At 38.4% G+C, this 576716-nt stretch overlaps 7 protein-coding genes and 4 long non-coding RNA genes across 38 annotated transcripts; 6 read left to right on the top strand and 5 right to left on the bottom strand.

Moving 5' to 3' along the window:
* The first annotated feature begins 22397 nt into the window (after window positions 1-22397).
* LOC146766936 (uncharacterized) lies at window positions 22398-23752 on the top strand. Its single transcript, XR_014956606.1, has 3 exons — window positions 22398-22612; window positions 22892-23009; window positions 23651-23752. It is a non-coding gene; the product is annotated as an uncharacterized LOC146766936 (long non-coding RNA).
* Window positions 23753-25560: 1808 nt separating this feature from the next.
* ZC3H15 (zinc finger CCCH-type containing 15) lies at window positions 25561-36960 on the top strand. Its single transcript, XM_021547514.3, has 10 exons — window positions 25561-25714; window positions 27825-27926; window positions 30524-30635; window positions 32095-32247; window positions 33126-33217; window positions 34280-34462; window positions 35145-35291; window positions 35489-35593; window positions 35823-35949; window positions 36171-36960. Exons 1-10 carry the CDS (start codon window positions 25637-25639, stop codon window positions 36362-36364), a joined length of 1293 nt encoding a protein of 430 aa, XP_021403189.1. The 5' UTR covers window positions 25561-25636; the 3' UTR covers window positions 36365-36960.
* Window positions 36961-49547: 12587 nt separating this feature from the next.
* Window positions 49548-96386, top strand: ITGAV (integrin subunit alpha V). The gene is made up of 30 exons (XM_031505363.3): window positions 49548-49736; window positions 53502-53629; window positions 66429-66520; window positions 67020-67134; window positions 68257-68318; window positions 69866-69911; window positions 71329-71454; window positions 72155-72199; window positions 72370-72413; window positions 72502-72558; window positions 72949-73001; window positions 73393-73595; window positions 76070-76261; window positions 76374-76419; window positions 76973-77074; window positions 77788-77846; window positions 78818-78972; window positions 80444-80581; window positions 81088-81155; window positions 82435-82582; window positions 82931-83023; window positions 84058-84137; window positions 85847-85927; window positions 86820-86925; window positions 87586-87744; window positions 88713-88826; window positions 89138-89251; window positions 89345-89452; window positions 90483-90605; window positions 90989-96386. Exons 1-30 carry the CDS (start codon window positions 49582-49584, stop codon window positions 91082-91084), a joined length of 3108 nt encoding a protein of 1035 aa, XP_031361223.3. The 5' UTR covers window positions 49548-49581; the 3' UTR covers window positions 91085-96386.
* On the bottom strand, window positions 84749-101321 carry LOC144246707 (uncharacterized). Its single transcript, XR_013340384.2, has 3 exons — window positions 101203-101321; window positions 98882-98966; window positions 84749-88608 (listed from the first exon to the last, which is right to left on the bottom strand). It is a non-coding gene; the product is annotated as an uncharacterized LOC144246707 (long non-coding RNA).
* On the top strand, window positions 100474-138852 carry FAM171B (family with sequence similarity 171 member B). 4 transcript variants are annotated; one of them, XM_085584633.1, is made up of 9 exons: window positions 100474-100738; window positions 100835-100858; window positions 122365-122598; window positions 123327-123419; window positions 123708-123863; window positions 125630-125797; window positions 129265-129381; window positions 129900-130023; window positions 130298-138852. In XM_085584633.1, the coding sequence occupies exons 1-9, from the start codon at window positions 100567-100569 to the stop codon at window positions 131631-131633; spliced, it is 2424 nt and encodes an 807-aa protein (XP_085440759.1). In that variant the 5' UTR covers window positions 100474-100566; the 3' UTR covers window positions 131634-138852. The 4 variants fall into 4 exon arrangements, with proteins under 4 accessions (XP_085440759.1, XP_085440758.1, XP_021396620.3 ...); XM_085584632.1 differs by lacking the exon at window positions 100835-100858 and having other exon boundaries at window positions 100474-100762; XM_021540945.4 differs by lacking the exon at window positions 100835-100858 and having other exon boundaries at window positions 100474-100786.
* Window positions 138853-155776: 16924 nt separating this feature from the next.
* Window positions 155777-276871, top strand: LOC146766935 (uncharacterized). 4 transcript variants are annotated; one of them, XR_014956788.1, is made up of 7 exons: window positions 155777-174207; window positions 252311-252425; window positions 263959-264038; window positions 269467-269584; window positions 273510-273794; window positions 274171-274350; window positions 275331-276871. XR_014956788.1 is itself a non-coding variant. In XM_085585340.1 (6 exons), exons 1-4 carry the CDS (start codon window positions 174060-174062, stop codon window positions 269529-269531), a joined length of 387 nt encoding a protein of 128 aa, XP_085441466.1. In that variant the 5' UTR covers window positions 155777-174059; the 3' UTR covers window positions 269532-269584; window positions 273510-273794; window positions 274171-276871. The 4 variants fall into 4 exon arrangements, 2 of the variants coding, with proteins under 2 accessions (XP_085441466.1, XP_085441465.1); XM_085585340.1 differs by having other exon boundaries at window positions 269488-269584; window positions 274171-276871; XM_085585339.1 differs by having other exon boundaries at window positions 274171-276871.
* On the bottom strand, window positions 276369-341088 carry CALCRL (calcitonin receptor like receptor). Of its 8 annotated transcripts, none has more exons than XM_085585323.1 (13): window positions 340953-341088; window positions 306542-306641; window positions 305362-305506; window positions 303817-303927; window positions 302790-302902; window positions 300370-300461; window positions 295198-295324; window positions 293679-293832; window positions 292435-292495; window positions 292253-292319; window positions 286615-286833; window positions 286208-286249; window positions 276369-280119 (listed from the first exon to the last, which is right to left on the bottom strand). In XM_085585323.1, the coding sequence occupies exons 2-13, from the start codon at window positions 306596-306598 to the stop codon at window positions 279898-279900; spliced, it is 1410 nt and encodes a 469-aa protein (XP_085441449.1). In that variant the 5' UTR covers window positions 306599-306641; window positions 340953-341088; the 3' UTR covers window positions 276369-279897. The 8 variants fall into 8 exon arrangements, with proteins under 8 accessions (XP_085441449.1, XP_077641280.1, XP_021396613.1 ...); XM_077785154.2 differs by lacking the exon at window positions 340953-341088 and adding an exon at window positions 339208-339342; XM_021540938.4 differs by lacking the exon at window positions 340953-341088 and adding an exon at window positions 339017-339151.
* LOC146766934 (uncharacterized) lies at window positions 339221-345282 on the top strand. Its single transcript, XR_014956789.1, has 2 exons — window positions 339221-339563; window positions 340966-345282. It is a non-coding gene; the product is annotated as an uncharacterized LOC146766934 (long non-coding RNA).
* Window positions 344449-403148, bottom strand: TFPI (tissue factor pathway inhibitor). Of its 15 annotated transcripts, XM_085585331.1 has the most exons (12): window positions 377256-377323; window positions 377012-377165; window positions 374397-374445; window positions 372589-372635; window positions 368785-368904; window positions 361297-361497; window positions 356053-356091; window positions 352631-352807; window positions 351392-351556; window positions 350835-350927; window positions 345099-345281; window positions 344449-344733 (listed from the first exon to the last, which is right to left on the bottom strand). In XM_085585331.1, exons 5-12 carry the CDS (start codon window positions 368897-368899, stop codon window positions 344621-344623), a joined length of 1086 nt encoding a protein of 361 aa, XP_085441457.1. In that variant the 5' UTR covers window positions 368900-368904; window positions 372589-372635; window positions 374397-374445; window positions 377012-377165; window positions 377256-377323; the 3' UTR covers window positions 344449-344620. The 15 variants fall into 15 exon arrangements, with proteins under 15 accessions (XP_085441457.1, XP_085441459.1, XP_085441456.1 ...); XM_085585333.1 differs by lacking the exon at window positions 372589-372635; XM_085585330.1 differs by lacking the exon at window positions 377012-377165 and having other exon boundaries at window positions 372548-372635.
* Window positions 403149-413104: 9956 nt separating this feature from the next.
* LOC146766933 (uncharacterized) lies at window positions 413105-424598 on the bottom strand. The gene is made up of 4 exons (XM_085585338.1): window positions 423920-424598; window positions 422191-423416; window positions 421808-421998; window positions 413105-421725 (listed from the first exon to the last, which is right to left on the bottom strand). The coding sequence occupies exons 2-4, from the start codon at window positions 422326-422328 to the stop codon at window positions 421584-421586; spliced, it is 471 nt and encodes a 156-aa protein (XP_085441464.1). The 5' UTR covers window positions 422329-423416; window positions 423920-424598; the 3' UTR covers window positions 413105-421583.
* A 37622-nt stretch (window positions 424599-462220) lies between these two features.
* Window positions 462221-476792, bottom strand: LOC146766932 (uncharacterized). The gene is made up of 2 exons (XR_014956786.1): window positions 475096-476792; window positions 462221-462487 (listed from the first exon to the last, which is right to left on the bottom strand). It is a non-coding gene; the product is annotated as an uncharacterized LOC146766932 (long non-coding RNA).
* Window positions 476793-576716: the final 99924 nt, after the last annotated feature.

The following is a 576716-nucleotide window of genomic DNA, read 5'->3' as shown; positions in this document are numbered from 1 at the left end:
CATTCTGAGCCTTGCATCTACTCCATAAGCTGGATAGTGACTTAAACAAGTCATCCATCAAGACTACAAACTGAGTATTAGTATTAATAAGAATTTTGCCTACTCTAATCCCTCCCAGTGCACACACACCTCTTAGGCAACCTAAGAGGTTCAGGTGAATGACACTTCACTTTACATAATTATGTGAGCCTCTTCAGCTTCACAAGAAAAAATACAAGATAGGAACTGAAAAAGAGAATAGTGGACATGGTGCTTCATCAGCTGCAGCAGGTACCTTGCTCTGGGTAGAGCAATAAAACTGGCAGCAAGTGAGATATTACATATTCACAACTCCCAGGGACACCCAAGGTAATTAATTTGTAGTTTCAACAGGACAAACACCCCTCCTGCAGTAGGTCAGGCCAGGGAGCTCTTAGTGATTGCAAACAGACAAGAGCAAAGCTCTTCCCCCACCTGAAATCCAGCTCCATCAGAAACACTCTGCCCCCCAGCTGAAGGCACGGGATCACTGATGACTCAAAGCAAGTGCCATGTCCTGAGTCACTGTCCCCAGTGACCTTGCACACAAGTCAGAGCAGGCCTGGCTTCTTAATTTACAAGCTTAATTGAACACCAAATAAACTAGTCCATATCAACTACAAGGAATGATAGCAAATTACACACCTATTCCCTTAGTGCTACAACACTGGAAATCAGTCCCAAATTATGCAGACCCTTCTCCCTCCATTTCAAGAAATACTAGAAATTAGTCACCATTGCTTTGAAATAAAACAGCAAACAATTTTGTATCTACACACAAAATCTATAATAGAGACTATAATACAGAATTATTTACATCCAAAAAGCAAATTACAGTGTAGTTCAACAAGGCTCTTATCTCCTTACAATGTCAATTTTCTGGAAAAACACTTTACACTCTATGCCATCAGTTAAACAGGAAAATGAAAAAGAAAATTACCTAAAAGCCAGATCTTTTTAGATAGATACATATATCTATCTAAAACTTTCCATTGTGTTTAACTATAACCCATTTATTTATTCTATGAATGCTTATCACTGCCCAGACAAAACTAATTTGCAGGCCTTATTTTGATATTTTCAACAGTCTACAAGGACTGTTATTCTGGGTAACATCAAACGTGAATTACAGGAATTTTACAATGAAATAAAAAAATCATTACAATACACGTAATCTCAGTTTTCATGAGTTTGACCCTGTTTTGCATTCAAAAATGAAGCACTTAAGATATATTTATAGCCACAGCAGCTACATGACATGGTTGACAAAACCTTGAAACAAATATTACAGAATTTGCTCATACTTTTCCAGGAAGCTTTCAAGATATCTTCCTTTATATTAAAAATACTTTCAGTGGAGCATGCCAAGAAAACAGTCAACAAATCTCACTTCACACACTGAATTTCTGGATCACTTTTTTTTGCATATACAGAAAAGCTCCTAAAACATATCCTAAGAAAACAGACCAGATTTCTTACTAGTTCAAATTTAGAAGAAACACGTCAGCCACAGGTAAATGCGTTCCTCATTTTCCTCACATTCATGTGCTCCTCTGCCAGTTTTGGGTTAATTACTGCTTTGATGTACCAACTGACTGATTGGTAGTAAAGGTGTTTTCTTTCCTGTGGTGCCTCACAAGCTCCTTGTCAGTTAAATAACTCGCTCAACTCTATGAAATTGCCTCAAGGATTTTTGTTGCCTAGAAGGATTATTGCCCACAAACAAAAGCCTGCCACTCTGATAGCCCTATGATACCTCCAATAAAATCACATTGCAGAAACCTCCACTGCTTGTGTAGGTTCCATTATTTTTTAATTCATCACTGTAAACATCTACTGCATATTGCTGAGTGAACAGCAAAGTCAAAAATATTTCTTTATATAATGATATAAGTATCAAGATGCCTGGTATATTTTCATAACAATTTTTTTGAAAGCAAAAGGCTACATATTAGTAAGTGATGTGTTTCAAAAGTTACTTGCTACACCCTGGAGTCAATTAGAGAAAAAGCCCTCATCTGCCTATTTCCACCACTTTATCACCAAAGCTACAAGCCACCTTGTCACAATGTACACAATATACAAATTATGAAGGTGCCACCAATGAAGATGCCACCAAATTTGGAAACAGCTGATAAATGCTTCTCCTCTCCCCCAGATGCTTTATAACTACAATGGAGTTTCACCAAAACAGTGTTATTCCACTCAAGTATCAAATCTTAAACATCAAATGCATAATTATTCTATTCACATAATAGTCAAGTCAAAAGTCATCAAAAGCATGATTCCAAGAATAATTTTCTAAGTTATACAACATTAAAGAATTAGCCAAAATCATTATCCACAAGTATATATATCCAGAAGTTTATATACATTTTGAATAATAGGGTACAGGCCAGACTCAATATTTACTGAAGTCAATGACAAAATTGCCAAGATAACTCCTGAGCCATGGTTATAAATCAGAACTGTGTAATGAATTCTAAAATACCAGCAAAACACTCATGATATTTGGGTGCTAAAAAAGTCCTGGAAAACATCAAGGAAAGGTGGATGATACAGAATTCTGTTAACCAGTCAACACAGTTCACACTCAGCCTTTGTATAATACAAGGCAGGAGGGTTAATTTAGGCAATGAATGCAGAGAAAATTTTTTGCTAGCTCACCTTCAAGAGTTTATTCTTATTCAAGAGTATTCTTGCTATTCTTATTCTATTTGGAGTCTTGTACTTTAGACAGGTGCACATGCCACAGCTGTGTTGAAAATCCCCTCATAGGTGACTTTTGAAAAAAAGTTCTCTAGACACATAAAACTTACTCCAAATATAATTAGAAAGACAAAATGTACAGATCTGAAGTACATGCTTTCTGCTACTTTCAGACATGGCTTCTAGTAGATTCGAGGAGCAACTCAATAATTAAATAAGAAACACTACTTTGAAATTTATAATGCTAAAGCTGATTTACACATATGCACACACCTCTTTCAACAGAAAGAATTATTCAATCTACCATTTGCATCTTGAATCTGTAACTGCTTTTCACAGTCACTTATATGAGAGGGCTTTTTCCCTCAACAGGATATTAAAGTCTCACAATCATTCATCTACAACGGACAGTCATTTTTCAAAAATAAATAAAAACAACTGCTATGTAAAAATAGAAACTCAGAATAACTTACTGTCATATATATCAACTGCACAAAAAATAGATGTTTTAAACAATTAATTTAGAAGCTAAGTGCTTTTAAAACATGAACTCACAGTGCAAATGGATTAATAGACTCACTGATTATTAATTCTGTAAAGCCATGCTATGATCACGATGCTTATGATATGACAATCTATACAATATTAACCATCATTTGCAATCAATATTTCTCTTTCAAATTCTTAATTTCATGTTATGTTGGAGTACAGCCTTATTCTTTTAACTAAACAGTTTTTACCTAGCACAAGTCCAGAGAAATGCTAATGGGGGTCTAAGGCAATCTCAGGCTTGAGCAATTGCAACAAAGCACACAATCTACTGATTTTTAAATAGGTACATTTGGAGGACTTAAGAAGTTCTCCTGCTCATGTGATTGAGTGCTGGAGAATTGTTTTCCTCCAAAGCTAGTATGAGAAATGGAACTGAGCCTAGTAGTAAACAAAAAGTAAGAAACACAAAATGGGTTTACTTTATACAACTCAAGGAAAGTGTTCTTTATTACAAATACACATATCAGAACCTCCTTGGCAGTGGGCGGCTGCCTCCTGAAATTCCAAATGGCTCAGGATGGAAGCCAGACCCAACCTGCCACCACCTGGAACCTGGGCTGCCCTGAGAGTGCCAAGCACATCCTGCAAACTGACATCAGGGGCCTGGGCTGCTGAGTTGGCATCTAACAAAGAGATGACCAAAGAACCACCCCTACAAACAACACTTAAGGCTGTGCAGGTTTCCTAGAACACTGTGGGAGAAGCTGACTAATTCCAGAATGCCAACTTTCTAATCTCTAAATAGATTTTATGACTTAGGTCTGTTTTGCAGCTGATAATCTCTCACCTCAAAGTCTCAATATTCAATCCATAACGTGATGTCCCTCTACTGTCCTGCATTTTGTGCAGTTTCCACACTTTCTTACTTTATTTACACCAGGGATTATTCAAAGACAATTTTGACTGCCCTTTTTAAAGATATATGTGCAGTTTTAGTTACAGTCTCATCTGCTGGTATGTATTTCAATTCCTACCCATTCAAAAAAAAATTAGGTTTGTTCTCAAAGCATTTGGGAGACCAGAGTGTTTATTTTTGGTCTTCATTTACTTGCAAAATTTCCCAATTTTTATTGTCATTTACTTTGACACAGAATAATGATATCATCTTACATATTTTTCTGACCAAGGTACAATTTCAATGATGCAGGGAAAAAAAATACATGAGTTTGCCTGATAATTAATCCAAGTCTCCCTCCACCACAGAGAGAAGAGCACTATAAAATATAAAGTATTGTCTTGATGATGATTATGAAGGAGGACTTCTCAGTCTGTCAAAATTAGGTGGAGTTTCTATTACAGCAATACATTTCCCAGCTAACAACTCATTCCAACAGGACCAGACCTGAGGTATTTGCACATTAGGAGTTCATCATCTGCAGGACAAGCTTTGGTATGGAACACACTCATGAGAAAATACCTTTGAACAAGTCCAAGTGAGGTTTTTTTTAAGGGATATTTGAGTTAAAGATCAAGCTTATCAAGAGTCTGCTCAGGTAACCCTTTGGGGGAAATCAATGGAACCTTCTTTGCTGCATCAGCTTTCTACAGCTCGTTCTGTTCCTAGATTTTGCCCTTGACTCATATGAGTATGATGAAGTACCACATCAGCAGCAGAACTGCTGTTCTGTCTCAGTCATGAAAACAGCAACATTTCACCATACGGGCAGTCCAAATAGGCAGAGAGGGAGCACATAATAGGATCAGATGTGCTATGAAATCCACATCTGGACAAGGCCAAGCCCACTATAGTTTTTTTCAACACAATTGCTATCAGTGATGAAGAGAGACGGGGACTCCGTGAGATGGTCAAAGAATCCAGTTTTACTGTGGCCTACATATTCTTATATACCTTTTTAAGAAGACTAGTAATGTTTTGCTACAATGACTGGATTAATCATCACATAAAAAAAAACTTATGCATTTTACATCAAACTCTGCAAGCAAGAGATGGTGTAATTTTCCTTTTCTGGTAAGTCAATCTGATTTAATCTTCTTGCAATCTTCCAAGCTTCCAAGGCATCCTAATTGTCAAATCTCTTATGCCAACCAGATCCAAAGTCCATCATCTGTCTCATGTGTCCCAATAATTTTTTTTCTTTGCCCTGTCACAGAAGGCAGAAACTATTGCTAATGGAGTGCAAAGCCCTAGAGCACGTGGGATCAGTGCTGTGATAAAGGGATTTCCGAGCAAATAGAGATGGGGTGAGCAGTCTCTCTATATCCCTACCAAAGGACAGCCTACCAAAAACTTTTTAACTTTAAAGCATTAGGTATTCAGCCCATGGTTCATAAGCTACAGCCATGGTTATTGTCATTGGAATGTTTTAACATACTTATATTAACGTATTTGAAGCATACAGTCAAAGGTTATACATTTGAAATAATGTGCAAACTCCTGTATTGATTTCAAGATTTAGTCCAAGAATATGATTGACTTATTTAAATATTTTCCTTTCTCAAGTCATGGACCATAATTAAATAATTATCAAAAAAGATACAGCCATATCACCTTATAATTATGCCTATTCTATTACTCCTGTAGATTACTTGAGCAAGCCATTTATTGTTGTTTAGAACCTTTATTATTATAAAAGAGAAGAGGCAGGATAGGACCTTCCAGTTTCATACCATGAGAACTGTAAAGTTTACTCTGAAGGCCTCCAACTGGAGTTCAGAATAATTCATTTTGTGTATGAGATCTCTTATTTAAAGTAAAAAGTAGGGAATATGCTTCAGCTTCTAAAAATTTACAATCTCTAATCCATCTTTTTCAACATGAGTAATTTATAAAGCGTCCACAGTACAAGTTCACACTGAACAAAAACTATATTTTGATTAACTAAAATCTCAATATTTTTCTAATTGCAATAGGCATGACATCATTCAGTAGCAAAGCCCTCCAACTTCCACTAACTTCACTGAATACCACACCACAGTTTTATACAAGATAAAGATATTTAATGAATTCTATAGTGTTTGACAGTTCTAGGGTCAGAGTTTTGCTTTTGAAAGCTATATTCTAACTGCTGTTTTTAACATCATCTCATGCTACACTAAATCACAACACAACAATTTCATTCCCACTGGATACATGAAATTATCATTAGTTACTAAAATTAATTGTTGGGCACTATCATGCTCTTTAGAAAGGTTAAAAAAAATCCTTTGTTGCCCTTTAACTGAAATCGTTTGAAGTGCAAAAAAGCCAGAATCAAAGTGCAGCATTAAAGGAGAACAAACAGAACTAACCTTATTAATGAATGAAAAATAGATACTTTACCATAATGAGAATGGGTCCTATGAATGATGTTTATACTTAACAAAATAAATATTAATAGAACTTAGAAAAATAGAAAAATAGTGCCTCAGATCAAAGCTTGCATCATCATACCCTTTCAATAGTTATGCTTCTTAGTTTTGTCCTTTTATTTATTCCTGTCCTTGATTATCCTTTTCCCTAGTCCTCCTTCTACCTCTAACCATCATTCAGCACACATGGTCTCATACTGCATATCATCTACCCATAAGAGAAACCAGTGTATTCCTCAGCCAGTGGTCAAATTCCAAGTACTCCGTGAAATAATTAGACTTATTTCAATACAAAAGCTTTTATAGTTAATGTTATAACTTGCCTGCTGTCATTACCCCTATACCACAGAATTAATTTTTTTCATTTCCACTTCTAGATTATTTGTTTTCTAATGTCTTCCACTGTACTCTTAAGACATGTTTTAAAGCCGGTTATCCCAGAGTTATCCCAAGTATTTTAGCAAGGCACATCAAGACAGAGGTTTACCTAAGTCATGTACTGAAAACCAGGAGGAAAAAAACAGGAGAAAAAAAAATAAAACAGCCTTTTTCTGTAACCAACAGCACAGAAAGAAAAGCATGCTTGCCTTCCTCACGCCCATCTTTACAGTATCTCTGGTCTTAGCATCAAGTTACTCCTTTTGCTCTTCCCTTGCTATTTTTTTTCCTCCACCAAAAATAAAAACCTGATGCCATCTAGATCAGCTTTGCAATGAGAACTGCAGTGACAGAGAATGAGCACCTGTGCATGGAAACACATGCCTTAAACTTCTGCTAATCCTTCATGAGAACTGGGTCCATTCCTTTCAGATGCAAAACGGCAGCCTGAACTGCATAAAAAAGATTTGAGATCTCCTTGACTGAACAGCACACAATATTTTGCTCTGCACATTCCTGTTAAAGTAGTCCATCATCAAGGCTTTCTAGCCTTTACTAGAAAATGTCATTAACATAGGGGGGCGGGGTATTAAAGATATGCTTTTGCCATTCACTCATTTCAAAGGCACATTGTCTTTCCTTTTATATCTATAGTGCACCTTCAGTTTGATTTTAGCAAACAAGATGGAGTCGTAAGACAAAAACGATCAACCCAAAACTTCCAAAAGTGAATGTGACCTCTACATACCTCCTGTTTTACCAGCTGCTTCATCAACATCTGTGCACATAAGAGTAGCCCAAGACATTGCAAAGGACACACCTACTGCTAATTTTGATTCTGTTATAGCAAAAATTCATTAAGAGATTTCAGGGAAAAAAGAGCAGGGAATAAACAGTCTATAAAGGTTTCAGTGGTATCATGATACAGCACATTAAAGCTATTAATGTGAAAAAAAATTGCATATGAGCTAATAAAAAGCCTTCTTTTAATTCCCTCTGTAACACCTCCCTATGACTTGAGCATCTGTACAGTGATATATGAGTAAAAATACTTGAATGTGTGGTGCCAAGGGACTTGTAGATTCATAGTAGCTGACTACAATGGCACCACATTGAGAACACCCCTGGACAACCTTCAGCTTCGCACAAGCAGCCAAAGTTAGAATTTCCCCCTTCAGCTGCTTCAGTCATGCTGACTTCACCAAGCAAAGAGTAATTTCATAAAACATCTGTCTGACCTAAAACAATACTTGAGAAGAGACAAGGATAGTTTGAAGGTAAGACAACTTGGAATGATCTTTCCTGTGTAAAGATGCTACTGCACATTCACTCAGCTCAAACACACCAACTCTTTAAGCATTTTTGTTCCACTCCTCTGTAATACTTGAATAAGCTATATATACTCTTACAAAAATGATATTAAGATTATGGTTGAGTACAGGATATGTATAAAATATTGCTTCTAATACAAATTCTATAGCTTCAGATTTTTTCTAAAATCAAATTCATAGCTTAGAAATCTGCTTTGTAGGAAAACCATATGATATTCTCCTCTTAGAACTCAAAATTCCATGGGAAATAAAATGAGAAAGAACTTGAAAAGGTATTTAGGAATATCATAAATTGTTCTAAACCAGGAACTGAAGTAATTTTTTGTTTTCAATTCACAGCAAAATTATTTTACTAGGAAATCTGTTTCTCTGCAAACTTGAACTGAGGGTTTCACCACTGCAAGTAATGAGACATGGTTACTGTAAGTGAAAATTTCACCTCAGGATGTATTTTGTCATCCAGCAAACCATAAGCTATCAGGAACATCTCACCTCAGTAACTCCCCTGAAGAGTTCTCTCCTAGGATTTCTGACTCAGTCAGAAGTGGTAAGGAATACAGCCAAGCAGGGAAACCTCTTGATAATGTTTGTTTTTGAAGGAGGAGCTGAGCGGCATTTTTAAATCTTTGCACAGTAGTTTAATTTTTACTGGGCCTGAATTACCGTAAATTGCACAGAATTTCTGACTTCAGGGTTGAAATTAGAACTGCAAAATCCTAAATACCAAGGATGTCCTTACAAGAGAAACTTCAAAAGATAATACACTTTGTGCCAAATTAAAGGTTTGGAGTACAAAGATCTAACAGAAGAGATCATACATGCTTATATGAAAAAAAAAATATGAGTATCTGCAACCTAGGGGCTGGAAATTATTCATTAAAATAAGAAGGCCTAGACCTTAGATGCTGTTTTGACTTTCTTCTCTTTTGATCTTAATGTAAAACAATTTATAACATCAAAACAGTGTTATATTTCAGAAACTTTTTTAATTGTAATGCCAACATTCATAGTATTTATAATTTGCTTTTCAAATCATCTTTGAGAAGAAAGGAATAATAAAATTATCCTACTAAATCCACTAGGGGATTATGGTTGCACTGGAATATCAAAGAACTTAGGATGCATTGAAGATTTATTGTCATACAAAACATTGAAGTGCTAATTATCTTAATCTGAAACTGGGTGTTCTTCCCTTGATTAGATGTGGTGCATCAGTATGACAGTCTCAATGCTTTCTGGTCAGACTGATTAATGAAACCGATTTTGCTACACTACTCAGTATGTCTGCAAGTTAATATAGAAATAAAATTATTTCCTTATAATATTTAAATTATAAACTATAGAGAAGCAAGCACAGTACAGCTGTTGCTTTACTTTGCAGTGCACGCTATATTTTGAAAACAATTAAGCAACTTCCCACCCCCAAACATGAGAAAAATATGGGAGTTTTTCCTCCGAGCTGATTGTTCATCCTAAGAAATATTTCAGTTCAAAGTGATCAAGGCATTTAACACTTGAATGATTTACTAATTTAAGCAACAGTATTGTTCATATGCTTCAAACCAGGAGTATACACACCTCATCTCACTGACTGAGCATGGGGGACCTGCAAGTCCACAATTATTCTTAAATATTCACTCTGTGGTTTACAAGAAGCTCCATCTCATATTTTTTAGCAAGACTCAAACACAGCAAAAAGAGTCACATATTTCCTAAGATAATGAGTCCTTGTTAATTCTTCATTTATCCTCACTAAGAAAACCTAGGAAAACAAGCTTTATATTATAAATGGCTAAGCAAAAGGAAAGTACCAAATTTTTCTAAGAGCTATATGGGAATAAAATAACTTTATCCATTTCAAATTATTTCATGCATACCAAACCTTGCAAAGCAGGCATGAAAGCATTCATGCCTAGGCACAATATATTTATGCTGACAAATGCAATCTTTCACTTGCACATCAGTGTAAGTTAATAAAAAATCTTTCAAAAGCTTCCTCAGTATTTCAGTTTTCAAATCCAAATTTAAATAACATCCATCAAGAATTTACATACGCAGAAAAAGCACAGCAATAACAAATTTAAAACTGACTCTCTGACGTAGACAATTTAATTCTTAGTACTCAAGACAATGCAAAGAAAACTAAAAGTAGTAACTAAAAATAGGCATAATTTTCTCTTTTCATAAAAAGCTGATTACAACCCCTTGAAGAAACCAGCATGATCTCCATAGGCTCCATAGTCTTATATAAGAAAGATACAGTGGCATTTATTTCTCGTTTATGACCTGCCTGGGCAGGGTGAGGAGGGCAAAGCTGAGCAAGCACAGCAGGTGTCTGCAGCACCTGCTCATTCGTACACACTGCAGGACCACGTCCCAAATACATTTTTCTACAGATGATCTCATGCCATGCAACTTGTAACAAAACAAAGGAAATCTAGGATCAGGTGGCTGCAGAGAATGCTCACTGATTTACAAGGTTAATTTCCCTTAGCAGCATCTAGGCAGGTTAGTTAACTATGAAGCATTTTCCTTTCAGTAATGGAATAGAATAACATACTGACAGAGCTGACTGACAGAAAATACTTAATTTCTGCCTCTTACATAAGAATATCTAATGTGACTTCTAAATGACTCAACTGAGAGAGGCATTCTTTCCCTAGGTAAAATACATGACGGGGAGAAGAAAAAAAAATATTTTTTAGAAAAAACACTCCCTAAACTATATTTGGGGTTTTTTTGCCACCAGCCTTTAAAATCCTTCTTCAACAGAGGACTAACATCATGGAAAAAGACAGGAAATTCCATGGCCAGAATTAAATCTAAATAAACAAAGCAGGATGCCAAATTTCAGGCTCCTAAAGTTCATGAAGTTGAATTCTCCAACTCATGATGACCACAGTGGCATCAGAGAGAACATGACAATGTTTGATTGGCCAAGAGTCCACAGGAGATGACTTTGACTGCTACTGAGTGATCCACAACACACACCTCTGAACAGAATGACCCTGACAGCATTCCTGACTGTGCAATCATGCAGCAGAATAACAAGCAGGAACCAAAGAAAATTCCCCAGACATCCTCACAGAGAAGCTCCCTGCCAGCTCTGTATTGCTTTCATTAAGAGATGTCAGACCACAGCTTTTTTTAATAATGGGCTCTTCACAACAGTACTCCATACATGAAATTTCATGTAAATGGCTTCATGAACAATTTGAACATGCTGGAATTACAGAAAAAATTTCCAGCTACAGCAGAAAATTAGATATCTGATGGAAATGAGTCACTGAAAGTGTTCAATATAATATTTACAAGTATTTTCATAATAGACTAGTATCATTTTATCCTGCATCTGAACAAACATTTAGCATAACCATCTCAACTCTGCAGCATAACACTAATGACAAGGTTTCTTTTAAAATGAATTTGTATTATTATTACTCTGATAACAATACATGACTATTACTCTAATAATAACACATTATTATTACTCTGATAATAACACATTAGCTGCAACTCATGGAAATAAAAAAGTGCTGCTTAACATGAATATTGTTTTATGTTGGCTTAAAGAATGCAAGTCTGAAGAACCTCACAGCCTCTAAATTCATGTTTAGACAACATCAGTAGATCCTTTTTGCCAGTATGCAGGCATACAACCTCTCTGGACGTGGTTTAGCAGCAACATATACCCCTAAATGACTCAGCTCTGAGTATAGACAGGAACTTGTCTATCTGGCAAGAATTCATGGGATTTGCAGTGACTACATGCCTACTGTGGCTGGGCAAATCCCGACAGCTGGAGACCACCAAAGAGCCTCAAACAGAGAGGCAGCCTCACCCTAACTTGATGTGCTAAGCCACTGTTAACACTACATCAACAGCAGCTCCTCAGCTTCTGGCTCAGACCTGACCCCAAGCCAACCACCTGGAAGCACCGTGGGACAGGGGGAACTGGCACGTAGGAAACATCTACCAGTATTTCCTGAGTTGCTCTAAGAAGATCCAAATACTACAAGCACTACTCATTTCTGCATAGTTTGGATGCTGGCTGTTGTATTCTGCTCCAAGACAAGCACACAGGGAACAGACTTGGCACAAAAAAACCCTTTGGTTATATTTTCTAGAAATCGCCATTTCCCCAGCCTTGATCAGAACTTCTATATTCCCTAAATCAGGAGACATTTGCTCTACAGTTGGCCTGTTCAGGAAGGTATGATGGATTTTCCAGATAACACATTCAAGTAGTCTCTGCTGAGTACACTAGGATTTATGACAGCAATTAATATAAACTGAAACAAAAAAAGAAGGTGAAATGTTTCAGGTGTAGATATTACTGCAAATTCTGGATTTTAGAATCAGAGCTTTTCCAAGAATGTTCAGCCATTCTTCTGCAGCAACAGACTCTTGAACTGTCAGTCTGAATTGTCCGTGGTTCATCTTGAAATTTAAAATATCCCTAGTAACAAAAGTGAAGACTCAGCCAAAACCTATCCATTTCATTCTGCTGCCAACTTGCTCTCAATCTCTTCATTACTCTCTGGAATCTCCTCTACCAACTTTTCTTTCTTTTTGAGTATTAAAAGGGATGGATCCTTATACATTTGGAGCATCTTCAGACAAATTTTAATAGAACTACTCATGCTTTATTGTTACCACAGTCTCATATTATATAACACTATCTAAAACATCCTCTCCTTTGGAATAAATTTGGTGCCATCACTGATTGCTCATTGCACTTTACAACTATCTGAATAGGATGCAATGTTATGTTTTGTTTTATTGTTCTAATATTGAGAATAAAGAAAAGTCAGTTAAAAAGTGTAGTGCTGGAAAATTAATCTCTTATGATGCTAAGTGAATAGAGAGACAGATTGCAGCTTGGCTATGAAGGAGGTTACTGGGGAACTGGCTTCTCTAATTCACTCTCAAATAAAGCCATTTTGACAAATGCTCTAAAATGTATTTTAAATGGGAGCCTTGTGCCTTATCCTACTGTTCGTATGCACGTGAAAACCTTCTTTTAGCATTAAAAGAAATAAGAAATACATTAGGAGAAAAGAAATGAAAGTGTGCATATTTCCCTATGCAAAGACTCCACACAGCACTTCAAGAAACACTTCAAGTGCAGCCACATGTCTATGAAAACTGGATTTATCACTGGAATTCCTTTACTGACAGCACAAAGGGCCCAGTAACTGCAGGGTCATCTTGCATTAACATGCAACTTCCCTCCCACTTAAAGAAAAGGTGTGTGTTTGCTGCCATTTCAGGAGGCCTGCTCACCCTTACCTACAGCACCTTTTTTTTATGGTAGGTACGAAGCATACTGGAAGATGGAGGAAATAAGTGCCCTCCACCAACAAGTAGAATAAAAGCAAACTTAACTCTGCCAGTGTTTTTGTTGATAATTACACCAGGCTGTAGAATTGCTGTAACAAAAAACAAAATCAAATGTCAAGGAATTGCACCAAAGATCTGAGGAAATCTAAAATAAAAAATTAAACCAATGTTTCCAGTTCACTAGAGAGACACTCCTTTCTAATACAGTAAAAATACAGAACTGACAAGAATATGTAAGAACCATGGACTGCAGTATAGTATTTAAGCCAGCCTGAACTTTAAGGCAGGTAGAATCACCTTTTTTCCAGGACAACAAAACTTGGAACTTGCATACACAATAAATTCCTTCTCTGGACAATTTGCTGGCAGAAATCACCCACAAAGTTGGCCAAAAGAAATTTTTTAACACTTTCATTTTATATATGCAGTACAAAATATTCTTGTTTTGCTACAGAGAAGCAAACCTTTTAAGACAGTCACTCATACCTTGCAAGGATGCAGTGAAAGATGACTCACATTTTTTCCAACTCGGTATTTATCCAGAGGGCAGAATGTACAGGGAAGGGAAGGAAAGAATAATTACTTAATTGTAAGGCATTACTAGCACAGGAGTGGGTTAAGGCAGCCCAAAAACCCAAATGCCAGTAACTTCAGCTGAACAATAGTAACTAGAGACAACTGCCTGAATAATTCCATATGGCTGGAATTCAAATTTGTGACAGCTCAGAGCTAAAGAAGGCACAACTTTTGACTAGTTTCTTGCTGTGATCAGACCTACTGCAAAAACTGAACCAGAGATTCTTGCAGTGAAGGCACTGAGCAGCTACAGTGATAATGGATCAGAGCTCCTGGCTGCACTTATCAAATGGGACACCATTTCAGAAGCCTGATAACCTGTACAGCACAGTCTGGCTGCCAGGCTCAAGAGATGATGTGAGCTTTAGGCTAGAAAATAGAAATCCATTACCATGACCTTTACACCACAGGTTATTAGAGTTTGTTCCTATCTGGAATCCAAATATCTTACACATGAGTAAGTTGCACTTTCATTATAGGATGCACAATTACCTGGAAAATCATTTACTGTATCTCTACCATAAATGTTATGTTTCTCAGAGCTTAAAGATAGTTATAAATACAGGCTCCAATTTAGCATAAAATTTCCAGCCTTTTCAAAGTACAGCTCCATTTATATTCTGGATTTCCATCTTGTATCAATACATAGGATGTAAAAACAACTACATAATGCATTCCCTTGAATTTTATCCACAAAAGTTAGGAAAAACAACTACACCAAAATAAACCAAACCCAGATTGCACCCTCTTCACTGTTGCAGATGTGCTCCCCAGTAGAGCACATTCCCACCATTTCTGGTCTGTTTCTTCTATCCACTTATACTGCTCCTTTTTCTTTCAAAATCTTTTCACACTGAATTGACAATTTAAGTGGGATGGAAACAGTTTTAGCACCAAATGCCCCGCTGCTGCAGCTAAGTTCTACCTTTCCTATGAGTTTATCATCACTCAGGTTTTTTCAGCCAAAGAGTCACACCAAATAGTCACAATGGGTTTTGAAGCAGTGGTCAGAACCTTGTAACCCAAGAAAACCCCTGCTCACAACCAGCATTCTTGCTCCCAGGCTTAAAAAAAAATGCATTGAGCAAGTTTACATTAGTTTGTATTAGCACAACTCACTAAATGGCCCAGTTATTCTGCCTGTGTCATCTCTCCCATTTACCAAGTCATTCATTTTTCTATTCCCCAAAACAAGTCATTAAAATGTAATCACTATTTCCAGTTCAACAATTGAACATAACTGTGAGGTGCTCTGCTGGCCTGGGCAGAGCAGCCTGCTTCCCCACACACACCACTGCCCCTAGCTGTCTATTAAAATCCTATGAACACTTAGAGAAGAGTTTTATCACCTTAAACTCTTTGAATTTACCCCAATTCCAATGGCATTATTAAAATGCTTTCTTAGCAAGATCAAATACTGCTACTGCCTCTATCATTCACCAGTTGATAGAGATCAGTGCTACAGAGAGCTTCTAAACCAAACCCCACTGACACTGCATCATCATTATTTGAAATCCATTTGATTTTGTTCTTGCACTGACACTTTAACCTGCTTACTCAAACCAACTCCGGACAAATACTCTATAAGATGTAAACCTTAGATAAAAACATCCATTTCATTCTTAATTGTTTAGAGTCCTATAAAAAATACCTCCACATTTAATTATACTTTTATGTTTAGATAATATTATCATCAAACACAATTTTGAATTTCTAAGATTCAATTCTTTAACCAGAAGCTCTCCACTTTCTCTTCTGCCCGTCATTCCTACTAAGAAAATATTTTTTTCTAAAGTGAAAATTCATTGTAGAAATTCATCTACATGTATATGGCAACCACAGGATTTGCAGCAAGCTGTGAATCCTTGCTGTCACTGTGTCCATGACAGCACAATGTGACCCAGCAGTGACACCGTGATCCAGGACACCGACCTGCAGCGTGGGGCAATCCTGACACCTGATGGCTGCTCCTGCAAACGTTGCTATTGGACATGAGCACACAGAAGCTTGGTGAGTTTAAGAGAGAAAAAGAGTCAATTTTATTTTTGACCTTGCAATATATACAATTCTAAAAGTGACAGTGGATTGGAGGATGAAATTGCCACCTCTCCAACCACACTGGTCAAACCAACAGTCCATCAATTCTCTCTTCCCACATAGAAGAATGCAAAACAGTCATTATTTACATGAACAGTGAGTGAGAACTCTAGTAGAAATATGTAAGCATTATCAGAAGGCTAAAGAAGTTTTATAAGACCTTTAAAACTTTCAAAAGAACTATAAAAGAAAACTTTACACTTGGAAAAATCAGGTCAACATGCAACCACTGAGGGCCTGGCATCAGGCAGCACAGCCCTGGCACAGGCAGCAACTCCTGGGCTCCCTGCAGATGCTTCTGACTCTCACACACCTCTCACCGAGTCCCCCAGTGCTCAACAAAACCAGCTCAGTGTCCTTCTGCTCCAGCTCCAACTTCCCTGATCCTTTGTATGCATCCAAACCATGGCACAGCAAACGCTTCCCTTTGTGTCCAGCACAGCATTAAAACACTGCTTCAGCCTATAATGACAATCACAGAACCTTTCTCATATCAGGTTTTGCCTGATCTCACAGGGCTCATTGTGCATTTACACACTTGGCATTTCTCCTGGGGGTTAATAAACAGGACCAAATCATTTAAAAACAATCACAGACATAATACAAAATAATCCTGTACTGGTCTTACCCATTGGTTTGTTGACACTCTTGTAATAAGGCTATTCTACGGCTCAGAGATTAAATGGAAAATGATAAATTCTACCAGCTGCAAGGCACTCTAACCCAGAATGTCCTCATGACACAAGTCAAGCCTCCCGAGATCCAACACCATCTTTTAAGATTATTTCATTAGAGCTGAAAGAATACATATTTCCACATAAAAATACCCTACAAATACCATTCCAGGAAAGAAATATCATTAGTACCAGTACATGTCTCAAGTATCTGCAATGTCATCTAGAAATCAGTTGCTTTTATGGTGCAATGTACTTTATAAAACAGTGTTTTTGATGGATACACTACTATTGCACAAGAAATAACATTGGTCAAACAGTGAGGAAAGTAGGATTAGGGATACAGGTTACACAAATTCACACTCTCAAAATACCTCTAAGCACTCCAAAAGAAAGCAGATTTAAATGAGAACCTGGTGGCTTATTAGTGTTTAAATACATTTTAAGCATTTTGTTTGCATTAAGAAAGAGAAGTATGAATACACCAAGGGAAAATTATTTCCCCATTTGGTTCAGAGTAAGTTTAGAAACACACACCTAATATACAAGTGTGAGAGTTAACACACACCTGCACAAAGTGCACAAAAAGCAAAAGTACAGTCTTTGAACTTACATCTTCCATATCTTATTCTTAAACCAACCATTCAGCCACAGTATTGGACAGGATATAAAAGAACATCAAAGAAAATGGTATTCCTTCCTTTCCTAAATCAGCTGCAAGCCCTCAAGATTCACTCCAACTCCATGCAATGCTGAAAAGATTATGGGCACTCAATGTCCATGGATGTCTCTGCTCATTTTCCTCAATGAGTCTGCACCATTACTGGAATCATCCTGAGGTCTAGCAAACCATTTCCCCAATCTTTCCATGTATAAGATTTTGACCTTTCTTAAGGGGTAGTCTTCAGTTGAATTCTGCTTTCTTTCCTTTACAGCCAGGAGAATCTGAAAAGATCTATTTCAGATACCATTTATTCCTAACAGGCATCCAAACAGTTCACATATAAGTAACTTACAATTACCCTAAATAATAGCCACATTTACCTGGAAAACAATTTACTGAAACTCTACTTCACAGGTTAAAATTAGTTACAAATACAAGACTTCAATCTAGCTCAAAATTTCCTCTACAAAGAATGTAAAAGCAAGTACATAATGCAAGCAGCTCTAACTTTAGAAACCAAACCAACAACAACAAAAAAAAAACCAAACCTTGTCTCTGTAGCAGATGTACCCCCTAGCAGTGCACATTTCCTCCATTTTTTGACTAGTCACTCTTTCTTCTTGATATTTTTGCTATTTTTTTCAAAATAAATCCTTTCATGCTGATTTGATAATTTAATTGGGATATCACCAGTACTGGTACCAAATGACCCCTTCTGCTTCAAAAAAATTCAACCTATCCTATGAAGTTAGCATCACTTGGGTTTGTTTGCCAAAGAGCCACACCAAATATTTATACTGAATTTTGAAGTATTGATCAGCAAATCCCTTAATAAAATTGTTAACTATTTTAGTTAATTCAATCCAAGTTTAAGTGTTGTTCAATATAACTTATCCTAAGTTTTGTTAAAAGTTGTTTGTCTAAACCGCATATGGAGTTAATTTCCTTCAAAAGATAAAACAGCTTGAATTAAAACAGCTAAAGTTCATTTGTAAAAAAGATGAAGTTGTTACATCATCAATCTCATTGATGGTTCTATTCTTCATTACAGTCTCTACTGTTTTTGTCTCCTACAAGTAACACAAAAGAATAGTAATTGCTATTAATATAAGACTGTTTTAAAGTTTCTTCTGTTTCCCTGATATATATATTTAAAATATTATATTAGCTTGCTCAAACTCTTACTACTGCTATATTAATTATATAATGTGAATCTACAACTTTTTGTAAAATACATTATAAATTAGCTTAATTTATAAGCTAATTTTATCATCTACGTAAGTTAGGAAATCATGCGGTATTTAGACTACAAATATTTACAAAACAGGTTTTTTAACCTTGAATTAGCAGTTTCCCCCAATGCACACAGCATTACTGAAATGCTTTCTGTGCAACACAGAATACTGCTACTTCTAATATCCATCAGCTTATAAAAGGCAGTGCAATGAGGATCCTCTAAATCAAACACCAATGACAACAAAAGACCATCACCTTAAAAGCATTTGATTTTGCTGTTGCAATGACACATAAACCAGGTTACTCAAAAAAAAAAAAAGCTCTGAAACCAGGAGATGACAAACAGTCTAAGATGTGAAACTTAAATAAAAGCATCCATTTCATTCTTAATATTGATTGTTTAAATTCCTATATCAAATATCTCCTTTAGTTGTTCTTTTATGTATAGGAAATGTTGGCAACTGTCCAAAATGTTTACATCATCTAGAAAGAAACAAGTTGCTCTTTTAAGGTCTGACTGCAAGTTAGGGGTTTACATCCTGGTTTGCTCACGGGTACGAGTAGCTCACCCAGCACAGCCCTGTTTGCAGAAGGGCTTCTCTGGCACAGCTGATCCTGCCAAGATCTTTTGGTGCCTCCAGAGCCTCCTCAGGCCTCCCCCTGCCCTCAGCCACAAGGCTGCTCTGCTCAGAGCCAGCGCTGGACACTCACCCCAAACACTCCCAGGCACCCACTGCTGCCAGAGCCACCACCTGGCACCCCAAACACTCCAAGGGCAACAACCCATTCTGAGCACAGAGATGACCTGGCACCCCAAACATTCCCACCACAGCTGTCTCCTGGGAACCAATGAAGAACCCTGCATTATTACTGCTATTATTTGTAGTACCACAGATATAGGCCATTATTGCTGCCAAAGATAAAGATTCAATCGCAACGTCATGGACTTCATTCTGCTGCCAATTTACCCTCAACTCACTCTCTGGACATTCCTCTTCCAACTTTTTTTCTTGTTCAGTATTAAGGGAAAAGAAGATGGCTTCTCATTCATTAGGAGCATTTGCTGAGCTAATTTCCATAGAACAATTCATGCTTATTGTTGCTTTAATCTTACAACACTGTAAAATGGAATTGCCAAACAAAAAAAATTGCTTTCACCACTGATCTTGCCACTGCACTTCACAGCAACCAGATTATGACCAGCATTAGACTTACTTGCTTTATCATTCCAATAGTAAGAAGAAAGAAGTCAGTTAAGAAGCTAACTGCCCAAATATTCGTGTTCTATATCAAGAGAAGAGGCACATTACAGCTTTCTTGAAATGGTTGTTACTGGTTACCCTAATTCATACTCGCAGATAAACTCTGAATGCTCTGAAAACAAAATGCATTTTAAATGAGTGCCTGATGCCTTATTCCATTGTCTAAATGCATGTGAAAAATATTTGTTTACATTAAGAAAGAGAAGTATAAATACACTAAGAGAAAGGGAATAGGCACAATTTCTTTCCCCATCTGGTTCATAATAGATACACAAACATAGATCTGATATACAAGTATCAGGTTTAATATACACAAGACAGTTGCCTGGATCAACCTGCACAAAAATGTAAATAATTTTCACTTTCATGTCACTCTCATCTTCTGTTTAAACCAAACAGAGACCCACACTATTGGACAGGATTTAAAAGTACATCAAAGTTTTTATTTCCTTTCTTAACTCAGCTACAAGCCCACATGGCTCATTCCAACTCTGTGCAATGCTGAAAGGACTACAGAGCACTCAATATCTGTGCATGTTTATGCTGTGTAACTGCAGACACTGCTCATTTTCCTCAGCGAGTCTGCACCATTATTGGAATCATCCTGAGGTCTAGCAAACCATTTCCCCAATCTTTCCATGTATAAGAATCTGACCTTTCTAAACTGACACTCTTTTACAGCTATAATAATCATCTTAATGTCTATGAAGATAACATCTATCTCAGATACCATTTCTTCCTAACTCAAATTAACTTGCCTATAAATAACTATAAGACTGATTAGTAATGTAAACACCTATTCAAAGTATTTTACTTATTTATTATTTTATTTTAGGGAATTTTAACCTCAAATACACTTTTGAATTAGTAACATCCAATTCTATAGAGTGATAATAATATTTTTGAATTCTTCTGTAAGCACAGAGCAAGCTCCAAAAACCCAAACCGAGATTAATACATAGAGAGAACACTTAGAACACCCCATCCTTGATTGGGCAGAGGTACAAAATTCCCAGAGCACAAACCCTTTAAAAGCAGCACTACACATTATTGCGCTGCTGAGAAAATCCAGGCTACCACAAGGAAAACTCCCAGAAGGATGTTGGTGCTACCCTCATGCAAATTCAGGAAAACCACGCTGTTGTCTCTGGATACAGCTCGTCTCCACATCTCCTTATGGGCACCAGTCCTGTCCCAATACAAGTAAATGCTGGTGCAACAATATGACACTTGAAAAAGCCCCTCAGGGAGTAAAGTGCAGGTTTACATCCTTTTGGCTCTTCCTCATTAAGCCTCTTCTCAAATCGTGTAGCTGTCAAAATTACTTTGCTACACTCTACTTTACTTGTATAACCAGAAGCTTTCCACTTTCTTTTTTTGCGCTTGTTCCTTATGTGGAAAGACCTTTTATAAAGCTTAATTTAATTTCAAGTACATGGCAACTATATGTCTTTTCAGCACCTTGACATACAACTTGTGAAGCCTTTTGAGCACTCTGTAAATAACAGCAGAGTTTGAGTGTACAAATTACACTGTTTTCTGGGACAGGCACTTGTAACATGGGGCAATTGTGACACCTTATGGCTGTTCCTGTAATGACCTCGAACAGTTTAAGGGTAAACAGGTGGGAAAAAGAGAGAGTTAGGGAGTTTAAGTTCTGGTTTGGTCACACGGTATGAGTAACTCACCCACCACTACAGCCCTGTTTGCAGAATTCCTCAGAACAGGCAATCCCACCAAGCAGTTTATGCCTCAAGAACCTCCTCAGGTAGCCCTCTGCCACAGAGATGCTCTGCAGAGTACCCTAAAAGAGCAGTCACTCCAAACATGCCCAGTGAGCCAGGGTTCCCCCAGCAATAGACCATGACCCCAAACATCCCTAGGCTAGCCAGAGACAGCATCAGAGTACTCCCACAGCAATATAAACGTGTTGGCACCTCCTGGACTCATCACGATGGACTTGAGTAAATCCTGTCCAGCCTCTCCTCAGGATGTCTTGCCTATAAACAATAAAAAAATATACAGAAATCGACATGCAGAATACCACGACAATACTCACTTTCTACAACATTTCCAGGGAGGGATTTAAGGCCTCTACCAGTACCCCAAGAATACCCTGCTTCCTCTCAAGATATGGACTTATCCATAATGTTCTTCAGGTGGCTCTCATCATTAGCCAGAATGTCTGCAGCTGATGTAACCAATTAAGTTAGGTTTTGTCCTATAAAGCCCTCCACTGGAGAATGGGGTAGCTTGAGGAAAAGTGTAATGGCTTGAACAGGTTACCCTGCTTTTTAAAGCTAAGTTAGAGACAGCCTCTTGAAAGGAGTAAATTCACATTGTCTTTGTTAGACCTTTTTCTAAGAGATTTGTGGGTTTTTTGTTTCTTTGTTTTTTTTTTTTTTAAGTTCACAGAATCAGTTTTGTTGGAAAATATATACTTTTAATATGTTTTCAGGGAAGGTGACTCTTCTAGGGGGAAGCTCTTTCTAATATTCAACCTAAACCTTCTTTGGCACGTTTTGAGTCTGCCTTCTCTTGTGCTATTGCTTTTTTTTTTTTTTTTTTTTTTTGTTTGTTTGTTTGTTTGTTTTATTGTTTGTGGGGGGAGAAGAGATGAGCTCCACCTCCTGTCCCCAACTGTAATCTCTTCTCATGTAGCAGTAGAGAATGATAAGGTTCCCTGAGCTCTTTTTGGTTTTTCTCAGGCTAAGCATTCCTAATTTCAAGAATCTTTTTCAGAGGGCTAAAGCTTGAAAATGTTGTTTTATCACAAGTATGAAAACATGTATCTGGGGAGATGAATAAGATGAAATTAATGTCCTTGCCTGTATTAGTCAAATACAAAAGAAGTACACAGGTGAGTAGGAGTTGCAACTCTACAGCTGGTTTGTGACAGAGAAGGAAGGATCTGGAGACTGCTGCTGGTTCCAATTTGGATGGAAGCAGCAGCTCTTTGGCTGTGTTTTTATAGGTTCATACTTGACTTTCTCACTTGGCAGAAATGTATGGCTTGGTTTTTGCTTGGGAAGAAGAACAGGAAAGTATTAAACTGGGCTTATTTTAACTGTGGAAGATGCATGCACACCATAGTGAAATACGATGTTAGTAAAGCTCAGTGAGCTTTTGGACTACTCACTTGTCATTTATTCAACTACTCATAAAGCAATCAATGTTCATACAAACTAGAGTAACAATCTTAATTTTTAAGGTGTAGCACAGGAGGTGGAAAAAAGTCAAGAAGTTCAAATTATGTTAAGCCTGATATTTCTGTGATTACTTAGGATTTTTTAAATTAAATATTGTAGACAGTACTGACTTGTGTTAGCTCATAATTCTAGCCTCAGCTAGTTCTAAATCTACTGCTGGATGCAAATTAGAACCAAGTTGCATAAATTTCTAGAAACCAGAAATAAAATACCGTTCTTCAGGCTTAGATGGATTAATCTTTTAATTATGTATTGTATTTATGGTAATCTTCATATTCTTTATTTTTTTCAGATCACAATGAAAGGAGGTAACAACATGGGAATAATTTTTCCTTTAAATTGGAAGACACAGTGGCTTATGCCACAAATGAAATAAATTTCACAGGGGAAGAAGACAATATGGCTGGTTCATCTTACAGTGGAATCACAGTGACATTAGCAGGAGCGTGACTGACGTAAGGCAGCAAGTTTTCCCAATAGCTCAAACAAAATGGACTCAGTTTTAGACCAAATTACTCCTGTGCCAGGCTCCCACCACTGTGTGCTGCTGTGTCTTTACTGATGGGTCAGGAAATTATTAGTTGTTACAAATCTGACCCAATGTAAACCAGTGCCTGTCAATCATGGTCTGCTTTGTGACTCTGAGCCCAAAACCAAAATCTGGAATTGTTTTCTAGTATTATGCAGACTATGTAGATTCCAAACTGAAGAACCAAACCACTCCATCCTTTTTGAGCATACAAGGAGTGATGTGTGCCAAATGGCTGGTACAGCTACTCAGCACCGTGAGCTGCAGAATGTTCTGAGTTGGAAAGGCCCTACAAGGATGACAGAATCACAGAACTGTCAGGGCTGGTAGGGACCTCAGGAGATTACCCAGTCCAACAGCCCTGCCAGCAGCAGGTGACACGGGTACACACCCAGGTGGCTTTGGAATGTGTCCGGAGAGGAAAGCTCCATGCCCTCCCTGGGCAGCTGTTCCAGTGCTCTGCCACACTCAGTGGAGAGAAACTCCTTGTCTTGTTGAGGTAAAACTCCGAGTGCTTCACTTTATGCCGTAAATATGATGCATGGTGTCCCAGCTCTGAGCCTGACACAGAACACCCTGAACTCTGTCAGGCTGGGGGCTGTGAGCCCTTCCCTGGGGAGAGATGCCCACATGAGCAGCGGAGTTGGGATTGACTTATCACCTGGGGGTTGATGCATCCTGGGAGATGCTGTTTGTCACCCTGACATTTAGTTGTCTCTCTTGTGTGTCCTTCAGGATGTGGTAGATTCTGTTACAAATAACCAGATAATATTTGCTTTTGCATTCATGTATTGGGTTTTGCATGTTGTTATTGATTACAAGTATTTAGATATAGTACAAATCATAACTTTTTGACTGCTTGTTAATATGATAAAATGAGCTTAAGCTATTTCTCTGACCAGCAGAGAACTGTCCCTCGCATGGAAACCATCTCCTCGGACCAGCGCTGTCCCTCACACAGAAACCATCCCCTCTGAGCAGTGCTGTCCCTCACAGAAACCATCCCCTCTGACCATCACTGTCCCTCACAGAAACCATCCCCTCTGAACGCCGCTGTCCCTCACACAGAAACCATCCCCTCTGAGCAGTGCTGTCCCTCACACAGAAACCATCCCCTCTGAGCAGTGCTGTCCCTCACACAGAAACCATCCCCTCTGAACACCGCTGTCCCTCACACAGAAACCATCCCCTCTGAGCAGTGCTGTCCCTCACACAGAAACCATCCCCTCTGAGCAGTGCTGTCCCTCACACAGAAACCATCCCCTCTGAACACCGCTGTCCCTCACACAGAAACCATCCCCTCTGAACGCCGCTGTCCCTCACACAGAAACCATCCCCTCTGAGCAGTGCTGTCCCTCACACAGAAACCATCCCCTCTGAGCAGTGCTGTCCCTCACAGAAACCATCCCCTCTGAACAGTGCTGTCCCTCACACAGAAACCATCCCCTCACAGAAACCATCCCCTCTGACCACCGCTGTCCCTCACTCCCCCTCACGCTCTCCCCCCGCAGAACCCCGCGCGCGCTCCCGTGACGTCACGCGGCCCCGCCCCCGCCCGTGTCGTCTCCGGCAGCGCCCCCTGGCGAGGTCCCGCGGCGCGCGCCGCCGGCCGGCAGGCGATTGGTGGATCGGGCGGGCGCGTTCCCGTCGTGCCCCGCGGGAGCCACTGCGCCTCCCCCGCGGCGGCGGCGCGGCCCGAGCGCTCCCGGCCCGACCCGGCCCGGCCCCGAGCCGCCCCCGCGCCCCGCCATGCCCCCCAAGAAGCAGCAGCAGCCGGCGGGGGGCAGCAAGAAGGCCGACCAGAAGAAGAAGGAGAAGATCATCGAGGTGAGGAGGCCCAGGCCGCCGCTCTCCCGGCGCGGCCTCTGGCCGGGCCCTGCCGCTGCCCGCGCGTTCCCGGCGGAGCGGCCGAGGGAAGGACCGCGGAGCCGGAGCCGCTCTGCTCCCGGGGGGCTCCTGGGCGCTGCCGGGACCCGGCTGCGGCCGAGCTGTGCCGGGCCTGAAGGCGCTGTGACAGCACTGCTGAGCTGTCTTTTCCCCTCGCCCTTTCTCGTGTCCGCGTACGCCCAGAGTACACCCGGCTGGCTGCGCTGTAGCTTTGTGCTTTTGGGGGTAGGACCAGATGGTCTCCAGAGATCGCTTCCCACCTTAGTGATTCCTTGCTTCCTCCCTCAGCTTTGCGGTGGGTTCTGCTACAGTTTGACTCGTGTGACCAGATTGAAAAACAAAACCTGTTAGAGGGGCGTGTGTGTTTGTCTATGCTCTGTGTGTGACTTTATGTTGAGAGTACAAGCAGAGTAGTTACAGTAATTTAAATAGTTGCTTGAATTATTGGCATGAAGGGTGCTGCTCAGGTGAAATACCCGTGTAATGAGTATTCCTTTAAATCTGAGGTTGTGGGTTGTTGTTTCTGTGTTTTTGGAAAGGTAAGGTTAGAGCATTTGGGCTTGTGTTCTCATGACAGTGGAGTTCCTGAGGTTCTTGCTTAGTGTAGCTGCCTCGGAAAAAATTCTGCTTTTTGCTACAAAGAAATGTAGCTGAAATGTGAAAAACTGGCATTAATTGTTAGCAATAGATTTTCATATATAAATGTTATGTTTTTCACAGGTTAAAATTAGTTATAAATACAGACTCTCATTTAGCTCAGAATTTCCTGTGGTTTTTGGAAAAGTCAGGTTAGAGCAGTTGGTCTTGTGTTCTCCTGATGTTGGAGTTCCTGAGGTTTTTGCTGAATGTAGCTGCCTCAGGAAAAAAAAAAAAATATTCTTTTTATTACGAAGAAATGTAGCTGAAATGTGAAAAACTGGCATTAATTGTTAGCAATAGATTTTTATATAAATCAAATACACGTGCTGTACTTACAGTGGAAATCAAGTGTGTAAATGATAAATTTTCTTTTCCAACTCATTGTTTTGACTTCTCCGGTTAATACCAAATGACAGAGAAGCTGTTGTTCCTAGGGAGCTTGTTGTAAGTGAAAACAGCATGAGTCTGCATACTTGGACCTGTTTATTATGTAATTAATTTATAATATACTTTTGGATTCCAAAACCAGATTTGCACTGATATTTTCACTGGATGAACATCTGTTACTTTTTCTTCCAAAGAAGAAAATGTTGGTATCAAATCAAAGGCATGGATAAGTTTTTAAGGAAGATATTTCAGTTACATAAAATAATGTCTGCCTCAGCTACTGATGTGAAAGTTAGCTGTTTTTTTGGGGTGTTTTTTTTTGTGAAATTTTTCTTGGATTTGGTATAGAAACTTCTCCTTAACAGTAAAGCTGAAGATACAGAGGAAGAATTGGTTTAGGTAGTAAACAGGAACTTCAAGCAGTGGATTTTAGGAAGTAGAGATGCCTGTCCAGACCTGATGTAGCTAAAGACTTCACTTCAAATTTAGTAGAGTTGGAAAAGAAGAAGCTTCCAATACTTGAAAATAAAAAGCAGTATGTCACATGTGGTAATAGAAAAGTGGTGTTGTATAGATGCCTATCTGAATAGTTGAGGATAGAAGCAATGAGTGATTTCAGGTAGATGGAAGAGAAACCAGTAGTAGTTATGGCTAATCATTTGTCCTGTTTTACTCAGCTGTTCCTTGGGTAGTCTCCAAAAACATCTTGTCCTGTTGCCTTGAGAGGCCTGAGCATGCTGTGCTTGCACTCTCACACTGATAGCAGGCACAAGGAGCTCTGCTGATAAAAACAATAGCTCACACAAGGCCACATTCAGGAGGTTCTGGTGAAAAGCCACTTCTGAAGATGATTTAAGGAGTCTAAATTTTGTCCATACTGTTTCCTGTATAGCCTGTGTTGCTTGAGGAATTAATCTGTGTTTTACTGAAAGCCTGAGAGGAGTGGCAAGGGTGGGGTTTCTGTTGTTTTGATGGTTTGGGGTTTTTTTTTAATTAATATGGCTGTGTTTATGTCTTGATTTAGGACAAAACATTTGGCCTAAAGAATAAAAAAGGTGCAAAGCAGCAGAAGTTTATCAAGGCTGTGACTCACCAGGTTAAGTTTGGTCAGCAGAATCCACGTCAGGTAAGCATTTATTTTGGAATGTTTCCCACTGCATTGTCAAATATCCTTCACTCCCTGTACAGATGGTCAGGTACTGAAGGAGAAGGCAGTTGAGCTGTTCCTTGCCTCAGGACTGGCTCAGACCTAGCTGACAGTTATCTAGCTGTAGTTATGTACCTGTGTAAAGGTGGTACAGAGTGTGGGGGTTTGTTGGATTTGTTTGTTGTTTGGTTGGCTTTTGTTGTGAGAAAAGAACTGCATCCCATCCAGATTCAACTAGTCAGGGTGAGTGTTTGTCTCCACAGTATTCTGATAGTAGCATAATTCAGTTTAAGGTATGCTTGAAATGAAATAGTAGATACTGACTGTCAGCAAAGTACAGTTGCACCTTCTTTCTCTATTTTATCTTTCCCACCTTATTTGAAAAATAGCGAGCAATTAAAATTAACAATAGTTGTTACTAAAACTGGAGTTGAAAGTAGATAAAAGTATAAACCTATATGTTCTCATTCTTCTACTTACAGAAGTATTTATTACAATTTTAAGCGGACACAAGTCTGTCAAGTCTCCATCTATTTGGTGAACTTTTTGGTCAAAAAACCTGAAGTTTTGAGCTGCTGTGTGAAACTTGGCTCTTCTGTATGATGAAATAAAACGAGATGCAATGTTTACATTATACTCAGTCAGAAAGCATGGATTTCATGGAAATAGTCCAGCTTTCTTATTCCTACAGTGCTAGGAAAGCTGCTGTTACATACTTACCCAGCTTTCTGTCCTATGAATAAGCCTGTAAAATAATAACATGTACATTAGCTCAATTCATGATGTCATGATACATTTCTTGCATAACAAGGATTAGCTAACATGGAAAGCCCAACTTGAAAATAAAGTTGGTATTTGGGTCATTACATCTAATAGGGTTGTTTTGGTTTTTTTTTTGTTGTAGGAAATATTCCTTGATGTCACTTCAAAAACATTGGTGCTTTTCAAACAGTTGTTAAACTTGTGTATGAAATGCCTTGATCTGTGACATGTATAGAGATACCAATATGTAAAATAGCCAGCCTAAAATAGTGTCATTTCTCAAATGCTGGTAGCTACCAAGTGTTGGATGTCAAGACCAAATTTTTAAACCTGATTATACCTCTCTTACCTTATAAAATAGCTTTCAGTTAGGATTGTCCCTGAGAAAGAGCTTTTAAAAGCAATTTTTCTCATGTCATGAGATTAAAATAGAAATGCTGTCAGAGTTTTAGTGTTGGTATTGGGTATTTTTGGTTTTCTGTTGTTTTTGGTTTTTTGTTTTTTTTTTTGCTCCTTTTTTGCTTTGTTGTTTTACTTCTTTGATTTTGGGAGATTTTGTTTGTTTTTTGTTGGTTTGTTCATTTTCAAGCTTTTAGAGCTCTGAAGAGAAACAAAAGCCATCTTAAAGTACAATTTTCTGTAGCTGACATATGTGGATCTGTGTGTTATTTAAAATAGCATTTGTGAACTTTTAGTAGGAAAACTAGCCAAGCTGCTAATTCCTTTTTAAAACAATTTGGTGTATTTTTGCCAAATTCACCATAAGAACAAAGGTACTTTTTTAATATCACATTGTATTTTAGAACATAGTACCCACATACTTGTGGTGTTAGTCTCAATGGATTCCATAAGGACCAGAGTCAAATAAACACAGAAACCTTCATGGTAGAGGAGACCTCTAAGATGATTCAGTCCAGCCATTAACCCAGCACTACCTGTTCACCACTAAACCATGTTCCCAAGTGCCCTATCTGCACATTTGGAACACTTACAGGGATGGTGAGTACACTAATGCTTGACCCACCCTTTCAGTGATAAAATGTTTCCTAAAATCTCATCTAAACATTGTCTGGGGTAACTTGAGACTATTTCCTCTTATCCTGCCATTTGTTATTTGAAAAAGAGATGGATCCCCACCTTGCTAAAACCTACTTGCATATTTGATCTAAGAATATTTCTCCCATGTCCTCTTTTATGTGCTTTCATCCCACTTTGGTATAGACACACACCTGCTCTGGCATACCCAAAAAAGGGTCGGGATTTTTTTTTTCTTTATACATGCAGTTTTTCTTCCCTGGATGGGCTTGTTTTCCTGTCTTTGGTCCTTAGTTAAGCAATGAAACATTCATATCCAAGCTGAAATAATGTTCTAAAAGCACTTCCAACTTCTATGGACAGATTTCCTGGAATTTCTACCTGTTGTATAGATCAGAAGAAAGAGCAAAGCAGCATGTAGGGGACTAAAGAGAGGCTTTTTTCCTGCAGATTTAGAAGGAGTTGCACTGCAAAAGAAGTTTGAATGCCTCTCGTTGGCTTTCCTTCCTGTAAAGGTGCAGTAGGGGTCACTGTGACACTACAGGTACCTGCCAGCACCTCTCCTCGCTGGCAGAATTATTTTCTAAATATTTTGCTGTCCCTCCTGTGGGACAGGTCAGTGCCAGTAAAGGGCACCAGCTGCACACACAAGAGCAGCAATTGTGAGCCTTGCAGGCATCACATCATTCCTGCCCTTGCAAACTGATTTGGAATGATTGGCTGCTTTAACGTACAGTTTGTGTGAAGTGAGTCCTGGCATTCTACTTTTATGTTTACAGGTTGCTCAATCAGAAAGTGAGAAGAAATTAAAGAAAGAAGATAAGAAAAAGGAATTACAAGAATTAAATGAGCTCTTCAAGCCTGTAGTTGCTGCACAGAAAATTAGCAAAGGTATGACTAATTGATTTCTCTTAATTTATGTTTTCTTATTCATAGAGCTACTTTAAGGTATAATAACCCTTCAAAAACACCAGTTATTTTAATGAAATAGATGTAACTATTTCCTCCTCCATCTAGTATGCCAAATATTTTGTCAGTCATGACTTGACATTGTTTTGGGAAGTCCTCTGGGGTCAGTAGATCATTAGAATAGCAAAAGCTACATTGATGTTGTCAGCACAGCTGAAGATACGTGGCTGTGTTCTGATTCATCAGATGCTTCTGGATGTGTGGAATGATTTTTTTATGTGTGATGGTATTTCTTTAAAACAGCTTGTTCTCCCCAGGGAAGTGTGAAAATCCAAAGAAAGAATATAAGATCATAACTGTTGTCTTAACAGAAGACTTGTACTCAAATCAGAACAGTAAATACTTTCCTCTTACTGGTCTCTCTTGAGATTGGTTATTGAACAAACAAATTTTGTGATGTTACCAAGTTTTTACTCACCTATCTTCTGGAGCTTATGTGCAATAATTTTTAACAAAAGAGCTATGATTTTTTGTATACTTAAAGCAAACCTGATATTTACTCACTGTGGCACTGATCAGCAACAAAAGACACTTTTCTGTTTGTGAACTGCAGCTTTCTGTATAAGTTTTCTCTAAATCAAGCAGTTTTTGAGTTATTTCAGAAAACTTGCATTACGCAGATTTTTAGGTTACATTCTAAACAGGTGTTGCTATACATACTGAAATCACTTTCAGTCAAACCAGAAGTGAAGCATCATGTGAAAACCTCAAGTCTAAAATCTTCCATGAGAACTTAATACTGAAGTATTTCTGATTTAGTCATGTCTCATAAATACACTTAGACCTGCTTCTTTCATTGCTAATGACCTTCTAATGGTCAAATGATTCTTTAGTAGGATAACTTTTACTTAAACTGTAGTTAGGGTGATTGTGTAGTTCATGTTAGAACAACAGTTACTTATTTTGGGGTCTCTAATCAGCCATTTTCTTTCTATTTTTAACGGAGAAAAGTGGTTTGAGTGAGTGTGGGTTGAATTACTGTAATTTATTATAGTGTGGTTTTGATCTGTTAGGAAAAGGCTGGCATCCAGAAGATGCTTTACTCCGTACTGGGGGCAAGAATAGCTTCTTGTTTAGAGAAGAAGTTGCACAGAATCATTTCTGATGTATTGTTATACACAAATGAATAATTTGCTCAGGCACACCATATTTATTTCTTTAAAGAGTTTAGTGGCAGCTCTGATACTTAATGTAAATACCATGCAGTAAAAGTAAATTTGGCAAGTTCAGAACATGAATTATGTACTTACCATGAACACTTTAAATATTTTATCTTCAAAACATATTTTCATTCTCTACTTATCCTTGATAGTCTCAGAATTGCTAATATATAGCTCTTGCTTAAAAACAGTATTGAAATATAAAAACTTCCTTCACTCAGGTGCTGACCCAAAATCTGTAGTTTGTGCTTTCTTCAAGCAAGGCCAATGCACTAAAGGAGACAAGTGCAAGTTTTCTCATGATTTGTCATTGGAAAGGAAGTGTGAAAAACGAAGTGTCTACATTGATGCAAGAGATGAAGACCTTGAAAAAGGTATAATAGTTGTGGAAAGTTATTGCTAAGCTATTCTGATTCTGAAACTGGAATTTTGAGTGTCTTCTGTATTGTGGTTATGATCTTGAAGCGCAGTGACTATGGCAGTGTCATGTATTCTGTGGTGCAGGTTGCAAGTTGAGAAATATTTGACCTTTCTTGCAGTTGCTGTTTCCCTCTTAAGCTCTGTAGAAAGGAAAAGAGGAAGTGCAATGAGCAGCCAGAGTTGCTTTCCAGAGCTGCTAGTAGTGTTTGGCCAAATGTGCACCGTTCTACATTTAGGGGTACTTGGGAATTTTTTCTGTGACTTTCTCTCCCCAGATGACTTGTTGGCAAAATACTCTGGATTTTACTTTTATTCGGCAGGGATTCAAAATTTTATAGAACTTGGTTTTTTCACATTTCCTTAGTCTCAGTCTTTATTTGAATTTTAGCCTCTGTCATCCTAAATGTATGTGATGGGATCCCACAGATTGACTGCTAATGTTGTTATTGGTGATTTGCTTCTTTAGGTGGAAGTTTCTTTCAACTTTAACACAGATAATTTGGTGTTACATCTTTCAAGCCTCAAGTTAAATTAATTGTATTTCTGGATGTTACCCTCCAACCTTCTCTTTTGTTCAGTTGTCTTGTTTTAACTGAAATACACTTTATACATTTCAAAATTAAAATTTCTAGGGCTTTTGAGGTAATTGTCCTTTGAGTGATATGGAAGAGTTTGCAAACAATATTTTAAGAACCTAAATTTATTTTCCCTAGTATAAGCTACTTAAAATGTAACAATTGGATATTAAAACTGTTGCTGGACAGAAAACCAGCTGGCTGGCAATGTTCAGTATTTGGAATTCTCTGGGACACCATCTGTTGTTATTTTCTAGATACAATGGACAACTGGGATGAGAAGAAGCTGGAAGAAGTGGTGAACAAGAAGCATGGTGAGGCGGAAAAGAAAAAACCCAAAACCCAAATAGTACGTCTGCTATTATTTTTTTTTTTTTTTTTAATTGAGCTGTACTAGAAGGGATTAAGTACAGTGCAGTCTGGCATTAGATGTGTTTATCATTATGTAAAAATTTAGAATGGAATATCATAATAATAATAGTATTCTGAGTAGATGGCTGGCCCGATAGTATTTATTGTAATATCTTTAAAAATTAAAAAACCAAAACCACAAAGAAAAACACGACCCAACAGCACTTTTCAGTCCATAAAAAGTTTTGTCATGTTTGTTACAAATGGATAGTAGGTGGAGTGCTTTATAGAAATGCCCAAGGTTTCAGCAGTATATCAAACACATTCTAATTGCATAGAAAATCCAAATATTGTGATTAGTGAAATTGCAGTGACTGTGATTCTTACTGACTTATCTATGTACTGGGTGACATACAAGCATTATAAACTTTTGAATTTTCACCTAATTTATGAATTGAGAGTAATTTGTAATTCCTGGACTCTTAAGTTCAACAATATTTTTTAGTTCTTCACTAAATGGTATGATGGGTTAATGCCTTTTTCATTCTTTGGGACTGTTTCACCTAATTTTCAATACCAAGTAATTAAATAGTCCGCTGGTACAGCCTAAATTTGCAAAAGTTAAAACATTGCTGTGGCTAAATATAAACTATGAATTGCTTGTTAAAGATCCTAGGATGGCATATTTACCTCAGGATCCAGAGCTGGAAGGTTTGACAACATGGGAGACAGATGCAATTTGTGTTGTTTAAAACTGCACCAATGTTGGTGAGCAGAAAGAGATGTGCTGCTGGTTTTACAGAAGTGCAGAGTTGCCAGGTCTTCTGTCATCTTGTCTTTTTTTAATTGGAATCATATTGAGGAAGCAAAAGCTGTTGACTACATGAGTTTTAGATACTCGGTTGCACTACTCTGCCTACTATTTTTAGTAGCAATGTAATTCACGTGTTCCTTCTGTTCTGAGCACAGCTGTGTTGGACTTACTGAATTTCTGACAAAGGATGTAAAATGCTGGGGATGGAAAGAGGACACAGTGCTAACAACCACTGGTTTTATACAGGTCTGCAAATACTTCCTTGATGCTATTGAGAACAACAAATATGGATGGTTCTGGGTCTGTCCAGGTGGAGGAGACAACTGTATGTATCGCCATGCCCTCCCTCCAGGCTTTGTACTAAAGAAAGACAAAAAGAAGGAAGAAAAGCAAGATGAAATTTCCTTAGAAGATCTCATAGAAAAAGAGGTAAAGTTGTTAGACAGCTATCTTTTGGTGGTAGCTGCTTGTATTACTCCGAAGAGATGCATAAAAAGTTTACTAATTTATAATAAGAAACTATTAGATGTTTTTAGAGCTGTATAAGCTGGGGCAAAGGATGCATAGCATTGTTTCATGTTTTTGTTCAGAAACTATTATTTACTGAATAGGATTAATTATAGCTCCATACTTAGTGCAGCTGTTGCTTACCCCTTTTTTAGGAGGCTTCCATTTCTTAACTGCTGTTTCTCATTTATCCATTACAACTGCTTCTGTGGCTTTTCTCATCCCCAGCTCAGTGTCTGCTTAACTCTCTAATGAGGCAGCAACACCAAGAGCACAAGGCCTCCTGAAGGTGTTGCTGCTCTGCTACTTTCTGTCCCCATTGCTTGGCAGTGTCACTTGAGCAGAGCTGAGCTCTTGTCTTTATTTCCTCCTCCACTTTTCCTATAAATTTTCATGCTAACTCATCTCACTAACTAGAAAATCCCATGTTGAGTCAAATGTTAAGAAGGTGATGCATGTTTAACATACATCTTAAGTGTAAGAGTCAAGAGGGACTTGGAAAGAAATGTTTTCAATTAGTTTCTAAAAAAGAGTAATTAAATATGCAATTTGTTACAGCCTTTGGAAAGAGTTTCTAGCATTAATCAGCCTCTTTTCTGGACAGCGTGCTGCCTTAGGACCAAATGTTACCAAAATTACTCTAGAGTGTTTTATTGCATGGAAGAGAAGAAAAAGACAAGAAAAAATTGATAAGGCTGAGCAAGATATGGAGAGGAGGAAAGCAGATTTTAAAGCTGGCAAAGCATTGGTGGTAAGTTTTACCGTCCAATTCTTAATTGTAAGAAGAGCAACTAAAAGTTTTGTGAAGAGGTAGCTGGCCTGAAATAGTTTTGCTTATTATTGTATGTCATTTTAGTTTCCTTTTTTGTGGTTTGTTTGCTTCTGGGTTTTTGTAGGCAGTGTAAATTCCATGAAATGATAACTGAAGGTTTCTTTTGCTGTGAATAGATCAGCGGACGTGAGGTATTTGAGTTCCGGCCAGAGTTGGTTGATGCAGATGATGAAGAAGCAGATGACACCCATTATGTTCAAGGAGCAGGAGATGATGATGAGGTAAAGGAAACAGGATTAAATCAGGGAATATTTTAATTGCATTCAAGTTTGAAAAATGTCAGCTTGAAAGCCCTTACAATGAAAGTAATAAGCTTGGTTGTTAATACTGCCACAGAGTATATTTTATCAGAAGGTCCTGTTTAAGGTGACAAATGTTGTAGAAATCCTGCATAAGTGAGGATTTTTGTGGAAATGTAATTCATGCAGAGCGTCTTGGTTAATTTTCCAGATGGAAGACCCTGTGTGCATAAATGATGTAGATCTGAACCTGTATGTCCCCAAGGCAGTAGAGGAGACTGGTATTACAGTGGCTAGTCCAGAGCGATTCAGCACATACACTTCAGTAGAAAAAGATGGTAAGTTGTTATTTTTTCCAACTTGTTTTCATAGTTGATTATCCAGCCTTGCATATTAACCAGGTACATGCATTTTGGCCAATATAAGTCTGTGTGAATTTCAAATAAGTAGCTTCTTGATAGTTTCAAAATTTGAAAGCATGTTTAGTAGGATTGTGGATTCAATTGGTGATTAAGAAGCTTGTGACACTGAAATGCCTGAGAATTATGTTTATTTTCAGATAATAAATTAAGTGAAGCTTCTGGTGGTGATATAAACAACAGCGAGGAAAATGATTTAGAGGAAGATAATGATGGAGATGGGGACTTGGAAAATGGAGTCATTGATGCAGTTCCAGTTGATGAAAATCTCTTTACTGGAGAGGACTTGGATGAACTAGAAGAAGAACTAAACACTCTTGATTTAGAAGAATGAACTAAAAAGCTCCAGTGAGGCATTAAACCTATGTGAAAACTGACTACATTTTTTTCTCCTTTTTGAATAGAATTCTTAAACAAGATGTTTATGGTTATGCAGCTGAATATGGTGGGCACGTGATAAAGCAGGAATGTTTTCCTTCAATCTCATCTACTCCAGTCTTGGCTAAGCTCACAGTAAAACGTTCAGAGTAGTTCAGAATTACCTGACAACTGAATTTGCAGACAGTGAGATTAAAACTTCCATCTGAGAGTAGGAAGTGTAACTGCTTTGCCAGTATGCAAGTGGGCAATTTGACATCAGGTACAGTACAAAAATACAAGTATACATTCTTCACCAAAACCTCATTTTTATTAGTGATTGTGTTGATTTAGAAACTGCCTGAAGTGGTTTTTAGGCATGGTACTCTAATGGAGCTGATGCAGATTATGCTTCTTTAAGTGTTGATTAGCTTTATTTGATCAGCTGGATACTGAAGATTGTGAACTGATATTTCATACAATACCAGTACGGTGCCCTCTGTTTAAAATGTTTTAAACTTTCCCACCATCTTTTGCCAATAAATCTGTAAATAAAAATTACCAACTTGAAAATATCTGTGTTGATTTTTCTCTGCTAAGTTAGGATATCATACCAAACTGTTAAGAACTGAATTTTCTGATGGAGTGGTAGATGTTTTTCTCTGCAGTCTTGATACAGAAGTGATGATGTTGGCTTCAGTTAAATTTGGGCTAGCTGCCATTATAGGTTTTTTTGTCTGCTCTTGACGCAGTGTAAAATTCAGCAGCCAGCTTTTCTCCCTTGCTGTTCTTATCCCCTGCCCACCCATTAACTGATGTAATACCTGCTATACATCACTGACTGCTATTCCAGTCTCATTCTCTCCCCACTGTCTTTTGTAGATTAGTGAAGACCTCAGGCTCTGCAGAACAGGGATGTTACAGCCCAAAACATGTCTGTCATCCCTTTGGTGTCCTCTAGATAACAGGAAGTTGTACAGGGGTAAGTTCCCTCAGGTGCTGGACCCTGCAGACTGCACTTGATCCAAGTCATTGTGTTCTTTTCCAGTGCATTGAGTGTCTGCCACAAAGATTTCTCAGCAGTGGTGCTTTTCCAGGGGGCTGCTCCTCCTTGCCATACTCCCTGTGGTGTCTGCCACAGTCCTGCTGTACTGATGATACCCTTTGTATATCGATTTTTCTAAAGCTCTTAAATCTCTACTTCCAGACCAGTAAGAGTTATGGCATTGTTAGAGAGCTTTCCCAAATTGCTTTTGGATGGTAATATTAGCTTTACTGGTTATTTCTGGCACTGCTGAATTGACTCTTGTATCTTGAATGCTATTTCTAAAATAGCAGACTTAGAATTTTTGGCCTTTTTTGGGATCTTTGTGGAATTAATTTTTTCCTGTAGGAACAAGAAGCAGTGCTTGGGAGAAAGAGGCCTACTGAAAGTGACTTCTAAATGTAAGTGTTTAAGGAAAAGCTGCACTATCAGATATAAAGATTTATTTATGCAGATTTTTCTCCTGTGGCCATAAATAAACAGAGTTGATGGATTATGTATTATACTGGCCAGCAATAGAATGCCTGGCTATCAGGACACTTAAGAATGCAATTCATTTGAATGTATGTTGCATAAATTTTCAAAGTTGTATATTTTAAATGGGAATAAAAGTAATTTAATCATTATCAAGGAAGAAAATGGCTTTCTATGTTTTGTGTCTTAGGGATTGGTTTATTGTATATAATACTCATTTTGATAATACTTACCTGTTTTACTGATGTAAATAGCTAAAACCTTTGCCAACATTCTGTTCATGTTACTTGTGTTTTACAGTGGAGAAATGTCAGGGTGACTCATTAATTTCAGCTAATAAAACCCTGATGGATAGGCAGAGAGTGCCTATGTGCCCTTTTGGGTCTAAAAGGATGGTTATGATGCACAGCTCCTTTGTACAGATGTCATTTAAACATTTGGACACTCACCCTGCCTAGCACTGAAATCCCCTGAACATCTGTAAGCTAGCTGAAGAAAATCTGATTTTCCTGAGCATTTGCTGTTGACAGATGACTTCACATGGGCAGGAAATAATAGCTGGCTGTCCCTGTTTGGTTTTCACTCTTTTTTCCTCTCCACTTACTCTGGCACAGCTCCTGGCTGAGCTTCCTCTGCCCAGATTTCCCACCATGAAAGCAGGGTGACTGCTCTTCAGGAGCCCTTTGTCACGGGAGCATTCAGACTTCTGAGGGTGGGGAACCCTATGCTGCTACATGTTCCTTCTGCTTTCATAGGGGCTGCTAAAAGTTCATCTTCTCATTTAAAGAACCTTGGATTTGTAGCTAATGGGGTTTCAGTCAATAAATGTTCAGTTGCAAATGAATGCCAAGGCATTGCTTGGGCTAGATGAATTATTAATGTTCAGGAAATGAGCAGTGGTATAGAAGGGAGTTCACTTGGATGTGATGTCACTAAGTTCTTACTGATGCACATTTCCTGAAATTACTGTGATAAAAGTCAATGAGTCACTTCTTCAAGAATGAGATATAATCTCAATGGAAAAATAATGGTATCTTCATTTCAGTGACTACCAGTCTGTAGGGGTCAAAAGTACAGTATTTCACTGGTAAAACAGCAGGCCGGCTCAGTTCAGGCTGTAAAGCATCATCAGCCAGGTAAGAAACACCTCTGCGATAAACTTGGTTTCTATCCCTTGCAGCCTGGACCAGTGTTTCTATCACCCTGTGTTCTCCTAACTCCCATGAGCACTTGGTAAGAAATGCAGCTGTGGCCTGAGCAAGTCTTGAGATAGCACTGCCTTGAAAGAACCTTTGGTACTGGACATGTGGGGGGACAAAAACCAGTTAAAGGTACTGCAGTAAACCCATGCCTTTGCTTCCTGCCATTTGCTGTTGTGGGAGTAGAGTATTGGCTGGTTTTCAATTTTGGTGTGTATTAAAATCCCATTTCAGTCACACAAACTGCATGAACTGCTGAAACTGGCTAGCTTTAAATTCTTTGAAGTTCTGGCAGTTCTTTAAAGCCTGTGTGATTAAATTTTATGTTTGCCATTGCTTTGTTGCTCACAGCTCCCTCCTGGTTTTTGTAATGAGCACTCTTCACTAAGGCCTGCAAAAAACTGTCAAGACTGACCTTAAATATTGCATTATCTATGAGTTGTTTGTAATAGAAGTGTTGCCATTTCTTAATGGAAGGTGCTCCCCCACTGTTTTTTATCAAGAGGAGGTTTTATTATTGATAAAACTTTGGACCAAGCAGTGGTATTAACTTGGCAATTCAGTATTTTCATAATAGATTGTTTAGTGTGTTGGTTACGGAAAGAATGTACAAATTCAAATCAGTATGTTTTTATTCATGTTTTCTTTCACAGTTTAGTTGGATGTGGAATAACAGCTGTCAAAAAGCTGTGTTCTGAATGCTGAATTCTAATTCTTTTGCAATGCTAATGCCCCTTTTAAAAATTACCTGAATATAGTAAGTAATGCAGACTTAATTTTGGTAAGCTTATATATTTTGCAAATAGCATACTTGGAGGTTTCATAGACATCATTTGTTATTCCTGTTCCATGTGCTGTTTTGTAATAACTTACTGAAATTGCAGAGTGTTTAAGCAAGTAAACTAAAAATCCTTCAAGGTTGGGTCTTTGTTTTCCTCACAGTGAAATTATTACAACCCTAAGCTGAGAGGAAGGAATTGTTTCTCATATGCCAGCATCACATACATATTCACCTGAAGTGTCTCAGGAAAAAATATCCCCTGAATAAGAACTGGAATGAATATGAATTGGAACAGAATTGGAAAAATGAGATGTGGGAAGGCCAGAGAAGCTGCAAAAACCCATGTAACAGCAGCTGCACTTCATCAGACCAAAGGACTGTTTATAACACTCCCAAAATGAGACACCTGAGGAACAAAAAGGTGGGAGAAGGACAGGCCTGTGCACTGCTCAAGTGCACTTCTCTCATGGAGCTTACAACAATTCCTGATCTGGAACATTTCCTCTGCTAGATGGAGCCTGTGGGGCCTTTCTTTTCAGAGTACATTCCCTCTTTCCCCCTTGAATCCCTCGACTTTCTAACCAGCTTCTGGAAACTCAGGAGTTCCACACCTCTACTACATCTTGTTTGGAGCATGACTCCTGCTAGCTTGGGTTCTTTCAGGAAGTCACATCCTGTGCTTTGCTTTGACTTAAAGCCAAATAGAGAAAGGGGGTGTAAAAAGGGAAGCTGATGTATTTCACTTGTGAAGAACTCAATATCTTGATGTACTTCAGTGCTAGAAGCAGGTTTTGTTTCTAAATTAAAAGCTTTCTCATTACATACTTGCTTTTTTGCTATAAATGGGCCCCTAATAAGCAGAATCTTTTGTGAAGCAAACGCTTCATGAATGAAGCATTTGAATGAAGTCTTTGCTTCTGGTGAGGTACCAGGTGTATTTTTTGGAGCTGTGATCAAGTTAAGTGCTTTTACTGTGATATGTGCACGTGACCCTTTTCTTTTTCCCCCACGATGGTATTGCAGGCTTAGAAGTGACCTTGGCTTTGCCTGTCACACTTACTTCTTCCTTTCAATGGATGCTCTGTCTTTTTACAGAGAGCAGCTGTTGCTGGTGTTAGCAATAAGGCCAAGATGTTTTATTCATTTATGATGTTAGAGCCCTAATATGTGACCACAATAGGCTCCTTCATTGCACATTATTGGAATGAATGCCAAAAATAATCAGTTCTTTCAATCATAAAATAGCAGCAGCAACATTTTGTCTGTGTTTAGGGAAAGAGACCTTGGAGGTAATCTCTTTATCTTACATTTGTGGTTGAAAATGTAGTGTTGTAATACGTTTGGACCTAAATTTGAGCAAGGCTGGGTTAAAACTTAGAAGCAGTCCCTGAGTTTACTTCAGAAATGAGACAGACTCCTAAATGGAAGAAAGAAACCATGGCAAAGAAAGCATCACAGCTTTCCTTTAGAAAAGGAAAAAAGCAGAAGCAATCCTGAAGGAAAGAGATGAGCAAATTACTATAGAAGGTCCCCGAGGCAAAACAATGTTCTTTCAATGTATCATCAGGGAAATGTATTCTATGGAGGCTGCATCCTTGGGCCTATGCTTGAATGAAACTGTGTATCAGCACATAATATGAATGTAGCACATCTCTTGCAGGAAATCAGCTTGTAACTTGTATTTCTCAGGCCCCTACAGTATATTTTGACAGGATTGCTCTTCTAGGAGAATTTTTGTCCGATTTGTGTTCGATCTCCACTTCTGTTTCGTTCCCTTGGTTTTCCTTCCTGTGCTCTGAGCACAAGGCAGGCAGAGATGGGATCAAAGAGGGTGTGGTAGTTTGGTCTCAGCACAGTAATACAAATCCATTGCCAGCTCTCAAGCACTGTCGTCTATCTATCTTAGTGATCTCTGACATGACAGGTAGTTTAGTTCTTTCATTTAGAAGCAGTAGACTGCTTCAGAAAAAAATTGACTTCCACTTCAAAAATTCCATAGTTGCAACTTAATGCCTCCTGAAAATCAGGTAATAGCCAAGTTTCTAGGTGAGAAACCTTTAATCTTCATTCTTTATCACTTTCTCTTGCTGTCTTCTCCCTCTGCTGAGTATAAACACAGGGGAAAGGAGGCTCTTCTGACTGACCTCTCTAATCCATATCAGCTAGCTCAGCAGTCCTGGTGCAGGCAGCTGCTGCCTTCTCCCTGTGAGCCCCCTGCACAGGCCTGGTATCTTCAGCAGGGTGCCTACCTAAGGTGTGCTTCCAAACACTTCAGGGGTTTGTTTATCAAATGGAGGTAAGGAGGATTAGGAAAGCTAGTCAGAAGGAATAGAGCAAAAACTATTTCTTCAAATGTCTGACAGACTAAAGTCAAAATTAGAGGAAACCATAAACTGTAAAGGTTTCACTGTTGTGAACTATTTCCTTGAATAAGCTCCTGGGACGTGGCAAAGCTGCACTTTGTCAGCACTATCAGCCCTACACCACAAGCTCTTCAGTCATTTTCTTGTCAATAGAAGTCTGTTTTCTGTACGTGGCAGTACCCACACAGTGCCTTCCACACAGAAATACCAAGTTCCAGTTCTGCACAGCAGTTGCTATACATGAATAAGTGCCCATTATTTGTTTGTATGGGCAGCCAGGACAAGTGGAATGAGGAATCTTCCCCCAAGAGGGAAAAGCTTAAATGTGCTCTTTATTCAGGGCATGGAAGTGTCTGTCGTTTCCACCACTGATAACTTGTCAGCATTAACTTCTGTTTGCTAGATGCAAAAATAGTTCTTTCACCAGCAGTGCCCAGCTGGGACTCTACTGGAGTGACCCCTGGCAATGGCAGGCTGATGGCTTAGAAGAAAATAGTACAAAATTGAAAACAAACCAAACACCCCCACCCCTCACTGCCCTGGCCAAAACCCTCTTTTAGAGTGGATAAAGGTCTGATTATGTCTTGGTCTATGTTTAGTTTTATTCCTCGAGGGAAGTTTTTGTTATGTTACTCAACAATGGCATGGTCACCAATATACCATGTTTTATAGATAAGGACGTGCTTTGGTTTAATATTAATGCCAGAGAGGACAGTATTACTTGGCCACAGTGGATCAAAATATCATGGCTTCAAGGTGAGTGGGAGTTGGGGTTCTCTGGGGAGAAAGGGGCACTTCTGCTTAGGGATGGGGGAGGAAGTTTGGGACATTCTGTAGGATGGTAAGGTGTCTCCTGAAGGCAGGAGGCTGGAGCTGGTGGCTGAGCTGGCATATCAACATGGAGAATGCCTGGGCTCAAACACTTGAAATGCTTATTGAGAGGCAAGGGGAAGGAAATATCCCTCTCAGTGTCAGTTCATGTTATTACCATCTTATAGTGCTTTTGTATTTGAGTAAAAGAATATTCAGAGTATTGGATAGAAAGGAACTCTATTCCTCCCTGTCTTTCAATCCTACTTGCTCTGCATCCTGTTCTTATTTTGTTATCTAAGTCTTCAACATGTTTAAAGTCAGAGCTTGTTACTAAACACAGAGCAGCCTGAAGAATTATTCCTTTCCCAGGGAATTTGAAAGTTTTAAACTTGTTTTTGTTCCAAATCCTTCAACAGGAATGTGGAAGCATTACTGTAATACAGGAGCTCTGGAGGACAGATGCTTCAAGGCAGATGTGGCATTATGTGCCTGGAATGAACAATTAAAAAACCAACATGACTGCTCTGTGAGTCTGAGCCTTGTTAGATTCCTTTGAAAATGCATGATGAAAAACATTGTAGAAAAAATTAGAAAGTTCACGGAAAAAAATTAGAAAAAACTAGAAAGTTTGGGGAAAAGATTCAAAAGAAGCTGTCATTTGTACTAAACAGGAGATGATTTGCACTAAAGACAGGGATAACAATATCTCAGGGATACAACAGGAAGCAGTGGTCTCTGGTATTTCTGTATAACCAGAAGCAGTCAAGAATGTAAGAAACCTAGGAAATGCCTCTTGTCATCTGGAAATTTTCCATAAATGGAAATAAACTAGAAAGTGACCTAGTGCTTATAGAGCCTGTGTGAGGGGAAGTGCTTTGTTACTCTATCTCAGCAGAATACTGTTCCACAAGATTTTCTGCCAGACATAGGCATTTCCACTTTCTAAATAAAACCTGGGTGCACACTTGCCATGGATAATGGACTCAGCAGAAAGGACAGTACTTAAAATAGTATGAAAACAGTGGCAGGCAAAAGAAGAGAAAGGTTCTTAGGAAGGAGATTAGGATATAACTAAGAATAAGATGATGGCAAAAATAAATAAACCTCTTTCTCACCTTCGGGGAACTGCATAAAAGCAGCATGTTCTGGAGGGTCTTTGTGAATGTAAAAAGGTAGAGTTAAAATTCATGGTATCCAGCAAGCAGTGGATCTTCCTTCCAGGAAAGGCAGGAGGAAGTGGAGGAGAGAGTGATGGAGAGATGGGAGGTGTTATGGACAGAAAGAAAACTTTAAAGTAAGAAAAAAAGGAGGCCAGTTATTGTTAACAACATTCCCCAAAAGTTTAATTTTTTTTTTTGTTGTTGTTCATAACAGGAGGGATGACTCTTTGTTTAATCAAGTGTACTGTTAGCACTCCAGTATTAATTGTGACTATTGTGTGTTTACAAGCTTTGCTGGATACAGGCAGAAGGGTGGATTAGGAAGAAGTGCAGCTCCAGGTGCAGTTCTGTGCAATGGAATTCACCTGTAAAGGAACAATCACTGCAGGAGTAACTCACATGGGAGCTGGAGCTTTCCATCTCGTGGGCTGCTGTCCAGGTCAGACATTTCAGAGGGATGGGAGAAGCAGGAACTTTCATGCATAATACACTTATTTCATGTGAGACAAGCACACAGCCTGTTGATTTCAATGTGCCATCTCCTTTCCCACTCTAGGAGCAGAAGGCCAATTCCATCACACTCTCTAGATCAGCAAATTCTCTCCATCTCCTTCTAAAAAGCTTTCCTGAGACCTTTCCCACCAGGACACCCAAGAGCCCCCTGTCTCCATGGCTCTCTCCTGGGAGCTCCATCACTGTGACTACCCAAGAGCACTGCCCTCCACTCCTGGGGGTAGGTGTGGTGACTTCCTAGGCCTTTCCCTCTGGGCTGGTGTGTTCCCACACCCTCTTCCTTAACAGAGCAGGGTGGTATTTAGCTTTTTGTCTCCCTTACACCTTCTATATGCATCATATTATGGAAACGTTTTCAGAGAGATTGTGCAGAGAATAATGGATGATGGAGCTTGTTGTTTAGGGTTTTTTTCCTGATTTCTCCCTTATTGCATTGTTTCCTGTCACAATTTCTTTCTAGGGGTAAAGTACTCTCTAAAAGTATCTTTTAAAAATATCTAAGTCTTTGGGGGTGTTACTGAGCAGCATCTGGATCTATTTGTTTGGTAATCTGCTGAAGTGCTTTGTGAAGCAAAAACTGAGTCACATGTGATTTATAATGACCAGCTTTGTCAGACTGAATAAATATGAATCCTTGGGTAAATCAAGTAGTGCTGTTCCTGAATTTGGTGCTGTGAAATCCTAATGTTAAAAAAAGGCCTGGTGAGTAATGAGCACCCTATAAAACACAAAAAGGCTATTGCAGAAAGACTTTGACTAACAGTGGAGTAATACAGCTGTCAATATTGAGCAAATCAGACAAGAACTGGGTACAGCTCACTTCCTTTTGATCTGAGAGATCTTAGACTCTGTGCTAGGAGCTGGTTTAACAAATGTAGCAGCCATACTCTTGTTGTGAAAGCATTGCCCCATAGCCCCGGGCTAAGGACAGCTTTTGCTAACAGCCAAATGAGATTTGGCTCATGTGAATTGCTCATAGGAGCAATAGAGCAAATCAAGCCCAAACATCTCTAGTGGTTTCCTCCTGTTTCTCCACTGAATGCTTCCAGTTTTCAGATGTAATGTTTGATTTTTCCCAATGGATATCAAAGATAATATTAAACAAAATAGAAGTAATAAGGCACAACCTGACCAAAGCAAACTAATAGGTAAAGTCCATCTTTTACTTTGGTTTCTACTGCCTTGTTAGAAACTGAGTTACTTCTTAAAAGGTCTGTTCAGAGCAGCTAAGCCTCTTGAAAAGCTCAAACGTCTGGATGGCATGAGAGCAAAATACTTACTAGAACTCTCACATCAATGAAGGCTTTTCTGGGACACTAATAGTCTTGATGAATAAATGAGTGCTGATCCTTTGCTCCAGATATTCATTCTGCTGGTACTGTAAAGCACCAAATCCACTTAGAGGCTGAATTTTATTGCTTACAGACAGGACCTCTTGCTGACCGTTTGAAGTAGGACCACAGTGGTTTGCACATTTGCAGTTTCTACTGAATTGTGGCACTTAGTCCATTTCCTTGCTGCTACCTTTCCTGTCATGAGGTAGAGACTCAAAGGAGAAACATTCTGAAATACTCTGTTACAGGCTGTACACTCAGGAATAGCAAAGAAAAAAACAAAAAAGACTGCCTACCAAAAGTTCTTTGCATCTTGCAAAGTTTTATTCAGCTGTATTAATAGCTTGTTATCTGAATAAAAGCTAATAAGACCATAACTTATAACAGAAATATGAGTTTGGTCTGTTGGATAGAGTTGCAGTCTTTAGACTCCAATCAATTCCTAAATAATTGCATTCTGTTTTGAATATAATCGAAAAATTTCGTGTCTATGAAGCAATCCAAGTGCTGCCCACTTCTTAGTTGTTGTCTTTTCACCACCAGATATCTTAGCCTGAGAACTGAAAGCTACAGGTAACAAGTAAATGTAGAAACACATAATTAACTTGTTTACATTCTGTAATATGATCTCATTGGCTATTCCTTATCTATTTGTTAGTCATGCTGAGAACGGAACCAACTAGGAAAGAAAATCACATCCTCGCTGGAAGGGTGTTTGCTGCTCTACATAAACAGGATTGTGTCAGGCAGGGTAACTCGATGCAAGCCCCGGAATCAATCACTCACTTTCTGTCATTTACAGTAAGATTGGCTTTGATTGGAAGCGCATCCCAAGCCTGTGCGCTTCATTTGCTTTTCCCACGAGGAGGCTGGGGGCTGTGATGCCATCCGGGGAGCTGTGGCTCGGCTCTGGGGCTGTCTAGACTGCTCGACTCCGCCTGTGCTGTGACCTGGGGCCAGGCGGCAGCGCCGCCGCTTCCTGCAGCCCCGGTGACTCAGTCCCTGCGAGCGGAGCCCTGCCCGGGGCTGAGGCAGGGCACCTCGCACTGCCCAAAGGGGCACGGAACACACGCAGCAGCTGCGAAAGGACAACCCTCTTGAAGGGAGAGAAGCGTTTGGGATGAGGGATGAGTGCCCCTGACTCTTGAGTTGCTCCTATGGACTGGCTTTGCGATTTCTGACAACAAGGAGCGCTGCGCAGCCACTCCCTAGGAAGCCAAAATTGGTTTAATAAATTGTAGTGTCTTAAAGATATCTTATCCTTCACTGCTTGTGTGATGTTGTGAGGTTATACAGTCCTTAGGAAGCCAAAACTGATCATTTGGTTAAAAAAATTCTCATAACTTAAAGATAATTTATCCTTCATTTATCCTTCGCTGCTTATGTGATGTTGGGGAGTTATACACTCCCTAGGATGCCAAAATTGATCATTTGGTTAAAAAATTTTTAGTATCTTAAAGCTTAATTTATCTTTCACTGCTTGTGTGATGTTGTGAGGTTATCCAGTTCCCAGGAAGCCAAAATTATCATTTGGTTAAAAAAATTCTAGTGTCTTAAAGATAATTTACCCTTCGCTTGCTTGTGTGATGTTGTGAGATTATCCAGTCCCTAAGAAGCCAAAATTGATCATTTGGTTAAAAAAATTTCTCATATCTTAAAGGTAATTTATCCTTTGCTGCTTGTGTGATGTTGTGAGGTTATCCAGTTCCTAGAAAGCCAAAATTATCATTTGGTTAAAAAAATTCTAGTGTCTTAAAGATAATTTATCCTTCACTGCTTGTGTGACGTTGTGAGGTTATTCAATCAAGTAGAGAAAATAAATCCTCCTTTTCCTAAGTTACTGATTTACTGATCAAAGTACTCATAAACTACTCTTTAGTTTATTGCCCTATTTACTAATGTTTGGAAACTTATTAACTCATCTGTAGTTTTGCTTTGATCAGGTCTGTAGTATAAAAGCTCTGAGACAAGTCAGTAAATAACAATAAAAGTAATGTGGAGTTTGGTTGGTTGGGTGGGTTTTTTTTAATATGTTGAGGGGGCAGCAAACTTAGAAAAATTAGCAACAAGCATCAAGTTTATGTATAGGAACTCCCTTTCTTGATAGAATTTTTAAGGTGACTTCCCAAAGAAATTATAATTAATAGCGAGAACAAGTGAATGGAACAGAGGAGTAGCTGGTGATTCTTTGGGTTTTCCTCTGCTTATTGTAGAAATGTTTTTCTTTTGGGATTCCCATTAGACTAAATCAGTCCCTTGGTAAATATGTATGGGGTATTTTTAGCTTTTATTTAAGGCTTGAAACATCATTGTTTGTTCTGTCCCTTTTTATCATGCTCACAATGAGGAAAACAAAAAGTTTAGACTTTTGGTGGCAATATACTCCAGTCCTGTTATGTTGTACAAATTAATATGAATTTTTTGCTCTTTGTAGGTGTTCATTGTGTTTTGTTTTACCTGAGACACTGCTATCTATACTCAGCAGATGTTGAACTCTCTTACCGGCTGAGGAGGGCGAGGCTAGGATGGGTTTGACAGCAGCCTGCAGCTGGCTGAGTCGGGATGATAGTGCTAAAATGTTATTAGTGAGCGATGATACAAGAGCTCCAAACCACAACTGAAGAGATTGGAGCTGTGCTGCGTGGTTCTTCCCTAGGTGGGTAGTGCAGGGGTGCAACAGTAACAGGGACCTCCATCAGGGAGGATTTACAGGCTCCCTCTTCCCTGCCTTGCACCTGCTGCTGGGCATTCCTGTGGCTGGGGAGGTGCTGTGACCCTGGGATTTAAAATTACTTCATTTAATAGCCTATGTGTTTGAAAATCGAGATTTTTTTTTTTCCTCCATGGCTGGCTCCACACTGGCACTCCCTTCACTCCTTGCTTAACAGCTTTGCTGAAAGACTTGTTCAGAAAGGCTTCACCAAACAGACTTGGTAAAGCCAGGCAGGGATGTGTGCCCCTCTTCAAATTTCTAGCACTCTTTCATAGGATGATACAATGGTTTGGGTTGGAAGGGACCTTAAAGACCATCTCATGTCAGCCCCTGCCGTGGGCAGGGACACCTTCTACTATCCCAGGTTGCTCCAAGCCGTGTCCAACCCGGGCAGGGATGGGGCAGCCACAGCTGCTCTGGGCAACCTGTGCCAGGGCTTCACAAGGAAGAATTTCCTTGACCTTCCTCCAGCCTTCGTCTCGGGCGGAGAGAACAGTGGGATGCTTGGAGCGAGGGCAGCTCCGGGCCCGGAGTCCCGCCGGAGCCGGGCCGTGCCGGGCGCTCCCCGCCCGCTCCCGGCGGAAGAGCGCGGCGGCCCGGGCCCGGAGCGGCCAGGGCCCGCCCCCGGCACCACATGATGCCGCCTCTCCTTCCTGCCGCCCCCGTCCCGGCGAGAAGGGGGAAGTGACCGCGCCGCGCTCCCGCCCCGCCGCGGGAAACGCGCGGCCCCTCCGCCCCCTCGGCGCGGGGCCGGCGCGTCCCGGCAGAGCCGCGCCCGCGGAGCAGCGCGGGCCGGGCCATGGCGCGCCTGGGCACGCTGCTGCTCCTGCTGGGCGCCGCGCTGGCCCCGGGCAGCGCCTTCAACCTGGACGTGGAGCGCCCGGCCGTCTACTCGGGCCCGGCGGGCAGCTACTTCGGCTTCGCCGTGGACTTCTTCGCCCCAGACCCGTTCTCGTAAGTGCGCGTCCCGCCCGCCCGCCGAGCCGCCCCCCGCGGAGCCCGAGCAGGGCGGCGTTGTCCCGGCGCGGGGCGAGAGCCGGCGAGGATGGCGAGCTGCCCCCGCCCTCAGCAGCCCGGGCGGGCCGGGCGGCTCTCGGAGGGGACGCGGCTTTGCTCAGGCCCCGGAGCGGGGCTGGAGCCGGCGCCTGCCCCCGGCGCTGCCCGGCAGGGACCGCTCCGCATCCCTCCCCTGGCCGGGGAGCCAAAGGCGATCCCGAGCGGCCGCGGCTGCGGTGGGGCAATGAACCTTGCGCTGCGGGATTCTCTGCACAGCCTGGTCTCATGATGGTGGCGATAAAAACAGTGTAGAAAGATGTAGTTATGGTACTTTGTTTGCTGAAGCTGTGTCCCGTGGCATTTGAGAAAACCTGCTGTTTTCTCTTTGGGTGTGCTTTGCGGGAATGTTGTTTGAATTGTGGTGAGTCTGTGCGAGTCAGCAAGCTGCTGAGGAGTCTAGAGAAAGAAAAGGTCCATACAAGCACCCTCCACGTCTGCTTCCTGAATATGTTCCCGTTTCATGTTAAACATTAGGCAGAGTGTAGTCGCTGTTGCGTTTCAGACCTTTGAATCCTTGTGTCACTGACTCGCACAGCCTCGGTGTTGCCAGAATGAATCAGGCTCTGGCTCTGAAATGCGGGCTACAGTAAAACCAGCTTTTGTCACTTCTCTCCCACCCCTCTCCCATCTTAAGGACTGTAAAATTGGAAAAGTTGCTGGCTTTGATCCTGCTAAGGAGGTATTCTCTCCCCCCCCCCCCCCCGCCCCTTAATCTTTAGCTTGTAAAACTTTATAAGCAAATTGTACAGCTATTGAGCAAGTCTTTCTGCAGTACATCATCTAGCTTTGTTTGAATTTTTTTATGACGTACATATATTAGAAGCCAGCCTGTCTTAACTTGCACATGTTGCACCATCTTTCTCCGCTATCTTAATCCTGTAAGTCTTGGTACTAAAAGAAAAAAACTTCTATTTTTGTCCCGCCCTTTATTTTTAAGTCAGCATGTGTGGCCTGCAGTTATCAAGAGACTGGTAAATGCATGTAATAAACTTTCTTCCCTGCTTTCTGATAAGGAATTATGTGACACAACTCTCCATGAAATCACTATTTGGAACCTTTCCATTATTTTTATAAGAACTATTGACCTCAAATTGCACTGCTATTAAAGAAAACAGTGTGGTTGTCAGGCAGCATGAAAAGCTTCTGTATATTTCAAAGGGAATTCTCACCTCTTTTTTTTTTTTTTTTTTTTTGGTCATCACTAGGAGTTTGTTTGTATCTCCATTTAAGTTCTTAATTGAATCAAGTAGTTCTGCAGCTTTCAGAGGAACAGGCTCTAGTGGTGTTAAATTTTCAGTTTATGCCTATGGCCACTGATATCTTGTCTCCTGAAATAGCCAGAAATACTTCTATGCAGTGTCCAGGCTTGTGGGGTGTCACAAGGTTTCATGCCTTTCTTTTTGCTTTGGTGAGCTTTTCTTCATCACCTGTTTTATCCATGAGTACCAGAGATTAGATCAGTTTCGTTGGGCTAAAGCTTTTTGGATTGTCTAGCCTGACAACAAAGGCATGCTGTTAGTTCCTGAATGCTCCAGCTGCACAGTCTATTTTGACCTGCTGGATGCCAGACTGAAGCATATTTAGAAGTCCAGGTTGAAAGTCCTAACGCAGGCGTGGAAGTGATGGTGCTGTGCCAGGCAGGGGCTGTGTGCTGCCTGGCAGTGGGTGCAGCTTTCACAGGAGCACAGCTCCCTGACAGCTGGAGCAGGTTTGTCACACCCCCTCTGTTAGTCCAGCGTGCACCTCCATGGAAGCCCCAGCTCCTCTGTTGGCCCTGGAAAGCCCTGGAAAGGGGCTGTTCCTGTAGGCACACCAAAGTGCCAGAACACTCCTGGTGTTGCCCCAGCGTTGGGATGGGGTGGGTGCTTCAGGAGCATGATACAGGAAATTGGCAGTATCAAAGCATAGCTGGTGTATTCCCATGGAAATGCAATTGTCCCTCTATTCTGTATGTGCATTAGCGACTTCTAAGTATTTGGGTAATTTGCATATTATTAGAAGAGCTGTGACAAAATCGGCTTGCTTGGTCTCTGATGATGAAAATGCATTTTGGGGAAAAAACCTTTGTGGAACCACATAATGGTTCCTTTATTTGTAATTTTTTTTAATAAACTTCATCACAAATGTTAGCTTAATAAAAATTTAAAATATATAATTAGAATTGGAATGAATAAATCTTTTAAATAAGCGTTTCATTGGAGGACTTCTCAAAAGTCAGTGGTACAAGAGTAAAATGGGAGGTAAGCTACCACTTTTTTAATAGGTGGTAATTATAACAATTTATATGTTTCTTTACTTGGCATTATAATGTTCATTTTTAAGCATTTCTGTTCTGCTCAGAGAGCTGATTTTAAACTGATTAAAATGTTTCAAAAATCTAAACAGTCTAAGAATGGCAACTCAGGAAAACAAATGGATTGCCAGCTAGCCTGGATTTTCTATCAGGGTCCATGCCAGGACATTTTTATGGTTCTGAAAATTCACACAGGTTGAAAACTGGTAGGTCTTCATGCAAACTGAGCTTTGATAAGGTGCTATATGTTTATACCTGTACTTATCTCTCTACTGGAAAGGAGCCTGGAGATGATTCTGAAAACCAAAGCAAGTTTGATAAGCCTGGGTTTGCCTGCCTGCAGCCATTCTCTCCAACCAGTCCTGCAGCTTGTTCAGCTAACCAGTTTCCAAACTAGAGAACTGTAGTGCCTGACAAGACCTGCTCTTGCAAGCTGCATTCTCTCTTAAGCAGCATACAGGGAAGCCACAGAGCAGAGTGATTATAGTGTAAGGAAGCACTAGATTTTGTCTTCTAAGCATGACTTCATGCTTCACATTGACTTTCTCAGGCAAATGCTGATGAGTGAAGTGGGGTCTCAGAGGTGCTGGGGCTCCTGGAAGGTCCTGGAAGATGCCAAGAGCCTTGTTCAGTGTTTCTTACTTTGACACTTCTGAATTTTGCCACCTGTGCAGGCACAGTCTCGAGGCAGTTCCTGCTCGGGGTGCACGGAACAAGTGCCTGTAAAGCAGAGGTGCAGAAAAGCACAGCAGATGCTAACAAGAAAATGATGCCTGTGCAGTGGGTGTGGGTAAGGATTCATTAACATGCAGATCTGTGGCTCGGAGTGGCTGGCACTTGGAGATTGTTTTTACAGGAGCACTTGCTCAGGCAGGGCTGACTCATCACGTTCAGTACATGCTGAGCTCCCAGTGCACTGCTGCTTTGTTTACATATTGTTTCCATTTTGACTGACTTCCCTGAATTACCCTTACTCACAAAATTAACAGAAATTATGCCACCTGATGGCTTTCGTAAGGTGCAGAAGTACACAATTTCCTGTTCTGCTGTACACATACATATTTTTGAAATGAAAAAAGAGCATGAAAGGTGTTTCTCTCATTTAAAATATAATCCTAAGGAAGCCTGGATACTTTAAATTTGTAATATCTTTTTTTTTCCTCTTCTTTTGGTAAATGAGGTTTTTTTGCATGCTTTTGATGCAGAAAAGGGAACCTCACATGAATTTCTCTGTAACTGAGAGTAGTTCAAGTTTGATTTAGATTAGAGTAGCAAGACTTCTGCTTTATTGATTCTTCAGATGTCATAAAGTTATAACAGCTGTGCCTTAAGTGTTGAAACCTTTGTTTTGCTTCTTCTTTTTCCTGCAGGACGTATCTCTTGGTGGGAGCTCCGAAAGCAAACACTACCCAGCACAACATCGTAGAGGGAGGGCAGGTGCTCAAATGCAACTGGAACTCCAACAGGAACTGCCAGCCCATTGTGTTTGATGCCACAGGTAATGTGTGGGTGGGAGGAGATGGAATGTCTCTGCTCTGATGCTGCTGTGGGGAAGCAGAAAGGTTTCATGTCCCTCTGGGATATTTCATGGTCAGTGTGAATGTGGTTGGTTTTTGACTGGCAGCTAGTCAAGGCGTGTTTGTGCTTTCCTTTTCCTCTCCTCTCTGTTAGAATTCTGTTGTCCCTGGTATGTGCTGAAAGCCTGAGTGAGCAAACATTATTCTTCTTGTGTTTTAACCTATTTATATTTCTCCTCTGTACTTTTCAACAATCCTAAAACATTTGGCAACCTAATTTCCAATGAACCCTGAGGGGTTTTCTTCCTATTAAGAATGTGTCATATGAGGAAAGGTACTTTCAATATCAGCAAAGGTGGTTTAGGCAGAAATACCCAGAAGTTTCATCTAAAACTAGGAGTATGTCCTAAAAACTGTGGAGAAAAAAATGTATTTTTAAAATTTTTCCCCTCAGATATAGCTCCACAGTGTTTGTGGCTTATATGATAGCAGCACTCAGGTAATAGGCATTCCTTACCCTGTGCTGAAGCACAGAAGAGCTGAGCAGCAGCAGTGTGGACATGAAAAATTTCAGCCATTCTTCATGCTCTGGTGCACACAGTGATTTCCACAGGCTGTGGCAGGTCATGAGAATGCACTGCATGTGCTTTTCTGCTCCAGCCACTCGCTGCTGAATCCTGTTTTCCACAGCATGTTTCAGGGCAGCGGAAAAACCTCCCCATGTCATGGGAGGGGATTAGCAAGACCCATATGGTAAGGCAGAGGAAACACCTGTGCCTTGAAGATCTGGTTGGTTGTAATTCATTCTTGCCTCTGCCAGTGTTTTGACTTGGCAGTCTAGAAGTTGCTAGATTGATGCAGCCTTTTTAAATTGTGTGCAGTAGAGTGGAGAAGCTCTTCTTCCAATTCCACTGTCAAGGTATGCCACAAAACACTGTTGGTATTCAGATTCCTGAAGTCTTCATATCTTTTTGTGAAAACCACTATGTCACCAGTTCCATTGCAAAAAAACACAAAGAAAAGATGTTTGCAATGGCACCCACAAACCCCAAGTCATTATCATTCTCTCATATCATTCAGTAGGAGTATATCTGTCAGATTACTAAAAATCTCTAATAAGCTGCAAAGTCTGACATTTTTTTCTGCATCAGTGTCAAAGCAGCAAAACCAGATTATAACTATCTTCTTGTTGTTGTTCTCTGGGCTTTTTGTTTACTAGAATACAAGTGTACATTTTGTTAGTGTGGGTGCTTTTAAGAAAAAAATCTCGATGTCCCTAGTTAATAATCATCATTAATATATAGCCAAAAACTTCTGGTGGGGAAAGATGAGCCACACATGTAGGTTCTAGACACAACTTTCAATGGGAATTACAGTGCAATTATGAACATTTGCAGTAGGCTTTTCCATGTGCCAGGTGGAGTTGATAGAGATCACTGGCTGCTTTCCTGCATGTCTGTGTTTAAGGAACATGCTTCTGGGCAAACAGACAGTGTTTTGCTTGTCATTTGCCTTTAAGGATCAGGCATGTTAATTGCTTGAAATTTAACAGTAAAAATAGCAGGTCATAAGGGCTTAAGAGGATTTTTTTCAGGCAGGCTTTACTCACTCCAGCTTTGAGGCAATGAATGGGGGAATAACGCATTTGTCAATTATTATCCTGGTGAAAAGGGGCATTGTATTTCAGCTTGATAAAATAATAAATGCCCTGAGACAAAAAAGAAGATGTCTTTTTCTTTGTGCATAACACAATGTTCAATTCCCTGTGTTCTGGTGACAAAGTCACAGCCAGCACTGTAAGCCCTGCTCCTGCCTGTCCCTGCCTCTTTAGGGAACAGGGCTTGGGGAAGATTCCTGACCCACTCTGGGGAGCAGGAAGTGGAAGATCTGACCACTAACTTGTGGTGCTGATGCAAAGGGGCTTTTTGTAGATGACTAAATGTAGCCTCTAACAGGAATCCAGGCTGATCCATCACTGCTTATCATTGGTGCATTACCATCTGTAACTCCAGAGGTGTTGCTTAGCCCTGCGATACAAGGCAGATTTTTTATTCCCTCCCAGATTTACTGGAAAAACCATGTTCTGCATCATTACTTAGATGTGTTTCTTCAGGGTTATTTTCTAATTGCTTACAGCCAGTGAGAAATCTGACCTGTGAAAATAATGAGAATGCTTGTACTTGTGGCTTTCCTCTGTTTGTCTGATGATGCCAAACTCTGTAAGTGGAGTTGGATGCCCATAATTAACAGGAGTCATGACCCTTTGTCTTTTATCACAAATAAATATGAGGCCAGAGTTTTGCAGAAGTCCAGCAAGCAGGGTTTCTTTCTCTAGATGTTGTTCTATTACTCTTAATTAGGACTATTTCTTCTTCAACAGACCTTGTTTTTTATTTAAGTTTTTCTGAGGCTTTATGGGTCCATTTCTCTTCCCCATCTATACAAAAGCCACGCTGAGCTCACTGGTTGGACAGGGCTGGGTTTTACTTTCTAGCTCTTGCTTTTGGCTTTAATATCATATTTGCAGAGCAGCATGGTCATTTAGGTGATCAAATGCCACAGCTCTTCTGTAGCCTAGGAGAGAAGGTACCAGCTGCTGGAAGATAACCTTTGGAAGAGCTGTTCCAGCCCTGCAGTTCAGCAGCATTGCTTGCTTACTTGCACTTACCCTCACCCCAGCTGCCCTGGAGGAAGCAGATAAGTCATTGAGCTGATAGTTCCTGTACTACAGAATTTCCTACTCTGTGTATTCCTTCCTGTGGGTGACCATTCAGTTCTGTCAGGATGGGAGTTGGGCAGTAGGAGTCCATTTATGTAGTTCTCATGCTGAAATTACATGTTTTTCCCTCTTTTTCATACCCTTCCCATCAGCCTGTAACATAAAAAAACAAAATCAAATAAAAGCAGTCATTATAATTTTTAAACCTCTGGCTAAAAAAAGCAATATTCTTTCACAGCATATTTTCTAATTTAAAACAGCAATATATTTTATGGAATCACAGAATGGTTTGGGTTGAAAGAGACCCTGAAGATGATCTAGTTCCCACCCCCAGCTATGGGCAGGGAGAATTTGTGGAAGGGAATCTCCCCTTGTCCTGGATCTCTCAGCACAGTGGTTATACTCACTGAAAATACACTGGAGAATATTCTGTCTGTGTGTTTCTGTGCACATTACACTAATTGCTTTTGACATTCTGGTATATATGGTGGCTTTGGAAGGCAAAATGTTTATATGGCACATTAACACTTCCCAAATGTAAAGATGCTTTGCTGTGAGGCTTCTCAGCCTTTTAGCAGTGACATCAGTTGGCTTTGATTTAACACAGTTATGACTATGTGAAAGTGGCATAGCAGACGTGTGTGCTAGAGTCTGCCCTGAAGTTCAGGGTGCACATGGCTGTGCTGGGTGTGCTTGGGCTAGAAATTGAATATTTCTTTTAAAAAAAGACTTTCTAATGTCATCAGGCAAGTGTTTCAGGCTGGCTTCTGCTCTTAGAAGCACATCAAGGTAGTGGGTTAAGAAGGACCCAAGCACCAGAGCAAGTGCACACCTCTGTTAGTCCTATGCAAAACAGAAATATGAAGCAGTTCTGCTGTTACTTTAACAGGTTACTCTGCAAGTCCAGCTAGAAACAGGTCTGATTTAAACACTTTTTAAACCCTATTCCTGTTTACCTTCTTAATTCAGCAGCGAACATGCCTCTGTCACAAAACTAAAATTCCTGGTATTGGTTTTCTTCTATATCTTGACTTCTTTCTACAAGTGACAAAGCATGACCACAATTTTAATTCAATTGCTATGTAAAATACTTGGGATTTTTCCCCTCTGTCCCTGTTAACTTTCAGACCTTCAGAATGTGTAGGAGGCCCTGTTTTTTCAGGACAAGCACTGGAGGGAAATTTATATTCTCAAGATAGCATATTCTTCAAAATTTTCATAAACACAAGCATTGGTAATAAATCGTTTCCCCTCTGCAAGATGTTTTATGTTGCACATTCAAATTAACCAAAATCACAGGTTGTAGCTCCAGGTAAATATTTATCTTCATTCCTTCTTCTCTGTTTTTCACACTGGATAATGTTGTGACTGAAAATTTAGTTTAATTTTTTGTTTAAATCCATTGAAATAGGGGAAAACTCTGAATTTTGTGAAAAATAAAGTATCTGGGGAAGCAAATAGTGGAAAAACTGCTTTTGTACCTGGCTGAGCCCTTTCTACCAGACTGAGCAGAGACGTGGTTCCTCTCTTAAAAAGTTTAAAACTTGGCTTTTTCTGCCAGCTGCTTAGCAGCTTTTTCCAGGAAAAACATATTTCTTGTGGGTAAACTGTGAAGGGAATGCACTTAATACTCAGCCCATTTTCTGTTTCTGATCAGTTCTGAGGCCAAAATCCAAATCCATTTGTTTTAAAGATGTATCAGTCTCCCTCTCCTTTTTTCATCTTCACAGACTGGCACAGCAAATTTTCATAGATAGTACCAGATATAGCCAATAGTGTTTCCATAATCATCCTCAGGAAAAAAAAAGTCCTGGAAAGTTAAAGGGTATTCCACAAGTTAAATTTATTTTGTGTAGTTGTCCATTTTCTGTGTATAAAATTAAACATATTTTTTTCTGGCAACAGGAGGATCAAAAGTTCACTGAGTCAGACAACAAAACCAGTGAGCAGAGAGGTGGTCAGATGTGCTTTTTAGGAAAATCAACACATCATCTTTGTTTTTACTTCTGTGTTTTACATTTAGGCAGACATGGAAGGGTTGATACACTTAGCTAATTGTCTGATGTCTAATACCTCCATTATTTGCCCTTGGAATTTTAGAGGATCATTCTGAGTTTTCATTTCAACAAACCAAAAATTATTCAGAGACCCATGTAACCAGTTGGAGTCAATCAGGCTATACATGTGGCAAATTAATATAAATCAAACATTTCCTATGTGCTTGCTTTCCAAAGAGAAACAATCTTCATCATTATTTATATTATTTTATTTTTCTTATTGGGCTCCTAGCTCATCATCAGTCAAGAATAGTGGGAAATTGTTTGGTTTCCTCATGAGTCTATGGCTTTTCATAAAAGTGTAACAAAATTATTTTATTACCTGCTGCTTTTTAAAAGAAAACTTTAATTAAGAAATGTAACTTCTGCTGTACAAGATGCTTGAAACTGTAGTTCTTTATGTCAGTACCAAAAAGTGCAGTCCTGAGACTGCCTCAAGAACTGCTGCATTTAAAATCATCTGATGAAATGCAGACAGCTCAATGAACTGTTACAAAGGAAAATATGCTCATAAAAACCAAATTGAACTTCTATGCTAATGAGTTTCAGATTTCTTGAGCAGATTTCGTGTTTAGCCCAGGAAGATTTGCTTGTTCAGACAATGGATTGTTTTGCTTTTCTGAGACCTGTGGTAAACCAGGGATGCATGGCTGAGTGGTCATTCCTTCTCCTGGGGAAAGCTTTCCCTACTGCTCTCATTCTCTGTAGCAGATCTCAAAATTCAAGACTGAGGAAACTTGCAGAAGCTGTTGAATGCTAGAAACTAGGAGCATCTCGAAGTTTTCAGCTCAGTGTGGTGTGTTTTTTGCTGCTTTGGGAAAAGAATTCAGTGTGGCCTCTGCCTGGAGAAAGTTTTATCACTCGCAGTTGTACTGCCCCTCCTCTTCCCAAGTTTTGATGCAACAAAGTAATTTTAGAGAAATTGTTCGTTCTTAAATACTTTTGGATACAATTCTTTGGAGACTGGATACTTTGTTTTGTGCCAAAAGAGAAGAAGGAGACTTTTCAAAGGAAATACCCTTGTAAAGAACTCTCCTGATTACTCCTTAACGTTTTCAGATTTGTTTTTCTTTTCTATCCCCCGAGTGGGTGATCCTAGACAATAGGAGGCTTTGTTTGGAAGCCTAAACCACCGGTCTGGCATGGCTGGATCTATCTGTGACCTATTTAGCTTGAAGTGGGTATTTTAACAGCCTCAGGCAGCTTTGAGCTGTAGTGCTACCCGGTAAGATCCGCTGATGAAGTGGGTGCCATGAGCTTACATTTCCCTCCTGGAGATTTTGATCATTTATGCAAAACAGTCAGTTGTTCAAAACTCCATCATTTCCACTTACAAAATAAGGAAGTGTGGGATAGGCCGGTATTCTTTGAAAATAGCTCGTTCTAACAAAGTGCTGCTTTACTTTTGGCTGATTGCTTTACTGGCATCACCACGGAATCCACAGGGGAATGCCAATCTCAGAGGCCATTGATTTCATCAGCAATAAAGCAATAAATCTTTTGAAGACCATTCATTGATTGGGAGTGAAATGGATTGACTTTTATCTGCCTAAGTCTCTCATTACCTCAGTCCCCCTGAAGTTTGGTTGTTATCTTTTTTATCCTTGTGCTGGGTAACTGGAGCTGTCTTGGGATCCGGGTGCTGCTCTGGATGCAGGAGAGAGCAGCAGAGCCTATGGCAGCTCCTCCCCACGCTGTTAGAGCTGACAGCAGAGCTGCTCATGCTTTAGTGATGAGGAACTCCTGCGTGAACACTGTTGGCTCTGTGTGCATGTGGCTGGCTCGCAGGGGGATGACGGGTTGGAAAAAAAAACCCAAAAAAACGAAGGCGTACTTCAATGAGGCAAAGATGCTTTTGTTCCAGCATGGCCCGGGGGAAAACGTGGGATTCATCCCTCAGAACAGGGAAGGGGAGCAGTGGGAAGGTCTGTATTCCCCTCTCCCTGAGTCATTGCAAAACACTGTGGATAAACCAAGGTTGCTAAAGCAACAGCTGCCTCCCAGCACAGGGAGTTTCAAGTGAAGAGGAGCTTATGTGGTATTGGTGATTCCCAGTTTGTAGAAAGTCTCTGTCTTTCTGCCCCCTGCCAAAGCAGAAGCCATAATTGGTCTGTGCTGGTTCCAAGGTTGTTTATTCTGTTTATCTCTAACATGTTCTGCTGCCCTGCCCAGCTCTGTCCTGCAGGGCAGCGTGTGGGGCTCTGCCCTCAGTGGGATGTGACAAACATTAAATACCAGAAACTGGGCTGGATTTACAATAACGTGCCAATATCTGTCACCTAGGTTGGACAGTGTGTCCCCAGCCTGAACCAACAGAACAATGCCAACACCACAGTGAAACATGGAGGGCATGAAGAAGGAGAAAAAGGACAAGGCACACCCAATTTCCTCCATCTTGTCCCCTTTGGACCCCTAATCTAGAATCCTAAAATTCTACTTCTGCACCCGTGCCACACTAATTATTACTCATATCAAACACTCAGAGCTTGTAATTCATCCTGTAAAATTGCAAACTCTTTTCCATGGACAGAGATCACAGCCAGTGTCTCTGGGGGCTCTGTCCAGGGGGGTTCCTGACCCCTGCCAGGGTCCCAGACCTGCCAGGGCAGCCAGAGGGATGCCCTGGATTCCCACAATTTACACCGCATAAAGTTCTCCTATTATGAAAAGAGGGCTCTTGCTTATTTTATAGCTTTGTCTTTCTTTTGGCTAGCTGCATATTTTCCTTTCACCTAGCAGGGCAACTTCATTTCTGTGGAATCAGCATAGTTACAAAGAGGTTTATTTTAATAAGAGGTCTGTGAATTGGGTGACTATTTACATTTTACAACTTCTTAAGTGTGTTTAGTATGATGACATTAAACCAGGTTTCATCAGTTAAGTGACTCTTGACTCATGATCATCTCTGCTAAGTCTGGCTGAAGATGGGGTAGATGTCTTAGTTCAGTTTGTTCATTACCATAAAAACAGGCGGGCTGCAAGTTACAACTGGATCCAAAAGTTACTTCTCTTGCAGAAGCAAAGAATGAGGAATATTACATGCCTCCTGGTTTTCTCTGTAAAATGAGAATTGAAGCAGGCTGGAAAGCCACAAGCTATTATTGTAAGTCAAGATAAGGTCACTGTGATAATTTCCTAAAATTCTTTTGATCTTTCCCAGGTTACAGTTAGGTCTTTAAAAATAATAATTTTATTTTTTTAAAAAGCTATCTTGCTTTTCAGCAGCCACTCCTAGACACAGAATAACAGGAGAGACATTTGTGGCCTTCTCTTTGACAATATTTCAACTTTTTGTGGATTGTGTTAGTTGTTGGCTTTTTCTGAAATTCTAAGTATTTAGAATTTCTCTTGTCAGTGCCTGAATGACAGTCTTGAAAGTAAACTTCCAGAAAAAAGGTGACTGTCAAAAATAGCACTGTAGACACATATAAAACTGTCTTTACAGCAGCAGGACTTTCCTAGTAACTCCTTTGTTCCTGTAACTGATAGCATTTACCTTGGGAGAAGAAGGTGCCAGCAATCCAAAGTGGTAGTTAAAAGAAATCCATCACTGAAAAAAAAAAAAAAATAGTGATCTTTTTATTATATTTGGAAGATGGATTTATTTTCTTTTTCTGCAATTTCTACCCAGCATCTCTCCACATTAATTTTCTTTTTTCTATTCAAATCCTATGGAATGTGGTAAAGAGTCAGTGCTCCATTGGTCCACCAGCAACTCACCTTTTTTTTTTGTTTTTGTTTTAATTTCAATTCTGTTCTTGCCCTAACTACCCTACCCCTCCACCTAGAAAATACCTTGTGAGACACAACACTGTCGACTTGACATGTCAGCCCTTTTTCCCTACTGAAAGAGTCATCTAAAATCATCATGTGATGTCTGCTACAATCAGAAGGAGCAAAGGAAAGACCTGGGCAGAAGCTGCCTTTACAAATAGGAAATAATACCCCATGGTCATATGACGTAATCCTGGAATTAATGACCCATCAAGTACTAGTCCCTGTAGCAGTTGCATTTTAGTCTGACATATGGCATTGTATAAAAACTCTGAATGTTTTCTTGAATAAATCTAGTCAGAATATAGTTTGTCTTGCCTAGATATATTTGTTTGAATGCCTTTTTTAAGGCTTTTTCAAGGCAAGGTTGGATGGAGCTCTGAGCAACCTGGTCTAGTGGAAGGTGTCCCTGACCCTGGCAGAGAGATTGGAATGAGATGACCTTTAAGGTCCCTTCAAGACCAAACCACTCTGTGATTCTGTGACTAAAATGCACATAATTGGCTTAAAGACAGGTGTAGGGTATTTTTTGAATACTCTGAAATTTCAGAAATACAAGAAAAGGCTGTAAGAAATACACTAAGGCTACAAGAACCCTTAATAGGACGAAGGCTGATTATAATACATGGAAGCATTGGGCTGGATTTATAAATCCCTGGATGTTTAGATCTTACCTGCGCTACAGTTTGGTTCATTTAAGGTAGGTACTGTTTTTAAAGGGCATGGGGGAAAGCTTGTTCTTCTTTTTTTTTTTTTTTTTTTTTAATATATATATATGTGTATATGTATATGACTACCACTAAAAGTTATAAAGATAAAGATAAAATGATAATCAAGTCAGACTCTTTGCAATAAAACACAGAAATGCTGAAGTCAGTTCAGTACCTTCCCATGACACGTCTACTTTATGGTATAACTCAACATGTAGCTGTGGTTAAAACTGCTTCAGTGAGGGCACACATTTAAGTGTTTTAATATTTGTTTTCCCCAGTCATGAAGAAAAAAAATCAAATGGTTTCTTGTTTAAAGTGAGGGGATTTTTGTTGAATGGGTGTTTTCCAGATTTCCTCATAAAATTAGTTTCTCTTTGGATCTGAGAGAAAGGCTTATAATCTTTTTGCACAGTTTTTTCCTGGGGAGAATTCTGAGTGAGTATAGGGGAAAAAAAGGTTACTTTTCTCCTCTAATGGAGAGTTAACATCAGATTTGGCCTGTATCAATTTTTTTACCTGAGACTTCTGAGAGTGTTTCCAATGTACATACTTTCCACTTGATCTAGATCTTCTGTCCTCATGCACTTTCCAGTGTTGCAGCCATTTCAAGCTGAACTCAAGGCCCTCTCCCTAAAACCTCTTCACTTAGCTTTAAAGAACTTAAACTTTTAATACAAGAAAAACTCAATCTAAAGCATCTTAGCCTTGTAGCACATCTTGCTTTGTTATGTGTGTCTGCACTGACATGGGACAACTTGACTGAGATGTTTGCCGAATGTTTCTACAATAGAGGTACTATAAATAAATAAAACCCATTTTGCCAAATTGCCTAATGGAACACATTTTTCTGTGGGGTGGTGGGGTTTTGTAAGAATTCTTCATCTGTTGTTCAGGCCTTCAGAAATTATGATGCTGGCTTCTGAAGTCATGACATCTGGCACATAAAATACATTTGGCACATAATTGTCTTTGTGGTCATGTTCGTTTGCTTTCCGGTTTGGAGATTTGGGGTTTTTATGTGCCAGCTTCTGGTTGTATCTGAAAGCATTGAGATTTCTAATATTATCCTCAATTTAGAGCTGAAACGGGGCCTTTTAATACTGTAGAAAAATATTTTTGTCCCCTAAACACCAAGGGAGATGCTGTCCTGGACACTGGTCCTTCTTGGCAGCTGAAGAGTGCACAGGTAAAAGGCAGAGAGGAGCTGTTTTGGCAACCTGTGCTGGTTGTTCTGCTGGCTCCCCTCTTCTCCAGTGCAGTCAGCATAGACCATGGGCAGGTGCTAACCAGTCCTTGGCTTTCTTTTTATTGTATTTTTTATTCTTATTATTCAGCCCAGACTTCAAGGAGCTAATTTCCTTAACAGCTGAGATAAAATTGGGTTGATAATGCAGAATGGCTGCTTACTCCCTATTACAAGACAGCCTTTCCTTTTACTCCCTGCCTGTTGTTTTGAACTTGTGGGAGGTTTGCATCCTAGACACCTTTATGGTACCTAGGACAATAGGATTCTGCTTTACACTATGGAATTGCTATACCAGCTTTGCCATGCATATATAGTGTTGTATTATTGTAAGTATAAAAGTACAAAATGCCACTCTGCAACTAACCCCAAGTTTAGCATTGTTTAAAGCTGTGTTTGGCAAGTAGAACTGAGACATTTCTTTGTATTCAAGAGTAGCTGGACAAGTAGAGGGCAGAAGCCAAATCTGTCTCTCCAGGCTACGTAACCCTGGGTGTGGTTAAAAGATGAATTAACCACTTTTAAGTCCCTGTTGGTGCCAAAAAGGATATAGTTTCCAACCTTGTGTGGGTGTCTTCTCCCCAGCAGGTTAGCACTGCTCCCCTCCCCATGCAGCCAGCTGGCTTGGAACCTCATCCTGCTGGATAACTTTTTTAGGAGGGTCCATTCTTTGGTGGTTCATGATGTGAGCAGGGGAGTAGTGCCAAGAGAGACAGGGGCAGCAGGAATGAACTGGGGATAGGAACAAATGGGACCTGCTGCCCCTTTGGGTGGCAGCTTCATCTGAAACTCACCCAGTCATGCCTTTGAGCAAAACTGAGGGTGGATTTTCATAGTTAAAGACAAGGAACAGAAGAAAATGGTGATAAAACAGGGATTTTTGTGTGTGCCAAAGATAGTTCCCTATTTGGAAAAGATCTTGATCTGGGTTTCTTTCTGTGCCATTAAAAGGTGACATGCATGTCTCCAAGCTACATTTTATCCTGTGCAAGGGTGAGAGTATCAAGGTTGAATGTACATAAATCTGTGCAGATGTGCTGATTCTCCAAGCCTTCAGCACCAGCCCAGTAAGAGATAGAGGGGAAGTGACAGAGGGAGGTGGAGGTTTTACTTGCCTTTGATGACATTCGAAGAAAACCACAATAGTTCTCTGTGTTGCAATGTGCTTGGCATTGGTTTCTGTGTAGTTCTAATCTGAAAGCAAAAATAGTCCAGATACTTGCTTGTTTTGCCTGACTCGGCAGATTAAAATCTCTTTTGTCTTTTTCATGGGACTTTCCTAAAGGAAATAATGCAATCTGTGCAGACAAAGCATTCTTTACAAGGTGTAAGACAAGCAGGGAAGTTCTGGTCCAAGTGGCTGCAGGCTCTGACTCATAGCAGGGCTGGGTTTGGGCATCCCCTGGCACTAAACAAGTGATGTGTCCTTGCTGCCTCAACAATTCTGTGGTTTTAGGCTCTCTAAACCAGCCATTTAGGGAACTTTTAGCAAAGGTATGTTTTTCAAAGTGTTACATCGATTCTCTCATTATGCTGGCAGAGTTTCCCTCATTTTGCCAATGAATGTACAGAGGAAACACCAAATAATTCTATGATTTTTAGCATTCACACCTGGAGAAATACTGCTTGTTTCTACCAGCCAGCATCACAGACACCAATGTAAACAGACACCAGTGTAAATTACTCAGTCTTTAACTTGCTCTCTTTCCCCACATCTCTTCAGCTTGCGAATTGCCTGCTTTGTTCTTTGCAGTGACACTCAGAATAGAGATGTTACCACTTGGTGGAATTAGGAGAAGGATCTCATTCCTGATTCTAGCCAAAATTCACATTATTTAATCCAGGCAATATTTCTTTTAGAAGCATCAGTCCTAATGGGGCTTTGGCTTGCTCCTTGAGCAGTGCTGTAATCTGCTTGGAAGTCAAATATCTCAGCTATGAGGTATTTACTGTGTGGCTGTCAAACATGCTATAAACTTTGAGCTCTTACAACTAATCAGCATTGTACCAATGCTCTGTGTGCAAAAATAGCTGCTTTGGGTCCTTGATATAAAAAAAAAACCTAATAAATCATTTTTAAAGCCTGTTTCCATCAAAGTGTGATATTCTCCGATGTTGCTGTTCCTGGTTTTCTCTGTATGCATCAAAACAGATGGCTTAGTGGTTTGTTTTTTTTTTTTTTGTTTTTTTTTTTTTTTTTTTGTTTGTTTTTTTTTTTAATTTTTATTGTACGGGTTCCTATGAAATTATGCTTCTTTTTTCTTTTCTTTGTAGGTAACAGAGACTTTGCTCCTAATGATCCGCTGGAATTTAAGTCTCATCAGTGGTTTGGAGCCTCTGTGAGATCCCAAAATGATAAAATTCTGGTAGGTCTTTGCCCTTCAGATGCATCAGTACTGAGATATTGCAGTGGAAGAAAATGTGAAGAGATCCAGATAACTTAGAATTTAAACAAAATCTCACTAATCAGCATGAATTGTCTTTTCTTCAGAGTTTCTTAGCTAGGCTTTGCTTAACTCCTTATAAACAAAGCTAGGAGCATTTTTTCTAGTTTTAAGGAAAGTACTAAAATCAGTTAGATGAAGTTAGAATGTGTCATAAATTCTTGATAAACACTTCACAAGTGTTGCTTTAAGAAAATATTATTTCTAAAAGTCTTGATGTAAATTAGCTATTTATAAAATACAAACTGCTGGTAATTTTGTCCCAGTGCTGATAGTATAAATCTCTAATAACACAAGATACATCTGCTAGTTTTTTTTTTGTTGCTTTTCTGTAGAAAATTGGAAATTCATTGTATTATTTGATACCCAGCAGTATTTTGAAGAGGAATTTGTTTCCTCACTGTTGTGTGTTCTTCCCTAGGCCTGTGCTCCACTGTACCACTGGAGAACTGAAACAAAACAAGAGAGAGAGCCTGTAGGAACTTGTTACCTGCTTGCTGGGTCAAAATTTGTGGAATATGCTCCCTGCAGGTCGAGTAAGTATAGGGCTTTATAGCTGCTTTTCTCTTTGGAATTCCTCTTGTGTCACATTTTGTGTCTATTTTGGAGTGGAATGTTTTACAGCGTTTTCTCCCTTCCATGTATAGCAATTAGAGCAAAACTTAAAAACTAGATCCAGATATCTCCAATAGAGGTTCATGATGCAGACCTTGTTTTCTTTACTGTAGGCCAGAGGAAAATCTTAGGTCCAAGTAGCATTGAGCTTGAGGACTTCTGTTGTTGAAGGGACCAATTTTGTAGTCATCACTCAAGCAAAATTATGTAGCAAGTGCTTTTTCAATGACCAACTCTTATGAATTCTTATGAATCTCAAGTATTTTATCATTATTCAAGTACATTAAGGTGCAAGCTCATTTTTGAAGACAAGGTTTTGCAAAAATAGGTTCTGATGTCCCTGTGTGCATACACATGTAGTGATGCATTGTTTAAATTATATTAAATGTTGAACATTTGGAGTCTTATTTTCTGAATGCTTTGCATTTATTTCCTCTAGTTGGGTTGATAGATTATTTAGAAGTTCATAATCTAAAACTTAAATTAAATCATGCTAGTTAAGCAGTCACTCTTTCAGATGAGGAGCTCCCAGCACTTCTAAAGCTGTATAATCCTAAAATTGATTCAGCCATAACAATTCTTGGTGGGATGAGTCTCTGTGTGGAGGTATTTTTCAGCCAGGTATGCTCTTTTTGTTTTAAGCCAATTCAGCTTTCTTTTCCATACCAAAAGAAAAGGTTATCTCCTCTTTTCCAAATATTTACTGAATAGAAATTGCAAATATATTTTCCCCAAGACTTTTGAAGATTAAATACAAAGGAACACAGGGTTGCTGTTTGCTTTGACTGTGCTAGGCTAGAACATGTGCTAATGTTACATATCTATTAGGCTAGCCCTAAAGTTATTACAGCATTTGGTTAGAAGCTATTGATAAAGGGAAAATACTGATTAAGAAGAAAATTATTCCAAGGTTCAAGTTTAAGAGTGCAAATTTACATAGGAAGATGCATTGAAAAGCATCTGCAGTACTGCAACTGATGGAGTACTGATAATACTTTATTTATTTTTCTCCTCTTTCTTTTCATTCTTCTTTTCTTTGGCAGCAACCATCGATGCTGATGGACAGGGATTTTGTCAAGGTGGATTTAGCATTGACTTCACAAAGGTATGTGATTTTTTTGGTCATTTCTGTGGGTCAGCAGACAGCTGAAAGCTATCAAACCTTTCTGATACAGAGCACTTAGATTTACAGCTATTATGAAACCAAATCTTCCTGTTCCTGGTGGGGAGAGAACCCAAAACCAAACAAAATTTATACATAAACCAAAAAATAACTTGAAACCACTTAAAGAGCATTTATAAATCTGTTTCTCCCTACATCTTCACAGCAGCACACTTTCACCTCTTGTAGGAACCATGTCCTGAACAAATAATCTGCTTTCCCAGCTTCCTGCCATACCCCTCTGCTGCAGCTGCTCCTCAAGTGAATTCAGTGTAATAGTCAGGATTTTTGAGACATGGGATTGGTGCATAGCTATTGTTATTTCTTGAGGAATAAAACTCAGGGAACTGGTAAACAATGTGCTTGTGAATCATGTTTGATTTTCTCATCAGCCAGCAGAAGTACAGGGTTTTTACCTGACATGTTTCTCCAACTTCTGTGTTCTCCCTGCCTGTTCTGGTTCTTTTTTCTTGTTCAAATTCACAATTACTTTTGAAATCCAAGCACAGTAGAACTGTGCACTGATCTGAGAAGGTACTGGAGTGTTTTATATTGTTCAGTGAAATGGTTGAGCAGAGTCAGGAGGTGTTTAGACCACGCAAGCCCTTTTTGTGATGTGGCTCTTATTTTTGGCTTCTCACATCTCAGGATGAGGTCATATCCCATCACTCTTTGCCCAGAGCCACTCTTGGTTTTCCTCCAGAGGAAACTGCCAAGTGCAGGAGAGGACTGTGAGTGTTTGGGTTATTTGCACACACCCTCAGGGTCACTGTGCAGGTTCCAGGCCTGGTTAAACCAACTCTGGGCTCTAATCCAAAACCTTAGAGTGGGCAAGGGTGTATCTCCAAAAGTCTGACCTAGATTTTTCTGAGTGGTGAATATAGGAGTTTTTAGGATTAAAATAAAAAAAAAAGCCACTGAATAATAATTATGCAGCAAAGCCTGTGGCCTAATTCAGTACTTACAGAGTAAATTCCCAACCCTGGGATAAATAATGTAGTTAGAGTTTCATAAAATGGTATTGTGAATTGCAGTTGTGCCAAGAAATATGGAGTGGGGGAATTACATCACAGTTGTTATGAATTAAGCTTTTCTAATGATAAGTTACACAAAATGGCAGAGGCAGAAGATGACACTATTTTGTGCACTGACTTAAAAACATGATGTAACACTCTATGAGTTTTCTCCTAATTGTATTCCTATTGCCATACATTTATGGGGAAAGAAGGGTCTATTAAAATAAAAACTGAATTCTGCCTAGAATTCTAAATGGGTGAAATAGTCACTGAAAGTTTTTGTTACCATTTTACAAGATGCATTTCTAATTAATCACTCCTTCAGAAAGGAAAATGTGTGGTGGTCAGCAGAGCTATGTGATGTACATGCGTGGGATTTCTTCCCACAAACACAGGATGTGCTGTCTGGCTTTAGATGTGCCTCATGTGGTTTTAATTTTTCTTTCTGTCTTCCTTTTTTTCTTCCCTTCCAAGGGAGACAGGGTGCTGCTTGGAGGACCTGGAAGTTTTTACTGGCAAGGTGAGACATATCATTTAAGTCACAGAGAAGATGACCTTTATGATTTTTCTCTTTTTGATCCACAGTCTTACAGCTGCTGTCAGAGTCTTTGTCAGTAAGAAAACTGATAGAAATATTCTTTTGTTCTTAAGAATATCTCCTGAATAATCAAGGCAACCACAGATAATAGTTGTAATAATATTAGTAGAGTTGTTCTTTGTGTTTTAAATAATTCCGTGATCATCATAAAGGCATTTTCCTGGAACGTGGGATTTGTTTTCATCAGCAGGATAAGTTTCCTTTAGTATATTTTATTTTGCTATGTACATGTTTTATAATTTGACACACATACAAAATGTACATTTTCAATGAGAAATATCCCCTTTAAAGACAATGTCATTGTTTTCCTCTGATGGCAAAGATGTTTTGTGTTTGTATTAATTAGTTTGTGCTGAAGAGCACATTTTACCTCTACCTGGCATTACCCATATATTTTGCTCACGTGGGTTCCAGGATTATTCAGCCTTTAACTGCAGCTCTCTGTTCAAAGGAGGGTGCTGCTGTAATCAGGACACAGCTGCCAAACTCTGCTGCCTGCTTTATAATGGAACTTCTAACATTTATTAATATATTTTCTGTATCGTGCCAGCCTACATGTGGGTGCAGCAGCACAGGAAGCTTGTTCCAGCCTTGTGTTTTAAATCACAAACAAAACTGAAAGATTGAAGATAAACTGCAGATATAATATTGTATAAATTAGGTTCCTATATTCATTTTATTGCTTTTTGGCAAAAGTGACTCTTCATCTGCCAAAACAACCTCATCTTCTTCTACTACTACCAAAAAAGCCCATTTAGCTCTGAATAGATGACAATAGTATGTTCCTGAAAACAAGACTTTTATTCCACATGCTGAGATGCTGGAGTTTTCCCTTCCCGTCATACACATATGAATATGTATATGAAGTAAGTGCCTTCTGAATGGGGTTTTTTGGTGATTCAAGCTTTAATTTAGACTCGAAGAAAAGAATGTAAAGGAGTCACCACCTAGTGGCTGATGAAGTGAAAAGGGAGAACATGGCAATACACCGTGCTCATCTCCTTTTTGTTCATTTTATTGGCTTCTTGTCTGCCACAACAGGCTCTCCTGTTGTGGTATTTGAGCCAGGAGCACCCAAAGGGCTCAGTTCTGCACAACCACGAGCATGTGATATCTCAGCCCTGCCTTTTTTAGTTTGGCCTCTGCACTGAGAGCTCTGTGTGTGCCTTTGATTCAATTTATGCACACGTTTTTGCTGGAGTGGGATCCATATTTTCACTTGTGTCCTTCCTGGCACTGCTGCAGTTGGCCCCTTTCTGGTCATTCTGTGAATGAGTCCCTTCAGTGAATGAGCCCACCCATTCTGGTTGTGGTTTGCAGCTGCTTTCTCTCTCTTTAGGCCAGCTGATTTCTGATCGAGTGACAGAGATTGTGGAAAAGTATGACTCCAAAGTCTACAGCACCAAGTATGATGACCAGCTAGCAACCAGACCTGCCAGTGCTGCTTTTGATGACAGCTACTTGGGTATGTGTTGGGAAAGGAGAAACCTCTACCTGCAACACTCCCTGCCACTACTGATGCTTACATCTAAATCACACAACTAGTAATTCCACATCTAACACATAACAAGGGAGTGACATTCCTGAAAATGCACTCATTTATGTATGATGGAATTGTAGTTATTTATTGTAGTTATTTTGCCATAGGCTTGACTCAAAAAGCACCTGATGACAAAATAAATGGAGACATTTTCATGATTTTCTGTGCTCTGTGATTCAGGCTGAATATGGGAATGGCAAATGTATGACTTTTATATGAGAGGTTACTCACATAGGTGGTTGTTTGTTTGTTATTTAAAAGTAGCTGTTTCTAAATAACCTACCAAAGCAAAATAAAAATGTTAAAGAATTGTGTTTTGAAAGAAAAACAATGTGAGGAGTGGGAAATCATCCTTTTACTTCACATATGTCCAACCAGGCTCAGGAAAAAAAGCAAGGACAATTCTCAGGATGATAAATTTAAAATATTCATCTTCTGATCTCGAATTCCTGGATACTGATGAGTTACAGCCACTCCTGGAGCTCTTCATAGTCTAAGCTGCTTCAAGGCAATATTTTTACCAGTGCATTTTAAGATGAAGAGAGGAGGACTGTGCACAGAGACACAATGTAAAGAGAGATGAAAGGTTCAATAGGGTTATTAAAGCCTCATCTTGTCTCTGCAGGTTATTCAGTGGCTGTTGGAGACTTCAATGGCGATGGCATCGAAGGTAAGCCCCTTGCTTCAGTAAGAACATCATGTTAATAGGCTGGGCAGACCTTTCAAATCAGTGGTACAGTACACAGGGAAATGCCTCAAGTGCTAGGAATGAGCTGTTCTGTTCAGCAGTCACTGTGCCTTGGGACCTGACTGTTATCTGTGTCTTGCTTTATGTTTCAGACTTTGTATCAGGAGTCCCACGGGCAGCAAGAACTCTGGGCATGGTAAAAAATTTGAAACATTAAACTTTACAATAAATTTAAAAATGAGGCGATTGCTAGTGTGCTGTAATGTGTATTTCTTCACGTGCAGGTGTCCATTTACAATGGGAAAAACATGTCCTCCATGTACAACTTCACTGGAGAGCAGGTGGGTGACTCTGCTGAGTGTGGTAGGTGACCAGGAAGCCTTTCCTATGTTGCAGCAGTATTAAGGGTACTAGATAACAGTCTCTATATTACTGGCTTCATTGCCAAAGTAAAATTTTATGAAGTCTGAGTGAATTCTAATCTTACTTAAATAAAGGAAATGCTGCCTGTTTTGAGAGTTGGGAAAGAGACTAGATCATGAAAGGGGAAATGGGAAAAGCAACTGATGGGTTTACTTTCTAACAGAGTATGGAAGATAAACAAAAAAGAACAAAAAAAACATTGTGGCATATATTATCATCTTGCTGAAGTATTTTGTGTACAGATTTGTGTAAAGTTGTTTGCTTGTATCACTACAACTCATAGGTTTGGTTTGAATTTTGTTTTCCAGATGGCTGCCTATTTCGGGTATTCGGTGGCTGCCACAGATATCAATGGGGACAAGTAAGTGTCCTCCCTCTTCTCACCAATGCCACCCAGCTTTTTTCTAGAAAGAAAATAATAGCTTTTATTAAAAGGTCTTTCCCAAAATCTAGATTTCTTCTTCATTGTTTAACACATCTGCACGACTCTTTTGCTGGCGCTCCACATTTGTTTTAACATTTGTATCTTCAGTTCTGCATTTATCTACATAAATACATGTGTATATTCACATGCTTAAGGTCCATTACATTTTTGTATATTTATGCTTACTTGGTCAATAAATATTTGCCTTCAGTTGAATTTAAAGATGGTGAACTTTCATCTGAGTGTTGATTTCAGTGCTGAGTCAACAGTGCTGAAGAGAATGAGTTTTCATGCTGCTGCTGAAGAGCTCTGTCCTTTTTTGATCCAGTTACACAGATCTGTTTATTGGAGCCCCTCTTTTTATGGATCGAAGTTCAGATGGGAAGCTTCAGGAGGTTGGCCAAGTAACCATCTGCCTTCAGCAAGCCTCGGGAGGGTTTCAGACAGAAAAGCTGAACGGCTTTGAGATCTTTGCGCGGTTCGGCAGCTCCATCGCACCCCTGGGGGACCTGGATCAGGATGGCTTCAACGGTAGGATGCTGATTCTTGGTCAGGATCTGCTGGCTGTGGAGGGTGATGCCTCAGGTTTTAGCTTTTATATTTTTCACATTCTGTGCTGCTTTAGTGTGCACTTCTGAGCTTCATATTAAGGGATGGTGAGCTCTCCTCATAGAGTAGGGAGACAAAACAATTCCTTCTCCAGCTGGGGACCAAGGACAACTGATCCAAATCTTAGGCCCAAGAGCATAAACAATGTGGACTGAAGAGAGACTGCATGGGCTGGAGCTGTAATTGGACAATTAGCTCCAATATGCTAATAAACCAAAACTTATAAAAATGTGAGACCCTGTGGCCGGTTGTCCATCTTGTGACCATTTTGAGTTCACCTGTGGTGCAGCCCTGGCTGGACTCTTGTGCTACCCAACATAGATCCATTGAGGCCTCCTAATAAGCACCTACTTTATTCTTTAGCTCCATCTAGCCTCTGTTCTAGGTCAGCCTTCTCAAGGCACCAGGGGAGCCCAGGCAGCACAGAGAAGGTGGATTCTGCACACAAACACTCGGTGCTGTAGCCGTGGCCAGGGTGGCACGCTGAGGTCTAGACTCCTTTTGATGCTTGTATGCTACTCCCAGGAATGCCAACAGGAGTTCCATGGATGCATCGAGCAGAGACTATACCACTGACACCACAGCATGGACTGCTCTAGCTCTTACACTCACCACTTGATTGCTTTCTAAGCCATGGCCACCATAGAAACTTTAATAAAATACCTGACCCTCCTCTCTAGAAACACAATGATGACAGAAAAGAAGGTTTGATTTCAGATTGCTGGTTAAAAATGTTCACATAAAAAAGATTTTCCTGCAAAAAGAGTAGTTGGGTTTAGTTTTTTTAAATTTATTATTCAGAAGGGAAGAGTTTGGTGGAAATACTGCATAGCAGCTACAGCCAGATGTACCAAGAGCTGAGTGTCTTGAATGAGTAATTGGAAGAGAAGTTTGAGTCTGACACAACTGGAGCTGAAACTCTCAAACCCCTTGCCTAAGCTTCTTATTACTTTCTGATAGGAATGAAAAGCAATAAAGCAGACAAGAATCATGTAGTGTTGGGATGGAGATTTCCAAGAATCCCAGGGGGAACACTTTTTAGTGCCCATTATACTCCACTGTTGCCTAAAGAGTAGTAGAGTTCCACCAAAAATCTTAATTTTTTCCATTCTGCATTCAAGCTAAGTATTTTCTGTCAGATCAAAAATTACAATAGATGGTTACTTCAAAATTCCCAGGTAGCTCTAAGTTATTCTGATGAAGTCATAAATTCACAGCGTAGTTGAAATTGGAAGGGACCTTTTTAGTTGCTAACTGTATGTAGAATCAGTGTGAAGATCTAATATCACTGCAGCTATTTACAGAAGACATTGGACAGCTGATAGCCAAAATTCCAGTCACTTGATGAGATTATCCCAAACATTTTTTGATTCCACCAAGTTTACATTTGAAATACACTGTGGGAAAGAGAATCATTGCAAAAGTTGCCTCTTTTTTAATTGCTTTGCTGTTATTTAGTCTGTTTGTTTTGGGTTTTATTTCTCTGCCTCATTTTGGGAGTGTTAATTAAAATGCCTTCCATCACAATATGGTGCAAGATAGGAATTGTTACTGTCTTCATTAAGTTTGTAAATAGGAGTTTAAGATACAAAACTGTAAACTTTTGAGTCCTTATTATTTTTGTCAGACTTTCCCAAATTTCAGAAAAGAGGAAGGAAAAATGTAATTATTCCAATTATGTCTGGTCCTTGAACTGTCTGTGGAAATGTTGAAATTAGATCATATGTACACTTCTAAAGCTGTCCTTACAGATAGTCTAATTAGCATTTTGTTTCCTACCATTTATTAATCATTAACAGTGAGTACTTTAAAATTTAAGAGATAGAATAACTGCACTAACTGGAAATTCTCCATAAAGCATACTGCCAAACTACGGGACAGACTGGATTTTAATATTTACCATTGGTTTAGGATGATTTAAATTTTCCAGAATTATCACTATGTCTCACCCTTTGGAAGAACATGAGCATGTAAAGGAAAAGGGAAGAGTCACACTTAGTTTTGTGGTTTGGCACCCACAGTGACTAACTCTGCTTGTTTTAATAATCTCAAGAGCATCTCAAATCCACATGATTTTACTGCAAAAAAGTCACCACAGTGGAGAAGTTTTTGTAGAACTATTTCTCCCCTTCCTTTCCCCATAAAAGGCTTTGACATGTTCTTGTTAAACATTTATACTTTGTAGAAAAAAACAGCCTCTAATAATAAAAGAAAAAAAACAGAACTAATAAAAGGAATAATAAACAAACAAATGATGAACATTTTAAAAGCTGGTTGCACTTCCTCCCTACTGACACACACTGAAACTGTAATATCAGAAATTATTGACTGATGTAAGCACAAAAACGTTCTAATTTGAGTCTGGAGATGCTGATGATTCTTCTTTTGATTTTCAGACATTGCAGTTGCTGCACCATATGGGGGAGAGGACAAGAGAGGTCTTGTGTATATCTACAACGGAGGAGCAAGTGGTTTGAACGCCATCCCATCCCAGGTCCTGGAAGGGCAGTGGGCCGCTCGCACCATGCCCCCCAGTTTTGGGTACTCGCTGAAAGGAGCCACAGATGTGGACAAAAATGGATATCCAGGTCCTCTGCTCCAAGTGGCACTTTATAATAACTCAGTAGCAGCCCCACCCTTGAGAAACAGCGTATTTCATAAAGCAAGTTGTAATGGGTAATGTGTCTCCTCTCTTTCTAGACTTGATTGTTGGAGCCTTCGGTGTTGACACAGCTGTTCTGTACAGGTAAGGGTCCCTCTGTGCTTGTACCTGAGTGAGAGCTCAGTGCAGTTCTGGAGCTACCAAAGAAAGCAGGATCAGGGAAGTCTGAAAATCTGGCACTCCACCATCCAAACCTCTGGAGTGAAAAACACTATAGAGCTTTTTTTACCGAGTAAACCTGTCTGCTGTCTAAAATTCATCTTTCTCAATAATATGTAGTCAGGAGAAAACATTAATAAGCTGTCTTCAAGGCTTTCTGAGTGACAGTTTTCTAGATTTTGACACAGCAGCCGCAAGCTATTACACTGTAATTCCAATATTCTCATCCCAACTTGCTCATTTTGGGAGAATGTATTGGTCTGTGCTGTAAGTAGTAGGACTTCCTCTTTCCACAGTTGTCCCTGTTGTGGCTGATGGAAATGAAAGGGCACTGAAAAGTTTCATCTAGTTAATGGTTATTTGTTTTCCTTGTGGTTTCACTAAATACTGTGTGTGTGTGTATATTGCACAATTTGATGGGGGGGGGCATTGTCAAACACGGTGTTGAGTGCTCTTCAAGAGGATGTTTTCTTTGCAGGGCTAGACCAGTTATTAGAGTAAATGCTGCCCTGGAAGTTAATCCAACCATTCTAAACCCAGAAAACAAAGCCTGTTCACTGGGAGATGTAAAAGTTTCTTGGTAAGCAGTGTATCTATGTTTTCCTTTGAGGGGAGGGACTTCTTTGGTTTAATTTTGTAAGCTTCCAATTTTGAAAGGTCTCAGGAAGTCTAATTAAAAGGTCTCAGGAAGCTAATTTAAAAAACAAAAAGGACAAGCACAGTTTTTTCTGAAAGAGCAGACAGTACAAAATAAGAACTCTCTGACAGCAGTTGGAGGACCAGCACTGCCTTTAGATGCCAGACTGAGTCCCAAAACCTGCAGAGGATGCCAATTGTCCCTGTTGAGCAGAGTAAGGTCTTCTCAAGACATCAGCATGTCACATGGTATTTGCAGTGTTTTTGCCCACTAACATACACACTGGGGCAGTGATCTGCTCTGTAAACTGATTTTGCTTCTGGTTCCCAGGTTATTATCCCAACCGACTTTCCCTTCCTACTGCTATCTTTCTTTTCAGGGTCAATATGACAGGTTTAAAAATCAGACCCATTTGATTACAGAAATAAACATCCCAGTCCACAGGTGATTGTCCCTAGATGAGTCAAGACTCCAGAACTTTGCAGTGCCTGCAATTCTGCCTACTTAATTTGTCTTCCATCAGTAGAAAATAGCTTTTGAGAATGAGCTAGAGTCTCAAAAAGAGGATACATCTGAACAGAAATAAATAGTGAGGAATTTTATAAGAAAATGAGAGAAAAAGTGTGTGAAATTATTTTTTTTTTCTTCCTAAACAGCTTCAAAGTAAAGTTCTGCTTAAAGGCAGATGGCAAAGGGAAGCTCCCGAACTCACTCAGTAAGTTCTGCTCATTTAAGAATTGGAAGTCTTGTGGTGTTGTTTGCAGACATGAGCAGTGGTCACTGTTATTTTCATGGCAAACAGCTGGGTGCCCTTTGCAGCCACTGCTGACACTTGGGTGCCATGTACATCCATGAGACTCTTCAGCAGGCTGTTCTGGCTGCAGCATTGTAGAAGTCATTTGCCCATACTTGAGACTTTAAACATATGTTCAACTGTGTGGTTAATTAGTCTTGGAAAGCCCTTTGTATTTTACAGAATTTACAGTAACTCTCATGGAGGGGAGTTTCAGACAAGAATATTCAAGTATGTGCATTGCTAGGCCTGAGAGATACAGACAAGCCACAGGGAACTTGTCACATCCTGTTGAGATCGTGACTTCTTTCATCAGATTCTCAGATCAGAATCAGGAAAAGATTGCTTCAAACAAGTGTTTAAGTTGTCTCCAAGAGATTTTTTTGTGTGGCAAGCAGCCTGCTGCCAATCAGGTTTTGTCTACTCATTGCAAAATCTTTTCCTTATCTTCTGTGGCACATACAGAGGTGGTGTGATTTTGGAAGGCTCATATGAATATCTGTTATGTATTTTAAAATTTTATTATCTACATCAAATATTTCAATAATTAGATTAGCAATAGTATTTAAAATGTTATGTGCAAGATTGCTTTAAATTTTCTAGGGGAAAAAATAATCCAACTTTAGTTCTTGCAGTTCTACAGCAATTACAAATTATAAACGTATCCGTGTTCTTAGATATTTCCAGTGTTTAAGGAAAAAGCAGAAAATTTAGGACAGCAGCAGTGCTTAAAAACCAATGTAGTGACATATTTTAAATGCTGGAAGTTTTAAGAGGGCAGGCACTAGGTTTTCATTGTAGTTGAAATCAGTGTTCATCTCCACTTGTGAGGGAATTCTGCACTGTGTTTAATGGAACAAGGGTCCCTTACCCAAACCCTTTGGCTTGGCCAGATTTCCAGGTGGAGCTGCTGCTGGACAAGCTGAAGCAGAAAGGAGCCATCAGGAGAGCTCTGTTCCTGCACAGCAAACAGCCCAGCCACTCAAAGAACATGACAATTACAAAGGGGGGCAAAATGAACTGTGAGGAACTCGATGCCTTCTTGAGGGTAAGTGGCCATTCATGTTCTAGGCAAATAATTTTTGGTGCTTTGTCTATTATAAGTTCATTGTGTTAGGTTTAAAATAAAAAATTAAAAAAAAAAAAAAGGAAAAAATGCTAGAAAAAAATCTGTTTTCAGTGGATGGACCTGGAATTACTAAAACCATGCATCTGTCCTTAATTACTGCTGCTATCACAGCATGAATGATGAATTGTCTTGTGGCAAAGGTCCTGGTCCCTAAATGCACTGGAAATTCAGAACTTTGTTCTGGACTTCTTGGATAACTCATCCAGGCACCAAATTAGTTATAATTTTCAAGGAACATGAAAGTTAATAAGCAGAGATTGTCCTTCCTACTTTAGAGGTTAAAAATTGAAGAAAAATATGGACCTGCAACTGACAAGCCAAAATAAGCAAATAGCAGAGGAGATGGAGAAAGTTGAACTACTAAGTTTGCTTTTCTCAGTCTTTCTGTTTTCATCCCCACAAATGTGAACAGATGCTAAGACAAAGGTTTTAATCAGTAGAAGAAACACTGTGTGTAGCTATGTAAGTTCTATGCAGCTCAGATTTATCTCTGAGCACTTATAAATCAAACTTAAACAATACTTGCGCCACGCTAAAAAAAAACAAACAAAAACAACAACAACAAAAAACAAAACAAAACAAAACAAAAATTAAAAAAACCCCAACAAACAAACCCCAGAAAAAATGCTAGCAATCATTAAGGATTTATGGAAGGTAGGTAATAATTTCTTTGACCTGACTTTTTTGAGTTGGTTATATACAGAATTAGACATCTCAGATCTCAGGGTTAGTAAAGATTTATCACATTTCCACCTGACATTTTCATAAAATAATGACACATGACCAATATGAAATGATAATAAATGGGGTGAAAAACCAGTTTAAAACTATAGGTAATCAATAAGTTTCTCCCAAAGAAGGCATCTTTTGAAATAAGATCCTGAAGTGAGCTGTGCCAGAGTCAGTAGTTTTCATTACTCTCAGAAAGGAAGCAGAGTTTACACTTGGCAAATCTGTGGCTAATGTAAAGCTAAGAGATGGTTTGTAAGTCCTCTGAAAGGCAGGATCAACATTTGATAAACAGAATGATTTCAAATGAACAACATGAAAGTCAGCAACTTCCAAGTGCCAAGTAATAATTTTAGGAAGGAAAAATTGTAAGTCCAAAGATGAATGTTTCTGGGTGATCTTAGAAGCAGACTGAGGTTGGTCTGACAGGAAAGAGCAGAGTTGTGTAGCCTTTAGGCTCTTTGTTACTGGGTTTACATGAGTTAATATTTCTGTATGCTCCAGTTTCCCATTTGCTAAACAGGCATGTTATTGCTAAAATTGTGCAGGTTTTCTGACAAGAGATTTTCTGCTCTGAAAAGAGCTCAGAAGCTTTAATGTTTTGGCCTCTCCTCCATTCGTTCTACATTTTAATTGTGATTCAAACCTTTGGTTTCCTCAGGATGAATCTGAGTTCAGAGACAAGCTGACTCCCATTACTATTTTCATGGAATATCGTCTGGATTACAGGACAGCTGCAGATGCAACAGGATTGCACCCTATCCTCAACCAATTCACTCCTGCTAACATGAGCAGACAGGTACACTGCTGACACAGCCTGTGATGAGAGAACTCAGAGCATTGCTTCATCTCAGGGAGAAAATCACTTAGACTGGTACTGCAAGTGTTAATATTGAAGGTTTTCTCCAGACTTTCATCCATTCTCATACTATGCTGCTCTATGTACATTATGTTTTCCCCTATAGTTCTATTAAGATAATATAAATATTTTTTTTAATTTCTTTCTTTTTTTGCAAATTTTTAAACTTCTTTGTAAAGAGCATTGATCCCTTAATATGAAGGGATTATTCAAAATATGGAAAGATGGTTAAGGTTAAGTCCTAGAATTGCAGTAGGGCAGGATGAGGCAGTGTCCCAACATATAAAAACTCATTTGTTCTTTTCTGAGACTAATGACATGAAAACATTTCATAACCAGCTATGTACAATTTTTTTTTCATGTGGTGGTGAAACAGTATTATTGAAAATATATGTTAGAACAGATGAAGGAATTATTACAACAGTATGTGCTTGATTTTTGCATAGGCCCATATCCTGCTGGATTGTGGGGATGATAATATCTGCAAACCAAAGCTGGAGGTGTCAGTAGAAAGGTAAATACATGACAAAAATGCAAAGAAAAGCAATTTTCCTGCCTGAAGTCTAAAATTCAGTAGCTGGTAATACTTTTATTTAAGGGATGTGTTGAAATAAGTAGGACTTCTCATTGTATGCAATCTAAACTCAGGCTTATATGCTTTAAAGAAAACCTGTTTTCTGCTTTGGAACCTAATGTCTTTAGCATGTAATGCACCACTCCCACCCCAGTCTCTTCTATAAGTAGGCCAAATTTATTTATTTATTTGCTAAGCTGGATACATATAGTGAGAATAAACCACTGCTAGCTGCCATTGTATCTCTTTTCTGTTGTTCAGCATTAAATAGACACATGCAGATGTGATTTTATCCAGCAAGGGGAAGAGTAAGACTCTTTTGTCACATGTAGGAAAAAAATATTCTTGGTAGTGGCAGTACCTTTTATCAAACCTGGAAAAAAGAAACAATTTTTCAGTGGTAATTCATTCATGAGTCTGAGCTTTTTTTTACTTTGTGCGGCCTAAAACCTTTCTTAGTGGATTATCTCATAATCTGTTTTTTAATGCATTACGGCATATGCACATTGTATGTGCATATAGCACACTTCACAAGCACTAATGCAAACACCTCAGTAACAATTTACATCAGTGTAGATACCTTGATGTGTGCTTGTAGTTGGTGAAATGCAAATACATTGTTTGCTAAGATTGTCTCTTTGTGTCTGAACCAAAGGTATTGCAGAGGTCTTGGCTCTATTCTGTGTATCTGAGCCTTCCCTTGAGTTTTGTTATAAATATGTACTTGTACCTCTGCAAAGTGGGCCTGTTATTCAAAATGTGCACAGGGATTTAGCTGCTCATAATTGTTCCTTGTGAGAAAAAGGTGTTTGTGGGGCTTTTTTTTTGTTTTAATTAATCGAAAAATTATGTCACTGTGTGATAGTCACTCTTACTTGACTAAAAAGCCCAATAGCTCTTTAATGTCTTTTAAAATATATAGGAAAAGGACATAGAAGGAGTCATCCTACTACAATGACAATTCCAAATAATGCTCAGTGATACATTTTACAGGCAAGATTCTTACAAAAGAGCATATAATACTTGCTCCGTTTGTGATTATAGACACAGGGTTTTTTAAAAACACCTTGGGGAACACTCCTGAAGCAAAGGCACTGCCTCCAGATTGCTCCACTCACTCTGTCTGAAATCTCAGATTGTCTCTTATTTCTGAGTTCAGCCACTTCAATGCAATCTAAAACACGAATGCAGAACTCATTTTCACACTGTTTCCTCGCAGTGACCAGAAGCAGATCTACATTGGTGATGACAATCCCCTGACCCTGATTGTCAGTGCTCAGAACCAGGGGGAGGGAGCCTATGAAGCAGAACTCTTCGTCGTCGTTCCACCCCAAGCAGATTTCATCGGAGTTGTTCGCAACAACGAGGTAAAATTCCAGCTGCTTTTGAGGAGTCATATTGCAGCTGCTGCTGTGGAAATCTCTAGTGGTTTCTATTATTTCAGTCTTAGAGCAAAGCACTGAAAAAGTGATCAATTTTTTCAAAGCCTCTCTCTTTTATAACCTTGAAAATATGTCTGTCTTGTAGCAGAAACATTTGCCTCCTTGGAGACTTCCATACTCAGATTTTATTTCATTTTATTATTTGACTCTATTATAGCTGAGAAATTATATTAAAATTAATACAGCATATCTAGGACTTCTCTCCAGACTTTCATCCAGGCACTCAGATGTGAAGAATGACATTCCTTAGTGTTTTTTCCTGGTTTATTGCAGGCTTTGGCCAGACTGTCGTGTGCTTTCAAAACAGAGAATCAGACTCGCATGGTGGTTTGTGACCTGGGCAATCCCATGAAAGCAGGAACTAAGGTAAGGCTTGGTCCAACAGGTGTCTGGTAGCTCACCCAGGGGCAGGTGGCATTTGCCTTAATCACAGTACTGTCTGGGCAGGAAGTTTTCTCCCAGGAATTTAAGATTAGACCTGACATTTAGCTGCCCACGTTTGGTTAGTACAGAGGTAGTTGATTTTAACTTTTCAGTTAAATTAAAGGCTTTGAGGACTGTTCATGAGTTTTGTGATGCAACTCAAAATGACTTGTTCATTAAAAGGTGGAATTGATGAGGGGCCTTTGGTCCCTCATGAATTTTTTATATTTATCTGATATCTATTTTTTAGGATATAATTAAGATCTAGCTTACAACACTTATTTCTCTTAGTTAATCTCTTTTCTGCCTACTTTGATGAGGAAGGACAGAGTTTTGTCTAGTTGAAAACTCTAAAATTCTACCAAATGTAACTGAAATTGGAAGAATTAAAAAAATTATTAGTGAGACCTGGCAGATTTTAATATGATATGACATAGTAAGTCTTATTTTCTGAGGAAATGAAGTGAAATTGAATCACAATTATAACAATTTCATGATGCTCTTCTTCCAAGAGCCATCTTGTACAGATGAGTAAATACTATTTCCAAGGTCTTTTGAAGTGTATCAAGCTGTAGTGTACAAATGTTAAGGCAAATATAAATTGACTTAGACCAAACCTTGGGAATTAACTTTGAATCATGAATGTGTTCCCCGCTCTTTAAATTGGAATATTTTTTGCAACACCTGGGGAGGGTCAGTTATGTGTAGAAATGGCTGAAGAAAGGGTGGGGAGCGAGATACAATCCTTATTTTGTATTTTATGGCAGTGATGCCTTGACTGTAAGCTAAAGAGAGGGCAGTACATTTCCAGCCTGGATGAACTGGACAACTTGAGAATTTGCCAGTTCTGTGTGTGTGTGTATCCTCTCATCACCAGGAGTCTCAAGCAATTTCTTTGTAGTCTAATAGCACTGAGAAGCTTTTATAGTGTGTTTTATTGTGCTTCCAACTGAACCACAGTGGTTTTATTCCCCCAGCTCTTAGCTGGCCTGCGTTTCAGCGTGCACCAGCAGTCTGAGATGGACACCTCTGTCAAGTTTGACTTGCAAATCCGGAGGTATGGAAATCTCTGATGTACCTCCCCTGGGAGAGGACACACACAGTAAATAGACTACAAACCATTCTGGCCTAATTCTCTTGTCTTTGCCTCGTAATGGCTTGAAAAATAAACACACTGGGTTAGGTTTCCTAAAATACAGGACAAAGAATATTTGTACGTGCGTATCACTCTGCTCTGCTGACACTTGTGGTGCCACAGAATGACTTTAGGTTTATAGCCCTCTTTTAAAACTGAAGCTTGATCTCTGAATTCCTTCTGGTGTAAAGCCAGAATTGTATGTATTTAGAGGAGGAGAGTCTTTCAGGGCAGGTAGTGTGTGGGGTAGTCCAAGCAGAAGCAGCATGCAGTGAACCATCACAGCAGCCAGCCAAAAAGAGCCTGAAAACTAAATGGAACAAAACAGGAGTGTTCCAGCTATTTATCAGATGAGCACAACCCTGTCATATAAATCTGACATATAAATCTGAATTTGTAACTTCTGGAGGTGATAATTGAAGTTGGAGATGTGATCATTAGGAGTGTCTTTACCCAATGCAGTTTTATGTTGCTTTTAATGGACAGTGTGAATACACCTGTTTTGTTTCTTCCCCATGGTGGTCCAAAAGCACTTTTTTTTTTTTTTTCCCATTTAAGGGCTTTATTTTTTTTAATCTAGTGAATAAATTAATCTCATCCACATAAATGTTTGTCATCTATGGGAGTTAGGAAAGATTAGAGCTGCCATTGTATTTTAATGATGGAGTGTTTTGCCATACCAATCAAAGGCCTTGGCACATGAAATCTCTCTTTGATCTCCCATTGCTGTCTGTTGAGCTTTTCCCCTTCTCCATCAGCTGGTAAGGTGTGCCAGTGGCAAAGGACTGTTCTTTGCAGGAAATGATCTACTCTGGGGTGTCTGTCACCTTCCTCAGGCTAACACCAGTCACCTGCCACTGTCACTGTCTCAGAAACAGTCAGGGAAGCTGCTCAAATCATGCTTTACTCCTGATGGAAGAAAAGGGAGTTTCCTGTACTGTTTTAGGCCCTTTATGGAACAAAATTCCTTCCGTGACCGTGGGTGCAAGAGGGGTGAGCAGTGGTGCCATGGAACACAGTAATCACAGTTCACAGTGACAGGCTTTACCAGGGGATTATCTGGGACAGGTTTTAAGGATCACACTGCTTGTCTTAAACTCACAAAGCTCCATCTCCAATGCTGGCTCAGTTCCTAGCAGAGCAGGTCTAGTCTCTAAAAGAGTCAGGAGGAAAACACTGCTGCATGGGTTTGTTGCTTACAGCAGCAGTGGAGAATAATTAGAAGATTCAAGGAGGTCTTTGTACAGGAAAGTGTTTGGTTAGGGGCACAGAATAATCAGACGTGTTGAAGGAGATCAAGATTCTGCTCCCAGCACCACTTTGAGGGGGGAGTGTCCCCTGTATTTTTATTTTCTTACATGACAGCTGTGTAACAGAGTCAGCATGAGCTCTGGGTCCTTCATCCTCCTCTCCCTTCATCCACCTCTCCCACACTGTGCAGAGAGTGGGGCTTCCACGCATTTCCATGAGAACTTGCTGGAATCTGGTCCTTAGTTTTTAGCAACTGTGCTTCCCTGCAGGGGCTCAGGAGTCATCCTGTGTTACACACAATTACTTTGAAGTGTGGAGGGTTTTGTAATGAAATACTTTGCTTATTTCATTTAAGAATTTACCTTTTATTTTCCCTGCAGTTCCAACCTGTATGACAACCTGAGCCCAGTAGCATATTATCAGGTTGACCTTGCTGTTTCAGCAGCTGTTGAAATTAGAGGGTAAGAAATATTATTTTAATAAACACTTTTAAGGAGCTTTGCACATTTGCTTCTTCATATTCACCGAACTTCCTTTCAGGTCTGCATAAGTTTTCAGGAGGGGTTAGGGAATTTTGAGTCATAAAGACAATATGGTTTTCTCTAGCCAGCCTTTGGACTTTTCAATATTAAATAATTCTAAATAATTACAAAATTTATTCCAAAAAGGAATGTTGTGCCTCCATTACTAGAGATATTTTTTAGAAGAAGGAAAAATCACCCCTATTGTTTGCAGTTTCACATTTCTGCAGGTCACTTTTCTCCTCCACAAACTGACTGGAGTTTAATCTGAAAACCCCTGAAACCAAAGTTGAAGATTCTATGAAATTTAAGTTTGTAATGTCCTCACCTTCTTCAGTATTAATATTATAATGACTTGGTTACTTCATCACCTTTACTTCCCACCTAAAAGTCCTCTTGCTTAACCAGTTAACTTGGATTCCTGAGTCATAATTTTTTAAATTTTCTACAACATTCATTATTGTGACAAATTTGTTCAGTATTTGAGAGGTGGGGGATGGCACACTGGAAAAGCATGATTGGTATCTTCACTGTTTTCAGGGCTGAATTAGTCTTAGGACTGTACTGCTAAGGCTCTACCAATATTTCTCATTATCACAATATTTCACACTGGTTTTGTTTGGATGATGTGTGTCTGTTATCTTTTTTTAACTTAGAGAACAGAACTGAACATTTAATACTCAAACCACTTCTGTTCTTTCAGGTTTTACAGAGAGGATGAAGAAGTGGAGATTGCATTTTAAGTGTGTTGATTTTTTTCCTTAGATATTCTAGAGAGCATTCATTTATTTTTTCATCTTGCTAATAACAACTCTTTTGCTCTGCTGTTTAGTGTGTCGTCCCCTGATCACATATTCCTTCCTATTGCAAACTGGCAGCCAAAGGAGCATCCTGAAACAGAAGATGATATTGGGCCTCTAGTTCAGCACATCTATGAGGTGTGGAATTACTGCTGATTCCTGTGACCTGGTTCTGTGATAAATGAAAAAAATACCTTTTGGTGTAGCTTTTCTCTGGATTTTTTTTCTTTTGTCATGCATGTATGGAGGGATTTTATTTTTTTTAATGCTGGGCCAATAACTGGCATATCCAAGAAGAGCTGGAATGCCTGAAAATAATGTAACAGGGCTTGATTACCTACATAACTACACATATTTTATTTTATTGCCTTTTGAAATCAGAACATTTGAAGTAATATGAGCTCAGGAAATGGCTCATGGCTGTAAATTATGGTACCCTAACTGTTCTGAATCACTACTCTGAAGTCTTTTGCTGTGGAAAAAATAAGTATTTAACAATAAGTATTTATAAATAAATATTTAAAAATAAATAATTTAAATTTCCTTTAAAGAATTATCACAGATTTAATCTAGATTGTTTAATTAAGCAAAACTTACCGAGAGAGCTGTGTGAATATTAATAGGTATAAGTTTTACCACTTTTAGGTAATGTTTTGATGCTGTTGCCATAAGTGGTTGGGGTGGTGGTAGTGGCAGTATCACATTTGTAGCTCAAATAGAAAGTAACAATTATATGCACATTAACAGAGAAAGTAGCATTGTTTTTTTACATCTATAAATTTTATTTTCCATAATCAGCTGAGGAACAACGGTCCAAGTGCATTCAGCAAGGTGATGATGACTCTGCAGTGGCCTTACAAATATAAGAACAACACGCTCTTGTACATTGTGCAGTATGAAATTGATGGTCCCATGAACTGCACTTCTGACATGGAAATCAACCCACTGAAAATTAAGGTAAGCAGGACCTTCCCTTTGAGTGGAATGAAGTATGTTTGGTTGTTTTGTAAGTACTCAAAACAGCCCAATCCCTGAGAATATGACAAACTGAGATAGTTTTTCATTTGTGGCTGACAAATAAGTCTACACTTTTTCACAGTGCATGTCAATGTATATAGCAGGTGAAATAAAAGGTAAATAGCAGCTCAAAATTGTCAACTCAAAGATCAATTTGTCTTGTTTCTTTTTATTATGGGGGTTTCTTTCTTTTATTTTTTAATTTCAATGCTGCTCGATATAAGTTCTCAGTCCAAAGCAATAGAATTACAATGAATGTGGTCATGAACTAAAACATAAAACAAACCAGATGCTTCTGGACTGTTTATGTAAATTTTCTGGGTTTTGTTTCTTGGAAGAAAATGGTATTATTTTTTATATTACATTTATCTGTTTATCCAATTGGATAAATTCAGGATGAATTTATCTATTCATCCAAAGGCCACAAAGGACAATAGGGGTTAGCTGTCACTGCCAGCAAAACATGGGATTTACAGAGCAGAAGAAATTCCTTTTTCCTGGGCTGGACTAGGCAAAGAAATGTCAGATAAAACCCAGCAAGTTCAATTGAGTGTAAAGAGTTGATTTCTAGGATAGTTTAGAACAAGCAATAAAAGTCCGTATGTTATTTCAAGAAAATGTCAGTATGTTAGTTCAAGAGCAAAAAAAGGACTGAGGGAAGATATTCAGTGTATAGAACAACAAAGAATACTTGTGTATCTTTGATAACCAAAAAGAAACTTCAGTGAATATATAAATACAGAGTTCCTGTTCTTCTGCTTTGCGATTTGCAGTGATTTTTTTCAGCCGGGGTCTGAAGAATAGCTAGGATAAAAAGAGAGAAACTTCCAGTTAGGTATTTTCTTGGCCTTAAGCTTGAAGTCTGCAATTAACTAAGTCATGGATTGGCTTCTCTTGGTGTATCCTAGATTTCTGCTTCCAAGGATGATGACAGGAATGAGACACTTGGCAGGGAAGACCACCGTGACCACCGCATCAGCCGGAGGGACTTGGCTGCCGTGGAGGGAGACGTGCACACTCTGGTGAGCTCTCAGCACTGAGGTGCTGACAGCACACCTACAATCCTGTGCTGCTTTCAGTCCTTAGAAACAGCTGTAAGGAAGGGTTTTCCTCCCTAAACATGATTGGCAAAAAATCTCTAATAGGAAATTAACATATTACCATATCTCTTCCTTTGAAACTGCAATCTATAATTATCCAATACTGGAGGTTATTTAATGTATTTTAATGGTTTACGGTGTTTTGCTGGTGTAGGTATATGGGTAAAGTAATGTCATTTAGGACTTTTCAAATATTTTCATACTTGGAACATCCTTCCTATTTTTATACATAGGGCTGTGGAACTGCTGACTGTTTAAAGATTGTCTGTCAAGTTGGCCACCTGGAAAGGGGAAAGAGTGCAATATTGTATTTAAAATCACGCCTTTGGACCCAAACTTTCATGAATGTGAGTGACTGGGAATATTTTGTCATTTTTTCTGAAGCATTTAAAGTGATTTTTGTACCCACATGCAATACTAATTTTGTTTTTCTTACGCAGAAAGAAAATCAGAATCATTCCTACTCTCTCAAATCATCTGCTTCTTTCAGTGTGATAGAGTTCCCTTATAAGAACCTTTCCTTTGAAGATATTCACAATTCTACAGTTGTAAGTCATTTACATCCAGCTTGAGTTACCATATGCAATCACTTCAAAATTAGTGCAAAGACAGTTATTGTTGAGTAACATTTTTATGGCTTGATATAATTTTAATTTTATCAGCTGTTTCATGTATTTGTTTCAGTTGTGCACATACATCTGAGGGTAAAAAAGACCGAATTTTACAATATTTGTGGCTTGAAAGACTTCATTGTAAATGAAAAAATGATGGTGAACAGTCCTCATGTTCCTGTTAATGCTATTGTTTTTAGAGAAATATTTTAATTGAAATTTGTTTCCAACTGTAGTAGCACTAACAGCTTAAATAATGAATTTTCATTATATTATATGAAGCACTATATATGAACATTATATGTGATGGTGGAACAAAAAGACCTTCTGTGCCTCAGGGGGTTTCAAAGGGAAAGGAGACAGGGTGCAAACAGAAAGGAAGATATAGGCCACTTGTTTGGGCTGGCAAATTGAAAGTTTTTGGTATGCATTATAGCATTAAGAGATCTTAAGGAAAAGGTAGAAAAGGATTATGATTAACTTATTTTTGAACATAGTTTCTAACGCCGTTATTAACTGTTTGTTTTTTTTTCTCCCAAGCCTTGTGGACTTGATTTTTTGTTTCAAAGTATGGTGCCTTTTAAGAAAAAAAAAAAATGGAAAGCCCTTAATTATTTTTCTCTAATTCCAAAATATTTCCATATTCCTACAGTTTTACTGAAAATCATCAAGAATTACAGAAAACATGTTGCCAAGTTACCACTGATTGCAAAAAAGCAAACCCAGGCAAAACAATCCCCAACCCCCTACTATAATTTAACCTTAAAATCCTATTAAATTTGGATTAGTGAAGTCTTTATGTCACCAAGAATTTATGGCTTTTGATTCATTCTGGAGGAAAAAAGTAATTTATACTGGATTAAGATTATAATCATGATAGGATAAATGTATGCAAGATTTAAACTGCATGGATGAACTCAGCATGTCACTGTGGTGGAAAGTGTGATTTATTGTGGTTTTCTATCAGGTTGCTACAAATATTACATGGGGGATTCAACCACAGCCCATGCCTGTGCCAGTGTGGGTTATAATTTTGGCCGTCCTAGCAGGGTTACTGCTCCTGGCTGTTCTAGTTTTTGTCATGTACAGGGTAAGTACTGTGTCTGGGGGTTTTTGCATCATTTGCTTTTCCTTACTAGTGATGTATTATTTCATATTGTACTAGCACTTTGCAGAAATGCCTTGCTCCCCTAATCATCTGAATCTGTTAAGTTTTTAGAATAACTAAAAGCTTTTCAGCTTTGTCAGGAAAAAGCTGAATAAAAGAGTATGTCTGTGATGATGCTGAACTCAGTTTAATTTTTTAATATATTAAAAATATTTACTGTCTTTGGAAGTCAAAAATGAGGGAAGAGAGTAGGAGTGAAAAGACAGCTTAATCAGTTAAGATCTGATCATGAAGGAAAGAGAAAGGATGTGTGTGTATGTTTTGCAAATCACAGTGCAATTCCTTAATTGTTTCCTGAATCACAGATGGGCTTTTTCAAACGTGTGAGGCCACCTCAGGAAGAACAAGAAAGAGAACAACTGCAACCACACGAGAATGGGGAGGGAACATCAGAAGCCTGAGCAGAGTTTTATCTGTAAGACATTCTGAAGTGTACACTTGCCTACATCTTGGTTGCAAATACTGGCTTCCCCCTTCAAACAATCAGAGCTGCTGGTCTCAGAAGGCATCAGCACGTGCCAAACCAGGGCAAAAGACTGAAACTGCCTCCCTGCATTCACGCCGCTCCTGCCTGCCACTAACACATCTGCACTGATCCCGTGGGACAAACTCCAGGGAGAGAAGTGCTGGGATTCTGCTTGCTGGGATACAGGGCACAGCATCCTTTCTGCTTCATGTACTGACTCTCCATGAATTGCTACACAGATTCTGCATTTGCTCTTGGAGCCAACAGCCTCCAGAGGTACTTGCTAGATTCCGTGTTTGGTTTTAGCTGGTTTTTGTTGGAGTACACTACATTTCATTGCCTAGCTCTTGAAAGTCGGTTGCACAAAAAAAAAAAAAAGAATGTATCTTGTTTTACAGTACTGAAGAATGTTCTTTACCCATTAGCTCTGATGATTTTTTTTCCTCCTGCTCAAGAAATAGGAAATATTCAGTGGAATCATTCACAGCTGATACCTGTTCTGCACACCTCAGTCATCTGTCTTGTGGTTTCCCTCTAGACCTTACAAATACTGTTCTCCAGGTCCTGGGTCTCTTACTGTAGGCATTGAGCCTACAGGCACTAAGTGAGGGATAGAAATCTGGGGCCAATGTACTTTCTGTGGGACTTGGGGAAAAGATTCAGGGCAAGATCCCAGGACTCTGCTGTGTATTTCCACAGCGCAGGATCCAGGTGTTCCACAGAGTTCTTAGCACCATGGATGCATTCATGCACTGCCAGGGACAAGATGCTGGGCTGTGGCTGCTAACAGACATGTCTGAGAAAAACCTTGATGTCCACAGTTGTGCAGGGTTTGAAGTGAAGGTTGTCAATTACTTGGATTGTATTTTGGTTTCCAGCAGAACACTGGAGGGATACTGTGTGACAGGCTACCTGGTGCACTCTGGGGAAGCTGTGAATCCTCACTTTCCCTGCTTGACCATGCCCAGGTGCAGGGTGGAGTGACACTGGGGCTGTTTAGACCAGGCTCTCTGCCAGCCACATCCATGGATCTGGATTACACCTGCACTTTAGCCACACTCACACCTGCATCACCTCCTGCCCTCAGAGAACAGTGAGTCAAATGGAGCAGGGAAGAGCTGGCAGTGCACAAGGGTTTGAAGAGCAAAGGTTGATTTGGCTTGTTGCATTTCACTCATTCATTGTTTCACTGGCTTGTTTCATTTGATTCATTCATTGTTTCAGTCCCTGCATGTTTCACTGCACAAGACATTTCATTGCACAAGACATTTCATTATGTTCAATGCATTTCATTACCAGAAAAGACACTAAATATTTTGATTCATTGCTGTTTTCTGAACATACCAAAAGGTCAGTGGTTTGAAGCCATGGATTTACATCACTCTTAGCTTATTTCCCTCACCATTGGTGTAGTAAAAGGAAGCATCTTACACTGATTGAGACAAGAGCATTGTCCATGCATTCCAGTAGACAAGGAATTGCAGAGCAGAAGGTTGTTCATCTTGCAACCACAGGGTACACAGATTCTAGAATGGACATACCTAAACCATTGCTAATGTGTCTTCTATGAGATGTGTTTATTCTCTTTTCCAAAAAGATAATAAATTACACTATAAATTCCCAGGTACACCAAGACTTCTACTGTACTTACACCAGTGCGATTTCTATGTAGACAAACTCTTAAAAGGGCAAAACCTCTGGTTTGGGTTTGTACCTTGGGGTTTTTGTTCATAGCTGCATCTCCCCCATAAATGCAGCAGTGCCCACTAAACCTAGAATTTTCTGAAATTAGCAGTTTGTTTCAACTCTTATTTCTGCATCCTTTCAGAGATTTAAAATCCACCAATGGCTTTGGTTGTTAAGTCCATTCTTACTTGCTGATCCATGATGGCATCTGAGTCCTTAAGGGAGTGAGCACCGAGTCTGGGGGAACCAGTATGTTCACCAGATATAGGCTTGCATATTTATCCTTTTACATGGGGTTGGGTTTCGACAGTTTAGATAAAATTAGTTTACATGAAAGGGTATAGGGCATAATTCCGCTTTCACTGAACTTCCAAGGTCTTCAATGTGGCCAATGTTTTATTTTTGTCTTTATTTTTAGTATTTTGACTAGTAATGTAGTAGAGAATCAGGAGTCAGGCTTTGATCCTGGCCTCAAAATGTGACTTTGGTAGAGCAGCATTTTCCGTTACTTACATGGGCTTGTGGTTCTCACGCTTTGTCAGCTGATTATCCGTGTGCAAGGAGATTGGTTTTACTCAGTCTTAATCTTAGGAGGGTAAGAGGTTTAAGAGACTCTCAGACAGATTATAGCTCTAATTCCTACATGTGTGCTTTCATTACATGTACACTCCATGGTGACTTGAAATTTATCAGACTACTTGCATGTGTAGGCTTTATTAGGAGATGGAAAAGAGTATTTAAAAAAAGCATGGTCAAGATCCCTCCTGATCACATGGATGGGATACCACAGCATTGCTAATGTCAGGGCTAACTGCATCCTAATTTTACTGGAAACTCTCATTTTGCTGATTTTCAGGATAAGAAGGTACATTTTATTGGTACAACTACTGTAGCTATAGAAAGTATCTTCCATTTTTGAAGTTACATAAAGTAAGACTTATTTAAGTGATTTTTATTTCTTGCCTTTTCTGCTGGAGAATAAAAACAAATAGTTGATTCTTCCATGTCCATTAATTTCCAGTAAGGTTAAAAAGACCACAGTAGCATATGTAAATGGAGTATGCAGGTTACTTAGTGAGCATAGATGTAACACCTCAAATTCAATTTAAAGTAGCATTTGTGTTTCAGGGAGATTCCAAACTGGAAATTTTTCCTGAATGGAGGTGCAGGAAACTTTTGATAGTGTGTTCTAGATTTAGCAATAAGAGTCCATATTTTGTTTGTACTTGTGTCAATATATATTTCATACTGACTTACAGGCATTGATGTATTCTTACAGCCAGTACTGTAGAATGATGTTAAAGCTTTTAAAGAAACTTTAGAAAAGGTATTTTGGAAGTAAATTAATGCCTTTGAGTCAAAATTTATATGCATAAGGTTCGTACTGGAAGCATTTAAAAAATACAAGTACAGTACCAGAAATTCTTTTGAGAGCTATGTTTCGGGAGCAGATTTTTTATGACTATAAAATCAACAGGTATGTAATTATTTAGACAATAAAAACATTTTAAAAGAGCTATATCTTTTATAATAAAATATGAAATTATGTAAGTACTCCAGTTTGCAATTAATGCAGCATCTCATGATCAATATTGAAAAGTGATTTATATTACAGAATGCATATTATCTATTACTATATTTGACAATATCTAGAAAATGTAAAGCAAGGAACCTAATTTATAGGTTTACATTTCTTTCAAGAAACTATGAAATTGTGGAAATAGCTTTTGTTTAAGTATGACTGTAAAGTCAAATATGGTCTATATTTATCAACGTAATTTGAAATCTTTGAGTAAGTTTGCTGACATTGTTTGCCAAGTTTTCAGGGTTTATTCTATTTTAAATCTTGATTTTCACGTTGATCTCCAATTCACATAATGCTTTTGGAAACTTTCTAAAGTTTACTACGTGTGCTCTTTCTTTATAAAACATTTATTCGAAGCAAAGGTATTAAATATTTAGTTGTTTTTAAACTTGAGTCCACGCTTAAATAGTCTTAAAGTGTATTTTTAAAATATTTCAGCTATAATCAGCATGCTTTTGGTGATTTGAAGAGACCATGCTGCACTTAGATTTTTGCAGCATTTGGGTTTGTTGTTGGTTACCCCGGCAGAGCCCTGCATTATTTTTTCCTAGACCCTCCCAAACAGTCTCAGAGCAGCATTACACTGGTGAAAATCACATTTTTTCCTTTGGTCCAGACTAACATGACCCTTTGAATCTGCTTCTTTGTGTCCAATGCTGCTGGCTGTTAATGAGTCGGGGAAAAAATGGATTTTATTAAAGCAAAAAAATAAAAAAGCTAATGGCAGGGCCCAGATGAGATGATTTTGGTTTGCTCCTGAGGCGTGCAGAGCTGTTAGTGCTCTGTTGTCACAGCCAGGTGCCACAGCTGGGGTCATGCTGAGCTCCTGTGGGATCTGAACTCCTTGGGACCGAGTCTTTAGCCTCAAACCCCCACCTGCAGTGTGTGAGACACGGTCTGACTGGTTCACTGCCAGGTCCTCTGCCCACTTGGGCTGGCCTGAGAAGGGCCGTGGTGTTTCCTTTTTTGTGAGGACATTGCAGAGCCAGCGTGCTCACTGGAGGTGATGAATTAGTAATATTGGAAGTGTTTGATCACCCACATTGGGTGAAGCTTGATGTATATTCTGAAGTGTATCCACTACTAACTCGTGAGTCCTTCACAACTGGTACCACCTTCTTTAAGCCCACTGTGGAAAATTTGACTAGAGACTATAGAATAATGGGGTTGAGTCTGTAGTACTACTGCTGTTTCATGTGATTGTGGTATTTAGATCTATTTTTTCCCAATGTGTAGAATTTTAACATAACACAGGAAATCTAACCTTTCATGCAATGACTTTCTCCAGATATGCTGCATTAAAGGTGAATAACTTGACCCTTGGCTTTTGCAAAGTAATGGAAGATTTCATGTAGCATTTGCATCTTAAAAAATCCTTGTACAGGTTTTGCTTTTATAGTCCATGAAGGAAACCTGTATTTGCTATGATAGAAATATGCTGAAAATGTAACATTTTATTTCTTCGTAATGGATTTTTTTTGCCTTTTTTTTTGTGTTTGCTCGTGCATTAAATCGTTAGAGCATTATTTGCACAAGCAGAAAATTAACATACTAACAAGAGTGCTGCATTTTATGTTTCTTTGTCATGCAGTAAATACTTGCAGCACAAATGGGACTATTTTCAGTTACTATGAACTTGTTTCAAAGGTCTTCGGTACATTTAAGGAGCGCAATATACAATTGAAGTCACCTTATTTTGTATTAAATTATAAATTGTGCAAAGAAGTGGGTATTGTGGCACAGTAATTTTGTACTGATATGGAATATATAGCTATTAAAGCTATGGTTTGCTTTTTAACTCACTCTTTTCATCCTAATGCAAATTTGATTGTTTTTATTAGGTTGTATTTTTCTATGTATATATACAATTTCAAAATACTATGATTGGGTAAACTGAAAAATGTAATTATTGATTTGATTCTGATATTTAGAATTTTGGAATAAAATACCTCTTAATTAACAGAGATTCTGTTGTATGTTTGTTTTTGGTTTTTTTTTTTTTTTTTCCTTAGGTGTACTTTTTTAATGCATTTAATTCACAAATAAAATTTCATAGTATATGTTTGTACTCCACAATTATGTGCTAGCATTTACACAACTTTTATGTTCGCACCTCAAGTGGCACCTTGAGTCAAAAAATTTTGTAATCACAAGCAAGAAAAATTATCTACTCACAGACTATATTCTATCACCATAAAACTGATTCCCAACATAAATTTCTACATACCAAAAATAAATATTTTAGGCTTTATAGGTGCCACGTTGCTGTAGAAAATGGTGACATCTTGTCCTCAGGTTAGGAAAATTTTCAGAGAGCTGGAGTTTATTTTCTTGTTGTATTATTAGTCTAATTCTACCTCAGTGTCACGGTTTTTCTGATTACCAGTTATACTCACCTGTGTGAGTGGGTGACAGCAATATTTTGTGTCACAATAAAGGCAAGAACAGTGAGAAGCAAATGTTAGTGCTTGTGAACACTTCAGAAAAAATCCAAACTAGTGAGTTCCCTGGCTTGCTAGTAGAGAATTTGTTAACCTAAAGAGAATAGTAATAAAGGAGACAGAAAAGGTGAAGATCTGATATTTGTGGTTTAATTAATAACTCCCACCGATGTCCCAGCAGCTGCATCTGATGTAAGAAACAGGACAGCAGCAGCCCAAACATGGTTTTAAACATTTGTTCAATACACCCTGCAGCCAGCACAGGCCTAGCTCCTGTTAAATAGATACCTGCAGCTGGATCACTGCATCTGCCTAGCAGTTCCAAATTAATAAATTATTATTGAGAAATTAGTGACAACAGCTGTCTCATTACAGGAACATGGCAAGAGAGTGGTTTTTCAAATTCCCATTTTACAGTGTAGCCACCTCAGGTAAAGTGATGGCCCATGCCTCGAGGTAATTTGCATTTACACCACTCCACTGGAGCTGTGCTGCTGTACTTCAACTTTTTGCACACCTGAATGACACTTGACAGTGTGCTCTGATCATTAGTTAGTTTGTAAATGAATTGCTAATACATTAATTCTTTATTGCATATCTGTACATTGATATTTTTAAATTGTCAGTTCAGGCATTCTAAAGAACATTGTGAACAATTGGAAATACTTTGAAAAAATATTTACAGGAACTTCTCCTCAATATAATGTCTGATCTACATAAAGAATTAAGGTTAGTGCTGTCAGCTGCCCATCTTCTCACAAGATATTTCACAATCAATCTGTTCTACTGCATCTTCCTGATAAACCTTCTGAAGTCTGGTGCTGCATTATTACCCCCCCTTGACAAACACACAGGACAAAGTTTACAAGACACAAAAGCACAACACACACCTTGCAAATGTGAGAAGCAGAAGAATACTGACAGTAATACACCCCATTAGTAATGTTTGTGATTTTACATGCAGACCAGGCCTGTGTGCTACTGATTTTGAGAGTTTTGCAGAGTCCACACAGACTGACATTTCTGTGTCATTTGTGCACACAGTTCCAGCCCTGGCAAGTTCAGTGGCTAATGGCAATGGTTGCAATTTGTTCACAGTTTGAAGAGAGTGTAGCAACCTTTAAAGACTGCAGGAGTTACTGCTGGACACAATTCCTCAAGAAAATACTCAGGTAGTTGAAATAAATTACTACAAACCTTCATTTCTTCAGAGAAAATTTGTTTAAGAAGAACATCCTGATTGTGATTATATTTTTTCTGAAATGAATGGTATTGTGTACCCTAATTTTTCTTAGCAATTTTTCTAAATGTAGTACAGGCAATTAATTTCCACGTTATTCCCCATTTGGAGGTACTTTTGAGAGCTTTTATCACACATTCAACAGATATTTTTCCCCCAGAACTTTATAAATGAATAATTGTTCTTATTAATATCATCAGCATCATTTTAAAATGTTCCAGCTGCCAAGTTGGTTCAACTATTCTTCTGCAAATAGTTAAAAGCTCATGTCTGTAAACGTTTCGAAATGAATTTGTGATCTGCCCTTTTTCAATGCCACACCCTCAGTCACCAGACAAATTCCTGAACAAAGGAAGCTCACAGCAGCAGCAAGTTTTCTGTAGGTCCCTTTCTTCCACCTGGGACCACACGCAGTTGCAGAGAATCCAAAATTAATTGAGCTCTAAGAGTGGCTGTGGAGGAACAGCCACTTTACCTTCGCAGTGCCCACATAAAAGGTTGAAATAGGAAGCTGGGTGAGAGGATGTTAATTAAGCAAATAGGCACTGAGCATGTCTGCTAAACTAAAAAGAGATTTTTCTTTTTCTTTATGAGCTACTGGAGGAGTTTCACATCAAATACAATCAAATTATTATTTGCCTGGTTTTTTTGGTCCTTTGCTTCCTTTCAAGAAAGGTCCTATAAAACAAAATCAGGTTTTCATGGCAAAGTTTGTTTTTGGTGTTGATGAAGGAAAAAGTGATTGACAGATTGACAATAAAGAATAGTATTGAGGAGTACCTGCTGAGGAGGATGTGCATTTCCCACTGCAGCATTACCCTGTGAGCAGTGACTGGTCCAAAATGGTGCCAGTGGATATCAGCAACTGCAACAAAAGCAAATTGTATTTTCTATGTCAATCCCAAATCTATTTCAAGTCATTGTTAATGGCAGTGAAGTAATTACATTGTACTGTATAGAATGACATGGAGGCATAAGGAAAAATATATTTTCTTCACATTTTATAAGACATATGTTGAAAATATGCACAGTAACCTGTCAGTTCTTCCTTTCAGTGTGGGCAAATTTATACCCTGCCTGTTTCTCTTTCAATGAAGAAATTTTCTGCAATCTGAAAATTACAGGATTTGGCCTAGTGTGTTACAGTAAATATGTATAGGTTTATAAAATAAACCTTTTATTTGACTGATCTTTGTCAATTCAGGTTATTTCAAACTTTCCAAATAAGTTTCTATTTACTATTTGAACATTCACTGAAGATTTAGCATTAGCCCATTCTGAGGGTGCTTAATGGGATGTTGGTCTCTCTGAAATCATGGCAAGGGCACGCTCATCCCCACTGGTGTGAGATTCCCGTGGGGTGATCCCAGGGTGGGCTCAGCCCTCAGGCACGCCTGCTCTGGGGCAGTTTGGTGTGTCTGGATGTGCCGCCTTTCCTCGGATTTTGGGTTTTTTCCCAGCCTTATCTGACGTGAACAACTGCAGTGGTTTTTCCACTACCCTGCCCTGGGCTGTGTGGATGCACCCAGCTCCCTCAGCCCCTCCTCATCAGGCTCCAGGCACTGTGACAGCCTTTAAAATGACATTACATCCCCTAAAGCCTTGATCCCACACACAGGCATCTCTCTGCCTCATGTGCATGTCTATTCCTGTCAGCAGTTCCTGATATTCAACATTGCACTGATCAGCAGTACATAGAAGAAAAATTTTTAGCTCTCCTGAACGCATTTTTTAGAATTAAGGATGCACATAAGTAAAATTGGAATGCGTGTACACGTGTTTGTGAGGCAAGAGAAGGGCAGCAGAGCTGGGAGAAGGGTCTGGAGCACAAATGAGTGAGGAGCAGCTGAGGGAGCCGCTGGAGAAAAGGGCCCAGGGGAGACCTTGCCGCTCTCTCCAGCGCCCTGAAAGGAAGGAGCAGCCAGATGGGCTCCGCTCCCAAGCAGTCCGTGACAGGACGAGAGGACACAGCCTTCAGCTGTGCCAGGGGAGCTCTGGGCTGGGTATTAGGCAGAGTTTCCCCAAGAAAGGCTGATCAGACATCGGAACGGGCTGCCCGGCGGGGCGGCGGAGTCACCACCCCTGCAGGTGCGTGAGGCAAGCCTGGAGGCGGCCCTCGGTCCGCGCCCGGCTTGGCACGGCGCTGCTGGCGGCCTCCGAGGCCTCTCCCAGCCCGGGGGCTCCTGTGGTTCTCTGCGGTTCACCGATGCTGGGGCTGCCCGGGGCGGGGCGGCCTGTGACGGCGACGCTCCTCCAGCCCCGGCAACAAGCGCGGGGGGCGATGCGGCCCGCCGCCCCGGCACCCCCGGCACCCGGGAGGGGCGGCCCCGCTCCGCCCCGGCCCGGCCCCGCCCCGGCACGTCCGTGGGCGGGCGGGCGAGCGGAGCCGCCGCAGAGCCGCCGCGGCTGCCGAGCGCTGCGCCGGCCTCCCGCAATATGCCTCCGCTGCCCCCGGGCTGCTCGCCATGCCGGGCACCTGCGGGCGCCTCTCCGCGCTGCTCCCGGGGCTGGCGGCCGCGCTGCTGCCCGCGCTGCTGGTGCTGATGATGGGGCGGCCGCCCCCCGCCGCCGCCGCCGCCACCCGCCCGCAGCAGCAGCGAGCGGCGCTGCCCGGGGGCGCCCCCGCCGCGGCATCAGGTACCGAAACATTCTCTGCATCAGGTACCGAACCCTTCCCTTCATCAGGTACCGAACCCTTCCCTTCATCAGGTACCGAACTCTTCCCTTCATCAGGTACCGAACCCTTCCCCGCATCAGGTACCGGAACATCTCCTGCATCAGGTACCGAAATATCCCCCGCATCAGGTACCAGAACATCTCCTGCATCAGGTACCGAAATATCCCCCACATCAGGTACCGAACCCTCCCCTTCATCAGGTACCGAAACATCCTCTGCATCAGGTACCGAACCCTTCCCCTTCATCAGGTACCGAACCCTTCCCCTTCATCAGGTACCGAAACATCCCCTGCATCAGGTACCGAACCCTCCCCTTCATCAGGTACCGAACCCTCCCCTTCATCAGGTACCGAACCCTCCCCTTCGTCAGGTACCGAAACATCCCCCGCATCCGTACCGACCCCTTCGTCCCATCATTACCGACCCCTCCCCGGCATCCCCTTCCTCTCCTGCGGGATGGATTCTCTCGGGAGCCCGGTGCGGTGCCGGGCCCCAAAAGGAGCGCGGTCCGTGTTGGCGGCTGTGAGCGCACTGACCCGCACCTCGGGCCGCCGGAGCCTGGCCTTGGCTAGCGGCGCTCCAGGGATTCCTGTTGGCTGGCAGGAATGGCCACGGGGAGATAGCGGAGCGTCCGTGGAATAGAAATATATATGAATGTATCATAGACGGGTATTTATTTCTGTGTATATTTCTGTGTCGCTTTAAAAATAAACCAGCTGATACGTGTGCGAGCATCTTGAGCCTGTCAAATGCGTGATGGGGCTGCTGAGCTCGTTAGTTTTTGCAGCCCCTCTGCAGATGCTTATCCAAGACCACGAAATAATGTCCATATTTCAGCTTCGGGCCTTAGTTTTGCAGTCAAATATTTGGGGGTACCCCTTTGCAGAACCAGAGCGAATGATGAGGTGTCTGTACTGTCATCTGGTTTAAAAAAATATGTGTATAGTCTGAAGTTCAGTCGCTCAAATGAGGATAAACCCAGTATTTTCCTTGCCATACTGCCTTTCACCTAAGAATTTCAAGATGATTTCAAGCATGAATTAAGACCTTCTAACACCGAGGCTCCATTTCGGGATATCACTGGAGCATATGTTTCGTTTTTAGCATATAGGCATGCTTCTGTTTCCAGTTGACTTCAGGAAGGTATAAAATGTGCTTAGTTTTAGGCAGATGGTTAATATTTTCCTGAATTGAAGCCAATTTCCAAAGCTGCCGAAGTATATTTGTTAATTAGGAAATACAAGCAAAGACATTAAATTGTAGTATTTGCTTGCAACAGCTTTAAGATGTAGGACAAGTAACTAGATTTGATAGAAAATGAACAGAGTCTTAAATTTTTCTCTATGCACTCTTAAAATGCCTTGATTTACTCTTCAGGTCTTTTTTGTGTAGATTTGTGGGTTTGTGTTTTTTATTATTATCCAAATATTAAAACTGTGGCATTTTGAAGAAGGGCGTTTGATGAACATCTCGATCCTTGTTGTTTTCATTTCCAATCACTGATGATTTTTCATTAGTTTGCTTCTTAATCATACTTTTAGTAGAATATACCATTAATCACCAGCAAACACCACTTAAAAGGCATTGGCAGCATTTCTGACTTGGGCAGTGAACATTTTGCTCATTAAAAATTGAGTGGCAAAAAAAAAAAAAGGACGGTTTTTGTAATCGAATGATCTTCTTTGGTTTCAGGTATTGATTTCTTTTCAAGAAGCTCTGTTACCTTATCTCCTTCAGCCCTGGCCAAGGTCTTTGTTGGTATCTAACATTTTGATGTCTGTTCTGTTGGTTTGCTGTTGTTGCAGGCCCACGTGCCCAGCTCTTGCTTCTTTCTTTTATTTTCTTATTTGGCATCATAGGTTCTGAGGTATGAGAGTCCAGAAAGTGTCTTCTAGTCCACAGCTTGCATGTCCACTCTCAATTTATGAATGTTAAAAATTATCGTTTGAGTTGCCTGTCAGCATTTGTTTATATTAGGCTTAAAAATATAGTTAAAGGTTTATTTCACTTGTTGGCTGGATTTCTAAATGATCTTGATTAATTTTTTCTTTTATAAAAACTGAAAAAAGCCAATGGCAGACTTTGAAAAAGATAAGCTAACTGCTGCTCTGAAACCTTTATTGCTCTGAAGAAGCCGCTAAGCTAATTTGTTTTTTTCTGTGGTATTTCAGCAAAGCATATAGGCAAGTTTTGCTTTATTAACATTTTGGACATTTTTTAGAAGGAGAACGGGACTCTAGATGTATACATAATGGATAGTAATGTCTTTTGCTGTTAAATTATCATCGGATGGCTCACAGCAGACGGGTAGGCAGGGTAAATGGCTGCAGGAGACTGGCAGCAGAGCCACCCCTCAGGGCAAGAGGCCACTGGTGCAACTACTGCTGCAGCTGCAGCTCCTGCACTGGGGCTGCCAGGCAGCTCTGCTTTCTGCCAGCGAGCAGGACCTGCCCCAGGCTGCCTCTGTGCAGGGATGGTGGCCCCAGAGCTGCCCCAGCACAGGGGGCTTATCCTGCCCGCCTGGGAGGGCACAGAGCGGGGCTGCAGTTCACATCTGACGTGCGTTCCCCTATCGATGGCCCTGTTCTGTCGAAGCTCATTACAGCGTTTTACAGATCAATTCCCTCCCGGATTAAGTGACTCCTGCCGGTGGGATTGCTGTGCTGCCCGAGGAGAGATGCTGAAGTCAGCACAGCTGTGTGTGTGGAGTGTCTGGGGTGCTCACTCTGTGCTGAGAAGGCAGTGGCACATCGTGACTGAGAAGGGCTTTTTGTCCATCTCTTTCTTTTCCCCTAAAAACAACAGCAAACTTGCCATTGCTAAGAGAAATAAGTAAATTCTGTAACAAGGCAGAGAATACATACAAGAGGGATGCAGTTCATGGAGTTATTCTGACTCATCTCACAGATACAGGCATTCTTCCAAATCAAAAGAGAAAATCAAAAATTTGGAGAGCAAGAGAGACAGGCCTCTCTGGTTAGGGTGGTGTTTGCTGGAGTGGAGAACCTGCCTTGGTTCTTCCCTATGCATAGTGATTTTTTTTTGCATTTTCCATGAGGCAGTTTAGAAATCTGGGCTCTGGTGTGCAGGAGCAATTGAAGAGAAGCTGCTGGGAGCTTCAGATACTCATCATTAAGGTCAGCAGGCTTGAGCACAGAATTCAGTGAATTATAGTCCTGGCTCTGATCCAGACCAATCTGGTTTTGTTTTCCATGTTCCCTTTTCTTTATCTGTACTGAGGTGCATTCTTTACAGGAGCTGAGAGTTAGGTTCTTTAATGTTCATGAGACTTGGGCTATCCTGATGTGGGGCATTGTTATTCTTTCTAATGCAGATAGTGCTCTATAAATAGAGCAGAGACCACTAATTGAATAAGTGATAGTTATCTGTATCAGCTCTGTGGCAGGTCTGAGATGCACTGAATGTACATGCTCCTGCAGTAAAAGCAGCTGTGTCAGTGGCAACTGTCACATTACACAGGGTGACATACAGTATCTTCATGCTTGAGGTTTTTTACCATGTTGAGACTTTAGACTTGAACAATGTTTTAAAATAGGTGTTTTTTTCAAGTGTGGGTGGTCCCTGTACCTTTTGTAATCCCAGCATGAACAAGAAAAACATTGCCCTGTTGTTATAGACACTGCCAAATCTGCCTCTCCTTCCAGAATTCAGGGAAAAAAGGAGTTTATTTGGGTTTGGTGTAGGGTTTTTTGTTTGTTTGTTTTTTAAAGCAGATGGCTTTGCATGCAATGGGGAGATTAACTTAGTTCTATAGGGTGAAATTCAAAAGCTGTAGCAGCCAACAGTGGTGGTGAACAAAAGAAAGGGGGGATTTGGAATTGCTGGATGTATTTATTTGTTAATACACAAAGCCCTGTTTGTTGAGACAGATGAGATAAATATGTGATTGCTGACAAACCCAGAAGAAAATCAGAGATTACTTTTTTACCTGCTGGAGACAAATTCACTGCCTGTGGAATTCGATTCTGAGCCCATGTCTCAGCACTGTCTGCCTGCCTGTGATGATGAGAGGCTGCCTAATGTGAAACACTGTTGTAGACAAGTCATTTCTGGCTCAGAGTTTTCTAAACTCGTTTTTATGTTGTCTTGTTCTTCCCAATCATTCCAGTTGGAGGAAACTTTCTCATGCTTCCTTTTTATTTGAGACAAAAGAGAAACATTTCTCCAAAACATCAACATGTGCAACTTGCTGTTTCTTTTTTTTTTTTTTTAATTGTGGTGTTCCATATTTCTTGGAGTAGAATATTCTTCCTAATGACTTGTATATTGGTGTGTAGCTGATGCTAATACTTAGGTATTTAGAGGAGCATTTGGTTCTGATATCTTGTTACATTTGTCTGGGTTTGAATTTGAGCAATAACACATAATAATGCACTTAAGCCCATGGTGTAGTGTGACTGTATTCTTTGTCATTTGTTGGAACAATCTTTATGGTTTGCTGTCCCCCAAGTCACTGGATTGGGGATTAGTAGGGCAGCAATAAATCCAGTTTTGTTTTAGAGCTTTTGTTGCAGTCAGATACTGCAAGAAAATGAGTGAGGAATTAAGAGCTGTGTGGGAGATTCTTTAGCATTCCAGTAAGGAAGGGAATTCAGTCGTTTTCATGGCTCAGCAGTTATGTAGGATACAGTTCCTGCTCAAGAAGCCAGGGCTGTCTGAGTAGAGGCTTCTGATCAGAGCTGGCATTATTTGTTTTGTATGAGCAGCAACAAAACCCTCTTATCTTGTAGATACTGAAATATTACTGGTGTCAGGGAAAAGGTTTATTTTCAAGTTAGAAGTGTTACATGCACACCCCAGCCAAGTGGTTTAGTGAAAACAAGCTAACTCCACCTATAGAAATCAACTCAGAAAATGGCCTTTGATTTGCTGTTCATTTTTCTCAGGATTCTCAGCTAGGTGAGAAAGAATGGAAGACTTGGACATGTCCTGATTTGTTGGAGATGATGTCCTTAAGTATCTGAGCTTTCTGTGCTGTTCTAAGACTTGATAATGCAACAAAATATCAGTGAGGGCATTAGGACACTGAGAGGGGATAAAGCATCTGCAGTTTGAAATGAGAATGAATAAGGAAAAAGAAATATTCATAGATCACGTGCTCCAGATATAGGTCACTCAGTTGCTAATACAAGAAAAATAGGAGTTTGGGGTTTTTCATGGTAAAGCACACATAGAAAAAAAATGTACTACTTTTTTGGTTTTTTTTTTTAGGAAGAGAATCTGCATAACTCCTCAGTAGTTCTGAAGAGTGAGACATCTCTCCTGAGCTGAAAGCTTGCTTTCACTGAAGCCTGTAATACATTATACGCCATCATCCTTTATATTTCAGGAAGCTTGATTTCAAGAAACTTGCTATCATACTACAAATGATAGTAGCTTTCATTGTAGAGAACTGAGAGAGACAATGTCTTTTAGCACTCATGGAATCAAGACCCACGGATACATGGTCAGAAGTGGCAGGAAACAAGGGATTAATGATGGCAGGAAGCTGCCTATTGCAAGGTGGTAGTTTTTGCAGTTCTTATTTGTTTTGCTAAAGTTTGCTTCTTGTCAGTCTGTTGGCAGAAAGTACACCATCAAAGGGCAATTGCTATGTAAAAACATTCATGGAATTACTGTCAGGCTGAGAAAAAGGCAGGTTGTGAATTTGGAATGCAGCTGCTATCTGGGTCACTGGGGATCTGTAGCAGGCTTTCTCTGTGAACTAGCTCAGTAGATGAAGTCTTTGAAGACACAGGCAAAGATCTGAGAGGAAAGTTTATTCAAAATAAACTCAATACTTGGTGCGTCAAACTTAGCAAAGCAGCACAGGTTACTTTGTTGTCTTGGAAGTTGCATATTTTTACATCACTGTATCCATCTGTAATGAATGGGGACTTGAGGCACAATGTGACAGAGCAAGTGTGTCCTTTTCATTACTCCTGATACTGTGTTTCATTCTTAATTTGTAGGTTTTTCATCTGGGGTGCTGTAAGGGCACCCAGGTTCTGTGATCAGCTGTTTCCCTGAACCATCAGAGTCGGTTTACTCCCAAATAACTCTTCTGTGTTCAGTAGGTCTAGTTCCTCCTGCTTAATCCTGGCTTGCCAGGGGTGTTGAAACCACCAGGTCTAGTTCCCCCTGCCTAATCCTGGCTTGCCAGCTCCTGCATGCTCCTAAACTGTCACCTTCCACACATGGCTGCAAGAAGTTGTATTCAGCAGGCTGCAAAGCAGCTGTTGAATTTCCTGCCTTGCTTCTCTGGCACTGCCTGTAGCAGAAAATATGAGGTTTCAGAACACTTTTCCTGCTAGCACAGGTTTGAGGGGAGGATGCGAGTGTGTACAGCTTTACAGCCAGCAGCAGGGAAGTGTATTTGCTGGGGGTTGGAAAAGTTGAAGAGAATGAATTCATCTTGCAGAACTCCCTAAGCCCTGTGTTTAGTAGGGCAGGTTTCACTCAAGCTGTGCTCAGCTGGAAAAGGCATTCCAGATCCCTGCAGCAGAGCTGGGTTCCTGGGAAAGGCCAGTCTTCCAAACTCTGAGCCTGCAGCATGGAGCACATGCTGGTACAAGCCCCACCACCTCTCCCTTTCACATCTACACCAGGTTACAGAGGGTGACCTTTGGGCAGTTTGCTGCCCTAGCATTTGGGGGGATTTAGGTCAGGAAGGGATGACTCTTAGATCTTCCATACAGGAGAGCACACATGGACTGCAGTGTGAGCAGCTTCTTGCTCTAGACCAGTCCTGTGTAAGGAGAACCCTCCAAAGCACCACCTACCTGAACACAGCTTCTCAGCCAGAGTGCAGGGCTCATGTGTGGCACCAGCAGCTCTGTCCAGTAAGGAAAATCATGTGCTGTGAGCTTCACAGGCTGCTCTCAGTGGTTTGTAGAGGATGTGGATAGAGTCTCCTCCAGTCTCAGCTGGACCAGCTGCCCTAACTTTCCAAATACCCCTGCGTGCCCTCTGGCTGTAAGCACCTTATGCATTCTTGTAAGTGCCACAGTGACAGGTCTGCAGCTCATGGCACTTGAGTGGCATCACCCTGGAGATGTGTGCCCGAGTCTGATGTAGCTGCTGGAAGCCATCTGTGTGCCCTGCTGGGGTGGACAGGCCTGGCAGTGATGTTCTTGTGTGTCTGTGTGCATAAGCCTCCTAAGTCTCACCAAGGGCAGGCATGAACTCCTATTCTTTCCCTGCAACTTCTTGTCCTTCTTTCTCTTCCCTTTTTATGCTTCCTCCTGTGGACTCCAAGAGAGCCTCTGCTGCCTGAAAGAAGTCAGGCTTCAGGGCACAGTTGTCACAGTGTGGAAAGGAGGCAGTTGCAGGAGGTGGGTTGCAAGGTCAGTTCCTCCTGCTGGACTTCCACATGACCCTTTCTCCAGCATTGTGCATTTACTGTTGACACTGCCAGGTACATAAGAAACTGCATTTCTACCAAGGAAAGAGGCAACAGATGGCTTCTTGTTGAGATTACATGAAATAAATTGTGGCTTGTGGAGGTTTAGAGAGCAAAAACCAGTTTTGTCCCTCTACCTTGTGATTTTCCTTGTCCCATTTTGAAACATGTGGTGATTTTGGTGTGGATCTTACCTGAACCAATGGCAGCTGTACAAGTAAAGCTGCATGACAGCTGTAGTGGGGAATGTTGAGGTTTTTTTGGGTGTGTTGAACACAATGCAGTGCTTATAGGTATGAGTGTGAGGCATGCATTGAGCCAATGTGCATTAGGAGGTCATAAAACAGAGCTGCTTCAACCTGTCCCCAGTAGGCTGTGGTTGAAAGCCATGATTGATGTGACCACTGCACCCCAAAAGTGCCCTGAGGTCTGTGGAGTGTTGTGGGACTGATGAGGACCCCAGCCTGTGCCTCTGAGTGTTGGCTTGGGTGGTTCTACTAAACACAGTGTGGCTGTAGGCAGATCAGGTGGAGAACTGACTCATTATGGTGTAGCTTATTTTGGAGGAAAGAGCTGAATTCAGGTGGGTTTTGTTTGTTTGGGTGGTTTTGTTTGTTTGTTTTGGTGTGGTCCTTAATAGTTAATCTGCATCTTCTGAAACTTTTTCTCGTATTTCACGTACTTTTGTTTTTCTTTATTTCTCATTAATCTTTTGCCTGAACTAATGCTTGAACCTTCCCACTGCTGTGTGCATGTAACTTTCATGGTTTGTGTTGTAGGTTATTACAACCTACAAAGTCTGAGCAACCCTTTCATTACTCAAACTGATTTTACTTTCAGAATCATTGGTATTCTTGTTTTCACTTACTGCAAGAGTTATCACAAGTTATGCCATGCAAGATAAAGTATATATTTTCACCCTATTTCCAAAATGAAGCATGGCATTTGCATCAGATGGTGAGACCCAAATTATCATAGGATGATGTACTCCAGGTAAAATTTTCAGACAGATTTGTTAAATGTATTAAAATTAGTGGCTGAAATAGGTGAAGATGGTACCTGTTGGTTTTATTTTCTGTGATTTGAGAATAACTGAGGATCTGGGTGGGTGTTTAGGCTGGAGGGGCCATCAGGGGCATTCTTAAAGCAGGGTTGGCACTGAACTCACACCTGGGAGCTTTCCTGTCTGGCCATGGAAGGATTTAGGACTGGGGAACCTCTCTGGACAGCCTATTCCCATGGTTGTTTATCCTTAGAGAGAAAAGCAAATCCCTTTCCAGTCAGATCCTTGTCTGCAGTTGGTGACTGTTGCCCTGCCATGCATCTCGACAGAGCTCTTGGCCCTTTATCCCTGGGTGAGGGAAGGCTGTTGTTTAGGGCCCCCAAAACCTTTCCTGTGCAAGGTTAAACAAGGCTCATGTCCCCCATGTGCCTTCCCCTAATGCATGCAAACTGGGACAAAATGGAGTTATTCCTCTGCTGCAGATTTGGGGATGTTCCATAAATATGGTGAATGCAGTTGGCTCAGTCTGCTGCAATAGATGCTGGTGTGAAGCATGGTTATGAATCTTGGCAAAACACCAAATCTATTTATTATTAATGACTCTGCATGAGCAAGGCTCCCAAATGAAACTGATGGGAACATTCTCATGGAAGTTGTTTTCTGTGAGGTAGCAAATCTGGTTGATAATTTCTATGTGCTAATCTGAGCTATACTGGAAAGAAAGTCAGTGGTGTCAAGATATTTGAAAATATTGTCCATTTTCTTGGGATGGAGAAGGACATGCTTGCCCTCTCCACCTATTATAGACTCTAACGGGATTTAAAAAGTTTTTTCATGTAATTGTGGAAAATATTCTTCCTCTGTTTTGAAGCATTTTATTAAGTGACTGAACAGGAGAAATTAGTAGTTTTATATTGGGTAAATGCAGGATTTTGGTAGACTGTGTGTTTAGAACAATAAAAACTGTTAATAACATGAATTAGGTCTTTTGATAAATATCACAGGAAATTATTTCATTGTTTCTGGGAGCAAAGGAGAAAACTTACTCTCACTGGGCTGGAGTAGAGAGTTTCTTTGGATTACAGACCACTGAGGTTGAGAAAATCCTCTAATTAAATTCAGCCTAAATGAGACCCAGTGAAGCATTTGTGAGACCCTGCATAGTTTGGGTGCAGCACTGGGCAAAAGAACCTGTCATGGCTGTTTGCCTCTTAACTAGTTGTCAGCTTCCTTCTCCCCCTCTTGTGTTTTTGTTGGGTGTTTCTTCTTAAGCACTGCCAGTAGAGAAAACCTGTCCCTCGACCAGTCTGTCTGCTGGATTCTTCAGTGTTCCATGGGACAGATTGTCCCAGAAATACTTCCGTGGATTTGTTTCCCCCCAGTTCAGCTGACACAATCTTAGAGGTGCAGAATGAATCCTGAGTGTGTGTGGGGGGGAAAATAAATTGTTTACTGCCCCATTCTTAGCCTCAGCGTCAACAAAACCATTCCCATCATCCTAGAAAGGTTTCCATGGTGCTAAGTCGTTTTCCCATTATTCCCTACAGGATTTGGGGCACCTGCTGGGAAGGGAGGACTTGTGTTTGTGCTGGAGACAACACAGCTGGGGCCTTCAGCTGGCTCCTGGAGCACTTGATCTGGTGATGAGCTGTAGGCAGGCAGTAATGATTCCGAGCAGCAGTGGCTGAGTCATTATTGCATTCAGCACTGACACCTACCTGCATGGCATCTGTCTGGGTTTGGAAACACAGGTGTCTGCTGAGGAAGGCAGGAGCCTCCCCTGAAATGGAGAAATGTAGACCCCCTTCCCTCTGAATTGTTATAAATTTGAAATTAAGTGGGGCTTTCAGGCAAAAATATGGGAGCAGGAATAACAGTTCTTTATTAGGGAAGAAAATAAAAAGATAAACAATGCAGTGAACCAAAACAACACTGACAGAGTCAGAATACAGCCTGACACCCTGTTGGTCAGTGTGTTGGCAGCATTCCAATTGGGAATTGTGCCTGCAGTCCTCCTGGAGTTGGAGCAGTTATCCTGTAAAAAAGGGGTTTAGTCTTCCTGCAGTGGAAGAGGCCCCCGTTCCTCTGGGAAATCCAGTGCAGAAAAAGCGGTCCTACTGTTCCAGAAACTCAAGATTATATCCAGGTAGGAATGTTTGGCTCCTCCCCCTGGGTGGAGCATCTCCTAATGGGATGCTGCAACTTTTATCAGTCATGCAGTGGCATCCAATAGCCCATTAACAGCAGATGTCTCCCCGAGGGAGCATTGGTTTGTGGAACAGATAAGGAAAACTGCCCAGTTAAAAGAGATAACTGCCACACCTCTGACAGATGGCAGCTGAATACATCTTGCCTTGCAATCTGGGACAGCGTCCTTGGCCCAGAGAAGTTGTGTTCTTGTCCCGATTCCATTGTTTTGCTTTAGCCTGTGATCTGATGGGACAGGACTTTCTCTTTTTTTAAACCTTTTTAATCTCTGAGGAATAATACTTATTTAAAATGAGTAGCAATCTGCAATTGTTTTTCTAGTACCTGGTGCTGTGTTCTTTGTTGTTTTGTGACTTTTGATATTTCACTTTATGAAGCTCAACTTTAATTAAAATTTCTATATGAAAGAGGCTGTAGCTTGTTGGGTGGTCTTGCTTGCTGCAATATGGATTTCCTAACTCTTGCAATAAAAAATTCCCATTCCACATGTACAGGGCTACCCTTAGGGAATGTTGTCCTGCAAATTTTAAATTCTATTTTCTCCACATATGCCTTTATACCTTGGCCTTCTTCCAAGGGATTAGAGAATCTTTTCCTGCAGGTGAAAGACAGACATTGCAGCAGCATTACAAATATCTTTCTTGAAGGAGTAGTATGAGATTTTACAGCTTTAGGGGAACAAAAGTCTTCTCAGACAAGGGTAGTGACCAGGTTATTATTAAAAAATATCTCTGAATGCAACAGAAGTTTTCCTTTGCAATTAGTGAGTAACATGCACTGATGTTTGAATTTCTGTTTTGTGGGCTGTATTATTCCACAGAATAATGGATGCATATCTCTCTTAGGGTTTCACAGCATTAAATGTCATGTTTGAACAGGTGCTGCTTTGTTTTCCTGTGATTTTTTTCCTCCTTCTGTCAAATTGAGGGTATGTTTAAAATTGCACTGTTTTTTTTCCTGCTAATTCCACTTACAAGCCACCATGAGGAATTCCACAAGACAAATACAATACCTGAGCTATTAGCATTAAAAAAAAAAAAAAAGATGATTAATGTTGCAAGGGTGCTGGAATATTCTTTCTGTCCAAATACATTGACTATTAGAGGGTAGGTTTGACAAATCATTCTAAATTCCCTACAAGAAATGGTCACAGTTTGTCAAAATACTGCTGCTGACTGATTTATTTTTGCTGTGTAAATACTGAAGGTTTAATTGTAAGGTTCGTCAGTGGGAAATCGAAATTGTTGGCTTATACTCTAATAGGAACTTGCCCATTTTTCTTGAAGATGTATAATATATTGTGGGGTTTATATTGAAACCCCATATTTACAATAGAGTATCGTGAAGATATTTCTCATTGTATGTTTTTCCCCAATATTCTGTAACAATCTGAATTTTTAATATTTTCATTCCCTCAGCTCTGTTGTAGGGCAAAATTATATTGGCAGTGATTTTAAAAAATGAAAGAGCAGCATTGCAGTTTAATATTAGACAGTGAGTAAACTGAAATGAAAAAAAATAACCTTATAATGGCCTCTGAAATGCCTGGGCAAAGCTGTTTTATCTTGTAGGTTTTGGGAGCTCTTTCTAGTATTTACTTGCTCATTTTAATCTCTTCCACTTGCAACTTTATCTTAATTTGAAAGGTAAAATTTATTCAAGATTTTATTCTTGTAATATTAATAATTTATCTCACTTACATAAAATTACAGGAGATGATATTTAAAATAAATGACTCCTAAATAAGTGAAGCTCTGTAGACTGCAGCATTTCATCTTGTCTGCTGCCTGTCTCCCTTGCCCCAGGAAGGTGAATTTCTGCTTCAGTCTTCCATAGTAACCACAGCTCTGAGAAGCAGGCTGGCTGATTCAACAAAATAGCAGCAAATCAAAATGCAGAGTTGCTATGGTAATTTTAATTCTCATAGGTTTTTTGTGTCCTGTGAATTCCCATGTTCTGTCTTGGGTGATGACACAGTCTGAATGTAATTTGTGAAGAAGGCACAAATGGTGAAAAAACATCTTGCAACTCCTTACTAAATGAGTACCTTGAAGCAGTATATGCTGTGCACTTAAAATTATTCCAGTGAATTTTTAAAATTACATAAATGTCAAGTGTTGAAGGAATATAGAGGAAAAAAAAATCCCATCTAACCTTCATGGCTGCTTTCCTGTGTGAATTTCATGGCTCTTGCTTAGGTAGCCCATAAAAATATATCAAGGGGAATTTTCTTTCTATTTTCTATATCTTACCAGGAGCACTTCAAAGTGCTTGGGGGTGTGTTCCCACTGGATAGGAGAGTGAGTGGTTAGCAGCTTTATGGATTAGCCTGCTGGCATTCTGCTGCACTTCTTACAAGCAGGATCCTTCCAGGAAGGTGTTCATTGATTATGCAGCAGTAATCATTAGGGATACTGCCTATGATCATCTGGTTTATTGTATTGATTTTGCAGGATCTTAGTTTCATCAAAATTTGGTTCCTGTCAATGTTTGTGGAATGATTAGTGTGCTTATGTAGCTTGTTTATGCATCTGGTCTGAGACCTTAACCACTTCTAATGGCAGAACACATCTGGTTGTACAAAATGGTTATTTTTGTTTCTGTATTCAAATAAGTCATAAGATCAGTCCTCTTATATATACAGTAGATCTTCAAATCGTAAAAGCTATATATGCCTATGCAATCATACAGATTTTGAATACTGAGGACATTCAGATTATAAAGTAATCCAAATCCATTAAAATAATTGCAAGCATTAAAAGTTTCCATTTTTTTTATTGTGGTGGGGTTTTTGTCTTTTTTGTTTTATGTGAACTCAAGGTAGTGCTGCAATCAGTACCTGTACAAGTGTTGTGGAATGAGATGAATGGGAATTTAATGTCTGTCGGGAAGTACAGGCATAATTATGGGCAATAATTTGGGCATAACTGGGAAAATATCATTTTGATATGATATTTGCCCAGTTATGCTCAAGTTTGCCAGAGCTGAATATTGGGCATATTTAGTCCTGATTAAATTTCCTCTTGCTTTTCAGTTGCTTTTGAATTTGGAGGAACTGATAGCAAAAGTTTAAGGGAGAACTGGTTTACGCTGACCTTATTGGTTTACACTGACCTAATGCCTATAGGCTACTTTGGAAATCCTTTCAGTGCATAAGTACTAATGAGGCATAAATTACTATTTTTCAACAAGTATTCAAGGACAAGATTTCTAGTAAGAATGTTTTGTGGTTTTCTTTACCTCCCTCTTCAAAAAAACAAATCTCATTTTCCTCGTGTTGTTGTCTTAACATTTGTATTTACGTATGCACACAACTCCATCCAAAATACAAACCCCTGAATATAAAAGAAAAATAATTATGTTAAAGTGAAAAAAAAAAAATTCTGCTTAAGTGAAACAAAATTGTTGTCAGTAAATAAATAAAACTAAAACCTTTTTTTTTGTGAAAACATCAGGAAAATGCACTGTTAATTCTATATATAAAAAGTGAATGCTTTGGCTGGGAAAAATGGACAAGGTATGACTCACATAAACATTCTATTTTGCTGGTGTGTTGGGTTTTTTTATTTACTTTTTTTTCCTATCAAAATCCTTTTAAGAAGGGAAAAAGGCTTTGTTTTTGTCTGTAAAATACATAACACTTGCTCCAGTGTGTTAGCAGGCAATCAGCTTCTTCATACTGTCTGATACAGTTTTATTATCATATGAAGCTGCATTTGGGGTCTGTTGTGAACTAATTAAATAACTAGTCTTCCACCTACTAATTTACTTAGAACCTTGAAGTTTTCTCTGTATCATGCTAATTTCCCAGAGGCAAATCCCTGCCAGTTTTTCAGTCTGCTAGATTAGAAGTGTCCCTTTAAAGTGCTCATCCTGATGGGTTTGATTCAATGCATTTAATTTCACATAATAAATTCACCTCTCTTTTTAGTGTGAGGCTTTCAGAAAACCTCATCTTCAGAAGAGTTTTTTCATAATCGGTGATCTCACTGGCTAAAATATTACAGGGACTCCTCATCACAGAGATGACTCCAGGGTGCATGGAATTGTGGAGGAAGGAGACTGAGCAGAGCTCTGCAAAGGGAAGAAGACACAATAAAGGCAAGGGGAAATAGAAAGTGGGAAAGAGAGTTTCCAGAGCACAGTGAATGAGCAGAAAGCTGGTGTATTTTTGTTTGAGATGACAGCAGACTGTGGGGTTTACATCTCTTCCTGCATTGTTTTGTTCAGCTCTTAAGAGCAAAAGCATCCACTTGTTTCAAGAGAGGCAGCCCCTCCTTGATGTGGCAGTGCAGAGTCAGAATAGTTTGTGAAAGATGTTCTTATGCTCTATTTTTAATTTTCCCAAAAAGGTGGGAAGAAGGGCCACCTGAATACTGTAGTGTGTGCTGAAATGATTAATGTATTGACATGAATGAGCTCCTAGTAAATATTTCCATTAACCCATGTACAGATGCCTGATAATTCTGGCACTGTGGGCTACACCTGTCTATCACAGCTATGCTATGATATTCTCATCAGAGAAATAAAGTGAAATAAGGAAGTGTTTCTCTGTATCTGAAATGAAGCATTATTTGAAGCAAATATAAAAGAATTTGTTTGAAAAACTCTGAGTTAGAATGTAATTGGGTGTTTTTTCAGCAAAAGATCACTTGAATAGCCTGATGTGTGACCATTAAAATTTCTAATCTGTTACACTTTTTCTTGACTGTGAAGCAGGAGCCTGGTGGAAGCAGCTAGATCTGACTAGATTGGGTTAAACTGCCTCCTACAATAAAAATGACTGTAACAGCCTTTCTCTGTGTAAAAGGGACTGCCTGTTCCCCCCAGGATCTACCTTTTGCTCCCTCATAATTGAGATTTTGTAGATGCCTTCTGTGGAAATTGGTTGACCAGAAATAGGGCAGTGGGAATACTGTGGTGTCCTACTTTCCTAGACCCTGTTTTGCTGCTTTGTCCTTGGAAATTGGTAATGTGTTCTGTGTCAGTGCAAAGATGTTTGGCAAAGCTTTTGTTAAATATACATCCTAAAGTTTGATTCTGCATTAAAATATTTTAAGGGAGTGCAGAGCTACAGAATTGTTCTGTATAGATAATATGGATTGGCTGTTTATATGCAAATGCAGCCAATGCTGATCACCTCTGTGCTTCAGTTTGTTTAAAAATATCTTTTATGGTATCTGTATTGTCTAAAAGCACTAAAACATCAATATCTTTTCTCCAAAGGGCATTTCAAGGTGCAGCCTCATCTTGCTTTAAAATTAGAGCCATAATGCTGCCACTTTGCTTAAAGATCAACCTAAATAAGGCAATTTTTAGCAATTGCTGCAGTCTATGTCTGTCCTTATGTTCTTCACCCATCACTTTGGGGTTAGTGTTGAGTTCCTGGCTGGAAAGTTTTAACTCCCAGAGTGATTCTGGAGAGGGTTGTGCAAACTTGACCTCCTGCTAAGTGCAAGAGTGAGACTGTCAGTAGTTGTCAACTTCCAAGTATTTTCTTTTTGCAGCCAGATGCAATGATTGTATCTGTTGTGCTAAGTGTGTGTTGTTCTTATCTAAGGTTCTCTTTTCATGATTTTTACAGCTGATTAGGTATTTGCTGAATTATCTCAGACCTTTTGTGAACAATATGAACTTCTTTGCTTCTCAATTCAGTTATAAGTTGTTGAAAATGAAGTATGTAGATTGTACTTACAACTAATTAATGAAGACAAAGTGAAAATTGCACAGACCAAAACACTTGCAGTGTATTTTTTATTTTAGCAGTGTTCCTGTTTCATTTTAGGGAGGAAAAATAATGTCCTGCTATTCATTTTCTGCTTCTGTTTTAAATCAGAGGAGTAGCACATAAAACATCCTTATAAAGAATCACGTAATTAGTTTCTAAATGAGATATTCTGATACCAGTTCGGAATAGATAGAATGATTTGTGCAGAGTTTAAAAAGATTATTATACATGTATATTCCCATTTGTACTAGGGTCTATAAATTACTGCATGGAGTATGACAGGATAAAAGAACACTGATAGCTAACAAATGAAGCCTGCATTTGGCTGTAGTGGTCATTAATTAGATTTGCAGGTTATTTGATAGCTATGAGAAGCCTAATTGAAAACCAGCCAGAGAGCTCACCCCAGAGCCTGACAATAACTCTCCCAATAAAACAGTTCTGGGAGTTTAGGGGTCACCTATTCTGTCAGTTTAATGCACTGTGCAAGGCAGCAAGCTCAGTCCTGTGTCAGTGCTTTGTACCTGCCTCCAGAGCAAAGGTACCCACAGATGGATGGTGCCTGTGGGGAGGGGGCTTGCCCTGCACTGGATCCCCCCCAGCCCTCAGGTGCTGCCACAGCTGCCCCTCAAGCACCTGCATTTTCAATGAACTGAAGGAGGCTTCTGCTTTGTCCATTGTGCTTTTCTAGTTTCTCACTGCTGTTACTGTGGTTTTAAGGAAATATTAAGAAGTAGCAATTGGGAGGATGGCTTTGGTATGACCTTTTTTTACTGAAGCCAGATGTGTGCTGGCTGTCTAGATTGTGTGTTTCATTGATTTCCACCCCCCCGTGGCAATACCATTGCAATATTGGATGTGCAGTAAACCCCTTATTCTTATTACACATTTTTCCTTTGCAGATCAGTGCACCTTTCATATCCCTAATTGTGCTAAGCCAAGAAATATGGTGTTCTATGAATGTAAAAAATGGGAACAGGGGTTGTTCAGTCAGTTGAGACCAAGAAATGGCACAGCCTGGGTTTTCTCTGCCTGGTTAGCAGGGAACTCAGATCAGTGTGTGCCTTTTCTGCCAGGGTTTAAACACTTCTGGGCAAGGGTGAGAGGAGTCCCCTCTGAAGGAAGGAATTAAGGAATAATTTGATTGTATTTACTGTTCATCCCATAAGATTTTTGCTTAACTGGGTAGTTCTCTATGTATTTAAGAAGAGTAACTGCCTCCTTCCAGGTGCAGAACCACTTTGGCTACAGGAACTTGGTGATTAATAGGGAAAAGGGTTTAGGGCTGGCAGAATGTGTAGGAATTCTTCCTGGGCATTGCCCTGTGTGTGTGTTTTCACCACCATATCTCAGTTAATCATATGTGTAGTTTGGAACATATTTGTGCCTGTGAGGGCTCTGGCCTTGACCATGTTAATTAAATCTCACATAAATGGGAACCAGATGACATGCTTGTCTGCAGAATGAAGAGCAAATTACATGGACCATAACTGAGACTTTTTGCACTTTTACATTTGTTCCCAGCTTGCAATTCCAAACAGTTCTTTGGCTTAATTCTGTGATACAATTTCTGAGTTAGGACAGTGATATGAAGCCAAATTCCAGGTATTAGATATTTCTTCTCAAAGAAATGAGGTGTAAATCCAGTAAAATCAGTTTTACCGACCTGGACTGAGGTAGCTAAATGTGGTAGAAGGCCTTTTTTTTTGCTTTGTCTGAATAACTGCTTCGTTTGTATGAAGGTTTATCAGAGCATTTTAATGCTGTAGAAGCTGGCGTTTCCAGTGGACCTGCCAAGAGAGGAATCCCGTCCTCTGAGGCAGCACAAATCAAATTAGCGAGGACTGAGTTCTTTCTTCTAATTGTAGGAGTTCTGTCAAATCTGTTTAATACTGAGATACAGCTGACCCACTTGTGTTTGGCACGTGTCAGTGAGCAGAAAAAAGCACAAGGTTCATCCATTGTGTAAGTTTTCAGCTTTGGTTTTGGTAAAAAGCTAACCAAGTATTCATTATTTTTATCTGAATTGTTTTTTTCAGTGCATTTTATTGTGATTTAAGTATCCTACCGCAGTTTCCATCATAGTTGAGGCTTAAAATTGTCCCTAAAGGCTTGTAAATTAAGGTATTTATAAAAAGAAAAAGAAAGACAGTATTTCCTTTGCAAATTAGGTATCTTAGATGTTACTGTGACATTGTTAATAACTGAATACCATTAAATTAGTGATAAATTTGCTCATTAAATGGATGTGAGGAGGGAGCTGGTCAGGGAGTGTCAAGGTTGGAAATGTAGGACCAGAGCTGCATACCAAGTCTGAGCTCTGGGCCCTGGGCATGTCCTGCTTTTAACTGGCCTGCAACAACTGCTCTGCAAAACTGTGGTGAATGTGGGAAATTGTTACTGTTGGATTCTGGCTTTTCTTCACATGGATTTTTAACTTATCATTTCACAAGCATTTGGGTGGAGGCATAATGAGGTGTCCTCATGTCTCCTGTACTGTTACTCTTGAGGAGTGCAAAGAATAATTATTTTAAAAAGTCTCTCCAAAATCAGTTGTGTGGGAGTTTAAAGTGACTTGTTGGCAGAGTAGATTTTAGCAAATCCAAGTGCAGGCAGGACACAACTCCCTCTTGTCAGGGAGATTCTTGTGTTAGCACAAAAAATAAGGCCAAAGGCACCGAGAGCAGGGGTTGGTCTGGATGTTCAGGGCCATGAAGTGAGCACTCCTCTCTGGATGTGACAGTCACATAGCTGGGGACTCTTCCAGAGCTGCCACTGGAGAGCTTTATCTCAGCACCCACTGGGATTTCAGAGCCCATTTCCAGCCTGGCATCTGCTCAACGCCCCTCCAGGCAGAGCATCACTTTGGGGAAATGCTGTGGCAATTTCTATACCCATGGGAGAAGGAAGTAATCAAAATTCAGCATGGCTAAAACCCACCCATGATATTCTTCAGCTCACCATCAGAGAGTGAAAACAGCAGAGCTTTACAGTATTTTTGTGGGTTTTTGGGGTTTTTTTGAACCCCAAGGTTCTAAGAAAGTGGGGTTTAATCTGGCTGTAACTGGAGGAGATGAGAGGAAGAAAGAGTTTTGCACAGAACAACCTCTGAATTTACCAACAGCTGCAGGAGGGCTGTGGCATTTGCCCTCACTCCTGTGTTTTCTTGTTAGGCTTTTTGTCAGCAGGAAATGGGAAATACTCAATAAAAGTAAGAAATTATTGAAAGAATGTGTCTTTCTGAGTATATTTTGGGTTTAAATTTTTTGTGACTGATTTCAGCTGTTAAAACTAGGCTCTTTTTCTCCTAACTTGACTCCAGCTGTTAAAATACCAGTTTATAACAGGCATTTCTGGTGTTCCTTCTTACTGGCATGGGCTTGCATTTTGTACCACTCTATTTCTTACTTTTAAATACCATTTCATGGTAGACTCCTGACTTCCAAATGATTACTGGATAACAATATTGTACACAGCCTGTTTCCTATCCTCTGTAGCCTTTTAACTAGTCATTGGCCAGGGGCAAATGACCTGTTTTTCAAGTTTTGGCAGCCACTGGAATGATGCTGGTATCTGTGTAACTGGATCAATGCCTGGAGGAACTGTTTGGAGCCTGTAATTTGCTGACATGACATAATTTTTTTCCCCATTATCACATGATTTAAAACCCCTCTAGCACAGTAATTTAAAGCAATTTTATTCTTGAAATATCTTATATAAGGAAAAGAAAAAAACAGATTGCATTGTTCCAGGATTATTGTGCATTTTTTATTAATTCTGTCAAATACATTTGCGTGCCATTGGGTTTTTTTTGTTGTTTTAATTTATTTTTCTGAAAATATGTATCAATTTTTTCAAGGAGATGTAGATTTTTTAATAACATTGCAGAGACTCAATCTGGCACAGCTGGTAAATTTTTGCTGTGTATGTGGTAAACATAAATGAGGTCAGTTTTTGTTATGTGCGGGTCACTTTTTTGCATGAATGTACAATGTGCTCCATGCATACAATAGATCTAAATAAATACTTCAGAGAGGCCCAACTTGGAGGGCATCTCCACCACATACTGGATTTTTTTGATGGATTGCACTGGGCTCCTCAAGACCTATTTATTTAAATCAAGGTCAGTGGCAGTAATCTCTTGGTGCAATGTCAATCCCAATTACAGTGGGGATAACATGGTGAAATTGAAGCATGATTTTGGGTAGATACATTTCAAATAACTTAACTTGACATTTGACCTAAATAGAAATACATATTCATGATGAATGGATTTGAAAGTTTTGGGATAGAAAGCAGTGCAGTGATACTGAATAGTAGTAAATCTGTAACCAAAATAGTGGAAAATTTGTTATTCAAAGTATTTTTAAAAGTGATCCGTAGATATTTTAATTTCTAACAACAAATGAACTGTATTCTGGAAATAATGTGGAATTTTCCTTTTCACATATTGTGAAAAGGCTCCCTAATAGTTTATTTGCCATCAGGGTTGAGAGAGAAGTGGTGATTCAGAGCACCTTGAGACTGTTGTTCAAGTGGATTGATTATTTTCAACGTACTTTTTAGCCACTGTAATTATGATCTCTGTGAGACACTGGGTATGGCACAAGCTATCAGATGCTCTAATTAGAGTAGAGAAATATTGTTTAGAAGTTGCAATGTAGGAAGGTGAAAAGTAGCCCAGTGCAAGTCTGGGGGGAGATGGTAGCTTGAAATAGTGTCTGGATGCATTTATAATATTGTTACACATGTAAATTCAAGTGTGTTGTCCCACAGTCTGTAAACATCAGGGTCTCTGCTTTTATAATCTCAAGGTGCATCTTGAAATGTGTGTCCCAAGCCAAGGGTTGGATAAGAAGACCATCTGTGTTATCAGTGTGATACTGCAGAGCACAGTCAATCTCACCTTGTCACAGATGCATTCTTCAAGCTTAAACAAAAAGGGGAAGATTGCTTTGTAATTTGATTTCAAATTTTTTTTCTTTTTTTTTTTTCTGGTTAGCTATTATATTTGCTGAGTTTGATAAACACTTTTTGACACCTTTGTGCCCTGTCTTAAGGATTTTTGTTTCCCCCTTCTCTGGGGTATATAATTGCATGGTTACCCTTGCCTTTGGCCAGAGGTAGGGATCCACTGTGCACTACATGAATAGCAAAGACCTAGGCTCCAGGACTTCTTTACAAAACCATGGTCCTTAGTTGTGATGCATCATCATGACCTCCTGTTTTTCTTTTTTGTCAACAGGATCCGTTTTCACCCTGAAAGTTCAAGTAAATGACATCATCAGCCACCAGTACCTGCCACAAGCAGTGGTAGAGGTGTTTGTTAACTACACCCTGACAAATTCCACTCTTACTGGGAACAATGGAGCAGTGTTGGTAAAAGTCCCCTACAAATTAGGATTAAGTTTAACTATTGTCTCATACAAGGATGGCTACCTGCTGACACCTTTGCCTTGGAAGACTGCGAGGATGCCAAGTGCGTAAGCGTCTTACAGTCCTATTATTAAACTGTATCTGGCAGTAATTAAATTTCTCTCCTAAGCTGTCTGGGTAGTTGCTGTCAGCTGAACACAACTCAGAAAAGTCAGTTAAGGGAGCTGGTGCCTGTCAATGCAGATCTAAGGGTGGATGGTCTGTTAAACTTGTCAAAATTCTGATTACTCTAAAGCAGAAAATAGGCCTTTTAAAATCTAAGTGGGTTATGTTGTGACACACAGTGAATTCTTAGATTTTTTTTTTTTTTTTTTTTTTTGCCTAGAGTTAGCAAAGAGCTGTTAATGGGTCCTGACAAAAATCCTGTTGACCTGAGTAATTCTTGGAATGCCAATGCTTTTTGTCCTCTAAGCAGATATAACCTGTTACAGCTCTGTTTCAGCAGTGTTTCCTCATAGGTTTTCCTGTTTAACTACTGCATGATCTTAAAAATGCACATGATTTTTTTTAAAAAAGAGACTTTTAAGTCACTTTCTAGTGACTTTCTAGTCACTTGTTTATCCATGGAAGGTATAAAACAGTAGCAAATATTCAGAGGTCTTTCTGCCTAAACACTAAAATAGCTGCTCTGGATAACAGGAGTAATTTATTTAGTCTTCATATGCTCTCTGGTATATTAACTGCTCTGTTCAATAGATCTTTAGATTTGGAGACCCGGGAGGAGTTTTTTTGGTTGCACAGTGTAATAACAGATATTATCATTTTCCACAGTATACTCATCCGTGACGCTCTCATTATTCCCACAAAGTCAAGCTAATATATGGCTGTTTGAAGATACTGTCTTAATTACTGGAAAACTGTCTGGTAAGTTCTGTGCATGCAGACTGTAACTAAACACTCTGTGATAGTTATCTGCACCCACATGGAAAAAAAATTAAGCATCATTTTATATAATACCTATCTACTTAAAGCCAGATTTTCTGTTAATTATGTAGCTGTATGAGAGGCTGTGACAAGTGCTAGACTAGAAATGCAAAAATCATGGAGAAAATGGGTGGAAACACGTTGTTATGCTAAGTGGATTCTGAAGGGTAATAAAAACATTGTTTGTCTGTTTTACTGTGGCTAAGAAAAAATATTACTCTTTTACAGATGCCAAATCTCAACCGAGTGTTCAGTTTCCAAAATCTTTAATGAAGCTTCCAACAAATCATTTTGCAAATTTTACAGCCTACCTGACAGTGCCAGAGCAATTTTTGAAAGTGGACAGCTTTCTGTATACAACAGGAATTATTCTAAATAAATCAGGTATGTGAATATGATGCTTAGGATGTCTTATAAAGATTATGATATTACAATGCATATGAGTGCACAGCGTTTCAGAAAAACATATGCTTAATTTAAGAGGCCCTGAACCTGCTTCATTATATTAGATCAGAAAGCTTTGTTCCACAGGAATGAGCTATAAACACATCAGGTGAGTAATCAGTGTTACCTATTTTGGTCTGTGCAGTATGAGAACATATCTTCCTTCACTGAAATACAACTTCAGAATCTGCTTTTTACATTTATATGTATGTATATGTACTTATGATCAGGATTTCATGAGACTGTGGAACTGGCTTAGCAAACACTTTAAAAATGCAATTATAGCCAGGCTGTACAGTAGGTGAAGCTAAATAAATCAGTCAAACAGCAGCAATTAACTTTAGCTGTGGAGTTCTTGCACTTCCACTGGAGTGATTGGTTCTAGGGGTTACACCCAGCACAAAGATTGCATGGAAGCTCCTGCTTGGCTCACAATCAGTCAGGCTGGGCAAGTTTGGGACCAAAGGGTCCCTGTGTGTACAGAACAGCTGTAATAATGTTTTCTCTGCATCTGTTTCACTGGAGAAGCACTAAGTGGTTTCATGAGTCGTAACTGTGCTCTTATGCCACTGGATTTTGTGAGTATTTGTCATTCTATCCAATAGTTTTTTAATCTGCATAAGTACAGTGATCTCTGTAGGTTGTACTGTGTGCAGCTCCATCTTTCTTTTGTTCTTTTCTTTCTATTCTTAGGGGATCTGAAGCCATGGGGCTTTTAAATTCATCATGGTGCAGGAATAGGGCACTACATGGCTTATTTAAAGTCATCATACTCTATTCTTTAATTTTCATTCCATTAAAGGCAGCATATATACTGATATTTTGACAAAGATATTTTAAAATCTTTCTTATCTGTATTTCACCTCTTTAAATGGAAGGCAGAAGGAAAGAAGCATAGGAGAATAAGCAGTGTTTATCCTCTTTGAGTGTTCCCTTCAATCTGTCTGGCATGTGTTTTAAATTATTCATATACCCCTAAAGGAATAGGCTTCCTCTTAGGGCAGGTGGAAGCTAATTGATATCTGATATGCCAGGAGTTCTCTCACAACCAGCTTCTAACAGCCTGCATAGATTTAGCATTTTTCTGCTACTTAGTAATTCTGTTTCAGCTTCTCTCACCATCCTGTCACACTGGGCATTCTGGAGCATTTGCAAACTAGTGAGAGGAAAACAAAGGAAAGAAACTTTCAGGCTGCTTTGTAAATGCAACATTTCCTCTGAGTGCTTTGACATGCCTCATGATTAACTATTCAGTTAATTCTGGCTGCCAAATTAGGAAATTAATCCTTACAGGAGAGGTTCAATATGCTTTCAGTTTCATTCAATGTTATGTATATTGTGATTATACCAAAATTCTTGTATGATCTGTATTTCACAGCAGTTAGGGGTTTTGTAATCTGATTATCTGAGGGAAAAAAATCCTTCCTCCCTGACCCCAAAACAAGTTTTGCCTCGTGGTTATTTCTATGGTCAGCATAGAACCCAGATGTTGCAAATGTGTTTCTCTTATAGCATTGGTATAGAAATGACTCTGTTTTGGCTTAATCATAAGTTGTTAAAAGTTCAGAAGAAAAGTAATGTCAATTTTTATTTGGTAGCAGCTGACTGTGTAGCTGGATGTGGATGCCTTTAGTAGCTTAATTCTTTGTTTATTTCTTTTAAAATAAACTGTGAAAGGAGAATTATGAGATGTTTCTTGCCTTCAGGTTTCAAAAGCATGGAATTAACTCCTCTCGCTGCCATATGTGTAAATGTTCTTTTGGCTGGGAAAGAACTGAACATAAAGGGTCCCATTCAGGTTACACTTCCTCTTCCCACAACTACTGTAAAATCAGGAGATGCTGTACCTGCCTGGACATTTGATATGAAAATTGGTAAGTGGGTTATTTGTTATTTGCTTTCTAGCTCATGCCTGTAGGTTTGGGCACATGGCACTGTGGGTCATGGAAGATTGATGGCATTATTCTGTGAGGTGATGGTCAATAGGTGGTCATTTATTTTAATGGACTAGCTTGAATTGTTCAAAGGTATTTCCCTGCTTTCATTAGTTCAAAAAGCTTCAGTAAAATTCATTAGCACTCCTCTTGCCTGCATTTAGTGTACTGGATTTTTATTTTCATGGGAGGCTGAGTGTTCACAGAACATATATTTTAAACTTCAAGCCTAGTAATTTTGTGAATTCCTTCTTACAAGAAAGCAAACCAGGATGCTTTGTTTAGCTCTAAAGATCCTCTGACACTAGAACTGGAATAGATACTGCTTCAGTTAACAAAAGCAATTCAGAAAGTGAAATGAAGGGGAAATAAGAGTTATCCAAGGGAACAACATAGTTCTTCCAGTGTGCAAAGAGGAGGCTGGGGATTAGTCATTCTAAACCTTTTGTCATCCCTTCACATCTAATTTTAGTCAGGAGGGAGTAATGAGCTATGTCCATGTAACCCATTTAGATGACCTGTATTAGGTGTGGGTGCATCAGTGTCCTGATTGTCCTGCATTGCACCTCACAGTCGCCACCACACTTGAAATATGAGTATATATTGAATATATAGGCTTGCAAGTGAATGAGGTCACATCTTGCTCCTTATGAAGGCAAAAAGCTTTTTTTCAGTATTTGGAAGTACAGGAGAGGGACACCAGCTCTAACAAAGTGTTGTTTGCACTTTCAAGGAAGAAACTGATCACCTTAATGGGAAAAACTTAAAGAATGTGGATTTGAATTAAGGATGTGTTAATAAAATTTGTCTAGGCTGTTGTGTGGTGAAAAAGTAAACTGGATAAGCTTTGGCATAGAAGATTAAGTCTGTCTTTACAACTAGAAGACTGTAGAAGACTGGTGGAAAGAGATGGCATTTTAGAGGGTTTTAGTCTGAGGTGGTAAAATATTATCTAGGGTTTAAATTTCTTATTGCCACAGCCACTTTTGCTAGCTCCTGTGCTCATGCTGCTTTTATACCTCCCTAAACAAAGCTAAATCAATGCTGTTGTTAAACAAGGAGTTGACAGAACTGGAGCAGCACAGGATCAGATTAGAATACAAACCAGTGTAGGGTGTTTATGTGGATGTTGAGGGTCCTACTAGGCATCCCTACATAGGCATGTTTGCTTTGGGAGTAAAACAGGAGCTAGGAATATGGCCTGCTGATCCAAACCCCAGTAAAATCAGCTGTTTCTTCCTCTCCAATGGGATGTACTTTACAGAGATTCCATAAAGGCAAGCTGTTTGTCATGGATGCTCTCTGAGGTGTACTGTTCACTGCTGCATGCTGAGGAGAGGGACAGAAGGATGGGGGAAAAAAGACAGCAACTTTTTTGGGGCATAAATTAACCTGTACTTTTTCATCCCATTTCTTCCTTTCTTAACAATAAGAATTTGCAACTGTATTTGCTTTCCGGATGTTTATTCTGAAGTATTTTCCTTTTATTTTTTACCTGTGATCTGACACACGCAAAATGACTTTTTCCCAAGGTAACTGAGTAATAGCAAGGCGTGTTTTATTCAAGGTTCTGGTGATTGAGGGCAGCTGAACATCTCAGCTCTGCAGCAGGCATTGCAGAGCATCCATAAGGAGCAACAGGCCCCCATCTGAGCTGAATGCAGAGCTCCTGCTGCACTCAGTAATGAGGCTCTGGCCTCCAAGATGCTGCATGTGGGATGTCCCCAGCAAGGCACTGACACAGTTTTTAACTCTCAAGTCCTTGGGAAATGTGTTATGATGGTAATCAGAGCTCCCATGTCAGCACTGATAGTGGCAAGGGAAGAGGTTTGTGTGTGCTGTGCTGTGGGTGACCCATATGTAGCAGGAAAAAGATTTCTGCTTTCACAGGTCTGCCTGTGCAGTGCTCCTGGGGCTTACTCCAAGTGGAGTAGTACTGAGACTTCCTGGAAAATGAGCTCTGGTAACTGTACTCAGCTGCTGTAAATGCAGAGTTTGTTCATCTGTATTGAGTGTGGCTTCCTTCTTATGAAATATTTTGCTGCATTAGGGCTAAAAGTACTTTGTGGATTTTAATAGAATTACAAAAAATAGAAAGCTTGCTTTCAACATTAAATTGAGAATTATATCCTTCTGCTTGAATGGCAGTAAACCACAGAGAAAATGGGCTTACTCATGAATCACATTTTAATATTATTTCTTAATACCAAGTATTTTCTATGTAGTATATTGGGGGAAGATGTAATTTGCTAAAAAGGACAGCAAACATTGTATAGCTTCTGGAGACCTAGAAGGTATTTTTGCCTTTTATACAAGGTTTGCTGGTATTACTTCTGACTCTGGACAAGATTTCTCAGGTGGCTGAGAAAGCACTTTCAGAGCTCTAGGTGGTTGATGCTGCCTTTCCCCTCTGCCAGCCATCACAAGCACTAGAGAAGGCCAATGCTTTATTTTTTCTGTGTGTGCCTTCATCTGTAGCAGGTGTCCATCCTCATCTTTACCTCCTGGTTGGAAGATACTTGCTTTTCCTTTGCTGAAAGAAGGGTCCTGGAAGAAAATAAAATTGAAATTAATTTAAGCTCCAGCTTACATGAGTTATACTATTTTCATACTTTGATTATTGGTGTTTTAAAAAAGCTGGTGGTTCTCCCTACCTCTCAGTATTTGCAGGTTGCATATGGAAGATTGGTTACATGAGGCTGTTTTCTGTCCTTAGAAATTTACAAATTACCCACAACAAACGTGTTTAAGTGAGTTAATTCTCTCTCTTTGAATGGATGCTTTATTAATTGTAGAAGCTGGCATACCATAATACCTTTCCTTTGCATTGCCAAACAGATGGTGTGGATTCTGTGTCCTAACAATAGCACTTCCTTGGGCTAACTGAACTGTTACAGCCTCGGGGCAGGGAGCAGGAGAGAAGCATCCAAGACAAACGTTTTTTATCATATAGTGGTTTAATAAGATTAAAATGTTTTCCCACTGAGTTCTGCTAGCTGATGTTAAAGTTGTGTTCATATGCATCAGTTACCAGCTCCCTCATTTTTTAGTCTTGGCCTTCATGCATGCTGAAGGTTGTATACTAGGCTTTCTCAAATTATTTATGTGCATATCTATGAAAGACAATTATTAATCGGAAATGAATCATATTGAGTTTAATTCTGGTGAGTAATGTTGATGCTTTGTTTCAAAGTAAATGGCTGCAGATGGATGTTTGCAATTAAATTGTCAGGAGAGGAAATTTGCCTGTTTGGCAGAAGCTGTGTAATAAACAGTGGCTAGGTCAGAAGTTTCAGTTTTTCCTGTGACCTTGTACATTTTTGATAATGGCCTAATTGCTGATGGTTTGAGGTATAGAAGAATCCTGCATGGCATGTGCAGTGTTTTGTCTTTTTTTTTCCCCCCAGGTGCTTGGGTAAACCGTGGGCTAGGAATGGTGAAGGAAGTGGATGGCCAGTTGGTTTGGACATACAATGCTCAGCACTTGGGCTACTGGATAGCAGCTCCACTGCCTGGAACAAGAGGTATGGCAACAACTGGCCAAGCAATTGCTGAGTGCCCCATGTAAGGCTGTCAGTTTGATTGCTTCATTTAACAGCAGGGAGGGAGAAGTGAAATGCAGCTTCACCACTTGGATAACTTTTGTTCGAGTCCTTACAGTGGTTTTCTTGCATGTTTTGAAAATTCATATGAAGGGATCTGTCATAGAAACAGTGCGGCTAATTGCAAAAACAGATAGCACTCTCTGGCAGAGTGCTAAGTAGAAAATGTAGACCACTTTTCTAAGTTAATTTGGACAATTAATACAAATATAATTTGTCTGGAATGAAGTAGATGTCATGGTAAGCCTTTAGTATTTGGGATGAACGTGTCATTTTCACTATCCTGTTGAAATAGCAAGGTGAAAAGGAAAGGATGACTAAAATGCCATTGAAACACAAAATCACTGGAAAAGCACTGTTCAGTTTATTAGCTCTGCACATCAAGTGAAATAATTTGGTTTTAAGAACTAATGCTTGTCTGGTTTTGTTTGATAATCTAGAATCCATTATCAGTGCTGTTTCCAAGGACATAACAGCCTATCACACAGTGTTCCTTACGGCCATACTGGGAGGAACAGTTGTCATTATCATTGGATTTTTTGCTGTTCTTCTTTGTTACTGCAGGTAAGCAAAAGAAGTTCCAGCGAGCTCATTATGAGTGGAATTTGAGGTTGATAAAATAGTCTTTTGAGGTTAAGACTTGTTTTCTTAGCTAAACTGTAATGTGTAGCCTAATATTTTTTTTTTTTAATTATAGTTGTTACAGAACTTCATTTTAAGTTTGTGATGTCAAATTAGATTACAACTTCTTAACCAAAGTCTAACCTTCACCTTTGGTGGTCAACAGTCCAGTATTTCCTAATATGTTCTGCAGTCACCTTACTTCTCTTTTGCATAGGGATAAGTGTCGTCAGACACAGAAGAAGGAAAAAAACTCAACCAAGCTGGAGGTCATAAAAAAAGACCAGACAACGTCAACAACTCACATAAATCACATCAGTGCTGTCAAAGGGTCTTTAAAGCTAGAGGATAAGTCACAGTTATATACACCGAAGATTTCTTCATACAGCCCTCAAAGGAGGCTGTCCATAGACACAGAAGATGGAAAATCACAAGACAATTTTAAAATCTACTCAGAGGATGCTTCGTATCAGTCGTCCTGTCAGACTGGTCAGGCAGGAAATTCAGCCCATTCAGTGGAGCCTGGTGCTGGAGTGAGGCTTTTACAGCAGCCAAAGCACAGTAACAGTACTATTTCCCAGGCTCCTAGGGACATTCCAGACCAAAACAGGTACCTTTCCCTGAAAGAAGAGATCTATGGGCTTTCCCATATCCCAGAACATCTAATGCATATTTACAATCAGCCTATTGCTATTCTTCAAACCTCAGACCTTTTCCACTCCCCAGAGCAACTGCATCCTGCTAAATCAGCAACTTTGCCAAGGAAAGGGCAGCTGGTGTATGGCCCCTTGATGGAACCCATGAATCGTGACAGTTACATGCAAACGCTCCCCAAAATGCCAGTGCACTCTCATCCTCAGCCTTCTGCCTGCAGAGATGAGAGCAGTGCCCTGGATGGTGAAGAGGGCTTGCCTTCCCAAGCATCCAACTGGGGCCGGTACACCAACAGCTTATTGGAATCTGTCTCTGTTCCTGGGACACTGAATGAAGCAGTTGTAATGGCTCCGTTTTCATCCGAGCTTCAAGGGATTTCAGAGCAAACATTGCTGGAGCTCTCTAAAGGAAAACCATCTCCACATCCTCGAGCGTGGTTTGTGTCCCTGGATGGAAAGCCAATTGCTCAAGTGAGGCATTCTTTCATTGATCTGAAAAAGGGCAAAAAAACTGAGAGTAATGATACTAGTCTGGACTCTGGTGTGGACATGAATGAGCATCATCCTAACAGGAAACTGGAGAGAGAGAAAACTTTCATTAAAAGTATGCCACATTCTAAGATTCTTTACTTGGAAGATCTGGATCTGAGTGGCAGTGAAAGTGGGACCACTGTTTGCACTCCAGAGGACCAGGCTGTGAGACACATTATGGAAGGAGGGACCGGGCCAGTCTTAGAACAACATAATGAGGAAGGTCTAAGGAAAAAATCTCTACCAGGAAGTCATGAATCTGGTATCCCTTCTGCTAAAAAAAGGGATAGACCACCTCTCATGAAAAGAGATAGCAAAACCAATATCTGGAAGAAAAGAGAGGAGAGGCCGCTTATTCCTATAAATTAAAACACAATGTGCTTTGTGCTGTTGCTCTCCCTGCTGGTTGTTGATCTCTTGCCTGCTTCTGTAATTCTGCAGTGTTGGGTTTACAAAGGAAATGTTGTTTTCTAGTATCAAGAAAAGTTTCATTTTTTAACATACAGTTTGAGTTACCAAACTTCAGCTGGGCAATTGATATTCCATGTGAATTGAAAACAGGGAAATGCTACTATTAAACTTTTCCAGTTCCTAATTTTACTGTCAGTATGAGGAAGGCCCACATTTTACTTAGCCTGTCATTCTTGGACACACTTTTGGGAATGCACAGTGAGAAATGTAGGCACATGATTTAATTTTTTTGTACTTGTTGCTAATGCAATGGTAGCCTAGTTAAAGCCATTCCTAGCCTTGTTCCTAATCAACATGACCATCTGTACAGTATTTTATATGTGAACTTTTCTAGCTGTTACTACTTCTTTGTATAATGTCAAATGTTTCATCCATTGGTCCCATGACACCAGCAGATGAGCTCTGCTGGATTTATCAGCAGAGCTCTATAGCATTACTGCCCTCCCTGTGTGCCCATCCATGTGCAATTCCATACAACACTGGGGGAAGGGGAAGTGTACAAGTGTGGCCACTGCAGGTCTCCACTATCTTAAGGTGTTTCCCATCTGCTTTGTTTAATTCTGCTTTATTATGGCCCATGGATATTGAAGACTGTAATGGGCTATGAAGGGTCCGTGTCCAGCAGAAAAGGACTGGTTCTGGTAGCATTTGGAACTGCTCCCACTCCTGAACCCAGTGTCTTGTTTTGGCTTCTTTGTCTGTGAAAATCTTCTCTTCTGTATGCTGTTGGGCCAGCTGTGCTCCAGAATATAGTCTTGAATCTCTGCCTATTTCTAAGTGAGAGTTTGGCCCAAGATGAAGAAGTGTGCAAGATTAGAAAAATTATGCCTTGGAAAGAGTTTCTTGAGCAGGAAATCTCGGCACCGTTGCTTTTTGTTTTATGTTTAAAACAATGGGAGATCATTTGAGGTTTTTGTGCCTACATTTTGCCAGCCTGAGCTGCTTTTGTCTAGGTTTGCAGAGGAGTTAAACAGGCTTTAAAAGTTGGGGGGGAGGTTATGAGCATGAGACAGCAGATTGCAAAAATTTGGTCTACAATGCAATATAAATACTATTTATGACTCATCTTAGAGTTAAATTTACCAAAAGTCATGAATGCATGAATTGTAACTAAGATATATATAGAGGAAGGAAAGGCCATCAGAATATTCTTTAATTTTAATGTTCATCTTGTCAAAGTGATCATTTCAACTTTGGCTAACAGAAAAATGGATGCATCTCTTAATGTGCTTCATATAGTAAACAGAATGTATTTCTGTGGTTTTGAGGCTGTTTCCCTGATGAAATAAGTTCCAGCATTTTGGCTTTGGCAGTTTGATTATAAATCATCCTAAAAGGCTTTATAAATATTTCCCTTAGAGCTTGGTTAAGGGTCTGTACCAAGACCCAAACATACAATGCCTGTATTTGAATTGTGATGTGAAAGGACCTCAGTTGTCTGCCTTGTAGTACGCTCAAGAGTTGGGAAGTATCCTATGCAGCTGGGCTTCTGGGAATATTTACTCAGGAAATATTACTGTGAAATATGTCTGTTGTGTTGGGATTGTCAGTTGTTTGGTGCTGTTTCTAGAACAATATGGATGGTAACCAGGATGGTACCAGCAATGCATCAGTCCATAGTGAGCATTTGCTTCATGAACAAAATGTTCCTATTGAGTTCACAAGTATGAAAGTGCAAATTAAGTTTGAGATAGGTGTGTGTATGGTAGGTTGACCTTGGCTGGATGTCAGGTGCCCATCAAGCTGCTCTATCGTTCCCCTTTCCCAGGTGGACAGGGGAGAGAAAATAAGATGGAAGGCAACTCCTGGATTGAGATAAAGCAGTTTGCTAAGGCAAAAGCAAAAGTCTTCGTGTGCACAAAAAGGAAAAAAATAGGTTTGTTCTCCACTTCTCATCAGCAAGCAATGTGTGGCTGCTTCCTGGGAAGCAGGGTTTCAACACATGTAGTAGTAGTTGCTCCAGAAGGCAAACCTAGTAAGTAACAAATGCCCCCACTTCCTCCTCCTTTCCTTAGCTTTTATGAGCTGATGTCAGATGGTATGGAATATCCCTTTGGTTAATTTGGGTCAGCTGGCTTAGTTGTGTCCCCTGCTAGGGTCTTGTCCACCCCCAGCTTGCTGGTTGGCAGGGAAGGTTGAGAGTCAGCACTGATGCTGTGCCAGCCTTGCCCAGCAGTAGCAGCCAAAACACTGGTGTGTTGTCAGCACAGCACTGGGAAGGCTGCTATGGGGAATGGACTCCAGCTCAGCCACACCAAATATCCATGGGCATCACCATCACAGGTGGGAATATCAGTTCCTCTGCCTGGAGCACCTCCTTCCCCTCCTTCAGCACTGACCTTGGTGTCTGCAGAGTTGTTCCTCTCACATGTTCTCACCTTGCTCTTCTCTGGCCACAATTACATCTGCACAAAAACTTCTTTTCCTTCTCAAATCTATTATCACAGAGGTGTCACCATCATTTCTGACTGGCCCAGCCTTGGTCAGCAGCAGCTCTGTCTGGGAGCTGCTGGCATTGGCTCTGCTGGACATCATGGAATCTTCTGGCAGCTTCTCACCCATGTAGAACCCCCCACCATCAAAACCTGATCACCCAAACCCAATACATATGGTGAAGCAACTCTGCCTGCAACCCATGGAGTGCAGATATCCACCTGCAGCCTGTGGAGGATGCCTGAACAAGGCTCTGAACCCATGGGAAAGCTGTGCTGTGGCAAACTCCTGGCAGGACCTGTGGAGACAAGAGGTTTCCTGGTAGTACCTATGGGGGACTCATGCTGGAGGCAGGCTGTGCCTGAAGGACTGCACCCTCTGGAAGAGTGAGCCATGTTCGAGCAGTTTGTGGAGAACTGTTGCCCTTGAGAAGGACTCAAATTGGAGAAGGTTATGGAGAGCAACCTCCTGTGGGAGAACCCTGAGCTGGAGCAGGGGAAGGACTGCTGTCCTTGAGCAGTGGCAGAAACATGTGATGAACTGACCTGTTCCTGTCTCAGAAACCACACGTGGTGGAACTGACCCGTCCCTGTCTCAGAAACCACGCGTGGTGGAACTGACCCGTCCCTGTCTCAGAAACCATGCATGGTGGAACTGACCCATACCTGTGTCAGAAACCACATGTGGTGGAACTGACCCGTTCCTGTCTCAGAAACCACGCGTGGTGGAACTGACCCATACCTGTGTCAGAAACCACATGTGGTGGAACTGACCCATCCCCTTCTCAGAAACCACACGTGGTGGAACTGACCCGTTCCTGTCTCAGAAACCACGCGTGGTGGAACTGACCCGTTCCTGTCTCAGAAACCACGCGTGGTGGAACTGACCCGTTCCTGTCTCAGAAACCACACGTGGTGGAACTGACCCATACCTGTCTCAGAAACCACGCGTGGTGGAACTGACCCGTTCCTGTCTCAGAAACCACACGTGGTGGAACTGACCCATACCTGTGTCAGAAACCACGCGTGGTGGAACTGACCCGTTCCTGTCTCAGAAACACACGTGGTAGAACTGACCCGTTCATGTCTGCCTGTGTCACTGCAGGGAGGAAGTAGAGCTGGGAAGGAGGGAGGGGTGGGGGGGAAGGTGTTTCTAAGATTTATTTCACTTGTCATTATCCTGCTCTGGTTTTGACAGTAATAAATTCAGTTAATATCCCCAAGATGAGTGAGTCTGTTTTGCCTGTGACAGTATTCAGTGAGTGATCTCTCCTTACCTCAGTTCAGGAACATTCCATTGGATTTTCTCTCCTCTGTCCACTGTGTGCAAGGGATTGGTAAGTGTGGCTTTGGTGGGTGCCTGGCATCTAGTCAGGGCCAAACCACTACAGTGTGCAAATAAGTATGTAATTAAATTGGCTTCAATAACCTAAAAGAAGTTTAATTAGTGATTCATCTATTTCAGGTGTGAAGATGGCTTGTCATATTAGCATGCCTTTGGTTCTCTTTCTAGGTAACAGGAATTTTGTTCTCCAATATCAAATATATTTTCACTAGAACTTTTTTTTTTTAAATGTACCGTTGTACTGGATTTTTTAATATGACTTTCTAGGCTCAGATATTGACCATTTCATTCTTTGCTTTGTTGTATACATTAGTAGGAATCAATCTGTATATGCACATTTCTTCTGAAAGCTGCCCTTGAGGTTCAATATTGCCCTGTTTGCAGAGTTGCATTGGTTCTGATAGCTCCCTTTTCAAAAAGAGATTATTATGCATTCTGTTGAACATAATAGAAAATCCCTGACAAGCTAATGGTTTTGAGGAATTCATATTAAGTCCATATGTCTTTACTTGAAATTTTGGTCACTTACAGTAATATTTCAGATTTTTTAAATGCATTTTTCATTGCATATACTAAAAAGACCTAGGTTTTCAAACTTACTTGCATCATCAAAAAATACAGACTACTATAAATGGCTTTATTTACATGAGTTCAAAGGAAACAAGTTTGGCATTCCGTTGTTCTCTTTCTCTGGCAGACTAGGTATCTGGTTGTCAAAGAAAAAGGATTGTAAATCCAACTCTAAAATTATGATTATGATTTATATTCATACAGAATATTTCAAAATATATTATCTCAGTCTTAATTTTCCAGCTGTATGTTGGAATTTATGTGCTGGAAAAACCTGTATTACCTGCTAGAGATTAGAATTCTTTCTGGTTTTATATCATTTTAAAAAAGAGTTTGACTATTCTGAGCTCTAAAAATTTTAATTCCACAAAACATTCTATGTAATGTGTAATGTTTGAAGACAGAATGTCATAGTGAAGTGTCACAAACTAATGGTTTTGTATATTTCTCTATATGATTTCAACACATGAGTTTTTAGGAGTTACTGAATTTATTTTTTAATATTTTTTTTCCTGTTGTCCTTTTGTGGCATTAACAGACTGTTAAAATGCTGGTGCCAGAATTAGGCCTATACAAAAATTAGCAAGGATTCGTGGCACACAGCTCTTGGAAAGGCTGGGGAAACATTCAGATGTTTTCACTTCTTTGAATCTGGAGGTTGCTTACCTTGAGAATAAGGAGGAAATGTCTGTGAGCCTCTTCTAAGGAGCGGGGAACGAACAGGGAAAATTGGAAAGGGTACTGCTTCTTTCTGATGCTAGTTTGCAAACTGATACGTGTTTGTGCTTTGGTGGAATCAATTCTTTCTGAAGAACACAAATGTTTGCAAGACTTATGTCTCCGTTCTTCACAAGGCACTTCTTGAACTGTCAGCTTTTGCAAAGAAAACCTTTATTTATGTACGTATAGTTTTAAGTGCAAGCTCATTGACAGTAATTTTTAGATTGTTACCAAATGCTAGATATTATAAATGAAAAATAAAGGGTGGGAGAACCACTTACAAAGCACATTTGATTAAGAGAAAAGAAGTCCTTATAGTGCAATCAGAAAATAGAGCTCTGGTATTACAAACCTGAAAGTAAAAATTATGTGTTGATTAGGGACATTACTTACCACCATAAAGCTAGAGGTGATGCACCAAAAATAATCCAGGATGTAGGAATGTTTAGTTGTCTCATTTGTTTTTATGCAGTAATTTGTACCAAAGAGGATGAAATGAATAGGCACCAGTATAAAGTCTTGTTAGTTAAAAAGTGATGAAGTTTCACAACACTTCTGATCAAACACTGTGCAAATGAAAAGGCAGTGCACTACATCTGTTGTCTAGTGCTTTACATTAGGAAAATCTGGAGATAAATTAGCCTGCTGAAGTGCCTTTGTTTCATCAGACTTATTTTATCAGTGGGACACCTGACTATCTGAAAAGCACATTATGTTTTTATTTTCTGTTAGCCAAAACGCCCTGAATTCATACAATTATATAGCTTTTATAATATTTTAAGAGGCAGATGTAGTGTTTTTTTTATGTTGGAATACTGACTTTTGCATGTTGATGATGATGGTAGTTGTTGTAAAACCTAGTTTTTGTATTTTATGTTTGAAAAGAAATTAAAAAAAATATATCTCTAGCAATCTGAACAGTAGTGTCTTTTAAAAATGCTCACACGGGATCTGATTCAACTTTGTGTGTCAAGTGCAAGCATCTTGAAGTCACTGGATTTACAGGTATGAAACTGACTGGGATATTAACTTCAAAAATGAAATTAATGTATGTTTATATATAAACTATTAAAATGATAGAAGTCCTTTCTTCAGCTGCCAACTTTGCTTGTCAGTGGCAGCAGAAATTGTATGAAATGGGTACATAATTCTTATTTTCTAGAACCAATTTTTATCTGAATTTGGAGCCTAACCTGCATTGTTTTTAATAGCTTTTTAATTTTTTAATTCAGTGGTATTATGAAAACACAATACTATGCCTACGAAGCTAAAGATGAGCATTCTTTTATAGGAATTTGTACTAATTTGTGCCACACTTCTAAAAGTAGGCAGCTACATTTGTGTTAAAGAATTTGTATGAAAGGTGGTTTAAATTACTTGAATCTGAGCTTTGTTTTCTTTTAAAAGCAGTATTCATTTTGTTCTGAAAAAATAAAAAGCTTCAAGTTTTTTAAGACTGGCAGGGCAAAACTGTAATTTCTTATGCTAGCACTCTCAGCCTGAAAACTATTTCACCAAATGATTTTTTTCAGTCAGTTTTAGGACTTACTGAACATTCCTATAGTCTCCCTCCCCAAAACATCCTGGTACTTTATTACCCAGGTAATTGATTTATTTCCTTTGAAGCACTTGTTGCACTTCAGTCCACGTTAGAACAGTACTATTTTTACATGTCACTGTGTAGAAAGGCAGTTTTTAGTGCTCATTAGAGCATGTTACTCATACAAAGCCTGGCTCTGGATGTTGCAAGGCAGGTGAAATCATGGCACTGACTGTGCTCACCACCTTTAATTCAGGAGCCTCTTATTCAACAAACACTTCATGACCTCGCAATTATTTTCAAAAACTCTCTAGTATGGATATTGTTTGTGTAAAACAGTCTTGATATTCAGCATCCTGGTTTTAAGTATTTCTACCTTTTTATATTTTGTCAGAGGTGTCTTTTCATCTCTGTATTTACTACAGTATCAGTGTATCTGTTGCTGAAAATGTAACTAAGGTTTGTAAAATGTTACAGCTTATGCAATATAATAAAACTTGGAAAAAGTTATCAACGCCTGAAATTTTATTTGTTTATCTTTGAAGCCCTGTGTTGTTTAGTGACATCCCTCAACACTTTCTTTCCAAATATCATTAAATGTATTTCTGTCATCACCATAATTCCCATGACAAAAGAATGTCATCCTCCTTCAGGTTACCAATTCTGATAGAGTCACATTCTCCGTTCTGTTTCTTGTGAAGAAAAACTTATTGTGATCTTCAGCTGGACCTTGGAGAAATTTCCCTGCAAACAAACAAAAGCACATAAGCAGAATAAGGAGCTAGGTTAAAAAGTTTTTAATCCTTTATGATGAAGTCGTAGCTAAATTATTTATTTGGAAAAGGACAATCCAAGTGCATACTACAGAATCATTCGGAGATGTACTGTACTAAAAGCAAGTTTAAAAACATTTGCTTTGTTTGCCATGGATGTTTGTTTGCAAAGCATATGTTGTCTACTCTCCAGGTGAAGCTGATGCCAAGAAGCTTTTTAGTTTTTATACATTTTTCATCAATTTGTAGCTCTGCAGGCTACTATTATATAGTTACATAGCTCCTTAAGTGACTCAAGTACTTTTCTTAGCTTTTGTCTTACACTTTAGAACAGCAAGCTAACCTTCCTGGAATCTTACCTAGTCTTTCCTCTGGAGTGAACCAAGGACATTTTGGTTTTTTCCAGATATTGTAGACATAGTAAACGTGGGGCTAGAAGCTGGGAGGGGGCTTCAGAGGGGGGAAGAACCAAAAGTGAGGATGTTACTTAATTAAATGTTCCTCTAATTGGATGATTTCTGTTAAGTATGCTAATTTGTTGCACATTTAAAATTGTCAGAGTCCTGTACCATGCATTTTGCCACAGTTGCACCTGAAGGACCTTCATTGAAGGTAACCACTTTTTGTCATTTAATTCTGTTTGGCTTGTGTCTTTAAACATCAAAGTCAGTTACTTATAGTAAGGCAGAGAAGTGACAAGCTATAAGGTATACTCAAAGACTGTCAAAACACTGGTTTTAAAATATTTATTGTAGCACTTTCATATGCTGGAAATACTCTGTAGTTATTACAAGGGTATATTACAAGTTATTATAAAGTTCAGTCTTGATTTTTCTGTTGCATTGACAAGTTGTTTAATTTCTAAATTCTATTAGAATGAGAATAAGTGCACATTTTCTCTGTGAAGCAAGCACTTCACTGCAGAGCCATTCTCCAGTTCATCTTGGTGGTCTGCCCAAAGTTTTAGGTATTTAATGTGAACATTACCACAGATGTATCTACAGAAAATGAATTCCAAATTGTTATCTCTCCAAAATTAAGAAAAATCACATAGCAATACTAAATAGTCTTCCCTCTTCCTCTCCACCCACATTTTATCTTCTAAGATGGCCTCATTTCCCCAGATGGCAAAAGGGCTGTAACAACTGTCAGGTATTTTTTCTTGTGAATTTATTCTAGCATTAGAAGTGTAGCAAGTTAGAGAACTAATTTTATGCCTAACCTGTACTAAGGGAACTGAAGCACTTTCCTTAATAACACCTCCTGACACACGGGACAAACATCTTCATCAATTTCTCCCTGATCAATCCATTTGTCATTCTCTGCCTTGTAAGAGTTTTACAGAGAAGGAATTAACTGTGTGATTATATGAAAGAAGCTGAGTAATGTTGCTGTAGCAAATTTAGTTTAATAAATTTAAATCAGTGTTTTAAATTAGATCTAAATCAAGGGTTTAGTCCCCCTCCCAGGTTATATCCCTGCCACTGATTTCTCCAGTGACCCGATCGAGCTCTCCGGATTGCCAAAAGAACAAACCTCGCCAAACCCACCCATAATTCTGTTCATGTGGTGGGTTTTAATTCAGCCTGTTGAATTTTGAGGTAAGTAGTACATCCTTATTACTTTAACAGAGATGGTGCAGGGGCAGGAGCGCAAGTGTGACGGGGAGCAGCTGAGGGAGTTGGGGCTGTTTTATAGCCAGAGATTTTATCGGTCTCTACAAAAGGAGGGATGGACGTCGGGCTCTTCTCCCAGGTGACAAGTGACAGAACGAGAGGACACCAGCTGTGCTAGGAGAGGTTTGGCTCGGACATAGGAAGAATTTCTTCACACCAAGTGTGATCCGACATCGGAGCGGGGCTGCGCAGGGCGGCGCCGCTGCCCCGCGGAGCTGCGGCTGGGCGGACGGGACGTGGCGCTGCTGTCGGGCCCGGTGCCGGCTGCCAGGCCGGCCTCGCTGCCCTCGGAGGTGTCTGGCCCCGGTGGAAGCCGTGACTGGGTGATGGACACGCACACGGAGCCTGCGTTCCCGCTGGGAGCGGCGGGATCCCGGCGGGCGGGCGGCCCTCAGCTGCGGGCGCTGAGGGCGCTGCGCCTCAGCCGTGCGCCCGCGCCGCAAACAAACACCCCGAGATTTACTGGGTGCTTTTGAAAGGCTGGGCACCCCCGCGCTGTATTTTGTGCTTTTGAAAGGCTGGGCAGCCCCGCGCTTTATTTTGTGCTTTTGGAAGGCCGGGCAGCCCCGAGACCCGGCTTGCTGCTCTGCGCGGCGCTCGCTAGGGCGAGCTGCTGCACTCCCTCCAGCCTGCAGAAACCGCGTTTATTCACTGTCTATTAAATAGTCCGAACACCTCTTCAAACAGTTAATAGCTGCGAGTCTTTTGGTAATAAAGAGTAATTGATGTAGTTTTTGCACATATATACGTCAGTATATATATATATATACACTATATATATATACACTATATATATATATATATACACTATATATATATATATATACACTATATATATATATATAGTGTATGTATTCTATATATAGTATATATACATCTATAATAGTGTATTTATAGTATAGAAATACATTTTGTACATACAATATATAGTATAGCTATACTATAATGTTATAGTATATAATAGTATTTATATAGTGTATATTTACTATATTTAGTATATATAGTATATATGTACTATATATACACAATATATAGTATATATGCACTATATATACACAATATATACTATGCCATATATATACTATATATACAGTGTATATATATACTGCACCAGTATATATAATTGGTGTAGTTTTTTACTAGTGTGTAGATATATATGTACACATATCTCTAACCTATAACATGTGACAGTATATATAATACATAATAATAAATTGTATATGATATTATATAACGTTACAATATATTATATAACATACAATATAATGTGTATAGCATATAACATAGTATGTATTGTAGCATATATTATAATATCTATAATATTCTAGAAATTATTTATTATATGTATATAATATGAGGAAAAATTCTTCCCTGTGAGGGTATGCCAAGTCCCTGGCACAGTTTGCCCAGAGAAGCTGTGGCTGCCCCATCCCTGGGAGTGTTCAAGGCCAGGTTGCCAAAACTTGGACCAACGTGGGATAGTGGAAGCTGACCCTGCCTGTGGCCTTTAGGTCTCCTTCCAGCCCAAACCATTCTATGATAATGTGGTAATGGAGGTTTCAGTCCCATGTATCTTTTTTAAAGCATAAGGAATTCTTCCTGCCCTGTTCTTGGCTCCTCTGAAGTGCCTTTTTGTTTCAGAAGTGACTGAGTCCAGCTGGAATGTGACAGAGATGGAGCCAAGCTCCCAGACAGGCAGGAAGGGTCAGCAGAGGGGCTGGGGGGTGCCAGAGGAGGAGGGATGAGGTTCTGGGACCTGGCACTGTGCCACACCAAACCCACCCTGTGCCTGATGGTGAAGGAAAAGCTGATCGAGCTGCAAAATCCAGATCGGTGCAGAGGTGAGACCAAGGTTAGAAAGGTTTTTGAATGCTTGACTCACGAAAGAAAGAGGGCACTGAGTGAGAGAGACCTGTTGCACAGGTGCAGCCACCACAGGGAACAGCTCAGGTGAGCTGGTCACAGCTGTCACTTGGGTCAGGCACATCAAACTGAAACAGCTAAAGTGGCTGTTTCTAAGCTGTGTATCAAATAGTCCTCAGAGGAAATTATTTAATCTAATTTTGAATAATCTTAAACTAATTCTGCCAGCAGAATCAGGATAAAGGGAAGGGAGCAGGAAGAGGATCAGTAGACAACATCCCTACGTGCAAAGCTCTTACGCCAAGTTCTCAAGATAGCATTTTTAGCTAGGCATCACAGACTTCTTGTAAAATCTTATGGATCAGCTCATTAATTTTCTCTTCCTTGTTTTCACCATTCTCTCCTGAATGTTTTAGTATACAAAAAGTTATTTTTCATCTTTCTTTCCCTTCTAAGCATGAGATGTTATAGAGTTAACAGCCATGAAAAACTGTTTTGTACCTGCTGTGTGGGAAGAAGAACCCTAAGAGTGGTTAAAGTCAATCCCTAATCTTGTGATTAATACAATTCTTAATCCTAGGTTTGAGAATGGCACCTAATAATGCTTGTACCTTGCAAAACTTTTGAAGCATGGAATTACAAATACATTTAAAGGATTAAATTACAGATTATTTTGGATTTGTCCACAGAAAGAGCTTCAGAAAAGAAACTGTAAATTTTAGAGATTAACAGCTGCATTTAGCATATTTTGGACGTGTTTTCCCCAGGTCAGTGTATAGAGAACCCTTTTAGTGAGAATCCAGGGAATGTTGTTTTATTAATAGTTCCCTTTTGCAGTTACAAAATTACATGACATGGCACAAGATGCATCAATTTGCTCTTACAAACTGTTTACCTCTGAACTATTTTCTGTTCCAGAGTTGGTCTAGTATATATTCACTTTTTATTTTTCTGGCTTTACTGGCCTCAGAGCACAAGTGTTCCTAACTCTCAGTCCCTTATAACATTACAGAATTTGAAATTGCTCTGATCTATTCCCCATTCAAACAGATTAGCTTGTACTGATTTTTGCCAGCAGACCTTGAATAGTATGGGCACTCTCATGCTTTCTCTCAGGATCCACTTGCATTAATAATGTTTAGAAATAACTGTGTGTAAAAGTAATAACTCTTGTAGGTCTTGTCCTAATGTTTTTTGAGATGGTACATGCCTTTTAATTTGTTTTATTGCATTTTAAGGCAATGCCAGCTTCATCTTTAGTGTCACTGCACAAAAGCTTCCTGAACCCCTAGAATTTTTGGCTGTTAAAAGGTACACCTGAGTGGCATCAGCTGTCTGTTCATCTCTCTGAATTGTTACTGTGAGGTGTCCAGGTAACAGTGGATTATTTTGCCCTAATGGGATGCACTTTTGAATACTGTGGGGTCGCAGTTATGAATTCCATTTTGAAATAGAAAGTAGAAAAAAATTTGAGTTCCTGCCTCTGTGGAAGGTCAAATCTCTATTTTCTGTATACTTGGGAAGTCTCTGATTTCTAGAATTTAAGCTATGTAAAATAATACAATAATAAAGCTCTGCTCCACTCTTTGTCACCTTCTCAAGATTTATTGGATCAGAGAGCAGAAAGATGATTTTTTTACCTTGCTATTTTATATATTGGTCTGTGAACACTTGGACTTTTTTTGAGAAAGTCTCAGTAGTAAACAAAATAAAACAAAATACAAGCAAGTAAAAACCAGATATGTAATCCTAATATTTCTGGAATCTCCTGCAAATAATGAAAACAGAAGATATAACTCCTGTCAGAGATAGTGGTGAAAAAAGTTAAGTATTGTGAGACTTAAAAGTTAAGATGACCTTGTGGTAGACCAGGACTAAGGAGAAGCTCATCCTGGTTCTTTTACAGGCTTCCTGAGAGGCCTTGAGGAAAATAGTTCAGTGCTTCAGTTTTATTTCAGGAGTGTTTCCTTGCTCCTCTTCCCTGCCTGCTCTGATAGACTGATGCCCCCTTTCAGGGGGAGTTCAGGGCTCTCAGTGTGTGTTGGTGGTGACACAGTGGAGTTGTGATCAGCTCCTTCTTGCTTTGCTAACAATCACAAAGCAGTGGTCCTAAGTTTGGGGTTTGGATTTGTCCAATAGAACACTGAGCTCCTGAAACTGGGCAGTAGTTTCTGAGCAAAGCCACATGAGCACAGGTCTCTGGCTGACATCAGCCAGCTGCATTCTTTCCACATAATTTCAAGAGCTATAAATATAAAGGAAAAAAACAACAAAGACCACATATCAGAAAAACTGACTTCTCCTTTTTCCTCTCTGCCGGAAATATGAAGCTTGCATTGTAACAGAGACCTGGAACAGAGTACAGCATTGATAAATTGGGGCAGATTTGCAGTGGAACATTGTGTGATCAGTCCTGCCAATAAACTTGCCTGGGTGTTATTTTAAGCTAGGTTTTTTAATAATATGGAGAATAATATTTACTCTTGCTTATAGACACCATCAGAATGATCTCCAGTGGGACTTCATGACTTCTAAATTATTTAATCATTGCTAAAGGTAATAAGTGTCCTAGGTGTGAAACACATTTTTTTTTATATATTGTGTATTAATACTGCTATAGGGGCAACAAAAACCCACAGCAAATTATTTTTTTTCCTATGAAGAGATTGTGAAGCACTTCTGTTGCTGCTGCCTCACCTGACATCTGCAGGTTTGGTTGTTTTACTTTTTTCAGTTACCCTAATTGAGCAATAGGTATTATACTTTTTCTTTTCCCTTGTATTCATGTCTAGTTATATTAACTAGAAATGTTCCCCAGTTATGTCAGTGAAGATACTGAAAAATTGCTTTTCAACTGGTGTTGCCATAACCACAAAGTGAGCACATCAAAAGGAAGCATTGAGTTTCCTGGATCTCTGCTCAGAATCTTTTCTTCCTTGTGTTTATTATTAGTCTTTTGTTTGGATTTTTTTTTTTCAAATATCATATGAAATTGTCCAAGTGATTTTTCTTTTTCTTCCACAGCTTCTGTGTTCGTGCTGTGCAACTGTTTTTGTGCTATATAGTACAAGGTAAATCACATAGGTGTTTTATCATTATAAAACTGCATAATTCATATTAAAGGTTTTATATACTAATGTTACCTACAGTATCTGGCAGGGCAGTAAGGACATATACCCTAACACTAGCCTGAAAAAAATATTTTTTATTATGTGTGGGGTTTTTGTGAGGATCATTCCATGATCTTACTTTGCTGCAGTTCATCTAGAAGGCTCTGCAGATAAACAAAACCCTCGAATGAACTGTTCAGTAGGAAAAGTTGTGGATAATTTATACAGTGCATGACCTTTAAAGCTCGACTTCAGAAAATGACCAGAGAGAAATAATCACTAAGAACAGTTTATTTTGGCACTATAAAATGAAGTGGTCTTGATACTACTGACTACTGAGTGATATGTGCTTAAGTTTAATGTGTGCTGTACAGTTCTTCCTCACCACTTTTACTTCAGTTCACTTTGTACAAAATGACATTGTCTAGCAGGGATTCAGATTTGCAAAAGTATGTTTTTAATGACATTTCAGAAAGATTAGTACTGACAGGTTTTTATATATATTTCCTATGTGGGGCCAACTCTTCCAGCCCATTTCCTTCAGTGATATCTGGAGAGGATCTGATAAGCTTTATACTGCTTTTCACAGTTCAAAGGGCATTGTCTTCCCCTTCACTTCAGCTGACAATAACAAAGTCAGACATATGTTATCACCATCACACAGGAAGCTGTGAGCCTGCTTGTGTTCAGCAAAGTACAAATGCAGGAAGAGAGTCAGGTTGGTTAAAAGCTGAGGGAGCTGTGCTAAGGTAGTATAGAGCTAATAGTACTATAACCCAGCAATCCCATGCTGTATGCTGGGAGTGCTTCAGTTCAAGGGAGGGTGGTTATCTATTGCTGATTGGTTTAATATTGTTATCACATAACTGCAGGTATCCATTTAGAAAGTTCTCAGGTGAGAGCATCTCCAGTGGTGGGGCTGCGTTGCATTAGAAGAATAATTGCTTAGCTAATAAAGAGCAAACTGCAGTTGGGATTAAGTGATAAAGAACTGAACATGAAGTTCACCTGATCAGACACAATCTCACTCTGTCAATTGACAAACAGGATGTAAGGTTCCCTATGTTAGTTCTGGATTTCCTCACTTTAGCATACAGTGTGTTGTGTATCAAGATTAAAATGATGTACGATGTATTAGCAAGCTCATCTAGTGAAATGCTGTGAGTCGTGACAGCGTAGTTCTGGGAAAAGTGCATTTTCCACCTTGCTGTTCTTTCGGAATGTGAAAGATGGCTTAAAAGAACCTTTATATTTCAGCACTGATATCCAGTATTTGGGAACCACAGTCATCAGTGCTAAATTTGGGTCTATTTGCAGCTTCTTTTCTGCTTCCGGTACATTGTTTACAGCTTCAGGAAAGTCTTCCCAATACATGATATTAGTTCCTATCCTCTGGCTTTTGCTCAACACAGAACAAATCAGGTCAGTACACTGAGTTCCAGCTTCTGTCTCTAAGGACCACTTCAAGTTCTGCTATGATGTACTGCCTCTACCTGGAATTTCTAGGCCACACCGTAAATAACATACACAGATATCTGTAGGAATAGAGTAGAATTATGTATAAAAGAACTAGAGTAAGTATAAGAGAACTTGAGTTATGTTGACTGCTTGTCCATGCCTTCAGGGGAGTCAGGGAAGGGGTCTTTGGTCTGACAACAGTGCCAGTGAGTGCCTTACTGCAATTTGTGCCATCTCTCTACTTGTATCTCTGTTTTCACACCATCAGTGGCTATGCCAGGAGCTTAATATACTTTCAGAAGGGCTTTAAAATGGTTTACTTCTTCCATTGAGATCACTAGATTACTTTAAATGAGAAACCAGCACTCAAGCTTTTGCCATTCAGAAGTATAGATCCTGCTTCCAGTGCCCGTGTCCTGCCACATTGGAGTGTTGCGTGGATGGAAACAGCAAGCGGCTGTGAAAGTCTGGTGAAGAGATGTGATAGGTGAGTAAAGAGTATCAAGTTGTGACTCAAACACAATCTTGTGTATTGCTGAGCTGCCTGTATCTCTGGCAGGGGGCACCAAGAGCAAGAAATGGTGTATTCACAGCAACAGAAGCTCAGAGACACTGCTGGTAAAGCTCTTCATCTTACATGAGGGATGGCAGTAGCTGGGCTCAGAGGTTGTCCCTAAAGACTACTGGCATTAAGCATTACTTTAGGTCACTGCTCTAGGTGGAGAATGAGGATAACAATAATACTTGAGCTTTCAATCCTGAAATTGACCATTACGGCAAGTAACTTTTGCTGTTCCACTATGGAGTTACTGCTGTGAATATAAACTAGCCGTGGTCACATCCTGCTATAATTCTGTCAATCTCCTGTATTACTTGAAAATGCTTGAATGATTTCACCTTATTTTATGTTAAGGTCTATATCAGTACTGCAGACTTTGTGTATGTGTAAATATGTGGGTTTACATCACATCAGAAAGGTTTGTCAGGGTTTTGCTGGGGGAAAAGAAGTGGGAGAGGAAGTGGATTGTTAATAGATAAAATATTTTCTACCAGCTGGAAAAGAGATGTGTGACCACATGACATTACAGAGCTCTAGGCTGTGTAGGCATAATGAATAGATATGCACCAGTGACAAGCATGGCTAGAGGTAGGAGCGAGGGCAGGATCCAAATCTGAAGATAGGGTATTGAATGAAAAATTAAATGCTGCTTATAGCTTTAGCCAAGTGTATTGCCATGTGCTTTAAACACATCTGCTTTAAACTTGACTTAAACCAATACCTTTTCCCATGACTTCCAACTGAATTATCCATCACTACAACTATCTAAGTCATACTTGGCAACCCTTTTTGCTAGCTACAATCCAAGTGCTGAAAATCTGTGCTCACTGATAGAGTGAAAGATAGAAGGTGTCAGTGAGAAAATAATCAGAATTAAACATATGGTGAAACTGGAGAAACAAGAGATGAGGCTGAGGGAAACCTTTTAGTGAATTGGCATTTAAAGTGCCTATTCAGAGCAGATGGCTCACTCAGAGAAGAGGTACTTGGAGGAGGACTATGCTTGTGGTTCTACAAGAAACACGAGTGATATTATTTTTCTTCTGTCATCTTTGAATTTTTTGTGTGCTCAGTCTTTGAGCAAAGCCAGTCAATGGAGTAATTTGAGTTGAACTGCTGAGATCTGGTAGTTTAGTTTTGATATGGTCTGAGGTGAGTAGATAGCTCATTTGCTTGTACAAGTGATCATCTTAATTAATCTGAAGCTTTTGATCTTTGTCTATCTGCAGTTGACAGAAATGGCTTTAAACAATTCCAGCTCTGATATTCTAGAAGACTGATTCTGAGCAATTCTCTTTGAAGCTTTGTGCAGCTTAATACAGATCTCTGTAGCCTCCAGTGAAATTCTGCACTGTATGACATGCAAGCTGGAGCTACTGAGATGCTCTGAACTACAAAAGTTTTCAAACACATCTGATGACTGCACTTTCCTTTCTGTACATTTTGGAAAGAATTAGGAGGGGTTTTCTGTCTTACTGTGTCTTTGTTATTGATAACTTTGGAATACCATCAGTGTTTGAGGGGGTGGTTCAGAGCATTTGCATTTGGAAAATTTTTAGAAAGTGTTTTCCACTTTAAACGTTGCTGTGCTTTTGCAATGGACTCTTTCCAGTTATGCTCAGCAGAAGGTTTGTTAGCTTGGACCAGTATGTCTGTACAGAGTTGTCAGCTCATCACAGCTCTGAACAATGGCCATGTTCAGGACCCCAAATGCTTCTTCAAGTCTGCATAGCAGAGACAAACCCAATCTCTTTATCTGCAAAACATCTGCAATGTATCTTACCTATCTGTGGGTAAAATCCTGGACTAGAAATTATACAGGAAGGCTCAATCCAATCCTTTGACCCATGACAGTTAACCCTGTGTTTGGGATCCTACCGAGTCCTGAAAGTTATTAGCTTTTACATACTCTAAATAGATGTCTGACAAATTTCCTTTACAGCAGTGAAAATAGCTGCTGCTGGTTTCCCAATACTCCAGTGCTGAATTTCTCTATTTGTAGAGTCAGTCAGTGAGTGTAGTGCAGGCTGGTATTCTCTTCACTGCTGAACTGTAATTTCTGAGATAAAAAGTCTGTGAGTAGTTTTATGTATATATATCTAGACAGATGTGTATCTAGTCAGACCATGTCCGAAATTATTGGGCATTTTGCCACATGTTCTTATTTTCTTAGTCCTTTGCCCTTTTGCCAACCATGGTCATGAAGAATTTATGCTACAAAAGCTCTGATTAAATAGAATTTGCCAATGATGAGGTCCCAAAAGCTGTGTTCATTATACATCACTGGAACAAGCTGTTATACCAAAACTATTTTTTATATCCAGTAGGCTTAACAGCCCTTAAGTGACAGAGGTGGAAGGAATCCATCCTGGTTGGTAAAAAAAGCCTTCTTGTTCTTACTTGGTGCAATTTTATCTGAATGTTACCTTTCTATCTAAGTTAAGCTAGAGAGGATTGCAACTACAGGAAGCCAAGTTATCTTCTTCCAGCCTCACAATCTTTCAAAAGGAATTTTATTGGGATGGGAACATCTTCAAACTGTGCAGTGTCACACTATGAAACTGTGCTTCTCTTCTGATGATTTGTCACAAGAGGGGGCTGGAGTTCTTTGCAATGTCTAAGAGCTGATCTGTTTTAACTAGCTGAGTGTATTCTAGTTGGCTGGTTGATCTTATTTTTTGTGAGGATAAAGGAAGTCTTCTCATATGAGATTTTTTGTTGCACTGTGGTGTTTGTCAAGAATAGACTCAAAAGTTATTGAAAAGCTTAAATAGAAAAAGGCACTTTTTAAGAAAACAATTGTTCTATTCTGGGTTTTATTTTGTACCTTGATGCCAAATACATAATTGTGAAAAGAATGATGTAAAAAGGATGGTTTTGGGCATGGTCATACTGTCTGGAAGTGAAATTCATAGAACAGAAGTTGTGAAAAAAAATCTCTTTGAGAAACTGTATTTCTTTAGGGAACCATCATGAGATAAACCCAAGCGATGAGCAGTCCAAGCTAAAGTAAATTATTAAATGGTGCTTTGTCCACTTGAGACACTATCCCTGTTTTTACTGGTATTTTTAGCATGTCAGTATCCTTTTTAAAGGCTCTGTCCTTGTTTTGTAGACAAAAATCATTGCCCTATTTTGGAATGCTAACTGTGAGCAGGGCTCAATTTTATTTGGTGGATAATCTCTGAAGGATCTGAGGGTTTGGAGGATTCTGTAAATCCTTGCCTCATTCAGTCACCTTTTAGCATGCAGAGCCAGAAGGAGGGGTATATTTTATAACACACATTGCTGGGAGAATGGCTGAGTCCCCACCTTTCTTGGTGGAGTAGGATGATGGACTGAGGAGACAGTGTCTTTCCTGTCTAATGAATAAAAGGTCTGGAAGGGTCTAAGCTCCAGCTTTACAGGAGAAAGAAACTTGTCTGAAATGGGAAATGATTGCAAAGTCTTTGGTGAGAAGTGAATTATTATGGTGCAAGTAAGGTAATGTAGAAGTCCTGTTTCCGTCTGTGAGGAGATCTAAACCTTCTTGTTCTTTCCAATTCTGGGAAGAACGTAGTAATTTCTCTTTGAAATATTAGTTTATGAGCCTCAATTCTTAGAAAACCTTTCTTATTCATATCTAAATTAGCCACATTCTGAGTTTCTATTGTGTAGTATTAAATGCTTGTAAACATCATGAGGGTTGGACCTTTCTCTAGAAAATCTCACCCTGCAGCAATAAACTGATTTCATATCTTGCACATCTGGCAGCAATTCAAGTATTTTGAAACACCAACAATGCTCCTGGAAGATCTCTATACACAGCTGAGTGGCTTTGCAGGGCGGGGGCAGTGGCTTTTTCATTTTATGCCTTAATGTTTTCAGTGTCTGAGAATATTTATCGTGTGAGTTTTCTTAGAACTAAAATAATAGAATACAAAAAAATGCAGTATTTCTAGGAGAGAAATGGTTTTCAAGGTAGCAGCACATATACTTTGAGAAACACTACTTATAATGAATGCAAAATGATGAAGAATAACTTTTCAACACTGTTAACACATGTGAAATCATATAGGCAGGAGATTGTATACATCTCTTGTGAGGTACAGCATAACAGAGGCCTATTTTTCGTTCCTGAAAAATAACACAACTTTTCCTTTTCAACTTTGTTTAGTTTATTTTGATATTCTCTTCAGAATGGCAACCAAAGAAGGGAAAAAAGAGAGAGAAAAAATAATAAAGGAAAAAGAATTAGAGAAAAAAAATCTTGTGGGCATTGCACTGGTAAATAAAATAGCTCACACTTAAGTGGGTTTTGTCTTAGAATTACTTAAGATTAAAGAGAGATTATATCCTCACTCTTCTGCTGTTTTTATTGAGTAATACAGAGTTCACAAATCAAATATAGGGCACCATAAACAGTTGCCACAATGCAAGCTGTGATTTGCTTTGTATTTACTCTTGGGAACTTTAAACAAAGGTCAGCACTAGTTTCATTACCCCTCCCATTTGTATTTTCCCACACTTTTCTTTTTCCCACAACTGAAGGAATCTATCTGGTGCTCACTTATGTGCATGGTGGTGTTTCATGTTTGAAATGTGACATGTAATATTCATAAACTGGAGTTTTATGAGATCCTGTCATTAATTCTGTCATGTTTCTGTCAGTGAAATGAGGACTCTTTCTTCCTCTTGTTTTCAAGTCAGAAATACTTTTTCTTTCATTTGCACTCAATTCCCCTCTATGGAATTTTTTTAAACTTTTTTTTTTTCCCCAACAGTTTTGTTTTTTTTTTTTTAATTTAGGACAGAGCCTAAACATGAAGATTTTTTTCACGTCTACTTCATTGTGACCAAAAATTCAAAATCTAAGGGTAGCCACTGGCTGTCCACCATGAATTGTAGAGTACACCCCATTTACCTTCTCCTAGTTTATTGTTTGTGATGACCTTGATTCCTAGCTGAAAGATGTGAAGAAGGCTAAAAACTCTTTTTATTTTTGTGCAGATAATTGCTGCTAAGAATAAGATCCGTAGGGACAAAAAGAAAAAAAATTGTAAATTTTTGGTTTTAATTTCTCTTCAAAGCATCACGTAGAGGCTTTGTATCTTCACTAAGAAGACCCTAGTTCTTTGTTATATATGATAGAGTTTCAAATTGATACAGGTTTTAAAAACAGCTGGCAATAGAGATTTTGTAGGTCATGGTCTTCCCATCATAAAGTCTTTGCACTGCTCTTCAGCTGTTCAAATAAACATACCTCTGCATCTTGCCTTCCTGCTGAGAAGTTAGTACATGAGCTCAAAGAAACAGGTGTCATACTACACTACCAAGCAGAATTGCATTTTGTTTGGAAGACCTTTCTACTGATGCTATTAGTTCACTTATTGTCTTCAGTATTAAAGATATCAAGTTTAAAGAGCCTCAAAGGGCAAAAGTTACTAAGGAAACTTACCAGGTTTGTGTATCTTTTAAGATAAATATATATTTTGCTGACACAGGTATTTCTGTTGACCTTGCTTTGAGCAGGAGTTTTGTCTACAAAACAACCAAAAGTTCCTTCCAGTTTAGTGACTTTATTATTTCATGCTGGTGACAGTTACTGCATGGTATGAGTAATCCATTTATCCTAGACAGGTAAACCTGATAAAACACCAAATGTGTCTATCAGCTGTTGCTCCTGTTGTGTAGTTATTGCTTTCATGCTGTCTTTTTGTGGTCTGCAGACAGGAAAGCTCTTGCATTGTGAAATCCTCTTTTTCTCAGGTGAAATTCATTCACAGTCTGAGCAGTGAACCAGCTAGAGTGATAGTGGCACAATTAAGTGTTCAGCTCTGGATTACCAGAATCTCATGAATTTGCAATGACTCCAAAGCAATTTTACCCTGTGATCTTGAATATCTTGTGGGAAGAACAATCTAAGCTGGTCTGGAATATAATACAAACAGCACTTAAAGTATGAATTGAGCAGTCAAGAGTGTGTATTTGAGAAAGCACGTTCAAAGAGTGCACAGAAAAAGCATGTTGAGATGTGCAGAGTAAGCTGCTAACTCAGTTTATAGCTGAACTCATTGTTGGCTCTTGGTCAGTAATGGATATCCTCTCATATGCAAGAGATCAGACAAAAAAAAGCAAGTTCTATTGTGTCCTGTTCTGCTTTATAAACTTATTTTCTCATTCTCAGCACAGCTGAGATGCCATTATAATTGCTCTAATATTTTCCTAAGTAAAAAACATTCAGAAGGAAGGGTACAAATAATCTCTGAAATATATTTTATTTCTAAAATGAAAAAAGAAAAATCAGCACACAAAGCTGTCTATTGTTTCCCTGAAGTTTTTTAGATCACTATTCTTCTGACAGCCAAAAATAATGAGAAAAAGAGGGTCAATCTTCTCTGTGAAAAACGTCATAGAAATTGGACACTTCAGGTTTGGGGATTTATTTTTGGGGGTGGGAGGGGGAAATCAATCAAGTCTTCTCTGCCAAAATCTCCAATGTCAATGATAATAAAAATTAGTACTTTCTGAAGAAGAGCACTTAATAAAAATTTCCTGTCCAGATTTAATTCAATTTATTTTATTTGATAATGCTTGTAATACTGCAAAAGAATTATCTAGGAAAAGAACAGGACATTCATGACTGATTTATCTGCTGACATTAGCTGTGGGAAAGTCACCTTTTGGCAATTATATTTTGCAAATGTAATTCTAGTAGCATAAAGATTGTAAGCACTGAGGTTTCTATAATTAAGGTTACCTTCACTTGCTCTTTATTGAATTAGTTATATTTTTCTATTATAAGGGTGGTATTTCCAGGATTCTGTTCCCATGGGAAATTTTATTTATCAAGCTTCATCAGATGCCCTGTTATGAAAATGTATACCCAACTCTTTGCTAAATTAGCTGATTAGTTTGTATCAAATATCACCATCTGCTCTTATTATCTGACAGAAATGCAGATGATCAGGCTAGAGGTGCCTTAGTGCCGGTGTGAGTTGAAAGTTCAGATGTTAGATACACTGGCATCAACCATATCTTCCTTCCTACCATAGAATTGGAGTGAGAAAAGGATTGGAGGTGCTGCTTCTGTGGTTTGTTCCTGTTTCTTTGGGAAGGCACGCCCTCAGAATGTGGGAAAGCAGTGTCTTTCTCCCGAGTGCTGTGATTATCTTCATTCCAGCTCTGGGCTGGTTTGCTTGCTGCAAACATGTGCTGCCTGGACACTGCGGGCCACAGTGAGAATGGAGTTAAAATCTGGGAGAGAAGCCTCTGCTGCTGCTCAGATTCCCCTGGCAGCTGAGCTGTGTATGGTGCTATAAATCAGGTAGCCATAAAAAGAAAAATCGTCAGAGAAGGAAGTGGAATATGATAAACTTCTGTTTACAGCCCAAGTGACTTCCTTTTGAGTTCTCCTTTTAGGAAACAGAAATATCACCCTAAGCTATTTGGTGAATTAATGCCTATTGAATATATAAATATTGAATAATACACATTCATTCCTCTTGTGATGGAGAATAGACACTTTAATTGGAGACTTGGGCTCTTTGTGCTGGGCACTGTCCAAGAGCATATTGAAAAGACTGAGCTGTCTCTAAAGGCTTTACATTTTAATATACCAGACAGAGAAAGGAAAGGGCTTTCTTTTTTCTCCCTTCTCCTCCAACTGTAGGATATTTGATGAATGTTTGTAATTCTGGCTAGATGTTTTTCTTGATGGAGAACCACACAGTTTCAGTATGGCTATTCTGACTGTAAATGGACTTTTAGTACAACTTGTATGTAGTTGCTATGCTTCATTAAAATACTAGAACCCAACACAGCTCTTAAAAGGAGGCACAAAGTGCTGTGTTGAAGGCGGGCTGTACTCTCCAGTTTGACCTTGTTCTGTCATTCATTCCAAGCTACATTGATGCAGTGTGTTCATCAGGGAATACAGTTCAACTAATGTCTGTCAGTGGTATTTCATGGGGTTACTGCAGGGTTTAGGAACTTGGCTCTTGGGCCCTGCATGCATTGTGCCATGCAGGGGAGCATAAACTCCAAGTGATTTGTCCTGGGTTAATAACATTAATCTACAGGTAAGGGGAAAAAATAAGAGACACTGACATATAGGGAATTAAATGGTCAAGATGACAGATGAAAAATATCCTATAAAAGCACATTTGCTCCTGAATCCTAAATGCCTTTTATTCCATTTTCCCAGAAACAAAAAATTGGTAAATTTTGGCATTTCAGCAAAACAAATGACTTAAAACCACTCAATCAGTGATTTAAAATCCAATCTCTGAAACAGTTTCTTATGGCCAGCCACCAGTAAGCTTGATGATTCCATGTGATTTCTTACAGGTTTAGGGCTCCCTGTGTTACTATAGTATTGGGGAAGATGAAGGAATGAGTGGAGTTTTATTGAGTTTGCTGCTTAATCTTCAAATTATAGTCAGACCCCTGGCTAATGCTGTGAAAAGATGTGAGAAGTGTTCAGTGTTTTAATCATGTTCTGTCTACAGAAATACAGGTTTTAACAGTCCTACCAAGCTGCTGTGTCTGCTCCTGTAAATTTTGTGTTTCTGACTAATATAAACACATTACATTTTCCTTTATTAATAGTGCCCAGTGTTAGATGTGATAATAAAATACATGTCTTCATTTGTAGCTTGGATTTTAGAAATCCCCATAGACCAATTGAGGAAGTGCATAGAGACCAACCCGAAATGTCCTGGGAGAATTTCCAAAAAAAGCAAAGCAGCAAGAAATAGAAATCAAAATAATGTCTTTAATTTTCTATGCCCTAAATTCTTAGAACACAACTACTGTTTCACCTCTCTGGCAAAATCACAGTGTTATGATTTTGATATTTTGCAGCTACTGTAGACTGAAACTATTTATTTATGGCTGTAGTTAGTGACTCTGTTCCTGCCTCATCAGCCCCTGTCCCCCAGCTCTTTTATTACTGAATGCCTGTGTTGAGCTCACCTGGAGAATAGGTCTGAAAACTGAGAAATGAAATGTATGCAGCCAGCTGGAATCCCTTACTTTCCTTCCCAGTTCAGTGGAGGGCTGTGACCCATGCAGACTGGTTTGGATAGGGCTTGGTGGTTTTCTCTCTGCTGCTGCCCTAACCTTTGCTCTTGCCTGTTCATGGCCTGCTTTGGCTTTAAATCAGTTTGTGATGCTGGCCCTACTTAGAGCAAGGCACTGTTCCAAAAGTTAAGTTTGAAGAGATAATATAAGATCAAAAAGTATTCCTGAGGGGTTGTACAGAAAGCATGCTTATAAATTTTGGGAATGTGTTCCTTAATTCTTATCTTGTCTTTTTGAATAAATCTTCTACAGTTATGAGACTTCAGAGACATCAGAGTATAATCTCACAGATCATGGTAACTTGAGATATTCAGAATAATAATATTAATATATTCTGTAATTGATTTCTTTACTGGGCAGAGTTAATTTATTTTTACTGTGGGAAGTCAATCCATGGTGGGAGTTTACTATGTCTGTGAATCTGCAGTCCTGGTGGTTTTTTTTTTCTGATTATTCAAAGACAAAATGTTAGGATTAAAGATCTGACATCAAAACTTCTCATGATAAGCAAAACTTCTTAATGCTACACCTGTTAAAATAAATAATTGTGTTTAATTTAGTGGGAGTGGATGTGCTAACAGCTTGTTGTGCACTGAAATGATTTACTGGAGACCAGCCAATGTATTCTATAGCTTACCTAGTGCATCTTTATTATAATGCTGTTGCTGGTGAATATATGTGGATAAACAATAAGGAATTACAGGTTGCTGTAATGAGGGTTTAGGAGATTAACCTTACCAAAATAATTCATCAACAACACACTTCTTGACAGTGATTAACCCTTATGCTTTACTAATTCTACAAAGCTGTTGGTTAATAACACACTATCCCTGCGCACACAGTCCTGCAGAGCTGGTGCTATGTAGTTAGAACTACTGATTAAATCCTTCGTGGTTCTTAGTATCTGACACCAAAGTGATCATTTCTTCCTTCTCTGATTTTCCTTGACTGTGTGTGATGTTTTTGTGCTAATGCCCTCTCCCTTCCCAAAGGGGTGTCACAGGGCTCATCTTGGATTTGGCTTTCTGGTTAACCTTCATGAGTAGTAAGGAGATTGTTGTGCTTCTCTTGTCTGACAGCTTTGGTGCTGTGAATGCCTGCTTCATGTGCTCACACTCCTGTTCTTGCCTGTTTGGTGATCAACATATTGATTACATATTTGCATAAAATGTTGATACATTGTAGAACAGATGAGAGCCATATGAATAAATTATTATTAGATTCAGTTTAATATCTCTCCTGGAAACATGGAATAAAGACTATTACACAATATTCCTTTTTTTTAATGTCTGGTATAGTACATGATACAAAACTGACATCTGGATAGCATTCATGAGAGGCACTTCAGAAGTTCTTTTCAGACTAAACATTTCTATGACCAAGCTCTGCAACCATTTAGATGAATGTGCTTGAATCTCAGAGTGAAAGGCAAACCTAAATATTGCTCCATCTCCTTGGGACGCATTTTCCTTCCTTCCACACAGTTTTTGGAGGATTTTACATCTCACTCTATCACCAGCACCTGCTTCTTTCAGTGGTTGTTTCCTTGCCACAGCTATAGCTGGCAGCAACTGTGTTCAGCTACAGCACACATGAGAGAAGGCTTTTGAATTTGGAAGAGCTTTCATTGCTCAAGCAGCTGTTCCTGATGTTCCATCAGAAATCTGGATGGAAGTCAGCTGGACCACATGGACTTAGGTGTCTTTCTTGTGAAGTTATTGCATTATACTTTCTAAGAGGTGCAAGGATCTTTTAAAGGTGATTTAAGAACAGGCTACTGGTTGTCACATACAGTGATTTCTAAACTGCATTTTTTTTTAATCAATTCTATGTAGGTATCTTTTTTTTTAAAGTAATTTTTATTCAAAACTGCAAAACATTCGTCTAAACAGATTTTGTTCATTAAGCCTTTCCTTCATAATACCACATTTCAATTATAATACTAGATTGGAAATCTGTAATATTCTCATTTCTAGCAGCTCTTCATTTTAATATTTTGTTTCATAAGAGCAGTAGCAGAAAGAACAGCCCACAAAGAGAATACAAGTGGCATAAAAATGCATAAATATTCCATAATAAGGAAAAAAAAAGGTAAAATTCCACTCACTATATTGGTTCAAGGGCTACAGCAGCCTAAAAACAACCTCACAATCAGGCATGCAATGGTTCAGCTAATTGATTTTGATGTATGTGATAGAATTCTTTACCATTGGCCTGTATGAATTTTCCTCAAGGCTAGATAATTCTAAAAGATTAAATCAGATTTTTTTCTTTTTTTTTTTGGTGTAAATAACATAGTTCCATAATTTTGGATTGTTGTATGTAATGACTATTAGATCTCACACAATTAAATTTGGAACCATCTCCAGTGTGAACAGTCAAATTTAGTATCCATGCTGCTGGAAAGCCACTTGTGCCTGTCAGCACATCTGTGCTGGACAGAACAGAGATGTTGACACCACACTTGCCTGTTCTTGTTCTCCCTGCCCTTGTTCTTCCCAGGCTGGTGCCTTTTCCTCTATTGGTCTTCAGCATATTGAAGTAGAAATGTTGCAGATGGCTGAAGAGATAACAGAAGGGTTTTCAATGCACATCTTCCACAGCCTCAAACACATTTCTCTCTTTAGAATAATGAGTAGTTTATCTTGGGTGGTGGTACAAAATAATAGCAAAAACCACCAAAAAGCCCCACATAATTTATGTTAAAGTCTGTTTTTTCATTAAAAGAATGAGTAAGGCAGAGGAAACAACGGTGTCAGAAGATTAACTTGTGTTGAGCTGCATTATAAGTTTTGGTATGAATGGTGCTTATTATGCCTGGGCTTGTGCAGTGACCTGTACACATGCCAAGCTGCCTCTCTGACCCCTTCTCCCTACACATGTTTACTGCTGCTGGCTTAGAACTGTAGTCAGGGTTTATTTTGAAGGCTGTCCAGAGTCTTGAGTCAGCTGTTCACGCTTTCTGCAGGTCTATGGCAGTCCCTAGGAGTAGAAATGCTCTGGACTGCTCACCAGGAGCCAGTAATGCTCTGAGAAAGTGCTGGCTTCTGCTTTAGAAAGGGGCAGAAAGTGTTTATCCTGTGTTTAAAATGTTCTATTTATCATCAGCAGCAGAGTCCACCTGCTCCTGAGTTGCATACAGGGCAATGTATGTTGGGTGGATGTAGCTCAAAGACATTACTTCTGGTAGATTGGTTTCCTTGGCAATTTAGCTGCAAATATTTCAAGTTCTTTGCTTAATGAACCTTGCACACAGTTATATCATCTATGTATGACAAGTTTCTCTACCAATGTAAAGCTCAAAATTAATATCACTAGGTACCAAAAAGGGTCCTTTTACTTCCCTAAAGTGCCCTATGAAATGCATCTCTATAATACCTTAAAGGAAAGCATATCTGCCACAGTTCATTCACTTCAGATGGTATCTACTTTCTCTTCAGCCTACTTAGTACTTTCTCTTAAACTAGACAGAAAGTGCAAACTTTGTGACATTTCCAAGAAGCTGTTCACTATTTATGTTAAGATAATTCTTAGCATGTAGAATGGACAGTAAGTAATAACTATGGTTTTTCAGAACAAGCACATAGGGAATAATTTCTTCCTGTCTTCTAATTTATAAATGTGATAAGATTTATAAATGAAATAAAAATGTTCACATGAGCTGTTGATGGTTTTTAACAGTATCCACTAAAGCCTTTGGCTTATTTTTGTAAGGAATCTGAAAATACACCCCCAGAAGATTCAAGTTTGGTTAATTAGCTTCTGAAATAATCTAGACACATGAAATGTTTTCTTAAGGTTATTTGTTTTTTAATATTTCAGGTTCAAAAAAGGAGATAGATTTTATTTTCTACCTTTTTCTACCCTGCAGACATATGCAAATCTGGAGTTTTTGAAAAAAATTTGTTACAATTTGAAGTTAAGCAATTGTCTAACACTAATACCAGAAATCTTTGTAGTGGTTTTTGGCCTGCAGTTTGTAAAAAAACCTTATGATGTTGGTACTAAATGCAAAATCATTGCTATGGATCTTCACACTACCTTTATGTTCTCTTTCCTGGGAATATTTTTTCTAAATTAGAGATTGAAAATGTTACTAGTGGTCTTCCACTTACCAGTTTGAACCAGCTGTTCAGAAAAATGCAATTTACAAAGTAAGCTAGAACCACAATAAAAGGATTTTCCATGGAGAGGTGTGGCACATTCAGAGTGCAGTGCTGCAAATGGAGACTGCTGCTCTTTGAGGAGTTTGAGGCTTCAAAATCCCTTGGTGGCCTCTTACATACCATGATGTATAGTTGAAGAATTTGGTGTGCATGGCTGCTGGATGAGAATGCAGCTCCCTGTCAGTCTCTTCTCCTGACACCCTCTGTGCCCATATACCCAGGGTGTTCCTTCCTGGGATACCTGTGGATATGTGCAGGGCATCGTGCTGCTATTTTCACCAAGGCATTGAAGGCAGCCACAGAGAGCCTGGGATTTTCTGCTGTGGCTGATGTGAGAGTACAGCCATGTCCTCTGCCCTCTCCTGAAAGACAGAAAAAGAGAATGAGCACTTCTGTAGTGACTGAGGGGCAGGCACAGGAGTACATTGAGAACTGACTCACAACAGATCCAAGGAATTACCTGCAGCTGCATGTGCAACAGTTAGCGATAGAAAAGGTTATTGCCTTGTTCAGGTACTGCTCTTTGCTTGCTCTCTGGTCACACCTACTTCCATGTATTTATGTTGGTCATTGAAATGACTTGTTTTGTTAACACTCCGTCCCCACATCCTTCCATAGCTTGTTTTGAGGCCCATTTGTGTTTTAAAATCAAAGATACACAAGCAAAACCATCAACAAGGATAACAGTGTTATATATTTATCTCATAACAGCCAATTTTAAATGTCACTCATAGAGAACAATTAATATTATTTACCTGTATAGGTTCACACTGCTTGTGGAAGCCAGTCAGTGAAGAATTATCTTTGACCTAAATGACAGCCATCTACATTTTGCTTTTTCACCAGTAAGTTCTCCACTGCCTTCTCATTCTTATTGCACTGAAGATAATGCCTAGCAGTTAAGAGAATCAGAATATTTTAAATGTGTTTTTCCCTAATTTTCCCAATTATCTTAATTTCTCTAATAGCATCATGCTTTTCAAATATGGCTGTCAGTGTATTTGATAGTGTAAAATATTAGATGTCATTGTATGTAATTATTTGCAATGTGAAACCCTGTGCAGATTCCTTACAGAACAGATCAGCTTTTTCTATAAAAGACAAGAACACAAGATTTTTAAGACAGGCTTTGTCCTGAGGACCTCTATTGTGAAATTAGGCTATATGTTAATGAAAGACATGCAATTAAATTGCTTAGCAAAGCCTCAGCATTTTCAACCCACTTTTATCTTAAAACATACCACAAAAAATGGGCTGTGCTCTTTGTTGCTCAACTAGGTATTAAGCCATACAATCTCTTTCTGATTAGGTTTCCTAATTAAATAATGCATATTTACAAAATACTTGTGACCACAAAGCTGGCTGAGTTGTGATTTGGTTTGGCTTGTGGTTTTTTTGGTTTCTTTTTTAGAAAGGAACAAAATTCAAAGGCAGATATCTTGAAATATGAGAAGTCTTTTGAGTAATCCTTGAGTAATTAAAGATTCTGCATCAAACTCCAGCAGTAAAAAACTTTTGATTATGATAACATAGTGGTATTTTGAATTTGACCGAGTATTCAGAGAATCTTTAGGAAAGTAATCAAAAATTCCATCTTGCAGTGCATATTAAATTTCTGTTGGACCCATTTCTCTGTCTGAGACAGCTGTCTTTCAGATTAGTCACTTGAATTCAGGAAAGTCTAAACTAGTGAATTAATAGAGTTTACCTTCCAACAATGTTAGGTTATTTAAAAGGAAATATATTAATTATGTATAGGAAAAGACAGTTATTAAATTGTGGAATGCAAATTTAAGCATAAATATTAAAGGCAAAGATTGAGCAAGCACATAAAAAGACATCTCTATTATCTATAGAGGATCTCTTAGATTTACAGTTCTACTTTTTATGTTTATTGAAATACAGATTTTTAAGTGTAAGCTATGAGTTCCTCCTGTCAAAGTTTATGGCTCACAGTAGATGTTTATATGAGTATTAGCACAATAAAACTGTCACAATTGAGTGGTTTAGTAATCACATGCCTACACAAGCTGCAATAGCTTGAAATGCATTCCTTTGACGTGCCATAGTGTCCTTCTGGAGGAGAAATGCTCTTTAAAATCAGCCGTATCTGATCCAACCCCACCCAGTGTAGCCCTTGTGAGGATGCTGTGGAGCTATCTCCTCAAAGGATATCTTTCACTAAAGAGATGCCCAGCTCTGCAGAATGATCTCCTAACCCTTCAGGGCCAGAACAATGAGTGACAGGAAAGAAGCAGCTCTATTTTGATAGGGGGGACTCCTATGCAGAGGAAGGAAAAGTCTCATCAGGAGAGCTTCCATCTGCTCCAGGATGTACTGGAATTGAAAGGACTGCGTGTGCCAAGGACACACTTAACATGCTTTTGGCTGTGCTGTTGGAAGGGATTTCTTTGTGTTACTAGGCTTTACAGTAGATTTCTATAAATCTGATAGTCTCAGAGATTGCTAGAAATTCTGTTTATGATCAGCTTCTGATTTAATATCCTAACCATATCCTGTACTGAATTCTGGTCTAAGTCTCCTAGACTTTGCTGGTGCTGCTGTTCCATGTTGTACAGCATCAGTAAATAATCACTGTTTGTGAATGATGATGATTTAGGATTACCATGGTGGCACAAATGCTCTGGAAACAGGTCACTAACCAGTGTAATTTGTGAGATTAACATTGCTGGCAATTGATTCAAAACTAAGTAGCTCTAAAAGGATGAAATGTCTAAGAGACAAAATGTCTCTTAATTTGTGCATATGTTTTATTCAACCCCTGGGTAGGATGTTCATTTATTGATGTAATTTTCTTTGTGGTTTGCCTACAAAACTAGGAGCTAAAACTCATATAGAATCAGTAGACCAAGGGCAATTATAATTTAGGAAAGGGAGAAAATTATTTTTTATAAAAAGGACTATTTTTCAAACTAGTCAACGCAAGCCTTTTCTGTTTTCAAAGTTGATTTCCTTTACTATTGCACAATGCAGCCTGCAGATACTGTAACAACCTCCTAATTAAAAACAACCTGAATTGCCACGGAGACCAAAAAATAGAGGTGCTTGCCATAGGCCAAGTAAGGAATAAACCAGGCTGGGAATGTCAAGATACCATTTCTGGAATTTTTATATATGTAAACATAGTTAAATGTAGTTAAGTCTCTGGTGTACATATCCACACATCCATGGCCTGGGCTGTGTCAGCAGAAGTGTAACCAAGGTATTAAGGGATGTGATTTTTATGCCCTACTCAACCACTTGTTAGGCCACACATGGAACACTGTCCAGTTTTGGTCTCCCCATTTCAAAAGGCATTATAAAGCTAGAAGGGATCCAGCAGGGAATTACCAAGATGACTAGATGGTCCTAGAACTTGAAAAATGAAGAAAAATTGAAGGAAATTTGTTGAACCTAGAGAAAAGCATGCTCAGGGGAAGGAATCTTATCACAGTGTTGGAATACTGGAGGATATTTATAGACAAGACTGAGGTTCTTTTGTCACTCCTCCCATGAGAACAATTACACACTGGAACAGGTTACCCAGAGAACTGGTGGAGTGTCTCTCACAGGAAATATTTAAGACCTGTCTGCATAGAGCCCTGGGTAACATAAACTAAAGCCCTATTTGCAAAAGAAGATTAAACCAGATGATTTCCAGACTCTCTCCCACCCTAGGCTTTCCTATGGCTCTGTGCTCAGGAGAGCAGCTTAGTCATTGGCAAAACAGAAAGGATGGTCAAGTCCACTATGGGCTAAAGTAATTCAGTCTCTGAGATGAGGATTCTCATCCTTTCCCTTCATCTGTGTGTGTGCCTTTGCTGTCTGCAGATTAATGCATTTTGAGGTCCCTGATGTTACTCACAGCAGCCATTCCAGACCTGAGCCTACAGCTGCCACATTGTTGGTATGCAGCCTTCGTGGACTACTTATGTGGATTTATGGAAACTTTGTCAGGCTTCACCAAAAGACACCAGAAGATGCCTTTTATTTTTTTTCTTGTTCTCCTCAATAAGTCAAATGGGCTCAGAGGGAAGACAGGAACCTTCTTTCTAAGATACACCAGGGTTGTTTGCAGAGTTTAGATGTCTGAATACTTTGTATGAGAGGCATTATACCCTTTTCACTGGGGAGGTGTATTTTACAAGCTTAAACCTTCTAAACCTGTGGCTGTTTATTATGATTCTTGTTATCATTATTATTGTTATTATTATGTTATTCTCATGTCCTTCCTGAGACTGATGAGCTGCTTTACAGCATACAAGTTTCAGAGCCTGTCAGGGTGAATAATGAGGAATATGTGAAATTTTACCCTTTTTGAAAATCTCAGTTATCTCTTCTTAAATTGTTCTGGTAATAGTCATACAATGTGACCAAGTATTTCTCATTGAGAAGGTGTTTCATAGGCAGCTGCAGTCAAACACCTCTGCAAGAGGTGGTTACAAGCAGAAGTATAGATTATCCCTGGAATTGCTGCAAGTGGAAGTATTATTTAAAATTTTTAATGTTAAAAATTTAATGCGACACTTTTGCAGCCAACATTTGTATAATAAATATCAAAAATAGAAAAGAACACTGAAAAAATGTTGTAATTTGTTTTATCCTAAGGAAATTTTGATGGGGGCTAATACACTAAGTAAGCATGCTAAAGCTCCTATTCAGCTTGTCCATCAGAATGGGTCCTGCCTTACCTAGGAAAGGATTTTTGAGGTTTATATTATCTTAAGGAAAATATTAGGCCTACATGTGACTATCACTTGAATCACTTGGTATTGCCTTCCAGTTTGCATTCTGAGGGATCTATTTTATTAACAAATGATTTGCTTGCAGGGGTTGTGACCAGAGCCTGGGCTGTAAGGCCATACAAACACACCTTCTTGGTTTACATCTCCCAGCTCTATTCTTGCTCAGGTGGAGCAGATAGCCAATGTGAAAACCTTGTGACTTGCAGATATAAAAATTGTCTTTCCTCCGTTTCTAAATTTAGTGGTCAGCTGTCACATGGAGAACCTCAAACCTGAACATTTATAAGTTTTTCATCTTTCACTGATGCCTCAATATTTGATTAAAAAAGATTATTTTGGTGAAAGTTGATCAACAATATACAGAACAAGAGAAGAATAATAATTAAGGCATGTAAATTCTATAGTATTAGCTCATTTATTGATTAATTTTTTCCAAGTGAAAGCAACTGAAGGGCATTATGAGTTATGGAGTCTGCCTACATTCAAAAGGTCATCTTTATATTATTTCAAAATATTGCACTGGTAATCTTACAGTTCAATCTTACCTAAGAAGAGCAGACAGCTGAATTCCTTATGAACCTGGAATACAGAAGACCTACACATCATCAGAGACAGATTTCATGTCACTGTCATTTTTTATTAGGACATACTGCCCCATGAAGAATGTCTTTATTGTATGGCTGCACAGGAGTCTGATTTTCTTGATTTCTTTGTGATGCATAGGAAGATTGAAGGCATAGAGAATGCAAGGATACATTCTGTTCCCCAGGTATTAGTTATGTCTCAAGAAGAATTTGGATTATTGTGAAACACAGCAAGTAGGAAGATAGCAATAGAAAACATGCTTAGTAGAGAAATATCTAATAAATCATCAGGGTGGGCATCAGCAAAAATGATGGCTGAAATGAAAATAGTAAAAAAGGTATAAAGATTTTTCATTCTCTTGTTAATGAACTGTCAGTTAAATATGTGCACCATAGGATGTTTTTGGGACATACTGCAATGGTAGGGAAGAGGCAAGGAACAGGTATGAATAGGTGGGAAGGTAAGGAAATACAACAAAATTGAGGAAAAGAGCAACCCTTTATATTATTTTATTTTCTTGGAAGGAGAATATGTTCTATTCAAATTGAATTCCTTGCCAACAGGTTGGGCCAAATCTCATTCTTGTCATCTCATCTGACTTGTTTTGTATTTGAAACAGATCACTTTCAAATTCCTTACAAAAAATAGGATAAACATTTCTTGGTTTCTAAAGTGTTGCTTGTTAGCGCTGGTGAAATTGTTAATTCAGAGCTGGTTTAACTCAAAATGGTGTAATTTACAAAAGACTTACTGTGATTCCTCATTGAAAAGAAATTTAATTTCACAAGTGTCCTGGAAGCTGGGCTGTACCTCTTATGTGGTGAGACAGAGCCACATAAAGTAAGCAGAAGCAGATTTGTTTCAGAAAACTGAGGGCTTTGTTACATGACTGTCTTGCTAAAAACCTGTCTTAGGGTCATATTACTGACAACCATCTCACATTTCTGGTATCTCCCATGGAGATGTTGTCAGTTCAAATAATTAGTTCTTTCTAGTCCTCTCTTCCCCGTTTTAGTTCTGCATCTCTTCTCCTCCATATGTCTTACCTGGGCAACTGCTGGCCTTTCTTTAAAGTTTATCTTTTCTTCCTCACTATTTTTATAAAATGCTTGATGGTCATTGCTTATATGAACCCTCGTAATAATTTCTGAATCTGTAAGTTTATGTGATCTGTAATAAACTGGTTATTTGACTCATCTTTCCAATTTCTGCCCTTTCAAGGTAAGCCTTAATCTTACAGTACATGTAACAGTAAAGCTATTCTCAACCTGTTGACTTTTGAAAAGAAATTAATTCCTTTATTTTTGACACTAACATCAAAAAGAAAAACAAAAAAACCCCACTTGAAATCTGAAGACATAGCCATAAGACATAGATAGACTCTCATTTGAGAAGCAGTAAAGATAAGGAAGTGAGCTGGCTTCACGCTGGAAGAAGGAATTTTAATGCTTACTGACACAATCCTTCTTACACCTAACAGCTTGGACACTTGTGAAATCTTTCAAAACAACAATTGCCATAGAAGGAAAAAGCCAGCTTGCAGACAATACCTTCTGTGACCTCAACACCCAAAACCTAGCCCAGAAAACAAATGTTTCTTTACTACTCAGATGTTCTCAGCAGAATGATAGGCATTAGCCAGGAAATTATGCTGAAGGCCAATGTCCTTTGGGGGAACAAAACTTATATTTCAGAAATCTGAGACAAAAAATCTGCCGACAAAATTAATGATGTTACAAAACATTATTATAATTACTCATGCAGAACTTGATTGATGCAGTATGTCCTGAAAGTTCCCATCATATTATTCATAATTGTCTTCTTTCAAAGAGCAATGAGATGTTCTGACTATACAGTTTCCCTTCTGGGAAGGAGTATTTTATGTTTTGCAAGTTGTTTTAAAAAGTTATTTATGCACATACCAGTAACACAAAAGGATAATTGTGGTTTAGAATTGCTGAACTATGTCAGCTGGGATGGGCTGCTTTACTTATTAGGGCTGTCTACACTGCAGAGAAACATATTTTGAAGTGCAAAAAGGTTCTGATTTATTTCAGTGTATTTACACTCTGAAAGCAATCCCAGCAGAGCTTTATCAATCTGTTCACAACACTACAGTTTTAATATTGCATTATAAAGTCTCAGAAATCAGAAGTGGGTGTTCTATCTCATCTCATAAATATATGCATTAATATCAAGTTCCATCCCCTTCTTTCATCCCTCTTTTGTTCCTTTATTTTTTTAAGATTTATGCAGCTTTAGCTGTGGTTAGAGGGAGCATAGTTTGATCAAAATGTTGCATTTTCTAGATTTTTTCTAGATTTGTTCAGCTTGAGAAACTTTTCTCCATTGTTTTGTTGCCTAGAGGTAAAACATAAGCCTGGAATTAACACATCACCTTTTTTTTTTTTTCCAGAGTCTGAGGCAGATGTATACTAAAGACAGCTTTAGATGTGAACATTCTTTATGGTGCATGAAACCACCAGTCTCCTCTCTGTGATAATTTGGTCTTCTGTTGATTAAGGCATTCTTAATACTTTTTTTCAGAATTGGTCTCTCTCTTAGCTAGAGCTGTGGAGTTGCTGTGGTTTTGCTTTGTTTTGTGGCCACATCTCTATCCCACTCAAAATCATGTTGTTTTTTAATGACAGTATCCCAGTTACCTCATTCTAGAGTACTTCACTCCCAATAATTTAGTACCTGGGTGTCACAATATTTTTTGTGAAAATTTATTGCAGTTACATTTTAATAAAGAAGGCAATGCTAGTGCTGTGTTAGATGGAGAACTAGACTATAAAAGGTCTGGTTACATTACACAGTACAGAACAGTCCTAAAATCCCCAGATAGCTCTACTAAATTGTCTTATGGAAATATGCAGCATAAAGCTATTAGAAATACCAGCTGGGGTCTTGGAAACGATGCAGTTGTCTTGTTATAGCCCTTCTGCAGGACTCATTAGCACTATTTCTCAAATGAATATATCTATTACAGCTACAGGTTTGGAGTTTGAATGTCTCAGCCCAGGGCTGTCCTGAAAGAATGAGCAGTGAGGATACTCCTGGTGGCTCTGGTTCCATGGAAGATCAAGGTATAGAGGTGTGGATTCTCCTTTGGGCTGGGTTTGGAACATGGAGAAGGAAAGCAAATTCATTAAGAGCACAGAACCACTCCAAAATAACATCAGCATTCTAGACTCAGCTTGAATAATTTGCCCAAAATTGATCCCAAGAGTTTCAGGAGCTTAGTTCCCTCCCTTCTGTCCAAGCCTCAAGGACACACATACTAGAACACTGCATTTACTACATTCTGTGTTTCTGTGTAGTGTACAAAGTATCTTACTTGCTGTGTGGTTCTTTGGACTTTTGTGGTTTCCTAGTGTTAACAGAATTGTCTGCAAAGAGAAACAATGCCAGGATTTTCAAGAATTCCAGCAAGGACACAGGGGAGTTGGATGGAACATTTCCTCTGTTGTATGTCATGGAGTTTAATGCTCAGCTTTGATGGTTTGGTGTTCAGGCTCCACATTTGCCATTCAGGGTAGTGAAGCAATACTCTGGTTCAGATTCCAGCTACAGTATGAAAATTTTAGCATCTTTCCAAAATTACAGGAATGTAGAAAAATAGGGTTGGAAGAAGCCTCAAGAAACCATTTAGGCTATCCCCCTGACAAAATCTGTGTGCTCCATAATCTTTCTGACAGCGTTAGAAATTATTAGGTAATGGACTGAAACAAAAATGAATAAAAATCTGATTTACATTCTGGGTGAAAGTTGCCCATATGCAGAAGCCAGCAGAAAACATCCAAATTTCTCTCTTAACATTACATTAAGATTTAGGCTGACACAATCCTTTATAATCAATGTGGGTGGGCAGTTGCTGACAAAAAGGGTTAGATCCAGAAAGGAATGAATCTGTAGTGGAAATGAGCCTTTTACGTCTTAATCCACAATGTGGTGTGCTTGACTTAGTAGTTTTCTTCTAATGGATTTAACTTGCTTTACCTCATAAATCACATATTTCCACATTGCTGTCAGTATAGCAAGTCAAACTGAGGTTAATGTATGAATGATTAGACCATAGCTGGCAAAAGGATGGAGGACTGTGATTCAGAGCTGCTCAGGCTCCTGGATTTTAAAGCAAAATAACAATATTCTAAAGTTTCCTAGTTTCATCAAATGAGAATTCTCAAGTAGAGCTAAGAACATGTAATTCCAGAAAGTGTATGCTGCAAATGAGCCTGAGCTCTTTTGTGAAAGAAGGACTGTTCATTTCAATGCCTGTTTGGCTCTGTGCATTCTTATTTTAAGGACTATATCTGGGGGTTGCAGGTATGATATATGATATTCATTGAACAGAAGCTTTAAAGAGTACTGATAACTTTATAATAATAAAAAAAAAGCTGTATTAAGGATTTTAAAGGGACAGGAATAGAGGCTGATATGAATAGTTATAATAGTCGCTCCTATAACTTTGAAAATTCAATTCATTCTAGCTGAGGATCTGCACATTTCCCTTTTCTCTGAAGAGCCTGAGGATAAACTGACAGCAAAATTGCAATGCCTCTGGTAGTCTTTGAGTGCCAAGAAAATGCATAGATGGTAGATGTTCTTTTTCACCATGAATATACATTTACATTTATATCAGAGATAAGGTATAATATTTAGGTGGGGAAGTACAGCAACTGTGCTGTTTATTTAAAGTCATACCAGGCTTGGAGTATACCAAATTTCATAGTTGTGTAAACAAATCCCAGCAGGATTTTAAATAACTACATTTTATTCTTCGGAGGCAGAAAAAGCATCCTTCCTAAAGATTTGGAAATCCAAGAAAGGATATAATTTTTTTTAGTTAACCCCTTTAGAGATCTCTCTGAACTGGATTTCTAATATTAAAATATTTTTTAAAGTAGTACACAAAAATGATTAAATGCAGTTGTCACAATGGAGCAATTTAGACCTAGAACCACCTGCTTGTCTTGGAATAGTTGTGTTGTACCTTCCCCAAAAATTAGTTGTTACTTTAATGCTATAGGTATGGTAAGTTAGGGAGGTTTCCCTAAATGCATATCACTGGCATAATTATGTTTCAGTGCAAAGTGGGTGGAAGGCAGCTGTAGTAAATGGCAGTAAATTAGTGCTATTATTTCTATCAATTATTTTCACAGTAAAGCCTTCTTTAATATGCTTGGAGAAATGCAGGCAAGAGGCTTCTTGATGTCTTTGTTGCACAGAGCTACCTCAAGGGAAAAGGAACAAGTCCAGTTACTTTAACACCTGTTCCATTTTATAAGCTCAGGAAAGGCTGGAAAGAATAGTTGTCTAGAGTTTCAAGAAGTCATTTTCAGCCTAGATTTCTGTTCAGAATTGCATATAAATTATGAGTATACCGATGAGAAAAAAGTATCACCAATGCGAAATCATTACCACTTGGTTAAATAATTCTTCTGAAATAGATTAAGATGTTCCACAAGCTGGATGCTTTGCCTTTTTAAGCCTTGTGTTTTATTATTTGTTGAAGCTCCTGCACTATAGCAAAGTGACTATAGAGTTTCCTGACACTGTGATCTCTGCTTGCCAGGGTATAAGACCCTGCATGCTTTTCCTGTGATATAAAGAGTGGAGCTATAAATACTCAATAGCTAACATTATGGTGAGGCTTGTAAGGTATTGCTATGATGTGAATTTAGGCCATTATAGAACTGCTTTGAAAATAAGAGTCTTTTTTTGGAAAAAATTGCAGCCAGTTAAAAGCTGACATTTATTCTTTTTTTTTTTTCTCACTTCACTGGATTGTAAGATTAGACACATACCCCCAAATCATTGATGTCTGGAACATCAAAGTCATACTCCAACTCCCATATTAGGTAACCTGGATTTTGCCAACCAACAACCTCCAGAAGCAGAATCTTTCCTGGGAATCCTCAGGGGAGTCAAAATGGGAAGTTTGGTGGTTTGGTTTGGTTTTGTTTTAATGTAAAAGGTTTATTATCTGGCCATAAGTATAGGAGGCTGTTGCTAAAACATTAAAGTCTGGTGGGGCAATGGGGGGTAAGGTGTACTTTGGCACTGAAAATGCTGGGAAATGATTGGCAGCAGGGATAGTCCTTCTCTGTAATGAAAAGAACATGCATGCAAGGATTCATTTACAGATTAATTTGCCAAATCTTTTCTGATTAAATATTTCCTCACTAAGCCTTTTATCTGTCTGTTCTTCTGGAAGTCTTTAAATATGACCAGTTTCACTTTAAAATAGCCAGTGAGCTGGTTTCTTGTCCACAAGTTTCTAGAAGGAAGAGAATATGACCATTTACAAGTGTTAAATCTGATCTGTTTCTCCAAGCCTCCTTACCTTGGGTAGTTTAAAAGCACAGAAATCAAAGAATATTTTATATGCAAATAATTAATGAAAAGAAAAAAAGAGTAGTAAGAAATTAAATAGCCAATTGGAATGTCTGATTTCCTTTTTTTCATAAGGAAGATAAAAGTACTTATGGCACCTTAACATATGATAGATATAAAATATCATGGAATTCCTTTGATTCTTTTTGCTGAAGCAGGGCAGTAATACAGGCTTTTTAGATTCCTATTTAGCTGCAGGAAGTGAAAATCTAACCACTCCAGATGGAATAAATGCAATATCAAGAAAATAAATTGTTTCTGGCATGCTAAGATTATATTTAGTATTGGATTGACAGTTAGTTTTGGCTTCTAGTCATATTTTATAACTTTTTTTGTTATCATCATCTTTGCAGGTAACTCAAATTTATAAAGCATGGACTGATGTGAAAAGGAATGAAGAAAAATACTTATAAAGTGGTATTTATTAATACATTAAAATAAAACATAAACTTATGCAAAGTAATTCAATTAGTAAAGTAATATATTTAGACCCTTTTTGCATTCTATTTAGCTTGTTTTCTAGTTTTAATTTGTGAGGGGACAGAAATAGATTATTAGAATTTTTAATCAGCATCATGAGCAAGTACCAGTTCCTTCATCATTGGGATTCTTTGAATTTTCCAGGTTACCTGTAGTGCCTGTGTTGGAGTAATGCACATTTTGTCTGAGCCACGTGCAAGAGAACTGGATGTGATTTTTGTTGTGAACTTTCCCAAATAAACTTAATAAACTTGAAAAAGGAGAGAGACACAAGTATTGACTGCAATATTACACTATTGAGGTCAGGAGGGGTTGACTGTGTGTTTTTCTAAAATGGAGACCAATTCTTTTCATTTTTATTCTACAACATGGTTCTTATAATTGAGGTTTTGAGTTTCCTGTTTTTTCCTGAGCACACTGAAATTATTTGCCTCAGTCCCTCAATACTGTTTTTTCACCCAAGAGATAAATCACGCCTGAAAAGAGTAGAGTGGGAAGAAAAGTGGAAGAGGGCACCTGGCTGTGCTGGCCACAGGGGTGAGACCCTCTTTGCTCTTCCCTCCCTCTTTCAATAGAGAGGAAGTGCTCAATAGAGTCCTCAGCTCAGAGCTGCCTGCTAACAAGGTGAGAGAGCATCATGAGACATTTATTATTACCTCAAAAATGCACAAAAAATGCTTTTCGTGCATTAAAATGCACATAAGCATTTGAAATTTCCAAGGTGGTGCAGAGCTTGTAGGACTTTGTCATTTAAACCCTGACTGTGTGGGAACAAGTGTTTGTTCTGCCATCAGCCCCACAGCTGTTCCTCCCACTCAGGTGTTTTCAATCTCCCTAAAAATGACCCCTCACAGCCAATTAATTACCTGCTGGGATAACACCATTCTTTCCAGTCACACAGGGAGAGGTTGCAGTTGGAGTAGGAGCTGGGCAATTGTTGAGCACACCAGAAAAAGAAAGAGAGTGTATTTTACAACAGATATTAAAGGTAAGGAGATTTAAAATTTCTGCTAAATGCTTGGGATGGGATGTTACAGTATTTTTTCAAGGGTTCATACCTCACCAAAATAAGATATTTGTTTGTTTTATGAGTGTGCACTGGTATAAATAGAATTATTGTAAAATAACATTGTTTGAAAAGCTGATGTAATTATTTTAGTTATTTGTCAGAATTTAGGTTGGAGGATTTCAGTGAGTTCTCCATATGTTATCAAAACTTGAAAAATTCTTTCCTGTGTGTTCCCTTCCCCTTCAAATTTTGCAGAAGCAAAAATGACTAAGATGAATCCTTGGAAATATTTAGATGTGTAATTTTGTCCACCTTCCCTTAGAAAGAAAACCTTCCTTTTTAAGAAGGAAACATGAAGTGTCTAAAGGTAAATTCTTGCTTAATGCTCAGGCCCAAAATTTTAAATAAATAAACTATGTTTGTTTTTCTGTTTAAATTAATGTGTATGAGTCCCTAAGTGTGCTGTTATGGTTAGCAAGTAATAAAATTATTGAGGCACAGTGGTGGACACACAAAGAGCTCAGAAACAGTAAATGATCTCGTTTTTAGGCAGCTGAGGCTCTGAGTATTGAAACTACATATTCAAGTCATACTATTTGTATAAAGATACACTGATCCTGAGAGATGTAATTTAAAATGTGCCATTCCTTTTTTTTTTTTTAAACAGTAATAGAACCTCTTGTATTGTCTGCCACAATGGTTTACATTTCTAGCCAAATTAAATATGTTTAAGCTTTGAAGTTTCCTTGTTACCTCTATTTCTTCATATTTTTGTTTGCTGTCATGTGTGGGAAATGTTGCAGTAAGTTTTTGGTAGGCTTTTTGTGGAACACCAACAAATATGCATGGACTAACTTTTCTTCTAACTTACAAAGACAAAGCAGACACACAGAAAGCAGTAAAGGTAAAACAAAGGGTGGTAAGAGCACAGCCTGCAGTACCGGTAGCTCTGCTATTCCTGTACATTCTGTTTACCCTGTATTTTTCACAGTGGGGTGCTAAAATGAGTATATAAGTGTGATAAGAGTGCAGGTCCTCATTCCTCTGGTCTCTGCATGGAGGTGATGAAGCTGACTCATTAAGGACATATTAAGGAGCCCTGTGTCAGGCCAGCAGTCTCTCTCTAGGAGTGGCAAATAGATTCTGCCAGAGCTGGTGCACCTGGTCCCTAAGTGCAAATCTTTGTGCTGCTGAATCCACTGGATTAAGAGGTACCTATTTATTCTTTTTTTTTTTTTTCTTTTTGTCTTTGTAACAGTTTCCCAGCTTAGCTTTTGCAAAAGAACTTCATTTGCTAGTTTTCCTAAGCAGAACCAAAGGTTCTGTTTGTTATGGCAGAAATTGGATCCACTGTATGTTTGACATGTTTAAGAAACTGCCTCCTGAGCTGCATCTTTCTGTGTGTAGCCTGACATGATTTCTGTTGTGGCTTTAGAAGACTGCAAATAGTAGTTCTACATGGAAAACATACTTTATTGCAACACACACATATTTTCTGAATCCCTTGAAAGTTTTATGTAAAACTGCATGTTTCACATGTCAGGCTGCAGCTATTTTCATGTCTACTTGTATTAATCAATTTAAATGAGGAATGGTTGTCAAGCTGGTTGTGAATCACCCCTAATCTGCCAAGCTAGGCATTCTTGCCAGTGTTTAGCCATGAAAGTTTTCAGTGCCAAATTGATTACCAGCTTTATACACTCAACACAGTTCAGTCATAGGCAGGAATTTGTTAGTTTTGTCTGAGTTCTTAATTAATTTTTAAAATCTGTAACTGAATCATTCAATGTTATCGCTAACAAAAATCTGGAGCTGAAGGAATCTTGATTCTCCATAATTAATGTTTATGCACACTCAGCTTGTTCCATTTCTTACTTTTTGCTCCATGAACTTCTTTTATCTCTCTTATAGTTTATTTCTTTTGCCTTCTGTTTCCTAACCACTTTAATATTCTCACCCTTCTATTTTTCACTTTATTTTTATCTGTATTTTGTTACTTGTCTTCTTTTCTGTATTGCTGCAGAACTGAGCATCCATAGAAGCATTTCATTTCTTTACCATTTTTTAACCTCCTGCTCTGGTTTCTCCTGCTGTATCTTGGTGTGGATGCTTATGTACATCAGAACCCTGCTAATGTGATAACATGTGCTGACTCGCTGCAAAAGCTCAGGATCAGCTTTCCATGGTCCCAGTTGGTTTTAATGGAAGAAGTTGTTACAGCTGTGGCATTGCTTGTCTGTGATTCCTGTTGGTATATGGATCCAGCACCATTGGTTGCCAGTGTAATTTACAGGAAAAGTGACTTTTGTCAGAAAGCTGGCACAACAGAAATTGTTTAGAACAGTTCTGTTCTAATCCTATGTCTCTGGCTACCCAGTAATTATTAGATCTGGCAGATAGCCTGGCCTTGGGGATATGTAATTCCTTCTGAGGTGAAGAGAGATCAGACTTTTCCCAGATTAGGGATATGCATGAAGTGATACTCATTGGAACATTAATTTGTCATGTATTGTAAATACAGCCTTCTTTCCTCTTCCCTGCCTCTAGCAACAGTGGCTGTTTTTGGAAGGATTATGCCAGGCCAAGTACTAGGTTATGTTGCTTTGCATTTTGTCTTGTCTTTGAGAAGCTCTTAGTTTAAGTTTAATTCTTTCGAACACAAGTAACTATTGATGGAAAAGGTGATATTGCAATTTGGAGACCTGTGTGAAATGGACTATGTCTCTGATGGCAAGCAACTTCTAAGAAATGTCATGTGTTAGAACTAACCTGATAGCAAAACAAAGATTATCTGGAATATAATTCCATGGAGTATCTTGATATTTTTTTTCATTTCTAGCAGATGGAACTGCATCTGGTAGTGTAAAATAAGTGGCCTTATTCTAAAGAATGGGAAATTGAGGTAGTGAGTGCAGGTCTGTCACTTGACAGAATATCCTGGGGAAGAGCTATGTAGCTTGAATAAGTTTAAACAATTTATTATTAGAACTACCAAAACAACACCTTGCCCTTGAAGGCTGTACAGATTAGTCTACTACTCATCCTAGAGTTTTAAATCTTAATAATTTTCAAGTTATATTTATAAAGTTTTTAAAAAAGTCTGCTGTCTTTGAGCTTCAGTGTTTTTGTTGATATCCTCTTGTTTCATCACAGCTAATTTTAACCATATATAAGGATTGCTAGCCAGGTATTTAATTTTCTAGTCAAAGATCAAGTTTTCCTGTCATGTCAAAGGTGATAGACACCATCTTTTCCATATTCATTCTGACACCATGTGACCACAGAGTTGAATTTTCATAAGGAATATTTGCTTGCAACCATGTCAGAAAGACCTAACAATGCTTTTATTCTGTATTTTCCTCTCAGCTTCATTTTGCCAAGCTAGGTGCATAAGAGTTATTTCAGTTGCAATTAGACCAGCAGAAATCACGTCCTGTCATTTCTATTCCCTCATGAGCACGAGAGGAAAAGAACATTAGACAGAGGTGGAGCAGCGGGGGTGGCTGCCCCCTGGGACAGGGGGAGCCAGGAGATGGGAGTGATGGAGCAGAGAGCAGCACCCCAGTGAGGGGAGCAGAGGGCAAGCCCAGCCTTGGGGTGGCCAGGCAGGGCTGTTGGGCACGGTGGGCTGCAGAAACAGCCCCAGAGGAGGCAGGGGCTGGGCTGATGGCAGAGGCTCAGCTGGACAGCAGCTCCCAGGGGAAGGGGCTTTGGCCCAGGCTGTGCAGGGAGGGGGACAGGCTGCAGCTGCACTCCCTGCTTGGCCTCCAGCCCAGGCACACAGCCTGCAGGACAGACCCTCTTAGGGCCCTTCTGTACTCTTTGCAGGCTTTAAACTTGTAAGAGCTGTTGAATGCTGATACATTTGCTTATTCTATTCTCTGGTAAGGTTTCTAAATCCATATTTAGAATCTCGATTTTTTTTTTTTTTTCTTTAGACTACTGGAGGCTGAAAATCCTTGACAAAATCCTGTAGATGGTTATGTGTGTGTATGGGACTTGGACTTTCCTTCTCTGCTTTATCTCTTCCAAGTTCATTGCTATTATTTTCCTGTTGCACTTCTACTTGAAGCATTGTCACCTGAGGTATGACCAATGCCAAATGACATGTGTAATTTATCTTTTGTTTATTCTGCACTGTTCCATTTCATTGATGTTTAGAAGGGACATCTGTGGGAAATGTCACCAGCTGTGCAGAGTAACAAAGCCATAATGCAGAACTTGTTTTCTCCCTCGTGTTCTGTTTAGTTCCATGAGATGCCTTTCTTGTAGCAAAGCTGTCTTAAAAATGTTGTGATCACAGTTCTCCTTGCTTCAGGTCTGACAGAGAGAGTGTTTTTGTAGAACTTTGTTAATTGAATGTCTGAATTCAGGGTGAAAGCACATAAGGAAGAATTTGCATTTTTTAACCCTGTACATTTTAGGCTTTTAAATATACTAGTTATTCTGGTATAAATAAGTGGAAGTAAGAAAATGGGGTGCATGTGGGAAGGCTGTGAGGACCAGGGAAGGCTGCTGAAGCCAACTATCTATCTGCTGTGTGCCTGGGTCATTAATTTTGAAGCATTTATTTTAGAGTACTCTAAAATAAATCTAGAGTACTCTACCAACCCTGCCCTTGCTGCTTCCCCTGTGACATGGTGTGCCAATGCTTCTGGCAAAATCAACTGGCTTAAGGGCATCAAGGACTGCATGGAGAGCAGGAGCACCCTGTGATGATTTCCCTCCTGTTTCCTCTTGTGAAACCATGTGTCTGCAGCGTACCAAATTAACCATGGGAGCCCTTGTATGCTCTGCATGGGAAGACCATATCAGAGGCCAGTTATAGGTTCTTAATATTTCTGATGTGAGAAAAAACTGCTTAGGAGAAACTTGAAGAATTAATCAGAAATTCTTCTAACTTAGCTTTCTAAATAATTTTGCATTTAGTTAGTCTGATGTTTTAAATGTGACTGCTATCACATGGCTTACAAAAGTAAATAGTGCAGCAATTAAAAACATATTTATATTCCCTGCTTGTTTTAGCCTTCTCCACAGCAGTTGGTGTAGCTGTAGAATTTGTGTTAAAACAATTTGAGTCTGCCACCTGTCATTCTTATTTTTTCCTTCTACATTGCAAGCGTAATTTCTTTTTTTTCCTTTTTCACTGAATCTTCTGGAATATATTTCTCCTTGTGCAATGTAAGGTTGGTAACACTCTGAGATTTGTGCTTCTTGTGCAAAGTAAGAAAGAAGTATACCTTTCCACATAACAACAAATTCACCATATTTTACTCATATTTTACTTGTGGCATAAGTTCTCATGCTGTCTGTTAGGAAGGTGATTATTTAAGGCTATAAGTTTCTTTAAAAAAGGGCGTTTGGAAGCTTTCAGTAACTCAATGCACAGCACTTGATACAATTGTCAGTCCTTTTATCTGCATAAACAGTTTTATGACTACAAGGGTGAGACAAATGGGGATTTAGTCCTGCAGTTCCAAGTTCCTTTGCTATTGTTGGCTCCCTGCCATTAGCAGCATGGAGTAAACATGCAGGATTTCTCTCCTTATCCCTGGCATTTGATAAAAGTGGCCCCAAACTGATTTTTGCAGCTAGCAAGCATTTGATGACCCACTGGAATTCCTAAATTTGTATGCAGTGGCCTATAGAATTCTCAATGGAGAAGCAGTATGGATTTACTAAGACTTTGGAGAGAGTGATTACTGCCTATTAATTTTACTCTGACCTTATCTAAATAGTTTAAAAGGTCAAAATAAAGCAACAAAGTCTATTACAGTAAAGCAAATCTATTTCGTGTTTCTACCACATGCATAAATCTTTTTCTTAGTGTATGACAAAAATAACTTGTCCTGCCATAAAGATTAGGTAGCTTTTTATGCTCTTCAGCTTTTGTGGAGTATTTTTAGCCTAAGCATTATACAAAAATATTAGGGAAAATGAGTCTAGGAATGAGTTGTGCGACTCTGTCATGAGTTGATGCTGGTAAAGTTTTGAAGATGTTTGCTTTACAGTTGAGTCCTGATCCCAGGGCTGTGAGTATGAAAAGAGCATATGGAAGTTTCTGTGCCTAGTTGAAGTCCTAAATATATTTGAAAGCAATGAACTGTTTCTCTGTCTCTCTGGATGGATAGTATTTTTATTATAGCATTTCCAAAACATGTGAACTTCATAAAATGCCTTAAAGAAAGTATCATTGGTCATCTATTAGATTGCTTTATCCTAGATTGTAAAGAATGTATGGCACTGAAGGATAATTTTGATGTAAGTTTTCCAGAAAGTGTGCTTCTCCTTTCTGGTCATTGCTTTCTGGAATTAAGTGAAATAAATAGAGGTATTTCAAATGCTTTTCCTAGACCAGTATTTTGGATGGTGACAGAGACATTCGAAAATGAGTAATTGTGTGTTTCAGAAAGCACCTTAACTGAAACAGGACTGTAAATGTTATATTGAAGAATTTTTTTGTTCTCGTTACATTTGTAAGACCAAATCTAGCAGAATGCCCCCTCATGGCCTCCTGCCTCACAGTTCTTAGAAGAGCTAAATCTTATGTCCCAGGTATTTTTAGTCTCTAGAGTTATATTAGTCCTGATTTCCTAATTAGATTTATTCCCAGAAGCTAAGTTGTTTCTGTATTACCAACGTCTAAGATTCAGAGCACAAGACATCATTGAGAAGTGGGTTCTTCACTTCTCCAAGTATCAATGTGCCTTCTGCAAAAATGGGCTTGCAGAGAAGTGATAAATGTTGTTTTGGGTTTCATCTGAAGATCAAAGATTTAATAGTGCAGGCAGTTAGAATGACTGTCAGAAAAAAAAAATCTGAAGCCTTTACCCTCCTTCCCTTAAGTCGAGTAACATCTGTGACTAGGTTTGTACTGTCACTCCTAAGTTCTACCTTGGGGTGAAAATGACAAGTAAAATGGTAAAACACATCCACGAGTTAATCCTTGTCAAAGTCACTAATTACAGGATGGTTGAGAAACTACTGTCACTCCAAAAATAACATTACTTTTCACCACTTTTTATAGCATTGATAGCTATAAAGCTGTTGATCTTTTTTTAATTATTATTTTCACTGAAATGAAAAGTTGAAAATTTTTGCACCTGTTGAATTTCAGTTCTTGAATTTCTTGTGAATGAATTGGGAACTGGTTTTCCCTCTGTGTTCTTCCTATCTAGGCAAGTCAGCCTAATAAGGAGACAGGACCTACCCTGGTTCTATGTTAATTATCCCATCTTTGGTCACTTTGTTATTAATCTTTGGGACTGTATTTCTCTGTGTAAACCCCATCTGCATTCATGCAGGAGTTCAGAGTCGCAATTTGAAAAAACCAGAGAATATGAGAATCTAGTCCATCTGCTCAACATTTGAAATTTTGTACTTTTGCTCTCTTGTAAGTTGAGATCACTTCCTAAATTGGCATTGCCTCATTCATTGAACCTTGGGTAACCTTCCTTCTTAATTAACTTTGAGAAAGCATGTAAGTGTAAGCCTACAGATTAATTTTTATTTCTGTGTGTACTTTACTGTCTGCCAGAAGAAACATTTAATTTCCTGGTGACAGGAAGTCCTCTTTGAGCAAAGAATCCCATTCTTTCTACTGTTATTTTGAGGTCCAATACTTAATTACTTTCTGAAATATGAACAAACAAGGAATATCTGTGAATTTGAACGAAATAAATACATAGAGGAAATACTGTCAACCACCAGCTTGTATTCTTTGCACAAACACCATAATCTAGACTGAAAGGCAAGTAGCATTGCTAGAATTTGTAAAATACTGTCTTGAAGAGTCATAAATGTCTCTTACACTTCCAAAAGAGATAAAACATCTCAGAAGCATTTGCAAGTTTAAGTGTATTAAAGCTTCCAAAGAGTTGCTGTTTGTCAGTAGGTGTCTGATGTCTCTTGACTTCTGGCAAAGTGTAAAACTGGAGGCTGGCTCCGTGTCAACTACTGCTGATGGAATCTGCCATAGCTTCCTATAGATAGTAGTCAGCAAAGCCTCTGTAACATAAGCTGCTGCCCAATAAAAAGTGGAATCCCTTCCTGCCAGTGCCAGCTATGACAATCTAGTGATATGAGCCAGCTCTGAGCTTTGCCTTTTGCTCTTAATAAAGGCTCATGTCTCGCCCTTCATTTGTTTGGGGCTCCCAGATTTTGTGCTCTGCTTGTCTGCCTTGTTGGCACTTGGATGACAAGAACAGAAGTTTTGAGGCCAGCAGCTTCTAAGAAACACAAAATTTTTTATAGTTTGAAGCAGAATGTTGTTTTGCAGTATGAAGTTGCAACTTAGCTATTGATTTGTCTTTCTTCTATAGAGAAATCCTATTTCTCAGTCAAAAGTGGTGTTTTTTCCCTCTTTCCCCCCTCTCCCCCCCCCAGTTGTGCTTTTATGCAGAAGTTATATGAAGTAGCAATGGTGAATTCAAGCAAAACATGAAACTTGTGTTGTACTGGAGTCCTACTTAGAGACAAATGCTAATAAAATGAGTGTTATATTTTATGCCACAGCTCTTTTACACAGGTCTTTTACTTTGAAAATTTTTCCCTTTTTATCTCTCTATGCCCAAACGTGGGTGACTAAACTCTAAGTTTTTATTCTTTGGCCTGATATAGAGCTATTTTTCACATTTTGTTCTTCTGAGAAGTGATACAAAACAAATTAAAGGAAACGTGCCTCAACTGGAGTCATCTCAAGGAACTGCACTAATGACTGAGGAACTGACATAGTGGGGTGAACTTTGTAAATGTCAATGGGAGCTTCTCTTGAATGCCACAAAGGGGCTGCAGTGCCATGGGGAATTAACAGCATGCAGAGGAAAAGACTGGTGATGGCAGCAGGTCCATGGAAACATGGAAATGATGGTAATGACTGGGAATTAATCAGATCTTGAGAATAAGTGCCTTTCTGTTAGCATCAAGAGTTTGTCTTAAGCTGTTTGGCATCAATAGGTAATGTCTACTCTGGCACTTTTTTGGCACACAAAGAAAGCAGAAAATTGTAGGTTCAATATTAGCAAACTGTTGCTTTATTCATGCTTTGTCATTGACCATCTGCTTCATAACTGCCCACTGTGCATGGGCAGAATTTGATTTTTAAATTGAAAAAAAACAAACAAAATGTTCCCATCTAGCTTTTAACTGCCCCTGTTGGGAGTAGATAGGCCTTGACACACTGCCCTCTCTGATTCAAGACAATAGAATTTTATTGCTCATCTGGATCCAAGTGAATGACTGAAATACTAAATATGAATTATTTATTCATGGTGGGTTAATAAGAAGTTGATGCTAAGGGACTAATTGATTTGAAAGAAATACTGGATTTTAAAGGTAAGACTTCAAAGGTAGAATTGATGGAATTATACGAATGTTAAATATTGGTCAAAGAAGTGAATCCTGTGTCATTTATATCCTGTGATATAAACTATATATAAATCACACATATATATATGATATAGAAAGTGAATCCTGTGTCTGATGAAAAAGATATTGCCTAAACTACTTAGTATAGAGAAGCAAATTACATGTTATCTAAGAATTCCTGTGCAAAGCTATAACATGAGTTCCTGAAATCCACTTGAATAGCATAAAGCAAAATGCACATGATTTCACTAGATTTTAAATAGCTGTTTTAAGCATTTCTTCATTTGAACATGTTTGTATTAGCCATTCCTTTGGATGCATTCAAAAAGAGGTATTGTTCACCCTTCACTTCTGAAGTACAGTGTGACTTTAAATGCTGCATTGAATCAGTGGAGGAGCACACATTATTTGTTACAACAATGCACAGTGAAAGAAATCAAAGCTTTTTCATATGGTGGTTGGGGTTTTTTTGTGTGTTTTCTTGTTTCTTTTTTCTTTTTTTTCCTTTTATTTATGGTGGTGGTTGGTTCCTTTTTGTGGAAAGGGAACAATGAAGGGAATTTATCTGTGTGTATCTCCAGTCTTGACTGGCCAATGAAAAACATGTTCATGAAAGCAGCTGGTAATTGATAATCATTGTGTTGCAAATTTCTGGTTCTGATGCACAGAATTATTTTTCTACAGTTCACTGTAGTCAAAGGAAATATTTCTGGAGTGAGGAGTTGAGGCTGATTGCAGTTTGAAATATATACTATTCATTGTTAATCCTTTGCTATTTAAGTAAATTGTAAAAACTGAAGGATGCCCGATTTCCAGGTGTGCCAAGATGAAGATAGAGTAGCCTGAAGTGGCTTTACTGAAAAGAGAAATCAAATCAGTACCATCTCATTTTGATCTCCTATTCTGTTATGCATTCTGGTCACATTTCCAGTGTTTCACTGAAAATCAACTTATATATTTGCTGTTCAGAAGTAGGAATAAACTTTTTGAGTTATTGTAGGAATTATGAATATCATAATGATCTAGAAATTCCATTATTGCACAGGAGAGTCTGAATGTCTGCTTCTAGGTTTAACTAAAATTAAGGTTTCTATCATAGGACTCCTTCAGCCAGTAAAGAGAATATAATGAGAAAATGGGTGCATGATTATTAAGATACACTAGATGAGTTAGGTGGAAAAGTAAAATGCCTCATGTAGGAAAAGGCATCTCTGAAATACAAAGCATTCTTGGATACCAGAGGAGTAATTTTGTTTTACATTTCTGCAATATATGATTTTTTTCTTACTGGAGAATTTTTATTAGAAAAATAATAGTCAAGTTGTTCCTGGGAGCTGAAGCTTCAACTGCTTAAGGTGGTAGTTCAGTGGTTCACAAAGTTCAGGGTAAACAGAATAATGTCCTACTTGAGATAAAAGCCTCAGTGTAATATAGATATTGTATGTTTTAATTTACATTCTGAAGGGATTGTCTAAATCACTTCTGGACCTCACCATAACCCATCAAATATATGGTACAAAATGTGCTCAAAAATCCCAGTATAGTTGAACATCCAAGCAATAGTTTCTTTTTTGACTATCAGAATTTTTCAGATACAAGTATTTATGTTGGGTATCCTCTGAGAAACAGGTTTTCACTGGTATTTCCTGCTTTTAGAATTACTGGAAGTTTGAGCCTTTCTTATAGTGCATCACAGTTCTCACTTTAAAAATCCCAAACTGGAGAGGTACGAAGCTACAGAAAACCAAAAGTAATATTTAGGATTTTTATGCCTTTGCTTAATAAAGGCACAGATGACTAGAGCTAAACAATACCTGTTGTAGCTCATAAAATAGCCCTTAAAACTCATAAAAAAAACCTCTTAAGGATGGGAAGAAGGGTGAAGTAGAGTGACAGGTCTTGGTACGCATGGCAGAAGAAACACGTGGTCAGTGCCTGGTGATTGAGGCTGGAAGGTGTAAGGAGCACCTTGGAGGAGGGCAGAGGGTGGGAGACAGCCCAGGCTGGGAAAGCTTTGCCTTTGCTGGCTTAGCAGCACAATGTCAGAGCAATTATCCATCCCAAAAATTCAGATGACTCAGGATGTCAGTTTGGCACTTTAAAAGTAGGGATGGTATATCCTGACCTTGCTGGGCTGCTGTGAGGATAAACTGTAATGAATTTCAGAAAGCCATTCTGATGCTACAATGGTGGCTGAACTTGTTAGATATAAAGAGCAGCACTGCTCTCAACTAAGTTTAAAAATTATAGATAATGGAATTCAAATAGGCAGCTTCCATAGTAAAACCATGAAAATTTAGTTGAGTTTATTGAATCCAGTTTAAAAAAAAATCATGCAAAAGCATAAAGAACCTAATAAAATCTCATGATGTTCACCATTTGTATAATAAATATTTTGTAAAATTTGGCAGTATCTGACATTTGAATGAGGATGATTGCAGGGTGAAAAACTGAGGGAAATTAGAGACATTTCTTTCAAGATAGTTCCCCTGCCCTAATTACATTCATAAAGTTAATCTTGTATTTAACCTGGATGGTTTCTAGACTAACATTTGTTGAATTACATGTAGTACTTAGATCAGAAAAAGTAAAAGATCATCATATGGCTATCAGCTATGCATTAACTTTATTAAGATGTATTTCCTCAAATTTTGTAGGACAAGACCTGTAACCAATTCTCTTTTGTCATTATTAACATATTTTTGGCTTCTCATGAAGATCTTTAACCTGATGACAAAACCAGACTGTTTCATAAAAATTTTACATGAGACAAAACCATACAAATGCTTATTGGATTGCATTATGATTTCAAAATAAGATCAGTTTTTAAATAAAATTGTTCATCACAATATTTGCCTGTGATGGACACTGCACCTTTTGCAAGCTGAAGTTCATGTTATTTGCTCAGGCTGGAAGCATTGGTCATCACAAACACCAGAGATTGTTTTGCCGTAACTTATGTTTGGCTTAGCCTAATTATTCTTACAAGATATTAGGACTTGACTTACAGAATTCCAGCTTAAACTTGGCTAATAATTGTTCTTGTTTGTTTTTTGAGTATGGATATGTTCTTCCCCTCAAAGACTCTAATTAACAATCATAATACCTGTCTCAGGATATTTTGTTCCCACTGAAATCAGTGACAAAATCCAGCAAAACTTTTACTTATGTGTCAAAATATATAGATATATTAAAACAGCTGGTGGTTCCTTAATGCTTACCTGAATCATTGTATATGTGGGCTAAAATTTTAGGGGCAATCAGTGAATTCTTTCTGGTTTCCCAATCTGAGTATTTTTGTGGGGCATTTTTGTTTGTTTGGAGTTTTTGGTTTTTTAAACAAGAAAGGTCTGATGTGCACTTGGAGGTATAGGGAACATGGAGGAAATTGGCCGCATATAGAGATTAATTGGTTAGTGGTTTTCATTATTGTAAGAAGTTTGTTGATTCTCATTGTGGATTAAATGTCTGTCACTTTAGTGAAAAAGCTGATATTGTTTTTCTTGGCATTTCTCCCATGTGAGATACGATTTCTCATGCATTTCCAAGCAAAGCTGTCTGGAGCAATTTAGTGCATTGCACATGTAATCATCAATGAGCAGAACTTTCCTCATGACCAAAAGGTTGCCTGCTCTAAGAAAATTGGATCAAGGTGTTGGACATCATAGGAACACCTTCAAAGAGAAAACCCATCATAATGAATTAGTCTCATATCAAAGAAACCATAATCTAGAGGGACAGGATGAAGAGTTGGGGAAAACTAAATGTTAACAGATGTGACAGTAACTGTTCTGCTACATAACAGATTTGTGATAATGACATATTGTTATTTTTTTATATTTGGAAATGGATTCAAGTTTAAAGAAAACCAGGTGAAAGATGTGGGAGGAAAAATTATTTTTAAGGTTTGGTGTTTTTTTATCCCCACATGAGATGACCATCAAGCAAGTGACTAAGGTCACTAAATTTTCAACTTGCACAACATACAGCTGGCTTTTTCAAACATCTCCCCTCAAAATAATGTCTTATTTTTGTTATTATTCTGTGATTTCAAAGAGTCTGTGATGGACAGCAAACAGATGAAAATTCCATTGTTTTTATTGCAGCCAAGGGTGGATCTCTGCTGTGTTTTCAATGCAATGCTGCATTCAAGCCCAGTGCAGCTCAGGGATGCTCTTAGGAGCAGTGTGCTTTTCTGCTGCAGCACTGCAACTCTACCAGGCTGCATTATCACACCTAGGCTTTCATCTAGGCCTTGCTTCTGCCATGCAAAGAGAGAAGAAAATTAAAATTTCCAAGCTGTTCTATCAGACAGAAGCTTTTCTGTGTTTATGTAAAACAGAATTTATTTCCTTCAAAGGTTTCTGGTACTCAGCTGCCCCGCCTGGGCTTTTTTCTCCCCCAAGTCAATGTCAAATGTCCCACAAGGGACTGGAATTTAAAAATATTTGCTTATGCCATAATATCTGGGGGGTTAATTGCTGCATTTAATAAGGGATCAGAACACTCTGAAGTGGTTTAAGTGTTTGAGAAATTTAGCCATTGTTCTCTCTGTATTACAATAAGAAATAAGGACAAATTCCTGGTACTACAGTTCTGGGTTTCCTGTGGCATCAGAAAAATGAATAGCTCCAAAAGGAAAAAAAAAAAAAAGGTGGAATGCATTGGAAGCTAGTAATGTTTTTAACTGTGAAGTCTCAAAGTGCTACTTGGCATCAAGCAAAATGAAAAGGCAAAAGAATAAGGCACAAAAGGCAAAAACGTTAAATAATTTTTCTTCATGGTATATTCACTTTCAAAGAACTAGATATTCTGGGTTTTTAGAATTTTGTATTAGTTCTATAAGGCTCTGTTTTCCAGAAAAGCTTTTATTTTTAAGAATATCTTGATGTAGCAATTTTCAATGAATGGTTCCTAATGCTGACTGAATAGTAAAGTTACATACATTGCATGATTTCCAGCAACACTGCTGGAGCAAATAAGTCACCTTCATGGGATAATTTGAGGAAGAATTGAAGGTGATGAAGAGGGTCGAACTTTGATTACTTACAGTTCTTGTAGCAGGCACAATCAGACAAAAGTTAGAAATTACTAAAATGAGCATGATTTTAGTCCATAGGTTACAGGAAAATAGAGTGGAATTAAGCTTGAAAAATTTGCAATGTAGCAAATAAAAGCTAGTATGTAGGGCAGGGTTTTATATTTTCTCTATCAAATCTCTGTACCTAAAATCTTAAAGTAGAATGGCATGAACAGCATCAATTGCAATTCTTTAGCTAATTAATAAAGAAAAACATTTTTTCTGTGCAGAATTTTAATGATTGTAGTTACTAATGATAATAGCATTCATGGCTAAAATGTCTTACAGTAGAATTTTAAAGCAGTTTTTTCCTTCCCTGTCTCTTACCACAGCAGTTAATAATCCTCTTGTGATTCAGGTACATCAGAGCACCAGCAGAGGTAAGCAGCTGTCAGCCTCATTCTGTGCCTGCAAGCAGGATGGTTTCTCTTGCATTTGCTCAGGAAAAAAAAGATTGTTATCATTTCAGTGGGCTGTATCAGGGCTGTTATCATACCAGGCAGAGTTTAATAAAAATAGAGCATTTTCAACATCTCCTTTCAGCAGAGAGGCTCAGTTACTCATTTTCACAGTTAAATACCTGACAGAGGTCTGCTCATGCAGCATTTCTTGTGCCCAGTTGTTATTCCCCTTGGAGTTTGGGCTGTGTCAGCAACCAGGAGACAATTTTACCAAGGTGTCTCAGTTTCTATTTGCTGAAAAGCCCTGGGCAGTGTCTTATTGTAACTCCTGCTGGGTTCCAGCTCCTGGGTGTAGTGTGCTACCAGGAAAGTCATGCCACAGAAAGAGAATTGATTTATAGAAAAGATCCCATATGCTGCTTGCAAGATTCAAGAGCTACTCAGTTACAGGGTTTTGGGAGATGAAAAGGCAGCTTTGAATGGTTTGCAGAACCACAGAACTGACTTGTAATGTACAAAGAAATGATGTTCTGTCTTATTGATCAGCTGTAAATATTTAGCTAGGCTGATTTTTCCATAATCCCGACATCCTAGAAAACACTGCATTTGAGGTTCTTCATTAAGAACCATGGGACTTAGATTTTGTTTTCTTTCTCCATCTCATCAAGTGTGTTATTACCAGAAATAACATATTTTTAAAATAAAAAAATAAAAAGTAAAAGAGAGGAAAAAGCTGGTTTCTTTTTTTCACTCTTTCTCTTGAGAGGCTTCTTCACTGGAGAAACCCAAAGCATTTGAGAATATGGCATATGCTTGCCAGAAATGCACCTACTGGTTTCAGCTCAGAACTTGCTTTTGTGCCATGGTTTCTTTGGGGGTGGTAAAAGAGGTATTTCAGCTTTATTTCATTCAATCTACACTGCTGAAATCCATACCAATAGCTTTAACTCTATTGAAAAAAAGTTTCAAGGACGTTGAGTATTTGTTGGAATATGAAATATGTTCTGTATTATCACTTTTCTTTTGTATGGATAATTAATTTTGAATGATATAGTGGAGTCTGTTTTTTTCCTTATTACTGTGCCAAGTTGAAAGAATCCAAGTTGAAAGAGTATAAATAAAACTGGAACTTGGATGGCCGAATATATTTTAAAATAAATTCTTCAAGAATATTTGTTGTTTTTAGAATACAACAGATAATGTGCAGAGAGGAATATAATCTGGGAGATGGAAATTAAATATTCTGTTTGGAACTGTAATTTGCTGAAATTCCCGAGAGTCAAATATGCTGTTCAAATGTCACTCACTTGAAGAAAGAAAGAAAAAAGAGATACAGAACATTTTATTACAATGCTTTGTAATATTAATTATATGTGCTTTCAAAAATTGTATTTGTCAAGATTGATAGAATAGTTGGAATAGAATTGAAGCAAGGCTTCTTTTCAAAGTCTAAGATTAGTATATACCTTCAGTGAGTTTGAAAGCCACTATAAATACCTTTTGAAGTAAAAAATATGAGAATTTTTGGGGGGCAGAAACAAACTCTGAGAAAAATACTGAGGGATTCCTTCTACATAATAACAACGGATTGATTTAATATTTTTCATTGATGGTTATCTTTCAAGGGGAAAATAGACTGAGGGTAGAATCCTCATCAATTTCTCCAAGAAAATAAATCAAAACTTTGTGAAAAAAATCCGTAAACACCCTTGTAAGTGGAAACTTGTTTTCCGGCCTCTTACCTGGATCACTCCCAAATAGGGCAGAGTGTGTCTGGAGAGGGTAATTAACATTTCTGAAACACTGGCTACTCCAATGAAAAACACTTTGCCTTGCTAAGGCTCCTACAGGACTGTCTCCTTTCCTGTCCCTTGCCACCCTTAGTCGTTATCCCAAGGGAACATTTCCTCTTTGCAAGTAGTAGACTTAATGCTTTGGAAAGATTCCTGTATTCCTAACAGGACGTTTAAAAGCAGGGTTTGTTAGAAGCTTTCCAGCTCATTAAACAAATTGAATTAACTTATTTAGTCCTCAGGCCTGGAGATGGCAAAATTCAATTCTGCAGAGGTGGCAGTCTGGTCAATCTTCAGCCTCCCTTTCTCTGTGCTCCACTTCTCCTCCCTTGTGCCCAGCCCTTTTGGAGGGGTGCCTGACAGCTGCATGGGCTTTTTTCCCCTGAGCTTCTCACACAGCCTCTGCTTTTATGGGGATTTTTCCTGTCCTGTTTGAGACCTCATGCAAATGTCTTTGCTGACTGTTAAAAGTGATACAATGGATCTGCCCTGTTTAGAACAAAATTCTCCTTAGAGAAAATAATTATTTGAGACACAATGTGTGCTGGGAAAGTATTTCTCAGGAGGTGAAGATGAAAATCCAGCTTCCATGTAAATCTGTCTGATCCCACGTGTTAATTAACTGCTTATATTGAGAAGAAACATATGGTATTGCTTGGTATCATGAATTAATTACTCAAATGCAGTAAGCAGAAGGGATTACTTTTCATTGCTGTATGTCTGCATGCACGTTCCTCTCAAAGACATATTTCAATTAAGAGTTTAAAATAAATGTAGATAATTGTGGCCTAGACAAAATCTGACCCAGCCAAAAGCATTCTGTAGCTTGTCACAAGATGGTGACATCATTCACAACATACAAACCCATCCCTGCCAAAATTTTTCAAAACACAACAGCTGCAAGTTTTCTTTTAGATGAGAAAACTATTGAAATAGTATCTTAAGGAAATTTATAGCTATGGGAACTTTTATCACGAGTGCTTTGGTAAATCTTTAAAATAGGCATTGAAGCAAGTTATTTTGCTAAACTATGTTAAAAGGTAGAAATATAAGATGGTTTTAGCTATGCTACTTTTCAAATATATTTTTATTTAATTTGAGTGTAAATGGAGGCTGTGTGCTGGTGGAAATTCAAATGCTATTACAAGGTTGGGAACTGACAAATTCTTCTGGAGAATAGTAATTAAGACGTTCAAAACTTGCTAAGAAAGAATATTACAATTCTGTTGTAATGGATAACCATTTATTTTGGATTTTTAAAATGCTGATTTCCCCAGCCATTTAAAATTCTTGTGGGGTCAGCATGCACACTTAGGTAAGGAAATGTAGATAAATGGATTTTGCAGGAACTTCTTATGTGAAATCAAGACGTCATCAAAGCTCTGAACAAATACAGATATTCATATTTGCCTCAGGCCATGGTTTTGATTTAAAGGAGCCTCGACACATTTCATAGCTGACAGCATAGTCAAACCCAAAAAGATTACTGTGTAAAGCCCATGGGTGCCTCTAAGAGTGTAGAGGAGAGGCCAGTGAGAATGAGCACAGATAATTCCTGCTCTCTGTGTCTTGGACAGGAGTTTGCTAGCAGGGACACTGCAGGGAGACCTCTCTGTGTGTGGGCCAGGGACTGGCTGTGCCAGACACTCCTGGCTCTGCACTGGGCACCAGAGCTGGCCCAGGCAGGAGGAGTCTGTGGTGCTTCTGGAAAATCTGTTAAAAAAGGGCAGTATCCCCTTGGCAAGAGAAACATGAGATGCAAGAGAGAATGGCAGGGCAGGAGGGACTCCTGAGCAGGGGCAAAGGAGAAACAAGAGCGGAGACATGAGAACAGAGAGCAAGAGATGTCAAAGAAAGGAGGAGAAACAGGAGAGATGCAAGGTGTGGAGGGGGTGTCTGAGCAGGGCAGGAATGAAAACTCATCTGAGCAGGAGTTCAGAGAAAGCACAGGAGGAGGTGCCACGCCCAAAATGACAGTGGCCAGTGGAGGAACTCACACCAAATAAGGATTGAGGATTAGAAAATCCTCAGATTAAGGATTGAGGAGCAGCAAAGCAAAAGGAACTGTTATTAATTCACAATCAATTAAATTGTTTGGAATTCCCCAACTTTTTTTTTTTTTTTTTTTTTTTTTCATGACAGAATGCCCTCCCTCCTTAGCATTCAAAACTCTTTTTTGGCATCTTGGACACTACAGCTCTGTCTTGTGTCTGCTTCTGGGTTGCACATCATAAATTTGTTGAAGGCTTCTCTGAACCCTTGATTACATTTGTACCCTTCCAGTCTTCTGTTTCCCCCCTAAATTTTCCCAGCCTGTTTAGGCCTTTCATGGGCCTCTTCTAAGGTGATTACATCCTTTTCTTAGTTCTTCTTCTCCTTCTCCAAGATGACCAGACATACACTCAGGATGTGGATATAGCAAGATTTTTACGGTCACAACATGAACTTGTTTTTCATACCCTTCCTGAGTGAACTGATGATCTGTTAGCTTTTTTTGGCTGTCACTGAGTCACTGATTCAGAGAAGAGCCAGTGATGATTCCAGTGTCCTTTTTCTTAAGATGTAACTGCCAGTCCCAATTTCAGTGTCATCATGGCATGGTGTAGGTTGTCTCTGCCTCCAACCCATCCATGTTTCCCACTCCCCTCCCCACCGTGTCTTTTATTACTTACAAGGAAGTTTTTGTGCCGTTTTCCCCTGTTCACAGAGTTTGGTGACTTGAGCTGCTTGTCAGGACATGGCATTTGACTGCATAAAAGAGGGTGATGCTATCCACAGATTGGAAAACTCTCCCTTCTCCAGGTCATTGATCCATAAGAGAAAAATGCCTTCTCCTGCTCACTCAGTTGTTATGATCCTGACCCTTTTCTGTCCTGAGAATTGGCCTTTAGTCTGTGTGTTTTATGTCTTTGGGAAAGAATATAGAAAACAACTCCAGGTCTGTGACTGCTTCATTTATACTTAACAGCATACTTTTACTTAACAGCATAAAGCTAGATGTGTGCAAATTGTAGATAAATGTTCATGTATCCATTTTTAGAGCCACAATCTGATTGTTTATGTGCTTGCTGTTTGGTCAGTGCAGCTAAGATTTGTTTGTGATATTTGCCAAAAGAGGGAGCACATGGATATGAAGCAAAATCCCTGAAGAGGTAATACTTGAAGTGTTTAATGTTGCATCCCTGGAAGTATTTCTGACTAAGGTGGGATAAGTAGGATATATTTAGAGGGTTTTTTTCCCCCTTTCCATTAGAATGAATTAATTAAGCAATGACAGTTATAGCATGGTACAGCCAATAATATTTCCTGTCACATTTGCAACAAATCTCAGTCACAAAAATTTTGCGGTGACGTACACTGATGAATAAAGGGAGAGAACACTTAATGGAAATACTTTTCATTAAAACCTTTTCCACATAGACACTTTTGTTGAATCACATTAAACTGTAGTTTAGAATTAGTCATATAACGTGGGTATTATATACAATATCAGAGGTATCCAGGTATGGTAAGAGATGACAAGTTAGCCTAAAGGAAAAACTAAAGGAAGTTTGGCCATGGGGTGGAAGAGTCATCCTGATTGTCAGTGTGTGCTGAGAGCAATGCCATCCCTGCCAGAGCCAGAGCTGGCAGCCAAGCCATGGAGGCTGCTCTGAGGACAGTGATGCCTTTTCCCTTGTCCTCTGGCTATTTCAGGTGAAGTGCTATTCTAGGATCACACCAAGTTTGCTTTGTTGTCTGCTCCCTCCTATTTGCTAGCATTTCTGTGTAGGCACGTAAATACAAATTATCTGTTTTCTGATTAATCAGCTTGTCGTTTTAGACTCTAATTCTTAAAAATGTGAAGCTCTTAGAAAAAAAAAATCTATACTGGGCAAATGTGAAACACCCTTAACTACAAGTCCTACTGGTAAACAGTCTGAAACTCCTAAAGCATTTGCTTTTGTATTTACATTTGGACACACAGTATTGGGTTGCAAGATGAAAAGGTTGTTGTCATAAATTGAACCTTTACCACAGCACAAGCAAAATAGATAGGATAATTATTTATGAGTTGTGTCAAGAGGTATTAATCTTCAGAAGGATTCACGTAGTGTGTAGACACTACTGGAAACAGTAGCTATTGAATTTTCTTTTTTTATACTTTGTGTGTGTGTGCCTTGCTGCTGTTCCATATTCATCTGATTATTTTCATGTTTGCAGCAGATGCTGCATTGGAGCAGCTTACCAGAAAAAAAAAAAACTTTTGCTACCCATGTAACACTGCAGTACTTATAAAATATAGTGGTTTTACTTGTTAGGGCAACTTGTCCTCAGCACAGGCTTTCAGACATTTCTAAGTTCTCAGGAATTTTTGCCAAATTGCAGAGAAATAGAGCATGACCATTTGTACAGATTTTCTTCAATATTTCACTGACCTACTCTGTTTGTCAATCTGGTAGCTTTCTCATTTGTTATAAATTTTCCTAGTTCAAGGACTTGTTAGATGTTAATGGCATTGCTCCAGTACAATCAGTAGTATTTCAATGATGCATACCAGCTGGGATATGGGTCTCATGTATTCAACTACTTGTTCTCAGACATTCAAAGGAACCTACAGGAAAATTATTAAAGTTGATGTTCTTTTTTTTAATTAATTCTGATGGCGAGCTAAATGTAAGGAAAAAGAGGAAAATTAATAAAATGTTAATAAAATTTGTTTAACATAGTAAAGCCCAGAATATTTTAGAAAAAATGCCTAGAATAACTCTAGATAACTTCCCTCCTTTTTTTTTTTTTTTTGGTCTGAAAATTGTGCTGCAATTTTCATGCTTTAGCAGCTGCAATCTGTAATCTATGTTGACATGAAAAAGAGGAAATCTATTCCTGTATATGATTTCTTTCCATGCATATGGAATTTTTAGCTTTACTTTGTGATCTAATTGAGATTAACTAATCATTTATTTGTCACAATTTATAATAAAATAGTGTAAGCATTGAGTTGCACAAAAAATTTTACATTATGATCCAGATGAATTCAATTGCTATTTAAGAACTAGACTGATCCTGATGATGGCTGCATCCTGTTGGAAAATCCAGGAGGGAGAATTCTGGTTCATTTTTATTTTTCTGTTTTTGTTCTTCTTGTGCCATGTCATATGTAGTACAATATACCATCAAGAAAACCTATTTCAAAACACCTTTCAGATCTCAGTGTTTCTCAAAGCCTAGACATTTAAGTGATTCTCTACAGTCTAGGTTCATTAACAATAATTAATGTCCCTCAAAAAATGAGGCTTTGGTGTCATTGTGAGTAGGGTGGTAAGAGTAGGTGATTTAGATCCAGGACTGATTCCTGTACAAGAATTGCCTCTCTATGGAGAGACATTGAAGAAACCAGCAAAGAGCACAAATAATTTTGAAAATAAAACCTGAGACAGTTGAGAGGTACATTCAGTACTCTTTATAAAAGATGTTTTGTTCTCTGGCAATTTTAGTTTTAACATTGTGTAGAATAACCAGATGTTTTTTCTAGATATTGGCATTAAAATAAAACAAAATCAACAACAACAAGAAGGAAATAATTTTGGCTTCTACCTCCTCAACAAATCTAGCAAGGGAAAAAAAGCCAAGTGTTTTGTTCAATTGTTTGTTTCTACACAAATGCTATTCTCTTCCTTGATTTTGTAATGTACTTGGTTTGAAGGGATTTGGATTTTTTTTTTATTAATGTGGATACTGTTGTACTGAGTGAAATCATGAGCTTGTCCAGATGATGGAAGTTGAGAAGGATGGGCTGTTTCTTTGTGCTGACACTGAAAAGATTTTGAATAAAAGAACACAAGTCTGAAATTTAGGAGAATACATGTTTCTAACTAGTCTAGCCATTGCACTCCTCCAATACAGGCTCTGTGCCTCAATTAATGAAACTATGAAATTGTTATGTTTGCATATGAAGCTTAAAAATACAATAAACTAAATGCATTTGAAGGGCAATACCATTATTTAAATTGGAGGGAAAAGTAAGGCTCTAAAAATTTGTCAGCATATGAATGTCCTGCAGAAGCAACCAAAATTCAACAACCAAAACCAAGCACAAGTAAGCTTCACTTAAATATACACATTCTCATCACAGTGGAACAAAGTAGTAAAAGAACAAAGTAAAAGAGTTGCACTCCATGTGACTCTTCATTTTATCATGTCTTTTTGCAAATATAAAAATTTCCAGTTGTGTTTTTCTCTCTAGTACTCTTACTCTCTCTTGTCTGCTGCTGTCCCAGAGGTTTTGGGGGTTTTCAGTGCACTGCCTTCATATTCTCCATAGTTGTGTCTTTGGATTTTCTTTGACTTAGCTTTAAATGTATGAGGGCGCTAAAAAGCTTTTGTTCAACTTCTGTACCAACCACCTGCAAGGAAAGCAAAAAAATGAGATGTTTTCAAAAAGAACACCAAAACCAACAGGGAAGGAACAGCAAGCCCGCTCCACCACCCTAAATAAATAGAAAAGTAGCTTTGTGAACCTTCAAGATTGACTAAGAAGCAGCATAGAAAGGGTTTTTAAACTGTACTAGTGTGGGCTCTGCTCACAATGGCCTCTCCTGTGGTTTTCCAGCACATCATCTCGCCAGGGTGGCTTAGTGTGTTGTCACTTATATCTGCTCTGCAAAATAAAATCCACAGATGGAACTGCTGCCTGAGCAAAAGCCTGATGGAAGGCTTTTCTCAGTTGGGGAGAGATCAGTTTCTGACCTGTGTTCAGCGCTGTGCTGACATGGAGTGAGTGCAGTGTCTTCTGAACCATTTTCTGTTCCCAAAAAATGGTACCTGTGTACAGGCTGGGGCTGGGACTGCCCCCACCTCTTTGTGCCACAAATTATTATTTCAAGCTTGATTCAAATGGATTCCCTGGTAGGAAATGTGGGTGTAAATAGCAGCAGTGAAAACTGGGGAGTTGGACAGCTAAGTAATTATTTGCCCTTTTAATGTTTAGAATATAAATGTTCCTTACTTTGCTGTAACATGTGACGTGATGGCTTATGTGAAGAAAACGCTAGGATGAAATCCAGGTTTGGCTGAAACTAAAACAAGTCAGTAATTAGATGTACTTATATTCCCATATGGCTCTGTTCTTGTTTGCCCTATTTCTGAGCTGAACTGTCAGAACTCACTGAGTCACGGAGGGGGAGATAGCCTGCAAAATGACACTCTCAGATGGCCCCTATAAAGATGTGAGCAGCAGACAATGAAAACATCCTTTAACTAGGGAAATGATAAGTTCAAAGACAGTGAAAACAACATTTAATCTCTTGAGAATGTATTTCCCTACCCCCCCCCAAAAAAAAAATACAACAACAAAACAACCCTGTGCTGTATTCCATGAAATTTTGGGTTTACATGAATCATCTCCTTCTGGAAACTATTTTCTCAGTCAAAAATCATCAGTAAAGTGCACCACTCAGGAGTGATCATATCCTGTAAGTTGAAAATATTTTCATGGATTTTTTTTTTTTTTTGTAATCAGTGCTGAGGGAATTATATTGCTTAATGGTTGAGAAATACTGAGATTAGGCAAGATTTTTTCCATTGATACTAGATAAGTTTTACATATCTATAACATATTTCAGCTTTCTTGACAGTTAGTGTATAACATGTAGTTCTATACAAAAATAACAAAGAAATTTGGTGTAAGCTTGATGATGTTTATCTGAAATGAGCTGTCACTGTTGGGAGGGTTTGTTTGTGTTCTTTGTCTTTATCAGTTTCCTGAAGAGTGGGTTTGAATTTCTTGACACTTTTTGTTTGTTATTTTCATAAAACCTCTCTCTGTTTCATGCTATGGTTCTGAAGTGCATTACTGCATGCAAAATTGCAGTAGCCAGATTAGATGATGAGAGCAAGTTGTAACATTAAAAAGTGAAAATTTTATTAAGTGTTAAGGCTTGGTCATCTTAATTCAGTCAACTTGCATAAGATGCAGAAGCAATGGGTTTTTTTAAATTTAAAATATACATAGAAGATTATCTCTTGTATTTAAAAATACTACCTATCTGTGAAAAGTAGGATAGGTTCTTTCAGCTTTAACATTTCATAATGCACAATATACATTACACTTTCTTATTTATGTTCAAAGGTTAAATCTAAAGGTTGTAATCAAAGGGCATGTTCCCATGTGCCAAGAAAAGTTGTGTGAATAGTAAAGAGAGCTAAGATGAGCAAGTGACGAAACAAGTCCAGTGATGGAGGCTAGTTTAGTCACACATTCTATTATAAAGACATAACTGTCTTCAAACTTTGAAACAGGAGTTGTGTAAGATATTGTGTTAAGACTTTCACAGGAGGCAGGCTTACTTAAGACAAAAGGTATTTTCTTTTTTAGGGAGGGCCTAAATTGTTTCTGTCTTGCTAATGATTATTTTGCATTGTGTATCATGCCCATTTTTCTATATCTGTGTGTAGAAAACCACACGATTAATAATTGATATGAGCAAGAATATACAGCCTATTTTGCAGGACCAAGGATTTGCATTTTCTCTGTGAGATTCAGGTAATGCTTTCTGTGGCTGGTAAATCCTCATTTCATTCAGACATTCTGTGGCACTTTTATTTGATGTCTATTTTGAAACTTTGCTGCAGAGAGATTTTAGGGCAGGCAGTAGAGTTAATGTTAAGCATGTGCTTGGGTGTGTGGAGCTTTGCAAGAGGAGAAGAGCTGAAAATGATACCAGTATTAAAAGGCTTGTGGAGTAGGGGGATGGTGGAAGAGTTGACAGTTACAGCAGAACAGGAGGGAAGGAGCTGGGAGGAGAGAAGAGACTGTTTTGACACGTTGATTTTCATTTGGCAAGAGGACATCTGGAGAAGATTGTGTAGAAGCAGTTTGAATTACAAGTGTGAACAAAAGGGAAGTGAGTGAGGAGGAAAGAAATCTGGAAATCATTGACACAGATTGTAATTCAAATCCTTGAGAATAACTAAGGTTGCACAAGGACAGCCTAGATGAGTTGTGTGCATACTATATACTTAAATATCAGATCTTCCCAATTGGATACTAATTTTCTGAAAATTAGAATAATAATCTTGAAACATGGCTATCTGTTATAAAAATGTATAATTCTTATTTCTAGTAAAAGCATGAATAATCACAGAAATGTATAATTTGAAAATATTTTTTCATTGGACTGTAAGATGTCTTCAGAATTACAAAGGAAAACAACCAAGGGAATTTCATTATGCAAAATTTCCCTGAACACGCAATGAGCAACATGGTAAAGCAATTCTTGTTTTAGTGAGGGAGCATCAAAACAATTATTTTGCAAAGATGGTTGATTTTATACAGAGTATTAAAAAAATAAAAAAACCCCAAAACAACAACAACAAAAAAGGCAATAATTTCCCATGTATAAATTGCTTTTTAAGCCTGAGGAATTTTTGTTACTATGATTGTCTGAGAACTGCATCTGATTTTGAGTTTCACACGCCTGGAAGTTACTGTTCACGCCCAGTGATAAAGGCCACGCAAAATAGTGACATAACTGGGTGTACTGTAGTTCATCTGCTGACGTGTCTGACTTTTGGATTCAAAAAACATCAGCTGTTCAGAGCACTGCAGTTAATAATAAATAGAGGAAAGTATCAAGAGAGTCTGTTTCTTCAGACATTCAGGCTTGTGATAAAGTCAGGTTATCTGCTTCTCATTAGAGCTTAGTTCATAGTTTTTCACAGAATTAAAAAAGTCATACAGCCTGCTTTTCTTGCATAAATATTTTCATGATAGACAGGGTGTCATTTTTTCCCTTCTGTCTAGTCCAGGCTGCCTTTTTTATAGGTTTTTTTTTTTTTTTTTTTACAATCTATGACTTGTATACTTTAGCAAAGATACACAACCTGGAGTTTATAACATACCTGACATGGAGGATAGTAAATTTTAAGTAAATATAGATGTTTATTTAGAACATAATGATTTTCTTAGTCAGTGGCTGTAGTTGATGTATCATTTACATGTTTGGGGATTTGTTTTTTTCCCCCTTGATCTTCCTCATATGAAAAATGGACTGTTCAGAAAAAGGAATATTTGTAAAAAATATTTTTAAAAATATGCTGTGTCAAGAAATCATTTGTAGATCTAATTCTGATGGTTTCTGCCTTAATGCCCCAGTTTTCACTGAAATCAATGCAGTTGCATGAAGTATTGTCTCGATGTTGGATTTCAGAAAAAGACCTAAAGTATATTCACAGAATCATCAGGTGGTTGCCATCCTTTGGCATTAATGTGGGTGAATATTCAGAGATCTCTGTTAATATTCAACAATTCATAGCTCTGTTAGGGCTTGTTACCTGAAAGTCTGGGTTATTCTGAGAAGTGATCTCAAGATGTGAATCAGATAAAAACAATCCCCAAAGCTCTGGCATTCAAATTCAGAGCTACATCCCAACTTCCCCAACTGCTGAAGGTCAACTTTTGTCTCTTGTCAGTTCAATTCTTGTGTCTCCTTTCTGAGCCTGGCACAGGAATTAAAAGGAACATTGGCTCAGAACTAGAAGCTTATAAATAGAAGCCACTCTGTTTATTTATATCCCTTCATAAAAGGTGGTTGTTGGAGGCTTCATTCAACAGCTGCTTGCACCCTCCATAAAATGGATTAACCATCTCCTTCAGTGTATGATGAAATGGAATCACTGAACTCTGAAGTGAGTTTTATCTGACTAAAAAAAAGGTAATACCCAGTGCTTTGGAAGAGCTCTGTGAAAACAAACTGGAGCATTACACTGTTGCTCATAAATGCCAAAGGATGTGGTTACAATGTAAAAAGCACGCAAGAGAGAAACCTACTTTGTTCTTTATTGTTTTCTTCTGGATAATTGGGAAACCTATATAGTACTCTATGAATCCTTAAATAGAAATCCTGGAAACTCAGAAATTTCTTGGATGTTAGTGTGTACACAGTTACCTTCATTGGTTTCAGAGATTTTCATGCTCATAGTTGACACGTAGAGCTCTGTATTTACCACAAAGGTGATGTCTGTATCTGCTGAAGTTTCTGGATAATCTGCTCTCTTAATAGGAGTTTAGTGGCTCCTTTTAGCCAGAATATTTGGATTTACAGTTCTAGTGTTTACAGAGATCATGGGGCTGCAGTATTGAAAATGTTATTCCAAGAATCAACAGGTAATCATGACTGTGCAAAGACTTAATGCTGAAGCAGAAAATTAATGTATTCTAATAACACCCAGCTCTTTTCCCAGACAGCTCTGAGCATCCTTAACCACTTAGTCTGCACATGCATTCTCTCCCTGATTTTGTAGTATCTGATATCTCAGCACACTACAGGTAACAACCATCTTCTTCTCTGGAAATTGCAGATCATTGTCCTTGTTGATTTGGCAGTTGCTGCTTCTGGCAGCAAAACAGCCTCACTTCTGTCTCTGAAAAGTGAGAGGGTGGGGTAACACCATGGACAAATCCATCGGCAGCCACAGTACTCTGTCATCTTTTGTGGCTTTTTAGTTTGGATCTGGTTTGGATTTACCACTGAGGTCAAATCTAAACCAAATATCCCCAGTTTGGTTTGATTGCTTGGCTGTGAAGAAGTGACAAATGGTGCAATGCCACATTATTTTGTTTCTCCTATCCTTCAGTTTTCACTTTTTTTTTTTGTTTTCTCATTTAATTTAATAATTTTCTTAACATTTCATTGAAGCACAGCATGTTTTAGGATTTCTGTAGTTTATAGTTTATGAGATACTAACAGATAAGAAGTTTGGCAACAAAAAATCACATGGAACTTCCCTTCAGATTCTTTTTACACGTAAGCAAATCATACATTATGGTGAGACAGAAACAAAACAGTACTAATGTATATGAAGTAACCAATGCTAACATGATTTTTTTTTTTCAATTGACTCCTTAGTTGCATAGTGTTGTACAAAATAGCACCTTCATTTCATCCTGAGGTTTTGTTCCTGCTGGGATAAACTTGTTCCTTTTCTGGCCCAAGCATTAGTCATTAGATTAGAACTGGGTCTGTGTTAGGCAGGAGAAAAAGGAAAAATCTGCAATTGAATTAGTCCCAGAGCTCTCCTCAGAGAGTAAAAAGGCAACATTTCACTTCATTGCTCATGGCATGAGAAGGAGACAAATCTTGTCTGCAGATGTTTTTTCAGCATTCTGGGCCACACCTGGTGGGGGAGTTACACTGTGCTTGGCTGTTTAGCTCTAGCCAAGAGGGGGAAAACTCCACCCAGCCCACAGGAGGAAGGAAAGCCTGAGCTCTGAGCAATGCTGTGTAGCTGCACCACTTTCCATAGATGCCCTGTCACTGCTGACAGCCTGGCAGGGCAATGTGCTGCCCATTTAAGAGTATGTGTAGCTGCTGCCTCTTCCCAATGCAGGGATATGAATACAAGAAGTCCCTCACTAGGGTCCTTTCATGACTGTTTGGTGTCATGGGAAAATTAGGGAGAAGAAAAAGTAATTGGATTTTAGATATATTTGTGTGGGAGCAACACTTGTCCTGAAACATAACCATGAACTCACAAAAATATCTTCATTTTGTGGTTGTTTTACTGTTCCATGTTGGTCACACATTAATAATGAACCAGTAGATTGTGAACCTCATTTTCAAGGCTGTTTCTGGCTGGTTGCTGTTGTGAGAATTCCTGTGGGATGAGCTGATCTCCAGGAGCTGTGTATTTAATCTAAGGGGGCTTAAAATCATAACTGTTGACCTCTGCTCCCAGTCCTTAATGTGTGGCCTTGTATGAGACTTAACCTCTGCATTTCAGCCTCAAATTCTTTATGATGAGCATAAAAATGAGATTTTCTCTGAGTATGAAACTGCATCTGGAGACTGGAATGCAAAAGTACTGCTAAAATTCCAAGTATGCTAATGCCTAATTATTTTTGCTACCATTTATTTATTTCTTAATGATTGATAACTAAGCTGTGCTCACCTGTTAAATGCCTGCAGCATATAAATGCCTAGTAATCCTTCTGGTATTGAGCACAGCCTGGCTATATGAAAGCTTTGGAGAAGTGTTGTTGCTGACTGCCTAAACCTCATTGATGAGGTGAAAGTGTGCTATTCCATCTTGAATATCTGTTGTTGTTTCTAGTAGAATAAATTCAATCACTCTAGTGCTGAGCCTGGGACAAGTGAACAAAACTAGTCAGCCTTATTCCTCCTTGATTTGGATTAGGTCATTGTGCCTTAAATTAGGGAGTGTTGAAGTCACATTTAGGATTTACACATCCAAAGTACCTGTTGCTTATTGTGGGCATAATAGGATTTGTGCACTGCAGTGTCAACCTCTGTAGTTTATAAAGGTGAAATATTAATATTGGGAGCATAGAATATTCTAGACCAGTGTAAGTTTAGAAAGAGAGCAGATACATGTATTGGAAAAAACAATTTAAGAGGTAAAGCACACTCAGCTAAACTTCCAGGCTAAATCCAGAACTGGTATGTCTGGCTGAATGTGATTAAAGGAGGAAATCTAGTTTTGACCAGAGATTGTATTTCTCTGAGCAGACATTTAAAACAGGAAGACATGTAGAAATAGATGCAAAATGTCTGTGCTGCAGCCTGACAAGTGGCAATACCATATGTAATCTATTATAAGATGAATGGCATGTTGAGAAATGATTCAAGCTGGCTAATTTACAGAGCTCTAATTCTGCAGCAACGTCCTGGAGAATACCAGAGGAAACAGCAAGTCCCATGCTAGAACACTGTAGTGTGTGTGCATGCATGTTCATATTTAGTTGTCATATTACAACAGGAATAATGATTGAGATTTAAGGCATTTCCTGGGACTCAGAGATCAGCTGGGATCAGCTGAAGCTCAGCCAGGTGCCATCAGCTCTCACCAGACAGTCATTAATCCCCAGGCAATGCCTTGCCCTTCAGTCACTATTCCTTAGCTGAAAGTTTTCTTGTTAAGGTTTCAACTGTCTCTTAGGATCTTATTAATAATTACTTTTCCATAGGAAGTAATAGTTTGCAATAAAATACAGCATTTGATCCCTGTATTTTTAGCATTTAATGACCTTTCTATTATAAATAACTTGTGAAGTTGAGGGTTTGTGTTAACTCTAAAGAATTTTGCCCCATACTGGGGCATTCAGTAATAGTTTTGTATCCTCAGGTAGTGAACTTGTTAGGAGTTCAGCTGATTTCCATAAGAGATGTCTTATATATGTCCCAAGTTTGCCCTTCCTGTATTTATAGCATTTTCATGCAACAGCTCTTACCTGTTCCACTGAGTGTGTTTGGAGGATTCTTGGGTGTCTGTTTTCATGCTCACCTAGTACAGTTTCTGTGGAATGCCACGAGTGGGTTAATAGGGAAAAGCACAGGAAATGTTAGAGGAAGGTGCATCCGGGGAGGGTATTTGCCCATCCCTTTTAGGAAGTGACAATCTAGTTCTCTGTCATGTCAGTCAGTTTAAATCCACTTGATGTAACCAATTTCCTCCAATTCATGGTTGTGTAAGTAGAGCACTGATAGGTGTTTCTTTTCTAAGTTTCAAAGTCCCTTTCTAGGGAAAAAAAAAAAAAAGTTGTAATTCCACCATTTCCTGCAATTGTTCTACCTTAAGCTGAAGAAGATATGTGCATAGCTGAGAAAAAGCAAGATCCTGAAACTTTTAATTGCTTTTGTTACCTGATTTGTTGCCAGAGGGAGGGGGAATATGATAAGCTGTGACACCTTCATTGATAATGGAATTTTACAGCAGTATGTGATACTGGACAGCCAACTGAGTAGCAAGAATTTAAGTATCTCTCCTTTCACAGAAAGCAGAATTGTATTGCCATTCTCCTGCAAACCCACTCTGTTATTTTTGACAATTGCAGAGTAGGATTAAAGTTTATCAGATGGGTGTCTGGTGTCCAGCCATTCCTTATCCTGCTTTTGCTTAGCAACTTGAAAACACTGCTGAACTGTTGGTAGCTGCTGTGTGTGCCCAAAGCACGGTGTAAGAGGGATATCTGTTATCTTACTGCATGGACTAAAACACAGCTCAAATCCTTTCAGCTGCACACTACTGAAAATAGCAAACAGGGAACAATTCTATTTCACCTATCTCGAGGTGACTATTCTGTTAGTGCAAAGTATTGTTTGGAATTGAGTGGCAATATTTATAGGGCTTAGAGTTATTTGATTGTGTAAATTTAAGGCAGAAATATAAACACTCTTTCTAGATTGCAGTGCAAAATGTAGCCCAGAGTTCACAGCTCGGAATTTTTGGAAAAAACATCCCAATAGGTCTATAGTGAGAAGCAGATCAGAATTAAGAAAAAAATCCCCTCTCCTGTCTGTGCAGACTTGGGAAAAGCCAGGTCTTTCTTAAAGTACCAGAGGTGAGAGGCCTATCCAAGCTAGACAACTAAAGTATCTCAAATCTGCTTTGGGTAAATGCTCAGAAATTCTAAGTTTGTTCCCAAAATTTAAATCAATGTAGAGCCTGTAAAAGAAAATGGCACAAGTTTCTTAATCTGAAAGTTCTTCCAAGCTTCTTAGCAGTGATGCACAAGCATTTCCATGTGGTTGAATGCCAGTGCCTTTGGAAAGGGTTGAAACCACAGAATGACCTGCTTACCTGTCAGTGAGTGACCTGGGGGATGGCAGTAGGGAAGAGCTCTTAGCTCCAGATTAACATTCCAGCTTGTTTTGTGTTCCTCTGGCTAGGCAAGCCCTAAATGAGATTTTGATGTGTGGGAATCAAGGTATGGATCTTGTTAGGTTTTGCAAACTGTCAAGTCTCTGAAATTGTTGTTGGCGTTTTTCTATGCAAAGTTTTTGAAAGACAAGGAATCGGCTCTAATCTGCAGTGGCAGAATTCCAGGTTTCCGCTTTCACATCTCGGTAGAAGTTAGGGAGGGGAGCAAAAAGTTACATGTGGACAAACTAAAAATAAGTAAAATAACTGTAAGTGTTGCTAAGGATTTAGGATCCTTACTCTGGGACGAAAATCATTGTTATACCCTAGCTAGATTTTTTATTTTTTACTGTTTGTGTGGACTTTATTTTTTTAATTTTCCCTTTATAAAGCTTAGAGATAACGAATAATTACTTTGGAGGTTTTTGGCATTCTTCTCACTTTGTTTTCCTTTGGAAAGTAGTTTGTGTGCTTCATGTAATCAACTTTTAAAATGAATGTCTAGAGACTGTTTTAAGAAATACTTGTTTTATAATTCAAAACCATAGTTTATGTGAGGACTAATATTTTTTTACTTTAAGAAATATGTAATGGAATTGCTTTGTGTTCTTATCTAGATGAGCCAGTAGGGAGCAGTATCTTTCTTGGCATTGGTTTTATTTTCTCAGCACTTGCTGGGTGCATTGTAGCTCCCTTTCTGATTTTGTGGGATTGTGAACACTTGGAAGCAGATATCCTCTCAAATAAATTGTCATTATGAGAAGAAGATTCCATCTTGGCACATCAGCAGAACAGGTGGAGATTCAAAACAAAACAATTTTTTTGAGAAGTTGCCATGGCATTATCTGTATTAGGTTTGCTCCTGCCCAGCTACCTGTAGGAAGTGAGGATTTTATGATGTTAATTGTGAAGTGTGATCTCATGGGATTCCTTGATTAAAACACTTGCAGGTGTAGAGGCTTGCAGGAATGAAGCATAAATGCAAAACTGCTGCTGGTAATTTCTGTGAGATCTGAAGCATATTTCTCACTTTAATCCTTGTTAAAGGATTAATAAAGAACAAGGATTTACTCCTTGTTAAAGCAGGACAGTGGAGAGAAGAAAATAATTTGGAAGCAGAGTTTACACACAAAATATTTTAACTTGAGTTTGTTTTTTTCTTCTTTTTCTCTCAGTAGGTTCATTCCTTCACCAGTATTAACAGAATGAAAATTTAAGGTTATATATTTTCTTCCCCTGATATTGCTTTAAATTATTACTTTAACACATAACAATACTTTAAAAGTAATAGTTAGAGAAAATTAAAATTCCTCACTCCCAATTTGCTTACTTTTTGTCTCTGACCACTTTTGTATATGCCGCCTTAACCTTTTCACTGCTAGGTAATCTTAACAATTTCATTTTGTCAGTTTTGAAGCTCTATGAAGTTGTGGCATATCAGTGAGAGTATTTCTTAATTTTTGCTTGAAAAATAACTGCATGATAAAGCCACATAGGGAAAGTGCAGTAACTGAGGAACCTTTAATCTAGTTTTGCATGAAAATAACCATTTTTCTCCATTAAAGCAACTGGGTTTGAAGGATGTGAAGTAGAGGGCTCAAATTTCGATCTTTAGATTGCATGTTTTATTTAGTTTGCAACTGATGAGTATGGAAGGGATTTCCCTCTCCCTCCCTCTACCTGTGGTACTTAATTTAGTACTTCTTCATCCCTTTGTCTCTTTTTTCCTATTTGTCTGTAGTTATTTTATTTTCTTTTCTTTGTTCATCACTCTCCTCTATTTGTCTTGGCCTACACTTCTCTTTGCTTGTTTATTATTGTCTCCTATTTTATTTCTGTTTTACCTTTGTCAGTATTCTTTTTTTGCCTGTCATTCCCCCCATCCTTGCCAATCAATGCTAAACCTCTTATTCTCTTACTTCAATGATAATTTTCAAATCCCATGTTTGATTATTCCTTTCTGTGAAGAGGTTAAAGTGGGGAGCAAAGGCAATTCTTTTGCCTTTCTAAAACTTCAGGTAACTATCCCAAAGAATTTTGTTTGGCTTCTTTGTTCAAGAAGGTGGCAATCAGGGGAAGCAGAAAAAAAGATGCTGATGGCAAATTCTGAGAATTTGTAGGAAAGGGAATTTTCTAGCGCTATTTTAATTTTGCTTTTGTGTCGTGTGTCCCCCCCCCCCCACCTTTTCCTGCCTTACCAGCATTTCCACTGCCTGTAAAGCAGCAGCCAGGGAGGAGCTGAGCAGGCACCAGCACTGGCTCAGGCCAAATGAAATCCTGATCTGATGTTCTCCTGAGCAGCCACTCGATCAGCTGTAGTGCAGAACTGCTGGTACATTAATCAACTGCCTCCCTGAGTCCAGAATAAACACTGAAGGGAGACCTTGGTGAACTTTCCAGTTGAATTTCAGCTGGTTCCCAGGGAGCTGGGGAAAAGCTCTGGCACTGCAGCTTCTTCTTGGATACCTTTCCTAAGAGATCTGTTGGATGTCTCTTCCACAGAAGCAGAAGGGCCATGATGTCAAGGCAGTAGAGCAGGACTGGGAAATTATTTCCCTGAATTTGGAGCTTCTTGGTTGTGTGCATGTAGCCTTACATTTATTTAATAGTGTCCTAGAAAACAATACCTCCAGGCTCCTAAAACTGCTGTAGGCCTGGTCTAAAGCCAAATCTTTAATTACCATCCTGTCTTTTGATTGTTGACTCTGCCCTGTAACAACAAAACAGAGCCTCTATTTTGGATTTGATAGCGCTGGTTAGATCATGACCTTGCTACTTACTGTTTCTTCTACTGTTTCAAAACTAAGTAATCCTTAGAAATATAGGTTAATAAAGGCAGCACCATTTTCATATTAATCCCCCTGCAGATGTTAAAATACAGAGCAAAGTTTTCATGTGAATAATGTCTAAACTTGGTATTTTGTGTTTTCATTCAAGTAAAAACCAATGCTTTATTCTCTGATTTGCAAGTGTGCAGTCTTTCTTCCACAGATCATCAGTAGAATTAAATCTTGAAATGCTTAGATATGATGATGTTTCCTGTTTGCAATTTGGTATTTTAACTTTCTGACTGCTAGTTTTCTTGGTACCAATTATCTGACCTTTACCACTTGTCCTAAAGGATTCCTTCCTAATTTGGCTCCACTCTTGGTAATTGCACTGCATGGACCCTATGCTAACGTAAATGGTAGTTCCACATTTAGCTCCAGGCATTTAATTACAGATTAAACTCATATCAATGCTGCTTCCTGGTTGGTAAAAATGGATATATAGTATATTAATTGGAAATCTAGAGCTTTCTTGGTGATATGATTAGTAATTTGGATAATGAAAATATCAGAGTAAGTGTGGAGGCAGTTAGCTCCATTAAGAGGCTCTTAGCAAGGTGAGTTTTGGCAGAAGCAGCAGCTTGCAAATAAATCATGGCGATGATGGGTGAGCTTACAGAGCTGTTGAGATGCAAAATTGTAGAGGACTTGGACGAGTGAGTAAGAGTAGGGCAAATGGGTATGGTTTTCACTTGCCAGAGGAGAAGCGAGTCTGTGTATCCTCAGAGAGATATTGTGAAGTGAAACAGTGGAGGAATAAATGAAGGGCATTGGGAAGGCATCACCAGAGTGAAAAGGGTTCACATTTCCAGTATGAACAACAAAGTCAAATAAACATTGGGCTAATTACTTGGTAGCCTGAAACTTTGCTGTTTGTGAATATACAATCAAACCACACAATTCTGGAATCACTCTATTCTACTGCTTAAAAGCATGCCCCAGGTTTGTCTTTTCTTGATTTTCTGGATAAATTGGATATATTTGTTTCACAGTGAAATAAAAATGGGGCCTGATAAGTTCCTGGCCTATCTTAGGCCTGATTTTTCCTCACAGACTATGCTGAGACCTTTGAAATGTCAGTAGAGCTCTCGTAGAGAAAAATTAGCAGAAACATCTTACAATAGCAGGAAGGAATTATAAGATTCCTATTAGCAAACACAGATGCATTATTGTTATTATTGCTTTGAAAGACAATTTAAACAGAAGTGCCAGATGTCCACCCAAAAGAAGGAGGTTTTTAAAATATAAAAGCAGTTTTCATTTTTGAAAGATCTATTCACTCCTCGTTATGCTGTCTGAAATTGCATTTAAATGTAACAAAAGACAGCATTTCCAAATGTAATGGAAATTAAGCTTATTTGTATTACTTGAACAGTTGTCTGGGTTTCAAGAATATAATAGTTCCTTAAACTGAAAGAACAAAAATTAAAATGCCTAAGTAATTTTAGGATTAAAAACTGTCTGGGGTGCGTTATGAGCTATAAAAATCAGATGAAGCATAACAGATTCTAATTTAAAGTGGTATAAATAAAGTTATAAGTGATGTTCCCAATTTAAGTAATGAAAAAATGTAATAAGAACTTGTACTACAAAATCAGAAGGTTTTGGTACCTAGACTAATTGTGTTATTTGCTCATACAAGGGAAAATCCTGAGCTAATATTGTAACAAATCTTTTAAAACATATCTTTACTCAGTAGAAATGGTCTTTGCCCTATCAGCCTGGTGTCTGTACAGTCAGTGTAAATTCAGTTTACTCCAAACTGGTTTTGGAAAAAAGCCTGGTCTATTGCTCTTTCAAGTAGCCTATTCACCACTGTAGTGGCAGAGACACAGAGTACAGAATCAGTTTTTCCTAAAGAGGTTTTCAGTTTTTTCGTTTGATATCTCAGATGATACAAAGCATCAGCGTGTTCCTTTAACTTTTGTTTAAGTACAAGTGAAAACAGAAAAGAAGTGCAGGGAGCTTTGTTTCAAAAGGAAAGGAGCTCTAGGTCTTGTTTTAGCTGGCAGAGGTGACTGTGCCTAAATGGGAGGCCCCACTGGCCCTCTGCAGTTATGTATAGGCACAAGGAGCTCCTTGAGTGAAAATGGCATTTTTTTTCTCAAACTTTGAGGAGCTTTTTAATTCTGGTTACTGAACAGCCAAAATAAGACTGGTTTGTGTTTAATGACCAATTATATATTTTGTTATATTCCTGCAATAATTCAGTGGAACAATATTTGATGGTGAATTTTTCAGGTGCAGAACTGTGGCTATACAACTGAATAAAAAAATCATGTTCAAATCACTTTTCATTGCTGATCAGGTTTTAAAGATGTCACATGCAAGGCCCTTAGGATCAAAGGCGTATTTTTTCTAGTGTGATAGTAATGCAGAGACATAAGGAAATTAATATGCAGGGATTCTTTGGCAAGAAGCAGAAACACTGTGTTGTTTCACATTACTTGCTCTTGGAGGTCTTTACTGGTTTCTTAGGAATTCAATCCTATTCTGCTGGTCCTAAGTAGGAGAGAGAATATAACCTGAAATCTCAGTGGTAAGGTTTGAAATGAGGTGTATTTGGACATGGAAGCAAGGCATAGGAAAAATCTGTAGTAATTCATAAGGGAAGATTTTTTTTTATGAATTAAATGTGATTTAATCTGACAGATGTGAGACAGAATAGACCTTTTAAAATGTCACTAAATCTGTTGGAACTGGACATGAGGAGCCACCCAATTTCTGCTGACAGGTGTAGCAGTGCATCATGATAGTTCAGGCTTGTTTGCTCTGGCAGTCCAGCTTTCCCCTTTGCAAAGGCAGTGAAAGAAACATTTCAGTTCAGAAAGCTCCCATTTCAGTTGAGCCATTGTATTTCTAAGAAGGGGTCCAATATATTAGTAGGTTATCCTGTTGTTTCTTTGGTTTTGGGAGAAAGGAGTGGTAAGGGAGAAAAATGTTTTGTGCTGTGTCCAAGGACAGGTTTGATGTCCAGCAGTTTCATCAGTAAAACTTTAAGCTAATTTTGCAGTTTAACTACAAATCATTGTGTTGACACTGCCTCCACATGAGAGAAAAATATCTAATGTGAAATCCCACAGAGCTTAATACTAACATTTTAAACCTCTTTAATATATTTTTTGTTTGCTTGTGGACATATTGTAGGATTTAATATACAAGGGCAGGGAAAAAACTGTAGAGAAATATTCACTATCAAAATTATCAAAATGAAAAGCAGCTTTAAATAAATTTCTTCAGAATGATAGGAGATCACCAATCTCTATAGGTCTATATACTTTTCTTATGCTTACAGAAGGTTTTAAGATGAAGGACATTGTATTGCTGAGACCTTAGGCCAGGCTTTCTGGGTTTACATCTAGTCAAAGATTCAGAACTATTTTAATGTGTAGTGCTTGCAGAATATTGTTTTAGTTTGTTTTAAAAGTGTGATTTTTTTTTTTTTTTTTTTGTACCTCTGCATGCTGCTTAGAATGTATTTGATAAAGAATTCACCTTAGCCACAATACTCATTATTCCCAAATTGCCTAACTGATAGCCTGGAGTATTGGTTTCCCATGTGTTATTAATCTCAGTAAACCAAGTCTTGAAGGCCTTGTATCTTAAAAGAGGAGTCTTGGAATTTTACTGGTGTAAAAGAGCTGGGATATATATTCTGTTAGTGAATATGTTTTTGAGAACTGGAACTGCTTCTGTCATCAGAGAAATCAGTCCTCTTCATTTACTGGAGAAAGCCCTTCCTCCACGAGCTACATTTTGCTCCCACAGATTTTGGATTTCCCATCCTTTAGCTTGTAGTCAGGATTTTAGGTCATGTATTTTGTATTTTCAAACTATGCGATGCCATGACTAAAATGGCTTTGAAAAATTTGTTTAAGGGTTCAGTTTTATGGTGTCTGCTATTTTTAGCCTACAAAGAGAGACCACCAAAGCTTAAAAAAGCTGGAAAAATACATGCAGGTGTTTCTCTTTTCCTGTTCCTCTAAATCTCTCTTTCCCTTCATGTAGCTGTTAAGAGCAGTATTATCTAAACTAAACTACATGCTGATAATGGTCAGATAAATGTACTATCCATTAACAAATTTCAGCTCTAAATTAGCTGGTTTCTAACCATTGTCTAATTAGTGGAGAAAGAATCTCCCAACTTAGTTCTTAAGGTGCATTAGGAATAGTTTGTGAACAGGGATATATTCAGGATTGTTTACACAAGACAAGGCTTGGTGATTTGATGAATCTCTTTTTACTCCCTGCCCTATCTTGCTAAATGCAGAGCTTTAATCTTTCAGACTTCTTATCAGTAATATTAGATTAATGATTGCAGATGGATAGGCTGTATAAATTTAAATCAGTGGTGTGTTGGCATGGTCAGTCACTGGAAAGGATCTTTTCTCGGCTTTGTTTTCAGTTTGTATCTCCGTTGTTGTCTTTTTCATGTTTATATTGGATAGAAACTAAATCTGGATGTGGCATGACTCTGACAGTTGAAAAGTAGTTTCTGGAAAACCTGATTAAAGAATTGGAAAACTGTTCCTTGGTATCATTGCAAGTTCAAAGCCTAGTTAAATGAAATTTGAAGAATCTCAGCCTCCAGTAGTGAAGGTATTTTGGAAATTAGAGACAAAATCAGGAACACAGTCTGATATTTCTCAAAGGGACATATAAAACCCAGCATTACACCATTAACTAATATAATACTAATTAGAACACTAAGTATTCACTAGGTGAGTATCTACTCATATTTCCTGAACCTTGAAGTCGTTCATAATACAGTAAAAGCTCATGCTAGAGGGGAGGATTACAGAAAAAGGCAGAGTCTTACTTACATTTGATAACATTTGAAAATGGTGCAGATATTTATTTACATTAAGTATATTTTCCTTTTTAACATGGGAGAAACTGAAGTGTTTATTAATGTAGACAAATACATATGGGGCTAATCCAAAGCCCAACATGTCAGTTAAAAAATTTCTACAAAGGTAACTAATCTGCAGGTCAGGCCAGTGGATTCCCCCAGTGCACAGTACAAATGGGACTCTTTATATATATGGCCAAACAGTGTGTTTGGAATGCTGCCAGCAGAGTTTGGCTTTGATTTGACATTAATTTATTTCAGCTTGTTAAGCCACTGCTGTATGATTTAAATAAATGTTACTTTAATGGATGCTGATAAAAAGAGATGGACTTCATGACATGAAGTTCAATTTTGGAGCCTGGCTGCTTAAATACCTCAGTTTTGCCAGCACATAAATAAGTTTTCATTAACAAAAAACCCTGTGGATAGCTTGGACACATCTGAAAAGCCTCGGAGTGTGTGTTGGGAGAAAAAAATAATTTCTGTTTGAAGTTTGAACTCTGTTGAGTGACTTTTACATGACTGTTTTCTCTAGAAGCTTCTTAGGAAAGTTTATTTTTTGTATTTCTTGAATGTTGTATTTCAATTGCAGTTTAGATCTCCATAGTATTAATGGAAACAAACTTTATAGTAGTTCGTGTGAAGGAAGAAGGTAACACTTTAAACACATAAACAGAGAATTATCTAGCTGTCCACCAGAATTAACTAACAGTCTACTAGTCTCACCAGAAGTCTAGGCAGCCAAAAAAATTTAAACTAATATTTAGAAATTATGGTGGTTTTATTTTTTAAAACCATTTAGAGTTTTTCCAGGAGTGGGCATTGTAATGAGATAAAGGTTTTCTATAGGATGCAGCTTGAATTGAAGAGATTCTCACACTTTCCTGTGCAACATTTCTGTTGCCATGTTGAATTCTTCTCATGATGAGGAAATTTTTTCTTATGCCTGTATGGATTTCTTCCTGAAGGAACTTGAGTCTATTTCCTCTTGTCCTGTCACCATTTATCCTTGTGAAGAGAGCATCTCTACCTTCTCCATAAAACTTTTGAAATATCACAGGTATGATCAGAGCCTCCAAACCTCTCCCCATGCCTCCAGTTCCCAAAGCATTTCTTTGGCTTTGTGTCCCTCCATGACCCTCTGTAGGTTTCCACTGCCTGTCAGAGTGGGGTAATTCTAAGGACACCCAGTGTTCTGGGTGTGGCAGAGTGAACTCATGGCATCCCTTGATCTGCTGAACACTTTAAGATTTACACCTGTTTTTGCTAAAGCTCCTGCTTTTCTTGTTAGGCCAGTCCTCCAGCCTGCTCTGCTTTCCCTTCCTAAAGAGGCTTTTGTCTCTGCTGTATCTACTTCTCCTTCTAGCTCAGTGTCACACCCCGATTTCCAGTGGATACTTTCAATTCCATAATTCCAGTCATTTATACATAGTGAACACTATGTGCATTTACGATGGATGTCTAGCTGGGGGTGGCAATCTTCTGAACATAAAAAAAATGCACCTATTCTGTACAGGTTTACAGCATTTCTAAATAAAAGGTGGCTGTGACATGTGAAAATATGACTGTACAAAGGCATATTTACCAGCCATTTGGAAGCTGTTTCCTAGACAATAACTTACATAAGATTGATGCTTTTCAGAACATTTAGAATTCTCTAGAGACCTGTAGTAAAAGCCTAAACTGTACTTTGAAGCAATGCATGTCTGTCAGGATATTTTATTCACACACTTATTTTTCTGATTCAATCATTTCTGAGTGATGTAGACAAGAATAGTCATTAAAGTGCCAGAGAAAAAGACATTAATTAATTTGCATGCTTCATGGCACAATATATTTCATGCCTCAGCTCTTAGTAAGCTGTTTCAGCACAGAATGGACAGATTCTTCAGTCTTATATTGTATGACATATTGAAAAGTTGTGTTATTTTATATTGCTCCTAAAGGATATTTCAGGAATCTTATGAAAATAGGATAGTATTGTGACAACCTGAAGTTGAAAATGGGCTTGTATCAAAGTTTTTTGGGTGCTTTTGAGGGGGGAAAGCAAAAGAATCTGGGTTACAGGACTTGAAATCTGTGTCTAGGTTTTAGGTTTAGGGACTTGGTCTTCATAAGCGGAAAGAAGCTTCTCTTGAATAGAGAAGTTTTCGATGACAAATTGCAAACAAACTTTAAAGTTAGAAAAAGGAAAATGGCTTCCAAGTAACATGCCAAGAGGCTTTATTTTTAATAAGGTTATTAAAGACTTGGCCATGAGAGTTATACTGTAACTCCATCTGTCTCTTTCTTCTCACTTCTCTCTCTCTCTTAAATGTTTCTCATTTGTTTATTCCCCATTCCAGGTGAAATCTCTGTGGAAGTAACTGTTCATTCTCTTCCCAGTTAATTCATGAGGAAATCTTAGCTTGGCTTTGGGATGGAACTTTGTTCTCCTTGTGTGGCAGCTGAGCACTGATGATTACTGGAATAAGTATCAAATGACAGAAATATGTCACTTGCTTTTTGATCTTTAGTTTCAAGACCAGATGGAAAAGATATAATTGTCTAATCTTTTTTTTTTTTTTCCTAAGAATAAACCCATTAAAAGTAAGAATTAATATGCACAAGGGTAAAACTGCTAATGCAGTAACTGAGCATGGTTTTATGAAGCTGAACAAAAACATCCTGCCTGTATCTTAGGAAGAATATTTTTTCACTTTTCTGTTCAGCTGATTTATTACACTCAGTCGTGTTGGAGGGTGCCTGAACTTGCTTCCTTTTTCCTTTGCAGCTTCCTTATTTTAGCTCAGATGGGACTTTGCTTTAAATCACATAATATGGTAGAAGGTCTGTTATTTGACCTGGGACTAGGGTCACACAACCAATCTTGGCTAATCTAAAATTAAATGTAAACAATTCTAAAATATATTGAATTTATCTACTTAAACTTGGGAGCTGCCAAGTAGAATGGTACTTTATTATTGCACAATAAAACACCACTAAAATAATGGCTGTTAATATTTAAAGATTTCTTTAAATTGAATATAGCAAAGCCTTAACTCCTCAATACTATTATTGCAGCTGGTTCTCTGTTTGTTGACGGCTTGAGGAGACACTTCCTATTTTGTTTGATTTATAGCCTTATAGCATCACAAGTAAGAATTTTCAACTGCACAATGGATGGAAAAGACAAAACAATTAAAAAAATGGATTATGTTTTGCAAGTTGTTACTTCTACTCCATAGTCAAATATTTCCTACTTCTGGAGAGATCCCCTCCCACCCCCACCTTCCTTAACCATGATAATTGTATTTCCAGTTATATTTCAAATTATTACACCAATAGGATATTTTTTATTATTAAATTTGTTCTTTAGAAAAGTTGATGTTAGAAAGGAATAGCCACAGACTATGATTTTAGAGACACAAGCTATAAAAATTTAGTATCTAGATTAAACTGTTTATTTGAGGCTCTGTTTTTTTTATATGGTTCAAATCTGTAGCTGCAGCAGTTTGAACAATTCCAGGATAAATTGCCATTAAAGGCTATGAAAGTCTAGGAGTTGTTGTGCATCTTGATAAATACTCCATGGGGGCACTTGGATTTTTTAAGAGAACATATCCCAGGTTGCTGTGAATTAATTCTGTTTCCTTGGTGAAGCCTCATGAGTTCAGTACTGTGTTCAATTTTGTTCTAAAATATTTCCAGAAATATTTGATACTAGACAGGTATTCAGTCATATTTCTCACTTTATCATGTGTCCTAAGAACATCTGTGGTTGTTTTTCTCCTAATCTGGCATGGGATTAATTCACATTCAGATCTTTCTTTGATGGATGTGTGTGGTGAGCAAGATGGTTTAAGATTTTACTTGGTTACTGTAATTCATTTGGAACTGACAGCAAAGAGAAAAAGACCTTTTCACTCAGAAAAAAGAATAGCAATACTAAAAATTATGTGAGAAGATGTGAAGCTCTCTTTAGCTGTTAGAGTTTTTTAAGTATTCTGCCTCAAAAGCTGGGAGAATTTCAAGCCCTTTTGTCAACATTTTGTATTGGCTATAGTGTTCAGGCAAATTTTGGGTATCATCACAGCCCCAAACAGACATAAATATTTTTTTCTACAGTTTAATATCACTCTTTTCACTTGAGCTGTTTAATACAGCACTGTTCTGAGAGACTCATAAAAAACCCCAAACTATTGTTGTTTGGGAGGCTGCCTGTGCCAGAAATGGTGCTGTCCCTAAAATAATCTTCATGTGACTGTGATTCACAGAGATTTCTGCTTTAGCAAAAAAGCTGTTAAAGGTCACAAAGCATTCACCTTCATCTATTAGCTGTGCTGTGTGGAGGGAGTAGGTGGCTGATGGTCAGGGTGTTCTCCTTGCTTGCAGGAGGATTTAAGGGGAATCTGTGGGTTCAGTGTGGCTGTCTGACCTCAGCCTCACAGCCTGACATGGGCGAAGCTTTCATAACCTTCACTTATTGCATCAGCTGAGATGGGGAGTGGCACTTGTAGCAGGGCCAAGGCATCAAGACATTATCTCTGTTTTCAGGAAAAAAAAAAAGAAAATCTATATTATATATTGTCATTATCCCCTTTGTCACTGTTTTTATCTGTTTCATTACAAGTTTCCCTGAGAAGTTCAGATGAAAGTCAGCACATGTGTTTGTTCCTGTGCATGTGTTCTCCAAGTATTTCTCTTTTATTTGCTGTAGTTTAGAGTAAAACAAACCTTGGAGCAAAATGCTGAAAGCTTGGGCAGCAGATTTGAGTGCCTCTTGAGTTCCACAAACCTCTATTGTGAATTATAATTATGAAAAAGGACTGGTTTATGACATTTGAAAATAGACAATTTCTGCACTAAATATAAAGTTTTTAACAGCCTAAACCCCAGATTTTAAAATGGGTGAGATTTAAACATCCAGATTAAAACTGGATTATTCTGTCTAGCTTTTGCATCTACAATATTTGCATGATAATGCTTACCTTTTTTTTAGAGGTTAAAGAACACTGCAGATTATCTTTTTATTGAAAATCAATAAACTTAAAACAGAAAGCCAAAGATTAATTTTGTCAGGTTAATTTTTAGAATAAAATCTGAAGTTTTGAAATACAGAATTTTCCAAGCCACCAGAAATACTCATTGTAGAGTACTTAAAAATGACACTGATGTAACATTTGGTTTTATGAAGAGCTTTCAGAAACATTAATTTTATGGCTGATAGTCAGTTATTTTAATTTTTAAGTTTATGATATACACAACAGTATAAGAAGAACCTTGCTTTGTGTTGAAGATTATAAAAACTGAATTTTCATTTGGCTAAAACTCATAGTCGTGCACCTGCGAAAAAGAATATGAATCTGTGTTTGTTCTTGCAGACAAAGGGTGGTTGGGCAATTCAGCATCTGTTTATTAAATATCTCTTGCTCTTGTGCCTGGGAGCAAGTAAAAAACCAGGAGTTCTGCTTCATATGACCTGCTCCATTCTAGAAACCTCATCTGTATTGCTCAGCCTTGCAACGCTGGCTCTGCAGTCTTGTGAATTGAGATTTTTGGAACCAATTGAACTAGTAAGACAAAAGTCTTCAGCGTGTGAGACACGTGATGAAAAGCGTTTGAGAAAAGTATGAACACAGTCAAAGTAATCCAAGAAGTCTTTTCAGTCAGGACACAACCTTTTGCTTACCAAGTTTTAATTTCTTACATTCACTATGAAATTAACTGAAACTCCGTTGGTTGTTAGAAACAGAAATGAATATACTTGGTTTTAAAATATATTTAATTATTTATTCCTCAAGATTGCACAGAAACTCCTTGTCCAAGAAAAAATAATAACTTCATTTTGCAGAAGAAAAACAATACAAAGAGGCTGCACTGCAGAAAAACAAATGCTGGTATATACTGACAGAAGTAGAGGAAGCTTTCCCAGGACATGCAAACACAGTACAGTTGAAGGTGATGATAGATTTGAATGTTTGTTTGTGTTTGGGAGTTCTTAACATTAACATGAATGTATATTTCCTTAGGTGTCAGATTGTTTTCTTCCCACTGAAAAAGGATTTTTATCCTGACCATAGTAAATGAAATGGCAGTAATACACAATTCAGTATATTTAACAAGAACCTAAATTCTTAAATCTTAATATAAGCAGTGTTGTAAATGGCTTAAAGGGCTATTAAAGCTGTTTTTGTGGAGTAAGATTTCTTACCAATTTATTCCCATTTAGAACACTAGAGGATGAACTGTGTAATCTTTGATTTTATGATATAAAATCTACATAAGTCTTTCTAAATGTAAAGTGCATCTATGCAATTTCATTGCTAATTAGTCAGACAGAACAGCCATAAAACTGGTACTTACTATAGTAAATATCACCAGGTCTTAGAAATATCAGAAAAGGCATAATTTTCTGCTATTCAGCTTCTTGGTTAGATCCCTATTGTAAAAATAGCTTATCATTTATTCCATTGTTAATTGTAAATGCAGAATCTTGGTGTTTTGATCAGTTGATTGTAACTCCCTAGATCTAAAGAACTGCCCTCAGGAAAGAGGAGAAAATGTACTTAAAATAAAACAAGGGAAAATTTATTGTGGAAGGACAGGCAAAGTCCTATCTCTGCCTATATCCCTGCCTTTGAATAATATCTTTTTTTGGCTAGTTAGTCCCTTTCTGCAGCAAGGGTGTCCCTGACATCAGCAGTGACAGCCTTGCAGATTTCTTTGAAATGCTATCCCCAGAAAAGTGTTCAAGCTGTCTGGCTGGCCAGTCTCAGGATTGACCTGCAGCCCATATCTTGGGTGATTTTCACTTTTGTTAAATGTTCAAGGAAATAACCAGATATAATCTCAACTCTATCAGGAAAAATTGGTACAAGTATTCAAGTCTCTGTAATAACATAAAAAGAGAGTGCATCTTCACCAAGTCAAGTCTTTGCTTTAGATCTTGTTCACCCTTACTCTGCAATAGCTCATATTGCAGAGCAACCAATGCCTAAGAAAAAAAAAACAAAAACAAAACCAAAAAAACACACACAAAAAACCAACCAAACAAACAAACAAAAAAAAAAAAAAACAAAAAAAAAACCCAAAAAAACAACCCCAAACAAAATTTTAAATGGAAAACATACTCCAGAAGCACACTGGAAAAAATTACTATTGTGTTTACATTTGTATAACTATTTTGAGGCCAACATGTGAACCCAAGGAGGGGCTGAGAACTTTTCAACTATCTTGCTGATTCTGGGTTGCTTTGAAATGTGCTGAGTGGATACCCCTGGAAGTCTGCCAAAGTTGCAGCAAAAGGCTCAGAATATTTTGCTGGAGAGGTACATGTTTTTTTTACTGGGTAAACCAAGAGCCTATTCAAAGAAAATAGCACAGAGGCACTATGCTCTGTTTTCGTGGAAAAGCTGGCAGCTTTTCAGGTAATTCAAAGGCTGAAAAAGTGGTGTGAACATTGAGTAACAAGTATCTGCTGTTGTTTATTTTCAGGGAAACAAATTTTGTAGATAGGATTTTAATAAGGAAATATGAAACACTTTTATCAGTACTTACTTCTAGTAGTAGTACTATTTATCCTCTGCCCATATAACCATGAATATGGGTCAAAGAAGACTATACAACCCCAGTCTGAATTGTTTCTGTGTGCAGATCTACATCAACAAGGATGACACCAGTCCCTTGTTGAGAATATTCTGTGCTAAAGAGGTCCTGTTTGCATCTGACTTTAACACCTCCAAAATAATCCTTTTCTGACCTAAGTGTTTTGGCTCAGAAGGAAAAGAATAATTACAGAACTGATTCAAAAATAATTGGAAAACATTTGACTTTTCTTTTGCCTTTCCCCTTTTTATTTTTGTTCCAGTATGCTAAAACAACAGCTTTGAAGGCATGAGGCATCTTTGTGACTCAGTTGTCAAATAATACGTCAGAGAAGCCAAGTGTTGGGCAGCGCTTCCTTACCTTTGCTCTGCCTCACATGGCCTTCCAAAACCCAGAGTGTGGACAGCTAGATATGTAAATAAAACTCTGGACATCTCTTTTAGTGATTGTTTCATGGGGACATGAAGTCTGCTATACTTTGTTGCTTAATAGCTTGTTCTGAACTTTGGATCTGGGGACTGGCGTGGGGCTCTACAGCTGTGTTGGTGCCCTCCACTCCTGTGAGCACAGCCAAGGGCAGGGCACTGCCCAGTGCTTGGGGTGAGCTGTGCTTTCTGTGCACTGCCCAGTGCTTGGGGTGAGCTGTGCTTTCTGTGCTTTCTGTGCACTGCCCAGTGCTTGGGGTGAGCTGTGCTTTCTGTGCTTTCTGTGCACTGCCCAGTGCTTGGGGTGAGCTGTGCTTTCTGTGCTTTCTGTGCACTGCCCAGTGCTTGGGGTGAGCTGTGCTTTCTGTGTTTTCTGTGCACTGCCCAGTGCTTGGGGTGAGCTGTGCTTTCTGTGCACTGCCCAGTGCTTGGGGTGAGCTGTGCTTTCTGTGCACTGCCCAGTGCTTGGGGTGAGCTGTGCTTTCTGTGCACTGCCCAGTGCTTGGGGTGAGCTGTGCTTTCTGTGCACTGCCCAGTGCTTGGGGTGAGCTGTGCTTTCTGTGCACTGCCCAGTGCTTGGGGTGAGCTGTGCTTTCTGTGTTTTCTGTGCACTGCCCAGTGCTTGGGGTGAGCTGTGCTTTCTGTGCACTGCCCAGTGCTTGGGGTGAGCTGTGCTTTCTGTGCACTGCCCAGTGCTTGGGGTGAGCTGTGCTTTCTGTGTTTTCTGTGCACTGCCCAGTGCTTGGGGTGAGCTGTGCTTTCTGTGCACTGCCCAGTGCTTGGGGTGAGCTGTGCTTTCTGTGCCTCTGTGCACTGCCCAGTGCTTGGGGTGAGCTGTGCTTTCTGTGTTTTCTGTGCACTGCCCAGTGCTTGGGGTGAGCTGTGCTTTCTGTGCACTGCCCAGTGCTTGGGGTGAGCTGTGCTTTCTGTGCCCCCTGTTCTGAGTTGGCTCCTTGGGGTGCTTTTATCCAGAGCCCTCTGCACCATGCTTGACAAACAACAGCTTCTCTGTGCTTCTTTTGCTATCTGTGCACCCAGGTCCCATGGGTAATTCTGTGTTCTGCTGAAATATCCTTTGTGAGACAAAGGACCTCAAAGTTTTCTTCTCCACTGCTGCTAAAGAGTGATTTAACTGTTTCTGGTGGCTGCCACATGCTGCTGACTGACTTTTAGCATGTTGCTTTGAATTAATGTGTGACAGGAAAATAAAAAATCCACTACTGTAATTGCTTTGAAACGTCGCTTTGGATTTAGAACAATAAATATGCCAATGGATTTCTTGAAGACATCGATGTCATTAACAGAATTTATGCAGGACTTTCTCGTTGTTTTGTGCTTTCTGCACTTAATTACCTAATTCATGTTGGGATGTTCATTAAAAAGAATAATGTCATATTTCTGTGATGCCTCTATAAATCCTGTATAATCTGTCAAGTAATAGATCTTAGTTCCAAAAGTAAATTTATTCTGTATTATTTCATCATAAAACACTTATACAACTTGATATCAAAATTAAATTAGTCAAATGTTATTACTGTTTCTTCTTTCCTGAAAGTGAATTGTGAACTGCCTGTTTTGGGTTTAAACTTCTGCCTTGGAGAAAGTTCATTTCATTAAAACAGTTCTGATGCATCTCTTGGCTGATAAGTGATGAAATCACTCTGAATCTCAAGGGAGAAAACCTTACAAACAACCACAAACTAAACAAGTGTTCTGTTTAATACTAGAGTTAAAAGGAGATATTTTCAAATACCTTACAAATCCTACTGTGTCCTTACAAATCCTGTCCTTGCTGCAGGAACCTTTGTAAATACTTATTCTAAGGAACCTTTTAAAAGTACTCAGTTTAAACTTTGATTGCTGTTACTTCATTTTTTTCTTTGTTGGCACAACATCAATGTTGGTGAGTGGGTGCTACATATTCACTTTGATAAGTCAATGTAATGACAGAATAAAAAAATGGTCTCTATTCCCAGAGAATTCTTCCTAGACCTTATCTGTGCTGCCTCATATGCAGATTTCAACTACTGGGAAACTGAACAGGCATTATTTGGGATATTATTTCTATTTAATTGCTGTTTCCTACTTGAATGTTTGTTTTTAATATTAACAAATTGATTTGAATGTTTGTTTTTAATATAAGCAAATGTATTTTAATCACTGTGCAGTCACTAAGGCTCTGATCCTGAGAAAGGTTGAATGTAGTGATTTTGGGAACAACTGTAAGAGAAATGAGAAAGATTGACATATCAGCTGAATGTTATCTATCAGAGCTTCCAGCTTTATGTATAATAATGTTTTTTTCTCATGGTTTCCAAAAACAAAGACAAGCTGGGTATAAGGGATATAAATTCCAAATAATATAAAGAGGAAAATACACTTCAGTCATAGATATAAGCTAATTACATCTACAATGGAAAGCGTGAAAAATGAAAACCAGAAAACAAATTATACTTGGAGATGAATGAAAAATAGCTTAGTTTCTCATAGAAGTCTCAACTACTTTTGAAAGCAGTTTTGCATATTTTAAGATATTAATGAATCTTTCCAAAAGTTTTAAAATTATTTATGTCAGCTGATTGTTCTTAATTTATGGAGCTTCAGAACACTGTGTTTATGATATACTCACCCATATGAGGCAATTGTATCAAAGAGACTTTTTTGTGCTATACTTGCAAAAATTCTGGGAGCAGCCCCAGCTCCAAGTGCACTTCCTACCATTGTCATAAACCACTAGCTAGATGTTTTGCCTTACTTGGGAAATGCTTTTGTAAATCAGTGACTGATTTACAAAATCTGTTGCTTATGAAAGTACAGTGAGACATTTGCTCTGAGGCTTTTAGCTTCTCTGGAAGTCACAAAACATATTTCATTTCTTCCTCTCCATCCAGTTTGTGTGATATTTGAGTTTTGTAATTAATGATGCTTCAGTAGTGAGCTTGGAACAGCCTAGTCTTGGTTAATTTTGTAATAAAATACTCTGATTATATTTTTTTAAACTCTTACCACTTCTTCTGTCTATTTTGAAATGTAGATTGTTTTGCTGTGAAATAACTTTTAATTACAAAGTTATGCAGAGGTAATTTTGAGTTTAAAATTTTCACTTCTTTGTTAGGTGACTTTTAAAATTTGCCCACAACGATTAAACCTTGGATAAGAAGGGTTCTTGGCAGGTATTGTCACTGTACAAATGAAGTTTGATATTTGTTCATTTAATATTTGACTCTGTTGAGAGGGGGTTGTTGAAATTAGAAAAATATAACTAATCACAGTTGATCATGTTTTTGGATCAGAGTTCCTGTAAGTCCAGCTATTTTTCCTGCTGTATTTCTTTTGAAATAAGCCTGAATCCTACAAAGTCCTCATTGCTATTTTAGTGAAATATGAATAGTAAAAATAGTACTCTGAAGTGTTTTAAAGCTTTTCAGTTATTAACAGATATGATTGACATGTGAATCTTCACTGATATGTTTTTAACCATGATGAATTCTCTTCTCAGTTGTATGTTTGCATTTCCCAGCACATATTTAACAAATATTATGTATTTAATTAATTGTAATTCATTATTTAGTAGATACAAAAGTGCTGAGCCAGTGCAAGTGAGGAAGCAATAGTATCCAGAATGATTGAATCAGAAAGATGGAAGACCTTGGAACACTCTTACTTCAGAATAAATTTTGATGGGCATAAAAAGTGCCCTTTATAATATCTTGGTTTGTCATACTCTTTGGATATACCACTGATCAGAGCAAGCAAATATTCCTTAGGACTTTATCTTGTTTTCATTGAGATAACACCAATTCCTGTTGATCTCAAGTTTCTCCCAGTCTGTTTCCACTGTGCTTGCAGGGATATTATTGTAGCCTAAGAAGACAAGTTGTTTTCCATAGGGAGGAATGTGTTTTAATCTGTGACTTCACACATGGAGGCGTTTCATGATGTATTTGTAGATTCATTGAGAGTTAAGTATTGACAAAAAGAAAGAGGCAGGTAGGTTCAGGCCATTAGAATATGATTCCCAGAGCTTCAAAGGGTTGAACTCTGTTCCTGATGGTGATTTCAGGAGCTGTCAGCCTGACTGCTCACTGTGCTGCACTAAGCAGTTTCAATCACTGCACAGTATTTATTAAGAAGGGTCTCTTCACAGGGCAAAACAACACTTTCTGAGAGCACTGAGAACATTACAGTGTCTTGACAGGCACTCTTTTCAAAAAAAACTAAGAAAAATGAAATGATAACCTAGGGATCTTCCATAACTTTAAAAACGCCAGGTATAATTTCACATGTTTACACATTCTGCATCTCTTTTTATCAAGCATCAAAGCTTTGATACTAACAGAATAACCCCACTGCTGGTGTAACTTACCAGTAACAATTTTGGAAAAAAATGTGGATAGTAATAAATTTTAAAAACCTGTCTCTGCAGCTTCTGAGGATTCTGTAATTCCTCTTTGTCTTCTTAGGCAGGAATGGAATGTACAGTGAAAGAATATAGAAGACTTTTCCAGAACAGAGACTATTGAAATGAGCCTTACAATTAATTCTGTTCATTAGGACTATTTCACATTCGTTGGAAAATTGGTACCTTAAAGTGCCTTTTGTGATTCTGCTGTGAACTCTTATGCCTCTCACACTAATATAAATATGCAATGCATATTTATATTATGCATCTAAGAAGAAGCATCTGATCTAAATCCTCCACAGAATTGAAATCATTGGACTGTGACCTGTTGCTTTATTATCTCAGAGGACAGCTAGTAAGAAAATGTCAGAGTAAGGAATGGGAAATGTAAAGCTTTGCTGGCAGGATAAGCCTGAGGCTTATTGATGAACTCTGCCTTTTCATTCAGGCTCTAAGCTGAAAGTTTCTGCTCCTAAGAAAATACATATATTTCTAAAATATTATTGGAAAATATTTTTCCTGAAATCAAAGCATTTCATTCCCGAGTTTGCACTATTCCCTCTCATAGAAAATCAATTGGTCAGGTAAGTGCTTTTCCTTAGAGCCATATTGAACATTAATCAGAGGGAAAGCATGGTTCTGTGAACTCAGCTGGGTCACCTGGGCTCATTTTGTGCCAGGCCTGCAGCAGTACTTTGCCTTATGCTTCATTTTATCACAAAGGTTTGTCAAAAAATACTCAATTCTTATTTTTCTTTCCTGCTTCAGATGAGAAAGAAAAAGGCCTTCATGAGGTGGGTGAAGGGAAATTTTTTTAACTACTTCTTCTTAATTATTTTAATGGGAATCCTTATAGTAGACAGTAGGGAACTGGGTTCTTTCATCTGCCTTTTTCCTAGAGCATTGCCCAATATATGGTGCAAATTAATACTTCATTTCTTCATTCTATAGGCCCATATAGGGCTTTAAGTCACAAGTCTTTTTTTGATAGCACTACTGCTCTACAGCAGAGCTTTTTTATCTTTAAATTTCAGAAGAGGGGCGCCAAATATCACTGAGGGGACAGTGTAGTTTTGATGAAACTCCTTTAAGATGCTAATTTAGGAGGTTAAGGCATCTTGTTTCCTTGCCATTGTGCCTGGGGGTTTGGAACTACATCTCTGTGTCACCTGTTACACTGAAGCCATTGTGTCACAGGTGCCTATGTGCTGACCTAAAGCTTTATTCGAGGCTGTAGTTAGAGAGTGAATGCTGCATTCTTGTCTGTTTTCTGTCTTAACGTGTGTTTCTGTGGTGATGGGACTTGGAGACATTCACTGCTCAGGGAGGTCACCCTGTTGTTCAGAATACCTGCACTTGGATATACCCTGAGGCATTCTCATGGTGACTTTTGCATTCCTGTTATTAGCAAAAGTAAGCCAAACACTTTACTGCTCTGAAGTTGTATGAATATAAAAGGTATATTTAACCACAGGTTAACATTCAAGAGTACAGCTACCTGTTGAGAACCTGTGGCTATGCAAATCTGATTGGCAATTCAGCAGGATTTCTACAAATTGTTTTTTTTTTCTGCCAAAAAAAGAAGAAAAATCAAAATCAAGACAGTGCAATGCTGCTACTGTTTGGATCCAGCAAATGTGGAAAGTTTGATAAAGTAACACTCAGTAGCACTTCTATACCTCCCTGCCTTTTGGAATTCCTTGGTCTCACTCAGAGCTGGTTTCTCCAGATAAGGAAAATGATTACAATCAGAAGAGGACAAGATACCAGTGCATTTTTCTGTATCCCAAAACCTGGTCTTGCAGGAATTTGGCTTGAATATTTATTCTTATGCCTCTTGGCTTGGTATTTTTCCCTGTGAAGTTGAATTTGCAGTTGATAAATCCTTCAGAGATCTAAACAAATACATACAGTTTCAACAAACTTAGTATCTAATTTAGCAGTTGCGGTCTTGAAAGGCACAGTTCTATAATATGCTGACCATAAGGTTCAACAGCTAATAAAAATAATTTGCTATAGATATTATCTTTCTAAAGCTGATCTCTGACAAGATGTTTTGTTGTTAATGCTCTGTTTGGAGACTTTTCTGTTACATCAGTTTGACTTGGATTTGAACTCGGTTCCAGAGGTGAATGTTCAGTGCTGCAAAGTGAGTGCTCCACCCAATGCACTGATTATGCAGGTTCAAGAGATTTCTTTTCCAAATTTTCCACCCAAAGTGTAGGGACAGAACACTGGGGATGACACAACTACTTTCTGTATTTGTGGGAACTGTTGCTATGAGCAGATCTTAATCCCATATGTAATCTTTCAGTTTCAGAAAACAAAAAAACTAACAACTCCTTACACACTACCCAAACAACAAAGAATTATTTATGGCTGTTTTAAAATAATTTAAGAGAATTTGATTGCTTGATAACCCCAAAGCAGCTTGAAGATGTTAATTTATTTGATAACCTGTGCAAATGCTTTTGTCTCAGACTGAGACCTCTCAGCAAAAAAAGTTGGACCTCTAAACTCACATAATTCTTGATTTAACTGATGGATTTAGTAGCCAGAGTAAGAGAAATTTCCTTTTCTCTTCAGACCACAGTTGTGAAGCTGTGCCATTGTCAAAATTTTGAATTCAGTGGAGGAAAACGCTGAATTATAGGCATCTCAAATCTAAGTTTGTGCCAAGTGCAGGTGGGTATAGCTGAGTAAAGCAAAATCTTGAATCTGTGGCTTATGCAGCCTTTGAGATGGGCAAAACCCAGCCAGACAAGGCCCTGGACAGCATATCCTGTTGATGCTGTTTTTAAAGGACAATTGAACTGGATGATCTTCAAAAGTCAGTTCCAAACTCAACTATTCTTTGCATCTGTGAATTATTTTTCTGTATAATTTAATTATTATTTTCCCCTGCACAGGAATATGTGAAATTACACGTGATCCCTGCACTGTGCATCTGGTGTTATGCATAAAAGAAATGTGATGAAGATGGAGAAGTAAAAATATAAGTGAAACATAGTTACAGTTTACCATCCAACTTCTTTACATTTACAGGGTTTCAATGTCCAAGATATTTAAGGTGATTTCATCCTCTCAGAGGGGCCTGAATACAGATATACTTGTATGAAGGCCACACCACCTGTTTTCATACACCTTATTTTAACATGCTTAGCCTTGAACCTGAAATTCTGCCCTAAAAGCATAATTAGTGGTTTACCTTTGTGCATAAAACTCACACTTAGGAGAGCCTGTAGAAATTACCTTGGAAATTGCAGTATGTCTCTCATTAATGCTTTGGAAAGCAAAAGTGTGCTAATAGAGGTGCTATTTGCTAATTGTCATAATTGATGTAATTTTGTTCATTATTTAATACTAAATCCAAAAGGAATAGAACAAAAATGGTTGATGCATGTAATTTATGGAATAGTACTTAAGCATTTAAGTTGTCTGAATATAATGTTTTAATGTAGGATCTTGATGTTAGTCCTTTTATTTTTTCCAAGAATTCTATTATTACAAGTTTGACAAGTTACCTTGTGAGTTGGATTTCTCAGTGGAAACTCTGACCTGCACAGAAGTTATTAAAGGGGGGAAATGACAGATTCTTGCTAGTCACTATTGACAATCATTTTAATATTCCTACACAATGTGTCTTTTAGGCCACTGGTGTAATTTTAATCTTGTGATATCCTTCACTCTTTTTGCATGTATTTTAAACGGTCTCTTTAGTTGAAGTTTACTTTAGCACTGCATGAATTAAATGGCAATTAAAAGTACAAGTTGCACTGTATCTGGTAAATAATTCAACAATTTGAATAACTTACAATTTTAAACTGTTTCTTAAGTTAAGTTCCAGTATTTTTAAACCAGTATACTTTAAGAAAAATTGGAATAGTTATTTTTTAAACAATAATTGCTTGTCTTTAGTTTCAACTAAATATTAATTTTCATCATTCTAGAAATGACACTGAAATAAAAAACATATTTAATGGTCTTTTGTTTTTGTTTTTAATTTTATTTTTCTAAATGTGCCCCATTCCAAACTCCTATTTTCAATATCAGACTGTGGCCAAAAGGGAAACAATGTCGGAACTCATGAAGTAAACCAAATGGACTATTCAGAAATATTCTTAATTTATTTTTGCTGTGTGGACTTTCAGGATTAATGCTTTATGTTACCATCTTACTTCTGGGTCTTGTGTGGGTTTCTTGGTTAGGCTTTGCATGAGAAGTTTGCACAGATAAAGCAAAGTGAGGGTTTGCACTGATTCTTAGATAAAGATCATGTTTCTGAGCTAAGATTAAATTTCTAAGGTTATTTCTAACCATGGACTGGCTGGTGTGGAATAGGACTTAGAAATGTCTCTTCTAATTGGAATGAGAAAAGTCTAAGGAGTTGAAATACAGAAGTTAGGAAGACGTGCCTTTCTTCTCTTTTTCAGTGATTTCTGAAACATCTGGTATATTTCTGTTAGGATGACTTACTGACTGGGAAACGTGGAGATATATTTAAATAAAGTTACTACAGAATTTTCAGGCTGTTGCAACAGATTAAGCTCAGACCTTTGCCCAAGAAGTTTGGCCAGAGCGTGCCTGAGGCTTTGCTCAGGGAAATGTTGGCTGATGCCAGCAACAGCAGAGTGGTAGGAGGCAAAAGTTAGAGAGTGAAGAAAAGGCAAGTTACTCCTGCAAAAGCTCTAGCAAGAACATCTTACAGATCACACTCCCCCACCAGAGCCTGGAGCTCTGAGAGCATCTTCTCGGTATCCTTACCCAAAATGAGTATAATGAGGCAAATGAGGATACTTGGAGGGAAGGCGTTACAGGAAAATAAATATATAGCCAGCTGGGGTGGGCTCCTCTAGGTTTGATACCAACTGTTGAAACCTGACAAAAAAAGTGTGAAATAACAATTAACAGACAGTTGGTTCCTTTCCATCCCATAACTGCAAAGTAAAGTGACAGCTTGTGGCTTCACTTTGCTATCCTTGTGTTGCTTAAGATAACAAGAATTTTTGCTGGTTTCTTGATAAGTCAGTTTTCAAATGCACTCAGTGCTTTCCCTTTTTCTAATATATCAGAGAATGTGGGCAATTGAAGAAGAAATGAATTGTGCACTACATAGAGTGTCTGTAGAACAGATCTAAAGGGTGGAAATACATTTTTGTGGCAAGTATTCTCTCTCAGGATTTTTTCATAGAGCAGCACAGAAGAAAGAAAGAGAAAACAATTTCTATTTCTGCTCCTTGTTTTTCCCATGTGGAATGTGTTTGGAGAATTGCTTACCTGGGGTGATTGCTTGATTGGATTTGAGTGAGGATTGTCTGAGCCTGATGACCAATCCAGCCCACCTGGGGCTGGACTCTGGTGAGAGGGTCATGAGTTGTGAATCAGTCAGATATGGTACTTAGAGAAAGTAGGTAGGTAATTTTAGTATCTCCTTTAAATAGTGTATTAATGTATTATAATATATTTATAATAAAGAAATCATTCAGCCTTCTGAACTGGAGTGAGACATCATAATTTCTTCCTGCCAGGTTCACCTACTTTTACAATACACTTTAAGAAATATAAACCACCTAAATTTCAAAGTGGAACTAGCAGTTAAAAATGGTCAGTTGGACCAAGATGGTGTGTGTGGGAGAGAGGAAATAGTTCTTTCAATCACATTTCTCTGCATCTTTTAATTATGCAAGTCTAACGTAATCTAGTATCCAGATATTATCCAGGTGTAACCAAATGGTTTAAGCTCTACATTTTTAAAATCACATTTTATTTTTTATTTGTTGTGTATGGAGTCATTGTTACTTATGCTGGTGCTAAAATCCCCCATGCTTAATTCCAGAAGTGATATTTTAATAACTTCTGATCTTGAACTGTAGTAAAATCCTCAGGTGCAGGTGCTGCTCTAGTCACTGATGTGACTTGTGGAGCTGAGCTCCCTGATTCATATCAATATTCCTGATGGTGACTGCTCGTGGTGGATGGATTGCCCTCACTCTGGTGCCTGGTAAGGGAGCAGGTGTGACTTTTAAGCAGCCTTAGTTAGGTGAGGCATGGCTCTTCCAACCTGTGTCAAAACTGAGCCTCAGACACGGGTATTTTGTAAACAATCTCAACCTTTCTGTTTTCTGCTTCCCTGAAGTTGTTCAAATGAAAGTGAATATCCCTAGACACATGTCCAAACTATTACATCCTATTATCCCAGCATCCTGTTTTTGATAGTATCAGAAGTGTTTTGTTCTTAAGGTAGATGAATAAGTTTCCTGCACAGAGACAACCTCCATGAATAGAATATTTTTCTTACCTATCTCATTTGCTTTTTAATAGACCATAAGACCAGTGGGTCTATACCTTGGGTTGTGCTAATTTGATAGTGCAAAATGGGTTACTGGGCAATAAGAATGTACAACAAAGCACTTTTTGAAGTTACTTTTTCAGACAGAGTGGTGATAATTTATGCATAATTGTATGTATTGGTTTTCTGTTTTTTATTACTTTAAATTACTTAAAGAGTCTCCTCTTAGTTTGCAAAAATCAGCCAATCTTACTAAGAACCAAACTTGAATCCTTCAGATATTTTAAAGATGAATCCACCAAGCTTGAGGTAGAAAGCTGTAGACTGCTATTAGTATGTCAGAGATGCTATGGTTATATAAATAGAAGTAGATTATCAGGTACTAAACTGAGTTTTGAATTGCTGATCCTTGAGCCTCTTCTACTTGATACACTCGAAGAGAATCACTGAATAGTTCTTTCTGCTGTAACTACTTGGCATTGCTTTGACTTTTGGATGATTTTTTGTCCTTGGGTGCAATGACCTTTTCTTATGGGTGAACAGGAATGGGCAATACAGCTTTCCATGGACTTAGAAAGAAAATGTTTTAAATCATATCAAAGGTTAATGACTTAAAAAGCTAAGACATAGATGAGTGATATTCACAATGGAGAAGAATCAGGGGAGTTCTTTATATTATAAGTCCTGACCTTGCATTGGTTATTTACATAAAAAGCTGAGAAACTCTTACAGCAATAAGAAACTTATGAACAATAAGGAACTTATGCTTATTCTTCAGCTCAGTTATCAATTTGTGGTGAAATTAAAAATATTCTTTGAACATCACCAGAATTTTACCAGTATCTACAGACAACCTATTTTGCTCTGCATACTGAATCACATGGAAATGTTTCTTTTGTTTTATTTTTCTTGATAACAGATATTCTTAAGACATAATTATACTTGCTCCTTCACCATGGGAAAACCTTAATAGTGAGGGAAAACCTCCCTCTCAATAGTGAAGGAAAACCTCACTATTGAGAAGAATGTTTGTTTCATTTCCTGCATGACATGTACCAAAGGAAGAAATAAAATCAGAGGTTTAATATGTTCTGAAATATTTCTGTCAGTGTGACAGTCAATCTATCTAGAGCATTATCATGTCATGGGTCTTCTTTAGGTTAATACTTCATTTAGAATGCATATTTTACAAAAATTAACCTTAATATTCTAGATATAACCCAGGCTGACTATATACATAGAGAGAACTGAATATAGACATAGAGTACTGTAAAATGTGGGGTGTCTGTATGTGTGGAATGCATCAGTTTTGAGATTGGTTTTTTTTTAAGTGCATCTAGAAAACTATAGGGGTAAAATCAGACTACAAAGGTACATGAATTATCCTCCACAATAATAAGAATAATCTCATCAGTAAATGTGCTTATTTATGTCTGATTATAACATGGGAAATTCAATATCATGTCAAGCTGAGTGCTAAGAATGGAAATGTAAGGGAAACAATTTCCCTCATGTTTTTTGTTTCCTTTGGGAGTTTTTTTTCCCCAACATGGAGCTTTTTAGAAAAATGTATTTTCAGATATACTGTAATGAAAGCCAGGGTCATTTTAAGGCCACAAATGAAGATAAAACCATGATTATAGTAGGCATCACAAATATAAAGGTTTCGCTCACTAGGGCTGTTTTGCTTGTGTCTAGAATTTCTAGTTCAAAAAGAACCAAAGAGAAATGGAGAGGGGAAAAAAAAGAGGTTATTAGCATCTTTAGGACTCAGTGAAACATACTCTCCACTGTTCTGGATTTGGTGTCTGAGAGCCCTTCCTTTAGAATTACAGCATGGTTGAGGTTGCAAGGGACCTGTTGAGATTATTTACTTATGTGTCCCTACTCATGATGCAGAGATGATTTTTTTGCCTTTTCTATACCTTTCATATAGCTTTTATGTATCCTCAGTATTCTTAACATACCTGCTTGTAATTCCTTAAGTCTGATAACTTTGCATAGTCCTGGTATTCTCTTAGGCCAGGAGACCAAACATCCTAAAGGCTTTCTAGTAGGAGGCTGGAGAACCCCATGCTACCTTGGGAAAATAAGGGCCTCTCTAGAACATACCCTGTAAACCAGAGATTTTGCCCACCCAGGGGGGAGTTCCATGGATGGGGGAACTATCCTGCCATTCATCCAGGCCTCCAACTGGGGCACCCTTGTTAGATCTGCTAATTTGTAAGGTCTATAAATTGTATACGTGACCTATTGTGTGTGTGCACTGTGGTGCTTTCCACCTTGGCCAAGCGGTTCACCATAAGGATCCTTATTAAAATCCTGAGGTAAAAACCCCATAACCCTGTCTGGCTCTCAATTTTTTAAGCCCTGGGAAAAGCATCATTCAGAGCAGCATCAACTAGAGCAGTTGTGCAGGGCCAGCTCCACTTTGACTGTGTCCAAGGATGGAGACTACAAACTCTCTGAGCAACTTGTTCCAGTGTTCAGGTGGCTGAAAAGAAGGAACTAAACCTAAATTAAATACTGGGAGCTGGTCTATCATCTGTGAATTTCTTGACAAAGAACATGGATTCTGTACCACTCAAATATTTGTAGCAAAGCTCTGTTTTGCAGCTGATCAGTATAGTGTAGTTCAAACTGTGTATGGCAACTATATGCAGCGAGTAGATTGGCTTAAGTTAAATGGTTTTACAAGCAGACATTTCTACTTGCATCAATGGTAAATTCAGTATTTAAGTATTGTTTGAACAATGTTTCTGGGTTTTTAAAAATTTTTTCTTCCTGCTCCAGCTTGGCCTTGCTTTATTAGCTACAGGAAGTTGAATTTATTTTCCCAAAAGCACCCAGTTTTGCTGTTTATTTGTACTTTGTCATTATCTGAACTTTCCAAGTATCTTGAGATCACATAGTTGTGCTATAAACATGAGAACTGGTTTTGTTAAGCTTTAATACTTTTGGATTAATGGGACACGAGAAGTCCATCATGCGTGACTGCTGCGGGGCTCGCTTGCGTGGCCCCGTGCAGAAGAAAGGTTGGAATGTCCCAGGGGAGGACCTTGGCCTGGGACAGCTTTGTGTGGCTCTGTTCAAGAAGAGCTTGAGCAATCTCTGTGGTGGTGAAAGCACAGCACCGAGCTGTTGCTGTGCATTTCAGCTCACCTGGCACAACCTGAAAGAAAGCAGGGAGCAGTGTAAAGCCACTTGCCCGCCCTGTGGACTGGCACACGGCAGGCAAATCGTGGCAGTGATTTGATATAGGCCCAGAAATTTCCTACTCTTTCTTCTCATTCCCCCCTTCTCCTCCAGCAGAGAAATGGGAAGTGTGTAGGGCTTTGTGTCATTTCTAGGGAGAAGCTCACCTTTGTTGTCAGAGTTGCGGTAGCACACTTCAGGGATGGGCTTAGGAAGATATTATTGCTCCAAAGTCAGGCAGATCTGAGGGCAACGAGTCTTTCTTATGCTTATTCCTCTGTCTGGCTATAAATGCAATAGAAAATAATTGAAACTATACCAAATCCCATTTTGATTTTACAGCATAAGGGATACACAATTTCACTGTTTGTGTTACGCATGAAAAAATTACACAGGGATATTAAAAAAACAGAAAGAGCAACTTCATGATTTAATTTAAGTGCATTTTTAACAGCATGTGCTTTTTGGTCAGCACACTCTGGTTTAGATAAACACTGTGTTGGCAAATAGCAAGTGACAAGGAGTGGCCAGTTAGCATTTAGCATGTAATCACTGAATGAGTCATGAAACCAATATTATAATTATGCCACTATGAGATCAGGTCTGCAAAACCCCACATTTGCAAATATACAAACCAGTGACTGAGGAGGTTTGTTGTTGGCTTGGTTTGGTTTTTTTCAAGGTAAACGATTTTGAAAAAGGCACACGCAAAATAAATTAGTCCCTACAAACTGGGAGATGAAATCCAAGTGCTGCAGATGATAGATGTGCTGCCTGTTGGTTTTGTGGGTGTTATGTGGAACAAAGAAAAATACCTGTTGTATTTTGTGGTTACAAAGGTGTTGCTAAGGTTGTAATGTCAAGCTAGGATTTTCCAGCAGTTTGTGCCATCCTGGAAGAGGAGAAATTTTAGAAATCTCATATATGAGTAATTGGTCTCTTCTTTACCCTTAATGGTAATAGTCAACAGGGCTCATGACATGGTTGTGTATGATGTCAGCCTGCAGTATATAATTACATATAAGAAGGACAAAAGGGTGTATTTAAAGAACTAGTGAGCAGAGGAAGGGACAATTGAGCCCCTCAGGACTGTGAGGCCTCAGTGGCCTCTCTGTAATGATGTCTCAAGAACATTCAGTCAGGATTTGATCACCCTTAGCATGGCTAAGGTCACAGATCACCACACTGTGTGCAATGCCCTAAGAAGGGTCCCAGAAGAATAACTAACAGTCTTCAGATTGAACAATAATATAAAGTCCTAAATATTTGGAAAAATATGTTTGCTGTTCAGACCTGAAACTTTATTTTTGGGTCTCTGTATATTTAGGAGAGTGTTTGACATGTATTTTGATTTTACTGTAAATGGAATATGCCTTTCAGAATCCAATTCTGATTAAATTTGTGGGAATTCTATAGATGAAAATAGAAGGAAAAAGTAAAAGTCTCCTTATTCATCCTTCTATTATTATCCAAATTTTAAAAAACCCCAACTTATAGTGGTGAGGGGGTGGATTTAAAATCTTCATGCCACTAACATTTCAGTTTAATTTATTATATGTAAGCAAACCTCTGAATTTCTAAAATATGCCCATTCAGGTGTGCTAGTAATCTCCGATGCACACTTTCAATATTTAGTGATACAAATATGTAAAAAACCTGCGGGAGCTTTTAAAAAAACCTTTGAAAATCAATTTACACATAACTTTAATTTGTGAGGGTTTCTCTGTGCTTTACTCTTATCCCTGGAGGGTGTAAGTGGGATGGAGAATAGCTAAATAGCAAGCACAAATGTTAGATGTGAAATCAAAATTAGGTATTCAGATTTAATCCTTCTTTTTATGTTTGGTTGAATGAAAGTTGTGTCTGTTTACAAAGAAGCAATTAGTTCTAGAGGACTACTTATTCCCCTCATTAAATCATATTTGTCAAAACAGAATAATTTACATGGTAATTAATTTTAATACTGCTTATCCTGGGTTCTTATTTTGGTTGAGAAATAGGCCCCTGGAGCAGATGTGCTCTTGCTGAGAAAAAAGCCTCCTTTTGGAACCACAACTAAGGCACAAGTGGAAAAAATAATGTAGAAAAGACTCACAAAACAATTGTTATTTAATAAATTCTTTGACTATTTTGTTTTGAAATATATGAAGAGCAAATTCACCAGCTGCATCTTTGCTTGTTTAATCAAGGGTTTCAAGGTCTCTTGGCTGGCAGGTCAAATGCCTATTTTTTCTTTATCTTATTTCAGAAAAGCCCAAAAACCTCATGCCAAGCAAGAACTTACTGTTAGAAAAGTGACTTATACTCTTGGAGAAGTGTCTGCACCACATTATTTGTAGCTTGTGGTTGTATTTCATGGCTGATGATTAATTGCATAGACAAGGGGTTATCAAAGGAAGCAGCAGTAAATCAAGTAACAGTAGTTTTTGTTTCTTTTCCAAAAATGACATAAATTGCATATCATTGGAAATGCTGGCATAGTTATACATTGGTTGCAGGCATTAAAACCTCAGTTACTGAGCAGTAACTGAAGATTATGATCCCAAGAGCTGCCATTATTTCTGCCATTTGGGATAAATACATCAGTTCCTGTTGTGGTGAAATGTTTTAAGCCAGGAGGAGTTCATCAAGGAAGGTATTCAGAAGCAGACTGTAGAATCATATCAGTTTGTCTGGGGCAAGCCATTATTTAAGGAATAGTTGATTGGTAAATATGAATTAATGTGGTCAAAAATAACAAGCTTGTAGTGATTGTTGCAAGAAGGCTGTGCAGCAAGTGTCTCCCTGAAGTTTCTGGGGAAGCAGGAGCTGTGGAAGAGGTGCTCTAGTGAATAGGAGACAGAGTGAAAAGGCTTTTCCAGCATCAGTGCCTCAGTAATCCAGCCTACTTTGTTCTTTTGGGCTGGCCTCTCTATCACATGCTGGAAGCCAGCAGCTATGAAAGCAACTTAACTCTTTTGCTTCCCTCTTTGGTCAACTGATTCCCTTCCTTACACCATGAGGAAGTGCCTCACAGTCCCTCCCATATTTTCTGGCACAATTAACCCCATCCTATCATCCAGCCAGAGGCACAAAGCAGGTCTGTTTCCTGGTTTGGGGCTGATTTTTATTTTGCTGCCTGGTCCTTTCCTTGACCAGAGTGGAGAGCTTGGCTTTCCAGCACGTCAGCTGATTTATGCCATGTGCTTGAAGTTTGGAAATTATAGCTGCCATTCTTCACTGCCTGATTTTTACTCTCCAGGAATCTCATTTCAGAGAAAGAGACTACTATTTCTTGTGCATTTTCCATCCTAGATTGAAATAATAAGGACATCAGAATACGAAAAGTACAGACTTTTTTCTGGTTCAAAACATCCTTTGTATAGACATGTCATGACAATCTGAAATTTCCTCTTCCAGTTTATGAAACTTCTCTTTTGTTCCTAAGGAATATTAGGGCTCCTCCTTTCCCTATAATAAGAAGAAAGAAAAAAGTAGCACTGCTGTCGAAATATTTTGAGACGTTCTAGTCATGAAGTGATCCAGGGAACATTAAGGCAGTCATTTACTTGGCTGGGAAGGCAAAGAAAAATAAATAAAATGACTGTAGCAACAAATAAAAACACATGAGCAAGCCTTTCCCAAGATAATTCCCAGCTCATAATCCTCTCTGTGAAAGGAGAGGCTCATTTGCTGAAAGAGAAATGCTAGGCTGAGCAGCCTCACATGCAGCCTAATAATTTATGAATATTGCCTTTACACTTCAAGTAAACATTTACAAGTCTTCTTAAAATTCATACTGAGACTTAGAAATAATTAAGAAATAAAATAATTTATATAGCTCTTTTCCTAACATTTTTATTTATCATATTATAAACGTTTGAAAGTTTTTTCTTTCTGGATTTTAGTTTTGTTGTTTCTCTAGCATGTTTTAAGTAATTTTGAATTGTGGAACACTGTCAAGTTGATTGTTTTTCAACAGATATTTTACACTTGAGTATAAAATTATAATAATGAGTCACATGGAACTGAGCAAACCACAGAACTCATCTCAGAATGTTTTTATCCAGGCTACAACAGAAGATAGTTATTGGGATGTGAACATAATCTAGAATTTAGTGGAATATTCAGTTGAACCACCTTTCTCATTAACTTTGAAGTGTTCAAATAGCTTTTTTCAATCACTTGCTTTTAGAGGTGAAGAGGCAAACACATTAGTGTTTTTCAAATCAATGCTCATGAACATGTTTGCTCTGCATGTAAATTAATGAGCTCCTTTGTTTTAAAGCCTTTAAAAAATACCTAATCCTGGGAAGCTGGAGCCTGTAATTTTCTGTATACCAGGTTTAATAATGATTAATGAATTCTGGCTGTGGTGAAGCAGCTTGTCTTATGTAAGCAAGATATCTTAACATAAACAACTCACTTTTCTCATTAAAGTAATTATTGAATCAAAGCCAAGGCAATTGTTTCAAACATGTTGCAGTTCTGCTCTGGTGTGCTGCTCAGAATCAATGCAGCAGACCACTGAAATATGCTTACCAATGAATTCTCAAAAGGATTTGGAAGCTGCCTGAAGAATCCTTATAGACATCAGGACATTTGGACAGTTCTGGGTTTGTTTGCAAGTTCCCTTCTTCCTTTGCTGGTCGCCTTTGACTTTTGGGGCAGAGATCCTGGAGGGCTGTGCAGCAAGAAAGCTTCCTGCTGCCTACTGCAGGGAATAATTCTGTGTCTTTGGATGAGATGCAGAGCAAACTGCAACAGTTTGGGTAAAATCACTTCAGGTGGTGAATGCAGACAATTTTACATCCCGTGAGGGATGGAAAGAAGTTGGCTGTTCCTCTTCAAAAGCAGCCAGGTAACAGGCACTGGGTCCTGGCAAAGGGATACCTTTAAAGTGATGGGACGAGAAGGCTGAGGACACAGGTGGGTCATTCTTTTTCACTTCTCTGATTTGTACAGTGACAGAAAACTCTGCCTCTCCATACAAGAAAGAATACAACTGCTTACAAGACAATACAACTCTGTACAAGAAAGAATACAACAGCAGAAGTCAGCCTCTCCCAAAGACACAGCTAGTTCAGAAACTGACACCCAACAACAGCATGTGCAATTAATTCATACACTTTCAGATTTATTCAAAGAGGTAATGAATCTTAAGTCATATATAGAAAAAGCAAGAATGTTCACAAGGAAGGTCTTTGGGTAGTCTTTGACGTACCCAAACATTTTGTCATTCATTACTCCTTTTTTGATAGTAGCAGTCTAGAAACACTTATTTTCAGTTGCACATAAGCTTATGTAGATTGTGCTTTTTATGACATAATTGGAAAAAGAAATTATCTTGAAGACCTTTGCCATCATTTGAATATCATATATGCTTACTGCTGAAAGCCCAGTGAAGCCAATAGTGACTATCCTGGGTTTCAGTATGCAAATAATAACATCAGGGATTATTTGAAACACAGGAGGGTAAAGACACTAAAATAAGAGATAAGTGTAGCAAAACATGACATCTGGTAGCTGACAAGGGAAAAATTAATAGCAAAATTAAATGCAAATTAGGAACAGCAAGGAACAATGAAATAGCTTATGATATAAGTAATGATTTCTCCATTTGCTTGTGTCTATAATTAAAGACTTGCTAGGATTTTTTTCTGTTGGAACTCACTTTTTCTCGTTACAAAAGTAAAACTACAGATAGTCAGCCATGGAAACGTGTTACTGATCAGTTTGCCCTAAATGCTAGCCCACAGCAAATAGCAAATATATATCTGGTTCTTGTAGGTTCTGTAGCCTGGGCATCCTCATGCTGGGTGGATGGCAGGTCTTAGTTAACCTGCATAGCTGCAGTAAACTGGCTTCATCACCTCTTAATTTAATTAAATCTGAGATCTCTTCACAGCATTTGGAGAAATCTGAAGAAACATTACTTCTTCACAACTCAGATTCAGCCAGATTTCTCCGAGAACAGAGTGACCGTGTGAATGTTACCAAAAGTGACTAATGAGAACAGCGTGCTTGAAATGTCATTGGATGTTTAAGGAGAACTAAAGTGTGAAAATCAGCTCAGGAGTGGGTGCTCTAATGCACCTGCACAGCCCTGCCAGGGTAGGGATGGGGTGCCAGGTTGTTTTGTGAGGCTTCAGAGACTGCAGCGCTGCACTGGCACTGCTGAGCAATTTGGGAAAAGCCATATCTGCTGTCCTGGTTCAAATAGGTCATTATTATCCATGAACAAATATGTAGCTGACAATTTGTAATTGCTAAGCTTCCTTTTGGTTATGCTTTTGGCCTGCATCCTAAAGACACTACATTACCAGTGCAGAAATGGGATCTTGGGGATTGTTCTAAGTGCTGAAGACTCCCTCCCTTAAGTTACTTCCTCCTTTATCAGAGGCACAGCTGATTAGATAGGAAAGCCTGCTGGCTGGCGCCTTCCCATCCCGTTTGTTTTTGTACCTCACTGCTCTGTGGTGCTGGGTCATGTTCCTATTCATTTTTCATGACCTTACCTCATTACACCCCTTCCAATTGCAGCTTGTTTCTCTGACCTTGAAGTCCTACAGGCTGATCTAAACGATCATGTTTTTAAGTTACTTTCTGGAAAGGCTGGAAACATGAGGACATTTTTCAGCAAAGAAGTTTGTGTGTATGTGTACACTTTTACTTGTGTATTTTTTTACTGTTTTATCATGTAATATTTGACTCAGTGTTGTAGACTGGTTGTGCAGCCCACTAGCACCTTCATGAATTCTGGTGTTGAATGATTTTTGTTTACAAACATTTTATACTTGGTAAATGTTTATAAAAACAAGTGGATAATCGACAAATATTGTGGGAATATCTGTCTTTATTTCACAGGTTTTCAGTCCCACTGCTTCTCTGCTTATTTCTACATTGACTTTGTGTGTTTCTGTCCATCTGAAAATCATGCAATTATAGTGGCTTAGAACTCACACCTGTTTATTGCAGCCACAATAGATGTTGAACTTATGCTATGGGCAACTAACTAAATTGAAAATTGACATATATGCATTTTGATGTGCTTTACCACATCTAGACGCCTTTGAATAGATATTTTATTTTGATTGTTGGCTTTGTTTAATGTTTGATTCACTGTTTTCCTATGCAAACATTCAGTGGATACTCAAGCAATTGAACAAGTGTTGTGATCCCTTATTGATGACTAAGTGGATTATTGCTTATTAAAGGTACTTCCTCCCTGCCTAAAGTCATCTTCCTATCAGGTTCAGAGCCTGAAGAGATATGGAAGTTATATGAGAGTTTTGAGAAAACCTGAAATAGTAAATAGTCTGCCTGTGTGAGAGTACAGGAACAAACAATCTGCCCTCCCCGTGTGCTCGGCGAGCCGATGCAAGGCACATCTGGCCAGGAGTTTTGTAACCTCACTTGTGTGCCATGAGCCCCTCAGCATCCAGGGAATGCTGCTTCCCATGGGAGCCCTGGCAGAGCCCATGGGCTGGGTGGAGTGGATGCACAATCATCCCTACACAGTCCTGGCAACATGCACTTGGTGCTGCCTGCAGGGCACGGGCGGTGCCAGCCTCATCCAAGCTGGTCTGCAGGTCGTTCTATTCAACGCTGGCACCCAGTGTGGGATGCCTGTAGGTATGTGCTCTTGCATGCACTGGCTCCTGGCAGCTCTCCCTAAAGCTGGGAAAGGAAAAACAAAATCTGGATTCATCCACGTGCCTACACTTAGACATAAGTCGGTTTAACATATGAATTTAAATCTGTCAGTTTTGGTGTTGATGTATTTTATTATAAAATCCTGTCGTAGATGCAGAGGCAGATGCAACCTTGATGTAAATGGGAGGATTTTTGGAGCTAAATGTTCTCTTTTTTTGGTATTTATGCCTCAGAGACAAGTTGCACTTGTTTATACCTCACCAATGGTGTCTCCTTTCCCTATATTCTCTTGATTGCCTTGCTAATCTTCAGAAGGAAAATGGCCAGGATGTTTTATCCTGTTTTTTCTGCAATTTCAGCTCTTTGGAGCCATTGACTGCTGCTGTAAATCAGAGTAGTCTTGGGATTGAAGTAGAAGTACAGTGGTCATGTGAAATTGGGATAGATATTTGTTTTATTCTGTCTATGACTTTCTAGTCATAATGGCAATACTTTGAATCATAATAACATGATAATCATAATATCATAATGATAACATGAATCATCATAATGAGTAGTAGAGTACCTAATAGTAAAAATGCCTTGAATAAAACCTTGCTACTCAGTGTGCATTAAAAAAAAAGTTTCCCAAAAATGTATTTTGGTACATTTGAAAGTAAGAGCTTTCATTTAGAAGCATGTAGAGTTCTAGCATAATTTAAAACTTGGCTTCTGTTAATTGTAGTTTTACTTTCATGTGGTGCTTTTAAAGGTGAAACTTGTTATCTAGAAGGACATGATTCTTTTTTAAAAAAGAAGTAGATGGATGCAGACTTTTGACACGAAAATAAGTTCTGAAAGGCATTTTCACTGGTTCAATTACTCTAGAATGAAACAGGAATTCATTTTAACAGGAAAAGTAATTGCAGTCCAACCTAACAGTTATGCCTATTAATCTTTATAGTGCAAAATAGTTAAATATTAGTATATCCTATGTATCAACTTTGTTTCTTAATATAATATTGGCTCTTATTACAGTACATGTGTTAAGTACCTGCTGGCCCCAAAAGATTAGATTCCACTGACTCAGAGGTTTTGTTACTGCAGTTGCAAAACATTGCTTGACCTGTAGCTAAGACACAAATATAAAATTACAGGCAGAATATTGAAGAGAAATTAGGGTTAATAAAAATACACTGCTGCTGAAGCTAAAAGGAAGTTTGTCTTCTAATTCAGCTGAAATGTAAAAAGTGTCTTGTCAACAGCTTTTGAAAATCTCTCTGGAAAGATGAAAAGAAAATTATTTAAAAGAAATGGAATTGTATGTTTGGTCAACCCTTCATTTTTTCCCTTGCAACTTCAAAAACCTATTAAACTTGATGAAAACAACAAAAGCTTTGGCTCATTAAGTGCCTTCAGTTCAAGGTCTTTCACTGACTGCCTAAGCACTGTTGTAGGCTCCTACTAATTAAGCATGTAAAGAACACGTGATTTGTGCTTAGAAAGTGTTTTTTACAATTAATTAAGGCAATCTAATAAAAAAGTGCAATTTTTTCTGGCAGGAGATCTCACTTTTTTGAAATGTTGCATAACTAAGGGAAAAGAATAGTGTTTGATAAATCTAATTCTTATCCATTTTTGCAAAAAGAATGTGAAAAATATATCACTTTCTTTAACTTATAAAACTTGATTTGGTGTAAGCCAAGTTTATGTTGAAGCAAGAGATGGTGTTTGTTTTAAGGCTATGAAAGCTTCAATTCTTGTAATGACATTGTAGAGACAGAGGCTAAAAATGAGCAATTGCCTACTGCTTAAGATGCTGTGCCATGGCAGGCACCACACCAAGGGATAATCCAAACAAAGGCTTCCTCATCATGCCCGGAAACTGCTCCCATTGTTCTTGCCCTGGTGCTGCTGCTGGTGGAAGGTGATCACTGGCACTGAGGCTGCTCGTGCTGAACATTTCCAAGAGTCTCACATTTGTGAAAGAGACTGAGAGGTCATAAGAAAATCCAAAGACGTTTTGAGGATTTTCTCACCCAGTCCTCAGCATGGCTAAGCACATGTCTTGGGCAATCAGAATTAAGACTAGGTTTGATCTCTGCAGGAGACATAAATACAGAGCCTAAGTAAAATGGGCTAGACATTTACAACAGTGAGACCTGATGGTAATTTCCTTTAAGTGAGTTGGCTGTAAAAATAAGACTTACTCCTACATAGACTTTGTTTTAATGAAAGCAATTTATTTTAACATCTAATAAATAAAGCAACTTTGTTTCCTATCAAAGATTAATGTTTTGTTCAAGTTTCTATCTTTTTTAATGCCCAGTTCAGCCAGCTGCAATGAAATGAAAAAACTGCTCAAAACCCAGCAGTCAGGGACACTTCCTTCTGTCTTCAACATGGTGCACACTTGTTTGATGAGATGGTTGGGGTACCTGAGATTTGGTGTCTGCATTAATGCTCATGCTTTCATTCTGTGGTGTAGTGAATGTATTTTCATTTTATCTAAAATAGAATAATTTCTGCAGGAGGGGTTGCTTCTTTTAGTGTGTACTGCAGAGTGTAAGAGTCTCCTCTAGGAGGCCAACAGCCCAAGAGGGTTATTTATTGAAATACTTGTTCTGATTCATGTGCCAACAGGCACTGATGTGAGGTCCCAAATATCCTGGCCATGCCATTTGAAGGTGAACAGCAATACTTTGCTTTTGTTTTTTGAAATAGTTTTGGAATTTAGTTCCTCAAAATGAGACACATTTCAACACGTTCCCCACATTCCTTCTCTCCTTTCTTCCCTCCTTTCTTCTTTCTCTCTCATATTCTTTACATCTTTCTCTGTATTCAGAAATTCAAAATCAAACACATGAATATTTTCAGTTAATTTTTTGGCCTTTTAGCATTTTTACTCAGCTGTAAAACTATTGTGAGAAGCTGGATATAAGTAATATTTGTGAGTATATTATACATATCCGTAGGGAATATTTAATTTAATAAAGACAGGTGTTGTAGGCAGTTGCTCACCTCTTTTATTACTTCATTTATATATTTCTTTATGTTATTTTATAGTCTGTTTCCACCAATAAAAGTGGTCTCTGCTACACAATGCAAATTGTCTATTGTTCAGATTTTAGGCACTACAAGATTTAATTGATTAATTTAATTGAAATGCATCAAACCAACATCATAAAAATGTTGTTTGCTTTTCAGCACTAGATGCTTAATTAGTGATTTGGCAGATAGGACAAGCAGGGAGGGTATTTCCTGATGGTGGATAATTCATTAAGTTGAGTGCCAACAGAAAATCTAAAATCCCTTAACTGCCGTTAATTAATCACCAGGAAATACCTGGCTCGGGTGGAGGGGGTCATTAGGCTTGTATTCCACGTAAAACTGTGAAAGGTGAAAAGAAATCAAAATAACACAGGCAGTGTATTGTGCAAAGCCAGTACAGAGCCCCAGCTGTGTCCAGTCGGGGCTGTGCAGTGGCACCAATGGGCCACCACATCTGTCCTAGAAACCAGCACAGCTCAGAGACACAAATCCAGAACTTCACGGTGCCCTTGGGTTTAGTGTGCACTGCTGCAACCAGGATTGGTGTTTGCAGCAGGGCAGTGCTTTTATGTTTGTGTTTGAGAACAGTTTGCCTTGGTAATACCTCAAAGCAAAGGCCTATTGAATGGTCTGAGAATGTTTAGGCAGTGGCTTCTCCCCTAATGCTCATTCACACAGGATAAAATTAGTTTACAAAACGTGTTGCAAGATATCAGGTTGCTAAAGTGTGCCTCTGAGTTTTCTTCTTTTATCTTACAGTCTCCAGTTGCTCATTTATTACTGTAAATTGCTTTACTAATAGATACAAAAGAATAGGTAGTCCTTGATAATAAATGATGTGTATTTCGCTGATTATACCCTTATTTTTCAATATATCAAAGGAAAAGGGAAGAAAACCTGATTTCCTCCCACCTCCCCCCATCACTCCCTTTGCTGAGATGTCTATATAATTATTAACCAAGAGAAGTCTTGGTTTTGATTGAAATAGAATCTTTAGCCTGAGCTGTGGTGCACATGTGATTTAGAGACTTCATGATTCTGGAATACATTTATTTCTGCTCACACAAGTCCAAGTGAGAGGAGGACCAAGCCCAGAGAGGCACCTTTACTTTCCTTCTAATGAGGATAGCCATCCTTCTGGTGACAATAAACACAGGTAAATAAAACTGGGAACTGGTGCTATTTTGTATTATCTCAAACTCTGTAAAGATTTTTCTTTTGTGGTGGTTTGTTGACTACCTGAGCATTTCAAAATAGGTTACAATTTACTATTTTTAATTTTTTTTTTTAAATGTTATAACTGTCAGAGGAGATTTCCTCACCCTTCTCTCCTTCAACAACAATTGAGAGTTATATTTGGAAGGTACTCACATGCACATAATCAAAGTTGAGTACTTCAGATGCTTTGGGAGTCCAAACCTATTTCAAGTTAGAGTAATAAAGGTTATTAAAGAGAAGAAACTTAATCCCTAACCTATTTCATACCCGTAGCAAGCATATATACAGTTATTCTGATAAATTTCTTTCCAATTTTTAAACTTCCCATTAGTCTGTACAAACTTGTCTTAAATACAGCAAATCCTGGAGTGTAGTTTCAACAACAGGAACACTATAAATACTCAGGATTTTCACCTAAATTTTTATTTCATTAAGTTGGAGTTTGGTGAGGGTTTTGTGATCTCAGTTTGTGTACACAAACTCTTGATACTGTTCAGAAATAGATTTGACAGAACATTTGAATTTGCTTTACCCAAGGAACATTTCCACCACTTTACTTCACCAGGCTGTGCAATAATTTTTTTCCACATCCTGACAGCATCAGCACCTGGTGGGTGAGCCCAGAAATTTTTCCATCATTGGATTTTCAATAGAATGTGTGTGATGAGATGGGAAAATCCCTTTAGGCAGTGGTGCAGAAGGTGGAGACTCAAATGGGACTGAGAAAGAAAGGGGGAACTGTAGGAAGTGTACAGCAAAGTAGTTAATTTCCTTATATTTGTTAAATCGGTGAGTTCCCACACATTAATTTTGGCCAGATTTGTGTTATATTTTTAAGTATCCTTGAGGATCAGCTGATACCATGGTTAGATAACTTATTGGGCCACTTTGCCTTTTCCTTAATAAAATAAATCAGATTTTTTTTCCCAGGATGCTGTGTCTCAGGAAAATTTTAACACCTTTAGGAAGAATAGGAATTCTAATGTATCTTAAAAAGCCCTGCCCTGGTTATTCAATGGCTAGTTGTTTAAATTTAAACAGTGTTCCCATGGGACAGGAAAAAAACTACTGATAAGAAACAATGTAGTCTAATGGTAAAGATCTTGTGATTGTGAGCTTTTCAGTGATCATTCTAATAATTCATGTACTTTCATAACAGAACAAGATATCTTGTACTTATAAATGAAGGGTGGATATTCCTGCATAAACTATATACAATGCCTTTCAAGCTCTTTGTTTAGATGCTGTCTAAATAAACAGCTCAAATCCCTCTATCACCAGGATGAGTGGCGGAGCTTCAAAGGAAGAAAGAACATACCCACTTTATCTGATCTAGCAGAGACACAATGGGACAATGAATACAAGAATATTTCTGTTTTCTTCAGATGTAAACCTAAGGACAAGAAAAGAATGTCTTTTATTGCTCCATTTTCCCGGTGGGACACACCTAGGAAATATTGCGGTGTACTTATTTTTTTAAAGTGAAGGTGAAATTGCAGATTTTGTCTGCAACCAGATCCCATTAAGAAGATACAGCCATATTTCTTTCCTGCTAGACAACTAAATTATATTTCTGGTGTAAAAGCTAATATGGCCTAAAAGAGCTGCTGATAGCCTTGTCCTAATCTTAGAATCATCAAAGTGGTTGACATAATGCAATTGTTAAGAAACTTGATTTTTTTTGATGGAAACTACCTTTAGAAGTTCATATGAAGAGTAATTGCAATACATTCTTCATGAGGAAAATTGACCTAATGTTTGAAATTCATTTGTTTCCTAGAAAATGTAGAGAAGGTTTGAATAGCACTGGAAAACAAAAATAATTAATTATTCAACTCAAGACAATGTATTCTGTTATGCATTACAGAAAAATCAGTTCCCCAAGTTTCTTGTAGGAAGTTTCTTTTAATAATTCCTTTTCAAAGTTGCTTTGGCTCTAGTCACTATAGTATTTTATGCCCTGATTACTTGGTTCCAGCAAAAATGTCCTTAAGGTTTGCCAGCAGAGGTTCTGATTAGATATTAGGCAAACATTTTCACTGGAAGAATGGTCAGGATTTGGAGTAGGTTGCTGGGGGTGGTGATGGAGTCAGTGTCTCCAGAAGAGTTCAGGAGCCCTCTGGATGGAGCACTTGGGGCTGTGGTTTGGGGGTGGCTGAGGTTGATGGTTGGACTGGGTGATATTGAAGGCTTCTTCCAAACTGTGGTGATTTTTGTGTGATTCTGGGATCTTGCTGTATAAAGAAATTATGCAACCCTTAATATACAGTGACATTGTCCTTAAGTTTGCAAATAATGATTTGGCTGTGACTTATGTGAGACTGAGGATGAAAAAGGAGCATAGAAAGCCATGCTTTGTAACTTAACCCAGTAGAGCTCCTGTTAGAGCAGGAGGAGTTCTTACTGAGGCAATAAACTGCAAAAAGCCCTCAAATTGCTAATGAGAATCTTGAAATTGGAGTTCTTACAGATTCCCTTGCTTGTCTTAGCATTTTATTTCATTATTGCACACTGAAGCTTACTAGGAAATTAGATAATATGTGGATTTTATTTATTATACTCATTGTAATGCAATTAAGTCTTTATGATTCAGTTTGAAAATATAATGTGGGGGGTTTTATGGGAAATTTCAGTTGAGCTTCCCATGTAAGTGTCTGGGAAGTAGATGAGAATATTATTTAATTTTTTATATCTCCTCTTATTCAGTATCTTTCCCATCATGTTAATTTTGTACATTCAATTGTACATTTGGGGCATATTACCCTGGTACTTAAATGAGTCTGTGAATATGAAGTTTTTAAGCCCTTTTTCTTTAAACATACCTTTGCTAAGAATCTTTTTTAAGATTTTTCAGCTTTAACTTTCTCTTCACCAGTATCACGTGCTTTTGTGTATTTATTCTCTAGCATAAATGATGATAAATGGAGTAAAATACTTGTTTTTTTTCTTTTAATAGCTGGTAAAGGACACAGAGTATATATTTTGAATAAAAGCATATTTATGAAACTTAATTTGATGCCAATCCTTTAATGTCTACCTAATACTGGGAAATCCTACACCTATCAAAGAGCAGAGAACAAGAATAATTATACTTTTAAAATAATTAATTTCCCATCTCAGGCCTTCAAATTTACCCATTATCTCTTCTCCACTGTAGGCCTGTGTGTTTTATATATATATATATATATATATATATATATGTATATAAAATAATGCTGTTAGTGTCATTACCCAAGGTAATGTAGGGTGGAGCAAATGTGAAGTTTGTTCAAGTCTATCTCACTCTAGTGCCAAATTTCAGCTGATAGTTGTTCTTCAGATTTTGTAATTTTTATTGGAATTTACAGTGTTAGCTAGTGACAGGCCAGTCAGAACACACTGGGGATATCTGGGTATATTTCTATGAAAAACATTTTTATCTTCAGCACCTTTACTGGTGCTGAAAGATGTGAGGCTGCACAAAGCTGGAGTTTCAGATCTTGGGGTGCTTGCAGAGTTGGAAGTGGTGGGTTGTGTTGTTTTCATCAGTAAGCCAGACATCCAGAACAAACATACCATTTGCACATGTTGTCAAGACAATATCAAGGCATAATTCCATGTACTAAAAGAAAATAATATAATACTTTATTAAATTCAGTTCAGCCAACCATTTTTAATGAATGGTACTATTTTTATACATTTTTAATGTATAAAATACTAATAATTAGAAAAAAAGGTTTCTGTGGCTTGAAATAATTCGCTGTTCTGCAAATATGCTTTTCTCTACTCTGCCTTTTTTGCTGACTTTCAATTCCACTATCTTTTTCATCTACTATTCTTAACTCTTCTCTTAAGGAACACTGCTTTCTTTAAAGACAATTGCAATTGTCTGGTATTACTTCTGACTTTTAAACAAAGCCAAGCAGTAGCCTTTCTCCTTCCAAAACACCATTTATTTATTGTATGATGAATTATATGTTTTAACAAAACTTCAGGACTAATCTGGAGCTTTATTACATGGGATTATGGGGATGCACATGCACGTCAAAGTTAATCTCACTGGAAATAAAACAAGCAGAAGTAAGTCTTCACAACTCTAAATTAGCCTTTTAGCTCAAAGTAAAAAATTTACAGTGACATTTATAAGATAAAATGATTGAGACTTGCTTTTAGTTCTAGCTTACTTTTGTAAGGACTAAAGTGATCATGGCACTAGTTCTGCCTGGGAAGTTCTCAAAGCAGACTCTAACCATAAGGACAATTTACCACAAACTAAAAGCATCTTGAAGAAGTGACAGAATGAAAGCTGAATGTCAGAGGTTAGAGGACAAACATTTAATTTCTGATTCCTAATTTTTGTTAGTTGACCACTGCGTTGGAAGTGAAGAGGAAGCTCTGAACTGTGGATGTTCTGGAGCTGGATACAGAAACCTTTCACTTGTGCCAATGTACAAACCCCTCTGCTTCCAGCAACAAAAGTGAGTATTTCCTACCTCAGCTTGGAATTTGAGTGACTTTACTCCATACAGTTCTTCACAGAGCTATTTTTAAATAGCACAGAAATTGTCATGTTCTTGATGTTTTTTAGTTTGTTCTGGCTTTATAAAACATGTGTGTCAGCTCTTCATCCCAAACCAGATCCTAAAGTTTTCCTCAATGACATTTCTGTTTCTAAATAACTAATCACTTATTCAGAATGCAGAGAATTCCATTAAGGTGTGACAATTCTCACATAATTGGAGAGCACCACTTCTCAGGTATTTTGACAAATACATACAATGTATGTGACCAAACTTAGTTGAGAAGCAATGGAAATCTTGGCTTTTGGGGCAGGTTCCCTCAATATAAAAAGGATCTGCAGCATTCACTGATGATCTCACAACTGACATATGTCCCATCTTATTGCCCATGTTTTCTTGTTTTACTTCATCAGTTATGTCACTCTTTGACGCTTTTCCTATTGCATTCCCATCACTTTTCTTATCTCTTTCCACATTTGTTTCCTTGTGGCATTGCCTCATTCAGTACATTACATTCTCCAAGTTCCTTGACAGCTTCTAGATTGATTTCTTATTTTTTTTCTTCTATGTAAAGGTTTTGTTTAGCCTTTGATTTATTTTCCTCTTGTGCCAGTTCCTTTCCTGCAATTTCAGCTGCACAGCCCTCTATAGCAGTGGTATTAACAATCTCCTGCCCTTATTGGCTTGCACACAATTAGGATTTTATCAGTCACTTTCTCGGATTTTGTATTTCTCTGTTTCTAGCTCTTCTTACCACATCTGAACTTAAATTCTGTTAACCTCAGCTGCAATTGATTCAGGACAAGCATGAGTTTTAAGTATACTAAGTTTTAAATATACCAAGGGAATCAATCTAATCAAAACTTACTTTTCAAATTATTTCTCTAGCAAAGTTTTTCTGCATCTTGCTCCAGGCTCTCTCTCTTTCTCCACCAACACATCCCCATATATGATTTGCCTTTCTTAAACTGCTTCTTATAATTTCTATACTTCATACAGAAAAAGAGGAGAGTTTCCCATACCACTTGTACTTTCAGCATAAATTATTGCCACAGGGTAGTTTTTGAGATTGCCCAAAGTATGTATAGATCTTATGCTAAAAACAAGGGAAGAAATATTTATTTTGTAAAATTCTTCAAGAGAATTATTTTGAACTTTTGTTTCAGAAAATCTTTCTTTCCACTGTTCTAAGTTATATATTGACATTGTAATTTTACTAGGCTTACTAGAAGTTCCTCTGATTATTTGCATCATTTGAATGTTAAAGGCATTTTTCACATTAAAGATTAGGAAAAAAAAGCATATTTGGTCCAACCAGATATGTGGAAATATAGCAACATTTGTCTTTATTTTTGCTATTGTGAAAATCCTGCTATTTGAGCAAAAATTTCCTGAAATTAATGAATTTATTCAAAGTAAATAAAACTTTCAGAGAATACTGACTTTGACTTGTGACCAAAATAAAGGGAAATTTTTTCATGCAGAGCTTATTACAGCAGTTTACTGTCAGTGAAGTAAATATTTTACATTTTCTACTGCCTTAAAAATAACAGAGCATGATTAATATAGTGTACTTTTCCATTAAAATATAATTTATAAAGAAGATTACACCTTCCTTTTTAGGAAGGCTGAGAAAATAATTTGGAATTTACAGTCTAGGTTTAAATTCAAATAATGTTGTCAACTTTTTTATGATGGACACAAACTTACATTTTAAACTGGAATTGCAGAGAGAAGGTAATTTTCAGAAGTGAGTGATGCTGCACATTAACAAATCTGTGCATATTGCCTGAAACTTCCTAAGTAGAACAGACCAAGCTTTATGAATGTATTTTGTTCCTTTAATTTTTTAAAATATTATGACATTTTTTTCCTATTTATTTTTCTTAATCTAATTGTAGGGGAGGTGAAAAGGCAATGCAGAAGCTGGGGAGAGCTAGAAAATCTTCTTGTTGTAGACACAGAATTTAATCTGTGGAAGGACAAGTTCCACCTTTTCATGTTCTGTTTCCTCACTCTGGAGACTTACTAGACCAGACCAGGCTAAAAATTGCATTAAATTTGGAATCCCTACTAAAGTTCAACAAGTTATCCTGAGGTACAGCTGTTCATTAGAAAATGTGCTGCTCTCAAATTCTTCATTGCATTAGGTAAAATGAATTCTTTTTCCCCAGAATTAGATTTTTCCTCTGTAGCATTTATTGCCCTCTGTTTCTGTGGTTTTTGGTTTGTATTCTAAATTTTGGAAGATGAGGTAATGATTTTATTGCTACAGAAAATAAAATTACAACGATTTTTATGCAACCATTGTTCTTTTATTTGTGGCTGATTTTAGCTTTTGTCATTTTTTCCTTTCTGATTGAGTTTTCCTTTCCCATTGAATTAATTTTAACTGGGAAAAGTAAGTTATGGCTTACTTACACTATTCAGCAAGCTATAACTGCAAATCCCAGGGAAAGGCAGGGGTAATAAGGGATAAACACAGTATCCTGTTAGGAAAGAGTGCTTCATACACAAAAACCTTCTCAGAGATTGATACTGAACAAAGAAAATTTGTTGTGCTTATATTTAAATTGAGTTTCTAATGGGCCAGTTCCCTTGTTCCTGCACTGGGCTGCATCTTGTCATTTTATGTGCTGATCTCACCTCAGTTTCTTTTTGATGTGTTATGCATAGCAGTGAATTCACATTGGCAGTGTTTGAACTGGCATGAGAGGACAAAAGTCAAATCTTCTCTGCTCCAAGCTGTAGTCACTAAAGAAAGGAAGTTTGTGCCCCGTGGGGCAGGAACCTTGCTCAGCCACAGAGGTGCAGGTAAGAAAGCTGCTGGCTCAGTAGGACAGCAGAGCAAGCTAAAATATAGTAAAATATAAACAAGTAAACAAGTAAAATATAAACTAAAGTCAGTCCAACTGAAACATGAGAATCCCAGCTGTGAAGGTGGACTGACCCCATTTTCTTCATCAAAAGTAAAACTCTTCCTATATCCTATATATGTGAGAAAGTGAGTGAATATTCTCACAGCACACAGGGACCAACACGAGCCCTTTTCCTGCCTGAAAGCCACAATCTGTGTGAGTGGCTTTGTGCTGAAGCCTTGCAGGGCTAATCCTTAATGGGAGTGTCTGGCCCAGAATACAGATTAGGTGCTGCTCCACTGCTCTGGATTTGGCTGTGGACAGTGTGTCAGCTGTAAAAAGAGCTGATGTATACACCTCTCCTAATGCCCTGAACAAGGGTCTAATGCAATATGTTAATTGCAGCTTCCACTGATTTTAATGAGATTTCCCATTGGGAGTGTTAGCCCATGAAGACATCAGTATTTTCTGTGTGCTCAGTCTGATGTTCCTTAAAGATCCATAATGGATATACATTAACTGCAAGCAAAATTAGGATTCCCATGTATCCTGAGGTGTCTTCAGTTCTTTACAGGCTCTCAGTGTAGGCAGGAAAGCCTTACTGGGATTCACATGAAGCAAAAGTAGGCATGCTCTGAAGAAAACCAGATGATGAGGACAATTCTGAGAATGTGTTCTTGAGTGAATGCGACTTTGTGTTTGTTTGGAATATGTGTAACCATGAAGGGATGCAAAAAAAAAAAAAAAAAAAGCCTGAATGAGAGCTATTGTTAGCAAAAGCAAAACCCACTGCAGAATAGGAAAAAAACAACTAAAGAACCAAAACAAACTTAAGAAACAAAGGGTAAGCAGGTGCAGAAAAAAAACCCAAAAAACTTTATTTAAACATTTTAAATTTTGAAAGTAAATCTGTTTCCTCCTTGTTCTGAAGAACCAGAGCATAATTACACTGATTTGTTTGTCCTTCTCTTTAATGCTTTTATCTGCTGAGTTGCAACAGAAAGTGAGTAACTTTTCTGATGAGAAGGTAATTTTCTTTGAAGTTTGAATTATCTCCTTTTTTCTTTTACCTAATTTTTCATGAGTATATACGTCTTTCTTATTTAGGCAGCTTTAGGGACTTTGTTGTAAGTTTTAGCCTTAAAAATTAATACTGCAATGAATTCCATTGTCATTAGTAAAAAACAAGGAATCATTTAGAAAACCCAAACAAAATCCAAGGCACAGGGGAGTTAGACATATATAGTAGGAATGGCCTTCTGTCATGGTGAACTTATACTTGGAAAGGACCAAATAATAAGAGAAATGTTATTATCTCATTTAAGAATGTGGGATGAAGAACAGAGCAATGATGTGACTTGAGTAATGGTGTAGATCTGAGCTGGGAACAGAATCCAGACTGCCTGACTCCCCAGGCAGAGCATTAAACAGATTGCTTTTCTCTCCTCCTTGAGAAGTGAGGGCTACCTGTTTAACAGCCTGGATTTGATGAAATGTACACTGTATATTTGATTTAGTGAATTGTGTTTTATCACAATGATGGTATTTTCTAAAAGAATCTATAGTGAAACTCACTGATTATAAATTATTTATAGGTTCAGTGTGTCACTGCTGTAATGATATTTCTTTCTAATCAAAGTGACTGTATCATGTCAGAAGACACTGCTGTTTATCTCTCAGGCAATAAGCACCAGAAAATGCTGCACAGGATTTCTGTTCTTTCTAAGCAGCCCTTGTTAACATTTAACCCCCAAACACATGGTCTAAGTCTGAAGGAGCAAAAATAAATCTGTTGACTCAAAAATTGTTTTAAATATATATGCAAAAGTCTGTCTTTTTGGATTTAGCATTATCTAGTGTGTGCTGCAGAAAACTCCTTTAAAACCAGCCATGGTGATATAGCAGTACATGTCCTAAAGAAATATTCTTACAGTTTCCCTCTATAAATACATTCTTCATTTGTTAACTAGAATCCCAACCCTGCTGGAGGCTGAATTGGGTAGACTTTGCCTGAGAGATACACAACTTGGTAAAAGGAAATGACCTAAAATTAAACCAATCAATGTTTAGAGCAAACTAGGACTCACAAAAGAAAAGAAATATGTTGTTTAACTCCATAGAAGGTGTATAGAAGGGTGAACAGTACAATCTGTAGAAATGGGAGTTAAAGTGGTACTTTCTTTACTTAGTACAGTAACTGTGACAAAAGCTGGAGCTTGCACATTATGCATTCCCAGACATGTCCCTGAGCTATCTTTAATGAATGCTCTTCTCATTAATTTAAACGCTGCTAACATGCAGCTAGCAATAAGGTAATTGAAGAAGTTCTTAATTTAGAAGCAAGCTCTCTGGTTATGCCACATGAAGTAGCAGAGCTATAAATTGTTCAATTCAGGACAGAGAGTTGAATTTTCAGAGATGCATTTAACAGCCATGGGGAGGGAGAGTAGGGGAAGAAAAGAGAAATACTCACTGCTCTTTAAAAAAGAGAAGTAACCATGGGTTTGAAGGACTATGAATTTATTTTCCTAAAGCCTACTGTCTTCCAGCAGAGACTTCATGCTAATTAAAGTTTTTGGGGCAGGAATTCTCCTTTTGTTTTGTCCTTGCACAGCATTAAGGGTAACAAAGTTCTGGAGCAATAAATTGAGGGACCACAGTAATTCACCTGCCATCCAAAACTTGGCTTTGTGCAGAGGGTTACCTCTCTTCTCATTCATTTGAATAGTTTTCCCTGAATTCAATCCTGACTTTACTGTCAGTTACCTCTAATTTCCATTTTAGCAGACATGCGAGAGTGACCCAGGATTTTAAAGCAGCTGATGTTGAAATATTTTTTTGTAAAACTTTTAGATATAGGGAAGTTCAGAGGCTTTAATATGAAGCCATAAAACCTGTCAGCTTCCTTACTGGAGATTTCTCCAAAGCATTATGAACTGAAGATTAGAACTTCTACCTCTATGGAAGCTGAATTTAGCTGGCTTTGTTTTTGTTGAATTTTATGAGAATCTTGTAGAGAAATTATTGAATTTCTCATTTCAAAATATTATAGCAGAAGGAAGCCTTATAATAAGTGATGCAAATGTGTAACATCTGATAATGAATTTCTGCCTCTGTGTATCAAAATCAACCTCTTTAAAAATGTTTAAAATTAGAATAACTCTTGATTTTCTTTGGTTTTAAATCAAGAAAAAGCCCCATTTTTCTGTAGATTGTTCTTGTAATAAACCAGGAAAAATAGTTTGATTTAAATATTGTATGATGTAAAATAACTGAATTTCAGCAAATCCGGCTTCTAGCCTGGCTTTGTATGACCATATTTATCTAATACAAATAATGCAAAATTTAATATTGTACTGGAACCATATTCTTAATTGCGTAATTCTTTATGTCTAAGAAAAAAAATCCCAAATAAAAAAATAACATTGAAAAAGTCAGGTTTAATGTCATTAGTTTAATATCCAAGTGTAACAAGCCTACGGATAATAAACTGATATTTTAATGTGCTAGGATATGTAAGGAAGATTTTATCCTGTACCTAAATCTGTTTCAGAATGTTCTGTTTTTTCTTGAAGATATTCAGTCAGGCAGGCACTGCTGGCTGAGCACTGTGTGTGCCTCTGCAGGTGGGTACAGCCCTGAAAATGTAAATACAGCTCTAAAGGTTTCCTTGCAGTGTCAGGGGAAGGAATAGGAGAGAGAGATTTTTCTGTGCTCTTTAACGTTACTGCCATGAAACAATCCACTTCAAACACCCTTCTGGCCATCCCTCGTGGTGCTGGCTGGCACTGTGGCAGCAGGGCTTCCACTCAGTGCTTGGCTGGAGGCTTGGTTGTGGAGCCAGGGAGAAAAGGAGATGTGGAACGAGGTTCTCAAGCAGAGAGGAGGAGGTGAAGACAATCAGGGTGTTCAAGCTGAGTCCTTGATGTGCTGGCTGGTTTGAAGAGGGAAGATGTGGGACACCTCTTTGAAAAACAGATGTAAAGACTATTTTGCAAACCACTCTCTGTGGTTTTAGCCAGGGCACTGCCAGTTTGGAGCTCTCCCTCCTGCCTGCCCATTCTGTAAAAATTAGACCACAGTAGGAATCCATTTGCAGTAGTTGGATCAAACTTCATTTTGATGAAGTTTCTTACGTTCAGTTTCTCCTCTGCTCCATCAGCTCCTTCTCAAAGATATGTTCTCTGTTATTTAAGAATAGATGTTTTAATTCTTTCGGATTATTCACTAAAACTCATGTTGATTTATATGATTTGAAAATGGTAAAAATGATAAAAATAAATCCTCATAGTTCAAGTCTGCTGTTCCAAGTTAGATTAATATCTTATATATGTATCAACCTAACATGAGCAGGAGTCACCTGTAAATTTTTTTCTTTCCTTCTTTTGTTTTATTTTTAAACAATACTCTTGATTTCAGCAGCATATACATTTTATAATTTTAACTTTTCTTGGATATTTTTTGAAAGCTCTCCTGTATATATACAACTTGTGCAGAGGGACATTGAGCTGCTGCTGTAAAAGTTAAAGAACTGGAGAAATCACAACAGCCATAGAATTCCCAGCCTTTTTGATGAATGATTCAAAGGAAGTAATTGTGTTTATAATTCAAAACCACCATGATTAATTCTCAGATTTTTTGGATATAATATTATTAGAAATTTTCTCATTCTGGTGTGTCAAAATGTCTGACAATGGGCAACATAAACAGCAATACAAGAAATAATGCAGTGTATGTTTTTGGGTGTATTTGAGAGCACAATCTTGATCAACTATCCAAAATCTCTTGTTTTCCACTGGGTTTTTTTCTAAACAAGAGCCTTGTAGCCCCACAGGAGCTTTCTTCTATTTTCTTCCAGAATTTGATGCCACTTTCATCAGCTACTCCAACACTCAGGTTCCTCATCTGAGTGCTATTCTCCCCACATCTGTAGTAACTACTTAAACAGTAAATTAACACATATATTTATGGATTACATGCCTTGGTGGCATGTGCATGAGATGCTGTAATGCCTTTGTTGTACTTTAATTCTTCTTTCCCTTACTTTTTGTTAATTGGATCAACTAAGATTATAAATTCTTCTTTGATTGTTATCAGGAAAAATAAATTGATCTGTGGAATTTGTTGCTGCATAAATACTCAGGAGAATCTATGAAAATATTTTTTTTTTTTTCCCTGAGAATTCCATGTTGGACAGTTTTGAATTTCCAAAAACCAAAGTATCATCTGATTCCTGGAAAAAATCTTGAAGCCTTGAAAATTTCTTCTTCAGCAAACAGGCAAAGTTCGCACAAAATAAAAACACTTTTGACAAAGAGAAATGAGTCCCAAAGTTAAATTGCAATATTTGAGAAGTTCATATTTTTAATATAACAATTCTGCTGTGAAAGCAAGTGGTGAAATTGGAGTTTAGAAATCATGTTTTTTTTTCCCAGCATTCTTGGCTTCCCTTTTACTTTATAGCTGGCTTCCAGTTGATTTAGTATTTCACATCAAGCATATTTCTAAATGAGTTCTGAAGACTTGGGAATTGTCAGATGATGGATGATCAGTCTTGATGACATACATTTTCCTCTTTAAGTAGGATAGCAAATTAAAATTCACCTTGACTTTTGTTCAGTTACACCTATGGCTAAGGAAAAATGCATCTAAAGTACTTGGTCTTTAAGAATCGTGATTCAGTTGCTAAGAGGTCCATCTAGAAAACTCTACTGCCTTTTTTCAAAAAATGGGCTGAGAGCTTTATATGGCATGTAAAGCCCTGTTTTTCTGTGGGATAACTTGGTGAGTTTCCCACAGTCACTGAGAGCCCATGAATGTTCAGCAGGTTCATCCCCCAGGTTACAGCAAGGGAGAGAGTTTTCAAACATTCTCAGAGCTATGTGTGCATTCTTGGGCATTCTGTGGCAGGTCATGCTTATTTTGGTTCTCATGACATATTGAGCAGTACATATATTTAGAATTAAATCCTTTGGAATCCCTATGTAAATATAACAGGGTTAATGTAAAGGCACTAAGTCTTGCCTTCCACATGTCAGTTGATAAGGTTCACTGAGCAGTACCTTTGATCCAAACCTTTTAAAGACACTTCCCTGAGCATTCCAAAGCAATCTATTTTTGCACTGGCATTCTACACCAAATAAGGTATTTTGGTGTGTTTCACATCCTGGTGTTTATATTCGCTGTGATCATTTCTGCCCCAAATGATGTTTCCACTAACTGTGAAACAAATGTGCAATTTATGCTGTTCCACATCCTCATTCAGAGTGTTTCACATGAAATCCAGTTGCTGAGGGTTGAGCATCCTTAGTGGGAGCAGCCTTTTCCCTCTGGCCAGCACTCAGTGCTGCTGGGGGTTCCCAGGCTCTGTGCTGGCTGCACAGTCCCAGCAGATTGCTCTGCCTGCCCTGCCCACCCCAGCCCCAGGGGGGCACGGTGCCCACAGCATTTACTGTGCCCACAGGCAGAGTCCTCCTTTCCTTCTAACCTCCCAAACTACCCTGCTTTTCAGTGTATTTGGCTACATACCTACAGGCTTCTCCCAAGGGCAAGATATCAGCTAACTACTATTAGCTTGGCTAGGGTAACAAAACCAGTTATACTATTAGCATGTAGAATTTTTCAGATTTAGTATTTTTCCACGTGTTTGGAATTTTGGGGTTTTTTGTGTTTGTTTGGTTTGGTTTTGGTTTGTTTTTTTTTTTTTCTTTCTTTTTTTTTTTTTTTTAGAGAAGGTGTTGTTTGGGGGAAATTAAAAGTGTAAACCCATCAGTGTAGCAGCAGTGCCTCTCCAGATTGCTCTAGCAGTTAGTCCTGATCCTTTATGGAGTTTTGAATATTGAAGAATAAAAAGAAATCATTATATTAAATAATCTACTTATTTAAGCACCGATTATCACTCTTAAGGTGGAGTTTTGTGTGAGAGTTCAGTCTGGGTGAAAAAAGATGGAACAATGAAAAGCACATCATCTCTTACTGCAGCCAAATATTTGTAAACTGAAGTTGCTGAGAGTGTAAGTGGTAACAGTCATCTTGCAAACAGATGGGACAGTCCTGTGTTTGTGAACTTTTGCCCTAGGAAGAATGAGGGTAAAGAAAAGAGGAGAAAGTACAAGAAATGCTTAGTAATTATTAATTATTGCATAGTATTACCTTGAAATTATTGTTTTGCTCAGGCATATGAATATAATATTCATAAAAATAGAGTAATTCAGATATCACATGTAGGTGTAATTTTGAAAATTGCTACTGGATGTTTGTATCATGTTTGGGTTGGTTCCTTTTTCTTAGTCAGAGTACACAGTGTGACTGAATGGTCACTAGACTATTAATGATGTCATAGATCAAATTGCATTCTATAAACAGAAATTTACACCCTGTACTTTCAACTGAATGGAAACGTCATTTTAAATTTGCCATAAATAGTCTGCACTTTCCAAATGTTAAAATCTACTTTGAAGTCTTAATAAATCAAATTAATAGGATTTGTGAAGGTGTCTTAGAGTGGTCTAAAATTTAGATGAGAAGATAATGTATTTAAGGGTAATCATTTTTCTGTGCAGTGATGTTAAGTGCTCATCTCCTTTAAAGCATGAACTTGGTTACAGAATATTTTAACTTTTGATAGTTTAAAATTCCCTGTGACCTTGGCTGCCATTAATGCAGGATGTTTGTCTTCATTGATAGGTTTTTTTAATATCCTGTTTCATAATTGGCAATATCCCACTGTTTCATACACAGTAAAATCATTAAGACTTCCACGTGTGGTTAGGAAGGAAATACTTTCTACAGAGGTTTGTACACGAAATCTATTGGTGGGTTTGTTCATTCCCTTATGTTCTCTGAAATATGCTTTATTACTTTGCAGCATCCTAGCAGGGTCATCCTCTCTCTAAAACTCCACTGACACCATTCCCCCAAGCACTGCAAGGTGCCCACAGGCTTTCACCATAACCCCTGAGACACAGCCAGTCCAAGTCAGCTGGGGATGACCTGAAATTAGTGCTCAAGGCAGAGATACTTCCACACTCAAAGCCTCCTGCTTCCAGTACCAAGCTGGGCAGGCCCAGGATGCAGCCAATGAAGGACCTGGGGGCAGCCTTTCCATCCTTCAAAGTAATCACCAAAAGTGCTATTTTAACATAAGGCTTAACTAACTAACTAACTTGACTTTGCATGCTGCTGCCTCTCTCATAATTCAGTTTCTAGTACCAAACTTGGTGCCTGTGTTTGTTTCTATGCACAGGTTGATATCAGATCCACTATAGCAAATAGAATTAATATTTTAGGTTTTCCAAGTGCTTTGTGCCTAAATTTTTTTATTTTAGTGAAACCAGCTCCTTCATGGTGTATCAGATTTTTAGTTCAGGAAAACACTTGTTTAATAGGGAATAATTTGTATAAAAACTGTTGAGTCATAATGATTTAGGGACTTTGGTGACCAATGACCCCTAGTTGTTTTCACTACAGCCTGGTCACTGTGCCTGATGCTGTAGAGAGGCCCCTCTCATTTTGTATTTTCACTAACAAAGCCCCACATTTACACTGTGAAGGTTTCCAGCATTGCAGATTGCAGTGAGAATGAAATATATTGTTATTGTACTGCCTCAAACACACATTTGCTGCTGTTACAGCCTCTCCATGGAATATCCTGCTCATGTGGACACCCTCTTCAAGAACTCCATGGCAAGGTCTGGTCACTTGTTCAATAAAGGTGAGTTTAAAGAAGTTTAATTAGTGTAACCAGGCTCAGACTTTGTGCCAAAGTGACTCAGGTAAGTGCAGAAAGGCCTTTGTCTGTTTTCAGCAGGAAAGGGCCAAGAGGGTGGGAGGTTTGGGAAAGAACGTTTGTAAATTTTATTACTTCCACTCTAGAATTCATAAATTCCAGTAGCACAGAATTTGTTAATTTAAGGGTGCTCCCAATAAAGGATTGGTAACTTCTAAGCATTAGATTAATTACCAGTTCTAATTGTGTAGCTAAGAACTCTGATAGGCAGAAACAGGACAATTTCTAGTCAGCAGAACTTTTGAGAACGTTTTCAAGCTTGTTGCTGTAAATTAAATGAGCATTTTTCAAATGCAACCAAATGTTCTGAATTAAGGTCATAACATTGAAAAAGTAGTTACTAGAAAAGTGGAAAAAAGAAAGCTGCTTTCTGTGGCTTGGTTTCTTACAGAAGACAAAGCATTGCTTACAAAGGGTTGTTGACATCATGGCAGGACATAAAAGAACTGCACTGAGGATTGGAGCTACTTTCAATAACACAGCTGGAATGACTTTAATAGAACTCTCAAAAAAGCTTTTTGGGATATTTAGAATTTGCATGTTCTCTTGATTTAAGGTATATGAAAAAGTTCTGCAAATATATTGAGTACTACTTAGCTTTATAGTCCATAGATAGCATAACAGAACTCTTTTTAATTTCCATGGGAATATTCTTATCCTTATTTTATTGTGAGTTTCAGATGAAAGTTTGTGTTTCTTGAGGTTTTCATATAAATACACGTGGTTTAAAAATTTTTAAATGAAAATGCCACTCATGTGAGCACTTAATTCTGGGAAAGAAAATAAAAACAAAGGTTGAGGTTAAAGATAGTGTAAAGATCTTTGACAGTGGTTTCTTGTAAATGGATTTACCTTTTTTAGAAATATGAATGCTACAAGAAATTCATAATGGTTTTATTGGGATGGTACATATTGTTTAGAACTAAATAACATATGTTGGCTTAGTATAATACTACACCAGTTGTGACTGGCCATGACTGGGTTATTCAAGCTCTCTCATTCATTTTAACCAATTAGTTTGGCTGCTTATCAGGAAGTGACTTCAGTAAGGAAGCACACTAATTCAATTATCAAGCACTCCCTTTCTTACTCTTCCAAGAAAATGCATATGAACTCAATGTAAGAAAAACATTTATTTGCAGCTTCTTGTCTGTGATAACTCATTATGTTACATGCAGCATGATTCACCCCAGAACGCTTATCTCTCATGGAGGGTGGGAGGAGGAGAATGAAAAGTTCTTACACCACCTAAAATATATCATTGCCTTGTAGGCAGTGGTACCATTTCCAGGAGAAATAGCTCAGTTATCTGTTTGGAGGAAATTCCTCCAGCCCCTGGGCCTTGTACCCTTTGTTCCTGATCACCTTGAGACATGCAATTAGAAAATCTCCAGCTTGGGAGCCATCAGCAGGCAGCTCCTGCTCCTTGTGAAAAACTCAGTTTGGATTGTAATGTGTCCTCTGAATATTATTGTTAATACATCTTAAAACTGAAATAATAATGATTGGAGAGTGTTCAGAACTTTTCACTGGTCAAAGTTCACATTCTCTTATTCTCAGTGAGAAGGAAAAAATTAATAGAAGACTAAATTCACAGCATTGCATGGCAAGCAACAGAAGGACCATGCCTAACAGAAAACTAAGAGAAAATCTAGCTTTGGAGAAAACTTCAGATGTCTATGAGTAATTTGTGGATGGTTTTTACTGTCTTTATTTCACACATATAAATTCACAAAAACTAACTATCCATGCTTTGGGTTGGAAAAGACCAGTGTCAAATTCAGCTGTATTTTTATTCAGGAAGACATCTTCACGCTGTTTTGAGCGTTGTGCATGGCTTCAACATGCAACTCCCTGATGGAAGATCACCATTTGTGTTGCAGAAGCTGGAAAGAACTTCTTATTTTTTTAATATATCAACTTATAGCGGAGGGACCCTCTAGTGGGTTTTTGTGGCTAAGAGAACATAACCTCTCCAATGTGCCTTTCATGCGTGCTCAGCAAGGTCTGTGAAGTAGCCAAGGTGCACGTAACATGAAGGAACATGTAAGCTGAGCCTACAACTCCTGTGTCCACAGCTGGACATTGATCATTCTGGACAGAAATACGAAAAAACAAGGATGGGCACTTAGGTGTAGGAGAGAACAAATTCATCCAAAGGGCTGTGTTGTATGAACAGATTTAAAATAATTTAAAAAGTAAGAAAGTAAGATTTTCCCTTTAAAAATAAGATGCTATACCAGATATCTTTCCAACAGTTGGTGATTTTCTGTACTAATTTAAAAAAACAGGCAGAATACCAACTTGTGGCCTTTTGGACTCTCTCTTGCAGTAGGCTATGATTTGCCAACTTCTCCACTTCAGATACATTTGCCCTGTGTTCAGCACCATGAGAGTGTGGGGATTTACATAGGAAACTAAATGAGGAAACAAAGGGAGGCTCAGGGTAACATTGGATAGAAACAGGAATGTCAGCCCATAGTGTGGGTTCTCTGCTTGCTGTTTCTACCCCTGTCAGGGTCAGGATTGGAGAGGAGACTTCACATTCAGACTCGGGTATTGTTTCTTAGTGTCACAGCCTCACAGCCATGAGTTCTGCAGTCTTTCATTAGCAAGGCACAAAATGGCCAATTATCTCTAGTTACAAGGTCTTTTAAGACTAAACTGTCCAATTAAGAAGGGACACCTAGACTATTTTCCCTTTTAACCCAATAACTGATCCCTTGAAGCCCTCAATGTGGACTTTTCTGTCTAATTACAAAACATCACCCAAACCCATGAAGAAGAAGGTGAAGAAGAACCACCTGTCTCTGCCCTAAAACCTCCATCTTGCTTGATATTTATTTCTATATTCCAAAACCCCAAACTCTAATTTTTCTACCCTGTGATATTACACACTTCTAACCAACTACACACCTGTAATCCCAGTGCTATTAATCAATTTTGGAAGTCTACTCCACAGCCCCAGGTCAAATGCAGTGTTCTGTTGGGGATCTGTGCCTTTCAGCACAGAAAGATTAAAATTCTCAGCATCCAGAGCTCCAACACATAGCTGAAGATGAAGTAATTGGTGCAACTGAATATCTGGATCTGGGGAAAGAGGTGAGCATGCAGGTTTCTGAGCGCGAAAGTTTCTGAGTGTGCAGATTTGCAGAATTCTGAGCGTGAAGTTTTTTCGGCATGCAGATTTACAGATGTCTGAGCATGCAAGTTTCTGAGCGTGCAGATTTGCAGGTTTTGCAGCATGCAGCTTTCTCAGCATGCAGATTTGCAGGTTTGTGAGCATGCAGGTTTGTGAGCAGGTCCCAGCACGTCGCTGCCCCGGCTGCCGGCGCAGCCGTTCCCTTGGAAGGGAGCCCTGGTGGAGGTCTGTGCCCAAGGGAGCTGCATGAATCAGCAATCTGCCACTGCTGCTTGCGAGGGATGAGAGCTGGGCTGAGCTCCTGGTGAGCAGCCTGAGTGGTTTTGTTACTGGGACAACAGGGGTAAACTTCAGCTGTGTGCAGACCTTTCCAAGGAGAATACTGGCACGGTCCAGCTGTGAGCAGATCTGGACTCTCGTGCAGCTTGTGCATCACAGACACGAACAAGTCCTACTTCTGGTGTGATCAGATGGAGAAAAATATTTGTAATCTAATTAGGTCTAGCGTCATGGACAGGCCAATTGTTTGAAATTGTCTGAAAAAATAAAAAAAAAATTATTTTGCAAAAATTTTCTTGGCAAATTCTTCTCATTTCCAAGAGTAGACAGATGAGTGTTTTAGATATAAAGCATGACTCACAAATTGAATATAAACCTGGAAGGTTTTAAGGATTTCAATGTACTGACTAAAAGGACAAAGCCCAAAGCATCTTTTTGCTTTGAGTGACATCAGAAAATATGAAAAAAACCCTACAGCTTTATTTTGCACCAAGTATGAATACCATATTAATGAATTTTTAAAACTAAGATTATTCTTCAAGATAAGAAGATACAAAATAACATTAAAGATACTAAGTCAGTGTGATACTAAGGCAGCTGTTTGTGTCAGAGCAGCTCTGAGCTCCACACAGGACTGTGGTATTTATCACAGAACTCTGCTGCAAGGCAGGGATCTGAAAACTGCCATCTGCACCAGGGTTTGGTGATGAGAGTAGATTTAATCCATTGTGCTTGAAATGATGCTCTGTGTTGACAAAAGGAAAATGTTAGGGGTGAATAAACTCAAGGTATATTGGTATGAATAACAGAAGACCAAAGAGTCTTTTAAATTAAATCTGATAAATTCTAGCATTTCAGAGTTTTGCTTTTCATATTCTATATTTTGGATGTATAAAATATTATGATTTTCTGTTCTGTGTTTTATCATAGCCTTTTAAAAATAATGATCTTTTCCTTACAAAATAATTTCTTAATGAATAATTTCAACTTGCTGTAAAAGTAAACAATTATTTCCTGCACTATTTCCTTAACATTTGTAAACTATAATTCTGTAAAGAACTTTAAAAAAAGGTAGTGGATTGATTTTCTTAGAGGGGAGTTTAGTTACTGTATTTCATGGTAGAAATGGAGTTCAGTCTGTAGCATTTGTTTTATTGCCAATGTCTGTGCTTTTGTGTATTTGTAAAATACACATTCACCCACATACACAGATTTTGACTGACACAGTTCTTGAAGGCTTATAAGCTTGCTGTAGCACCTTTTTTGTTTCCTTCTTTCAAGCAACCCAGATAGCTTAACTTTCTTTGCCTAGAAAAAATAGATGTGTGACTCTTTGCTGATGGTGTGCCATACCAGATATGGAGGCATGTGACAAATGGACAAGAACAGTAATTTTTACTATAAAATTATTCAACAGGACCTAATACTAGAAGATGCTGATTTACAGATTCAAAAGATGCCCTGGACTGCTGGAGAGTTTTGTTTTATTTTCACATTTGCTACTGATAGGACAACAGTGCTTGGACATCTGCTGGAGTAGATATTCCAGAAAAAATACTTCATAGTTTAACATATTCTCTCCCAACATCAATAAAGCAATTTAAGTAAAAAACTCCACAAACCTATTTTTGTTGTGGAAAAATAGTGTTCACAATGGGAGCTCTGGAATAGATAGCCTGGAATAGCTATTGTGCTAAACTGCCAGTGTATGATGGGAGCACATGCTGATGGGTACTGCAACAGATTTAAAAACAAGCCAATACATTAAAAATTATATTAGCTGTTGAAAAGGCCATCTTGGCTCTTAGAACAGAGCCAAGATAGACTCAGAGGAGGCAAGATAGCTAAATAAATTAAATATTTAAGCAATAAAAGATCAGAATATCAAATTCACAAGAGAGGTGAAGGTCTCAAGGAGCTTTTCTTTTGCAGATGTTCCTATATGGTTTACAGGAAAGAAGAGAATAATCAAGAGTCAGCTAAAAAAGGACCCCTGAACAAGTTTCCTTCCAGGATGGCTGGGTGGTCAGAGACCTGCACTGAAGTGAAGGTAAAAATGCCTCTTGGCATGAGTGTTTGTGTCAGAGTTGAGCTCCTGCCCACGGCGCTCTGGCAGGGCAGATGCTGCTCTGCAGGGCTGGGTGGGTCAGGGGCTCACAGCTCCCTGGGAGCGCAGCCTTCAGAGGCACTCACACTCATCTGCAGCTGAATTTACTCTGAGCCTCAAAGCAGAGCCCAGTGATTTTACTGACACATCGTTGGAGAGGCTAAAATATTGTCATTTCCTATCACATGACCATGCTGAGTATTTACAGATAAGGAAGGGAGCTTGCAGAAATCCAGTGACAAGTTCAAAGCAAAATTCTTTTTTGCTGAATTTTCTGTCATCACTAAAATGAGAACATGTTGTTCTCACCATGCGTTTGCTAGTGAGAGGTTCTCCTGTTCTCAATTTTTAAACACTTATTTACACTTCACATGAGGAAAAGTCTGTTGGGCTTTTCTCTGCATTCAAAAGAACATACTAGATGATATTTCATGTATCTTTAGTATGTCCTTTGAGCTGCCTTGTTTGAAAAATGGAGTATGAAAATGGTGATACAGAAATACCTGCCAGCATCTTCCTTTAAATTTAAACATCTCTTTTATGCAAGGAAGTGTAATTTTGGACCTGTAATTATCACACCAGTGCATTATCTGCACTGGTCAAAATCAATGGGTCTAGAAAAGGAGATTCACTGCAGTACCCTGATGATGAGGGCAATGAGGCAGCAGTAATTAAATCTCTCTGATCTCTGCAACAAGGGAACCCATTTTTGCCAGGTACCCCTCTGTTCTTTCCTATTGTGCCCTGCAGTCAGATGTACATGCAGTACATCACATCCTTCAGCTCACTGTGGACCAGAGAACATAACACAAAAGGCCAGGAAAAGGTGATAATTTCAGTGTCAGCTTTCTGAAGGCGCCATTAACTTGACTTTTTCATTGCGTACTTTAATGTCCTTCAGAGCATATTTTCTCCCTTTGTTGTAACTCACATTTGCCTGTAAATGTCAATTATTTGAGACCTGAAGAAAACCTTGATTCTCTGAGTGTTGCTTGCTAAACACACAGCATGTCCATCAGAGTGCACAGCTGCCTTGCCCTTGATTAGAGGACACACCCCTATCAAGACTTTTAAAACCTGACCTTTTTTTCTGCCTGTAGGTGATAATGCACTTTCAGAGGCTGCTTCAAATCAGGTAGCACAGAGCTCATAGAGGAGAGTTAGAATGAACACAGAGTCAGCTGGTCAAATGCAAAATGAGCTGGAATCTGTGGCCTCACAGTGGTTTTTAATAAGCTGGTGAATGGAACATGACAAAAAGGTGTTCCATGGGCAGACTGCATGGATGCCTGCTGGTTTGTGAATATGATAACAGTGCTAGTTCTAGGAGCAGGTGGAAGAAAGCAGGGAAAACATGCTTCTTAAATTTTATTTGTTTAATAAATAAATAAATTCCACCTGTATTTAACCCAAACTCATACTAGTCCTTTACAATTTAGTTAGTTCCAGTTCGGAAGAAACCACTACTGGGCTAATCATTCTATAGATTGTTGCTTTCAGATGAAACCAAGGGAGACATTATTAATAAAGAATTTTCAACCTTTAAAAAGGTCATGCTCAGTTCAAGATTGTTAGCATGGTCTGGATGCCTTAGCCAAACTGTTTCACTTAAGTCTATGGGAACTGTCCTATCTAGCCTAGGCAAAGGAGATATAGTATTTAATTCCACAGTAAATACCTCTGACAGCAAAAAAAAATTATTTCTTTGTCTTGGAACACATTGTTGAGAACTGGGCTGGATGGCTAAGGAATTCATCATGTAGAATCACTGTAGATAAGGCCAGATGATATTATGTTGTACATAAAAGAAGGGAAATTAAAGAAAGAAAAGGCAAAAGAGATGTGTGGAGTTGCTGCCCTTTCCTTTTTGCTGAGTGGGCTGTGCCCACTGATGCTAATGGAAGAAGCCCCAGGCCCCCTCTTAAGTTTTCCTCTCACCAGAATTTCTGTGTCTGGAAAGCCAGTGGGGAATGTCTGCAAATATATGGATGTGCAATTTTTCTTTATTCTAAAGTACAATTCTTTTGCAAGGAGAGAAGAGAGACTGTTTTTGGAATTCTTAAATCAAAGACAGTCCCTATCTGTACAAGCATTTATTTATTCACTTTCTTTTTTATTCACTTTCTCTTTGGTTTGTGCTTTTTCTTTTTTCTTTGGTCGGTTTGTTTGTTTTTTTGTTTTTATAACTCTGCTCTATAAGCTTTGCATGCTGATGTTGTCTCTGGTCACAGTCACAGAATGTTCTGAGCTGGAATGGACCCACAAGGTCCAACTCCAAAGGGAATGGTCTGTCCAGGGATTAACCCATGACCTTGGTGTTATTTGTTCGCAGTGTGCTCTGTATGTTCAGTAATTCTATGCTTTTATTTTATGCCTTTGCTGGATTGGGACTAGGATAAATTAGATTTTTCTGGCTTTTAGTTTGCAGCCACCACTGTATGTAGGAACTGATGGGGATTCCTGCTCCCATCAGTTGCTTAAACAGCACCAAAAGGCATAAACAAGGAGTGACTGAGGAGAATGTCAGAGATTCCACAGCTCACAGGGAGAGTCCAGCCAGAAACCAGCTCTGTGCATTCTTCCTTGCAGGAAGGAGCAATGCCAGTTATTCCCCAGTGCCAGAACAACTTTGCCTAGGAAATGAGTGAGGTAAAGGCTCTCTGAGGCTGCACTTCCTTCATCCCTGTGCCATGAAACTCGGGGAGTGCTGGTGATTGCCCTCCTGTGCTGCTCCTGGCACAGCTTGGAAGGATGCTAAGCTGGAGCTGCATTACTCCACTTTCCATCTTTGGCTGGTGGAAAGGAAAGCATCTTGCAGAGCATAGATAACTGCTGGGGCCTGCCCTTTGGTGAACACTAAGAAATGGGAGGAAGATTTTTTTATTGGAAATAATAAAAATCATGCCACTGCTGAAATACTGAGACCTGAGGTGATGGGACAGACAGTAAGGTGTAAAACTCAAACTATTTTGCTGACATTTAAACAGAAAGTATATTTTACCACTTTAAATGCTTGTACTTCTAAAAAAACCTCACTTTACGTGGCTTAAAAGATAAAAATCTTTTTCTATTATATAATGAAAACATAATTATATAATGAAAACATAATTATAAGTACTGCTGTTGTTGTCTGCAACAAAAATACATTTAGAGAGTTTTTCTACTAGCATGTTTCTATTTTTGCTTTCAACATTTTCATTATTTCTGTGAAAGCTTCCTGATTGAACCACCTTCTCTAAGAATTTTTTAGACTTGAATTACAGATCATTCTAATAAGCTTTTTAATTACAGCTTTTTAATTAATTATTTAGAACACTCCTGACTGTTAGAAACGAGTCCATGTAGGGTAAAACTGTGAGGTAATTAGCTTTACATGAAAAACAGCTGCTATCATTTTCCACTGACAAAAGGAAAGAGAAACAATTTCTACACCTCATAGCAAAGGCAGACTTGGACTGGAAAAGACTGTTTGGCTCAGAGTCCATAGCTTGAATTTATCTGAAATTTAACTAGTTTTGTCACAGGTATTTGCTATGAAGATTTTGAAGGCATTGTCACTCTAATTTTCTAAATTCTTGTGGCAAGTGCATTGCATCACCTGGATAAAGAGTATCCCAGTTCTGTTAAATGGAGATGCTTTTTGTAAGAGGATTGGGAATATGAAAAACAAGGCACTGTCATTACAGTGTGCTATAACCCATGGAATAGTATAATAAACTAGTAAAATAGTATAATAAACTAATAAACTAGTAAAAATAAATAGTAAAAATAAAAAATACAAAAATAGTATAAATAAAAAATCATAAACTTGAGGAATCTTCAAGTCATCTCAGACCAAGAGCTCTTGCTGTGAATTTTCTTGTTACAGATCCTGAAGCATTTCTCATGGCTGAATGCCTACAGGCTCTGGAAGCAAACTCTGGAGTAAGGAAATCCTCACTGCAATCATCTGCCCAAACTATGCCAGAAGGAGCCAATGCTTGAGGACAACTCCTGGAGTCCAGTTGGCATCACAGGATGGGAGCTCCTTGTGAGGAGCAGGACCAGGCTGGGAATGGGCCCTGCTCCGTGGCTGCAGATCCCTCCAGGAATCCCTGCCAAATGCACTTTGGAGAGCTCTGCGAAATTTGCACAGATTTGGCTCCTGTTCAAGGTTAGCTAAGGAAAATGTGATTAGGTATTTGTGTTCCTAGCTCTTCTCTGATGTTTCAGGTCTACATCCAGGGCAGCATAAGGGACAAAGTCATTATAATTTCTCTATGTCTATAAAGATAGAAAGATATCTTGAAAGATAGCAATGCTCTGCTTTGAAAATTTTTATACCACATGAAAAAAAAAAAAATATAGGCACAGAACACTTTATTCTACTTTTTGTCCCCTTTGCTCTATTTCCCTCATATCTAGCAATGTTTTTGTATCACCACTTTATTGTGTTAACTCTCTGATAGCTATTTCTGTTTAGTGCAATCTACTTTTTATGGAATCTTAATATTGTTGTTCCCTACTAATTCAGTATTTTATTTTCTTAGATATTTATATGCAAAGCTACTGGAGATACAGTGGACTGTCACAATATGGAACAGCTATGGCCTTCACTCTGTCAGACACCACCCCTTTACAGTGATCCCTGTCCAATGCATGGAGAACCTTTGGGAGGAGTTTTTCTGCTACAGGCAAACATTTGTCACCTTTCATTGGCAAATATCAAGGTAAGGAGCTAAGGAAATACATGAATACTTGTGTTCAAGCCTGTTTTCTCCTTTGATAATTTGTGCATGGCTTATGATTATGCATTTGCTGTACAGCTTTGGGATTCCTTGCTGGACTCTGCCCCAGGCACTGGCCATGGGCCCACTGGCTTCAAACCAGTTCTCTGCATAGAAGGGTTTGCTCCTGGCTCCTCCACAGGGAAGAACTCAGTTTAGTTTGTCTGCATCCACCAATAAAACTTGGATTCACCAGACACCACCAGTACCTCTGGGCACTTTTTCCTTTGTGGCCATTTTTCATTTTGATACTGATTGTGAAATCTGAATTTCCAGGAAAGCTTGTTCATCTTAAGTCAGGAATTAACAATAGTGTGTAAGCACTTTTCAGAAAACAGGCTTTGATTTTTTTTGTCTTTGTGTTTTGTTAATTTAACATAAAACAATGTATTAAGCTTCAAAGGAATTAGCAATAATCATATGATCTTTTCTCTTTGGTAAGAGTTTTTATTTAGAGTGGTGAATCTTGAGGAGAAGAAAACTTTGAAGCAGTGGCTGAAAATATATTTAAAATTAATGGGGCAGTTATAAAACTCAGTTTATTTTAAAAAGAATCTTGTATGTATGCCATTTGCCTCAAATGAAGCTTGAACTCCATGTGGATAAATTGGAATTATTCATTTAGGAAGTACGGTTTAAAAGATATTAAAGAGCTGCAGCTGTAGAGTGATTGATAGATAATTGTAATCATAAACAGAGGTCTGTCACTGCTGCACTTGCAGTCAGACTGACTTTGGAATGGATTTCATCTAATTCAAAATGAATTTTGTATTTTCTTGGCACATAGCTGTTCAGAGTCAGATAATTTTCAAAAGCTAAAACTTTGGTTTAGAACCTTGACTTCGATGGTGACTGTCATGACAAGAACGTGCAAGATACACCATTGGAATAGTTTCAGAGGCAGTAATCTTTGTATCTTGCAGAGAGTGGAACAGGATTCCATGCCAATATTGATGGGATATTGGTAAGTTCCTTTCAATGTCTTTTGCTATAAGAACACTTCCTCTTTTAAAATGATATAGAAAGTGTAAGGATCATGGTTTAGTCTGAGGAGGTTAGAATGCTGGGTTTCATTTTGTTGTTTAATTGCTTTTTGGGCACCTATACTGCATTGGAAAATGCTACTGTAGCTATCATTTGTGCTCCTTTACTGCTGGCCATGAGTTACAATAAAAGGAACAGCTTTTGGATTTGGGGGGATGGTTTTACTTCTTCTCTACAGTTACTTGTATAATAGTATCGAGCAATTGTTAAATGGACCAGTTTTAACTCTGTACAGACAGAGAATCAGTAAGTGGGAGCATTGGTAGAGAACTGAAGAAACAGAATTTCCACTGCCTGACATTAGGTCCTAGGAACTGAAGATCAAAAAACCTACCTGCAATTACAGGCTACTGCTTAGGAGCCATGAAGAGAGGCTCCTGCATCTTTTGCAGATGTGCATTTTCTGGATGGATATTAGCACACTTTAACTAGGGGTAACAGGCAGACTGTAGTATTAACACCCAGAATTTAAGATTCCCTGTGGGGGGTTAAATATTTCTTGGGTTTTTACTTGAGCTCAGGTTTGCTTATCTACCTCCACCTAGACTGATGGGATGAAGAAGATGGATACACTCAATTTAGTCTCTGCTGTTAGTTCCTGATGAAACAGACATTTTGCCTTAATGTAAGTAAGTATTAATAACTTTTTATTAAAAGGTGGATTCAGAAGACAAGAAATAGGAATATCAAACTTTCAGGTAAACAATTTTATGTCCAGTCATCTCATATTATCTGTACAAACTTCCTCCAGAAATTCAACACTCTAGTATTAAATGTAAGTATTGAAAAACACTTAAAACCAGTATACTATATGTAATTACTTTCTCCCTGGGTTAATATTTAACTATCACAGAATTAAGACATCTGTGAAAGCCAATTTTGTCAGCTTTGTTATATTACAGCACAAGAGAGATGAATAAATGGAGTAATATTTTATTGATCAGAAACAATACTTTTCTCAGCAATTAAAATGCCTGATTCATATGAACAAGGTGAAAATGAAACAACCAAAAAAATAACTTCACATTTTTTCCATTTTCTTCTTAGTGTAAGCAATAAATACAATGCCATAGCTTCTATTAATCTTATTTACATAGTACAATAAATGAATGTTGCCTGGTTTCCAGCCCAAATGTTTCTTGACATCAAAAGGAGTACATGTTGCAGCATTTCTACAGCCAAATACTCTTGTAGATCACCACCATGAAAAACTGAATAACATAAATGCCAACATTAAACAACCAAGGGACACTGCAATGCAGCCATTTATTAATTGAAGACAGTAGCATTAAAAAAAGACATTTTCTTTCATTGCATCATAACATGCTGGTGTTACAGATAACAAATATAAGACAACTATTGCTGTAGCCCCCTGTAGATTGATATAATAAATCCTCACCCCATTAAAAAAAAAAAAAGAGCAAATAATAAAAAGTAATAAACAAATAATAATCTGCATGTTCAAAGGAATCTCACAGCCCCACCAAAAGAGAGTTTACTTCCAACCCAGAGAATACAGCTATGGACTACAACAGTCTCTAAAGCAGAACAGAGCCATTAGAAATCAGCATAAGAATTTGATTTTAATTTACGGTGGCAGAAAAACATTTTAAGAAGCAGACTCTTCTCTTAGCTGTGTAGAAACTGAAAGAAGGTGAGGTAGGAAGACAAAATAAGGAATTTGTATTTTCCAATGCAAATTAGAAAGCAGATTATCTAACCTCAGCAGGAGAGGGGAAATATAGCTCTGCTATACATGTGACCCTTCACAGCCAGAAATATTTTCTTGCAAGTCCAGCTGGCTGTGTTTCTTTTCCAAAGTGAAGATGGGCAGGTGTGTGCCTAGAAAGAAGCTGTGATTGTCCACCTAGAAGTCAGGTAATTTCTGTATAAAACCAATTTTCCCTCCTAAATTGCAATGACATGTTTCTCTAATAGAAATATATATTAAATGACAAAATCTCTAGCCTGTTAAATTTGAACTGCCTCTCTGAGAATGAAGCTTAATTAAAGTCTAATACTGTATCACACTCTAAACCAACATCTATGTGTTAATTAAGACAACAATCCACCAGGTACCATGAAATAATTGTCTAATAATATGTCATAAATGGTTTACAGCACATTTAAATGGACAGACACCTGTCTGGGCTTTGAGTCTCAGTGGTACCTGCAGATTGTGCAAAGGGAACTCAAGACAGATTTATACCAGCTGATGATCTGGTCCCGCAAATGTAAAGCTGCTATACTGGAGCAGGGATTATCTGCACCACTGATATCTTCAGAACATTGCACAAATTTTAAGTAACACTACAAAGAGCAGCAAGCAGAGTTGTGAACAACCTCTAGTTGTGTTGTAGAAGACATTGTTACTGTCACTCTTAAAATGTCACAGACTGTGACAATCTGATTGCCAGATCTCACACTATTCTACACAATCCAACTGATTCTTCAAATCATCCCCATCAGCTGACCAGACAGCCCTGCAGAAGAGATCTTCATTTGTCCATCCTGGCTGAGATTCCATATTGTGAAACTGTTATCGTTAATAAAGCACTTCCTATGTTCAATCTCCAGACATAAGAACTGTAAAAAAAAACACTAAATAAAGGTGCAAGTGGCAGGACCTTGCTAAATCCTCCCAAAGTTTTCTTTTTAAGTACAAAGCATGAAACACCTTATGAAGTCACAAAGTAATAAACACTGAAAATTACCTAGACACTACTGAAGCATAGAGAAAAGCTGCTGACAAAAATGTTTAAATGTCAAAGTCAAGGTGGTTTGTATACAACAATTTTGTATGCAAAATTATTTCAAACTGGTCTCAGAAAGAACTGTCTTCCAATTTTTTGACTGGACTACATGCATCAGTATTATGTTCATTAGCAAAACAGCCTGTCACAGATCCAGCATCTACTTTTTCTTCTGCCTAATTTTGTTTTTTCCCCATTTCAAGTAGACTTATCTGCAAATGAAATGTGTAACATTTTTAATTTTCAGTGAACTCACCTTGTTTCATGCCCTCATTCTTGAGCATTTTTGTCATTTCACTTAAGAAACCTACTATTTCTTTAAAGCATAAAGATTTAAGAAAAATACAAATTTCTGCAAAACACACTTTCTCCTAATTTACAGTCAGACCTTTATGCACCAGCAGAACCAAAGAAACAACATATAAAGTACTGTTCTTAGCTAATTAACTGAGACAGAGATTCAGAATCAACCAATCCAAAATAACATTGAACTTCTCAATCCAGAAAATTTTGAACCTTTATAAAACAAAACTTATACTGGACTTTCCAAATAATGAGATTTACTAATATTTGCTTGATTAGTCTGAGTCTCATATACTGGCTTTAAAGGTAGTATATCATGTGCATTGTGTTCAGTCTTGCATACTCACCTCAGACAATAAAAACAGCCACAAAACTTTGCCCCAAGAATGAAGGAATAAATTATCAAGCCTATGGCCAAGGAAATACGTAAAAGTAAAATCAGAACAATGCTACCATGAATTCTGTACATGTTCTTCTCCAGCTGAGTAAATTCCTTAAGCACACAGTGAACTTCCACCAGCTGCAGTTACTAGAGTGTCTGGGAGGACTTACAGTGACTCAGGTGACTCCTTTGCTCTCTGGCAGTGAGGCCTCATTAGTCTTGTCTTTGATAAATGAAGAAGAAAACTTCCATACAATTCAGGACAAGGAGACACTTCTGAATATCCTGAAATAGCTTAAATAAAATTGCTCAAATCTTGGTGCAAGATAGTACATTGCAGTACAGAAGTACATGAAAGCTCACACTGGAAGTGGGGTCTCTGTGCTTGGTGTAAAACAGTGGGAATAAAACAAACTGGCCAAACCAAAGCAAAACATCAATCTCTTTAACCAAAACAGCAGTATCTGTCTTTGAATCTGTTACCTCAGACTACCTGTCAGGCCTTTTTGACAGCCAAACGAATGCTGGACCAAAAAAAGAACCTGGAAAACTTCTTGTTATTGCACCTATTTAAACCATTTTGCTTTGTTCTATTTTAGGTTGAATTAAGACAACAGAGTATGGTATTTACACTCTAAGATTCTATAGGCAAATGAAGTGGCTTCAACACAGCACAGTCTTATACAAACTTCCAAGAAAATAAGAAATCCTTCATTGATTCCCTTTGTACAAAAATTTGCCAACTTTGTCTACACAGTAGAAACTGAAGAGGCAAAGTTTGTATCCTTATATAAATGCACATACATATATAGATATATATGCACAGATGTCCATACTGTATAGATACACAAACACACGTGTATATATATATGCACGTGTCTTTATACACGCACGCATACGCACGAGAAACGCGTTGGTTTCGTTTGCATCATCCGGGACAAAAACACATCCCAAGGCGGGTGAGATCCTCTGGCCATGAAGTCACCGTGGATTGGCAGGGGCAGCCCCTCAGCCATAGAGCTTCTCAGTCTTGAGTGCCACGCTGTCCATGTCGTGGTAGCCCTTGCCGTTGAGGTGCTCGCCGGCGCAGTCGTGGCCGTAGCCGTAGCCCTGCACGTCGCTGATGGTGGACACGGTGTAGGAGGCCGTGCGCATGGCGTCCGAGTGGCTGAAGCTGTGCTCAAACTGGATCTTGTACTGGTTCCAGTGCCTCCTCAGGACAGCCTGCACCTGCGCCCCCAGACAAAGCAAAATGTGTGTAAACCACAGCTTGGGGCCTCCCTTCTTTCTGGTTTGTCTCTTGGCTCTTTGTCTCAGCAAATGGGCCAGTAAGGCTCAGAAATCCTGGACAAGGGTACCCACCTACCCACCATAGAGCACTTGAATTTTTCACCACTTAGGTAAGTGTTACAGTGCGCTCGAGCTATGCTTTCCCCATTTCCAGGGACCCCTATGACTGGGGTCAGATAAGCCTGGTCCCTTCCTGCTCTGAAGGGGTTGGCAGAGAGCCAGAAAGCCCTCCCTGTCCAGAGCCTAGATAAGGCCATGACCCTTCCTGTTCGCCCTCTTTTCCCCCTCTTGTTTAATCTCATGGATTAAACAAGCTTGGAGAACCACATTGGGGAATTAGAGCCTCTTTTGTATCTTTGCCCATCTCCTGATTCACCTTCCCTCAAGGCCTCGTATATATGGGCTAGCCTAGTAATTTGGGGGGCTGAGAGGGAAGGTGCATCAGGTAAGTGTTATTCTTCAGCAAATTTGGTGTGAAGTGATGGCATTTTACAACTGTAGTGCACTAACCGCTCAGAAAAAGCCCAGGTTACAGAAGGAACAGCAGCCACACAATTTTCTGCTTCCTCCCTGTGAACTGCAGTCCAGTGTAGGACAGACAAGAAACAGAGGTGAAAAAGATAATTTCTGTTCGTCCTTATTTTCAAAAAGCCACATCCTCAGCATCTGTAAATCCATTTACTCTCAACAAACCATAATTTACATTTGCTATGGTTTTGGCACAAGTTGGTCGTTCCCAAGTTTTGGCCATACCTTAAGCAAATGACTAGAAGGACAAACTCCTGAACTCCCCATTTTTACCAGAGTTAAAAATAAAGCTGATAGAATAGCTGAAGGCCCCATTGGTTTACATGTCTCCACTGAAAGGATGTGATGTTTGTCATGGCCTTCCTCCCCTCCAATATGGTTAAACACCTGTGCAGAGTGGAGTGAGGAAATGTCACATTCATGAAATTCACACAGAATTAGTTTTTCAGGGCAGATGCCAAGTGGGGAATGCTAACAATGGTAATAGCTCCTGTTGCTTTTTCAGACATTTTTCTACATTAAAATAACTGCCTACAGGTCATGAAGATTTAATTTCCTTTTCAGCCAAACTGTACAGAAAGCAGTCCTAACTGCTAACCAGTGAGCAGGGACTGCCCCAGTTAATTGCTATATTGTGGGTAAATATTTTTAGGATTTTCCATATGTCCTCAGGGTTTATGTTTGCTTTCCATTTCCCTCACACAATGGCTCCTTTTATCTAATTTTACTCTGGCTTTAATAATGAAAAATAAAAATAAATGCAAGAAAAGGGATGTAGCTTTTAGACTTCCTGCAGTCTGGTATCAGAAACCTCTGTTTAAAGGAGAACTTCATATTTCTCAAATCCTTTCCAAGGAAATGTTAAACAGTAAGGAAAGATGTATCAACCAATTAACATAACAAATTAGCATTTTGGGGCAAAGGAAGTGCTCTTATTGTTCACAAAAACTTTCTAACCCACTCTAAACATCTAAACACAAATCTTCAAACACTGAGAAGTCAATTATCTTAATAATTTTGAGTTTCAGATCTCATTGCTTTTCATATAAAAATTCTGTATTTCCTCAGAGTCTAAAAGCTGAGTTCTTGTTTCAGCGTGGGAAGTTTTTGATAAATTATTATATGCATGGCATAGAAACTTAGAATAGAGCCAATACAGAACCTTAAGTCTTTCAACAATTTGAATCCACCTCCTGTAACCTATCATAAAGCCAAGACAAGGACCATATTCAAAATTCCAGCTTTTCCAAGAGGGAAGCTTGGAATTTAGTTTGGAGTCAATCAATCTGTGTTTATCACTAAGCTATGTGCTATTTGTTGTCCTTTCACAGTCAGTTACTTCAATAAGCTCAGAGTTTGAACATAGACACACATGCAAAAAATTACACATTGAGCAATTTTCACTTTAGACAAGACAGGCTGGAAGTGGGGAAAATGCTAGCAAACTGGAACTAAATGGCTTAACAAGGTCAAAGAAGTCTCTTGGCAGAGCTGGGAGATTAACTAGGCTTGCCAAATTACACACTCCACTCCTCTTCCATACTTCTGGTTCCCTCAGTAACAATTATTCATCTTATTTTTGCTTGTTAATAACATTTATTAACTGAACCTAAAGGATTCCATAGCTCCTGAGAGTCACCAGCATCCCTGCAAGACAAGTGTCTTGGGGCTATTGCCAGGGAAAAGCAGTCCAGCTGCTCCATGCCAGGACAGAGAGCTATAAAAAGGGTTTCCTGTACGGGCAAAGAGCATTTCCTCTCTGCTGCCCCAGTGCCCATCACGCTCTCTCCTGCTTTTCCAACTGAGCCACGTATTCCTGGCACTCTTCCCAAAGCCTCTCCATTACTGCTGAATCAGGACTGCACCCCTGATCTGCTGTGTGTCTGTTCTTGTAGGGTCTTATATACTTTCATCTATTGTGAGTGCCTTTCAGTCTTCTCTAACCTTCCAATCATTTATAGAAAAAGATGGAAAAAGTCAATTACACTCTGTTTAACAATATGTGTGTCTGCCCACAAAGTGAGAATAGAACTTTTACCACTTTCTCCTCAGCTTTGAGCAGTGGCATGGAGCTGTAAATTCAGCTCAGGAGGAGTAGAACTTTTTAACTTTTTTACAAGAAAGGATGTTAAGGAAAGCATTGGATGAAAAATATTGTAATAATATAATTGTGTTTCTCAGTCATTAACAGAGATACTGGTTCCAGCTGGAAAAATCTTTCTTTCTCACCTTGTAACTTAATAATGGCTGGATTTGATGAGTTTGCAGGAAGGACTCCTTCCAGTCAGCCCTATAACTCTGGTAGCTTGATGTTGGATATCAGACAAATTAAACAGCTCAGTAGCCAACCACGAGGAAAAAAAAAAAACAAAAAAAAACAACAACAAACCAAACCACAACACAGCCTCATCCCTCTCATCTATTGTACAACAGATTGTATAACCTTGCAAACCTGAGACTATGATCTTCATGGCAACATTTCTGAGGAGCAGTGAAATGAAGGGAAAAAAGCAAATAAACCCCACAAGGCTTACACAGATCATGTAGGTCATTATAGCACCTGCTATTAAAATTTCAACAGAAATCTTCCTGCTGATTTATCAGAGATCTGGGACGAGCTTCTCCTCTGACCACAGCCTGTATGACCCCAAAAGCCACGCTAGGCCATCTGAAGCTGGCAAACTGATGTGTTAAGAGATCTGAGCATCTTACTCTGTGGGCTGCTGGCCCATGAGCAGCCTGTGAGTGTCCTTGGGGAAGCCCTGGCACAGAGCATCCAAGCTGAAGGGTTTGCACATCCACACTGTCTGGAGGAGCTCTGTGACCAGCAGCTGCAGTGCCTGCAAGAACTGGATTTGACAGGCCATGCCTGGCTGCTCTGCTCAGCAAACTGGAGATGTTCCTTGGCTGCAGTCAGCAGCACATACCAGCTATTTTTCTTACATTTCTTAATTCATCTTCACTGAAGTTCTGTCCTAGCAGATCACTTTTGTTCACTTTTTTGCCAGAAGTGTTTTGCTTGAACAGGATTTGGCTCCTGATATTTGGTGCAGAACACACTAAAATGTACAGCAAAAGGCTAAGACTTAGAATGAAATTAGTGCTTTTAGCATTTTTTAATTACTAATACCCCTGGTCTGCAGCCCCACTTGCTGGGGACAGAACCTTTTAGGAGACAAAGGAAAGATATTTTTTCTGTGCTGACATTTTTCACCACCTAAATTCTCCCCTTACATTTTCTTACTGACACAGTTGTTTATAAAGCAGTAAGTCCTTTCTTTAGCAAGGTGTACTGATAATAATTTTAAAAAAGTATAGTGGTCACAGAAGCACTGAACTCAATAGTGGTCTAAAGAGGATAAATTTCCACTCTCTATAGAGCAAATACAGACATGTATGTTTAACTAAGTCTATGGTCTAAAAATTGAACTAATAATTGAAATTAATTAATGTTAAAATACCTACATCCTCCTTTAAATGTTATTCTGCCGGTAGATATTCAAGCAGTGATTCACTTATTAGCATTTGTATGAGTTGTGGAAGAGCTCATCTTTTACCACTGATGAGCCCATGGGGATGACTCAGGTTTGGTTTTTCTTACACAGCAGAAAAGGATATGTTAAAAAATATGAGTTTGTAACAATGAAATATTAACAGATATTGGAATAGATTTCAAAATCAATCTCATTTAAAATTAAAAGCAGCCTTGGAAGAGGCACAAGGATAAAGACAGAACTGAGAAGTGGACAATATTGTTTCATAAAAACTGCAGAAATTTTCAGGCTTTCCACCCCTCCTCCTTAATTTTCCACTGGAGCAAAACAAACTGATTTTTTTCAAAACACCTGTTTTTAGGAGGCATTCTGAGCTATACTATGGCATTGTGAAGGCATCCTGAGATTTCTGCACTCTAGGAGGGAAAGGATGTGTGAAATGTCAATGCAGAGTGAGGGCAAGTGATCAGATCCAATATGGAACACTTAATGATCTTCATGCTATGAAGTAAATGTATGAGAAGGGACTTGAACCTGCATCTACCCTATGATAAAATCAGATCAAGGGCCCTGCCCCAGACCCACTGAACCCAGAGAATGCCCATCTTCATCTTCTCTGGCTACCTGGCAAAACACCAGTAAGACTGAGGCATTTGGGTGGGGGGACACACAACACTCACAAATAAATCTTCAAAGTCCAAGACAGTTTCATTGCAATTCTGTCAGCTCTGGACTTGGGAGGACAAGGAAGAGCAATCTACACTAATGAATTTTAGCATTAGTGAAATATTTCCCTCTGAGTAAAAATTACTCCCCAATAACACTATAGAAACACACTGGCACAATTTTAGAACATCTGATCAAAAACCCTAAGGGTTCAGTCTTAGGAAAACATCTGGTTACTCCCAAATTTCTGCTTACAGCCTATACTGTAACCACACTAAATGTAGAACAAATGAGCAAACAGATGTGTACGAATAAGTATAGCATTGTATTTCTTCCTCTGCCAAAAGCGTTGGCAAATTATCAGTTAGTTTTTTGGTGGGGGTAGTTTTGTTCATTTGTTTTGGGGTTGTTGGGTTTTTCTTTGCAAGCAAGATGAATATTAACAGTTTTAGATATATTTTTTTAGCCTTCCTACTACTCTGATCTCTGACACTAAGTCTGGGGAAATGTACTCTACAGCCTGAGACAAGAGTTTCTAGGTGAAAGTCACCCTGTGCACTCCAGGAACTTTGACCTAGCCAAGACAACAGCAAAGCTTGTTTGCTTCATCTGGATCAATACTATCTATTGCTGAACCTGGTACAATCCTCTAGTGTCAGAATAAGGTCTGTCCTTGGAACTGGCTGATCGTGGTACCTTACACATGCACTTGTGACCCACACAAATTCCTGCCCCAGGTGCACCAAACTATTAAAGCCTGACTGTTGGAAAGGTTTTTTTCGCTTCTGCTAAAAAACACTTTTCCAAATCTCAGCCTAATTTCCCAGAGAGCCTCATAACCCAATCCCAGACTCATAGAAGGAGTTGGAAGAGACCTTAGTGACCATCTAATTCCAGCCCCCTGCCATGGGGTACAGCCATACCCCAGCCCAGCAATGTGTGTGCAGCGTGGTCCTGATCCTGCAGTGAGTCTCCAGGATAATGTCCTGTACAGCTTCCAAACAGACAAATAAACCTTCTGGATGTTGAACTGCTTTTCAGTGTTCTGATATTTATCTGGACTTTATAGCAAAGTGACAACTCTCTTCAATTTCTTAATCAAGACGAATGTGTATAGCTCAGCACCCAAGAATCTGTCCTAACACACTTAATGGTACCATGAATGATGGCATAGGCCTTTCCAAGCTCTGATCTTGGCATCCTAATACTTTGCTTTCTTCTTTCAATTTAGACAAATTTAGACATAAAATTTAAAAAAAATTATAACCTCCTTAATTGCTGAAACAAAAACAGACAAAAAAGAAAAATTATTATAGATACAGTAAAAGTTGTTACTCTACCTCGCCATTGAAGAAGCAGAAAATTGTAGCCACCAGCAGACCCTGTAAAATAAAGCCAAAGATTCTGCTTTAATTCACAGACATATAGGCTGCTTCAGGTGTGAGATAATTAAAGGTTTCTGATAAAATTCAGATTTAGATAGCACAGAGAATACAAGACAAATTTAAACATTATGAACTATTTCTAAAAATAGATCACTAAAAATACAGGGCCAGCTTTCTGCCACGATGTTTCTTTCCTTTGAAAATTGGAAGGTGAGTAAATGAAAATCCAGCATACTGAGAAATCAAAGACTACTGGATGAAAATCTTTAAAACCTGCAGGAACACGACCATTTCTCTTCTATTTGATTGCCATGCCAACTGCTGTGAGCTCAGGCGAGCCAGGGCTGCGTGCTGAATCCCACCTGGTAGTGCATGAGGATGTGCATCACGTAGTCGTACACCTCCTCAGCGATCTGGCCCTCGGGTCGCCATGGGAACAGCACAAACTCGATGCCAAGCAGAGGGACAAGGATCAGGGTGGCTCTCACTGCTTTCATGTACAGGTTGGACTCAGCCTTGTGGGTGTCCTTCAGCTTGGTTATGAGAACACGAACGATGTTCAGCAGGAAGAAAAGGTTCACCTGTCGGAAAAGGAAATGACACTCAGAAGGAGGTCTGAAAAAGAAATGACACTCAGAAGGAGGTCTGAAAAAGAATTCCACACGCTGGTTTGTGAGACTGGAAACCAGACAACAAAAAGTCACACTGCTTGTACAATCACACTTTGGTTATACAAGAGATATCAGATAAACATCTTTGAAAACACCTTTAAGTAACTGAGATGTGGCTGTAACTTCCAAGTATCCACACCCATTCCTTGAACTCTCTAAGCAAAGCAGTAACAAGCCACACACCTTTCTCTCTGCTGCCAGTAACAGTGCATGGGTGAAGGATTGATTATTTTCAAGTTGGTTGAGAGAAAGGATGATGCTTTTCCTTCCTTGTATTTAAATATGGTTCCTCAAAAAGCTACTTTTAATTTTTCAAACATGAATTTGGTAAACTTATAGAGAAGATAAGAATAATTTTTAAAAAACCAACAAAATGCTGCTACAAAGAACTGTATATTCCTCTAGACAAACAGTGGATTTGGCCAACAGTTGGATCTTGTATTTTTCAGCAGAGTTGCCAATGGGGCCAGCACTGAGGTGATGCTTTATATCATTCCCTTGCACTATTGAACTTGTTTGTTTCCATAGTTACTAAGGCTTTTTATTGGTTAGAAATGGTCGATCTCTGCTCCTTCAGTTTGACCAGGAAAAAAAAAATCTCAGACTGTCATTGTGAGCAAGCACAAAACGGATAGACTCACACAGGTATGTGTATGGACACACACACCCCCCCAGGGCTGAGGAACCAGAGCAAGAGCAGCCCTAGGGATGATCCCACCCCACCCTCATCTCCTGTGCAGCCCCTGGTGGAAGCTGCAGGCAGATGAGACCCTGGGAGCTCCATGCATGAGACATGACAGAGGAGCTCTGGGGAGCTGCCATGGAAGGGACAGACACAGGACCTGCTCCTATCTCTGCTTCCAGGGGATTGTCTGTCCTTGCCAACAACTAGAGACAAAAGGGGGGTAGGAGAAGAAGCTGGCAGACAGACAAATCCCTTCAAAGACACCTCAGAATTCCTGGTCTGGGAGGAGGCTCTGTCTTGCTGTAGCACAGGTGCAAGCAGGGGAAGCATTTCAGACCACGGGTGTCATTCTGTCTCCACAGCCCTGGCAGAATTCCTTCTGTCACTTCAGGCTTTCAGAATAAATAGCTGTGTGCTATTACAGCAACGTGGCCCTTTACAGATATGCGATGTTATTTATATTCTACTTACATGCTATTTAAATCATGCTAACAGGAAGCTGTTTTACATAGGAAACTACTGCATGAAGTTCTCCTGGAAGCCTCCAGCTACCTTTAAGCTTTGTTTAAACAGCCAAGGTCTTCTGATTATTTCTCAAGGGATTTATTTAGATTTTATGTAGCCCACGATCCCTATCCAACTTCCTACAGTTTGTGCAGACAATAAGTCCTTCCTCTATTTCTAAATTTAATCCTTCTCAAATCTACTTGTTCAACATGAACATGTCTCAAACACTGAGTTTTCTATCTTCATGTTTTGGTAGCATGACCAATTCCTATAAAACTGTCCTTAAGTGCTAACTGAAGATGAAAGTTGCAGCAGCCAGGCATAAATAGCAGCACCCAATGAGCTGGTCCTTTTACAATATGCACGGAGTTTTACTATTTGTTTCACCCACCAAAACTAAAATGCACAAAAATAAGCATGTAAAGAGTTTGCAAATAGCAAAAAGGGCAAACAGAAAGCTGGAGGAGGCAAAGCAGAGGGCAGAGCTGAGTAGAACAGGATGAGTGTCACTACAAGTATGTAGCACCAATTTTTGATGAATATCTCTTCTGTCAGAAAATAAGAGCAAGATCAGGATGAGCTGAATTTTTAATTAAAGTGATGAAAACAGCTCCTAGCTTTAAGTAAGGTGCTGAGTAGATTTTTACATTTAAGAAAAAGTAGGGCAGTGGAACTCCTCGCATGCACATTATCATCAAATTGACTGTGATGGTTTGGAAAAGCCCAAAGGAGCTCTGTTGTGCTAGCTGCACAATGAACACAGAATGAAATAGCAACAGCCCCACAGTGACCTGAAAACTGAACAGGGCAACTGAGCAAAAATAGAAACAAAAGCAGAGAAGGCAATCCTAGACAAAAAAAAAAAAAAAAAAAAGTGCTGGTGCCTATACTGGAAACTCAGGAGCATTTAAGTTCTAGCTTGAGAATGGCAGTGAACTGAAGCTGAGTTTCTAAGTCAATAGGGGCTGCAGTTTTTGAATTAAACTCTCCTCACGTCCCTGATATTTCTACTTTTCTCCATGCTGAGTTTGCACTAGGTAAGTATAGTAATCCTTGTAGGTTTAAATTCTGTTTCAGTTCTTCCTCAGGATGATATAAACAGACCATTCTCACTCAAGGCACTCAGACATTTTTAGATATGAGTTGGTAGCCACTGCCTGGCTTTTAATGCAGTTGCTCAGCTCCATATCTTTGCCTGCTTGGACACACCTGAGCATTCAACCTCTAAACTCCTAAGCCTGGCACCGAGTTCAGCTCAAAGTCAATAAACACGAGGACACAAAACACAAAGTGGGGAGCACCTGAACTTCCTTCTAGCACACCTTCACTCAGAAATTGCATCTGTAATGGTCTGTCAGACTGCAACACCAATACATAACACTATTACATGGATAAAGGAATATCCCTGTGACAATATTTATATAAAAAATGGCAGAGCTAGATAATCCAGAGGCATCCAAACAAACAAAACTACAAGAGCACTGGCACATCTGAAGTCTACATGGAAATCACTACTGCTTTCACTGAAGTGCAAACCAATCCCTTTTCCCTTCCTCCCTCAATTTTGATCAATATTTGTCTAGCATGCAAACTAACATCACCCTCTACTGTCTCATTCCCCCTCTGTTTCTTTAATTGTGACTGCTTAGGCAGACAGCTGTAATTTAATGGTCAGTTGAAGACAATTCCAATCAAAGTGCAACCTGTGTCTGCTCCTGTTTCTTTGGCAGAAGAACTGATCACAGTTACGTAACAACAGGGACCATAAAAGCAGCGTTGTTTTTAACTTTATGTAATTGTAGGATTTTCAGTGGTGTACAAGAGTTAAATTCCCATTGGTTTGTGCCAATTCTCCCTGGCACCCACTTGACAGTCCCCTTCACGTTCTTTGAGATCTGCTCCTGCAAATAGAAACAGTGTCTTCCCCCTCGTTATCTAATTTGCAGTTTAATGTTGGTGCTTAAATATCTACTAAAGCAGGTCATGCTTAGTAAAGTGTGGAAATTGTATCTGGCAAGCAAGCTGCTAAAGCAAATGAGGGTTCTGTTCACAAAGCCTAAACACATGCATTTAATCTAACATCTTTAGCTCTGCCTTGTCTTTTCTGAATTGAAAAAAATATCGGGTTTTTTTGCTTCTGGAAAGGAAAGTAACTCCTTTAAAGTACTTTCACATCACAGGCAAGATGTACAGTTTAATCTGTTATTCCTGCATGATTTTCAAATAGATTTACTCATTGTACTGAGGCAAGAAAAATACAAGAGAAACACTTTTAGTTGGGTAATGAGAAATATAGGAATATCAGGTGAATAAAGTTATAAATTGCAAAGAGGATGGACAAAGACACTGCCAAGACCAACCCCACAGAGATGATTATTATGCCTCCAGTAAAATCAAAGAACATTCTCAATGTGGCCTTGAATAGAAACAAGACTTGGTCATTTGGACGGATCCAGAGCATTCAAATCCCACAGGAGTCTGGCCACTTTCAGAGTGATCTTGTGGAGGCCACTGCTCAGAAGGAGAAAAAATGACCTTACATCCTAAAATGTGGTCACTTCATAGAAGATAGTACAGTCTCATAGTTTTTACACAAATTTTTACATTGCTATCTAAAGCAAATTCTAATAAAAATTATCACTCAGCTTGAAAGAGCTTTACTTAAGTGACATATCTGTGAAGAGACACAAGAACAATGGAAGCAACAACCCACCAGAAAAACCCCATTGCTTTTCTGTGAAAACAGAGTTTCATCTACTGTGTAAAGCAGAGAGAATCTAAACTGAAAGGATTTAGAACTGGGTTTAAGTTTACAGATTAGAGCACAGCAGATCCAAATACGAACAGATACAGCAGACCTGTCTGACAAGACAAGAGATTACCAGCAATAATTCACACCCAAGGGTCACAGCTCTCCATAACTTCATGGGCATTGCTCTGGCTGCCCACACAGAGGGGCTCAGGTGTGTGTCATGGTATCATCACAGTCTTCAAAAATTAAGTTCACTAGTTAATTGCACTGTGAATGAAAAAGGGAGTCACAAGAATCCCAGGATTTATACAATGGTCTTCTGGGAGAATTCCCTATACACATAATGCCCTCCAAGTTAACAGAATAACAAACAGAAATTATTTTCATAAAGTTAGGAAGGAATTTCCATAAAGGTTTTTATTCCTAATCAACTGCCTTTTGTGACCTGAAAAGCAGGGAGGAAAGTCAGCAGCCACAGACCCAGCAATTTGGCCACATACACAGTCAGGGGCTAATCACATAAGGAATACCTCTGCTAATTATGTTCATTATGTAGATAGTAGTTTAAGTGCACACCTATTTCTATTTAGCAACAAACTACTGCCTGAATTTCATAGGGTAAATCCAGTCCTAGTGCAACTGACATACAAGATTGATTTTTATCCAGTAATGTTCTCAGTTACTCATCTAGAGTTTCATTTAGTAGTGAACACTGAATAGAGCTGGCACTGACTTGGGGTGTCAGATAGAACACTGTGCTCTAAGATTTCATGGACACTCCAGAAACAGAGGAGCTGCAATACCCCAGTGGCCAAAGCAGGCAGGGCTAAATTAGTATCAGAACAGGGGCAGTCACAGGTACTGGCAGAACCATTTGCACTGGTTCTCTCACAATCACCTGCTGTGATTTCTCCCCATCCCATATTCCCACCCACAGCCAGTCCTGGCATCCAGACCCCCCTCCCTGAACCTCAGACAGTCTGGTGGCTGCTTGGCCACAGCACAGTGAGGCTTCTAGCAGGGTCCACCTGGTAGTTAGTCTGGGCATGAGAGGCATTCTCAGCTAAAGGAAGGATTTTAAACTCCCCTTCAGTACTCCAGGTAAGGTTTAGTCCTTCCTTATTGCTGGGATTTAAGTGGAATGATAATCAACACTGCAAACCCTGAGTTTCTCAAAGGACCAGAGGTACAGATCCTTAATAAGGCCAAGACTTCTTGTATCCTGTGTGTCTGAGGCACCTGCTGGGTTAAGCAACAGGCTCACAAGGGACAGTGACCTCTAAATGTTAGCTTAAGGCTCTTACCTTTGTAAGCTTGTCAAGAGCAGCCAGAAAAAAAAAAAAAAAAAAAAAAAGAAAACAAAATACTATTTGAAAAATGCTTACCAAGAGAGCAGCACAAATAGGACCATGGATGATGTAAAGCAGATGAGTATCAGAGCTGATCCAACAACTACAGAAAACAAACAGGAAAAGAAAAAAAAAGGCATTTATTAGCTTTGTTTTTGGTTTCTTCTTTACCTTAAAGAAAATATAAAAGTTTTGTAAAGCAAGCTGAAGCTACTTACTTGTCATTATAATATAAGCTTCTTGCAACAGCATGTATGCAGGCAGGGATCAGTGGAAAACCTGTGGAGAAAAAAGCCAGTATTTTCTTCATTAGTCATGCAGGAATCTTCTGTATTTTCACCTCACCCAAACTATATACCTGCAGAGAAAATAAACTAACACAAAACAATTTAAATTTTCTTTTCTTAGATTTCTTTCTGAGGGCTGTATGAAACATTATTCCCACTGACTTGCCAACAAGTCCACAGCAAGACACAGGAAAGGCAAAGCAGCTTTTCACTGTTTAGAACATCACAAGTGATCTTCTTTAACACAGATGCTGTTCAGGCTGCCACCTGCAGTAACAGCAAAGAAGGTAATAAAAAAATGGTGGTTGCATGCATGTGCACAGCTTTCACAGTATGACCAGTGGTGAGCATGTTCTCACTGGTATGAGGAGAAAGCATCAACACCTTGCTGTATTTAGAAAACAACTTTGAAATTAGACTCAGGAAATCAAGCCAAACGAAAAAAAATTAAAAAGAATAAGCAAATAAGTCATCTGGGGCCCTTGACACTCTGGTGGTGCCTGACCTTCAGGAGCTGCTGAGCACCTGTGACCTTCCAGCCACGCCTCAGCTGTGCCTGCAGTGGGACAGTGGCCCAGGTACCGAGTCACACTGAGCTGAGTGTGCCAATGCAGGGAGGCTGCCAGAGCCTTCCCTTCCACTTTGTGAATAAGCCCTTGTGCATTATCTGAAGTGAGCAGGCTTGGCTTGTTGGTTTTGATACCGATAGTACTTGAGCTCTTCAGTTACAGCCATTCTGTGTTTGCTTAGTGAACAATACAGGTCAAATGGAAGTGCTGGAAAAATAAATCCTCGGCCATCTCTAACTCACTTCTGAGCCTCCACCCTCAGCACGGCGAGACTTCTCTGAAAACAAACATTCATTCCTGAATAAACATCTTTGAGGTGAGGAACAATGAATAATTACTTCTTTAGGTCTTTTTTATAATAAGAGACTATTTATTCTATACAAAGGAGGAATCACTTCCTGACTCCAGAGATGCATAATCTCCCTGTCAGCAGAGGTACACACAACTTCCTACATTAATATTTCTAAGCTTGTTAAAACACTACAGACAAAGAACTGGGGTGTGCCACGGTCACCCAAAGCTACAGCTCAGAGAGGCAAAGGTATGGATGTTTGAAGGAGGAAGAGGCTGCATTGACCTGAAAATACACAAGGTGAAATCACATACCCCAGCCAAGGAGGTAATACCACATCAAGTGCTGCTTCTCAGCAAAAACAGCCACCACAATCAGTGTGTGCAGGTAAATGCCTTCACACAGCATCCAAAAGTAGTTGCATCCCATCAGGTACAGGTAGATGAATTGTGACACTTTGCAGCTAACCTACAGGGAATAAAAAAAAAAGCAGAGTATAACATAAATTTTTAATTTGCAGAAATCAGAGCTATATTTGCAAAGTGGAAAAAAATACCGCTCGAAATAATGGTTATTCTGTTTTCCACTATAATTGCACATTTATTTACTTTTTAAAATAGAATTTTCATGATATTACAATCCCCTACTTTATGGTGACATAAAACTAATAACTGAGTCTGGATTTTTATTATTCAAACTCGAGGACCCTGAGATCCTCCAGTGTGACAGAATGCTGTTGTGATATTTTGCCTTATTGCAAACCTTGCCACATTTAACCACTCCAAATCCTTAAATTATCTAATAGTAACCCCACAAGAAATGTACTTTGATGTGGGTAATCCCCTCTCAGTTTCCCCCATCACAACATAGAACAACCTCAGAGAACAATCCATGTTTTTAAAATGCTTATAATACTTCCAGTTTTGACCTTCTCAGAACTGCACCCTAGAGACCAAGAGCTTTCAGTAGGTTCTGGAGGAGCCAGGAATTTGTTTGTATTTAGCTTCATTCAAAATATATTCTACAGTTCAAATACCACAATGTAATTTATTGGGAAGTCTAAAATGTGAGGCTGTGAACAAGAAGCAACAACTAACTTGCAGATTTGATCACATTAAATCTTTTTTCCCTCCTTCCAATATTGCTGCCTTTTTGATTGTTCCATTTCTGCCACTTGGCTTAAAACCCAATATTGTTTTACCATTTTCTGCTACCTAACTCTCTTGATGATGAAGATTATTAGCAGCTATAGCTATCTCAGGTATGTTTTCCAGCACATTGATGATGGCTTCTAAAGGAGAAAAGGATATTTTCTTTTTACTCGATTCAGCTTCTGGAGTTTTTAAGCAAACTTCTACAGAATTAAGATTTATCTTCCATGTCTAAATAACAATAAAGCCAGAGCTAGGGATTTGTTTATGTACTTTATCTCTAGAATATTGTGTTGCAAAAATAATTTAATCTTATTTTAACTGAAGATGGCCAAGTTAAAGCTGTAAGAAACCAGAAGACAGATCCAAAACACCTCACAAAACCTTTTTTCCTGCCCTTCCTTGGTGAATTCAGCTGTCAGCCTCCCTGACACCATCTAGATTAGGCTTTCCTGCAGTTCTTTGGGGGCAAAAGCCATTCTGTGGAGCTGGGAGAAGGCGTTCAGGTAAGCTCAGTCTCACTTTTCCCATCTCACAGCCTGGCAAGTGCAGTGTCCCAGGCAGCGTGGGACATCTCTGTGCTGTACACAGCATTTCATCAGCTCTGCACTCCCACCTCTGCTGCAGCACTCGAGCCATGCACCCACCAACACCCAGGGCTGCCAAACACACTTCCACTCACTGGGTTCGTGGCAACCAATTCCTGGTTGTTGGCAACGGCCGTCAGGGAAATTATTGTTACAACAGAGTTGCAAACAAAAGAGAAAAACAGATTTTTATGCAGGGTAATCCTTTGGCAGCTCAAGCTCCTGGAAAACAGAAACAAGAACAAATGAGTACATGGGAGGACAGCTATATGTACTTGGGGACAACTCTGATATTTGGAAATGCTAGAGATCTTGATTTTACTAACAAATCCTACATCAGCCCTTTCTTCAGGTCCAGAGCAAATTTAATACAGCAAAAGGAAGAAAGGAAGTACATTACATCCAATATGCTTAATGTGAAGGACCTGCTTTGTAGTGGCCAGCTGAAAATTATTTAAATGCTGATAATCATTTTCAGAAGATTTACTTTTTTTTGGCTAGTACCTGAAGAATTTCCCAATTACCTATCAGACCTGTGCTTGATGAAGCTGTCTTACCCTGTTTCCGTTTACCCAAATCTGTTCAGATCTTTTGAGGGTAATTCCTGTTACTCATATCCTTGTCATTTTCTTTCCTTCAGCCCAAAGCTAGAGAAATAGCTAAATAAGCAAAATAATGCAAATCTTCCCCTGACTTTTGTGTATAACTAAGTTATAAACAATTGATAGGACATAATTATAAAATCCCTTAAGAACTGTATTTAATTGTGTTAATTTCCAAAGTTTGCTTTTAATCTTGCAATAAAATTAAAGAGAGAATATATTTGGAAGGACTTAAAAAAACCCAAACAAACAGAAATGCAGCTATATCACAGAATGTTGAACTTAGGTACAGCAACCTTCTCTTTTTCTACCATTCTAGAGGAAACAGGAATAACTTAGTGTAATCAAGGAGGAGGGACTGCTGCTCATTCAAGTTTTTCCAGTGAACTCCTGGGTTGCTTCAGAGGCAGCACTGAGTGAAGCCTCTGCTGCAGAGTGGCCACCCCTGCCTGTCTCCAGTTCATGGCCAGAGAGATGCAGTGCAGCTGGCTGAGACCTGGGAATGACTATCTGGGGGAGAAAATCTACACTCACACACATGCCACTGAGAGAGGTCAGAAACACTTTCAAAAAGGCAGCAGGTGGCATGTCTAAACTGTCACCCAAGGGAAAAAAATAAATCAAGTTTTCTCTTCAAATAGCACACCTGGAAGGAAAGGTAAAGGTGAGACATTGGTGATTCATTTTTAATTTCAGAGGATAGAAGGGAGACCTTTACATTTTTTCAGAGAAATGCAGACATGGAATCTGGAGCAGTATATACTGAAAACTGCTGACAGATGAAACAACAATCAAGGGGACTCAAATGAAAAAAGAACAGCCCCATAAGCCTGGCCATAGGGCAGACCTTGGCTGCATCCCTTGCAGCTCTCACAAGGGCAGTGTACAAAGCACCCACGGCTGCCTGCACTGAGCTCACAGAACTCACTGTGCAAGCCCTGGCACCAAAAACAGGGGAAGGAAAAGGAACCCCCTCTAGAAACCAGTGCTGCCATTTAACAGGCACCTACAGGAAACTTTGGCTGCCACGTGTCATTTGGCTGAAGAAAACACAAAAGAAAAAGTCGCCAAAATATGGAAAACAGGGCTGCATTTGAATTTGAGGAAAAAATATATTCCATTAGGCTCTTTAAGATTTTGAGTCTTGTTTTAATGCCCCAAAAGGATAAAATTTAATTATTATAATATGCAGGGTCTTACATTCTTTGAAAATATATTTTTCTATGGGTTTTTTTTTTTCCCCTGTATGCTTTATATATGAAAAGAAAGACAATGCTAGATTCCAGCGAAGGGCTTTGTGTAAACAAGCCCTGAAAAACTCTGGAATTCTGTCTGCTTATTGTTAAGACTCAAGGCTCAGGCAAGGAAGAGCACGTACAGCTAATGGGGCCATCTCTCCGGGTCATCCCGCAGCTGTTCCTGTTGAATATTCAAACACACCCATCCCCACCCACCTCCACCCATGCATGAAAGGATTGAAAGGATCACCGGACAAGAAACAGAAAGCAAGACTGATGACATTTAAAAACTAAGACTGTTTTTGGTAATAAAAAGATTTTTCCTAAGCTTCCCCACCCTCTATCTTCTGTTATCCTTCCTATAGTTCTTTTTTCTGACTGTTTTTCTTAATGACACAATATCCTTTAATCACTTAATTCTCATGTTTATGATCTAAGTATATTTGAATGACCAGCCCCTCAATTAAACTATATGCAGTAAAATAAAAACAGACTTCCTACTAAATTACTTATTTTCCTTCTTTTTTTTTTTTTTTTCCTGACTCCTGTGTATCTTGGGAGTTAGGGGAAAATTAATTTCTCCAAAAGAAAAAAGGGTGACATTTTCAAAAGCCCCTAAGTGGGTTTGAGATCTCAGTTTTTAAGGCATTTCAATACTGCAAACCTCAACCAGCAAGATCCATGTAAGCACCTAAGGGGAATTATCTGTTCAGATGACATTCACTGAGTGACTTAGGTAGCTCTGTCTCCATAACAATCCAATTACCAGTGCTTTGCCCACTCTAACACAGTGCTGCTCTCCTTTGTGAATGCTGTCATGGGATTTGATGTGACACTTGATCAAGAACTCCTTTGTTTCAGGTAGGTTTGCTTGTTTTTTGGTTTTTTTTTTTTTGGCTACTTTGGTTTTTTTGGGAGAGGTGGGGGCATCTTTGAAACTGTAGCTGCCCTTTATCCTAAATCACTTTATCCTAAATTTGAAGTATTCTCTTGCCTCATTTTTCATTCTTTATGAAAACCATACAATTATTTTAACACTTGCATCATGTGCATTATCTCAAGCATGTAGCAATGAGAAAGCAGAGACACTGCACAAAGTTACTTTTATGTCTCACAGATGAGTTTTCAGAGACATTCAGAGTTCCAAGTTTATGACCAATTTCTGTTAAACCAAGAACTCCAATGCACTTGGGGAACACAAATCACAAACTGGACAAGTATTTCCAAGGAGAAAATTTTCTGGAGAAGAAACAAAAATTAAAATGCAAACACAAAATGCAGAAAAATCTTAGTCCTAAAAAATAATTCAAATCCCAAACAGTTGATATTTCCTTTGGGGAAAAGTTCTAGTCAAATCTAAAGGTATCAGGAATCCAGCAAATGTTGTCTGGAAACTGTCAGTTGACTTACAGATTAAATGTTTTGGAAATGACAAATTCAAAGACACCCCCCACAATAGAAAAAAAGAAGTCCACCTGTTAAAGCTATGAATAATTATCCAAGCCTTAGCTGATATATAATACATCCTGGTATTAATTTAGGTCCTTAAATACCCTTCTGCTACTAAAAATACTTTAGAGGAACTGTACATCCCAAGAGAACAGCTTGCAAAGGACTTTCTTTAGCTTCCTTTGAATTTTGTAATTTCCTTTTATATCCCAGCATAACCACAGTCCAGAAAATGTGGTTTGTGGGTCTGGATTCATTCCACATGGTTCTCTGAGGAAGGATAATCCTGCTCCCAGAGAAGAAGAAAATCCCTGGATGGTTAGACAAACATGACACAGGATGGCAGCACAGCAGATCACCTGCTTTTGCACTAAGTGCCACGAGCAAAGATGAAATTACTTTGGTTTTCATATTATGGTATAGAAAAATCATGCTTGACTCTCTGTGAACTTATAAAATCATATCTTACTCCAAATCTTTTTTTTCCCCTGCGTTAAAGCACTTTTCCTGTCACATTAAGTATCTAGTCTGCTAAAATTTGTGACGTTTATTGCAACAGTACTGACCACTTTTATGCAAAATCAAAGTTCTTACAAGGACTCAGAGCCATTTCACACATTGGTTTTGTGAAAGGAAAGTGAATTTGGAAAGGAGAAGCATTGTTTTTACAGATCATACAAAAATAAATTGATTGAAAAACAATTATATGAGTTTTCCTCATGAAACGGGATCAGAAAAAGCTGAAATGTCATCTTGCATTTTCAAAGGAAAGGCTACAAAGTTGAAAGACTCCTGTTTGTTGGAGATTTGCAGAAATGCTGTGGAAGCCTGGGGAATAATGAACAGCTAAAGTGGAAGCACTGCTTTCAGACATGTAACTAAAAAGAACTTTTTTTTTTTTTAATCAGCTATCAGCTGCCTCCACCTAATCAAAGCCCACAGCACAAGAAAAGCAGCATCCACTGGCAGGGTATCTGCTATTGCTATTTAAATGTCAGGAGGAAATGGAGTGAGGCAGCAGGGTAGGGGAGCAGGAGAGTGTGAGGAGCAGATGTGCAGTGCCAAGGAGAAGGTGTTTATGAAATGATTAAACCAGGCTGACAAGGGCAGCCCAGGCTGGGCATGGCAGCAGCTGGCACAGGGAACAACTCGTCTTTCTCAGCTCTGCCCATGTGGCCACACTCCTGGGTTCACCTTTCCACCAGCCTCAGCAGCTTCTTAGAGAAAAAGAAAAGGAGTCTTTCATAAGGAAGAAAAGTTCACCAAATATGAAGTAATGGGATTAATTTTAAAAGGCCTCTGTATTGTATTATATTATATTATGAGCTGTTGGGAAAGTGGTCATACACTGCTCAGACTTCCTTTCATGAAGGTGACATAACTGTTAGTCAGCAGATGACAAGCCTGTCCTACACAATACTGTGAATCAAAAAATGGGATTATTTTTACTATTTCCATTTCTACTGTAGCTCTTAGCCCTACTTCCCTTACAGTTGTCATATTTTGTGAGTACCACTTTGGAATGTTACTGTACCTATCAAATGTCACCACTATTTTGGTTTCCACTTGATCTTTAGTTCAGCTGATGCTTGGCATAACACAGGATCACAGAACATCCAGGCTTGGAAGAGACCTACCAGGATTATTGTGTCCAATTCCCAGTATCCACACTGCAATTTATCACTGAAGAAATCCAGCCATCACAAACCCAAAATGAACAAACATTTTCCCATTTCCTATTTTTAATATATTCTACAGGTTTTGGGTTGCAGGTTTTGGGTTGCAGGTTTTTTTTAGATTCCTGAGAAAAGAAATTTCCATTTTTGTTACAATATGAAGTCCAATGGCAAACCTATATACTGGCTTTCTTCACCTTCCTGCTCCATCTAATTTTATTTGGATGGCTGGTGTTCCAAAGCACTGAAACCAGGATTAGGGCAAACACTGGGATTTGATGAAGGATTTTAAATATACTTACTTAAAATAAAAGAATATGCCAAGAGAAATCAGAAGTGATGCAATTGAAAGCCCATGTCCAATGATGGCCAAGTAATACAAGTTCAGAGCAGTCTGCAAAACAAAGCCAAGTGATTCAGACTGAGCTACTGCTGATAAATCACATATTTATACCCCTCTTCTTGCAGTTAGAGTGACTATAATACTAATAAGGGAAGAAAAACAAAAGAAAACAAAACCATTTCAGGTAATGATGGAACAAGTCCAGAATCCTGCCAAACATCATCCTATTAAAATCTCTCTCCATAGGAAATGCAGCAGATTAATTGAAGTAATCACTAAAATTCACCTCTTACCAGCTAAAACACCAAGTTTCCAATATACAGTGCTTTGGTTTTTTTCCTGTGTATTTGTCTAAGTCTGCCTGAGTTCCTGTACTGGGTGCATTGCTGTCTGAGGCTTGATTCCTCTCTTAAAGCACGTGCCTACTGTATGAATTTATGTAATTTTTTCTCCACAGATTTTTTTTTTCTCAGCATTTAAAGATACTTCCTTCAAAGTGAGCTATGAATATGGTACTGGAAATTCAATTTTTATTGACAATTTCAGGAAGGGCATGAAAGAAAAATGATAATGACTCAAAAATAGTGAAGACTATTATGTAACATAGTAATAATTATGCTTCAATATTATGTTATGTTAAATAAGCCTACTGCCAATTATGGAATTATGAAAATCTGGATAGATACAAGAGGTAAAAAAAGGAACTGATGATTTAATATTTGGAATATGTTCATGTTATCATTAATTCTTGTACCTAATATATTAATTAACTGATTACTTTTATCAGAAAGTAACAAATCTTTGCTTTCAGTCATGGAGTCTCTTGCAAAAAACCTTTGCTGCATTAAATGTAAGGTTATCATTTGGCACACAAGGAAATGAAGATTTTCAAGTTGAACCTTATACTCTCACAATAAAGACAAGTATTTGGGTTCTATAGGGAGAGTTAGAGCAAACATCCAAATACTTACATACTGCAAACTCTGTGTGTGCCCTGAACTTATCATTCCAAGTTAGGGCAGAGTAATTGCAGCTTGTTACATATACCATATACTGACTTTTGAGATTAAAAAAAAAAAAAAGATAAAAAGATTACAGGTAAAGCTTTAAGTAGGTTGTAAGATGACACAAAGGGGACTTGATGTGTGTTAGAAATTTTCAAATTACATTTTTTTTAAATGAGATAGCTTCCTTAAAAAAAAAATCAATGCAATAGGTATAAATTGAACTTATTGTGAAATTTGGCAAGTGAAAAATTTTAAGGTGAGAAAAATCAAGCATTACCCCAAATGCTAAAATTTGAGATGTAGAAATGACAACAGGCATTCTATGAGAGGTCCATATCCTGTTATCGCCCCCTCACTCAGTGGCCAGCCTGGGCAGAGGTGCATTTTAAGGATCTAGAGGTTGCTCCACAATTTAGAACAGGCACCAAAGCGTGGTGCAGCAGGGAGCAGTGCTGAGGGCAGCAGCAGAGAGAATTAACAGTGCAGGAGAGCCCCAGGCACTGAGTGCAGTGTCCCACCCACTGCCAGGCACGGCGGGGAGACCACGCTGCTCAGCAGAGCAGCACACAAGTGCAGCAAGGCTTTCTTTGGAGCTCTTATTCCATACAGTGCCTTACTTCAGATTTGTGACAGAGTGTAAATATGCTGGCAAAGCAGCCTGAGGGAAACTACCTCATTATTAATAAAGAGGGATTCCCATAGATCTGCTCTTTCTGAATAATATCCTCCATTCCCAGCCAGATATTCACAAGAACCAAGGGATTATGACAATTCTGCTAATAGAATTAAACTGCCATTAGCAAAATCAAAGTCTCATGCTTTGAGAAAAAGCAATAATAAAGTGCCTTATCATCTGTAACCATCTTTTGCCCAATATGGTTTTTAGGTAAGGCATTCAAAAGCAATGGTTGCAGGCAGTTGGATACTATTACAGGTCAGATTTCTTGACATAGTCTGCTACTACTGAGCCCTTCAACATGAGGTCTAAATTAATTTACATCCTGTCCTGGTCTGTGGTTTGTATTCCTGGTTCTTGAGAATTTACAGTCTCCATTTACTGTTTGTTCCCATGACTGAATGTTTCATAAACATAAGAAATATTAGTGGACACAGAGCTGGGGAATGGGGCAAAATATGCAATTATGCCACATATCACATATCAATTAACTCTAAGAGGTCATTTAGATATTTTGTTTTTCTTTTTCTAAATCTTTTAATGGATGGGCATGTTCAAGATAAACTGAAGTCTGTAAAAAGAGCATCTATACATAGACCCGCACAAGTACAGAGCCTACTTTTGATACATAGAAACTTGTAAAGATTCTCAGGTCAGTTTCTTGACATGGGTACCATGCACACATTCTTCTCCTACCTTCACCTTTTCATGTGTATAGATATTGCACTGGGTGTAGTTTGTCCAGGTCCTGTTGCTTTCTGGGTGTCTGAACCAATTTCCATTTGGATCACAGATCTTTGTAACTTTTTCTGAATCAAAGTTGATGGAATGAAAAACAATAGAAGAAAAGTGAAAGAAAAACACAACAGTCAGCACTGAAATTCTCTTTCCTCACGCCAAATATTTAATAAAGATTGGCAAACAATTGACAGCTTTATTAATATGACTAGAGAGACTTTGCTTGTTACTATGAATTCTGAGAAACTTGAGGCCGTTGCTTTTGCTTGGCAAGGGCAACCGATGATGTGATTTTCCTTAAGAAAACAAATAGATCTTCCCTGTCCAATCCATTAAATATCATAATACATGGAACTAGCTCTTAGGGAAGTACCAGATGAAGTGACAAGAATATTTAAATGTCTTGCTTAACATCCAAGATGGAAACCGAAGCCTAACATCCTACCACTATAAATTAGTATTGGACAGGCAGGAAAACATAAATAGCAAAACTGCTCAAGAAACAAACTGAAAAATTGCTGGAAACACAATGATTTCCATCATCAAAAAGAGGCATGACAAGACCCTGGGAAATACAAAGAAATCCATGACATTTTCTACATGCTCACAAAGCTTAACCCACGGAAACAGATAATTATTCAAAGTGGGAGACGCTCTATGTCAACCTCAACTGTTAAATTAAGGTAAAGGAGTAAGTCATATTTCTGCTTGTCTGTCAGAAAAGCTGATCTCTAAGAGGAAAAAAGTGTGATCTAACTTCAATTCCTGCTCCCTAATCTACAGAATTCCTCAGGGATGCATTTCAGAAAAGAAAACAAGTAACTTGTCAGTTTTCTATGTGAAAAAAAGAAAATGCAAATAATGAGTCTTGAGTTTCTGAAATCCTGAGGCACTAATGATTTGAGTGAGGCAAACAAGAGACATCAAGCCCCCAGACTCTCATTTCAGTGAGAAATAGGCTGATGTAGAATCAATGCACTCATACCTGATGGGTTGAAATCCTGAAAGTAGTCAGGACAACGCTGCACCGACACGGTTCCAGCAGCAACATCACTCCAGCACAACCAGCCATCCCAGGTCCTGTTGCAGTAAGGACCTGCAAACAGAGAGAGACCTGGGAATAAAATAACTCCTGCTTCAAAATAGTCTTTCAAAGGTAAGATGTAGGACTGGGTAAGGTAGGTGTGCAGCAATGGGGAAAAAAAGAGAAAAGATTTAGCAGTGGTTAATTAAAACTTCACTTAACAGAGACAGTTCCTTATACATACATTTCTTTGAACACATTTCAAAATCTTTTCTCCTTTACCTTGAAATGGCCTACATCTATAACTGGCAAACCTCAGATCTAGAACATGGTGAGCAAAATCCCCTAAATCAATTCATACTCAATAGTGTACCTTAAGCAAAGACCCTCACTCTTTCAAAGATGGCTTTACTGAATTTATTTCTATTTTGGATGCACACCAAGCCTGTACATATGTTTGCTCACTCACAGAAAACACAGTGGTATCCCAGAAGCCACGAGAAATCCTGGCTGAGAGGCTGCAGCAGCCACTGTGGACAAACATTTCCCTAAGTGCCCCAGGAACAGGGAATCCAGTGTCCCTCAAGAGCCTGTTCCAATGTCTCATTGCTCACACACATTCCAACATCTAAATAATCCTCCCTTGAGAATGAGCTGGCATTTTACAAACAGCTTCTTTCCCAAAAGGCACACAGAATGACTCTGTGCCTCCCTACAGATTTCAAGATGTTTTTATTATCTCACTTCGGTTTTCTTTTAAAGGCTGATTAATGTCCCCATCTCAAAGGCTTCAGCTCTCAAATGTCATGTAATTCCTCCTCATCTGAAGATTTTCCAATTTGTCCCTGTCCTTCTGAAGCTGTGAAGCTCCCTTATGCTGAGGGCATGAGCTTACACTGCCATACTTTATTTCTGACATCCAGGCACTCCAAAGAATCATTTCAGAAGAGAAAAATCTCTTTGTAGAAGAACACAATCACCTTTCCTTGCCTCAAAAGCCACTCAGCATTTACAGAAGCTCCCAAGTGAATACAGCAACAGGTGGAGTGGCTGAGGCCAGCTCTGGGTGACTTATCAGGAAAAGCAGCAATGACACCAGCACAACCCTCAGAGAAGGGAAACTGTGGATTGAGATGCTTCAAATTTTTAAAGGCAGATGTGACCAGGCAGACAGAGGTATAAAAAGAGCTTGAAATGGCATAAGGTAGTAAGATTAATTAGTAGTAATTTTTTAATATACATATCTACTTCAATTGACATTTTCTTAGTTCATCAGAAAGAAAAGCTTTCTATTACATCTGAAGTGGTGCTATGGGCAGATAGTATAACATATTACTTCATGCATCCCAAAGTGATGGTTATAAAAAATTGGGAAAATATTGTTACAACCTGAGAAATAACTGCTAGCAAGATAAAAAATTAATATAACTACAGGACCCTGAATTACTGTAATAATATCTGTTGACCACTTGCATTAGTAAAACCTCATGAGAAAGCAATCTCTACCTTCTTTCTTGTGAATAGGGTCTTGCATAATCTTCTGGTAGCATTCATACTGTGCTGTCATTATTTTATTCCGTGTAACACTCAGCTGGGCTAAGTCCATTGTGGAGTTCTGGTGTCCCTCAGCTGGAGAAGCAGTGGCAAAAAACTGAGAGGAAAAACACTTATTTTAGCAAACCACAAGTACAAGCTCCAACATGAACTTTTTCAACATCAATCTTTTCAAATATTGCACTTTACATATATTTTTACTGAAAGAGAGTGATCTTCCAATCTTATTACTGGCAATATGATTTTATGTTTTTCTGGCAATTCTTACTACTGAAGATAAGATGTTGACAAACATCTTCAGTAAAGAAGATTTAAACTTCTCCTGAATGAGCATTGGGTAGGAACAATTGGCAAGATTTGTAAATAAGAATGGCAACATGCATAGAAAGCACTGAGACAGTCAGAACCATAGGAACAGCTTTTTATAAAACCCAGTGAAATATATCAAAGTTTAGTGTAAAAGACATTTCAGTCAGGCCTAAAATGATCCTTTATAAAAAAAGACCTTCCATATATTTTATGCACTGAAGCATTTAGCTTGTCTAGAGTTATTTGGTTTCTCTGCAATCTGGTGAACCATAAAGTCAACCCTCAGAATAGAGAATGTTATTCAAAAGACAAGACATACACTTTGATCACAATTAAAATTGAAAATGAAAACATCTTAGGAAAGTTAATCTTGACCAAAAGCTGAACCTTTTAAGTGCATTTTTAATAGTAATTAAATATTCTGTGGGAAGCTACTAAGCTTCACAGAAAAGCAAAGCTGCAGATTGAAATACTGTCCCACTTTTGTACAAGGGATGAAATGAAAAGTTCTGAGGATGCCTCTGGATCTCAGTTGTCTCCTCCTCCTCTTCCTGGGGTCTGCAGGGCACTGCCTCTGTGTCACTTGTCCACCACTACTGTTCTGAGCCAGCAGAGAATATGCTGGATTCAGCAGAGGTAAAAACTATTTCTGCTCCTTTGCCAAAGGAATTTAACAGATAACAGAAGATAGACAAAGATCCTCTTGTGCAGAAGGTACATTTGATCACAAGATTAGCTCTTTCTGTGCTTCCATATTAATAATTTCTATGGTACTCTGCACAGGGTTGTACTGGAAGTGATTTTAAAAATTCATAAGACTCACCATAGTAACCAATAAGAAGAGCAGCAAAAATGTGATCCAGATTTTTGTCATTTTCATATCTAGTGCAGTCAATCTTATGTTGTAGCTGAATGAACTCAAACTGCAATGGAAAAAAAAAAAAACAGAAAAAAATTAGGAATTAATGAAAACCAACACTGATAAAATACTTTCATATTTTACTTCTGAACTAAAATAAATTGATGGAGGTGCTCTCCATTTCTATGCACACAGTGATGCCATGTGACATACACAGGGATGCACCAAAACAAGGCACTGGGTTCCTCAGCACGGAGTTCCAGCAGCAGGATTTTCCTGCTCTGCTGCCTCCACTGCCTCAACCAACAGTGCAGAGGGTTTGTACCCTGGCACAAGCCCACAGCAAACAGCCCCAGACACAAACTGCACTCTGGCATCTCTGCCCTTGGGAGGAACAGCCAACTGCAGGTCGGTTCCCTCAAACACACTCAGACTTTCAAACACACACATTTATTTCCCATTTTCTTCAGACCTCCTGATATTTAATTTTGCCACTTCTGGAATGACTGATCTAGTGAGAAGCCACTTCATCCTGAACTTCCAGCTTTGCAAGGATGATAGTAGCAATCTTATCTTCAGTAGCAAGAATTCATTGTGAGCTGTAAAATAGTTTCTGTATAGAATCTGTAGTTTCTTTATCTGTCATTGGAAGAAAACACAAATACACAAGCCAACTATAACCACCTTACACTGCAGATTCTTCTTGGAATTAATTCTTGAATTGAAAAATTCACCCAAATCATAAAATATACACAATTATTTATGAAGCACATAGACCATCTAGCTAGTGTAACCCTGCTGTGACAGCTGCCTCTGGAAGGAAGGGAAATGTCAAAGAGTTTGTCTTTTAATATTTCAGTGTCCTGAGGTATCCTGAGAAGATCACAAAGCTGAGCCTGGAACTGAGATAAGAGTTTTTCTTCTGATTGCATCATGGCAAACGACCTCTGCATACTCAGTTATTACAACTAAACCACACTTCAAAAATCCAAGTATCTCACTGCAGCAGCATTAATGAAGCTATTTCCAGCTAAAATAAAAGCAATAACATGTGGATGAGTTTAGCTCCCTGGTACAGATGAATTCACTCCAGCTCTCACACTGTGATTTAAGACACAATCTTTGCATACCCAAAATCCCCACCCAGCTCAGAGATCCCACTGGCAGAGAATCCAGAGGGCTGTGGGTGCTGTGCCACACACAGACCTGCATCCTGAGCCAAGCCACCTTCCCCCTCACATCAGCCCTGCTCTCAGCTCTGGGAGTTTTCTCTTCCAGCAGTGATGTGCTGTGAGAGAATGGGGGATAACAAACAATTGCCTGTACACTGGCAGGCAGAGATTATGGCACAAAAAGCTCATTTCACCCATGTCCCAGTCACAAAAAGCAAACATTCAACATCAAACTTTTCTGCTTTTACGCTGGGACTGGGTCCTCCTAATACAGCTGTAGTACAATGAACTTGTAGGACATATTAACTACTAAATATGAAATCACTGCTGCAAAGACAAGAAATATATTGTAAAATCAGCTGTGCCTATTTAACCCAGACTAAAGTTGTACCCATAACCTTCCTTCTATTTTTGCCAGTGGCATGCAATCCTGGAGCACTGCTGCAAATTATACAGGTGAGGCTCTGAAATTCAAATCTGAAGGATCTTAAAACACTTAGAGAGGAATACCAATTAGCACATATGAAATATATCCTTGGTTTGAGCTACTATTGCCTGGAATATCCACATGATTAGAACTAAAATGAATAGATAACTTTAAAGATCTTGATCTGCTAGCTAAAGAAAAATTTAAATACCTTTGTGCAGTGACTAAGGCTTGACTAAAACCAGATATCTAAGATATATTTAAATTAACAGAAGGGCAAGATGAGTTCAATTCTGCATGACAACCAGGGGCAAGTGTGATTAATTCAAACTTATCACATGTTTCATTCATTTACAGCTGTGTCTGTTTTCCTAGGGGAAAAAACCCTGACCTTCTAAGGAAATTTGAATTAATAACTTACTGTAAAGTTATTCAATAATATTTTCACTCCCAAGTATGACAAAGCACATCTGTGCAGGGTTAAAACCCACACATGATGCACACAGGACAAGCTAAGAGATGAACCAAGCAGAACATAGCAACCACAATTTAGTGTATGTTTTTCTATATGTGTATACAAGAGCTCAAAATAATTTTCTCTACAATAGTTCCAAAAATCCTTATGCTAAAACAAACGTTGCATGAAAAATTTAAAATGCATGTTTGTATATTGCTCTCACTTAGCCTTGCTTATTTTAATTTATCTAGAAGATACAACATCATCTAAACAAAGATAGAAATTATCTGCTTTGATTCAGAGTCCAAGTTTATTTCTGTTTCACAACATCAAAAGTCATCCCTTAACTCAGTTCCTTTAATGGTCCAACTCTTTTTATGCCTAGTAGTTTTGTAGACATTTCCTATCAACTGCTCCAGTATCTGCTGCTAAATTATTAAGTCTTCCCAGGAGATAAAATGTTAAGTCAAGCCTATAATGCACTCTATGCTTTTCACTCCTTTCTCTCAGTTGCTAGAATATAGAGAGAAACAAACCCCAACAACCTCCTTTTTCTAAACATCACTACACATGGACTTAATTATAAAATGCAGGATGAAGGTCATTCAGATGCCTCTTTGGACTGCAGGAAAGCATTTCTTGCATCACTACATGAATTCATTCACTCAACATTTATTCCAGTTAGTCTGGACAAGACCTTTCCAAGGAAAATTAAGAACTTTCTTAGGGATGGACAGCAATATATTCCATTGACTGAGGCAGCAAGCCAGTACAGCTAAGAAAGTCAGGCTGCTTTTATTAATCATCTGCTCTGATGAGATACAAACCAAAATTAATTCTCTGGAAGTTCTTTCCCTCTCAAAGCTGGGAGGTATTAGGCACAGAAGAAATTAATAGTGAAAAGAGACCATTCTTAGGTTTTCTTAAATTATGATGCTTCCCAAGTTGTTCTGCTATTGTAAATCTAATTAAATCCATCATGGGGCAGAGAAAAGAACTGTATTGGTTTGAGATTAATCTGAGTGTCTTGAATGAATCCCCTGACTCCACTCTGACAGTGGAAATCTGCACAAATGCCAGTAGGGCTGGGATTCCCATGGCAGGTGCTGACTGACACTGAGGTGGTACAGACAACAGCCTTCTGGCTGAAGCATTTTCCCACTAAAAGGGAACATCAGAGAGAAAGGGATGGGGAGTTGTAACAGTAGATCAGACCTTCCAGATCTTTGAAATACAATTTTTATTTCTAGTGCATGTTTGTGCATTTAGTGAAGACTGGGATAACTTAAAACAAAACAAAACAACAACAAAAAAGGAGCTGCCAGTAATGATACTCCCAAGACCTACGTTGTGTTTGTCACTGGTAGCAGTGACACCTACTGAACAACAAGGAATTAAAAAGGAATTGCAAGCTGGACTTAGCTAAAATAGTCACTGGTATAGCTTTAACAGATGTTCCCATTTCTCTTCCTCCTGCTTTCTCTCAGAGCCATCCTGCCTCATCAGCTGTTTCTACTTTTAACTTTTCCCCATCCTCCCTGGAGTAAGTGGCACCCTTGCTGAGCTCCAGACACTTCCCATTTCAACCATACATTAAAAGGGTTAAAAAAAGCAGTCATTAAAAAAAAAAAAAATCATTTTTTGAACTTGAAAACCACATTTTGTAAAAAAACAAAAAAACACAGGCAGCTTCCACCTCAGGCAGCTCTCAAATCTGACTTCAAGTAAGAATGCAACTCCGTGGGACTGGGACAGGAGGGAGAGCCTACTTGTGGCACTGCAGGCCCATCCATAAATGCCCAAACATTTTTCACTAGTTTTTTTGGTTTTTTTTTTTTTTAATTTGCACAGAAGGCAACAAAATAGCCATTCCCAATGACAACAAAGAGAAAGCCACAAAACTTGTGCAGGGTAAATTATATAGCTGGCAGTGTACTGTAACCTTGTAACACTGGACTTAAACAATGTTTAAGCATACAGATATATAACCTTCATCTGAAAATGGGGTCAGAATGGGTATTTTTTTGACACCTTGCTACTTCTGGTTCTTTTTTGAGGGAGGCATACCACTTGAAGTATTTAAAACCTCAGGAAGTGTTTGGTTGTTTCAGCCCAATATAAAGGCAAAACCAACAAGCTGAAAAATGCCCAATACTTTTCCAAGTGTCCCTAATTTGAATTTCTGTTCAAGCTGAACTGTTAATAAAAAACTCCCCCAAGCCAACAAAACTAGTAGCCTCAAATGGAATTACAGATAGAGCCTCCACCTGTATCTTCACTCACATAAATTTTCTGGGAAATATTTCTCCGTCTAAAAGGGCTTCCACACTTACATTAGAGAACAATGCAAAGCAGTTTGGAAATCTTCCTATTTGGGTAATCTGCCTTTTTTATGAGGGAATAATTTCTGCCAGGATTTGAACAAACTGCTCGATGGTAGCCCATAATTACAGCTGGATGTGTGGGAATTACTCCATTCTCTCGATAATTATGCAGCTTGAAAGTAAAGGTACATAAAATACAGCATTCTCATAAACCACAAACATTCTCTCTCTACCTTTCTTTCTTGCAGGAAAGAAGTTGTGGCACAATGGTATTTAGTGTCTTCTTGAGGATTAAAAGAAATAATGAGACACAGTGGCATATCCCAGTTGATCCCTGAATTATTCTACAGCCCCTTCCTTGTGCAGGTGGTAGCTCAGCTCAGCAGGAGAAAGTCCTTGCTGTTTGACTCCTGGGCCATGAGCTCTGCTGGTCTCATGGCACAGGTCTGTGCAAGTAGGAAATTTGGAGTGCCTCACTGGGATGTTTTACATCTTGCATCCTCTTTATCAGCACACTTTTTGCTTTTGTTTTTGCATGGCTCTGGCTTCGTGTCAGAGGCCTGGAGATTGCAGAACCATCTGCGTATGAGATTACACAGATTAAATTACTCCTGGGTGCTTCTTCCCATGAATAGCTTTTGGCAACCATTCAGATAAGTTTTGTCACCTGCACCCAACAGAAATTACTAGCAGTAGTTGGCAACACTCGTGGCCAGTTCCAATAACACCTAAAGTTGCAAGAATCTATGACAGAGTGATAGTGGTGTTAGTTTTCCTCTATTTTCTAACATTTTTTTGAGCAGTTCACAAGTGTGGATGACATTGCAAGTTATTCTGAGGAGGCCCAGTTAAAATCCAAACTAATAAAAAAAAAATTGAGCAAAAAGTAGCACCACAACAGAGCTCTCCAAATAAGATTTTGGAGGAAGGAACGTCTACAAGATTTTTCTCCTGGCATATTCTGCAATGTCTACCCTTGGTTAACATTACTCCTCTCCACACAGCTGACTGCAGAGCAGATTTTTTGTGGTTTTGTCCATCACACCAATTTTGGCTTTTTAAAACGGGATTTCCACTGATAAAAATGGTAAGAGTATTTTCTCCTTGATTTCACATTGAAAAGTCTTCTCTTGGCCCTTGTGCTTTCCCTTCTATCCCTATAAATTGTGAAGGCTCTGTCCCTCCTCAAAGATGAGCTTCCTACTGACTTCAGGACACAGGAGGCCAGGAGTACAGGTGGTGCAAAGCCACGTGGAAGCATGGCAAGGACTCAGTGAGGGTCACAGCTACAACTCAGCAGGGTGTCTAGCCCTGCCAAGGAAATGCAGCCTAGGAATTTTAAAAATATGGAAGTAAAATTATTTGTCTCTCCTGAGGAACTCATTAAAGGAAGGCAAGAGAGATTCTGGCAAAATAAAATCTTTACCAAGAGACTGCTGAGGTTTACTGTCAAGAGATGCAACTGTGATTTCCAACAGTTTATAGTTCTTAATGCCTCCAGAGCTCCCAGTGAGTGCTATTTGACTACTATTGTGTAAGCACACTGTCATGCTTATTTTACAAGCTTAACCCTTTTTCACCCCATAGCCCAAACCCAGCTGTATCTTGATGCCTAAAATCCATCAGCACAGCTAACATATGCTACCAGGCATAACTCAGCATGTTCACTTCAGAGTTCTGTGAGCCACAGCACTGAAATTCCACAGAAATCACTCAAGCACAAAACAACTTTAAAGAGAGGCTGCTCTGCTGAATGAAATCATCTGTAAAAACCTACTATTAAACATCCCAGAAACAATTATTAACAGAAAGGAAGATGGTGGCAGACTAGTGAATGATTAAATTAATGGATCAACATGATTTAGTTTTGGTACTTCCCTTTAATTTTTTTTTAGCTCTATTATATTACTATTATAATATAATAATTTAAAAATGGGTTGAAGTATATCCAAGCAAACTTCCCTGAAATTCTACTTCTTCCAAAACAACTGCTGTGAAGTTCCATGGATGTTCCAATTAACATGCTGTTTTAAATAAAAGGGAATAGCTCATTAGTTCTTTTCCATAAATTTCATGCTTTTAACAAGCTGGAGAGCTCCCACCTTGTCACTAGGTATATCAGTGTTGTTACCTAGATGCATTTATATATGGATGATACTCTTAGCCATAGGATTTAATTTTAGGCAGTCCTGGCAGGAGCAGAGAGATGCACTCAGTGAGCCTCATGGTCCCTTTCAACTTCAGAAATCCTACAATATATGTGAAAAATACAGTATAGTCCTCCAAAGAAAATTTCTCCAACTTCCAGAAAAACTACTTCTGTTTTGAATTAAAGCAAAGAGTATGAATTTATGAATTCATCACATAGACCTTAGGACTTGTGTAACACCCCTTGTTGAGATGCTGAAGTGGGTTTTTTTCCCACCCACTGCTGTTTAAAAGCTGCAGAGTGTACTGCTGCTCTGTGTGCCCATTTCAGGCTGTGTTTTTTTTAATTTGAATGACTCTGTTTGATGCTGTTTACCAAGTAATGACTCAAAAGACATCCAAAGGTTTCCTTGCAAAAATGTTTACGACATGAAGTAATTTTCTCAACTGGCTGAGTTTTAAAAGATTTTTTGTTATTTCTTCATTGACAGATGCTAATTTTACAAGAACAGTATTTCCACAGTTCAAAGACTTTTTTCAAGGTCACAACAAGGCAATAGGAAAATGGGTTAAGCAAAATGTACCAGGACTTTCCTTTGGTTTTTTTCAGTGTACCACTCAGGCTTTTTCTCACTGGCCCCAGCCCAGTTTGGCAGCTGATCATATCCTATGAAACTTACAGGTTTTACACCAGTTTCCTTTAGATTCACATTTAGAATCTAAATTTAGAATTATAGAATTTAGAAGTGGGAATTTAGGATTTAGAAGTCTGACTATTTATGCAAAAATATATTAAGTTCTAAATAAAGCGATAAAGTTTCAAAATCTGATTTTTTAATGCAATTGTTAATGTTCAGGTGGACAGTGGCATGGCACAGCTCAGAGCAGGATGGGGAGGGAGCAGGTGGCCAGGAAAGGGAACTGCTTTTGCCAGGATAAACAAAGAGCTGGTGCAGCCACTGCATCAGAACCGGTGTCCCAACTTTGGGTTCACCTTTGGTCAATGACTTGACCAGAACTGATGAACAAAGTGCAGCAATCAACTCTTCATGGAAATGTCAGAAGCACTATAAGTCTTCTGATTTTGTGTTGCATTTCTTTCTTTTACTTAAAAAGCACCCCAAACAACAGCAACTAAATAAAATACCAACAGCAGGACAGAGAACTAAAATATCCACAAGGCAGCTTTCACTGGCAGTCATTTTAGTCTGGCTAAGGATGAAATTTCAGATGGAAAGGTCATGCCAAATATTTGCATTTTCTCTCATTAGATATTTCTGCATTTACAAGTCCAAAAAACTTCAGGTAAATTTACGGCAGCTTTAGAAAAATTCAGTTTGGTGTACTTATTTAAAACAAAATAACCTTTATTAGATCAACCTAAGTCACCACAGTTCAGAACATTTCCTCTTAAATTTAAAATTTCACATGCCAGAAGTCAAAAGTGCAAGCTCTGGAATATTTCACCCTTTGAATATTAGATAATACATGTTTACTGTGCTAAATTATCAAAACTACTAATCCATCCTGTAGAAAAGCCAAGAACAAGCAGCAGCCTAAACCAACCTTTTGCATTCTAGTGGTCTGCAGCTTGCCTCTTTTGTTTTAATTAGCTACAGATATTCCTCATCTTTCCTATGTTTTTGCATCTGCTGCATTACTAAAATGGCATTTTAACAGCAAATGGTTCAAGCTGGACTCACACAGGGCTGTAGAAGAGTCTCTGAGACTCAAGAAAGGTAAGCCAGAGGTAGTTATCTCAACAGTATGGAAGGAAAGTACCTTCTGTATTTTTTCTATATCTGCATATTGGTATATGCACCTGCTGAGGTCCCTACAGACAGAGAGCCTGTGCTCAGAACAGAGGAGGGCAAAGGCTTGGGAATGACCTCCCGTGGAAGAAAATCATGGATGCACATACTCAAAGGGCAGACTAAGAACACAACAACATCAAAGCTTTTCTCTTTATGTTCATAACCAGAGCCTTCCTTTTTATCATATATACAGGGAGCTGTCTCTCTCTTCAGAGTAGCTGCAAAAACCATCTTAAGGCAGCCATAGATTAGGCAGTGATAGAAGGTTTTCCCATCCTCTGCCCTCATTTCCTTCTGAGATATTGCTAAAGCAAATGGTATTTTGCATTAACATTATTTTCTGTCAATCTGAGTTAATATCAGCTTAGCCAGCCTGAGGAGAGTATTACCCATAGTAGTTTCTAAGTCTTCTAAATGGGAATTACCTTCAGCTCCATCCACACCCTGCCACACCCACAGGAATATGGACATAAGCAAAACTCTGACACCAGTGGGAACCTCCAGGAGAAAAAAACACTTTGCTAGAGATGTTGTCAGTTTAAAAGTCAATCACAGGACCAGGGCAATTAACTAACCAGTTTAACAAAATGAGATCCTTGGAACAGATGCAAACTGCTACCCAGTAGCTGCAGTAACTCCTCTCAATATTTCTCATTCTGATCTGGACACAGAGGCCAAAAATAACTGGCACCAGTATAAATAAACTTGAAAGTCTCAGCTTGTTTTGTTACATACATACAATCCCCCAAAGAGCACTTATGACTGTTTGGGCAGGCAATGCCATTTTCGACCACCTAGAACATATTTGAATGTTGATTTTTATGAACTATCATTGTCAATGTGCAGTTACTTTTAAAAGAGTACTTTTTTTTTTTTTTTACCTGAGCTCAGTCTTTTAGTCTAAGTAGAAATCTTTAGCGTTAACTGAGATAATATATTTTCTGAAATACCACTTAGGTAAAATTTCTTTCACCTGGAATTGTATATAATCCGTAACTGAAAGTAAGAAGCTAAGCCTTTTCTAATTTTCAAATTTGTCCAGAAATTGCATCTGGAAGCCTTAATAACTTACGTTTTGAAATACTAGAGAGTAACAATGCTGGAAACTGGGCAGGCACAAGCCTATATGCTTCAGCTGATACCCTGTTCCATTTTCACGCTGTTAACAGAGAAGGGATCCCGTGCCACTGAAAAAATCCAGCCTGCAGAGCTTCTGCTGCCGTGCAAAGCTTGATCCAGCAGGAGCAGTGGCAGGGGGAGATGCCAGCTGGGCTGGCACACAGCCTGAAAGCCACACGACATCTGAGGGGAGCAGAGCCCACCCTGCGGTGCCCAGAGCCCTCAGCTGAGCACGCTGCCCTGCGTGCCCCAGCACATCTGTGCCCCACAGGCAGGGCAGAGGCAGCATCCCAGAGCAGCACCCATCCCATCCCTCTGCTCCTGCGCTGTCGCAGGCGCTGCCAGCTGCGATCTGTAGGAAGCAGTGTGAATGTTTCCATGAATTCAGTTGAAGATCATATGCTCAGGGTGTGGCCGTGGGAAAGACCAGTGTATCTTACACACGGTCCCTAAAGTCCAATTAGCGCTCCTTTAATTGCAAACAGATTTTTCCATATCCTTTTGCAGGATCCCGCCCTCTCTTACCTGAATGAAAACCAAAATAAAATGTTGTGGACATTAAAAATGTTACATAAATCAGACACAAAAATGTCTGCCTTGATAAACTCGAGTCTCACTTGGACAAGAAGATGAAATACTACATATCAAATGTAATAAAACATTACAAGCACTCTAGCTACAGCAGAGGAACGTGCATCAAGCACAGCTATTCTGGTCATGAATTGCATACAAATTTTACTTGCACATAAATTTATAGATTTAAGCACATTTTCTGCTTTCCAAATGTAATATTAACAATAATATAAAAGGCAGGAAATGTGATGGAAAATCTCAGTTTTAAGCTTGTCTAAATTGCAAGCAAGTGAAAATTTTCCCTGCAAGCATGGAAAATATTATATGGCTTTAAATAGGTGCCCATATTTTCTGCATACTCACATCCTGCATTTATTTTCCTTGAGAAAAATAAACCTCACAGAAGCCTCAGACTGATTTCACACTCCAGAAAAAAAAAAAAAAAATCCTTGGCAGAAGCAAAATGCTTGGAATTTGATGGGAAGCTTTTATAAGGATGTCCACCCAAATTAAGTTAAAAAAGAATAATTTGAGTTTGCATTTGTACAGAGCAGATCCTGCCATTCTTAAGTCAGTGTTTCAGATGCCAGTGCAGAACTCACAGGCATTAGTTTGACTTTGATACACAGCTTGGACAGCAAACTTGCAGGCACTACTTCCCTCAGACTGAGGTATTAAAACTCACTAAGAAATGCACTTGGCATGCATTTTTAATTTTTTCCCCATACTCTTTAACTTAATAAGACACCTCAAAGGCTCATCCATTTCATGCACCTGCAGGAACTCTGGACTGGCACCCCTCAGCTGCGACCCTCTCAAAGCTGTATTTGTGTGTCCTGTTCCACAGAGCATGTGAAAATTCAAATTCATCTTGCTGAGAAATTCTGTTCACAGCTGCTTGCTTGGCAGAGATTTGGTTGGGGAGGGAAGGGGGGGAGGGAGGAGGGAGAGACAATTTTCCAAGCAATGGGGAAAAACAGTGCAGAACTTTCATCATCAATGGCCTTGACATCACTGGAGCCAACGGAAAGAACATCGCCCAAGTGACTCCATGCAAGGGAACCATTCACAAATAAAAAATCTCCTGCATTGATTTCTATCATGGTAGCTCATGCCAAGCTTCCTTTGGTGAAATCCAGATTTCTCCTGCATTGGCTTCCTCGCACTGTTGATAGAGCAGGATATTTGCTGAAACAAGCAGGTGATGAATGAGATTTCTGAATTAATCAGCATATTTGCTGGAGAGAGAATTGTGTTCTCTTATGAAGCTCTAAGAAGAGCTGGCTGTGTTTTTCCAAAGGAGATAACAGACATAGGATTTCTGTACTAAATTCTAACTGGATTCAAGTCTTGCTGGCAGGTGAATTTCATAACAGGTGCATCTCTTACTGACCCTGCCAGTGGATTTATGGAAGCGAAAATGTCTGGCAGTTGATACGGGCCTACACCACACCAAGAACGGGTAACATTTCATGAGGAAACTTCTCATTGCCATAAATCCTCCAGGATTCCAAAAGAAATGCAAATTCGCAGGAATAAAGCCTGGTTGGTTTCCTCCACAACCAGTAAACATGTTTCCCTTTCTCAAAAGAGCATCAGAAAACAAGTACTGCACAAGTCTGTTTTATAACCGCTCAATGAGGAGCATAGCATACAGAAATCATAAAATAATTTTTATTCTTGGTGTTCTCTTGTGATATCCCAAGTCTTTACTAACTGTGCAGTGCCAAACACTTCCTGCACATCATTCCAAAACTAGTGGCTTTAGTGATGGCATTAGTTATTCCATATGGCATACAAATGTTTTACAGACCAGGAAGAAAAGTACTTTTAGCTTTGTCTAAGCCAAGAATGGATTAGATAAAAACCCTGATCAAGAAGGACAGAAAACTTTATGTGTATTTGGTTTTCTATTTTGAAAGACATAATTTCCCTCATATTAATTCAGTAAGATATTGAGATTTCAGAAAGCATCATTTGCAACCACCAGAATAAGTAAATCCACTCTCATGTCATTGTCACCAGACAACTTCTATCTTTGCAATCATTGTTGATCCTCAGGCTGCTCCATTACACCACTTTACAAAGCTTTGGAGAAAAGAAAGATATTTTTGATGAGTGTTTTTATGGAACAGAGAACTTTAAATCCAGAGTGGCCACCACCCAGAGATCTGAACTCTGAACCCCACTTGGCTGGTGATCTTTGAGGGTCAGACATTACATGAAATATGACATCTGTTGGAAATCAGACTACCAAACTGATGGGAAGTTTGGTCTTAAATGTGGGAGCCAAGTCAGCTACTGAAAATACATAATGCTATCAAATACAGACTCATTACCCTGTGAAGAAAATGGTTTCAATTCTAGCAAGAAAATCGTAAAAATAGCCCTTCGATGCAGTTTTTCCTGTAAGGTCATGGAGAAGCACCAAAAAAAGAATATAAAGGAAAGACAAGAGCAAGAGAATTAAAAAAACTTGATCCTAAATCAAAGCGTTGGCAGTCAGTTGATATATTCAGTAAGGGCTTTGTGAAAGAAGTTTTAAGGCATGTGTGGCTCTTACAGACACATCTATTGTGGGTGGTATTTTAACCAGCTTCATGTCTGACAGACAGTCTGGAATAAAAATAAATTTCAGCTTCTAATACAGATATAATTCTCCTGCTCTGTAGGAGTGAATACCAGTGAGAAAGTGCAGTGTGTTTAGGATCAACTACTTGGATTTACAGTTTTGAGAAGACTACAAAATCTGACAGTTTTGAAGTCCATAAGTAATAAAACCTTTAATGTGCTGGAGAAAAAAAAAAAAGGAAGGCATTTAAGTGATTTCCCACCACCACTTAGCACATTGTGTCACAACTGAGATTTAAATATCCATTCAGCAATTAGCAATGGATTTATCATTCATTTCTGTTGGGATTTTCATGAGAATGACTGCAAACAGAGAGTAAAATTCCCTGGCTTAAGAGAAAACCCAAAGAAATGAAAAGTCAGGAAAATAGAAACCAATATTTCTGCTAGTAAATTACCAGTCATTTATCACCTACAGCAGTATTGCATCTGGAGTTGGATTTTCCAGCCTGTAAGATGGTTTTGGGACAAAAACCCCTTGTAAGGCTGTGGTTTGGATATTAATGCCTCTCACTAGGGACACCCGAGTTTAAAGGAAAATCTCCCACAAGGAATTCCCAGTGCTATGTGCTACTCAAATGAGACAATCTACCTGAACATTCTCTTGGCTCCTAAGAAACATGGAGGAGACTCTTCCCGTGCTGAGAAGGAACCATGACCTAAGGTGAACTCCTGCCTCCAGCTCTATCCCCTTCTAATATCATGCTACCTGTTCCAAGCACTCACCCCACAGACTGAATTGCATTTAGCAGCACTGTGGATGTAATTTCTCTCAGCCACTTCAATAAATGACTTGTAGGCTCTGTCCCAGTAACCAAACTGACACAGCTTCCCATCACGTTCCACCTGCAATTCCCAGCTGGAAGCTGCAGGTTACCTGCTTGGTGTAATGAAACCTGAGTGCCACATCCCACTATGCAGCAGTCCCCTGCAATAGACAGGCTTTGATGAAGGTGACTGAAATGTCTGATTCTGGTACTCTGTTGATCAGTCACATTTGATTTTCCTGATTCCTTCATTACTCCCATAAAGACCTAAGAGGAGTTGGAAATCTCTCTTACACATAGTCACAAAGCAATCACAGCTCTAAAGAAGGCCATCCTGACAGAGGACAAGAATGTTAAGGAAGGACAGGAACCATGAGAAAATTACTTGTCAGAGAATGCATTCCTACACAAAAATGTGAAAAACTCTACAATGTAAAATAGAATACAACTTGTCTTAAAATAGCATGAATAATGTATTAGTGCTAGGTATCCATTTAACACCACAGCACATTCACAATCCTGATAATTACCATTAGTGAGGATAAATTTAAAAATCTGCAGACGTAAGAGTCAAGCCTTCACTTAATTTTTGAAGCATTCAAACTAAAAGGGATTTTGAACAACTCTATGGGCCTTTTAGTTGGGGAAATGTATTCACAGTGGTCCAAGTACACCAAGAATTCTCAAATCTCTGCACTCCAAACAAAACAAAGGAACTGAATGGGTGTTAGCTTCAGAAGCTCACTTGAGCTTTTTAAGTACCACCATGATCAACTCTTTGCTTTCCAAAAAATACCCCAGAGACACCCACAACACATGCTGGTGCACTGGAAATGGACCTGCCCAGCTAATCAGGACCATCCTTTTTATTTTTAATTGACCTTTTAAAATAGCAAAAGGTGAACAACACATGCAAATGTTGCAGAAAGCACAAACCCATTAGAAATAAACCTCTGTCTCCCATTTTGCATTTTCCAATCTGCTAGTGGGGCAGTCTCTAGCAGAGGCTCCATTTACACCATGGCTGCACTCAGCTGTGGCTGCACACACCTTGCCAATGCTGCTCCTCACCTGTGTGGGTCAGGAGATGGATCAAGACCAAAGCCTAAATTCCCTGCCTGTCACAGAGCTCCCTGTGCCCTCTGAGATGCCCTAAGGGTGTAAGAGACACTTGCCAAACCTGGCCACGATGGATCTGCTGCATCCTGATGGATGGAGCCAGGACTAGTGGGCTTCCCAGGAAGCAGCAGGTGCCTGAGCGCTGGGTCATCCCATCCCACCCCAAACGTGGAACACTACAAAGCCTTCCCCTATTAGTGGCTTCCCTATAAACAGCTGAGCTGAAGGAACAGGAATAATAAAAAAATTTAAAAAAAAAATCAAAGTTAAAATTTGATGAAGAATAAAAAACCACACAGCATGTTTGCATTCTGTTCAGTTTCACTGAAGTCACTGAGTCATTACATGCCCACAGCAGAATCAACTCAGAAACAAAGGTCCTGAGAAAAGGGGGTCACACACACTGGGCCACCTCCAAGGACTTCAAGTAAAGTTCACGTTGCTAAGTGCAACTTTTAGAGAAACCCCAACAAGAGCCAGGAGAGCAGGATGAGAATATTTGGTGAACTCTCACCACAGAGCTGGCAGGTGGCCTCAGCAGGGCTGGCAGCATCCAGAAGGTGGCAAGCACGGCTGGAGCAGCTCTGCAGTGGCTGTGGTGTCCCAGCCCCAGGACACAGGAGCATGGGGCTGCCTTTCCTCTGTCCTGTTTACACAGCCCCTTTTTGCAGGAAACAGCTCCTCCCAGGCCTGAAGGCACCAAAAGAACCAAGTGATCTTGAAGTACCAGAGAGGAGGTGGAGGAAAGGGTGGTATTCTTTCCCATCAAAGATCATTTTTACTTAAATATCATTCTCTGTTGAGCTTAGACTCTTGTTTCTGAGGCTGTAATTGACACTGATGAGCTCTGCCAAGCAGCCCTAAAAACAGCAGCTCTGAAGGTATAAACTTACAAAAGCAGTTCAGGATCACCATTCTCTGCTTCCCAAGGGAGCCCAAAGCAATGGATCTTTGTAGAGACAAATTTGACAAAGAGATTTGTATACTCAAGAAGAAATGCTATTCTGCACTGAAATAAGACCAGGCTGTGAATCTAGATAGTCCCTTGAGAAATTATTAAGTCCTCTCAAGTATTTTCACCACATCTGGAAGAGCTGAACAGCCCAAACAGAACAAACACTATAAATGAATAAATAAATAGACAGATAACTAAATAAAGAAATAAAGTGCATCCGCATTGCTCTGTGAGGTCTAAGTTTTGCTCAAGGTCTCTTCCATGGGCCTTTTGGTGTCTGTTCAGCTGGAAATGAAGGGCCCAAGAGATTTTTGTGAAAGCAGAAAGGGATATCCTGAGTCCCAGCCACCAGCCTAACAACACAGCTTCCAACAGCCAGGACTGTGTGGATTGTGTTAGGAACATCACTCATTACTGCCCTGTGTGCTCATGGAGCCTTCTTGTAATTCCACTTACCTATTGAAAATGTTCTGTTTATGATGAAACAAATATGGTCAAGCAACAGGTTCCTACTCTATAAAAATCAAACAATGACTTTTAATTACTTCTTATCCCTCAATATATTCAGGTAGTGAGCTTTGAAAGGTACACTCTGTAATTCTAGTATATTTATTGGGAAAAACAATTTGCACAATTTAGGCTGTGGAAAGTCTATTTCTAATCTCAATTTCAGTTTTATTTGACTTCTGACCACAGTAACTTGAAATTTTCTTTTTGACAATAAAGGCTAGGTTTCAAGGCAAAAAAAAAAAAAAAATTCCCAACCCGAAACAAAATTCAAACTAAACAAGACAAAAACCCCACCCAGTTTGTATTAAACTCTCATTGAAGTCCTATGCATCTCCTGCTGTTTTCTACCATAAAATAGCCCAAATACATTTCTCTCAGCAACATCCTCTCTCCTGCAGGACTGTGACATAGGTGGAGATGATCACTGTGGGACTGGATTAATTTCTTGGCAAAAGTGGTTATGACGTGCTTGCTGCTACATCCCAGGGTTTGTCAGCATTCCTTGCCCAAGCTGGATCTACACCCCAGAGGCACAGCTGAGGAATTATTGCAAAAAGCCAGTATGTGAGCTGTGCATTTCAGAATTAGCTGCATTTATGTCCAAGGGATGAAATGCTTCGATAACTTCTGCATTATTACACATTACTTCCTATTTGTACTGAAGCTCATAAAAGTAAGAAAGCAGAACTGCCTAAATTATAAAACTCTAAAATTTCTAAGGGCAAATCTTTACACTCTTAAGCCAAATTTATGTCTCATGCAGCAGTTGAAGAGCTATAAACATGTTTAAAACTGTGAAATTCTCTAAGTTCTCTCATTTTTTGGTACACCTGGAAGTTAATCTGAATTAAGGGATTTTAATTTAGCTGCAAAGACAGACTTGTTGAGACAATTACAAATGTGAGTCTTCACACATTTCTCATTGTCCCTGTGCTACTTCTCACAGCTTGATGGCACATTGGAACTGACTGCTCCGTGTCATTTCTGCAGGCTTACTCCCCTGAAGTGCCTCCTGGCTTATCAGCCCTCCCTGCCCAGAAGAAACCTGGGTGTGATCCTGGCTCTTCCCTGATAACCTTTTTCATTACAGAAACTGTGCTTATATTTCATTTATTCTTTTCATATTTCATTGGCCTCTACCCTATAATGAAGCAAAACATGGTCATTGAACTTATTGAGGGCATCAAAAATTATTAAAATCCACAATGCTTGATGCTGACATTATTAATACAATTTCTTGTGGATGAAGGAAGAAGCAAAATTTGAGTAGGTGGTGAGCATTTATTCTGCCCTCAATAACCCAAATGTTCAAATGGTCTTTGTGCACAGTTCTTCACCACTCCTGGAGAAGTGAAGTTGTATACTCTTAGCAAATGCTTAGGGGGCTAATAATAATTTTGTCACTCTTACAAAATCTGACTCTGTTTGAGCCACAAGTTTAGTAACATAAAAAAGAAAGTTAGGGAGTAGTTGTTGATCAGGGCTTCAAACAAAACACAAGCATGCCTTCCTTTCTGTGCTAATTCTAGGAAGAGAAGGAAGTCAACACAATTAATGGCTGATAATTATAAAAATACTGTGTTACTTTATATAGTGCAGCATATAGCTTTCATAAACACTAAAGATGTTACACTCGACTCCTTTCAGTCAAGTCTACTGAATGTAATGTTACATACTATCTTTGTTAGCTAAAGGTATAGTTAGACTAAAGATATGCAAGTCTCAGAGTACTAATTAGTTCCCAAAACCATTAAGGAGAAATAATTTTTTCTGTAAACAAGTCATTGAAAAAATAAATTCAGTTTCTTAAGGTGTCATTTTTTTTTTCCATTTCAGGAAGCACCACGCAAGGGTATATGCAGAAATTAAAAGGAGGATACTAAAGCTCACTGGTCTATATCTGATTCAAGATGGGAAATCCTATGTCCTGAGTATAAAGGTTTGAATTCAGTTACATCTGTGAAACAACATTAAGTAGTCTAAAATAAATGAAAAGCATGAATTGCATTACAAAAATATAATATCTGGACCCCTGAAATATTCTGGTCCCTGAAAACAACATGTCACAAATCAAAATAATTGTTTCCACAACATTAATTGGTCTTAAGAGGAATTTGTTGTGGGGATAAACTTTTAAAAACTTAAGGAAAAAAAAAAAAAGTCATCAGGATGGGACAAAAGGTAACAGTGGGGAAAAGGGTTCAATCCCAGCATCTGGAAACAAACTGGCACATTTTCTTCAGCTCATTGGAAACCTGGCACATTTGTCAATTTACAACATTCTCCAGCCACAGCTGCAAGGTACAAATATGTACAGGAGACGGTATGAACATAGAGTATGATCATATACAGACCCCCTTGGAACTGTTCAAGCCTGAAAAATTCTGGTCCTTATGTTATAAAAGTTACCTAATGACCACTTAAATTTGTAAAAGCTAAACTACTGACTCAGGTGCAATAGCCAGGAGCCAACTCACAAATTAGGAGCAGAGGAAAACAAAATCAAGTTTATCAGCAAATACAACCATCTTTGACTTGAGATTATTAGTAGCAAGTTCTCTCTGACCTGACTTATTTTGGAGACACATGGTTTCCATAATTTGTTTCATCTGTTGCAGATCTGCATATTAGGACATAAAAATTCTGTACAAATTTACAGTAGGTGGGGTGAGATGGTGCTGAGGCTGATGTCCAAAGACTGGGAATGGATGAACAAATTCAGTTCCTCAAATAAGAAGCTGCATAGTTGGATGAGCCAAGTAGCCTTTTGTATATTTAATGTTCTTCCAAGCCCCATCATATTATGAACAGAATACACAGAGGCACAATAATTTATCTAATAAGAGCAATTTGAAATTAAGTTTACTAATGTTTGCTGAATTAAGGCTGATAAGAAGATGCTACTAAAGGTCTCAGTGCAAAAACACTTATCAGTTTAGCAAGACCTGGATTTTCCCCCTCAGAAATGAATATATTTTCCTGTCTCTCACCCAATGCAGGAATCTTATTAACATTTCTTCATGAGCCAATGCAACAGTATACAGGTACTAGAAAAATACTTTTTTTTCCCCAGCAAAAAACCTGCAAGTAAATAATGATAAATTCTAAAAGAGCATCCAAAACCATTCTGCAACCACAAGTTATGCTGACCAATGCTTTCCCTCCCTCACATTCATCACATAGATAAAAGCTTTCCTCCTAAAAGGCTAATTAATTTAAACTTATCAGATTATCAGATTTTATTTAAGGAGAATATGGATGCTAATAAATAAATAAAATTTAAACCACACATACCTTATTAGATTACCTATTACATAGGAACCATAAATAGGAGTCACCACTGGAAAATATCTATTTGTCCACACAGCTAATGTATGGCAAATGTGTTTTTCTTTGAATGATTATGTTTACTGATTTATATCAGTGAAAGATGACAAGCATTTCCAGTGAGCTCAATCCTACTTCCCTGAGAAGAAAACAAAAACAAGGAGCAGCACCAGCTGCTTGGCAGGGCTGTGCTGGAATGATAACATGGTCTCAGGGCGCTCTTGCTTAGGCCATGGAATTAATTACTGGTGAGTGTTTAATTCAGCCACAGCACTGACAGTTTTGCTTCACCTTGCCCAGCAAACAGCCTGTTTTGCTCATGGTGCTCGCTGCCTCCACACAGAGCTTCTCCAGAATTAGTTCTGCATGCGCTGCACATCTCCAGCAGGATTGAAACTAAGGAGTGGACCATGTCAAATTATGAAATATGTACTCTGGAAAAGATTTGTGGACAAGAACAGTTTGATACCCCACTCTGTACTCTATCTACCTGAAACTAAGCAATAAAACCCATTTTATTTAATAATATACACCCACTAATTTGAGTCAATGATCATTAGAGATCCAGTCCTAATTAGAAAATTATTATGAACTGATTCTATAGTTCATTCAGCAAAACTTTCATCACCCTCCAACTTAAGAGACTCTTGTCATAAAAAGATGACACTTCTTTCTAAGGGAATGGAAAATTATCAATCTGAATTAAAAAAAAAAAAAACCAACAAAATATTAACAAGGGAAGGAGACAAAGAAACAAGATAAAATAATACAAAAGTCCTTTTATACAAAGTGGCAAAGGAAGAATAGCAACCAAAAAAAAAATTTTCAATTTGAAAGCCAAAAAAGAAAACCAACAAAACCACACACCCAGCAAAGCCACACCACATCAAAGAAACTCAACCACAAGCTCTACTGTAACTGTGTGATTGTGTAGATTTCTACACTTCCTTGGATAACGTTCCAGATTTGCTGGAAATCTGGACAGGACTCTCATGAGAACAGTCTTTCTGATGATATTTTAGATATTCCCAGGTTATAAGTCTGCCAGAAAAAATGCAAAAGCAGCCTTTTTCCATAGAAGTTTTGTATTTGGATTCCAACTACAGCAAAAGAGGAGGAACTACAGAGATGTGTAAACTTAGAGAGGGATCAGTCACAAAGCTTTCCATTTTCCTGACCAGTGCACAATATGGTACAGCCTGAATTTTGGGCAAAACACAGGAGAACTCTGATTTCATTCAACTCTCTTCAGCCTTTTCTAGTTTTGGAAAAAGTATGAATTGGTGCTATTGAAAACAAATGCCTGATGGGAGTCACAGCGCTATCCAGTTTGTTACCAAATGGTTTTCTAATGAAGAACAAGGATTTCTGTCTTGAGCACTGCGTCGTGGGCTGAACAGGAAGGATTCCTGCAGCTTACAGATATGGCTGGTAAATAAAACAGGATGTTACAAAGGTTACCTTCCTCACACAAAACAAGGAAAATATTGAAGTCGCTGGAAGACTGTGAAAATGGATCTTCCATCAGCAGCAAGAATAACACAGCAATAATAATGCTCACTGCATTTTGGAAGGGAAAAAAAGCCAGGGTAACCACTGATTTTCTGTTACTCCTTTATGCTGGCAACAAAACTAGAGGCAGCTTCATTCCTGAAAACAATGACATAACTACAACTTCCACATATATATCTTGCACATCTTTGCAAGAGATGCAACTTAGAAACAGGTGTTATGAAAACCACACTATCATGCACTCAAGACAGAATAAGTTAAAAGCTCTTCTGGGAGAGGAGGTTCCTGGCTCAGACACCTTTTGTGTTACTGAAATAGGTTTGCTTCTATGCTTTGTTTTATTACTATTTATACTCTCTGGTTTTATGGGGAGAGAACAGTAAGTTCCTCCAGAGGGTTGCAGAAAAGTGGAAATCCTTTATCTAGATATTTGTGGATACAGACAGCTTTGGAAATGCAGCTTTGGAAAGTCCAAGACTCTTGGAGCATAGGAAAAGGAATGAAGACACATTTGGTTATTACAGAGATTCTGGCAGATGAAGAGCCAATAGGATCTGAGGAACACAAAGCAGAATGAAAATAATTACTTTCATCTTTTGGGGTATTTACCTTTTCAGCTTGGAAAAAAGGCCTAGATACTGTCAAATTCCCAGGAGCAGCACTGGTTTGTCTTTGAAAGCTCAGGTTCTGCAAAGTGGGGCAGGAAGGGCAGCTGAATCTCTTCAAACAGAGAAGTTAGCAGATAAGTGGGTGCCCTTCCTGTTAAGCCAAAAGGGCCCCAAACACACAGAATCCATATGACCCATGACATCATCAAACACTGGAAGTTGTTAACCAAATGCCCAATGTCAGGAAACAACTATCTATCTGTGACAAACCGAGTTCTTCCCTCTCTATAGGGCTGGAACTAATTTATTTTCTATCAAAGTTTGCTTGCAACCTTTCCCTCTTTTCTCTCATCCAAAGAAACATTTTCAGCATTTATTTGCAGGTTATCCCTCTGGAAACCCAAAATAAATAGGTTTTAACTTGCTTTGTGGTTCCATTACTGGAATGATATTCACCAAAAAAACTTTGAAATGGTCACCCTCTAGGAAAACCCAGCTGATATAAAAAATCATCGCCTGTAATCCTTCTGTCATGCTCAGTGTTTTGAGTATGTAAATATTTGTTTAAAAAAGTTACCAATGGATTCTGGAAATCCACATGTATTTCTTGGAGCTTTTAAAGTTCAATAAAACTGCCTGCATTCATCCACACAGGATCATGTGGTTTTAGGAGGAACACCTTAACTACTGTGCTGCAGTTAATTGAGACAAAAGTACTTTTGATTTGCATTAATTAGCTACTTTATTTTTATACTAAGCAGTGCACACAGCCCTTCCTATACCAAGTGATACATCAATTTTTTTTTTAACAGATGAAAGTAACATTAGTGAGCACCCTCTGTATCTCACCTCTCAAAAGCAGAAGCACTGTGAAGCCAGTGTAGAATAAATTTTCAGCATCACATACTTACTCTCTTCAGTATTTCCTGCTTATCCCTAGTTTTCCCCCCTCATTTTTAACTGCTTTTAAATTGGTGCTGGATTTGCAAGCCTTTGACCTTGCTTTGTGCTCTGAGCATCACCCACACAGTCTCACTAAGCGTGCTCCTTGTGATTTGAAGGATTTTGTGGGATGGAAGACTTCAAAAGGCATCAGAGAGCTGAGGAAAAACGACTGGCCTCTAATGAGCCAATTGTCAAACTGGACAAGAGCTGTACAGCTTACAAAAGCTTCCAAGGAGCAACTTCAGTCTCACCCACTGTCACCTCGTGTCTGTGGATCTGTGGCACTCGCAGAACATCCCTGCTGTGGCCAGCTCGCGTGCAAAGGAGGCAGCCACGCCGAGGCATCCTCAGCTGCCAGACTTCCCCTCTCAGCCCTGCTAACCTCCGTGCTGACCTACAGTACCCTCAGTTTTCCATTCCTTTAGCCTCTCTTACGCAAATATAGCCCAGGTTCCAAATTGGGCTCTGTTTATTCCAGGAACACAAAGACAACCGTTTTCACATCTAAGAAAATGACGTGTCTTGATAAAAAATTGAAACATTTTCACACAATGCTGAAAACAAACGCCGTTTTCATCAGCATCCCCAAATCCCTGTGGACTGGTTTCTAATCTATTCTACTAATTCCTGGATCTCTATGCCAAATTAATGTCTTCACAAATTTCACTGAATCCTCTCTTGCTTGAACTCCTTATTTCACTTTAGCTTGAAACCTTCTCCAATGTTTGCAACTGTGTCCATTAGCAGGTGTCTTTCAGGCAGAAAGTTAATTCAACAGCACACAGAAACGGTCCACAATTGTTGCTCCAACTAGGTGCTTCATCTTTGCCTTTTAAACAAAACCGAGCATTTGGATTCCAAGTGTTGCAAACTATGGAAAATATCCAATATGACAAAAAGCACCACTACGAATAAGCTGCTTTTGTTTCAAAATTCGAAGTAACATATTTTTCTTTTAAATGATCTAACTAAATTTTCCAATACAACATCCCCATCACAAGATTCTGTGGTTTCATTTTGCTAAGTACATTAAGGCTAATTTGCAGTTTGACAGTGAAAATCTTCCTGACTTTTTCTTTTGTGTCATTACCAATGATGATAAATAAATATCCAATACTTTAAAAATCCATAAATTCATTATAAATATTGAAAAGCAGCTTTCCACAGAGCTATTAGAAAAAAAACTTCATTTCACCAAATTGACCTTTTCTAGAATATGAGCAGTTCATAGCCTTACAATACCAATTAATAATAGGGTGCTGACAAATAAAACAAGCTGGTAAGTATGAATCTTGTTCATAACAAGATTGCACAAGAAAATATACTGTAATGACCCTGTCTGAACATCCTGTAATGGCCTATTGTTCTTCTCTATTACTGTCATTCAGCAATTTTTTTTAATAGCGGATGCATGGCAGCAGAGGAACCAATGTGACATGGGACTGCACGTGCACAAATCCTGCCCCATCCTTGAGGTGAGCAGACAGCCCTGGCACTCCTGGGCTGCTCACTGCATGCTCACAACAACCCCACATCTCAGCAGAACTCGGGTGAGGCAAATAAAAATACTCAGCTCTAAGTGCCTTAATGGCACTCACATTTGAGAATTGAGAAGAGAGCAGAGTCCTTTTACCTGTCAAGGGCAAACTACAGGAACAACAGGAATGAATAGTGGAAAAATCATAAGCTTAAATTCTGAGAGATCGTGAAGTTTTTTAGACAATACGTGGTGGAAGAAATAGGAGGCATCCTTCTGTTCCACAGGTGAAGAGGAAAGGTGGTAATGAAGATCTTCCATGTGTGACAATTGGGTATTTCACCTGCTCTCTGTACGAGGAAAAATGAGCTAACTTAGCACTGCAGTTACTGACACCTTCACTAGACCACGGACTGAAACCCAGCATCTGGTTTTGCTATCTAATGAAAATACTGAATAGACAACTGATTCCAAAACCATCCTGTGAATTCATGCCACAGACAAGTAGTGGAATCTCTCTGTTTATCAGTTTGACTGACCACAGGACACCTGACAGCTAAAGGCAACATCATTCCATTTACTGATTATTTCAGTTCACTTTCCTATGGGAACAACATTTTAAGGTTCAGAGTTTTTCTCTTCCTTTGTGCATTTGTTACTCCTTCCATCACTTTGTCTTCCTTACTACCAGGCTTCATTGTTTTACTGTTAATTAGTACTCAAGGAAGGAGGAGTTGGACAATGTCCTGCTTAAAATCTGTAAATGTTTAAAAATATAAAAGCTCAGAATTCTGTGAAACACAAGGGATAAAGAAATTGTAAAAATAAAACAAAACAAAACAAACCTCTGGCTTAACAATTTCCACATTCCTGTATGGTTTAAAGCTATTTCTGAGCACTTTGGTTTGGCACACGTGCATTCCCTGAGGAAGCTGAGTTATCACCCATAACTCTGTCCTGCCAGTTTGTCTTCATTGGACAATATAAAATTCTCTTTCCTTGCCTATGCTGACTGAGAAAGGTTATTGGTCCCTAAAATCTGCTTTGAAGCAGGGCTCTTTTGGTGCTGTTGTACCCTGGAGGTGTCAGCAGGCGCTGCCGTGCTCCGGTGCCCCAGTGCCCCCACAAAGACAGCACAAGCATTTTGCCAGCCTTCCAACAAACCCTGAATTACTGCCATGTCCTTCACTGGTCTGTAATGTGACTCTAGGAAAAGCTTAGCATGTCAGCAGACTATTTTATCCCTGCAGCCCTAAATAAAAAGTGTCCAGTTAAACTACATTGTCTGAATTCTTCCCCTGGATTGCACGCACAGTTTTCAGAAGAGGGATCTTCTGCAGAGAAAGAGCTTTACCTGTGCAAGTTCTTCTGAAATAGCTGAGGGACAAAAAGGGAAAGAAAACCTAGACCCAGCAGCTATCCCAGTGTATCATGCTAAAAGGTTAGAAACACCTGAATGATTTCCCTAGGTACTCTCAAAATGCTGATATAGCCCATCCAGCACATGGGGTTGGGGGAACAAAAGGCTCTGAAAGGACCACACTGTGACTTCCATAATCAACCAATAATGACACTTTAAAGAGTAGAAGATGGACCAAGATCACCTCCTTTAGTCAGAAATTAAAGATTTCCAGAATGAGAAACTAAAAGTAATTTCAAATGAATACGACTGTACTCCAGACAGAATTGTTTGAGCTTCCAGTTATAACCATTGCTCCTGTTTTAGATAAAACCTACACTGTGTTAGCAAATAAATATGAAACAAAAATCTATTTTGCCTGGTGTGTAACCTGTGGCAATGTTAATTGCACTTAGGACACAACACAGAGAAAATTACATCTGATATAATCTTTCACGTCTTCATTAGGGAAAAACGATGGAGGGTGAGATCCTTGGGTTCTGTAAGACAAGGAGAAGACTGCAATACCAGAGTTTAACTTGATGGGTATTCTTACTCTTATTTGCTTATTGGTTTCTAAAGTTCTTGTTTTCTAGGACTATAATTTCCCATTTGTTTTCAGCAGAAAAACTTTCATTTCCTGATGCACATATACAATTAACAGATTAAAACCATTTTTTAAAATCCCTCTTCACCCACTTCTTCTAAAACTGGAGAGGAAAGATAAAAAAAACACCAAAAAACCAAAGCAAAACAAAGAAAAAAAAAAACAAAAAACAAACCCTCCCCCTCAAGCCCCACACTACAAACATAACCACAAGAAAGGCAGCATCTCAGTTCAGTTTTTAAGTGCTTACTTAGCATGTGCTTTTTCCCCAGCTGCTGCCAGCCACACACAAACCCAGCGCAGTCCTGGTGGCCCTCCACACATTTTAATGCAATAAACAGCACATTTAATAAAGAATGAAGAATGTGCAGTGGTAGCCACGCAGAGAGTACTTGAACAGCACACAGGAAAGAGCCTTAATTTGGCTTTCCTGAACTTGTTGAAGCTAACTTTTTGCCCAGTACACACTAAACCAATGTTAGAGAGGTTCCCCACGCCGATGGTACGGTGCACGCGCTCTGCAAGGGAGATGCCTCTGAAGTTCACCACGGTCATTTATGGAAAGGGTTCCCACCCCCACCTTCCCCTTCCAAGAAACTGGACGTGTGAAGACAGACATTTCTCTGAGAGGAAGGATAAGGCAAGAGGTTAATTTCATCTGCATGAGCCAGCATAGGATAAGCTGTTGGAAATATTGTCAAGCCACATTCTTAATGCCTGGCAAAGTGACTCACTCAGAGTCATCACAGGAAAGGAAGTTGAATAGAATCAAAAACGGAACAGGATGGGGGCTTAAACAGGAGAAAGAAGTGAGAGAAAGGAAACCGGATTGTTTAAAGTAGGCTGAGGTTACAAGTTCTAAAATGAGATTATTTTTAAAATACACATATAAAATACATATCTGTAAAAATATGTACACATATGTAAAAATACATTAATGTGTGCATGTATTTATAAAAAAAGCTTCTTTCCATTTAAAGAGAGACTTGTATTTGTGGGTTGCCTTCCAGAGATGCCTGCTGAGGTATTTGTTTCTTTTTAAGGTGGAATTAACATGGTCTGGGAAATAAACAACAATCCCCTCTAGAAACCCACAAATTTTTAACGATCGCATTCCTATTCCACACAATATGAAATTCCCAGAATATTGAGTGCCGCACTCATGTAAAAATCCACCACAATACAACATTACTGCATGATTCCCTAAAGAAACACTAAGCAATAAACCAGTCACTTTTTTTTCCCCACACCAAAAAATTCAGCATTGACTTTTACTTGAAACTCATGGCACACAGCAAAGTCTGTCCTCCCCAAACTTTTTTTACTGTGAGAGTTTGGATGATTAACCACCTCACATACCAATTTCAGATATGTCAAACACAAAGAGTATGTAGACTGTCTCAATATGTAAGTCACTTGCAGAAGCACCTCTCCTTAACTTCATCACAGCTGAAAACACATTATTTGTGCAAAAGAATGTTCACCACCAAAAAGAACAGTTTTGTCCCCAAAGAAGATGACAAAAACACATTTTTTTTAACATCATCAAGGCAATATTGAACAGAGTCACAGCTCTTTATGTTTCAGCTGTTCATCTGTGGGTACAAGTTCTGACCTGTCTTTTTTCATGTTCAAGGGGACACACAGAAAGATGACTACACCCATTAAATCATATAACTAAAAAAAACCCCAAATTTCAGACTTAAGGAGGCATGCCTGGTCAAAAAATTATTCTGGAAAAATGTATTAAGATAAATACTTCTAAATTCTCCTAAAAAAGCTTATCTCTGTATAATATTTCTTATTTAATCCCCAGAGTGACACCTGCTGGATTTCACTAACTGAAACTAAAGGGCAGATATTGCCATTATACAGAATATCTCAGGATAATAATTGCAAAAACGTGCCATTTTAGTAATAAAAGACTGCAGAGCAGAATAGTTTCCCTCCATTTAGGGTACTAAACAAACACATAGATGCAACCACGGAAGAAGTAAATATAATGTCTAAAGGTCTTACTCATTTCTGGAAAGTACATTTTTAAATTTCTATCTAGGAAGGATTCTAGCACATAACATTTGGTGAAAAATTACATTAATTTCTGAAAATATTAATATGGAAAAAATACTTTTAAATCCTAAAACAAATTAGTTCAGGTATAACAAACATGTTCTCAGTGCATCCATTGCTTTACTTTAATGAAACGCTAAAACTCTACCAGAATTGCCAGTATTGGGATAACATAAAATTTATGAAAATCAATTGGCAAGAATTTACCACTGTAATGGGAGAGGAAAAAAGTAAGGAGAAAATATAAATGGTAATTCAAAAAGGGATGCTTTGTGCCCATACAAACACTCAAAACAGTGCAGTTTTCAAGCTGAGAATATCAAAGAATAGGTGAAAAAGATGCTGCAGTTTTTAGGAACATAAGATAGTCAGCCTAAACACAGCTGATGGTAAACAACAGTGTAGGAGGTAGGTGTAGGTGCTTTGAATATAATAACCAAAATAACCAAAAGAAAAAAATTACTAATTTCTTTGGTTGGCTCCTTGTTCATGGTAATACAAGGGAAGTCAGACTGGCATGAGCTTCATTAAACACAATCATCACTAATTTTTGGGGGATATTTTTTTAAATGTAGCCTTCGTGACCCAGACGTAAAACCAGATATGCAACATTGTTCTATTTTCTAAAATCCAGTTAGAATGGTCAGATACAAGTTACAAATAGCCAGAACTGCTAGAAAAGGCTTGAGTGACACCTAGGATATACTAAAAGGTAATAGCCTCAGACACACATGCAAACTTACCACAAGAGTCTGATTTCTTTTCTCCAAGGAATAACATGGTTTCTCTCATGGAAAGTCTTTTTTGGTGCATTACAATGAGTTAAGTGCATTTCAATTGCATGTTTCCATACTGCAGAAATGATTGAAAGTGTTTGCACAGAGCTAGGGCAGAAAAAGGATGACTTTGCTGGGAAAATGTAAACAGTATAAACAAACTTGGGAGACTGAAGCATGAGAGACAACTGTTAAAACAAAACTTTGAAAATGTGAAAGTTTAGCCTTTCAGCTCTGCCCACATTCTAAAATAGAACAAAAAGTGTTGCTAAAAAGAAATGGTCTAATAGAATTCAATTTCATAACATCTTCTATTGTACCACACTGGCTGTGGAATTCTCCATTAAGGTATCAGGTAAGAAAAAGGCTATTTTCTGCTGCTCTTTGTACAAGTTTTTATACTGAAAACATCAGAAATGCCAACATGAATACAAAAAGTAAAAAAAGGGGTTGTGTTCACATGCAGAAAGCTTTCTCATTTTTGTTTTGAACATTAGAAAGATGCAGCATTCAGACACATGCAGTTCAGATTATTAGCACGTCTGATTCCCGGTTTTCCAAATAAAGGATAAGGTTAATTTCCTTTGAAAGTTTCTTTGTAAACTTAGGTTCTCTCTTTAGTTGCTACATTGGCAATAATGGAAATCAGCATGCAATGGACCTGCACATGTTGTTCGTAGAAATAATGTACTAAATATATTATTATATGTCTAAGACATAAAAACACATATAAAACCACACTTATTTTACTGGCTAAAAGCTATTCGTTTGCCAACTCACATCTGTTTTGGTAGCAGCAGTATTCATTCCTTCCTCGACACAGCAGTACCAAGCATATAGTTAATTCCAGAGCTCTGACAATTTGCTACACCAATCACTTAAAATACTTCCCAGGGACAGAGCAGTTCCACGAGCAAGCAAAGGCTGTTTTCAATAAGTGCAGAGCCTGGCTGAGCAAACTGCTGCACATGAAGCTCAGTGACAGAGCTGCCCAGGCTTGCAGAGCAGGGCTGGCCAGGGCACCGAGGCAAGGCAAACACTGTGTGTGTGCCACAGGGGTGGCAGCTGCTCAGAAGCACTGAAGGGGCTTTGGTACCAAATCAAGAACATCATAAACACACTGGCAACAGATGGGAACAACTTCTTAAGGAGAAATCCTGCTTTGTTTTCCTAACTGTAGACTTGTCTTCTCATTGGACAACTTCCCTCAATGGCTTTGATAGCTTATGTTCAACAGTTACTATAGCAGTGACTAGATACACCTCTTTTAAATATCACTGAATACATGTTATTATTAAAACATATCGGTATAAAACACATCATTTCTTCCAAATGACCATGGTCCCATTTTAATTGCATGACTGCATGGCTTCATGTACTTCTGTGAGTCCAGTCCTACCAAGTTCCTGCACAAGCCAGGAATGCTACTGGAGAAAGATGATTACCTCAAATGCAAGTTAGTAACTATATAGATGTCAAAGGAAATTTGTTAATGTGCTTTCTTCCCTCAGTTTTACTCTCAGTTGTATCCTGGTCTATAATCTGAGCTGCAATACCCAGACAGCCCATGGAACAATCCTGTATTTTTCAGAGTAAGTCCCTTTACTGACCCAGGTAAGGCACCGGTCACCCAGCGAGACACATGCAGTTCTGTTTTTCAGATCATGTTTTTCAACTGAAGTGCTCCAAAATTACAGAAATTACCAAAAAAAACAGCTGCCAACAGACAGCAGAATGTAAAGTCCCTGGATGGCTGACCATCTATGTGTAATTCCTTCAGCAGAAAAATACCCACATTTAGGAATGTCTTGCCCTTTGACAGTCAGTGGAAAAGTTCCCACTGGCTCTCAGTGGGCCAGGGTTTCAACAGTTGTGTTGTATCAAGAAAAGCCTATTCAAAGGGACAAGTACTATATCTCTTAAGGCAGAGATTGACTCCAAATGATCAGAAATTCAGTATGCAGTAACATTTGAAGTTGAAAGGACACACATAAAGCAATTCTTGAATCTGCAATCTATCAGGTACTCAGTTTTGTCCAGTAAAAAATGCAGTCACACTCTTCTTAAGCAAAGACAGCCCTGCCTGTCTTTGCTTAACCTGCAAACAACATAGATTCTGACATACAGCCTGCAAACATGCACATGCCTGGCATATCTTCTGTGGGCAGACCCACTTCAACATACACCAGTTGCCTATGAAGAACAAAAAATAAGAATCTAAATCATTTAGCTGGTATACTTCTAAAGACAGTTGTTCCCACTGCACTGGTCATTTAACATAAGCACCGTTTATGTGAAGTGCCATCTCTATTGACTTAGTGTCACCAAGTGCCTTTTGTGCAGATTCCCAAAGTTGGATAAAGACTTTGGGATTGCTTCTATATACAGTGAAATAATGAGAGTTTAAGCAAACTAGAGAAGAAAATACCATGCTAATACAGATAACTTTTTAAAACTAAGGATTTCACATAGTACCACAGCATATGTACTTTAAAAGAAAACACATCTGTTTTCAGATGTGGTCTTACATTAATCTAGAGTGTCTCCTTCCCATGCACCGAGAGGACCTCAGATTCAGATTCAGAGTTTTCAACTGTTAGAAGCATTACTAGTGTAAGGGAATGACAAGATCCCCAGCAGGCACATTAAGAGTGAGAAGATTGCATTGGCACAATTGTAAGAGCAGCAAAGTCCATCCCCAAGGTACCTGGTGTAAGTTTATTAAGGTAAAGACAAAAAAAACCCTCAGTTATTTTTATAACAATTTCATTCTCTTCTCTTATAAACTGCATGGATAACTGAAGGATTAGTTGTAGATCAAATCCAGGTGTGATTTACAGCCTAACAAGATTTATTTTCCTGGTTCTATTGCTCCCTTTCTTACCACACGAGCAAATGACTAGAATTCCCAATCTCAGCACTGCAACCGCATTTGTAAAACGGGAGGGTACCACATCTGTTTTGGAAAGCTTAAGGAGTGTCAAGACGTTAACTGCCTATCAGCTGGCAATTGAAAGCACGGCATCACACACTTGCCACCGTTCAATAGTTTCTCTAAGGAAGGAAAAGTGGGCATTTAGCTGTCAATAAATCACCTCGGTGTTTGCGGTCAAAAACCTCAAACAGTAACGTGCCGGCAGGCGTGCAGCCTTCAAAGCAACCCAACTTTTCCTGAAGCAAACAGAAAGCCCAAACAAAACAGTAGCTTTATCTTTTAAGTTGTGTAATTACAACGCAAAACCTAATTATGAAACAACTCAAGTGTGACCTCTTTCTGGTAGAATAAGTTTAGAGAAATACTCGGTAAGTAAACCTACACCACTTTATCACCTAATTCAGCCTCTATTGAAAGAGCTGCAGTTGTACTGAATTAGTCTTAAGGACCCTTTTCAAGCCAACGAGTCTCTAATTCTCTCCAGATGTGAAGACAGAGATTTGGTTAGTTAATATTAGGTTTCAGGCAGAATCCTTAAAGCGCTACTTTGGGCATTTTCTCTCTATCTATCCTACCGAGCGTAGACCATAACACCACCGGTTATAAAATCAGCCCAACACCTCGCTCGCTAAAATCGAGCGAAGGTTTTCCTCGCAGGCTGTGCGGGCGCAGACCGCATCGCCCGCCGGGGTCGGGGCAGAGCCGCGGTCCCGCCGCCCGCTGCGGTGTCACGGCGGCAGAACGAGGAGCCCAATGAAGCCACTCACCGAGCCCTGCTTGCAGGGAGCGCCGCGGGGCAGAGCGAGCGGGGCCGCCTCTCCCGAGGCTCCGCAATCCGGAGCGCTGTCCCGGCGGAGCGGCGCTGCTGCGGGAGCGTGTCCGAGCAGCGCGGAGCGGCGGCCGAGCATCAGCGCTTCCTGTTACATCACCCGACCCCGCCTGCGGCCGCGGCACTCACTTTGCTCTCCCGCACGGCGTGGCCCGGGGAAGCGGGGCTCCGCAGCGGCGTCCGAGCCCCGGCGCTGCCGGCTGGCCCCGGCCGGCGCAGCTCCGCCCGCAAGGCGCTCGCTCGCCGCTCTGCTGCTAGGAGGAGACCACGGGACCTGTCCTTTCGCGTATCGAGCCACTGAGATTCGCCGTCCTCCTCCAGCTAGACCCATAGAAACAGATTAGTTTCAGAGCACACGAGAGCTGCATCGCTCCTCAGTATGCCTGACCTGACCCACCGGCTCTGCATGACATCCCATACCGTAAGGGCTGACAAGCTCTGCACAGAAATTCCCTTTATTCCTCAGACGTAAAGCAGCTGCACAGGTCAGATTCAATTTTTCAATCACAATCAGGCACATAATTTACAGTGCTACTATTTTTTTTCTTGGGTACAAAAAAAAAGTATTAAAGAAATAAGTCTTTGAAGTATCAAGACTTATCAAGAAGTATATAGGAAAAAAAGCAACAGGAACATTGCTACTGCTGATCTCTACGCTATCTTTTTCTAAACACTGGTGATGTGAAAGCACAAGTATGAATGGTTTGAAAACTGCCATGACACAGGACAAAACAAAATGGATAGCAGTCTTTCCACTAGCTTCAAAGAATATTGTACCAGAAACTACAAATATTTTTTATACAATCAATTCCCTGTACTATGGACAGAATCTGTGCCCTCTAAACCAATAACCAGTTACTGTATACACAGGAAAACTATGCTGAACAAATGGGGAGTTCATCAAGCATCAAACTGAAATTATAAGAACACCTGTAACACCAGTACTCCTTAGGGAATACCACAAGAACCTCCCAAAAATCACACTGTCACAAGGTTTTATCAAAATTATACCACTGAATTTGCTCATAAAACAACATAAAATATTCTGCTTGTTTCTTGCTAGCTGTCACTTATCCACTTTTCCTCCAGCAGAATAATTTGTGGAACACACTGTGAACTGAATGAAAGAATTTACCTGGGCATTGAAAACAGCAAGGAACAAAAAGCTAAGGGGGAAATATAAACATAAAAACAAACAAAAAACTTCAATAAAACCCAGCCCAAATCCAGGGTCAGGAAAAATTGGAAGAGGAAAAAGAAGGCCAGGCATACTTTAAATCCAAATGGTCCCTAGACAATACAATTTGTGAAATCCCATTCCAGGATTACCAAAAAAGCAGGCTTGGATACTCATTTGGCACATGTGAGAACTGGTGCTTCATCTCTCATCAACAGGAGAATGTCTGAGTTTTATAATCAGTGAAGAACTAAGGACTGTCACTCTGAACCTCTAGGCAATGTAAACACATATAAACTGTGGATGAGCTCTGATTCTGAACAGCAATGGAAATTAACTTCTCTAAAAGAAGTGGTGTCATCTCAGGTACAGGAATTTCACCAGGAATGAGCCTGGTAGCATTGCTTTAAACCAGTTAGGTCTGGGTTGAAGATTGCAACAGGGTACATTACACACTCCAGTTTAGAGAATAATCCATGTATTCCAGCCAAGCTCACAGCTCCAAGACAGGCACCTGAATTAGCTAAACACGTATTACACAGGCCATGCTTCATTTGGCTTGTCAAAGTCACTGGATTTTTGTGTGAGCATTTCTGTTGGTGGGGTTTTTTTTTGGTTGCTCGCTCGGGGGGGTTTTGGAGCTTATTTTTACAATGTTTTATATTCTACTGATTAGATAACATTAAAACTTACTTACTCATACCCTACAGATCCCCGAGACCCCTCCGTTGTTGCAGCTTGCACTTCTGAGAGTGGCGGCTCCCCTGTATCTCCCCGTCCCTGGCTGCGTAAATCACGCCCGTACAGGTGCCCTTCTTGCCGACAGCTAAGGAAGGAGCAGTTCAAGGGGACCTAAATGTGCAAACCTCCCTGGAGTGGGACCGAAAAAGGCTTAAAAGCGAGAGAAGAAGATAAATCCAGGGAATTCCCCCTTTTCCAGCAGAGCCATCCCGCCCGGCGCTCGCCGCGCCGCTGGCGCCCTCTCGCGGCCGCACGGGGCATAAACGCAGGATTTACCTGCACAAGGATTTACCCTCTTAATTAATTCGGGAATTAATTAATGCGGGAATTAATTGCCCTGTGTGAACACCCCCTAACCACACGCATACAGCTCTGCTTCACATAAAGCCCGCTCTTTCTGTGGAGACACCATTGAAAACATCTGGTTAGGAAACGCAACCCTTAGGTCTCCTTCACTAAGTTTCAGAAGGTAGAAGCTGGAAACATGCTCAAAATGTGAATAAAAAAATAACTATAGCTTTGAGAAAGTAAGGGGATTAGAGATGCAGGGAGAAATTCTGGCTCAAGTGAACCATAAATAAAACTCAAGCAGGAGGTAGAAAATAAAAATGAGAAAAAGGAGGGCATACCAGTACAAATGTGAGGAAAAAAGAGAATTAACAAAAGGACACTAAATTTTTTCTCAAAAATATTTTGATATCATTTGTGTGGATTAAGAGCACATACCAAGTTATTGCAGATCAGATGATATATGGAAACTCATCAAAACCTCTGTGAAACTGCTTCAGCTTGTTGGCTGTTACCAAACAGCGTGGGAGAAATTTCACAGCACTCTGCATTTCCCCTCCCAAAGCAACTGGAGAAAATTCTGGAATGAAATGACTGGATGAATGGACTCTAGTCAAGTGGAACTGTACAGTCACCGTAGCACCTTAGCACAGCCTCATCTTCTGACTGCCTCACCACTCTGGCACCTGACCCATACCTTTTCCTGTGTTGTGCCTCAATTATGCCCTTGCTCATCCTTTAGTTGTCTTTGGGAAATGCGTAGATCTTTTTTTCTTATTGGATTTGATTGTTCTGCAGCTATGGGAGGTACAGAAGCAAAAAGAAGTGAATTAAGCAGAAGGGCACAAAAGAATCTTATTATGTTGAAGATCATTTCACGTTGCAGTTTGGACTTTTTATGGGAAAAAAATATCTCTATGTACTGTTGAGCTAAACAAAAACAGCTGGATAGCTGGTGTGGTGGCCAAACTGCACACACAGCTGTGAGCAGCCTGCACTCTCTAATCAAATCTTGATTATAATCAGGTCTTTACAGTCTGTGACACTGCAGTCTTGATTCTCACTGCACCAAGTAACAGGCCTGACAGATGAATCACTATGAAATGTTTTCTTAGTCAGTTGAAAGAGAGGTACTCTTGAGATGCTAGCTGTACCATTTCCCTCCTCTCTCAACAATGACACAACAGAGACCTCACTGGATCCCTTAATTGCTGCTATTACAAGACATACCACAGCAGCACAAGAAGTTTCTCCAGTACAATGTTAAGTGGGGTATGAGAGGATGGGAGAGTACCTGTGAGTCCTATCCTAGCTACAGCAGTCCTGGAGGAGTCTCACAGTCCTGGGAGCAGCTGATCCCTCTCAGTGAGGAGACCCTGTTAGTCTGCAGTAGAGCTCAGAGAGAAGGAAGTTTATAAAATGGAGAGCAGCCACACAGCCAGGCTTCTGCTGGGACAGAAAGGATGATTTTTTTTTTCCCTAGATCTTTTTTCCCATGTGGGTTTTGTAGATGTTGAATCAAGGCAGCCATGGAAAAGTTGCTGGAACAAGAGGGAGCCTGAAGGAGAGACGCTGTCATGAAATGACACAGGAATCACAATATAATCTGCATACAAATTAATCTTTTCTTTCCTAACATTTTATATCTATTGTCTCATTTCAAAACATTCTGTTTTAGAAAGTTCATCATTCTAGTTTGTAATCTAATCAATCTCACAAATCTTACAAATCCTTTTCAATGTTCTTGGTGGGACAGCTTAATGAGTTTTCTTGTCTTTTACATGAAAGCCCTAGATGTTTTAGTTTAATGCAGTCACTTCAGCTCTGCCTCCCTTTGAGCTGCATCATGGAATCTAGCAATTATGTAAGCTTTAATGCTGGCAGCCCATGAGAAATTTTTACAACTAAGAGTGGAAGATCAGATGTTTTTACTGGCTTGACTATAAAATGCAGACTAAGGGAGGTATGCCCTCAGCTGCATCCCCAGCCTGGCAGACACAGGCTGTGTCAGTGCAGAAGCAGAGTAACCAATAATGCAAATATTGACCCTCCCACCCCTAGTGTGCCTAAATCCACTCGCCCTGGGGAGGCCACATGAGCTGCTGTGCCATGGGACAAGTGGAGAGGCCTGGGAGCAGTTTAATCCATGGGTTCTCCACTTATCTGCAGTGAGGGATTCCAGCTGGTCTGAGTATTGACCCTACTGCTCTGCTCCTCTGCAGGGCACCCACACCTACAGACTCGACTCCTGGTGCATGAAGAGCAGGAAAACCTGGAGAGAGAGGGCAGAGTGATGAACCAGAACAGGAAGGTATCAAATTGAAACCGAAACCAGGAGACAAAATGCACCAAATTAATTCTGTGGCTAGGAGCCTGTGGAGTTTATAGGTTACCTGGCAGAACTGCACTTGTCTGATTGATGTGGTGATTGCAGTGGTAGTCTGTGGTGCTCATACATTTTATATGACAAGGCTCTACATAAGTGCTCTCTGCTGTAAACTCCTGTTCCTTGAGAATCTTTCAAATCAGAATTAATGCATCCTAGACTGAAAGAGCCATGAAAGGACTTAAGCACCAGAAAAGAGATTTAGTTAAAATTTCAGTATAAAAATCTGATTTTACATATCTCCTCATTCTGGTATATAGAACGCATATTTTTTTACAATTTCAGAGGTAAAATTTAGCCATGAGTCCAGATCCATAGCAAGGATAAAAATCAATGACCCCAACACATACAATTATAAATCTTACCACAAATTTGCCACTCTACTATACATCTTCACAGCTTTAACACTCCCTTTATGGATTTTTGTGAGTTAATCCTGATTTCATATTCATTTTACAGTACTTTAATTATATGCACTTCAATCGAGTTAAATCCAGTCCTGCATAACTTAAAATAAATCTGATTAAAATAAACCTAGTGCATATTTCCTTTTTATAGCAATACACCTATCTTTTAATTGATGATTGAAACAACCATGCTTGACTAGTGATTATTCTTTCACAAACATTAAGCTTTCTTTAGTACAAAAACAGAATTCAAAAATAATGGGGTAAGAAATTAAATTTGAATCTTCTCTGCATTTTAACCATTCACTCACACCATTTGTTGTCCTGCTGCAGCTCTGACAATTATATGCAAGCAAACTTCAATTTAAGCCTTTAGCAAAGTAAAAGGTAATGTTTATTAAACATGATTGAGGAATACATAAAAAAATATAAGCAGCTTACAATATATAATCAAAATAATCAGTAAATATACTTTAATGGTGTACACTGAAGGTTTTAATTCACAAGTGAAGAGCAGTTTACATCACATTTCCATAAAAAAAATCAAAGTTGCATTATTTCAGGGATGATTTCCATGCCCAGAGCATTTACTGGCTGTTTCTTTCTTTTTTTCTTGATTTTTATAAATCTTCTTTCACCTTTTTTCTTACTGAATCCTAAAGGTAAAATTAACAAAGTAAGATTAGAAGACATCCAAGATTATCAGAAATAAGAGACAAGGCTTGTTTCAATTAATCTGAAAAAAAAAAAAAAAAAGAAAAAAAACATTGTCTTACCTAAAATCTTCATATGCCTGACCAATGCCAAGTTGCATTTTTGCTGTTCTTTTACATTGCAATTACTGCCCCTCCTTCTCTGTCTAGCTCTGTGTCTCTCCTGATTTCCATTTTCATTTTTCTGAGACTTTCAACTCTTACTTTTGATCAGGCCATTCCTCACTACCAGAAGTGGCAAGAGAATGTTTTGACCCACACAATATTTACCTCTTAACGATAGCCGGGGGCAGAATCACTTCCCATACCTTTCTTACAGATCCTCAAACACGACCTTCTGGAGATGAAATTATTCTCATTCCCACCACAACCGCTGTAGCTAAATGGGCGACACCTTCCAGTCGAGAAGTTGTAGAAAAATCTCAATTCTTTGGCTCTGCAAAGCCCTCTGTCCATGGGGGTCATGCACAAAGAAGGGATAGGAGGGGGTTCTGGAAGTACCAAGAAAACAAAGTGAGACAACACTGCATGTTTTCAGTTTTAGGTCAATATTATTTGAAATTTTTGCTGGCAAATGTAATTCTGCTCTCCTGAAAATCCAAGATACTTGGCATAAGCATCTTTTCATGATTACAGGAAAAAAAAAAAACAAGAAAAAAAAAAACAACCCAAAAACAAAGCAGAGTAAATTGTCATTCTGTCTTTGGATTTCCAGCAAATGCTTACCTGGAAGCTATACCTTTACCTGTGTTGTTAGTGATAAAATTGCCATTTCTGCCATAGGAGAGAGCACACAAATTCATTTTGAGGAGTTTCAAGTGAAGCACTTGTAGAATGTGATGTGAAATAAATGTGGATAGCTTTAAAAATATGGTAAAAATTTCTAATAATTAATAGAGTGAATCACTGCTAGACATTCTGAAACCTAGGAGAAGGCAAAAGCACCCAGAATTTCCAATGTAAGATTCAATACCTTGGTGCTGAGTTTTTTGAATTACTACAGAAAATTACCCAAGTGACAGGATCTGTCAGCAGCCATTCAGCAGTTATAAAATGAGAGCTGGTAACTTGCAGATGAAAAAAAGGACTGAATGTGAAAAAGAGGTGAACAAATAAATGGAGCTGCTGGTGTGTTAGAGCTGCTGGCAGGATTTTACCATTCCAAGGAGAGGCTGGTGGTTTGCTCCTTCAGGGTCGCTGCAAGGGAGAACTGAAACACTGGAGGGTGAACCTGAGACACCCAAAGGACCTGGGCACTGGAACTAGTTCAAGAAGCAAATCCAGAATTCCCAAACCTGGAAGAACTCCATCATCTATCACCAAAGAGTGACTCATACACAAATGGGAACTGATAAAATTGCTGCACAGGCTGCAAGAAGCTGAACAGGAGCCATTATATCACCAGTTATGTGGAAACCAAAAGAGCACCATTTTTCCTCAGGAAGCAGCAGAGCTGAGGTAGCTGCGTGCATAAATGCAATAAATGAATGCATAAATGCAACAAATGAATGCATAAATGCACATGGGAAGCCAGTCAGATGGAACTCGAAGATACAAAGCCACACAGGAGGAGTTCAGTGGAAAAACAAAGTAAAAATTTGAGGAAATAATTTGGGTTACAGCAAAGCTGAAGACATCCTGTGGTCACAGAAGTGGGAAGCAGCTGAGTTGCTGAAAGCAAGAAGTTATGCATTAAAACCTGGGCAATTTAGGAGGCTGACAAGATATCCAAAAAGCACGTGCTACATCTTAGGTATCTTACATATGGTACAGCTGCCAAAAAAAAAAAAAAGGTTAATCTGAAATGCATAATAGCTAAACTGGTGTGAAAAAGTATGAAAAGCTGCCAGGAAAGAAATAGAATGGTGTGTTAGCAACATCATAGTATTAAAAAAATAAATTCTGTAATTTAAAAACCAAATAATGAGTTGCTTTTTCAAGATATACTAAGTTAGTTTCAAGTTATAAAATGAGAACCTCTTAACTTCTTTTCATAAATTTCACTCTGGGTTCAGAGTAGAAGCCCACAGTGTGAAAAAACTATATTAAAACTACTGGTTTTTATTATGAAAATGGTAGTTCAATTAACTAAGGCAATGCTTTTGGTACTGCTCTAAGAACCCTTGAGCCTGGAACTAATTTTATCTCTCTCTAGCTGGAGAGGATGTTATTTTTCAAAGCATATGCTCAGCATAGCATACCTATTTTAACCTGCCAGTTTCTGAACCCACAAAGAACAGAGCAGAAAGGCTTGCCAGTGAGCAAAGGGCCAAACAGCACAGGCTTGTTAATTATAACAGAGAATTCAAACATACACTTTGTAATGTAAATTACTTATCTGTCATGTAGAAATCTCCAGGGAGTCCACAGTCCCCTCATGAAGGAGTTCTCACAATGACTGCAAGATTTGGGGGAACCATGGAACCAGTGATGAGGTAAACAGGGGCTGTGTACATACAGTGCACCAGAGAGAGCCAGGTGCTACTCAGAATCCCTCTTGTATTCTTCCCAAAAGTTATGTTATTCCTTATATCATTGTCAGATAAATACCCTAAATACCAAACACTGTTCCTTTTTTATCTTCAAAATACCTGCACGTTCTTCACTCACAGAAGCAACCAGCCTGTGAAGAAAATCTCTTAATTTTGCCATCTAGAGCCATTTTTTTCCCAACACAAGATTATTTTAAATAAAAACTAAATAACTTATCATCATCTCTTCTATGCTGAAGCCCATGAAAATTATAAATTTATTTGAATGTACTGATCAGTAAAAGACTTGACTTCTTTTAGGTAAGCAGAAAACATTCCCTGTGTCATGCCCAGCGTGTCTATTGGCAGGACAATGTGGAAGCCTGTGAGGCAGTGTGTGAACTCTGTCACCAGGACATTACAGCAGGTGAGTTGTCTCTGTTCAGCTCCAGTTCCTAGTGCTGTATCTATGAATGTGATGGAACAGAAAATTGAGCTGTTATACCTGTTCTTGAGTTTCTCTCCCAAATGTTTCCATTTTACAACCCCATTTTTCTGAGAGTTGTTGAAAAGTTCTCTCCTGCTTTCTTTATCAAGAAAAAAAAAAAGAAAATGAAAGAAGCAAAAGTCCCACAAGCTGCAAAACCATATTAAAGAGGTACACATTGTATGGTTTAAGATTCAGTTTCTATAATACAGCCCTTTCCTGACCCCTGAGGTACAAACAGATGACATGATCATACCCTCAGAATCTCTGAAAAATATACATCCAGATACAGACTCACATTTATCAGAAATAACACCAACTCCGCATTGCAACAATAATCTTTATCCCTCAGGCTATGCAGGGCTGGTGTGGCAGCAGGCTGCTAATTACTCACGCTAGAAAACAAGTTTGAAGTTATCTTGGGAGGAAAGGGGATACAGTGAGCATTATTTCTCCCAGAACACAAGTGTGTGATATTCAGGAAGCTTCAGGTTTATTGCCAGATTTTCAATATGTGCAGACTTCAGCTCCTCATTTCTGGTTGCAGCAAAGCAAAAATAAAAGAGTCTTCAAGTGGACAGGCTATTACAAAAATAATGAGTCATCTGCACTTGACAGTAATCCACAGGTATAAATTGGTGCAGATCCATTAAAGCAAAGAGAACTTTGCCAATTTATATCAGCAAAAGATGACCCTCACTCTGTACTCACAGGACCTGCATCCTTGTGCTATTCCAAATTCACTGAGCTGAAAATTGACTTTTAATCCTGTCTCCCACTCAAATGTCACAAATCAAATGTATGTATAGTGATTGCAATTTTCTACCATAGATCACACAAAATGAAAGCTTTGATTCTTAGCCTCACTCTTTCTTAGTTTGCACAGAGTAAAAGTTATTATAGATGTTTCAGCAAAGTGAGACCAGAACAATCTTCAATCTCTGCAGAAAGTTCATTGCTGAGAGTGCTAGAAACTTCATGTCTGTATTCATGGTTTGCTTTATTTGGCCATAGAACAGTTTAATCTTCTGAAGATAAAGAACTATACTGTAAATCTAAAACCCTGATATTGTTACAGAGTTACAGATACCAACAATATTTTTTTTTCTTAAAATCAAGATGAAATAGCATGTCAGTTGTGAGGTATTCTATAAGAGACAACTCCTTGTGATTTTTTTTTCATGTTTTAATGTAAATTAACTAAATTATATTTCATTTTTAAAAAGTTCTTTGAAAAAGATACATATCCAGGCCAATATACATAGCAATTTGATATTACAATGGTAGATCAATTTGCCTGTGCTTGAGGAAAAGGACATCAGCCACTCCATTCCAAACAGCTCACCCTGATCCTCATCTTTGTCAAGTCAAACTCTTGTCCCTCACAGAAAGCTGCAGACAGCTACCCTGCATGTTTGTGTGATATGTCTCTGCCCTGGAACTTCATTTTATAGCTGCACCTCTAAAAACAGCAGCAATGGAGACAGTGTTCTCCATGTCTGTGAGAAATCAGCTGTCAGCTTTGGCCTTCCTCTCTAGTGGGATTGCACAAAGCACCTGATTTCAGCCCCTTCCAGCAGCCTGAAGGGTACAAGCTGATAAACAGAAGCAGGAGGCTGCAGGAGGCAGGCAAGTGCAAGACAAAGGTCACACAATTAGGAAGAACCTGTTGGGTCTTCAGACTTTCCACTGAAATTCCCTGGTCATTCCATGGCTGTGCTTCTCATCCAACCCATTCTGCCACACTGACTCTTTGTTCCATCAATCTTCAGTTCTCTTTCTCTTACCCTCACCTCTCACCCTCAAAGTCTGCAATTGCTGACACAATCAAAACTCCTTCTATTTCCTCTGAGAAAACACAGAGAAGCATGCTCCTCTCCTGGTACAGGTTAGCTGTGTGGAGGATCCAGGCATTCATACTATGACTAAAAACCTTCAGGGAACATGCATGCCCCTTAATGTCCCCAGACTTATTACCAGACCTGATGTAATTCACATAGTTTCCAGTAAAATAAGCTGCTAAAGCTTTACTCTTTTTTGTTCATTCATTTAAATAAGAGAGTGCATTGGTGCTTTGCATGTGGCAAACAAATACAACTGTACAGAAACTTAGATCAAACCAGCGGTGCCTGTAGATTGCAGTGGAGGAAAAAAAACAGGGTACAACACACATTCATGCTTTATTAGACACTCCATTCTAAGCAAAGAGCACAGGAATGCCCCTACACACCTGCTATCTTACAGAACATATAAAATGCAAAACCTTAGCCAGTCTCTATGCCATCACTCAGTCCTTAAAAGTACAAGCAAGTGCAAATGCAAAAAAGCAACATAAATACTTGGTGAGAGTGCTCAGGCTCTTTCCAACTGTTTGTTGCTTCCTCTTGCACAACTGTGGATCATAAAAATGACATGCTTCAAATTCAATCTCCCTGTACAGTATGAGCAAGCACCAGCCATCTACAGTGGACAGTGTCCAGCTGCTGGAACTGTTAAAGCCTATCCCTCCTCAGCAAATGTCCAGAGTCCCATCTGCATTATAACACATAGGGCAAAAATACCTTGGGGCAACATTTTGAATTAATTAAATTAAAATTAATTAAATAAATTAAAGCATTTTAAATTAATTCATACTCACTGTGATTATATTCAACCCAAAACTGAGTTTAATATGGTCACAGTGAAAATAAAAACATTATGGTATTAAATATATTATACTATGCTATATACTAAAATCCAGGTTGTCGTTCTCTTTTAGTGGGTGAAAAGAATTTATATCACTTGCCTATTAGATCCTCAGAAAAATATTAATTTTGACTGAAAGAATTATGCATCACTGCCTTTGCTCTTCAGGACTTTAGGAAGTGCACACTTTTTAAAGAGGGGGTCAATCTTCCACTTGCTGATATTTATGAAAGATCCCTAAGTTGTGACATATTTCTTTGCTTTAACTTTCTCTGCTTATCAAATCCTTTGGCAAAGATGAAAGCCCATTCTTTAGTCTCAGGCATGTCAGAAAAAGGGTTGAAAAGGAAATGCAACCCATATAAAAGACAGAGCTAAGAACTGCAAAAGCCAATTCTTACCAAAAAAAATGGGGAACTGGTTGGGCTCCTCCTTTGGGGAACTGCGATTCTGGGTGTTGGACTTCTCATTTGGAGCAGCTGGCAACAAATTAACTAAAAGAAAGAGACAGCTGGTGAGAAACAGCCAAGGGTGTAGGCACACCCAAGCTCTGGAAATCAGCTGTGACTGGTACCTGCTGGCCCTGCTCAAACCCACTACTGATGCCAGTTGCCAAGCAACATCTCTAAGGCCCCAAGGCTCAGGAAACTCAGGCTGCTGAAACAACTTTGCAATGGGTTCTTTTTCCTTCCTTAATTTTACTGATGTAAAATTCAGATCATACTGAGTTTGGTAAGGTTATTTTTATATTGCCAGGAGTCATTCTAAACTTTGCAATTGTAAGGCTTTTTTCAAAATAAGTGTTGCTGGCAAGAAAGTGGCTCTGAAGCTGCTTTTAATGTTAATTACTTCCCTGTGCTCAGGTATTTCCAGTGACATACAAATAAATGGGGAAAATCAGTGACCAAACCAAGGAGCATCAAAGGGTTGATTATATACAGCAAAAGCAAATTCTTACCAAAAATCTCAGGAGACTGGCTGGGTTCTTCTGCTGGGGAACTGCTGTTCACAGTGCTGGGATGTTCTTCTGCTGGGGAACTGCTGTTCAGAGTGCTGGAATGATCTTTTGCTGGGGAACTGCTGCTCACAGTGCTAGGATGCTCTTCAGTTGGCAATAAATTTGCTACATTAAAAAAAAAAAAAGAAGTGAAAACTTTTAAGAAAAAACAAACAAAAACTGGTATCGATTATTCAATATCTCAAAAGTAAAAACTTTGATCTATTTAGATCATGGCAATCCTCTCTTCTTGGGTGTCCATGCAAATTTACATGAAGGTATTATTTTAGACTCAAGTAATGAAAAAGAATATTCTGCAGCTTTTAGTTCAGAAGGTAAAAGTGGAATCACAGCCCAGGAAGAAATGCTTCAGCAAAAGAAGGGAAAATGCACATGGCTCTATATTTATAATAATAATTTTTAAAAAAACAAACCTTTAAAAAGAAGCATAGTGGGTCTTCTCTACTCTAAGTGTGAATAATCTCGAGTTCCCCTTGCCAAAATGACAGCTTATGAAACAGTGCTGGAAAAAGGCCCACTAGAGACAAGCAAGATAAAAAGGTCTGGAGGCTCCCAATGGGAAAATGTATTCACGTTGTGAATAAAATGGGGCACTTGGTGAAGGAAGAGCAGTTCTGAAGGTTGCTGCATCCTATGTAGAATAGTTTATTGGAATGATCAGGACAAGGAAGCAAATGACTGGTCTGTGGTCAGTCTGAGTGGCTTTGGTGGCCTAAGCTGCACAGCAAGTCATTCCCAAGGGACACACAGGTGTTCCAGGTGGGAAGTTAGCAATGCACAGTGGGTTAAAAATTCCTGTATGGGCACCTCTTGTCATTACAAGACTTAGTTTGAAAGGAGTATATGCAGACATATGGGTTAAAAACATACAAAGTGTTTTATGGTATTATAAAGCCACACAAATGACAGATTTTAGGGTAGCTGTCATAAGAAAAATAAAAATGTAGGAGGCCTGTAATATTCCTTAAATAGTACCTACCAATTTTTTACTTCATACTTTACAATTTGGTACTTTTATTTAAAAATATGTATAATTGCTATAAACTTCATATATAAATTACTGCCACCTCAGGGCATCCTAAACTGCCTTTTTTCCATGCAAAATACCTTCAAAACACACCTTTTTTTTTTTTTTTTTTATACAAGACTGAAACTAAATGATTAAAAACATCAACTCACAGTTGTCTTGGCAGGTAGTCTGGCACTCCTCCAAACTCCTGAAGTTGTTCTGGTTTCCTAGGCACCCACCATACTTGAACGCCTCACACAATTTCGTCTCTTTGTTGTAGAAGTACCTGGTAAAATACCCGCGGCAGACCCCCGGCTCTTGGGCGTGGAAGCAGAAGTCAGGCTGTCCTAGAAGCAAGGTTAAATGATGAACAGGGTGGGTGAAGAAAAAAACTAAAATGCATCCCAAAACAACAACAGAACTGGAGGAAGTTTACAAAATAAACTTGTGACTTTGGGCTAAAAGCCAGCTATAAAATACCTACTGCTTTTTGTGCTGTTTTTGTTCTATATTTAATTATAATAACATTCAATTGAATAATTATATAAAGAAACTATTGATTGCAATATTATAATTAGTAAATATAATTATAAAATATATTGTATTATAATCTATTATTCAATTTAATTTTATCTCTATTTAATGATTTATATTTACACTGGAACATTATAGGGATATTTTTTGCTCTGTTCAAGTAGCCACTAAACTGCATCTTGAAAAATATCAACTAATGAGTCCTTTAAAATTCCAAAACATTGACATTCTAAGTTGAAAATTACCTTTTATTCTGATTTAAATGAAGACCCACACCTCAGCTGGATCGCTTGCACTTAAGTACACATCCTTGTTATTTATGTTTCACTCAATGTTAGCACAAAGCAATGCTCAAATAGAAAAAGAAGGAGTTCTAAAATTGAACAGGAAAAAAAAATCTAGCAGTGCAGTTTGTAGAGGGTAGTTTATCCTTGTAAAAGAGTACTTGAAACAGGGAGACAGAGCAGCTCTTCTACAATATTTCAGTCCCAGTTCTGAGTTTGCAATCAGTAACCACATCAATCAAGGAAAAGCTAACAAATGAATATTGCATTATTTGACTGAATATCACAGCATGATATTATATCCTTTGGCAGGGAAGAAAAACACACAGTCATATGACAATCCCCAAAAGTCAACTCCTCACCATATTCAGTTTTTTCTTAAAATAGTATGCTTAAACTCATGGTAACAATAATGAAATATATGTGGAGAAATTCTTAGATACTTGCTAATAGATATTTTGAAACATGATTCTTGTCTGAGCTGACTTGCTGAGAAAAGTCTACTAAACCAACATATAAGAAAATCCTATGAGTGTAACATAAAGGCCTTGTTTAGCTGTGAAAATTCACAAAATGTTGAGACTAAAATGCTGTGCAGCCAGCTGTCATTTAAAAAATGGATATAGAACAATTACTTTGAAATGCCTAACATTTTAGAAGTAGGTCATCAACTTGCAAAGAAGTTAATGTTGTAACACCTGTTTTAGGTAGGTATATATTAAAATTCATTGCTAGAAAAAGATTATTATTAAAGGCTATTGATGCACACATTGCATTTCTACAAAATATTACAAAAAAAGTATAAATAAAAAGTGTTTTTCTAAGAATTAATTGGCAATACATTGCATTTCAATTTTTATAATACTTCATGAAGAGCAAAAAAGAATTTTCAGAGCTCATGGGCAAAACTAAAGCACTAAAATAGTCTTGAATAAAGCAACAAAAATCAACTGTTTTCAGCATTCGTGAATGGCTTAAGTTTGATTCTTCATTACAAATTTCATTGTCTGCCAGTAAGTGTAATCCACAGTTCAGGTGCTTCACCTCTCTCATTATGCAAAGGCAGCCCCTGTTGATGTGCACAGATTCAGAAAGTAAATCCCACACAGAGCAGGAAGAATAAAAAAGATGTGCAAGGCATGTGCTGTGCTTTCAGCTGAAAGCAGAGGTGAGAAGGTGCCTAGACAGGGAGCAGCAAGGCTCCACCAGGAGTATCTGTTCCATCAGCTAGGAGCTCACAGACAACAGGAGCTACAGAAAAAATTCCCTCATCAAACATTGCACAAGACCATGAAACAGCACAAAGGAATTATTAGATAGACATTAACTGAAAAAGGAAGGAAGATAAAAATAAGGGTATGCAAAGTAGGCTACAGGACTGTGACTGATTCTTAAAAACAGATGTCTTTAATTTAGAATATTCTTATATTAAAATGGTTCTTGCAAATGAAATTAAGCCCAAATTAGCTGAGTTCACAGGTAACTTTTATAGTCACTTTTGAAGAGAGAGCTCATGAAAGCAATATAATCCTAACCATACAAACCAGTACTATACTTCTAAATGCCACATCTTTCTCCAAGGACTCAATATTCAAGACTACATTGGTGGAAACAACAGTACACATGCAATAGGGCTGATGACAGCCATGGGCAGAATTCTACAGGATGTGTTCTGTTTTGTCATTAAAAGCAGGGAATTAGGGTCAGCCCTTAAAGGAAGTAGTGCCAAAGTCTGCAGCGTGAGTGGAAAATCAACCTTAGAAGCTTCCACATATAATCACAATTTTTTTAATGCATTAAGAATAGAAATGACAGTAGAAAACAGGAAAAAGAAACCCCTCATCTCATATGAAAGTATTCCAAATACCATTCTGTAAAGATGGGAGATTTGATTATAGTCTGTTTCAAAATGTATGAGCAAATGTTTGCATTTCTGCAAGTTGCTAAATACACGCCTGTTCAGGAAGTCTCGAGTGGAAGGAGACATGAAGGAGAATAAGCAGAAAAAGAGAAGCTGACTTGTGAAAAGGTGTACTCAAGTCTTGTTTGTAGAGCTCTGGCTGCCCACAGTGGGCCCCATCCAGGTAAGGCTCCAATGTGCAAAGGGGAAGGGTAGAGTAACTCTTACAAGCTCTACTCTGAGTATTAAAGCGAAATATCCTTGTTAGGAACCTCAGTTTTCTCAACAGACCAACAGTGTTCCAAGTAAGGGAGTCCCAATACTTCAGCACTGGCTATTTTGGAAGTCTGGGTTATCAGGAATTTAAAGTTCTGTTTAAAGTCTGTCCCTTCAGGAATGGGCAGCTTGCTCCCTTGCTCGATTTGCAATTAGGGCTTCTACCCTAATCTCTGGTAGCTCCTTCACAGACAATGCTTAAAGAGTTCTGTTTCAGAGCAGTTTTTTCCTACTTTTCTAAAAGTAAAAAGGTATTAGTGCAAAGCATTTAGCTTGTTCTCAAAATACACTGTAAGAGATCCCTGTCGTGGCTAATTATACCATGCTTGAATCTCTGCCGAGTCCCCCTTTTTACTGAAGAAAGAGAACAAAATCATGATGTATTTATTTTGTGCAGAAGAGGTTGCAGCTACCATCTTCAGTGACCACAACTGTTCTCAAATCCTTTGATGAAGACAGATTTGGACTAAGAACTCACTTTAATCTGACATTGCTACTTTTGTTAGAAGATCAATTATGTATTGTTCCAAGCTAATAAAAGAAAATAAATCCCTTATTGTGGTAGAAGGATCTTAGATTATGATGTAAATATAATTACCTTTCTTAACACTTGTTAACGCCATCTTCTGAGGAAATTCTGCAAGAAAAATAAAAATAAAAGTAGTTAGCAAAAGCAGATGTGTTAAGTCTGGCCTGTGATACCAGTGTGTTTAGCAGGGACAGTGAGCACTGAGAAGCAAGAAAACCATCTCTTCCTTTCCTTCTCTTTATTTGAGAAATAGAACAAAAGCTCATTGCGGAGAACTGAAGAATCATTTCCTTGGTATAGGAAGTCCTGCTTTACTAGGAAATTGACAATATAGCAAGTACTGAAATCAAATTATGTCAGTTTAGAACTGAACAGGGAAATTACCCCTCTTGCTACTGCATCCAGGATCCTGCATCATCCAATGTCACTCCTCAAAAGAGGAGTAATTAACAGACTAAGAACCCAACTAATGCTGCTCATAGCTTTGGAGCTGGCTGAAGGAGACAGTAGGACTTCCCTCATCCTATAAAATTCCCTTTGCTCTGCCATCCATGGCCTGAGTGAAGCTTTCCTCATGCAGTTAATTATATTAAGGCGCCTTTGGCCAAATATCTCCAGGTATCCCAGGAGGCTGTAGATGAAAACTTTGTCTGCAGGTTTCTCTCTGTGCACGATCTGCAGCAAAGTTATTGTCATTTTTAATGCAGGAGTCTGGGTTTTATTGTATCAGCCCAAGAAACTGGGTATCTTAATTCAACCCCAAATTCCTTTTTGGAGATTGAAAATGAACCTCTGCTCCTTGTGGAAGACTATCTAAGCATAAAACTGCAAAGGAGTTCAAGGGCAGAGCAGATCATCCAATGTCTGTGAAAGGTGGACAATATTTTGACAGCTGAGAGAAAGTGGCCAGCAGCTTCTGGACTCTGCCCTAGTCCCCTTATTTGCATAGCTTCATAATTCTTGTTTTGTACTTTACTGCCCTTTTGTATCATAATTCTACCCTAGTTTTTCACTGGAAACCTGCTGATGTTGTATTTTCAAAGCAGATCTATCAGGTAGAAATTCTGTCATGACACATTTTTCCTTCCACCTCTGGGACAATGCAGCTGTTACCCTTTAAAAATACTAAAGACATGGCACACACTTCAGAGTGATGTAGCATTTCTTTGAACATATTTCCAGTTTTCCCTATTAGGAGGCTTGGCCCTCAGCATTTAAACCCATGACCTAAACATGGACACGCACATCAGGCTGTTTCACTAATCTCACTCAGCTGTCCCCTTCAGGGCAAAATCAGCAATCATACTTTGGCATGTGATCTCTACTCTTCTGGCAGAGAAAAGGAAAATTTTATTGTGAGTTTATATGGCCTAGAATATTTTAATCTTACTACCATGTCACCAATATTTTTGCTTCTGGTTTCAGTCAAAAATCCAAATCCACATCTGAGTTGTTTTCTTTTTTTTTTTGTTAAAAGAAGTGTATTTCTTAGTAGATCCACTCTAAATAATAGACATTAGAATTGCCATCATGACCAGAACCATTTATCAGCAGGTATTTTCCCACAGCAGCAAGCTTAGCTAGCCTAAAATTTATATTCACTGCCTTGAAAAATTAAGATCTTTGTGCAAGTGATGACATTTGTGACTATACTCATATCCAGTAAACAATGGAGCCTGTAGGCAAATTCCTCTTAGAAAGTACTTTTTCATCCCCTGAAGTCGTGAGCACAAGAAACAGAAAACACAGCTGATTTTTAGGAAGCTTGATTCAGAAGTAACCATCTTGTCTTGGGGAGCCAGCATGCAGCTGGGCTCTCTGAACTCTGCTGTACTGATATCAGTCAGTTCTGTCTGGTGGCTTATTGATTCCAAGAGTTAACAAGTTATCCTGATCTGGTAATTCACTCATGCTGCCTCATTTATTCTTGTATTTGTCCTGAATACTGTAAATCAAAAACTTTGACAAATCATATTATTTCTTCTGAATTTTTGCTTACATTAGACAGCTACCCTTGAGATTATATTCATCAATACTGGTCTTCACATTCTACAAAGTGATAATTTAGTAGTTCAGATTTTTCTTTATTTCTAAGCACTTTTGTGTCACTCATGCCCTCTCTTCAGACTCATTTCTAGAGCCCCTAAATAGTGATCCCCTACAGTAATAAATACTGGAAATGTAAATAAGAGGGATACAACTACATGCTACAAGACTGTACAGATTGAGTTAGATTTAACAAAAATTCACATAATTATGCAGGATTTTGCTGTTTTATGTTAGCAAAAGGAATTAATTTGCAAAAGGGTTTACTTTTCTTTATGCCTGATTGTCTGCAGCATGCTGTACATAACACCAAATCATTTTATCTGTTGGTATTCATTCAGAGAATACAGAAATTATGATTCTTGGTTTCTCCTCATCCTCCAAGCAGATCCAGCCCTTGGAGAGTCCTGGATCACTGTTATTCATACACAGAAAAATGTTTATGGGCTGAATATCAAGATGTAGACACAAAGACAGTTCTCATTTTAAATAACTTTCAGTTTTATACTACAGAGTTATGCCAAATATATGCCAGTACAGGATTTGGTCTAGAAGATCTGTTTCAGATCCAACATATGTGTCAGAATCAAAGTAACACTGGGTCCCTTCCAACTCAGCTTATTCTGTGAAAACAGCAACATCAGATGGAAGAAATAATGTGATAGATTGTCACTCATGACACCTGCTATGACTTTTGGACACTTAATTCTAAATTCTGCATCTATCATCCCAGCCTTTTCCCTTTTATTCCTCTGTCTTAGCCTTTAAATTGAAATTGAGGACAAACACTCCAAATTTCCTGTGACAGGAAGTGTCAAGTTTTGGATGAGACACTGGCAGGTGCAAATAACCCCAGTCCAAGCATGGTAAAGATGCTGAGGGTCCTGCTGAAACCCCAAACCAAATACTAGCTGGAAACCACCAAGAGCCAGCCTGGTGTCAAGACACAGAAGGGCTAATTCACATCCTAGACTCCAGGTCTGTCTGAAACTGAATGCTATACAAGGAAACAATAACTTCCAACTTTTTATCTTGAAAGACTTTACTCTTTAACTAGAAACAGATTAATAATCTGTAATTAATTCCTTCACTGTTTGATTTTCTGCCCAGAAATGAGATCTGCTCCCACACAATAGTCTGTACAGAAGATTTTAAAACCTATGACTTGAATCCTATCTTACTTTGGTTTTTTTTTTTTACACTCAGGTATGATGAATCAAAGGCACAAATAGTATAGTTTGGAGGAGGAACAGTCTTGTAAACAGCTTTCATCCTTACCAATTGCTAAAATACCAAATACAGGTAAATGAGCACCAAAACAGTAATCTGCACTCCTGGAAGTATCCAAGTTGAACATAAAAAGAAATCCATTAGTATAAACGTTCTTCCCTTTTACAGCCACTTCAGGAAGAGTTTGCTTAAGATCTGTTTCAAATCCAATAGGACAGAGGTTCCTGAGCTTTGTGTGTTCTTGCACATAGGTAAAAATGTTTTTCTTCATGTCATCCCTTTTTCTTTTTTAACTTGAAATGCTAGATTGCTATTTGGTATTTAAAGAAATGTGATTTCCACATCCCTCTTTCTTGATGGGATGCCATTTCAATAATTAATATTATTTTAATATAATTACCACCATGTATTGCACCTGAAAACAGAGCAAGGCTGTGACTGATTCTTGCCACTTCTTCCCTGTAGCACCTCTGGTCTCTGAGGCTTATTAGCAGATCTGTCCAGAAACCATCAAAAGGTAAGGTTCAAATTAATTCTTGGAGTAAAACGCACTGGAAAATTGTCAAAGTCAAAAATATTACTCCATTTTTTAAGTGGATGACAAGTTCTTAGTGAAACTTTGTAGTGCCTTTTTTTTTTTTTCTATCCTGAGATAGCTTTATAAGCATGCAGTTGTTTAAAAGCAAAACCTAACTGAACACAAATTATGGTGGCAGCAGCAAATCAGAAAAATAGATCTGAAAGGTAAATAATATCTTGAGTTAATAACTGGTGAGTAAATTAAATGCATACAGCCTCCTCTTTGGAAAGACCAAAGGCACTGAAACTAGGTGTGCTTTCAAGGAACATGAAAATGGCTTATTAACACTTGCAGATTGTTAAGATTCAAGGCATTAAAGCTAACAAACACTCTTGAAGTACTACTTTGGGTAATGTGTAACCAGCTCCAGCCATTATTGTAACACTGGGGTGGGAATCAGACACTTATTTGATTGCTAAATAAATTTAGCAGCACTATGCAGAGTAATTTTGATCAGGAAATACAGATGTGTTGAGAAACAGACAATGTAACAGATTTAAAGCCTGATCTAAACTTATGTAGACATGAGTTCTAGAAGGGATGGAAAAAATAGGTAAGAGACATTTACATTTGTTACCAGACAAAACTGATGCTATAAATGACCTTGTCACATGTGCAGTCAGCTTTGGCCAGAAAACCCAAAACAGGAGCTTCTGAAGTCAACTTTCTAGTCTGAAATGTCTTGGAAGTATTTTTTTGTAACCTATAAGACCTTGCTGTGCTTACCAAGCAGCGTATGCTAATCCTAGAAGATACAAGTCTTCTAATTTTCATCCAGTTGTATGAGGAATTTGTACAATGTTAAAAACCTTAAAAGCTTGAATTTTAATACCAAAACCAGCATTCACAAGGCCCTTGGTGCACATTGTGTTGTGTATTATATGTTAGATCATATGTGATCATATGTTAGATCTTGTTTTCCTCTTTCCAATGGTTAACTGAGGAGGTTTCAATAAAACAAAGTTGAAAAATGGCCATAACTGACATTTTAAATGAGAATTATTTACTGCAGTAGTAGTAATTATGCTGAAACAGAGAAGATGGCCAAATATTTGGACAACTTCTATCAGCTTCTCAGGCAAAGGACAAACCTGGCATCAAAACTTGGGTTAGACACTCTGAAAGCAATAAAGAACATCTTTGCTACCCACCAGCCTCAAATTCAATTTCACTTAGGAACTCATCCAAAACAGGGCTCTAGCTAGAAAATAATATTCCTTGCATTAGTGGCTCTATTTCACAGGTACACTACAAAACCTACCTATCTTTCCAAATCCCGAATGTCTGCTTGCACCATGTAAAATAATTCAGATGACTAAAACCAACTTGGGAACATAATTACAAGAATCTTATTTCTGTTATAGTAGGAACTGAAGAGGGCTTCTAAGTGGTTTGTGAATGAGAAATAACAGATGCAACTGAAGAATTGGTAGGAGGGTGAGAGGATGGGTACTGGCCTTTTGCCACACACTTCTCCTGGCATTCCTCCAGCGTTAGGAAGTTGTTCCCATTGCCGTGGCATCCACCATATTCAAATACTTCACACTTGCGGCTTTTGATGTTGAAGAAATAGCGGATGTGGATGGCTTTGCACGGGCCATCGTCTGCTTTCATGGCACAGAACGAGTGCACGAGCTTCAGTGGTGGCAAACCAGCACCTGGAACACAGAGGAGAAGCAGAAGAGCCGAGTTAGTTTGCTGCATGGTGTAACTCCCAAATGAGACTGCTTGTGTGTTCTGCTGGAGAGGCACCGCACAACATCTGTGTGCAAAGCTCCGAGCACACTGAACAGATGTGAAAAGAAAAACAAGAAAAACATCATCTGTCGGAACACAAATTCCATTCGATCAGTTCAGATGTGTGGCTCCAATTTTCCACCAAAACAGCTCGCAGTATAAACTTCAGCTCCTCATCACAAACCTCTAAACAGTTATGGAGCGTGGCTTAGTCACACGAGCAGGGGTGCGATGCTGAATAACAAAAACACACAAAGACACGAAGACCACCAGGGCAGCAAGGGTTTCTTGGGCTCTCTTCCATGCCCTGATCCCAGAGAACTCGGCTCATAAAGGATCTGCCAGGGAACAGTGTGGGATGGCCAGAGCCCTGCAGAGGGCATCCCTCTCCTGTCAGATGGCACTTCACTGAGCCACAAACCCTACTGGCACCACTGGCAGGCACCAGGCTCCTTTTCCTTGCATTACAGCTGTCAACAGCAAACAGCTAGAAAGTCAAGGCAAAACAAAACTGAATGTTTTCAAATTGTGTCCTTTCTGTCTTTCAGTATATATTAGGTCAGGAAATGTTCTATATAAGTTTTCATAGGCATTGTGAGGAACACTACCAAAGTTTCACCCTGTCAATAAGGAAATTCTGACTAGCAGTCCAGTTCCTGATACTGTTCCCTTATAAATATATGGTTTTCTATACTTTTCTGTTTTGCTTTTCCAAGGCAGTATTTTACCCTAGAGGGTTCTGAAAGCTCTACAGAGCTTGTGTGCTTGCCACAGGAGCCAGAAGAACAGACCTAAAGCTTTTCATTAATTCTGCTACAGCTAATTAGAACACTGATGTCTCAGAATGTATATGCAAACATATCTACCTGTGCTCTTTGCAGTGGTCCAGGAAGGAAACAAACAAAAAAAAAAAAAGCGTTGACATGATAATGTAATCATTACAGATTCCTACTATTACTAGTTTAAGTTTCCAGTATTAATTAAAAGAAGGCTTATGATATGGTGAAAAGGGAACTTGTGTACTTACTACCCACCTGCTCTATGGCTATCTTATTTTAGCATCTAAAATTTACCTTATTATACAATCTTTGAATGAAGTTCTAAGAGCTGAGATAAATCCTCAGAAGTACTGAGGTCCATGGATGTTTACAGGTTTTATTCCATTTGATTACAGGTTATCAAACTTACAGAAAAGAAATAGCATTTCTTTTGCAGGAATAACACTTAAGTCCTTGAAAAATTAACAACCTCTATTATAAGATTACTACCAACAGAACAATTGTAGCACACAATCAGATCCTCCAAAAGTGGACCATTTGGTGTTGAAATACATATAAAAAGGACTCAATAAAATTTAAATTCTATTTAAATATGCAGTCCCCAAAATAGCTTGTGACTTATGCAATATTGGTGAAAATACACTTTCATATTTTGAAGCTGGGTATAATAGATTTGAAAATATTATTGAAGATTTTACAGTAGGAAATATTGATTAAATAAAAATTATTAATTATAAGAAGTGTTAGATTTGATAAAATTGCTGTGAAGCTCAGCTTGCCAAACAAGATTTCAGAGAGTTTTTTCTTTCCGGTTTCATTAGCTGGGTCTTCCTGAATCCAAAGATTTAGTATTTAGATGTCACAATAAATGCCAAGTTGGACTTCAAAGGTTCTAAAGTTCTCCAAAAGGCTTGAGAATCCTTTGGAAGGGACTTAAAAAGGTTCAGCTTAAAAAGTTGAGAGGATACTGCGTTGCAAAATGAAATTTTGGATTTCCCCTGCTCAGTACCAGGAAAAAAATGCCTTCAAAACACCAATGTTTTCAGTAAGTTATCGAGTCACTCCTGAAATGCTAAAATCAAACACTCAGAGCTCCACAGGAACCAATCCAACCCAGATGTGTCAGGGTGAGGGCTGGCAGCTGGTTTAACACGTCATTTTCTTGGCACCTGAGAAATGAGATCCCCTCCGTGACCTCTGCCAGTGACCCAGTTCAGTCTACAAGAGGTTGTGAAAACTTACCAGGTTTCTTAACCACTGAAATTTCAGACGCACAATTATGGCAGCTCATTTTCTTGCTGCATTGCACCACCCCAGTGTGGTGGGCTATCCAAACAAAACCAGTATGCAAGCATTGTTGCAAAACTTCACCATGAGGAGGAACAAATGGCTTAGCAGAGCTCATCCTGGGAACTTTCTGGTCTCCACTCCTAGCCCACTTCCCATCAGACCCACGGAACAAAGTCGTTGTTTTGGTTACCTCCTAAGGCCTTTCCCCTGCAGTCGCAGGGATGCTGCTAACCACTGTCAGATGTTAGATGTCCTGACATCTGCTGAGAACACAATGACTGACTGTGTCACACTTGGCAATCTCTCAGCTCCCTAGGAATGCTAGAAAGCTGCCACAATTTGAGTAAAATCTGTACACTGTCAACCCCCCAGGGGCCAAACCCTCCAACTTCAAACAGTAACCAAGTGACTCTGAAGGAAGAGGTCTCCAAGGGATTCGGCGGAACTGAATCATTCTTCTGTCTGGAAACAGTGAAAGAATTCTTCCCCATTATTTTACACCTGGGAACACTTAACTCACGCAGATGATATAAAATTAGCTTTCCTTCTCAGATTAGAGCAGCAGATGAGAGGGCAAGCAGGAGTAGATCTGCACAGACACACATCTGCCTGCACTCGTTTCATTTGTGGAATATACCTGGACAAAATTCATTCTTAGTGTAAGGATTCATCCTCTGCTCTTGAACACTGGGACAAAGTGTTATTACATTTTAGGTGTGAAAAGCACAGGATATGACATTTAGTGAAGATGTCTGTCAGGAAAGTCAGTGAAAATTCCTCAGAAGAAACAGAGGAAGATAACACTTGAATGAATGCTAATGGAGTTTCTCATCCAAGTGAAGTAAAATTCCAAGCAATCTGAAGCAGTCAGTTCTAGGATTTCACTACTGTCCTTGTAAAACAGCCCTTTTTTTGGTAATATACTGCCTGAATATTCTTTATTATATACTAAATTTTTACTTCCTTCATGCATACACAAAATAATTTAAACCTATATATATATATATATATATACACATATGATAAATCAGTTTCAATTTTCCAATATACCATTCGTGGCTTGCTATTCAAGGCTGCTGCATGAGAGGAGGTTCTATACCCTCAACCTTGATTTTGAGCTCTCCAAGTTCAGTTGTTTCCCTGGCTGCTTGAAGTCTTGGTGGGGCAGCAGCTGCCCTGTGCTCACTGCAATCACTTCAGTAGCCCAAACCTCTGCCTACTCTTTTTAATGGAAAATTTTGTCTCCTCTTGTCTCCATACAAAATAAACTCATTTCTTCCCATCTTTTTATTGGCCTTGCTTTCTAATCCTCTCATAACTCCTATTTGGATGATTCCTATTAGTCTGGATTTCTGGTAAAATACACTGTGGAGAATTGAATATAATCCCCTATCTGATGCATTACTAGTGGCAAATAGAGTGGAATAATTATTCTTGGTTTTTTTCCTTAATCCAACAAAAAATCACTTGCCTTTGTTTTTAAAACAACATTGAATTTATTTTGTAATGCTCTACAGCTTCCATTGACTTTCCAGCAAATAGAACCTTGTTATACAGATGCTTCAACATTAAATTTCCGTCTTGTATTTATGATTGCATTAATTCTCCTTCTTAAGCATAGCACATTGCATTTGTCATTTTAAAAAATGTTAATTTAACTCCTCATGTTAGATCAGGTGCTGTTGGATATTTCTGACTCATCCAATTTAGACATCTGGTCCAAATACATTAAGAATTCCTGAATAATTGTAGGACTCTATTAGCCTAGACCAAGACCATTTTGTTTTAAATACCATAAATAATGATTACGGCTGGTTACTATCACACAGAAATTATAACTTTCCATTCTAAAACTGAAAAAAAAACCCAGCAAAATCTTCTTTCCCTTTTTTCCTGCCCCTCGCCAGCTTTTTAATATAATGATTTCCTTAGATCAGCTGCATGAGCCCTAAACACCCATTACTGTGTTCTAAGAGCCACTGCACTCCCCAGTCTGTGTTAAGAGCAAAGTAATGCCCATGAAATGGCTGACAATGAGAATGAGCTTATTGCAGGTATTTTTTGTCACTATTTTTCTTCCTCCAGTCCTTCAGCCTTCCTGCTTTTTGCAGCTGTCCTACAAGGTGGGGCCAAGGCTGTCCCTATACAGCACAGCCATTCTCACCTTTGTTGTCACCCTCGTGGCAATTTTGGCCACTCAAGGGGACAGTGTGGACACCACTCCTCATTTCAGTGCAGTCATTTCTGCCCTGGAAGAAGCAGTTTTTCTCTAATAAGCTGCAGCCAGCCCTGGGCACACAGGGCTGTGGGTGATCCAGGCAAGGCTCTGTTATCACTTCACCAGAAAGCAGGGTAGTATTACAAAAGCAGAAGTGGTGAATAATGTCTCTAATCCTCTTACATTAGTACAAGTGAAAACAATGCCTTTGGATGGAGGCATAACAAAAGACTCTTATTTGGCTTTCAGACTCTTGTGGATAATCTGCAGGATAAAAAGACCTCCTTTTAATTAGAAAATGAACTGATTTCTATACTGCACAATGAGAAAATTATTTCTATGCAGCACAATAAATATGAAAGGTGTGTTATGGAGGAGTTGCTTTTCAGAACAGAGAGATATGAATTGGGAGAATAAAGATCACGTATATTTCTGACTTTTTATGCAAAAATACTTTGTTTTAGTTTGCTTAGGCTATGTGTTCTTAACTTTATAAGAATTTCCATGGTTATCCTTAATTATGAAGACATGCTGTCATCTTTGCAGCCTTCCTTGGCAATGTCTCCCTTTGATAAGTGGTATCAATACTAAGCACCTTGTCACTAATGAATAGCTGTTTCTTTTCTCTCCATCTTTGTCAGTTTGACAGCTTCCCACCCACACACTGTTCAGTGCTCTTCCTACCCTGTGTTTCCTACATTTTTTTATAGGCGGGCACATTTTTTCTTGGCAAGCTTTCACATATGAATAAAAAGCACATTCAATTTGTGAGTAATTTTCTTCAGGCTTTGGAACATCAGCTAAAGTGCTGCCTACCACATACAGGATTAATGAACAATATACATAACCTGGTTATTTTTATACCTTTCATTTTTGTTATTGTACTTATCTATTGATGGAAAAATGACAGGTTTTGCTGGAAGAGAACAAATGAAAAATATTTTTATTACATTGGGCTTGACCCTGCAATCTTGATTATTACTGTAATTAAAATAGACAAAATCCCACCTCTGAAATTCACAAAGCACTTGTACTCATCGTGATCCAGAAGCATGACATTAAAAATAATGGATGCACACAATTTTATCCTTTAATATCTGAAATTTATGGAATGTTGGGGTAAAATTTCATTGCTTTATAATCATCTAACTTCAAAAATAAATATTATCAATGATATTGCAGCCCACAAAATTTCAACATTTAAAGTCTGAGTCCAGAAGTTAAATCTTGAGAAACCACAAACAAAATTTTAGTTAACAACAATCTAAATATTTAGTTAAAACAGTACAGCAAAAGCTTTTTTATTGTAAACACTGCAACTGAGTCCTCAATAGTCACAAAACCAGGATCCTAGTTTAATACCTAAGCCCCACATCTGATGGGTTTTTATTTCAGAATTAAAGCCAGAAGTTCAGAATTGTTTCCCATACTAAATCAGTTAGTGGTCACATAATCCTAAGTAAGCAGTTGCAAAATAACCAGTGAAAAAATAATCCCCAGTAAAATGACCATTTAATTTACTTGAGACTATTTACTTATTTTCTTTTATAAACAAAGCAAATAGAGGAAAAAAAATTAAGCCATCGGATTTCTTGTTATGGTGACAAAGTTTGCAAGCTGATTTGGCCTTCATGACCTGCAAGCTTGCCTAAGAATTTATACAGCATTAAGGGTTGTGGGGCAAAGATAAATGTGACTTTGCCCTCAAACAAAAAGGGAATTTTTGTACTTCAAGAGTTTAAAAGAAACAAGTTTATTCTGAATGAACCGGTCTTTACTACACAGTCATTCTAGTCATACACTTGACCTGCAACACCACATATTTAAAATTGTAGTGACTAATTATGACATGGTGCTATCTTAGTGTAGCCATGACTGTGCACAGCTACTAGTTCTGCCTCAAAAAACACTGCTGCAAAAATCTGATAGAGAGCAATAATCTGGATGGAAATAGGAGAAAAGATAACAAAAATATTCTCCCTTAGCTGCACTTTCATTTGCACTTCCAAATCAGACTTGTCAAACAAAAGCATCCACTTCCAACTCCTCTGCAGCTTAGGGAAGTGATCACAGTTTCAAGTCATGTCCTCAAAGGCAAAATGAATATTTTATTGTGGTCCAACAGTGTATTTTTCCCTCATCTTCCTCAGAATTGTTTGGGAAGAAATTGAAATACCCTTTCACAATGATAGCCAGTTTAGAATTCTGATAGATCTTAATTTCAGTGAAGTAAACAATGATCTTACCATGGTGAAAAGTCAAGAACATCCCCATTTGTAACAGTCACATGGCTTTTCTAATAAAATTTTTCAACTGGTGAGTTTTTAGTCATAGAATTGTAGAATATCCTAAGTCGGAAGGGATCAACAAGGATCAAGTCCAAGTCTTTTATTTATTCAGTGATATCATTTGGGCAATACAAAGACCTTCGTTAAGGCCCAGGAAAACTACCAGGACAGTAATTGTATAATCCTTAAATCCAACTTTGCAAATTAACTGTGACTCATGAGATCTGTAACATCAATCTACAATGGTATTAGTAATATTTTTGCTTTTTCTGTGTAAGGAAATAAAGCTTGAGTTAACCAGCTCTATGTTTCCTTGCCTGAACAATGAACCTTTCCATGCTCCTAAAGCAGAGCTTTAAAGCAATCACCTTGATACCTAACCCAGTGTTTGATTAGGATTAGATATTCCAAATAGCTTGGGAAATAGAAGCCCCAGCAGAATGCAATTTTGCTAAAGATTGATAATTCTAAGCATCTCTCTCTTAGTTAGAGGACATTTTTAGCTTAGTCTCAATTTCCAAAGTTTCCCACAAAAGTTCAAGTACAGAATTACATCTGCAGTGCATTTTAACACAGTGGGCTTGGGTGTTTGAGTGTTTGGTTGAGTTTTAGGTGCTGTCTAGGATCTCTTACCCACAGCATGCTCTTCTTTGCTGCCATCCAGCTCAGCAGTTGTGCACCCAGCAATACAGAAGAGCATCAAGATAAAGGGTGAAGGTAAGAAACGTCCCTCTTTTCTTCCCTTCATCTTCCCTGTATAACAAAAATGAGAGTTGACAAACTCAGTCAGGTTCCTGGAGCATTTTGCAGAAGCCCTGTGGGCAGGCACACCAACTGGGAGCTTTGGGGTAATGTGAGCTCTTTTAGTACCATCTTGCAAGCACAATGAAACACAAGACAAGGATTGCAGTTGTGCTCAGCAGATTGCAAGTCTCCTGTCCCATCTCCAATGCACAACTTTTGAAATATACTGTAAATGGAAAAAAATGAGCAAAAGCTAGAGTGTTTTTCAAAGAAACAGAAGTAGCATCTTTCATTGTAATTCTAAGTGGAACTCCAGCTTTACAATCCTTTATATACAAAGTTTTGTAGTACGTGACCTTGAAAGAATTTTGAATTTTTAGCCAAAAAAAAAAAAAAAAAGTTAAAAAATAGTTACAACAAATCTTTTAATTCACACCTTATAAAAAGTCCAGTCATGCTTTAAAACAGAAAGTAACTCTGCACATGCTAACCTGAAGTTGTCCAAGACTGTCTTTGTGATTTGAGAGACATCTGATTCATTATGTTATTTTGACATCAACTAAAATTAAAATAAATCCAAACTAATAAAATTGGTATTGAGGGAAATATTAATTAAAAAATTCAAAGAACTGCACAGACAATTACCAATGCAATATAAACAAAGTTGATGATAGTTTGAATTTTTCCAGGCTCACTTAAAGCAGAAATACCATCAATTATTCAGATTGATACTTAGACACAAAGTAATAACTTTCAAACTGCCTGGCTCCAGTGAGGTCACTGGAATAAAAAGTTACAAAATGCAGTTATTGTTTTTAAAATTAAATGGGAAAGAGCAAATTTCTAGCACACTGTTTTCCTTAGAAGTTATCATTGGCACAATTGTAGCTCTTCATAAAGGAACTTTCTAATTATCCACAACCTCAGTAACCCATGAATTAATTCCGTGTTTGTCTCTGAGCCCTCAGTTTCCATGTTTGAGTTTTTCCAAACATGCCATCAAAACTCTCACTAGTTCAACAAAACTCTATTAGAATTTAGTTTTTCATCACTTAAATTGAGGCTTTGGGTCCTTCTTCCAGGAATCCACAGAGTATAGATCTAGATTGCAAAATTTAGTAATCAGTTTTTAGTCAGTTTTCCCATATTCTCCAAAGCTTTTCCCCAAGCAGAACACAGGCAACCAAGCAGAAATGGAAATCCTTAGTAAGTTCCTAATTTTTTTTTGTAATTTGGAAATAGAATTCTGTGTATCATGAGCTACCATACAGCACTGTCACTGTGTGTTTATGAGGACAAATTACTGCATCGGTACAGAGACCAAAACCCTTACCAGGATATAGTATTTCTATTCCTCCACTCAACTTCTACATTTCCCTTAAGAGGAAGGGTGCCAAGTGTGCCAAAATCTGGGCATCTCCATGCTTGGGCCAGCTCTCAACGGGAGCAGGGCAGGCTGTGCAGCAGCATATCTGCCTTGCTGCAAAGTCTCCTGAGCAAACACAACCTCCTTTATCCTCCTGCTGACCTGCCCAGGAGCTCACACAGGCCCAGAACATTGGGTCAGCCTTGGGTGGAGGTGGGATGAGTGGGGTGAAGGTTTTGGTAATAAAATGCTCAAATTCTTCTGTAGTTTAATTATATCTTCTTATTCCTAAAGGAAGAATGAAATCCCAGATCAAAGCATACTTGGCACTAGATTTTCAATTAAAACCCAAACCCTCTAGAAAAAGTCCAGGTTTTCTGATTGGATGTTCAGCTGCCCAGTAACAGAGCTTTAAAGTTATAAGCCTCTTATGATATTGGTATAATTATTTTTTTAAACACCGATTTTTTTGTTGTATTTGTATGGAGTGCAAAATTCAAAATACTTCATCTATGATATCTGTCTCAGCAAAATGTCAAATGCACATGTTAGTGAAAAACTATCATGAGAAAAATATGAAATATTTCAATTTTAAATAGACCATGTTTAACTGTCTGCTTATTTCAGCCACATTCTGAAAACTTCTGAGAGTAAATAAAGCCTTTTCCTCCAGAAGGATGCTAGCTTAGGACAGCCAGGCATCAGTCCAGCATTAATATTCTACATCATCGTGCCATTAATGTATATTTCACACAGACAATTCCTTAGGAACTGGCATTCTACTGCTCCCAAACTCCCCACCTTTTAATGAGACATTTTATAACAGACAGCAATTATTTTACTTGACAAAGGAGATCAAAGGTCTGTGGGTAATAATTGGCACCGATTTATTTTCTGATTTAATTAATCACTTTTCATTTAGAGCCATTAGCTTCCCTCAGGCTGAAATACAGGTAGCCAAGGCAGACCACAAGCAATCAAGGAAACTCTCAGTTACAGATCCTTACTCCCTGGCCTTATAATCAAGGCTTTTTCCTCCTGACACCCAAAACAAAAGTAGAAGGAAGATCTCAACATCTTTTTTGACAAAACTAGAAAAGTATAAAACTCAGTGTCTTGTCCATGAAGCTTGCAGCCTTTAGAGACAGGACTTTTATTATTTTTTAACCTAGCAGTCTCTTCAACACCAATTTCTCAAATTCCTTAAATGTTTAGTCACAAACTTTTTTTTTCCCTCCAGTGTGGCATTTATCTCTATCACGCTAACTGGAAAAAAGAAAACAAAACTAGTGTTTCCCACAGTAGCCAAAAAAAGACATCCTTAGAAAAAGGCTTAAAGTGACATTGCAATGCCTGTAAAAGTGACTCATTCACACTGACAGTCCAGGAAACAAACACACGCACGCAAAAATGCAGATGATATAATTAAGTAGAGGAATTAATAGCAAAAGTTAGGATCTGCATAGCCAGAGGTCCATTTTAGCATAGCCTAAAACTAAAGATTAAAAGGTTCAACTAGACAGGATTATAACACTTCTGATATAAAAGCAGACCTTTTCCAGTTCACTATGGTTCAGAGGCATTGTCTTTGCCCTGTGATATCTTGCACTGCCTACTAGGACCTGTGTGACAAAGGTTTCATCAGTCTTATCTGCAGCATTGTCTCCCAGCTGGCAGAGTCAGTGATTCCTTAAAAATTATTTTATTACATGTGCTGGCTTGGAGCTGTTTTCTCATTCCCACAGCTATAAATATGAAAAATGGAGTGAGCAGGAATTCCATCACCTCTGTTCTGATGGTGATACCTAAGTCAGTGTTGAGCTGTCAATTAAACTGATTTCCACCAGACCCTTGTGCTGTTCACAGCATCTTTTTAAGTTCAGGCAGTGCACTGTGTATCATGAGCATGCAAACATTACTGACTGAAAGGAAAAGCTGTGGAAATCCCACCCCCCCATTCCAAATTATCTCCATTTTTCTGTGCCCTGCTGTAGCAGCTCTCATAGCCTGTGTCAGTCCTGGGACCAGGGACTCCATCCGCTTCCTCCAAGAACTTAAATTCCTTCTTGTCATGAAAGAATTTTGGTTGGTTACCTACCTTTCACCATTTAGCATAAATACTTTGCTGCTGCACTACTCCAGTCTTTGAAGTTACCTAGTGAGAACTGGAAAGTGAAGTGAAAACTGAGAACTATGGAGAAAACTTGGAAAAACTAATGTTGTTATTGGCTTTTATGCTGAGAAGTTGTATAACTTGATGTCACTGTTTCAGATTTAAATTCCCACCTTGCTTCTGCTTTGTCACTGTTTCAGATTTAAACTCCCACCTTATTCTGCTTTTATGAAGGTTGTAAATGTTGCTTTCCAAGCACACCTGATAAAAGAATTGAAAAGAAAAACCATGTCATATTTTGAAATGGAAATATAAAAAAATTATTAATGAACCCAGCACAAGAAGTCTCTTCTTTCTTATATGCCTGTAGACCTCTTGCCTTTAATTTTCCTTGTTAACTTCTTTCACTCTTTCTTTAAAAGTCTCTTCCATTTTCCCAGCTTAGGTCCAGGACCTGTTTTTTCCCTTCTGCTGGTCTGTTCACATCTGGCACTAGGTACTTCTGCAATCATGCCTCCACTCAACTCCTGTGACACAGCTCCTCCTCCTCCTCCACTGAGCTCTCCTTCTTGCCTGGCTCAGTCAGATGTCCTATCCATGGTATCCATGACCCAAGAGCTAAGAACTGGATATAATCAGGTAGGCAGAGCTGTAGTGACAGTAAGCCTTGACTACAGAATCTTGCAAACAATTTTCCTGACTCCCTGACCAAGTAGTGCAGAGCACCTGATGCAACAGTCAAAGCAAATTATAACTTCTGAAATTAAGACTGATTTATTAAAATAACTGCCCTTTTCACAGGACCACTTGGTTTGTCTAGAACAAATCGCATAACTAGTTCATTTCCATTTTGATATAGCTTTCAACAGGGAAAAAAAATCTTTTGCTCCTATCAAAATATTTTTACATGTGGACTAAAGCAAATAACTTGCTTACATACTTTCATAAAATTTAATAAACAAAAAAACCCACTACACTCAGGCCTGAACTGCTCAAACTACCCGTTGGTAGCAAAAATATTGGCCATCTGATCTTATTTTCAAACAGAGAATGTTTTCAATATCCTAATAAAAACCACTCCAGAGCACAAGATCCGCTAGCAAAACAAACAAGCAGCAATATTACTCACATCTAAGCACTATAAAGTGTCTAACCTGGCTTTTTCCTAGCAGTTTGGACTGCAAAAGTCCAACCCATGTATTATGGATATCCAGAAGTGAATTTAGACATCAATTAACTTAGCACAACCTGCTTTTCTAGTGGGGAGAGTAATTTCAGCACTATATTATATATATATGTAATCCATGGTGTGTAATTTCCCATTTGCACTTGTGATGTGGAAGCATGACTACTTAATCAGGTGCTGAAAATACCACAGGCAGGCACAGGAGAAAACTACTGACACACTGATGCTTGTGACTGGTTTTGGTCATACCCATTCACCTTTTGTCACCTCACCTTCACATCAATCACATTTTCACACAGGTTCCAAATACAAATTTCCCTGCTCTGTCAAGCAAGTTTAGGTCACTTGGTCTATCTTCCCAGCTGGGGACACCACAGACAATTTTTCTACAGTGGATGTGACTGTCACACAGGTTAGAAATGCTGACACTGCCTTCAGTGGGAATTGCCCAGGATTCAGACTGCCTCAGATTATCACCCTACAGCCACTTTAAACCAACATGAAATAACAATGCCATAGAAAAAGGATTGCATTCCCTTCATCTCCTGCAGTGCCCTCTCCTCTGGACATAGAGCAAATGCCAACATGCTTTCTTGAAGTTCATAAAAACAATACCAATTGAGTATTTCCTCCACATAAAATATATATTTCTAACTTACCTACTGCAACTGCTCTTTTCAATGTAGTTACATTAAAATTAATTCTCTTGGAATGCTTTATTTTCTAAAGGAAGGTTAAATTTTCTGAAAGGAAGTTGAACTTTATTGTGGTCCAGCTTATACCCTGGTGATCAAAAGCCTAGTTTTATTTTCTCACTAAACTGTAAATCTAATTACCTGATTCAGAGCTTCACTCAATTACTCATCAGAGAAGGTGGCAGCAATGCTAAAGTTGGGGAAAAAAACAGCTGTATTAACAGCACAGGAAGTAATTAAAAAACCAAACACAGAGTTGTGAGAGAAAATTAAAAGGAATAAAATCTATTTTGCTGTGAAGTAACTATGAGGGGAAGGGAATTATACAATTCTCCATATGGTTTTCCTTAATTTTGTCCCCAAGGGTACTCTGCCCCCATTGTAAAGTTAAAATGGTTTCATAAGACAAACATACAGAAGTGAGTAATTTGCCCCTGTTTTTCAAGACAGTTTTTTCTGGTTTCACTGTGAAGAGCAACTTCAGATAGGTAAGAGCCCATCAGCCCCTCCTGACTCTCTAGAGAGAAAATATGACTGTTCAGAATGCAGCCTAAACACACAACAGCAGGAACCACTGGAATTTGACAAATTTTAAACTCTTTGCTCCAAAACTGAGATATAACAGTCATGTAAACCTCAATGCTGCTTTTACTGATATTATTTTCTTTTAATTTTAAAATTTATTTTCTTCTTCCTATACAAATGCTTTGAGTCTTTCTGGCAGACATTCTCAGAATGAACTGAATGCACACTAATAAAATTATGACAGTAAAAAGGCACTTAAAGCAGATGCCACCTTATCTTACAATGCAAGCTAAAATTACTTCCAGAGTCACATTTTCTAAAGTATTAAAGCAACTTTCCAGTATGTGAAAAACTGTGTAACAGTTTTTTTTTTTTTTTCAGAGGAGATTTCATTATTTTTTCTGAAACAATCCTAATCCCACTGATCTATCAGTGGGAAAAGTCTGTGCTCTGTGCCCTAAAATTGATCCAAGATGCACAGAATCAAAATAGCATAAAGGATATCCGTGCCTCTATACTGGTGAACACCTGGATACCAGTGTCTGCTTCTGTTTATTCATTTGGAAGACTTATTTGAGAAACAAACAGTCTTTGCAGGTAGAACTGGAGCTGATTAATTCTCCTCTAACTGTGAATCTGGACATGTTCTGAGAGTCTGCTAGGTTGCTCCTTCTTTTACACCCTTGCTTTGTTTCCAAGATCACTTTTCCTTCAGTTTCATAAAATTCTTTCTTTCTTCCCAGAAAACTGCCTCTTTTTATAATGCTGTCCCTCTAGACACCAAAGAGTCAAATTTTTACCACTGGGCTTTCAAAATTACTCTCCAATGAGACTAGAGATAGATATTTAATGGCAGTGAGTTTATCTATCTGTCCTGAGTCAGAAACATAAAACTCTAATTCAACATTTCGAATATTACTAGATGGATAACTATGAAGTTTTCATGAGCAATATTAGTAAATGTAGGCACTGCACTAAAGAGCTAAACACACCTTAAATGTCACATGGCTACACCAGGGAGCTGAAATGCTTTAAAACTCAAAATTACAAACTATGCCATGCATAATGTGAGGACAAACATTCAGATTACTGAAAGGAAATTTAAAGGGCACTCAGTGACTCTCTGGCATAAAAGTCATAAAATATTCAAATAAATGGATTCATCAAGCAATTGGTCACATGGCTGCTTTTTAATGAATCATTTCACATGAGGCATTATTTGACAGGAGAAAAGGTCAGAGCAGGACGTGCTTTAATCACCTTTACCTCCTCAGCATTGTTCTGTGTTACACAAAGTAAACTTGATTATAATTCTCAAATTCAGTTTAAACAATAATTCAGAGGAATCTGCTGTGGATACAGATATTTGCTGCCTTCACAGACAGTAATAAGTGTCTCCTAGTGAAATTAAATAACGGGCAGAAGGCAACAAAGGGCAAAGGCTGACAGCTTTGCCCAAGTAGGTGTCCAGCAATTCCTCCAGCCTGCCCTTGCTGTTCCTATCTGCACTGACAGCTGCACTTCCTGTCTCTGTGTCTGCCCATAAGACACTCAGGAAGGAAGGTTTATATCTTTACATGTTTCCCATGACACTTTCATGGCTAATTCCTGGAGCACTGAGTCAGACTGACCATTCACACACTCCTCCCCCAGTCCAAATTGCTATTTTTCTCCCTACCTCTAATTTCCTATTGTTATGGGCTTTTCCCTCATTTAAATTGCATTTTTCAAAACATTAGCCAATCCTAGCAATATTTAAAATACAGGCTAGTATCATTTCTTTGTTTTACACAGTTGCTAAAAATGAAGTTTACATCAATTATTCTAAGTAAAATATTACAAAAGTCACCCCAAATATTCTGGGTTTTTGGGGTGCAGCATGCATTTGCTACACTGATACGACTGGATGCCTCATTCACTAGTTTCTTATAAATTTCAAATATACTGTGAGTGAAATTGGCTTATGCCTTAATTTGTTTCTCCTAAAATCTTCCTGTACTTCTCAAAATATTAATTGATTCAGATGCTAATTGCATCAGACTGATTTGAAACAGCCTGCTTGATTCAAGCAGAGCACTCTGCTTGAATCAAGCCTCTTTGATCCACTGCAGTGGAGAAATTGCTTCAAAAAGCGCAAGAGCTTTTCTTCCAACTCAAGCTATTGATCAGAATTAGCTTATTCAGCTTTAGCATGGCTTCCTTTCCAAGAACTGACTCAGAGCTTAAAATACCTGGGACTGAGATTATGGCAACCAAATGTTAGTTGTATTAATCTTCCAAGAAGAGTCGTTGTCCTGCTGTTTCAAATCTGCAGAGGAAAAGAAGTCTCTCCCTTTTTGCGGCACTCTTTGCTGGACTTTGAGTCTAAACATCTGACTCCTGCATCTAAAGAAAAGCCACCAGTTGATACCGCTTTCGGCAGCTAAAGGAAAGAATTACTTAGTTAAAACGCAAAGTCTGTAGCAAAGTACTCACCAAACTCCTAGCAACAGCTCTTGAAGAAAGAGGGAATTCCTGAATCGGAGCTGACCGCGATCCTGCCCGACCGATGCACGCTGGAGGGGTGTGGTGTAAAGCTCCCGAGGCAGGGCTGCAACCTGATCTGGGGCTGGAGGAGCTGCTCTGGCTGGGCAGCGCTCCGAGAGGCCGGCAGCGCCGGGAATGCGATGCTTCCTGCTGAATTCCCATCTGCCCGGGGCTCGGAGCGGCTGCTCCGGGCAGCACGGGCTCAGAGCAGCGCACCGCCACAGAGCGAGGGACTGCGAGATCACTCAGGGAGAACCCGGCAGGCTCTGATGCAGCCCGTGAGATGCCCCATTGCAAGTTTAAGGGATGCGGAGCGATGGACTGCAGCGTTTTGTTCTTTGTAAAGGAAGCCACGCTGCTCCCCGGCTGTCCGGAGCTGTTCACAAAGGCTATTCTGCCTGCAGCTACAACATCCCATCTACTCAAACTTCACACCAGAGTGTGCTGAAACTCGAGCTCAGCCTCATTAAGAGTACCACGGCTGACGGCAGGGATGAGCACCCTCAGAGACCTTGTAACTCGTGCATGTAGAGACAAATATTCAGAATCTGTCTTGGACACATAGGATGGGAATTGTCCAGATAAGGGATTAAGCAATAAGAGAGACAAATAACAGCTGAAGCACAATAACTTACACAGTCAGCAGCTGTAACTCACTGCAATTATTTCTAGGCAAAGACAAACGGGTAGTTAAATCACTTCCATCGAAGGTTATGTTCAGCTGTTCATCACCATCCTGAAACAGACTGGCAGTTTGTCCTGGCCAGTTAATGGATTAACTATCTCTGACACAAACAGAAGGGCTCCTGGCAGCTCCTTGGATCTCCTGGCTGTTGTTCCTGACAGTAAAAATGTCTGTAAGACCTTTCAGAACAAAGTCAGTAGTCAGCTGAGTCTGCTTACTATTAACTGGGTCAATAATCAGGTGGATTAACTGTCCTGAAATGGACTAGAAGCACTCCCAAAGTAAAGGGACAGTTCAAATGCTGGGGGCCAGGTTCTGCTGTGCAGTTACTAATTACCAGCTCAGATAAAGCAAGAGGCAAGCCAGCTGCAGAGGTCAGTGAAAAGGAAATGGGCAGTCTGTCATTTGTGTCACACCACAGCAAATGAAAAACTTTGTGTTAAGAATTAGTGTATCAGTGCTCTCCATAAATCTATTTGAGGGTCACAAGAAAGACAGTCCAACGTAGATGCACTAAAATTACACCATGACTTAAAGAAATGTTTGTACATTTACAATAGAAACAAAACTCAATAGATTTCAAAAAATATATGTACTTCTCCACTTTGATATTGTACCTAGATTGATCAGCAAGGATCTGTGTGGATAGTTTCAAACCTGCTCCACTCTACAAGCATTTTACAAAGAAAGTTTCTTTGGTTTTAGTTGTACTGGATGCTAATGGTCTGAATTTACATGTCCATGAAAATTTACTTCAAATCGAGGGACTGGGCCTGGCCATAATTTCAAGTGGATTTTTTTGTTGCTCTTTTAATGAGGTTTTTTTTTTAATGAACTCCCACAGAAAATAATTTTTATAGTTTGTTTCCATGTGTTCACCTCAGACTTTTTCTCACAAGACCTTACTCAGGCAACCCAAAAGAATTCTGAAAGATATAGTCCACACAGACATGAGAAAATAAAAGGAAAAACTATAGTTTAAAACACATTTGACATCTTATTGTCAAATAAGGGGAGAAAAAAGTACTTTAAAGAACACATAAGAGAATGAAACCCTTATTTTGACTAAAAGTTAGATTAAGAAATCTTTGATACATAATAAAATGGGATGATAGTAAAAATGTCACCATGTGCTTGGAGAACACATATTTGAAAGAAAAATTCCAAAAAAGCTATTTAATGTTCAGATAAGCAGTTTTGCTTTCTATTCTGTTGATGCCTCTCCAGCTCCTACATGCAACCCTCCTAATTTAATTGCCAGGAATTAATTTAGCTATCCTCTTAAGTTTGTATTATAACTACAACATAAAAGGCTTCAATTGAAACTGGAATCAGACTTTGAAGACGAAAACAAAACTGATTTGGACCTTCAGTGTGATCAGAGAGTTCCATTCAGCTCTGACCTGGCCTAGACAATCACACTAATCTCTGGCCTGCCCTGAAGCCTGCTGATAACTCTTGTCTGTCCACAGTGGAAAACATCCCTACCTGAGGAGGTACCAATTAACAGACACATACAATAGCTAGAGTAAACTAAAACTGAGGTGCCATAAAAAAAGATTGTTTGTATGTACTTGCAGTACTCAGTACTTGGCTCTGAAGAGCTCAAAGCTGAGATGATTAGAATTTAGTCTTCTGAAAGTGCATAGAATTATTCCAAACAAACTGGGAGATCAGGGAATTAATTATCTGTGTAAGAGGTCAGCATCATTACAAGCCTGATGAACAAACAGACACTGCTTAAAAAGGCACACTGCCAGCTACCCTCTGACCACAGAAAAAATCCCTTTACTCCATGATGTCAGCTGGGAGCTCTCACAATGAAGCTGCTTCTGGTGACAGCCTCACTTTTTCCAAGAGCCAAAACAGGAGACAATGTGCAACCCCAGGAAACCCCTAGCCTGGAGCTGTGTCTTGACTGCTGGCCTACACAAGGTAGGCAACGATAACAATACTAATGGGAAAAGTCTTGGGATCTGCAAAATGCTTACAACACAGATTAAAAACACCTGACTCTTCCTTGAGATCCAGCAGTGGCTTCAGGCCAGGATCTCTACCATGTAGTCCCTGTACTACACGGTCTGCACTTGTACCACAGTGTGGCAAGCTGGTTTTACACTGACAACACTGTTAGTGCCAGCAGGACATCAGGAAATAGAAGGTAAGAGCCAATAAGTAGCCTAAGAGCTGCAGAGGACTGGGGCAGCGTCACTGTCCCCTGCAGTGTCTGTCACCAGTTTGGGCTGGTGCTCATGCTGACTGAAGGGGAGGGAAGGAAAGACAGTGTACTACAAATTCAAATTTTCCTAACCTGTACATTTTTATTTGTACATAGTGCATGGGTGTTTAGGAGACTATTTTATACTTCACCATAGCTCTAAGTATATGCTCTCATATATATGTGTGTATAGATATAGCATACTTATACACATATATGTAATTTCTATATATGCATAAGTTAAAATGATGATCAAATATCCAATCTTGCAAATGTTTTACTGTACCAGGATTGTGATAAAGCAATGCAAAATTTTAAGTTTTGTTCGTGCATATATAATTAAATTTTAAGTGCTATTGTTTGTGAAGGAAGATTCACTATGTCACACAGCTGGGAAAACACAAAGGCTTACATAAGCTGTTCCTCGGTGAGGGTGTGACATCGCTCGAGTTTTAACAACAGAATCTGTGATGTCTTGTTGCCCTCTAGCGATGCCACTTGATTTTCCCACTGCTTAGATCTTTACAAATTTCCTCAGAGCTGAGAGCTGTCTCCTTCCAACAAACCGAATCCTACTTAATACTTCTGCTGGTGCTTGAATGAGGCAGGACAGCACGGGTATTTCTGAATCCTCAGAAGGAGTAAGGGCATTTCTGAATCCTCAGAAGGAGTAAGGAACCCGAGGTCAATCTGGCAGGAGAGCCACCACCAGCACAGCTGGCTCAGCCCAGTGAGCCTAGAGGCACAGCTAAGGCAGTCACTGTCACTACAGCCACACAAAACCCGTGCTAGGTTCTAAAAGAGGAACAGAAAGAAAGAAAGAGGAACATAGCTTAATTTCCTTTTAGTATTAGAGTTTTACAAATGGCTCTATTACTGGTTTATACTCGTTCCATAATAGTGGTCTCTGTAGTATTCAATATTTTAATGCCAACTAAAAGCATGTGAATGGAAGTGAAAGTGAAAGATCTTCCTTGGTGACAGCAAGAGCAGAATGCAGCAGCTGCCACTTGAAGAGCTGTCTCTGATACACTCCTCTCTCATTATTTCTTTCCTGTAACTTTCTGATCTTATTTTAAAACCATGGCTATCTCAAGGGTTTTCTAAAGACTGAAATTGAAGTGAACATAAAAGGTGATTATTTTTCCTGAAAGAAGATCATTGAGATAGTACAATGAAGCAACTCCAAAAATTCAGGCTTTGCTTCTGTCCTCACTCCAAAGTAGTAATAACTAAGTAACACATACCATTACTAATAGAAATATAGTATTTAAGCACTTTTAAAAGATTTTTAAACATTTAAATATATTTAAAAGGGAGAATCTTCAACACTTTACACCCAAATTTATTTTTGCTGGGTTTTTTTCTTGGGGTTTTGTTCTTTGAAAGTCAAATCTTTATCAAAGGTAAGTTGGGTAAGAGGACTATCCCAATGTGTTTTCTTCAGGGGTGAGAAGAGGAAAGGAACTGAGTGATGGATGAGAGGAAAGTGATTATCAGTTCAACTTATTACTAGTTGAAAATCTTCCCAAGCTGAGCTACCCAGCCTGTTTGAGCAGCAGCAAGGAATGCATTCAGCACCTGCCTTTCTGATTCCTAAGCACAGTTGTTTTATGGTGAGCAATCAGTTCTCTTGAAATTAAATTTCTGCTTTGCCCAGCAGAAGTACAGAGGTTCTGCAGTCACCTGGTGCTGTTGTTCTTTTCCCTAAAAGAAGCTGAACTTTTAAAATTTTCCCTCCATCAAATCCAGGGCTTGAAGAAAAAAAAAAAAAACAACCCCAAAAGGCTCTCCTTTTATTAGGCAGAACACTTTGTCATCTTGTACCCTATAGAAACCCAGTATTAGCTTATGACCAGCACATAAAATTCCCTGTGTTGATACCAGATGAAGAAGGGCTTAAATACCCAGCATATTTAATAATATGAATATTGTTTAGAACAAGCAGGGAAAAGCAATGCAACCCTAAGGATTTAATTTCTCTTATTTCCTGTATCACAATCAAACTACTGCCTCTTGCCAGAGGACAAATGTGACAAACTTTGACATTTCTTTTTTCCATCTGGGCAGTTGTTTCCTTTGTAATTATTTTAATTCATTTTTCTGTGCATTTCTTTTTGCTTATGACCTCACATAGCTCATGTATTTTTTTTAAACTCATCAATTTCTTAAGAATAAAACACAGACAACTTGGAAGATGCTTTGAAGCTGAAATCCTAAAAAAATTAGTTCCCATTACTATCTTTTTTAAAAGCCCAGAAATAAGCTACTTCTGTACTTCAATTACAGGACTCAAAATACAGCAGATATCATGACATTTAGAATAACGTGGAGATTTCGAGACTCATATCCAATAAAAAAAATTGGATAACTAAGGAAGTAAGTGGTCAGGTCAGAATAAAATGCCACTCATTTTTAGAGCCAGCAGCTTTATGAAGTGTGAATTTAATTAAACCTCATGATGTCTTCAACCAAAGCAGAGAAATGAATATCTTATGTAAAGGACAGTAAGCATTTTATTACCTTCCCAACAAAAGGCAGGTTTCTTATTTCTTTTTGGGTTTTATTTAATTCATTTGAAAAATTGAAAGAACATTCCATCATACAGCTGCATTTAGACCTGAGATAGATATCTGCAGCAAAATAGAGTAGAGGTATTGCCTACTGAAGTCTGATTTATTAAATAATAAAAAAGGGTGTGTGTGCAGGGTCATGGAACAAATTGCTTCACTGGACAACACACTTGTTTTAAAATAATATATTCCTTACTTGGGTCAGCAAATGGTTATTTCTGAAACAGATACAGATTAATACAATACATCATTTTTCATGATTACCTATTTATCATGCTGTTCATTCTCCCATGGCATTTCAAATTATCCTCTTAATGAGTCCAGCATTGCACTAAAAATCTTAGCAAACAAAGGTCCCTTTCCATCCATGTCCTTTAGTGCTCATTCCAAATGCAGCCTGAGCCCAGGACTGGCTGCCTTAGTCACTGGATGTCACTGTTGCAGCACTGAGAGCTTTGGTGTTTTATGTGTAAACAGCCAGCACCTACACTTGTGTTTATTCCTTCATTATTATTATTATTATTGGTCTGCATTCCTGCTCAGGCTGCAGTCAGTGTGAGCTTTGTCATAAGTTAAATATTTATAAGTATTCAGGCTTGAGGATAATTTCTGCTTTCAGGATAAAATATTCCATTAAACTTTTAAAACTCTTTCCTTTTTAATTTAAGTGTGCCCATTTTTCTTTTCACTGCTCTGGTAAGAGATTTATTTCTGAATAACTTTTTATATATGCACAGTATAGATATTTCTACCATTACTTATCTACATAAACACACCATACCAGAATAATATACTTATTTATGAATACATATGCACATAAGAAATTGATACAATATTTCCTTAATCATCCAAAAATAGTTTCTGGTAGGTTCACATAAGCTGTAAATTTAAATGATTGACTATTACAATATCTAAAATACCTATCCTTTTCTTTAACAAAACTGAGACAAGGCTAAACAGTGCAAGAAACACAACTCTACATGCTCAGAATGATGAAAATTGACTAATTTAAGCATGCATATGAGCAGCTTACATTGTCAGAGGCTTACATGGGTTTTTCCAACCCCCCTTGAAATGCATTCTAGCAGCACCAAAACCATCAATTAGAAGTATATTCTGACAGTAATATTCAGCTGTTTCTAACACTTGGTTAAATGAAACAAATTGAAATTAAACGGAGTATGCTTTTAGGTAGAAAACCACAAAACAAGCAGAACTTCCCATTCATTGGGCTTTCTACTGATTTCTCAGAAAGCTGTGAGCACGCCTGTAATTTATCTTGGCATAGGATGAATTGAATAGAATAGAGGATGCAACCGAGAGGTTCTAGTTACAGTTGCTCCTCCAGACTGCACCCAGGCCACCTTCTGTGTCATTTTGGGTTTTGCACTATGCCAGTTTCCCCCAGGCTGAGCCTTCTTCTGTGCTGTGGCTGGTGAATAAATCAGGTGCAGGAGATGCACAAGCGGTGCCATGAGGAGCAGCAGCAGTAGCCCCATAGTACACTGGCAAGAACGTGTTTTAAGGGTTTGAGGAAGTGAAGGAGGTGGCAGCTGAGGACACACCATGTGCTGCCAGCTCTGGGGAGCCTGAGCAGCCCCTGGGAGGCATTTCCTGGCAGACAGGGCTGGACCCAGCCCCAGGTGCCACTGGGCCAGCCCTGCTGCCTTCTGCTCCCCCCAGCCCCACCGTGGGTACCCTGTGCCAGGAGTGCCCCCCAGCACCTCTGCCCACTTGTCATTTCTGCTCCATCACCTCCTGGCTGCTCATGCTCCAGACACAGGAAGGCAACCCAGGCACACAAGCAGAAAACCTGTTTTCTAATCTGCTAAAATCCAAAATAAAGCATTACCAACAGCTACTGTGATAAAGACCTGCATTTCCTGGGGCTGGCTGCTGCGTCTCCAGACCACTGACTTGCAGTCTTCCATTTGGAGAGGAAAAGGCTCCTCTAGGAATCACAGACACAGCAAAGTCCTTTGGGAAACACCACCTAAACTCTGGCTCTTATCAGTTGCTATCCAGTATCTAAGACAGCATCTCTAAGCAAAACAAACACTTAAGTGTGTTCAGAAGAAGTCATTAGACAGCTAAGCCCAGCCAGTTCCTGTGCCAGTAACCGCAGAGCATATGGTCACCAGGGAACAGCTATTTTTTCTCTTGTTTTTCTTAGTTTTTATACAGACAGGGCAACCGAGGTATTTTAAATGATTTTACTCCATTATCAGTCTCAATGAATAGTGAGGCACAAGAGATGCAAAACTCAATGCCATTCTATCGAAAGCTAACTTATTTCTTTATTATTATATTTTATAAATGTTTTTTAGCCTATTAGCTTTTGCCACACAATGCTGCTATTACTAAATAATAGCATAAATTATTTACTTCCTAAATCAACACACCTTACCTCAATATTTAAATACAAATATACAAAACTGCATAAACTTTCTATCAAACTTTAAAAATTTTTTGCAAACCCATTTCTTACAACTCCCAGAACAATTGCCTGCCCTTTACCAAGTTCCTGCCCTCCAAGAAACTGGAAACAATTTGTGTTTCACAGAGGACCGAGCACTGATCCATCTTCAGCAAAGCTTACATTGCCTAGCATTGAGAAAAAGATTTTTATTCTTTTAGTATTTAATATTACTTTTCTGGTAATAGAAAAAAAGAAATAATGAGATTTGACACGTGGAAGAAGACTAAACATTAGATTGCATTTCAAAAAAAGGGAGAAATACTGGACTAGAAATTAATGAAAAAATCTTGTTTGAAGTCCCAAACTAATCAGTCAAGAGAAGACTGTGCCAAATGTGGAATACTCCATGCTACTGAAACTCATGACATGATAAAAGTGTGACACAGGTCCTGTCAGGCTGCTTCAGGTGGGAAAGACTTTTCCAACTCATTAGGCAAAAGCCACCTTAAATGACTGATATCTATCAAATCACACAGTGGTAAAACCATTTGCTCCTTTTTTCAGAAGCAATATTACTGCAGGAAGATGCTGGATTCAAAACATCTCTTCTATGCAACTGTTCCATGGCAAAAACACCAAATAATAACAAAGCAAAACAGATCCTTGGCAAGATCACCTCTCTCAGGAGACAGAAAATGGAACATAATGCCTTCCACAGGAGTTTTCCATTTTGGCTCGATGGTTTCAAAACAAAGAGTAAACTTCCAGAATGCTGAGCAGCCAAAGTCTCTCAAGCGTGTGCCCAACTCTACATGTGCAAGTGATAACTCTGGAATGAGGCACTGCTTTTGAAAGGAGAAGAACACAACAGGTTGCTGCAGAGAGATTTCCTGATGCTGCATCCATGCAGCAAGTTGGCCTGCTCAGTAACTGGATGAATGAAGCAATTTAAAGTATCCACAGTAATTCTCTAGCAGAAATGAGCTCATGTGCAAGATTTACTCAGGGTTACCAGAGGACAAGCCAGAAAAGCAGCTGAGAAGTCTGTAGAGGACTGAGAGCAATGCAATAATCCTGCTTTGCTCACTAGAAAGAAACAGTATTTAAAGGTGTTTCCTGGGTGCTAAGTACATCCTAAGTAAAGCAGAGTTTAACAGGACTGTTCAGAATGCTTAGGAAAGATGTATTCACAACAAATGGAAAACCGTGTGGCTTTTGTGGGAAAATCCAAATAGTTATAGTAAAATCCTAGTTTGCCGAGTGGCAAATTTTTAACTAGCAAGAATATCTCACTGCAGTATCCTCATTACCTTTCCTGAATTAGCCTGTTTTAATAAAAAACCAGGCAGTGAAGGAGGATTTTTCACAAAGCTTGTGTGCTGTTGGTAAAAGAAGATTAAGAATTACTCAATATTTTTCTTTGATCCTTTGGAATCTATTTCTAGCACTACACAAATCTCTACTAGATTCTGGCAGAGAGCCTGTCAGTTTATTTGATTTCTTTCCAGCCTGGGAGATAGCTGGGGTAATATATTTTGCTTACTTGCACCACAGGGTAAGAAAACTTGCCCAGAGCTAAGATGCTGTAATACACACACCCTGCTCTAATGCACAGATAATTCTTCTAGCAGACACATATTTCTTTGACAGAATAACCCTCACAAAAACAACTTACAATTGCTGGCACTTATGTTTCAAAGAAGCTTTTAATAGAAGCTACTTGCAGTAAACCAAAACACAGAAACAGTTTCTCCTCAACAGCTAAATACACGCTGAACACAGAATTTTTTATGATTGGAGTGCTGTGTTGGACAATATTCAATTAAAGACATTTAAATATTCCCCCCAACAGATTTCATTCCTCCAAATCTACATTTAAAAGTTTGTTTTCATTGGAGAAGTAGCTGGTATATAGATATAAGATACCTGTTCATGGGGGCTTTTCATCTTATCAACATATTCACATAAAATTTGACCAAATTAATTTTTCTTTTAAATGCTTTGTAATAATAATAACAAAAAAATAAATAGAAGTAACAACTTACTTTGATGATAGATGCAAAAGAAAGCATGTAACTAATAGATGGATTCAAATATTTCCAATTTTAAATATTCTGAGGGACAGCTACAATAGATAGGTCCACCCTTCCCTTCCCACCCTGCAGTTCTGGAATACATTGCATAGATTCCAGCCAGGAATGAAAACTAAGAGAAGAGCTATAGATGCAGAAAGACAGATTGTGATTACCAGCTTCCTTTAAGAAGGCTCTTCTCATTCAGATGTTCCTTCCAGTTTTATTTTACAATGAGCTGTAATAGCACGCAGAGTATTTCCTACTTGGTCAGGACAGAGGATGCCAAATTTTGAGGTTAAATCATGTCAGAAGTGTGACAAATGGCAAACTTCTCTCTTATTTTTGTTTCCTTACTACTGAACTGACAAAAACAGAAGTGTGGAAGCTTTGTAAGCAAGAGAGACTTGAACAGGTTATGGACCCATATGGGGGTGGAATTGTTCATACACCAAAATGCAAGGAGAAAATGAAGGTTTTCAGGATTTGTCCCACAGAATACAAAGTGATATGTGTACAGGAAAAAGTATTTTTAAATTTCAGGATGTTTCTTCTTTTTTTTTTACCGTAGTGCAGAAGATGGGGTTAAGCATAATAAGCAAAACAAAGTTTAGTGTTTTTCAGAGTTACCAGTTGCTCATAAGAAAAAATTAAATTATTCACGAGAGCATATACTATAATAATTAACCATTTTCAACATGGGCATCTTGGAATTTAATATGCAATTCTCTTTCTTACATAATGGCCATTGGTCAAATTAGTGCCATCAATCAGGATACAAATTTGGGCTTTTTTGGTTGGGTTTTATGGTTTAGTTTGCTTTTTTCCCATATTTTATCAATGTTTTATAAATAAATGAAGAACACAGGCATTATCACAGTTTTGTTCCTTTTAAAACTGAAAGATCTTACGGGTTCTGAACTTTGCTTTCTGGATACAAACTGTAAGCAGGTGGACAGGCCAGCTGGAAAGCAGAAGGAAAGAAAAGAAGAAAAAGACGTTTTAATTGCTCAAAGAAAGAGACACTTATTTAAAGATTAATCCCTGTGGCAGTTTTGTAAGTATTTCTGGGAAAAAAAATATGATAAAATAGGTCTTTCCCTGAGTAAAGAGCTTTTTTTCTGAAACTAAAGTGCTTTTTGCAAAACATAGATGATTTACATCATTAAAAGAAGGTCCTTTGATTTTTAAAGAGCATACTCATTTTTCTGACCAGAATATTCTTAACTGCCAATACTTTTCTCACAAGAGACAGCAGAAAATGTTTTAACCCAAATAGCTGTGCTAAAAATGAGCTACCAGTTCTTTCTGCTTATGAAATTAAGGAGTGCTGATTAACCAATTAAGTGATCTACTGTCAAGACCTGGCATGGCTATAGGACACATCGAGGCTCAGAAACACCAAACATGAAAAGAGTTTCCTGGTAACCCGTTACTGCTCTTTTGTGAAAAGAGTTAAACTTAACAATATTCCATTTGATTACTTGCTACTGATTTGATTTCTCAGGATCATTTGTGACTTAGGTGTTGTTTTTACTGCTATTAAAGTGGGAAGATGGCATTTCTTCCTTGTGTCCAGCTACTCCCGTGCCTGTGAAATCCAAGGAAGCACCTTCAGCTCTGCAATAACCAGCAGGGCTGTGCAGAGCACACCCAGCCTGGAGCTCTCCCCCCAGCTCACAGATGGACCTGTATGTTTTATGCCAATGCCTGTGATGTGTCTGCAAAGAACCCATTTATTTTCTATATCAAAACCCCTTGGGAGCAGACAGCCTGCTCAGTGCAGCTTCAACAGCCCAAATGCACTCTACACATCCAAGGTTGAACAGTACAAAAAAAAATATGTTACTGGATGAAAATAGGATTTGTGATTTGTTTACCCACTTGATATGAAGATTGATGATATGATTATTGATGATATGAAGATTGTTTTTTGTTTGTTTGAATCCTTATGTTTTAGAAAATTCAAGCATGTGAGCAAAACAAACCCACAAAAACACCCCTCAACAAATAAAAACCCTAAAACACCAACTGACAACTGTTTTTCCCATTTATAGGTGATACAGAAAATATTTTCTGTATGTGGATACCAAGCAATGGTGGTGGGGAAAAAAGTCAATACTCCACTGAGTATGTTTTGGTACAGTAAAGAACCACACTAATTCTCTGGTATTACAGTGGCTACTTGTGAGAACAGCTCTTCTCCAAAATAAGCAGACTTGAAATAAAGTGGAAAGCTGAATAATTACCACCTCACAGCTGGAGATACTCCAACATCCTCTGGCACATCTGCAAGTGTTTGGCTCTGGCAGATTTTGGAAGCCCACTGCTCAGAAAAGCAGTTTAACCACTAGAGGGGGAGGATGCATTCCCAAGGGTTCAGCTGTGTCACTGCATGGCCAGGACATGATGCATTACAGTTTTGTATCACGTGCGCATCAATTCCCATTTTTTCACTTGTTTATTCTATACCTTCTTGGAATTACACATTAATTAAATTGCAGAGGAGTTTCAGTAAGCTGGACCATACAGAAACCTGTGAGGTTCAACTTCTCTGTGCACAAGGGGTTCCTATTAACCTCAAAGCCTAAAGCATGCAGAAGTTCTAGCCAGGATTTAGAACACAATTTTTTTGATGGGAATGACAAATAACACAACCGGATAAGAAACTATGCTTTACTTATTGTTGTTGGTATAAGCTTTAAGGCCTTGAAAACAAAAACCAGAACCTGAAAACTGGGTGTCTTAGCAGGCTTCAGTAGTAAAGAATTCAGAGATTTGCTCTGCTTGGAGTTCTGGAGCAATCAAAAATATATCAACTGCTTTAAAAAGCTTTCCAGGGGAACTTCTGTGTCTCTTTAGAAATACAGCAGTTACTCCCTCTGGTCAATATCATCACAAAATGATATAAAAATTTATCTCTCAGTCCTAAATTTGTCTCAGCATTAGACTTATTATTATTTGTTATTAAAGTCTTTGCAATACAGTTAATGATTTCTATACAGAGCAGTTTCCTATCTGAACAAATGCTTCTGATCATAAAGACTTTGGTTTTGGAATCTGTCACAAGAAATCATGAAGCACACGTCATGACTACTTAAAAAATAATGTCAAATTATAATTCATGGCTCTTTAAAGCCCACACAAAGCCCCCACATGTGGAACATCCACTAGGTCTGTTCAATCACTCAAATCACATAAAAAAAAAAGAAAATTTATTAATCTAACAGTAGTGAATGCTACTGTACTGAATAAAAGAGGAGTTTTCCAGCATATTTTTAGTCAAATCCCTCTTCCAAAATGGCAATTTAAATCAAACACAACAGAAAAAGAATTCTAAATAAATGATGCAACTAATGGAGATACAACTCCTTTTTGTCTTGCAAGAACAATCCACAGGTCACCACTCAATTTGTCTGCACACCTGGTAGCTGAAAAAGGCTTTATTATTCCAATTAGAGAAAAACATCTTGGTAGAACAACCCTTTTCTAACTGTTCCTACCCATATTTTCAGATCTAAAGGGGATGAAATAAATACCTGAATGAAGGAATCTTTTATATTTTGTATGAGGTGCTCTGCTCATCCACAGCTGCTGGATTAAAAGCAGAAAACATGCCCCAAAATGTTTGTGTATATGTATAGCATAACTTATTTTCTTAGGATAAAAAGAACTAAGATTTCAACCTATTTGCTACAAAAAAAGGTCAATGATAGCTTGAATTCATACTGCTTCCAACTCACTACTGAAACATAAGAAGCAGAGATCAAGGAATAAGTTTTCCTGCTTGCCAAGTGCTCAACCTCTTCCTGCCCAGTCACTGTAATTTCTTAGTAGTTTTTTCTTTGTTTATTTGTTCGGGTTTCTGAGTTATAGCCATAAAGGTTCTGCATCTGGAGGTAAATCAGGTTATACACACAGTAAACTTCCAGAAAATACACATCTCTGCAGACAATCTTAGCAAAAAGAAATACTGTAACTGAAAAAAAAATACAACCCGGTCTAAAGCAGTCTATTTTAAGAATTAACAAATTAATTGAATCATTTAATTAGAATCCATTTTCATTTCTTATTTTCAAAATGAGCTTTTAAAGCATTCCATGCTTCCAGGGATAGTGCAGGGGCTTTTAGCAACTATGTATCAATTTAGGACTCTTGAATACAAGGCCTAATTAAAATTAACTTCTGCAAGATACAGTTATTTAACAAGCTATATAACAAGTTATCCTATCTATTAATACAATATAAAGTTTTATAAATCAAAATAAATCAGAGAAAATAAGAAAATAATCACTGGTAAGAGTAAATAGAAATTATAGCCTCTGGGGAATAAAGAATTAAGACGTTAACCCTTCAAGCATTATCTGCTGCTGTGAAAGTACAGAACAGACTTATAGTGCATGAACAGGACTTGAAAGTAAGAATTGTACTACAGGCTTTCAAACAGTGTGAAATAGGCAAATTGAAGTAATTATTAAGCAATTTCATTCATAGACAAAATGTGATGTAAATGAACCTAAGCCCAAAGCAAGGCTACTCAACTCTGCTGCTGTGCAGAGGGTAAGCCCTCGCACTGCCTTCAGCATCCTTGATTAGAAACACCCACTGGATGGCCAAGGAGTGAAGTCACTGATCTCCACAGCTCTCAAGCCAAGGAAGAAGGAGGCCACAGTGATCTAGCTCTGGAGAGCTGCAGCACAGCTTCAGGAAACTCTTTTTCACTGGACCAGTATGTTATTCATTTCCACAAGCTCCCCAAGGTTATAAAACACACATTCTACACCAGAAACAGAGCAGAAATCAGGGCCATTTCCTCCAACCAGCTTTTCTTACAAAGCATGTTTTGAACAATGTGCTCACATTGCTGGTTGGTGGTCAAGAACCACATTCTAAACATACAACCACACTAAAAGGTAATTTCTTTAGTTCCTTTCTGGATTTTTTGCATAATGTAAGTAAAAATACTGGAAACTTCAGTAGACATTACATTTATGAAGCAAAGTCTCTCTGGTTTTTGATTGTCACTATTAATGAGAGCCAACTCCTCTAATCAGTGTTGTAGCAGCTTTGCTGGCCAAAAACCAACCTACTTCTCTCTGACATTAAAACTGTGTATGTTTTAATTGTTAAGCATTTCATTATATATAACAAGCTCCAGTGACCCTCAAAGAGTGATTAGATGTATCCATCTATTAAAAATAAAGCCACAAGCAAGAGCTGCCAATCCCTCTTTTAGATTTTTCATGTTTTTACATTTCTTCCTTTCTCCATTGTCTCTTTGATACCATTCCCAGTGCAAAAGATTGTGTAGCAATATTTACAGCAAAATTTTTTTGTCCAAAGGCAAATATAAAGCACAATACAAGAAAACTATCTGTACAATTGTAAAGATACCTGCAGAAACAAATGGTACCTTTGTTATAGAAAGCTTCAGGAACAGATATTATAACTAAATATCACTTTCTACAAAACACAGAGTTCTGCCAGTGATGTTTCCGCATATCATCTGGCACCAGTCTTGTTCACTGCCATAAAAGGGACAATTCCTTCTGTAGTCCTGACAATTTCCCTTTACTGCCTGTAGTGCTTGACTAGGAAGAGCAAATGCTTCTGACCTCTTCTTTGCAACCATTAGAGACAGAGAACTTAAAAGTCAGTTTAGTTAATATTCCCCACAGTTTCTATTAAAATGCATAATACACTTAAATATGCCACATGCTTGAACTGGTGCCAGTGGAACACCAATCTCTGTTATAGATTTAATTTCAGAACAGACCATACAGTACATTCAACTGATTTGACTGGAGCTCATCAGCAAGTAACACCAACACTCCCTAAGAGATGAGGACAGTGCTTAACTGTAATATAATATATATAATATGTATTACTTTATAACTCTAATATATAATAATATATATCTATACTATAATAATATATATCTATAATATAATAATATATAATGCTGAACTATAGTTCAAAAGTCAACTGTAAGCCAATGGGACAAGAAAACACTTGGGCAGCCATAGCTGGAATTTTTTGAGGAGAGTGAGTGGGTTTTGAATTTGACCATGATAAATCTGACTGTTGAGGCAGTAATTTTCCATTAGATTGCCAAAATCACAAGAAATAAAGTTCTAAAAGTCTAAGGAAATACAGAATTTATACCTTAGAGATAAAAATACACCTGTAAATTAACCTGGAATATTTGGAACTGGAACAAAGGTAGTTCTTCAGGAAATGCAAAGCCTGTCAAATCTGGAAAAAAATCTTCTAGCTCACATTGATGCAACGTACTATTCGGATAGTTTACTTTTTGTCTTTACTATTTTACAGAGTTCAGTTGAAAAGTTCCTGGTTACAGAGTTTTAACATTTGAAGTTTCAGTTTGCATGTCTGCAATGTAATTTTCATACTAAAATAAAACCCATGCTGATAGTGTCAGTATTTACTTAAATTCCAAGTTCTAGTGACAGAGTAAGTCAAGAGAAAAAGTGAAGCTTTTATTTTCAACTAAAAACCTTGGGAAGTTATTTCTTTAAAAAACATTTGAGCTACTTTATTTTTTCTCAGACAATTCAACAGGAAGATCCTACTCTATCAAAACACCTCATAATTTGGCAATGCTACAAAAGGACCTAAGCACGGAAAGGAAAAATTAAATTTTGAAAACAAAAGTAATAATTCTAAACCCTGAGATGAGAAGGTCCAGAAATGCTCAGTTCTCTGGGAACACATTTGGTGCCTCACCTTCCAGATGCAGCTTGGAAGGAAGGAAAGACATCCTAAGCCCAGGAAGCAACTGCAAGTGGGACATGGGAAGAGCACTGAAGGCTGCACATTAAAAGATTCTCCTTAGAACTCTCTATTGCTAAGCAAAATCTTCGATTTAAAGACTTGAAAGAGCAAAGATACCTAATATCCCTTCCTATCCTTTAAATTCCTTTGCAGCCTTCTCTCTTTGTGGAGTTCCTTCACAGAACACAGGCCCATTCTTATTTTCTCTCTTCACTCTAGAAAAGCTGCTTTTCTATAAAAGTCTGTCAGACTTTTAAAACAAAGGTATCCCTAACACCCATAAAAAAAGACAGATCAAGGAAGGGCCTGACTCTAGAAAATTTTCTACTGAACTTGGAACTATACAGCACAGAAAGAAGTCACTGCAGACTGGCTTTTCTGTAGAGTTTTGAAGAGTTTAAATGGCACATAAAAATGCTGCTGTTTAACTGCTCCTTTCATTTGGGAAGCAGTTGTCTTTATGCTGAAATCTGCTCCACTGGAAAACAAATTATTTCAAACCAATAAACATCACAAAAGTAGCAAAACAAGTAGTCTTTGTCAAGTTTCATTAAGATATAAATATCTGCTGATATAAAAGCCAGATAGGATTTCTGCTTATATCTTGGATAGAGAAACGTGCTGCATGAAAAGCAGGCTATGAGGATAGTTCATTTCCTTGAAAGGCTGAGTATGAGGTCTGCTGCACTTATTTCCCTGTGAAAATTGAGTCCTTTTTGCAATAGTTGGTGCTGAAAAACAATAACTTGCAGTGCTTTTCCCATAAAGTCAGTTTCAATTTCAATAAATCCAATTTTGCCCTACCACCAAAGACCAAAATGAAAATCTAGTAGTAATACAAGAGCTGATTTTTTGTTTGTGTGCTGAATAGTGTTCTTGAATGGGGTAATATCCAGCTTACAGAGTTAGCTGATGACCTACAATATCTGTCCAATTGTGATCACACAGATTTTTGTTCATCTTTTATTTCCATCCACCCTCACACAAAAATCTTGCTTTTTGACTGGTTATTTTAGGATAAACAGTGTATCTCCCACCTGAATTACCTTACTTACTACCTTGAGGTCTTTGTTTAAATCCCTTATTCATTTAAATCACATAGCTTGTTGCACTGGATCTTTCTGGGTGAAAAGAGAAATATATTACCAGAGTTTGGCAGTCTTGTGACTTTTTCCATGTAAAAAGTAATTTCCATGAGGTGAGCATAATTTCACCTTTAGCTTTTTCAGTAAAAAACAAAAATAAAAAAATAAAAGGCTTAATTTCCTTTGATGAAGCTCATTGTTTTAAGAGCTGTGTTTAATTTTGCAGGGATTTTGTTTTTGTTTGTTTCCTTGTTTTTCTTAATATTAAGGTGACCAGTGCTACTACTGACATCTGTCCAGAATGGGTTAGAAAAACAAAGAAATTTCTAAATTATTTTTCTGTGGTCAAACCAAAAATGAACTGACAGAAGAGGTTGGGGAGGACAAGGAAATGGTTCAGCCTATATTCATTATGCAGCTCAGTAGAAAAATTTGGTCAACAACCATTTCACCTTCAGGAATACAAGCTGGAAAGCCCAAAGTAAACTCAAAGGCCACCCCTGCTGCATTATCAATACATCCAAAGGCACAGGCCCTCACTCTATAAACTGAATTGCACCTGCTACTGTTATTAGCCAGTTATGCAGAAAAATGTACAGACACAGCAAGCAATACCTCTGTACAACAAAAGAGAAAATTACAGCTCATGCAATAAATACTCTACATTTAGGCAGAGCTACTTGCCCTTCACTTATTTCCTCACACTGTTGACAAAATAATGAGAAAAACTCTACCCTTTTCAGCCTCCTGTCCACAAAGGGATTGACAGTTTCTTCCATCTGGCCCCATTTAGCACAGCTTACTCCATGTAAATCCAAACAACGAAAGACAGGGAACTGCCAGCAATGGGCTGGAGCACAGGATTTCCAAATTCTGTTCAGGAGGCGTTACTGAGCCCTATTTGCCATCCATTCTAACTCTCACATATTTAGGCTGTGCTTAAACTCTGGCAGGGCAGCAATGATTACTGGATGAACATAAATCCACTAGTATTCCTAGCCTGGAAAACCCAGGCAGTCCCAGAAGAGCCCTTAACACATTCCTGCCTCTTGAGTAAATCCAGTGCAGGGGTCAGCAACTCTGAAGAGAGAGCCTGCATGCCATATACTCTGCTACTGAATTTTTGTTGCAATATTAAAACTGCACCACAGCATAATTCCTAAAGACTCACTGAAGCAAAGTGTAAAACATTGCCACTTTTCCCTCCAATCAGATATTTTCCCCTCCAGGGCAATACAATATTTATTCCTGTCAAACAGTTTTTACCTTAGGCCTTGCAACATACTTTAAGGCTTCACATTCAAGATTATATTTTGTATGGCTTATCCGAGACATTCTGGCTTACAATTAGAAAAAACAAAATAAAATACACTCAGCAAAACTCCCACCACACAAAAAACCTCACAAAACCTAACAAAAATTCTTTGTTTAAGCTATAGGTAAATTTAAGTTACTGCACAAAATTAAAATTAAAGTCAGTGGGCACTGGCATAACAGGACACTTTGCACTCAGAGATCTCATACATTTGTGACTTCTGAGATATTTTCTCTGCCTGGAAAAACCAGACAACCTGATTAAGAACACAGGTAATATCTCAAATCGTCCCTCTTTCAAAAGGTCAGTAGTTTTGCCACTCTTTCCCTGTTCAAAAACATGAATCATTCCACAGAAAGGACACATTGGATCAAAAAATGTACCAGGTACATATAAATCTTAACTACATTTGAGTAAATTTAAGGGTGTAATCAGATTCTTGTCGTTTTAATCAATAAAAACACTTCCTGAAGTATAGAAAACCCACCTGTGAATCCAGAGAAAGTTTGATATTATTAAAAACCTTCATTTTTTCTCCTTTGTTACAGTAAGAGGCCAAACCTGCAAAACTTGCACTGTTTGTGACAACTGCATCATCTTATGAAGCTGCCTGTCATGCTCTCTGATCACCCAGTTTCATACTATATATTCCTTCAATAAAACAAATTTAATGTTTTATACCATATTTCATGTATATATTACATAGCATGTTACTACCTTTTTGAACCGAGGTGAAAGATGAAGAGTGTTTTTAAGAGCAGCTATGCAATTGTCACAAACAACCTCGCTTTCAATTAATGCAGAACCCAATAGAGAATCCTGTCATGGATCTAAATAGATTTCCTTTAAATACCTATAGGTGGTGCTGAAATACAACTGTTCCTTAAAAAGCAATGATCACAAAGTAACCGTAGCACAGCTAGCCACTAAAATGGGTTTTACTCCTGGCTGTGCAGATTTACCCTAGGGGAAACACAGCTGAAGCACAATTTGAGTGCATTTTATTGGTGTTTTCCTCAGGTACTTAACAGATTTCCCTCACATGATCATGATACCTTATAGCCAAGACAGTAGTTACAAGAAATGAGGCTATTTTTTTTTAATTGATGGAAATACCCAATAAAAACAACAGGGTCTGTGAACATAGCTGTCCTGACCATGGCATACACTAGAAAGGAAAAGAAACATGAACATGTTTGGCCAAGAATTTCCCTTTCAGTTGCACAGTTCACCCTGATAATCACAAATTTTACCATTCAGTATAAATAATAACAATGAAGCTACTAATAGTTGTCTGGGCATCAGCCCAGTTTGCTAAAGTGAAGCAGAACTAACTGGCTTCTCCACAAACATATAATGGAAAATAAAAAAAAAATTGCCAGGCATAATTAACATGTGGTAACATGATAATCAGCCTCAGATGAAACCATACTTTCTGGTTTCAAAAAATACATAATTCTATGCTGGTGCTTATTTATAGAGAAACTGAAGTGCTAATGATTACAAACAGTTTATGGTAAAAGTATAGCTTGGGACATTTCCTGTAATGCTAAAACTCAACTATTTCCAAATTATATTCAGACTTATAAAAGAGGAATATTGAGGAAAAAAGTTACAGTAACAAAATTAATTTATTATTTCTATAATTTAAAAATATAAATAGTGCACAGAGAAAAATGTGGCATCAAAAATTCATATAAATAAATGCTTAAAGTTTTTAAACAAAGGCTCATGCACATTATTTAAAACAAGTGAATGACATAAAACATTAAAGTTAAGAAACAACTTTGTCCCTGAATACATCTCTGTGCATTTTAAAAAATCAAAACATGCAGAACACCAAACTGCCTCTCCTTCACCTTGCGCCATAAACTGTAAGCCACAGAAGTGACTTTTTCCTTTGTTCATTATAAAACCCACAAAACAGAAAACTATGCTCACCCCTTAAGTCTACCCCCTCAATTTTTTTTCTCAACAAGAGGGAAAAAAAGATCAAAACACTAAGTTCCTAGAAGAATGGGAAAAATTCTAAAATCAGTATGAAAATGGATATTTATTTATTCTTGCATTCCTTTAGTTGCCAATTTAAGCTACTTTCAGAAAACAAACAAAAACAGCTTGCCTAGAAAGTAGAGGTGTACATCACCACAAGCTGTACATCATCCTCAGAATTTTCTTTTGATTAAGACGCAATCCATTTTTTTTTTTCCCCCATCATCTTCCAGGCATTACAGCTAATTTGGAAGTTTAACCCAGTGTAGGATGACTGATGTAGTAAAGCAGTGCAGCACACACAGGCAAGTTGAAGAGAGGATATGAATTCCACAGAGACTATTCTGCTGCTTCACAGCTAAGGCAGACTCTTGCTCTAGACATACAAGGATATTATCGTTATCTTCAGGCCTAACTTTTAAAAATGAAAATATAAAAGAAAAAAATCAATTTTGTCTAGGCCATCTCACTGAAGAAAGTTGCAAGTCTGCACAGGATGAACAACTCTGTTATTTCCTTCGGAAAACCCTGGCCTATATTTGTCCACCTCTCCTCAGAGCTCTTTTTGAATTAGTGGGCATTGTTAGTCTTCAGTTTTGCTTCCTAATGTCTTCCTAGACTTGGGTCACATATTTTAGTATGAAAAAATGGATTACAAATTGGTGTTAGTAGGGAAAATTAATTCTTGTGAAAAACAAGAGAAGCAATGTTTACCATCTATTTTCTGATCTTTGGCAAACTTCTATAATCATAGAAGTGAGTCTAAAGCTAATTTAAGTTGCTTAAAGAAACTGCAAAAAAGTGGAATTCCTTGGAATAAATAGTTTTAATCTCCCCCAGAAAAAGGTAGGCAGCATAAATTGGACATTGTGGTTAATGCTTAAAACTATACACAATTATATCTCTATTAAGTAGTTTGATTACACAGGGAGTATTTAAGCAAAAGTGAACAAGTCATTAGATAAAGGAGCATTATTTGGCAACACTTAGATTAACTCAAGTTGTTGTGGAAAGGACTTCAAAATTTACAAGTATAGTGCTACTGAATGCTATGACACAGATCAGTCATTCCATAGGCAGACAAACACATCCAAATGCAGGCATTTGCAATGATGCATTTGTATTGAGACTGTAGCTCAATATTGTCTCTAGAATCAGAAAATCTAAGACAAAATTATTAAAATAAAATTCTAATCCCTACTGACTCAGAATTGCAGCTGAACTTGACAGGTTCGTTTTCCAACAGGCATATTTCAAGGCTGCTCTACTTGAAGGTTTAATAAAGTAATCACAATGAGCTGGTGGGTGGTGTGGTCATACCTACCCACACAGGGTAAAAGATCCTCATGGCAGGGGAGTGGCCACTGGCTGATCTTTTTCTTCCAACCCAAACCATTCCACACCAGGCTGGAAACCTGGCTCAATAATGTGTTTTATCAGTTTAGCAATAAGCCAACTCTGAGTTGGCAGCTACATTCCAAGTCCACCCTAAAAAACAAATGTCAAAACTCCTCATTTGTCCCATTCTGTGTACACAGTCTCTGACAGGGGACTACCTTTTGTACTTCCAGATACATTTAGAGTGGAAAAAGAAAACATTTGGCACATCTGTAGCCATTAATCTGAGAAGCTGAAGGGAAACAAGATAGTAACTGCAACCAGATTTGAGCCATCAGCACTGAAGTTGAAGAGTTATCTAAACTCCTGGTTTTCATGTTACAAAAGATAGTGATCTCATTTGTGAGATTCTTACTACCAACAGCTCAGACAGGATATTTCATTGACGACTTGCTTTTTCAATGGGCTCTGAACCTGCTTACAAGTGGCAGGAATGTGGGACTGTCACTTCCCTTGCCTGCCTGGTTTCTCTTCCCTCAGGGAGCAACCTGCCTTTTCCTTCTCCTAACAATGCACTATGTATTTTTTTGACTATTGCAAGAAAATACTTGCAATACTGCAAGCATTGCTGCTGCACTTCCCAGCTCAAATGCTTATCATTCTAAAAACTCCCTGTGTCCAAAAGGTGGACATCCTCCTACACCCTGCTTTTTCCTGTAATTCCCAGCAATCACATTGCACCTGTCTGTCTCACTCAACTCACTGATCTCGGTAAAAATAATCAAGTCTTGTTCAGACAAAAGGGAGAGGATCAACTAGTGAGGCTCCAGCAGCATCACTCTCAGATTCCTTCTTCCACAGCACATCTAAATTCCTCATTTACCTTTAGCTCACACCTAATTCTCAAAATTGCAAGACCTCATCTGCCACTATAAAAACCTTTAAAAACAAACACCTGTGTTTTAAGTACAATTACAGCTGAAAATGACCAGCCAAATCACCTTTCTCACCTTCTTGTTCCCTCTTGCATAGTAACTACCCCAGGGGTTTTTGAGGGTTTTTTTTTTCCTCCCTTATTGCTTTCAGAAATATCATGGAACTCTCATCTACCTTTTCTGCACACCCCCACACTCCAGAGTCACTACAAGACTATAATCAGCAATAAAAACAAGTCCTACTCCTCCTGCTACCCAACCTACACACAAGCTGTTTATAGACACCAGCTGCTCAATCAAGGAATCTCTATCAGCTGGTACAAATAGCTCTCTAGCCATGACACAACCACTGTGTACTTATTAAAAAAGACCACATTAACTAAGAGATATAAGTGTGGTGCCATTTTTTCCCAAGTCCACACTGCCTCACAATGTTATTCGTGGCATGGGATTTGAACTCTCATTACTCAGGCAGGGGAACACCAAACTGACTGCAAGAAAAACAAGACACATTTCTAGGGGAGGCTGCTAGACAATGAATCCTCTTAAACTACTCTACTAAGTCATTACAGAGCAAAATAGGTACTGTTCACTACAGAGCAATTTCACCAAATTTAAAAATGGAATTTATTAAGTTACAACCCAGACAGATTTTACTCCCATCCAATGTGTAGTCTCACACTAAAATTTGAGCTCTCTTCTGAAATCAACTTACTAGCCACAATCCTGCCTCTTAATGGCAAGGCAGCACAGAAGTAGAGAAAAGGCCAAAACTGAAATAGCCATATTAATTATCATGGCATTATCTTAAAATACACATAAAATTCTGCTCTCCAACTGTGACATACCTATTTTTCTTGACTATATAACTGTTGGTGAACAAATAACTCTTCTCAATGCTCATGTGCCCTTTCTCTGAAAAGCCTTGGAAAGGTTATTGTCAAAAAAATGCCAAATCTAAGCAATACAAAAAATGTAGCCAGATAAAAAGCCATACATTTTTTTCTTTCTACACTATAAATCTGTATTTTAGTCAGTCTGGCCAGTTCTGGTGCCTAATTCTACAAAGCACTAGCATCATAACTGAATAAGATTCTATCAAGGGAGAGCAAAAGAAAGGATCAGTCTACATACTCAGGCCCCTGGGTTGGTCAGAAGTGACTAAGTCAATGTTTATCAATTTGTGTGTATTTTTATAGTGGGAGAAAAATAGGTAAAGACAAAAGAGCAACCACTATGCAACACTTATCCTTGAACAATTTTGCCCAGCACAACTCATGAGAGCTCTAATATAATCTGTCATCATCTAATAATTTGATCATCAGTAACCACAAAGAACAAGTTAAAGCAGCAGTGACTTTCACAGGCCAGAGTGGAGGGAGTGGGGTTTTCATGGACTGTCTTGGAAACTGCACAGGAAAGAAAATCCTGAGCCTCAAACACATTGTCTCATCAATATTCTATGAACGGTTTTATTTCCACTCTTGGAAAATAATAAATGATTTGCTCAATTCTAATGATTAACTGCATGCAATGCACAGTTCTGTAAACACACTCAGTATTCACAGCTAGCCTTTCAGGACTAGGTAGAGAATAAAACTGCCCCTTATATAGCATCTGATGGTATAACCGAAATTTTCATTCATTCTATCATTTCCCATTGACCCAGGATGAGGTCAGACTGCTGCAGCACTGTGTTTATGAACACAAAAGTTACTCTATTTACTAAAAATGCTCCCCAAAGCCTATCTAAAGCTGTTAAACCGTTCAAATATTCATGTGGTTTATTGTTGGGTTTTTTTTATCATAGCATTACCTAGACAAAAAGGTATTCTCACACTCAAAAGAGAAGCATTTTTTTCTTACCTTCAAGGCATTTACTTAGCAGTCTACATACATGGCAAACAGATGCTACTACCCTGATTTATTCATAACACAATGTGATGGTATCTAGAGAAGCAGAGAGCAAACTTGTGTGGCTTCTACGATCCCTTATCTATGCTGCAATTCATACATTGTAATTGCAGAAACTTTTCAATACCCAAGGAGCACTTTGGGATGCTGGCAGCTACTAATGAAAACATCTCTTTCCTCCTCCTGCCTCAGAGAAGCTAATAGCTTTTGTGAGGTACAAAGCAGAACAAAAATGCTGTTTCTGTAATCACTTCATTAATAACTTACTCTAAGCCACACACAGTTCTGCTTTCTCTCCTATCAGGATGCAGCAGACACTACAATTCCAAATTATTCAAGAATTTGATTAGTTACCACCCTCATCAGCTAAACCACTGAACATAGTTAGCAAAGCCTGTCACAGTGGAAAAAGGGCAGTGCAAGTTGCAGACAATATTTGCAGTTTTTCAGAAAGCCTTATTTCCATGCAAACCTGACCTGAAAACGGACACAGCACATCCCATTTCCAAAGTTTCCCTGGGCTTTTCCCATTGGCTATGGCTGCTCCAGCAGCTCCTTCACCAGCACGTGTTGAGCAATGAGCAGCACTGGGCAAAGAAAACAAATAAAGACATGTGAGTAAATAATTAATTTTCCCACATCCTTAGTAAAAAGCTGATTGCAATAGTGGTGAATCACCCTTTGGCCCTGCTCCTCCCCACAGGGCTGCACTCACCTGGAAAGGAGACTGCTGGACTGCGAGCCACCCTCGTTCTTAACTTAAACTAAGAAAAAGAAAAAACAAAACAAACCCAAAAGCCGCCAAAACACCCAAACCCACTCAAAGAACACAAACCGAACCTTTTCACGGGGAGTTAAGCCAGCAGCTCCCGCAGAACCCCTCTCTAGAGCCGGCTGTAGGACTGTGGGCAGCGCTCCCGCTCCGCCTGCCTTATAAACCCCGTGCGCAGCTCACCTGCAATTAATTACCGCAATTAGTGACCGCAATTAGCCCGGGGCAGGAGCCAGCCCCGGCCGGCCCAGCGCTGCCTGCTTTAGGGAAGCAGGATGGGACAGATCCCGTCGCTGAGGGAGCCGGGAGCAGCTCCATAAGCCTGCATCTCCATCCCCGGACACACCGGCGCTGCCGGGCCGGGAGCGTGTGATGGCCCTCAAATCACACGGAATAAGGGAAAAAAAAAAAGCCAGAGACTTCTTTCTCAAGGGATCAAGGGCCACTTTTCAAAAAGTCAAGGTTTGAAATATCAGCATAAACCTGTTTTGGAACACGTGGAAAAGAGGTTTTACACAGAATAAGAGAGTAAAGACTACAGTTGCTCTCGATGTGGCTTATTCTGATGTTATTGCTGTCAGCTGAGTGCCTGAGCCATCATTAGCTCACCTGACAAGGCAGCGGCACCCCAGTCAGCACAGCCCGTGCCCCTGGCAGTGCCACAGCACAAACTGCCCGTCGCAAGCACGGCCCAGGTGATGCCACTTAGCACAGTGGGCTGCAGCCTGATAAACAACTGCTGCTAATGGCACAGGTGCTCTGCTGATTGGATTTTGTACATTTCTTCGGGCTTTAATAACATCTCATGATGTTCATAGTTGCAGTCAGTTTGGTTCCACTGTGTAGGTGGAATTTTCACAACGTGCTCCTGGTGTTCGTAGTGTTCAAGCACATTCTGATGCAGGTCAGCTCTGACTAGTAGCAGATTGGTGGAGGATTATTCCAGAAGTAGTTAAATACCATTCAGTAGAATTAATTTTATCCAGTTCTTGAACTAGATGTTTCACATCTCTTTAGCACTTATTGCTTCCTCCATTTTTAGCAGTGACCCTGGCCTTGATTATTTCTCCTGCCTATGCAGGATGATCCCCAAAATATTGATGATGACATGAAGGAGACAATTGCCCTGCTCACTCCCCTCTCTGTTTTTACCCTACATCCTCGTGTCCAGTCAAAAAAAAAAAAAAAAGCAACATTCACAGGTTCCTTGGTCTTGAACAAAGGCTTGATTTCCATATTCACAAATAGAAATATTTTCAGATTGTTGAGAATATTTTGGTGGGAAGCTGTGGTTTACCTCCAGAAGCAAAGTCTGGGTGAGGGACTGAGGTATGCCAGTGAGACAAGCTGAAGGGTTTGAGTTTCCACAGCAGAGTCCAGAAGAGTTTGCAGTAAGCAGAATGCTTTGAGCAGGAGGAGTTGAGATTGTACTAGTGTGTTTGGGCAGGAAACAGTGAGTTATTCACAAAGGCATTTGGGTGACACCTATATGTAATCGACATAAAAAGTGTGCCAGCTGATTCACTGGGCAAAAAGGGCTGAAGAATCAGTTGAGAAATCCAACAAATCCTTTGGGTGAAGGAGCAGCATAAAGCAGAGAGCCCTTGAAGGAAGAGCAGTATGTGGAGAAGCAAAAAGCTGAGGAAAATCTCTACTGGCAAGTTGAAAAAAGATGAAGGTTAGTGTGTGAGGGGGTAGATCTAAAATGAAACAGGAGACAGGATGAAGATCACATTAGGAAATGCTGAAATAGCTTTCTTGACCACTGACAGGTGCTCTGGGTGCTAAGTAAAATTCACTAGAGCTGAGTCAAGGGCTATGCCTCATGGTTTGAGACAGGTTAGAAAAAAATAGCATTACACAAAGGAGAGAAAAGAATCTTCACAGACTTTTCAAGACCACCAGGGAACAAGAGTTTTGAATTACACTTAGAAAAGCAGTAATTCCTAAAAAATTGAGAAAGCAAGTCTTAAGTCCCCAGCTTAAGCCTTTTTATTATTTTGTACCCTTACAGCACAAGAACAAATATGGGACTGAGTCTGAGAGACAATTTTCAAGAGAACAGAACAAAAAAGAAAGGAGGTCAGTACTCAGGACCTGAGGAGCCCTTTGAAGGACAGGGCAGTGTGGACAGCTTTGTCAGACAGGGGAGAGATGCCTCCTTTTTTGTGCCTTGGTTTTGGCTGCTTTAATGAGCAGGACAGAAGGAAGACTCTGGAAGGATGGAAGAAATTAATTCTTATTTTTCCTTCTGGTACCACCACTTCCTCAGTCCTAGAAAATTTGCTCAGAGTCATGGACCTCTGTTCTCTGCCTTATATCTGGTCAGAAGATGAAGTCCTGCCTTGGGGACTCTGCAGCTGCTCCCAAGGGTGCAGGAATGGAAAACACTTTATAAGCAATAAGACAAATATCTTGATGGTAGTAACCATATGTTCAAAAAACCAAAAAAAAAAAAAAAAAAAAAAAAAATCAAGCAAGTGTTTCTGGCAGTAATGCACTGGTATAATGTATTCCTGATTCCTGTATTCCTGATTACCATACCTGCTACTTACTTTCAGCTCTAGCAAGAATCAATATTCCTTCACATACAGACTCCATACAAATTCTCCTCATAGGGACCACATTCATAACTAGTATTTGTTTACAGTCATATTATAGAAATGTGAGTAAAATATATTATGGCATTCTTCATAAAGCCTGTAGGCCACATAAAACAAGTATAACTCTCAGTCGTGTCACTTCCCATAACTCAGGCTCTGAAAAGCATGACAAGATTCATCAATTCTTGTTAGTCCCAGTATTGAATAATGTATGAACATATGAATAAACAAAACAAAGAAAAATCCAGGTTGGTTTTGTACATGGAAAGTACACAGAGTCCTAAGAGCTTTATTATTTTATTTTCTTTACAATATCTTACTCAATATGTGCTCACTCTGTTTTCCTCATGGAAACCAGTGGCATAATGTAACTATTTTCAGTTTGGCCAGCAGTTTACTGAAAATTATGTTACCAACCTGGATTTGCATCCAGTGTAATCCTCCTGGTTAATTTGAAGGTATTTTTCCTGTGTTTTTTAAACATCTACAAAGAAATGCAGGGAAGACAATGATATCTGCAGTAGCAAGGGAGTTGCCAACACTTTCATCAAAACCAATTGCAAGTTTGAGTCCATAGTCTTAACATTCTGCTTCTTAAAAACTGGTGGGTATCTTGAGAGGTATCCAACAAATCCCTAAATGGTATTACAGCCAGGAAAGATTATCAGCCTCCAGCATTTTGAGCTGGAGCATAACAGTAATTTTGTTTCTATTAGATAGAAGACATATCACAGAACCAAATTGTTTAAAAGCCACTAAACTCAATCAGCCCACACATTATTCCAAATCTGAAAAATCTAAGTAGTGTCATGCTAATGAAATGTTGCCTTAATGCTGATATCTTTGTAGAAACACTACTGTGGAAATAAAAGAATGCTGTAGTTGGACCCAGACTGGTATTAAAGTGTAAGGACTATTTATTAATAATGCCACATGGAAAAGACTGAGGGTTTTAAAATAAGTATTTAATAATAAAAAGACTGAGGATTTTTAATAAGTACATTTGTAATGTATTTATCCTCTTCTATATACACAGAGCTCACCATCAGAATGGTTTTATCAGAGTATAATGGAAATAGATATATTTGTATCTTTATTCATTCACCAAGCATTTCCTAATTATGTGACACTGTCACTAAGCTGGCTGCTTTGTGCTGTGTTTGCTGGTTTTAGTTTCACACAAAGAATAAGAAATACAAATTATCTCTTTCATATTCCTTCTCAGCATTGTTTGAATATTACTGCTTTTACTCTGAGAATGTCATCTCTTTGAAGAGAATGCTTGTGCCATCCATATATTTCACAGGAAGAAAGATGAGTTAATGTCATTATAAAATTACTTGGCATGTGCTGTAAAAACAAAATCATCTAATTCTGTGATAAATACAATCTACAAGAGAGAAGAGATAGAACTGTGTATTTTCATATCATGTTTTGAAACAGCAATGACAACAATATTAAAGGTGCTAGATTTGCAGTTTTAAGGAACACAACTCCTCTGTCTGTGAAGATGATGGAGGGGGACACTCACCCAGTTTTCACAGTACTCCTCATTTTTGTCCAATTCATTTCATAGCAACTATTGAAAAGCCTTTAATTATTATTACTGTCCTGTATAATTAGACTATCTATATGAAGGATGAAATTACAGCTGTTACAGAATTATTCACCAAGTCAACTCCCCAGAATTTTTTTTGATAGCATAAGTTCTTGAGATACACAATTGCTTCATTCAAAATAATTGCTCACTTTTTTTACCCTTTCCTTTTCCTTGACTTTTTTAGGTGATGCTCAGATTGAAGGAGACCACTTCCTAATGACTCATCCCTCCAGCTGACCAGTTCTCTTCCTTATTGGCTTTTTCTGATACCCCACAGAGGAAGGCCTGGAACTGCTGATTTTGAGATGATTCTTGGGTCCATACAAAACCCTTTTAGATAATGTGGAACTGGGAGTAGCTGATGGTGATAAAGCTTAGGAAAATCTGCATTAAATTTGTTGTGCATTGGGAAGCTCATGAAAACATTGTCTTCTGTAGAGTTTTAATCAAAGATTGAATGACAATCTATTAGGGTACATATTTTAAATAACTTTTTAAATACCATAATGCTGGTATAACTTGAAATGCTTAAGTAACTTTCTGACAGCAGCAGAGACGTGCAGTATAATGAGTACAAATTGATATGGCTTTGAGTTTATTTGGTGGGAAAAAAACATTGTGTGAAAGTTTCATTTTCTAAAGTGATTATCAGTTACTAAAAAACCATTTGAAGTGAATAATTTGAAACAAGAACAAGTGGATAGCTCAAATTTGTGAACAATTGTTTATCTGGTGTAACCTGAATTCTGCCGAGACTGAAGTAAACCTGTATTTATGCTGCATGAAAACAACAGTAGCCATCTCACTGTCCACAGTCAGAAGATAAAAATGATCATTTATGGACCCCTCCAATGACCATAATTTATGATCAGTGGAAAGTTCCTCTTTTGTTGTAATAGAAAACTGCTTACTTCAAAATAAAAGCCAAGAAAAGGAAATATTATATTCTGTTTCTAGATGATAGAAAATTCAGTGAGAAAATCATTATTGCGGTACTCAGGATGACATCACAAACTTATTAACTTTTTGTATATGTTAAGACAGACACTTTCTGCATTTTGGTTTCTTTCTGACACAATGACAATAATTTAAACTTCCTGATTTTGTACTGTGTTATTTGAATAACTAAATTAAATATTCTATTAAGAAAAATGATAGTAATAACAGAGAGACTGTTATATCTGCTTTAGATTTACAGAGAATATGATGAATTCAGATACTGTGGCTACCCTAAGAGATTGACTTTTCCTCATCTTCCATGAAATCATATTATAAATTCTCAAAGACACTTCCTGCTCCTAGCCCAGTGAGTAGCATAGACTCTTTGCTCAACTGCTCCTAACCTTGAATATTTCAGCTGATTGTGTATTGGTTGAAATACTTTTAATAAACACAAAACACTTCATTGTGTATTAATTTCTGTCCAGTTTACATTTGACTAGAGGTGAGCCCTGTGACATGGTATAAAACGTGTGTGGAATAAAAAGACTGACTTAGTGATAAGAAGCATCACATGAGAGCCAGGTTACACAAGAAAGGAAATATATCTATTCATCATTTTTGTCTATTTGTTAGAGCATGCATCTGTGTTCTATAACAGACTAAAATTGGAGGTAAGGGAAGAGAAGTGTGTTATTAGACAGAGTTTTGTGAAAATAAGCTGCAGAAACATATTAAGTCATAAAATGGCTAATTTTAGGGTTTTCAGTAGCTTCTTCACTTCTTAAAGTTCACCTTAATATTTTGTCTCTGTTAAACTTCTTCCCAGAGCAAATATTTTTATGGGTTTCTTGATAGTACCAGCAATCATTTATCCTGGTATGGGGACAAAGGAACAATAAATATTGCAGTGGTTTCCATTGCCATAACCACCTGCTCCCTATCTTTGTTGGCAATGACTAATTAAAAACAACAAAAATGGAAAACACTGACTCAAACTAGAGAGTTTCAATTTTTAAAGTATTTTGCTTTCAATACAGCAGTAACAGAACATCTTCCTGTGTGGAGATCAATGCATTAATAGAAAGAAAAGAAAAAAGAACAAGAAAACAAGAAAAAGTTCAATAATTTGTGGTTCTTGCTACCAGTTTGTTGTCCCAGCTTGTGCTATATACGAATAGGTCAAACACTGCTTGTTATTATTTCTTGTATTAAAGCATAGCAAATTCTCTTCAACAGAGCTTGAAATTTCTAGGACTTCTCCACTTACAAGTGAACTGTTTTGATAATAAAACAAAGAATATAACCAAATTAAGAGCAGGAAACAAACAGATTAGAATGATGCTCTACACAGGGAAATCCTGGTACAAAAATAATACTTATTGTAATTATAAGGAATATGTAGTTACTTGCTTCTTAATTTGCTATCCATAATGAATAGAATAAAATAACTTTAGAATTTTTGTCTTATGGGATAGGCAGCTAAAGCAGATTCACCTCCCATGAACAGATTCAAAAGTAAAGTGATCCTTTACTGCTTAAAGAGAATAAATATTCAGTCAGAATAAAAATTATAGAACAATTTTTTAGATCAGTGTGAAGAAAACACTAGAATTTACCAAATATTTGTTTCTAGTCAGAGTCTATTTCAACAAGACATGACTGATACTATCTGATGAGAATACAATAACAAAACAACCTTTTTCCCTTTAAAAATAATTTCTTCTCAAGTACTCACATTTTTGCAAAATTGAATCCAAAATTAATTCTTTTAAAGTATCTATAAGCATTTAAAGAGCATCTGTAGAACAACCATTTTAGTATCTTGACAGAAACCACGTAGTTGAAAACTCTGATCGTGCACCAACAGCTCCTCTCTCAAGCCACTCAGTCTTTTACCTTTATTAAGTTGAAACTGTCTGGAAAAAATCATTAATTTATAGACCACCATTTGCCCTGTGACTGCATATATCCAATACCAGATGATTCCCCAGATAGGCAAATACCAGGCTTTTTTTGGCAATAGACCTAAAAGCCTCAGCTCTCTGCTTCACCTGTGGCTCCAGTCTCTCCAGGTCACCAAAGACTTATTGGTTTTCATTGTTATGCAAAAATCTAAATTGAGCAAGGATGTGATCAAAGCATCTTTGCTGGTTTTGAAGTGGATGCAGGGAATGGTTACATGATGATTAGTATGATTTATCTTTGAGAAATTATTTCAGATCAGAAAAGGAAAAGGCACTTGCTACTGAGGCAGGCACTTGCAAGTCACAAAGAAAACAAAATGTAACAGGGTCTGGGTTTGTTCATTATTTAATCTTTTATGGCTCTATTACTAAATCTGTGCTCCCAAGGAGCTCTCATTACCTGAGAGCAATAAATTTCTCTAAATTTCTCTAAGAAGAGGTAACACACACTCTACCAAATCAAAACACATATGCTGTGCCTCCAGCATTAATTTCCATAACAGTTTTCCTTGCTTTGTTTCAGCATTTTCCTGAAACTGGTTAGTTCATCTCTTGAGAGCTGAAGACTTGAAAACATTTTAACAATGGGAGTCCTGATAATGCCTTGTTCCAGTTTAAGCCCAAATACAAAATACCACAGAAAGAACATACACAGAATATAATAGAAATACAAAATGCTCTTACTGCTATTACTGTACTGTTTGTTTCCCATTGTTACCTCACTAAAATATGCAAAGCTTAGCAGTACAGAAACAGTTACACAGAAGGCAAAGCAGCTAATCAGTAGATACTAAGGAATTTTACTTTTAGCATCCTAGTTACTAAAGAAAAAAGGGGGGTTTTTTTGGTCTATAGAAACCATTCCTTGGCATTTAGATTATAATTGATCTCTTTCGTACATGAGACTGTTTCAGAAAGATTTAAGCAACTGGGGAGTCATTTAAATTCAAAGACTATATACATTATATATTTATCCCCTCCCACTCCTTTGTCTACCAGCACAAGCAGCTCAAGGAATGTATATTTTCATTTCTTTCAGTATCTCTACTTGTGAAGAATGGCATTAATTTCAGAAACTACTTACAGATAAAGCTGAGGCAGCTCAACCAAAATAATACCGGATATGAACACAGTCACAGGTTTGACAGCAACAAATAATTCAGGTCCAAGTTTCACTTAAAAATAAAAATGGAAATACAGTTGAGTTTAATGAATGGCTCATTAATTATTGTGAGATCTGTATGTCCCATTTTGCCACTAATTTAGTGAATTATTGTAGCTGAATTGCTTTCAATTTTACTGCTGCTGTTTACCCATCTTTTTCTCCTCTTTCTCATTCTCATTTAAGACTATGAAGGCTCTTAATGCGGCGTAGCCTGAGTTCTCAAAGCTATAAAACTTCCAGTTACACTTTAGTACTGTAATAATTTTTTAGAGAAAAAAAAAATAATTGAAATGGATTTCAATTTTCTCTCTCATTTGTCTCAGTGATCTTTTTGGCTCCCAACTGATTTATTCTTGGGCCAAAATATTGGGTTTGAGTCTCTGACGTGAACTGAATTTGGTTGCTAATAAAAAGAATTTAAAGGAACACTTTAAAAACCAAATCTGAGTTCACTGACACAGCATAAAATACCAGATTCCAGTATCAACAACTATTTTGCCTCTCTAAATATATTCTCTACTTGTATTAGAATATTGTAGTTCTCATTTTCTATCTCACACTTTTAACTAACCTTCTCAAGAAGTGCTAAGCTTTGTTAGTTTCACCATGAGTTTCATCTGAGATGTAGATAAGGTATAAAAAATGTTACCAAGGTATCAGAAAAATCGACACCATCATATTTCCAAATAAGTTATATGTGATAATCAGACAGATATTCTTATTTTTCAGGGATTCTGATCAGAAAATTCCCCTGGGTGCTGGGAGGTAATAGAAGGTTGTGTCACTCATAAGGGCATATAAGATCCATATGACTTTATGATTTTTATCATGCTTGTGGCATTTTTTCCCTAGTTCTCCCAATCCCCCCACCCACCGTATTAACTTAATGTTTATTGTTCTAAAACATAGGTTAACAATAATGGGCAGTCCTGCTGAGCATCATGGCATGAGGAAAGGTAGGTAACATTTGTTGCTCTTCATCTATAATTACAGTGTAAGTAGCAGAATGAGGCATCCTGCTGACATTTCTTTCATATTCTGAAATCACTATTTAGAGCTACTTAAGGTAATGATGCTAATGGGCATTCTTGGTGTAATTCATATTTCTGTTAGAAAGTTTTTTTTTTCATTTTTCAGTTTCAGTGTTTCCATGATAACCCTCATTTAGGATTGGAAAGAGAAAATCTGTGATAACCATAGCCAGTGGAACTAAACTTCATGCTCACAAGTAAAAGTAGAATGTGAAATTCAAATTACTTTACAACATACAGGGCAAAGCATTCTGATTTTCATTACATTGCACCTTCAAAGCTACTTTTTAAAAAACTTATGTAGCACCTGTGTACAATACACATTTGGCCATATAAAATATTAATCACAGAACATAGCTTTTGCAAACTAAGGTCAAATATGACCATACATCAGCTGTGTAAAATTCTATTAACTGATTCACTTGAATAAAGTTAAGAATCTGAAGACCAACTGGTTCAGTTTTAATAGAAGAACACAAAAAATGGTAACATACTATCTCAAGATACTTTATCCTGTACTTGGCATGCATATATTTTGGAAGGACAGAATCATTTTTGTCTGTGTATCACAACATGATTCATTGCCAAACTTCCTGACAACTACTGCTAATCCATTTTATTGCAAAAAAATAACTCCCTGTCATTTTAAAACTTTTTTAGATTTCACTTGCACCCTAATGGAGATCTAAAAAGTTAATTGCTTTAGTAATTGCAACCTTGATCAATAGGAAAAAAAATAAATCTGTCAAGTACAAATGTTTTTCTTTATTATATACCAAATTAAGTCATCTTGATGTTCTGTAAAGTGTCAGTCTTTTATTGCAAAGAAGAAACTAATGAAGTAGGTTTGCTTGTGGCTTTCAGATAGCAATTATACTGAAGTATTTAATGTATCTCAGCAATTATTTTCAGTTTTTCAAAGTTACCTATCATTTTTTCTGCAAAATGCCTCATTGCAACATGAAAGAGGGGAGAATTTGAAATTAGAATAATGCTCTTTATTATTATCTTCAATCATAAGAGAAGAGTATCACCTTTTATGATTAAAAAATAAAGACCAAAAGTTGGGGTTTTTTCCAAAGATCTCTGGACATCACTGACAAAGGTCTAAGAAAACAATTTGGAGGCAGTAGTGTGAAAGACAACAAATGAAACATTTAAGATGAACACTAGGAATGTTTTACTAGTACTGAGATCTGCTAAATTCTAAAGAGTCTCCCTGAAGAAAAGCTTGCAGCCCATTCAACAGAAACTGATAGAATATCAACACTTGATAGCACATCACAACAAACAAGTCAATATTGGAGGTAATGATGAAAAAGCATCAGTGTTGTGTTTTTAAATATCTGAGAAAATGGAGAAATAAGTACCCACTTGTGGCACACATCAGAGTTTCAAGGATGGATGCAGCAGATTGATCTAGCAGAAACATATCCAGAAACATTCACTGCTCCAAAATACTCCTGTGCTGGAAGACAAGAAAATCTCAATATAATTGATCCCAGCATAGCTTCCATAATTTTGTTTTGAAGAATCATTTCAGATGAATGATTTCAACAATATTACATTGGATATTTTGTAATACAACCTATACTGCAAAATTTTATGTTTTAGTAAATATACACAGTCATTAACTTCACCCAGCTATTATGCTATACTCTTTAATGTTCTATTTTCTGTAACAGAAATTTTCATTAAAAAGAAAAGTTTGATAAAAAACTTGAATTACCAAGCTACCTAAGTGACACTGGAAAATCAACTTTCTAAATGTAAATCAGAGAAAAGTAGAAAATTGGAAATTGCCAATCTGTGTCAATTAACTTCTACTTAAAAGAAAAGACAGGGCCAGCTTAAAATGACCCTTTCAAGAAAGTTAGTGTTATTTCATGTAGAGCCACAAGAAGTGCATGAAAAATACACACCAATACAATATTATTGTGCTTAAGGGAAGACAGGCCTCTAGCATGAACAATTATTTCTCTGGTAGTGATTTTTATTGACCCTGAGGGATGGTTTTCTTTTAATTGCACCTAATGAGCTGGCTAGACTATCAGTTCTCTCATTTCCACACAAATTAGCTCTTGCATAACTGGAATACTGAGGGGATGAGAGAGAGCAGAAAATAGCTCCAATTTCCACATCACCAGAGCTATCAGAAAAATGCCAGCATTTCCATTTAGGAAAGCTTTTTTAAAAAGTGGAATTCTACTGCCAAATAGTACAAAGTCACTTCAATGGATAGTATCTCATGAGCACATTCCCAGATTTATATGAAAAGAAAAAAAAATAAAGGAAAAGGAAAGGCGAATGCACTTAGAATCATTTTAGATGCATTTCTATGTTGCTAGGTGATATCTTACTGCCACTTCAAAGTAAGGCATTTTAATCATTATCCAATCCAAGCGTTAGTAATACAGAACCACATCCTCACAGATGATGACTGTTCTTATTCCAGTGAAACTGTTTCAAAGAAGACCAGCAGAAGATCTGATTCTGCTTGAAAATCCCTCAGAAGTCAGTGAGCCAGCACTACCGCTATTAGTTGAGACAGAGAGTTAAAAAGCTTGCCTTGAATCACACAGAAAATATGAGCAGCCATGGTTTGAATCCAAGTAATTTAGAATCTTACATCAGCATCAGTGGCATCAACTTGAAGAGCAGCCACTTTGCATAAAGATGAAACAAAATCCTAATGACTGAAGAACAAGCCAAAAGTTCACACTGATCTCTCTTTGTTTTCCTGGAGAGTAAAATTAAACCATAATGAAAACCATGAAAATTCTGTAAGCACATGAATTCACACACCAAAAACTTCCTCAAAGGCAATATTCACAGAGACAGACATCTCCAGATCCCTTCTTGTGAAGGATTTCAGCTATGCACAGCAGATCTTTTTTTGGCTGCTCCAACAGTGGCTTTGATGGGACAGAGCCTGTGGAAGAGATGGATCCTGTGGGATGACAACTGTCTTGTTGTTTCAGTTAAAGGCTTGAGTGTGGTGTGTTGGCTGATTCTTGGAAAGAATCTGATCTCATACTACAGGAAAATCTCTGTTCCTGTGCATTTTAACTTCTGCTTTTGTGTCTAAACTCCTCTAAGATGATGAAAGCCTGTAGATGATGAAAGCCATTTGTGCCAGTCTGCAATTTAACATCACTTATTGCAGCTTTGCTTTAGGTTAGGTATCCCTTGACTCTGCTGCTTTTATAATGTTCTATGGCTTTTCAAGAGGTTTTTTTAATCCAAGTACCACTCAGCTGTCTCAACTTCATATGCACTAAAGTGTGTGTTATCAGATGCTCTAATGTTAAGGACACTGCAAAAGTGGTGTTGTCAAGGAATTACATGACAAGTAATTGTCTCTCTCACCATCATATCTTCTAGTAATGAAGAGAAAGAACATCAGAAATTCTGTTCATTATATTAAAATACTTTTTTTCTCCCCCAATCAGCATAAACAAATGTATATATAGACTCAGGGGAGTAATTCTTGTTAGGTCACCAAAACCTTTCTCTTTTAATTGGTGTAATATGAAGACAAAACTTTGCATCAGTTGCCTGCTGTTCATCCAAAGCAAGTGTAACAACAATTAAAACATGCAATTTCCCCAAGAGTGAGATTTATACATCAAAATTACATTTAGCTCTGGACTTGGGAACAACTTTTTTATTGCTTTAGGGTTGTATCTGCAACTATTAAGAGACTTGGAGGTTTACATTCAACTTTTAAATAATGAACTTATACTTCAAAATAACCTCTATTTCTAGGATTTGCTTGATCCCTTTCAAATTTGGTTTTGTCTGCTTTACAGTGTCTTTCTGCAAATAAGGATATAAAACCTCCTATACTTGAATTAGACATGCAGTTCCTTCCTCTATTTGATCATATAATCTTGTTTTTCTTAGAACCTGAGAAACAGAAAGCCCTGATCACAACTTTTGACTAAAAATACTCCTCTATGCAGCAGCTATAGTTACCAGTTCTCTGCAAAAGATTATTGTAAGGGCTTCTTGCAAATTCATCTATTCCTGCTAACTGTTCATAGAAAACTGCAGATTTTTAATGAATGTGATTCAAGCTTTAAAGAAAATAAATGCATTTATTCAAGTATATTTACTAGCTAATGAATCAAATGGAAAAACATGTTAAAGTGATTGTATGTATGAAACACTACAGTAGGAAATAACATTAGAGGTCTCACTCAGTTTGAAGCTGATTTATCAGACAAAATGCCCTTCACTGGCATAAGCAGAGATAAAATGTGATCAAACTACATCTCTTCAACTTACCAGCTTTTAGAAAAAGTGGTGACATGAAGCTCCCTGTCACAGAGATGATGAAACTTTCTGATTTCTGTACATAAAGTGTTTATATAGTGGAGAAAGTGAGCATGAATTCATTGCAGGACACAAGCCAGATTACAGTGCTGAAGAATGGTGCCTCTATTGCCTTGGCTGGTGACCCATGACAGTGACATCACTGCCTGCTTCAGGCATGATAATGCCATATAAAAACTTGTCTCGCAATTTTCTTCATTTATGATGAAAAGTAGGAAAGTGAAAAATAAGATCTGTCCTAATTCAATAATGTATGCAAAGCACTGCTTTGAATAGTATTCATCTGTGATATGACATTCAATAGATGACATTTTTGATACAGGAGGATACATTTCCTGCCTTGGAAAAACTTCAGCTCAATCATTCTGAGCCAGAGATAGTGGCCTTGTAAGCTGGCATTCTTTGATGCATGTTTTCCTTCTTTAAATAAATTTGGGCCTTCAGAGTTTAATTACATGCCCTGTGTCAGACATTTTTCACTGTGCTCATTTGTGTCTGGCAATAGCAATGCTGCTGCACAGCACATCTGTGTGGGGTCAGGCAGCTCCCTCCTGAACAGGAGTCCTGAATGTTTGGATGCTGCCAAGGCAGAGGTCTTTTGTGAGTAGTTATGCCTCTCCTCTTCAAACACTTTCCAAACACCTTCACTTCAGGCACACTTACAGAAAAGCTCTTATGTGAGATGCAAGCTCTGCAGTTCAAGCAAATTGTGATTTCCCCTTCAGGAACTCAAAAAGACTGAATACAGACACCCTCAAGAGGCTGTCATTGACTCTCCAGGGAAGGGTTAACTTCACTGGTCTCATGAAACTTGGCAGCTGACAGAAGACTCAAGAGGAAGGATGGACCTTGGTCTTGCCTTATTTGAAATAAAATATAAAAGTCACAGAATATCTTCACTTCCTTTAAAGGACTTATCAAATTAATGAAAATATGATTCTAAAGTGTCTTTACAACTCTTTCATTCATCCACATCTGAGCAAAATGTGCTTATTAAAAATCAAGCTGTCTAAAATACCTCATATAGCTCAGAACTGCAGAACAGGGTCCATCTGAAGAGGTACATTTCTCCGAGCTGAACACTCTACTGATGCTTTTGCAAAAGACACAAGAGAAATTAAATGTCAGTTACTGATCAATATCATATACAATTATACTTTCAAAACAAAAATAGGAAGAAAGTGCACATTTGATATTGGAATTTGGGCTTCAAAAGGACTTATAATTAATAATGGAATTTTCTTTAAAAATTGGTGTTATCTGCCAAGGAGAACAGGCATACTAGATTAGGAAGCCTGCTAGCTCAACACTAGCTCTGAAACCAGATGGCCCTCCCCAGGTAAAGATCTGTGTTGTTAAAGACCTCCAGACTCCATTTGTTCAGATCTCCCATTAGCTGGATTCATAATGTGTCTTGGGGTTTTTTACATCTGGAAGGAAAGCAAGAGTTGTTTTCTATTCACCTGCTCATCCTTCCATTGCTAAAAGAACCCCCATGCATATGAAATCCAGACTTAATTAAAATTAATTTAAATTGTAATTTAGACCTGTGGGTGCTGTTCCACAGTATTTCTGCTTATTCATCCCCCTGCAGGCATGGCCTTGATAATGAAATACACAGAGGAACACTGAGAAATTCACTGGTGAGGAAAACTTGCAGTACTTCATTGGTAAGGTTACCCCATGTCCCAGCTCATTTCTGCAAGCCAAGCCTTGCTGTATGTGATAATGAAAAAAGGTTTTCAATTTGTAAGCAGTGCCATTTCCTTCAGCAGCTCCCAAGAGTAGCACTGTGTCGAGGAAAGGTGAAGCTCCTTCAGTGCTTTCAGGTCATCTCAGCTGCTTTCAGAAGGGTAGAAGATGAATTTTGTCACACCTGCTAGAACAAAAAGATTTCTCGTGCTTTTCAGCCTTTTGTTAGAGATTATCCATGCAAGTAAAGGAGAGAGAGAAACAAAATCTCAATCACACAGTGAGAAAGAGGTTTGTGAGGGAGCTAAAAGTAATCTCCACATTAAAGTTGCTGGCCCATTTTTATACACGTGGCCAACGTAAAAAGGCAGTTATGGATGGTTCAGGCCTACCTACAGTTTTGCCTTTTCAAGGTATGACTTGATATTTTTGAATATCAAGGTTTTGATATTCAAGTGTGAATTTCAAGTGGGTTTTTTTTTGAAGATATTTTGTAATCACTTAGAGTTTTGTCTAATTCTAGGCAGGTAAACTCCACTAAAGATGCTGCTGGAACACAGATGCACACTTGTTGAATGGGAAGGCTTTCCATGGGTTTCCTGACTTGGTTTCAAGTGCCATTGTAAGAATTTACCTTGATCATAAGTCTTATTTCACTAATGAGCAGGAATCTGGTGGAATACCCACCCTAGGGGGTATTGAACTTGGAGAAAATAGTAAGAGGTCTGGGATATGCAGAAATATTTTCAAAATATTTTGAAGCATACTACTTGAGAGCACAATTTTTTACTTCTCTTTCAAGTAGGTGAACAGCTAATTTTTGTTGCCACTGGGTATCCAAAATGACATCTGGTGTGCTCAGGAGCCAATGCAACCAGAAAGTGCTCTCCAAAGAGAGATGATCATTGTCTCCTCCTGTGATATGGAAAGGCAAATTGGAACAATTGTTTTCTGCTACTTTCCAAAAATCACATGTTTTCCAGTAGACTGTTAGACGTATGATTTAAGACATCAGCATATTGTAAGGATTCAGCCTGAGAATTAAAATATATATTACTTAATACCCAGTTTATGCATTGAGGTAGTGTTGTAAAAGATTAGCCAAAGAGGACTGAAAAGAGGTTAATTTACTACACACACAGCTTGGATTGCTAACAATAAATATGATTGATGAGGACTGGCTCATAAAGAAGCAGAGCTGCAGTCAGCATGGACCTTGTGAAATAACTCTCAGTCTCTCCCAAGGGGAAGTTCTGTCCTATTTCAGCCAAGTGGAGTTTGAAAACTTTATGATAAAAGTCTTTCCTGTGCTGACTTTATTTTTCTCCACATATTCTTGTTTCAGATCACAGATGTTTTTTAAATAAAACAAAAAACTTTTTGTTTTATTTTTAAAAAACAACTTTTAAAACACAGTTGAATGATTCATTTAGGTATGGACATTTATTTTTAAATGCACTTCTATTTCTTGAGAGCACTGAATTACAAAGGTTATAATGAAGCAATAATCTGTATGAAAGTGATAAGAAATCTAGATCTCCATAGTCTCCAAGCAATTCTCCTGTAATAACTCTTCACGCACATGCAGCTCCTGTTCATATAAGCAGAAAAATTAAAAATAGAAACAGAGTACCATCAGAAAGGATCACAGACCAAGCACCAAATGCTTAATTAAAAATAATTATGAGGATAAAACTAAATAATTTTATTAAAAATATTAAAATACTATTATCAGGATAATTACTGGTATATATCTGCACTACATTGAATTATGCATTTTACTTGTGGGTTGATACCTCCACTCTATTTGGAATCTTTCTGGATTGACTAATTTTAGGTGCTGATACTTGGGATATTTTGCAATATATTTTGCAGAATATGCTCCACAGGTAAAGAGATACTAATTAAATTGGTTGGTTTGATACAGTTCAGTTGGGAAGCCATGGACAGCTGCACCACCAACACTGCCTTGGCACTGCATCCCCTGCTGCTGCAGGGCCCCCAGGCCAAAGGCCTGTCCCAGAGCACTGGGGCAGGTGAGGCAGGGGAGCTGGGAGCGGCTGCCTCAGCTCCTGAAGCCCTGCCAGCCCAAGGGGCTGCTTTGCCCAGCACAGCTCCAGCCGCTGCCTCCTCCTCACCATCGCGGGATCCTTGCCGAGCACCATGAGGCCTCTGAGCGCCACGTGATGCATCTCCCTGGACTTGCTCTGCAGGTGCCTTGTCATGATCTGCAGGGCGTTTTCACTGCATTCACTCAAGTCCAGGCAGTCCAGGACCTGGAAGGCACAGAGCAGTGACAGGAGTGCCCAGCTGGCAGGAGCTCAGAACCGCACAGGCTGAGCCAAGGCAGCAGCACAGGGCACGGGCACCGTCCCAGGCAGCTGCGGCTGCGAGAGGGCAGAGAGCTGGGAGGCAGCTGAGCCAGGCAGCGCTGGTCATCGGGCTCACCTCCACCAGGAATGCCAGGAAGGGCAGATCCCAGCGTGGCTCCTCCTTATTGAGGTGTCGGAGCAAGTGGAGTGCGATGGGAGAACACACAGGGATCAAGACACGGCGCATCTCCCTGTCAGGGAAAAAAAGACACCAAGGCCCTGAGGTGGGGGGAGCAAACCTCTCCCAGGACTGACTCACAGAGATCCGGTCTTTCCCCAGCATCCCTGGAGGGGATGTGGGCTCTTTGTGAGGCAGCCCCTTCTGGGTACCTTCCTCTCCCAGCCTTTTCCAGTCTCCTTGGCCATCCCTCGGTGACAAGGCCCTCTGACCACAGGGACTGTGTGGGGAACCCAGGCACAGGGCACAAATATTGGGGGCAGTGGGGAGAAGGGGGTCTCACCTGGCCAGCAGACCCATGGCATAGTGCTGGGTGCGAGCACACAGCATCACGTCCCAGCCACGCTTGCGCTCCATAGCCACCACAACATGGTCCCACTGCAGTCGGCAGAGCAGAGCCTTCATGGCCTGCACTGCAAACCTGTGTGCAGAGCAAAGCTCAGGTCACACTGGGAGCACTGGCACTAGTCACAAGGGCATGGGAAGGACAGGAGGACAGGGACCTGTTGGGCTTGCTGGGCAGGCGGTGTTCCTTCCAGCACGCTCTCCAGAAGTTATCAACTTCCTCTGGTGGCATCTGCTGTGTGGTGATGACAACAAGGAAGAGCAGAGCCACAAACAGGCGGGAGGAATAAAGGTTCATTGCCTCATGGCTCTCGGGCACCTGGAGAATCACCCAGAGCCCCAGAGTTGCCTGCAAGAGAACAGCCCAAGGCAGCGCTCAGAGCCGAGGTGTCCATGGGGCAGGGCCCAAGAGCCGGCACAGGGGGAGCAGCGGGTCTGGTGCCCCCTGAGCCTGCCCCTAGCCCAGGTTTCAGCCCAGCAACTGAGGCATGGAGGGGTGCTGGAGAGGCAGCCGAGGGGCGAGCCAGTTCCAGAAACTCACAGCCAGGGCAAAGACATCTGTGTCATCCCCATCAGAGGTGCACATGCTGTGCAGAGGCCAGTTCTCCATCACACAGAGCAGCGCTGGCATCACTTTCTCCACTGCTGGTCCCAGTGATCCTATGGTTCTCCATATCATTGCAGCAGCTCTGTGGGATAAGAGCTCTGTGTCACTGGCATCTCAGTCACAGCACCATGCCCAGGTGGGGGCCCCGGTGACAGAGCCTTGAAGGGCATGGGGGGAGCATTGGCAGCAGGCTCAGCAAACAGAGGGGCCTGAGGCTCCTGGGCCTCTCTACCTGTCTGGCAGAGCCCATTGGACAGGCTGTGCAGGGCTGTGGGCCCTAAGGGCTGCTGAGCCCTGAGCTCTCAAGGCTCGTGGGCCCTGTACCTGTCACACGTTGGGGCACAGCGCAGGAGGGTCAGCACCACGTCAGCAGGGTGTTCTTCTGCCAGCTTCACAATGTCAACGTGCAGCCAGGCATCCACAGTGACTTGCGACAGGAGACTCTGGTGGATGTTCTTCACCTTGGCTGGCACCTGGAGGAAGAATGGGGGAGAAATGGAGATGTCCAAGGCAAAAACTTCCCCAGCTATCTCAAAGAAGTGCTTCCCTTCTTCCACACTGTGCTGGCCTCAAAGGCTGAGGGGGCCCAGAGACCATGGCTTGAGGGGACACATGATCCTGGGAAGCCTCCAAATGTGACCCCAGGCTGCTTACCTGCTGCTGCTGAGAAGGGTCCTTGAAATAGTTGAATATGAGTTCCTGACTCATAGTGGGAGTGGGCGTCGTGTTAGTATTTGTGATGCCCTGAGTCTCTTCATTTTCAGTGTTTGTGATAGCCAAATCTTCAGTCACTGACGTGAGAAGTGCCTTTGCCCAGGTTTCAGTCACTGAGGTGTCAGGGTCTTCTGAGCACTCAGCCGATTCTGGGCGGACATCAGGCTCAGCCTGGAGCTCGGTCAGCCCCAAGTCAGGCTTGGCCGGGTCCTTAGCTTCTGCGCTGCTGGTCCTTCTACGTCGAATGTGTGGGGATTTCCAGAACTTCTGCAGGAGAACAAAGGACTGGGATGCCCAGGGTGTTCCATGCAGCGCTCCACACATGGTGCTGGGCTGAGCAGTGACAGCAGGCCCAGCTCAGGTGGGGATGGCTGCAGGCACCTTCAGGGTTTTGTGGAAGTGGCCACGGGCAAGTTCCTCCTCTTGTGTCTGGTCCAGAGCTCCATCTGGCAAAGAGCGAACACAGCCAGAGCTGAGGGGCTGCGGGAGAGGCTGGAGAACACAGCCCAGCCCTGCACGCCCCAGGCAGGGACAGTCCCAGGATGCCCCAGGGGATGGAGCATGGCCACTGCAAGGTGTCTGCCCGGGCCCTCTTCCATCCTGTCCATGGGCATGTCCCCAGGGGATGGGATGGGATGGGATGGGATGGGATGGGATGGGATGGGATGGGATGGGATGGGATGGGATGGGATGGGATGGGATGGGATGGGATGGGATGGGATGGGATGGGATGGGATGGGATGGGATGGGATGGGATGGGATGGGATGGGATGGGATGGGATGGGATGGGATGGGATGGGATGGGATGGGATGGGATGGGATGGGATGGGATGGGATGGGATGGGATGGGATGGGATGGGATGGGATGGGATGGGATGGGATGGGATGGGATGGGATGGGGCCAAGCTGGCTGGAGGCATCAGCCCTGTGGCCCAGCTCTGCCACTCACCGTCCTGCAGTGGCTTGAACTGCTCAAGTTTTTCACGCTGTTGTGCTGGAGCAGCTTCAGGGCTTTTCTTTTTTTTCTCCCTGAACACTTTGAACAAGCTGAGAAATCTGTCTGCCATGCCAGAGTCTTGCCTTGAGGGCACCTTCTAGACAGATGGCTTGGGAAAGCTCCAAGTCAACAAGTCCTCAAGGGCACCCACAAAAGATAAGCCTCGGGAAGGCCATGGGCTGCCAAGTCCTGAGGTCTTGCCACGAGCTCACCTGTAGGACTAAAGCCTCAGAGAAGCTCCGGGTCAGATATGAATGAGCAGAGAGTGCGGGGATTCCTCATGGCACTGCTCTGTCCCATCCTGTCTGGTTGCCTGCTCCGAGCACTGTGGCGTGCTCTGGTCACTGCCAGCTCCTATGTCAGCACGTGTCACAAAGGCCATCCTGTCCCGGTCTATGCCATAGTGACCATGCTGCACCATGTCACAAAGGGGCCCTTTGCACACACTGCCGCCTGCCCTGGGGCCACCCCCTGCCCAGCCAAAGTGGCCCAGGTTGGCAGGAATCCCTGGCCCCAAGTGTCTGAGACAGCCCAACAGGATCTTTAGGAAGGGCTCAGACCATCAGCAAACGCTGCCCTGCTCTGCGGGCTCAGGGCAGCAGAAGGAGCCCCCAGGGCTGCCGACGCAGCCGCGCCGGGAAGGGCACAGGGCCTTCCACCGAAGCTGCCACGGCCTCCTTGGGACACGTCCCGGCCCGTGGCCATCCTAAACCTGCGGGTGTGGTACACACAAGGAGCTGTGGGCCAGGGCAGGAATGCTGCTCTGAGCCCTGGGGCCTGGGAACGCTGACACCAGCAGCTGTGGCAGAGTCCCTGCCCAAGCAGACCTGCCAGCCCCCGAGCCCTGGCAGGGCTGGTGCCCGTCTCCTGCCCCAGAGACCTGTGCCCCTGGGGGCTTCTGTGCCAGAGGGGGCCACAGCCACGTGCACTGGGGGCTGTGCTCCTGCCTGCAGGGGCTGTTGGCAAGAGCACCTGGAGCAACTTCTGGCAACAATGAGCAGATGGCAAAATGGCTAACCCTGCCCCGGTATAGAGATCTAAGTGGCCAATAAAGTACAGCTCTCCCCTCTTGTTCCCTGCAGCACAATCAGGACCATAAACAGAAACAGTCACAGATATTTTTTCTGCGCCCCATAAGTAAAGCTGTACCAAACCACAGATGCTGCCTTCAAACAAACTCAAATTCCAACCTAGACCTCTCACTTCCCAGACAACTCCTTCCCCAACACACCTCCAACACCAACACCCGGCAAACACCGCACCAAGGCTCTCAACAGCCTGCCAGGACCCCCAGCTGTCCCCGTCCCTCCGCAGAGTTTCCCTCCCTCCAGCAAACCCCCTGGTTCCCTGACATGCCATGGGATGGCACTCAGGAGGATCTGCTCCAAGGCCTTCCCCGGCAGCAAGCTCAGGCTGCCAGGCCTTTGGATCCTGGATCATCCTTCCCACCGAGCCTTCCATTGGCACGGCTCTTCCATTGGCACGTCTGTGCTCAGCTTGGACTTCTCCACTTAACCAGGAGTGCTGGTAAAGGAGAGCAGCCTGGCAAGCTCTTTCTCCAGCTCCCTCTGTGCTCTTGGGGAAGGTAGAACATTCCACGGGAAAGCAACTGCTGCCACAAGGAGTGGGTGGCATCAGGCAGCTCTGGGGAAGCCCCTCAGGAATGCTGTATCCTGAGGGAACACTGTTGGCCTTGACCTGTGGGCACCTGCAAAAGCTTCAAATCAGCTGCCTCAGCTTCCAGGGCCTCTCTTGGCCAGCATCCTGACGTGGATGCAGGACGGCTGCCAGGCACTGCTGGGACCCAGCGGGACAGGACCGGCTGTCTCGTGTCCATGCAGCAGCCCTGACATAGCCAGGGCCATCCCGAGAGCAGAGAGGAGCCAGCAGAGAGGAGCAAGGAGCCCTGGGCTCGCTCCACCACACGCCCCCATTGGAAGGCCTGCTGATGCCCAGCTGCCAGAAATGCCTACCTTGTGCTCTCCAAGATGCACAGGGAGAGCCAAGGAGCAGGACACCTTGTCAGGCAAACCTTCCAAGCCTTTTCTGAGGCCAGGCACACACCAAGATCAGCCAAGACTCTCCACCACACTGCCTGGCCCACCCAGCCCAGCTCTGTGCTGGCCCTGGGCCACGGCAGCTCCCAGCAAGCAGGAGGCAAATGCATCTTGACAAGAGATGCAACACAGCAGACAGGGAAGATGTGAAAAGTGAGTGTGTAAAGGCCTTTTAATTCACAGCTCCCACAGAGAGCTTTGGGGCTCACAGATGGACAGAGATGGTTCTGCTCACCCCTCTGTCCAAAGGGGGGTAACACACGCTGCTGCAGGTGCTTGGGTTGGTCTCTGCAGGTCCAGGTGGATGCCAAACCTGCTCTTCACAGGCTTCTCCCTTCCCCTGCCCCTCTGCCAAGTCCAGCGGGCCTCAAGGACCGAAAGGAGCACAGAGAGCCAAAGGGGGACACTTGCACCTGCCTCACTGGGAGCTCCCTGGGAAGCACTTTCCTTGAGAAGCAAACCCCTGTCCTCCAAATGCATTACCCCAAATGTGCACCTTTTCTGCTCAACACCAACATACCCTCGAGAAACGCTGGCAAGGCTGAAGGACTTCATGTCCTTTCAGGACAGGCACTCCAGCTCTAGCTGGTATTCCCCCAAGTGCTTTTCCAGGTGGAGGCTCAGACGTGCAGCCCCAGGCCCTCTACAAACACAAGCTGCTCACTGCCTCTTCACCTGCCTCAACTCCTGCCTGCGCTCCCGGCACCAAGACCAGGCTGCTCCCAGCCAGAGCCCAGAGCCCTGCTCCCGCAGGACGCTCTTGCCTGCACCTTCCAGACCTCTCCGCTGTGCACGCAGCGCTTTTCATGCCCGCTCCCAACAGGCTGTGGAAGGCAGAGCACAGCCTGGCTGCCTCTGCCACCAGCACGCCCCAAACACAGGCAGAGGAAGAAGCAGCAGGGGCTGTTTTGCGGCCATGCCCAAGAGAGACTGGAAGGTGCCCTCCCTCTGCTCTCACTTGGTTGACTTTCTGACTGGCTCCGAGCCTGGGGCGGCCATTCCTCACTTGTGGGGACCAGAACCACAGCCGGGATCCCGGCACTGCCTGACAGCGCTCCGGGCACTGGCAGGGTCGCGCGTCCCAGTCTCAGGCTCCACGCTGCTGCTTCATTTGCTCTTAGGCACACCCAAAACCCCCTGTTAAGTTCTGGAGGATGCTCATGAACAAAAAATCTGAAACACACCTGTGATTGCAAAATAAGTTTTGCTTGGTTAGTTGCTTATGTAAATAATACATACCAACCCCTGGATTGGTGAAAAGCTGCTGAATGGGAGTAGGAGATGGAGCATGGTGCTCTAGTTGTGGGGGCAGATAGGCTGTGCACCTTCAGGGTGTCCCCTGTATCAAAAGGGAATGAATTTTGTCCTTCTTGCCACTCCACCCCAGACCCAGGCCTCATATCTCCTCACCTGGACTGGAAGTTTTCCAGTTACATCATCATCTCATGCTTAGCCAGCATATGAGGTAAGTTGCAATGGCTAGTGGTTCCATAATACATAACCACTTCCATAACACAGATCCATTGTGTATTTTTCCTCTTTCCCAGGTTAACTTCCCATGAATTGACCAATCCATTGTTTCTTTTAAGGATCAAATTCCCATCAATTACACAATAAGGTTTCCTTCATTGTCTGTTCTTCATTATCTTGTTGATGTGCACAACAGCAGACCAACTATGGCAGGGCCTTCGACACGACTTGGGTCCCTGGCACACAGGCTCCTTGTCCCACTGCTGGCCTTCAGTGTGCTTAGCAAGATCCACAACTCCACAACGTTGTGGAACTGCACCTTCAGCACAGGCACCTTTCCAGCCTGATCTGCCCTCGTTCCTCTGTGTGTGTGCACAGAACACGGCGTGGAAGAGAACAGCAGCAGGGGCCTGCATGTCCCAGGGTCTGGGATTTGCGCCACTTCAGCTCCACAGAGATGGAGGCTGCGGCTTCCTGGCCATCCTTACCAGGCACTCGGCAAACTGTGACAGCTGCTCCTCCTTCAGCAGCTGTTTGAGATGCCTCCTCTTCAGAAACTCAGCCGCACCAAGCAGCGTTTCCCGAGAAGCCTGGAGAGCAGCAGAGACCCAGAGATGGCCCCAGAGCCCAGGGCACAAGAGCTGTGTCCCTGTGCCAGGGCCTGGAGGAGGCTGCAGCCCGCCAGGCGCCAGGGCAGGAGGCAGCCCAGCTCCCTCCCAGCATCATACAAATGCTCACCTTTGCCACGTGCCAGTTCTCATCATGACAGTAGATTAAAAGCGTGTACAGGCTCTTGTTCACAATTGTCTTCAGAGGCTTTTTTCCCTCATCCACTACCAATTCCATTACCTTACAGAAGAACTGAATGCAGAGCAACTGCACATGGCTGTTGTCCTAGAGGAAAGGAAAAGACCTAGACCAGCTACTCCAGGCCCACCCGGGCAAAGGCCTGAAAATCCACAGGGCACAAAGTTTCTGGGAAGCAGCCGATGCCTGTGGCTCAGGATGCAGAAGCTTATGTGGTCAAAGAGCAGCAGGAGTGCCTCAGTCAGTTCCGGGGCAGTGGTGCTGGATACCAGGATGTCTCTATGCTGGAGCACAGTATGAACACACCGAGACTCATGATGACCACCTTTCCATCTGCATCCCCCAGCAGCTCCTGAAGACTTTGAGACAGACTGCACATTCTTCTGGCCTGTGTGGAACACAAGAATTGCACAACTCATTAGATGTTCTATAATTGCATTTCACTTTATTTCTTTAGTGTTTGCTGAAGCGTCTGATTTGAAATAATGTCATTGACCCCTGAATCATGACTGCATTAAATGCACTAAAAACAGACTAAGTGCAAACATAGCACAAAACTTCCCAAACTACTGAAGTCAGACAACAAGGCAGTAAACTTTTGTTTTCCCTCTAACATTGGTTCAGACTTTAGGGTAAAGAGATGCAAACAAAACATAAAAAAAGGTTTGAAGAGACATCAATATTTCTTTGTCAGTCCTCATATCTCAGCTCTGGCAAAGGGCTTGGCATCAAAACAGACTGAGAAAAGAAAACACAGTGCTTACCAACACTACACAGGTCTCTGTAGAGAAAGCAAGGATGCAGGCAGAATGTGGTGAATAAATACAGAAACATAAGTTTACCTATAAACAGTTGTTCTTATAAGTTAAGATTAGGCCTAATTTAAAGCTGAGCAGGGATAAAAATTGATTTTCTGTAAACAGAAACAAATGTGAAGCTTAATGAAGCTGGATGAAGTACCCCCTTGTGAAAACTAGGGGAAAAAAAACAACTACTTTTATATGCTCCAGATAACAACCTACAAAGAGGTCAGGCAGGAAAATCCAGGGATCTGGCTCTAGGGAAAACCACAAGATTTTATAAAAATGGATTTTAGCAATCACTCAACTTCAATGCAGGACATAGAAGTAACATAATCAAAAACCTGAAAGACCAGCTTTCACACTAGAGGATGAGAATCTGCAGTGGAGCTTTTACAGCCTGTTTCTCAAAGGAGCATATACTGTGCACAGTGAGACTGAACTATATTGCTGAGAGACTATGAAAATGAAATTCTAGCACTGCAAATGGAGCAGTCTGTGTCACGATTTCTCCTGAAACAGTGACAAGTTTAGCTTGAACAGTAGCTCTTGAAATCCCTACAGTGACTGTCACTGGTAGGGATTTCAGGAGCTACTGTTCAAGCTGAAACCCACAAACACAGCACAGCTGGAACAGAAGAGAACTACAGAATGATCTGAGTTGGAAGGACACCCAAGGATCATCAAGTGCAACAATTAGGTTGGCCCATATACAGGGATGAAACCACAATCTTGGTGTTAAATGGCATCATGCTTTAACCAACTGAGCTAATCTCAGGGCCAGGCTCTGGTGGAGATATGTATGGGACAGGTAAGCAACTGTCCCATTTGAGGGTCACAGAGAAGTAATTTAGAGCAGTATTTATAGGGATTAGTTTGTGCGGACTATCTGCATTGTCTTGTGCTACTGGAAAAATCTGTGTATAGCTAAAGAGCTGCAAGCCTGAGAAAAGCCTTAAGTCATCAGGTTCATCTACAGCACACAGGTGCTGAAATACTGCACTCAACTGGCTCATCAGCACCACCATGCAGCTCTCCATTTTGCAGTTTTATTTATTTTAAGGCAGCCAGAGGTTTACTCTATGAGTTTGCCTAGTTATACTGCAGTCTGTGACATTTCAGAGGAGGCTTGATTCTACTCTGCCTCAAGAGCTGCAAAACCTTAAAAAATATAAAAACCTTACACTACAGAGAGTTATTGCATCAATCTGAACTGCTGACAGAATATACAAAACATGCAAAAAACCTCTTCAAGAAGAGAAACAGACTCCTGAGAAATATTCAGGAAACTGGTTGGCCAGAGAAGCTGTGAATTCTCCATCCTGTAAGTGTTCAAGGCCAGGTTGTAGAGGCTTGGAACAGCCTGGGACATTAGAAGGTGTCCCTGCCCATGGCAGGGGCTTGGAACTGGAAGGGCTTTAAGGCCCTTTCCAAGCCAAGTTATTCCATGCTTTTGTAAAACAAGGCAGATTGGTGGCTAGAATAAAAACACAACCAAAAACCAACACAACCAAGCTAGAATAAAAACAACCAATTCACCCATGTACCAAAAAAGCAACTGCTTTCCTAATAGACTTCTATTATTTCTGGAAATATGTCAGCCTGGGATATCCTAAATGAGTTCAAACAAGTACATAAGCAGACACAGCATTTATTCCAGTTCTCTGAGAACCACAGCTTCAATAAGAAATGTAACACCTTTTAAGTCAAGAGTCAGAGAACAGTATTTACACGTGGTTAACAAGAGAAAACCAGTCCAAAAGGAAACAAAAAAAAAATCCATCAAATTCACAAGGGAGGATTTCTTTTGACTAATGTGAAAGTTGGACAAGTAAAATACAAGAAAAATACCCCAATGTGCTGGTTTTATTCTTTCCTGTGATTGTGAAAACAGCCTTTTCAGGAGGTTGAAAAAGGCTGCGTTCACACTGCCTGTCTGAAGGGCAAAATGTTTGATGTGTGGGCAGCTCTCACTTTTCAAGCTGAACTTTTCCCATGGAGTTAGTGAGAGCACATGTCCAAGAACACAGAAGAACATAAAAGATTAGGGCTTGCACATGAATTCAAAATTAAGAAAAATAAAAAATATAAATATTTTTAACTTTTTGACCTACAAAACATGTGCAAACAGTCATGCACAGAAAACAAACTATTCAAAGTATATAAAACTGCTTAGATACAAAAAGGCAATTTATGATTCAGAAAAGATAGCCTAGGATAAAAAAAACTGCTTAATTTCAGCCTGCTATTCACCTCCTAGTGCCCAAACTGAAAAACATATTTGTATATAGGAAAAACAGGTTGTTTTAAATGTATTTAAATGCAAAGAAAATGTACATTCCAAAGGAAATGCCAGAATCCCTGCTGGTATGACCCTCCCAGTCCCAAAATGCCCTGTGAGACAACCCCTCCATAAGCCATATGACTGTTTTAATTGTTGATCCTTCAAGTTATTTGGGAAAATGACACATTTTGTCTTGGTTCTGAAAATATCCTTGAACCATTAACATACAAAGATTAAGATATCTACTGTTTAAATTCAAATTGTACAATTGCAGATTCAGTCCTGTACAGTGAGCCAGCAAATCTCTCACTGAAGTGCCTACATTTTTTGATCATAAAAGTTATGACAGAATTATGCCCACAAGGCTTTTGGGAATGACTCTACAAACTTTCTGCATGAAATAAATGAGAATTCCCATCTTTCTGTTTACACTGATCTATTTTTTCTCACTTCCCTCGCTAAATAAGATGACTATGCAGGCAAGTTGGATGATGTATTGCTGCACTTAAGCTTTCAACATCCTTTAGCAATTTTTTTCTTCAGTTTTAAAGAGCAAATTTTTCTTCCAGATATGTGTTAACCTCTTTTCCACAAGTCATGTTCTTGTGATGGTGGTAAAATGTTTTTGCTATAGAACATAAGTTTGTGGAAGAGTTTTCTTGCTTTGGAAATTTTTGATGACCAGCTACAGCTTGTACAGCTACAGTTTGTGACACCGGTACAACTTGCTTACTGGAAATTCTGTGAGTAACTGTGCCAGATATTGTGAAACCAATCATTTGAAAATGCATGTATTCATTAGCTTAAAAATAACCTTTGAGTTTGGGCCACCACACTTAAATTCCATGCAGTTTTCCAAATAAACAGCAGCCTTTGCACACAGCACTTTAAACAGAAGGTATGAGTAAAAGTACAAAGTGGTCACAATAAAAAAATAATGGAGTTATTGAACAAATTTCAAGCTGGAAAATGAGACTATTTGCAAATAAAGTGCACAAAGCTGTCCTTTTTTACCTTGGATGAACTCAAGCATAAGTCCCTTTTTCTGCAACTTTGAGAGCTGAGAAAAATCTCTGAGGCAAGTACTTTATAATAATAAAATCCTCCATCAGAACCTTCTTTTTGGATAACCTCTCGGCATTTCCTCTGTTGTAGTCACTCCTTGTCTGCTGAGTCCTAGTTTTCTGAACAATAAGGTTTCTCAAACAGCTCAGAAAACTGAAAGTGAGAGGAGAATTTAATTTAATGTTCCTGTCATCACACTGGATCAGAAGAGCCTCATGGAGAAATAATACATAGCTCTCACTTCAGTTTCTATGCCATAACTCCAAGTCTCTGAGGGCTGTGAAAATCCAGCAGGGACCCTAAACTGGCAGGTGTCATATTTAATGTATGTGCAGTCACATTCCAAACAAATAACCACACTCCAGGAACAAGCAAATAATTTTTCTGAGTAAAAGAATCCAGATATGTACTTTGGGCTGCAGAAGAGATATTCCTTAAAAAGACTGTCTATACAGGCAATCTCTTCTTGGTGGTTCAGATATTCAACCTTTCTACAAAATCATCAATCTTGTTTTTAACTGGGAACTCAAAGTCATACCAAGGGCAAGACTCTGCTGTTTTTGCTGTAAACAGAACTAATCATCCAAATTTTTCAATTAATTCAGCTGTGTTGAGGGCATTTCTGCTTCAGCAGTCTGATGAATTCAGCAAGCCAAAGGAAGCTGGGGCTGGTGCAAGGCCAGTGTGAAACCAGCAGAGCCAGTTTGCACAGAGTTTGGACTACTACTAGAACTACAGCTGCCTATCAAGGGCTACATAGCAGATAAGGGACACTGTGGGGGATACCCTACCACAATAAACAAACCAAAAATATTTGTTCCCTAAAAGGTACCCAGGATCCCCTTTCTTTGTGGCCTTGCTGCCTGTGTCCATTCTGTTGCAATACCTGGAGAAGTGGCAAACACCAGGTAGCTGTGATCAAATCTCCACTCTATGAGATATGTTCCAAAGCTGCAGGAAATCTCAGGGTTGATTGCCAATCCTGGAAGACAATCATTTTTTTAATAGCTTAAGGTAGACTGAAAGCTTTTATAGTTGAGCTATACCAAGAAAACAGTAAAACTACATTTACTACCAAACCAGGTCAGAGTAATTCTTCATGTATTAAAAGACACATTCTATCTCTCCATGACAAGGCTACAAAAATTATATAGCATCTTAGTACTGATTAGTTAAATCAAATAAAGTAATTTTAAACTTTATTCTTACATTTAATATATAGCTTTACATATAACCATTCCCACCTTATGGCTCTAAGGATTGTTTCTTACACATAGAGCACAAATAATACTTCTGAAACAAAACATTACCAAAGTCTAAGGCTCAGTGCTTTCAGACTGATTTTCAGTGGTGTTCAACACATGGCACTTTCACTGTAATTGGTGTAAGCATAGAACAAATTAATCAGATCATTAAATCTTGCTGGTTATAATCTAGGAAAGTTCTTATCTACTTCACCTAAGAAAATTATCAGTTTCCTGTTCTTTCTGTTTCTTTTAAAGGACATTAAGATGCTACTGATAATTCTGGTACAAAGAAAGGAATAAGCATATTGACATTTATTCCAGCAAATCAATATACCCAGTATCTGCTATGTATTGTCTGTAGATTTACCAGTTTAATTTTACCTTCTTAAGAAGTAATTATTTTACCTTTGTGCTTAGATATTATGCTGTGAAACAAAGTTATATCTGTGAATCTACTCAGTGAATCAAGGTCCTATATATTAATTTTTCTTGGCTACTTCACAGTGAGGATACAGCATTCCTTTACTGACAGATGATATTATTAAATATTTAGCTCACACAGTAGATAATTGGAATGTTTCTGCCGTAAGTATTAATTTACTCATGCTGGTGATTCATGCTGATCCACATGAGAAAAACTGTAGCTAAATTCACACTAAAGCTGTAGGAATCAACAGCTGAATCAGAAGATAGAAATTGCCATCTAACCACACAGCTGCAGAGAGATGGAACACAGGCACCTTAACAATTTATCATATTAGCTTTGTCCACAATTTAAATTTTTTTGCAATTCCTCTTAGGATACACAGTACACTGTTGGACTGTATCATGTTATTTCCCTTTTCAAATTCTAACTCTAAAAAGAATAGTGTATTTTTTAAATCTAAAGTTAACTTAGGATTTTTTAAAAGGAAGATGTTTGGGTACTGATTTATAATTCTGTATATGACCGGTGTTTCATCTTGCCTGTGATGCTTGCAACATGGCTGAACTAGCAAAGGTTTCCTGTGCTATTAATCCATGGCAAAATCAGGGTATTGCCTAGAGGAAGACACTAGTCTAATGATATCCAAATTCTTAAATAAGCTGGTTTCCATTAATATTGTGTAATAAACAAAACTCAAATTCTCCTACTTCACATTTACTCAATCCCTTTAGAATCCTGTATTACAGACTGAATGCAGCTTGAAGAGCTGTGTCTAAGCACTATTAGAATATGGAATGGATTTTATTTCCATGAGGACACAAACCAACAGCTTCAACCTATGCATGGTCTCATGGTCTCTATGGTATGGATGGATATGTGTGTTGGATCCTTGGCATCTACATTCCATTCCCTCCCCTCAGCATAGTGCCTTTTTTTGTATTCAACTGGAATAAATGCAGCAAGCAAAATAAATACCACAAAAACACTTCAGCCATCTTTTTCTTTCTAGTAGCAATGCAAATATTTATCTGTTCAGAATATTGTTTGGAAAACTGAAGGCATCACAGATTATGCAGGTTTCATAGAACATCTGCAAGGGCTGGTAGCTCATGACAATGGGAGCAAAGTCTCTTCACTTGACACACATTTTTATGGTGGTTGAACAGGCAACAGCATTTTCAGGATTTGTTCAATTTTCATGGCATTTCATCAAAGAAGAATAGCAATACTACATGTTCATTAATAGATTTAATAATTTTTACTACTTCTCCATGTTTGCATAAAAATATTGATATTTGAATTACTTGGATACAGTTTCCACTAAACACTAGGTTGACACGAGGACTGTGGCAACCTCTCACATGAGTAAAAGAACTGTGGAATTGCACAGACACAGCAGCACAAGACTGACACTTGGGTGGGAAGCAGAATTAGGAAAACGCAAACCAGAAATTTTCCTAGGATTCTTCTAAATGGTTAATGCCCCTACAACTTGACTATTTTTAAGTTGTCTCTATTTTACTTGGAAGTTTCCCTGATACCCTCTTGCTGTTCAGACACTAGAAATAGTAATCCTGTATAAATGACTGAGTGAAAACTTGCCTTGAGAGATTACTTTACACAGAGATCCTGTGAGCATCTTGTCAGCTGTCTCTCTGTTCACATGGTATAAAAAATAAACTCCTGTTTCCCCACGTTCCCCCATGTGTTGAACAGATATCAATTCAATATTCATCTGGGCTTCTTTGAGAGGATAACAAAAACCAAAACCTGTTTTAATTGTTTGGTCATCTGCCCTGTGGATGATTTCTTCATCCTTTTCACACACATTCTGGGGTCACGGTTTATGAACACTGCTTATCAACACAGCTACCAGCTGCCACTTTGGTTTCATCAGCAAGCTGATATACTGGCTCAGGGTAATCTTGTTCATGTATTGATCTTTCTCTTGAAGCTAACACTCTTCTAGCAAACAATCATGAACCTGATGGTTCAAATTTAAACAGCTGCAGAGTCATTAATTAAAAAGTAATTCATGGTAGTAATTTAAAATATGTGCTTGGATATTTATGTACCTCTCTGAAGTAGAATGTGAGTATACAGCACTCATTAATGGAGATTCAATTTAATTTGTCAATTTGTTTGAGTTAAACTCCACTAGATTAAAAACCAACAGTAAACAAGGAAGGAAACAGCTGCAGCTACAGCTGTTGCTTTGTAGCCACTTCAGTTTGGCTCTCCCCAACATGTACATGTAACTTATATATTACATCAAAAAACACATTAAAAAATGAGAAGCTGGGCGAGTGTGGAGGAGGAAGAAGAGAGATAGTGCTTAGCAGGACATGAATTTCTTACCAATAAATTGTCATTTGAAAAACAGCAGGTGACAATGTAATAAAAATTGTGTAGAGAGCTAAAATGAATACAAATGCCAGGAATATACTGGAAGTGTCCAGCAGTTCTGCTCTGCAGTGGGTCTGCTTGACAACCATTGCTCTGCAGAGGCATAAACTATTCAGCAGGATTAAATATTTAGCTGTGCATCAGCATGTCTCAGTCCTGGGCCCTCGTGAGCCCAGCTTTTAGCAAACTGACAGTTCTGAGGCAATGCCATGGGGCCATTAATTGCCACCGTGGTGGTGGCCCCAGCATGCCCAGAGCCTTGCAGTGTGCAGCAGAATGTTTGCAGAGGTGTTGTGGTTGGCAGAGTTGGGCTCTCTTTGAACTGTGTTACCACTGAGCACAGTTAGAACTAAAACACCACATGTTTAGAAAAAAGGAGTATGAAGACCAATGTGGTTTAAGGTCAGTTGAAAATGTTTCACTGCAGTGGCTCATGCTGAAATCTCTCAGACAAACAAGCAGCAGATCAAAGCAAATAGAATGGTTAAATGAACAGCTCTGGAATGAGACCTGAGAGAAGCATTAATGTGCTGGAGACACAGCACTATCCACGTGTGTAATGCCATGTATGCCCAATACAGCATGCCATCAAATCAAGCATTTGGGTACCATGAAGTCTCTAAGCAGAGAATTGTGTACTATCAGACACCTAACAACCCTTTTGATTTGTTCTAACTAGTAAAATCTTAATTTATGAGAGGAACAAAATCCACAAGTCTGTTTAAAACAGAAAAGCTGTAGTGCAAAAATGAAGGAAAATCAATGTTTGTAAGATCAAGTGTAAAAAAGAAGAGATATAGTCAAGAAAGTATTCCCTTGGTTTATTCTTTCTGAAGGAAAGTAAAACTTCCTACAAAAAAAAAAAAAAGTGAGATTTAATCATAAAATAAGGGAAAAAATAGATAATACTTCCTACAATAAATAAGGCAGTCATCTGTGTTCAGTTTGAAAAGCCTGACTTGCTCTTGGCTCTGTAGTACAAGTGTGTTAATTGTTCCCTTTGGAGAGGAACCACCTTTTTTGAAAAAAAAAAGTAAAATAGCTTTTGTATGTTTTATAAAACAGTTGTTCTACAAATCCCCAGAAAACTACTTTTATTTTTCATACTTGTTAAACTGACATGGGGATCAAAAAAAAAAAATCTATTTATTGCAGCAATTAATAATTGGAGATAGTTCTACAGAAGCACAGCTCTGAGAACTACAACTCCCTCTGTGCTAGAGAAAAATACATGAGTATGGTCTGGAAAATTAAAATAATTTTAATCACTAAAGAGTTACAGTAGTAAAATGTAGAACAAAGTTATGTTCTACGGTTGCAAGCCATAAGAACAAGTCATAAATGTAACTATATTAAGGCCCTATTTCTTTTTTAGCCTAAGATATTTTAAAAAACATGGAGGGAGAAGGTATACATTAAGTAATGCATTATTTAGGTAATGAATTCCTTTCTACAGATTTGTATGCTGATGATATTGGACAGTAGAGTCAATCTCAGCAGAAGAATTCAGGTCAAGTATTTTGGCATGAGATTCATACTTTTTAATTTTCTGTCCAATCTACAATCTATGCAGTCTTGTATCATCAGCTTCCAGTAATTCTCTTTTCATCCTTTACCTCAGTCTTTAAGTTTTCTTTCCTGGAGTCTTTGTTATAGAATTACAGGGTTTAATAAAACAGACCAATAACTTCCTACCTCAGTATATTTGTTAGCTACCTGTTATCTAATACTATATCCAGTTTGATAAATTTATTTAATTTTTTTTTCAAAGAGTAGTTTCATTGCAGTTTCAGTATTCTGGAATAGAAATTGTCTATCTCCTCTTCATCCTTATTATGACACTTAATTTCCGTTTTTTTTCGAGATATGCTTATTTTAATTTCAGCAGTTATCCTGCCTCCATCCTCGTGCTCCTTGTTATCACCCTGGCTGGAAGCTGAGTTAATGTATTCCTTTAGTTCAAGCACAATATCTTGATCAGCTCCAATCTCACCTTTATTGTCCAAACATGAACTCATCATTTTATCTCATGACTAAAATATGATTTAATCAGTTTTAATTTCCCTCCTAAAATATATTTGTGTCTTTCTCTTGACAATTATTGCTTAGGTCTAATAGTCCCTCAACCTTTAAGATTTGGCTTTCTATGGGATACATCTTCCTCTGTGGGCTGCTTGTAATTTTCCTTATATCCTTTCTGAGACACTAATTCTTCCATTTATCATTGCACTTTGCCCTTCAGGGAAAGTTCCCTTCAGACAAAGTTGCTTTCCCTTCATTGCCTTTCCTCTCCCTTCTGGAATACAATACAAAATGTGCTATTTTCAGTGCTATGCTCCCACTGCAAATATTTGCCATGAATCACTCATAGCAGTTGTAAAATCCTTCTAAGTTTCTTGACTGGACAACAGAATAATTTTAAAAGAGAAAATGTAGAAATATGTAAAGTCTACTCCCTGAAATAATAACCAAGCAAAAATAAAAGAATGATACCTCAATATCATCCATCACACAAAAAATTATCTTAACTCAGACAACATATATTTTTAAAGAATACAGAGGAATAAAATATCCAGCAGTGAACTAAAAATTCTGGGCTACATTTGGAATGTTCAGTAATGAAAATTCTTTTGTTAAATAATATTTTCCATTTTTGCAAACATGATTTCCCTTAAACTTTTCACTTTGTAGCAAAACACTATTCAGATTAAAGTTATTATAATGCTACTATGACTTCTGAAAAGAAAATAACTTTCAAGGACAGGAATTTATCAATAGTTCAGTATAGATGCTTGTATATCTTTCTTTTCCTAAGTGTGACAGATCAAATAGTATCTTCAGACTAAACAGCTCCTCTTTTTCCCTGCATCAGGATAAAGAATGACTTGCACCTGGAAAGTTTTCCAAGTGTTCCATGAGAATTGTTGTATTTCATATTAAATAGAAAATTCTATTTGAATTGTTGTATTTCATATTAAATAGAAAATTCTCTTTCAGAGAACAATCCCTGTATAGGAGCTGTATACTTATGGTGTCCATTAAGGAACACAAACAGCAATTTTATTGCACATAAAATGAAAAAAAAACAATTTTTTTTTGCCATGACCTACAGTGGAAGAGTCTCCTGACTAGGTTAGGAGTATTCTCAGTCATAAATACTCTCCAAAGCTACGTCTTGAAAGCTCCACCTTTGTTATTTCACACTGGAGGGGTGTCTGTGCCCTTCCTACACGGGGCCAAGAGCTCTGAACCATCGTGCACCCGATGCTGCAGCCAACTGTTTTTCCTGGCTGAAATCCTCTATTCTGCTTCCTCCAAAATCCCTCAGCTATTTTAATGTAACAGGCAGTTTATCTTAAAATTGAATCAGCATTAGCTTCTGCACAGAAGGTGCCATTTCAGTTTGAACTGATGGTCTTTCTGGTGAGTTTGTTGCTTAATTCCAAAGAGAAATTCAGCCAGGATGCACAAGAAATTTCACTGCATGATGATCTGGAGTAAGAGAAGTTTTTGTGAACATAATTTAGATTGTACTGAATTTCGATTTTACTGCAAGCACTTCTAGGTCCCAGACCTCATTTCATAACAGATCTTCAGTATTTGTTTCAGTTTTATCCGAGTACAAAACCTTGACTAGCACAGCAGGGGAAAAGGTTGTTCAGGTTATTTGTCCGTTACCATTTTTCACATTATGTTTGTGAATTACATGCAATTCTGCACCACTAGACAAAGTATTGCCCATACATTTTTAAAATAAACAGCAAAGGAAAATACCTAAATAAGTATCAGAGGAAATTTCCTAAATAGATATCTAAGGAAACGACCCAAATAATTACCATATGAGTCAATACAGAATTCAATTAATTTCTTTAAAGGTCCAATGACCCCCTAGGAATGGTAAATTCTACTGGTCTCAAACCAAAATACAGCACTTCCTCCTCCCTCAATCCTTGTCATTGTTCTAACAGAGAAACCTGTTCTTTAGATTATGCATTTCTGAAACACTTGTCTTCAAGGTGCATTGTTAGGGTGAGATGCCTTTACTAAGTAGCTCACACCATGGAAAATCAGATTAAATAAACCCTAAGAGATGTACCTACAACTGCTTTTGTTTCTTAGAGTCTGAAATCTTGCATTGTTAAATGAACACTCAAAAAAAAACCTAACTAGAAAGAGATCAGCTTTCTATTATTATGTTATGTTTAAAGAAAGGATCACCAGAAATAGAAGTGGGGAATTATATAGCAGTGACTCCTAGGCTGCTGCAAATTTCACCTTGGAGAATTCAGAATCTCCCTAAGCTTTTTGGGCATTATTAATAAAGAGACACCAACCAGACAAAATGCCTGCAGCCCTGCTGCTGCCTCAGAGCTTTTAAGCACCCCACACCTGTTCAGCCCACCTTTGCACCTCACCTGCTAATTTCAGCCACAACATATTTAAAAATTGTGCTGGAAAGAGAATTCCAGTGTGTTCTCCTATTTATCAGAAACAAATGCACCATTGGCTGGTCTTGAAATAAGATTTCATTTTCAAGATCTTACCCATTTTAAAAGAAGTCTAATAAAATGCTGCACAGTGAGCCTCAGATCAGATAGACTCTGCAATAATGTTTATATATGGAAATATCCCATGCAGTCTGTAATAAATTTCATGATTTTCGAGAAGAGTTTTTTTCCAGTAGCCCTTCTGGAAAATTTAATTTTAGAATGGCACACTGAGAAATCCATACCCCATCACATAATTCTGTCCTCAACATATATTGGAACACACACACACACACATATATACAATATTCATGTGTATGTTTGTATTTCCACATATTTCCTAATATTCATAATGTATATTTATTTCTATTTTTATGATTATTTGTAAAGGAATGTTCTTTTCCAGGAGGCTTGCACAAAAGAAACAAAACTTTAAAACCTAAAGTTCCCTTTCAAAAGATGTTTGTTTCTTATAACAGATATTCCCAAAGTAGTTTTAATTATCTTAGCATTTATAGATGCTTTATACACTATTTAGGTCGAAAAAATCAGAATTTACTTGACTCATGACTTACTTGCTCATCAATCTGACAACATCCACAGGGGAGGTTTGCAGTGGAGAACACAAGAGCACCACAACGATGCAAAATCCTGCTGGATTAGTTCATTTATTGCACATCAGCAGTTTAAATTAAGCTAACCTACCTTACACACAACTAAGCCAAATTTACCACCTGTAAAATGAATTTGTCAGCTTCTGCTAGAGATCCTGAGCCATAATCTGAACCCAAAGAAGGAAAGCACAGGATAGAAACATTCTAAATCCAGATTTTGAATGTTTGTATAGTCACTCTTTCTCTTACAAATCACCTGTTCCCTCCATTCTACCCCCAAGTGCTAAAGGCACAAACCTCATCAAGCTGCAGGTAAGAACTTCCCCACTGTCAGAAGTTCTTGTCACTTTAAACCAGGTATTTTTTCTAACAACTAAATCCTGAAACATGACTTATTCCATAAAAGATGTTGTGATCACAGGAAGGACTGATTTAACAGCTCACTATAGATTGAAGCTTCAGCAATATCTCTGTATTTTGGCAGCTCTCTCACTGGTGGTCTGGTTGGGAATTGTGACCTAGAAAAAATATTTCAGAAAGTCTTCAAGGTCATAGAGCACAAGAATTAAATCTCCAGCTGGTGTTGACAACTAAGGGTTTTTATCCATTCCAAGGATTGAAAATATATCCTTTTAATAAGAAACTGATATAAAGCCTTCCACACTAAGGACTGTCAGTTAAGGAGAAATTTACATGCAACATTTGTTTTCACCATATAACTAATGAATAAAAGAAGAGCAGAATGACTAACATGTTCAATCAATATTATAATTACCAGGGGTCAGTTAGAGAGGTTTTGGTTATTAGTTTCAAACATTTCTTCTCTCAAATAAAGACCCTCCTAGTGACAGCATATTCAATGCCAAATATCTAAGCAGAAATATCCCATAAAGATTGCCTTGCTTTTCAAAACTGTTGTTTTTTCCTTTAAAATATACTGCAGCTCACATACCATAACATCTTTTCTTCACAATATTACACATATTTAAAACTAATTTTAACATTTTAATTTTTTCTTGAAATATATGGATTTTTTCTTTTTTAATCCCATAAAAACTGCATTAAAATCCATTGAAAACCCAGAATTAAGCATTCATATACATGGAATTCTAAAATGCCTGTATATTGTCTCTATAAAATCTGATTTCATGGAATCTTTTGAACAATGAATATGGTAACATCCTTCGAATAAGAAGCTATCAATACAACTGATGGTGCTTTTATGGAACTAAGCTTGACACTACTTAAATCAGAATTACATGTTTATTTTAGCATTTGAGTTTTCTATTGTTTCTTCCTTTCTTGAGAGCATTATCATCTCAAAGCTAGAATACTATGGAAAAAAGAAATCCAATTTAGACACTTTGTCCTTGGAGTTAGATTATCATTTCATTCAGGGTGGTTCGTTTTCCATTAGCAAATGCAAAGATAATGAAACTGAAGAAATGCAAAGGTGGAGCCCATAAATAAACACCAATTTCCTCTTTAATTCTTGAGGATATCTTCAGGAGTACATAATGATTTTCAGGTTTTAATTCCTACAAAGTATATCCAAAGAATAACATTCTCTCAACCACAATGACATAACAGATTTTCAGCCCATACCAACAGTTACAGCTCCACTGACAACACAAATATTTATATGGGGCACTCAAGAATCTTAAAATGGAAAAGCACTGAATTTCATTGCCTCTCTCCTACAGCCTGACCTTCAGTCAGTTTGCAGAGGCACCAACATGATATAATCCACAATACCATATGCTGCTTTATTTCTTAGTTTGTGATTAAGTTACACTTTTAAAAGCTGAAAAGGCTTTTGATATAGACATGCCACTGTTCCTGCTTCTGAAATTCAAGCATTTCCCTTTTATACTCTTCTGGTCTTTCCATCCTATTCCAGTGTCTACTTCAACTTTTTAAAGGTGATTGTTTCCTGAAGACCTTAACAGGCTTTCCTGCTCATATTCAGTTGAATAGTTCATTAATATTCCTATGCCCTTCACAGAAACTTGTTTTTATATTCTAATCATCCTTCCAGAGGCCAAAAACATAAACCAGGTCATTATGAGTTAATTCAAATCAATGTCCAATGACTTTCTAATTTTCATTTCACACTTGATAGCCTTAGTGTCAGCTTTTGGCAACATTTCCACTGAAATATTCTTATCAGATATTTTGGGAAGTTTTTTCATCCTTCTGAAACCATGTCTAATCAAGAGGGCAGCACATAAACACACACCATTTCATAGGAAAATGCTTGGAAGTTGGATCTGTCTTCAATTTAAACATCTCTAAAGCTTCTCTAGGATTTATGCTGAGTAACTGCAGGACAGAAAAACATCAATAAAGATTCAGGCTTAAATTCCTTGGAGCATACTTTCAGTTCTGTTTATTTGAAAGATGTGTTAAGGACTAACACCACCATGGAAAAAAAGGGATTCATTTATGGCTTATGTAGCAAAGACCATACAAGGAATTTAGGATTCCAGGTTTTGGTGTGTACTGAAAAGAATTGTTCTTGTGGGTTCGGAATTAGTGCTTGAAGAAAGGATTAGTGCACTCTGACACTATAGGACTTTATTTTCTTTCTGTTAAATTGGGCAGTAAACTTCCTTTCCTAAAGGATTTTAGTGATTAATGAGTACCATACTTTTCAAAGAAGCATACATTACTCTGTTCTATTTGGAAAGAATAAAATTCTATTTTGTTGGTGTTTTTCCTCTACAATCCTTATATTTAAAGGATATCTAACTACATCTTTATTGATTTTAGATTATGAAATAATGATTAACTGAAAAAATGTACATTTTTGAGGTATACTTGACCTTTATCTCCAGATTTAGAATATTATTTTCATTTTAGTTGTGGGGGTTGGTTGGTCGGTCATCCTCTTGATGATGCATAAACCCTGTACTCTCAGATGGAGAATCTAAAACCCAGTGTTGCTTTCAATGTTTAGACAACTTCTGCTAATCAAAAAAGTTTTGCAATTCTCTGAAGGCTGTACTGAAATTTCTTGGTTATTTCAAACATAACCCAACTCATTCCTTTATATATTCCTTATTTTACAACACTCCTACCCAAGTCACTTCTAAAACAAAGGAATAAACTTTATTTTCATAATCCTTCCCTTACACTTCTGGGCTAACATTTAATTATTCAATTATGTCTGTCATTCCTAATTGGTTTCAGACTCACCTGATAAAAAATGGCAGATTGAGATGGTTTGGATCTGAGGCTCCTTGGGGATTTTATTTTCCCTGAACACGAAGGGGGGTTCTGCTGTATCTAGAAATCATAATGCTATTCCAAGGAGACAAATTTATGATTTATTACATAATGAGACTCAAGTAAGCCGTTCATACAAATTTAATTACTGCTTACAAGCATAACATGAATCAGAGCATTGCTTTCATATTATTCTGTTACTTGATTTTTTTTCCTGTTTAAGCACCTATTACATTACTAAATTTTGGACTCTGGTGGGATGAAGTTACACTAAGGCTCTACAAAATTATTTTACTGCCACTTTTACATTTTGTGGATTTTATCCAGTTTAATTTGTTTCTTTTAGTCTAACACTCTGTACCTTTTAGATTGCTGTACTCTAACTACTACCATGCCACTGTGGAAACAAAGAGGTTTCTGTGTTTATAGAATTTTGAATCTTTCTTTTATTCTGTGTAATTCTTCTCTGCTGTTTGAAATCTTGGAAATGAGATCCCATTATTAATTGCTAATTAATTTCAACATTAATCTGAAAAATACTTTGAGAAGGGCTTCACTGACTCATGGACCTCTCATGGTATAGCCCCGAGGGCAGATATATAAATGCAAATATTAATTTGAAGGTTATTTGATGCAAAAGTTTGGATACAACTATTGCAAATGTTACGTATTAATACTCTACTACTCAGATTTGAATTCAAGATCAGAAGCAGAAGAACTGAAAGATCAATTGAGAAGGCTTCAAGATTAAAGTACACAGCTGTCAGAAAAAATTCTGCTTAACATCCAATTCCACCTCCCTCTCCCCCCATCAGTCTAAAATTAGGAAACCAGTGTGCAATGATGAATTAACCCTGTGGGTGGAATTCTATTTGGAAAAGGTGGAATAGCAGCAGGTTATGCTTTGGCCCTTCTCTAAAGAGTGTAATGTTTTGTAAAGTGTAGTTTACTCTGAAGCTGTGTCTTGGTTCTGGTCACTGATACAGGTGTAAAGACCAGCATATAAATCAGGATCATAACATCACCAGCCCAAGGTCTCAATCCTGAACATATTTTAAGCAAATACATTTCCAATTCCCCCTTCCTCCCTAGCCAATTTACATAACCCATCCATTAGCATTGGTCAAGACTTTAGAGAAATATTGTTTTCAGTAAAATTATGTGAATGAAGAGAGAGTTTTGGAGGGTTTTTTGCAAACAACAGAGTACAGATAACACAAAAATGAGAGAAATCAACTTTCTAAATGTGATCACTCCTTATGATTTAAGTTCTTTCCATATATGTGCTTTAGCAATTTTTCTTTTGATTAACAGACACACTTGATATATCTTGATATGCTCTGTAACCAAATAAACTCCATCATGGATTTTCTCATTTTTACATAAAGCAGCAATTCCTAGTTCCTCTAAAGTATTTATATTTAATTTAAAGCCTGGCACAGAGTCTCTAAGTGCATATTCCTGATTTCAGAGGGATGCATGAAGCCATACATACCTCAGAACACACTGTGCTTTAACTTAGATAGCTTTTGCTTATGGATCATATCCCCTAGTGATGTTCAAGAAAAAACAATACCCACAAAAGAACCATGTACTTTAGAAACAATTGGTACCGAGTGAGATAAAAAAACCCCACAGATTTACCTTTTTAAGATATAGACACCAAGCATTATGGTCAATAAAGCACAATCATAGCTTTGAAAACAATTGTGTTAAATTAATGAAACATACATTTCTCTGCACGTGACGTATGAAAAGGAAGTTTCTCTACAGTGTAAAGGTTCTTCTGTCTGCTGCCTTTTGTTAACTGTGTGGTGGATTCTTTAAATAAGAGGTCGGGGTTTGTGTTCCATTAGACTTCCCTGTGAATTCGGCTGCAATACAACAGTGGCCATTTAGGCCTGAAGATATCAGTATTTCCATCAAGGAGATTTGAAGTAAACAGTGCATTCACAAGAAACTTATTTTTGTGAAAAATATTTTGCAATAATTTAGTATACATATAAGCTGTAGTTTGACGATTTTTCATCATAAACCCTCTGAAGTCTCTTTTGCTCCTCTAGAATGTGAAAACTCCACCCTTTCTTGTGCTCTGTGGATAAGGAATTTTCAGGAGTGCTCTATGCTCATTTTCTCCCAGGCTGAGGAACCAGATGGCTTAGATCTACTTCTTTATAAAAATTTCAATTCTCTGCTGCTTATTGCTCATTAGGTTCAGTATGGCAAAACTAGTACCACGAACTAGTACTGAGATGAAGAATTGCTTGAGAGTACGTTGCAGTCTTACTGCTGTGCTGCTAAAAAATTAATTTGATTCTTCATTAATTATAAGTGAACACATATCTTCTTTTAAACTGACAATACAATAAAATGCTGTTTGGGATGAATAACAGCAAAATACTGAATTTTTTAAAAACCTCTTCTGAGAGTACTGTAGGAGGGAATGTAAACTGTGATGGAAGTGCCATATGGTGAGCTCTTAGTGCCAGCATTAACTGAATCCCCCAAAGCAGCATTTTGCTCTTAAACAATAGGGAGAAAAAAGGAAACCTGCTTGTATGGAGAAGGAAAAGCCAACACCAATTCAGAGTCAGAACTGATCTCAGTGGAAGTTATCTATAGTGATATCAAACCTTCTTTCCTCAGGAAACTATCCTTGAAATCACTTTCTGTCCTGAGCGTGAGGTCTGGAGAGATGCTGTGAGGCAGTGAAGGATTTCAATCCTGCAGTCTCCAGTGGTTTTGCCTTGCTTCTGGCCCTTGCTGCTCCATTGCTTTCTCTCCCCTAGCTAAGGAAACAGCGCCTCAGCAACTCTTCCACAGAGAGCTCCCCCGGGCTCTGACCCTCACATTGCCCTCTCTTTATCGTGAGCAAATTACACAGAATCACAGAATAATGAGGTTGGAAGAGACCTCTAAGATCATCAAGTCCAACCTGTGCCCTGTGCCCTAACCACAACTAGACTATAGCACCAAGTGCCAAGTCCAGTCTTTTTTTAAACATATCCAGAGATGGTGATTCCACCACCTCCCTAGGAAGACAATTCCAGTATTTTATTATTCTTTCAGTGAAATTTTTTTTTTCCTAATATCCAACCTAAATCTTCCCTGACATAGCTTGAGGCTGTGTCCTCTTGTTCCCAGTAGTTGCTGCCCAGTAGAAGAGATCGACCCCCACCTGTCTACAACCTCCCTTCAGGAAGCTGTAGAGAGCAATAAGGTCTGTACAAAAATTCTGCAAGGTCAGAAGTAAAGACACACTCAGCCTCTCCCCTGCACCACCACAAGTATGAGATCCATAGAAGAAAGAGCATCAATTATATCTGTGCATATATGGGAAGCACTGATGTCCTGGAATGCACCATGTGTTCCACAGAAACTTCCACATCTCACTGCAACACTCCACTTTGTAATACGTGTCCTCTGCAAATATCTGGCTGCAAAACAAGAGAGTTAGTCATCCCCCATTAAACCTAACTGAGCAGAATAAGGTCCCTCTGAGCCTTTTTGGGCATGCAAGAAATACAAATTATTCTGTGAAGGCCTGACCTTGCTGTCCCATTGAGCTATACAGAAGAATTTTGTTGACTTCAGTGGAGCTTTGTCCAGCTCTTGATAAAATAATTTCTTTCAAAATGTAACTGTTTTAGGTACTACCCTTAAATACATCTGCCACTGGGAACACTGAACCAAAAAATACTTGTAGTATTTCTTAAACCTTAAGATGGGCAAGTGCATTTAATTTTGCCCATGACAAACTGGAATTCACCAGAACACCTTCAGCATTTTCAAGAGATGGGGCAACACAGTACTGCTACCTTAAGAGAGAGCTCCCTGCAAAATCAATATTTGCTTCAGATACATCAAGAAAAGAATCTCTCTTTCTAATTTTCTCCAAATCGAAAGACTATGAAGTACAGAAATTTTCAGTCTTTTTAGAAACAAAATTATTCTACTGATATCTTCTCCCTGTCTGATTTGTAATAAGAAAGCTATGTAATGAAAAACTTAAAATATACATCATAGGATTATTTATACTTATGTGTTATCAGAACATTTGTTTTAAAGGGAAAATGAAGACAGTGCCATCTGCTCCATAAAGCAGGACAATGAAAAGAAGCCTAGTGGGCACACATTCAACTCACACTAGACACTAATAAACAGCTCACAGATTCATATATTTTAGTCAACCAGAAAAATATTGGATATTCCTTACTAAAGAATTCATTCATACATTTTTTTCAGTTTGTATGCATGATGAAAATGTGGAGAAATATACCAAAAAGGGAAATATTTCTCTTTAAAATAATATTTTCTGGAGGAGAGGGGAATACAGATTTCTTAAATAATGGAAAAACAAAGAAAAGCAAGCCTTACAAAAGTTTTCAGAACTGTTTTCTTTAGCTTAAAAGGTATTGAATTAAGGTTTAATTAGGACACCCAGTATCAAGCTTTATGAGTCCAATAAACTGGAATGCTAAATGTCCTGAGAAAAGCCACTCCAATGACATTTCTGTTTTGACCCGAGGCTGAGACAGAAACTAGATAGAATTAGGCTATTGAACTGGATATTTCAGAGTTTTAAAGGAGTGTTGGTTTGGCATAAGGGGATCCTATATTACAGGAAATGTTTCATGCATCTGTATTCATTCCCAAAGTTTTTCTATATAATGCATCTGTCTTCTTAATACAAAGTCAGCCCTGGGAATGTCTGGGACCTAAGAAATGAAATAAATTTAATTTTATTCAGAAATAGTAAATAAGAGAGAAGGGCTTAGAAAACCTACTGTGGGAAGGGGCAAGAAAAGTAATGTCCTAAATATAAGAATCTTTTTGCCATTCACCAGACATTTGTGAGCTTGTTGTCTTTAACAAATATTGATCTTTCCTTTCACATAAACAGCAACCATTAGGCTAAATTAAATTTTTCTCCAGATTTCTTTCTTGTTTTGATGTGGGTATTTTCCATACAGAGTCTGTTCAAAAGGAAATTTTCAGTTTCACGTCTCAGGGGTCTGTGACAGATGAACACAGCCAGCCTCAGGGCAGATAGTTCTCTCACAGTGCAAACAGCTGCGAAAGCAGGGTTTTCCAAACTGTCTCAAAACTCATCTGGGAGAAGGGGATTCAAGCAGCATTACAAAGGAAAACAATGTAAATAAAAAGCAGGAACAACTGAAAGCAGTGACTCAGCTCCCTGGGCTAAGGCAGGGCAGTGCAGGGGGAAGGGGGTGCAGTTTCTCCTTTGTGCTTCTCTCCCTGAGCCAGGAGCTGCTGACTTCTGTTACCTGCTGGTGGTTTTCTGTCGCCCTGATTCTTAAGATTTTCTAAAGCCTTCTAAGTTTACATCCTGTTAGAAATATTTCCCACACAATTTCTATAAACAACATATTGTTTTGCACTCCTTCATGGGGGTGGAGAAACTTAATATACTAATAATTTGTCCAATATGTTTAGAGAGGTAGCCCATCACTCTCCAATCCAATGTCACCTTTAGAAAAATATAAAAAATTAAAGTCAGAAAATAAACTTTCTTCTTTACCTTGCAAATAGCAAGTGACTCGCATTGTGCTTTCACGTATCCTATAGCAACAGTTTTCTAGGGATTTTCTAGTTCAGGGGACTAAGTGTGCATTGTGGTAGCCAGGAATTACACCTGGTTTTGATGCTACAGCACTAAAACCAGTGATGTCCTGACTAAATGCTGCAGGGAGATGTGTAAACCAAGATCTGGACTTTTGGAAATTGTGTGGAATTCTAGTGGAAAGAACAAGTGGTGTGGCCAGGAGGGCAGTACCAAAGGCAGGAACTGTTCTGCTTTTGGTGGATGTAGAGGAGGACAGAGCTCAGTGCTCTCCCTGGACTTTCACAGCCCCTTTTCCTGCCCCTGCTTGTACAGCCACCAAACCCGCCTGCTCAGCCTTGTGGGCTCTCTGTCGAGTAAGGAGAAAAGCTGATCTCTGATGCAATCAGGACCAGCATTTTTGCTGGAGCTGGGCAATATTAGAGAGTCTGTTTGTCCACATGAGCCAGGAACAGAAGGAATAAGTCAGCCAAAATCAGAACAGAAAATTAAGAGTATGAGAGAATTGATCCTGGAGGAAGATGAGGAGGAACAAAACTTACCTGGCTGGAAGCGGGAATTATGTTTTTTACTCATTTCTGATATATTTTTTCTCTTTTCAGAATTTATAACTCACATAACCTTTGAGGGAAAGATAAATAGAGGCAATGCTTGGAAACCAAAAATGAGAAAAGATTTCTGTAAATTCCTTAGCTGGAAGCTACTGGGTATAGCACCACTCTAATCTGAACAGAACTACACAAGCTTGTTTCTTTTACTACAAGAAGCTGCAATTCATAATCATTTCCAAATGCATTAAACAGCCAGCACATTTCCCAAAGTGCTCATTCATTTTAGAAAGATCAGCAAACTATAGATTGAAATCAATCAGGTACCCACTTTAAAATATTTTAGATTTTTTTGCAACTGAGAATAACAGGCTATCAGTTATTAGGATTGTTTTTATTTTTCTGTGTACAGAGTAAGTGATGAATATTATGAGAAGTGATTCTCATAGTAGACCGCTCCACATTCTCATTGAAGTTCTAGAAAAAATGAGGTTTACAAAATTGACACTGGTACAAGAAAACCAAGAGTTTTGTGTAAAAGATGTTTTTTCATGACCAGTTTTTCACTTTGAGAGTGTGCATGCATTCAGGTATAGGTAGCAGCACTTAAGCCTCAGACACATATTTAATTTTAATTACTTTGATACAGCTCTGAATATTACAGACATGCTGGATAAGAAATTGCAAATACTTGTCAAACCCCAGTGATTTAATCAGGAAGGAAGGTCAGTTTGTGAATCAAGTGTATGACTATAAACAGTCTCTTCTTGAATTTAATGAAGAGAAATAAATAAGTTCCTCTTTAGCTTGTATAAGCTTATACTGAATATTACCTTTCTCTAAAGTATACTTCGTGGTTGAGCAGGGAAGATTTTGGTCCAACGTCCTTTTTTAATTCTTTGAGTTTAAATCAAATCCCTTCAGCCTTTCAGTAAGAGAAATGAAACAAAATATTTTAGGAAATAGTTATTTCATTTTTATCTATCAATAGCAAAACATTATGGAGAAAAGAAAAAGCATTCAACACTCAAATTTCCATCAATGGGAACTGCTCAGAATTTCAAAACAAGGGGAGAAAAGTGGAGAAAACCACTGGTAGCTGCAAGTTTCTGATAAATACTGAAATACCAAATCAAATTTCTACCTAATTGTGCTAAATTCATTGTGTCACTCTAGAAGGAAACTCTATATTCTGTTTCCCTGACACTGCATTCAGTGGTTAAACACAAGAACAAGTTCAGACTGAAAGTAATTTAAAAAGTAAAGTTCATTTGTCTTGTAAAATGCAAAGTTCAGTTCTCATAATTCAAATGGCTTGAGACAGTGCTGGTGCCTTGTGCTTTCTGCAGGCCAGGAGCAGATTGAAAAGATTCTGTGGGATGACTCTATTAATCATAACTTCTGAAGAAACTGAAAACACACGCTTGAATATTCTGCTGCAATTCCCTGCATTCATTCTTCTGACAATTGTTTTTCTTGAGAAACCATTTATAAAGCTCTAATTATTCACAGTTCCATTTATTAAGTGAGTCTGGGGCTCTGCAATAGCTAGAGCTTTTTATCATTTCATGATAACCATTGCACCATTTTGTCAGGCATTGCTCAAAAAGCAGAAGAGCCCGCTGCTCACAAAGACAGGAACTAAATGTTCTTGACCCTGAAATACATAAAATAAATTGAGGGCTGCTACAAATACTATCTAAATACTCCAAGGAAAGCTCTGAATACTGTTTCTTTTTGTCCTAGTCAGATCCTATTGATCCTATTGTCAATCCTGTTGACACAGAGGAGTTCGGAGCCCACCCGCCTGCTCAGTTTTTTCAGTAATTCATCGGTGAAAACATATTTCAGTGTATCAGAGGCTCCAGGTATCATAACATTGTGATCTGAACATGATAATTGTGACTAAGGAAAGCCTTTGCTTACACCAACTGGGGCAGGAAAAGGTATTCAGCCTCAGAGAGCTGCCTGCAAATCCCTCCAGAGTGCAGAAAATCATCAGGACTCCTATAGCAACATTTCCATAGGTTGAAGCGTTTATCTCAAGAGCTTGAGAGCCCCTCTGTCACAATGCTGTGCCCTCACTGACATTTGTTAAAATAGCATGCAATGTCACCTCTTCTCATAAAAATAATTTATTATGAAGCTAAAGGCTCTGCTAAGCACCTTCAGACTATCTTCAGCATATTTTTACAAGGATTTTCTAAAGTAATGTATATGCAAGAAATGTTCTCAAGATAGAAAAGCACAAGAAAGCAAACAGCACCTCTTTACCCCAGCTCAGCACTGAGGCAGAGCACCCAGACCTTTGGGCTCAGCACACTCTCAGAGGTGTTGGTTTGAGCACCACTAGTGGGTACAGGAGACAAGTCCCCTCCACTCTTGAACAGAGCTTTCATCCCTTATGTTCTGCTCTTCCTTCACCTATGTCTTCTTCAAAAGTAGGGCTCAAAAACATCTACTTTGGAAGAAAGGAGGTGAGCCTTCAAAGTAAAGGAGTCTTGCCAGAGATGGGGGGTAAATACCCCTCCTCTTGCTGCTGGACTGAAGGTGAAATCTCAGCAGAGCACTGGCTTTCAAACCCCTCTGTGTCCTTGCAGAGGGAGCTCCAGGGTACCTTTCAAACCCCTCTGTGTCCTTGCAGAGGGAGCTCCAGGGTCCTCCTTGGGGCACACACCTGGCCCCTGGGGATCCCATCTTGGGCTGCTGTCCCTCCACTGGGCCCTATATGAGGAACTGGGGTGGAACAGACTGTGTTAAGGAGACCTCTTACTCATCCAATTTCATTAAGGTCATTTTTGTACACTGAAAAATTATCATTATGTAATTTGGATGCATTAACTTTTGGCTATAGCTTCAATGTCTCTGAAATGGAATGGCTACTGTGCTATATACAAAGGGACTATTAACTCAGATTAAAGAGCCAACTTGGCAGGTACAGCACATACACAGGATGAATTTTTATTCTGAAGCTTAAGCAACACAGCAAATTCTCGCTTGGCCAAAGGTGATCCTGTCAGATGACATCATGTCAGGTAGCACTAAACAGCAATTGAATGTGCTGTGACAATGTTTAGCCACACTTGCATAGCAGCAAAAAGTCATCACACAAATGGCAATGGGGTGAAGTTGTCTGAGTGTGAGCAGGTGTAATTAGCACTTCACAGCCCTTTTGTTTCTTCAGAGTAATCTGCTAGAATTAGCAACTTGTACTGGCACGCTGCGGCTGATAGGCCCCCTGCATCTGCCATGCCTCCCAACCCCAGATCATTCTCAGCTTTGGGACAGCTTCTTTCCTCTCTAGCTGACAAGTTAGGCTGAATTTTCTAATGGTTTCTGCTTTTTCACATTTTTAAATCATTTGTGACACACATCACATCCCATTTCCCCTAACATTATTTTTAACCTATTTTGAAAGAGAGCAATCAAAGCCTCTCGTAGCAAATGTAGTTGAACGTTCAAGATCTTGAATGGAGGGAGAGGAAGAAAAAAATAAATCTCAATTTACAGTCTAAATCAAGTTTTCCATCTATACTCAATTCTTTTCCTATTTCAGCCTTTATGTGAGAAGAAATAAGACTCATTTTGAAACATTTAAAGAGAGAGGCATGGGCCTCTGGATATTTTTTTCCTGAATTCAACTCTGATAAGCCTATTACATATTACCAAGATGAGAGCCAAAACACAATTCCAATACACCTTTTAAAGCTACAACTATGTCCTTTGATCTAAATCTCTAGGTTAAAGTGCCTTTAGAGATAATATTTAAGCTTTTGTTAACATCCTGCTATCAGTTCCCCAGGGACAAAAAAACCAAACAGCAAACAAAAACATAAAACACAGACCAAAGAAGAATTGATTGGTAAATTTGTTTTAGTAAGCATCTATCTATTTTTCAAGAAGAAAAAAAAATGTAAGTTCTACTACAAGAGATCTGTCAGGGAAGAAAGAGTGTTTATCACAGGAGATGTTAGCAATAAGATTAAATTTAGAAATACAGAGTAGTGTTTTAAAGCTAATATTGTATAGGCAAAACAAGATATGAAATGGTACAGAAAGGAGATACTAGAGTTGCCAAAAATAAACATGACAACAAAAATCACCAGGAACACCTGGAAAATATACTCATCAGATTTCTGTTGATAAGGCTAGCGCTCAAAATAGAAACATTGTTCAATTTTTTCATGCCAGAATGTTTTGGCATTATTTTTCTCTTATGTTTGAACTGAACTCACTGCTAAAGAAGGCACTGAAGAGTTGGTTCTTTTCTCTGTGCTCTGCTGAGAGTGGATTTGTCAGGAGCTGTTGGGGATGTCAGAGCAAACCCTCCTGCTGGCACAGCAGGATGTGGTGCCAAGCTGAACCTGCCGGGCTTGAGAAATGGAAAGCAGACTTAGATCCGCTCACTTCCATTGGGAAAGTGGGCAAAGCAGCTCTGCTCAGGCTGTACACACTACAGGGCTCATCCCACCTGAAGAACTTCCCTTTTCTGAGCTTACACTTCTCTGGGAGAAGATACCTGGGAGTTGTTAAACCTTGAGTTGCACACAGGAAAACAACTGAAATCCATCTTATAAAAGAGAAGGGAAATCACCTACTACTTCCAAGTAGCTATAAACCAGTGTGTGTTAGCAACTCACTAAGCCATTAAATAAACTTGTTCCCGGGCTTGAATTCTCCAAGGTCCCATTTAAAAGAAATTAGGAGCTTTTTATATGCAGAAAACTCTAAAGTGCATACTAAAATAATGTCTCAAAAATTATATAAATTCAGAAGCAGTTGGTTGACTAAAACAGCTTTGCCAACAATGTGTTTATAAATGTCTTGGTTGTTATTAGGAGGTACTAGAGCTATTACAAAAGTATACAAATGCATTAATAAATCATAGCAATTACACAGTGTTTTACATCTTTACAGTGCCATGCAGAAGTGTAATACACAAATACATTTCATTATTAGACTTTTATTGTTTAGTTAGATGCTTTCCTCCCACCATTGTGGAAATCCTCACAACTGGATAGTTCCTCAGATTCATTCTCCTTTTTCCAGTTCACATTAAGCCACTTAGTTAAATAAGAAAGACATTTTGAGGCCAGGGCAGAAGTTTCTTTATAAAATAGGGAACTTCATAATCTTCAAAATCAGAAATCAACTCCAGGTTGAAAAATTATTAAATATCCATTTGAGAAACAAAAAAATCCCTCAAACCTCTTCTACTAATGCCTAGACTAAGCTCCTTCAAAATTATTTTCAAGTAAATCTTTGTGCTCCTGACATGCAAAGAGCAGCTTTTTTACTATAACTCTTCTAAAGTATTGAGTTTAACACACAGGATTGAAAAATATGAGAAGGTGTCTATTGAGAAGAAATAAAAATTACACTGTTTAGCCTTTATTTACAATAAATTCTCTCAGACAGATGAATAGTAGGAGTTAGTCACTCAAGAAATATTTTTTCTGTGAATAGAATTTTCAGAGAATCTTAGGTCCATACAAGCACAGTCTGGGAATGATGAGCCTTGTCTTGTCCATGTTCTTAACCAGGTAAACAAAACTTGTTTTGAAATTATTTTAAATGGAAAAATCATCAGTTTCTCAGAAACTAACAGGAATCAAAAAACCCTTGACTGCAACTAGATGAGATATTTTGATTAGGCTCCATATGGGATTGCTCAATGGCAGCAAAGAAGAAGAGACAGCAAAAACCTGGAGGAAAGCTCACTGAGGTTCTCAACCAGCTCGAGACAGAATAGGGTCAGAGCAGAGACCTCTGACAAAATGAATCTGGCTAAGAAAGGAGGAAACCTCCTAAGGGATCAGCATGAACAAACCTAAGCAAATAAAGGGGTATCTTCACCACTCTTTCACTCTTTCCAATGAAAATTCTTGGCAAACAAAACAATACAAATCCAAATAGAATCATTTAAGAACAGCTGTGATGTGTTTTTGTTTTTTTTTTTTTTACCTAGACTACAGGGTGAAAGAGAAAGACTCTTTAGTATAAAGAATAACCAGTATGAGATGAAATGCTGACAAAAGAGATTTTCATATTCAATGGAAAAAACCATACATATTCTATAAGTCTCACTGCAATTTAAGTAGTTTGACTGTACCCTCTGGGTGTGTAACTGTGATTGTGGAAGTAGCTCCAAATTTCACAACTAGCTGCTGTGGAATCTAAGGATGAAAATGTTTGGGTTTGTTTGGTTTTTTTACATCAGAACTTCTTTGTGTACAGCCCACACAGGCCCATTAACATATGCAATGTACAATAAACCTCCACAGACTAAAACACTGGGATGGCCTTCATTACACATCACTACCACTCCTCTTTTTCTCAGAAAATTCTGAGAGATACCAAAAGATAGACCAAAATAGCTACAAGCTTGAACTTGATACAAATTTCATCAGAACTGAGAATTCATTCTATTCCACGAAATAAGATTCCTGTTGAGTATAATGGCATCATTTCGAACAACATGAGAAAATAGTATTCCATCTCCCATTTTTATTGCAGATTGCCCACATGTAAAACCAGATTATATTCTCACAAAGAGACCTATCTAGATCAATCTTTCTTGAATTTTTGAAGAGTAGACTGGAGGATTAGAGACTTCTCAGCTATACAGAACTCCCTCAAAACCTCTCCTAAGATTCTAGACACAGACTACAGATGCTCTCACTTTTTTTTTTTTTTTTTTTTTTTTGTTATATGTGTTTGATCAATTTGGCTTTGATGACCCAAATTCTACAAAGCTTCCTGTCACATGCTGGTAACAGCAGAAGTGGTTTTGAATAAAGAAAAATATATTTTACATGGCCAGAGAAGCACCCAAGGTTTTTAAAATGGTTGTAGATGTTTTCCCCCTAAGGCAGTAGGAGCTTATAGGCAATATCCCTCACCTTCCCCATCTCAGACCCAACAGCAGAACTTTGCAGTACTCCACTGATCTGAGTCCAAATAAGAAGAAAACAAATCAATCCCCTTTAGTTGATAAATGCTAATATAATCAATGCCATCATCCTTTTATCTCATGGAAAAACTCACTGAATAAGCCTTATGCCATTACTAAAAAGTGCCTAAGTTTGTAATTGTCATATAACAAATTCCCTTTCCTGCTTCTAGCTGTGGGGTATCTACTTATTGCAATTTAAGTGAACCTACTCTGCCTGTCTGCTGCTACATCAATCTTCCAGACAAATTCTACTTTTGCTTAATTTGAAGAACTCGACTGATACCAGGTGCTAGGGTAAGGAAAGCTTATTCATTCCAGAGGGACAAAATTGTCTCAGAAATTGTGAAAGACACTAGACAACAAATGCAATCAAAAGAGTGAAGTAGAGGGTGAGGTAGAAAGAAGACTGAAAATAAAGGATGATAGGAAACCACATAAGAACTAGAGGGCTGAAAAAGAGCCCCAGAACTCCTTACATCAGTTCTTAGCCTGTGAGAAAGCAACTCAGTGCTTCTCAAAATGACTTGCATCCCAAGGATTCTCAGTTCCTGCTCGGGGACCTGTGCAGTGCTTTTCTGACACTTTTCCATGCAGTCTTTCTCTTCCAAGTGCCACCTGCCCAAGGCTTCATATTTTCACATTTCCAAGCCTCTGCTTAGATGCACACACTTGAAGAAAGTTGAAGGGAGAAGAAATCATTATTAAATAATGAAAATACAAAGCCTACATCTCTAAGGTGACAGGTCATGCTTTGGTGAACACCAGAATATGCTTACATGGCAGATGCTTTCAGCTCATACTAGAATCCACTTGCTTTAGTTTTAGCCATACTAGACCATAGCTACTGATATTTAGAGTGCTTAGACAATGTGGTTGACAAGCTGAATATTAATCTAGACAAATAAATGACATCTGAGTTATGTCTCAGGATGTGTTTCTCTGATTTTAGAATGAATGCCCTAAGCTGAATAAACAATTTATATCTGCACTATTCCCAATCAGAGACATCAAAACTCATTAATCCTTGTTAAGTAAAAAGAACCCTCCCTGTCAAGTCCTTGCTTATGTTGAAAAGCAAGTTCAGCAAAAGCATTATTGGGCATCCATGCACCTGTGCAATAGATTATAGTAGGAATTCTATCTTTCCGTGTCAAACCACGACACTCTTACAAAAGGCAGTGACTTACAGGACAACTGAGGTCAAGGAAAAAGCATACAGAGAAAAACATTAAAAGGTCCTTTGGAAGATATTGAATTTTTTTTTTTCCTGCTTAGAGTTTTAATAAATGCTTATCTTGATAATAGTTAACCCATATACTATTCTTAATTCATGCAGTAATGTTTTTTTAAACTTAAGCACATGCAACATCCATGTTTTATCTGATAAATTTTATGCTGAATAATTGGACTGATGTTGGCCCCAATCCAGTGCTTTTCCTTGATCTTCCTGAATCCTGCTTCTTTTATATTTAATTTAGCATAAAGTCTAGCACTGCATCTCAGCTGTCAGCAGCAAGTAAGAGCTGCACGACAGAAAAAGGCAACCCCTTCCATCCACCTGGTGTGACAGCTCCTGGTGCCAAGTTAGAGCAGCTTTTGCAGCACTGCCTGAAATGCAGGGAGAGCTTAGGTGGAACAAACTGCTCGGCTCTGAGCTGGAATGGGAGAGCATTGGCAGCCCATCCAAAACAAGGAGCAGGTTTAGTGTCTCAGTGGGGACATTAAACAGGGCTCTGTGAGTGCTGGGTCAGCACTCCCACGCAAAGCACCCACACAGCCTCCCACAGCCAAAGCACTTCACTGGGATTTAAAGAAGGAAGAGACACTCGGATCAGTAATATTAATGTGAGCAATGGTTATCAGAAGCCAATACTTAGTGGTTTTTTTAGCCTGAATTTCTGATGAATTTTGTGTTATTCCATCACCTCCTCTGACCTCATTTTTGACCATAGCAAAGTGCAAAATATTAAAAATCACAAATTATGTGGGAAAGCAGGTAACACTGACTCATGCTTGGATGTGAATCTAATTGAACATGGAGACACCAGAACTACACAGCTCTTTCATCAATACCATTCTGCTCAGAAAGAAGTGAATTTCTGACAAAGAATTCCATGAAGCCAACAGAAGCAGTAGTGTTCATTCAGCCTCTAAGAACATTTAAGAGAGAAAAAACCTGAAGTGCCAATAAACTTTACTTTGAAATTACAAGCTTATCTACTGCTATTTCAGCTAATATTTTTTCCATAGCAAAACTATATATGATGAAAGCTGTCTCAAAAAGCACATCCATGGAGACAGTGAGCAGAGCAGCACACTTGGCTGCAGTGAGGCAGCCCTGGGAGCAGCAGAGATTTGTCACTGCTTGCAGGGAGAGCTGAAAGCCACTTGGGCACAGAGGGCAGTGCACAGAGAGAGCAGCAGTGCTCTTGTCACCTCTGGGAGCAGCCCAAAGTGTGTCCGGGCTCACTCCCAGCAGCTCAGCCAGCAGGTAAACCCTGAGGTTTGTTCGTGTCTGTACAATGCAGATATTCAATCTTAAATTGAGAATAATTGGATTAAAGCTAAATTGAATTTGGAATGTATCTATAATCCTTCCATTGCCAGGAGGAATTACCAAGGCACTCATGCTGACTACTGCTCCACTAATTGCTATGACATTGTCCAATAACTGAAGGTAAAACATTAGTAATGCTGATAAGAAGCATACAAACCTCTTGAGATTTAACTTGTAGTAAACAGTGGCAGTCTAAATCTCATACTATCACATAATTTCTTTTTGTTTAGATTTTTCTTTTCATAGAATATGCTTATTAATGTTCACAAGGTTTACAGTCAAGGTTTATAAACTTATTTTCTCACTTTCAACTTCTGATTTTTATTGCTTCATTTCATTAAAAACAGTGACCTTTCTTTCTATCACAAAAAATAAGAACTGGGAAATACAAGAAAATATACAGAAAATAAAAAGCATTATTTCAACCTGTCATGAACAATGTCTAGTAAAAACCTAAATTTCATTGTAAAATTTTTAAAGCACTTTTAATATGTTTAAGTGGCTAATGGATGCAGAGGTGAAAAACCAATGCTGTGCTTCTCAAGCAAAATGAGGCACTTACACGGAAAGAATTTTTGCAATAGAAAGACAATTACTTTTTTATGTCCTCCTTGGAGCAATAAGGTTACTCTAACAATCTTAAACACAGAAACCACTTGTTTTATCCTTTATTCCCTACTGAACTTAATTTGATACATTCTTCTTTAAAGTAGCTAAAGAGGAAGGAATTTCACATATAAGCTTCCAAGCAAATTACTTGTTCTGTGAAAAGAAATTTTCATAATGTCAGTAGTAAACATCTAGGTTCATAAAAGCTTTCCAGATCTCTACTTTGCAGTAAAAAGCTGTTGGAAATATAGGAAACTTCTGAAAATGTAAATGTTCCATAGTACTTTGCAGTGAAGCATGCATTCTTATCTATTGTGCATTTGTGCTGCATACATCTTTGATATAAAACCAAATCACAGATATATATATGTTCGTTCTCTTCCTGCTTTTATATTTTTGACAGAAGATGAATGACCTCTTTCTTTCTAGTTTCATCTTTTATTTTTAATATTAAAAACATATATTAAAAACTGTGGTTGCATCTCTTATTGGCTGTTTTCCACCCTGTGAGATAGAAAAATCATTGACACTCACATCAGGAGTGTCACAGGATGAACTTAAAGCCTCATAGTGAAAAAAACACAGGGAATTATTTCTCCCAGCCATTCAGTTGAAAAGATTTTTCAATGCAATCAATTAGAAATAGAGATTTTGGAATATGGATATTTTAAAGTTGATTTCTAGCAAAAAATAGGAAACAGATAATAAGATATTGAGAAAAAACTGTGGTTTTAGCTCTCTGATATCTAATTCTTGTGAATTAGACTCCCTAAGGCTGTTCTATCCAGAATGTTTTTTTCAGTTTTGAATGACAAAGAAAGTTATTCCATTACTATAACTGAGGACAAAACCTTGTCCTCTAAACATTTGTGCTTATAAATATGCTAATCTTGCTATCATTTTGCCTTAAAAGGCAGCAGCCTTTCCTTTACAGCTCCTGACACACTTTGATGTGCTGCCCATTTAACTGGTTTAGATGGTATTTTAAACCAGAATTTAAGAGCATCAGACAACGCTGTCACTGTCTTCAAAAAGAAGCTGTTGTTGCTGTAACCAAAGTTTAATAACCATGTGGGAGGGAGAGGAGTTCAAAGCAGAGATGGGAAACCTGGGACCTCAGTAACATCTGGTGCCTTTTCCACAGGTTATGAGAGTTCAATTGCACAGGGCTTGGGAGAAACGATTCTATTTGCTTCAACATCCAAAGATAATGCGAGCCACAGAGGATGACAGGAAGGTCAGGGATCCTGATAAATCAGGTATTTAGCACAGTCTATCTCTTTTTACAGTACCCATCAAAAACTTGCCGGAGCTCTCGGGCAGAACAAGACCAGACGTTTTTTTCAAGTGCAAGGACCACTTGCACTAAATACCCCTGAAAAGCAAATTTATTCCAGCATGAATATTTACAACTTCTGGCTGCTGAAAGCAACCAGTTTTAAGAAGAGGTAAATAAATCTTTAGTAAATGATATGGCTGGGAAGTTCTATAGTTCTTCAGTGAGAACCAAATCTGATCCAGGGACTAATGTGGAGAATGAGATCCTTTCCATTGAGTTCAGGGAATTTTGGATTAGGCTCTTGATTTAAGTTATTATTTTTATTTTAAAATAACATCCAGTATTTAGAATTTTCCATGGTGCTTAGGAAGTGTGAGTCAAATGTATCACAGGAAAATCAGTCCCCTCCCTCCAGAGGTAATGGCTAAAAAACTCCAAACACTTTTTTCAAGTTACACTTCTGTTACCAAAAACAACGAGAAAAACAAAATTTGTTAATTTATATTACTCAAAGCCAGCTTTGCATCCTTGTCTTTGTTTCTAAAGAAAGAAAATAATATTTGGCACTTTCTGTTTCTTCTATTGTGCCTTCTCTCATCTCCTACAAAAGCAAGCCAGAGTTGGTAAGGAAAGCAGATCATACAGAGAAAATAGAAAAGTTCTTCATATTTCTCTCACTCTCAGGTTGGAGGGTTTATTATTTTCATACAGCCTCCTCCCCCATTTGTGGGCCTCTCATAGAGGGACAAACATTCAGCCTCAGGCTCTCAGACAGGCCTCAAGAGGAGGAGTGATTAGTGATTCTCAGATTTGTTCTCTTCTCCCAGTGGACAAAAGCTTCTTTATTTTTCTGATCATTCTTTATAGTAGTACTGCATAACACTGCATTTTTTTCTCACTGACTGCCAGCTAGCATCAAGAAGCACCTTTCTTTTTCCTGGCCACTTCAAAAGCCAAATGGATTAAGCTCAGCCTCTCCAAGTTAGCCCTTCAAACATTATTGGTTGATTCTTCTGTTTCTAAGCTTCCATCTACAGGGAAATTTCACCTCTGGGGAATCTAGTCCAGCTGACTGAGCCAAGTATTCTTCAACATTAATTTACATTTCTGTTTCTGATTGAAAAAACACCACAGAAGTCAGGTCTTCAATGGATGAATCCTCCCTTAAGCCCCAGATCACCGAATGCCACAGTTTTATCACATCTTGACACTAACAGCCCTTTTTAGGTGCATTTTACTGGGGAACTAAAACCTGGCTAATTGTCTAGTTCTGATTACAACTCTGGACTGGGATCATCACTTATGAAAGACTTGTCTAGAGGGAAACCCTTTCAGAATTGAAAATATTTTTTAAAAAAGAGCTTTAAAGATTTTCTAAAAACCTTAAAACTACATTTTCATAAATAATGTTACAATATATGAGTTACAGTATGAAGAGCTTGAGAAATGGATCCTTCCCAGGTCATTTTTTTGCATTTTCAGTCACCTGGGACTCCAGACCTGTTTGAAAATAAATTTCACATTTTATTCCCCAAACTGCTATTTGGAATTGGAAAAAATAATTTGCAACATACAATAAATCTAGATCTATTTTTTTCCTATCTCATAGATATTTAATAGCTAAAGATCATGGAGAAGAAAACTTTTCATTGCTTCCCTGCATAAGGGAGGTTTAGGTTGGTTATTGGAAAAGTTCTTCACCCAGAGGGTGGTCGGGCACAGGACAAGCTGCCCAGGGAAATGGTCAGAGCACCAAGCCCAACAGAGCTCCACAAAAATTTGGCAGTGCTCAGGGGCAGGGTGTCACCCCTGGGGTGCCCTGTGCAGGGCCAGGAGTTGGACTCGATGACTCTTGTGGGTCTTTTCCCACTCAGCACAACACAGTAAAAAAAGTTAAATAAAATGAAATAAAATTAAACCATCACATTAAATTCTTCAGGATGCTATCACAGTTTCAAATACCCAGAAGTTATAAAAAACAACAGCATTTTTTTCTCATTATAATACCACAAATGCCACATAAAAGTTTATATTATTCCCCTGGTGCAGGCATGGGAATGGAAGCACTTTATTAGAGATGCAGTTCTTAGTGCTCACAAATCCCACTTTCCATGCCAGGGCTGGGAACTGGATGGAAGGGCAGTCAAGGATTTATTCTCACACATTCAATAGTTTGCACACAACATGATTAATAAGGTACAAGAAGGACTGATGTAGATCCAAATGGGTATCTACTTTAGGTTTTGCTTTTTCCTATCTTCAAACCAAAAAGTAACAGAGGTTTAAAGTAATTTTAACTGTGGAAGACTTTATTTAAAACTTAAATGAATTAAAATTTAGGTTTCTTTCACTTTTTTTTTTACAGCTTCAGTTCACAAACAGCATTGCCATTTGGAATTCCTGCAGTAATCCGTGAAGACTGTAACAGAAAGGGCAAAATAGGAGCTAAGAGAAATTGGCTTTAACCCTAATTTAATCAATGGCTCATTCAATGAAACACCACCAAGACACATCCAGCTCAGCTGGAATAAAAGGGTTCACCAAACAGAACTAGCCTGGGGAATTTCCCACTACAGAAAAAGGGTTACAGAAATATATGGTGAATTAGAGAAAATTTTTTTAATGAAAAGACTGCAAAGCAGTTTTCAGACTAAGCCAGGATTTATTCATGTGTTTCAAGTACGCTACTGTATAAGAATGGCTGCAGATTCTTTGTCCTTACTGTGTTCCTTGTTGTTATCCTTAAATTTGATCTTGCAGTGATCAATGTAAGGTAAGACAGTGACCAAAGGCATCACTATGCTTCAAGGACGGACTTTATGGAAATACAGAAAGATAACTTGTAATAAAATTTATTCACATCACTGTATATGCTTTACATTTTTTCCAGTCACCAATTTCCATTCACACAACCCTGGCTGTAGGGAGAAGCAAAACCCTGTGACCAAACTCCTTTTTTTCTAACTATGAATGGCACTTTGTCATGGACTTGTGCAACCACAGCTGTGACTAATTTCTCTACTTTTTTTTTTGGTTTATTGTGCAGAAATACATTTGATTCCTGACACTCAAGAATGCAGTAAATGGTAAGAAGTGTTCCTCCATTTTCTGTTACATCACATGAGACAACTCCTACAAGGATGAATCACTGTGTTCACTGCAGCTCATGCACTCTGCACAGCACTTCCATCAAAACTGCCCAAAGCATGGCAGCTCTATTTTTGTGTTAACCAGAAGCCAACATGCTCAGGATAGGTATGTATTGGACTTCCCCCAGGCCATGACTTTTAATCATTTGAAAATGTATTCATTGTCTTTTCCAAGCATTCTCAGCCAGCTGATATTACACTGGCATTTTGCCTTCTCATGATGCTACATGCCAATTTCTGGAGACCATCATGCAAATGACAAGAATTTAAATATTTAAATACACCCTAAAAGCTGTAAGTGCCTTCTGTATGGCACTGTCATACAACTGCCAGCTTGGCTGCCAGCTTGTTCTTGTTGATTCAGGAAATTAAAAAAAAAAAGTAAAACATGGAAGCTAAAGAATCAGAATGATAACAAGTAAAATGAGATTATTACAATGACTGAAATTGAAAGGTAATGCATCTTTTTGTCCATCACAGGCAGAGAAGGATTTAACCTTGAAAAATAAGTGAACACTTACACAGAAAACAAAGGTTTCTATATCTACAAGGGCTGGAACCATACCATAGGCAAATAAAACACAAAAGTAATTTTAACAAAATGTCACAAGTCTGTCCACAATCCTATTCTGATAGTCCAAACTATTCCAAAAATTTTTAAGACAGTACAATTTCATCCCTTGCCCCCTTCCAATACTAAAAACCTAAGTGGTCGGGTTTTTTCGTTAATAATTAAATATCTATGTAACTAAATATTAAAATTAAGATCCATTCACAGTTCTTATCCTGACCCTCAAATACATTTAGCTACACAGGAGGAAAAAAAAAATCCAGCTTGTCTAGTATGAATATCATAATGGAAATTGTATATAAAAGAAGAAAAAAAAACCAATGAAATAAAGAGAATTCAAATCCCAGCACAGCTGATCCTGCAATGGACAGTAACAGAGGAAGCCATCAAGAATTGTATCCTGCTAAATGCCAGCATGTTTCACTCAGGTGAAATATGTACTTACAACACCATTCAACAATTGATCATATCTAGAGCAACAAATTCAGAGTAGTGACTCTGCCCTGTGATTCACTCCTGCAGAACACATATTACCCATTTTTAAAACAGTAACACTGTGAATATATCAAATCATTCACCCAAGGCCTCTTTGAACACTCTGTGACCATTTCTGAGGGGAAAAAAGCAAACCCCTCTGAGTGACCTGGCCCCGGGTCACTGCTCCCAGGCATCCCACACAGGGGGTGCTTCAGGTGAAATATATTGGATGTATTTGGTAAATAATACCCTAAAGCACACCAGGCAGCAGTGTCAGAGAGGTAAAGGGTTTTTTTTTAAAAAAGAAATTTGCATAGTAAACCCAAGATCTTTATAAAATGGGATTTTAAGCTCCTACTGAAAATGTACCTGCTGTCCTAAAACCAAAATAACATAAATGGAGGAATTCCCATGGGCTGTTTACTGATTTGCTCTAACAGTTCATCTCCCTGAAAGGCTCTCAGAGCAGCAGTGAGGCAATGTGGCTCTCTCGACATATTGACTCTGGGATAATGATACAAATTCAGCTGATAAATGGTAACACTTAATTTGCTATTGTCTGCATCCACAAGAGACATATCTCTGAATATCTGCAGTAAATCACCATTTTAACCAGGGCACTGCTTCACATTCTTCTTGGTGGTTACTTTTGAGTTTTCATTTTTTTAATAAGCCCCTCATTTTGCAGCTAAACAGATAAATCATTGTTCACTGATATCAGGAAGCAGGTCACTGTAATTGACCTGACATGAAAACAGAAGGGAAATACCCTGACTTCATTTGAAATTACATTGTTGATCCTGAGATACTATTCACTCCTTGACCTTGTGAAGTTCCTGTCATGTGTTCTTGAGAGCAGCTGGCATTATTTCATAGTTTAGTTACTTAATTAGGTGTTTTCAAGAATCAATTCATGAAGATATAGGTAGAACTACACAATTCTGCCAACTCTTTAAAAACTATTTTCTAAATAAGTAAGAAAAATGAGAAGTGTGACCTCACCCTTTTCAAAGCATGTAAGCAAACAGAGACTAATAATAAACATTTGTGTGGTATGGTAATAGGGATAGGATGCTAAGCATTAGAAACTCAGTTATCTTGATACTCCGATATCAGCAGCTATCTAATCAAAGAACTCGGAATACTCACCCTGCTGAATTCTGTAAGGGTTACTTCTTGTCTGGCTAACATGGATCAGCAGAATAGAGAAAGCAAGGTTTGTATCAGACTCAAATATTTCTAAATTCTAAGTCTCAGTCATTGAGGTGTTAAGGTCAGCTCCAGTGACTGTGTTTTGATTCCATAAGTGTCATAGTATAGACTGCATGGCAACAGTTCAATCCTAAATTGCCACTGAAGCAATGACAGTATAAAATTCATTTATGACTCAAAAAGAGTAGAGATGCCAAGTGCCCATTTAGCACATTTATTATCCAAAAAAAACCGGTGGTGTCTATTCTATGATTGAAAAAATTTCCTTAAGTGGCCTGACTATTTGAGGGAATTGAATTTTAATTACTTTATGATAGAAGATTATGAAACTTATTTAGGCATAGAACTTAAGTCTATGGTTTAATATTTCCCTTTCACTGAGGAAATCTGTAAAAAGAGAACTGAAGGAATACTTTCCAAACTGTTTACTAATTTCAGGAATCTCAATTTTAGTTACCAGGATAGTGTAACCTGAAGGAACTTGAACCTTTGTACCAAAATCCAGCAAATATTACCTGAAACATAAATAGCTATTATCTAGGTTAGAGTGACCAAGCCTAAGAGCTGTTAGGCACCAACTGATAGCATGACTTTCTAAGATGAAAGATGCCAGCTGAATTCAGGGTAACTAAATGCAGCTGGAAACTATTGCTTAGTGAGGTAAAATAACTCTAGTTCATAGGATAGGGACCCAGTGTGTTGCAATTCATTAGTCACATTGCAAAATAATTGATTCCACACAATTCCATTTCTAACAATGGAACAGTTTGAGGGTTGGGATATTCACCTTTTGGAACAAATAGAAGGCAGACTGTGCTCCAGCATGCTAAAGAGGTTAGAAAGTGAATAATAATTACAGAGGACTGAAAGTGCCTGAAAATATTTCCTCTGAACTGTTTTAGGTGTAAACAGAAAACCAGGGTTGGGATTTAAAATGATCAGCAAGGGCAGCAATTACTTGTTTTTCCCCAGTGGCTGAGTAGTTTAAGAGCTCTTTTTGAGATGCAAGTCTGTGCAGAGCTGAAATCCTTAATTTTCTAGTATTTTCCTAAATAGTAACTTAGAGGACTGAGCACCAGTCCTCATCACTGAGGGGTTTCCATTCCTCATCACAGGTGTGAAATCAAGAAGGAAAATCACTCCATCTGCATCCCCTAGACATAGCCAGAAGATAAAAATCCTGAATAAAGGGAAATCCTTCAGCAAGAGAATTCACATAACCAACCAGACACTTGTCATGTCACACTGAAATTTTACCAGTGAGGACAATATCCAGTTCCATGAAATAGCACCAAAATCTTTATTTCTGTCCACCATGCTTATTTCAAAAAATACCTCCTTTAGGAGCAAAATCAATCTGTAAATAAAAACATTATGCAGATTGTTAAAGGTGCATTGCTTCATGAGTTCCTGTTGGGTTTTCTAAACTGCAGTGAACAGAATTATCTTGGGAATTATGGATTAATATGTGTATTTAGCTTCTGACACCTTCATTAAACTTGATAACAGCAGCACAAGCTAGCTTTTAATTTCAACAACTTGTTACAGTAATTCTCCTGATTTATTTTGCTAACTGTGTCTTCAGATGTTGACTCAGACAATTTCCTCTTTTCATTACCAAACAGAACAAGAAAAGGGAAATAATTCAAAAATAGAATACCATGCTGTTAAGATAGTTCCATCACAGGAAACATTCCTGATAAATTCTTTTCTACCTCACTTCTGCAATCGAAACATAACCAACAATGTAGCTTAGTTTCCAAGGACCAAACCTGATTTCTAAAGTTTCAGAGGCTAAGGGATTCTTTACCTCCATGTTTTACTTTTTGCATTACATAGAGAAACAGAAAGCCCTGACCCTGAAGTGCTCAGCTGCACCTATTTACAGTTACACTACTGAATGCAGTATATATTGCAAAATTTAATCATCTATCAGAAAAAAACAGCTCTATTTCTCATACCAAAATACTTCACCACAAAATTATGTTTCAGATAAAAAAAAAAGTCATTATCTTTGGGCAAGGATATCTTTCATAGCTGAACTGTGTCTCTCCTACAAAAGCGAGCTGCTGCAGAGTCAGGATTACACAGAGGCAGAAGTGATAAAACACTGCTCCTGGTAAAATAGTCAGTAGAACAGTCATGCCTCTAGTCTGGCTGCAGGAACAGGACGAAAATGCCAAGTGAATATGTCCAGTAGATAAAATTCCGTGTTTCAAAATGCACAGAATTATTATGTGAACAAATGCATTCCTGGAAAGTTGAAACAGCTGTTGCTGAAAAAAGTTTTCATTGTGTGTACATAACAGAGGGAAAGCTGAAAGTTAAAAACTCTCTGTTCAGCTAGGTGAAGTTCATTTCTCGTACACTGTATTCATACAGTTACACTTCAGGAGTGTAAGACAAAAACATTAACTCTGTATGCTACTGTACAAAAGGTGTGGAGAAAAATTTCTAATGCTTGCAGTTTTCCAGGGTGTTAAAAACTAAAACAATATCAAAAGTTTATTTATGAAAACTAAACCAATTTATTTTTATAAGGTAAATATATTTCATTTTAAACTTGTTCTTAAAATGTTGTGGCTTTAGAATATGAGGAGAAACACTGATAGAAGTACAATCTACCTAAGACTTAATGGCACTGGGGAAGGCTTTTACTTGTAGAATGCCAGGGACACATTTGGGAAGGAGTTCACCCTGTGCTTCCCTGTGCTTTGAGCAGCTTTGTGCCCTGAGACAAAGCAATGTGAACTGGATAGGTTTATACAAAACCTGCTGCCACCTAAAAGACATGTCTGGGTGCTTGGTTACTAAAGAATATTTGCTATAGACGGACAGCTGTTGGATAAGTTTGCTCTCACCTATTAGACATCAAAATGCCTTAGTTTCAGGCTGCTAACATGACTTGAATCTGGATGGACTTTGAATTGGAATGAAATGTTTACATAATGAAATATTGTGCTCATATCTAGTTTATAGCCTTCCAACAGAATAAAAGAACTAAGAAATATCCTCAGAACTATGAGAAAAAGTATTCTCGCAGCACATTCTGAAAACTTTCATGCAGAAACTGCCTCATGAGTTGTTCCACCAGTCTGACATATCTGTCCATTTGCAGGTGATGATTTCTCACAAGAAATACATTTCAGCATTTAAACATGTGGGGAGTTTTGGGAATTTTATTTAGTTTTTCATACAGTAAAGTATGGCTGTGATGTGTACCTAAAACCATAAAAGAACAGAATTGAGGAGGATGGAGGGAGAGGCCATATTTAATAACCTATAGCACATCTATAGATCATCCAAATAGAAAAATAGTTTTGAGATAAAGAAAGCAGAAAAAAGGATTGTATATGATGATTCATACTGGTAAGGAGCAAGTACTCCACTAATGTGACCTGGAGGAGATTTACACAATATCTTTATTTAAAGAAGAGAAACAGAAGTTAGTTTTGCAGTCTTCCTCAAGTACTTCTGAAGATAGGCAGTTTAAGGGTGAAAGGGTTTTGTTCTAGCCTTGGGCCATGACCACTGAAGGTTCTTGTAGTAAACTGATGGCTCAGGGCTCCTGCAAAGCCCTGATGCTGATGAGCAGGAGCTGCCTGCACCCAGCAGCCATGCAGAGTGAATCCAAAGGCAGCAGGGGCTCAGGAGCTGCCACCTGTGGGGTCTGGGGACATTAATTCCTGTGAGCTGGCACACTGTTCCCCAGGGCTGCAGTGCAACTGTGTGCAAGGGTGGCACAGATCCTCCAGCCACTGGCAGGAGCCTCTGCTGTGCTACAGCTTCCACTGGTGGCACACTCAGAGTCAGCAGGCTCTGAGAGCACATTCCTGTCCTGCACCAGAACAGCAGCAATCTTTGGGAACAAGCTCACCATGAAGCTAAATGCCAGATTTAACCACCCATCTGAAAACTGTTCAGCTAAGAAATTGCTATATTTTAGCTCCTTGCTGACTTTCATGAGAACTGGAAGGATTCAGGAAAGTTAAAAATGTGCAGACATAAATAAGAGACTGATTGTGTTTGTTACAGCTGAGAATTTATCATGGTACACTAGGATAATTTCATCTGCAAAGAATATTGACAGAGACTTCTATAGAATTAATATTTCAAATAATTTCCTTGTTCCATCAGCACTTCTCTGCATTTGCCACTCTTCCACATTTAATGTAGTAGTGTCAGTCTCTAGGAAAAGCTGCAGCTAATTTGTCTAGTGACCCTAATGAATGAAACAAATTATTCTATTTACTTGAGCAGCATTCTGATTCAACAGCAATTTTCTCAGCACAGCAATTTCACTGCAGTTCCAGTGCAGAGAAATATTTTCAGCCAATGTTTAGTCATTCTCACAAGTGTTATTAAACACTGTTAGTCATACACCAGCCATCCATATCTTAAAGCACTCTAATCTTGTATTAAGAATTGAGTATGTTATAGGGAAAGTCAGGGGGAAAATAGCAGAAAATACTACTGAAAATTCCAAGTTAGTCTACAAACTGAACGAGATTCCACAGGATTAGCTTGGATATTATTTGAAATAAAATGTTGACTACTGCCCATTCTTTATATTTGACATTTGAGTATTTTCTGCAGTGATGTGCAGATAACATTCATTTGTCCAAAAGTGTATCATTACACAAAACAAGAAAAAAAATTAATGAATAAAAGCCTTAATACTTCACTCAGTTTATCATCATGGTAGTAGAAACAGCATTGCTAGGTCAGAAATTATCTATAGGGCAACACATTTGTAAAATAGATTTAATTGTATAGCCATGTTAAAGGATAAATTCAAGGTTAACTGCTTGAAAGTCCTCATTAGAAAGAGTTTGTGGTAAATAGGTATCATAAAATCACTGTTAGAAATCTTTTGTTGTTGTTTTTATGGTGAACTAGATTTCTGATACTGTTTGGTACCTCTCTCATAATTCCATATTTGACTGTTCTCTCTGCAATCTGATTAAGGCTTAAAAATTTAGGAATTATTAATGATTCAGATGTAAAATTTATACTTAACAAACCCCATCTCTTTCACAAGCTGGTTTATTTGTATAAAATCTTTACATACATAACTTTGTTCCAATTTTAATATACAGGCTTTTTTTTTTCTCCCCAAAGTCTTTCTTAAACTAATAAGCATAGGCTGAAATAAACATAGCTTAAATGGTGTTTTAAAATCACGTGTGCTTAGAATGAAATAAAATTTTCCGCAAATTAAATTAAAACAAAATCTCATATGCAAGTATAGTCATGTGCACGCAGCGTGTATAGAAACAGAAAAAAGCTTCTTTCCAAGATATCACTGCTGCTAAGATACCACTCAGTAGCTGAAGCACGCAGTACTTTTGTGAAACCACATTCTCTCCCACACTTCAGCCCTGGCTTTCCCAATCCCTTCAGGCTACACAGAAACAACACCCTAATGCAGAGAGATGACACTCTAAAAAACACTGTTATGATTCCTACTGTTAGTTTGTCACTTCAATCATCTGACACCAAATTCTAGTGCCAACTTAGACTTTGAGCATGTATGAATAGCTGAAAATTACTTGTGGGATGGGGAAATATGAGCAGTAATTTAGGGGGCAATTCCAATTTCATCTACTTCTAAATGACAGGTATTTGCAAAGTTGCCCTTGAGGGTGTATTCATGTCCTTTTAGACATACTGACTAGCATCACAGACCACTGCCAACGTTTATTACTGGACAAAAGACTATAATTTAAAGCTTTACATACTGCTGAAATTGTAGTTTCTGCCTCATCATTGTTTGACAACTCTGACAGAGGTTTTACAGAGGGCTTTGAAATCAAGCTTTCAATGTCATGTCATATATACAGATGGATCCCTGAGAGGTGGCAAACACACAGCAGTCCCCTAACACGTGAACATATGTAAACTCAGGAACCTCAAAGCATTAGTATAGTTATTTAATACAACCATGATGTTAATGATTAAGCAGTCACAATGGCAAAACAATACTCTTCTACTAAAATAGCTGTAACATTTACTCTGAAAGCGTTTGCACATGCAGAAATCATTTGTATACACCAATATGTTCTTCAGGTTCATACCTGGAGTAACCATAAAATATCATCTGCAAGGTATTAGAAATCACCTTGCTACTGCTAAGATCCAGCTCCAGAGCCACTCTTGTGTCATGACCACTTCAGGGCAGCTGGTCACAAGGGGAGACAAGGGGCTCAATATACAGATCCTGCAAATCCTTTGAACTTTTGATGCAAAAGACATGCTACAAAAATCTCCCCTTAAACAGTTTTATCCCACTAAACTGGGGGGCTAGAGACAGATAATGGCATTTTGGTCATTAGGCAGTGAAGCCCCTCTTTAGGAATCTCTGTTTAGGGCAGACATTTGGAGAAGGATTTATTTATCCTTTCCTGCCACTGACACATAAAAACACTTGCATTTCGGAATTCTGAAACTTTCTCTTTTTCTTCTAAGAACATGTTAAAATCCCTCTAACAAAAGATAATGAAAATCTATCAACTCACTAACCACTTTCTTCTAACTACTTGGAATCAATGTTATTGTCATTTTTCTTTAAAGGTTTAAGAGTGTGGCTAAGTCTTGGGAATAACACAGCAATACTACTAAAATTCTTCAGTTTGAAAGAGTTATGGAAACTCCAGCCAATATTATTGATAGCAATATGACAATTAATTTGAACAGCAGAGGGTAATCCAATTCATGTTCTAAATGAAAACTATTTGCATCATACAGAATGCACATACTTAAAATAACTGATGCCAGGAGAATTAAAAATTAAGCTATCCTAATATATTACTGGTATATCACACCATTTAATGAGATTTATTATCAGATTTTCCTCCCAAAATGCTAAGTCAGATGTTGGTATAAGCCCCTTGCTCATATCTTATTTATACATACTATTTGACACTAAGTATTTAATTTCACTTTCTTCACCCAGACACCAACTCTGAAAGATGTTTTGCCAGGAACCTCAGTTATTGCCATTCTCAACAGAGGCAGCTAATATAAACAGAATTAAATATTTATTTGTATTTGATTTTATTTATTCAATCTTTCTGGTTTTGGGGAGGTTGTAATACATATTTAAATATGTCAGATTAAGTGAAAATATGAGAGGTTGACTGTATCACAGCCACTAGAAAACACTTGTTTTTTGCCTTTTTTATTAAAGTACACTTTATGTAGCATACATCACTAACCTTTTTATTGGCTTTAGTAAACCTTCAAATGCAAACTTTTAGAAAATGACTTATAAATGGAAAGGTGAGCTTGATTACCTTATATACATGAGACTGAAGCATTGCAAATCTTGTGCAACTCTACAGCACAGAAGAAACTCTTGTGTATGTGCAAGCTCTTCACCTAGAAAGCACAGGACAAAGCAACAAAATAAAAAATATTTTGCAGTTCCACTTTACAGTTTTAAGTTACTACATTTAAAGTGTTCCAAAGTTCTGTCACAGCACTGTTGTCTGCTGTGCCTTTATCACAAACAGCTGTGACCAACATTAGGGCTCCAAGTGAAGGAAATGTTGGACGGCTTCTTTTAAAAGTAAGAAACTAAAATAGAAATTAAGGACTTTATCTGAAGCAACTCTGCCAGCATAACAACAGGCTATTAATTGTTCATAGGAAAGAATAATTATCAGATGGTTTCAATCAAGTGCTGTTAACTATTTCAGAAAAAGTTTGTGTGGTAATTTTGGCAAATACCCAGAATTTTCCTCTTAGTCTGACATCAATTTCTCTACCAGAATGTTCAGGACAGGAACGGGTGTGAACTTCCTGCTATGCTGTATATTAAAAAGTCAGCAAACCTAGTAAAGAGTACCCAATGCATTGAAAAGCATATTTTTTGGTCCATGTGCATTAATTTCCTTCACCTGTTGACTTGCAATTAAAGAAAATAACTTTGGGGTTTTTTCCCCTAAGGGGAGATCCATTTTTTTACAGTTCCCCACATAGTTAGAGGGAGAAAAAAATTTTTTAACCAAAGAACCTATTTCAGTTCATGGGCTTGTAGAGCTGACTTGCAATATATTTTAAAGTTGCTCATGTGACATTTTCCATTTTGGACATTTAGATCTAGTGAATTCTGTAAATACACCTTTCATATTTTTTCTTTCCAGTCATACCCATCATAGATTGTGCATCTGTAGTTTTTAATTATTTTTATTTAATTATTAAATCTCTTTGGATTTAATTTGAGAATTATGGAAAATTCTATTCTTTGCTTTTCTAATTTATTTCTATTCACTAAAACAATTTAATTGGGAAATTTTTCATTTTGTATTCAGTTTGCCTCAGATGGAGTCTCTCATTCTATCTATTGTTGTTTCCTCATCAACGTGTTCTCCTCTGCAAGGATGGACTGCTCAGACTGATCACTGTCTTTGAAAGCTGCTGACTGCACACTCCTGGAGCTCTCTGTCACTAAGGGTCCAGGCTTGCAAACCTATAAAATTTTCTTAGGTAACCACAAGAACATGTCAGCAAAGTACTTCCCCACTTTGCAGATGAAAAAACTGAAACAAAAGTTGAAATACTTAACGTAAAGTCACAACAACAGACTTTGAAAAAATATTTATATTCAAGCCAGATTTTAAATCTAGTCAACTAACTGGATTTCATAATGTCAAATGTTGAATTTATAGGTAGTGAATATGTTCTGTGATGAGGGATGTTCAAGACAAGAAATAATGTGCACTGAGCCCATGACACTTCCTCCACTGCTTCACCCAGCTCTTCATAATCTAGCAGCTGAAGATTCTAATGTATATCCTACTATTTTTTCATTATTTCATCTTCTCTCCTTACAATCCCAATCTGGTGCCCACGGAATTCAAAAGAACCGGATCAATGGTTTCACGGGGCTTTCAATCAGCTGCAGGACTGAGATAAGGCTCCTTTCACAGAACAGCAAACATCAGAGCAGGGAAGAGGCAGCAGCACCCCAGCCCTGGCAGCTCTGGCTGAGGGGCTGTGCTGCCTTCAGCCCTTCCCAAGGTGAGCCAAGTGCAAGTGCTCTCCTGCCCATCCCTAACTGCCCTCCAGCAGGGCTTTTCCAGGCTCTGTCTGCCCAAGAGGAAGAAAATGAGGTTTTGTGAAGGCTGACCTAGAACACAGGCTGGATAGAGCTACAGAACAAAGTAGGGATTTATTAAAATCCTTGGGCAGCCCAAGAGCCCAGCCACAGCTACACCCAAGACAGACCCAAAATGGTCCCAAAATGGATGACCAGTCATTGGTTATCTCACTTTCATAAGTTCTGCTCCATTTGCATATTGGAGTTAATTGTCCAATTCCAGCTTTAGCCCAAGCAGTCCCATCCTTCTTGTTTGCTCTCTTCAGACCACGTTGTTTGTGCTCTTGGCCTGAGATTTGGATCATTTGTCCTTGGTCCCCAGCTGGAGAAGGAATTGTTTTGTCTCCCTACTCTGTGAAGAGAGCTCATCATCCCTTAATAAGAGGCTCAGAATTACATACTAAAGCAGCACAGAGTCTGAAAAATATAAAATCTAAAACCTGAGGCATCAGAAACATTGCTCTGTATTCTGTACACAGCCTTACCCTAGTTAGAGTATTTTGCACTATTTTAAACTCTTTACAGCACTTTTAACAACTGCTCTTCAGTGCCTACTATAAGGAGTAATCCTACTGGTACTTGTAAGAGTATCACATGTCAAATAGCATCTTTTGCACAGCAGCCTTTCTCATGGGTGAGAGAAAACATAGCAAGTCAATTACATGAAACCAAAATATCAGTTGAAAGAGCTACTTCATTCACCCAGGAATAACATTCTGATGCTGCATATATGTACAATGTATAATTAAATGAATATTTTACCTGGTTATTTATTCATCAAAGTGCAGACTTAATATATAAAGCAAAATCAGAACTCGATATCCTCTCCCTCAGAGTGCTAAGCTAAAGAGCAGTTGTCATACATATTCATACAGTTGAGAACAGGCAATTCTTGAAGTTCAAAACTGGAAACTTTCCTTTCTTGCACTTTGGGCTTGCAGCTGAGATAAATAATCTGCATGGAAACAGAAACTACTGTTTCCTGTCTTGAAATATCCATCCATTTCAAAAAGGAAAAGTTGGTGGCATGACAGCAGGGAAACCCAAACAATCACCCCCTGATGATGCACTTTAACATAAATCACAGATTTTAAAAAGGATTTTGATAGCTAAGGTTAAACTCTCAGGCTTGATTCCAAAAATACAGAAATTTATTGAATAGATTGATAAATAGCACTAGACTCTATAACCTTAAGGACAATGAACTGTTTGAAACATCAAAGGAAATCTTATCCAGTACATGTTTGATTGCCTTTCAATAGAAATCAATGAAGTTTAGTTTGGAACCATCAATACTGAAATATATACAAGCAAATTGCACAATATTCATGTTCAAAACTTCTTTTAAAAATGGCAAATCTTGTACATTTTCATGCTTTACAACATTCAAATTCAATTATATCATAGCACTGTCCTTTATTGGTTTAAAATTTTTCTTGGAGAAGACTGTTAATTGCTAATAACTAAATACTTAAAGAAATGTAAACCCTTATTAAAATTTAGCCAAAATTGAAGCTTTAATTCACATTTCCTTCACAATTAATTAATTGATCTCAGTCAAGCTCCCTAAATGTATACTGTTTAATTAAGATTAATTCTAGACTACAACTGGTGCAAAATGTAGTCTAGAGAGAAACAAAATGTTTCTATTTGTCTGGCAGAGAGAGCATAGAAAACTACTCACTCTGCTTTGCTATTGGATTTGATCCTTGTTCTTCACTCAAAGAAAGACTTCCTCTAAAGGCAGGGGATAAAACTCCTTCCTCACTGAGGTCAGTGAAGTCACAGTTTTTCATGAAATGCTTCTCCCTCAACTGATGAAGTCCCCAGGCAGCACAAAGCTAAAAAGGAATAATCAGTTTCAACTGCATCTTTACTGCTTTTGGTCCACAACTAAATGCAAAAGCAGTTTACAAAAGCAGTAAGTTCCACTGTAAAATTAAGTAGTAAGTTTATTCTGGCCTAAGTCAAAATCAGAATAAATTGCTCAGGGTAGATAGGCCTGTGACACTAAAACTGTTTATTCTGGAACCTTCTAACATCCGTGGCCTTTAACGTGACCTGAAGCTTTTTATTGATCATACACAACTGGCTTAAAATTTTTCCAATTTCCCTTGATAAAAAGTCTCTGGTAACTTAAGGGTTATTCCATAGTCTATTTGGATTTAATTAAAAACATTTCTTGGAGTGATCTAACACATTCCATCTCCTAGCAACTGAATTAACAATTACTTAAGTAACTTAAAAGACTGTCCCATAAAGGCCATAACTGGGACAGGGGAAAACATTGTTATTCTGCAGTGGCACCCAGAACTCTTGGTCCTTTCCCTCATGGTGACACTCCTGCAAAGGCAGTACCTGGCACAGGGACTTCCTGGCGTGTTCATGGTGCCAGAAATAACGGGACAGGATTGCTCCGTGCTGCTCCTTGGCTGGGACAAAGGGGCTTCTACTGGGGATGCAAATGAGGCCACAAGGACAAACAGCACTACTTAACCTCACTGAAAAACTTCTCATGCTTCCCTGCATCATGTCCTGTTTGCCTCAGGAGTGAGCCAGGCTCTTTGCAAAACTGGGCATATCACTGAGTACAGCTGAAAAATTTGTCGACTTGGGAATGAGCAGCTGTGGTCATGCCCCAGGTGTCGCTGCTTAGGCACACCCAGGCAAACAGAGCAAGAGAACCAAAAGCTGGAAAAATTTCAAAGTATAGCCTGTACTATAGTGTAATTAAAGCAGCAGTACAGGAAACTGAGGTACAAACTGCATGAGTCCCTTAAACTGCCATTCATTAAACTAGAAAAGAAACTTGATAAAGCTCAAGGACATAAAAGGGCATATTCTCCAAAGACCACCAAAACCTCATTGACATCATATCACATTTCATGTACTGCACACAAGAAACAAAGCATCAATAAACTCTAATCCACACAAAGGACTCATTGTGAAAGCACTTTTAGGCAAACTAGTTTGACAAAACCAGGCTGTATAGTCAACTTTTTTCAAAGCCATGTAGGAGATATGGATTTTCATTTCTATTCAGATAAACATACTAAGCTTATTGAAGTTTTGCTTAACTGGGAAAAAAAGTCACATCCACCTGTTACAAGATGGAACATTATGTCAGACAATAGAAGGTCAATAAAAAGACACAGCATCAGAAGAGACAGACATGATCTGAATCCAAAATCACCACCTATAGTATTTCCTCCCTCAAAAGAATGCTATAGCTATTCTATACATCCTAAATTAGGCAATAAGATGTTGGACCTTGACAAGAATTAGCTAGAGCATGGAGCAATGTTTTGTGGAATAAAAATTTACAGCAACAGCCTGAGACACGGTTTAGAAATGAGGCCCTGGCAGGCAGTCTCAAGGGTGCTGCACTACTCAGGGAGGTGATCTGGCAGAAACTGGGAAATACCACAGAAGAAACTGTAAAGGTTAATTAAAAAAAGGTTGGATTATTCTGTCTGCCAATACACCAAATCCATGCCTGCTCTCATGAAGTAGTCTTTAAAGTGAACTCCAGCCTGGGCCAGAAGATTTGGTATCAGTCTGCCTGTGCAAGAAGCAACAAATAGTGCTGCAAAATAAGATAGTGGTAGCGGAGAGAGATGAAAACCCAACTTCCCAGCCTACCCCTCAAGGCTACCAAAATGCAGCAGCTTCATAGGCCCATCACTCAAAGAGTTATCTCCCCTGAAACTCCAAAATCAGCAAGGCCAAGGTAAGACTTGGAGTGGTACAAACTCCAAAAGCAGACTATTTAGAGCCCAAATGAAATAGGCACAGGGATCTCTTGGAGGAAGCCCTTCTGCACTGGAGAATTTAAAAAGGATGAGCAAATAGAACCCCCAGCTACCTCTGCCTTTGATGATGAGCAGAGTGGCTTGCATAAATTTGTGATGTATTTGCCCTTGTTTCTTATTGAATTTGCTTAATGACAACAGTATATTTCTGTCTCCACCTGCTAGAAAAATGCTGATCATTTTTGTATTTATTTCCTAAATTGAATCCAGAAGTTGTGAAAGATACAAGATTGATTTTGCTGTGTTTGCCAACTGCTGAGAAGTCAGCAGGACTTCAGCCAACCCAGAGGACTAATTCCACTGCTTATTACTGCAGATAAACACCCAGAGCAGAGCCCTCTGCTCTCCCAGCCATGAGTCAATCACAAGAGTCAGAAGGCAGTTTGCTCTTTGCTAGACTAATAGCCTGGCAATTATAAGCACACTTCATTTCTTCTAGACATCCCATTTTTTTCCATGAATGCACCTTGTACAGAGTGCAGCCCAGCAGCTTTCACATCTTCATTTCCATTCCTAGGAAGGCAAACAGGAATCCTTGCAGAGGTGTTTTGTTTCAAAGTATTTTACCATAGGGAAAACCTGCCCATCACTGCCTGCGTGCACATCTTTCTATCATAATTTTTAATAGGCTGCATCAACTCTACCTGCTTTTCTGCACCTGATTAACTGCTTTACAGACTATGACACCTTAATAACAACCACAGACAATGAAATATAGCCAGTGCACAGCCATGATGGCATGCACAGCTTGATATTTTAGTGATATGGATATCTTCTGAGGGAACCTTGAAAAAATGCAAAGACTTTAGAATGATGTCTCCCAGAAATATTTACCTAAGAGGGTAGAAAACAGCAATTTTGTTACACCAAGGGCTTTCCAGGGCATCACTGGTATTTTATAGGGCAGTCCATGACCCAGGTAGATTGTTTCTAAATAAGACACATCACATTAATAATGAATATAGATGTAAAATCTAGCAACCAGGAAAGATTTCTTCAACAATCTTATTGGTGTCCTTAAGCCTCAGCTGTCTGCAAAGTTCAGTCATATTTTAGTGGAGTCTGTGAAAAACTTTCGCAGATTCAATAAAACTGGAAAAAAACACTTTAGACAAGTGACAGATACAGAATGACCAGAGACGTAAAAGTCAAATATTTCAGTATAAAAATACATGTTACAAGAAGTCATGTGTAGAGATAATAATCTGAAAATATACAAATAATGCAAAGTTATTTCTATATTTTAGGCATATAGAAGGTATAAATAGGATCTTCTGAACAATCCTAAAAATCATCAATAGATATTTTGACAGGTAAAAACTTCAATTGCCCCACTTACACTTTCGTTTTTGTCTTTGATATTCAAACCTTTGCTAATTTGAGTTTTATAGCCAGACTTCTCCCCTTTTTTCTTCTTCAAGACTTATTCATTTCAGTGAACCAGCTAACCTGATATTTCATGCACTGTGGGCTGTCAGGCAAGAAACTGAACATTTTTGTCTACTTCAGCCACATAATCTAGGTCAGTGGCTCAAGGTCCATCGAAACATTACAGGTGCTCTATTATTTCCATCTCACTCCGCTATATAAAACTGAAAGCATACTAAATTCTGATTTCTAAGCTCAGAAGTGACACGTACCAATTATCTCGCCAAACACAGACAGCAAAGCACTGATGGCCCAAAATTAAATCTCAGCCCTCCTCCAATGCAGCAACATTGGAAAGCACAAAGCATAGCTTGGGCAGTGACAGGAATCATTAGAAACACAGCCTAACAGCCACAATTTAAAAACTTTACTTGATTCTGCCACCCTTGAAAATGCCTGTTTCCAGGTGGTTTCTTCCCTCTGTTAACTAGCAGGGGTTAGCACATCTGCAGATATATATCCACTGATGCTCCCCCCTGGTCTATTTATTTCTGCATTTCAGAAAACTCCACAAGCTGAACTCTTTTACTTGTATGGAAGTAAAGAGATTAGATACTTCAGCTAAAAGGAAGCTTTCCTTCCTTTTGAAGGAAAAAAAAAAAGCAAATCAGATTCTGATTTAATTTGAGAGAGTCAACTGAACTGTTGACTGTACAGCTGTAAGAATTATGCCATCTAGTATTGTTCCATCCAGAGGACTCCCAAAAACATTGTCAGAAGTCAGCATGCAGAATGAATAAAGAGAATGGAGCTCCAGGTCTGAGACCTTCAGGACACTGCAACCACTAAGAATTACACTCAGTCCTCAGGCCTAACTGCTCAGAAGTTCAGGAGGCTGCTGTAAAGGACAGCTGGGTTATTACAGGTAAACATTTTGGTAAGATGAGGCTAGGCTAAGCACTTTTGTTCCCAATGCCAGCCAGAGCTATGACTGCACTCATGAATCCTGGATGCAAACAGTCTTGAAACACTAGAACACAGAGGAACTCCCTAACACAGAAGCTTAAATAGCTCAGGAACAGCAAAAAAGATATTATAACTATACTAGCAGTGTGAAAGGTTATAAATAACTTCAGCTCTTTAGACAGAAATATTGCTTGCCTACAGCAATTACACAAGGTATGGCTGCAATTTCAGCTGCAGAAGTCTTTGTATTCTTTTATTGATTTTAAAATTGCCTGCCACAAGCCCTAGAAAAAATAATTTGTAGCCTACAGTACTATGGATAAACAAGTATGATTAGTCCCATGGATAAATAAATGCATTTGTACCCAACCTCTCTCCTCCTCTTTTCATTTTTGGTAGTAATGTGATGATGATGCTACACAACACCTGGATATCTTGTTCTGATTTGATCTCTCTCCCTAGCTAAATTCAAAACAAAGGGAAAGAATTCACTTGTTCATTTTGCTGAGCAACAGGGAAAGGGCAAACCTCCTCCAAGCAGAAATTAAACTTTGAACTCATAATTAAATTGCTGCAGAGAGAGTCTTAGCAACAAAAAGACTCAACTTATTAAAAAGCTTTCCGTTTGTAGGTATCACATCAGTTTGATTGGAAAGATTTTATACCTTTTTTTTTACTCTAAAGTAGCAAGTTTTAATTACCAATTATTTCCTGTCTTAGAGCAGACTGTACAAGATGTGGCAAAACACCATTCTCCCAATTTGTTTTACAAGCATTTACTTTCACTTCAAGTAACACCTATTTGAAAGTGCATCTTCAAAACTGAACTGTGTTTTCCACTACTGAAAGGTAACACAGTTATATTAAGGAAAATTAATAAGCAACCCTGCTGTTACTGTGTGATTGTCTATAGGTCTTTGTTTGAATTCCTACCTCAACTTTAATTACTTATATATATTGGGGTGGGGGGCGGGGGAGTGTATATATATACACAGAGGATTTTCCTAGTATCCCATTCCACATTCCAGCTGGATTTTGATTTAAAATTCAGCTCTCAGGTCAACTTCAAGTTAGTAAAGTATTTAAGCTAATCAGGTCTGCTAGAAATCTCATGAATTCACAGAAATTAAAAACATCCTCCTGAATTAGTACCCAAGTCTCCAGTCTTCAAGCACAATCTAATGCAAGGCTGACTTTCAAGAGATGCATGTTTATCAAGACATATTTGCAGTGGGTTGTTTGCCATCTTTCATATAAAAACATTATTTTAATTCTGAATTATCTTCTGATTTAACATTTTCCTTTAATTGGCAAATATTTGTAGCAATTAACTCCTCCAGATTGACTCAGACAGTGTGACTCATGTCTTCCCTTGGGAATTTAACAATTACATAACTGCTTATCCATACCACCACATATAACACCTGGATGTCAAGTTGCTGGAAGTATTTCTATCCTTATAAATAATGCAGTAGCCTAATGGTGCTGATTATGACATGTACATAATTGACTGCTCCCTAGAGGCAACAGAAATTTCTCTCTTGCACAGAAGGCATAATATTTGTTTTTTTGGTGACAATTTTGAGGAGATTATCTTAGAGCAGGAAGGTGGTTGGAATTTTTGTCTTCCTGCTTATGCTAAACTTCCATGAATAGAGTGGGAATTTTCAGTAATTGTCTGATTTAGAACAATATTCAAACCCCCACTCCTAAGTAAATATTTGAGCATTGGTTTGCAAAGAATATTCACGGCCATGTTTGGAAATTTCTGCCTTTGACAGCCCAAATTCACCAAGAGAATTTTAGTAGAATAAAACATAATGTTTCTGTTCAGATTTTTTTAGTTTTGAGTCTTGTTTTTTTCTTTTTAGTAGTCAAAAAATTGGTGTACTTTGAATCAGATCTGTGGAGATACTTCAAAGATCTGGATGACAAATTGAGTTTAGCAGCTTCATTACACGGCAAAAAAAGTTTAATTAACATAATAGGCTCGTATTGGTATTATGCAGATAGAGAGAAGTAGACAGAGTAAGTGCAGGGAATTAGCAGTTTAAGATTTTCATTAACCAGTAACAAACTGGGGCATGCTTATTTATCAATATGCAATCTGAGAAACATGAAAAAACCTCTGATTCTTGATAAATAACTATTTAGCTTATTTCTCATAACTACAGAAGACTTTAAGCCCTTATTCACTCTTGGAAACCCTGAATGTATATTGAATATGTGCTATTTATTAAGAGGATTCATCTTGTTTCCTTTGTTTCCTGGGAACATGAGAGTTTTCATGGGTAACCAGCCTGACTGCAAAGCTGAACTGCTATCACCATGTTATCATTGATCTGTGAAAAGCCCCACTGCACTAGAAAATCTGCTCTCACAAGATTCATCACAGCCTATTTGTTGGGCTTTACCCTTCCAGCACCAAATCATGTTTGAGCATACAGACAGCATTGACCACATTGACTCTTTTGAGGGGAATTTAGTTTTCAGTTGGAAAAAAACTCCATGCAGAAGTGTGTCTGAACTCAGCAGCAAGTGACCAGCAGAGACCCCAAGCACACACCAAGCTGGGTTTGCTTGCTCTGCTTCATCCTGCTTAACACAAAGCTCTTGCTTAATTTCAGCAATGCATATTGATGTTATTTCACCAACTTGACCTTTATCCTCTTATTATAGCATGATATGATATTTAGTATTGGCAGCTAAGTCCTAAAATAAACTCTAATTTTTAAACTTTTATATGAATACCTAATGTAAAGATGAAAATATAAAATTTTCTAGAATCCAAGCAGGCACATTTCCAGTAAGCTAATATGATAATCTAGCACTTCTTTGGTAAGATCTACTGCAGTAAAAAATTCTGCAAGTATTTCAAGCAAGCTTTTTCTTAAAAAAAGATGAGAAACCATGACAAAGAACTGCTTGAAATTAAATTAGTAAAAAAAAAAATATTTATAAAAGTCTTTTTTTCCTCCCAGCAAATTACTATCACCTCCTCTGAACTCTGAGAAGTTCTTTGAATATATGCTTTCTTTTGGAAAATGTCACTTCTACTGAATTCCTGCAGCAACTAAATGGTAGTATTTTCACCAAATTAGTCTAATTTTCTCATTTTTACCAGAAAAATCTGACTTTCCCCCTTTATTTCATGAGAATTTCATCAATTTAGTCTTTTAGGAATGTGTCTGGGGAGGCAACAGAGAGGTAAAGTAAGGATGACAAAAAGATAGTCACCAAAGCTTTTTAAACAAAGCTTTTGAATACATTTATTGAAAAGTAAATGGCTTTTAAGGAGCTTTTACAGCACAAATCTCACAATATTTGCAGTTCTAAAGATCCAAAAAAGATCGTATTTCATCTTAGCAAAGCTGCTTTTATATGCATAATTACATTTTTCTGAAGGTTGATGGGTTTAGCAGCCAATTGTTTCTCATCAATAGCTATTAGAAAATATGCTCTTTTAAGGGCATGTGAAATCTTCTTCCAAATTCCAAGCTAAGAAGTCTCAGTTTTAGTCAGATTTTCTGTATAAAAAGTAGTGAAAGCACTCTTACCACACCCTCTACATATTTAAGCTTTCTGTATCTCCCAAGCCACACAACAGGGGTTTATTAAACTCAAATACTGTGTTTCTCCTATGTGAAATCCACAGGTGGATCCCCACTCTTTGGTCAATTTTTGCTACTGATTTCTCCAGGAGAACTACATTTCAAACACCAGGTAAGCTTCTCAGGCAGCAATTAAACTGCAAGTATTAAAGACTTAAACATTTATAAAAGTTTATTCTGTCTTTTCCTCAAAAGATCTATAGAATACTTAGTTTATTTCTGACAGTATCATGGTAGTGCCACTAGGCATAAAATACAGCAAAAATGGGAGGGAGCTCACCTTTGGTCCAAACAAAATTGTCTCATAATGTTTTAAATCAAAATTAATGTACTAATCATTTATGGCTCATAGGTATAAAGACCTTGAAATAACCTCAATAAAGAAAATGTGAAGACAGTCTTAATTGTAAAATGTGTCAAGAAGAAACTTTAGGAGCAATAAAAAAGGTCAAGACAATTAATTTTATTGGATTTTTCTCACTGATTGTTGTCAGATAAAGTGATTTAGCACACCAACATTGCTGTTTGTACATCCTTTCATATACCAAGAGATCACAAGTTGCTTATGAAAGGAATATTCATTTAGAGCCCTTCATTTAGAACTATCAGCTATGACAAGCATAACTGTCCACTTGGACAGGTTTTACCATTGCTTCAATTAAATCTCCTTTCCCCATGCTAAATGCAATCAATGTCAATCAATTATTGTGTCACAGAAGAGTCAGGAGACGGAGGCAGAACTGGCTCAGGCTAAGGAGGCTGCTTCTTCATTTCTGGGATTAGTACAGCACCACTCCAAGTCCTCTCCTGACAGATCATTTATAAGTATTTCTCTTTGCAATTATATTCCCAGCTTGTTCAGGGAAATTGATTTTAAGCTAAATAATTACTTCAGACAAAGTCATGGATTTCTCCACTCTGATAAAGGGAGGCAGCTGAACGGGAGGCATTAATGAATTTGTGAACTACTTTGAACAAATTACACATATTGTTACAAGGAAGATTTACAGCAATAGCAGAACTAATTAAGTGCTTCATAAAGCAAAACATGGGGCAGATGTCAAACTGATATATCAGGTTTTATTATGTGTTATTCCAATGAGTTTTTACTTCTGTTAACAAATATTTTCACCCTACATGAGAATATTAAGCTATCCCATAGTCTCTAACATTTGAGCAAGATGAAATCTGTAAATCCCTCATTTTGCAATTCTATGTTGAGTGAATTGAAGTTCAGTTAAACATAATTCTTAACTCAGAAGTAATGTCAGATAATGCTGTTTATGTTTCAGCTGGTTCTACTCCATGCATAAACATGATAGCTGTCTTTTCTAAAAGCAGAATAACATCTATGGAGCATATTTACAAGTAAAATCTTTTACCTAGAAGTACAGAGAAAAGTCAGAATACATCAATGGCTAGAAACATGTTTTTATAATTATGTTAAGAGTGAACTGGTCAGCATTTTCACATCTCCAGGATTTACCATATTTAAATAGTATATAATTTTATATATTCATAAAATATTTCTATGTGCATTCATGTACCATGGAGAGGATCAAAAAGAAATCTCAAACTTATTTTTAAAGCTGGATGTCTCTTTGCCACTTGAGCAGCACACAGGACACAGACCAGACCCAGTCAAAATAAATGAAGGAAAGAATCTGCAGCTTGTGTGAGCCTCCAACTCTTAGACTGTTTTGTAATCTTTTCACACTATTGAAAGAAGTACACAGGCAAACTACTTTTGGATAATAAAACAAAGAAAATTTTGGAGAGACTACTTGAGATCTTAACTAAAATAAGACTCCTTGTTTATGTGACAGCAAAACTAACTTGATAGCTATCCACAAAAGCCTGCAGCACATAAATATATATTAGTAGAAGATTACAAGAAGTACCTTAGAGGGGGATGAATTGGAATAAAGTAATGAAGTAAGAAAACAAAATAATGTGTTATCAGAATAGGAAAAATTACTACAAATACTTTAGAATAACTTTCTCACCTAGAAAGACTTAATTTTTCAGTGCTGGAGAGCTGAGTTCACCTGCAAAGGTAACACTATTCCTTTCTAGCTCAATGGCAAACCTAGGGAATATTTTTCTGAGGTTACTTATTGGTGAAGTCAGCATTGCACTTGATTTACATTACCTTTAAAATGTATCTTCCACTGAGAGTCAGTGATTTTCCATTCAGGAAAACTTTCAAAGAGCGTACGTACCCGAGAAAATGACTGCTGGCTCAAGAACAAGAAAAAACTTAAAAGAATTTCATGATCCAAATTATATTGTAGGAACAAGAGTTTGCATTCAGGGTAAAGATGCCTTGTAAAATAAAGTCAATAGGACTATAAACCCATACCCTGCCCATTTCACCATTGATTTGGAGCAGCCACAGAGAGAAAAGGAAGATTCTGAAAGCACCACAAAAGCAGAAGTCAGCAGATCTTACAAAGACAAATAAAAGTTTTAAGTAGAACACCACTGATCTGCATCATTGATTTTTCTGCCAGCCTCTGCATATCCCAAAGGGCAGCCCAATCATGAAAGGAAAAAGCATGCTAAATAAAGGCAAGGATGAGCTGGGTTCTGAACCTCTGCCTTGTAACTGGGAAATGAATCCCAGACACCTTGTCCTATCAAAAGTAGGTAAGGAAAAGAAAGAGTTGATGTTTTCATCACTAAAATGTTCACTCTGTAGAACAGCACAGCAGCCCCAGTGTGCTGCTGACCAAGACTCCAGTTAGGCTGGAAATGCTTGGGCAATGTCAGAGAGGCTGGAGTCACCTTTCTGTGCCAAGAGCAGCACCCAGGCTTGTCCCAGGGGATGATCCCTCTGCTGCTGGCTTCCCTGTCAGTGCCAAGAGCAGCTCCATGCACTGGGAGCCTGCTCCAGGCCACGGAGAGACCCTGACTTCTCACAGAGCCTGCACAATACATGAAAATCGGTACCTGCATTAATCAGAAGTAATTACGTGGTGTAAATGAAGCCAAGGCTGAACTGCCACATGTGTGAGCATCCTGTCAGGCTCTGTCACCTGTGCTGCTCACACTGGGCTGGGTCACCACTCACAGCTTGCATGGCTGCAGCTATTTCCAGTCACCATTAGCAGTGCACACACAGCAGATGGAAATTCAGCATTATGCTTCCATTCTATTACGTACATTGAAGCTTTATAGGGCTGCAAATAAGGGGAAACTGAGTAAGACTTGGATCAGAAAGTGCAAGAAATAAAACCACGTTTCATCTGTCAGTGTTACTCTGGATCACCTCTCACACTGTTTTGCTTTCAGGTTGCGGTGGATATGTGTCTTTTCTGCCCCATTTCATCTTTACTCTAAGGGCATAAATAGGAAGCAGTTCTACATAGTTTAACCTAGGCAAACTTTGGGCTTTTTCCCCTTGCTGGAGTGGAAAAGCTGGCACTGCATGCATCGGTTCAGGAGAGCTGCAGCTGAGTTTTAGGTCACTCAATGGCATTTTGGGGCTCCAATTTCAAAAAATAAAAGGCTGCATATCCTGCACAGTTGTGATTCGTATTGCCTCATGTCTTCAACTGTCTGCATGAAGGTGAATGAATGGAAGATTTTGGAGCTGAACGTAATCTACAGACATAGAGGAGCTCTGCCACTAGAAATCTGAAGGTCATACAGAGATCCATACAGGCTCCCTTATATGTGCTTATCAAGTTATTTAATCAAGCAGAGGCCATTTCCCCTAATTATAAAATAGAGAAATGTTTTTTTATTTGTATTCCAAGTTGGTTCAAGCTAAAAATATTTTTATTGAAAGTGACTTATTGAACAAAAATCAGGATTCCAGCCAGATAAAGGCATAAAACATGAACTTTACAGTAAAGACAATAAGCCATTTAAAATTCTTACTCCACAGAATTCAGTAACATTCAGAAGGATTGAAAAAGATTTAGACTCACTCATTACTTTGACTTTTAGTCTAAGTAATTCTGACTCCATAGTTCAACAAACTGGGTCAATGAAAAGTAATTCCAATGAGTTTTGAATCAAATCTATTATAACAGAAGCACAAAAACCACTCTATGAATGGCATAGGAATTTTAAGCAAAGAGAAGTACCGTGATTTAATGTTGAAAGCCATAGTCCAGGACATGGTCACTAGAAGGAAAAAAAACCAACAACTTTACTCATTAAAAAAAAAAAAAACCAAAACAAAAAAAAACACAAACAAACAAAAAACTCCTCAAACTTCTCCTCTAGACTTCAAGATTTTTTTTTTTTTTTTTGGTTTTTACTATATATTATGAAATTTAGAGGAAATGGGTTTCTCTAATTTTTGACCAGGGTGCAAAATAATTTTTCAAATTATTAGTTACTTTCCAAGAGTCTTTTACCTCATGACCTCACAGGATTCAGTTTCCCACACGTAAACAACTACAAAAATAACTTATTCCCCCTGATACTTCCACACCACAAAATACCTAGAAGGCAACGAAGAAACCCAGCTCCTTGTGCTGACTTCTCATAAAGCATCCCAGGTTATTTCTGTGTATTGTGCAGTTATTGTTTCTATTTTACTCTGAAGAATAAGAAAAACCCTTTTAATTTCACCTCAGAAAGCATTAGAGCCATTTGTTCTAAGTCTGTAAGATTTTGCTGTCACTGGTACAGAGTTATAAGGCTTCAATAGCGCCACTCCTCCCCTGATTCTGAAGATTTCAGATCTGCTGTGCCTTACAAAACCAAGGGAAAGAAAATCTGAAAGTGACAGTCTGCACTGAAACCAGATGATAACTCTTAGCAGCACATATTCCCTTCTCAAAAAGAACTTTGCAGGGCTTGTCATAAAGATCTTCAGAAGCCTTTATTGTTGCTGATGCTCATTTGGAAACCAGGACTCAATTCCAGACAGGAACTTCACAGCACAGCAGCTCCAGGTTTCCTGAAATCAAATGTCCACTGGGCTCTCCCAGACACTTTTCACTTTGTGGAGGAGGCAGCTCACATTAAGTGACTTGTGAAGGGGCAAAAGTTAATCTCATTTTACCCATCTTTTCACTCAGGAAATTATTTCTCTTTTGGCAATCAGCAGTGCCAAACAGATATGGATGACTAATGACAAAGGTCATTTGCTGAATATTGTTCCTTTTTGAAGGAGACAGTCATTTCTCAGCTGCCATGGACAAAATTAGGAAATTTTGTACAGGAGGCAGAATTTTGACAATGCGTTTTTCTTTTTATAAAGGCAGAGCCTTATTTTTAGTCTGTAATTGCAAATGTACAGTCACAAACACTTCCAAAAACTTGAATACAAGCACAAGTAATAAATTAACACTTAATAGCTTAACTGTCATTGGTTTAATTCTACAGTTATATTGATTTATTTGGTGAAAGCACCTCAGTCTATTTTACTTCTTTCTTGAGAAGAAAGGAAGTTTTATATAGGTATCATTATCACTAATAAAATCATTCTAGAGAAATTTTTACAGCTGTGTCCTCATATAAAATTGCAGTTGTAGAGCAGTTAACTCCAATCATTCTAGTTACCTCAGAAGTTGGTTGGAAAATACAATTTGCTTATGGTCAAAGAATCAAGTATGACAAACCTAAGGCAGGATTAGTACTTCCAATGTCGTGGTTAATCCCCAGCCAGCCTCTAAGCCCCACACAGCTGCTCACTCCCTGCCCTGACAGGGTGGGGGAGACAATTAGAAAGGTAAAAGCAAGAAAACTCATGGGTTGAGGTAAGAAGAGCTTAATAATTGAAACAAAAAATAAGCAAAAAAACCCAAAACCCAAACCAACAAATTGTAATGAAAAGGAAAAAATACAAAGACAGTAATAAAATCCAAGAAAGGCAGGTGATGCAAATAAGAATGATTTGACTGATAGCAGCAGCCCATGTTCCCCACAGTTTATACACTGAGCATGAAGTCCTGTGGTGTGGGGTGTCCCTTAGGGCAGCTGGGTCAGCTGTGTCCCCTCCCAGCTCCTCCTGCACTTCCAGGCTCCTTGCTGGGGCCTTGGCTGTGCAAGCCCTGCTCAGCAATAACCCAAGCATTGCTGCATTATCAAAACTGTTTCCAGCATAACTGCAAACCACAGCCCCGCACCAGCTACTGTGAAGAAAATTAACTCTATTTCAGCCAAAAGCAGCACAGCAAATTAGTTTATTCTTTACTAAGAGGCACAGCAACTTTTGAAAGGTAGCACTGTGCCTTTACACCCAGGCACAGAAACAGAAGAAAAAGCTTAGCCATTCTATTTAATTAAAAGCTTTGTTTTAGTTAATGGCATGCTCTTCACATATATTTAATAGGAAGCTTTTTTGCAAATTGCAAAGTGTACAGTACACATAAAAGATTTCCATTGTAATCAGTCTCACACAGTTACAATTTTTTTTTTCAAATAAGAATGCTGTGACAGATGTTTTAAACCAGCCTATTATAGCTGCTAGACACGGTGTTGTCACCTTCCCAGCTCAAAGGGAGAGACTGCCACAGCACTTTGGGACTCTGACTTGGCCTGGGAGCTGACCTGGGCTCCACACAGCAGAGCATCCCCAAAACCCTGGAACTGCAGCTTTTCCAGGCATCTGCATGTGCTCAGAGCTCCAGTGATTCCTGTGGCCCCAGCCTCCCCACCCATTTCTGCTTGCAGTGCACAGACACTGCTGGCTCTGCAAGGCTGTGTGCACACAGGACCCCATCCAAAACAGGCCACAGCTGTTTCTTCTCTGCCACATCCAACTCAAAATGGAAAAGAAAAAAAAAAATCAAACTTAAGTGGTTTTGATCATAAAGCAGCTATGCATCACAACTGTGATGAAAACAATCTGGTTTTCACTAGTTGCAGTATTTACTCAGATAATAAAACACAACAAAAAGGGCTCAAATCAATTCAGTCTCAATTTACGGTTACACACTGTCCTTTTCCCAGAATGGATTGCACTGCTGTAAGTTAACCCACAAACATAAAATAATCACAGATCTATTTGCCATGGCTTATACTTCTGTGGAACTATTGAAGTAGCAACATTATATCCCACAGGAAAGATATTATCAAAGATTAGAAAAATGCCTCAGAAGAAAGCAGATTTCTATGTTAAGGCTGCTGTGATTTACCAGTAACCATTCAGTGATAAGATTTCTCATATTTTATTTACTGTGAAATAGAAAAATGCATACCTTTTGAGCCTGTGCAGCACCTTTAGATTTCCCAAATACTAAAACAAAGCCATCAACACAAATTTTTCCAACCATTGCATGCAAAAAGAAAATTTAAAAAAAGATTGACTGATTTCTTAATATAATTTCATATTGTCCTGATACCATTAATTCAACAGAGCATACCTAAGATGGTTCATACAATTTAGTAATAAATGTAATAATAATTCAATATTTTAATACAATTACCTTTTTCTACAAATATACTCCTAAATATCTACTTAACAATGTAATATCAATATTCACTAAATAAACTTCAGAGTGAAAAAGAACCATTTTGGACATTCTAAAAACCCCATTGTTTGTGCATATCCAGTGATTCAGAAAGAAATCCTGTGTATAGATAACCATCAGCTAACTCTACCGAGCTGGGATTTTAGGCTGAGAGAATAAAGGAAACAAAGAAACGTGGAACATGGAGTCCCCCAACTTGTTTCTTAAATGCAGAACATTTACTTGGAACATTCTAGCTTCCACCTGGATTTTCAGTATACTTTTCTCTTTCATCATCAGCTGGTGTTCACAAATCCTGACAACTCACCCTGTAATTAACAATTGGATCTAGCTTGCCTTGTGCTTTTTTGCTTTGCTGAATTGACAGCTTTTGAACCAGCTCTGCAGGGCAGCTTGAGGCTACAGGGTAGAGAACACAGGCAAAGAAAAATTAACAGAAATAGCAAAACAGGAATAGGGTGTGAGAAATACAGTGGTGGTAGTGAGAGCATGAGAGAAAGAAAAAAGAGCTGTTCCATCAAATCAGGTGGCTGCTAGTTCCACTTTATTTCACAGTAGAAGGCAGAAAGCACTTTGTGATGCTGATGTCCATAAGTGAATTTAAAATGAGTGATGAAGCATCCTCCTCCACAGAAGTTACAGATTCTGCTCATCCCTGAAATAGCTACATTGCTATTCATATAAATGCTCTAAGTAGTAAAGTGCAAGTTTGAAAGAAGCAGCTTGGTGAATATTTTGATGAGGAGGGGACTAGGCAAATGGAATGCCATGAACTACAGCAGCTAATTCCAATTTCAGCTAGATCTTAGCTCTCATTAAAATACAAACTGACAAAATAATTTGGTGCTGCTGTGACACATTGAGATTAAGGTTGAGAGTGTTAAAATGGCTGGAGTACCCTAGCAGTAAAATTTGCAATTAAATCTAAAGTAAGATTGGGGGGGGGGAGGAGGAGGGGAAATCCCTTTTGCTTTGGAAAAAGGCAGAAAAACATTTCAGAGGGGGAATGGTTTCAGTGATAACCCCTCAAATGAGCAAGAAAGGAGCTGATAACACTCTTAACTCAGTATTTCACTCTATTGTGACCCACCACTCACCACACTCCCTGCCAGGGAATTCTACCAGAAAAATTTAACTGGCACCCAAGGCCAGTGTGCTGCCTGGAACAAGTCACAAAATATCTCATTTCATAACTGTTAATATCAACTTATAGACAGAAATAGTTGAATTTTTTAAATAAATAATTACTGTTCAGATGTACAATATCTGAAGAAATAGTTTATGTTCACACTTCGTTTCCTGAGTATAAATCTTGGTGGAAATATTACCAAGCAAAGCAGTGGAGGGGGTCAGTGGTGGTGCCCAGCCAGACACTGAGGTGTGGCACAGGAGCCCCATCTGAGGCAGAGAACAAACCATTTTCAGCTCTTGCTGAAGGTCCAGGTCTATGCTCAAGACCAAATAGTCTCCTTGTATTTACATTGTGTCTATCGACAGCATCTTTGTATCACAACTAAGTTTTAAACCATATCTTTCACATTAAAGCCATAACAAAGCATTTTCACTTTTAGAAGTATTTAAATTTAAAGATAGCTCTTGGTTATTTTGTTCAGGTTCTGCTTACTTTCAAGCACTTCAGTATCACTCCTGATGTAAAACAAGACTTAACATCTGAAGCAGACATTTCTTCTGGATTATTTGCAAAGATTTGTAGATCATAGTAAACCATAATGTTAAAGCATAATATTTATTTGGTGAAAGCATGACAAAACTGACACATAAAACTTAATTGCACGTTTATTTAAACATTCCCTTTAGTTGTGCTCAATGCAATAATTCACTCTAATGGTCCAATCATTAATAGCAATGCCAGCTGAATCATTAAAGGCAGAAGATGGACACAAAGGACACATCAGCATGGCTTTGTTGGAGGTGCTGTGACAGCAAAGTGCACAGAAGCTACAGAATCAGCATTACACAGAGCAGCTCTGTCAGGGACTTACCTGTCCAGTCTGCATTCAATGCCTGTGTTCAGCTGCTGGGGACAGTCTCATCCACATGTCCTGTGTGACCGAGTTCACTGTGGGCAAACTTGGAAATTTTCAAAGGAACACTAGGAAGGTCGTAATGAGCACAATAAAGGAAACTGCAAACAGGAAAAACTTTGCTGAGCTTCAGAGCAGTCTCTGAAGCTTTTTAAACTTTATTTGTTAAACATTTATTAACTTTTTTTCACTTTATTTGTTAAACATCTTCCTAGTTCTGTTGTTATTATACTGTACCACCAACTTAAATTTATCTCTGAGATTTTAAACAGCACCTGGAATGCCTCATGATATATTAGCAGCAATAATTCATTTGACATTTTCAACTTTTCCTTATGGGATATTACAAGGGCAGGGTGTTACAAGGAAAAATGAACAAACAACAAAAAACCCCAACCAAACAAAAAAAAGAAGTACTCAAAATTCTCATGTTAAAGTTCAAGAAATTAACACAGTTCATCATTAGTACATAATCATAAAGCAAGCACATAATCACATATTAACAAGAATACTGTGTTGCAGAGCTTGAACTCTAGGTAAAAAGTTTAATTAAGAATGGATATTTTACTCTACTTATGCCAGACATCTTGTTTGTATAAGCAAAGGCATGGAAAGGAAGACAACCTACCCAGCTTCAAGAAACCAAATGGACTATCACACCCTTTATGATTTTGAGAGAAAAATAGAAATGTACCTACAAAAATCACTGTTTTCAAAACCCAGCATATAATCAATGACTTTTTGGGCACTGTTGTTTTTCATGTTTTTTTTTTTTTAATTATTGCTCCTTTACTTCTGAGTTACAAGAAGTCTCTCCAATTCCAAAAATGCAGAAAAACAAATCATCCTGGCTGCTGCAGTCAAAGCCACACAAAGAACAGATTTAGAAAGCCTTTAGATGAGAAAGCAACACATTTATTGATCAAAAGAGGGCCAGTGGAACAAAGGCGCACGCAATATCTAGTTAATAATAGGACAACTAGTAACTATAAAAGAATGAATACTGGCCCCAAAAGCCCCAGCTTTGGGCTTTTGGGCTGTGTCATGGCACAGCTCATTCCACAGAAACCAGGTTAAAAAGATGAAATATTTTGGTCTAAATTCCAATATTATTCAGCAACAATACCAACAAAAGCTAAACTGCTCCTTTCATGCCTGGTGCTGGTTTGAGTTCTGCAGAAACTTTGAGGAGGCAAATGTAACAGCACAAGTTCTGGTGACACATTTCAACACATGCTGCAGTTCAGGCAGAATCCCAGAAATTAACCTCATTAATGAAGAGTGCTGCAAGGTTCACAAGTGATGCAAGAGCCTCCAGAGCACAGATCCAATAGTCTTGAAGCTCAGTGTGGAAAAATCGACTTATCTGTTTAAAAAAAAACCCCACAATACTGATGGCCTCCACTGCCAATATGTCAGAGCCCTTAACCTGCATCAGTAATTACAAATTATAATAAAGGATAAGACCTTATCTGCTGGAATAACATATACTGATCTTGTAGAGAAGAAGTAGATATTCTGTTTACATCATCTTGCAGTTTCAAACCATGCAAGGTATCTTCCAGAAGAAGGATTTGTCATCTACCTGCACCAGTCTTTGAAAGGAGAGGAAAAAGGACTTTTTTCCTTCTAAAGACCACAGTACCTGAAGGAGAACTGCAGCTAAGAGAGGTCTTAGGCAAAAACCAGAGAGGAATGATTCTGTAGGGTGCTGGATTGCTTACACAGTTATATTAATGAGTTGACAAACCCACACTAACACTTGCATAAGGTATTAATTTTTTGTTCAAGCTAGAGCCCAGCTCCTGCAAAAAACATCCCAGAAACATTACAAACACCGAGTGCTCAGACAAATTGCATCAATTCCCCTTATGGGGAACACAATACTTGTAGCCATCAATACTGAATGCAATGCTGGAAGCTTTGTAAATCTTCTCTGCCCTTCTTTACCCCTCACACTAATTAATCTCAGTGGGATTTTGTAAAACGGTGAGAGCAGTAACTGTAAAATCACATTTAACAACCATTTCCAAACTGGCACATGTGATAGCCCCAGCCACTGCAATTTAAGAAACCCCAACTGCATTAAGAAATGCTCAGTGCAAAGTGATGGCATGAGGATGTCACACCATGGAAACCAAGCCTCTTCAGATCACAGAGTGGCTCCATGCAACAGGGATGGGGGGTAAGGGAAATTATTTGGGTTTTTTTTTTTTTTTGTGTTGTTTTTTTTTTTTTTTTTTTTTTTTTTTTTTTTTTTTTGTTGGTGGGGTGTTTTTCTTGACAGATCTCTCTTAAAGCAGGTGTTCAATGTTTTCTCTTGAAATAGGGCAGAACATTGCACCTGTACTACAGCAGGACTGTGGAACAGAAGAGGAAGAGTGCTAATAGATGGACACGTAAAGCCCATGATTTGGGGGTTTTTAACTGACCCAATTTAAAAATTATTTTCATTTTTTAATAAACATTGCCTCAAATTACCATCACCAGAGACATTATCTCATTTTAGGGAGAATTCTCACGACCACAGCTAGAGAAAGCATTAATTAGGCAACCACCTTATATTATTTAAATCATAACACAAACAACATCAATTCATAAACAAACATACATAATTTAAAAATTTGTACAAGAAAAGATACAAAAATTGTATTCCAGCTTTTCTTAGAGCATACTTAACCAAATATATTATCTTTTGGTTGAAATTCCTATTAATAAAGTAAGGGACTTTTTTCAGCATCCAGATTGCTTCAGAACAGGTGTTGGATCATGAAAGTTCATCACCATAAAATACGGTACAGTCACATCTGCAGCAGGAAAAAATGGAGAAAAATCTAAAAACTTGGTGCAAAAAGGCCAGAAACAGAGGGGGACAGGTATCAATGAATTGCATAAAAATTACCTTTTCTAGTCTCCACCTTAAAATTTGACATAGGAAAGTATTGTATAGTTGCAAATCATACATAAAGTTAAACAGAGAGACAGGGAGTCTCAGGAGTCTGAAAATTACTAGCAGTGAACAAAAAGCAGACTATAGTGGGATTCTCCTCAGGCATAATCTTAATTTTGCTAGCATTTTAAATGACAGTTTGAATTATCACTTCAGAGCTTCAGCTTTGGCTATAATAAAGGCTAATGAATTTTTGTCATCCTGATATGTGTGTGTCATAAACTTCAGTATCGCTGCATAAATTAACAAATTTGTAGAACCTGAACATAAAACCTATTTACAAAAAACTGCAAAGTCAGTTTTAAATAATGAAATAAAATCTTCAAATAGATTTAAAAAGGTCAAAATTGGCAATGTTCATAAACATTAACAGTATATGGCATTACCTTGATTTCATTTCAATCCAAATTGTCTCAATGAAAATTGAGAAAGTACTTTGGTAGGCTGGCAACAATTTAAGTAAGACCAACTACTTGCTTTCATTTGTAACTTGAAACATATTTGGGTAGAGTCAAACACACATTTAAATCAGAGCTTCTGAAATATTGCAAAATTGAGCTTTTGATTTAAAGTGCTTTAAAAGCATTTTACCAGACCCAGCTCTGCCTGAGTAGTTTTGGCCAGTGCTGCCGAGCAGCATGGATGGCACCTATGCAAAACCTAAGCAGAAATTTGGTATTTTACGTCATCAAAATGGTGGTATTTATAAAAACACAAATACTGAGCTTCACAGTTAAGTGTATTTTCTTTCCTTCTGTTACTGTGGGATTTACAGTGGTCCAGAAGAGTAAGTTGGTCTTTGTTTAGGAGGAATGTCAATTTGGTTTTGCAACAGTAGCCTTCAAATCTTTATACTGCAATCTATACTTGCAATAGAAGCCTAGGAAAGATAGCTTTTTTCAATGGTTTAACTGACTTTTATATATGTTTTAATAGAAAAGAAATAATATTAACCACTTAAAGCTCTTGATACATGCACATTTAGATCCCCATTGTTATGATTGTTATTCTGCAAGGTTATCACATTCCTGCTGCATTTTTGTTTCTAGAAAGGCCAAGTCTCCCCTGACTCAGGTTTGTAGTTGCGTGGCAAAGAAATATTGTATTATAGGTCTTTATAGTACAACAAAGTTCCCCTCCTGTGCTTCATATCATAATTCTCTTACACCACATAGAGCTCTCAGTGCCTTACCTACTTCAATTACTATGTCAGAATGCAATTTTTTTCGGTCTTGTGAATATATTAATGTCATTTAAATTAACATCTGCTTGCAGTTACCCCAGATTGAAATCACTGAGTGACACTAGTATTTTTACTTTCTTTTTATAGGAAATAAGAATGACTGGCAGGGCTGTTTCACTATGACAAGCTTTACTGTTTTTCCATGTTTCAAACTTCATACCCATGATACAATGGGCAAGATAAGGCAAAACTGATTTAAATTCATGCATGCTATAAATACACAGTTCTGTCCAAAGAGCCTTATTCCAAGTGATACAGCATTAATAAAATCCCATACAAGAAGCATTTGAATAGCTAATGCAACATGATTCTATGGGGGGATTTCTATGGATTTTTTTTCCCCACCCACCTCTTCTATATCTTCTGTGAAAATCACAATCCTAGAGTTTGGGCAGTACAATTCAATGGAAATTCAGAATACTGCACAAATCAGCTTTCCATCACATAACCTGATCCTAGCAATAAAGCCAACTAACTACTCCCAGCTACAGTATTTAAAGAAGAGAGTTGCACATTTACTGTCCACTGGAACAACACTGGTAATTAGCTGAATCACAGTGAAACACCATGAAAAACCTTCCACTTCATCATCTAATTTTACCAGGCTACAGGAAAGCCAACTCAGTCAATAGTGATGCACACGAGTTATAAGGTGTATAATTAATTTTTTGTTCATGGCTATAAATCTTCTGGTTTTGAATAATTGACTCTTGTCAGTGGGACAAATGACAGATATGCTTGTGACCAAAATTGTAAGTTAAAGGTGCAAAATCTCCACCAGCAACTCAAACATGCTTTCAAACTTGTCCAATCTTATGCATTTTCAAAACCGTTCAATATAATTTTGTAATCAATTGTATTTGTCCAAATTCTGCTATAGACAAAGCTATGCTAAAAAGTATTTCTTCTCCACTTCATCTTCCCAGGACATCTCACATCATTTCTATTGCCCCCCTGAGCTCCCTTACACTGTCTTCACCAATATAAAACAAATGGAAAGAAGCCACATCAAAATCTATACTTAGTCCACTGAAGTAATAAATAGTCTTTACATTCTCCTGGATGTTTTTTCATTATCCCTGCTGTTGGGGAAAACCTTTGTCATACAAATTTATGAGCACATTAGGTATAATAATTCTGTTTTGTGTTTTATCACTGCAGAAACACTATTAGTAACTGTTCTCATCATCTGAGTGCAATAAAACAGTTATGCTTTTAACACATCTTATTTGCCTATGAATAGCTTTTAGCAAGATAACCACAGGCTCCTTTTTATCAGCATATTAGCATTTAATGTGTATTTGGACTCGGGGCCTGTGTGCTTGTTTTAAAGCAAGATTATGACATTAAGATTTGTGAAGAACTCTCCTTTGGCGTCAGTAGGGAGTAGTTAAAACATAAGCTTGTGTCTGCCACAGCCTTACCTGAGCTTCCTTTTTTCTGCAAGACATTCACTGAAAGACCTAAAATAGGGGGTGCTTGTTCCCACACTTGCTCCAAATAAAGTAATTTCTAAAGTTCAAAGGGAAATATCTCCATGTGCAAGCATCACTAATAGTATCCTAAAAGTGTTCTTTTATTTCAGTCAAGGTGAAACAGGAGCAAAGACCTGCTGTTTACAACTTAAAACTAGGTTAACTTAAAACTGGGCTCCTTAGCCTGGAGGAAGGAGATGAAGAGTCCAAGCTGGCAGATCTAGGTTAGCAGTCTTCTGCAGGGGGCTGCCTGTTAAAACAGGAGCAAGATGTGTTCTCCCACCAACACCACTGCTGACAGTGCATGTGCTCACAGGGGAAGTAGATTTAGCCTACAAAATACATGTGCAGCAGGTAATACTAGGATAAATATATGCAGTAGTACCCAGTTCTACAGAGACACCAGCAGCCAACCTATTCTCAAGATAGAAAAGCATTTACATGCTGAGATTTACTACCAGTGTTAAGCATTTCCAAGAAATGCAAGTAGACTTGAGGCACACAGCTTAGCTCCATTTCAGAGGAAGGCAGTGTAGCTGGGAAACTGCAGGTGGTTCAGTCTAAATCGACTTACATTAAAGCATTTTTGCAATGGGCAATCACAGCTGCTACCAATTGATTGTGCAGAGTACACATACACATGAAGACAATTTTTGCTGAAAACAGCCCTTGGGCAATACTATAGAAAATGTGGAATGGATATTAGTAAATAGTATAAACTTTGGGAAGAATGACTAAGTTAGGCCTAAGCAGTCTCATAACAGAATTTCTGACAGGCTAGCTGTTCTCTGCACCTGAGACAGTGCTACAACATCAGCTAAAATAAATATTTCAGCTGAATAAACAAGACTTGAAAATAAATTCAGTCATAACCAAACTCATTTTGTCTAATGTTGCCTTCCAAAGATTCAATATGCACTGGCTGTTGCAGTCATAAAAATTAGGAAGTTTAACTTCATCAAGGTAAAGCTGCAACTGCTTGCAAACAGACAGTAATTATGGACCTGTCAAACAAAATTAGTTTGAATAGAAGGGAACTACTCAGCCTTTCTAATTGTAATTTTGGTAGGCAAGTACAACATATTACAAAACATCACATCAGTAAACTTATGGCCACAGAAGAACATCTGAATACATTAGGGCAATAGAAAACAATTCCATTCAAAGAAAATTTTAAGTGCAAATCTGGACCTTCAGACACAAGAATTAAAACATGCGTAACATGCAATCCTATTCATTTCCTCTAAATTTTTTTTGTCATATGTCTACACTGATTAAAATTAGTATTTGCTGAAATTGCTGCACTAGAACAATAATTACCAGCAATGGAACAAGCACAAAATCCTATTCTGATTTGTCACATCTCCAAAAGCCAAATTTTCCTATGAAATTACTGTAGAAATTTAAAAACTAACAGGGAAAGGCAGTGGAAAAATATTTGTTTTCACAAGTAATTGATTTAATGTTTTTTTTTCCTTTTATTTTAAAAATACCTTGAGTTCTTCAGCAATAACAGTTACATTTAAGAAAATAAAATCATTCCTCAAATGCACATTTCTAGTCTAATAGTAGAAGCTGATATCCTGATTAATATTACATTAACATTTCCATTATCAGCTCGAGCTGACTGAAAAAATGAACACCTATTTCCAAATTCAGTGTGCTCCCCTTGTCTTTCTATAACCACTTTTCTGCAACCCAAACATTTCAGCATTTACCTTCCAAAGCCTGCCCAACAGCAGATTAGTGCATGCAGACATGAAGGTTTTTTCTCTTATTGGAGACCTCTGATCACCTGCAGGAGCAAGAGAGCTGAGGCTGCCAAAGCTGATCAAGGATATTTGACCCCCATGATCAGCCCTCAGTACCCTGGTAGTTTTCCTCCAATTTTACCAGATCTTAGGTAATGGATTCTATTGATGAATGACTATTTATTTGAATACTAACCTCTTAGTCAGTCTGAGCTCAGCTCAAGTTGTAAAATGTCTGCAAAAATGTTATGTATATTGCAAAAAGACATTCAGTTTCTCATAGAAGATCTGAATAAAATTTTGATTTATACAGATGAAATGAGTAACAAAATTCCATGCAGAAGTTAACCTATTTGCTGTACTTCTGATAAAAAAAAAAACTGAATAGTCTACAGCAGCTATGTGAATTGCAACTTCTATTAATTCATCTTAACTAATTTTTCATTTACATCAAAGAAGTATTGTCTTTTTTCATACTGTTCCTAGAAATGGGTGAAAATGAGATAATCAGTCTTGAGGTACTAGTGGTAAAATGAATATTCTCCCTTGCACAGATATTTCTCAATAGCTTTTCTATTCTGAAATGATCTATTTTACTTTCACTGCACTTCTCAATTTTATTACTGATGCCCTAAAATGCTGTTTTTTCAGTGAAAACCAACTTTTGTACCAAAAAAAAAAAAAATCTACCAGTATGCCTATGCGCTTTGCTGACCTGGTATTTTCTCCTTCAGCCATGTAAATTGAAGGAAATGCTTTCCTTTAGTTTTTTTTAGCCTGTTTCTAAAGACTCTAATTTTGCATTTCATGCCTTTATGAGAAGCCTGATGATTCTCATTGCAAACAATGAAGTGATATTGTATGTGCTAAACTTGTCAAAGGAACAAATCATTCTTTTATATCTGTAAGCACTGGAAGTACACACATTGCAGTCTTCATGTGCAATGTGCCAGGCATTTTACATGCAGCAGACAGCAAGACACCTGACTTGTTACTATTTTTTATGTTTGATTTTTTTGAAAATTAAGACCAAAACCGTGTCCAATTTTTACTCCCTTTGGTAGCTTTGGATGTGCCAAGGAGCTGCAGAGTTTTCTGACAGTGACTGATGGAAGTGCTGAGCACCTCTGACAGTCAAACCATGCACCTATTACTTTCCTGTTGTTTTTCTTGCCACAGAGTGTTTTATAGCTTTCATCTTTGCACAGCTCATCTCTTCATAGTTTAATGATGCATTTCCTATATTTCTCATGAGAGTTGAAGTTCCACATTCAATCTCTTCCCATTTTGTTTTCAAACGTCTCTGACTAGATGTTCTTCCTTATGGATTTTCCTACATTCTTACAAAACGCAGCTTCTACAGAAAATATTTCTCATGTTTAGAGTTATGAATTGCAGCAGTTGAATTAGAGGCAGTTCAATCCAACCTGTTCCAAACAATAAAAAATCAAGACTCCAATAGACTGGTAAAACTCTCTCCCTGCAAGCTCAGGTCCCAGGACTGCCTGCCTGCCTCTGCAGATGGAGCTGCACCAGCTCTGTCACTCCAGACAAACTATACTTGCTAGTACTGCCCCTCCTGGGCCAAGAGAAAATTCACTGAGTAATTCCTCTTTCACACTTTCCAGACAGCTTTAAGAGGACAAATATTTGCTGGAATTCAAGATTTGAGAACTGCAGCAATGCTGAAAGGATGGGAAGAGACAGGCAGCCAAAAACAGGCACAAGCAGCAACAGGCAAAGGTTCATCCAAACCACAGGACTTCACTGTTCTCTGTACGTGATGAATCCACTCCTGCTGCTGCAGTCAAAACTGCAGGGTCTACCTAAAAGCTGAGTTCCTGTCTCAAAACAGTTTGAGACATTTATGCACAGCCCCCCTGTTCTTCTCTCAGTAGAAATGCAGGAGCCAATATTAGTACCTTTTAATGTAATGAGCTAAACAAGTGCTTAAAACCTTTGCCTTTGAGAAAGGTTTCCTACAAAAAACAAAGACACACTTTCATCCATTATGAACACTGATAGAGAAATCAACCTTCTTTCTATGCCAAGGGCCTCATTATTAAGAGATAAAAGGAGGAAGCATTATCAAAATGGCATCAACAGTTTCAAAGATTGGGGAATCACAAGGATGAAGGCTGAAATGGAGTTGACACAAAACAAACCACTTCCAACAGGACCATTCCAATCACATCATGTCCTGAAAACATCAAATTCAATGCAGCTGAGAAGTGAGAAAATGGCAGCAGCATTTTCAGAGTTTAAATCCAATTTTTCCATATGAAGTGAAACTAAACCAGAAATAAAATGAAGTCATGGCTGAAAGAGGTAATTTGTAAAGCAACATTATTGCTGGTGCATTCACAGTTGATTCTTTTTCTTCTGTACAAAACTTAAAATACGCCGATTTTTTAAGGAAGGAGTTAAATACATTTAAATTAATCTGAAGTAATCTTTTAATTAACATTTTGACAATAGGTGCTGCAACATGAAAGAATTATGACAGAGCCAGGTACCTTCTGTGTCTCTGTACTTGCTCCAAGCCTTTGTTGAATACCTGCCACATGATCTTGCTGCAGTGCTGAAACCATAAGGATTAAAAATGCAAAAATAGTAACTGCAGAGCAAGTTTCATTCAGGGTGAGGATGAAAGCTTGATCACACCAAACTCTCCAGAGTAATGGAAATGAGTCCAGCACTGTTACCTGCTGACTCAACACATGCTATGCTGGCAACAAGGCACACGACTCTTGTGCTGCAGGTGTGAGTTCATGAAGGTAATTGGGAAGGTGTTAGGTTACATTGAAATAAATTCAATAAAATGCTTCTCAGCACAGATTACACAAATCAGCAACCCCATTATGGGTATCAATCAGCAAACAACCTGGAGATCCTACAAACTATTACTGTAGCCAAATAAAACAGCACATGGTAAAATTCTTTGAAGCAGTGCTGATGTACTTCATCTTTCAAGGCATTCCTCAATATTTTACTCAGCTTTTTCAAAATAAAAAAATGCTTATTGTGGTCAGCCAGCACAAATTTAAAGTTACCCAGAACACTGTCCTAATGCCATAGAAGACCTATGTATGATGTAGAAGCCTTTATTTGCCCATAACTTCAGAAGAAGACCTTTATACTTTTAGCATCCTGCTTGTGCATTTGAAGAAATTACAAGTTCCACACTTGTTTGGGATGGAAAAGCAAGTAACTAATAAAAATAAGTTTCATTTTATATTCTTGACACCTTTTCAGTATTTTAGAGCACACAGTGTATTACTAAGTATGTCGTTAAAGCTCATGGAATAATCAATATCAGAGTGAAAGCCAAATCACCCTGGGTTTCTAGAAAAAAATTTGATCATAAAAATGAAGCTTAGGAAAAAAATTGTTCTCTGAGACCAAACACAAAGCTATATTGTAGGACAAAGAGCCCAAAAGACTAAGTGATCAAGTTTTGACCATGTAACAAAAGTTATCCAAATTTTCTAGATTGTTACAGGAAAAAAAACACCTAGGAAACAGCCTGGAACCTGAGAAGGAAGGACAAAACTAGAAAAGGAAAACAAAAGTACAGCAAACATCTCACTGAAAAGTTCAAGTGCTTCCTCCTGTATGCTATTTTTGGAAGGGGCAAAGATGAGAAGATAAACAGCATATCAAAGTGAATAAACATGTATCCTACAGTGAGAGAAAATGTCTGATCTGAAGAGCACTTGTGTTGATTAACTCCTGGGTATAACTGAAACCAAGTGACAGTATTCTCCAGTCAGTCTCAATAAAATTGGGAAGGGAAAACTGCAGGCAATTGAGGTAATTAATCCTGGAATAAATCAGTTCATAGGCAATCCAAACTGAGTAACTTTTCAGTTCTGCTTTACACTGGTTCTCATATAAGTAAATGGAAAAGTAATAGACATGAATTAAACATTTTCATTTCACAGTGCTAAGCATTCACCCATCACCCATGAAGCTCATTCCTCATCCCTTGGGCAACAATTGAGGCAGTGCCTGCTTTATAAATGAGCACCAATTATTCAGAATTATTAAGAAACGTACTCAACATGTACTACCCTCTTTCACATACATCCAAGAGTGCAGAGCAACAGTCTGGCAAGGAAAATATCAAGGCATAGGCAATCACAACAAATAAATTAACAAAGAAACAATAGTGCTAGTAACTATCCTTAGGACTGATTACACTGTTTGGGATCTTTTTAAGAAATACAGCCTCAGAGCTAGAAAAATATCTGTAGAAGCTGTGTGTTACAAAAATAAAAAATATTGCTGCTCCAATGCGTAACTTGCCATAAAACATGCAAACATGCAAATATCACCTATTTTTCAGACAATTATTATATGGAACAACAAAATCAATATTTGGAATTATTTACTGTTATACCTTTGATACTATCTCTTTGCATTACTTTAAATGAAAATAGTTTCAATACTAAGACCTAACTAATAAGACAACTATACTCAACACCATCTGGTGAGTATCACAACATCCCCAACACCACTGAAACTTCCCAGCACATTCTGCACAGCAAAAAGATGTTGAAAAGATAATAAAATGTTCACTCAGGAGTGTTTTTTAATGAAGAGAATCTCTTGGCTTGTACTAGTTTTTGATTCAACTCTACTAGATTTTAGTTGAAGCTTCCCCTCCATTTTGTTATTTCTAGGTAATTCTGGATAATTTTCCAAAATGAGCTTATAATGTTCTTAATTTAAATACTTAATATTTGCTGATCATTTGGCTAATCCACACCACGACTGAAAAAAACTTCCGTTTTCAAATAGTCTACATTGAATCAAATCAATCAGACATCTTTCTAAGTAGTAATCACAGATCATATTCATCTGGTAAGCTATTACCCATTCCTGTAAGGAATACTTTTGTCTCAAGTAATTTTGAAAGGGGTGTTAGTTCTGGGGTCAAAAAAGCAGTTCAAATTCTCTCTCTTCTGCTTTTTTAAGAGTGCGCCATTTTGCAAATGGAAAGGTTAATTTACACATATACTAGTGCACTGTGCAGGAATTCACCTAACAAAACCCATCTGAGCCACTTTACAGTAATTTACAGACTCGGATTCCAGAGCATCTACTTATTAAACCCTTATAAAGCAGTGACTAAATCTAAAGCAGAAAGATCCTGAATCATTAGTCTCTGGAATTTACCAAAGTTTCCTCTAGAAATACTGGAAATTATTCTGTGCTTTTCTCCTCCAAACATCTGTTGCTGGCCCTTGTCAGAGAAAGGATATTGAGCACAATAGACCCAGCAGGAGACTTGCCACATTATTTGTCATTCAAATTGATTTCTCATCACTGCTTTAATATTAATTTTGATTTAATTTTAAACATCCACACATAACCAAAGTTGTGAAGGACAAAGTCACTTTAACAATGACAATATTTCTGCTTTTGATGCCTTTTTCTGTTAATGCAATGAATTTGCAATACATGGAAATCCAAGTTCAAAACAAAAACTAGCCAAAATGACTCATTAAAGACACTATCGCTACTCAGATTTTATCTGATTTGCCACTGAAGAGACACTTATCTCACAACTAATCAAAGGTGTTGGCACAATTTCATGATGCTTTCTCCTTCAATTAAATTATATCGCCAGAGTTTCTTCAGTCACAAAGGACTTCTAAAATTTTTAATCAAGTCTTTGTTTTCAATCATTCTGTCCTTCCTGAATTCATTCACCTCCTCTCACTTTTTCATTTTTTGTTTTTCAGCTTTCCCTTCTCCTAAGGAAGCTGATTTTCAAATCAGTTTTTCCTGAGCAGATCTCAAAAAAATTGTTGGGTATTTAAAACCACACAGCCCTTTCCTGAAAAAACAGTGTTATACATCCGTTACTCAAAGAGCTGACAACACAGTACCACCTCTGGGAGGCTTTTGAACTGTATAATTTCTATAGCATAAGAATAGTGCTGTTACACTGCTACCATGGCCTGCAGGGGTTTGGTCAGAATTAATTTGATCACAACTATAAATGCAGATATTATTTTGTAGTGCTAATTTAAGAAGCATTTTATGGATTTTATTCTTTTATGGACAAAAGAATAAACAGTAGCACATTGTATATTTTATATCTGGGCACTCCTACAATTTGCCTGCTTGAGAATACAAAAAAAAAGGTAGTATCATTCAGATATTTTCTAAGGTAATTAATAAATCCACGTGGACATCTGACAACAATTACAGGAAGATAAAAATGATGGCATATAAAGGGAAACCTTTCTTCACACATGTCACAGCAAATAATGCCATTTGCTGTTCTCATGTAGCACACTGCTGTGCCCCATATGGTCTAATGGCACACAATTCTTCTGTTTTTTTCCTTACACTCCTTTCTTATTCCCACTCCCAGGTTTTCCTATTTTTATCTGACCAGGAGGTGCATTAGTGTCCTGAACATAAAGTGCCACAAGCAAACAAGGATTTTTCATGCAGCAAATGCCCAAGTAGTCAGAAACTTAGAAGTTTTGTGTTTTAAATTCAGAGAAACATTCACCTGGAATTTAAATTCAGCTGTAAATAGTTTCAAAGTAAAAAGCTTCCAAAATACAATACTTTCTCATTTAGGCATCTCTTCATATGACTGCTGAGGAAGCTCATCAGACAACAGGCTATACTGTAAATCTTATTGCTCTCTAGAGGACTGCAGTTCCATGACTAGTATAGTTGTCTCTTACACTGATTAAAATTAGCATTTAAAATACACACACAGGGAGTATTTTCTAAAAACTAATATTCAGATTAAGGCTTTGTCTCGGTCTGCATTTCCAAGTTTTACTGATGAAGCTGCACCTGTTCAATTCAAATCACATATACAGCTCAGCAGGTTTTGACTTCATCAGAATGTCTGATATCGACAATTTCCCTACAGAAGTGCTATTTTGCCTGATTAGTATTTGGGATGCTCTGATGGCATTTGCTCCATCTACAATAGAGGGATAAGAGTGTTTGCCTCCAATTGCAGCTGCAGCTGTACTTGCCTACATAAAATGGTCCAGCCTGTGCTCATCATTGGTCTGGCTCATAAAAGGTAATTAAATGGTTCATGAGTCCTTCCCAAGCCATCTAGGATTTGTGCTGAGTTACAAATAGGTAAACACAGGGCCAGACAATTTAAATTTAAGAACAATGCAGTGAAAGTGCTATGGCATCACTCAAAAGCTGCTGTTAGAGCTTGCCAGCAGATATCCTGCATTGTGTCTACAACACACTCCAGCTGCACTTCCCGTAGTGCCAACAGGGTTGTGGAAACAGCTCCTATAGCACAGGACATATTCCAGAACAGGGGTAAAATTACCCTGTAGGAGCCACAGCATCAACTGGCTCAAAAATGACACAGGTGTTGTGCAGTTGGTACAGCACAGGGCATAGTGAGCCTGCTGCTCTCACACCTTCCACAGTGTCTGCTAAATTCCAGCACTCATCTCCTTTCCCTATCAGATTCCTGACAAGACACCATAAGACAAAAGTGACCCTGGGCAATTTTTTTGACTTGTGGATTTGTATTCTTGTGATAATATTGCTCTAGAGTGACATCTTTACGTTTAATTTTTACTTTGATATTTCTGACTATTATTTAGAATTATTTCCTTTTCTTTTTCATGTCTCTTTTGGCCAGTGCAAAACCAGAAATTAGCAAGGGGTGGGGAGGGCAGCAGGAGGTTGAATGAAATGCAGCCACATGAAGCAAAATGGTAAGATTCTGCAAAATCTTAGAAGTGTGAATCGATTAATACAATACCCTGATGAGTAAGAGACATGTTATCCCATTTTATGGGAGCCTGAGACACAATTTAAGTGACTTGCCTAAAGCCAGAACTGACAGATTGGGGATTAGAGGTCCTGTCTCCCATTCTCTTCCATTTACTATTCTGATTTATAACTGCAAAAGGGAGGTATGGCCTTACTCAAGAAATAGTATTAAAGAGAAACCTAAAGAAATTCTAGTGTGAGACTAGAACATATGGTTTGCCTTGCAGAAGATGATGAAAAATGTTTAAGCATCAACTTAGATTTTGACAGTTGAAAACTTTTGTGGTTTTTTGCAAAATGATGCAAAACAAACCCTCTGTCAAATATCTACGTTTATTGTAAAAATCAGACTTAAATTTTTATAGAGATATCTGAAACATAAGACATCATTGAAAGACTAAAAAATTGTGCTCAAAATGGATATTTTGTTAGATTTTACAAGTTCTGAGAAGGCAGAGTTGAATACTTCTTAAGGCTGGTAGTCCCTGCACCACTCAGCATTTGTTGTTTGCTATTGGCAATATAACTCTTACCTGATATTAGTAGAGAAAACAAGCTTGCAAGTACCTGAAAAGACTCTATCTGGGTTTCTTTGAACCATGTTGAGGAAAGGCAGTGAAAGGGAGCAGGGCACCAGTTTTTTACCTATGTTATTTTGTAGTATCTTCTTATAATTTCTAAGTCAAACTCAAATAAGTGAATAATTCAGTTCCATAATATAGCAGTACTAAGTAATTTTTCCCAAGCTCCCATAAAATGCCTTTTAAAGATTTGAGAAAGCAAATCAAGCATACAACTTCACCATCCCAGAATAAGGTACATTAGTACTGAATGCAGTTGGCTAAGCTAACAATGATCTGATTCTATTCCCATTTTACTCTCCCCTCTTCTCCACTGCCCCCAGATCCCTCTCGTTTTGTCTGACAAGCTGGATAACATCTCCTAAGGGAATCCACGGCCTTAGAAAACACAAGAAATTTTGCCAATAATGTTAAAAGAAAATAAAGAGAAAAAATTCTCCTAAGTTTGGCAATATGTACAAGCCCTAAAACACTCCTTTTATCAGTAAAAGCCACTATATCCCAAATCTTACTTTCTGGAGGCTTCTATTTGACTCGTTCCTTGACTCAGAACTTGTTCTGACATGGTCAGACCTCAGAAAAGAAGAGGATGTGCCCCAACTAAGAACATAGCAGCATTCTCACAAAATTTGTACATTTACAGAGAGAAGAAGTTAAGCAGCACATGGCTAAGAGGAAAAAGATGCAGAAAGGAAGATAAAGAGTCTCCAGGGAAGAGCAAAACTAGAAATCAAACACCTGTTGTGTTGTTCCTTCCCTGTATCCATGTTGGGAAATTAAAATTATTTTCCAAATAACTTCATTAAACTAAAAGGACATGTGTTCTGCAACACTTGTCCTTAAAATCCTCGTTATTTTGTCAAGCACTTCAAACTTCTCTTTGGCAGCTTCCTTGACACCTCTTCATCCTACCCAGCACTGGTACAGCAAAGTGGTGCCTTCCTCAGCTGACCAGCCAAGTGCTGATGGCCACAGCAAGGACCCACATGGGAACTGCAGCCTGGTGCAAGTGACAGGAGAGAGCCTCTGGTGCAGGGGAAGGAAGTCCCAATCCCTGTCATCATAAAGGATGGAAAATATGAACATCCCTTTCTTCAAAAGCCTACAAAAGTTTTTCTTTAAATTAAGAAATAAAAGCAGATGGAATGTTAGAGTATTTTTGTTGCTGCTGAACCTCTAACTCAACCATCTTCCCAAAAGAAAGGAAGAATAATAACAACTAATATAAGTTATGGTTCTTAACTGCCTTGGGTACAATTTGATCTGCAAAGAAAATGGCCTGCAATAAACCCAGAGCCCACTGGAGACTGAGCAGCATTCCAAGGAGAGGAAATGAGTGACCTATTTTGCATTTACAAGGTACATCCTGAAGTAATCATTAGAAGCTTTTTTTTTTTTTTTTGCATCTTTTGAACAAACCAGTCATTGATATGAAATGCTCTGCAGGAAAAACAATGTTAAGTGCCTTAAGTTCAAGAGATTGGAGAAGGAAAAAGGGATTTTCTTCCCTGAAATTAAACATGCCTTTGCTCCACAATGATGGGAGAGCTTCCAAGAGATTGGGTGTTACATAGACTATTTCCAGCTGGGTTGCACTCTTACTGGAATAGCAAAGTCATATGAAATTAACTCTTCATATAAGAATTTCTTGAAGGTGGATTCCCCTTAATTCACAGAAAGCCAGATTCCAGTTGTTCCATGAGATAACGCAGGCAATTTGCAATAAACAAAGAATTGGCAGACAGTGCATTTTGTGTTTAAAAAGCACCACCAAGTATTATGGAAAGCAGCATCTGCCAACACTTTGTGTAGTGCAGTCTGTGTTCCAATACCCACATAGCTCATACACAGTGTTTAGTGTCAGGCTTCACCATCAACTGGAAAATAACTTTTCCAAATTAATTCTGTCTTTCAAGTATGGTTTTCCCAGAACTTCTAAACATATTTACTGAAAGAAAGACTTCTTTCTTTTATAAGCAGAAAAAGGATTTTAAGTAGAGTCAGTGATATGAAGGCAGGCAAACATTCCACAGAACTACAGAACACATCACATAGGAACATAGTCCTGGACCAATAAGCCTAGCACATCTTCTAACTAAAAAGCTGTAAAAGAAACCAAACTACTCAATGAAAACCTCCTGAAATCATCACTAAAATGAAACTATTTTCATCTGTTTTTTTTTTTTTTATTATTATTTTATGGCATTTCTAATTCATTTTTTTACATGGAGTAGAGGTTGGGAAATGTGAAATTGAATGTACTTCTCATTAAAGAAAATTTGAGAGACAGACCTATAAGTTCAGCTAAGCACAGAAGTTAAGACAGAGTGAGTGTGATGTTTTTTATACCTCACAATAAAAACACATGGCCTAGACACACAATAGGAATAGACAGAAGTTCCCTAATTCTAAAATTAGCGTGTTCACACTGCCTGTGTGAGTTTGCACTAACAGCACTAACAACATTTCTGCTCTGATAAAACATTATTTCTTACTTACTAAGATGAAAAACATTTGAAGTAATATTTCCAGTTATCACAACTTATTAGTGCTGCATTAAGGCAAAGACAGGGCATGAAGTGTGGCAGAGCAACAGATCAATTCAGAGATCACTGTCCATGACAGGGCAATAAATATACAATATGCCAAAGAAGCTGCTCTTTATTTCCATAGCATCTGACACGTCTCCCTACAGGGAAATGTGCTCAAGCACAAACAGAAACAAGCCCCTCTCTTTCATGCATTTACAAATTGCTTTGAAAGTGACAGTCAAGTCATTCCTATCATACTTCATCTTCCTCAGCTTCATCTTTAAAGCGTGTGTTGCTTGTAAACCACTCAGGGAATAGAATCACAGGGAATCAATTTTTTTGGTGCATTAACATCTGCTCTTCCTTTCTTCAGTTTGATCCTAGCCTCAAACCACAGACTTTAGTGTCATTGTCACAGTGGGTTCATGAGTCATAAATTAAATGGTTTCACATTTCATCTGAAGATAAAAAATTTACACAGGTTCTGCATTATTCCCAGACAGCAAGTAATAATATCCCAAACATTTTCAAGGGAGCAAGTCTGCAATAAATAGTGTATAAGTTTGAAGCTAGAGGAATCCTCTTTATTCTCCAAAATTTCTAAGCTAGGATTTCAGGAACCCAGCATTATTCTGGAAGACATTTTTATTATTTTGTTCAAAAATTAAGTAGGATTGCAAAATTGCATCAGTCACTGTCACAAGGAATCAAATTCCTCTGCTAAGACTGGGTGAGCAAGCCAGCTGCTTTTATTTCACACCAATGCCTGGAAATACAGTTGTTGTAGGTCTATTGTTATTATGCCTGCAGAACAGCAGTCCAATAATCCCAAATATTTCAAACATAGATGGGTCAAGTTCATAGAAAAAGGCATCAGAAGGACAAAACAGGAGATAAACTTTTGAACATACTGCCCAAAATTATTTGATGCCCAGAACAGGAAACAGTTATAAAGGAGCAGCCTGATAAGGTGCAACATAACTGCAATATAACTTTTGGGGTTTGGAGTTTAAAAAAACACTCTTGCTAATCAAATCAGTGACCCAAACATCAGGATAGGTTCCTTTAGTTTATTCATCACAGAAATGTTGTAGTTCAGCAGTCAGCAGCAATGATCACTCACAGACTGAGAGGAGAAGGAAAAGAGAAAAATATTAAAAGCCAAAATGTAGAGTGAACATCAGTTTTTCTGTCTAAATATTTGTCCATTAAGGTATGGGCAATTTTAAAATAAACACAAAGAGACAATATGCACTAAGCTGCTTTTTGACTTCAAAACACCCTCACCTATATGTTACAAAATCTATTTTTCACAGCCCATTTTTGTAACCTAGCAAAGGTTACACTGCAAGAGCCTCCAACAGCATTAATCAAGGATGTTTCTTTAGCAAAAAAAATACTAGATGTTCTTGGAGTCTAACAAATATAAGTCAAAGGTATACAAACCTTCACACTGTGCTTCCCTTTCATTTCATCCCACAGGCCCTCTGTTCACATAGGTCACCTTAAAGAATGAATTGTTGCATAAAGAATAAGCTGAACACTGAATAAGGAATTACAGCAAAGAGACAAAAACCAACACAGGAATATGTACACAAACCACCCTTCACTGAGGCAGAATTACATCCTATGCTGCCCAAATGTCCAGTGTTTTAACATCAAAACAATCAAGAGCATAGTCTTTCTTTTCCAATTGCTCTTGTGGTTTTGTACTGACATACATTGTTCTGTTGTGAATCCACCAATCTAACTAGCTTTCACCAGGCAGTCACAACTAATATTCACATATATGATATTTACTGCTAACCAGACTTAAGGCCATTGATCTCACATAAGGCAATTTTTGCTCAGAAAAATCAATCCTAGTGAAATTTGCAGATCACATCTCAGAAGATCAACCACTCTGCATAATACTGCTACAGCCACTACTTGTGATTTAACCATCCTGACATACATGTCCACAATCTGTCTTCCTTTTTCTGACAGATTTATTCACACAAGAGTCTCAAGCGTCCTCATTAATATATTGTAAATGGACAAATGCATATTAATGCAAATTAATAAAATACAGTAAACTGAAATCCCTGCTTTTACACCAAAGTATAAATCAAAAACTCAAACATAAATAGTACATTCCTGTGTGGAACATTTAAGTAGAATGTCAATATATAGTCAAATATTAATGATGAAAACTGCTTTGGTTATTTACAGAAGATTCAAGTCTTTGATCTCAAAAAGCTGCACTTTCCCTGAAATTATTCACACGTTGAACCACGTATGCAACACAACTATTTGCTTCTCAATACAAAAACATAAATGGTACTCTGTTTCCTTTAAGAGTAGCTGTGAGAAAATCTTTGAGGGACTCTCCTTGAAATAAAATAGGCACAGAGGTAAACAGAATTATCAAATGGCTTTACTTTGGGGAAGTTAAATCACAGTTGGAAAAAGTTCCCTACAAAACCTCACACGTAAAGAGGCTTGCTGGATAATGATTTGTTCTGTGGTGTAGTCATTGTCCAAATATTTGTGGAGGTTTTCACCCCCAATGCCTCTTACTGCAACCTTGTACTGCCTGAGGAGCATCCCATTACAATGGCACTTCCCTGCAAGGTGTCAGAGATCAAAACTGCACACAGGACTGCTGGAACAGCAGCTGCATATTTCCCCCCCATAATTTAAACTGCAGGAAATAAATATATCCCACAGCACACAAAAAATAACATTCATTTCATAGCATAACCATTCCTATTTCAACCACTCCAGCCGAGAATGTTATTTAGCTTTTTTAAACCCTTGCAACTCTTTCATTGTCCTTTTGATTACACCACCTTAATCTGGTCCTAAATAATTATTTTTGTTAAGTGATTATATAAACTGATACAATATTTGAGACCATTTGCATTTCTGATCAAGAGCAGAAATGGATTAAAATAAAGAAAGCACCGTGTAACCATAAATGGTAGAAATAAATGAAAATTTGTGGTTTACACACTACTAAATTTGTCAAAACAAAGACATTGAATGGTAGCAAGAAACATCTAAATTCTTCCAAATTTCACAACAGTCACCTATGCTGAAAACAACTTTGTTTTTAAGTTAACAGCACAACAGTAAAAGCAGCATTTAAAAATGCATTCATGATATACAACAATTTTAGACCAAAATAAGAACTAGCTATTTTTATTGATCTCCCCCCTATTAAAGGAAAAATAAATCATAAAATCTCAACACCTATTTATATTGGCTAATCCTATTAATAGTGAAGGAAGCACAGACACTTTGTGGGTCACCAGGTCAGCAGAAATATTTAAAATATAGTGATTTCTGGGTAAGAAATAGCTCAGTGTTATGCAGCCAGCACTACCCAATTTCTGGCAATACTTGTGAGAAAAGAAGACCAGGCAGACAAGGGGTCTGGTCTCTCCAGGAGCTCCAACATTCTCACAAATTTGATCTTTTCCAGTGGGTATTTTGACAGGATGTATTTTAGATTGAATCTTTCCATGAAGCAAAAACAAAAAATAATTTCTATTAAGCCATTCCATTTCTACAAACTGCAGAAATTAACACAGTAATTATATTCCATTTTCCACCTAATATTTACAGAATTTTATGAGCACGTGAGGGTCAAGCACACTCATAAGTGCAGTTTAATTACTTCCATATCAATATCCACTCAAAAGTCATAGGGGATTCCAAGTTTTAAGTGTCCTTATTAGTTAACTAAGAAAAAGGAAAGAATAATCAGTAACCTGCAGCAAAAACAGGGCTATAATTATCAAATACAAATGGAAAAATAAATACTTATACTATTTCTGTCTCTAACCAGCAGTACATAGAAATCAATTCCTCAGTCCACAAGCTTCAGACATGATTTTCTTCAATACACCCTCAGACAAAGGAGTTGAGCCAGACACACATAATGCCTCCAAAGCAGTTCAAAGATAAATATACAGTCCTTGCCACAGAGACACATCCAAGATACTGCAGGAATTCCCATCCCATTCCAATCACAAGGGTTGAGTGGCACAGAGGTTGCATGGTTTATTCCCCCCACGCTTCCCAGGATGAGCATTGCAGTTCCAGGGCTATTCACCAGCACCACAAAGCTGCCTCAGGGCTGAAGACAGGCCTCATCAATAAAAAAATATTATGATTTGCAACCATACACAATTTGGTGGTACTAAATATTCAGTCCCATTTTTAAATTCAAATAGATGACCTATGCTAAGTCAACTTCTCCAAAATCTAAGGCTTTACTTTGAAACTGCAGCTCCCCTCAGCTGAGCAAGAAAAACACCAAACCTACAAGAAAAATAACCTCAGTTAGCTTATCTCTGTTCTATGCCTTCTAAAGACCTTAATTTTCACATGACATTGCCTGTAAAGGTGACAAGAGTCTGAATCACATCTGGCTAAAGCTGGTTTTTGCTGAAATTATGAAGCAGAGTGTGAAACAAGGCTGGCCATGAACTACAGATTAACCCCAAAACAATTCACACAACAGCCTGTGCACACTGCAAAGATGTCAATGCTGTCTGCTAAATCCTGACCAAATTAGAACATCAGATACCTAAAACTTTAGTTGCAATCCTTACTCTAAGGATTTATTTATACAGTCTGCTGGTTGGGGTTTTTTTTAATCCTGAAATCAGAGGCAATGACTTTAATCTCTAAAACAGGACAATAAGCATGAAAAAGCCCCTGAGTGTACAGGAAGTTGCATTAAAAGAAATTAAAATCATCCTTTTCAAACCTGATTTAGAGATCTTCCCTTTCTAGAGATTTTAGAGCTTTCTCATGATTTATATATAATAGGATCCAAATAGTGTTTTTGCTAACTTATCATTCACCTAGAACCATGTCATAGGATTTACAAGGATTTTTTTGCTCAAGTCTACTTTTATTACAACCACAAATGAGAAAATCTAGAATACCAGAGCAAAATGTTTAGGTTTCTAATGAGATTTAACTGGCTGAACTTCAGAAGTTATTACAGCTACAACTTCAGCTGTGACCCATTCTTGGGAAAACAGGAAACATGGAAAAGTTTTGTGGAGGCAGCAAGATTCTTCTATTTTCAACAAGACATCTGAATTGCTGAGCAACACACAATAAAAGGAAAAAAATAATGTCAATTATCTTAATTCCACAGGCAGATACTATGATTTACTCATTTTGGTGAGATTTGAGGCACATTTGCCCCATACACAGAGAACATCAGCTCTGTACCACTGAACACACCTGACAGCTTAACAATAGCCTTGAAATTTGCTTCTTAAAATGGGATCATACTACAAAAAGACTTTTCAATAATATTGGAATTACAAGGAAAATTACTTTCAGTTAAATAAGTACTAGATAAAATATGTGGTTACACTGAAATGAATAAGGATTAACTCAAAGTATATTTAGACCAGGAGTGATTTCATTGGGTTCCATATTTTAATGGATTTGTATTGGAGTAAAACATGCTGAGGTGATAACTTTGAATTGGTAACAATTTTTTGCCTTGCAGGTAGTAAGACTTTTACTCTTCACTGTGATGCTTTACAAGTATATATCTTGTATTTAATATGACTTTGTTATATATTTAATTATACTACTGTAAGCAGTGATTTAAGTAGGCAAACTTAGCTAAAATTTTTGCCACAAGTAGTAGTATTAGACACCAAACATGCTAAAATTCACAGATCCTATGAGTAATAGCCATATGAAAGCCTGTAGAAATTAAACAAAAAAAACCCACAGAGTTGCTAACTAAAGTGTTCACACCAATTTTTCTATATTATGGGGGTTTTTTTTTGTACTGTGATACCATGGAAATTCACATTCACAAGCTTCCCTTATCTGGCTGTCCACAAAGCTTTCAATAAAATGCAACCATTAGAGACATAAGATCTGAACCCACCCGAGGCAAATTTTCAAATACTTTAGGAGGCTAAATGATGATTATCCCCCAAGTAGATTGAAGGCAAGAGAAAAACAGACTGGTAGTATATTCAGCAAAATAGGTTTCTAGTTTAAGGAGCATCCCAGAATCCATGGATGTTCATTCTTTACTGGAACAGCAGAGACCCCTGAAGATAGAAGTGCTGTCTCTGCTTTTATAGACACAGCTGTGACTGATGGAGACAGTGCTCTGAAATGCACTATATTTCAGGGCATTTTCCTGTGATTCTTAAGTGAACACAATTCTAAGGTTAATTATTTAAGAGTTAACAGGAGAGAACAAGCTTTGTGTCTTTATGCCTCTAAACTATGAATGCCACAGTCAGCAGCATCAAAGAAATATTGAGTTTATATGGGTTCAGCAGGTGGTGAATACTTTCACAGATTCCAAAAAAACTTAAAAATCAAACTAGAGATCAGAGGTTTATTTTAATCAGCTAAAAATATAAGGTAAAGAGAAAAATAGACTTTTTCTTCCCCCACAATAACTGTCACATTCCTCATTTGGAATCTCTACCCCTGTAAATGTATGCTTTGTTAAGCGAAGCAGTAGTTGGTCTGAAAATTGTCAGCATGACAGAAGATTAGGCATTATGTGTCTGAACCAGCGTTTATTGTTATCTGCTTATCCAGTAATCAGTAATTCCTTTTATCTACAGCACAAAAACTATTCCTAACATGAACTTTCTGCTGTCATTTATAGCATAGTTAGCAGTATGGAAGTATTTCTCAGTCAAGCTCCTTTCCTCTGATCTTACCCATATTAGTAGCCATAAGTGAAAGAAGGTGAACTTGGATCTTAATATTGTATTTATTTAAAAAAATCCAAAACAAAACAACAACAAAAAACCAACAAAAACAAACAACAAAAAAACCCAAAGGATAAAAATCATTTAGACATGCAAAGAAAAATAATGACTCTTCTTTAGGTAACTGCTTAATTCCTTTTAATTGCAATTGCCTAAAATAACCCTAAGCTTTAACATTTTCAGCTCTATATGGCACTTCCATCTGGTCCAGAGGAATTAGCTTAAATCACCTACTCAAACTCAGACAGGTGTGCAGCTTTCCCATTCCTAACAAAGCCTCTTAAGCAAGGATTGTGCCAGTGCTAAAGATGTAAAATCTCTTCAGCACACAGGAGCACTTTGTGACACTAATATTTTACATGATCTATGCTAACAGGGAAGAAGGTAAAAGGTCCCCAAGTTAAGTTGTTCATAGTAGCCACAAAAACAATGTTGACAGCTTTTCAAAATTATTTCTCCCCCCATCAAATTTACATCTCATACTTGGAGCTGTATATTTGCTAGTCAAAAGGCAGACTCCTGTCATCAGAACAACTTTGATTGTCAGCACTTGTGCTGTTGTTTGGTTTCAATCTGATAGAATTAGTTCTTCAGAATCTACAAAGGTTAAGTGGCTTGTAACATTCTCAATGAGCCCATAACAGTTAAAAATTCCAAAGTTCATTAGGCTATTCTAACATGTATAACACTATACAGTATCTCTGGGCACCATGAGACAATCAAATCCTAAGAAGAATTTTGAAGGTAAATATTGAGGAGCATGCCTGACTACTCCACAACGCAGCACAGAAAGAAAGGGAAAAACAGAAATAAAGGAACCCCAAAATGCCAGTCAAACATGGCAAAATAGGACTAGGAAGATGACTTTAAAACTATCACAGGGAAGTTGCAACCTAAAGTAGAATCATGGTACTGAGAGGTTAAGGTGCAGAAAAGTCCAACAAAATAAAAGGATCAAACAGCATGAAACTTTAAATTACTGTATTTTTTTTTAATATGGCATTATGATAATTCAATGACAAGAATATTTTTGGCATTTGTTAAATGACACACCATTTAATTTCAAAAATTAATGCAAATGAGATAGCACTTCTTCAACTACCATATTTTGGAAGCCAAAATTCAGAATTATTTCTATTTATTCTGATTTATTACATATTCATACGGAATTTTAAAAAGCATCTTAAATACAAGTGTGTATTAAAAGAGCAAAATAATAAGAAATTACACCATATTGACAAAGGGTACTTTCTTGGATACTGTATCTGTTTAAAGGTATAAATTAAAGAGGTGAGTCTGAAAGAGACTTTGCCAAACTTGTTAGAAACAGATTTGTCAGCTTACAAAAATACCTTCTGCTGTTCCTCACAGAAAGATGCAACAGGGTTTTGTTTTTAAAAAGTCTGCAGGAACCAGTAACTTCCACAGAGTTGCTATACTTTCTTAATTGCATAATTATTGCAATTCCAAGCTTTTAGTTCAATGAGGTTCAGGAAAGGTTTCACTATTTCCACAGAGAAAAGGAGCACAGACTTTGCACCTAACAAAAATTTAACTGAAGTCGTTTCACCAAGAGAAAGTTCCATTTACTCATTACAAAGAATAAGAAATTGTGCCATAATTTGAGAAAAGTAGTTGGGGAATGGGTGTGAGGGGTGGGGAGATCAAGTAAAGAAACCCATCGCTACTCTGCTGTAGAGAACATATTTAAAGAGTTTATCAACTCTTTGGAATTTTTTTCCACAACTTCACTCTACTTTCATTCATGCACTTTAAGAAAATTAATATCTACATCCTTATCAATTTTCTATGCATTCCTCACCTATTCACATCATTACCTGAACGTTACAGTTGGCACCTCAAATATAGGTAGAACACCATTAATAATTACACATATGCTCAAGGCAACAAATAAATCAGGATTTATAGGCTCAGAGCCCATTAATCTCCACAAAAACTCTGTGGATTAAGTTAAATCACATCAGAATCTAGGGATAGCATTTGGGAGGTTGTGCACAAGACTGCACAGTAAAGTGTCTAAATAAGAAAACTTATTTCCAGGAGAAAAAAAAGAGCAGCCCAATTTATGGTGGGACACAAAAGAAAAAAAAGTACCCAGCAATGCACACTCAGTTTAGAGGCAAATCCAAGAGCAGAGATGGACACCAAACATCCCTACATGTGAAACCCTCCTCTAATCCAGCAATAATATTAACAAGTAGTTAATAAGGACATATAATTCATTGCAATCAGAGAAGTACCTCCAAAAATTAAATGAGTGCTGGGTTGTGTGCGCATTTACAAGTCCTAACAAGAATCTTCATTCAGTTGGGCAAAGCAACCACCCAAAATTCCTCAAAGTACTCCTAAAACTGTTAGACCTGTTCTTGTCAGATCTGTAAAGTTACAATCAACCTCAAGTAGCTTTCCAAAAAAAAGATCTCTTTGAAAACATACCCAAGAAAACTTGCCAGACTTCAAGCTGATACATAATAATCCCACAGATAGAGCTGATCTAAAAACTTATTAAATGCTTAGCAGCAGAAAATAATAATTTTACATATATTTCTTGAAAAAAAACTTGATTATTTCTATGATGATTGCCTACTTTATAAGAAAAAAATTTTTTTTTTCATTCATAAAGCAGAATTTCCTGTCAGGAAAATACCCTTAGAACTTGTTTTAATTTTTATAGTAAGTATTGAATTATTCTGACAAGTGTCTACATTGATGTCTCTACTTCTAAATGGAATAAAACAATAAGCAGAAAATCTGCTGTAACTCTTACTATAATGTCAATGTAGGCAATGGCTGTAATTTGGGATGTAATACAGTGCCAAAAATTTAACTCACTTATAAAATGTGTGACAGATAAATCAGAGCTTGGGCCATTTTAACTGTGATCACAGAAATTTATGGTCATGAAGTCTTGAAGCAAAATTTAATTTATTTAACCAGGGATAAATTCATTCAGATAATTGTCATAATAATCAGCCCCTGAAGAGAAACCTGAGCTGAGGTTCAGTATTAGGTGATATTATATGAAGACTTAAAGAGAGAAAAGCTGGTAGACTATCAACAGTATATAACACTATTTTACTTATCTTCTAGTTAAGACTAGGAGAATAGACTCACATATGAGTAGTAAGGGCTTGAACTCTGGTAAAATATATCTAAATAAGTGCAAAATGGCAAGAGGCTAGCTGTTCCTATCCAAGCTGCCTCTGAAAGCTCCACTTGATACTCCACAAAATAGCCAGGATTTAAAATGGAAAAAATGCACCCTATTTGTGCTGCTGTTTTCCTGCCAGAACATTCTTGTAGCAGCATAAATGTTTTAATTTGTTTTGCTAGATAAGGCACAAGTGAGCTCACATAAGTCCTTCTTTATGGAAGTAGCACACTGTTATCTGTGAAACAGACTGAACATGAAAAGCAGCCTCCTCTGGCACCCAGCTGCAAAGATACATCAGACCAGTTCCAGTCCCCAGTAAATCGGGGCCATGCTTAACTTTTAGTGCCACCTTCATGGCAGACTCTTCCTACACCTCACCCTCAAATTACTTCACTCTGTAGTTCTCAACCTGAAAATCTTGTAAATAGGGTTCAGCCTTACTGCAGCCAGGAAGTTACTCCTCATTTTTGCCACGCTCACAAAACAATCCTTTGAGAAAAGGGATTATTGTTTGCTATTTCTGTGGGGAGAAGGAAAACAGAAAGAAAAAGAGGAAAGGAAAGCAAGTAGAGCTTAGAGAAAAAAACAATTCCAGACAAAGCGGATAATTAAGCAAATAATTTAGAGGGAAAACTGGAACTAATTTTTTCCTCTGCCAGTGTTGGAGGATTTGGGACAAAGGGAATGCAAACCTATGCCAAGCTATTTTCCTTTTTCAGTTTCAATGCAGTCACAAATCCTCATGGGCTACCCCAGCAAGAGGCAGGATGCATTATTGAGGCAGCTGCCATCACGCAGCGTTGCAGGGAGAAGCAGGGGAGCACACACATGGGGAGGGATTATCTTTCTGCTGCACAGCCCAGCAAACCCATCTCCTATCTGCTCATCCCTGCCAGCCCTCCGCCATTCCCTGCCTGTCCCATGCCAGCGTGGCAAAGGTGTGGTTGGTGCTTCAGTACTTGATCCTGGAGTGCCCCAGTTCAGCCAGCAGAGCTGCTGCCTTCAGGGACCTGAATTTGGGCAGCCCCTCCCCAGGGAATCCCAGAGATGGGCACTGCTGGCACACCAGTGTATGGTTAATCCGAAAATAAAGAGCCTGCTTCACATGCAGAACAAACGTTTTTTAAAAAAGGAAAAAAGTAGTGAAATGTGCAAGCATACAATTAAAAATGGAGTTTTTTATTTAGCAGTAAATATTACAAAGTATAAATAACAAATCAGCTACAAACAGAAAAGATGAGAAATTGTTCTAAACTTTGACATAGACCTTTTGCCAGCCACCAGCAGCAACATACCCTGTTCTCCTAAAAAACTTTCCAAAGACATTTGAATTACCTTGCACCCTCAAGGTTGTGAAGACACCAAGATAAACTTGGTTCTTCAATTAGTGCAGGTCTCAGCCCTAGCATTACTTTGCTATAATTTGTGCACTTGAAAAATGAAATCCATTATTTTCTTTAAGATGCCTAATGGATGAGTAAGATCCTTTCAGCAAATTTCAGTAATATTTTATAACCTTTTTGTATTTTTAAGATTTTGGCCTTTGGCAAAGCTTCCAGCTGAGCAGATAGGCAATTCCCAATCCTGTGAGGACATTCTTAACTACAAACACATTTTGGAAGTGTTCTTTCTGAAGGAGTTACTATGAAGGAGGGTTGAGCAATAGGCAGCTTTAGAAAGCAATCTTTAGAAAGATTGCTTTAGATCCAGCTTTCTAAAGCTGGATCTCAGTTCTCCAAGTGTGTTGGTCTGGTGTGCAAGCCCTGAAGTCAATCAGGAATCAAAGTAATGCAGTAAAAAATTTCCTGAGTCTGGAAAATTTTGGCAAGAGGAGCTACATCTTAAAGCAGGAAACCAACAGGGTTTTTCCTAAATTTACTTTTATTACACACACAAGCTTTATTTGATTTAGTAAACCTTAAACTCAGCCTCAAAGGACGTTTTCAATGTGAATCACTCAGGCTGTGTATGCTTTATATGGCAAATATGAAGCTAAAAAAATAAATGCTGTAGAGAAATTGCTCTAGTATTCCACAAATGTCACTGCACAACAGTAAGAAAGGTTTTGTGAAACTCTAAAAAGAGGCATTCTGGTAGTTTATTTAATATCACTTATTAAATCATTCACAAGTGTACCAAATTAGTTTAAAGTAGTCATACATTGAGTTTGTTGAACATCAGCAGTACACAGCTGCTCATGGCTCACAGGCTACAAAATTGGTATGGAGCTATTAATGAAGTGGAGAGATTGCCTGCAAGAGCCACATTCCTGCAGTGTGACTGTGCAGGCAGTCTTGTGACTCGGTGTAATGCTTCCCAGAGAAAGCTTAAGCAGAACACACAAAGCAGTTACAGATTTTCAAACTTTTTCTATTATATTTTTCCATTCTAATTGGCACAATACCCCAAGGTACCATACCCTGCCTTTTCTGTTAAAGCCTCCCCAGTTGTGAATCACTCGGGTTTTGCTGTATACACCAAGTTTGTTGTTTAAATTACACAGAAATAACATTACCATTGCAGGAATAACAGTCTGTGATACAGATTGACAGTGTGTAGCCAGCAGTAAGACCTTCTAAGATATTTAAGTAATTAACAGAACATTATCAATCATTGGAAGGGTATGTTATAGTATACATCAAATAGGGGGGCTTTAAGGTTAATGCCACAAGCTCTTGAGTGCATCAATTAAACTTTGTTATTTGTGAGGTGCTTAACATCTATTACCTGTAGGAGAAGGAATGAGCTTTTCCTTCTGCCTGACCTATAATCCCAGTTTGAGCCTTCAGAAGAACCCAAGCATTTTTAACTTAATTCACAGCAAAAGAATCTATTTTGGCATTGACAAAATAATGAATTTATAGTGCTTTGAATGCATTGCCAAGCAATATGCTGTATTAGTGAATAGCTGGTATTTAAAGGGACTGATCAGAAAACCTTCAGTGTCCAATAGAGACACCTAGGGTGACCCATTCATTGCTATGAGGGCATCATAACACAGAACTCTGTAAAACAATTAGACCATGGACTTGGAAATAATTCTTGAACTTTCTTTAACAGAGGATGTTTATATTGCTACATCACATTGATTCTCACTGAAGTACTATTTTAAAAGCTTTCAGAAAACATTTATGGCAAATAAATTCTTCAGGGATGTATTCCAGCTCCAAAATGTATTCAGCACTTTTGGAGACAGACTAATGGATTGAACAAAGTGCAGCACAGAGGTAGAACAGGAAAGACCATAGGGATCAGACTTTGTGAATATCTTGGAGGGGAGGTTAACAATAAAAAAAAATAAAAGTCAGGGGGAAAATGAAAAAATAACATTATGAAAAAAATTAAAAATAAATTCAGCAAAAACCTCACAACTTCCAATACTGAATATGAGCCAAGTACCACCTTTTCCTTTCTTGAGTACCCTCTCCTACAAATATTTTTTTTTAATGCAGTTAACATTTTCCAGGACAGCAAGAACCAATTTAAGAACTTTAGAAGTGGGCAACAGACCATGTGTTCCAGTTTTGTGTGCAGATACAAGTTATGGATTAAAACAACACTTAAGAACTGGCATGTAGTTTACTTTTCTGGAAATTTAAGTTTTGCTTCAGATTTTTCATCTCCACTCAGGAAAAGGTTATTCTTGGTCAATCAATAACATATTGAACATGGGAGGGAAGCAAAGAAACAAGAGTCATGTCAGAACAATCCCTATGATTCACATTTTTAAAAGATTCACTTAACAAGCCCAGATAGTAAATAACAGCAGGAAATCCATGAAGAAAAGCTTGGTTTACCTGAAAATGAGGGGCTTTTGCCTCAAAAAAGTCCACTGCTTTTTATCCAAGCTTCAGAAAGACAGTTTCTCATTTTATATTTTACACAAATATATTAATTACTAGATTAAACTTGCTACTATTTTATGAATTCAGGCACTTTAGGATTGAGGAAAAAGAAATTTGCAGCACTTAATTTGCAGAATTTAATCCAGAAGGTATTTTGGCTGTTCTTGGCTTGCTGAATTAGAGTGGGCAAGGCTTCTCATATAGCAGCCACCTGGCCTTGCTGTGATGCCTACACACCAATGGGACATAGATCATGTTGACAAGTTTCTCTTTAAATGTATAAGCCTGCAGTAAGGTAAAGCATGCTACTGAACAGCAACACCAAATGTGACACTTCAGGAGGGAAAATAATCACTCAGCTCTCTATTGATTCATGCAGCCACTTTCAAGGCAGTGCTAACATAAAGCAGGCATGGAATATTGAGCCAGGAAGGCTGAATATCACACCAGAAATCTCATAATGAGAGACTAAACTTTACTCTATTGTGCAGTAACTGTAAATATTCCAGAAACTAAAACAAAATCTGCAGCATTTCCTTGGTTTTCCAGCAAATCTCAGGAGAAGCTAGACACAGAGGGATGGCTACAGCTATAGCTGAGAAGTGGCACTCTTGTAGCCTAAATTATAGAGTTGGTCCAAAACTCAACTCAAATTCAAACACCTGCACCCACTACTCATAAGCATTCCAGAATCCTGCTTGCAATTTCAGGAGTGAGGTGCTCACTTCAGGAAGTGCCAGTGATGTGGACTCAATGTCAATCTAGGACCCCTTGGAACAGAGAAAGGAAACTTAGCAACAAAAACTAATGAAATATGGGCAATGAAGCTTGCTTTGGTGTCTATTCATGAAGGTACACAACCAGAAAAAAAGAGCAATATGGGCATTTGGCAGCCCCCAGGAGGCTAAAAACAAAAAAGATGTATGAGAAATTAATAATTAAATCTTCCCAACATTCATCTTTCAAGCACCCAGACCAGGATTCTGAAATTTGTGGGGCATTGTATTCAGATGTAGGCTCTGGAACACTGAGCAATAAACTAATAAATATTTGACTCAGTTTCTCTGTTACCATATTGCAAGTGAAAAATCTTAATTCTGACTCTAACAATCACAGAAAGGAGCATAAAAGCAAGGGATGTTATGAAAAAACATGCTTTGAAAGCCTGTTGAATTAAAGAGCTTAGAAGCACAGGAATACAGTAGAACCAGAACAACATTACAAAATGTTTTTCAGATTTTTTTCTTGTGTACTCATTCATATTGTTCTCAACTGTAGAGAATGAAAGTGTGTTTGTGAGTGGGAGTAGAAATAAACAGAGAACTGAGAATGATATTCTCTGTCAAAGGAAATTAGTAGCAATTGTCCAAGAACTCAAGTGCAGAATATTTAGACCCATTTGTAGTCCACATTTACTAGATTGATTAGCTTCTACACACAATGCCTATTAACTTTTTAAAGTCACATATTTGATGTACAAAACCATGCAGAGGCAAGTATGAAAAGCTTATGGCACAGCATGAATACTTAGGAACCTCCTGCTTGTCTGTCACTTGCTACCTTTTGCAAGGTAATCTGAAAATTCTCAAGTGCATGCAGCAGCAATATTGATAGAGACTTCAAATTTGTGAGAAATCCAATTGTTTCCTTTCAAACATTCTGAGGAGGTGGGTTTGTTTTACATCCAAGTAAGGCAGGAATTGAGGGCAAAGGTTGCGAGTTAAAATAAGAATATACAGTTGTGAAGTAGCAGGGAAATGTTACTAGAAATGTTTTAGAGTAGAAGCAATTACTTTCAGTCTGTATAATATCCAATTCCCTGCCCCCAAATTTGTTTTCTTGTTTCATGAAATAGTGTATAAATAGACACAAACTGTGCTACACCTTTCACAGTCCCTTGCAGTTTCCCCCATACATTTTTATTTGGGGTACTTCAAACCTTGATGTTTGTTCTTAGTGGCTATCTCTAGAAATACTGAAAGCTTTCAGACTAAGTTTAATTTGTATTTTCATGGACATTAACCTTCAGATTTCTGTAGAGGATTAACAAGAATGTTTGGAGAGAGACAGAGAAAGTAGTAGTCCAAAATCTGAGGTGAAGGCTTTGACTGCTTCTTTCTGGTCTCTCAAGCACCTCAATTTCTAATAGGGCTGCCAGTGCCAGTAGATTCTGGAAACTCTCAAAAATAAAATGAGTAAAATGTAGTCAGAGAACTGCTCCTTCATTCCCTCCTCTCCAAGATCAACATGGGAGCATATCCTGGCAATCAGCAACATTGATGTAGGAGGTACATCAAGGGTAATCAGGTCTGGTTGCCTGGCACGCTGCAGTTATTAATTATTGACTACCTCACTGTGACCTTCAAGCAGTACTTCAGGAAGAAAAGACAGCATGGGTCAGACTAAATCTATCAACTCCTCCCAGAGAGGGTTTTCTGCTCCTGCACACCTATCTGTGGTGTATAGCTGCAGTAATGAAATAAAGTGAAATTACATAGAGTTTGGAGTGCACACTTGACCTGAAGACACAGCAACTCATCTTAACGTTATTCTTGAGAGAATTAAGAATTTAATTATAATTTTTGGCCAAGTCATTCCATGAGACGCAATTCAGGAACTCTTTCCTCTGAAGATTATGAACACTCAGATAAGCAAAAGAGTTACAGATAAAAGTGCTTCAAAATAGGAAAGAAGTAGTGATTGTTTTGAGAGTCAATTAGAGGACATTAAATGCCCAAGGAACAGAAAATAAGAAAATCTGAACAGTTGAAAGAGCACTGGAAATTATTCTGTAGAGTTGCAGCTAAAAGAATGGTATAGGCTATTCAATAAAAGCACACAGGGAGTGATTCAGCTCAGTTCCTACATTCTTCATAAATTACTTTAGAACTCCCTTGGAAATCATAATATAGGGCTACATGGAGCAAGGACAGCATAATTCAGCAGACCTTCAACCTATGCTTGAACTGGAAATACTGCATGCCTTACAAGAATAAAGCCATTCAAACCCAAAGATATCTCAAAGAGATAACTTGGCTCCTCCAGCCAACTTTTTTGAAAAGGAGCAGAAAACCTCCCTCAGCCAGCCAACCACGAGAACCCATTTTCCAGGGCAACATAACACAAAATGGAGCTCAAACTTTTCTGTATACTGAGATAATTAAAGGAGTAGATTGCATACTAAAATCTGATAAGATAATTAAGCTAATATCAAAGACCATAAAGCTACCAGCCTTGTTCTGATCTGCTAAACCAGCTCAAACCTCAGCAAGGATAAAAAACAAAGAACAGGTTTCCTGATACAAAAACTTATATATTTAATCATGACATATGTTGTAGAAAAGACTCCTACATGACTGAAATTTTTAACTTCTAAAACTGCTTATAAATATTAATACAATATCATAATCCATTTAATTCTCAACATATTTCTAAATTTTTCACAAGGATTTCTCAAGCCAACTCTTTCATCTTCAAATATACATTAAGATGTGAAGACAAGAGCTGTCACTTTAAACCCACCTGCAGTCTTTAAAAGAGAAAGGGTGTAACCTACTGGTGGAGTTATAGTTAATTCCCCAGAAAGGTTCTTGATAAAACCCTAGAGAACCAAAAATCAGGTTACTCACATGTAGTGTTAGTCTTGGATACCTTTCCCTCTCTGAATACAAAACTAATACCTGAACTTTGAGATCTTCAGGTAGAGTTTACACAGCTCCATTATTAACAAAACTAACTTAGGCATTACTTGAATACATGCCCCAATAACAAGGGCTGTCTCCTGATTTTCTGTCAGAATCTTTGTGACAGAGCAGAAACTTGCTCAGTTGCTTTGAAAAATAATGCTCCCCTACACAGAAAGGATCAGGAAACACAGCAAGTCATGAGAAGTTTAGCAAGAAACTGAAAATTAGGATCAATGGTTAACAGTGTTATTATCAACTAGATCTAGGTCTGCTAGATGTTATAATAGTTATGTTAAAGGCCAACATTAATTAGAACAATAATGACTGAATTTCCATATTTTTCAATTCAGCAGATGATCAATTAATATAATTTATTATTTTACTTGGCTAAGGAATGCCTCAGCAATTTAGAAGAGACATCATTCCAAACTCTAGCCAGTAGTGTTTGCCTCCTTTAATAATTGAATAGTGAATTATTTGAATTATATACCTTCCTATATTAAGACCCAAGAGGTCTTTAACTCTCAAATACTTGGTTAATTATCCTTAGAGCTCCAGCACTCCTATTACAACTTGAAATACACATTAAAATGCTGTTTTGCATGGGGATTATGGTGCTCTCTTCACACATAGAAGACCCCAGCATAATTGTGTATTTAAATACATATTAGTTCAGAGAGGGAAGCAAGAGACGTGCAGCACAACATTCTTTCTTAGCAAATACACTCAACACAATAAATTACACATTATATATACAGTCTTAACTTGCAGCAAAAGTATTCCTACTGTTCTGTTAGTGTAAAAGTAATGAGTAATACAGTCATAACAAAGCTGTTAAAATGCTAAAGATAAAATATTTATGCACAAAGTAATTTCCTGCCATGATACCCTAGTATTTCAGTTCATAGGGGATTCATCTGAACAGATGCAGATTTAGGCCACCAAGATGTTCCTGAAAATCAATACAAATTTTTTATATGTCTTCAACCAGCACCATTTGAGACTTTTAAGTCTCAAATACAGGCTGCCATTACATTCTGAACTGGGAAAGATCTCTAAACCACCTGTTTAAATGCCAGAGGCCCAGATAGTTAGTTTTGAAAACTGGCAATTCACTGATACAATTCTCCCTCAAACAATAAAAAAAGTTCAGAATTCTTCATTGAAAAGTTTGAAAATATGCCAATGTAAACCAGGTTTAAATTCAGGAAACATGGTAAAATAACATAATGTCAAACAGAAATTAAGTATCCCAACATCTTCGGTTGGGTCTTGTTTGGGTTTTGGTGGATAGTTTTTTGTTTGTTGCTTTTCTTTTAGTTTGGCGCATTTTGTTTAGTTTTTTCTTCCCCTTAAAGCACCACCATAATATTATTAATGTCTTCTCTAAGGCTTCTTGACATGAGTAGGTTGAGTAGATTTTTCCTTTGATTTCTGGGTGGCTATTTTTTTAAACACTGTTTTATCAACATTTGTATCCAGAGGAAATTTGAGACATTTGCCTTGAACATTAAGAATGCAAATGCAGGGTAGGAAAGAGACAGACAGTGCCCTCAGTGTAGAAAAGAGGAAATTAAAAATGTATTGAAAAAGTAGAACTAAAACTTCCTCACTTATACACATTACTAGAACTTACACCAGTTTTGCACAAAATGGCTGGATGGGCCCAGACATTTCAATTAATCACATTGCTTGAAACAAACCACACACAGCTTTCATAAAACCTACTAGCTCTGGAGCTTCTGTCTGGAAAGACATAAGCAGAAATAAAAGGAAATATGCCTCAGATAACTTAGAAATAGAAAAATAGGAATAGAAAGCCAGGTGTTTGATACCTTCCATTTTTGATAACAGTCACCTATTCCTGTATTACCAACACACACACTACAAAGTAAAAGAAACAAATTACAAGATTAAGTAAAAAAACCAAAACCCCCAAACCAACAACTCCCTAGTTCTTGCCACCTGTATTTACAGTGTCACAACAAGCATTTCAGCCATGCAAGAGTGAGCAGCTACTTAGCTATGGCTGGAATAGATGAAGCAGAAATAGACACAGCAGATTTCTGTTTTTCATTGAAGCAGTTTGTGTTACAAACAGCTGCACTCAAATAAGCACACAGCCACAGGAAATAGAGGTGGTATTTCTAAAATTTTATTTACTTTCCAAGATGCTGTTTAGTATTAACCAGTGAGACTTCAGCACAGAACTACTCATAACGGGCACAGATTTCAACATTTCTTGTACTAGATCATCAGCATTGCTTCTGAGGAGACACTTAAGTACACCCAAAAATCAGAGGTCCATTATTATATGCTGGAAAAAATACATTTTTTGTCTGCAAGACTACCAAGTATCAAAGCCAAGTAGGACTATTACACTAATACATCATTATATTTGAGCTATTTTGCAATATTTTGTAGGTTTGAGTTTTTGGTTTGTTGTTTTGGATTTTTTTAACTCAGATAGCAAGACAATATTAGCCACATTATTCTATTTTCTGGGAAACATATCAGGGAAAATAGAAATGTAAGAACACTCCCTGGCATTCATCCCTTTCCAAAGCATGACAAATTTCTGAACTTTAAGGAAATGTCTTTTGATCCACAGAGCAGCAGTGAAAACCCTTTCTTTATTGGCACTTTATCAGAACAAAGTTCTGGTTCTTCACATTCCTTGCTTTGTGCATTTAGCAGTAGAAAGAACAAAACCCTTTAGAATGGCTTCAGTCTCCCACATGCTTTGTTTAGACATCTTCGTGCCCTGTGAGATCAATCTCACCACAAACATGTCTATATTTAGACCCCTGAACTGCACTAGAGTTTTACTGCAGCGTTGCAGTTCCATAGAAATACAGGCCAAGGACCACCAAAAGCTTTGTCTAGTTCATGCTCTGACAACACAGCCTCATTTCTTCTAAGCTTCTCTCTAGCCACTTCTCTCCCTCCACTGCCCAACTCTTGCTGTAAATAAGTATATTTTGGCACTCTTGTTGCCTTCTCCCTCCAGCATCTCAAATGGGGTAGCTATTTACCCCACTGCAGCTTATCAGGTCACTGTCATTCCAGTACTGCTTTATGTGCTGCATACAGCAGATTTTTCATTTCCTGGCAGGAAGTCTGAGCAATGTGTCCTCAGCAAGGATTCACTTATTTCCCTCATTGCTTCCTAAAGAAGTTGCAAGACATGCATAATCAGTCACAGGATTTCTTGCTGAGTGCTTTGGGCAAATGTGTCACGTTGAGTTATTCTGCTCTCTGATAGATATTTGAACCTTTAAAAATGTTTAAGCCAAGATAGACAGTTCGAAAGTAATAGATCCTTGGAGGAGAGCAACCTTGAAAAAGAATTACAGCCTAAAGACGACATAATAAAAGCCTAGGCAAATCTTGTGGCAACACTGTAAACATACCCAAAATAGTAATGAAAGACATATCTAGCAGTAATTTCATAAAAAAAGGGCAATTTTGTCCCCCTCAAAAGTTATTTTCCAGTACCAACTACCACAGAAGATTTATTATAATAATTCTTCAGAATTCTCACCACAGGTGCAGTCATGTCCTCCCAACACAGTGGAGATTATGGGTGTAAGTGTGCTGCTCTAACAGGAAAGGGTGTAGTGTCTAACATCATCTAAGGTTGGGACAGCAATGGCCTGTCATAAAAACATCAGCTATAAGGTTCTGCTCACTTCCTTTCCATAGGATAGTCGTGTTGTTAGTTCTCCTTTAATTCCTTAATTTATTAAGGACAAAGGAAATCAGATTCAGATTAAAATCTGAGTGTTGAGCAAAGACTTCAACTACAGAAACTATTATTATATTGCCTGATAGCATAAGCATAGAAATTCTTACAATCTATTAGTTGAATTCCCCATTCCTCCCTTCATAAATGCTCACAATTAGTTTATCTTTTATTAAAGAAGAATTTGTAAAACATTAGAGCAATGCAAGTTAATCCTTACACACGTAAGCCTTTTTATCTCCCTCAGTGATGTCATTTAAACATTAAGTGCAGAAGGTTGAAGCATTGATTTTTTTTCAAGATTGTTTTACTAACAAAGATCAGATTCAGTGCTTTTTGCTGAGGAAAGTGAGCTGAGACCAAAGTGAGCAGGACCTCTCTCAGCAGCTCAGGACACCAACTGTATTCACCCACAGCTAGAGGAAAAGCATGCAGATATCCTGATTTCACCAGCCTGTTCTAGTCACACCAACTGTATTTCATTTGCATAACTCTAAGTAATCACTTTAGAAGAAACCCTTTGAAGTTGTGAATTGAATTTGTTACAATTTCTTGCTGTTACGACTTCATTAAGTATTGTCTTGTTTATGCTATTAATTTCAAATTTAAGAGCCACAGTGCCCCAAAGAAACAAGCTTCAGAAGAGGCTCTTAAACAGATCCTTTAACAGTTCTCCTCAAAATTACACCTTCATCCTTAATACAAATGCATCAAAAACAGTTTAAGACCAAAATCCTTAGAAGTAGCTCAAAAAGCACACCTGGACAGGATATCAGTGAGTAGCCATTTGAATCACAAGACATGATCATAAATGAACCAGACAGATTTTGCAGTCTCCATTGCATAACTTCACTTTTCAAAGAGCAGTGGTCTAATAATCTAAAGTCCTCTGCAAGAAATTGTCAAACAGACTAGAAAATGTGAACTCTATTGTCAAAGTGCAACTCAGACTGGGAAAACTGAGTGGAGTTCCAAAGCCTGAAGTAAAGGAAGTTTTAGAACATTATTTCTTAAGCTTTCATTCAGGCCTAAACCATCTACAACTGCGGCATTATTACTTCTCTCCTCTTTTTGGTATTAGCTCACATCCTTTGTCTTACATTAAATTTTCTGCTGACATCTCAGGTGATGACAGTGTCTTCCTAAAGGTGATACAGCACTTAGCACAATGGGAATTTCAGGGCATTTTGGGCTTTTGCCTCTATCAGTACACAAACTTTGCATGTTTAGGTAAAATCTGAGCAGCTACATTCTTTCAAAATCAAGTTTTTGCACAAAGACCAGTATTAGGCAATTATCTCTACCCTTAATTTATTCAAGCTAACATGAAATCCATCAGGAGTCTCACACAAAGAAAAACCATGGCTTTTAGAATTTTATAACCACATAGCTCAGTCTAATTCCTACAGTTTCAAATTGCTTGAATGAACTTCCAAGTTGTGCTAAGTAATAATGTCTTGGGTCATTAACTTTAACACTGCCAGCTTGCCCTCATGATTGCATTTACTTTAATTAATGTAAGGTAGTAATTAATGGCACACTTAATAGAAAGGCCTGCTTTAGCACATTGCCAGTTTTTAACAAATAAAGCAATCTCAAAGTGTTTCAGGCAAGGCTGGAAACAATCTGTTTCAGGTGGCAAGTGCAGAGAAAAAGGCTAAGCCACAGTGTTTTGTGATTTTTTTCCTAAATTTAGGTGCAGCAGGTTTAATTGTCATGCTAAAAATCTTGGCCCACATTTTATCACATTTCTTTTTATTTTTGCAATACTGAATTTGAATAATTAAAAAAACTTCAGCAGCCATCCACTGATTCTATGTAAAATTATGAAACTATTAGAGAGAAGTTGAGGACATAGCAATGAGGACATAAAAACAGAACTTATTAAATAACTGTACCAACCTCCTAGTACCCTGAACAGCCCTTTAACAAAACATTTTTGATTCAGACTACATTCTCCCCTCCATGCATCTTTTGCAAGGTTTCAGCTGGTAAAACTAACCAAGCCAAACTTCATCCATGGGATGAATGTCTTCAATACCACTTAACACAATCTTTCAAAAGTTTTTGAGGGAAAAAAAAAACCCTAAAAAAGAAAATACTTCTACTAGCAGAAATAAATTTACACGTAAGAATAGCAGTACGGCATATGGTAGAAAGTAAATTTTCTAAATGCTCTTCTCCACAAAAATACTAATCCAAAAGGTGACCTCCAACTTGAAGACTGCTTGCTAAATTTTCCAAGAGAGGTTTATTCTGTCAGCATAGCATTTAAACAAAATATGTGAAGAGAATACTCCTTGACAGACTGGGATCAATTATCTGAGCTGTCAGAGTTTACAACACCACATTGACATGAGATAATTTGATGCTAGAATGAGGTATAGCTGATATACAAAAGAGTTAACACAAAAGGAAACTCATCAAGGGGAAAGCTCATTTATTTGACTTTTCCTTCTCCATCCTGAAAAACCAAATGAGTGCATAGGCCTACTTAGGTCTGTATGACATTATCACAATAATCATTATACCAAATGTTTTCACTGGCAGGGGATAAGAGAATAAAGACCTAGGAAGCAGAAAAGGTAATTCCAGATAGAAGATGATTCAGAAAGAAATCTGTCTGCCAGCATTAAGAACGATTTTACTTTGAGAGCCATCTGTGGAAAATAACTGCACCTGAAGTCTGGCAAAAAGTACTTTTTTTAATGACTCATTAGTTCACTTTCTCCTCTGTGAATAATAAAGCTTCTGTTCCCATCTTTGGAGGTTAAAATATTGGGGAAAAGTGAGAAAAAAATGGCAAAAAACAAAGGGACAGCAAAGAACATAAAAAAAGATGTTAGAGAGGTAGGCACACCACATGCCCCCCAAACTTATATTTTTATATTTCATTCAGTAAGACTGCTCCCTTCAGGACAACAATGGTGAAGAATTCATCTGGAGAGATTAAATGTCATGAACAGGTGGGTGGGAGTCCTTTCAGTCATGCATAACCATGGAGGAATCTCAGAAGCACCTCAGTAAGTCCCTGTCTTCTGGTCTGTGCACCTGCAGGCAGCCTCTGACAGTGAAGAAGAAAAAGCTCTACTCCCATTTGTGAACTAGTTTTTATCTTTACAGCCTCAAGTTTTAATAAGGAAAGGATCTGTTTAGATTAAATTCGGAGATATCAAAATATCAGTGTACTCTGAAGTACAGTCTAAATATATGTTCGGGAATTATAATTATAAAAACAAATAATCATAGACACTTTACATGTATTACATTAGAAATCAAATCATTGCAAATACTCAAAACCTCTAAATCTGAAATCCAGATCACATAAGAAGCTGGAGCTGGAAAATTTATTTAAACATATACTTAATGAGAGAACTCTGATAAAGTTATGAATTAAATCAGTCACCACAGGACAGTCTGCAGAAGTGACAAACAGTGACAATATTTTCATCCAGATATCAGTGCCAAGAGATACCACAACACAGGGACTCTCTATTGTCACGCTACTGTCAGATCATCCTGGCCACTTCACTTGATTATTGTCACCCTGTATCCTGACTACCCAGAACAGGGTATACTAACCAAGAGATTGCTGACCATAGCCTACAGACTGCCTGGCAGGAAAATCATCCATCATTCTCACATCTGAACGCAACATTGGGCAATGCATTTCTGAAGGAACAGAGCCAAACAAGTCAGACTAAATTCAAGTAACAATTGAAGATGACCTTGCTAATACACAAACACGACAAGGTAATAAAAAGCCAGAACACAAATTATCTGTGTTCATCTATATGTATAGAAATACAAGAAAATATTTAAGAGGAAAACCTATGTGTAATAATTTAGAATACTTCAAGCTGTAACAAAAAAATGCTGAGCAATGAGCTATAGCTTACTAATCACATAGACAGGAAAAAGTCAGAGTCTCAATTACTTAGAAGGCTTTATCTCTCTTCTAGAAATTCTGCCACTATTCTCACCTAAGGGATGCACTTTCCAAACTCTTCCTTCAGATGTAATAGCAACTGGAGTTAGCAGTAAATTATGAACAATATCTGACTGAGCTCGCTCACTCAAGAGGCATTATCTGTTTACTGCACCATTAGTATTTCTATGATGTTATTTTACTTGGTTTTTCACATAACTTTTATAGCTTTCATATACCAGTGTTAAGCCAGCACTTTAAAAACTGGTTTCTTTAAAACTGCATGTTGAACAACCGCACCCATCATGTTGGTGCTACTTCAGAGGACACACCTCATGTTAGATTTGGATGTATATGGCATCAAGCTCTGAACTGATGCTTCAGAACACCTTTGTCAAACCTTATAAAAAAATAGCCACTTGTTTCCTTTCCTTTGCACACAGACCTCCTACACAGAGCTGAAAAGCCCAGAGCTTCTGGCTAAGTCACCTGGAAATGACTTGACAGTTAGAACCTCAGTGTAATCCTTCCCCTTGACAAGATGTATTTCAAAGTCTGATAATACACAAGGGTTTTCAATCCTGCAAATTCCAGGAAACTGTCCACAATGGAGTTTCTAACTCTCTTTAGGTAATGTGCTTTAAAATAATTCAGTGTAAGATAGTTTAAATAGATATTAATTAAAAAAAAACCCAAAACACAAAAGATCCCAAAACAACAAATTAAGCTAGTTTCATACTTGTGCTCCACAGACACTAAATTTGATTCAAGGCAGTAGCACAACATGTGATCCATGCAGAGTGACAGAAGTCACCCAATTTCAGCATGCCCACATGTCCAGGCTTCAGTGACGCCCACAGAGGCTATTTCTTATGCCAAATTACACTAATCATCAATGAACAGAGGGTCAGCTGTAATTAGTTCTTCACTAGCTTTGCAGCAAGCTTGCATAGGTTTGTGTTTGGGGCCATGCATTTGTGGGTTGAAGTTTTTAAGAGTGAGCAGAACTGGAAATTGTTGGCAGGCTTACAGAAATAAAACAGATGAAGTCTGACAGGAGTCAGAGTGCTAAGCTAAGGCTTGCTGTAATTGAAGCATCAGGCAATGGAGAGGCTGATTAAAATCAACATTTTCATCTATTTTGGCCCCCCAGGACATGGTCCAGAGACAAAATTGCTAGAAATTAGTCATGCCTTGCTCATTACCCCAAAGGCACCAACAAGCATACAAGAATTTGAGCACATAACTTGAAAAACTGTTGTCCAAATGGGTCATTTTTAAAGAAAAGGGGCAAAGAACAAAAAAATACCACCCCAGATCTACTAAAATATACAAAAAACATCACCAGATTTAGATCCAAAATATTTCCTTTGTTCCTTTCAAAAATGTTTCTATTGAACATGTATTGGTTTCATACCTATCCTACCCACATTGGGATAAAAAATCATAATTGATCATGTTTTGCCATCACTATACACAGTAATAGAGTAGTCAGTGACTAAATTTTGGAAAGGCATGAAGAAATTCTAATACAGATTAAAATACTGGAAACCAGGTACACAGCTTTTATCTCCATTGCATTATTTGTATAAATCTTAAAGTCAACTAAGTATATATAATATACACAAGATGTTACATCATCTGCATGGAATATACATGTATCAAAGCTGTAGTAAGAGGAAGATTTAGTCCCTAAAACCAGCCAAAACTACCATTATTTTACTTGAAAGGAATAGTTTTCTTGCATTTTTTAATTTTCAGCTCTGCATATATCAAGTGAAGTCCTAAATTAAGCATAACCAAAGATCCTTTTCTGATCACTAGATTACCAAGGTTGACATTAGAAGGTTTATTAAATTGAAAAGTTTATATTCTTAAATAATGAACTAAAATTCAGGGCTAAAAATTTTTGGGAAAACATTAAAGCAATAATGATTCATGTAGTTTTTGAAATTCCTAACATCAGGTTATGTTTAAAAGGTAATATGAAACAATTGAACAGCTTCTGAGTTACACATAATGCTAGAAGATTATATAGCCTCTTTCAGAGCCAAGGAAATGTTGTATTTCCTAGATATTTTCCCCTCCTCTGAGTCAGTAAAAAACCAATAAGGCCTCAAACCTAGAGAGTTTTCCTTTGTTTCCAGACTCATTATTTGTAGAGCCACTAACTTCCTGCAAGAATCTTTCCTTTAAAACAAACATTAATTTGTCAAGGGCAGACTACAATAAACTTTCTCTGTGATGCACACAATAAAAAATTTCCTTTGTGAACACAAACTAGTATCCTCAAAGTATGTTTCAACTGAAAACAAACACTGAATGCTTAGATTTCCTATTCTTCATTATAAATATTGAAAAATGTACATAAAAAAAGGTTTAATGAGAATCCTTTTCCTAAGTTTGCCTCTACTATCCAAGATACACATGCACCAAGACCAACTGAAATGCATCAATATCACATTAATACTAAATAAACAAAACCAAACAGTCAAAAGTTAGTTTTGACACTTCCCCCAATTTATAATTACTCTAGCAAGTCCTCTAGGAAGATTGGTATCCAATTGTTAAAGCAGAGCTGTTGCATGACAAGCAGTGCATTACTTGTGACCAATGAGGCAGCCTTTATTACTCCTATCTTTTGAATAAATATGACCTATGTGAGAAGTAGGCTACCATCAATATATGTTTATTATATATAATTCAAATGAGAAAAAGTTATGTTTCAATGATCCATGATATTTAAAATCATGGTGCTTGACTGCAACTATCAGCACCACAGCAGGATTTCATAGTATGAAGCAAGAAAGTAATTTCATTTCCAAAGGGTTCCCTTGAAACCTATTTTGAAGTGCCTAAACACAGCAAAAAAAACACCACTAAAAGACTCCTGTAATAGCGTTTTGAGCCTATTCTACCCATGTGCACAATATTACTTCAATTATTAGTATTCTGGAAAAGCAATACAATTATAATCCTAATATTGAGAGGTTTATTTTTTTTATTTTAAATATCCTGAGCTGGGAGGGGTCTACAAGATTTTCAGAAACCTCCATCTAAACCTGGAGATCAGATATTTCCTCTCTCACTGTTTAGTTGTGACTTGCCAATAAGGAGGGACTTAGAAATAGTCTGTTGGTCAGGGCAGAGAGAATTTTGCAATTTTTCATCTAAAACATTAAGAAAAGACATTTTTAGCATGCTGGTGACTCCATTGCCACTCAGAAGGTCCAGCCCATATCACAAACTATGTTTCTGAAGTAATACAATTTGATCTTCTGAGGAAATAAAATTTGAACTGACATGCACTCCGCTAAAAAAAAATTAACTAACCTCCCCACATTGTGTCTGTGGTAGAAGGAAAACAAGTAACATGTCTACACCAAAAGTTCATTGTAAAATGGTTTTAGTATACATAATTGCAAAGATGGGTCAAAAGTTCAGCTACTAATTTAATATTTCATTAAGCTATGGGACACTACCCACTCTGGTGACCTGCCACAGAGCACAGATTTAATGACTGAAATGAATCTTCTGAGAATTCTTGATTACGAGGTTGCTTCTGATCTGCAGTCAGACTTTTGTTAAAGGTGTGATTCCATAACACACAAAAATTATCATTAGAGAAGGCAGCAGGTTTCTGTTCAATAAAGGTACAGAATTTACATTTTAATTATTGAGTCTGGAAAGAACATGTCTGAAGGGGAATTTGCAACACCATTTAAGACAGTTTTTGCAAGATCACTAAACTGCTAAGTTTATGAAACCACTCTGATTAAGTGATAAGCATTTTCTTCTTGAACAGCATGATGCCAACCAAACAGGAAATTGAGAGTCAAATTCATTGTCCTTCTCATTCCAGTAAGGAAATGTAAACCAATCATTATTGCAAAGAATCTACAATTAAGTAGAAATTAGATCACAGAGAACTCTTTATAAACATCATGATGTAGTCAAAGTCAGTTATTGTGATAACTTAGGAAGCAACAAACTCAAAATGAGCAGTGTTTGATAACTTCTAATCAGAACCAATCTAGAAAAAGATAAAGGCTTATTTATAGCTCAATTTTTGAAACAGACATATGGGATTTGTAAGGACAGTGAATTTCTTATATAAGAGACCAGATTCTGAGTTTAAGTATTTCTGTCTAACAAAAAAACCACAAAACCCTCACAAGCAAATACTAAGCTGAAATTTTGATACAAGAACAGAAGCTGAAGAGTGAAAAAGATAATGTGACACACAGACTCATGAAGTATCTAAAAGCTCTTTTATGGATCAGGCCATTAAATCAGAGGCTAGAAAAAAAACCATCCAGCATTGTCTAAGTCTCTCTAGAGCTGGGATAATCCAAGGAATAAGCAGACTCCCCGCTCTCCCCAGCAGCAGGACAAGGGTTATTTTCATGGCACCTTTTAGCACTAAGGAAATAAAGATACTGCACATGTAGCTATTTAAGACACTACAGCTTTTAGGAAATCAAGCAATGTGTTTTACAGGGTGTACTTAATGGCAGAAATAATTGGCATCTGATGCCAAAAGACAGCTCTTCAAAATTAAAACATTTTTCCCCAACACAGAGTAACGTTTTTTTTTTTCTTATTTATACCTTAACTGTAATTCTAATTTTATCAGGATGGCCATTGTATCAATCCTAATAAAAAATTTAGTTTCATTTACAAGAGTTATTTCCACTGGAAAGCAATTTCAGCCTCTCTAGCCTCTAGGCTTCAAGCTAGAAGGTAATTTTCACTCAATATATTCCCTTAAAATCATGCCTATTTTTTTCCCCAAGAGTACTTCTTTTGTACTTCTTGTTCATCTTAATGAGATTTGAACAAGTTATTTAAGAAACTATAAATACCAATTGAAGATTTGACTGATTTTTAAGCAACCTACCTTACTTTATTGTAGAGCCTTAAGTCTTAGATAATACTTTTTTCATAATATTTAAATAATTAACCTGCCACAAACTGTGATCTTTATAAGGCAAGCCTCCAGAACACAGCTATAAAATGAGTTTGGGACTAAAAGAATGCATAGTATTACTTTTCTTTCATGTTGCAAGGCTTCCTCTTCTGCACATCAAGTGATTACAACTTATTACTATGTACAAGTACACCACAAAAATTTGTCTAGCATCTGTATTATAAACGCTCTTATCTTCCACACTACTCCCTTCACATAATGCTCTCCTGTTCTTCTCTTCAAAGAGCTGACTGTAGAGAGGGAGCAAAGGAGGAATTATCTCTGTGCAGGCAGGAATCAGGATCAGAGAAGCTTTGCTACCTGTTGGAATTGATACAGGAGCCAAACCTTCCTCCGAAGCAATCTGTGTCACAAAGATGGCATTCCTTTTAAAGCAGATTCCTATTAAAGGAGACTCCTAAAGTACACCTTGAAATAACAAGGCAATCCACACCTTGACTCAGGCTGTATAAGTCTTTTGGCAGAAGCAAAATAGCTTAATGAATCTAAAGCCAACCCAAATTCATTCACTCTGGAAATTACCCAAAAGTCAGACCTGATTATGAGCATTGATGGAAAGTAAAGATAAAAAAAGCTACTGCTGAAAGGGTTCATGTTTTATGTTTAAAACTATTCTCTTGATTTTATGAAAAAAAGAAATTAACTGGAAGCCTTCTAAAATAAGTACTTTTGAGAAGTTCAGGCTATCACAAATACTACAACATTTATATCCACAATACAGAATTTTATATCTACAATAAAGAACTCATTTTTACTGATATAAAGAATTTTCCATCACCTTCTGAATTTCAAAATAAATAAATCACACTTTAAACACTCAAAAGCTAATCTCAGTCAATGCTTAGACCATTTTTGCTTAATATGCTCTGTCCCATTCTGCAGATTAAATATGGCTTTCCTACTTTTATGAGTATCATAAAGTGGAAAGATGACATGAGATGAAAGTAGGAGACTGAGCAAATGACATCAAGTGTTTAGAGAGATTTTCTAGATCAGATTATCCACCAGAAAACAAAAACAAAAATTGCATACCCCTGTTCTTCTATTTACCACTGCAGAATTTAAAAGAAAACCACAACAGAAACACCCCAATACACTCTCCCCTACATAAATGGTATTTTCTAATGTATATCTATTTAGATATGCTGTAGATAAAGAATTAATAATGGAACAAACCTCTCAAAACTCAAACAACAGCCCCACCACCTTCCAGGTCTAACACTTAGACTTGCTTTGAGTGCTCACACATAGCTGCTGCTACTTTTGCAAAACTTATTTCCAGTGATTCTATAACATTTTACTATTAATAAAAAAAAAGTGCTCCCTATTGTGTGAGATTTTTGCTTTCCAATTTCCAGGCAGGAATGAATTGGCAAGTGTTCACTGATTTACTGCACTGAAGCAGAAAGTTTATTTTTAATGTATAACAATAAGCTTCACAACAAATCTTGTGCTTTTTCTGTTTTGAATGTCATCTACTTGTATTAAGGCTTAATTGAGTTAATATTCCACTTCTTGGAAGAGAAATAGTGTGAAACAAGTTTATAAACACACTGCAAATAACTGGGTTTATTCAAGCTATTTATTACCAGCCAATTCTACATCACTTATGCTAACACATCTTGTGTAAGTGCAGCATGAATTTCTCACAGCTCTTGACAAAATTTTCTTAAATATGTTAGCAAACAATTCTGCTGGCAAGACTGTTGTCCAAAACATGAATCATAGCTTTTTTTAAAGACACAAATGAACATGAAGGTAAAATTGAAATTGTTATACTAGATGTTTGCACTAGCTCATAAAAACACCTTCTCATTTTACAGTGAAAAAATGACTACATTTTGAGTGTCAGCTCTAAGTATGGAATTGAAAATAGAGAGCTCCACATGATCATTTTGCATTTTACCAACTGTGCAACAGAGATACCAATTCAGTAGAACAAAATCCTAATACATTCTGTGCCATGAGCTCATAAATCAGTTTGAGGAAACATGAAATCAAACAAACTGCACCAAGGTCAGATCCCATTAAATTCTAGTAAATCTCTACCTCTGTGTTTACTATAGATTCTTTATCTCTATGGGAAATACTTTATTGGGAAACCTTGCTTTAGTCTCTCAACCCCTTTGAAGAGGCTTCAAGTGTTCCCTCACTTCCCAATATGTTAAACCTTGGCACCCATTGCACACTTCTTAACCTGAAGAACTAAAATACTGATTCCAGAGGGCTGACCTGGAATTAATACTGACCTACATAACTGTTCTTCTGCATCAATTTAGTATATGTTAAAAAGTAAAAGATTAAATACACTCAGAGGGTTGGAAATCCCATCCTCCAAACTCCCAAACAGAACCTCCTCATGCCCAAGCCACACCCCATTTCTTTGGAAGTGCTTCAAGGTTTTTAGTGTGTCAGATGCTTACCTAGAACCCAGGCCATGTGAGATTTACAAACATTTGTTGAACTAAATTCTTTAATTGGACATTTATTACTATTTTTCACCCATGACTTCTATATTCTTGCATGGTATTGTTTCTGACATCATTAAAAACAAAGCACTGAGCATCAGCCTCTAAGCATTTCTAATCACTTCTAGTTTCAGCTTGTGGGTTTTTTTGACAAAGTAAGGCTTTTGGATCTATTTTATCATATCCTATGCAGTAGTCTGAATGTCTCTAACTTTTTAAATTGGATGTAAATATGAATAATAAAAAGAAGTTTTTCCTTTAGCAAAAGTACAGTCTGAACTCTAAAAATGTGAGTTATCAGCTACAGCTATGTAATAAACCATCCCAAAAGTATTATTCCAATAGAATAATAATCAGATGCATTTAATTCCAAAAGCTATTTTTTTCCAAATTTTCAGGATCTCTGCAGACCTTTGGTTATTCTGCAAGTTTTTAAACACTAAATTCATAATACTCATCTTGACCATGCACAAATCTTTTGTGAACCATTCATGTCAATTAGTGCAACAAATGAGCCAAGAATCAGTTTCTCTAATCACATTACAAGGTAGCTTTGTTGTGTAGGACTTTTTTTAAAGAAAAAATGTACTTTTCCCACAACACACAACTTGTATTCCTTTGTGACTGCTCCAGGAGAGGAAAAGAATGAGGAGCTGAACTTATTGCAGCAAATGAGTTAAGATTGGAAAGCCCTTATCAAGCAAATCTTCAGGAAACAAACTCAAAGAACACTTAGTGGCTTACTTTCTCAGTGGGAAGGAGAAGGAGCAGGACATAGCAACCCCTTCTCTCACATAACAATCATTAGCATTTAAAAAGTCTAAGCTTTGAAGGGAAAAAAACCTTCCCGACCCATTCTGCAAAGGAAAACTTTCAAACATCAACTGAGGGGAAATAAATGATGTGCCAAGTTTGGTGCAGAGAGAAAACCTGGATGCCAGAAAGCTTCCCTCCCCCTTCTTCCTTGGAGGGCAGAGAGAGAGATTGTTCATGCCTACTCCTATCCTGAAGTTCCCAGAGAGCTCTTAACTCTTGGTGGACCAACTCCAGGGTGCAATTCACCCCGATCTGGACTGTTGCATCCAGCAAGCCCAAAGGCAAGGAACAGGCAAAACCACTTATTCTGATCCCCACTTCAAGTGTAAGATGAAAGAAAGTTTTTAACATTGAAAATGAAGACACAAAGCCTTGTAAAATGAATTTATCCAAGTACTAACCTTAGAAGAGTCAAGCAGGTAAACTTACTGCCCACTAAAATCTTTTAGACGTATCTGAATTTAAAAACATTATAGCAGTCCATATCAAATTATATATTATTTTTAAATTGGTTTACTCTGCTATGAAGGTCCAATTTCAAGGACAAAGCAGTGGGTATAAGAAGGAAAAAGCCTGAAAGTTTATTGAAATAACAAGAATACATAGCTAGTTTACATTCCACTCTTCTGTCAGGAAAAAAATCCAAAGTAATTTTGCCCTAATTCCATGGAAGAGGTGGAATCAGATTCAGACTAAACTGATTTCTGAGGACTCCTGAAGCTTAACACACACATTTATGATAGAATAAGGTCTGATATTGGTTTCTACATAATTTGTTTAATCTCTCAAAATAACAGAGCCTGTTAGACTTCACTTTGAAGCTCATTTAACAGTTCCCAGCACCACATTTCATTTTTTCCCTGTTCTTAGTTCTGTTTTCTATGCCTCTGTCTGCAAAGTCCAGTAATCACAAACTTACTTTTAAAAGTCAGATAACAAATAACTTTTGTTTGAACCCTTTTCAGTAGAATTATGCCATTTATGAAGCACTCAGATCCCTTATGCAGTTAATCAGGGCCATAGGAATAATTGCTGGGTCAAAATGTTTCTATACCACATATTCAGCATTTCAGTGGCACTATTCATATCAGACTTTAAAAAAAAAAATCTAACTGGACAAACAGCTCAATTTCATCTCATTTCTGAGCACACAATTTAAACTTGTTGCTATACTTGGGGGAAAATAGAGGGATAAATAGTTTCTAGGCTTGCAGCTTTGAAATTGGAGGCAAGGATATGTCTGATTACTTTTTTGTGTGTGCCCAGAGAAGTTAATGACCTTAATGCATATTACTTAAAACCCAATTCTCTGACATTAAGTTTCCTTTACATAAACATGGAACTGGCAGGAATATCCTCCAGTGAATATCTTATCTTTCGGCAAAATAATTAATGCAAAAGTTCAAAAGAACACTTTTGCTCATCTGTTCTACTCATAATTTGACTAAAAGATTAAGACATCCCTTAATTTGCAGTTCTACAAGAAGATATTTTTTCAAAACTGACCAGGCAGATTGCTGAAATAATTTTGAAGCATGTGGCTATATATTAAATCTGGTGATTAAGCTTTCAGACAGACTTTACTAGTAGCTTTCTTCCAGACTCGGAGCTTTCACCTTGCATAAGAATCCTTGGCTTTCTTGAAAGCACTGAACCTTTGTTGCCAGCTAGCACAAGTTACAGTTGTTAACACCACACTTAATTGTGTAATTAATTTATTGTGACTAAATTTCCAGCTGAAAGCTCCGAGAGTCACACAGACCCTGCTCCACAGGTCTTTCCTCCAATTTCAATTGAAGCAAAACAAGCATTAAGCAGATTTGTTTTTAAAGCTCAGCATAACACCAACACAGAGCTACTCTAACAGCTTGTAAGCCCTTCTGTGCTATTTCTGTAGCTCAGTGTGCAAGGACTCTTCTGTCACCAGCTTCCAAGCTGAAATTTTTTCATGGCTTAATTTTTTTGGTCCTGTGTCCACAAAACAAGAGTCTTCTGTTCAGGACTGTTCAGATTGCAAGTTTTTACCCAACAGCCTTCATCCACACAGTATTTTACTTTTCATCATCAGCAGCTCCCCCTTGTTCTGTAAGAGGACAAGCTCCTACTCCCCACCTGTCTGTCCTGAGGCTCTGATGAACCTGGCTGACTCACTTTCAGTGTGCTCAGCTCCTGAGTTTTAGAGGCTTCACTCTTGCCCTTACAGACCCTGCTGCACATGACAGGTAAGAAAGACTGACCAGCTGTCCCTGCAGTGCTGGTGTGTCACTCAGCCTTGGCATGACAATGAACTCAGCTGTCCCCAGTGAGCACAACTGAGGGACATCTTGCTTCAGCCACATGGAAATAAGTGTCAAACACAGAATCTGAACATGTTTAAACAAAGCTCGATCTGTAAAGGCCATTTCCCTTCTGAACAAATTACTAGAAAGACAGCACCTAGTCTTCCAGGACATTAATTGTTTAATTTAATTAATTCAGTAATTCTGCTGAAGTAAGGACCAAGCTCTTCTGCTTGCACCTGCTACCTCACTTGTGCCCCCTCCCCAGATTAGAACATGGTAACATTGAGAATTAGCAGCCATATACACACCCCTTTCACAGGGTCTTGTCTCTAAACATTTATCCTTCAGTACTCAGTACAAAAGCAATTGCACCTGCTTTAATTAGAACACCTTCTAGCAAAGCAATTTCAGGGAAGCAAGAAAAACCACAAGAAGCAAAGAAAGGAATGTTTGGGTTACTATATAACAGAGTTATTGATGAACTATTTTCTTCATGTGAGCCATATACATAATAGTCCATGGCTCCAATTTTGTCATCCAATCACCACCATTACCTGTCCTCCACAAATGTGTCAAATTCTGTCTCTGCTGCTGATCACATTTTCTTTTGAACCAGCTCAGATTATTCAGCAAGATAGAGTCAATCCTTCAGTGTATTCCTACTTGCCATCCATACCATTCTATAATAAGCCTTAGCAGATTTCTTTCTGGCCATAACAAAGCAGATTTAGCTAAGACAAACCTTATGCACGTGTAAATTCAATTTGAACAAAATTTAGTTCTGCTTTGCGCCCAGACATTAATTAAATATTCCATAATACATCTGTAGTCACTACCCTTTCCACAACCATGGTCTCCCCACTTGTAAGGCCTTTTTTAAATTTTTTTTTTTTTTTTTTTTTAGAACTAGACACATAGCTTTGAATCATTCAAAATTTAAGGACTCAGCCAAAATTTTTCTTGTGTTCCCTCAGAGGAAAACTATCTACCTGCACTAAAACCATGAAGTGTGGACATTATACCAGAGATTCATCATAACTCATTTTTACTTCCATTAGGAAAATTAAAGGATTAAACAATCTCTAAACCCTTACTTGTTGGCAATGCTGTCTGTGGACTAGCAGCACACATGGAGCGTCCACCAAAACATTCCTAATTTGTGTTTCAAGTTATAGTTCCCTGCAAAACATGCAGCACCCAAAAAATCCCCAAATACAGCCTGAGAGTTTTCCCTTAAAGGGGGGGGGGGCCTGAATTTCTACCTGAAAATAACTCATTCTCCTTATTGGGCTGAGCTAGAAAATACTGTAAAAAATACACAACCATGAATATCAGAAAAGAGATATTTCCTTAACCAATTATTCTCCCCATAATTTTAACACCATCAATAAACAATAGTGACTACTTTTGACACTCCAGCAAGTTGTATTTCTGACCATCTTTCTCCCCAGTTTAACATTCACTGAAGGAGCTTATGTTAAAAAAATTACTAGATTTTCACATTGAAATAGTACCAAAAAGGTCTAAACAAATCTTTACCCAAACTACAAGATATTTTCCTACATAATTATTTACAGATTTCTTCTACAGCAGTAAAACACATGTTCGCCATAAACAAATAGGATACAGCTGTACTTTTCTGTCCTGAACCAAAATTAAACAGGAATGACAATCCCTAATCCCTTCCCATTATCAAATACATATTCACAGTGCAAAACTATTAATTTAAAAAAATAATTTCCCCACAGATAAGTGTTGATAGTACAATTCCAATGACAAATCCCTAAGCAATCAGTGTGTTAAGATACCATTATAGATTCTTTCATCTGCTATACCAATGATTAGAAGTCTTACAAGTTTAATATCCCTCTCAGATTGTTTACACTTCACATCAGTATCATTTGTCTTTGGTGTTCTCATTAATACTTTATTCATTGTACCCTGTGCAGTGCTGATTAATCCCACAGATGAGTCTGTTGCAGGATACTGTATAAAACCCTTAGCTATGGTGCAGAGTTACATCAGGTCTCCCATCAGTCCCCTTTGTATGAGAGCTGTGATTATTTTCTTTAATGCTGATTCTTAACTACCAAACCCTGGGTAAATGCAGGAGCTCTGATTTTACTCAGTTTTATCAGTTCAGATACATTGCTGAATCTCTTCTAATTCACATAATTCATTAAGATAGGGATAAATGGGCCATTTGAGCTCCAAGACTCTCCATCTCTGACAACTTCCATTCATATATTCTATAAGATTTTATTAAGTTTTCTGCAAGTCTTTTGTATTTCATCTTTCACAGCTGGACTTCTTTCCTTCATTGATTTGAATGCTACTTTCCTGTCAAAAGCCAGGCCTAGATCCTGGAAATATCTATACACATGCCTAGGTCGCAACACTTTACCTCTCAAGGACAGTTCAGATGTACATGAACCAGAAACAATTACCTCTGAAAGCAATATGAAAAGATAATACAAAATAATTCAGAGAGAACAAGACCAATGCAAGCTTTTTATATTACTCTGTATTGCCAGTGTTTGCACTAAAAAAGTGCTTTACACTATTGTCTTGCCCTTCATGCCCTTTTTTGACTGCTTTTTTTCAGCCAGGTCAGCCTTCACTAATGACTCCATTGTAAAATGCAACAAATGAAAACACCACACATCACCCAAAAGATTCAGAATCAGAATTTTTTTTTTTTCCTCATACAGTTTATTTCTTTTGCAACTCAGTTTGCTCCAGGATACTTTTAAACAAAAACTAGAAGTATAGTACCAACCGCACTCAATTCTCCCAATAATTTTTGTTTATGTAGTATTTTAAAATAAGGTAGATAGGAGAAGTAGGACTTAAAGCCAAGTTGAAAAGAAAAAGTTTAAAAATCACCAAAATCCAAGACCATCCTCTTTCCCTACCTCAAATATTTGTGCTTAAAGCACAAATCAGTAGCTACGACAGTATGGTCCACAGAAATCTGAAAATTCTGCTTCATAGGAATCCAAAGAGGACAGCTAATCACTGAAACCCTCCTCTTCTCTGCAGATACCCTCAGACCACTAGCTCTGCCCCCAGCAAGGCTGGGGACTCATAATTCAGCATGCCACAGCTACTTTATGAAAGTTATATGTACATATAAATAATGAATAAGCAGAATTTCTTGGGATGAGGAAGTTTAAAGTTACAAGCAGATAAGAGTGACAGCTGAAACCATAATACATTACACATAAGTTATAAAAGGAAGGATTACTATAGATAATGTAGAAGTTCAAAAAAATGTGTCTGGTCAGCAACATTAGCAGCAACCTAGAAAACAGTAATAATGGAAAGAGACAATTTTCCAATCACAAATTCTTGAGGCGAGACCATGCACTAAGAAAGATTGGCAAAGGGCACTATTCTAGTCTGGCTCCTTTGAAAAGTGCAACAGCTAGGAAATGTGATTTCCCAGTGAGAATTTGAACTGTCAGCATGGAAAACAGATACGGTTGGGGTTTTTTATTTTCTTTCCAATTATTTTACTTTTCTTTAGCTACAAGGCTAGCAGTTTAACCTAAAAAGAAGTCAAATTAAATTATTTAATGCAACGCTCATGAACATCTAGGATTTCAAGTATTCTCATTTATAATCCAAGCACAGCAAAGTTTAAGTAATCTTAGTTCAGAGATGAATAACCAAGATATACCAGCAAGCTTTAAATGGTAAGGCTGGAGAATCCTCAATTAGTTTTAAAACTCCTTAATGAAGCATATCAACATATGAGTCTGCTCACCAGGTCCGTATCTGCACACATCTTGAAAGACTAAGCAATTCCACCAGTTTATAGATATAGTTTCTGAGATTTTCGATATTTAACAGCAGGCAGACTTTTTTTACTTACATGATCAAATCATTAATTCCACTGTAATTATTAATAATAAGTTACATTGTGCACTCTGTAGGTCTAGTTTACCTCTTTAAAAAGTAATAATACTTTATGTATGTATATAGGGGATTTTTATGGAAAAGACAATTGAATTTATACAGAAAGACATAGAAAGACTAATGAGTATTCTACTTGTGTTTGGGTAAGGCTAATTAAGTTTGAGAATCACTATCCCAGGTAGAACACTTCCTGACCATATACCTTTATGATATTTACACAGTGAGAACAATTATTTAGGTAGCACAATGAGTCTTAAAAAGTCTAAAGGTTTGTCATAAATCTAGTAATTAAATAAATACTATTAAAATCACATGTTTTCCTGCACCTTTTGCCTCCTAAGAAAGGAGCTGTTCAGAATTGCAACTTAATCCTCAGTTATTTGCAACACCAAGGAATATATGTTTTCTTGAGCTAAATCCTTAATAATAAGAAAAAATTCATTTCTCTTCCTTGTCAAAAACAAAATAAATGATAGCAGCATAATCAGGACATGCAGCCTTCCCATTAATAACATAACAGGCAGAAGAAGATATTCACCATTTTTATAAAATGCAAATTCCACCTCCTTTTCATCAATATTTCCCATGGTTTTAACAGCATCACCTCAACCATTCATAAGCTATTCTATCATTGTATTATTGCTATATCCAAGACCTCCATCCCTCTTAGTTACAGTTGATGTGATTCCTTGTAGCTGAGGATAATTAGCTAACCTGCACATTTTGGCAGAGCTAAATAATGTCTTACCTGAAGGCACTAATTACTTTCACTGTAGCTATCACCACATTTTCTCTAGCTAGCTAGAATATAACTACATTGAAACATTGCACACTGAAAGGCTGTCTCCAAGGGATTTTGACAAACTCCTCAGTGGATAGGCTGGGAGTGATTTGTCAGGTCTGGTGACATATTTTATACCTTCTGCACTGATATTTCCCACCAGATTTGCTAAACCCAGGTTCAGTCAGAGAAATCAGAGAACTGCTCAAAGCAAGCACTAGTAGCTTAATATGAGAGTTTGAGAGGAACCAAGCTGTCTTTGTGCCTGTTCAGAGCAAGATTAGGCTTAGGCCTGTGTAAAGCATCTGAAGTACAAGGCTGCAGGACTTCTGACAGGGAAAAAAATATCTAAAGGACAAAAAGACAAAAAAAATCCAAAAAACTCCCTCTGATTTCCAAAAAAAACAGGACTCAAATTTAACTGAAGGGAAACTCAAATAGAAAGTATCAACCTTAAGATCCTCAAAATGTAGAAAACCTACAAAACTGGTGTATTTCAGTTACCACAAAATGTGTTCAATACCAGGAAATTCACCTTTACTAGGACCTCACATGGAAGCAATCAGAGCTACTTCAGACACTGCAAAAACAAATGCAAAACTATGCCTTTACAAATACTTTCCACATACCTACAAAACTATGGACTAACATACTAAATATACTGTTATAATGATAAAACACATAGCAAAAACAATTTAAACAGAAGATAACATATTACAACATATGTTACAGCTGAGATAGCCACAACACACAGAGTATCACCACACAATTTCAGAATTTACCCAGAGTTACACCTTACCTCATCAGAAGGCTTCAGACACCATACCACGTCAGAAGGCTGCAAGCATCTGCTCTTCTTGTCCTTCAGCCCAGCCTTTTATCCCCTCATGTTGATGCAGTTCACCTGTGTGCCTCTGTGCCCTTTGGAGGTTGCTCAGTGCTCTGGGCACTCCATGGCTCGTTACCTTCAATATCATTCACCTGTCCTGCACAGCTGACCCCACTGGGGATGGGGCTGGGCCATGGCTCCACTGCCAATCCCTACAAACTGTGTGCTACAGCACGGCCCCATCCCAATCACCACAGTGTGCCCACAAAAACAAAGCAGCTTGTAGGAAAAAAACCCACCCCATTCTAAAGCCACCTGTCTCTGCAGAGACTTGACTGCCCCCAGAGTGAATATAGTAATTAACACACCATTAATAGCAAAGTACCCACAGGCACAAGTGTGGTGTCATTGGGCAGAGAAATAGCACTGAAATCTTAATCTACATTCATGTTGTGATAGCTGGCCAAGCTGAAAATGGGGTGATAGAATCCAGGTAGGGCTTGCCTGACAGACACAATTCCTGAACTCCCTGCTGCAGCAATCTGCAGGGGAATTGGACTGGTACTGCAGGCTCAAGGTAGAAAGACACAGCACTTTTAGAAAGAGCCTCTCACAAGAAGGTGGCATCATCAAAGCAATAGAACAGACACACAGCACCTGGGAACAGGGGCTTGGGAAAGAATTCAAGAAGTCTGAGTGCATTGAGAGGAGGGCCCTGAGCAGCCTGACCTGAGGCCTTCCACAGGCTGGCTCTGCTCCTTGTGGTGTTCCGTGCTGGATGGTGGCCTTTGCACTGTGTTATGGCCCTAGGGGTCCCCCAGTGACAGGTGATGTCTGCTTTTCTGCCCTGCCTGTGATGGGTGTCGTAGACATCCATGCTTAGCTTCCCTCAGAGGTCACCTTGCCCTTCCAGAGATAATAGTCCTGCTCTTATGCTCACTTATGTATAAACAGCATTTTAATTTGGTGTTTCTAACTAAATACATGTGGAGAACCACTTTTTTAGACCCAGTATCTAAAGGCTTCACAAGCCATGTGGAAAAAGCAATTATTGCCTTTCACTAGCAGGTTGTTTTCCCCACATCACCTCCACAGGTAACAGAGGTTATGGCATCTTTCCATTAGGAAATCTAACCTACAAAAGGTGAGGCTTTAGCTATTTCCTGGAGGGGGTGGAAAAATAATTTAGTATGGATCAGAAAAGACAGCAATTGTTGTGGTAAAGTTAAATGTAATTTATAGAGGATAAGTTTTACTGATTTTTGTTGTGGGTTATTCGGCACTAGGGAGTGTGCCCATGAGAAGATTGGGCAAGCAGTTTTTACTCTCCTTCTAAGGACTAAACAAAACACTTTTCTAGGCCGGTGAGGGACACAGGGACCCAGTGCTGCTTATACTTCCTTTACAAGATATAGAAAGGTGCTCTTATGCTATGTATAGCAATGACATTAAATTAGCTTTATCTGATCTATACTAGAGCTTATATTCATTGCAGGATAGGTTACAATAAAGACCTTTGATACACATAGTTCTTATCTAATTGCCTCTCAGGGAAAAGGAGGAAAAACTGACAATTTACTTCATTGGCCCAGCTTGGACCTCAAATACATGGTTCTTGTCTTCTTTCCCACAGCTGCTTGAGCAAGTCAAATTCTCTGCAAAAGGTTTGCTACCGTAGAAACTTCAAGTACTCTTCTGAATGCTAAATGATAGCAAGAGGGGGGCTGTGGGTTATTTTGGTTAGAACTTTGCATTCTGAGGTGTTCTTGTGTGCATCTGAGGTTAGAAATCAGACTAGTTCTTTGATACTCCTGTTTGTTAATGCTTCAAGCATGTCATGCCCATCTAACCTCACAGGTGGAGCAGGGAAACCACAACGAGGTGTTGATTATTGACTCTGGAATCTAAGATTGATGTTAAAAATGCTTTTGCTGGTACATGAAGGAAGCCTTTTAGACTAGAAATATGCTAAATGGATAATTTTTGTCAAATAGTGACAAATAGATAATAGCTGATGAATTGTTGGTCACAGCTCTGCCTTCAAATATTGATTTCATATGAAAATTAGCTGGTTACAGGAAATTATCTTCTTTCAAAGGGTTTGTTAAAAGAAAACAGCATCCGTGTTTTTGTAAAAGGTTTCTTTGTTTTGTTTTCAGTTTGGTTTTGAGCTAGGAAATTTGGTCTTACCTTTTTTACTTTAAGGACCTTCTCTTTTCAGAAGTGCAAAATTTAAAGGGCTATTGTAAGGCATGCTTAAAGACAGTAAGGGAACTGTGACAAATGAAGTATTTTGATAGAGCATTTAATGATAAAATCTGCTTTGATTATGTGACCTTATTGTGAGTGACTCTTCCTGAAAGTGCTGTGTCTCTCTACCTTGAGCCTGCAGTACCTGTAGGCAAGTATTTTTAGATTTTTAAATGAGGTATATGAAGTATCTAGGAAGATGCCAATGTTTCTTATTATTTTCTTAACTTCAAGCTTGCAACAAACCAACCTCAAACTCTTCTCTGCTCTCCAGGTTATTTTCTTGACAGCTATAATCCAAATCAAGAGAGGGAGCAGGGAATTCAGGAATTGCATAGTTGCTGCCAGGCAAGCCCTACCTTGATTCTATTACCCCATTTCCAGTTTGGTCAGAAATCAAAATATGATAATAGATCAAGATTTCAACGCTATTTATTTACCAAATGACACCTCACATATTTAATTTTCAAAGCCTATAGCAGCAAGATGTTACAATGCTTGATAACTTTTGTAGTGCTGGCAGTAGCAACAATGCTCATCCTGTAGCACCCAAAATCATCTCTAACACTGTTTTTACACTGCTGTGATAGATGGAAATAGCTGTGTGTGCTCTCGGAGAGGCACCAGGTGAATCCCTGGGGCAAGAGGGGTGGGAAGAGTGTTAGGGGAGAGGTTCTGAGCACTGCTAGGGTAGAAAGGTGAAAGCAGGGTTTGGCTGGTGAGCTGCAGCTCAGGCAGAGCATCCACTGCTGGGCAGGGCTCTAAAACACAGAACCAACCCGAGGGCACTTAGCTGCTGTGTGCTGCAGCTCAAAAAAGAGCTGGGAGCAAGGAGCTACACTGGAAAGACAATGGCTGGAAAAAGGTTCTTTGTTAATACTTATTTCTAACTGAACTCAGGGTCCTCATAAAACAGGGAAGCTGGACAGGACAGAACGCACTTCGAACCAATATGGTTAATGCGACATTCTCCCTCTATTTGAAACAAGATGGCAGTTTATATACACTTCTATATAGTTTAGAGTTCACAAAGACACTCTGATTGGCAAGCTAACATTGTTCACCTTTACCTTAAGGTGGTCAGGCTTTTCACACTGCAGCTCTACCCTAATTCACACTTGGGTAGCTCATTACTTTGTAGTTACCTTAACATAATTTCTGACTGCGCCACAACTGAATTTTTACCGTGATGAAGGCTCCTAGGCCCCACCAAGGCAGCTCATCAGGACCTGGTCTGAGGGGTAGCTCAATTCTCACTCCAGACATAAATCATGCCCCCTCTCTCTCAGAAATTCTACAACATCTGTCTTTCTTAGATCATTACATGCTTTTCTATTTAGCAAGTTAATTATTCCTGGCTGTACAGAACTGCAGTCCAGCCTTTCTGATATTTGAAGGGAAGTAGCCTGTCCCTCACAGGGTCTGAGGCTGTGGTGTGTGAGGAAAGTTACCTCAGTTAGTCTGTGGTAGGTTTGTGTTATGGATATCTGTTGTTCCAATGGCTATTCCATCTGACAGGAACTAAAGGAATGAAACAAAACGCTGTGAATGTTGCACCGAACTCACAAGAGCAAGAAATTACTCGCTCTAGACGGATGTGTCTTACTAGATGCCTCTGTGGAGTGGAATATTTTGCATTTAGCAACGCTACCCTGTAGTTTGGGGGTCTTTGGAGATGGTCACTGTCCTTGTAGAAAGTCTGCTGAAGTGTTTCTATTGGGTGTTCATGGTTCAAGAATCTGAAATATTCTTTTGGAATTTCCTTGACTTTGTGATATAGCATTCAGAATGGTATTTAAGCACTTTTGTTTGCAAGGTTCTTTTCTTCCTTCAAAGGCTAGGGCTTTACACCTTAGAAACTGAAGGTAAAATAATAAGGTAATTATATCCAAAGCTGTTCTCTTAAGCTAATTTAAATAGAAAAATGAAACAACTTAATTGCTTTTAATTTCTTGGCTTCTTTGCAATGATCTGTAGCAGTCAACAAAGCAGATTGAAGTGGGAAAGGATTTTATTTCTGTAATGGACTTGTAGTGCACCCTTACAGTAAGCTAGTAAAAAACTAATTGAAAACTGAAATCTAGAGAAGTTGCCATGCAGTTATTTTCATTTAAAATAGTGTGGATTTATATCTTTTATGAAAGTATTAATGAATGTTCTGAGGTTTGTTTTCTTTTTCCAGTTTGGGGTGGTTTAACAAAGATAAAAGTTTATAGTTTTACCCTGAAACACAATATGGTAACATTTTAAGAAGGAAATAGGATTTTCACTTTTGTAGGAACAAAACAAATGTAGGGAAGAGCTTTATAATCTTACTTCCATGTAAGAGCTGCATATACAGGTGGAAAATAATGAAATAGAGGATATTGTAGTTAGGTGTTTCAGGATTGGCTGGACTTTTCTTATTGCTTTATGGAAAGACACTGCTCTATATTTATTATGCTTTGTCTTCCTCTCAACAGTTCTAATTGCTATTCCAGCTACTATGATCATTAATTGAACTTCAGATGAGGAAAACTTTTTTTTGTAGATTCTTCTATAGGTCTAAGGAAAAGCATTTCTATAAAGAAAGATGAAAAAGTCCAAGTAGCTTGCAGATTGTTCTAATCCATAAATATTTATTCCTATTTGTCATTCATTGCCCTGCTGACTGAATGCACAGTCTATTGACCTGTAGGACTGAAGTTTTTCATTTCAACTTGCTCAGTTTGGTAATATTTGCCTCTTTTTGATTGTTAAAGATGAATAATTCTTCTAATGCATTTGGAACTGGCAAGAAACAAGTTTAATGCAGATATCCTCTAACACCTATTGCCTATTGCAATAAGAGTGTGTTGTGGATGTAAAGGATGCTTCACTTTTTTCTTAGCAACAGGTGGAATCTGTAGCTGAACAGTCTATGACAACGGATTGCCATCCACACTAACCAGGACAGCAGGTATTTATTGATTTGTCTTTGATGTTTCTCCAGGAGTTTCGTCTCATTTGAGACATTAAGTAAGGGTATGATATTCTAGAAAAACAACTCCTGTAACTTTTTCATTTTCAGAGTAAAACTGGCATAAAAAACCACATACCCCACCCCACCATGAGTTGATGGGTTTTATTTTTTTGGTTACTTCAAAGGATTATTTTTTTTCCTAGAATAGGATGTATGCAACAGAATTCAACTTTGTAGGTTTTTCAGTTTTTTAAAACAATAAAACTACTGGCCCACAGCACACACAAATTGTAAATGCAGTCTGACAAATTATGCTAAAATGTTTGGTTTATAAAATTAATTCTGGGGCTAATATACTGAAATCAGTATGAAATATTTGCAAAGTATTTATTTGGCAAGGAGGAATGGATGTGACTTCTCCCTGTTTGAATAAAAGTGTCAGTCCCAAATTACGACACAATGTTACCGTTTTTACATGGCAATTTGACCAGTCTTCAAGACTTTACCTTACATTTTTAATGGATTCTTATCACTGTAAAATACCAATGCTTTATGCTGTACATGATTAAATTACTGCACTAGAAATAATTTCTATAGGGCTACATTCTGCAGGTTTCTAGAGATGCTACTTTAAAGTGTTTGCATGCCCAGACTAAATATAAGCCTTTTTTTTAAAGTTTTTGAGATCTTTGCCAGTGATAACAAGGAGTGGATGGCAGGGAATAGTCCAGAAGAGCAAGCATGAGTGATGTTTGTAATCTGAATTCTAAAGCAGAAGGAATAAGCTCTTTGAGGAGACCTTCTGTTTCAGAAAGTACAACACCAATTGCCAAAATCTCCCACACTTTTCTCTTGTCCTAAAAAAAGAAATCCATGTAATAAAGTGTCCTAGGAGGACCATGCAACTAAACTGTCTACTTTGGCTGGAATAATTAGCATATTACATGGCCTGAAAAGTTTGGGCTAAAGTGAATTTAGAAATTTCTGAATCCATTATGATGCTGGTAGCAGATCTTTTCTCTTTTTGAAATTATGTTATTTCCTTCTACCAAAGAATTATCAAAGACAGGTGTCCTTTGTTCACATCCTTTGTATGATTTTTCTTCAAGAAACAGAAGGACAAGTGATTTTTTTTCTGTAAGAAAAATCTGCCTTAAGGAAGATACTTGTTTTTTTCTATTATTTGCTGTAATTTCTTTCCTTCCCCTAGTCTGTTAGATTCTCATGATCTGCATGTTGTTTACGTGATATTTTGCTGTACTCTGAAAAATCACAAGGTTCTGTTAGAAGTACAACACAATGGCAGTTTGACCAATCTTCTCCAATTATCTTAGTACTTTCCTCTAGTCTCTTGATTCTCTTGATTTGGATTATAGCTGTCAAGAAAACCTGGAGAGCAGAGAAGAGTTTGGGGTTGGTTTGTTGCAAGTTTAAAGTTAAGAAAATAATATTAAAAATTGGCATCTTCCTAGATACTTCACATAGCTCATTTAAAAACCTAAAAATAATTAATCCCATGTCTATTTTTTTCAAGTTATGAAGAACCAATTTCAGAAATCTGAGCAGGGCTCTTGCCCATACCCAGAAAGAACTGTCTGTATTCAATTTGCTTTTGCACTGAAGCAGAGCTATTCCATCTCTGCTCTCTAGTAACCTATATATTTTAGACTCCAATATAGTAAAATATGCCAAACAAAGTAGGGGGAAGAAATCAAACTACAGTTTGATATATCAGGGAATGCTACAGGGCATGAATATTTTCTTGGAACTTATTAAAAGAAATCAATAAATTGTGCTGTTTTTTCCAGCAAAGTTCTTCAAAGGAGACATTTCTTGCTTGCTTTCTTTTCCTTTGGACATTGGCTTTCTCCTTTTACTGGGATACAGAGATTTGAGCAAGTCTAAAACTTGTTTCTAAAGGGACAAGTCCACAATATTTAAGCGGAAAAATAGCTTTCCTGGCTCCAAGTCTTGTTTGTAACAACAGGATGCATTATTATATGTGACAGTTCCAACCATGAATAATAAAGATAATTTAGATTACTCCCTGGCAGCACAACATACATCAATTGATAAATTGTTTAAAAATGCATAGAATCAGTCCACACGTTGAACCACCATATTCTGTTTTCTCCACCTGTGGGCTGGCAGAAGATTTTTCTCCCCATTTAGGACTTAGTGATGTAGAAAAATCACATTAGCCAGACTTACTTATTGCTGTATCATGCCTGATTGATGTGGGTTATTTCACTATCATCAGATTAGAGATGAGGGGAGATAAATTAAAGAGGCGGAGGAACTCTCTTGTTGTGGTGCCTAAAACAACTCCTAAGAGGATAATGAGGTTTAGGCACAGCAAGGTACAATGGTAACTTAGCAAATGCTTTAAAAACCTCTGTGACTTCTTTGCTGTGAATTTGTAATGGAAGCATTGTGCCAACTCCCAGACACAGGTAAGCAATTTTTAATTAATTAGTAGTTGGGAGATGGCAGCTCCTTGAACAAACATGTGAATTTATGTTTCATTTAAGCAAGTGGTTATCCAGAGCAACTATAATCCTGCAGGCTGAGGGAGATTGCCAACACAAAAGAGAATATGAGCTTTGCCTGCTGAAGGCTCATCAAAGAGTTCAGGGAAGGATGTGAAGTGTATCTACAGGCAGGTTACCCAAGAACATAATCCAATTTTCTTATTTTCTGCTCACTTTGTACCACCCCATCATCCTGCTGGAGTTCATCTGAACTTCACTGTACTTGACTTTCTCTGAGGATTTGCTGTAGTCAAAGTGCTGTAACAACTGCCCCTGCTACATGGGCTTGGAAAGGACTCAGATAAGAGAGTCAGTATTTTAACTCCTGATAGCATGTTCTGTGTATGTTCAGAAAGTGACTTGCAGTAGGACTTTGACTTTTGGAAGTCAATTTGCTTGACAGATGTTGATCTAAGAAGTGATTAGAAATTATCAGACTCATTAGGCATCATCACACTAAAATTAATGTGGGACATATTTTTCCATGGCAATAGTAGTGTGCAATTTTGCATTTCTGAAAGATACTCAATCTTTTTGCTGAATATTGGAATGTGCAAACTTTCCCTCTCATTCCCCGTTTCTTGATGTTTGAAAGATATGCAAATACTGTTACTGGAGAATGTAATTCAAGACATAGGAAAGAAGTAATCTATTTTAAGACTAGGACACTAGGAAGTGAATAATTCAGATGATAAAATATTAAGACATGTTTTGCATCCAGTGCAACAATGATCTAAAATTAATGCACAGACTTGCATAGAATTTGGGGAACACTGGAAGGCATCTAAGAAATTCCTACTAGAAAATGCAGTTTGTGTGTAAAATCACAGCACACAGCTCTGTTCGAGTTAAATGTGACTTTAATCAGTTTCACAGTGGTAGAAGTGTAATTCAAATTAGAGTTAATACATGGTGCAATTGGCTTGCAAGGAATATTCACTCTGTTCTGCAATCATATAATGAAAAGGGTCACAACCTCACCTGTGCTTTTGATGTATTTTAAGGTGTTTTGCACTCTGAGGCCATATAGTAGATTTTAGTATGAGTAAAGGTACTGACTTTCTCCTGTTCCCAAGAGGGAGAGACCTTTTTCTGAGGACATCTTTTACCCACGACCAGCCTTAAAGCACGGTTTTGTCTCATTTCCATTTTGTAACATATTTATCTGCTTTAATAGTCAAGCCACTCAAATACAATCATGTCAAGGGAAAAGTGCAGTTTGAGGAACTTTAAGTAATAAAATACCACATAAATGATCAGCTGTGTTGTGGAAATACTGTATTAATATTTCTTTATGATGAGTTTTTTTATTTGCACAAAAATTGCTTCACTAGGAAATAGTTGAGTCTCTCTGTAAACAGTCTACAGTGTTTACTTGAGTTTATTTTTAGTTTTAAATATTTTTCTAATAGTGTATATATAGTAGTTTATATTCTTTACCTTTTGTAGGACTGAGAAGAGCAAGGACGTTTTGTTTTCAATCTGCAGGCACATCTAGAATGAGGAATGAAGCCAAACCAGTATCTTTAAAATATTAATTTAGTATTCAGTGCTGCCAGCAAAATTAAGGGCCAAAGGTTTTATGCATTAGCATAACTTTGCAATATTTGAACTGGGAATAATTTATGCAATTTTTTGAATGTTGTTTTCTGGTGTTTTTTTAAATGCCAACAACCCCTTTGGCATATAGCATGTATTGATCACCAGATTTATAAAAAAGTAAAATTGATCATTTTATTCCACCAATGCATCTGGGTTTTTCTACCTTATTGGAAATGTCACTGAACTCTTTCAGCTGTAATCTTAAATGAAATGCAAAAAAGTTACAGAGCAATTTTCCCCTGGACAATCACACACACATTCAGAAAGAATTGCCAGATGTTTTTAGCCTGCCCTTATCTAATCCGTAGTGCTTTCAGTACATACAATTGAAGATCCAAAGAACTTTATTCCTCAGTGCTCTCACATTTTGTTTTCCTAAGGATTTTTCTCCTGCTTGTTTTGCTGCCCTACAACCGGACATTGCTCTGGATGAGAGTCTGATCTTAAATTTGTTGCAGAGCACAAAATCAAACTCAGAGTTGTGGTGAAATGTCCACAAAGTGCACATCCAGGAGTACACTTGGTCCTAGCTAATAACAAATTCCTAACATAATGTGATAAAATAATATTAGTCAATTTGCTGCAACCTGTACTCTCAAATCAGATTTGGTCTGAAAGGTCAGCTTTCTGTAGCATCAAACTCTCCTGGCTCTTAGAAGAAATTAGTGTTGAACAGCAAGTTTAATTAAAAACCCAACGCAACTGAGCCTATCACTTTCCAAACACTTCAAATAATTTTAATTATATGAAAGCTGGGAGTTTTTTCTTCTATCAAGTGTCTCTTACTCCCTTTCCTATGATTTTGTATGTATTATGAGTTAAAGAAAGAGAAAATAATGCCATTGGAAGTTTTTTGCTGATCAGGAGAATCCTTGCATAGAAGATAACACATTGCTAGGTCTGTTGGTTTAATGCAAGCCAAGATATAAAGGGAGAAATAAAACAGCGATGATTTATTTTCATAAAATAATTTAGAGATATCAATCTTATTTTCTGTTCTAAATTTACACTTTACAGTTCGGGGAATGGAATAGATTTTTTTTTTTCTGGCTCCTGTTTCTAACACAAATCTGAGACTTTGGGGTTTTTTTTAGCAGAATATTCCTACTTTTGTTCCTATTGCATGCCTTCAGTAGAACTGGCTGAAAGATTGGCCTTGTTTGATAAAACAAGGCAGTTTGGAAAGGTCTTATCTATCCATGGGTATCAATACAAGCTACTTATTTCCTTCTAAATATTTTTATTAATCTTTCCTAACCAAGGACATCAAAGTAATTGTAACTTAAACTGCTGACTTGCAACTGTGGTCTTTTTTATTCTGGAATTTTTCCTTTTCTCAAACAAAAATATTTTTGCAGCAAAGTAAATCTCCTCTTTCTGAAAACAGCTGTTTAAACTTGTGATTCTGGACACTTTGTGTCTGTTTTGCTATACTTCAGTTAAATCTGAAAAGTTTTTTTTGGAAATAAATACACAGATTTAAGCAGTATTTTTGACTGCTATTGATGTTACTTTGTTCAAACTTGAAACTTTAAAGCTGCTCTGTTTCTCAAGTTCCCTTTTCCCCCTATTATTGTTTTTATAATACTTTTTTCTCTTTGCTATGTAAGAAAAATAAATAGACAACAGAACCTCTGTTTTCTTCTAGTCAAATGCTGAGCAGACACAGTCTTTATGCATTGCAAGTAGGACATGAAGTCCAGCTGGTGTTGATTTCAAAAAGGGGACACTCAACAACCATCCTCTTTAATAAAATGGTACAAGAGTCCTCCCAGTTGTGTTGACACTGAAGATGTCCCCAAAACAATAAAACTGCAATAAGATGGCAAAAATAGCTGTGCCTTTATGAATGTGCATTTTAAATCTTTGAACAATTGCATCTCCTTTGGCATTGCGTGGTATGCAAGATCCATGATGAAGAGACAGTTGCAGTGATATGTGATGTTAGCTCCTAAATTCAGGTTCACAAACACTGCTATGGTTTTTTGTTATGAAAACCACACTAACCTACAATGTTTCTTCTCTTGCTCTCCTTTATTATATTTTAGGGTCATGATTTCAAAAACTCATACTACATGATGTATGAGAAACAAGAGTGGAAAACAATAATGAAATTGCAAGGTAGATGTTAAGTATTTTTCACTACTCAATTCCAGAACTTGGTTTAGGACAGGGCTGGGTGTGGCATAAAAGGCAAGACTAGTACAAGGAAAATGGTGAAGGTAGGCTGGTATCCTCACCTCAAATACACTGTTATTTTTAATGAGATGGATTAACAGGGAGGGCAACAATTTATTTTGCTGCTGAAGTTGAGATCTTTCCTCTAGTGATCTCTGATAGCAAACAGACAATGCATAAACCATAGGAAAAATGTGTCTTTGTAGATCTAATCTGTTTTATTGTCTCTTCTCTTTGGGTAATCTGTAACATCCATTGTCATTACTCTTCCTTTCCTAACTCTCTTTTTTCAGTCTCCTCTACTCTATTTTTATGTATATAATTTCATAAATTTCATTTTTATCCACCCTAAGCTTGTGGATGTGTGTTTGCTAGACTCCATTCAGTGCTGGCAGTGTTATTTTAGTCTTTTGCTGTCAGCATTGCAAGAGGCTTCCTTTACCCAATTTGCTGGCATATGGCATAACCAGATTTCAGACTGCAAGAGCACAGCCAGACATGGCAACAAGTGGCTGAAAGAAAAGGATATTTCTGCTCCAATTTCAGAAAGAGCAAGGATTTTGATTTGTGTTGCTTTTTTGCTTATTGCTTCCTCTTATTACATCCTCTGGATGTATTTTTCCAGTTTCAGTTTGAGTTTAAAAATTCCAAATACCTACATGAGTTAACTCTTGGATTAATCCGGCTAGTTAACTCTTGCTGTACTTCCACAGAACTGTGAAGATATATAAAATAACACTGTCAATTCTTGTGTTAATTTGCATTTAATATGAGAAAGAGATGTATTATTCAAGTCCCAAAATTTTCTTTGGAACTTTATCTCTTTGGAGATGCTGAATCATTCTTTTGAAGTAAGTGTATGCTTGCTAGATTTCAAATAAGATAATAAAGAATGTTAAAGTTTGCTTTAAAAATATAATTTATATGCTATGAGTTCTCTAACATAAGTGTGACTGACGTGGGTGTACACTGAGAAACTGTATTTCTAAGAAGAAAAGAACTAATTAAATCCTCCAAAATGTCACATTAATGATTAGAAAAGAGTTTTGTTTGAAAAGAACAAAGGCAGAAAGTGGTAGAAAGTGAGCTGTTCATAGCTGAATTTCTGGTTTTAAACCTAAAAATAATACCTTAAAAAACTTGTCCCCCTCATTTAAATAGATAACTTTTATCATTGACTTTGCAGATAATACCAAGAAATTTGTTCATTTGCATTTCATGTAAAGAAGCCAACCCTGCATTCCTTAGGCATCTGTTTAAACAAAAGATGGTACCAGATCAAGGGCAAAGCTAAAACTGGAGTAATTTGCTTTGCATGGAAGAGGTAAATAAATATCCCACTGTACAGTATGATTGTGACATATAACTTGTGTCAACCTACAGCTGATTTAAGCAGCTCCTGAAATCCTAATCTGTGTCTTGTCTCTCCCAGTTGCAGTTTGCTCTCTCTAGCTGTCCCAATCACTCATTTTTAAGACCCTGCTCTCAAATAGGCAAGTTGAAAAAGAAAAAATGAGCCCTTGTACTTCTAAGGCGCTCCTTTTAACATATAAATGTTGTATCTAAACTTGTAAAGAGACCACACAAAAAGCTTGGCAGAACAAAAGGTGAGGAAGCAAATTTTTAAGGGTGAATAACAGTCATCCTATAAAATGCTTTTTGCAATCAGGAATTATTCTAGGAATTGCATAGTTTTCTTTGATCCTTTGTGCATATCTTAAATTTCAGCCAAGCAGCTTTTAATGGGTGAGCTTTTCTGGTTTTTGTTTCCTTTCAGTTCTCACATTAATACAGGGGAAATGTATCCCTGTTGAATGTGTTTCAGTATTATTTACAATAACTAATCCCAAGCATGCAATACTTCCAGCTAATGAGCTATATAGATTAAAGGCAGATGTTTGCTGAAACCATGAATTTGGCATTCACCTCATAGCAACATTTAATCTGTGCTGTATGTTTACTTCTTGGTATGTTGGTTGCCAAGTGGTTGCAGTTCTCTTCTGTTGTGGTTTAAATTTTAAAAAAGGCCTCAGTCTTGGAATTGCAGAATCAGAGAATATCCTGGATTCAAACAGGCACACAAGGATCACCAAATTCCAGCCTCTGCCCCTGCACAGGATACCCCAAGAATCCCACCATTTATCTGAGAGCATTGCCCAAAAATTTCTGGACCTCTATCAGGTGTGGCGCCTGACCTCTTCCCTGGAAAACCAGTCCAGTGCCCAACTACCCTCTGGGGGAAGAGCCTTTTACTAATATTCAATCTAAAACTCTCCTGTAATCTTGTGCCCTTCAGACACACAGAAAAGCAAAACTGATCAGTATTTCATGCATTTGGCAGAGAACTCAAGGAGCTCTGATAGCCAGAAGCAGCTTGAGGCTGAAGCTCAGTAGGAATTTGATCCTGTGTAAAATGGCAGGACTCTGCCGGCAAGTCTAACTTCAGAACAAGTTGTGCTCTTCTTGTTGATATTTTAATGATGTTGAGCATGCCTTAGGCTTCTCAAGCAAACAGAGGAGCAGGTGCTTGTGTCTCTACTTGGAATAAAGAGGTCTTGGGGAACAGTCAGCAATTGGTCTGATTGCTTATTGTCAACTGATCATGTATGAGATGCTCTGGGGCTGAGATTTCCTCTCAGAGCTCAGGTCTAGTCAGCGTCGGGTGCTGAGAAGTTGGTTTGTGCTGTATGGACACAAGATAGAGGTGATTACCAAGCAAAGACACTAGAAAGCACTTACCAAAGGACAATATTTAATGATTTCTAATAGAAGAATAAAAGGAAAATAAATAAGAAAAAAAAACCCAACTTGTGAAGCAGAAATAACCAGGCCTGGTTTCACCTGAACAATAAGCAAAACTAGGATATGAAAAGAAAAAAAAAAATAAAAAAACAAAAACCAAAAACTTAGAGACATTGACATGACAAGAATGATTTGGAATTATTTTAAGTTAGAGGCACAAGCAGAGAGATAATTGATTAGAGGAAGCTAGGAGAAAATCCTCTTCGAGAGAAGCTTATTTTGCCTAATGACATTGGTGAACAGGATTGTATTGTCCTAATAGGCATCTTTTAGCTTTGTTAAGGCAGAGAAGAGATTGTACTGGGATGGTAAGAGGTTTTTCAGAGGCATTGCTGCTTTCTGTTGTTAATATTGGCCATATACTAATGTAAAATTACTTTCCATATGGGTACATTAGCTTTTTCTTGATTATCAAAAGCTGAAAGACTTTAAAAAAAGCTCAAAGGAAGATAAAATATCATGCTGAATTGTCTGCTTTGTCTCTACAGCAAAGACATTTTTTAGAAAAATTGAGTGAAAGGGAAGAAAGGAGATTGATGGCTCTTTTACAGTTTTGGTGTTTTCTTTAGGAACTTTACTCCTAGTTTTGTTCCTGAGGCTATCCTTTGCTTGGTGGAACAAATATGTTGTTTACTTGCTTATAGACATGTGTGGGATTGGCTATGCAGACACAGGCATTGAAACGAGCAGTGAACAGCAGAGAGCCTTTACACCCACCTGTGTGGGAGTGTGAAAGCACATGTTTTTTACCCAGCTCTGAGGATCAGTTGCTGAGCTGATAGCAGGAATCATTAGCAAAAATTAATTTATTCCTTATGCTTTACCTAGCAAGAAGTGAGTGGTTGGAAAAATACTTTATTGTTGCACAAGGCTAATGACTGATTACAGATGTAATTATAAAATCAACGGGTATTTTCCCTTTATGTCCTTAGGTGAGGGGAGGCTAAAAAGTACAGTACCCAGAACAGCACATCCCTGTTGCCTTTTGGATGGTTATAATAGCTCTGTTTTGCCCAGCCACACATTGTACTGCCATAGTTCTGTGACCTGTTTGCTCTTTATTCAACAGAGAGCATCCATGACTTTTTAGAAAGTAATACAATAATAACATAAACCTTTACAAATTAGAACAGTTATTGCTTTCAGAGGGATCCTTAGACTCCACTCTGAGGTGTGCTGAATGTTAAATAGTCACTAGGGGGATGTAGGAGTTCTGGATGGATTTTGGGTTCATCTTGAATGAGTTTTATCACAGCATTAAAATGCTGCTTCATCAAGAGCAATCTTTGAACTTACCTGAAAATATTGCACTCCAAGTAATAGAAACACTCTCCTTGGCATTTCTTTTGAAAGCTCAGCTGGGCTTTTTGCCTGAGCAGTTTCAGATTAGTTTGAAGCAATAGATCTTTCAGATATAGTCTCACATATGGCCCAAATTCTGGGAAATGTTTACTCCTTCAACTTATCATTCTTTTTGATGAAAAAGAAGTTTTAATGAAAAGCATCTGAAGATCATTGTCATCAGCAAACCTTGAACTAAAATGCTAACTGCACCTGGTAGAGGGAAGGCAGTTTTTAACCTCCACTTGAGGCACATAGATGGTTCTGAGGGATGGCCCTGCTGCTCCTGAAGGCAGGAGCACGAAAGACCACAGTGTAGCTCTGCAAGAGTAACAATTCCAAGACAAAAAATACAGAGAGAGTTCAGCTCAGTACCAGTCAGAGATGGATTTGCAGGTATGTTGTAGTGGTCTCTGGATTGCACAAGTTCTTCACACCTGTTACTCTGTTTTATAGAATGCACTATTACCTTTTAGACAAGAGCTGAATTTTGCCTGCAGCATTGAAGTCCATTTATAATCTGTCTACAGGCTCAGCTGCTTTTCATTTGAAGCATAAAAAAGAAGGATTACTATTAAAGGACAAACCCATGAAAAATTATGTGAGATACTTACCAAGAAAATGGAAAGAAAGTATGGGTGTGAAATGGGTGGCAAAGAATAACACAAAGCTTTCATGCTCTGATAGCTATGGAAATGTGTGAATTTGTGCCTGGTGAAACCAATGAAGACTTATGAATGTGTTCATAAATCACACATATCAGTTACAAACTAAGGAATAATTCTGTCGTTCGTTTCTCTCTCCTGTAATTCAAGAAAAATACCTTAGAAGTCTAGAGGGAAACATGGAAATTGATTCAAATATCTGAGCAAGCCTGTTCCAAGTCTCTATTTGCAGATGCTAGTTCAGGGGGTTGCTTTCCACTGAAAGGTTTGATGTTATGTTCTTGCTTGAAGACACCTCTTTGTGCTGGGAAGTCTCTACCAGGATCTGGCAGTTGGCAATCCCAAACTCCAAAGTGATGCTTCCTCTTATTGTTTAACTAAAAAAGACAAATTCATTGTCTGAAGTTTACTGAGGATTCTTAGATGCCACCACCACTGGAAGAGACTAATGGCATTTTCTCCTTCTAGACAGATATATTTCAGAATGGAGAGCATACATAAAAATATTTACAGTGCTAAACTTCTGTGAATAACGTGTTTTCTGTGAAAAATAAGTAAGCAAGGAATGTCATGATTTTGGCTAGTATTTATGACCAGTGATGAGAACAGCTTAAAAATGATGGTACAACTGACTACAAAGAAGCAGCTTCATTTCTGCAGCATAAAAATAATGTTGATAGTTCATTACACTCCAAACTGTCAGCTACAAGGTAGTTCAAATTGGATGTTTATTCTTTCTCCTACAGACCACAAAATGTCGTGTATATCTTCTGGGCTTCATTTCTTTTTGCAGTGTTAGATTCTTTCTTGCAGTATTAATGCCACACCGCCTTCAGCTTTCATATACTTCCCCTAGCCTTTTAAAAGTATTACCAAATCTCTTTTCTTGTAACTTTTCTTGCAACTTTTATAAATGAAAAGTAATCCAAGGGTTTCTAATGTGCATATTAAAAATGGACTTCCATTGTCCATCACCAAGGCTGTGATTTTCATCTATTGTGAATAAGTAAATTCAGCCTTAACTTCCTATGCATCTACATCCAGTCTTCAGTAAAGAAGTATTCAGTAAATGAAGTATTACACAAGGAAAAGAAAGGGAAGTTTGGATTGTGACACACATATATAAAATATTGATTTAGTCTTGATTAAAAGCCTCAAATAATGCTTATGTTTTGTGATGCCTTGCCCAAACTATTTTAGTAAACTTTGAAGAGCTTGCTTTCCAATTTACCAGTTGATAGATACTCTAATGTTTATGTCAGGGGCTTAGAAATTCTTCCAGATCTCCTTCCTACTTTCTGCCAATTAGAAGGCCTGAAAGCAAAGGCTTTCTATTTCAAGGTTTTACTCTTGTAAAAATATTTTATTAATATATTGCTCTCTTTGAATTCCACAGGAAAAAATCCTTGTGCGTTTTGTAGGAGCTAATTTGAAAATTTTTTTTGGTTTACACACCACAGAGTAAATTTTTGTTGCAATCTTTTTTCAAATACCATAAATATTTTTAAAAACTTAGGTCCATGTGCAGTGTAGAGAAGAGTAGTGATTTATTTGATTCTTTTTGTCATAAACTAGTGGCACAGCTAGTTTTTTAGGCCTTCTTAGAGTTCTAGGTTTTTGTCATAGACTTAGCAAGCAACTTAGACCATTCAAATATTTTCAGAAGTAGATGTTCTACCACAATTCAGAGGATGACTGGCTCAGAAAAAAAAAAGAAGTCAACAAAATAAGCATTTCCTACTCTTGTTCTCTGCAAAGAATACTATATGTCAGCCTTTAGTTTTTAATGAAAATTCTCTATTGGTTCTTTCTTTTCTCAAAACTTTACAATGAGGTGCCCAATGTCTCTTTGTTTCTCTTGGCTTTTTGATGGGAAGTTTATAACCAGCATTAGTCTGTGAGAAGTTCTACATAGAATATTGCCTTTCTATTTCAGAAATATTTTGTAGGGGTGACTATAATAGTTTTAATGTGACATATTCTCAGAAAAAGCTTCAGGGGTACAGAATCTGACAGCCTTTGGGATGAAAACTCTAGCAGCTATGACATAAAGGACCTTCTTTATATATCTTGCTATTACACAGCGATAACCAGCTCAGATTTGCAATGAGCAGCAGTAAATCAGTCACCACCACCCACACTCAAGCATTGTTAGCAGCTTGTTTTTCTCATCCGTTTAGTACTAGTTTCCTCAGGCCCTGAATGGACTCTAACAACTCAATTGCTAAGACATCTGGTTAAAATTGTGTAGCCTATGGCACCTACCAAACCAAAGTAATGTAATAGCTCTTTCTGCTCTTAAAGTTTTACAAAAATGGGAAAAAGAGTAACAGCATAACAAGCAGAAAAGAACTATCAAATATCTGGCAAGAAACTTTTAATAAATGGGAACATAAGAGGAACACAAGAAATAGTGTGGTTTTGAGTGAATAACTCTTCACATCCTTGAAACATGATTACATTCCCAGTTAATAAAGCCAGAACAGACATGTACTCATTTTCCCTCTTTCTTGTCTCCATATCATATTTTCTAATGTATATAAGCCTATGTCATAAATCCTCTCCCAAAGGAGGTTTTTATTTTGCCAAATCAAAGTGAAAATTCAGGTAATATGATGCTATACAGCTGCCTTAAAGAGTCTAGCATCTGCTCTGATGAGCTGACCAACAGTAGCCTTGTTATGTGCTTGGTGAAATCTATAGATAAAACAAATAATTGGCAGGCTACTTGGGTCCTTCTGGCCTTTGCCATCTGTGATGCCTAAAATGATCATACTGCTAATGATGTCCTTCCCTTTGCTGAAATACAGAGGCTTCCTGCTGTTGTTATAGTCTAAGGTCATTAAGATGAATGTTGTGATATCTGTTTACAGTGTGGCAATTTACAGTTCTTTTGGCAAGGTGAGGAAAATTTTAAATGGGTTGTACATTGTACTACCATAACAACATTAAAGGAGCTAGAAGTTAAATAGAAAATTGGGAATAGCTTCTCTGGCATTGTTTCTTCATAAGAAGGACTGAAAAGGAGTTGCTTTGGTTTCTTTGTTTCATGTCCTTGCAGAGTAATGTCATGTAGCTTTTGGTCTATGAGAGGTGAGACAGTGCCCAGAAGGGTGGGGAAACTTCTCAAGTTCTGTAACTGGAGCAATTCTTTAATCTCTGTTTTCTTTAGTACCTATTTTCTGGCAAATCAGTCCAAGTGGTTGTAGGCACACAGTATGTGGTGATTGATTGGGATGGGGCCAGGCTGTGGCACTCGGTGTGTGGGATTGGGATGGGGCTGGGCTGTGGCACTCGGTGTGTGGGATTGGGATGGGGCTGTGCTGTGGCACTCGGTGTGTGGGATTGGGATTGGGATGGGGCTGGGCTGTGGCACTCGGTGTGTGGGATTGGGATTGGGATGGGGCTGGGCTGTGGCACTCGGTGTGTGGGATTGGGATTGGGATGGGGCTGGGCTTTGGCACTCGGTGTGTGGGATTGGGATGGGGCTGGGCTGTGGCACTCGGTGTGTGGGATTGGGATTGGGATGGGGCTGGGCTGTGGCACTCGGTGTGTGGGATTGGGATTGGGATGGGGCTGGGCTGTGGCACTCGGTGTGTGGGATTGGGATGGGGCTGCAGCCCAGCCTCATCCCCAGTGGGCTCAGCTGTGAGCAGCAGGTGAGCAGCACTGACAGCAATGAGCCAGGGAGTGCCCAGGGGCACCGAGCAACCACCAAAGGGCACAGAGGGCACACAGGGGCACTGCAGCAACATGAGGGGATAAAAGGTTGGGCTACAGAACAAGCAAGGGCAGATTCTTGCAGCCTTCTGAAGTGCCATGGTGTTACTCTGTAGAGGCAGATGCCTGAAGCCTTCTGATGTGGTAAGCTGTTACTCTGTATGGGTCGAAGCTATCTGAAATTGTGTGGTGGTATTCTGCGTATTATGGCTGTCTCAACTGTGGTATATGCTGTGGCAAGTGATTGGTGTTTTTTCTTTGACATCAACATAGCTAAAGGTCTAAAAGACTTCTGATTTTATTGCTTTTGCTTGTCCTCTATGATCTCCACCCAGTCATCACCATCTGTTGACATGACTGACATTTACAGTCTCAGAAGAACAACAAAACCTGACTATGCATGCAGGAGCCAGGGTGCAAGCCTGAAACGGAGAGGGACATTTTACAGGGGCATGTAGTGATAGGACAAAGGGGTATGGCTCCCAGCTGAAGGGGCATGTGTTAGTTAGATACTGGGAGGAAATTCTAAGACACTGGAATAGATTGCCCAGAGAAATTGGGTGCTGCAGCCCTGGAAGTGTTCAAGGCTGGTCTGGATGGGGCTTTGAGCACCCTGGTGCAGTGAAAGGTCTCTGCTTATGGCAGTGGATTGGAACTGGATAATCTTTAGGGTCCTTTCCAACCCAAACTGTTCTATGTGTTTCTGAAAGATATTTTTTTTTTTTTCCCTCTGAGTATCCTCTTCTCACTTCTTATGTGCCCAGTCCTTTGCTCAACTTCTCTGTGACACACAAATATGATAGTCTTGGTAATGACCTGAATTTGCCCTCTTGGATTGTGGGCTTTGTTGACTACTGAGCAAGGCAGGATTTGGTTCCTTTTGTTCTCAGTCTTTTACTTTATGGACCATACCAATTAAAAACTAAGAGGAATAGATATTAATGAGAGAATTCAAATATTTTTTGCTCTATTTTTCCTCTCAAATAATGTCCTAAT

This window comes from Lonchura striata, chromosome 7 (assembly GCF_050655825.1).
Source record: "Lonchura striata isolate lonStrDom1 chromosome 7, ASM5065582v1, whole genome shotgun sequence".
Lineage (NCBI taxonomy): Eukaryota > Metazoa > Chordata > Aves > Passeriformes > Estrildidae > Lonchura > Lonchura striata.
Note: the sequence above shows the minus strand (reverse complement) of the source record. Positions and strands in the feature narration are given on the sequence as shown.

Coding starts and splice junctions, on each gene's coding strand:
- ZC3H15 (XM_021547514.3), top strand. CDS start 25,637: ATGCCCCCCAAGAAGCAGCAGCAGCCGGCGGGGGGCAGCAAGAAGGCC. Junction 30,636..32,094: donor TGCACAGAAAATTAGCAAAG/GTATGACTAATT, acceptor TCCTTCACTCAG/GTGCTGACCCAAAATCTGTA. Junction 34,463..35,144: donor AAGATCTCATAGAAAAAGAG/GTAAAGTTGTTA, acceptor TTTTCTGGACAG/CGTGCTGCCTTAGGACCAAA.
- ITGAV (XM_031505363.3), top strand. CDS start 49,582: ATGGCGCGCCTGGGCACGCTGCTGCTCCTGCTGGGCGCCGCGCTGGCC. Junction 81,156..82,434: donor CTGGAGGTGTCAGTAGAAAG/GTAAATACATGA, acceptor GTTTCCTCGCAG/TGACCAGAAGCAGATCTACA. Junction 86,926..87,585: donor TAGTTCAGCACATCTATGAG/GTGTGGAATTAC, acceptor TTCCATAATCAG/CTGAGGAACAACGGTCCAAG.
- FAM171B (XM_021540945.4), top strand. CDS start 100,567: ATGCCGGGCACCTGCGGGCGCCTCTCCGCGCTGCTCCCGGGGCTGGCG. Junction 123,420..123,707: donor AATTACTGGAAAACTGTCTG/GTAAGTTCTGTG, acceptor ACTCTTTTACAG/ATGCCAAATCTCAACCGAGT. Junction 125,798..129,264: donor GACATTTGATATGAAAATTG/GTAAGTGGGTTA, acceptor TTTTCCCCCCAG/GTGCTTGGGTAAACCGTGGG.
- LOC146766935 (XM_085585339.1), top strand. CDS start 174,060: ATGACCCCTCACAGCCAATTAATTACCTGCTGGGATAACACCATTCTT. Junction 252,426..263,958: donor CTCTGCTTCCAGCAACAAAA/GTGAGTATTTCC, acceptor CTGCTGTTACAG/CCTCTCCATGGAATATCCTG. Junction 264,039..269,466: donor TGGTCACTTGTTCAATAAAG/GTGAGTTTAAAG, acceptor TTTCTTTTGCAG/ATGTTCCTATATGGTTTACA.
- CALCRL (XM_085585320.1), bottom strand. CDS start 335,493: ATGCTTCAGTCTCCCAAGTTTGTTTATACTGTTTACATTTTCCCAGCA. Junction 306,642..335,281: donor AAAGAAATCAGACTCTTGTG/GTAAGTTTGCAT, acceptor TTTCCATTGCAG/TTTGAGTTCATTCAGCTACA. Junction 292,496..293,678: donor GTATTACCTCCTTGGCTGGG/GTATGTGATTTC, acceptor TTTTCTCCACAG/GTTTTCCACTGATCCCTGCC.
- TFPI (XM_085585328.1), bottom strand. CDS start 395,942: ATGGGGCCAGATGGAAGAAACTGTCAATCCCTTTGTGGACAGGAGGCT. Junction 345,282..350,834: donor CCAGTTCCCCATTTTTTTTG/GTAAGAATTGGC, acceptor TGGTACTTCCAG/AACCCCCTCCTATCCCTTCT. Junction 344,734..345,098: donor TTTGAGGATCTGTAAGAAAG/GTATGGGAAGTG, acceptor TTTTACCTTTAG/GATTCAGTAAGAAAAAAGGT.
- LOC146766933 (XM_085585338.1), bottom strand. CDS start 422,328: ATGATATGGAGAACCATAGGATCACTGGGACCAGCAGTGGAGAAAGTG. Junction 421,999..422,190: donor CAGATGTCTTTGCCCTGGCT/GTGAGTTTCTGG, acceptor GTTCTCTTGCAG/GCAACTCTGGGGCTCTGGGT. Junction 421,726..421,807: donor CTGCCCAGCAAGCCCAACAG/GTCCCTGTCCTC, acceptor CTCTGCACACAG/GTTTGCAGTGCAGGCCATGA.